We start from the raw sequence: 568847 nt of genomic DNA, 5'->3' as shown, positions 1-568847 counted from the left end.
TCGAAAGAAACCATCAACAAAGTGAAAAGAAAGCCCGCAGAAGGGGAGAAAACATTTGCAAAAATATTTCTGGTAAGGGATTTATATCCAAAAGGTGTAAAGAAGTCTTATAACTCAACAATAAAAGACAAGTAAACCAATTTTTAAAAGGGCAGAGGATTTGAATAGACATTTCTATAAAGAAGGTATACAGGGCTTCCCTGGTGGCGCAGTGGTTGAGAGTCCGCCTGCCAATGCAGGGCACACGAGTTCGTGCCCCGGTCCGGGAAGATCCCACATGCTGCGGAGCGGCTGGGCCCGTGAGCCATGGCTGCTGAGCCTGCGCGTCCGGAGCCTGTGCTCCACAACGGATGAGGCCACAACAGTGAGAGGCCCGCGTACCGCAAAAAAAAAAAAAGAAGGTATACAAATGGCAATAAGCACAGGAAAGGATGTTCAACATCATGAGGGAAATGCAAACCAAACCCTCAGTGAGATGTCACTTCACATGTGCTAGGATGGCTAGAATAAAAAGGACAGACAATAACAAGTGTTGCTGAGGACATGGAGAAATTGGAACCCCCATACCTTGCTGGTGGGATTGTAAAACACATCGCAGCCACTTTGAAAAACAGTTTGGTAGCTTTTCAAAGTGCTAAACATAGAGTTACCATGTGACCCAGCAATTCGATTCCTAGATATATACCCAAGAGAATTGGAAACAAATGTAAGTTGGGAGGGTAATAACTGGAAATGATAAAGTAAAACAACTGTAAATTTTTTTTTTCTGGAAAGAAGGCAAAACTCCAAATTAATAGTAGTCTTGATAAATCAAGTAGTGTTGTAATTTCAAGATTAATTACTAAAAGAATATGAAACAAAGGTACAGCTTCCAAACTAATAGAGGAAAAATACTGGAATAATAGAGTATAATAATATATAATAATATAAGTTTAATAAATTTTATTATTTATATTTATAATTGACATACTTTTATTATTAACTCATTATTAATAGTATATTGTTTAATTTGATATTAATCTAGTATAAATAAAATTATATAATAACAAAGAAACACAAAACCTGACCAAATACTGAGCCATAAATTTCAGAGTATTTAATTCTTACAGAATATATTCTACGACCATGATGCAATTAAGATAGAAATAAATAATAGAAAACTAGAAATTTCCCTATTTTGGAAATTAAGAAATATATTTCTAAATAATTAGTAGAGGCTAAATCACAAAGTAACTGGAAGCTATTGTAAACTGAATAATCATAAACTGAAGGATTCAGCTAAAGCTATAGTTAGAGCTTGGCCATTCCCGGCTCATCAATGTCGCCCCACCTTGCTTTCCGGGGCCACGTAGGGGACCGGCACTGACAGCCGGTCTTGAAAGCTGGGTCTGGACTGGAGCGAGGTTACAGTCTCCGGAGACAGCCGAAAAAGAACGTGGAGACACGGCCTTGCTTCGAGTAGAGGAAGCTGGGGAAAAAGGAGATCGGAAGTGTTCTCGGAGACCGAGATTTTTCACGGATGTTGCGAGAGGAATTGAACCACTCAGCAGCGCAGTGTCCATTTCCTCGCAGTCGCGCCGATGCCGCACGTTTTCACATTTACGGGTTTTTATCTTATTATTATGGTAGAGGGGACAATGATCGTCCCTCGTGGCCGTAGCTTGCGGTTGAATGGGCTCTGTGTGGACCTAAGCATTTACTTATGTCCTCTGGCAGCACGTGGAATTCCCTTTACATGCTGGGCCCCGCGGGGCCTCTGTAAACACCATCCCAGAATGCAGATTATTTTCTGTGAATGGCAGCAAAACGCTCGAACTCAAGACCTTCAGATTATGAGACTGACGCGCTTCCCACTGCACCAAGAAGGCAAATATAGAAAAAGTCTTCCTTATCAATAAAGGGAAAGTGCCTGCAGCCCATTCCTCTGGCCAAGCCGCCTCCCAAGTGTCAGCGTCTCCCGGCAGAAATCCGGCAGGTCCCCGGACACGTGGGGAAGGAGGATCGCTCTTCGGCGAGAGGCGCCGTCTTGCGGTGGGAGGGTGGACCGCGCCTGCCGGGAGCGCAGCGGGTCCCGGGGAGGACGTGGGCTCGTGCAGCAGCTCGTTCCGGGGGACGGGATTGGGAAGGGGCGCGGCCGGTGGGGTTCTGCTGGGTGAACAGGAGGAGGCGGGGCAGAACACGCTAGGGCCAGGCGAGGGCGCAGGCGCCGAGGGAACCCGGAAGGCACGCGCCTGGCTTCGGCGCGAGGCCGGGCAGCGGGGACGCGAAGCGCACGGAGGAGGCGGCGCGAGCGGCTGTCTGAGCCGAGGGCGTCCGCCCAGACGGCCACCGTCGCTTGAGCGCGCGGTGCGTGAGCTCAGACTCGTATTGCTGACAAACGGCGGGTGGACGAAGGCTGGAGGGGGCGACAGCGGCTGCAGGTGGGCATCGAGGGTGCCCCTGAATGGTGGGAAGGGCCCTGGGGCGCGGGCAGGTGGGGAGAGGAGGAGGAGAGAGGAGAGAGGGGCGCAGAGCAGTTGGGGGCGTGAACTTGCCAGGCCCTGGTCCGGGATTGGGCGTAGAGGTGAGGTAGGAGAAGGGAGAGAAGATTCCAGAAGACTCTTGAATGTGAATTCCGTTGGAAAACGGAGGGAGAAACTATGGTTGTCTTGGATTTGCTATCTTAGTCGTTTATTCAACCTTGTGGTTCTGTTTGTTTCCTTATTACATATAGGGCCTCGCATTTTGAAGGGCAGAGGAGTAGCAGCAAGGTTTTAGATCTTTTCATAAGAATGCAGGGTGGATGGATGAATGGATGAATGGACAGATGAGCAGAACATATAACTATCTCTAAGAAAGCATTCCTTCCTTACTTCTTCAGGGGAATTTCTGTTGCTGATTCCCGGAAGGGATGACTACAAACGAATCAGTACCCGCTCCCATGTGTCCAACGATTATTATGGGGTAGGATTACTACCTTGGACTGGGCAGCTTATTCTTTTTGTGGAATTCTTGTGGAAGTCTTGTTTCCACCGGGGAAACAATGTATTTTCATATCTGGTGGGTCTAGCCCCTTTTCCCCACTTGCCCCTTTCAGGGGTTTGGTGCTCAGTTGGACACAGGTTTCAGGTCATCTCTTGGACAGCTGTTCACACTGATTCCCCCTTCCTGTTCTGATTTCCTAGGGCACTTAGTGATAGTATTGCATCCTGTGGTCAGTTGTTCCCTGTATGTCAGTTCTGTCTCCTCTCTTGACTCAGTGCTCTGTGACTCACAGGCAGGATCTGAGCCACCCCTGGAAACACCATTTTCAGAAGCATGCTCGGGGAGGTTCTGGACCCCACCCCCAAGCCACTCTCTGCTGACACCTCCTGCCTAGACTCAGTGCTGGAGGGGGCTTGTGCAGTGAGCAAAGAGCACTGCACGGGGTCAGGGCTTGGCATCTCTTCTCTCTCAGCCACTACCCAGCCTTGACCTTGTGGCTTCCCCTCCCGGTCATCCTGGGGTGGTACAAATTCTGCCCTGAGAACTGGAGGAAGAAACTGGCTGCAGGGCAGACAGCTCCCCCAAAGGGACAGGTTCTCAGGGGCTGTGAGAGCTGTGTCGCCAGAGCTCCCTCCTACCACCCCTGCCACCTTGAGAAGCTGCAGAGCAAAGGACACGGTTTGTTCCAGGAATCTCTGTAAACACACTTTTCAAGGTGTCCCAGTCTTGAGTGGCTCCTCAGTGCCTTTGGGGAAATATTCGGCCGATAAGGCTACCCCTTAGCCTCTCAGCCGGATGAGTCAGGCCATGCGCTGACCTGCAGACCCACCCAGGGCCTTCCTGCCTCCCAGCCTCTGCTGCTGCCTTCCTGCCACCTACCCATGCCTCCTAATCCGATGTCAGTCACCCCCAAAGTCCCTCTGGCCTGGGCTCCCCTTGCACAGCTGCCCAGAACTAGCAGAGAATGTTTCCCTCTCCATCACTTCCTTGCACTTCTACTCTTCCCCTGAGATGATTTCTTTTTCTTTGGGGCAGAGGTTGGTTTGGAATTTTCTGGATCCTCTGCAGCAGGTACACAAGAACTAGTTTTAGCTTATTGATTGATTACCATAGAGATTTCTCTGTAGACAGGCCTACAAAGGACCAGAAGATCTGAGGGTTCAGGCTTGGGATTGAGTGACTGCAGGAGATGTGATCAAGGCCAGGTAGGGGAGGACCTGTGGAAGAGGCAGGTGCAGCAGGGGAGGGCGCTTTGTAAGGAGTCGGACATTGGTGGCTGGGCAGTGAGGGGCTGAGGGGAAGGGCAGGCACCAGGGAACATGCGGCGAGGCCCTGGCCCTGTTTTCCCTCTTTCCCCGGGAATTTTGTACCATCATCTTCAGTCCTGAAATCCTTTCCTCTTCACACTTAACTCAGATGTGATGCCCATGAGTCCCACCCTCCATTCTTTAGTTGGCTTCTGGTCCTCCCCTGCCTCCCCGTCCCATTCCAGCTCTCTGCTCACCACAGATTGTGTCTGAGACACACAACACATCATAAGCTCCATGTGGATAGGCAGGGTCACCTTCTCAGACTCTGTCCCCACGCACCCATCCCAGCGCCTCATACATGAAAAGCCATCTCTATCCGGGTGTTTCTTGAGCCAGTGATTTCAAGGATGCAGTGAGAGGAAAAACTGCTTTGTGTATGCTAGACCCCTGATATGACTTCATCAACAGAGTCCTGGGGGGTTCTGCAGAGGGACACTAATAAAGAAGGAGAAACCCTCAGGGAGGTACAGGGTCAGGAAATCCATCATGCAGAGTGAAGCTGCCCAGGGTCTCAGGATAGGGATGCCTGCAGTTTTCCAGTATTTCCTCCAGGGGGCAGCGTTGCCTTGCCTCTAAACTCCTGAATGCCTTGCAGGTGGTTGCAAAGACTCCTGCTTAGAGGACCTGGACTCTGTTCTCAGCTTTGACACTGACTGGCTGTGATCTTGAGAAAGTCTCTTCCTTTTCTGGGTTTGTTTCTCCTTTATGAAACGACAGGGTCAATCCCTTCCTGCCCATTCTAGGATCCAGCATCACGTAACTTCACCCTGGGCTATGGCCATGCAGCGTAGAGAGTGGGACTTAGTGCTGCGCTTTCTACCTCTCATAATGTCATTAGAATCCAAGGTCTTGGAAATAAGGATGCATGGCTGCTGGAGTGACATGCCTCTGTTCACCCCAGGTCTGCCTTGATTTGTTGTCTTAACCTCTCTGTTCCCATAAAATGGTGATCATACCTGAATTTACCTCACTGGGCTGCTGGAAGATTGAAGGGAGATACCATTCTAGGGTTTGCAGAATACACCTAGCTTGGGAAGGCAGCTGTGGTGACAGGTACTCCTCACTGATGGTTTGACCACTCAGCTGGAGGACTCCCCTGGTCTTGCTGAGCCTTCCCTATTCACCGCCTGGTGTGGCGGGTTCAGCTCTTCGCAAGGACCCTGTTAGGGTGTAGGAGCACCCCTGGGGCTGCCAGATCCCTGTCCTCTCTGTTGTATTCCCCCGGTTCCCAAACCCGGCTGCGCATTGGAATAACTGAGAGACTCTTGCTAATCATCCATAGAAAAGGATTTATTTATAGTGTGAAGTTTATCACACTTAGAAATTAAGTTCACTCATACTTACAGAGGTGGTAGGAGTTAAACTAAGAAGGTGATTCTGTAAATGATTCTATAGGTGGAAACAGTTTAGGCAGTGGTCTTTATAATGGTCAAACAGTTTTTTTAAACTCCAAGCCTCAGATTATTGTCTGCATATACCCCTTGGGCAAAAGGAAGTTCGTACTTGGGGGGAGCACAGATTGTATCTTCTCTAAGTAGGTCTAAGTGGAACCATAGGTGGAAGGGTGGCGCAGAAGGTCCTCCTAGATAAGATAGCGGTCTTCCCTAAGACAGTGGTCTTCCCGGTGCGGCGGGCATCTTCGTCTCCATGTGATCATGGAAATCGTGGAAATGACAGGTGACCTGTGACATCGAGCTCTCTAGAAGAGAAGGGTTTCTTGCATCTGTTGGTGGGGCCCCGATGAACCAGCCAGGAGGCAGGCACTGCACTGGAGGGCTCAGGTGACCCCTGGGAATGGTTGTCAGGGCTTCCATTACGGGCCGGGCTCCCAGAAAAGGAAGAGTCTTAAGGCCCCATAGGTTGGCTTATTATTGGTACTGGGAGCAAGATTTCACCTGTTTTTGGTGGCTGGGCCAGAGGAACTCTGGTAGTTGAGAGTGTCTTCCAGGAAGTTTCTGGTGGACTGCTTACTTCTTGGAGCTATTTTGTGGGGCACAGTTTGTTGATATTAAAGTTCATATGGAAAATAAACCTGCTAGAATATCCAGGGAAACATTGAAACAAAAGAGCAGGGCAGGGGCTGGAGGTGGTAGGTAGCTACCAGACATTAAAACAAACTGTAAAAGCATCTGTAATTAGGACAGAGTGGCCTTGGCACATGAATAGACAGACCAATGGAACAGAACAGAACATGCAGAAATAGACCTAAGTACAAATGGAAATTTAGTATATGACAAAGATGGGATCTCCAATCTCAGAGGCAGTGATAGACTTTTTTTTTTTTTTTTTTTTTGCGGTACGCGGGTCTCTTGCTCTTGTGGCCTCTCCCATTGTGGAGCACAGGCTCCAGACGCGCAGGCTCAGCGGCCATGGCTCACAGGCCCAGCCACTCCGCAGCATGTGGGATCCTCCCCGAACCGGGGCATGAACCCATGTTCCCCTGCATCAGCAGGCGGACTCTCAACCACTGCGCCACCAGGGAAGCCCTAGACTTTTAAATAAATGGTGCTGGGACAACTGAGTAGTCTTTTCAAAAAAGATAAAAATGAATTCACAGCTCACACCATATAGAAGAATAAACTCAAATGGATCATGAATTTAAATGTAAAAAAATGAAACCATGGAAGTACTAGTGGAAAGAAAAAAGCGTTCCTGTTTTTATTTATTTTTAATGTATTTATTTATTTATTTTTGGCTGCTTTGGGTCTTTGTTGCTGTGCGCGGGCTTTCTCTAGTTGGGGCAAGCGGGCTTCTCATTGCGCTGGCTTCTCGTGTTGCCGAGCACGGGCTCTAGGCATGTGGGCTTCAGTAGTTGTGGCACGCAGGCTCAGTAGTTGTGGCTCATGGGCTTAGTTGCTCCGCGGCATGTGGGATCTTCCTGGGCCAGGGATCGAACCCACATCCCCTGCATTGGCAGGCAGATTCTTAACCACTGCACCACCAGGAAAGCCCAATTTCTTGGTTTTGATCATTGCATGACAGTTACCTGAGGGTTAATGTTTGGGGAAGCTGGGTAAAGGGTATTATGGGAACTTTGTTATTTTCAAACTGTTTTGTAATTCTGAAAATTACTTTAAAAGGAAAAGTTAAAAGTTAAAAACAAATAAATAAAAGTGGAAGCCCTCAGGCCTTCCTTCAGAGATTCTGATTCAGTAAATTTTAGAAATGGTCTTGAGGATTGTACTTTTCACAAACTTCTTAGGTATTTCCAGTATTCAAGTGTAAATTCTCCCGGATCAGGTGACCATTAACATCTTCGTTCATTAGCTCAAGAAGTAGTTGAATGAATAGTCAACAGACATCAGTGGGTGAAAACAGAATAAATGAATGAATCAATAAAAATAGGGCAGGTGTGCATGGCAAGGGGCAGAGTGATATGGGCTGTGGGAGTGGGCAGTTTTTTTTGGTTTTTTTTTTGCGGCACGCGGGCCTCTCACTGCTGTGGCCCCTGCCGCCGCGGAGCACAGGCTCCGGACGTGCAGGCCCGGTGGCCATGGCTCACGGGCTCAGCAGCTCCGAGGCATGTGGGATCTTCCTGGACCGGGGCACAAATCCGTGTTCCCTGCATCGGCAGGCGGACTCCCAACCACTGCGCCACCAGGGAAGCCCAAGTGGGCAGTTTTATAAGTTTCTGTGTTGGGAATACATACAACTTCCATGCTGTTAATTAAAAAAAAAAAAAAAAAAATGCTCCCTCTGAATCAGACTTTCTGCTTTAACTAAATCCCCAAATTCTTTTACTCAAAATATGTTTATTAGTGGTTTTGTGTGCTAATTTTTGTGAATGGTGTCATGGGGACAAAAAATAAAAAGACACAGCTCCTGCCCCCAGGGAGTTTATGGTTCATTGCGTTAAGGTATACACTGGGAACTAACTCTAATAGGGGCCAGGGTGTGGTCAAGACTCAAGGGGGCTTGGATTTGGCCTGAGCTGGCAGGAGGGCGGGGAGCAGTTGGTCTGTTGGGAAGTGGGGGAAGGGAACAACCTAAGAGGCAGTTGGGAGGCGGTTCTGAGCAGAGAGGATGTTGGGGGAATGAGGAAGCTGCTGGAGAGGGATGGTCCAGGGCCAAGTTTCAGGTCTTAAAGGACCAGATGCAGGATACAGTGCTGTGAGCCGAAATAGGAGAGCTAGGAGGGGACGCTGGTTGGAGGGATAGGTAAGTCCTGTATTGATTGTGCTTGGCTCTGCGAGAGGCACCTGAGGACAGATTCCTGCTCTCCGGGACCCCACACTGGGGATGGAGACCAGCGTGGCCACCCTTCTGGATAGAATGAACTTAGGGGGTACAAGGCATGAGCTAACAGGCTCAGGCTAGAGGGAGGGGCTGGGAACTTGGGGTGGGTTAGGTTTCAGAGGAAGACGGACATCCATGTGGATCTATATCCCACTGGCCTTTGGAAATATGGGTCTGTTGATCAAAGGAGAAGACCAAGGCCGAAGACAAAAAGTTGAGATTGGTCCCTACAACTGTCAGAGGAGGAATTGTGGAGGGAGAATGTGTAGCTTGAGGGTCATGGAGGAGCCATGGAGAGTCCTGGGCCATCTCACTTGGAGGCCATATGAAAGCGTGGTTAGGAGAGGGGTGCTTGACATGGTAACCCAATTCAAACCCTTCTTGTGTGCATGTAAAACTCTGTCCTTGAGCTTTCTCATCTTTAAATCAGGGAATGAATAGAACCGATCTCAAAGCATTATTGTAGGATGTAATGGGCTTGTGCTTTTATATGGGTACGGTACTCAACAGATGCTACCATTAATTACGGAAGGAGAAGAGATTGAAGGAGCAACTCAAAGGGATACCAAGGTGGTGCTAACTTTCTGAGGCCTTGGGAAGAGCAGGGGTTAAGAAGTGGAAAGTGTAAGGTCGGATCTTAACAAACGGCACCGCGAAACGGAGGAAAGCTTCAAGTGAGCTTTATTAGGGAGCGCTCCCGGCCGAGGTTCACTGGTCCGAGAGAAAGGGGCCAGAGAAGTCACTTGCCCCCGGGCGAGGGTTGGGCAAGATTTTATAGGGGAAGAAGGGAAAGGGGTGTGGTGAATCTGGGAGGGCGCAGGGTATTCCTTATTTGGTGGTCTTTTCGGGTATCCTGGGGGACCGTTAGTCCCGCCCCTCGAAAGGCAGGAAGGCTGGGCTGGGTTCAAAGTCCCCAGGTCAGTTCCTGGAACTGGGTGGTCCGGAATGTCTCCAGGGCAGTTACTGGAACTGGGTGGTCGGGAGAATTTCGGTCTGATGCAACCTGTGAATCTGATTTTGTTCCCCTGCCTCGGGCCAGTTGGCCTTACAGAAGGGAGTCCTCGTGTTATGGAGCAGCAGGTAGATGCCAGCTATGGAAAGTGCCTTATCACAGATAATTCGTACTAACTTAAGAGGGAGTTTCTGTTATCATCCTGACTCTGTGGTGGAACAAGCCCAAGGTCACAAGAGCATGACTTAAATTTCCTGTTCTGATCTAGACCTTGAGTCTTAAATGGCCCTTGGGTTGAAGGCTGGCCTCCCATGCGTATGGTCAGCTGGAGGAGACCTGCCAAGGCCAAGGCTCTACCAAATGCTGGTGACCTTGAGATGAACGAGCCTCTAGCCGTACCCTCAGTGAGCTCCCAGGATGAGGGTTCCTGTAGCCCCTTCCTCCACTGTACCATGTCCGATAAACCCCAGAAGGCCTGTCCAAGGACCAGACTCCACCCTGGCTTCAATGCCTTCTATGGCTCACTGTGGCCTCCAGCCCAGGAACTGAATCAGCTCTACCCCGCAGTCCTCTGTCTGCTTTCAGGGCCTTGTCTGTGTTCTGAGCCACTCCCCCAACCCAGCTTTGTTTCTCACTGCTGCCCAATCCTTACCTGGTGCCCTGGTCACACTGATCCCCTTCCTGCCTTATTAATACCCTTCATTCATCTTGGTCTTTTGGCCTGAAAGGCTGCCTCTGCCTCCACCGGCCACTGAAATCTCACCCACCCCCTCTCACAAGTCCAGCCTGCAGGAAACCTTCCCTGGCCACACATCCGTCCACACTGATCTTCTTCCCTTCTCTTTCTTCCTAGATTTAGAGATGGTCCCACAGCGTGACTCAAGGTGAGAGGTTATGCTTGGCTGATATCGTGTGTGTGTTTTGAGTTACATATGAGGATGGAAGCGCCTCGAGCTGGGATGGTAACTTAGCCATCTCTGGGATGCCCACAGTCCGCATGCTGAGAGCTATGGGGAAGTTCCAAAACCTCACCAAACTCGCGCCACTGTTTATGGCCATTTGGTGCCCAGGCCCAGCTCTGGGTGCTGTGGGAGAAAGAGTACTGGACCAGGAGTCAGGGTTTTGAGGTCTGTGCCATCCCACCCAACGCATCGCCAATGTCTGAGCAGATGGACTCTTCCGTCTGGCTTCAACCTCTACATCTGTAAACCAGGTTTGGTGTAGGACTAGGATCTCCCCAAGGGCCCTTCTGGTTACTAAGACCAGCATTCCTCAAATCTTAATACGCAAACAAATCCCCTGGAGATCTGGTTGAAATGCAGATTCTGATTCAATAGGTTTGGGGTGGGTCCTGAGATTTTTGCATTTCTAACAAGCTCCCAGGTGATGTTGATGCTGGTAGTCTGTGAACCATGCTTTGAGTTACAGTGGTCTATCTAGCCCCGTGGTTCTCACCCTGGCTGAAATGTAGAATGGTCTCAGAGGTTGCTGCTTCTCCTCGGCTATACTTTCCCTGTTAAACAAAATTAAAGTTCTTGTGGGGAGACCAAAAAGTGTGATGCTGGCTTGCACCCCGGGCCAGTTAAATCAGAATTTCTGGGGGTGGGAACCTGGCGTCAGTGTTGGTTAAATCTCCCCAGGTGAATCTGATTTGCAGCCAAGGTTAGGAACGGCTGCTCTACCTCCTGGGCAGAGAATTTAACAAGTTAGCTGTTTTCAGGTAAAGCTTTGGTCTTCTGCTGCCCCCTGGTGGCAGCACAGATTTCTAGCTCAAGATGATTTCTTCCAAAGGAGACAGGAGTATCAGGATAATGCTGCTGTCCAGGGTGAATGGGTTTCCCTGCACCTTCAGGACCCACTCTGCCATGAGCGAGGGTGTATAACCGCCATAATGGCCTGCAGAGAATGTGCAGAGAAACTTCTCTCGGCACGACACCTTTGCCCCTTTTCTCCTTTCCTGGGATGAATCCTCTTTCTTAGAGACAAAGGATGGTTTCAACTTTGCTGAATCCCCTGCATAAGAAATACTTCCCACGTATTGAATTCTCAAGTGTCCAGATTGTGGATAGGCTTGTGCAGGATTCAGGAAACCAAGTGCTCCTTGGCAGGGTCAAAGTGTGAGGGCTGGGAGAGTCACAGGAATCCATTCAGACACGGACCTTGTCAGAGAGGGGAGCTGCAGCCAGGAAAGGTGGGTGGCTTCTCTAGCTGGACAGCCACTGTGACCCATGGTGAATTAGGAGGGGAGGGAGGAATAGGAAGCAGCTGGGACAAGGGACAAGTGAGGAAGGGTATTGGCTGTGTATGTTCCATCCCCCACAAATGCCTTCCCCTCTCTCCATATCTGTCTTCCTGTGTTTCCTCCTCAAAGCTCAGCTCAAACACCTTGTCTGCCTTTAGAGCCCCTCCGATCCATTTCCCTGGTACTTTATCCTCCTTTCTACTCCCCCAGCCCACTGCACTCCATCAAATCTTTGTCTCACTATGTTTCCTTGGTTGTCTGCCTCACTCAAGAAATTCCATGGTGGGTGGAAGAGTGTCTTGTCATTTCCATCCCCAAAGTACTGGACCCAGTGGCTGGCCCGCATAAAGCCATCAATAGATGATGCTGGGTGGACACATTCAGGGCAGCAGTCAGAGAGACAAAGGGTCTTGTACACGGTGGACATGATTTTCTTATCGACTGGGATCTTGAGGGTTCCCCCAGGGGTGATGCAGAGCAAAAGGAAAATCTCCCCAGGAGGGGTTTGCTCTGAACCCAGCCCTCAGCTTTCCTGGGTGGGCACCACAAGAAATCTGACAGGTAGACCTAAGGTTTGGGTTACTTAGCAGTTAGCCACAGGGGGCGCTGTGGCTTCACCTAGATTCCTAGCTCTGGTGCCCTAGGCCTCTCCCTCTTGACCAGAATTGCTGACCCCAGTGGCAGGATGCCCACAAGCGGACTGCAGCAGCTCAGAGCCTCCCGGCATGGCTGTCTGCAGCTGGCTGGCTCCTCTCCAGACCGAGTGCAGTGGGGAAGGAGGAGTCCCGTCCACATAGCCTGCTCTGTGTGGGATGAGGAGGAAGAAGGTTCTGATGATGTCACCAGCTCAGGAATGCACTCTGGCCCAGGCCAAGAGCGCAGGTCTAGTCCCTACCTCACCGCTGACTTTGTGATCTTGACACATTCACTTCCCCTCTCTGGGCCTGTTTCTCCTCCATCAGATGGCAGGGTTCATCCCTTCCAGCCTAGGATGGAAAAAGCCACCCTTGCCCAGCTACAGGGATCTGACATCCAGTCAGGAAAAGGTGCTGGGACTGTTTTAGAACGAGCCTAAATAGGGTCCAGACGTGGGCAATATGCTACCTTTTCTGTAAGTTGTCAGAACCCACCGGGCAGGTATGACATGTTGATTTCTGGCTACACTAGTGTCCCATACCAGTAAGAAATATCCAGAGAAGGGATGCTCTGGTTATATAGTGCTTGTCCCAGAGGGGGAGTGGGTGACTGAAAGGAATAGCTGGGTAGTGGTCGGTGGGGGAGCTTAGCTTTAGAGTAATGTTTACTCATTTAAAAAACTGGTCTGGTGCTCATACGGCAAAGGGGTAACATCTGTAGAATCTGGTTGGCTGTTGTTTTCTGAAACAAAAATTTTAGATTTGAGTATGTGTATTTGCAAAGTAGAAGAAAAAAATGTGCCTCGGAATATAGTTTGCCTGAATGCTGTCTCTTCATTGTCACAGGCCTCTGGATGCAAAGGTGCCCTGCTGGGTGGTTTTCAACAGGAACCTGTGGATCAGACTAAAGTGTGACCACCAGGAAATGAAGACACGGGACGAGCCCTGGGGCATGAATGTCCAAGTCCGGCATCAGTCTCAGCCAGAGGAGGAGAGTGAGGTTGGTCCCTGCAGGACCGCTGGCCCGCCTCGTCCACAAGCAGCCTCTTGCTGTGAAACAAAAGCAGAGACAGACTGAGGGAACCGAGGAGCGGTTCAATGGAGGAAAAAATAAGGAAACCTCAGGGACTCGTCATTGCTCCTTGATTTCTAGGTATTGGCTGGCTGCTGGAGGGGCACAGAGAGGCTCCTGGCGGATGCTGTGAGCGGGCAAGTTTGGGGGACCCTAAATGCACAGGTGATGGGCCTTGGAAGTGACTTGCTCCATGAACCAGTAGCTCCTACAGGTGCTGCTGGCCACGTTCGCACGTGAGCGTGGTTGCGCAGGAACGGGAGCTGGCCCGCCATACTGGCATCTGCGAGAACCCGCGCGGCGCGAGAGGCGGGGCAGGGTCCTCTCTGCGCAGCCGCGGCGGCCCGTGGGAGGAGCTGCCCCTGCCCCACGCTACGTGTACGCTTCACGGCCCAGGCCCTGCCTCTGACCCCGAGAGCTGCCCTCCCTGGTGAGGGCCGTGACAGAGGGCCGGCCCGGCGCCTCGGATGCCTTCACCTCCCAGCCAGGGAAGGGCAGCGGCTGCGGAGGAGGTGCGAGCCGGATGGAAGCAGGGCTGGGATCGGAACGCCCCCCTCCCCCGTCGGCTGGGACCCCACCGCGCAGTTCCACGGTGGCCTCGGAACCCGGAGGGCCCGGGCCTGCGGCTCTGCCACTCAAGGGCTGTTTCACCTTGGAAAAGTTACCTAAACCTCGTTGTGTACCCCAGTCTCCTCCTCTGTCGCTTGGTGATCCTGAGTCCCGACCCGACTGGATGGCTGTGAAGTTTAAATGAGGTAATAAGTGCTGAAGGTTCTTTTGAGCGGGGTTTCTTTTACTTAGAAGGATTTTTAAAAATTTGGAAGACTCTCTAAAAAGAGTACTTGAACTCAGCATCCCTGGGTGCCTGGCATTGCGGGGCGGGGTGTGGGGGAGAGTTCATGAGTGGGCATCAGGCATCGCTGGCACCCTTCCACCGCCCCTTCAAGGCTGCGAACCTTTGTGTCTGTGTGTATAAACCCCGCCCCCGCCACCAGGGACAGGGCCTACTGAGTGAGGTGCTCAGAGGGACTCAAGAGAGCGGATGCCTAGGGGGGTTCGCGTGACTTTAGGACTGGCACTTCTCAGCCTCAGCAGTACTGACACCTGGGGCTGGATCGTTCTTTGTCATGGTTGGGGTGGGGGGTGCTGCCCTGTGCATCGTAGGATGATTAGCAGCGTCCCCAGCCCTCGCCATGAGATGCCAGGAGCATCCCTTCCGATTTGTGACAATCAAAAACGTTTCCAGACATTGCCAGATGTCCTCGGGGAGGGGAGTTGGGGACAAAACCGTCTCTGGTTGAGAACTACTGCTTTGCGGCGGTCCCTGTGGGGTGAGCCCTCAGAAAGCGGCTGTTAGGTGCTGTGTTGAGTTTAGCGAGATTACTTTTCGGAACCCCGGTGGTCTCTGCCTACTTCTGTGCCCCACCTGGAGGTTCCCACGAAGCCCCGGCAAGACGTTTTTTCAAAGTTGACGGACACAGACTTTTCAAACCCCGGCCCTTTCAGATATGAATTACTGGTTCCTAAAGCTGGTTGGGCAGCTGGATCGGCTGGAACTCGGTTTTTATTGTGTTTCTTTTCACTCAAACCCAAAGATTTTTTTTTTTTTTTGCGGTACGCGGGCCTCTCACTGTTGTGGCCTCTCCCATTGCGTAGCACAGGCTCCGGACGCGCAGGCTCAGCGGCCATGGCTCACGGGCCCAGCCACTCCGCGGCATGTGGGGTCTTCCCGGACCGGGGCACGAACCCGTGTCCCCTGCATTGGCAGGCGGACTCTCAACCACTGCGCCACCAGGGAAGCCCCAAACCCAAAGATTTTTAGAGCATTACACGCAGTGCTGTAAGTCACTCAGCCCTTTACTGTTAATTGACACCTGAGCTGCTATTAAAATTAAACAGTTATGTGGCGAACAAGGTCTTGAGGTAATCTTCTTGTGTGGTGAATACGTTTTTGTTTTTTAAATCACAAACTTCAGCAGTGGTAGTTGCTCATTCAGGGGGGAGACCAGAGAAGGGTTTTAAGGAGAAGGCCCAGCAGGGAACGGATGTGGCAGAAGAATTGGAAGCATTTGAGGTCCCCACTGTTTAGGAGGTGGTGTACAAGCACTGCACTTGCTGTGCCCTCAGACCAGGGCATCCTGGAGGCAATGAGGGTTTGGGGTCTTTTTTTTTTTTTTTTTTTAAATGATGACTCATCCTCCATAGCCGAATCAGGCTCGCCTCTCCTTTCCCTGCTTAACTCCTGGTATACCTGCTCTGACAGCTCCCCAGGAATCCCAAACGACTCGAGGATGTGTTGCTGCTCAGGAGTGAGGAATGTTCCTCCAGACTTTGGAAGCTTTTCCTCTGAATGCTCATGTGGCCTGCTTCGGGCAGTCATTCAGTTGTGGGTCTACCAGCCAGAGATTCCCTCATTGTTGGGACTGTGATGCCCGGTACCAGGCAGCAGAAGCAAGCTTTGGAAATGCTGTGGGTGCAACAAGGAGCACCTCTGGGTGAGGGAACTGAGTGCTGGCTTTTGCCTTGAGTCGCCCCTGCGCTCTGTGGGATTTGGGGATCTTGGCAAAGACCCCAGGCGTCAGCATCAGCGTGAAGTTGGGCTGTGGGAGGTACGTGTCTGTAGCGTTGAGTGTGGCCATTTGAGTCCCCGTTCCCATTTTGTGGACCTGGACGGTCATCTGCCCAGCTGGCCCTGTGAGCTCGGTGATGAAGATTCCATCTAGTGCCTTGTGACACCACGGCTTTGCCACGATACATGTAATGTACGCAGAGGCATCTGGAGTTGGTAAGGTGTGTGCACCCTGGCAACGTTGCTGGCTGCTTTAAAGCATGGCGGTGGTTCTCTGCAGCGCGAATGTGGCCGTTATCAGGGGAGTCTCTAAACGGTGCCGCTAGGATGTTGAGGGCTGCGTGATATAGACCAAGTCGATGTTGCAGGTCATCATCAATGTGTGGGTTCAGAGATTCTGGTTTTCCATGTAAGTGTGGTAGCCATGGAGCTGGGGCTGTCAGGCTTGCAGTTAATTGCAAATAGCACCTCTTCAAGCTGGTCACACTGCACCAAGGATTGTGGTATGAATTGTCATAAGAGTGTGGAAGCCTCTCATTTGCTATTAGACAGCAGAGCCGATGCTGGAGTATGTCCAGTCTCCACAGGTGGGGCCACAGTCTTCGAATTCTCACTGGGAAGAGCCAGGGAGGATTGCTGAGGAAGATGATGATTGAGTTGGCCCTGGCTTGGCTGTGTTTGTGGGAATCAAGTTGGTTCTCCTTTGATGCTGTGACACAGTGGCTCTTCTCCACGTATTTGCAGAAGTGAAAGGTTTCAGCAAAGCACAGATATGTGGTCAGGAGAGACCTCAGAGGAGCCCAGGACAAGGTGTAGGGGCTTCCTCTGCAGGCCCGGACCCAAGTCCAGGCTGAACTCCTCCAGTGAGGGATGAGGAGGGGCTTGTAGGCTGACTCATTGTTGGTGGTGGGAAGAGGCAGTTTAGCCAGTGGCCTTCACAGTGGTCAGACGGTTGTTTAAAACGCAAACCTCAGATTGTTCTTACTGGGCAGGCGGGGGAGGGGAGCACAGTTTGTATTTTCTCAGTAGGTCTAAGGCGAACCATAGGTGGAAGGATGCAGGGGGCACAGGAGGTCTTCCCGGGGGGCGGGCATCTTTGTCTCTGTGATCATGGAGATTGTGGAAATGACACGTGGCCTGTGACATCCATCTCTCTAGAAGAGAAGGGTTTCTCGCATCTGTTGGTGGGACTCCACTGAACCAGCCAGGAGGCAGGCACCGCACTGGAGGGCTCAGGTGACCCCTGGGAATGGTTGTCAGGGCTTCCGGTCTGGGCCGGGCTCCTTCAGCAGGAAGAGAAAGGCCCCACAGGTTGGCCTATTATTGATACTGGGAGCAAGACTTCGCCTGTTTTGGTGGCTGGGCCAGAGGAACTCTCTGGTCGTTGAGGGCATCTTCCAGGAAGTTTCTGGTGGACGGCTTACTTCTTGGAGCTGTTTCAAGAGACAGGGCTTGTTGAAGAGTCTCTCTGTTTCTTGGAGTGCTTGTCCTAAAACGTGTCTCAAGTTGGCAATTCCCACCTTCTCTGTGGCAAGAGCTCTTTTAACATCCTGTTCCCAGAACACGAGTTTGTGGCTTTCCTGTTTAAGAAGGCAGTTGTACATTTTAGAGGACCTTTTCTTGTTTTTCTAATTTTTTCTCCAGGTCTTGGATTTTCTGCTTTTTCCTTTTCACTTCCTCAAGCCGCTTCTGCTGTTTCTCCACTCTGATTGGCTGTCTGTGCACCAGCACAGACTCGTGGCTGACGGCCTTCATTAAGGCCTGCGTGGTTTTGCCTTCATTTTCCAGGGGAGCATTGGCCAGATGCAGGGAACACTTGCCCCCTTCACTGTTCCCCTTCCTCTTCCAACACTTGCCTGCTGGACACATATCTCGTCTGGGATTGGAAGGCTGCATCTTTTTCAAACCATTCCCTTTCTTCCCGATTTGCTTGTGTTGTAGAGCCATGACTTGCTGCCGGTGGCCTTCTGAAGGCCCATGTGATGCTCCTCTTGCTTTTTCGGCAGAGCGTGGGCTGCGCACCTTCCTTGTCTCTCTGCTGTGGCGCAGCGATGCCTCCTCTCTCCATCTGGATGGGCAGGAGGCTGCCTCTTCCAAACCCTTGTGGGCAGTATTTTGTCTTGGGATCGTATTTGTCACGATGGGACTCATCAGACTTCGGATTTTCTCATCCTGGGATTCAACTACCTTCTGACTTGGGGTGCATTGGATGCTGGGGTGGGGGAACAGGGCAGGGGGTGGGTTGTGAGCCATGGGAAATGGCACCAGGAAGTTGGGGTTTTTACCCGCCAACTGCAGTCTCTCAGTTGAGGGATGCTCTGCAGGTGGTAACTCTCCGGGTCTTGTGGCCTCCCTGCCTTTTTGGGTCCATTTCTTTTCCCCTGTATACTTCTGCCTGGGGCTCTTCAGCTCCTCGCCAGTTAATCCGGCTGTGGTTTCAGCTGCTTAGTCTTTGATGCGATAACCTACTTCAGAGGAGTGCCTCCTGACTCCAGTGATTCTCATGAAACCAGAGGCCAAGAAAGGGGAGTCCTGAGCAGCAGCCGTCTTCCTTCAGGACTTAGAAAGGCCACCTTTGGGGTGAGATGAGCCATCCTCCTCTAGGCTGCGGCTCTGGGGACCGCTGGAGCCCCTTCAGTGTCATCTCTCTGTTTGCTGACATGTCCCTGGGGGACGTGCTGCCCTGTCCATACCTGCCCCAAAGCCGGGGCCTGCTATGCAGGCTTTTGTGATTCAGAGCGTAGTTTTGTGGTCACAGAGGACTCTTCACAGCTTCACTTTGGTTTATTAAAATTAACATTCAGGATCCTTGCTTTTCGTTAACCGTTGAGCTCCATTTGCAATTTCTGCTCTAACAAGTGTTAGTGATCCCTTTTACGGGGAGTTGATGAGATTCTGGGCCCCGTTGGGGGCCGTTAGCGATGAGAGCCCATCCCCTGCTCATGACAAGCTGATGGGTCACAGACTGGGCTGCGCAGGTGGGCCTCTGTCTTGTTCTGCCCCAGGCTGGTGGTCGATGAGCTCGTTTATGTCTCCGTGTCCCGGGGGCAGGGGCTGGCTTTTGGAGTGTGCAACCTGAGCGGCCACACGGGACCCCACGCTTGGTGTGATGCTCTGCTGTCGTTGCCTTGAAATTCTTCATACTTTTTTGAAGAAGGAGGCCCCGCATTTTCTTTTTAGCACTGAGCCCTACAGATCATTTACCTGGTTGGTCCTGAAGAGGGGCAGTTACAGACCACAGCGCGTCCCTGGAATATTACTGAGGGCAGTGAGGGAAGAAGAGGGGACAGGTCACTGGAGAAAGAGTTGTGCAGAGAGCCTGGGACTGCGGAGAGAGAGTGGAGGGTGGGCACAGAGGGACAGGGAGAGGGGCCGCCTTAAAATCAACGGGATGAATAGGATGAGAGGTTAGGCATTTTGTATGGGACTCAAAAAGGCAAGAACACCCCTGTGATTATTTGTCTGCTGGAAGTGTTGGCCATCCCCTCGACCGGGAGCCTTATCCGGGCAGGTCTGTTGTGGTTCTTCATTATATAAACCCCAGCGTGCGTGTAGCTCATAGCCTGTGGTTAATGCTCCAAACAGTAGTCATCAAACAATGACAAACTTCGTAACCAAGCTGAATGACAGTGAAATCTGTTTCTTTGACAAGCAGCCAGGTCCCCGTTGTCGGCCAGGGCACTGGTTAAGCGGAAACCAGCAGGTCCTCCGGCGTTGATCACTGCTATTTCCATGGTTGGTTTGATGTGATGGAGCACATGCCCTTTGGGACATATCCATGGGATGTGAGCTGGTGGCACTGACCCCATGGATCGCTCTGCACCTTTTGAAGAAGTTTCCTCTCTCAGCTTCTGGCCCTCCAGTCTGGATTCTGTGTGTCTCTCCTGGGTTCCTTTTTCCTCTGCCACCCCTCACCGCAGGCACTGTGGCGCTCCAACTCGTGCACCTTTTAAAAACATCCACTTAACAGGATGACAGACAGCGTGGTTGGTCCCTCCAGCCACTTTTGTCACTTCCTGCCTATTTCCGTGTTAGGTACAGGCTTCCCACCCGGCCAGCACTCCCACCCTTATCCCTGCAACTGAACAACCCCTTTGGTCCATGTAGGTGGTCTGTACATGATAAATATGCTTGCATTGCCTCTCTGGTATCTACCCAGTCCTACCTGCCTTCCCTCCCCTGGGGGCTCCTCCCTCCAAGGCCAGCTCTCCCTTGCTCCTCTCCATGTGTGGATGTGCTGGAGAAAATCCTCCAGGATGAGGCCCCTCCGGGAAGATGACGATGCTAGGAGCCAGGACAGGGTCTCTGTGTGGTGTCAGCTGTGTCCTGGGCAGCTGCAGCTTCCTGTGGGAGGGGACATGGGAGCCTCTGGGGCCTAGGGTGAATTTCAGCGCCCTTCTCGGTTTGTGGCAGTTTATTGTCTGTGCAAGGCCCCTGCCTTGTTTCAGGCCCTCTGAATGAGGTTTCCCACTCCCATGCCTCCCTCTCCCACCGTAGGCCACCCTTCTGGAACACTCAGTGGATGTGTTTTGGTTGTCTTAATGCTCTAACAGAGCATCGATGCTGTCTTGTAAGTACTTTTAATTCGCATAGGTGGTATTGTTACGCCATTTCTTAATCTGTTTCCTTTCGCACTCAACACTGTTTTTGGATGTGGTTTTCCCCTCTACATTCTTAAAACTCATTTGAGATTACCCAGAGAGCTTTTGTTTATGTGGGTTAAAACTCTCAATACTACTTACTGCATTTGAAATCAGAATGGAGACATTAAAAAAATTACTTATTTATTGAGTCATTTGAAAATAGCAATGATGAACACATTGTATGTTAACATAAATAACATTTTATCATTATTATGAAAATAGTTTTGACCCCGCAGACTCTCTGTCCTACAGTAAAGTATCAGTCTGTTCCAGAAAGTGAAAGGGCACCGTGAAGGACAAGGTCTGGAAAGTGAAAGTGAATTTCATTTGTATTACTTTATAATACCTTTGTCTGAAAAGAAAGGGTGAAATATATTCTGTTTTAGCAAAGTTCGCTCAGGTTGGGTGGGCTTGCCTCCTTGGTTCACTGATTAATACCATTGCCTACAATACAGAAGGTTATTCTCGATAGCAGAGATTCTGTATCCCACCAGAAAACTTTTTGGTGCTTTACTTTGAATTCGCTGTGTCCTAGAATAGACCATTTTACACCACAAAAAATAGAAACTCCTCACTTACGAACAAGCTATGTGTATAATTCTGTTTATTTTACTTAATTTTTTCACAATCAATGCCTGCATAGGCATTTTAAAAGAAAGTTAAGGTATTATTCACCTTTGTAGAGAGTATAGGTCAGTGGGTTTTAGTATGTCATTAGGTTGTGCGACCGTCACCACTATCACCACTATCTAATTCTGCCTAATTCCAGAACATTTTCTTTTTTTTTTTTTAAAGACTTTTTTCGATGTGGACCATTTTTTAAAAAGTCTTTATAGGGCTTCCCTGGTGGTGCAGTGGTTGAGAGTCCGCCCGTCGATTCAGGGGACAAGGGTTCGTGCCCCGGTCCGGGAAGATCCCACATGCTGTGGAGCGGCTGGGCCCGTGACCCATGGCTGCTGAGCCTGCACGTCCGGAGCCTGTGCTCCGCAATGGGAGAGGCCACAACAGTGAGAGGCCCGCGTACCGCAAAAAAAAAAAAAAGTCTTTATAGAATTTGTTACAATATTGCTCCTGTTTTGTTTTGGTTTTTTGGCCACGAGGCATGTGCGATCTTAGCTCCCTGACCAGGGATCCAACCTGCACCCCCTGCACTGGAAGGCGAAGTCTTAACCACTGGACCTCCAGGGAAGTCCCTCCAGAACATTTTCAGAATGCAACCCCGTCCGCATTAGCAGTCACTCCTCAATACCGCACCCCGCCACCCCAGCCCCCGAACCACTGCCCCAGCCCCTGACAACCATTAGTCTACTTTTGGTCTCAATGGATTTGTCTGTTCTGGACATTTCATGTGAATAGAATTGCACAGTATGGGGCCTTTTTTGTGTAACTTCTTAGTATGATGTTTTTGGGTTCATCCGTGTTGTAGCATGTATCAGTACTTCGCTCCGTTTTATGAGTGGTTAATATTCCAGTGTATGGATGCACCACATTTTATTTATCCATTCATCAGTTGATGGGCATTTGGTTTGTTTCCACTTTTTGGCTATTATGAACAATGCTGCTGTGAACATTTGTGTGCAAATTTTTATGTGGATGTATGCCTTCAATACTCTTGGGTCTGTTTACTTTTATTTTATTTATTTATTTATTTTTTTTTGCGGTACGCGGGCCTCTCACTGCTGTGGCCTCTCCCGCTGTGGAGCACAGGCTCCGGACGCGCAGCCTCAGCGGCCATGGCTCACGGGCCCAGCAGCTCTGCGGCATGTGGGATCCTCCCAGACCGGGGCACGAACCCGTGTCCCCTGCATCAGCAGGCAGACTCTCAACCACTGCGCCACCAGGGAAGCCCGGGTCTGTTTACTTTTAAATGTTGTTAATTAAGTGGGTAACCAAGGATTAAATTCTCAGGCACCCATGATCATATATTAATCAAGTGTCTATATCCCTTCTGGTAACTCTTTAGATTCTCCCTTTTCAAATAATTTAATAAATATAGAAAAAAAGAGAAAACTTTCAAGATATCTTTTACACCTACTATGTTCTTTGAGATTTCTCAGAGGAGCCCTGGAAAATCACAAAGATTTGTTTTTGCATCTTATCAAAAGAGAGTGCCAGAAAGAATTAGGTTTGTTTGATGTGTTACTCTTACAAGATTTGCACAAGAAGACTTGTCAGATCAGAGAACGTTTTTGGCCTTCCTGAGGTTATGCTTATACAGATGAAATGTTAATGTAAGTAGTTTAGAAATCGTGTGGTTTATGGAAGCTCCTCGTGATTTGTCAGGGCCTCACTGCCCATATATTTTTACCCTCGGGAAAGCCTCACCTAAAGTCTCATGGAATCATTCCGTACGATAGCCTGAGAGAGAAGTTTACTCTCCTCCATTTTGATCTTATTGGTTAGAGTAATCAATTAACCACAGCCATGAAGTCTGTGTCATCTTAGAGATGTTTTCGTTTAGTCTGGTGTGTGCCTGAAGGCTCTGCTCTAAGCTGCAGGGTGCGGCGTGTGTCATCAATTTAAAAGGACAGTCTTAGAGCCTTGTGATAAAGACTGTACCAGGTGCTTCAAACCGTTCATACTTTATATAAAGAAAAGACTCTTGGGTGCAGGCTTCTGAGCTGACGTCAGTTAAGCAGCTCTCAGACTATAAACGTGGATCGAGTCAGGATTTCCAGGACTCTTTTTGGTCCAGAAGCAGATGGCTTCATGAAAGCAGACTGCTAATCCAAGATCCAGTGGAACAAGAATGAATTACAGAGCACTGCATGGAGGGATGTGGGAATTTCATTGTGGTTATTTTTTAAAACTGTCGGTAATGTTGTTTTAACACTCAGCTTACTGGCTCTATAAGGAAGCCTTTTTTCTTGTTCAGCTCCCTGTCATCCGCAACAATTTAGTAGATTCTGCTTTTGTAAGCGGGGGTAAGACATTTAAAAATGATACTCAGTCTACACTGGTGTGCAGTGGGATCTCACAGTGGCATTTCCCTAATGGCTGATGATGTCAGTTGTCTTCGATGTGTTTGTTTGCCATTTATAAACGCTATTCAGTGAGATGTCAGGGGGTAAGATTTTGAAGGAGGCTTGCACACCGTTCGCTCCAAGCTTCCCATTCTACAGATGGGGAACTTGAGACCAACAAAGGGGCTGTCTGGCCAAGTTCTCCCGGTTGACTATGATCTCTGAGTGGAAACAAAGGACAGGCGTAAGGAGGACCGAGCACCCTGATCCAGGCTTCTGGGTGGTTTCTAGGACCCCCCTCGTGGGCCCGGTGTGTGAGGTCAGCTCCTGGGCCCTGGCAGACAGAACTGTCCCTTGGGGTGTCTGCCAAGTTTGGAGGACTCCCATCCCCGAAGGAGGATGCGGTGCACCAGGTGGGCGCCTGGTGGGCGACTTCCCAAATTTGGAACCAGCTGGGTCCCCGTGAGTCCTGGGGCAGCCACAGAACACACAGCAGAAAACGGAGGAAGCCTCCTGCGCTACGGCCACAACAGACATCATCCCCACGGCTGCCAGTTAGCGAGACCCCGTGCCGGGCACCGTGCGAAGCGTGTGTGTGACTAGCATCCGCTGGCTCCTCACAGAAACACTCGCAGGAAGATATATTCTTACCCATATTTCATAATGTGACAGGAACACAAATACCGAGTAGGTGGGCCTCTGTTTTATGTTTTGTTTTGTATTCACTTCCTGTTGGCTGCTGTAGCCACTTACCACAAACTTGGTGGCTTAAAACGACACAAATTTATTACCTTACAGCTCTGGAGGTCAGAAGTCCAAAATGGGTTAAAATTGAGGTGTCGGCAGGCCTGCGGGGCTTCTGCAGGCTCTAAGGGAGAATGTTTTCCCGCCTTTCCTAGTTTCTAAACGCTTCCCGCTTACTGCATCCTTCTGACTCTGGGTTCTGCCTGCCTCTTTCACATCCAAGGACCTTTGTGATTACTCTGGGCCCACCTGGCTAATCTGAGATAGTCTCCCTGAAGTCAGCTGACTAGCAACCTTAATTCCTTCTACAGTCCCAATTCCCCTTCGCCATGGAAAATAACGTATTCGCTACATCCGAGGATTTAGGGCTCAGACATCTTTGGGGCCACTATTCTGGGGAGCTGAGGGGTGCCAGGTGAGGAGGAGGCTGGAAGGAATGGTGCCCCCAGGTGTGTGGGTTGGGCAGGTGTGGGCAGGACAGTAGAGTGTGAGCACCGCCCTGGAGGACCTACCTTCTAGCTGGGGGAGCATCTGAACACACGTCAGGGCACGTCGTCATGTGCTATGGGGAAAAACATTCCTGGTGGGGAGGGGTTATGGGGCATCGGGTGGGGGGTGAGTGGGTTGCAGTTTAATCAGGGTGGGCCTCACTGAGGAGGTGACGGTTGAGCCAGGACCAGAAGGAGAAGAAAGGAGTTGCAAAGCAGCCTGGGAAAAGAGAGTGATGTCCAGCCTTGCACAAGCTGGTCCTGTCTGGTCCTTGAGCTTTACCCTCTGAGCTTCCCCCCTCTGAGCTTCAGCTCTCAAGAGACTTGCAGTCCCCCCAGTTGAGCATGGCTTCCTCTGGCTCTGGTGCCACTGTGGACGCTGACGTTTTAACTGCCAGGCATTCTCACCAAGGAATTCACCCCCACCCCCAATCTAGGGACCTCTTGCTGTGCTTTCTTCTGACCTACCACTTACCGTGCGGACTTGCTAGTTTCCTCGTCTCTCAGGCCCAGGAGCCTTTAAGCTCTCGGCAGCCAGGGACTCTCCTCTTCACTGCTGTGTCCCCAGCACCTAGCGTCTGTCTGTCTCATGGATGTTTGTTGAAGGTCCACAATGTGAATGTGCAGTCTGGTTTCCGTTGGTGTCCCGACAGACACCAAATGCCAGGCAGCGTGTCCCAGATCCCAGTTACCCCCCGACCCATCCCCAAACCTGCTCCTCTCCTGTCTCGGTTAATGGCACCCACCACGCACCCAGTGGCTCCAGCTAGCAGCCTCGGAGTCATTTCTTGACTCCTGTTTTTCTCGCGTGTCACGTATCTAGTCCTTAGCAAGCCCTTTTGATTCAATCCTAGAAACAGGTCCAGAATCTGCTATTGCTGTCACCTCCCCCACTTCCTTGGCCCAAGTCATCAGCGTTTCTCAGTGGCCCTGGTGCGTCAGCCTCCTAACTGGCGCCTCTGCTTTCTCCCTTGCCTCCTATAGTTTAGTGTTGACACAGGAGCCAGAGTGACCTTGAAAATAAATCATGTCACTTCTCTGATGATCTCCCCCCTCAGTGGCTTCCTTTGACACAGTAAGATCCGAAGTCCTTTTTGTTGTGGCCTCCACCTGGCCTCACCTGTTTCCCCAGCCCCATCAACTGTTCACCCCCTTCCCTCATTCTGCCCAGCCCCAGTGACCACATTTCTGAGCATGCCCGGAACTCTCCCACCTCAGGGCCTTTGCACTGGCTGTTTCCTCCATCTGGACTCCCTTCCCCAAGATGGCAGCAAGGTCCACTCCCTCACCTCATTCACATCTCTTCTTGAATTTCACCTATTCAGAGAACCTAAAATAGTGCCTCCCTCCCCTCTTCCTATCTCTTTCCCTTGTTGAACTTCAGAGCACGTATCACAACTTTATGAACATTTTAATCTATGTATTGTCTTTTTCACCTTAGAGTATAAGCTCCATGAAGGTACTCAACAAATACTTATTATTGAACGAAGGTGCCCATGGGAGTGGCACCCAAACTGGGAAGCCAGGGAGGGATTCCCAGAGGAAGGGGCAGTCCCTTTGTTGCTGCTGCCAAAGGGGGCGTGTGGGCCACACGTTCAGGGGTGCACCAGATACACAAAAGGGAGGCTCCTTGTGGGATCATGTGTTCCCCGAGGGTCAGGGCCATGCCCTCTCAGTGCCACCGAGCCTATCCGCTATGTCTTTGTCTTCCTTCCGTCTCCCCATGCAACCTGTGGTAGAAAGTAGTTGTCAGGAAAATTACATTATTGACAGTTTGCTTGGGGAAAGAACTGCAGTGGTCCAAACCATTTTGGGTTCTTCCCAGTGACCTGGCACCTTGTGGATTTGACCAGCCTGCTCTCTCGGCCCTGAGATGCAACTAATTCCAGCTAATCGAGTTAGTTGTATGACACTGCTCTCTTCCTTGGGACTTACTAACTGGACTTGGTGTTCCTGGGCATTTTCCTTTTTCTTCATAGCCTGTTTCTGCTGGTCTTTGTGTTAGAAGGTGAGGCTGTTGATAGAGTTGCCTGGAGAAACTCAAGACAAGAGAAAGGTGCTGGACCTCACAGGGGTGGGGCCGTTCCTGGGGTGGTCCTGGGAGGCTAGGGTAGAAGACAGGTGTCCCCCTCCAAAATACAGAGTTAGATGGGTTTGTGCCTGGCTTTCGGTAATCTTTCCAAAGGGAATTTTGTGAATGGAGAATGTACTCGGGAGACAGTTGCCTTTAAGTTTGAAATCTCTGCGTCTGCATGGGACTGCTCTATTTTGGACTTTGGTCTCAGGTCCCAAGGCTCTATGTGGAATGGGAAATTCCACTCAAGGGCATGGAGCTGGGCTAGGATCTTCCGCTGAAGGGTTGTGTTTAGAGCTCACCAGCTCCTAACGCACCTGTGAGTCAGGCAGCAACAAAGTCTGGTGTCCACAAGAGAGAAAGAAGAGGGTGAAATGAATCCCAGATGCCACCCCACGCTCCCTGTCACCCCAGCCCCTGTTCCCCTGGCGTGGGCTCCTAACACAGGAGAGAGTCAGCACAGCCCTGAGGACGGCACGGCACTGTGATGGCCTTAGCATCACCCTCCCCTCTCCCTTTGTCTCAATAGACGGATACCTGCATTCACAATGAACTAAACGGGCTTCTGAAAGACCAGGTGTCCCTGACGGCATGAGTTTCCCCTTCTGCTGAATAGAGATCGTGCCTGGGAGAAAGGGCTCCCAGGCCCTTTCCCTTTCCAGCAAATCTGGGTCCCGGAGTTGCAACCAGGTAGAAAAGGACCCACCTCTGCCCCTGCATGGATCCCAGGCTGTGGCAACCGCTCCACCCCATCTTGCCTCGGGGGCTTTGAGGGGAAGCCCAGGCAGAGCAGTGTGTGTCGGGAGGGCAGGTGTGAAGCTATAGACTGGGCTACAGCGCCTCATCCTGGGAGATGCTGGCCGAGGACACCTAGGGATGATAGGGTGGGGGGCTGCGCTTAGTGGACAGGAGATCCCCTGGTAGGATACATAGGGGTGGCAGGGAAGTCGGTATTAGGCAGTGCAACAGGGCCTCGTGGGAGCTGGTGGCTGGTTCCCCTTCCCCTCACTCCGTTTCTGTCTCTTTCTCTCTCTCTCAGTCTCTGTCCTTCCTCCCTTCCTTCTTTCCTGTGTTTTTCTCTGCATCTTCTCTCCACTACTCTCTGACTCTCCCGGGCTCTTGGTTCCTACTCTTCTCAGTATCACTTCGGGCTTGGTTTTGGATTGCTGTCGTGCCACCTCTCGCCCCCAAAGCTGTATCACCACCCAGCTTCAATGCCACACATTCTGCCTGACAGCCCTGGCTCTCAACCTCAGATTCCAGGAGACTCTAGGGGCCCCGCCTGGACCAGATGTCCACTCTCGGCCCCGTCAGCTGTGGGCAGGCAGACAGAGGTCAGGTGGCTCTCCGGCTGCAGCATCCAGGGGGTGAACAGGACAGGCTCTCTCAGAAAGGGGCGTGGCTGGGAAAGAAAGGAGGCGTAGATTCGACCCACAGGGCTCTATTGCTCCAGGTGAGTTCCTGGTTATTGAATGGACACTTCCAAAGTGACTTAACGTCTTTGAGCTTTAGTTTCTTCATCTGAAAATCGTATCCATCGCAAGGATTGTTGCGACGTTAAATGAGGTAATGTCAAAACAGTCAGTATCTGATAGCATTAAAAAAAAATCAGGTATCTCTCTGTTCTAGGATCCCAAAGAGTTCTGTGCACCCAAAGGCCATGCTGGCCCTATACCAAAGGGCATCTGATATGTGGCTGTGGGGCAAATTGCATTTCGAGGGGGAGAAGTTAAGTTCGTGGTGCCTGGAACTCCTGGGTGGAGGTCCCCCCTGCTGGGTGGAGATCACCTCGTCCCACGGTTGCCACAGGCCATTGGTAGCCCTACTGTAAAGAATGTGGATCCAGGGAATTCCCTGGCGGTCCAGTGGTTAGAACTCCGAGCTTCCACTGCAGGGGGCTCGGGTTCAATCCCCAGTCAAGGAACTAAGGTCCTGCGAGCCGTGCGGTGCGGCCAATTAAAAAAAAAAATGTGGATCCAATCCTCGGGATTCATACCCTGGCTTTGCGCCGCCAACTGGCCCTAAGACATGGGGCTCGTTACTTGACCTCTTTAATCTTGAGTTTCCTCATCTGTACGCTGGAGACAATCACAGCACCCCTCTCAAGGGACTAAGAGAGATACGGCAGGCAAACTGTTTTGCATAATACCTGGCATTTAGTAAACTTTCAATGAACTGATAACTGCTGTTATGATTTCAGAAACGTGGAAACAAACATGGAGCAGAGAAGTGACAGGCTGATGGAGAGAAGGCAGTGAGTGGCAAGGGAAAGTACAGCGTCCCGGGGTCCCACACCCTTGCTTCTAGCGGTTATGCCCCAGTTGGGTGGTCCCCTCACTCTCCCCACTCACTCGAGGACAGGCTCTCTCTTTGTCAGGGACTAGCGGCAGAGAGAAAGTTGACCACTCAGCCAGAACTGGGAGAGCTTCCACAGGAGAACATTTCCTTTTTATTGTCTGTAAACTCTTCTTTGGTAAACAAGAAACCCAAAGGGAAAGGGAGCACGCTGAGTCAAGGACAGGGCCGGTGCCCGCCACGAACAAGGAGCTCTGAGAAGACAGCTACACCACTAGCGAGGCGGGGCATGGAACCCGGGGGTTCGGGGTGGCTGGTGGCATGGGGGAGAGGCAGAGGGGAGGGTGCACTCTGTTGGACATAGAAGCCTAAATCATACAGCGAATGAGCTCATGCATCACAGCGAAGAGAAGGAGGGACTCCCCACCTGTGCCCCCGCCCACCTTCTGTGCGGTTGGTGCCCCTCTGCATGCAGAGCGCTGTGACTGGTCATCCAGGGTTGGGTTGGAGGGGGCCCCAGGGGGCCCGTCAGCAGCCCCTTCTCCGTCTCTTCTTTCCTGCTCTGCAGGCTGGGGTGTGTGCAGATGGCAGGGGCAGTGGGAGGGATGCTCAGGATCTCCGGGTCTGGGTGGAAGTGGCAGGGCAGCAGGGGCAGGTTTGAGGGGAGGTGGAGAAGCAGCCCCCATCCCCCCTTTTACATGGGTGGCTCACTGCAGAGGACAATCTCCAGGTCCTTGCGGTAGAGCCTCCCCGCCTCGGCCAAGGACATGACGCTCTTTTTGTAGCTGGTGAGCTGTTGGATGTTCATTTCCTAGGAGACAGAGAGGGAGAGGGTAAGAGGCTCAGCGGACGGCCCCACCTACACGGCCCAGCTGTTCATTCAGCCAGACCCTTTCCCTTATCCCATCTCAGTGCAAGTAGCTTAGAGGCACACAAAGCATGGGCCTTGGGAGTCAGAAAGCCCTGGATGAAAAACACTCTCCCTTTCACTTAGTGGCTGCATTGCTTTGGGGAAAGTATTCAACCTTTGCTAAGTCTCAGCTGCCTCATCTGTAAAATGGGTACAGTAACGAGCCTGCCTCATTGAGGTGTTATGATGATTCCGTGAGGAAATGAATGTAAACAATACTTAGCACAGTACCTGACACACAGCGTGCTCTCCAAACAGTAGCTGTGGTGACAGTCATTATCTGTGCACAGCTTCTCTAAATTCCTCTACCTCAGTGAGCCTCCCTTTACTCGAGCTGCTGGGTCCCTGCAGGTGAGGAGGAGAATGCCAGGGGCGCTCCCCAGTTTCGTCTTCAGGCCCCTTGGATCATGCTTCCCTAAAAGCCTCACCCAGCGAAACAAGGGATTCTAACTCCTTTCTCCTCCAGCGGCAAGCCTACCAGCCTACAGCTTGTTCACTGGCTCCTTGTGGCCTTGAGGGGCACTAAGACAGGTGACCCACAGACACATGCCCAGAGTCTCATACAAAATGGAGACCAACATGTACAGAACACCAACAGCCCACATGCCTTGTGTTGCCTTGGATGGAAATAGCCGAAAGTTCTGAAATAGAGCAAAGTCATCATCAACGTTGGAAACTCACTAAACAACCGTCTTTTTCTTTCCCTCCTCCTTCCTCTTCCTCCTCCTTTTGTATGGAACACGTCGGCAGATCTTTTTTTTTTTTTTTTTTTAAATAGTTCCCCTTCCAGGCTGATGGGTCATTATCTCCATTCAGCTAATGAGAAAAGTGAGGTGTAAAGACTAAGGTATTGGCTAAAGGATGGGACCAACTCTCCAGCCATAAGGAGTCTTGGTCCCCTGAGTAATTCTTCACGTGGCTCACCTGCCCTCAGTGCTCCAAGGTCAGTCTTTTATTGCATCGTTTGGTGACATCCCCTCACGTTACTGATTCCTGGGTTTGTGCCACCACCCAGCCCCAAGGCACTTTGCAGGCATCTCTAGCTTTGAGGGGCATCTTCACTAAAGTTGTGAAGTTCCTGGAAAAAATGTCACCTAGTCCATAACACCAGGGTGTGCCTGAGCGACCTACCACTCAATTAGGAGCTAAGGAAGTGACCCCATATATCAAGCCTGAGCTTGACAAAACCCTCCAGTTCAGTGCGGCATCAAGAGTTTTAGCAGAATGGACAGAGGGGGCTGCTTATTTTCTGTGTCTAGAAGTATTGCTTGAAGCTGAGGATGGCTTTAGCAAGTTGCAACTGTCTTAGGACTGCTAGGAAATGTCGAAGTTTGAGCCCATCAGCCTGTCCCTCAGGAGACTCAAACGTAAATCTGCTCAGAAACCGAATCACCGTCCGTGAAGGCACCATCAAAATGGCATACGCAGACTTCCCTGGTGGCGCAGTGGTAAAGAATCCACCTGCCAATGCAGGGGACACGGGTTTGAGCCCTGGTCTGGGAAGATCCCACATGCCACGGAGCAACGAAGCCCGTGCGCCACAACTACTGAGCCTGAGCTCTAGAGCCTGCGAGCCACAACTACTGAGCCCGCGTGCCACAACTACTGAAGCCTGCGCGCCTAGATCCTGTGCTCTGCAACAAGAGAAGCCATCGCAATGAGAAGCCTGCACGCGGCAATGAAGAGTAGCCCCCGCTCGCCGCAACTAGAGAAAGCCTGCATGCAGCAACGAAGACCCAACACAGCCAAAAATAAATAAATAAAAAATAAATTTATTAAAAAAAAAAGGCATATGCATCTGCCATGTGGGCTCACCTAAAAATGGCCATTCCCCTCCCATCTCAGGCGCTGTTATTTACAAGCAGGCAGCTCTCTCTACTGATTCATTCACTCAATCCCCATGTGCTAAATCTGGAGCTTAGTACAGGTGGAAGGCTCCCGGGTAAACAATTTTATTAATATCCTTGTTCTCTAATCTTCAGCGTTGTTTCCTAGCCCCAACCCCTGACTCTTTTTTGTTTCCACATCTCTGAGTCAAGCTGTGTAGCCATATGAGTTGTCTTTTGTGGTAATCAAGAAAGAGCCTAGTTAGGTGATGACCAGGAAATTCGGGTCTCTCCCAAGATTTAATGCCTGCCTTCAAGGCCCATCAGCCTCAGGCATAAAGCAGGGTGATATGGAGAATAATCATGCCTCATTAATACAATTACAGTTAAAGATATTTTCCATTACGATGTGCAACATTCCTTGGACACATAAGGATGCACAAATAATTTTCTCCTAGAGTTTGGTGCCAGGAAAACGTCTGCTGAGTTCAAACACTTGGTGAGTACTTCCTTTCTTCCTAGGAAGTATTTGCTTATAATTTGTTTTCTGCCTCTTTCAAAAAGCAATTGTAGGTAGTGTAAAGCAAAAAAATAAATTTAGGGTGAAAGAAATGAAGGATGATATTCAGGATAAAGAAGTCGGAAGGCAGTTGGAAAGGGAGACAGATAGACTCAGAGGCTGTGATGAATTTTTTGCCCTGAAATTGAGCATTATATTTAGCTCTAGCCGGACCGCCCAGGCAGTTAGACGACGCAAGGAATTATAGAGCGTTCCTCATCTAATTAAAGAAAGCAGCAAAACCATTTTCTCAGAGAAAGACATTTTGCAGGAGGTGGAGGAAAATGCCGCCAAGACTCATCTCCCGGTTCCTGTAAAAAAGTCTTTTTTGTTGGCCATGTGGCTGACACTTCCAAGAACTGGGCCACATCAAAACTGCCATGGCCTCATAGCTGCGTTATTTCCATCAGCCAGCAGGCAGAAGAAACCCAAGTGTCTGCCTGTGAATGGACAGATAAAATGTGGGATAGACACACCACGGAATGTTACTGAGCCTTAAAAAGGAAGGAATTTCCGACATGTGCTACACCATGGATGAACCTTGAAGACGGTTACGCTGAGTGAAATGAGCCAGACACAGAAAGATAAATACTGTATGATCTCACTTATATGAAGTATCTAGAGCAGTGAGATGCACAGAGAAAGTAGAATGATGAGTGCCAGTGGCCGGGGGCAGGCAGCAATGGCTGCAGAGTTTCAGTCTGGAAAGATGAAAAAGAGTGCTGGATGGTGGTGACAGTTGCACAACATCGTGAATGTAGTTAATGCCACTGAACTGTTCTTAAAAATGGTTAAGATGGCAAACTTTTTTATGTGTACTAAAAAAAAAAAATCAGTCAATTCAACCAGAAGAAAACCAAACCAAAAAACTGCCGTTGCCTTGTTAGGCGGTGATCAGAGAGGAGCAAAACGCACTCCTCGGCCTTCCTTCCCACCCCCATCCCGCCTCCAGGACAGCACCCCACCTCCGGGCTCAGCCACTCACCTTCTTGTTTTTCTCATACAAATCCTTCAGGAGGGCGTCCAGCTCATTCTCATCAATGTAGCCACTTCCATCCTGGCGGGGAGCAGAGGGTCAGCACAGAGCCTCAGAACTCAGGCCCCATGACCCCCGACCACAGTCTAGCTTTGCTAACGGTCTTTACTCTGAGCAAAAGAGGTGCCCAAATAACGTGTCACTTCTGACTTTACCAGTCACTGCAGGAAAGGGAGGGTCCGGGGAAAACTGTTGGTAACCTTCCCTTCTGGTGTTTTTCATTTGCACTGAAATTGTAAGTGAGGTTCAAGAAGCATTTTGCTAACTCCCTGGGTGTCGAATCCCACAACAAGATGTCAGGATGAACACAGGCTATTTAAAGTTTACCCCCAAGGAAAACCATTGGAGTCACCTACACAGGGGCAGCTAAGGGAGGGGCGACATTGGTACGGAGGGCCTCTCACTCCCCACTTCCTAGGAAGACAGCAAGATTATGACCTGGCACCAGGGGAGCAGTACTGAGCACCTCCTCTCTTTGGGTACCAACAATGTAATCACACCCTAGTTCCAGGCATAACCCTCTTCCATGAGCTATTCTCTCCTATACTTTTAAGGAACCAAAACCTTGGGTCCCACAGGCCACACACTGAAGGACATTTATCTTCTCACACAGCGGAAGATGCTGCAGGGAATCCAAAGGGACAGGAAGAAACTGCATGGCTCAGATTGTCCGACAGCTCGTTTACGCCTAAGGACCAAGGCGAGCCATTCTGGTGGGGTGGGGGGGAGGGGGGGCTGGAACGGGCCTCCTGCTTTTCCATCCACACCGTCCTCTGTCTTACCTTGTCGTAAAATGTGAAGATTGCGTTGAACTCCTCCGAGGTCAGCTTCATGCCCTGGAAGGCCCAAGGTATTAAAGACAGAAGCCAAAGCCCTGCAGAGAGTGAGTGTGTGTGTGTGTGTGTGTGTGTGTGTATGCGCGCGCACGCGCGTGTGCTGAGGAGGGGTGAGCTCGGGTGAGGGGAAGTGGGGAGGAATTGAAGAAAAGCATGTGTGTGTGTGTGTGTGCGTGCACGTGTGCTGAGGAAGGGTGAGCTCAGGGGTGAGGGGAAGGGAGGAGGAATTGAAGAAAAGCAAAGAGGCTATTTTACCTGAAATTTAAGCAGGAAGTTTTCCTGTACAGGCAAGAGTCTGGAAAGAGAATGTTAGAGCAGCGATTAGGAGACAGAGCAGAAGCAAGAACAACTCGGACCTGGGGGGAGGGGATGCAGAAGGAGCATCTGTAGTTATGGAAACGATCTCTGAGCACTTAATAATCAGGTGTCAGTGGAAAGTTCTAAAAAGAGGGAGACGGAACGTTGAGGTGATGATGATCATGATTTGACCTAACTTTGATTTGTGCTTCAGGACACCTGACCTGTCACCTTCCCCACTGATTGATCTTGGCGATAGGGATGGTAGCACAGGGATGATCTGCAGGGATCTTGTGAAAAGTGATGCTGGGGTGAGTGAGGGCAGGCACTTACCGGGACATCTCCGAGAGGCCCAGTTTGCCGTCCCCGTTCAAGTCAAACATCCGTAGCTGTTGGGGACAGAAAGTGGTGCCTGGGTTATTTGCTTTGACTTTCTCTCATGTCGGACCTTGGCCTGCCATCCCCTGTACTGGAGAGGAAGGAGGATGGGGGAGTATGCGCATGCGTCCTCTGAGGTCACCTGGTGGCAGGGACCAGCATGGGCTGAATCGGTCACTGGGGAGACAGCAGGGACTTGGTCATGGCTCCCCTCCCCCTTTCTCAGGGACAGGGCCGCAGAAGACAGCAGACCAGCACCGAAGGCCCACCCTCTCCAAGTTTATCCTCTCCTGGAGCTGTGGAGGCTGTCATGGAAACAGATGCTCCCGTCTTACACTGTCCCAGGAGCATCTGGCTGAGCGGGGACCTCAAGAGAGAGGGTGCAGGGCCCGTGAACTAGCATCCCTCTTGCTGGCTGCCACTGGGAGTCACCTCTCCTGGACCTGAAGAATCAGCCAACTAGCGACCCCACAAACCCCGAATCCCACCGATTTGGGGCCCGTGTCCTGCACCCCTGGGGAGGAGGGATACTTCCAGCCACTCACTATGGTTTGGGTGTACTCTTGGAGCTTAGGTTCATCATATGGTCGGTTCGCCTTCTTCAGCAGGTCAGACAGGAATCCCTGGAATACCAAAGTCCTCTTCAGAGCTCCCAGTTCAGGCTGTCTGTCCCTGACTCACCTGCTCCTTCAGATGGTCACTCAACACTGTTTTCCGGGGCACATCATTTGCGTAGCTTGCAGCCCTCACAATTCCCTCACCCCTTAATGCTTGTGGAGTAACCCTGAAGGGGGAGGGAGCTGCTGGATGCAACCTCACCCCATAGGCCAGGCAGTAGAAACTGGCTCTGGCTCCTCAGAGAGCCCAGGACACATGCTAAGCAGTGCCTGGGACTCCTTGGGTCCAGAGGAGTTTAGGGGTAGACGTGCAAGCGAGGAGGCCAGACTGCTGGAATGCCTGTCCTGGGCACTGACGTGCAGAGGAATGTGAACTGGTTGAACTCCTACAGCTCTGTGTTGCTGATTTCACATGGCTGAACATGTCTAACCATTCAGAGCCGGGCCTGAGTATCCTGAAGCCGACCACACACCTACATTCCTCACCCACCCTCTCCTCCCTCCCCAGGTTCCTTAAACCCACCACCACTTTGGTCTCAGGCCCATTCTCTGTGCCCTCCATGCCCTCTCCAAGGCTCATCTTACCTTGAGTTCGTTGGCTTCGATGTAGCCGCTTCTGTCTGTGTCATACTTCCGCCAAGCCTGCAATGAGAATGTCAACCTATTCACAAAGATTTATCCACACCTATAAGCTTCCCTCCATCTTCCTTTAACGGGCCAGGCCGGGTCTTGATATTCAAGAATATTACAATGAGATGGGGACATGGAGATGGTCTAGACCAGTCCCTTCCATGTCGCAGTTGAAGAGATAAGGGAAGGTGTCTTGGCCAAGGTCACAGAGAAGAAAACAACCCTGCTGGGACAAGGTCTCCTTACTGTAACTGGCTTCAGGGTCATCTTGTAACCAGGGTTATGGTTTTCTAAGGTGTTAACCAGGCAGATTTTTACCAGGGCCAGCACTATGATCTGTTGGATCCCATTTTTGCTGTGGGTATATTGGGTGTCCTTTTACTGTTCTGGAAGCTTCTCATTCTCCGCGTGGGAGTTGGGAGCAAGGGTAGGAACCCTCTGGAAGGGGCAGAAGCAGGCTTTGGTTACTCCTCATTGTACTGCGTCCTCAACCCCTCCACCACGATGCATGTGGCTGCCACGTCTGAAGGTGGAACAGAATTGGTAGTGGAATCAGTTTGTTTAGACTATCCCAAGGCCACTCCCCCATCTTTCTGATAAAAAACATCGCCCCATTTTTTTTTAGGAAACCACCCCTCTCTCATGCTCAGTCCACATGGTTCCGGAGGGGCTGATCCATCTCCAGAGGGAGGCATGTGATCTAGGCCTAGACAATCGGTCCATCACTGGATCTTGCTCCATACTGGTTCTGGGCTCTGATCTGAGTCCCAGTTATTCAGTACATGCACTGGGTCCCTGTGAGGGACCAGAGAACTGCCTGCTGACCACAGCATCTGGGGGATCAAAGAGAAGCAGAGCTTCAGCAGGTGATATGGGTCTGACCACCTCCTTCCTCTCTGTTCTGGCCATCTGAGCAGGAGCAGACATCACACAGGAGAAACAAGGAAAAACAGTTGGAATGGTTTAAAAATGTCCACCAATTCTTCACCTCCCTAGTTTCCCTCTCCTTGAATGTGGACTGAACTTAGTGACTGACTTCTAATGAATAGAACACGGCAGATATGGCAGTGTGTGGCTTCCAAGCCTAGGTCATAAAGACATTGAGGCTTCCTTCTTGTTCTGCCTCTTTGATCACTCACTCTGGAGGAAGCCAGGTGCCACGTCGTAAGGACACTCAAGCAGCCCTATAGAAAGGCTCGTGTAGTGAGAAACTGAGGCCCCTTGCCAACAGCCACGTGAGTGCACCACCTTGGAAGTGCATCTTCCAGCTCCAGTCAAGCCTTCAGATGACTGCAGCCCAGCTGACATCTTGACTCTGAACCAGAGCCACTTGGCTGAGCTGTTACCAAATTTCCAACCACAGAAACTGAGAGATAATAAATGTTCGTTGCCTTAGGCTGGTAAATTTTGGGGGGTAATTTGTCACACAGCGATAGTTAACTAATAACAATGGTCCTGAAAAAATCTGGTCCTGAATGCAGCTGTCCTGAAACCCCAGTGTTTAACCCAGTCTATCTTGTGGGGAGGCGGGAATACCATGGTGGGGAATGAGAGTGGGTGTATCTGTGACAAACGGCCCAGAGAACCCTGTTTCCCTAATCCTTGGTCTATTTTGCTGCCTGATCACAGTTCTTAGATTTTCTTCCAAGTTTTCTTCCCTTGATTTTTAATTCCTTCTCCCTCAGCTCCAAACAGCACAGCTAGACACCAGCAACTCTTGATTTTCTGAAAGTCAGCAGGCGCTAATTCTTTTCCCAAATTTGATCTCCTGTCTCCTCAACTTCTCCACATCATGTCCCCCACTTTAAAAGAAGTTTTTATTGTGGTTGATTTACAATGTTGTGTTAGTTTCTGGTGTACAGCAAAGTGATTCAGAAATATATATATATATATACACACACACACACACACGCGTGCGCATATATATATATTGTTTCCATTATGGTTTATCACAGGATATTGAATATAGTTCCCTGTGCTATACAGCAGGACCTTGTTGTTTATCCATTCTATATATAATAGTTTGCATCTGCTAGTCCCAAACTTCCAATCCATCCTTCCCCCACCTCACCTCCCCCTTGGCAGCCACAAGTCTGTTCCCTGTATCTGTCAATCCATTTCTATTTCGTAGATAAGTTCATTTGTGTCATATTTTAGATTCCACATATCAGTGATATCATATGGTATTTGTCTTTCTCTTTCTGACTTAGTATGATAATCTCTAGCTCCATCCATGTAGCTGCAAATGGCATTATTTCATTCCTCCTTTATGGCCGAGTAATATTTCATTATATATATGTACCACACATTCGTCTGTTGATGGCATGTCCCCCTTTTATTGTGAGGAGTGTGAGAATGTATAGATATTTTAGGATCTTTCTTCCATACCAGCAAACTAGGCTGTGTAATTCTCATGGTATAGTAGTGGCTCAAAAAATTTGATCCTGATTTTTTAAAAAGTTATGAGATATGAGCAAGTCCCGATAAAAAGGTAGATTTATTCTACGTACAACTTGGGTAAATGATTTTTGATTAGGGGAGAGTTCTTTCTTTGGGGAAAGAAAATGCCCGGCTCCATCAACATATCCCTTCCCATGCTCTGAAAGCCCGCCCTCGAGTAAGCACAAAGAAATATGTGCAGATTTTCAAATATGACGTCACCAACCACCTGCATGCCTTTAGTGTATGGGAATTTAGTTCATCTAGGTTGAGTCTTGACTGGGAGAAAAAGGCAGACACCCCCTAAATCGCCTCAGGGGAGGATAACCTGAAGGGACCCCAGTCCTCCCAGAAAGCAAAGCAGCCAGCTGCTTTCGGAGTGAGATCATCCTAGCAGTTCTGACCTCCCTCCCTCCCTCTCTCCCTCCCTCCCTGGATCCACCCCCAGCTCCATGCTCTCACGCTGGACTTCTCTTTCCATCCCATACTTTGTGCTCAGCCATCACAAAGTATGGTCATGATTCTCTTCCCATTCAAGGAAAAGAGTTCAAGAAACCTGGGCTTTGTGAAATCTCGAAGAAATCCTGAGGTGTCACTTACGTTAGAAATTAAAATGTTGGGATGAGCAGTGGGATGGAAGCACCTGGCAGCACAAACCTTTCAGGGCTACAGAGGGGCCATTTCATGTTTCCAGCTGATAATGATGGAATGAATGGACAACCCCAGGAGGGGATGGTCCTGTAGGATGATGGGGTCCCAGGAAACCTGTGGGATGGGGGTGGCGTTGGCTCAGTAGTTATGCTGGGGCTTAAAGGATAAAGGCAGGTAAAATATGGAACCATGTCAACTACACAGAGAGAAACCACTGATGATTTAGAGAGAGAGGGTTTCCTTCCCCTCCTCTTTAAGCATCTCTGCCCCCTGCAAGCTGTCATCCCCATTCTCCTGATCATAGGTGGAAGGGAGGCCAATCTCTGGCCGCCTCCCTATCAGGAAAGGAGTAATCAAGTATAAACGCTCCCTTTTCTACAGACAGAAAAACAGACACTCACGAAAGCAGCACCCTGACAAGTTCTATGTATAGGCGGACTTTTCCTCCTAGACAGGCAAGGGGGGAACTAAGAACAGAATCCAGCCTGTCAATGACCAGCTTATGGAATTTTGCCATCGTGAAAAAACTGGAGAAAATCCTTTAAAGCACAATAAAATTAAATCCATATCTGATGCTTAGGCAAGCTACCACTTCAAAAAATGAGTCTTCTGCCCTAAGAATCCATTATTTCTAACTGACTTTCTATCTATATGGGGAACTCACTGCCATGTGTGTTTCTGGACTAGCTCTCCAGTCATGTTTCAGCAGTGAATCAGGGACAGGGGATTACCGGTGGCTAGAAGTGGATTTAACATGACAAATGGCGACTGGAGTTGTGTTGAAGGCTAGTCATTATTTATCACAGCAGGCACTGTGTGTGCGTGTGTGTGTGGGTGGTATGGGTTGAATTTCACCTTGAGGGACACGTACATTGAATGGCTAGGGTGCAGAGCCCCAGAAAAATAGCAAAAATAACTGGTAGTTCGCCGGACATCAGGATTAGTAATACATTTGGTTAAACCGCATGGAATTTCCAATTTTTGTAAATAAAGAATGGTTAAATATGAGCAATTTCACATGGTTCAATCTGTCAATTGCATATTACTCAAAAGACACTTGAGTTTGGATGTCCTATTTCCCATGAGGATCTCAAAGAATTGCTACTGCAAAGATGGCAACATCTATTTTAAAGATGGACAGTGAAGCCCCAGACCACAGTCAAACACCAAACCTGGAAGATACTGGAAACTGGAATTCTCACTGGGCTTTTCCAGTTTTAGAATGGTACCTAAATCCATCCTTCTCAAGAATGCTCCTTGGAACTCTGAATTCCAGGAACACTAATGCTATTGAGTGAGAAGGAACTATGAAAGATTCTGGAGGCAAACCAAGTGAAACAGGTCTCTTTACTGCAGGATTTCTCAGAGCTTGTAATATGCAAATATCTATGGCAAATACCCAAATGGGAAGTGGTGTGTACACATTATTTTCCAAAGGTACTTTACCCAAGCTTACCTCTCACCTTATTCCCCACACTTTAACGTGCACACACGTCACCTGGGGATCTTGCTAAAATGTAGATTCTGATTCAGTGGGTCAGGGACTCTGCATTTCTTTTTTTTTTTTTTTTGCGGTACGCGGGCCTCTCACTGTTGTGGCCTCTCCCATTGCGGAGCACAGGCTCCGGACGCGCAGGCTCAGCGGCCATGGCTCACGGGCCTAGCCGCTCTGCGGCATGTGGGATCTTCCCGGACTGGGACACGAACCGGTGTCCCCTGCCTCGGCAGGCGGACTCTCAACCACTGCACCATCAGCGAAGCCCGGGACTCTGTGTTTCTAACAAGCACCCAGGTGGTGGCGACATTGATGCTCCTGGTCCATGGACCACATTTTGAGTAGTTGAGCTACTCAAAAGGGGTTTAGTGTCTTCCAGGGACCATTCCCAGGCATTGGGTGGGCCTGGCTCTGAACACGAGAGAAAGGCAGGCCCCGATGTACAAAAGAGAAGGCAGCGCCTTGGTCTCACCTCCATAAACTCGGTGCTGGAGCCCACATGCTGCCTGAAGCACAGAAGGAAGTTCTCCTCGGTCGGCAAGATCTGCGCCAGCTGTGGGGATCAGAGAGCAACAGTAGCATTACGGAGAGCCCTGCCAGGAAGCAAACAGACTTTCATGCAGGAAGGATGGAAACCAGCCAGTGGCAAGGCAGCATGGGAGTCACATTTTGCTCCATTTTGCTTCCTTTCTTGAGAACAGGGGCTGACAGCCCTTCAAAGGGGAAGAAGGGTGTTCTGAGAAGCGCTTCTGGGTCACCCCCAAACCTTCAGGTATGAGCAGCTGGAGGGACAGAAAGTGGTGCCACTTTAAAACGCGAGTATCCAGACTCAATACTTACTAGATGGTTCCACATATATAATTCTAGAAAATGCAAACTAATCTGAGTGCAGGAGGGCCTGACCAGACAGAGGAACATTTTGGGGGTGATGGAGATGCCGTATTTTGATTGTGGTGGTGACTACATGGCTGTATATAACTGTCTAAACTCATGGAATTTTACACTTCAAATCAGTACTGCTTGTTATATGTAAATTATACCACAACAAATCCGATTTTTAAAAAACTGCAAGTACTCTTGTGCCGCAAACACTGTTGGCTGCCCCTCTCCCCCCCTCAATGGCCTTCCCCTCTTCTCTGCTCCCAGCATGCTTGAGTCACAGGCAAATCCTAATTAGTCTCAGCTAGATGTGATAATCCCATTTCCCTGGCCAGTGATTGGCTTATGGCTAGACATGTGACCTACTCCTGGCCAATGAAATGTGAGGGGCGGTCTACTGCGGGTACCCCTGGGAAAGGTTTCCTTATTCTTATCAGGGACCAAATGAGATGGACCCCTTCTGCATCTGGATGTGATGCCTGGAACTGCTCTAGCCAGCTTGCTACCAGCCTGAGGATGAAGCTGTTTTAGGGGTGGAGAACAGAACCAAGAGAACTGCCGAGAAGCAGGGCTGGAGACCTTGTCTTCTTCACCAGGAGTCCTTCTCATGGCCTTTCTCATTAGGAGCCTCTCATAGTTTAAGCTAAGAGTCAGTATATTATGGCCCATGAGCCAAATCTGGCTCAATGCCTGTTTCTGTAAATAAACTTGTATTGGAACATGGCAGGGCCCTTTCATTTACATAGTGTTTGTGGTTGTTCTGTGCCACAGGGCAGAGTTGTTGAAGGCAGGGTTTACAGCTTGCAAACCCTAAAACACTGACCATAGTCTGGAACTTTACAGAAAAAGTCTGCCAACCCCTGGTTTAAGCCCATTTGAGTCAGGATGTTCTGAGGCCTGCAGTTTAGGCATCTATAGGGATGGTCTTGGTGCTTTTCACAGATCACCGTTAACTGGGCTGGTAGCCCATCCCTCAGCTGCTGTGAAGGATGACCGCTAGTGGCTCATTGCTGCCCCCTGCAGGAGAACTGCCCTCCACCAATCTGCCCCAGCCATCCTCCCCTCTGACCCCCATCCTGGAGGGGGCAGCTTGCATCCAACGCCTGATTGACATAGGGGTGCAAAGGGCCATCCTACCCCTTGCTTCAAGGTGGGGCCAACCCCGTGGCGCAATCCACACTCCAGAGCCCCCCATGAGATCAGGCCAAGATGAGGCTCCAGCTGAGACCATGCGCTTGCTTAGCTTCTTGCTCTGCCCTTTCCTGTTGCTCTCTCCTCCCTTCTCTTGAAATCCTACCCACGAATCTCTGTCTCAGTCTCTCCTTCCAGGGCCCTGACCTAAGGCACCATGGCAACCAGTTCCCCCCGGGAGGAGTTCTGCCCTCCTTTATGTGCTGCTGTCATCATTCTGGACCACTTGACCATGGGTTGCAGACAGATTTCCAGAGGTGTCTGGTTAGGCCTGCACACACAGGCACATGTAGATGTGTCTGTATAAGTGTATGTGTGTATATATAAATTGTTAAACAAGGAGGCCATTAGACTGAGGTAGCGTTAATGCCTTAGTAGCCTACGTTAGCAAACCAAAGTCTAAACACACAGCCAGAGCAGCCAACTAGGCTTTCCTGAAGGATGCGGCCAAACAATTTCCTTGCTTTGTAACTGGCTCTTCCATATACACGTCTTTCCCATAGCTCCCATTGGTAGAGTGTTCCTAACTATTTTAGGTTCGGCGCTGGCCCGTTTGAATTGATTTTTGCTCCAATAAGCTCTTAAAATTTTTAACATGCCTCAGTTTATCTTTTAACAATATGTATATATCTATGCACATCAATACACACGTATGAATGTGTGTGTGTGTATATATTAATATATATAAATTATACATGCTACATATATAAATTATACACACACACACACACACACACACACACACACACACCCCTTTGGATGCCTTTAGGTGGGGCATGAACTCTCCCGTTCTGCAAACTTCACCCTCTCTTCTGTCTTAAACTGAGCTCATCACACATTTATAGTACCCGTTGGACCCTGAGAGCATTAAAAGTCTTCATCCCTGTCTTAGGCCAATGTGTGTTGCTTCCTCGTTCCTTGTGAGTCAAAGGAAAAGCTCCATCTGTTCTCTTTCATCAGCCTAAGTGCTGGGAGGGGTGGTGGGGCTTCAAGACCACCACCTCACTTGGATCCCTAGAAGGACTCCTGTGCGAGGGAGAGGCACAGGCAACCGACGGCCCTTCCCGTGTAGCTCTTAGCAGGATACTAGGACTCACCTCTGCCATCTCGATTTTCCCATCTGCGTTCTTGTCATACTTCTGCATGAATTCCTTCATCTTCTCCCCAAGGTTGTCACTCTTCGACATCTGCAGAAAGACAAAGGGCGCCGATTTTGCTGCTGGGTCCCCTGCGAACCGTGGATCTCTCACCCTCTTGGTGCAGCAATGGTGGGGAATCATTCTGCACCCCAAATATGCAGGCATGGAACCAGGTTGAACCAATGCTCTGAGTAATCAGGGCCGCCCCCTTTCCCTTTTTAGGGTTCCTCCAAATCTAAGTGTTCTCTCTCTTTTTAAAAATATATTATTTATTTATTAATGTCTGCGTTGGGTCTTCGTTGCTGTGTGCGAGCCCTCTCCAGTTGCAGCGAGCGGGGGGCCGCTCTTTGCCACGGTGCATGGGCCTCCCATTGCAGTGGCCTCTCCTGCTGTGGAGCACAGGCCCCAGGAGCACGGGCTTCAGTAGTTGTGGCACGTGGGCTCAGTAGTTGTGGCTTGCGGGCTCTAGAGCGCAGGCTCAGTACCTGTGGCGCACGGGCTTAGTTGCTCCACAGCACGTGGGATCCTCCTGGACCAGGGCTCAGACCCATGTCTCCTGCATTGGCAGGCGACTCTTAACCACTGCGCCACCAGGGAAGCCCTAAGTGTTCTCTTCTTTGAGGCTCAATCACATTATTTTCAAAGGGAAACAGAACATATGGATGTGCTCTGTGCCACATAAGTAAACATGCCCGTCTGCCTTTGAGATGGATTAAACCATAAGTCTACCAGAAGGGTGAGGACTTATTTGCATCACTCAGATGTGAGAACTCAGGCCCCAACATTTCATTGAGGCAGCTTCTAATAAGCCCAACCTATTGCAGGGGCCCCCAATAAGTTCTAGACATTCCACCAGAGCAAAGGTGATCGCTCATTTTCTTCTTTAAAGACTAACTGGAAATTCTACAGTGCTTTTCACTCTGATTTTAGGCTAGGAAGAATGTGACCAGAAAGTCTGTATAGTTGAGGGGTCATTTAAATAGTCCACTAGATGAATGTGACTACTAAAAAGGCAAAGAGCTTCAAAAGTTCTATTGCACCATCACAGCCTAAGTTAAGTCTAAGGTCCTCTTGAAGTTCTCAGAGCTTCTCTTCGCTTGGGGTGCTGCTTGTTAAGTGTTTGCATTCGTGAGCTCTTCTTTATCCCTAATCAGTGATGAATCATCTTGGCATCTGAAGCCTCTTCGCTTCTCCAATGGCTTTCTGCTGGGTTGTGTATTTCCTAGGATTGGGCCAAGGAAAATTCTACCAATTCTTAGAGTCTTTTGTTTTTTACCTTTTGGACTGGTCTCAATTTGCCCATATGTATTTTTTTTATCAATATTTATTGCGTTACATCTACAAATGTGCCTGGAATGAGCCTAGGCCCTTATCAGAAATGTGGCCATCCTGTTTGCTTTCCACAACAGTCCCCATGATGTTAGTAGCCTGTCCATTTTACACGCAAACGGAGGCTGAGATGACGTGACTTCTCCTGAGGTCACCAGCTAGTATCGTCAGAATTTGAACTCATGACTCTTGTTTCCAAGGCCAATGTTTTTTCTACCACAGAACAGCTGCTCTGAGATCCAGTCCGGGGTGATGTTAGTTGAGAATGTTGTTGACAGACTTGAAAATCACCCCTGATGCCATCTGAGGAAGGGAATGACTAAGAGAAGGATTTCAGGTTTGAAGCACTTTGTAAAAGCACATTCCTCCATCTACCCCACGATCCCAGAACCAGTTGTGAAGCCTGTGTTTTCTGTGATCCGGGCTTCATTATCCTAGTAATGAGGGGTGACGGGGGACTGTTGATAAACAAACCCATGAATCACCTCCATCACTTAAGCCCATCGCCTGGACATCTTCCTCACCAGGGCGCGCTGACAAGCTCTGAATCAGGTGTTCACCAGTGGATTTGTGACTCATCTCCCAAAGCGCTCCATGAAGACTTGCTAATAAGCAGTGGATTGGCCAACGGACACGCAGCAGGGGAGAGTAGAGAGACCACCCCCCCCCCCCCCACGACCAAAGGACCCGCAGGAGCTGGCGGGGACGGAGTTGGTCTGACTCCATATATTCGAGAACCAGACGTGGGAATCACAACAGACTAGCTCCAATCACCTTACCTTTTCAATATTTCAGACGGTCCCCCAAAAGGCTTTAGTGAAGTCAGTCATGCCAGGTTGGCACGTGGGGAAACAATGTGCCTGCCGTTAAGGGCATGGGACATGATTTGCAGTCACTTCAGGCCATGAAGGGCAGTCTGACACCTACACCCATGAGCCAGTCCGATCTGGCTCAGATGCTGGTTTGGAGCAATCCTCCACTTTCCTCTAGGTCCTTGCCGAGGTTCCAACCTTGGCTGGTCTGGAACAGTGGTTCTCTAGTGGGGACGATTCTGCATCCCTTGCAGGGGACACTTAGCAATGTCCAGAGACATTTTTGATTGTCACAATTTGGAGGGGTGCTACTAGCATCTCATGGGTAGAGGCCAGGGACGCTGCTAATCATCGTACAATGCCAGGGACAGCCCCCCATGACAAAGAGTCGCTACCCCAAATGTCATTAGTGCCGAGGCTGAGAAACTCCAGTCTTGAACAAAGGCACTTGAAAGCCCCTAGGCCTCCAATCCTGAGTCATGACCCCTCTGAGCATATTAGGTAGGCTATGGACTCTTCCCTAGGAAAAAATACTTCTTACACACACAGACGCAGACACAAACGTTTGCAGTTTTGGGCAGTTTATCAACCCCCGGTACCCATGAACACCCCTCAATCCCAGACACCCAGAGATAGTGAGGTAAGGTACTCTTTTAAGGGAGTATTTCAATTTTTAAAATCCTTCCAGATAAAAGAAAAACTCTAAGGGTCAAAACCAGAGATGTCAGGCTGCTGATGGAATGTATGACCTAGGACAGACAATGCTCAAAGCCATGGTCAGGATGACAGAAAATTCCAAACAATGGGAGAGGGGTCTGGGCTTACCATGCCAGAGCCTTTTCTTGCCTTCTCCAGTTCTTGGAAAAAGTTTTCTAGCTCTTTACCTTCAATATACCCATTTCCTGCAAAGATAGCAAAGAAAAAAAGCAATGAACCTCAGAGTTAAGTAGTAAAACTTATGGTGGATGGGTGGGGTGGGGAAATGGGGGGCTTCATTGAGAACTTGTTCTCCTCAGTGGTCAAGCAGGTGTCTGGGCCAGCCCTGGACTGTTAGGGATGTGGGTCCTGCCCTCTGGCCATTTGCAACCATAGAGATCCAAGATTAATAACGGTGTTGCCTTTGTGATATACATTCAGTAGTCAGAGACTGGGAGGGACCAGCGTGTGGGCCATGCTGGCAGAGGGAGCTGGGAGCTGTCTGTCCATAGTCAGCTGGGCAGGCAGCAGGAGCTGCAGATCTGACAGGGGACAACAGGTCATCAGCCTCGAGATTTGTCAGCAGGTGGCAAGCCCTGGTCAGTAGGGCGAATGAGGTCAGAGGCAGAACTTGGGTCTTTGGGGTAGGAGGGTGTACTGAGTTGAAGAGTGTCCCCCAGGGACTTCCCTTGTGGTCCAGCAGTTCGGACTCCATACTTCCACTGCAGGGGACACGGGTTCAATCACTGGTTGGGGAACCAAGATCCCGCGAGCCGCTCAGTGCAGCCAAAAATAAATAAATAAATAAAGTAGACTTTCTAATAAAAAAAAAAAGAGTGTCCCCCCAGAATCCATGTCCACCCGGAACTCAGGATGTGACCTTATTTGGAAATAGGGTCTTTGCATATGTAATTAGTTAAGATGAGGTCATACTAGATTAGGGTGGGCCCTAAATCCAATGACTGGTGTCCTTATAAGAAGGCCAAGTGGAGACACAAAGGCACACCGGGAAGAAGGCCACATGAAGACAGGGGCAGAGATTGGAGTGATGCATCTCCAAGCTAAGGAGCTCTGTGAATTGCTCGCAACTACCAGAGGCCAGGAGAGGGACATGGAACACATTACCCCTCAGAACCTGGAACCAACCCTGCCAACACCTGGATTTTGGACTCTAGCCTCCAGAACTGTGAGAGATCAATTGCTTTTGTTTTAAGCCACCCAGTTTGTCGTACTTTGTCACGGCAGCTCCAGGAAACTAATGCATAAGGGAAGAGTGGCAAGAGAAAAGCAGGGATGGGGGCACCTGAGAGGTGGTCACAGGGATCAGGCATATGGGAGGCAACCTACTCCACAGTAATGAAGAGAGGGGGCGCTGAGGTCTGTGGAGGTAGATTCAGATCCTGGTTCTGCTGTACTTATGAGCTGTATGGCTTTGGGAAAGATATTTAACCCATGTCATCTGCAAAATGGGTAATTAAATGGGATTTTTGCATGTAAAGTCCATTACGGGTGCAGTGTAAATGTTACTATTGTTTGAGTTCAATTACCAGAACTTGTATAAAAAACGGGAATGAATTTGGGTGAAAAGTGCTGTTATCGGGACCGGGTCCCAAGGTCAAGGCCTGACTTGCAAGATCACGTACGTAGTAAGAAGTCCTTTAGGTTCTTCACCACTGAACCCAAAAGACCTAGAGACCAGGGCGAGCTGAGTCCATGGTCAAGCTCCCTGGTCTGTCTGTGACCGGGAGGAATCATTTGTGGGTGGGAAATCACAGGTCTAAGGCAGTGCTCCCCAGACTGCTGTGAATGGGAATCTCCTAGAATCTTAAAAAAAAATATGGATGTCTGGCTCCCATCCCCAGACATTCTGATGTAATTGGTTTGGGGTATGAACTAAGCATCGTGATTTTTAAAAAAGCTCCCCAGGTAATTTCCATGTATATAGCAAGGTTTGGAAACCACTGACCAAAAGTCAAGTTCCAAATCTGATCTAAAGCAGTGAGCAAGGTTCCCACAGAGACTTGAACAGGAAAGGGAGATGGTAGCTTGCTTCAGGGGCAAATGGAGTTACAAACTAAAAAAAGAGAATAAAAATAAGTATTTAGCCTGGCCTTGGTGGGGGCTTTGGGAGGCTGGAGGGCGATGTGGGAGTCGGGGTGTGTGTTCTTCCTAGCCTCCCCCACTAGTGTCCCCTGAGAATTTAGATTTGGAATGAGTAATCCTAGTGGCGCCCTCTAGTGGAGAAGGTGCCACAATACATAGTGTATGGAGGAATCATGTGAGATAAATTAAGGGTTTTTTTTTTTGGTTTTTTTTTTTGCGGTACGCGGGTCTCTCACTGTTGTGGCCGGCCTCTCCCGTTGCGGAGCACAGGCTCCAGACGCGCAGGCTCAGCGGCCATGGCTCACGGGCCTAGCCGCTCCGCGGTATGTGGGATCTTCCTGGACCGGGGCACGAACCCGCATCCCCTGCATCGGCAGGCGGACCCCCAACCACTGCGCCACCAGGGAAGCCCCTAAATTAAGTATCTTTATCTGCAGGGAAAAGATATGATTGTAATTGCACGCCGGGGGTGGGCATGGTGGGGAGAGATGAGACTTGAGTTCCCTTTTTTCCCCTAGGCTAGAGTGGTCATCTTTCTTCTAGGATGTTCTGAAAGCTTCTTGGGAGAGCTGGACAGCTGCAGCAGGGGGAGTGAGGAGGGAGGAAGGGCTTTCTAGACAAAAAGGCAGTGGTCCAGTTGACAGTGCCACTGAGTTGGAGGAACGAATACTCTTTCTCTCGCTGGTCGCTCCCTGCCGTGATCTGTCTATTCTTCCATTTCTCAGGCAGGAAGCTGAGCTCAGCTCTGGGTCCAGGAGCAGGGGCTGGGGTTGGAGGGGCCGGGGGGCGGGGGCAGGGGTGGAGCTCACATTGTGAGCATGCGCTGGGGTTCGAAGTACCAGAGGCCTCAGAGCTGGGCCCGGGCCAGGGCTGGGTGGACACCTGAGTCAGTGAGTATGAGTCTGTTTCGTGAGTGTATTAGGAGGTGGCTGAAGTATCTATGAGGGCTGCTTGGACAGGGTGGGCAGGGAAGGCCTCGCTGAGAAGCCCCAGCTACTAGCAAAGGCAGGGAGTGGGGCCCAGTGCCCCTGTGGAAAGAAACCCCTCTTGCCATGCTGGGAATTACAGTACCACCTCGCTCTGTGCAAAGGGACAGAAATGTTGTTCAATTCCACAAGCCTTTATTTATTTATTTATTTATTTCTGTACGTGGGCCTCTCACTGTTGTGGCCTCTCCCATCGCGGAGTACAGGCTCCGGACGCGCAGGCTCAGCGGCCATGGCTCACGGGCCCAGCCGCTCCGCGGCATGTGGGATCTTCCCGGACCGGGGCACGAACCTGTGTCCCCTGCATCGGCAGGCGGACTCTCAACCACTGCGCCACCAGGAAGCCCGTCTTTATTTTTTTGAACTGAACAACAGTTCAACGTTGTGGGAACTATAGCCAAGTTTAGATATGGGCCTGTTCCCCAAGAGCATTTAATGGTCTACGGGGGTGAGGCAGCCAGACAAGAATAGCAGGAATCTACCAGTTGAAGGGAGAGGGTGAGCAGAGATTAGATAGGCAGGCAGGGGCTGCAGGGCCCAGATGGGGCATCCTCCAGCACTGGGGGAAAAGGTCTTCGCTACTTTGGCTTCCCTCAGAGCAACTCCCTAACCATCACGCGGGAGGCACCTATTATAGGAGGTGGGAGTAGAGGACAGGTTGGCCTACCTCCTTGCAGGGAGGACTTCAGCACTGGGCAAGTGGTTTGCTTTTTCTATGACCGTATATAGGGGGGTGGGGTGACTGGCCACCACGCAAATCTCATGTGGATGGGCATGGATAAGGATGTGGTTACCATAGCAACCATCATTCCTAACTTCCCCATATCAAACTGCAATCTGTGAATATTAGGGAGGGGGATGGGAGGAGCCGGGGACCCTGCATCCGTCCTTATTCTGGGCTTGCTACCATTCTTCACCACCATGGTGCCTCAGTTTCCCCAAATTTTGAAGTGAGACAACACTTCTTTACAATTAATCTGACCACAGACACTTGGAAAACTTTGACCAAAGAATGCCCTGCCTCACAGTGGAAAGGGCCTTGTTTCTCACTGAGATTTGTGCATACAGATTTTCTGAGAGTTGAACAGGTAAGAGGAGCCCGATTAAGGGTCGTAAGTCTACCACCAGCTCTGTGACTGTCCATGCAATGTCGAGCAAGTCAATCTCTCTAAACCTCAGTTTCTTGATCTCTAAAATGGGTATAACTATGCTTTTTTTTTTTTTTTTTTTTTTTTTTTTTTTTTTACTTTATAGAACCATTGTGACAGCCATACAAGATAAGGCTGTGAAAGCATTCTGGAAAATGTAAACTCTCACATAAATGGAAAGCATCATTTTTATACTCTGTGCTCTTAAGGTCTTCCGAACCAATCCGTGGCTGTAAACCCTTCAGCCCAAAGAGTGCCATCATGACTGCAGCCTCAGAGTCCTGATTCTCAGCCCAGGCTATGTATTAGAATCACCTGGGAAGCTTTTCAAAGTGTACCACTGCCTGGGCCTTACCCCCAGAGCTCCTGATTTAATTGATGGGGTGAGGGTGTCTCGTGGGCATGCTTTCAAAGCTCGTCAGATGATTCTGATGTGCAGTCAAGATTAAGGACTGCTTCAGTGCGACCTGTCTCAAATTTTAAGGTATGCAAGAATTACCTGGGGAGTGTATTAAAATGGAGATTTTAATTTGATGGGTCTGGAGTATGAGGGCTTGTCATTCAAAGTGTGGTCTGTGGAACGGGAACTTTGGAATTACCTGGGAGCTTGTTAGGCAGAATCCCAGGCCCCACCCCAGACCTGCTGACTAGAATCTGCATTTTAACAACATAGGAGCATGAACATCTCAAAGCAGAACCACTGCTTTTGAACGTGAGCATCTTCTCCCTAGAGAGACAGCGCCTTTGGCTTCACATTCAAGGTTGAGGTGGGGGGTTGGTGTGAAGCCCGAGATGGTAGACAGGAGGGGCCTAGACCAGCACTATTCAAAGAGTGGTTGCGGCCTGACGGTGTCAGTATCACCTGGGAGCTTGTTATAGATGCAAATTCTCGGACCAACCCCAGCCCAACTGAATCAGAATTGTTAGGAGTGAGGCCCAGAAATCCGCGCTTGAACCAGTCTCCCGCGCGCTCTCAAGTTCGAGAAGCACGGCCCTAGGGCGTGGTGCTCACCAATCTGTATTATTCTGTGTTGCGGAGTTTAAGGAAATCAAGGAGGGGAGTTATGCAGTTCTAGACTCCTCGTTACCTGCACAAGAAAGGATTCATGAAGCCAGACCTCCTGGCTGTCTGTCCGGAGTTCAAATTTATGGAAGGGCAAATAGCCCTCTACCCTCCAGCCTGAGTTCCTCTGGGACAAACGCCACCCTTTGCGGCAAGAAATTGACCTCCTCAGGCTCTGCTCCAATATAAATATTACTTTGCACGGTGCTCACCATTTACAAAGAGCTCTCCCCTCCCTGCCCCAGCTGGTCTTCAGGACACTACCAGGTAAACAGACGGGTGTTATCGACCTCGTGTTCCAGAGGAGTTTGAGAGGAAAGAAATTGAACCACAGCTAACAGCCTGTTTTCCTTCTGTTCACCCCAGGGACGATCTCTGTCCATATCTTTATCTTGTTTTGATTTCTCTCTTTGTCAGAGAGAGAGAGACACACACACACACACACACACACACACACGTCTCCCAGAGGCTCCTGGGGGGGGGGGAACCCAGTGCAAACAGCTACTGGATGAATGTTTAGACACTTGACTTTTAATCTGTGTTTCTGGGCAGAGCTGCTTCTGGAACAGAGGCTCTGGAGCTGGGCTGGGTCCCCTGCACCTGTGGACATCTGGCAGCCTAATGCTGGGCCAGTTCCTGGTGCGGAGGAGGCCAGAAGGATGGGGCAGATTGGGCTAGAGAGGAGGTGAGGCAGCCGAGAGCCAGAGAGGAGGGGGAGAGGGCCAGAGCCAGAGGCTCCAGCTGGGACCCGCGGGGCAAAGGCGGGATCTGATGCAGTCCTCCAGGACAGCCGCCAGGTCCAGAGCCGGAGAGGCGCAGTTCTTGAAGTGTCTCACGCCTGCTCTGTTAATTCTGGCTCCCTGGGTATCGGGAGGGATTTCCCTGAGGGGTCTCCTTAGCCCCGGAAACCTCCCCCAGGGGCTCAGGTGGTGAAACTACTGAAGTCAAAGGGGAATAAACAAGGAGCGAGGGCAGGGACGCGGGATTGCTGGTGGCCGCCCACGCGAGGCGAGGCGAGGCTGAAGTGTCCTGTTTGTGAAAACGCCCCCGCAGCTGCCTCCCTGGGGAGCCCCAGCTCTCAGACACAGCTGCGTCCCCCATCGGCTGGCTGGGCCACGGGGCATGAGGGCCTCACAGAGGATGTTCGCAGCTGGCATGCCGCGGACATCCACACCAAAGGGCACTGTTGGCAAAACAGGTGGGGAATTTGGGGGTGAAAGTGGAGGTGGGATGGGGTACTTATTCCTAGGGCTTACCCCAGGTGGGGCAGGAGGCTGCTCCCAGAGAACCCCAAATCCTGACATCAGGCCTAAATGGGACACACGGACCCCACAGAGAAATGCCGACAGGGTTAAAAGAAAGCTGCCCTCAGACAACTTTGGCTCCCTCCCAGCACCAGACCCCTTTGCCTTTAATGCTCCAAGAAGCAATCATTTTTATAAATCCTGTAATTATCTTATGAACAGCACAGCTGTATTGCATAGTAACAGCCATAGGATTTGTGTAAATGCTTAATATATACCGGATATTCTCTAACCCTTTTGAGGCAGGTCTTTTATTATTATTAATTTTTATTGTTGTGTTAGTTTCTGCTGTGCAGCAAAGTGAATCAGTTATATGTATACATATATCCGCTCTCTTTTAGATTTCCTTCCCATTTAGGTCACCACAGAGCATTGCGTAGAGTTCCCTGTGCTATACAGTAGGTTCTCATTAGTTATCTATTTTATACATAGAGGTCTTCTCTTCAGTATTCCAGAAGACTTCGTCATTTAGAATTCCAGGGCAAGGTGCCCAGGCCTCTCTCCACCTGCGAGAGGCGCTGTTGTTCAGCTTTCTTCTGTTTCCCCTCCCAGGGACACAAGCTCCTCAGTGCCTGAGAACCTGCCTGAGCACTCTCTGTCTGGCCAGTGTCCCCCATGGGGGATGGGTTTGGAGGGTGCTTCCGTTACTACTACTGGGTGTAGGAGGAGAGAGGAGGGAAGACTGCACAGGGCCTTCCTCAGTTCTTGGTGGTCCTTCCTGTCATTCATTTTCAAAGTCCTCAGGGCCACACCCATATGGAACAAGGGTCAGTCCCTGTGCAAGGCTTTGAGAGCCTCCTGCATCACTAGGGCCATCTGGAGGCAGACAAAGGCCTAGAACACTCTGGGCAGATTCCCACACCTGGAGATATATATGCATTTCTTTTGGGGGGAGGGGGGGTGCCCATAAAATTATTTTCTTCTTGAATATTTATTGTTTTGCTGATTACACAAGAAACACATGCTCTTGTAAAACACTACAGAAATTTACTTATAAAGTTAAAGAAAATACCTTTCAATTTTACGTCATCTACTCTGTAGAGGACCACTGTTATTATTGTCTTTCAGATATTTTCCAGCATACTTGTTTCATTAATAGTAAAAATGGGCTCATACTGTAATAGTGTCCTGCCATAATTAAAAAAAATCTCCGTAATACATCTTGGACACTTTTCCATGTCAGTACAAAAGCCCCATCTCAATCCCATTGGTTGCATAATATTCCGCTGTAGAGATTAGCAGGATTTATTTTTCTGTTCCCTAGGGAAGCACATTCTTAAAATTTCAGTATCCCAAAGAACTTGACACTAGGCCCCCTTGTTCACATAACTTTATGTACATGTACAAGTATATCCATGTAGGTTGATTCTTGGAGTGAGTGGGATTCCCTGCGTTGTCCTGTGAATGTCTGCTGGCCTCTGGGAGAGGAAATATCCCTACACTTGCAGTTGCTCCCAAAGGGTAGCAAAGGCCAAGGGCAGAACTTGGCTCCCCACGGACCTCGTACTGATCGTCAGCAGAATAGGAGCCTGGTGGCCGTGTGGTCAGAACCACAAAGAGAGGCCAGCGTGAGCTCTGAGCTGGGCATCCCTCTGAAGCCTGGATCTTGCAGAGTGAGAACGTTTCTGACCAAGAAGTGACCAGGAAACAACAGAACGGGGGACTCAGTCATGTAGGGCATGTAAGGGTCACTCAGAGCATGGGGATGTTATGTGGAAGAGCTCCAGCCCCAACCTGGCTCATAGGGTGCACTCGGCTGCCGTCTTCCCTTCCTCTGCTTTTGAGAGATGACACCTGAACGCTTCCAAGGGCATGACCTTGGCTGACCACTGAGGAGGAGTGGGGGGGGCTAGGAGAGGATTCCTGGGTCCCCCTACCCTCTCACTTTGCTGTGTGATCTTGTGAAAAGAACGTTGCCTCTTTGAGTCCCAGTTTCCCCCTCTTCAGACACCTGCTCCTTCATTAGAAATGGGCTGAGTTAGGAGGGTCAGATTCCCTGCGTCATCCCCACTGTCCTCGGAATCCAGCTTCTCTGCGGACTCCTAGTCTCTGTTTACTGGAGTCCAGGTGGGGTGGGTCAGTGCTCCCCCTGCTTGGTGGCTGGGACTAACTGGGCTCCAGAGAGCTCACCCCAGGGACCTGGTGAGCCGCGGAGAGTCCTCCCAGAGCTCTTTAACTCTGTGAGCGGCAGGGGGACACTTAGAGTCGGGGGAAAACCCCCAAGATAAAAACAGAAGCCAGAGTTAGTAAGAGGAGGCCCAGCCAGGGCAGGGAGCGCCTTGGGGGGGAGGGAGAAGCTCCCTGGCAGCCATGGGAGTTCGGAAGGGGACAGGTACGGAAGGTCCAGAGCAAGTGACCCACAGCTTAATTCTGGGTCCTTTAGTCGAATTTCAGTTTGGCTCTAGCCTCATTTTCCTAAATCGCCTTCTGCGCCATCTCTGGTATTCTGATCCTTTTTGCTTTCCTTCTCTGTTAGGTCCATGGTCCCTCCTTGGGACTTCCCTGAAGTGGTGACCAGAGAGGGCGATGGGATGCCGAGGGGGACAAGGAGCCAAGAAGCAGTCTAGCTCCCCTTTCACATGGTACCAGAGGTACGATGGTTCTGGGGGTCTTTAAAGACTCTTTGGCTTCATGCTAGCTTAGCTATGCTCCAGCCATAGGACCCCTTTCTAGTATTAAAGGGACTGCCCATCACCTCCGAGGCTGGATCAGGAGGGAAAGTAGGTGTCCAGAAACCAGAGTTGGGGAATTAAGCGCTGGCCAGGAACCAGTGCCGCCATCACCTCGCTACATGACCTCAGAGAAGTCACACTTTGTGTCTGTTCCCTCACCTGCACAAGGAGAATCATGGTCTGCCCACAGCCTCACTGTGCAGGACTCAAGGTGCGACTGTGTTTTGAAAAGTACAAAGTCTCAGAAAAATGTGAGGATTTGCATGGTTATCAAGAGCGCTCGTGGTTGACCCCGTGAGAACTGGGGGAGAACAGAACTGTGGAGTCCTCTGTTTATAGCTGACTCATCTGGCAGGAGGCCTGTGGTATAACCTTGGCCGCTTGATAACTTTCCTTGAATCATGCAAGTCTCTGGTGCAGATAAACTGGCAGGAGAAGCCTTAGGGAGTGCGCGTGTCACCCAGAATACAGAGAGGCTGCAATCTTTTTATAGCCCTTTCCCCCAAGGGAGTTTTATGGTACCAGCCAGGGATTGGAAACACAACCCCTCCTTAGCCCCATTTTACAGATTTAACAATCTACCCACCTCCTTTAGTAATTCATAGGCAGATCACCATCCTAATCCAGGTGTCACATGCCCAGTCCTCTGCACCCCCAGATTCTCAGTTTGCTCCAAGGGAACAAAACTTCATTGGTTATCATACCCATTAACCCCTGCCTCTGCACAGCACTCTGGGCCGAGGGCCTCTGTTTAGTCACCTTTGTGCCCGCCCTGCCGAGGTGAGGAAGGGAAGGGAGAAGCATGGAGGGAGCCTCCACCTGCTCCTCCCTCTGGTTCCCATGCCCCTCGCTCTCAATCCTAGGATGAACACCCTGGGCCACCACCCTTCCAGTGGTCTGAGATGCCAGAACGTTTCGGATGCCCACCCCGGCCAGGACCTCAGAAGGAAATCAGATCACTTAATTTTTTGGAGTGGTGGAGAAAAATTTGTCTCTAGTGATATCAGAAGCCTCTAAAATGAGGTGGGGGGGGGCTCCCTTTATGCCCGAGTCAGGCCATCATAGACCCTTGTAATACCAGTCCTTAGAGCCAACTTCCAAAGGTTGTTCAGTCCAGCCCTCGATTTTTGGGTGAGTAAATGTCAAGACCACACAGAGCAGAGGGTGGGTCACTGAGGCATTTAAGATTGTGCCTCCCCCGACCCAGGGAAGGAAGGAGTCACCCAAAGCACCCAGGATTATCACCATGAGGGAACATGTCAGGCTGGCACCCCAAGCTTGCCTCCCACCACACCCTGTGAGTGGGACCTGAATGCCCGTGAGGGATGGAACGTGGGCAGAGGAAGCCTAGGGGATGCTCACTGCCTGGATGCCCTCTCCACTCCTGCTCCCACCGGACAGGCTGGGGAGGCCAAGAGTGTCCCTTCAGGACCCCCCAGTTTGCCCCAGTCCCCAGGACCCCACGGGGCTAACCTGGTATTCAACAAAAGGGGAACTTGAGGGAAAAAATGAGTGGTGTCTGAGACCTGTGGCTGCCGCAGCTGAAGGCAGGATGTTACCTTGAAGAGAAAGGCGGGGAAGATAAGACGGCAGGGGGAGTCACGGGGAGCCTTGCCAGCCCAGGCCTCCCCTCTGGGAAAGCCCCAACTTGCCCAGAATGAGGCTGCAAAAGCCGGTGGGCTCTGTCGTCTCTGTCAGGGAAGAAAACTTACGGGCGGTTGTCACCAGGGCACCCAGGTGTCTCCCAAACTCGAGACCCCTACCTCAGCAGGCTCTGCACCCAAAACACCCACTGGGGCAACCTTACCCCTGCCCGCAACTTCCTTGCCCTCTTTTCTCCACCGCAGGTCCCCTGGGGGCGAGCGGGCACACAAGTTGGGAGCTTTACTTACCGTCTGCGTCAAAGTGCTTCCAGATCTCCAGGAACTGGGACGCCGTCAGCTCCGCCAGGTGCAGGTAAGGGGGTTGCTGCTGCTGCGGCCCAGCCATGGCGAGCCGCTCGGAGACCTCAGGCAGCACTGCGCTCTCCCTGCGCGCCGGCTCCTCTACCGCACTCGGCCAGGTCTCGCGCGCCACGCTGCCTTTATATACAATCCGGAGGCTGCGCCCGCGCCCCGCTGCCAGCAGGAGGCGCGCGCGCTCAGAGAATCGGCTTGGGTCTCAGCGGGGCGGCGGCCGACCCGGGGCTCCGCAGGGGTTCGCAGGGTGGGGACGCCCGTCTGTGCTGAGACCACTCCTCGCCTGGCCAGGGAAACAGAGGCTCTCGGGTGCAAAGGGGAGAGAGGCTGCCCTTGCCTTCCTTCTCCCTCTCTCTGATCATCTTGAGTGCAGCCACCACGTATCATCACTAGCAGCAGCAATAATACTAACAGTAGTAACAGCAACACCGGCAGTAGTAATAATAATAAAAGTTTGACAAGTCTATAGCACCTGGACTTCGGAGTTCTCTAGGACTTTCTCATGCCTCCTCTCGTCTGACCCTTTCACAGCAGGAAGACCAGGGACCACTTTTCCGATGAGGGGACTTGAGACTTCAAAGGACCAAATGACTTGCCCAGCCCGGCTCTGTTTCCTCCCTCTCACAGCTCCTTAATGGGGCCCAGTCTTGTGGAGAGGCCCAGGGTTCTCTAGACTTTACTGGGGGTGGCTGGAATCAGCGACCCCCAGGAAGGATCCAGATGGGAGGGAGTGGAGGAGGGGCTTCCACTGATTGCCCTTGCCTGGGTACCTCCCTCCACCCTCTGGTGCCTGCCGCACCCTGGACAGGCTCTGGGGGCTTTCAGACAGAACTATATCCTCCTCTATCAGGTCTTAGCCACGCCCACCCATGGACATTGTGGGAGTTTGCTTAGGCTGGTGGGCAGAGAAGGTCTCACGGCTGACCTAGGAATATTCTGTGCTGGTCTCAGAAAAGACAGAAGCAGCTGCTGAGGGTACAACCCGAGAATATAGACAGGACTCCCCAGCTGGGGGCTAGGCTCCCTCCCCATTCTCCCTGGGGGCCTGAGCCTGGGGGCCTGTCCTGGCCTTGTGGACCATTACCCCCAGAGTGGCAGCTTTGTCCCCACTTTCTCCCCTCTCCTGCTGAGTGACTGAGAAATGAATTGATGCTCATTAGCATGTGCTAATGAGTGTTAGCTGAACTGCCTTCCAAAAGGAGTGCAAAGGCAAGGAGGTGAGAATGAAAAGGAGGTCACCAGGGGAGAGAGGAAAACCAGGAGACAGAGGGGGTAGGTTGTTCCTTAGGGGGAGGGACGAGCCCACAGTGAGCCCAAAAGAGGCAATACAGAGTGAAGGTTCCAAAACCACTTGCTTTTTTTCTGCCCAGAGCAAAAGTGTTTAGAGTTCCTTGCAGGAACGGACTAGGAGAGAGGAGGTGTCAGGGTCATTAAGAAGCTAGCTTTCCAGGCCTGTATGCATCCCCCTCCCCCATGCTGCTGGTGAAGGGTCCAAGGGCTGAGGAATTCACCAAAACCGCTGGGTCTAGGGAGGCAGGATTGCTCAGTGGTTAAGAGCAGGCACTCTAGAATCAGGCTGCTTGGATTTGAATCCCAGAGTAAGCTGTGTGACCTTGGGCAAATTACATAACCTATCTGTGCTTCAATTGTTCTCTTCTACAAAATGCGAATGTGGGTATTTACCTCTTAGTATTGTTCCGAGGATTAAATGAGCTCATGCTCCGGCTGCCCTTTGTGGAGAAAGAGCAGCGGTGGTTGGCGGTTGGCGGTTGGCCGTTGAAGGTTGGCGTGGCAAGAAATTCCTTGGCCAGCATCCCTCCCCTGAGGTAACTAATAGTTTCTAGAGGGGCTAACCCTAGAGTGAGGCCAAGGGGAAAGGCTAAACACAAGCTCTTAACCAGTGTGCTGCCAGCCCCTCAGGGGCCAGGCTCAGCCCCTTCCAGCTCTGACACTGTCATCTGGGCTCTTCTGGCTCACTTCCTGCGCCCTCCCCTGGCCCAGATCTGGGGTGAGGGATCTCATCTCTGGCTCTCTAAAGACCCAAACCAGTACCCCCCTTGCTGCTTTGGTTTTCCTGGCGAGGAAGAGAGAGTGGAGCTCATGCTTCCTACTTTCCCGAGCTGCTGAGATGGGGGAAGATGTTGGCTTGACTAGGAGAGGTCCTGAGTAGGACAGCAGGGTGACCACAGTGGTCTCCAAAGCCTGCATTGGGATAGCCCTGCATCGTTCATTTTAGATGCATGCTTGGAGTCTCTTTGTGGGAGGCGCATCCCTGACTCCCAGATACAGGCCCAGGGAGGGCTGCAGAGCCCAAGCACATCCCTTTGTTCCCAGGCTGAGTCCTGCAGAAGCAGCCATGTTTAGGATTACCAGCCCCTGCTGTGCGGTTGGAGAGATGCAGGTACAAAACCTACTTTGAGACCTTGGCCAAGCTATTTAACCTCTTTGAACCTTAGTAAAAATACAGGTAATAGGGCTTCCCTGGTGGCGCAGTGGTTGAGAGTCCGCCTGCCGATGCAGGGGACACGGGTTCGTGCCCCGGTCCAGGAGGATCCCTCGTGCCACGGAGCGGCTGGGCCGGTGAGCCATGGCCGCTGAGCCTGTGCGTCCGGAGCCTGTGCTCCGCAACGGGAGAGGCCACAACAGTGAGAGGCCCGCGCACCACACACGCACACACACAAATACAGGTAATAATAATACTGGTGGCACAAAGTCAGTGTAAGGCAACCCAAAATAATGTAGTCGAGGAGTTAGTTAGCAAGAATCCTGGCAGCTGTAAGTGCTTAATTAAAAGGTGGATATTGTTATTAATATAGAATGTTAGGAATCTTCTTGTTGTTCTGAAAGAGTAGCACAAAAGGGGCTTAGTACCCCACTTGTTAAACTTCTCCCCAGGAGCCGGGTACCTCCTGTCTGCTGGGCTGCCCTGTAGCTCCAGTCAAGGCCATGGGCTATGAAAGGAGAAGCTGCATGGGGGAAAGGAAGGAGCCTTAGTCTTTGGGGAGTGCAGCGTGTGGGGCTCCTCTGAAGCTACACTTTGCTGGGGAGACTCCAGAAGACCTCGCCAGGTCTTGTGGGGTGCCTGCTGTTAGAGGACACTGGCAGGCCCGCCTGCTCCCGGAGCAGAATTCTGGAGTCTGGGCCCCTTGTGAAGACAGAACTGGTGCTTGTGTCTGACTTAGAGCTGTCTGAAGACCCAGGCTGTCCTGTCCTGGGCCTAGAAGGAAGGTGGGGGCGATGGCACCCCGTTCCTGTTCTCTGCAGCCCTTCCTTGGAGGTTGCTGTGGCTTCTGGGAAGGTGCACAGAGTTGAAAGGAGGAGCAAAAGCTAGATACTGCTGGTCGATCCTTGGTGTTGAAGGAGGCCGGGGTAGACCTGAAAATGGCTCCAAGAAAGCCTTCACTCTACCGTGCAAGGTGCCCTCGAACTCCCCAGAGACCAGCTGCAGTTCCCGCACCCCGAGGTGACCAGATGGGTGGGAAGATCTCCTCCCTGCCCCGGCCCCTGCCCACCGAGGGAGGAGATGTCTCAGAGCCAGCCCCCTGCTCGTCTCCACGCTCAGTCCCCAGCCAAGACTCCAGGCTGCAGCGGGGGGAGGAGGAGAGCTTTGAATAGCAGAAGAAACTGGAGTTGTCAGCTGGCCCTGACCAAGTTTAAATACCCGAATGTGAGAAGAAAAACATGGATGCAGACGTCGCTCAGGGATGGGAAAGAGTTTCAGAGATCTGAGGTTCTGCTACTCCTCCAGGATCTCCCCACATGTTTATAACGATGACAACGATGATAATGACCGCAAGGATACCTTTAGTTGACTTTAAAAAGAGGGCTTTTACTGTGTCTTGCTTGGCGAGGTCCTCACAGCTAGCCTATCAGTGCGAGAGTTGGGCCTGTTTTGAAGATAAGGAAACCAAAGCTCGGAGAGATGAACACCCAAGACCTGGCAGGGGTGGGAGATAGGGAACATTTTGGCTCCTCTGGTCTATGGAGTCCTTGTGGACCAGGTGCTAAGGCCCTGGACAATATGTACAAAGTTCTTCCCATGTCCTGACCACTGGAACTGCAGGGAACCTCCTGGTGGCAAGGGATGACACCACGTCTGCTGTTTCTGAGATGCCTAGGAGTTCGGCTGATGGCTGCTTCCTCCTTCTCCAGAAGGGGCAGACTGGGTGCCATCCTTCCTTTCGCACCTCCAGGCCACCAGCTGCATCATGAGGGCTGCAGTCCAGTACCAAGCATTGGCAAGAAGACTTGCCCTCGGCCTCAGACCCCAGACTTGCTCCCCCCAAGAAGGGAGGAAAGCCTGCTGACTGTCAGGTGGTGAGATGGAGAACAGATGACAACTTGTTAGCCAGTATCCACTGTGTTGAGGTAATTGGCAGAGCTGCTCAGAGCACCTGGTGTTATTTTGGAGAGCATCAAAGAAAAAATCAGAAACCCTGCTTGGTTCCTCCCTCTGCCTGGAAATATTTCTTTCAGATGTTGCCTCTTTGGTCTTTTTTTTTTAATATATATAAATTTATTTATGTATTTATTTATTTTGGCTGTGTTGGGTCTTCGTTTCTGTGCGAGGGCTTTCTCTAGTTGCAGCGAGCGGGGGCCACTCTTCATCGCGGGGTGCGGGCCTCTCACTCTCGCGGCCTCCCCTGTTGCGGAGCACAGGCTCCAGACACGCAGGCTCAGTAGTTGTGGCTCACGGGCCTAGCCACTCCGCGGCATATGGGATCTTACCAGACCAGGGCTCGAACTCACGTCCCCTGCATTGGCAGGCAGATTCTTAACCACTGCGCCATCAGGGAAGCCCCTGCCTCTTTGGTTTTTAAAATGGTTAGGCCTGGCTACTGGGGTGCCGGAGAGCTGGCCTTGCTTCCCAGAAAGAAGGATGAAAAGGATGCAGGAGCCCAACAGTTTCCATGGAAACGAATCAGGTGGAGGGAGAATAGAGTCCAGAGGAACCCAGAGGTGGGAGCAGGACTATTGAATAAACTCAGTCTGAAGCCTGAGAATCTGTGGACAAAATACTCCTCTCTGAGCAAAGGATTTGGGTCACCAGGATAGCAGTAGGAGATGGAATGACAGTAACTGGGGGCTGTTGAGTGACATCCTCCCCTAATAGGCAGGGACACAGAAGAGGCTGAGAGCTCAGGCTTCAGGATCCCACAGGCCCCTTTTGGCTCTTGGTTTTGCTGCTAATCAGCAGTTCTGCCGTGTGATGGCTGTGTGACCCTTGGCAAGGCTTCCAACCTCTCTGAGCTTTCCTTTCCTCGTTGGTAAGATCTAGTAACTTCCTCATATGACCTTTGTGAGCATTAAGACTTGGAAAGCATGTAAAGAGTGATGTAGGGCCTGGAACATATGAAGCACTCAAATGTTGTTATTATAGGTGAGGAAACTGAAGGCAGATGCTAAGGGGTCTCATTGAGTCAGTGCAGCCCACCCCCCGGCCAAAGTGCGGTCAAGGATAGGAAGTAAGAGATCGCATTCCAGAATGGGAAGGAGCTGCTGGAAGGGATGCCCTCTCTACGGCAAACAGACTGGTATGCAGCTGTGAGGTCTGGAATTGCTGCAGCCACCTTGACACCATGAGGGAGAGTCTAGAGTGGCCCAAGATGGAGAAGGGCACGGAGTGGAGACTGAGGATGCAGTCCAATCACAAAAGGCAAGACAGAGAGACTGCAAGAAATTGGGTCACGTGTAACATCATTTGAGCTGCTGGATCAAGCTGAGTCTGAAGTACCTTGGACTTTTCAGTTACATGAGTTGATATATAACCATTGGTGTTTAAGCCCATTTATATTAGATTTTCTTTCATTTGTAACCAAAAAGTCCAAACTAATAATCCAAGAAGAGGACAGTTGTTCTCGTGAGACCTGGACTTGGGAAACCTTCAGGGACCAAGGCTCCTCTCTTTCCTTTTTTCTTAGGGCAGCAGGCCACTCCTCAGATTCTGTCTCCATCTGCACAGTTTGTCCAGTTTCTTCTCTCCCACAGCACCTGTCCTCACGACTTTGCCTTTCCTTGCCTGTCATAGCCACCTCGCCTTGACTTGTCCCAAGAGTCCCAGCTTCCATTTCCCCTCTGTTTGTTTCCCTTTCCCAAATCCCAAGAGAAGGATCTGATCGGTCTAGTTCATCTCTTTGTGTCAGGCTATTCAAGTCATAAGTTGCTGCCCAGCTGTGGATGGCACCCACCCCTTGATCCCATCAGCTGTGGATCCAGTCAGAAGGGGGTGAGGGGAGTGGAGGGGGGGGCGCAGTGCAGAGAAGCGGCTGTTTCCCTTAGAGGGAGTTGTGGGCACAGTGGCATTAATGAACACCTCTAGTCTTGGGTGCTCAACATGGAAAACTCAAATAGGCGGTGGGACATGTAAACCTGGGTAAAAAAGCACTCTGACCAGTGAGTCCAAATGTAAAGGAACAGGGGGAGGGGGTGTTACCTAGAACAGGGGTTGGCAAACTTGCTTTTTGGAAAGGGCCGTGTAGTAAATTTTTTTAGCTTTTCGGGCCAGAGTGTCAGTCTCAGCTACGCAACTCTGCCATTGTAGCACAAAAGCAGCCAAGGACAATATGTAAAAAAACATGGCTCTGTTTCAATAAAACTTTATTTACAAAAACATGCACTGGGCCAGATTTGGCCTGGGACATAGTTTGCTGATTCCTGGTCAAGTAGAGTGAATTTTTAGTCTCTCTCTAACCTCTTAAAGCCTCCGTTTCTTCTCCTATGAAACAGGAACACTAATAGAACCTACGCAGAAGAACTGTAATGATTCAGTAAAATGATGCATGTAAATTACTCTGCACAGTGTCTGGCACGGAGTAGATAGATATTGACTGCTTTTATTCTTTTTATCACTGGGTTGGATCTCAGAATAACTAGATTCTAGGTCCACCAGAATTTATGAATCTACAAGAGTCTCTTCATCTTCTCTGAGCTGAGCTGGGAGCTGATACTTCCTCTCTCCAGAAGGTTAGAGAAGATCACTAAAGGACCGGGGTGAAGGAGGTCCAGTAAGATAAGGCTCAGGCAAGGCCGGCAGAGGGAAATATCACTGCAAACCAATCCAAACCTGCAGGGCCTCTGTGTGAGGCTGGCTTGGCCTCTGCTTGGGGCCTGGCAGGGAGCCCTGGGCTCGATTTGCAAACAAACCTGCTCCATTTCCTGCCAGAATGGGACTTCCTGGTGGCTGAGAATTCGGATCCTTTCACCAAGGATAGGTAAAGTGTCCCTAGAGGAGCAGTGTCCCACTTCCAGGATTTTCCAGGATGTACCAGGGATGTTGGAGTGAGGTGTTCAAAGGTCAGGGTTGCATTCCATTCATTCATAAGCTCGTTTAAAACTGAATTATTCATGCCCTCAAAAAAATATTTAATAACCATCGGCTTTGTGCCAGGCACTGTAGTAGACCTCAGGGAGTCACTGGTTAGAAAAACAGAACTAGTCCCTCCCCTCAGGAGTTTAAAGTCGAGTGGGGAGACAGATATTGATCAAACCACATAATGGAACATAGAAGGGCAAACAGTTTTTAACAAGAGTGCCGTAAATATCTAGTGTTTAAGGGAGGTCATTCTGAGGGGGAATTAACCGGGAGAAGGGAGGAGGGGAGCATTCCTGGGATTTGAACCCCGTGCTCCGTGGTGGAGGAACTGTAAGAAGACTAGTGGGATTGGAGCATAGGGCGGGAGGGGTGTGTGGTGGGATGGTGACCCTGGAGAGGTAGGCGTTGGCCAGGGTCCATCTCCAGGGGTGGTGGCCACCTTCCTTCCGTCAAGGGCAATCCCTGGAGAAGGGTGCAGGTGTGACAGGTAGCAGCCAACACCTGCAGCAGCTGTGAGGTGGGAGCCCTGGTTAGGAAAGGGGATGGAGTGGGGCCCCAGGAGCAGCTGCTGTGCCCCAGACGGGACAGGTGCATCGCAGCAGTGCAGCCAGCAAGAGAACAGGCCAGCCACTCTGGAGCAGCGGCCAGCAGGGAGGACCCAGTGTTCCTCCAAGTGACCTCCATCCCCCCACCATTAGTTATCCCGTTATCACTGCCCTCCCTCACGCTCAGACACCATGCTGGAGAAGGAGGTGAGGAGAGGATGGAAAAGACTGAACATTTCTCCAAAGGAAACCAGATTCTTCAAGAGTGCCCTTCTGAGCAAAACAGCATAGTGGTACCATAAATTGGCAATTTTTTTTTAAAGTCTTTATTGAATTTGGTACCATATTGCTTCTGTTTTTGTTTCGGTTTTTTGGCCACGAGGCATGTAGGATTTTAGCTCCCCGAGCAGGGATCGAACCCACACCCCCTGCATTGGAAGGCGAAGTCCTAACCACTGGCCCGCCAGGGAAGTCCCATAAATAGGCAATTTTCAAGTGTGTTCCCCCATTCCCACCCCACTACTGCCTGGCCGGGTGGAGGCATTTGAGGAAGACAGGCCCAAGAAACTGTATCTTCGTTGTGCATCTCTCTGAGTGACTTGTGACCCCACCATGCTCAGTTCTTCTCTGTCGCCCCCACTAGAATGGAGGTAGGGACCTTGTCTATTTTGTTCATCACTTTTTCCTGGCTCTCAGCACAGTTTGTGGCCCATATGTGCCCAATGAATAATTGCTAAGTGAATGAATGAATGAATAAAGGGCAGCAGAGAGGAAGAGGATGTTTCTACTTAGAGAATTACGACCCTCTGAAAGCTCTAGAAATGAGCCCTTGCATGGACCTCGCCAGCTCAACTCCTGGCAGTCAAGTGCGAGGCAACGGGCCCCCAGGGTCACCCTCGGGAGGGCAGCTGCTTGCCCTGCTGGCGGCTGAAGCACCGTCTGGCGAGGAGGAGCTGCCTGGCTCTCATCCTCTCCCTCATTCATTAATTCCCAGGCCTGGCTCATAGCTGCTTCCCTGCCCTGCTTTCCCCATCACGTCAGTGGGGATCCCCTCACAGGCAGAACACAGGATGGGGCTGGGCAGTGGTGGGCAGGGAGCAGGCCCAGGCCGGAAGGAGCCACACTGGGGCGCTTCCTGGAACCTTCAGCTCTGGCTGTGATTGCTGGTGGTCTGATACAGAAGCCAGAAGCCCGGGCCAAGCCCAGCCCAGCCAGTGCTGGAGGGTGACAAAGGAGGAGGTCCAAAAGCAAGAGAGGAACAGGGGGAGAAAGGGGAGGGGAAGGAAGGGAATGTGGTTTTCCAGGAGTCACAGAGACAGATAGTGAGGTCTGCGCCTACAGGGTCACCTGCCCATAGTAGATGCCAATTGCGCCCTGCTGAGGACCCTTCAAATGATGGTACTGTGCCCACCAGCTGCTGTGAGGGTTGACTGCTAGGGCTCAAAGCTGTACCATTCTCTGGAGAATTGCCACCTTGCCCAGAGATGCTCCCCTACCCCACCGTGGGACAGCCCATGGCCAATGACTGACAGATACAGCATATCTCAGCCTGGTTCCTTGCCTCAGGGCGAGAGGACCCTGTGTCCCATTCATGCTCCAGAGCTCTCCAGAGATCAGGCTGAGGCCAGACTCCAGCTGAACCTGTACCTTCTCAGGGTTCCTCCCAGGTGCCCTCACCTCAGTAATTCACCTGTGCAGAATCCCTGTCGTGGGCTCTGCTTTTAGATCAGACCTAAGACACGCTCTCAGGCTGAGGTTCCTCTCTCGCCGCTTGTTGGAAAGCCCCACTCTCAGTCTAGGACTCTGGCTTCTGACACTGTCTAGAAATGTTGTGTTTTCACAAGAGGGCAGGATATTTCCAGCGTGTCAGTGGTTCTAACAAAGGGTTCTAGCACTGCCATTTATTAGCTACGTGAACTTGGACCAAGACGTTAACTTCTCAGGGGTTCTATTTCTACATCTGAGGAATTGGGATACCGTGTTGGAGTGTGGCTGTGAGGTAGAGAGGGCTGGGGGAGCCGGTGACAGAGAACCTGGCTTTAGAGTCAGATAGATCCGACCGGCTGTGTGTCTTGGGTGTGTTGTTAACCCCTCTCGACTCAGTTTTCTCATCCATAAGATGAAAATAACGCTGGTACTGAAGCCGTGGGTTCCCGAGAGCCCCAAGTGCATGCAAAGCACCTACAACAGGGCCTGGCTCATTCTGGGAACATTAGCCACAGAAGGTTCACATGGCACCTGCACAGGCCGACTACCCAGTACGAAGTGAGTGTTGTTTTATTAGTGGGGATGGTTCGCCTAAAGTCAGATGTCACAATAATGATAATAATAATAATAAATACCTTTGTAATTTGGGAGAGGTGCCTAAAGAGTGGCCCAGAAGTGTGACGGATGGACCCCTCGGGGCCTGATACATCCCATGTGGGCTGGGGAGGGGTAGTCAGATGCGAGCCACCCTCAGGCAGCTGGCGTGAGCCCGAGGCCACTGCTCCGCAGCAGCTTGCCGGTGGCTAGCCTGCATGCCAGCCCATTTGTCACCCTGTCTCCTCCACATTTGAAAGCAGATCCTCAGGGATCGTGGACAGAGCACACAGAACAAGGAGCCACTTTTTTCTCTTGAGGGCTGGAGAGGCGAGCAGCAAAGAATGACCAAGGGCTTGTCCTTGAGGAGAGGACGGTTTCACAAGATGGGAGAGGTGCAAATTCTGTCTCATGAAGGACGGGGAGCTGCGAGCTGCGGATCTCAGGCAAAATCCAGCCACCTCCTATGTTTGCATGGTCTGCAAACTAAGAATGGGTTTTACATTGTAAGTGGTTGGGAAAAGATTAGAAGAAGAATATTCTATGAAAATGATAAATTTCAGTGTCCGTAAGTAAGGTTTTAGTGGGACACAGCCACACCTATTCATTTACTTGGTGTCTACGGCTGCCCTCGTGCTACGACGGCAGAGTCCAGGGATTGCAACAGAGACTTATGGCCAGAAAAGCCAAAAATGTTTACTGTCTGACCCTTTTCAGAAAAAGTTGGCTGACTTCTGACTCAGAGCATCAGGCTGACCAAGACTGGGTAGAAGGAACGTTGCTTCTCCCCGCTTACATTTGCTTTTCCTCCACAGTGCCATCTCTTTTTAATAACCCTCCCCTTCAGATGCTTGGTACTTTCTTAACACCTGGCTAAGGCAGAGGGAAGAATCTGATTAATAAATTCACCCTAAGGTGTTGGTGACTTAATGTCTTGTGCCCTCCTTCTCCCAGGAGATTGAACTGAAGGAATAAGTCTTTGAGTGGTGGAATTTTAGGAACTGTGGATTGTGTGTGTGTGTGTGTGTGTGTGTGTGTGTGAGAGAGAGAGAGAGAGAGAGAGAGAGAGAGAGAGAGAGAGAGAGAGAGAGAGAGACATAAAGAGAGAAAAATGTTTAATCACAAAGGAAGCTGTAGAGCCCTGGCCCTAAAGATATAATAGATCAGTAGCTTCCTTGGGAAGGACTCACCTGGGAATGAGCAGTGTGAGTCCCCCTTAGTGGCCCCCGGAGCTTCCGAGGGCGGGTTAGAGAAGGTGTGATGCTTCCTGATGTGAACTCTCAGCCTGGATGGTACAAGGCTTCTCTGATGACCAGATAGTGCTGGGAGGACATGGAGTATGTGAACAAGTCAGGACAATGGGGGCACCCCCCCCAGGTGCTGCCCAGGAGGTCAAGCCCCCATGGCGTGGCCAGGGGACAGGTGACAGCTGGCTTTGTGCCTGTGTTGGCCTTGACACTTGCTCTGCGGGTTCTGGTGCTCTGGGTACCAGCTGCTTGCCTTTATGCAGAAGCATACCTTTGTCCTCCTCTTCTCTCTGCTGCCTGGATCTGAAGGTCAGTCGCAGCCGGAGGGCAGGGAGAGTGCAGCTTGGCCCCCGCTGCTCAGCCGTCCCCCAGACTGCAGACTCAGCCATCCTGACTTCAGGCTCTAAGTGGCTGGAGAGCTACAATGGGTTTCATCCAGCCTGCCGCCTCTGGTTTCTCCAGGCTGCCCTCTCTACCAGAACCAGGGAGAGCTTTCTGAAATGCCTGCTGGTACGGGCTGAACTGTGTCTCCCCCATCCCCACCCTGTCCCCCATTTATATGTTGAAGTCCTAACCTCAGTACCTCAGACTGTGACTGTATTTGGGAATAGGACCTTTAAAGAGGTAATTAAGTTAAAATGAGGTCCTTAGCGTGAGCTCTAATCCAATCTGACTGGTGTCTTTCTAAGAAGAGACACCAGAAAGACACACACACACACACACACACACACACACACACACACACACACACACACACGCACGCACACACACACACACACACATGCGCACACACACACACCAGGGGTGCTCAGAGGAAAGACCGCGTGAGGACATAGCAAGAGGGCAGCCACCTACGAGTCACGGAGAGGTCAGAATGAAACCAAGCCTGCCAACACCTGGATCTTGGACTTCTGGCTTCCAGAACTATGAGAAAATAAATTTCTCTTGTGTAAGCCATGCAGTCTGTGATGTTTTGTTATGGCAGCCCCAGAAAACTAACCCTCCAGCCGAACCACAGAACTCCCGATTTGGAATGGACTCTCCAGCATCCAGGATCTGCTTCCTGCGTGGCCTCCATGCCCCCAGTCTCATCTCCCACCGCCCCCCACGCAGCCTTCATCCACCCCACCAAACTCCTTGCAGTTGCCAGAGTGTGTGTTGTTCCCCGGGGCCAAGCCCTTGCATATGTTGTGTTCTGTGTCGGAAAGGTCACTCCCCCACCTGGCAACTGCTATCTCTCCTTCAAGACTCCTTCCCAGCGTCACCTCCTCCGCCCTCCCTGATAGGAGCACTAAGTAGGGCTCTGGTGGAAGTTACGTGCTAGATTCCCCATGAGCAGTCACGTTGATCCTAGGCTTGTTTTATTTATCTCTGCGGCCCCAGAATTCAGCACAAGAACAGACCCAGGATACAGTAACACCTCTTCCTCTGTGGTGGGTGATGGGCTGAGCATCCCACACGGATTACCTCCTTTAACTCTCAGCTGTGACGTGGGCATCACGTACTTCCCACCTCCTATCACTGCGGCGAGGAGGCAATGTTATAATGTACCCAAAGTGCTTGACACAGTGCCCTGTGCCTCGGATAGCTTCTGTGGGCTTTGCTTCTAGTTCCTCACACCTGTTCTCTTCCTCAGGGACTGCCTGAACCACTTCACCTGCAAGGGAACTGCTCGTGCGGGGTCAAGTCAGGCTGAGGCTTTAATAATTTTATTTATTTATTTAAAAATATTTATTTATTTATTTATTTATTTTGGCTGCGTCGGGTCTTAGTTGCGGCATGCGGGATCTTCTTTGCGGCATGCAGGGTCTTTCGTTGCAGTGCGCAGGCTTCTCTCTAGTTGTGGCGTGTGGGTTTTCTCTCTCTAGTTGTGGCGGGGGCTCCAGAGCACGTGAGCTCTGTAGTTGGTGGCACGCGGGCTTTCTCCTTGAGGTGCGCGAGTTCAGTAGTTGCGGCACGTGGGCTTAGTTGCCCCGAGGCATGTGGGATCTTAGTTCCCTGACCAGGGATTGAACCTTCACCCCCTGCATTGGAAGGCAGATTCTTTACCGCTGGACCACCAGGGAAGTCCACAGGCTGAGGCTTTACCTGACGTCATGCCCTGGCTTGGCCTCCTCCCTTTCCCCATCCTGCTGCCTTCACCCCCTTACTGGTTCCTCCTGACAGCCTTTCCTTGATAAATCACTGCCCCTAAATCCTTGTTCCACTTCTGGGAGACTCTAACCTAAGCTGGGGTCGGCAATAACAGGGCCAGATAATAAATATTTAATACATATTTTAGACTCTGTGGGCCTTATAGTCTGTCATAGCCACTCACCTCTGCCATCCTAGTTCGACAGCACCCATAGGCATTCTGTGAATGATGTGCCTGGCTGTGTTCCAATAAAACTTTATTTAAAGAAGCAGGAGGTGGGCTGTATTTAGCCTGGGGGCCATAGTTTTCTGGCTTTAGACTAAAGACAACAGCCCTGGACGCTTGGTGCTCTGTCACATCCTCAGTTTTATAAACAAAGAACCTGAGGTACAGAGAGGTTGAGTAGCCCGCCCAAGGTAACATGCTGGTGAGTGGCAGGGCCGCAGCCTGGCTCTGAAGCCTCTGTGCTGAACTGTTCGCGGAAGCCAGGGCCTAATAAACGAATGGCTCCAGGTGTCTTGCAGGGTGAACGCAAACACAGTGCAGGTGAGAAAGTTCTGGTTGGCTCAACTCCTCTCCATCTCCAGAAAGAAGAGCAGCAAACGAATCCCTGGGGTGGGGCTGGGGTGAGGCATCTCCTCTACAGTTCTGGGTGATTACTACTAAATCATTAATAGGTTCATTTGCCTTCCTAAAGCACTGGGTGGACTGAGAAGGACTCCTGGAATCCTTTGTGAAACTATGCGGTGGAATGATTTTAAAAATAGCACCAGATTTTTTGACAAGTGAAGTGTTAATTACCCTGCCGCTCCGGCACCCTGGCCGCGTGCTGCCGCCGCTGTCCGCCCTCGGGCTTGGAGCCCTCCCCCAGCTTTGGATCCTGAAGGCTTCGTTGAGGAGTGAGGTGAGGCTGTCAGTACGCCCCCGAATTTTCCAGCTCAGGCCAGGGAGCTGCTTCACGATGAGGGTCTCTAACCCGAACGTGATTCTGATGGGGACCTGGCGGATCCTTGCTTTCTGCACACCTCAGGGAGTGGGGTGGGGGGTAGAGGAGCCCAGGTTGGTGCCACCCCGTGGCCGCCAACCCAGGAAGCTTTCTGGCCAGCTTTCTGTGTGTTTGTGTACGTGTAAACTTTTTCTGAGCAAAAATAATTTATATTCATTGTAGTGAATGCTGCTGAACAAAAAGAAAAACCACCCACAATCCTACCCCCTGGGTTAGCGATTTATCAACATTTTGATTTAATTCCTTCCAGCCTTTTGCCTATGCGTATATTCACACATTTATTTGCTACAAAAATGGGATCCTACTGTGCATATGACTTCATTTCAATGACATAGTTTGACCATCTTTCCGTGTCATTGCATAATCTTCCACGTCTTTTAAAATGGCAATGCATGAGACACTCTTTACATGCATGTGTCGTAACTTCTTTATTCACCAATTCCTTCTTATTAGGGAAAAGGTATTGTTTCCAGTTATTTTGCCATTATAAAAAAGTAGCTGAATCTTTGTTCAAGTCCTTGATGATCCCCTACAATTTTAGGCATGGAATCGCTGGGGCTTTGGGTAACTTAGACGGGTTGGAGTCTTATTGATCTGTTCTAGTTACCTACAGCTTCTTGACAAGATATTCTAAGGGAGCAATTAAGGGCCCATGTTCTAAAGATTGGGCGGCTGGGTTTGCTTCCCAGCTCTGTCTAGAAAACGTTTGAGACCCTGTGCATATTTCTTACCCTCAGTTTATTTGTCTGTAATGTTGGAACAACAAGAGTGCTTGACTTTTTCATGTTACAGTGATAATAACAATCTGATTCTCTTCCATTGATCTGGCCTGGTCCCCTCCTGCTCCCCCAGCCTCACTGATGGAATGTGTCAGTGACATGTCCACTACAGGACCTTTGCACTTGTTATTCCCTCAGTGTGATGATACGTTATTCCTCCTGATTTCCATATGATTTACTTCCTCAGTTCCCTCAGGTCTTGGTTCTGATGGTCAGGCCCCTTTCTGACCATCCCCTGTCTGTCACTCTCTGTCACTTTACTGGGTTTTATTTTTCTTAGACCACTGTGTCTTCCTGACGTAAGACATGTCTATTTGCTTTTGTTTCTCTTCCAGCCCCACCCCATCCTGAGAATATAAGTTCCTGGAGAGTTTATTTTGTTCATGACCATGTCCCCAGTATCTGAATGATATTGTCTGTTGCATAGAAGGAACACAAACATTATTTTTGCAATGAATGAATTTTGCATTTGAAGTACTGAGTACAGTGCCAACCCCAAGTTGATGTGCAATAAACTGTTATTCATCTCCTAGAAGAGCTGGATGGAATGACAGAGAAGTTGAAAAGGGGTGTTCCAGGGGGTCTGAGCAGTGGTGATGCTCTGGGGAACAGCAGTGCTTGATGGAACAGGAGTTGGGGCTGGCTGGGCTCATGGGCATCGGGAAGGTGTGGCCACAGTTCCCCCATCTGTCCTCTTTCAGCACCCTTCACCTCAGGGGCACTGCCCCTCCTTCCCCAGACGCAGAGCCACTTCTCAACTAATCTCTTCCTGTGCTGTTTAATTTTTTTTTTTAAATTTTATTGGGGTATAGTTAATTTGCAATCTTGTGTTAGTTTCAGGTGTACAGATTTTCTACATCTGTAACTCTATTTCTGTTTTGTAGATAAGTTCATCTGTAGGCTTTTTTTAGATTCCACATATAAGTGATGTCATACGATACTTGTCTTTCTCTGTCTGACTTACTTCACTCAGTATGACAATCTCTAAAAAAGAACAAAATAATGCCATTTGCAGCAACATGGATGGACCTGTGCTGTTTGATTTTAAAGGGGAGTTGGGCAGCTGGAAGCCCATGGAAAACCAAGGCACATTCCCTTTCTTGCCCTTGCTTTCTTCTTGAGCTGCATTTCTCCTCTCTTTCAGCCTCATTCTCCACGCTGCAGCTGCATTGAACTGCTTGCTGCACCCTGAATGCTCTCTCCTATCTCTGGACTTTTGCATATGCTGTTCTCTCTGCCTGGAGCACCTTTCCTTCCTTCTATCCATTTGCTCACCCCATCCTAGCTAACTCTTGCTCAGCCTTCAAGACTCAGCTTAGGTTTTGCCTGGCAAGTACCCACTACCCCCTCCCCAGTCTGCTGCCTCCCCACCCCCATGCTTCTGTTCTCATCATTTTTCTCACGCTGCGTTGTAATTCTCTGTTTTCTTGTTGGCCTCACCGACTACACTGCCTGGGTGAACACAGGGACTCTGCAATGCTCACCATTTATCCTCAGTGCCTTGCCTGACACAGAGAAGGTGTTCAGCACTGTTGAATGAATGGATTAATGATGAAATGGGCACCACTAAGTGTCAGCCGGGGCATCTCTTGGGCGGGGTGCAGCTCACAGTCACGTGGGCAATTTGTGCCAGGCCTGGAGTCTCAGGTTCTGTCTCCCAGGCTCTTACTGAACCTGGATTTGAATCTGTTTGCCTGATGGGCAGCAAAGCCAATCTACTGACACCAGGTTGTGGTGAAGGAAAGTACAGCGTTTATTGCAGGGTACTAAGCTAGGAGAACAAGCAGCTAGTCCTCAAAAGACCTGACCTCCCCAATGGCTTTCAGGGAAGGGTTTTTAAAAGCAACATTAGGGGTGTGGGTTGCAGGGTGCCTGATCAGCTCGTGGATGTTCCTCTGATTGCTTGGTGGTGAGGTAACAGGGTGATATTTCAGAAGTCAACATCATCAACCTTCTGGTCCCAACTGGTCTGGGGTCTATGTGCTTGTGGTCAGCAGTTTTCATTTGGTGGGAGTCTGGTTTCTGTAAAAACAGCTTAGGAATGTGCATCAGACATTGTTATCTATGTTCTTCAGGGAGGAACTAAAGGTCCTGTGACTCTGCTGTATGGCTGATCTATTGTTTAAATTACTACCAGTTTCCTGGCCCAACAGCTATTCTTGTAACAACATGTTCACATTTTCCTAATCATTAATTCTTTTTTTTTTAGTAAATTTATTTATTTTTATCTTTGGCTGCGTTGGGTCTTTGTTACTGCACACAGGCTTTCTCTAGTTGCGCTGAGCGGGGGCTACTCTTCGTTATGGTGCACGGGCTTCTCATAGCAGTGGCTTCTCTTGTTGCGGAGCACGGGCTCTAGGCACATGGGCTTCAGTAGTTGTGGCACGTGGGCTCAGTAGTTGTGGCTCGTGGGCTCTAGAGTGCAGGCTTAGTAGTTGTGGTGCACGGGCTTAGTTGCTCTGCAGCATGTGGGATCCTCCCAGACCAGGGCTCGAACCCGTGTCTCCTGCATTGGCAGGCGGATTCTTAACCACTGTGCCACCAGGGAAGCCCCTAATCATTAATTCTTGAGCCAGGCTTTTGAGATTCAGGGGAAGCCTGAAGCCTTTTACTTCAAGAGACGGAAGACATGGGGGGCTTGTATACCAGAGAGGGTCTGGAAGGGTCCTGCTCGGTTTCAAGTCCAGTACTTCCATGGTTTCTGGATAAAGCATCCTATGTGTCTGGGGGGGGTGACGTTCTCTGCTTGGTGTGCCAGCCCTGTCAGATTCAAATGCTTTAGCCAGTTTCTATAAATGTGAACATTTCAATTGGGCAGCAGCTGCCATGGTAACAGGCTGAATCTTAGAACTTGGGGACTAGGAACAGACCAGAGATCAGACAAATTTTAAGGAGCTCCTTTTGAATTGTGCTAGTGTTTGGAAACTCACCAGTGAGAACTGACTGTCCAAGTGCCCCATTATGCCAGGACTCTGTGCTTCCCTCTCTATGGGAAGGGATCTTTAAGGACTTTCACTGATTGTATTTGTGGCGTCTTCATCTTATCCTCTTGGAGCCCAGGTTGTTTGGGGCTCAGATGCAGCAGGCTGAGATTTTCCTTGGTACACCGAGGTGATAAGACTGGGGAAAGGATTTGGTCAAGCAGGGGGATGAAGGTTCACAGACACCTTTAATATTCTGTTCCAGTCTAACTTCCAAGTAACAATCCAGCCTCATGGGTACCTCCTTCTTCTGGAGCTTTCTTAAGTGGCAGGGCAGTATTTCTGAAACATTAACTAATGTTATTTCCCCATGGCATTTTTTTTTCCTCCCCATTCAGACTGTACGACTGTGTGGTCAATATTTTGTAACCCATACAGCTGTGGATATGCATACAGCTGTTCAGGTTGTGCACTGCATAAGTTCCATGGTGCTCCCTGAACTGTGCAGTGTGATGGCCCTGAAAAGGGATTTAACAACAAAAGAAAATGGACCTGCCTCAGGTATTTTTGCATTCAAAAGCCTTGGCCTTAGGGGAACAAAATGAACTCCAAGTTCCGATAAAAGGATGAGAGAATGTTGGATAACTAACAACAAGGATTCTTCACCCTCAGTCTAAAGAAAGATTCCTTGGGCTGTCAGAGGAAGAAGAGACAAGTGCATAGAAGTTAGTGGCTCACTGGGAAGAGGACCCTGCACTCTGCTCTCTGGGCCAAGTCCTGGTTAGGGCAGGAGGGTGTGGCAAGAACCTCTAGTCAGTTTGCAGAATCAAAAATCTCAGCGATGTGTGTCCCATTTCCCTGTGGAGCTCCAGAAAAGAAAGGGCTGCATGGTAATTCTAGGCAGACAGGACTTCCAAATGTGAGGGGCAGTGGGATGACTTTGGTGCTGTGGGCGTAGCATCCGAGCTGGCCAAGGAATTGTTGAAACTGACTGATCCTGGGGTCAGGTGAGTTTTCTGGGCCGTCTTCTGTGTGGACCGTTGATGAAGGTGGATGGGGTGATGGCTGAATCCGAGGAGGCCTGAGTGGACGGGGGACAGCCAGAATCGGACCTTCCTCCACCCCCAGCCCTAGACACTCCTGGGAACATAGACGCAAGTATGTGGGGAAGTGGAGCTGGGATCCTCAGTTTGGCCACGATTTGGTATTCTCTGGTGGGGTGAGAGATCAAAGTAGAGGTTAAGTTACATTAAAGAAAAACAAGGTGATGTTCTTGCAGTCAGGCCTGATCTGGGATACAAGATCTATTCCTGCCACAAGAAATTGCTTCCAGATTTATAAAAATAAAGCCTGATTGGCTATCACTGGCTTATATTGGTGTTATCCACCAGGGCTGCCTCTTAGAAAAACTTAGGGAGCTTGTAAAAACACATGTGTGCTTTTAGGCTTAGAGAAGCAGACTATCTCAGATGGGTCTGGTTTGTATATTCCGTTGGCTAGATTAGTGCCTAAAAAGTAGCCAGTGAGAATCTTTCTTTGCTGAATTTGCTGTGTGCTTTTGGGAAAATTTCTTATTCTTTTTCCTGTTTCGTTATTTATAAAAGTGAGTCTGTCTTCTTGGGAGTGACTCTGAACACTCAGAAATCCTCAGACGAAAGATCTTAAAAGAAACATACAGCCATGCTGTTCATTAAAAAAGCATTCCGTGGGCTCCCCTGGTGGCGCAGTGGTTGAGAGTCCGCCTGCCGATGCAGGGGACACCGGTTCGTGCCCTGGTCCGGGAAGATCCCACATGCCGCAGAGCGGCTGGGCCCGTGAGCCATGGCCGCTGAGCCTGCGCGTCAGGAGCCTGTGCTCCGCAACGGGAGAGGCCACAGCGGTGAGAGGCCCGCGTACCGCAAAAAAAAAAAAAAAAAAGCATTCCATGATTACTGTTTAAAAAGGAGTCTTTGGCACTTAGAAATTCATTCTTTAATATTAACGGATGAAGTAATAAAATCATGATGATAGTAATAAACTAGTTACCTATGGGGGAGAAGGAATAGGTTGGGGGGAGAGGGTCCAAAGCTGGACTTTTCAGAATGTACCTTTTCTGTAGATTTGACTTTGAAACAGTGTACGTATTTTACATGATTACCAAACAAAATGAACTGAGAAAAAGGAAAAAAGCCCCAAAGTTACTGAAAGATGAAAATAACAATCCCTGAACACTGAACAAAACATGAAACGTTGGAACCTGATTGTATACCAAGTTGGAGGAGCACAAAGAGAAATTATTTCATAGGACTTTTAAAACACAGTATTTAAGTGTACATACCTAGTAGAACATATCCTAAGGACAAAATAACTAAAAAATAGATCTTAAACTTTTTTCAGTAAAAAAATCATTAGAAATAATATTAGTATGATTATTCAAAACTATTTCTCTCTCTCTCTCTCTCTCCCTCTCTCCCTGTCTCCCTCTCTCCCTCCCTCCCTCCCTCTCTCTCCCTCTCTCTCTCTATCACACACACACACACACACACACACACACACAGAGTAAAATAAATAAGTAATGATGTTATTAGAAACCAAGATTTTCAGCATGAAAGAAAAGATGCAAATATAAATTTAAGACTTCAAAAAAAATTCTGTAATTTAAAATTTGATTCAGAAATAGTTTAGATTTATGATATATTTTCCCTTTTAAAATACACATACACAAAATACACTGTTTGCATTTCCTACATCTGTAAGCCCCCAAAACCTAGAACAGTGACCAGTTCCATAGCAATGAGAAGCTCGGGACTCAGTTTATGGTCTCCGAATACCATTCAACACTGGAAGGGGGACATTTCAACCAAATGCAGCATGTGGAACTTTAGATCCTAATTTGAGCAGAACAACTGTAAAGAAACTTTTCTGAAATGATTGGAAAATTTGAAGACCAGTTTGATATTTGATGAAATTAAGTAATTATGGTATTTGTGTTTTGGCTATGCTTTTAAAAAGAGACCTTATCATTTAAAGGTATTCATGAATGACAGCTCTTGGATTTGCTTCAAAATAATCCAGTAGGAGTGGGGGAAAAATAGGGAGAGGTGTAGAAGAAAAAAGATTGGACATGTGTTCATCATTGATTACATGGGGGTTCATTGTATCAATACTATTCTCTGTACTTTTGCATATGTTTGAAATTTTCCATGAAAAGTTGCTTTAAATGGAAAGGAAAGAAGGAGTAGGAGAAGAAAGAGGAGGGGATTCCATCTCCCAAATCAAAGGAATCTTAGGTTATCCCCAAAGAGAGAAGTCCAGGCGCCTCCACACATGCAGCACAAGCCCTTCCCTCTGTCCCAGAAGTCACAGTGCCTGCCGGGCAGAAGGACACATGACTGGTGACCTAGGCAGTGATTCAGAAATCATGGCAGTGAGTTGGATAATCCATTTAGAGCGGCTGGCTGAGCTGGCCTGGTGGAAGGGCAGCTGCGAGCACAAGCAGAGAGACTGAGGAATGGGACCAGCTATGGGCCTGATCCCTCTTTTCTCTGGCCATGGCTTTTAAAGGGAACAAATCCTATTTTTTAAGGCAATATAATCCTACTTAGAAGGTGTCACTGGGAAGGGAGCAACTGAATCTGGCTCTGGAGGCACTTGTGTGATTCCAGCTTTAAAATATTTTGTAATGCAAATGTTTTTTTTCTTCAGATTATAAAAACAACATATTCTTAATAATGTATGTTATTAAATGACATATTATGAAAAAACATAATGTTTTGTGAAAGGAGCCAGATACAACAGAATACAGAAGAAATTATTCTATATAAAATTCAAAAAGAGTAAAACTATGTCGTTTAGAGATACATGATTAAGTGATGATTTTGAGGAAGAACAAGGGCGTCAACAACAAGATGGTGAGAACGGTTATCTTTAGTGAGGTGGGATGGGGCTATGGTCAGAAAGGACACGGTGGGGCTCCTGAGGTACAGATACGGGGAGTGGTTATATGGGTGTTTATTCTACAAAAGCTGCAAATTTGTCTTTCTAGATGTGTAATATTTCACAATATAAATATAAAAACAATATACTTTGCCAGTAGAAAACTAGGAAAATAGGGAAAAGTACAAAATAGAAAAAGGCCACCTATGATCACTCCATATGACAGTAACCACAGTTGACATTTTGGTGTGAATCATTTTGGAAGGAGTTGAGCTTGGTGGTGAAGAAGTAGAATTTGGAGTTAAACAGATGCAGCAGTGTTCAGATCTTGGCCTTGGCAAGTATTAAAGGTGAGAACTTGGGCAAGTGAGTAAAGTTCTCATCAGCAAAGGGGGGATAATAATAATAATAATAATAATAATAATAATACCTCTCTTGGCGAGTTGTCATGAGGATCAAATTAAATAATGCATGAAGAATACCCAGAATGCAATAAATGTTCAATATGTTAGCTATTTTTAGCTCATTCCAATCTTTTAAGAACTTAGGTATATATGTATTACATATAACCTGTGTATTACATGCATATATGTAGAATAAATATTTTTATGAAATTATGATTGCACTCTTAACAATTCTGACTTGAGACAATTTTTTAAAAAGTAGTGATCTCTCACTGAACTTCTCAGAGGGACAGTTCTATACGATAAAGCCTGAATTATCTGGTATAACTTCCAAAGCTGTCTGTAACCCATGCTACCCCATCATTCTCCAAAGATTATCTGCCTGTACATTTGCTTACCACATTCCCACCAGACAAGGTGCCCCTTCTCCTTTTTTGCTCGTTGAAATTCTACTCATTCTTTGGGACCTAGCCTAACTGCTTGCCCCTACCCAATTGGGGCAGGAGAGAGCAGTCCTCTCCCTGAGGATTTCCTGGGTGATGGAAGCCTCAGTGGAGAAGCCCCCATTTCCTCCTAGCTCCAAGGCACAGGTGGAACCTTAGTCAATAGCTTACCAATACGGGTGATGAACAGGTCCCAAACTTGTTTCCTGCTGATTTGAAAACCATTGGAAATGAGTCTCGGGTCAGGGCTCAAGGTGGGGATAACCTACCCAGATGCTAGGCCCTTGAGCAGAATTTTAAACAATTCAAGGTAGTATGACACCTTCCCATCATCTAAAAGCTGGACAAAATTGCAGATTAAAGCATACAAGGGCTCATTCTCTCATGTAGAAAAAGTCCAGCGGTTGTGGTCTGGGCCTGTTAATGAAGGCTTTGCCACCTCCCAGCGCATGGCCATCCTAAGTCACTTCATGCACCATAGCCATTAGCTATCCATGCCAACCTGTAGGGCCAGGTCACAGAGGGAAAAAAAGTGGGGTGGTGGGAACGCCTTCCTTCAAAAGGAGTCTTTCCAAAAGTCCCATACAACATTTCCATTTCCATCTCATGGGCCAGAACTTAGTCACCTGGCTCTATGTAGATCCCAGGGAGTCTGGGAAATATTGCTGCCCCAATACAACTGGCGTCCTTTTATAAAGGAGGAAGGTGAGGAGGTTGTTGGGATAAGCATCAAGCAGCCCCTGCCTCAGCTGGAAGGCGCTGCCAACAGCAGTGTTACCTGCATGGCTACCTATACCTGCTCTTACCTGTAACAGGAGCTGGCATAGAACAGGCCCTTCTGGGGGTGTCATTGGGGTGAGGTGGGAGCATCAATGTCACCTAGAGATCATCCTGGAGTCCTGAAAAGTCACTTGTCCTGCACTGCAGTGGTTTCCTCTGGTCTTGCATGTCTTCTTGCTCTGGAGTGCCCTGCCTTGGACCCCTTCTTGAAGGAGATCTTCCCCTCCCAAGTCCCCAACTCCAAAATGTGATTCCCAATAATTGCTCTGTACTTTTTAAAGTGCTTTTACACTCATGGTTCTGTTTTATTCTTACCAAAGCCCGGTTTCAGGGTAGCATCACAGGTAGTGTTTGTGGATTTTGCGATACGCTGTGGAAAGGCTGAGCGCTTTTAAGGCCTCATCTCACTTCATTCTCATAGTGACCTAGGAGGCCCCAACTACCGGAAGCCCATTTTTCACATGCAGAAATGGAGGCTCAGAGAGGTGAGCTCACTTGCCTGAGGTCACAAAGGACATAGTTGGGATTTGAACCCAATTCTGATTGATTTTGAAACCCCTGCTCCATCAGGCTAACGTGGCTCTTCTTCCCCTTTGGGAAAAAGAGACCCTGAGAGAGTTAAAATGACTTGGAAAAGGTTGTAAAACAAGTGGGTGGTAACGCTGTCAGGACCCAGGCTCCCAACACTTGCTACTGAGCTGCGTGGCCTCATGGCCCAGGACCTCAGAGTACCACCCCGGGCACGCTGACTGATGTGGCCCAGATTATCCTCAGATCCCTGCCCCATCCATGCCATTCTAACCTAGAGGCATCCAGGCTAATCAAGGCCAAAGGAGGACTGCTGAGGTTCTGGGAGAGGCTGCAGACTTAGCAGGAGGGAGTGAGAAGCATCTTTTGATTTGTGAGCTAAACCCCTTTGATCTGAAAATCAATAGGAATAAATTGGTTAGAGCCACAGAAGGCTTTTCCTGCCATGCCCTGCATACAGTAGCTCTTGAACTTGCTGCTGTCCTCCAGCATTGTGACTCCAGGACAGCCCTTGCAGTGGCCCCCAAGGAAAAGCAGGCAGCAGATGGAGTTATCATTCTGCCAGCACCAAACAGGCACAACCCATGGTGTGACTGCAATATCTCTTGCCCACTGTTTGGCAGGGGCAGCTGTCCCAGAGTCTTAGCTGTAGGACGAAGGCCTGGATTTAAGAGATCTTTATAGAAAATGCCAACTGGACCGTAGCAAAGCTTCCTGGAGACCCCACAGGGAGCACCACGGGGCTATTTCAAGACTCCCCAGCCTCGTTCAAGGACTGAGCCCTATGACCAGCTAGGCATTTGGGATGCATGGGCTGCTGGGCTGAAATGCAGCCCTGGAGCTTATCTGTCCTGTCCATCACTCAGAAGCTTTCACTGGCCACCTGATCTGTTTCCGGAGCACCCCGGATCAGCAGACCCAAAGCTGGAAAGGAATGCTACAGTCATCTTGTCCACTCCTGGATCTCCATGGCAAAGCAGACCTACCGGGAATAGTTTCCAGTTATAAATAATTTGGCAGCGTATCCTAGGCACTCAATGAATAAAAACGGCATGAATGAGTACATGAACAATACGGTAACAAATGACCCAAGCCAGAGAGTTCTGCAGGAAACTCCGAGGACTCACATTCAATCATCTGCTGTACTGGAGTCGAGACAAGTGTGAGCTTAAGAAACCAGCACCTGGGTGTTCCCAGCATTCTCCTCACTGAGCACGGACCTGTTACTTGATCCCTTGTCCCGTCACAGGCAGATTTCCTAGACTCTGGTGGCTATAGCATGGTGATTGAGACCGTGAGTTTCAGCATCCAGCACATCTGGGTTCAAATCCAGCCTCTGTCACTTGTTAGCTGTGTGACCTCAGGACAGTCACTTCATCTTTTTGAGACTCAGTTTGCTCATCAGCAGAATGGAGCAACAGTTGTACCTAACTCTTGGATTTATAGGATTGCCTGAGACAATGCATGTGAAGGGTGCCTGGCACCTAGTAATAAGAGGGTCAATAAATAGTAATGGTTACTGTGACATCACCACCACAGTAAGTCTCTGGGTCACTCACTCCTGCCCACCTTCACCCCTAATCCAACCAGGTTCTCAGTGTAGACCTATGCTCTCCTGTTTTTCCAAAGCCAGATTTTTTCTAGTGGAACTTCACTAAGAAAAGAAGGGTTGATGAACCCTTCTAATGACCAAAAATAAAAAATTAAGCAAATAAGTGTTTGCCTACCATAAACTCATTTGACTGGCTTAGCTTACCTGATATACCACTCTAGTAGGCTTCTCTTTCATCATATTTGTCTGAGTATCCTTAATAATAATTTATTATTCATGGTTGATGATTTATTTACTGTATGCTACTATCATCCTGGCTTGGGGGATGCAGTGCTGGGTTAGTCAGACAATAAACAAACAATTAAATATTTGAAACATGAGATGGTTTTCAGTGCCCTACAGCCAAAGACCACCAGAGGTACAACTGTAGTTGAGCAAGGTTGGCTTTTTTGGCCCTTGGCAATGAGGGAGAATGTGTACTGGAGGACCATGGGGCTTCTCAGTAAGATGTTATAAAGGACTAATTATAGGATTTGGGGTTGTGTTGGGTGATTTGGGGGAGAGTTCAAGGAAGTGGAGCTTTGTTCCAGACTGAATGCGATAAGGAAGTAGGGATAATTCTGCAAGTGGTATCTGTATTAGTTTCCTACTGCTGTTGTCACAAATCACCATAAACCTAGTGACACAACAAATACTCATTATATTAGGAGGTCAGAAGTCCACAATCAGTCTCACTGGGTTAAAAGTCAAGGCATCTGCAGGGGTTGTTCCTTCTGGAGGCTCCAAGGGAGAATCTGTCTTCTTGCCTTTCCCAACTTCTAGAGGCCACCTGCATTCCCTGGCTTGTGGCCCCTTCCTCCATTTTCAAAGTCTGCAGCATGGTGTCATCACATCTCCTCCACTGACTCTAACCCTACTCCCTCCCTCTTATAAGGACCACTGAAATTATATTGGGCGCACCTAAATAATTCATGATAACCTCCCCAGCTGAAAATCTTCCACTTAATCACATCTGCAGATTCCCTTTTGCCATATGAGGTGACATTTTCACAAGTTCTTGGGATTAGGATATGGACGACTTGGGTGGGACGTATTATTCAGTCTACCCCAGTATCTTAATAATTCTCATCCAGGAGTCAAGAGGAATGGAGCAAAGCCAGAGCTGTAGTTGGTAAAGTAGCAGCAACCACTCAGTGTTAGCCAGAATATGGGGATGGTTGGGCTTTTTTGTGTTTTGGACCATGTTCATATTTTTGTCTGTGTTTAAACATGATTAGGGAGTGGGCTTGTTTTTTTCTTGACCCATTACTGACACAGAGTGGCCTTGTCTGGTGGTGTTTTTCTGTGAAACTCCTTATGGTCAGCAAGAGAATACCATGGCCCGGCTTATGGTGCCAGGTAAATTCTTGGCTGTTAGGGATGCTTTTCTCTTCCTCCCGGTGATGAATTCTATGAAGAAAAGTAAGTCAGTTTGAGGAAGATAAGGCATAGTGGTTGGGTGTGCTTTTATCTTACAGGCCTCTTCAGGGAAGGCCTCACTGATGAATTTGACGTTTGAGCAAAAACTCGAAGGATACAGAGGTGGAGGCTGTGTGGCCAGAGTGAAGTGCATTCCAGGCAGATGGATTATCGAGTGAAAAGGCTCTGAGATAGGGGCGTGTTTTGATGTTGGGTATGGCATGGGAAAAAGGGAATGGGCTCAACGATGGCTCTAAAAGTTGTAGCCCGGGGACCTCTCTGGTGGTGCAGTGGTTAAGTATCTGCCTGCCAACGCAGGGGACACCGGTTCGAGCTCTGGTCTGGGAAGATCCCACATGTTGCGCAGCAACTAAGCCCATGCACCACAACTACTGAGCCTGTGCTCTAGAGCCTGCGAGCCACAACTATTGAAGCCTGTGCACCTAGAGCCCGTGTTCCACAACAAGAGAAGCCACTGCAATGAGAAGCCTGCGCACCACAACGAAGAGTAGCCCCTGTGCACCGCAACAAAGAGTAGCCCCTGCTCGCTGCAACTAGAGAAAGACTGCGCGCAGCAACGAAGACGCAACGCAACCAAAAGTAAATAAATAAATAAATATTTAAAAAAACAAAAGTTTTGGCCTGAGCAACTGGAAAAATGGAGTTTCCATTTATTGAGATGAGAAACACTGAATTTTATTATGACAGGAATTTAATTTTTAATAAACGTTTAATGTTAGAATAGTTTTCGATACATAGAAAAATTATAAAGGTAACAGAGAGTTTCCATATACCTCACACCCAGTTTCCCCTATTCTTAACGTATATTGGTATACATTTGTCACAATTAATGAACCAATATTGATACATTATTGTTGACAAAAGTCCATCTATTATTCAGATTTCTTTGGTTTTTACCTAATGTCCTTTTTCTGTTCTGGGGTCCCATCCAGGATATCATACTACATTAACCATAATGTGTCCTTAGGCTTCTCTTGGCTGTGACAGTTTTTCAGCATTTCCTTGTTTTCTTTTTTGAAATTTTTTTATGAACTTGTAAGTTTTGAGGAGTTCTGGTGAAGGATTTTGTAGAATATCCCTCAATTAGGATTTGTGTGATTTTTTTTTTTCCCCTCATAATTAGGGCTGTGGTTTTTTTGGAGGAAGACCTCAGAAATAAAGTGCTCCAGAAATCTCTTGCATTCTTATATACTAATCATGAAAAATCTGAAAGGGAAATTAAGGAAACACTCCCATTTACCACTGCAACAAAAAGAATAAAATACCTAGGAATAAACCTACCTAAGGAGACAAAAGACCTGTATACAGAAAACTGTAAGACACTGATGAAAGAAATTAAAGACGATACAAACAGATGGAGAGATATACCATGTTCTTGGATTGGAAGAATCAACATTGTGAAAATGATGATACTACCCAAAGCAATCTACAGATTCAATGCAATTCCTATCAAACTACCAATGGCATGTTTCACAGAACTAGAACAAAATTTTCACAATTTGTATGGAAACACAAAAGACCCGGAATAGCCAAAGCAATCTTCAGAAAGAAAAACAGAGCTGGAGGAATCAGGTTCTCTGACTTCAGACTATACTACAAAGCTACAGTAATCAAGACAGTATGGTACTGGCACAAAAACAGAAAGATAGATCAATGGAACAGGATAGAAAGCCCAGAGATAAACCCATGTGCATATGGTCACCTAATATATGACAAAGGAGGCAAGAATATACAATGGAGAAAAGACAGCCTCTTCAATAAGTGGTGCTGGGAAAACTGGACAGCTACATGTAAAAGAATGAAGTTAGAACACTCCCTAACACCATACACAAAAATAAACTCAAAATGGATTAAAGACCTAAATGTAAGGCCAGACACTATAAAGCTCCATGACATACATCACAGCAAGATTCTTTTTGACCCACCTCCTAGAGAAATGGAAATAAAAACAAAAATAAACAAATGGGACCTAATGAAACTTAAAAGCTTTTGCATAGCAAAGGAAACCATAAACAAAATGAAAAGACAACCCTCAGAATGGGAGAAAATATTTGCAAACGAAGCAACTGACAAAGGATTAATCTCAAAAATATACAAGCAGCTCATGCAGCTCAATATCAGAAAAAAAAAACCCAATCAAAAAATGGGCAGAAGACCTAAATAGACATTTCTCCAAAGAAGAAATACAGATTGTCAACAAACACATGAAAGGATGCTCAACATCACTAATCATCAGAGAAATGCAAATCAAAACTACAATGAGGTATCACCTCACACTGGTCAGAATGGCCATCATCAAAAAATCTAGAAACAATAAATGCTGGACAGGGTGTGGAGAAAAGGGAACCCTCTTGCACTGTTGGTGGGAATGTAAATTGATACAGACACTATGGAGAACAGTATGGAGGTTCCTCAAAAAACTAAAAATAGAACTACCATACGACCCAGCAATCCCACTACTGGGCATATACCCTGAGAAAACCATAATTCAAAAAGAGTCATGTACCACAATGTTTATTGCAGCTCTATTTACAATAGCCAGGACATGGAAGCAACCTAAGTGTCCATCGACAGATGAATGAATAAAGAAGATGTGGCACATATATACAATAGAATATTACTCAGCCATAAAAAGAAACGAAATTGAGTTATTTGTAGTGAGGTGGATGGACTTAGAGACTGTCATACAGAGTGAAGTAAGTCAGAAATAGAAAAACAAATACCGTTTGCTAACATATATGGAATGTAAAAAAAACACAAATGTTCAGAAGAACGTAGGTGCAGGACAGGAGTAAAGACGCAGACATAGAGAATGGACTTGAGGACATGGGGAAGGGGAAGTGTAAGCTGGGACGAAGTGAGAGAGTGGCATGGACATATCCACACTACCAAATGTAAAATAGATAGTGGGAAGCAGCCACATAGCACAGGGAGATCAGCTTGGTGCTTTGTGTCCACGTAGAGGGGTGGGATAGGGAGGGTGGGAGGGAGATGCAAGAGGGAGGAGATACGGGGATATATGTATAACTGATTCACTTTGTTATAAAGCAGAAACTAACACACCATTGTAAAGCAATTATACTCCAATAAAAATGTTTAAAAAAAGTACTCTTCTCATCATATTACATCAAGAGTACATTCTGTCAACAAGACTTATCATGTTGATGTTCAGCTTGCTAATCTGGATAAGATAGTGTTTTCCAGGCTTCTCTACTCTAAAGTCGCTCTTTTACCCCCTTTCCAGGCTGTACTCTCTGAAAGGAAGTCATTCTGCACAGTCTAAACTTAAGAAATGCTATGCTCCACCTCCTTGAGGGCAGAGTATCTTCATAAATTATTTGAAATTCTTCTGCATTTAGCTAGTCTCCTTCATTTACTTACTTATTTACTTATTCATTCAGTCATGTATATTAGTATGCACCCATGGACTTCTACTTTATACTTTGAGTTGTAATCTAGTACTATTTTATTTTGTGGCTGAAGTTGTTTCAGCTTTGACCGTTGAGAGCTCTTTCATTTGGCTCCTATGTCTTTTTGACATATCCCCATCACAATTATTTTTTTTTCCTTTGAGCATTTTCTTACCTTATCCTTTTTTTTTAAAAAAAATAGCTATTACTGTATGTTTTATGCTTATGGGAATAATCCAGTGAAAAGAAAAAACCGATGATTCAGTAGCAAGTGAGGACCAATACCTACAATGTTTATTGAGACTTTACTCTTTGCTAACTGCTAACTGCTTTGCATGTACCATCTTCTCGGTTACTCACAAACCCCTACAAGGTAAACATGATCCCCATTTAAAATATTAGAAAACTGAGGGCCAGAGAAATCAAGCAACTTAGCCAAGGTCAAACAGCTAGTGAGTGGCGGATCCAAGATTCAAACCCAGGTTCTTTTGATACCAAAGTCCATGTTCTTAGCCAATATACTCTTTTTTAAATCTTTGGGAAATTCCCTCTTCTCTTTCCTTCATTTGCTTCTTTCCTCTTCAGGAGGAAGAGTTTTTAGAACAATGGATATGGTGTGAGCTGATAACCCTTCCTGTGGTTGGGCTGCGGAGCCACCATACTTTTCCTGAGCCACATAAACAAGGCAATGGTTTCTGATGACTTTGAGGTGCTTAATATGTTCCTCTGTTCCAATGAGGGGCCCAAGATCTTTCCTTCTTTCCTTCCTTCCTGCCTTCCATCCATCCATCCCAGAAACATACAGAGTACCTGATATATGTTAGATGCTAGGGATACAATAGAAAATGGACACAGTGAATGCCTGCCCTCATGAAACTTAGTCGCCTTCCTGAGCACCTTTGGACAGAGGAGGCCAATTTTATGGCGAAAAGTGACAGTGACCTTTCACTGTCCTCTGGTCTCAGGCAGGTAATATAAGGAAGGCAGAGGGGTTGGGTGTAGCACAAAAGGGATAAGCAGGGACTCTGGTTAACTGGAAAGTACATGGCCCACCTAAAGGGGACAGCCGCTCCTGAATTCCACCTGAATGGGGTCCCAAGGCCCAGTGTTGTCAGATATTTGTATTTTGTCAAAAGAAGGTGAAATTAACATTTTAATGTGAGAACTCCCAATTTAAAGATTTAGGGAATTCATTCTAATAAATCCTCCCCTGCCTGTCCTCCCTCTTTGTGCCCCCAACATTCCCCCCACCCCCATCTATGGGTCTGATCCAGTTTATGCGCTGTTGGTTTGCAATTTTTGCTTTATAGCAACCCTGTGGATTACCTAGAATGACAGTGCCCGTTTAAGAGATACTATTTCATCCTTGCTACTCTTTGATCTTTTTAAAAATTCAAATTGGGACTTTAGCCCTGTAACTATCACTGCTTAAGAATAATTTCTCTGAAATATGCCTTCTGTCTAGTGAAATTACTGAAGCGTACCTAGAGAATGCAGGCATGAATATGCGTTTAGCTATGTGGGTGTTACTTTAATTTTTAAAGCTACCTCGTTTAAGAAAAAAGTCAGAATGAAGTGTATTATAGGAAGCCTCTTTGGGCTTTTGGAGCCCACTTTGATAGGAATAGTAAGAGCAGAGGGACAGGACAACACAACTCAGAAACTTAGAACTGGGGCACAGCCAGTCTTTCATGTCTAGGTCACTGAATTGAATCCAGCCAAAGGCAAACTGTCTAAAACATGTAAACATCAAGAGCTGCTCGGTGGACTGTGTGTGAAGGACTTGGGATTTCGATTTGCTGTCATATTTAGATTTTCTGTACCACTTTGTGGCTGAGCTGAGGTGCCGCCGCCCTTCATACCAAATACGTAAATGCTACCAGCATTATCATACCCTATTTAGTGGCTGTAGACACCAAAGTGGAGAGAGGATGGGCTGCTATGTTTAGAGAGACCAAGAAGAAGCCAAGATTCAAGTCTTGATCTTGAATTTAGGTTCTTTGCTCACCATGTGTAATACAGTATTTCCTAAACGTCATGTGCTCTTACGTTGCCATAATGATTCTTACCACAGCTTTGTACCACCTGCGCTCTTATCTACACAATTTAAAAAAATTGATCCAGGGACTTCCCTGGTGGAGTAGTGGTTAAGGCGCTGCACTCCCCATGCAGGGGGCCCGGGTTTGATCCCTGGTCAGGGAACTAAGATCCCACATGCATGCTGCAACTAAGAGTTTACATACCACAACTAAGGAGCCCACCTGCTGCAACTAAGGTCTGGTGCAACTACATAAATAAATATTAAAAAAATTCTGACCCATATTTTTGCTTAAATAATTTCTTTCATAAGGAAAATGTATCTCACTACCATTATTATTTGCCATAAATAGAAGGTAACAATACGGTATGATAAATTACATAAGCATTACAGTTTTGTAAATGTTTGTCCATGTATTAATTACACTTATTTTGCATGCCATTAGTGGAATGCATTAGGTTTAAACCCTGAGGAAAGAAGAGTATGCCTAGCTCTGCGTTATATGTAGGCCGTAGGTCAGGTTCACCATTCTCCTGTATCTTTTTCTAGGAAGCTGTTAGTTCATTCATTCATTCATTGACCTGCCAGTCATTAGATTCCCTACTCTGAACCAGGCAGACGTTCCCAACCCTGTGATCCCTCTTAAGTGAGATTTTTCCTTGGGTCATGAATGCTGGGTTGTTTTGCCCTGATTTTTGTCATGCTTCTTTGGCTGCAAACTGGGCCCATCTTCAGCTCTTTTACTGAGTAACTTGTGAGAAGAGATATTTGGCAAGATGTTTTCCAGGAAACTTTTCTGTGGTCTCAGGCCAAGACAAACTCCCCAGTGTCTCTCCTGGGTTGTTCTTACCCAGATTGGTATTCTAAAGCAGATGCCTCTGTAGAGGGCTCTGCAGTTCATGAGCGCCCCTACTGGTGAACCAACTTTTGGGTAGCACTCTTCAACTTATCAGCCTTGCGGGGGGAAAAAAGAATTTGCCTGGTTATTTAGCATCAGGTAGATCAAACCCCAGATGTCTGACTGATGTTTTGACTCAGGGTTTTTGATACTTGGAGTGCTAACTTAAGTTCCCCAGAGATGTGGCTTGCTGGACCATTGGAGCTGCTTTATTCATTGTGGCTAGACCAGGAGAAATGGCATTTGTGACTTCAACCAAAGGGAGACACCGATAGTCAAGCTAGAAATACTTTGAGAATGGATTTTTCTAAAGAAAAGTGGATCAGTGGTTTTCTAACTTTTGACTTATATGTGTGTATATATATAAATCTCAGTACACACACACACGAGTTCATGAAATAGTACTTACTCTGTGCAAAAACACTGTGCATTTTTATTCCATTCTTTTACTTAAAAAATGCTGGTCACAGCCCTCTAGTATTGATTTTGCTATATCCACAGTTTTAAAAACACCAGTATAGCTGGCCAAGTTCAAAGCCAGCACCTTCTGCCCTATTTGCTGTTGGCAGACCTGTCCACAGTACTGATTTCTGCCCACTATATAGATTTGGTATGTGAAAAAAGGCATCCTAAAACCTCTTGAGCTAGCCACCAGAAGATGCACTTTTATGCTCAGTTTCTCCTCTTTCTGACCCTGAAAAATATTCTCTTGACTATACAGCTGAATGTATCAATGTGGAAATCTGTGCATCGAAAACAGCCCTTGTTAGCTGTCAGCCACTGTTCAGAGCACTTTGCATGTATTATCTCCCTTAATCCTCGTAATAACGCTGTGTGCAAGAGGTTGACACCATTCTTATCTCCATTTAAAGATAAATAAGTGAATTCCCAAGGAGATTTCATAAATTGCTCAAGGTTACACAGTTACGAGGGGGTGGAGTGGAGATTTAAATCCAGACCTTTCTGACTTCAAAGATTTTTAATAAAATGTTCTCCTTAAGATGTGTAAGTATGGGAGTTGAATAATTTAGTTCAGTTCTGCTGTGTAGTATTTACTTTTTCGCAGAAGGTTCAAATAACAGTACTTAGCCCAGTGCCCAGATCTGTGGCAGATTGTCACAGTGCACAGCTGCACGTGATGCTCAGTGCGTGACTGGCCAACAGCGAGGACTAAGCCTTGCTGATGGCCAAGAGCACATCCCTCTGAACCTAAAACACCCTGCCATCTGGAGAAATGCTTCTCTTACGTTTTGAGGGATTGCTAAACACAGCAGGCTCTCCTGCAGCAAAACATACCTTCCACATGCCTATATGTTGGCTTAGAGAAAATGCAGCCAAAGAGAACACAGTCAACTCAAGAGAGTAGGAAGAGAGCACACATGTTCAAAGAGCACCTCTATTTGCAATTGAGGTAAATACACTCTGTAGCTCAAACCAGAGAGTTCAATATAGCTACGTAAATGGCCGGTATAATACCGGTGCAAGCTTCCCCAAGGTCACCTGGGCATTGCAATATTTTACAGTCCAGACATCTGACATGAACCAGATGGCTCCCTTCTTTTTTCTTAATAACATGTTTACTTCTTCTCATCCTCTGTCTGACATTTATGGAGTACCTGGTCAGATGAGCAAAGAAGAATAAGGCAAGGCTCATCTGCTCTTGAAGCTGATGCAATCTCCTCCCCTCCAGAACTGCCTATTAACGGGGCTTTGTGCATTGCCTGAGACCTCACCTGTCTCTTTCTATTTTCTGTTTCTGCAGACTCCTCCCTACTTTCCCCAGAGATGATCGCAAATTAATGTGTGCAGGGAGACAAGCACATGAGGACATCAGGATGTTAAGGAAGTGGGTTTTCCCTGTGTTGAAATGATAGGCTCGGCCCCCTGTGGTTCCTCAACTCCCAAACAAACATGCTGATTAGATCCGCATAAACAAGCAAAGTCTCAAAAGAGAGTGGTTTCAAAGAGGTTAAATGTAGAAAGCTGTTCAGAACTCTATTTACATTGCCGGTTAATATTTCTTACCCTTTGTTCTTCATCTGTAAGTATTGTTCTGTTCTCAGCCTGCATTCTCTTACCTACTATACAGGATTCCTGAGAATGTTTTGCCATCATCTTTATCAGAGTTGACAGGTGGCACTTACATAGTTTTGGTGGTTGATCAATGGATACTTTATAAGAACAGGTACTGGTATCTCTTTTGATCTCCCTTTGACTGCACATGGCAGGTGCTGAATACATGTTTGTTGAACTGATTAATTTAAAAATTGATCTGGAGGACTTGCCTGGTGGCGCAGTGGTTAAGAATCTGCCTGCCAGTGCAGGGGGACACGGGTTCAAGCCCTGGTCCAGGAAGATCCCACATGACGCGGAGCAACTAAGCCTATGCACCACAACTACTGAAGCCCACGTGCCTAGAGCCCACGCTCTGCAACAAGAGAAGCCACCGCAATGAGAAGCCCACACACCGCAAGGAAGAGTAGCCCCCCCTCCTCGCAACTAGAGAAAGCCTGCGCGTGGCAATGAAGACCCAGCGCAGCCAAAAATAAATTAATAAATTAAAATAAATAAAATAAATTTGATCTAGTTAAGTATCACCATGGTACTTTTAGTGCCAAGATGTTGGATACAGCCCAGGTCCCTCTGTAAAGGGTTTTCATTGTTCATGGATGGTGTAAAATGGAACATTCTCGAAAGAAAATACTCATAAAATGAGAACTCTGAGAGTCAACAAACGTCTCTGGATTAGAGGCAAAGGTCCTATCAGCCAGTGTCAACCACCATCTTTTCTGATAGTGCCCTTTTGCTTGTCCTAGGTTGTGATTACAGGAATACAGAAGAGATAATAAAGCTAAACCTAAGAGAAGGTTGTGAAATATTACAGTGAGAGAAGTTTTGGGGACATTTGGACAAAATGTGACTGAGTTATATGGAAGATGATTAAAACCTTGTTCCCATCATTGGGCAAACATCAATTATCAGTAACATCTCCTAGAATTGCACAATCCAGACAGATCACTCTCTATTCCCTATGCTTGGCTTAGGGCCCCCAAATGTTCCAAGGTTCTTCAAATTTTAGAGCTAGAAAGAAATTTCATTACCACTGAACCCAAGGGATCTTGTTTCATAAATGGGTCTTGGGCTAATTGAATTCCTTCATTTGTTCATTAATTCAATCTCTATGTCTTAAAGATCTACTAGATGCCAGGCACTGAGCTTCTGTTACTACAGGGCCTCATTAGTAAAAAAAAAACAGAAAAAGTTCTAACTACCTTCTTTGCTCTTCGGTGGTTTACATTCTGATGGAGTGACACAGAGCGAAAACCAGTCAAATAAATAAATATGTAAGATAGTTTCAGATGGTGGTGAATACTGGGAAGAAGATAAAACAAGCTAATGAGACAGTGACTGGGAAAGGGGTTGGCCATGGGAATAAGGGAACATGCCTCTAGAATGGATTTTTGAATTGGGATCTGAGTTGACAAGGAGTCAGCCTTGCAAAGGTCAAAGTGAAGAATTTTCTGGCTGCTACTCTGGCAAATACCACAAGGGAATAAGTTGTTATATGCAAGAACAGAAGGAAGGCCAGTGTGACTGGATCGCAGTGAGGGAAGGGGTGGCACTGCAGTGGTCATATCATGCATGATTTTGCAAGTCACGGCAAGTGTTTTGGATGTCGTTCTTTGTGCACTGTGAAACCACTCGGAAGTGTTAAGCAGGGAAGCAAAGTGATTTGATATTATTTTGAAAGGGCTACTCAAGCCATCTAAGAAAAATAGGCTATTGGAGGTGGCAACAGAGAAGCATGGAGTAGAGGGAAGAGGCTTCTGCTTTGATCCAAATGAGTGATAACTCCTCAATCATAGAGTGTGTTAATGGTAGAGCCGGGGGTAAAAAAAATTAGGCTTCTTCTAACAGTAAATGGATTCGGTACAGTAGAAAAAATGTAAAAATGAAAGAATGATTATCATTTGTTAAGTACTTAGTGTTGCCAGGCTCTGTGCAATGTGCTTTATACGTATCATTTTATTTAATAGTTGTCATAATATGTAAGGTAGATTCTATTCTTCTTTCTGTTTTACAGATGAGGAAACTGAAGCTTCAAGAATTTAAGTATACTGTCCAAGTTCACACAGATGGCCAGTGACAGAAAGGCAGAATGGGGATTGAAATGCAAACTAAGTCCCAGAGCCCATAAGCCACAAAGATCAGTCTCATTACTTGTAGTGAGGGGCAGTGTATTCTAATGGTTAAGCTTGTGGGGGTTGGAATCAGAAAGCCTTCATTCAAATCCCAGCTCCCTTGCTTACTAACTAACTCTGTGACCTTGGGCAAGTCCCTTCATTTTTTAATAACATGGTTGAATTTTTTGCTGTATTGCATCCCTCTCCACTCCCCCCCACCCCACCTGCCATTTCTCCACGGTGATTAGCAGTAAAACGCTGGAAAGAAATAATGACCCTTGGGCTTTGTCTTTGCAGAGAACAGAGAAGCTGGGAAGACTGGGTCCCATGTTACAACCAACTTAGAGAGTGGATGGTACCAATGCCTGAGGCAAAGGAACAAATGCCGATTCTCTGGATCCCTGGGGGAAAAGGAGAAGGGAGGGGGGAGATTCTGAAGTAGGCCTAATAAGCAGCCTTGAGGCTGAGTAGGCAGAAAGTCCTCATAGGTTCCTTGGTACATGTGTGGTCTGGTGGTCTCTGAAACCCAAGTTCATTGTTTTCACTGGCTGTTCAGTGTTTATGCTCTTACACATGATGGTCAGCAGGGGGCAGAGTAGCCAATGTATTACTTGTGAGTAAGGGGTTGTCTGCTTTTCACATAAGGGTCTGGGTAAGAGTTTCTGTAGCCTAAAACTGAGCCTATGTGGGCAGGTTCTGGGTAGAGGAGTCCACCTTTTCTCTTCTCCTAGATCCTGTTCTACCCTCTTTCCTCTTGTCTCCTGTTCTATTCTGCTTCCTCCCCTCCTTTGCTCTGCGTCACACCCCCAGACCTTTTATCTTCGTAAAGCACACTCACACTCATTGCCTCCTTGGGTCCTCCTAAATATTCTGTGAGAGAGACAGGGTCAGGTTAAATATTTATCATTTGCAGATGAAGAAACAAAGGCCTTCCGAAGTGCCTGGTCCCTAGCCCCTGTTCATTCCTCCAGTGTACTTATAGGACATGAAATCCAATAGCTGAGACTGATCTTGTTTGCCGTTCTAAAGAAGGCTATTATGCCACCAGGCACCACACACACTTAGGAATTAGAGCAAAAGCTCCCAGAGCAGTAAACCGAGAAGGAGCTTTTTCAGAGTTGTGAGCTCTCAGGTCCTATCAATTTCATAGGACCCTCCACTGAAAGGGTGAAAAATCAAAACCCTTGAATACACATTTGGGACCAGGTAGGTACAGATCAATCTTTATGCTTTTTTTAAAAAAATAAATTTATTTATTTTTATCTGTGGCTGCATTGGGTCTTCGTTGCTGCGCGCAGGCTTTCTCTAGTTGCGGAGATTGGGGGCTATTCTTTGTTGCGGTGCACGGGCTTCTCATTGCAGTGGCTTCTCTTGTTGCGGAGCATGGGCTCTAGGCACGCGGGCTTCAGTAGTTGTGGCACACGGATTTAGTAGTTGTGGCTCGTGGGCTCTAGAGTGCAGGCTTAATTGTTGTGATGCACAGGCATGTGGGATCTTCCAGGACCAGGGCTCCAACCTGTGTCCTCTGCATTGGCAGGCGGATTCTTAACCACTGCGCCACCAGGGAAGCCCTTTATGCTTTTCAAGAAAAGAAGCTACCAGAGCCTCTGGCTCAGGGCCCAGTTGGTTGGAGAGCCAGCCAAGCTAAGGCTATGTCCTTTGTGCGGAAGTGTCAGATTGCGAGCAAGTTTCTTCATTTCTTTAAGCCTCGATTTCCTTTCATATGAGGGCAATTGTGATAGAGAAGTTGTGAGAGTCCACACATACCCTGCATTCAACCAGTATTGTTACTGGTGTCAAAAGAGGCGTTTGACTGTTTCCACAGCTATTCATTGTGGAAGATTGATTGCATCAATGGCCCCAGTTAGTGACTCCCTGTATCCATACCCTTTGCAGTGAGAATTTCTAGTCCCTGCCCACTCTGACTCCAGGCTCGCCTTATGTCTTGCTTTGGGCCATAGCATGTGGCATCTTTCAGTTTCAAGCCAGAGCCTCCAGGTGCCTTGCACTCTTCTGCAATCTCTTGCTTGCTTTTGAAACCCTGCCACTGTCGTATGAAAAAGCCTGGACTAGCCTGCTGGAGGGTTAGGACCACGTGGAGCACAGGCCAGTTGTCCCAGACGAGGCCATCAGGACCAGGCCATCAGTAACCTACAGACCCCAGTGGTGTGAGAGCCCAATTACGGTCAGCAGGACTGCCTACATGACCCACAGCTGACCTCAGTTACGTAAGTCTAGCAGAGACCAGAAGAACTGCTTAGCTGACCCATACAGATTCGAGCAATCACAAGTACTTGCTGTTTCACGTTGCTTAGTTTTGGGGAGAGTTTACTCTGCAGCAGTAGCTAACTGATACGGTACTTAAAGTTTTACGTAGGCCAGTTGAAGGAGCGGGGTGATGCTGGGTGAGACTATTTGGAAGGTTACTAACTATATTACTAAATGCTTAAGGCAACTTGATATTTTTAGAGTCTCAAGTTTAGGGATCAAAGACAGTGGTTCAGAGTAAACACTGGAATAAAACAGACCTGGTTCCAAATCCCTGCTCTCCCAGTTACTAAACGTGCACCTTTGGTTAAATTTCTGAACCTTTTGATGACTCAATTTCTTCTTCCGTAAAATGGAGATAATAATAGTTATTGGGAGGGTTGCTGTGAGGCTCCAGTGAGCAGATGCATGCCTAGGGTTTAGTGTGGTGCCTGGCACACAGTGCTCAGAAAATACCATGCACTCTTCCTGATGATGATGAACCTCCAAAGGACATCTCCACATAGAAACATGTGGTTGCTGCACGTCCAATTGGTAATGTAGGACGGGATTTTGCAATTAATGCATCTAAAGCTCTGATAAAAAAATGACAATTACATATATATATATTTTTCCCTCCTTCCTTTAATTATAAAAGTAACATATACCTTAAGAAAAATCTCTTCTAGGGAAAAATTCCTGATTCAAGGAAAATTTGTATTGTGAGTTATGACTTATAATTATGAATATTGATCTCCACTTCAGTGCATCGAAGTATATACCTTACTTTTTTAAAGAAGGAAACATGCACACCACACTCAGTTGTGAGACAGGGGCATAAATCTGTCTTTGTTGCAAATTGTAACAATTTACCCCATATTTCATTGGACAAGGAAGCAGAGCAATCATCCACAATATCTAACGTAGGAAAATAAATCCTCTGACTGTATAGCTCTCACGCAGAGGTTTAACTCAACAGGATATCTCAAAAGGAAATCAGATTTTGGTTTAATGTGCAGGGCAAAACTTCCTTCAGTGATCAATTCCTTACCAGCTTTCAGATGGCACTCATTGATGTTTATTCCTAATGGAGAAAGAAAATTGTGGGGAGACAAGGAGTCAGGGTGGAAATTCTTCCGAGTCTAGAGAGGAATGCTGTGTTTACTCCTTGTTCCTGAGCAGAATCAGGCTGGGTGAGCATTCACTGGTTTTGCTGACTCTCAGTTGATTTAATTTAAAAAATAGTCGTAAGAAACCTAATCCTTTCCCTAAACAGCACCTCTTGGCCTCTTTCATTTTGTCTTGTCTTCATCATGTCTTTGGAGTACCTGATGTTACCTACATACCTGTGAATACCCACAACTCTCTGTGCATACAGTCTAGGGGTTCCCAGTCCCTGGAGTGTATCAAGGAGCTCCATGTTCCTGTTTTAGACGGAGTGGCAAGTTCCCCAAATCCCACAACCCACTAGTGGATCTAGCCCCTTCTCACGCAGATCAGATGGAAGCTTTCCATCCCTGTATAGGCCACTTGTGTGTGTTGCTGCAGGGATCACAGTGAACCGCACTTGACATTATCACAAAAACTCATCTGTGCGTTGTCTGAAAGCGATACTGACTCCCCAGTGGGCTACAGAGGAAAGCTGTGATCGCACTACAGTTTGTGTGATCTGCTGCGTGGTCCTGCTCTGGTGATCCTGAGGTTCTTAGGTCACACTTTCCTGCAGCCTCTCAGAGGGCAGCAGTGTGGTCGAGGTGGGAAAGAGGTGAGCTTTGGTGGGGCGGGGGGTGGGGGCAAGAGCTGATGAGCACCCAGAGTCCAGCAGTGGGCTGCACTCGGTGTTTATGGTGAGTTCCCTCCGGATTGGTTGGCATTTGCGCCTTATCGGTGGTTAAGTATTATGACTATCACCCCTGGTTACACGTGACAGAAACCTAAACTTCTTATTGTACCTCTCAAAGCCAGGGGAGGAAGCATTATCTATCTGTCTGTCTCTCTCTGTCTTCCTCCCCTCCCCCGCCGCCCCCCTCATACATGGCGCTCTCTGCTTATTTTGGAGCACAGCCGAAGATGGCTGCTCATAGCTCCTGTTAATTTCAGTCCATTTCAAGCCTCTCCTAGAAACCAACCAGGGTCTCTGGATTGTAATTCTGAATTCCCGTGGGGGGAAGTATCTAACTGGCCAGGTTTGGGTCAGGTGTGGAGCTCTGGACTGTGGCTAGGGGGTCACAGTCACATTATACAATCATACCATTTAGCCTGCCCCTGTGAGTGATGGGAGAGGGGCAGTTACTGGAGAAGGACACGGTGACAGGCAGCTTCTGAAATGGCTCTCAAGGATCACTACTTCCTGGCGTCCACAGGAATTATCCTCTGTGTAACCCCCTCCCCTTAAGTGTGAGCTGGATCTAGCGACTCTTGCTTCTAATGAACAGACTGTGGCAAAATTAGGTTACAAAAGACTGGGACTTCCATCTCGCTCAGACTCTTTCTCTCTGGTTCTTGTTTATTTGCTCTGATACAGCAAGCTGCCACGTTGTGCCCTATGGAGAGGTCCATGGGGCAAGGAACTCGGGGTGGCATCTGGCCAAGGGCCAGCAAGGAGCTAAATCCTGCCAGCAAGCATGGGCGTGAGCTTGGAAGCAGATCCTTTCCTACTCGAGCCTTGAGATACTGCAGTCCCAGCTGATACCTTGATTATAGGCTTGGGAGGGACCCAGAGCCAGAGGTACCCAGCTGTGCTCCGATTCCCTACCCGCAAAACCCATAAGATAACAGATGTTGTTTTAAGCCACTAAGTTTTCCTCCACCATTCCGGAAGTTCCACCCCTAAGCTAGTAAATTTTGGGCTGGTTTGTTACGCAGCAATAGATAACTAGGCAGGCACGCGGTGATTGAAGAGGCTCTGAGGTCAGATGACCTGTGTCTTGTCCTAACTTCACCAGGTGCTAGCTGTGTGGTTTTGTTCAAGCTCTTGAACCTGTTCAAGTCACATTCTCTTCTGTAAAATAGAGATAATAGTAATAATCTGGTTGTTGCGAGGACTAAATGAGTAACCCAGTGCCAGCATTAAGTTTAACTATATTAATATTCATTCGTGCATTGACTAATATTAGCAATATCAATAAAGTGTAGCTACTGTTACTAAGCTTTCACAGCTCTGCTAACTCTATACTCTTGGGTTATTGTTGCTTCAGTTTCTTCAAAGAAGTGGAGAACTCTATGCCCTTTACAGGGATGATACAGAGAGGAACAAAAAACATCCAAAAATCTCTTTAAAGCAAATGGCTATTTAACTGCTAAATATGGAGGGCTGTTTTCATTTTACTCTTTTTGGTTTTATAGTAAAGAAAAATTTCATATCGTGGAGAAGTCAAATAACAGAATTTGTGCTCTCCGATTCAAAATATCAAAAAATATTTGAGTTGATAGAATTTGTTTTTGCAGCTTCCTTCCCACAAAGGCATCCAACAGCCTTCTGCAGCCAATTATTTTGTGCTTTGAAATGCCAGGGCACTATGCAGGTGGCCATCCATCACCGAGACAGAGCCTAAGATGAAGAGCAGGGTGATGATCATTGGCACTTAAAAGGTTTCTGCCTTCTGAGGCCAAAGCCCATTGTGTCAGAGTTTTCTTGGGATGTGCTCACTAATTCGAAGCTCCAATGCTCAGTTACCATGTTTTCATTGCTCCTTGGGGATGCTGGTTTTCTGCCATTGGCAGCTGTGGACCTTGGGTGATGATGGGAGATGTCAGATTTGCAGATCTCCCACCCATCTCACCTCCGTCTTTTCCCCCACTCCATCCCAAGACCACTGCCCAAGCCCGGATTTCCCACCCGTCTCCTTCTGTCACGCTGTGTCTTTATTACAGTGCCTGGGGCTCAGCCCGCCTGCTCTCATCTCCACTCCTTCACACTGCTGGGCCGCTTCCTTCCTGAGCCTGGTTGCTGAGTGGGGAGCAGCCTCCTGGTTCTCCCACTTGTTCTGTTCTAAAGTCAAGTACAATAGAAGCCCTTTCTGTGTTAAGGGTGACACTACTCCTTGCTGAGAAAACACAGGGCAGCAGAAAGAGTAAATGAGGGTTGTGGTAGCTAGATATCCTTCGAAAAAAAAATACCAGGCTCCCTGAGAAGAGCCTGCCGCTGCCACCAGGCTGGGGTCTGTGTAAGTTCACCACATTTCATCTCCTCCCCCACCCAACCCTGTCCCTAAGGATGGTAGAGTGAAATGGCCAGTCTCCAAACAATTAAAAAAAACCACTTTTTTGCTTCCAGAATCACTGTCCCCATCACTCAGTGAAATAAGCCAGTTAAAAATAATTGCCAGCAACAACCAAACAAGGAAAAGACCTTGTCCTCATGCTATAGACTGAAGAGCGCCCGACAAAGAAGAGCAGATTCTGGTGTGACTTACATCCCCCTCTCCCCTTTCCAGAGAGTGACACAAAGAAAGGAAGGAAGGTGCAAAACCTTGAGAATTCCCACCAACGCCCCTCATTTGAATAGAAGCTGACAAAATTGGGAGTAGGGAACTTAGAGAAAAGGCAAGGAAATCTCTTCCAAGGGTAGAGGTTTCCACCTATGATCTCAGGTTTTCCTGAGCCAGGAAAAGTCCCCAGGTGTTATCATCTGCCAGGATTCCATGATGAGTCAGGGAACTGAGATGAAGCCCGGGAACACCCGCTCCTCCCCCCACCCCCATGGAAAGGGGGTACCCCAGCCTGGACGTTGACAAAATCTTAGAAGAGAAGGTAAGCCCAGACCTATACCAAAGGCTGCAGGAAGTTTGCCAAGCTCGTTCCCAAGTTCCTGCCCTCAGGCTATAGGAAAGTGGACAGAATACAGTTCCCTGGCCTCAGAATGTAGCTGGAAGGGGGGAAAAAAGGTCCTAGATAAGGTTAAGAAGTTGTCATCCTCTTTCTACAAAGCAGAATGAAGAACTGGGTAGCGCTGTACATTTGAAGCATGAGCAACATGAAGCAACATGGTAACTAAGGAAGCATTCTGCAGGTGAGTGAAATGAAAGGAAGAGTTACTTGAGGACACAGGGAGGGGGAAGGGTAAACTGGGACGAAGTGAGAGAGTAACATTGACATATATATACTACCAAATGTAAAATAGATAGCTAGTGGGAAGCAGCTGCATAGCACAGGGAGATCAGCTCTCTGCTTTGTGACCACCTAGAGTGGTGGGATAGGGAGGGTGGGAGGGAGTCACAAGAGGGAGGGGATATGGGGATATACGTATGAATATAGCTGATTCACTTTGTTATACAGCAGAAACTAACACAACGTTGTAAAGAAATTATACTCCAATAAAGATGTTAAAAAAAAAAGTTAAATGAGCACAGCAGGCGTAAAATAGATGCCAAAAAAAAAAAACAAGGAAGCTAAAGTTCCCTGCAATTGCTTTGAGCTACAGAGGAAATTAACATGAATTCAATAAGAAAAGAGTTTGAAAAAAAAAAAAAAACCCACCTACTTCAGTGATGAAATTCAACAAATCACAAGATGAATGGAGAGGTCAGGAAAGAAGAACTAATGCAACACTCATTACCAGGTGATCATGGAACAAATTCTACAAACTTATGAGGGAAAGAAAGTCTAAATATCCTTTGAGAATAAAGGAGACATTTTTAAGCTTACTCAAACTTTGTACCTAGGAGCCCTCTTGAAAAAAAATTCTTGAAACCATGGTAAAAAGACACAAATGGAGAAAGCATTGTGAAAGGAAATGAGTTAACTTGTATATGATGAGACCAAGGTTTGGGCCTGTACAGCTGGGAGAGTGAGTTCCCATCTATTGACATGTGGAAGGCTGTGGGCAGTAGAGGTGTTTGGGACTGGAATTGGATCTCGGTTTGATCAGAGATGCCTAGGATGCATTTAAGTGGAGAAGTTGAGCAGGCAGTTGTATATAAGAGAATAGAGGTTGGAAGAGAGGTCTGGATTGAAGATATATATATATATATCTAGGAATCATAGATCTAGAGATGACATTTATGGCTTGAGATTGGATAAGATCTCTCAGGGGATTAGTGTAGAGAAGAGGGCCAAGAAATGAGCCTTTGTTAACCCCAATGTTAAGTGTCAGGGAGAAAGGAGAAATGAGCAAAGAAGACTGAGAAGGAAAGTCAGTGAGGAAGGAGGTAAACCAGAAGAAGGTGGTGTCTGAAAAGCCAAGTGAAGGATGGATATTAAGGAAAAGTAGGTGACTAACTGTGTCAAATGCTGCTGAGAGATCAAAGTAAGATGAGACTTGAAAATTGTCCACTGCCTTTAGCAATGCAGGAGTCATGAGTGATCTTGACAAGAGCTGTTTCAATGGCGTTGTATAGTAGTAAGCTAGATTGAAGAGTTTAAGAGAATTTTCAAGAAACGCTGTTGCATATGGGTTGAAGAAAAGGGGAGGTAGCTGGCTGGGATGGTGGGGTCAAGACAATGCTTTGTAAAGATGGGACTGGATGTGGTGAATAAAGGAGAAGAGGGATAATTTCTAATTCTGTTAGGCAGTTGGCCAGCTGGCTGTAGCCTCAGCAGTGAGCTCTGGGTTGAACAAGTAACGTTGAGAATCATCAAGTTATTTAAGGATTGCCTGGAAATTTGACGAGACATCCTAGGGAAGCATGTAGACTGAGGAGGGTAGAATAGAAGGCCTAGTGGAGAACTCTGAGGACACCAACATTTAATGCATAGACAGCGGTACTGGAGCCTACAGAGAAGCTTAAGGAAGAATGAGCATAGGAGGAAAACCAGGAGGTTGTTGTCAAAGTCACAGAAAGAGAATGTTTGAAGAAGGAAAACCACAGTGTTGAATAGTGTCAGGAGTTCAGTAAAGATAAGGGCAAAGAATTCCAGGTTGGATGTAACAACAAACAAGGTTATTTCAGGTCTTCAAGGAGAGAGTTTCAGGGATATGAGAGAGGAGAAACGTTTTTCATGAGTTGAAGAATTCCTGGGAGATGATGAAGTGAAAACCATGATCACACAGCTCTTTCAAGAAATTTGGCCATGAAGGAAGTAGGGGAGAGATAGGACAACGATTGGAGCAAGTCACGAGTTTGAGAGACTTATTTTCAAGATGGTAGAGACACGCATATGTAAATGTTGATGGAACCAGGAGAGAGGCTCCTCTGTGCCTTTGGGATGAAGTTCAGAGAGAGAGACCGAGAGATACAGGAGAGAGAAATGATTGATGGAATCACATTCCCTGAGAAGGTGGAAAGACCCGGGACACAGAGGAGAGAAGGAGGGATTAGTCTTAGACACCTATTGCATTATGGCAGGAAGAATAGAGAGTGCAGGGGGGAAGGGAGGGAAGAAGGGATAGTTAGGCAGTTTGGGATTGACATGTACACACTGCTATATTTAAAATGGATAACCAAAAAGGACCTACTGTATAGCACAGGGAACTCTGCTCAATATTATATAACAACCTAAATGGGAAAAGAATTTAAAAAAGAAATAAAATGTTAAAAGAAAGAATAGAGAGAGGGGCTTCCCTGGTGGCGCAGTGATTGAGAATCCGCCTGCCAATGCAGGGGACACGGGTTCGAGCCCTGGTCCGGGAAGATCCCACATGCCGCGGAGCAACTAAGCCCGTGTGCCACAACTACCGCCCCTGCGCTCTAGAGCCTGTGAGCCACAACTACTGAGCCCACGTGCCACAACTACTGAAGCCCGCATGCCCTAGAGCCTGTGGTCCGCAACAAGAGAAGCCACCACAATAAGCCTGCACACCGCAACAAAGAGTAGCGCCCATTCGCCACTAATAGAGAAAGCCTGCACGCAGCAACGAAGACCTAATGCAGCCAAAAATAAATAATAAATTTTTAAAAAAAAGGAGTAGAGAGTGGGTACAGATAAGTTTGGGATGAGTGGCAGAATTCTGAAGGAGTTCTCTTCTGATGGTTTCTATTTCCTTAGTGAAGGAGATGAGGTCATCTCCTGACAGTGAATGAGAGGACGATAGGGTAGGAAATATGAGAAGAGTGGGAGAAGTTTGAGGTAGTCTCTGGAAGAGAAAAAGACTAGTCATTTGGAAACACAGAAAGGGAGTTGGGGGAATAGAAAGGAGTTATTCGTTCCACTTTCTTCTTTGTCCACTGCACCCAAGAAATGGACCTCTTTTCATTTCGAAATGTTAAGGGGATTCAAAAATGAGTGATCATGGATTAAGTGCTCCAACCAAAAAACACAGACTGGCTGAATGGATACAAAAACAAAACAAGTGGGGCTTCCCTGGTGGCGCAGTGGTTGAGAGTCCGCCTGCTGATGCAGGGGACGCGGGTTCGTGCCCCGGTCCGGGAAGATCCCACATGCCGCGGAGCGGGTGGGCCCGTGAGCCATGGCCGCTGAGCCTGCGCGTCCGGAGCCTGTGCTCCACAACAGGAGAGGCCGCAACAGTGAGAGGCCCGGTACCGAAAAACAAACAAACAAACAAAACCCAAAACAAGTGATCAAGGAGGATGTGGATCAGTTGGGCTTGGATTCCTCTAGGTCTCTTGAGAGCCATTGTCAACAAGGTCCTCTCCTCCCTTCTGATCCCAGCTTTGCGGCCAGTTTTCTCATAAGCCTTCCTCAACTCCTTGGTTTGGAGGTATGAAGGGATTGTCGACCTAACTCCAACAGGGACTATGGATACACTGGAATCAGGATTCTGGGATTTGGGTTGAGGCAGAGAGGATGTTCAGTGAAGGAACCAGAGACATAGGAGTGTCTATTTTACCATCTTCTACAGCAAGGTCCCCAAGCTATGGCCTATGGGCCAAATCTGGCCTACTGCCTGCTTTTGTAACAAAATTGTATTTCAATACAGCCATGTCTATGTTTGCTTTCCAGCTACAACATCAGAGTTAAATGGTTGTGACAGTGGCCTTATGGCCCACAAAGCTGAAAATATTTACTATCTGGCTTTTTTACAGAAAATGTTTGTCAACCTCTGTTCTAGAGGAAAGATGGGGATGTTTTGGAGGAGGGAAAACCTTGAGAAAACCCCAACTTCTGAGTCTGTTTCCTTTTCTGCGAAATAAGGACACCATTCATTAAATCATTCTTTCATTTAACAAACATTTATTGATTGCTCACTGTGTGCCAGAAGCTGGGAGTGCAGAGATCAATAAGACCCAGGCTTGTTCTTTCAAAGCCCAACAGCAGAGATAGATGGGTAAACAAATAGTTGGAATACTGAGAGATAAATGCTCTGTGCATGCCATGGGGATGAAAGCGGGGCGCGGGTGTCTCACCTGGCCCAGATGGATCTGGGAAGGCTTCACAGGTAAACAGAAGAGGAGGAGCTCATCAGCATGTAGGGCTGCTGTGGATGAAGATGAAATCAGCCAGGGACTGTTGCAGGCTGAGTGAAGATCAAGGGGAATGAGGGAGGGGAAATTCTTGGAAGCACCAAGATAGAAGGGGTAGGTGAAGGTAGATGGAGAAAAAACAGAGAGGGAGAAGGAGAATCAGGAAAGTGTCAGGAGTATCAGTGGGACACACAGGGCCCCATTCTACCACTCTGCCCTTGACATACCTCCCTAGCTGATCGTTGCCTGTCCAGTGGAGCCCAGATATTGTTTCATAATTGGCTCAACACAGCACTCTAGGCAGCCACCATCAATCAGGGTTTGCCCCTGTGATGAAACCCGTTGGTGATCTTAAGGTATACACACTCTTAAGGTATATACAATCTTAAGGTGTACACAACCAATCTGTTAATTACAAAGCACCCGCAAATTGTAATGTGGTCTTACTATCAACGGTTAATTAAATAAAATGAAAGAAAAACTCAATAATATGGTAGTATGTGTAATTCAAACGAGATATCAGAATTTGAAATCTCTTTTGGTAACATAAACATGACACAAAACATAACCTATTTTTAATAGATTCATTATACTCTTTTCAAATTGATTCTGAGAAGCAGACTCATTCCTGAAAATCATTCATACGTGTGATTTAGCTGAACAACTCGATTTCTACAGTGTGTGGGAGTTTGAATGGATTTAACAATGAGGCAGATTGTCCTCTTTTTTATGTTTAAAATTTTTAGGGAATATTTCAGACATTCAAAGAAGTAATGAGAATAATATAACACCCATGTATCTACTACCTAGATTTTTAAAGTGCTAATATTTTGCCACTGCTTCAGTGCTTAATAAAAAGAATAAAAACATTACAGATACAGTCGAGGTCCCTTTTGTGCTTCTTTCCCATCCCTCCTGTCTTCCCAGAGCTTAGCACTCTCTGGAAGTTATAGTGTGCATCTTCCTCATCTGTGTTTTTATATTTTTACTATGTTTGTATCAGTAAACATTAAACAGAATTGTTACGTGTGTTTTCAAACATTACACCAATGGTAAAGCAATGTAAAACTGCTGCCACTTGCCTTTATCATTCTACACTGTTTTTGAGATGCAGCCATGTTGATTCGTGTGCTCATTCATTTTACAGCTGGCCCTCTTTCTGTTCTTTAAAACCTGCCGAAATTGTTGAAGAGAGAAAGCAGATACATCTGGCAGCTTCTCAGTGACAGATGTGAAATAATTTGGTCTCAATTGTCTTCTCAGTTTTCCCTTTCTCTTCCTTAGTCTCCCTCCCTCTTTTCCTCTCCTGCTCTATTAAGGATTTTGAATAAAAAAAGAAACAGCAAAAGAAGGAACACTCTGCAAGGAGGGCCTGAATTTAGCACCCTATCTTCCAGAAAAGAATAGACATTTTTCAGGAGCAGGTAACATTTGTCAGATATGGGCTAAGTGCAAAAACCCTGTACTAAGCACTTTACATTTATTTGTTAATCCTCAGTGAGACCCTTGGAGATTTTTCTTGCCCGAGGTCACAGAGCTCTAGATGAAGATTTTAATCTAGGCACTCAGATGCTAGAGCTGATATGCTTAACCGTTCAAAAAGAGAAGCCGTATTGAGCCCAAGGAGGGACAGCGTTAGGTGAGCTGTTAACAGAAAGAATCCCCAGGGCTAGTGCTTTTAACAACTTTTGGTATGGATTTCACTTCTGAATGAAGTATCATAATGGATGTTAATAATAAATAATAACAAAGTACTTAAAAATTCACAGGGTTGAGTGTTACCTCAGTTCAGTTTTCTCACTTGAACTTCAGCCACCCATTGATTTCAAACTCCCTCCAGGATATTTCTGCTTGGCTATTCCTCTACCATCCCTAACTCTCTAAGAACCAAACTTAGTTATTTCTTTTCTTCTTGACCATGTTCTATTGCTGCAGATTCTGGCACCTCAGTCTGGCTTCAATGGTCCTCTATACTCTGGTTCTTCACTACCTGCTGTGTACTGAATTGTGTCCTCACAAAATTCATATGTTGAAGCCCTCCCCCTCAATGTGATGGTATTTGGAGATGGGGGCCTTTGGGAGGTAATTAGGTTTAGATGAGTTCATGAGAGGGGGGGTCCCCATGATGGGATTAGTGCCCTTATAAGAAAAGACCAGAGAGCTTGCTCACTCTCTCTCTGCCTTGTGAGGACACAGTGAGAAGGCAGCCTTCTGCAAGCCAGGAAGAGAGCCCTCACCAGGAACCATATCTGCTCACACCTTGATCTTAGACTTCCCAGCCTCCAGTACTGTGAGAAACAAATTTCCATTGGTTAAGATTCCCAGTCAATGGTATTTTGTTTTAGCAGCCTGAACTAAGATACCACCTATATAGCGTTTTAATCTTATTAACTTTCCGTCCCTTTTCTGCAATTATCCTTCCTCTTCCCTGTTTTTTCACTTATGTTATTTTCCCTCTCCCCAAATAATAACAGCCTTTTAAGGGAAAAATTAAAGTCTCTTTCCCCTATCTTTTCATTACTAGTTCCCGCTTTCTTTAGACTTCTACAACACTTAACCTGTACTGTACGATACAGTACTTAGTTGTATAATGTTATTTATTTTTTAACATCGTGTCTGCAATGAATTGCTTAATGCTTCAAGGGTGGGCCGTGTCTTGTATTCTATTCCACATGTCAGTGTTTCCCAACTAATTTTTTTTTTAACCTCCTGAGACCATCTCACGGTAATATACATCCTCTCTTAAACCCTTACATTTAAAAAAAGTCATTTTGGTCATTTCTACAAAAATAAAATAAAGAATTAATTTTAAGTAAAAACATATTTTAGGTCAGCATATTATCAATGACTGTATTATAAATCTTGTTTTAAAGTTCATTTAAATATAATCTTGAATGCTATTCATAACATATAAAAACACATTTTGACTTTTCTTCCTTTAGTAAGTGACTCACTCTGTTAACATTAAATTAACTATATGAGAAAAAAACATAAATTGTTAAAAAATAAATTTTATGGAAGACATTTCATATTGAGTTTTAGTCCTGGATATTTTAAAATGCAGAATGAAGTTTAGCTATGTTTACAGCACCAAAGATAGACAGAAACTGCTTTAATGATCAGATATTTAAAATTCTTGCATTTATGCTTAAAAATTAGTTGATTTGCTTTAATAATTTTTGTTTAGTTTCCAAACAGTAAGAAAAAAAAATAGACTATAGGCTGCTGTTTTCAAGCACTTTTCCTCAAATACCACCATGTACAAGTTCTAACCAATGGCTGAATAGACAAATTGGTTATAATTTTTACTATATTTTCTCTTTCTAACATTGTATTTTGACAGTTTAAGGTGCTGCATGAGAATTTTGATCAGAATACAATTTAAAGATCTAGTGGAAGATTGTCATGAGGGAAATTGGAAGACTTATTATCAGGTTTATAACCTTTATTGACTTCTGAAATTTCAGTGTCAATGTTCCCTTAGTTTGCTGCCTTTGAACAAGTCCATTCCATGTGGAAGGAAGAGAGGAAGCAGAACACTATGTGACAAAGAATAGGAACAGTTTAATATTGTGTAATGGTCAAAACCAAGCCTGAATGCTGTTCACTAAGTCAGGTAAGTGGGTCAAATGACTGAGCCATAAAGACATTCACCTGGTCTTCACCAGATCGAAGCTGTTCACCTAAAGCTCACTTAGAGGCTCTCTTTACTGCATTAATGGGAAGTACTAGATACTCATTGTATGTATTTATTTGTTTTTTAGTGGAAAGAGATGACATTTTTTGCCTTTCATGCTGTGAATCTCTGTTTATTTCCCCCAATATTTTATTATGAAAAGTTTCAAAAGAGAAAAGCTGAAAGAATTACATAGTGAACAGCCGCGTGTCCACCACCTAGATTCTACAGTCGTGAACATTTTGCTATACTCACTTTATCATCGATCCGTCCTTTTCTCCATCCATCAACCCATCTTACGTGTAGCGCATTTCAAAGTAAGGGGCAGATGTAGTATACTTCTCCCCTAAACATTTCAGCATGCAAATGGTTAACCTAGAGCTCAGTATTTATTTGTGGCTCTTTTTTTTTTAAAGCAGAATTTATATTTAGTGAAATGCTAATCTGAATCGTACCATTTGATGAGTTTTGACAGATACATATACCTCTTAACCTAAATCCCCTATCAAGATATAGAACATTTCCATCACCCCAGAAAACTCCCTCTGGGGTTTTGGAACCACGATTTGTACATTGTCACCTCATAGAATCTGAGGATGTAATTAGAGACTCAGCAAGTTGATTGGTGATAAATGATCACAGAAGCAGTTTAGTTTTTGTTTGCTTTGACAGAATTATAATCAGAGTAGAGGCCAGGGAGCCAGTTGTTTCAATTCTTGGATGCTACTTATGTTGTAGTCATGCCAGTTGAATATAAGGAACGCTCAGGAACTGGAAAGAATAACTAATTGTAGCTAGCTTCCACTCAGGTACTGTGTATGATCATCAAAATATATTTTAAAAAGTTGAAACTAAATGCATTCACATAACTGCATTTTAACACAAATTTGCAAATACATTAGTGCAAGGCCTGGTTATTTTCTTTGAACTTTGCAAAGGTTTAAATACTAATTTCATTCATTCATTATATTTCATCTTTTCTAAAAACTTTGCGACAATCTACCTTCCTGCTTTTAGGACAAAATGAATAAAACTCATCTTTTTTTTAAAAAAAATAAATTACTGGCCTACTATAAGCATTTCTGGCCATGAATGTGGACTATAAAGTTGTTTTTAAATTACTGGAGGCAATTTCTAGGAATTCTCTGTAGAACAGATTGGCCTTGAAGTCAGGCAGACCTAGGTCCGAACCTTGACTCCACTACTGACTGACTGCATGACGTTCAGCAAATTGCTTAATCACTTTGGTCCTTGATTTCCCTGTTCATAAAATGGGGACAGGTGCTTCCTTGGTGGCGCAGTGTTTCGGGGTCTGCCTGCCGATGCAGGGGGTGCAGGTTCGTGCCCTGGTCTGGGAGGATCCCGCGTGCCGCGGAGCTACTGGGCCCGTGGGCCGTGGCCTCTGGGCCTATGCGTCCGGAGCCTGTGCTCCGCGGTGGGAGGGGCCACGACGGTGAGAGGCCCGCGTACCGCAAAAAAAAAAAAAAAAAAAAAAAATGGGGACAATACATATATTGACCAAATAAAGCTGTTGAGACGAGGAAATGAAAAACGGCAGTTTTCAGTGCTTAGCACATATTATGTACTCAAAAAATGTTAATGTTGTGATTATTTTAGTAAAGACAGGCTCACTATAAGCTTTGTTATTTGGAATATTCCTGATTATATTTATAAACTTTGGGGAACATAGTGATTGTGTTTAAACGATTACATATCCTTTATCTAGTCTTTGGTCCCATGAAAGAACAATATCCACAGCTTTTAGTTTTTAATTACTATTTATTAAGAATCAGATGTAAAAAGCAACCATTTCCCACCAATAGCTAAAATAATAACGATTCACAACACCAAAATTTGGTGAGGATGTGAAGCAACCAGAATGCTCACATACTGTGGGTAGAGATGTAAAATGGTGCGAGCACTTGAGAAAACTGTTTGGGGGTTGCTTGGAGAGTTCCACGTACATCTCCCTTGGTGATTCTCAAAATGACAATAATGCTAAGGTTGAGAAACCCTGATCTACTTCATTACACAGCCATATGACGGCTAGGTATTTACCCAAGAGTAAAGAAAACATATGCTCACCAAAATGTCTTGTACTGGAATGCTTACAGCAGGTTTATTCCTAATAGCCGCAAGCTGGAAACAGAACTCAGATGTCCATCAGTAGGAGAATAGATAATTAAACTGTGGTCTATCCATATAATGGCATACTACTTATCAATAAAAAGGAACAAACTACAGATACGGAAGACAACATGGATGAATATTGTCAGGGTTCAGAACACACTACCACCAAATATGGTGTCTTGGCATACTGAATATTTTAAGCTAAAGGAATTTAAGAAATGGTAGGTGCAGGAAAGACTCTCTGACCTTGCTCTGAAGCAGGTCATAAGAACCTTGTGTGAGAGATGCCCTCCCTGTGCCTGGAGGAAAGAAACATCCTTATCTCCAAAGATGGGAGGACTCCAACAGGAATTTAAATGAACGTACCTTGCTAAATTTCCCCCAGTTTGCCCCTCTTAGCTCATACTCATTTGTCACATTTTCCCATGACTTTCCACTTCTCATCAAACCTATGTAAAAACACTCAGGTCCTAGTATAAAAACCTAGTATAGGACTTCCCTGGTTGTGCAGTGGTTAAGAATCTGCTTGCCAAGGCAGGGGACATGGGTTTGAGCCCTGGTCCGGGAAGATCCCACATGCCATGGAGCAACAAAGCCCGTGTGTGACAACTACTGAGCCTGTACTCTATAGAGCCCACGAGGCACAACTACTGAGCCTGCATGCCACAACTACTGAAGCCTGTACGCCTAGAGCCCGTGCTCTGCAACAAGAGAAGCCACTGCAATGAGAAGCCTGTGCACCGCAACGGAGAGTAGCCGCCGCTCACCGCAACTAGAGAAAGCCCAAGCACAGCAACGAAGACCCAATGCAGCCAAAATAAAAAAAAATAAAAAAAAAAATCCTAGTGTAAAAACAGTTTCTTCAGATCTTCATTTCCTTGTGAAGGCTTCCATGTCACAAAAAGCATTAATAAATTTATATGCCTTTCTTTCGTCAAGTATATCTTTTGTTACAGAGCCCCAGCCAAGAACCTAGAAGGGTAGAAGAAGATTCTTTTTCTCCCCTACAATATAAAAAAAAATTACAGTGAATGGAAAGGGACTGGAAACTAAAAATTATAAACTGTAATGATAGAATTTATATGACATTCTAGAACAGACAAAACGAAACTATAGTGTTAGAAAGCAGATTAATGGTTGCTTCTTGGGAGTGGGAGATTGGGATGGGGCTCGAGGGAAATTTCTGTAATATTTAATAGGCCTTTGGCAAAAATGGTTGAGTAGTACACTTAAGATCTGAACATTTGACTGTATATATTATACCTCGAAAAAATTGAAAAAGGCAAACAACCCGTGAGTTTGGAAGATCTTGGAAGATCTTTTTCTTACAAACAGCTTTCCATTGGTCACCCCTCAAACTCTCCAACAATTATATTTTCAGTGTTTCATTTTAGCTAGTAGATGTGTAATTGTATTTCATTTTGGGTTTTGTTTACATTTGCCCCAAAACATGAGGTCAAGCATCTTTCATATGTTTATTGGCCTTTTGGATACCATCTTTTTGAAGTTTTTTTCTGGTCTTTGCCCATTTTTCCACTGGGACATCTTTTCTCACTTATTTGTAGGAGTTACATACTCTGGATACAAGTCCTTTGTCACATATTCGTATGGTAAATATCTTCTCTCACTCTATAGGTTGCCTCTTCACTCTCAGTGCTGTCTTATGATGAATAAACATTCTTAATTTTTTTTTTCTTTTGCGGTGCGCGGGCCTCTCACTGTTGCGGCCTCTCCCGTTGCGGAGCACAGGCTCCGGACGCGCAGGCTCAGCGGCCATGGCTCACGGGCCCAGCCGCTCCGCGGCACAAGGGATCCTCCCGGACCGGGGCACGAACCCGTGTGTCCCCTATCGGCAGGCGGACTCTCAATCACTGCGCCACCAGGGAAGCCCAACATTATTAATTTTAATGTAGTTCAATTTATATATATTTTTTCTTTATGATTAGTGCTTTTTCCATCCTGTTATAAACTTTTTGCCTATTTAAAGGTTACGAAGATGTCCTCTTATATTTTCTGCTAAAAGAGTTATTGTTTGATCCTTAAAATGTAGATTGGCAATCCAAATGAAATCTATTTTTATTATGTGAGGTAAGAGTCCAAATAAAGTTTTTTCCATATAGATATCCAAATGTCCTAGCACCATTTTTTTGAAAAGACTTTCTTCTCCACTGATGCATGTCCTGGAAGACTTGTAAAAAATGTATATATATATATATATACACACACACACACATATATACATCGACATATATATACACATACATATATGTGTGTATATATACATATATATGTGTGTATATATATATTACATAAATGGATCAAACTCTACACACAGTTCTATATTCTATTTTCACACAATACTGTTGGCATATATGGCCTATTAATGGCTGCATAGTATTTCATTATATGGATGTACCATAAAGAATTTAATTTCCTTATAGCAGACATTTAGAGTAACCAGGTGTTGTTATTGATGTAATTAAGGTGCTGTAATAAACATTTTGTCCAAAGTGAGTGCCAGTTCTTTGTTTTCTAAAGATAAATTGCTGGGAGTGGGAATAGCTGGGCTAAGGTGCAAGGCCATTTTGTAAGGTAGTACCAATTTTCACTCTTCCTCACAGTATGTAAACCTGTTTCTCCACATTCTCACCAAAAGTAGCTATTATCGATCTTTTAAAATCTTTGCTAAGTTGAGTGAAAAGAAAACATTTCTAATTATTTTTTAAAAAGTTAAACAGCTTTGTACTATATCCTTATTGGCTATATTACTGTTTTTGGATGGCCTGTTCAAATCTCCCATTTTTCTTCTGAGGTTATCTTTTCTTATTGGTTTATAAATATATGTGTTATGATAACAGAGTGTTATTTCGTAGTTTCCCTAGCTTGGTTTTTCTCATGTTCTTTTGAGCACCAGTTTGAAGTCAAGCAGTACTAGGAGTTCAATTCTACCCAACGGCAAAAGAAAACCTCTGCCCAGGGCCCAGGTGGGCGAGGCCAGCGTGTCCCGGACAGATTGGCCCCGCCCCATCCCACGCATCCACTCTCGAGGGGGCAGGGCCAAAGGACGCTCCCTCTGTGCGCGCAGTTGCCATAGCAGCCTTGGGGCGGGAGGCTGGAGTTTCCCAGCTTCTGCAACTGAGGAGAAACGAAACCTAGAGAGCCGAGGTCTCGGCGCTGCGAGAGTCGCTGGCGTGCGTAACGTTGACGTGTGACGCCAGCCGGGCCTTGAGGCGCATGCGCGAGCGTGTGTCAGAGTTCTCGGGCCGTCGTCTGCCGACTTTCGGCGGCGGCGCAGCCTGGAGGAGTGCTTCTGCTCCGTGTGTCCTGCAGCACTAGAGTAAGGAGGGCAGGTCCCTGCCTCCTTCCCGGCCTCCCGGCGCGCCACCTCCCTTCACTGTGTCGGGGACACAGAAGGCCTGAAGGAGCGACGCTCCCGGAAATCATCCCCACGAGCGGAAGTGGAGAATGCCCTCCTCGAGTGAGGAGAGGGAGTGAAGCGCAGCCTCTGTAGAGTCTGGGGGCTGAGGTGGGCGTGAGCGAAGGTAATCCAGGCCCTGGTTCCGAGCCCGGGTCCTCCTTCGACTTTCCAGTGGGTTAGGCAGGGGCTGGAACTGAAGTTCCTCCGGGTCAGGGACCGGGCCTTTCGAATGGAGCTTGGGACTCACTTCCACCAGAGGAAACTAGGTCTTGGGTGCTCCTCGCCCAAAGTAAAGCTCTGGATACACACTAGGCATTATTTTCACCGTTGCTAGGAGGAGGAGGAGTTGGCGGAAACACTTCCAAAACTCTTTCGTTTAAGTGTTGGTTGGAGGAGTAACAATTGTATATGAGATATTGCGGGTTTTGTGTTAGGCCGGCGAATTTTGCGGGTATTCTCTTCGTGGCTTTGAGCAGGGGGTCTACATGACTCCCTACTCGACTCTGCAAAACAAGAATGGTAATACCCTCGTAGCAGAATTACAGTGCCACAAAGCTCTTTGGAGTGCTTAATGAGAGGGACAGAGGAACACATACTGGAAACTTTTACCTTATATCCTGTAAACCACAAGCATTTTTGTTGTTAAGCATTGCGGTGCTAGAGTGACGTTGAAGTGCATTGTTAAGACATTCAGAACCTAGTCGGAGGAGTGCCTTTTGTGCTAATCTGATATCCCTTCAATTATTCGATAAATACTTATTGAGTGCTTACTGTGTACTGAGTGCTTACTGTTCTAACTTCTTGGAATGATAAGTGAGTAAAGAAAACAAAGATCCCTGCCATGTGGAGCTTAGGTTGTAGTTTTGGGAAGACAGTTAACAGTAAACATAAATAAGTAAATTATGTGTTAGAAGGAAAAGAGTGCCATGGAAAAAGGAAAAAAAAATACAGCAAGGTTCTTACCTTTACTTTACCATTGGTAATGCAAGATGCAATTTTAAATTAGGATGTCAGGGTAAGCTTCACAGAGGAAGTGACACTTGAGTAAATTCTTGAAGGAGGTAGGGGAAGTAACTATGCAGATATCTGAGGGAAGAGCATTCCAGGCGGAGGGACTAACTCGTGCATAGACAGACTTTCCCCTTGCAGTGTGTCTGAGGTCTTACCTGAACAGCAAGAGAGCCTGTGTGGCTGGAACACAATTAGTAAGAGGGGTAGTATTAGAAAATGAGGTTAGAGATGGAGTGGGGGTGGAGGACAGACATCTTCAAGGGCCTTGTAAGTTACTGTGAAGACTTTGGCCCTTACTTTGAGATGGGGAGCCACTGCAGCCCAGTTTTGAGCAGAGCAGGGATACAATCTAATTTAGGTCTTACAAAGTTACTGTGGTGGGTATGTTTCAGAATAGAATGTAAGAGGCAAGGGTAGAAGCAAAGAGACCAGTGAGAAGGCTATGGGAGTAATCCAGGAGAGAGTTGACAGTGTCTACAATCAGGAGGCTGATAGCTGGAGGTGGGTGAGAAGCAGTTGGATTCTGGGAATTTGATAGTAGGAAACAATGTTTGGATAATTTGTGGATTATTGACCTGAACATTATTCAATATAATATACAATTTATATATAAATATATAATTTTGGTCTGTGTTCCACAGGTATAGTTGGGAAGAACAATGGAGTGTTTGAATCACTTTAGTTGTTTTCCTGTGAGAATAATTACCTATTAGCTTAAGTAAGATTTCAGAGCTTACCTACAACCATTAATTAATATGTGAAGTTCATGACTAAAATCAGACTTTTTCCAAAATAGAATATAGTTGAAATCTAAAAGTTGTAGTTTCCAGTTAGCAAAGTGTGAATTAGGACAGAATAACTTGTTGTAGTAAACTCTTATTTACTTTTATTTAGGATTTTAGTGAATGCGTTCTTTTTGCCATCTTTCAGAAGTTTGTCTAATATAGCTTCTAACAGTTAAAAAAAATCTAAGGTAAGAAAAATATATTAATGGGTAACTGTGATTATCCGCAATTTTTGTGCAATGTGTAAATATATGGTGGCAAACAGAAATGGCTAAGAAGATACTTGTTACTTTAAGAAGTTTACAAGCTAGTAGAGTAGACAGACTTATAAATAATTTTTTTAACATCTTTATTGGGGTATAATTGCTTTACAATGGTGTGTTAGTTTCTGCTGTACTTATAAATAATTTAAATAAAATGTAGGGCTTCCCTGGTGGCGCAGTGGTTGGGAGTCTGCCTGCCGATGCAGGGGACACGGGTTTGGGCCCCGGTCCGGGGAGATCCCACGTGCCGTGGAGCGGCTGGGCCCGTGAGCCATGGCCGTTGGGCCTGCGCGTCCGGAGCCTGTGCTCTGCAACAGGAGAGGCAACAGTGAGAGGCCCACGTACAGCTTAAAAAAAAAAAAAAAAAAAAAGTAGAAGGATGAAAAAGAGTGTTAAGAGAAGAGTACAAATGCTAATAGAATAGTCTTCTGGCTGTTATTTTGTTTATTGTATTGCCCGCTCACCTTTATCTCCCATTTTAATCTTCAGGCTGGTGTAGAATGTATTGAACATGCTAAGTAAATGCAGTAGTCATGAACTGAAGCACCTATTGATTAACATTGTGCCAGCAAGTACCGTGTAATACTCATTGCTGTATCTGCTGGAATTTAGAACTTTTCCAACACTATGCCATTAAGCTTTGCTTCTTTCTCTTGTACCCCATCCCCTTCCATTGGACAGATGTTTTTGGTTTCTTAGGCAGTGTTAGAACACAGAATGTAGGGTTACTATTTGTAATTTGTATATTCGTTAAGGATATTTCTTCAGTTTAAAATTATTCTATCAAAGTGTATTAAGTTTTTGTGCAAAAAATTAATATTTTATAATACAAGCATGGAGCTGTCTGACCAGCCATATAAAGCAGGAATCTAGTTTAGAGACATGCCAGGGTGAACTATAGGTCAGTTTCAACATTGATCAGGAGGCTAACCTGTCAGGTACACCACAGTTGACAAGCAATATGGTGATGAGTGTTTGCTGGTAGCCTGCAAAGGCGATTTGGTACCACCAAAGTGTGTGATTTAGCAAGAGAGTGAGATCTGGACAGAGGATATATTTGGCAATCTTTGTAGGTGAGTAAGTGGGTGGTGTCAGAGAGGTCTGGTAACAGGACCAGTGCTGGGTTCAGGTGCGGGAACCTCTCCTGGAAGGAAGTGAGATTTGGAGGGAGCTAAAAAAAGCTAAAAGTCACTTGTTAGAGTTTGATCAAAGGTCACGTTCAGGGATGAATCTTAGTCTAAGTAAGTGTTTGGGGCCCTGTGGGCAGTGTCTCAGTGATGGGTAGAGGAGAACTTTGGAGAGGAGCTCGGTGCGTTACTTTGGTAATAAGAGCTGCCAGTCACTGATGAATATTTTTTGGTATATGCTTTTTATATGCTAGCATGTTTTATCCTCATCTAAAAAAATGATACCTCAATTTTTTAAATAAGAAACTGAGATGTAGAGTTATTTGCCCACAGCCTCTTACTAAGCTGTAAATGGCAGTGCTGGGATTTGAGCCCAGGTCTATCGGATAGCAAAGCCTTTATTCTTCATTCCAGATTGCCTCATCATGTAATGAACTGTGCTGACATTAGTCTTCCCATTTTTTGTGGGTTGTCATGATTGTGATCCAGTTTGCTGTGGATGAGTTTTCACTCACTAATAAATTTGATTCATTTAATTGTGTGTTTTCTTTTTCTAGATTTTAATTTAATTTGAAAATGAGTAAGTGCAGAAAGCTACCACTGGGTTCAAGTCCTGAGACATTCAGCCCAGATGTTCTTGCTGATATTTTTGAACTCTTTGCCAAGAACTTTTCTTATGGCAAGCCACTTAACGATGAGTGGCAGTTACCAGATTCCAGTGAGATTTTCACCTGTGACCACACGGAATTCAATGTGTTTCTTGATTTGAAGAGCTCCCTAAATGAAGTGAAAAACCTACTGAGTGATAAGAAATTGGATGAGTGGCATGAGCACACGGCTTTCACTAATAAAGCTGGGAAAATAATTTCTCATGTGAGAAAATCTGTGAACGCTGAACTTTGTACTCAAGCATGGTGTAAGTTTCATGAAATTTTGTGTAGCTTTCCACTTATTCCACAGGAAGCTTTTCAGAAGGGAAAACTGAATTCTCTACACCTTTGTGAAGCTCCTGGAGCTTTTATAGCTAGTCTCAATCACTACTTAAAATCCCATCGATTCCCCTGTGATTGGAGTTGGGTGGCTAATACTTTGAATCCATACCATGAAGCAAATGACAATCTTATGATGATTATGGATGACCGACTTATTGCAAATACCTTACGTTGCTGGTACTTTGGTCCAGATAACACCGGCGATATCATGACCTTGAAATATCTGACTGGACTTCAGAATTTCATAAGCAGCATGGATACCATTCACTTGATCACTGCAGATGGAAGTTTTGATTGCCAAGGAAACCCAGGTGAACAAGAAGCTTTAGTCTCTTCTTTGCATTACTGTGAAGCTGTCACTGCTCTGATGACTCTTGGAAGTGGTGGCTCTTTTGTTCTGAAGATGTTTACTTTGTTTGAACATTGTTCCATAAACCTGATGTACCTGCTAAACTGTTCTTTTGACAAAGTCCATGTTTTCAAACCTGCTACCAGCAAGGCAGGAAACTCAGAAGTCTATGTGGTATGTCTCTACTATAAGGGAAGAGAGGCAATCTATCCTCTTTTATCTAAGATGGTGCTGAATTTTGGGCCTGAAATGACCAGGAAAGCTCTCTTTCCCCATCACATGATTCCCGAATCTTTTCTTAAAAGACATGAAGAATGTTGTGTGTTCTTTCATAAATACCAGCTAGAGACTATTTCCGAGAACATTCGTCTGTTTGAGTGCATGGGAGAAGGGGAAAAAGCAAAGCTGAATAGTTTAAGGGACTATGCTGTTCAGTATTTCATGCAAAAGTTTCAATTGAAGCCTCTTTCCAGAAATAATTGGCTAGTGAAAAAATCTAATATTGGTTGTAGTACAAATACAAAATGGTTTGGGCAGAGGAACAGATATTTTAAAACCTACAATGAAAGGAAAATGCTGGAAACCCTTTCATGGAAAGATAAGGTGGCCAAAGGGTACTTTGATAGTTGGGCTGAAGAACATGCTGCATATCATCCTGGGCAAAGTGCTCTTTTAGAAGGGACAGCTTCCAATCTTGAGTGTCACTTATGGCAGATTTTACAGGGAAAGAAACTGCCAAGGGTAAACTGTTCTCCTTTCTGTGATGGTGAAATTTTAAAGGCTCTTAATGAAGCAATTGAAAAGTCATTGGGAGGAGCCTTGAATTTGGATTCCAAGTTTAGGCCAAAACAGCGGTATTGTTGTTCTTGTCACATTTTTTCTGAAGAATTGGTATTTTCTGAGGTGTTTGGCCTTACAAAATGCCTTCAGGATGAGCAGGATGTAGAACCCAGCAACCAAGTAAAGTGCCTGCTTGTGGGTTTTCCAGCTCTCCAACATGTCAAAATACATATACCATTGGAAGTTCAGCTCTTGGAATCAGCTGAACTCATGACTTTTAGCTGTTCATTGCTTCATGATGGAGACCCAGCTTACCAGCAGTTATTTTTGGACTGCCTTCTACATTCATTGCAGCAGCTTCATACAGGAGATATTATGATTTTGCCTGTACTTTCTTGTTTTACAAGATTTATGGCTGGTTTGATCTTTGTACTCCACAGCTGTTTTAGATTCATCACGTTTTCTTGTCCCACCTCTTCCGAGCCCCTGAAGACTTGTGCAGTTCTGCTTTGTGTTGGTTATCAAGACCTTCCAAACCCAGTTTTCCAGTATCTGCAGAATGTGAATGAATTGTTGAGCGCTTTGGTTAACTCTGATGCACCCCAGCAGGTTTTACAGTTTGTGCCAATGGAGGTGCTCCTTAAGGGCACACTACTTGATTTTTTGTGGGATTTGAATGCTACCATTGCTAAAAGGCATTTGCATTTGATTATTCAAGGAGAGAGAGAAGAAATCATCAGCAGCCTTCAGTTATGAAGTTGAACTTGTCCTTTCTGAGATTTAACTTCATGGCATCTTTCAGTTTCCACTGGTATTGCATCCCTTTGTATTGATTTAAAACCTTTTATTTTGAGGAAAGGACAACTTTTGCATCATTTAAAGTTTCATTTTTTCTGGAAAGCCATCAGCTAGTTCTGACCTCTAGGGTATATACACTCACAGACATAGAGTTTTCTATGTGGTAGAACATATGCAGTGATGATATTCAACCTCAAACATGAGAAGTGTATATGAGCTTGGGGTGGACACACCCATGCTTGCATATGCAGTTTATGCAGTTGGTCTTATTTATCTGCTTAAGATTTGCACCTGTGTGCCTTCATTCAGATTAGATTTTTTTTCCAACTAATTTTCTTCCAGTGGCTAATACTGTTACTGAATTGATAGAGGTCTTTGATGAAAGGAGGTGAGCCACTACTCAGCAACAGTAATTTCCTTTAATACTGACCATGTCAGTTATGGATATGTGGAATTCATCATGCCAGACATCTTGATACATGCCATTCATTGCCTTTAGGCCATCGATCCAGTTTACTTCTGTGGTTTAAATGAAGCTACTGTGCTGTTTTATAAATATTTTACTTAACCACAACCATCCAACTAGAAAGGATATCAAGACAGCTTCGAACCAAAGATCATGTTTAAAAAAATGAAAAATTATTGTGTCTAAAACACTCCTATATGAGTAAAAAGTTTCACTTAGCAATGGTATGTAATTTTTAACTTCTGGGAAATAATCTGTGAACAGAAAGATTTTTTTAAATTGCAAAGTAATGTTTATGGTCTCATAATGTGGACATGTGAATGTGATGAATGTAGTGAGTACTGAAGAGAAATTTTAACACTTTCAGAATGATGGTATAACATTAAAATTTTTTTAATTTTCATTAATTCTTTTTTCAGTATGAAAGTAGCACTTTACCAGAAGATTAACCATGAGATCGTTACTTTATCAATTACGTTTGATTTCTTTTGAATTATATGTATTTGTCAGTATAAATGGGCTATTCTGGCCAACTGAATTAAGCAGATCTTTGTTACTTTGAAATTCTGCACAGTGAAGAATATGTGTATTGTCACGTGCATTTTAGACATTTTTGTTAGTTATATGAAAAGTAAACATATTCTTTGATGTATTTGGTTGACAAATATTAACCTGAATTTTTTCATGTTCTTTGCTATTTTGAGTTCCATTATAGATTTATGAATAAAGTCATTAGCAGAGAGATTTTGTGTTCAGTTTTTTAAAGAGAATCATGGGGAAGTTAAAAATATAACTTGGAAACACATTTTTTTTAAAGGAAGGTTTGAATGGGAGTTAATGTTCCTTCATTTCCTCTGATTTGTATTCATTAAAATTTAGTCCTTAATATTTAGTCCTTAATATTTATGGAAGCTCTGCTTCAGGAAAGAAATTGAATACTTAAGGGAGGGAGGAAGAGGGTAGATGTACTTCTTGTCAGGGAGGGTGTGGAGTACTAGAGGTAGATTTCTGAAAGAAATGTGATTTTCTTCTTGTGACTTTATGGAAGCTTTTATAGTTGTATAATGGTAGAAGTCTGATAGAAAAATTGGTTACCAAGAGAGAATCAAAAACCACTCTGGGGAAACCATTTTGCGCTTAAATAGTCTTTATGCCTTGGTTGATTTGGTCCAGTACAATGACTCAGTTTGTTTTTACTTGTTTTAACTATTTGATTAGAATGAAGTTGAAAGCGTAGGTCCAGGTTCTGGTACTAACACTTTCTTTTAAGCCCCTCAAATAAGTATTGAATGCTTAGTTGTTTTTAACATTAACCTGTGTTGGAATATGTAACATACCTGGTGTATGTTATAGTGTATTTTGGTTTTTAATCCAGTGTTTGGGATCAGTTGCTGTTCATCTGGTTTATTGGATTCAAATTTGCTCTAGAGGTGAGATACAACTGGAGTAAAGTTCATATTGAACCGGATGTAGCTGACGGGTACCAATGATTTATAAGAATTTCTCTTTAAGAAAAAGGGAAGGAAAAATGCTGTCTGAAAAATGAATAAAAAAATAGAGGAGGACCATAAGATGAGAGATGATTTGTATAGTTTATCAAGTTAGTTACTGTTCTTAAAAAAATTCTTTTTAGTAGATTTTGAGATTTTGAACTTAATTGTGATGCTGTTTATTTATTTATTTATTTATGGCTGCGTTGGGTCTTCGTTCCTTCATGCGGGCTTTCTCTAGTTGTGGCGGCGGGAGGGGGGGGAGCTACTCTTTGTTGCGTTGTGCGGGCTTCTCATTGCGGTGGCTTCTCTTGTTGCGGAGCACAGGCTCTAGGTGCGTGGGCTTCAGTAGTTATGGCATGCAGGCTCAGTAGTTGAGGCTCACGGGCTCTAGAGCGCCAGCTCAGAAGTTGTGGCATGCGGCCTTGGTTGCTCCGCATGTGTGATCTTCCCGGACCAGGGATCAAACCCATGTCCCCTGCATTGGCAGGCGGATTCTTAACCACTGCACCACCGGGGAAGTCCCAATTGTGATGCTTTATGAAAGGAATTTTTAACAGCCAGAAAATTTAAACATCACAAATGTGTTTCCTAACAAACTTAGAGAAAGAGGTCTTACACATTTACTTTCTTCAATATTGATTTTTGTTCTCCCTAAGAGAAAAGTCAGTTTTGTATTTTAGTGAGGGCTTTTATATATTATCCTAATGTCACATAAATATTTAAATGTGTTAAAAGTATCTTTTCTGAATAAATTTAAAATCCAAATTTGTGGACTTTCTCTATCTTTAATTATTTTGTTTAAAAAGATTTGCATTAAAAATTTTTTTCTACTCCAAAAATCTTGGAGTGTAATGAAAGAAGCAAGATATTAGGATAGTTGGAAAAAGCATGTTTATTATGCTTTTGTTATTTTACTTATCTTTGATGAGAATACTGGGTCTTTTAAATATTTAAACCTTATCTTTTATTTCCAGATGAGATCATTAATTGAATAGTTTTAATGTTAGTTACGGTACTGTTATATGTGGTATGGGTATATGAAATCAGTTAATACCTCACATTTTTAGAAATGAAAATATTGATTATAAACCCAATCAAAATCTTATTTTCCATGTTTAAATATTTAATACTTTTCATTGATTTTTTTAAAAAGGGCAACATATTTCGTTTAGTGTATTTTTGCTTTTGAAGGTGAAAGTACGAAAAAGGAGATTTTTAGTTTTGTTTCAGTTTTTAAAATTGTCTCAAGCAGTAAATGATTATTACTTTTTATAAAACCAGTACCTCCTTACAAAGATTTTAACCAAAGCATGAGAGGTTTTCTGTTAATTTTTATGTTCTAAAAAAATAAAAACATTTACTAATTATACTGGTACAATTACGTCTTAAATTTCCTTTGTAATCTGTTTAATACAATTTGAACAATACTTAGACTTAATATAGATATTATCCTTTATTAAAATGATGAAAAATTATTATACTTAGATGGTACAGATAGCCAAGGCCTGGCTGAAAATTTGTTTACAACATAGTTACTATTGAAAAGAGAGACTCAATTATTTGATAATAGGCCTCCCCACCTTTTTTTTTTTTTTTTAAGTTAGATTAAAACTTATTTCTGGATGATCTTAGTAGAACTAACTATAAAACAAAAATCCCAATATTTCCTAATAAATTTCTATTTGGATGGTAAATGTTTTTCCGGTTGGCCTAATGGCCAAGTAGCAAAAAACTAAAAACTTGATGCTACATATAGTCACTTATAATATGTTGGTATGTTTTAGGGCATGTAATTAAAACAATAATCCTCAATAAATTTGTAATAAGTTATTTTTTATTTTGTGCTTCCAATCAGTGCATTCTTTAGTTTATGTAAAATAGTTTATATAAAATTTTTGAATAAGAAGGGATTCCCCTGCCCTCCCCCCCATTCTGTTATTTGTTTTTTCTTAGTTTTGGTCAATACAGAAAATGAAGGTAATTTATCTTTGGATAAGTACAAGTTTATACTGGAATGTTTTGGGAAGAGGTGAAGCTGCTTTATAGCCACAGATATGGAAGATGCCAACTGTTCTTTACTAGTGAAAATATTTAGAAATTATCTGTCACTGAGCATAGGTTTGCATTTAATTTCACTCAATTGAAAATTTTATTTAAAAGTGTAATCTGCTTATGTTCATATATAGGTTGCGTACTCATTTACAAATTGTACCCATAATAGTGTTTTTCTAATTTACTCAAGATCTTGACCGTTGTGTTTTTACAGAGTGTCTTAATAGATTAACTAGGTGTAATCATTCTATGTTCATTTATACCAAGTGCAGGAGCATCAGTTTAGCCTGTTACCAGGGATTTAATAATATTTAATATTGCAGCCACATTGTTGATTTGTGGCTTAAATTTGTTATGATATAGTTAAGGAACACATTTGTAGAGATTGTTCTTTTTCTCTATGTACACTATGCTAAAAAGATACTTTTATTTTGAAAAGTTTACATATCTTTGTGGATAAACCTATTTTGTTTACATGTATATCTACATCTTTTTTCTCTTTAAGGGTTTAGGATTTAAGATTGTGTGCATCAACACCAAATTAATTTACTGGGCAAGACAGATGGGCTTTTACTGTCTAGACTTTTGGGAGTTCTATTCTGTTTCCAGTGAACTCCAGGACTGAAAATTTAGTTTTTATACTAGACTAGCTGAGAAAATTCAAAACAAGCACAGATATCCTAATGAATTTCTTTTTTTTTTGTTGTTAGAGTAAACATCATTCCTGCAACTATCCTGTAACTCAAGTAATGTTAATCTCGTCCTGTTTTTATTTCACTTACTGCTTGGGTCATTCAATTTGAAAATTTTTGATTGATTTTTCTGCTCTCTGGAACATTTTATTTGCAGTATTATATATATATATATATATTTTATTGAGGTATAGTTGATGCACAATATTATATAAGTTTCAGGTGTACAACATAGTTGAGAATTTTTAAAGATTATATTCCATTTGAACATTACTTACATTGTTCTTTCTTTTTTTCCCCCATTCTCTCTTTTTCTTGCCAGAATTATAAACTCAAGGGCAAGGCACTATGACATATACTTATTTTGTATCTAATATTGTCAATATAGGTGTTTATAGAATACTATTTGATTTTGTGTTTTTATTATAGAAAACTTTCAAACATATACAACATTAAAATTAGATAACAGCCCCCCATACCCTCACCCAGTTACCATAACTATCCACATTTTTCTGAACTAATTTTATCCTCCACTTTTTTTTTGGAGTATTTTGAAGCAAATTCATGAAATATCTCTAACAGATCACACCTAACAAAATATCATCCAATACTTAGTCTGTGTTTAATTTTTCCAGATTGTCTCAAAAATGGCTTTTTACAGTTGACTCAAATAAGGATCCAAATAAGGCTCACACATTGCATTTACTTAATATGTCTCCAAAGTCTCTCCATCTATTGAGTCCCTCTCCCAACATTTTCTTTAACATGCTAATTTAACTGTCCTGTAGTTTTCCACATTCTGTGTTTGGCTGATTATTTTATCTTTTAACTTGTATATATGCCACACATTGTCTATAAAATGGTAGTTAGATCTAGAGAATTGATTGCTTTTGGCAAGGATACTTCATAAGTGGTGTTGTGTACTTCCTTTTCTATCATGCCACAAAGCACAAAATGGCTGGTTGCCCCCTCTCAGTGACATTAGGGTTAGTCAGAGATTCAGATATCAATTTTATTTTTACACTACTAAGTTTTCTATCAACCTTTCACTTAATAGCATTGGCTTCTATTGAGTATTGATTTTTAGCTCTATTAGGGGTTGCAAATTAGTGGTTTTCTGACTACATTTCTTCTGTACTAATTGGACTTTATAATATGTTCTTGAGGTCATCAACTATTTCTTCCTGAAGCAGTTTGTTCAGAAAAAGCTGGAGAAATGCTTAATTTTTAAAAAATTAATTTTTTTATTGAGGTATAGTTGATTTGCAATATTGTATTAGTTTCAGGTATACAACATAGTGATTCAAAATTTTTATAGTTTATACTCCATTTATAGTTATTATAAAATATTGGCTATATTCCCTGTGCTGTACAGTATATCCTTGTAGCTTATTTATTTTATACATAGTAGTCTGTATCTCTTAATCCCCTACCCCTATTTCCCCCTCCCCTCTTTCCTTTCCCCACTGGTAACCACTAGTTTGTTCTCTATATCTGTCACTCAGTTTCTTTTTTATTATATTCACTAGTTTAATTTTAGAGTCCACATATAAATGATAACATTCGGTATTTGTCTTTCTCTGCCTGACTTATTTCACTAAGCATAATATTCTCTAGGTTCATCCATGTTGCTGCAAATGGCAAAATTTCAATCTTTTTTATGGCCGAGTAGTATTCCATTGTATATGTATACCACATCTTCTTTACCCACTCATATTGATGGGCACTTAGGTTGCTTCCATATTCTTGGCTATTGTAAATAATGCTGCTGTGGACTTTGGGGTGCATGCATATTTTTAAATTAGTGTTTTTGTTTTCTTTAGATAAATACCTAGGAGTGGAATTGATGGATCACATGATAGTTCTATATTTAGTTTTTGAGAACCCTCCATACTGTTTTTCATAGTGGCTACACCAATTTACATTCCCACCAACAACGTACAATGGTTCCCTTTTCTCCACGTCCTTGCCAACATTTGTTACATGTGGTTGTTTTGATGATAGCCATTCTGACAGATGTGAGGTACCTGAGATCTCGTTGTGGTTTTGATTTGCGTTTCTCTGATGATTAGCCATGTTGGGCATCTTTCCATGTGCCTGTTGGCCATCTGTGTGTCTTTGGAAAAATGCCTGTTCAGATCTTCTGCCCATTTTAAAATTAGGTTGGTTGGGTTTTTTTTGGTATCGAGTTACATATTTCAGATATTAATCCCTTATTGGTCATATCATTTGCAAATACCTTCTCCCATTCAGTAGGTTGTTTTTTATTTTGTTGATGGTTTCCTTTGCTGTGTAAAAGCTTTTAAGTTTAATTAGGTCCCATTTGTTTGCTTCTGTTTCCTTTGCAGTAGGAGACAGATCAAAAAATATATATTGCTACAGTTTATATCAAAGAGTGTTCTGCCTATATTTTCTTATAGGAGTTTTATGGTTTCTGGTCTTATAAATGCTTAATTTTAAAAAACACTTTATCAGTTTTCAGATAAGTAAGTTGGTGTCTTAGCAACCTCCAGGGGTGACAAAATTTTTTTTTGCAGTTGTTTTTTTAAACTATCTCTAGGACCTCATGGGTGGTTATATATTTGATGTGTTTTTTTTTTTTTTTTTTTTTTTTTTTTTTGCGGTATGCGGGTCTCTCACTGTTGTGGCCCCTCCCGTTGCGGAGCACAGGCTCTGGGCGCGCAGGCTCAGTGGCCATGGCTCACGGGCCCAGCTGCTCCGCGGCATGTGGGATCCTCCCGGACCGGGGCACGAACCCGTGTCTCCTGCATTGGCAGGCGGACTCTCAACCACTGCGCCACCAGGGAAGCCCTATTTGATGTATCTTAATCAATTACAATTATTGTTCTCACTTGATGCTTGAATTATCCTATTTGACATGGGTGTGTGGGAGAGAGACTCCTTCAAGTTGATACTATGTCATTTTTTACATAATTCAAACAGTCTTTGATACTTTCTGGCACAGCATGTGCCAGTTTCATCTTTTATATTTTCTGCCTAGACCTGATGTCATCCTGACCTTAGTGGGAATGTCTGCAGTGCTGTGGTTCTCAAGATTTTTGGTGTCAAGACCCCTTTATGCTCTTAGAAATTATTGAGGAATCCAAAGAACTTTAGTTTATGGGAGTTTATCTGTTGATATTTTCCATATCAGAAATTAAAACTGAGAAAAATTTTGTTTGTTAATTCAAAAATAATGATAAAACCATTATATGTCAATATAAATATTTTTATGAAAAATAACTTTAAAAACAAAATTTAGTGAGAAGCATGGCATTGTTTACATTTTTGCAAATCTTTTTTTTTGTCTTTATAATAGAAGATGGCTAGAATCTCATATCTGTTCTTACGTTCAGTCTGTTGTGACACAGTTTTGATTGAAGTACTTAAAATCTGGCCTCACATGACTATGTGATTGAGAAATGGAGGAGTATTTAACAACCTCTTTATGTAATTATGGATATTCTTTGATGCTACTCTAGAATGTGACAGGTAATAGTTTCTTAAAAGTTGGTTGCAATGAAGAATCTTAAACTATATTAATAACATTTTATACTCTGTTACACTAACATCCACTGGTCTGTCTTGCACTTTGAGAGGGTCACTTACCCACATGTGGTTTTGTAACACCATGAATTTGTCATTTGGAAAATATCAGTTCATTGAATTTTGTACATCTTGCAAATGTTGACACATTTGATTATATGGTATCAAAAATAAATCACATTTTTAAACATCCCCACTAATCTCATCAGAGAAATCTAAGTACTGAGAAGCTGTCACGCTCACAGTGGTGGACAAAATTTTTCTAAAATTCTGATTTTCACTTGAGTGCTTGAATTTTATCATGGCAGCAAATATTGTCAGTTGTTTTCCTTGAAGTGACAGCTCACTTTATCAATTTTTGAGAAAATATCTGTCAAAAATTCTCAAGTCTGAATAACTATAGTTTGTCTGCTGGTTGTTCTTTAAAATGAAAATGGTGTTCCATGAAAAATGCACCATTTCGGTTTACAACTCAGTCCACAAATGCTTCCTGGAGACAGCCATCCTACTTGGATATGCAGCAGAAGTGCTTCATGTGTAGTTCCCATTTCTTCACCTAGAATATTAAAGACATACTCAAGGATTGAGACAATAAAATTCCTCGTGTTTACTTCATCAAAGATATTCATAGGTAAAAATGGCTTCCCCTCCCGCCACTATGATATGTGTGATGAAGAATGACTACTAGTATAGTTTGTTGCCACTACCATGATTTGTGCTAAGACACCAGCAATTTTGCCCACTGCTTTTGCATAACATTCACTAGTAACATAGTGAAAAGGGGAAATAATGTCTTGGTTGGGTCCACATACCACACTTTGAGAACTGGGGCTCTGGTGTTTCCCCATTATATCAGCTGCTGAGTTTTTAAAAGTTTATTTCATTATTTTTATTTATATTAATGAGGTGTTCCTATTTTTGAGGCTTTTAAAAACATAAATGAGTGTTCAATTTTCCATTTTTTTAAATCTGTGAAGATAAGCATATTTTTCTCTTTAGCTCTATTAATATGATTAGTTGTATTAGTGGATTTCCCAATATTGAACTCCTCTTAACATTTCTGAAATAAGCACTGCTTGATCTTGATGGATTATTGGATTCTGTTTGCTAATAGTAGTTACAATATTTGCATTAATATTTATAAGTGAAATTGGTCTGTAGTTTTATTGAGCAGTATTTATCTGGTTTTGGAATCAATTTTATATTTGCTTTATAAAAATAATTTGGATGTTTTCTTTTTTTCCCCTGTGCACTGAAGGAGTGTAAATCGCATTTGCATCATCTGATCTTTAAGCTTTGGTAGACTGCTTTGTGAAACAAGCTGAGCCTGGTGTATTTTTGGCAGGGGAACTCATTTATGATTTCCTTTATTTCTTTTTACAAAATTCATTTGTTTAGAGCTTTTGTTTCTATTCGTGTCAGTTTTAGTATATTTACTTAGAGTGTTACTTACTTCATCTAAATTTTATTAAAATTTTTTTTTCCATAAAATTGTACAGGGTAGTCTCATGATTTAAAAAAATTTCCTGTTTTGAGTTAGTTTCTTTTGTGTGTTTGTACTTTCTTTTCAAAATCAGGTTAACTATTTCTATTTTGTTGATTAATTTTCAAAGAACCAGCTTTTTTGGTTTACTTTTTGTTTTTTCTGTTTCTAACTCATCAATTTCTGCTTTATTTTTTAAAATTGGCATATAACATTGTATTAGTTTCAGGTGTACAACATAATGGTTCAGTATATGTATATATTGCAAAATGATCACCACAATAAGACTGGTTAACATTCATCAACATACATAAGTTACAAATTTTCTATTTCTTACGATGAGAACTTTGAAGATCTACTCTCCTAGCAACTTTCAAGTATACAGTAGAGTATTTTTAACTACAGACAGTTGACTCTTGACCAACAGGGGTTTGAACTGTGCAGGTTCACTTACATGTGGATTTCTTTCACTAAATGTGTATTATATACATACACTATACTGTCCGTAGTTGGTTGAATCCATGGATGTGGAAGTGTGTATAAGGAAGGCTGAATATAAAGTTATACTTGAATATTTGACTGCATCGAGCATTGGTGCCCCTAATCCCTGACTTGTTCAAGGGTCAACTGTATATGTATTAACCTCCACCTCTGCCAACCACCAACCTATTCTCTGTATCCATGATCTCACTTTTTAAATTTTAATTTTTTATATTCTACATGTAAGTAAGATCATACGGTATCTGTCTTTCTCTGTCTGACTTATTTCAATTAGCACAATGCTCTCAAGGTCCATCCATGTTGTCACAAATGGTAGGATTTCCTTCCTTTTTTATGGGTGAATAATATCGCATAATGCATACTGCATTTTCTTTTTTCTTTTTTTTTAAATTGAAATATATTTCATGTATAATATGTTAGTTTCAGTTGTATTACGTAATGACTTTACATTTGCATACACTATGAAATGATCACCACAATAAGTCTAGTCTTGTAACTGTCCATATGCAAAGTTATCACAATATTATTGACCATATTCCTTATGCTGTATATTACATCCTTATGACTTATTTATTATATAACTGGAGGTTTATACTTTTTTTGTTTTTTTGCGGTATGTGGGCCTCTCATTGCTGTGGCCTCTCCCGTCGCGGAGCACAGGCTTCAGACGCACAGGCTCAGTGGCCATGGCTCACGGGCCCAGCCGCTCCGCGGCACGTAGGATCCTCCTGGACCAGGGCACGAACCCGCGTCCCCTGCATTGGCAGGCAGACTCCCAATCACTGCGCCACCAGGGAAGCCCGAGGTTTATACTTTTTAATCCCCTATACCTATTTCACCCTCACTTCTATTTCTGGCAGCCACCTGTTTGTTCTCTTTATCTATGAGTCTGTTTTCATTTTGTTTTGTTTGTTTTGTTATTTTAGATTCCACATAGAACTGAGATCATGAGGTATTTGTTTTTCTCTGACTTACTTACTTTACTTAGCTTATTTAATACCCTCTAGATCCATCCGTGTTGTCTCAAATGGCAAGGTTTTTTTTATGGCTTAGTAATATTCCATTGTATATATATACCACATATTCTTTATCCATTCATCTGTTGATGTACACTTAGCTTGCTTCCATATCTTGGCTATTCTAAATAATGCTGCAATGAACACTGGAGTGAATACATATATCTTTTTGAAATAGTGTTTCTGTTTTCTTTGGGTATATACCCTGAAGGGAAATTGCTGGATCATATGGCAGTTCTATTTTTAATTTTTTGAGGAAACTCCGTAGTGTTTTCCATAGTGGCTGCACCAATTTACAATCTCACCAACAGTGCACAAGGATTCCCTTATCTCCACATCCTTTCCAACACTTGTTTTTTGTTGTCCTTTTGATAACAGCCATTCTGATAGGTGGGAGGTGATCTCTCCCTGTGGTTTTGTGATCATCTATTGAGATGATCATAAGATTTTTTATCCATTTTGTGAGTGTGGTGTATCACATTGATTGATTTGCAGATGTTGATTTGCAGGGATCTTTGCATCCCTGGAATAAATCCTACTTGATCATGGTGTATGATCACTTTTAATGTATTACTGAATTTGGTTTATTGAGGTTTTTGCATCTATGATTATCAGGGATATTGGCCTATAATTTTCTTTTCTTGTGGCATCCTTGTCTGGTTTGGTATCAGGGTAATGTTGGCCTCATAAAATGAGTTTGGAAGTGTTTCTATTCTATTTTTTTGGAAGAGTTTGAGGACTGGTATTATTTCTTCTTTAAGTGTTTGGTAAAAATCACTAGTGAAGCCGTTTGCTCCTGGACTTTTGTTTATTAGAATGTTTTTGATTACTCATTCAATCTCCTCACTAGTAATCTGTCTGTTCAGATTTTCTATTTTTGTGATTCAGTCTTGGTAGTGTTTTTAGGAATTTACCTATTTTTTCTACATTGTTTAATTTGTTGGTGTACAATTGTTTATAGTAGTCTCTTATAATCCTTTGTATTTCTGTGATATCAGTTATAACGTCTCCTCTTTTATTTCTGATTTTATTTATTTGAGTCCTCTCTTTTTTTATCTTGATGAGTCTAGCTAAAGGTTTATCAATTTTATCTTTTCAAAAACCAGCTCTTGATTTCATTAATCTTTTCTATTGTGTTTTTAGTCTCTATTTCATTTATTTACACTCTGATCTTTGTTATTCCCTTCCTTCTACTAACTTTGGGCTTCATTTCTTCCTCTTTTTCTAGATGCTTGAGGTATAAAGTTAGATTATTTATTTGAGATTTTCTTATTTCTTGAGGTAGGCATTTATTACTATGAACTTCCCTCTTAGAACTGCTTTTGTGGCATCCCATGTTTTTGTATGTTGCATTTCCATTTTTATTTGCCTTAAGGTATATTTTGATTCCTCGTTTAATTTCTTTTTTAACTCACTGGTTGTTCAGTAGCATGTTGTTTAATCTCTCCATATTTGTGAATTTTCTAGTTTTCTTCTTATAATTGATTTCTAGTTGCATACCATTGTGGTTGGAGAAGTTGCTTGATATGATTTCTGTCTTCTTAAATTTATTAATACTTGTTTTGTGGCTAACATATAATCTATCCTGGAGAATGTTCCATGTGCACTCGAGAAGAATGTGTATTCTGTTGTTTTTGCATGGAATGTTCAGATACATTTGATAAGTCCTTCCAGTATAACGTGTTATTAAAGGTCAGTGTTTCCTTTTGATTTTCTGTCTGAATGATCTATCCATTAATGAAAACGGAGTATTAGAGTCCCCTATTATTCTTGTATTGCTATCTATTTCTCCCTTTATGTTTGTTAATATTTGCTTTATATATTTAGGTGCTCTTTTGTTGAGTGTGTAAATATCTCTCATTCTTTTCTGAGGGACAGCTTAGTCTGGTAAAGTTTTCTTGGTTGGCAGGTTTTTGTTTTTTTTTTCTTTTGGAAGTTTGAATATATAATCACATCACATTCTCTCTTGGACTGCAAGGTTTCTGCTGAGATATTCAGTGATAGTCTTGTGGGAGTTCTCTTGTAAGTGCCAAGCTTCCTTCTCTTGCTACTTACAAGATTTGCTCTTTTTTTATTTTTATTTTTTGCAGTTTTGTTATAATGTGTTTTGGAGAAGATCTCTTTGGGTTGAATTTGTTTGGGGACCTCTGAGCTTCATGATCTTGATGTCTAAATCTCTCCCCAGATATGGGAAATTTTTATTCATTATTTCTTTAAATAAGCTTTTTGCCCCTATCTCCCTCTCTTTTCAATCTGGGACTTCCATAATGCATAGATAATGATGATGATGGTGATTTTGGTGCCCTTAAGTCCCTTAGGGTTTCTTCATTCCCTTTCATTATTTTTTCTTTCTACCCTTCTGACTGGATCGTTTAAAATAATCTGTCTTCAAGCTCACTGATTATTTTTTTCTTCCACTTGATCGAGTCTGCTGTTGAAGCTCTTTATTGAATTCTTCAGTGCAGTTGTTGAATTCTTCACCTCTAAAGTTTCTGTTTGGTTTTTATTTATATTTTCTGTCTCTGTGTTGAAATTCTCATCTTGCTCTTATATTATTTTCCCAATTTCATTAAGATGTGTATCCATAGTCTCTTGTAGCAGTCTGACCATCTTTAGAACAATTATTTTGAATTCTTTTTTGGGTAATCTGTGGATCTCTATTTCTTTGGGGTCAATTACTGGAAGTTTACTGTGTTTCTTTGGTGGTGTCATGTTTCCCTGATTCTCCATAATCCCTGTAGCCTTGTGTATGCATTTGCACATTTGAAGGATCAGTCACCTCTTCCAAACTTTATGGACTGACTTTGGTAAGGAAAGACCTTCACCTTTGGATGGTGGCATGCTGGAGCATTTTGTCATTCTAAGTCTCGTGGTGTGGGGCACCAAGTGTGAGGGTGTGTTGTGGTTCTGGGTCCAGGAGTACATGGTGTCTTGTTAGCTCAGGCGGCTGGGTTCCACGACATTGTCAATTGCATGATCCTTGGAAAGAGCTGCAGGGGTCTACAGTGGCTGCAAGGGCTCCTGGTCCTCAGTGGTGCCTCTAGGTCTAGTGGCTAGGGACCAGGGCATGTGGTAGTGGTGGTTGGAGTCAGGGTATACACATACTTGGTTGTGGGGGCAGCTGCAGGTGCCTGCATGGTGGCAGGGGCTGGCTGCAGACACCTGTGCAGTGGCAAAGGCCAGAGCCAGCAGCAGGGGCCAGGACCAACTGCTGTGGCTGCACGAACAGCTGTGGAGACCCTGGCTGTTGGTATGTACTCGTTTGACTAAAGGGGCAAGCCTTAGGTGAGTGCAAGGCAGTGGAGGCTAGTGATAGGAGCTGGGGCAGGCAGCTTGCAGGCACACACTTGCAGGGGCTTGCGTCAGGCCCATGTAGCAGTACAGGCCAGTGACAGGAATCAGGGCCATCTCTGGGTCCACAAGCTGCTGAGGGGGCCTTGGCTGTCTCTGTGTACTCTTGTGGCTGCAGTAACTGGCCATGGGTGCATGCACAGCAATGGGTGCGTGCACAGCAATGGGGATCAGTTTTGGGGACCTAGGCTGCAGAGACTTACTGGTAGCCAGTGTGGATCCTGGGCTTTGGTGGGGAGGGACTTGTGCAGATGGTGTCTTTGAACATGAAAATCTGTGAGGTGAAAATCTCAGCAGCAAAATCTTCAGGGGCCTGCAGTGAGTGTGCTTACTGTTGGTTTCCTCAGCAGCAAAAGCTGTTAGGGTCCTCTGCGAGCAGTCTGCTGGGATCTGCAATGAGATCTTCAGTGATAAAAGCTGGAGAGGCGGTCTACGAGTGTCCGCAAGGGCCATTGTGGTCCTCAGCAGTGAAGACTTCTGTGGTCCTCTGCAGAGCCGGCTACTGGGAACCACATTTGTTCATGCTTCAAGACTGATACTGGTAGCTCCTGCCCTTCTCTGTTCCTAGCCATCTCTAGGTATCTCAGCCTTGCTGGTCTCTGGGCAGGGTGAAAGTGAATTGGGTTCTTTGTGCAGTGCTCTGAAAGGCTGGGGAAGCTGGTTGCTCACCCCACTTTCCTTTCACTGACAAGGGAAACTTCAGGCTGAGGAGTTTCCTCTTAGCACTGAGCAGTGCCAGCCTGGGGGGTGGGATGATACAGACAAAATGAAACTATTCTTCCTACCCTTTTTTTGTGGTTATTTTCAGTTTTTTGTCTCCATTGTGTTGCTGAAGCTTCTTAAGTGGACTCCTGAGCTCTCCCAGAGCTAATTTCATTCATGGATAGGTGTCTAATTGTTATTCATTGTGTGTGTGTGTGGGTCTCCTACTCCACCATCTTGATGATGTCACCCTTGTCCAGTCCTTTAAAAATGTCACACTGTTGTCTTTTAGGTGCATGGTTTCTAACAAGATGGCTGTTATAATTGTTACATTATTTCTCTTTAGTAATGTGTCTTTTTTTCCCCTTTGCCTTCAAGATTTTCTCTTTGTTCTGTGTTTTCAGAGGTTGAATTTGATATGTCTCCATCTTGCTTGGGTATTTTTCTTGGTTGGTGGTTTAGATCTGTGGTTTGATATATGCCATTAATTTTGGAAATTCTTAGCCATTATCCCTTCAACTATTTATTTTATCACAGTCTCTTTTTTTTCTTCTGGAATTCTAATTGAACATCTATTAGATCATTTGTTGTTGTCTTACAGTTCCTGGATGCTATATTCTGTTTTTATTTTTAAATATGTTTTTCCTTGTTCAGTTTGTATGTTTAGCAAGTTCACTGATTCTTCCCTTAGCTTTGTTAAGTCTACTAATGAGCTTCTCAATAACAGTCTTGATCTCTATTACTGTGTTTTTTTTTTCTTCTAGCCTCTCTTTTTTTTTCTTACAGTTTCTCTCTCTCTGCTGAAATTCCTCATTTGACAATGAGTGTTGTCTAATTTTTCCACTGGAGCCTTTGACATATTTTTCATAGTTATTTTAAATTCCCTGTCTGATAGCACCAATTTCTGTGTCATGTATGAGTCTGGTTCTGTTGATTGTTTTGTCTCTTGGCATTGTGGGTTCTTTCTCTTGCTTTTTTTGCACACCACATTACTGGTAATTTTTTTTTTTTAATAGGGGAGATAGAGAAGAAGGATCTGGGCAGGGCTCCATGCCTTTCCTGCAGCAGCTGCTCTTCCACTCCCCTAAGCCTGTATCATGAGGAGTGCTTTCTCAGGACTCTTGCCATCATTTTTTGTGAGTATCCATTGGAGTCTGCAGAGAGGCCGGTGAGTGGTGTGAAGTCCCCTTTATCTGCAGCCTTTAGAGCTCCATACTCTGTCACCAGCCTTCGCCAATTTCTTAACAATTCTAGGTGAATTCTTCTTACCAGTGTTCAAGTGCCCCAAGTAAACAAGTGCTTGCATTTCATGTCTCCCTGTAGGCATTTGTCTCTCATATTTGGGGCTAGTTGGCATTTCTTCAACTTCAGCTCTGTGATGGATCCAGGAAAAGTCATTAACTAACTAGTTCAACTTTTTTTTTCTATTATAAGGTCTTTTCCAGCTCTCAATAGCCAAGCAGAAACCCAAAACCCAAAACCCAAAACCCGATCCTTCTTTTTACCCCCTAATATCTCTACTGGTAGGATGACTCTTTGTCCTGATTTACACCAGTCTAATTATTAATAGCATCCCCCTTACATTCAAGAGTTTCTTCATTTGGAAGATAAATTGTATGATCAGCCTGTCCTTGAAAATATTACATAATGAGGTTTCACTAGGAACATATGTTAAGTTTGGATGGATTTATTTTGGATAAAAATCAAATATTGAAGGTCATTTTGGTAATATTCAAAAGGACATGAGGAGAAAAGGTGTAAATGAAAGACATCAACCAAATCCAATGTGTAGACTTTGTTTGGATCCTGTTTCAATCCAAAACAATTTTTTTTCAACAATCAGAGTCATTTGAACATGGGCTTAGGTATGAGAAGATATTAAAAAATTATTGTTATTTGGTTAAGTATTACAATGATATTATAGTTATGGTTTTTAAAAATCTTATTTGTTATAGATACATTCTGATGTATTTGGAAGTGAAATGGTATGATAGTGGGAATTTATTTTAAAATGCTCAAAAACAAAAATAAAGGTGAAGGGTGAGAAATGTGATAGATAAAAACGAGAATGACGAAATATTGATAATTACTGAAGCTAGGTGATAGGTAATTATTTTATTATCTCATCTTTATTGTATTTTTTGTCAGTTTCCATAATAAAAACTTTTAAAAAGAGAGATAAGAATATAATCAGGAATCTATTTCTTTAAAAAAAAAAGGCAATTATCGTAAAATTTAAAGTGGTAAAGGTGAACTTTTCTTGTGGCAGATCAGAGGTCAGGCAGCCCTGCCTAAAATTTCATTTGAAAACTTCCTGTGCTTCAGTGATTATTTAGCAAACCAGATAATCTGTGATATGACAGGTACAGGGCGAAGAAAAAGAAGTGAAATGCCACGGTTTCAATGTAGTTCAGTCCTGCAGACCCACACTGGACCAGGAGGAGGGAATGAACCTTGCAGATGTCTTATTAATCCTGGTTCAATTCAGTGTCTATTTCGTGCAACCTTACCTTAAGGATACGCTCTGCTATTCTTCCCTTTATCCAGGTTCTCACTGTGCCTCCATTCTCTCCTGTTTTCATAATTTGGAGAGACAAATGCCTTGGGAAGTGGGTAGCAAGGTTATAAACTCTGAGGGACCAAGGACTGTTCACTGTTTTGAACAGTGAATGGTATACCTAGTACCATTACTGGCACATGAAAGACATTAAATAAATATTGGATGAAGAAATGAATGAATAAATTCACATTTGCTGCTTGCCACATGGAAGGGACCTACTAAATATTGTATTTGTTCAATTGACTTGTGAGTGACAGAACTGAAAAGAGAATTTTAGAGTTTTATGTGCATTTAGTGCTGGACCTCTTCAAGTGTTCGAAAGATGTCCAGATGAACAGAATTAGCCAGCGTGATGTCTGTGAATAGGCAGGGGAAATCAAATGAAGTGCAGCTTCATTGAAAATAAAAAGAACATTATGCAGTTGCACATAGGCCACCTTTCTTTCAAATGTATTTATGGGAATGATTAGGAGAGGACAGTGATTCTCTCCTCCCCTCTAAAAGTCCTTAGCTATAGTTCTGCCAAGAAATCAGGAGATTGTAATATCCTGTCCACAAAAAGTTGGTATGACAGGTACCCTTAAATAAACAGGTGTGATTAATCATGGTGCTGTTTGTTTTGATGAGCATGCAAGAGTGACAAGTTAATAATGAATCTCCAGCATACAGGGGAGGTGGCTATAAGGAGATGCTGTGGTTTAATTTACATCTTTGGAAGGCACTGAAGATCTAATAATCTCCCTGTCTCATCTATCAAACTAATACCCCTGATGTAGAAAAGCAAAACATTTTTAATTATTAATCTGAGAAGTAATAAAATCTTGTCTCAGATCACAAATAAATTGAGTTTCTGATGGTCTTAATGGACCCCTAGTATGTGTGATTTATTCAGATTCCAAAGCCACTGAGGACCCCTGGGAACCTTGGCTGCAAAACCGTGCAAGCTGGGAACACCATGGGAATTGCCAATCCAATCAGAAGGTCTAGACCGAGGGCAGTGACTGATTTTACCTTAGATCTACCCAATAATTTATTTCACTTTCTATGTCGACTACAAATAGATTATGGAATACAAGTGTGTGTGAATTTGAGATTCAGTTCTAAACAATTGCTTTTAGTTTTTGCTTTGGCTTAGTTCTGCTTATGTTAATACTTGTTCTTAAAAGATCAAAAGCTGTTTTGAAGTTTTTACTAAGTGTAGGATTTTAACCTGGCTCGAGAAACTGGGATACAGAAAGGGGAAAAAATCCTTCATGGCACGATGAGCCACTTGTGAAATCTAAACTGTGTTCAGTCTTCCAGCTCTTTGTTTCTTAAGGAGCTAAGCTATGGGGTGTATTGAATTTATTAATTTGAAAAACTGTCTCCTTATTGATACTAATAGAGAAGATATCATCTTCCTTGTTTAAAGAATGGACCATAATGGTCTCAGAGAAAGAGGAAGGTAGAATTATATGCATTTGCTGTATGTACAAGTGTATTCATTGCTCTAATTTGCTATGAAATAATTTTTATAATGAAATTAGATTATAAAGTATGATTTCTGTTCGTCTTTTTACTAATGCTGCTTATAATTTCAACTGAATCATTGCGATGTTTAATGTACTGTTATAGGAAGTAGAACATAAAAATATCCAATTCCCCTCATCCTTCTACCTTCCTTCAGCCCTGTGGCTCACAGCTGTAAATTAAGGTTGCATTTTGTCATGTCTTCCAAGGGCACACTGACTGGCATAGAATGAGATTCACGCTTCAACTAGCTTATCCATTTGACTTAGCAATTAGGAAAACACATAATATCACCCCAGATATACTTTGGCTGCTTCTGCCTGCCTCTCTTTGAGGAAGGCTATATTCTCCTGGTCAGGAGTTCAGGTTGGGCCAGGTGGGAGAAGCCTTAGAGGAAAATCTCTTCCTCCTTCGTATTTGCCTAGCAAACATCCATTGACTCCCTTAGGTCATGGGGATGTAAGGACAAACAAAGACAGAGGCAAAGAGCACTGTATCAGTTGCCTACTGCTACTGTAACAGATTACCACAAACTTAGTGACTTAAACCACACAAATTTATTATCTTCCTGCTCTGAAGGTCAGAAATCTAAAATCAAGGTATTGGCAGGTCTGTGTCCTTCTGGAGGCTCTAGGGGGAAGTCTGTTTCCTTGCCTTTTCCAGCTTCTAGAGGCTGCCTGCATTCCTTGGTTCATGGCTCCTACCTCAAATCACTTCAACTCCTGCTTCTGCTGTCGCATCTCCTACTATTCAACATATCTCCTGCTCCCTCTTATAAGGATTCTTGTGATAACATTGAGCCCAGGATAGTCCAGCATAATCTCCTCACCTTAAAACCCTTAATTTAATCACATCTGAAAAGTAGTATTTTCCATATAACGGGTTCCAGGAATTAGGATGTGAACGTCTTTGGAGGCAGCATTATTCAGCAAGAATTTGGCATTGGACAGCTCTGCTACTCTCTGACTTAGTTTGACTATGAAGTAAGTTTCTTCACCTCTCTGAATCTCAAGCTTCTTCTCTGAGAAATGGAGTAAGTAATACCCATCTTATAGGCTTGTGTGAAATCAAATGCCTGAAAATAACTAGCATTGTGTCTGACACATATTACTAGTTCAACGAATGGAAAGTTAATGGATTATTGTTTTTACTATTCAGTGATGAAAGAGCACAGTCTCACCTCTTTGAGGACTTGTAAGTCTAGTGGAGAAGATAAACACGTAAGCAAATCATTACAAGTCAGTGTGAGGCAGTGTTACATGGGCTATATTTGTCTCAGGCTACAAGGTCCTCCATGCATGATTTCAGTCGTTCGTTTGTAGATGATTACCTAACATGAGTTTTGAGGTGAAGAAAGGCAAAACATAAAAGGTCGTCTGAAGCTATGACTGATGTGGAATGTCAGGTCTTGGAAGGTTGTGTATTTTTATTTTGATGATCTCATGTTTTTTCCTAAGAAAAAACTATTTCCTGCTCTTGAGATATTATGTTAACTTTCTTGGACTTAGGTATATGCTGTTTAACAAGTTAGGGCCTTGGACGGCTCAAACTACATCATATGGTAAAAGGAGAGACCGTAGTGTAGGTCTGTAAAGGAAAGTTGAAAGTCTTCTTGCTCCTTTCTCCTCCTCTTGCTACTGACTTTCACACCTACTCTCCCCCATGGGGAAAGAGTGATGATCTGTTTGGAAATGTCCCATGATTGTAGCTGGGCCATGTTTGCTGGTGACTAGAGTCCCTGTATATGAAAACGTCTGCATTCTGAGTGGGTACCATTGTTGTGTCTCTCCCATCGTTGTGGCTTGAGTGCTGAGGACCAGGGTTCACTCTTTTCCTTCTGTGTATCAACTGGCCTGAGCACGTGTGCTCTCCCTATTCTGTCTGTTTTGTTTGCTAATTCTGCCCTCATTTTACCTCACCCTTCAGCTTCAGATGATGCAGACTCTTCATTTGGCTTCTAGAATACCACTTTCTTGTTCTACCTCATGTCCACTCCTTTTCTGTCATCCCGGTTGGGTCTTTCTCATTTCCCTGACTTAATATTCAAATTTACCAAAGCTCAGTCCCAAGATCTCTTATCTTTTCTGTCTCTATTTATCCCATTTGTATGGATTTAAATACCATCTATATATTTATGGTGCTGGCATTAGTTTTCCCTTGCTGCTGTAACAAATTACCACAAACTTAGTGGCTTAAAACAACACTAATTTATTATTTTATAGCTTTTTAGGTTAGAAGTTTGACTCAGTCTCACTGGGCTACAATAGCCTGTCAGCAGGGCTGTATTCCCTTCTGGAATCTCTAGGGAGAATTTGTTTCTTCATCCTTTCCAGCTTCTAGAGGCCTCCTACGTTCCTTAGCTTGTCTTATTCCTTAGCAACGTCATATCTCCCTGAACTTTCTTCCTTCATCGTCTCTCTCTCTCACCACAGCTGAGAAGAATTCTCTGATTTTAAGGTCCCATCTGATAAGATTGGGCTCACTCATATAATCCAGGATAATCTCCCGACCTCAAGGGCCATACCCTTAATCACATCTGCAAAGTTTTTTGCCATGTAAGGTAATATATTCACAGATTCTGAAGACAAGGTCATGGACATCCTTGGGAGGACATTGTTCTGCCTTCCACAATGCCCAAACATATGTCTCCAGCCTAGACCATTCTCCTTAACTCTAGGACCATATACTCAATCACCTACTTGACATCTCTGTTTGGATGTTTAATAGACATCTCAAACCTAATTTGTCCAAAACTGAGCCCCTGGGCAACATACATAGGCATATACTGTATGTACATACATACATACATATACACACATATATGTATATATATAATTTGAGGTTAAACTTGAGCTTGGTATGGAATCTCAGCCCTCGACATCCAATGTCTAGAGTTCATGCAATCCAAAAGCTCCCTGCTAGAGTGAACTTGTATTCCAAGCCCCATTTTATAAGACCCAGAAAGGTTTTGACCATGTCTGGAGGAAAAGACTCATCTCTTGACCTTCAGTTTGATGCATGGAATACATCTTATCCCAAAGGTAGAACTGATAATTTGAGACGTCATAATGTATTCTTGTCTGTGGCTCAGCTTTTTGTGACATTAAAAGATTGTTTAGGACCAAGTGCAAAACCTATCCTTTGTAATCCTGTCTGTGAACCGTCACTGGTATGACAGGAGGGGTCAATACAGACATAAGGACTTCCTTCCCTCACTGATAGGGGAGCTGGCCTCTGGCCCCCACAGCTGTTCCCTGCTGGAACGGTCATAGTTCCTAGGTGCTCTTTGACATTCTGAGCAGCTGCAATAGCAAGCAATTTAGTGCAAAATAATTCATCAATTAATCTCTTTGTTATTGGACATTTCAGATGCTTGTGCCTTAGTTCATACCATAAATGAGGTGGGATGTGGCATGACTCTTGATTGTCACAAATCTCCCATCGTATGGTTGTCCTGCCTGTCCCACCAGTGACCCGTGGGGACTTCCAGAGCCCAGAGAAGAATAGGGACAGTGTTAGGAGATGGTGAGACAGGTAGCCTGTGGGTTATACACAACTCCCTCAACATTAGCAGTGACTCCACCCTTTGTCTCCCACCCCAGGAAGCATATTAGGATGCCACTGAGTGAGAGGGCTAACTTTGGGGCCTCTTTAACTTTGACTAAAAGTACGTTATTTGAAAATTTTAATACTTGAAACATTGGTGACAAACTAGTTTCAGGATATCATGATTCAGAGCTACTGCTCTCTTGGAATACTTTTAATAAATAAAAGAAATGTAAAGCAATGTCTACACACTTCAGCAGAATTGTCCAGAGGCCTGACTTTTGCCAAAGCTGAAAAATCCCTTGGAAATCTTCAGGTTCACACTTAATTACCACCTCCTTTGGCTGTTTCTCTTTTACTGCTTTTCTCTCCTCCCCCTGTGATTTTCCCTTCTTGTTGCCAAACACATGTTCTCTTCCAGACACCATCTGTTTTCAGAATATATTTGTATTTTCTTTTTTCTTCCCAAAGTAGCCCTACTTTGGGGCCTATGTTTTCCCCTCAATGGACTGCTTCCACTATGTTACCCCATGCCTTGGTGGGAAGGAAAGCTGTGGCTTGCCGAATTGAAATATAACCAGGAACCCAACAGAGACATTCTTCTGGACTTGGAAATATGCACCCACCCTCTTAAGGACCTCAGGGTACAGGGATTGGTTTGTGGTATGTCTTTAAGATAGCTTTCCTTTGTTATAAAACTTCAAAGAATTCCAAAGTATCAAAAGGAGAAAGTGAAAGTAATTCTTTCCAGTGTCTGCCATTCACATTCCTCAGAGGGCCATGAACTCCTCAGCCACACTCAGTGACCCTGTGACTGCTCTCAACAGTGCGGCCCATGTCCTTCTAGTCTCTTTTGCTATGTGTGTATCAAAATGTGTAATATGAATACATACACATGTAAAACAAGTTGGATTATGCTGTACATATTGTCTGCAACTCGCTTGCTGTTATTTTACATAAATAGCATGGGCATCTTCTCATGTCAGTACACATACATTTTCTCATTACATTTAACAACTAGTATTCCACTGTATGAATGTACCATGATTTATTTACCCAACCCATTACTGATGTAATTTCTAATATCTTATTATTATTACTAGTGCCTAACACATTTATCTTTACGCTTGTGCAGCTATATTCTCTAGGATAGTTGGAATTGCTGCATCAAAGGGTATGTGCATTTTGAATGTTGATAAGGATAAAAGATATCTTTAAAAGGGTTATGTGGGGCTTCCCTGGTGGCGCAGTGGTTGAGAGTCCGCCTGCCGATCGATGCAGGGGACACAGGTTCGTGCCCCGGTCCGGGAAGATCCCACATGCTGCGGAGCGGCTGGGCCTGTGAGCCGTGGCCGCTGAGCCTGTGCGTCCTGAGCCTGTGCTCCGCAGCAGGAGAGGCCACAACAGTGAGAGGCCCGCGTACCAAAACAAAAGCAAAAACAAAAACAAAAGGGTTATGCATTTTAAACATGGGTAGATACCATCCTAAACTTTATATGTAATCACTAACAGAAGCACAGCATTTTCTTCCTTCAGTTATCAGAGGTTATGAGATAAATGATACTAATTTGTAGCGTGTAAAGCATCTTACGAAGTATTTTTATTCAACTTATTTAACACTCACAGATATTCTATAAGGAGATAATGTTATCTCCAATTTACAGGTGAAGAAACAGAGGCTCATCAAAATTAAGTGATTTGCCTAAGACAGTACACTTGGGTGGCAGATCCGAGCCCGAGTCCATCTTTTACCTCCAAGCCTGAAATTCTTTGTCCTACAGCACTGCTGGCTTCTCATGGAGGAGCACCAAACCTTCTGCTGTGGTGGATTGACTGAGCATAGGTGCAGGGGAGAGGGAGCATGGAGGGAATATTGGTCAGCTAACCCCTGAGGCGTACCCGTGGACATACAGACTTTTCTCTCTCTGCTATCACTTCCTTGGTGATGTTATTTGGTCACAGCTTTTAAATACCTCACTGTATGTCAGCGAGTCCTAAACTTATATTTCCAATCTAGAACTCTCTCCTTAACATATCCTATATGGAACTCTTGATCTTTCCTCCTAAAGTTGCTCTACCTATAGCCATCTCAATTGGCTACTACCTCATCCTTTTAGTTCTTCAGGCCCAAATTCTTTTTTTTTTTAATTGAAGTATAGTTAATTTACAATGTTGTGTTAGTTTCTGGTGCACAGGAAAGTGATTCAATTATGTATATTCTATTTCATATTCTTTTCCATTATAGTTTATTACAAGATACTGAATATAGTTCCCTGTGCTATACAGTAGGACCTTGTTACTTATCTGTTTAATATATAGTAGTTTGTATCCTTTAATCCTAAACTCCTAATTTATCTCTCCCCCTGCTTTCCCCTTTGGCAACCATAAATTTGTTTTTTATGTCTGTGAGTTTGTTTCTGTTTTGTAAATAAGTTCATTTATATCATATTTTAGATCCCACATATAAGTGATACCATATGATATTTGTCTTTCTCTGTCTGACCTAACTTCATTTAATATGATAACCTCTGGGTTCATCCAGTTTGCTACAAATGTTCAGGCCCAAATTCTTGATTCCTTTCATTCTCTCATACCGCTCATTCTCAGAGAATAGAACCAAGGCCAGACTGCCAGTTCCTACCAGGTTTGTAATTAAAATCCAGGCATGCCTTGCTTTAAAACACACCTAGATTATACTGCTTTATTCTAATCCCATTAGCCTGAAGTGTAGTTCTGATTTGACTCTTGGGATTTGTACTCTAATTTAGGAGTCCATGGACTGAGTGAATGTTTAGACATGAGATCATGTTCTTAATAAATTATTTCTCCTGGTTTCTAAGACTAAAAAAATTGAAAATCTGCGTTAAACTTATTGAAAACATAATTAATCTTAGCTCAGGAGATCACTGGGCCCAGATTTTTAAAAACAAACAAGTCCTTCCTAGGTTAGTTCTTCCACATTTCATGCATACATGTTGGGGGAAGAAAAATGGGGATGAGAGGAGTCCCAGAAAGGAACCTCTTGCTCTGCTGCTTATTCTCTCCCTCGCAAAAGTACAGGATCAGAATGAAGGTCTTCCAGTGGAAAGGCAGCTGATTTGGGGGGTTTAAGCAGGAGCTGAGGCAAAGCTGTGGATCTTTCTCCATGCACAAAGGAATGCAAACTCTTAAGTAAACCATGGTGAAAAACTTAAATTACTGATCAGAAGGGGGATTTAGCTTGTCAGGAGATTTGATTTTAATTTTAGTGTACACTTTCGGTATTTGTGTTTCTGTGTATACGTTTTTGTATAAGAAGAAGTCATACTTAGAAAACAAAAGCTGAACAGTATATGTGCTATTTTAGTTATAATTTAGTTGTCAACTGGGACCTCCCTGGCCTTAGGAAATTTTGGTAAACTTAATTCAAATCCTCAATTTTCCAGCCTGATTAGAGTTTGTTTGGGACAGAGGGGGTTCCTGGAATGCGAGCTTTCCAATGCTAACATTGGAAAAATCCTACACAAATCACAACAAGTTGGTTACTCTGAGCTTGACTGAGTCCAGAGCCCTTGCTTAATTTTTTCTGCCTCCTTGTTGTGACTCTATTCAGACTTTCTCAATTCTACCCCAGGAGGACCTGCATCCAAATCTCAGTTCCTTCATGGATTTCCACAAAAGATTCACTTGGCACTATGCATTTAAAGAAGTAAGCACCTTTCCTGAAGACTTAAAGGGTCAAATATTACACGGAGTGGTCTTTAACCATGTCTTTGGCATTTTAGCATCCGTCTCTTTCTTTCTGTTGCCTTCAACAAAGCAGCAAATTTGTTCTCTTGTCTTATCCAGAGTATTTCTGCCTCTCAAGGTCCTTGGTGGCAGGGGTCCCACATTTTATTCCATAGGGTACATCAAGAAATTTTTTCAAGAAATGTGGGTCTCATCTAAGAGGAAGTCTTTACCCAACTACTTAGAGAATAAAATCGTGTCCATTACATTACATAATGAAGAATATTTTATACAAACATGGGCAAAAAGTTTTGACCTGATTTGGAATTATAAAGCTGCCTTCCTTTTTCCCTCTTTGCTAAGATCTTGTAAGATGCAACTCTACCCGCAATTATACAATGCCATTTTTTTTCTTCTCTCCTGGAGCTTACCAGTAAGGACTAAACTGAGGATAGAGCTTAACTGTCTTCTTGTTTTAGGGACATCATGGAATTTTCCTCAGAGGTATGTGGCTTTATGCATTAACAAATGCGTAAAGGATACTGGCTATGCGAGGGGGAATTGAGTGTGCATCTTAAAAATCAAGTGATGCATCTTTCCTAATGGAAGGCATTAAAGATTCAATTCTGTTCTCCATAGTGGCTGTACCAATTCACATTCCCACCAGCAGTGCAAGAGTGTTCCCTTTTCTCCACACCGGAAGCAGCCGCATAGCACAGGGAGATCAGCTCAGTGCTTTGTGACCGCCTGGAGGGGTGGGATAGGGAGGGTGGGAGGGAGGGAGACGCAAGAGGGAAGAGATATGGGAACATATGTATATGTATAACTGATTCACTTTGTTATAAAGCAGAAACTAACACCCCAACGTAAAGCAATTATACTTCAATAAAGATGTAAAAAAAAAAAAAAGATTCAATTCTGGCTTGGACCAGAGGCAGTAATAATGAGGAAGTTGTCAAAACCATTCATCAGGAAGGGTCTAGAGGGAAGTGAGGTCAGATGGATGAGATTCTGGGTGGTCTAGAGCCTCTGAGTGAGGACTGTTTTGCTCTTCTTGGAAATGACACACCTGAGCAGGGATGGGAACCTGTTTGGGGTGGAGGTCAGAAGTCTCGCCTGGTTTCTAGTTCCTCTTATTCATTATGTCTGGACTGTGGGAAAGTCACGGAGTGTTATTAATAGGGAAATTAACCAAGAGAAGTGGGAGACATGGGGAAGGGCACACATGGGAGATATAAAAGGTGGGTCAAGAGAGTATAAAATGTCTAGAAGTCTCTGTCCAGGTCCCTATTTGAAAAGTTGTGCTTTGGTGACCAGAGAATAATAATAATAATAATAATAATAATAATAATAATAATAATAATAATAATAGTAGTAGTAGTAGTAGTTGCATACTTACTATATGCTAGACATGGTGTTTAATGCACACACAGAAAGGTGTTCAACCAGGGAAATGCAAATTGACACTGCAGTGTGATAGTGCTACAAATCCACTAGAATATGTAAAATGAAAATGTCAGAAAATACCAAATGTTGAGGATGTGGAGCGACTGAACTCTCATACACTGCTAGCAGGGATTTAAATTGGAACAACCACTTTGGAAAACTGATTGGCACATCTGCTAAAACTGATACCCTCTGACCCAGAAATTCCACTTGACCCAGAATTGTGTACATAGTTGCACCAAAAGACATGTACAAGAATTTTCATAGCGACACTACTTACAATAGCCCCCAAATGGAAACAACTGAAATCTCCATCAAGAGTAGAATGGATAAATGAATCAGAATATTTGCAAATGGGCTAGTATACAGCAGTGGGAATGAATGAACTCTAACTGTGTGTAGCACTATGTATGAATCTCATTTGCGCCTCACAGTAACTCTGTGAGGTCGTCATTATTATTACTTCCATTTTACAGGTAAGAAAACTGAAGCACAGGGAGGGTAAGTTATTGCCTAAGACCACACAACTAGGAAGAGGAGTAGCTGGGATTCAAACCCTGGCAGTTGAATTCCAACCCTTAACCACATGTACCACTACCCCTAACCTCTAGCTGTACAAGCGGCAGGTACTTTGTATGTGTGCTGCTTTAGTGTAACACACCCAGAGGCACAGGGTGGAGCTGGTACAGGTGGGCCCTGCAAAAGGCATCTACCAGCTAACTTTAATTACCATGTGCCAGGCCGTGTACAAGTGCTTCACCTAGAGTATAATGTTTAATCCTCACAGCAGCCTTCATAGTGGGTACTCTTATTGTGCCCATTTTTACAAATGGGGAAACAGATATGGAGAGGTAAACCAGTTGACTAAGGTCATATCACTGGTATGTGATGGAGCCAGGATCCCAAGCCAAGTCTGTGTGCTACAGAGTCTGTGCCCTTCACTATCCCACCACGTGCCTCTCTTCAGCAACAACCAGGAAAGCAAAGCTGCAGGGCCTACATCCTAACAGGAACCGCTGCTCCTGGTTACAGAGCTTGAGTTCTTTGAGCTATATCAACTGGCAACAATGAGAATTTGAGACCAAACCCTGAGGTTTCATGAGGCCATTTGACTTTGTTAAGCAAAGTATCTGCCATAGGTTATTTTCACCCACCTTCAAGGGAAAAAGAAGCCTGCATTTCCATGGCTTTGACCATCTTCCTGGAAACAAAAAAGATAGATAGAAATCTCTGCAGCTTTTGAAGTTATGCCAAAGTGCTCCCAGGCAGGCACTGAGCATGCCCCCTTTTAACATCCAGAGCTGAGAGGACTTGTACTGGGGAGAAAGGAAGGGTTACTTAGCAGATGGGTGCGTGTGGAATTCCTTGGTGAATTCTGAAACAGGCATGGGCCTGCACCCCAGGGTTCTCTAACGAGAGGAGGCCTGAACATTGGCAACCTCTAGCCAAGAAACAGATGCCAGGCCTTCCTGCATTGCCAAGAGCAGAAGACATCGGGGACTCAGGTTCTTTTGCTTGAATGTGTTGATGGAAGAGTGAGAGGGTAGGAGACTTGGGGCATTTTTTATATTTCTTCCTGAGTGTAGAGCTTCATCATCACCAGCTGGAATCATTACAGTAGCTTCTTACCTGGTCTCCCTAACTCTAGCCTTTCTCCTCCCTGATTGACCTTTCTCACAGCCCACAGGTAGTAAGTCCATACCTGAAACTCTGGCTGCCACTTCCCCAAGTACACCATGCAGTTGAATGTTGCCATGTCTTTGCAAATGCTGAATCCTCCCACTTAACATGGCATGAGCCTACTTAACTTTTTTTTTTTTTTTGGCCGTGCTGCGCGCCATGTGGGATCTTAGTTCTCCAGCCAGGGATCAAACCCACATCCCCTGCATGGGAAGTGCTGCGTCTTAACCACTGGACCACCAGGGAAGTCCGAGCCTACTTATCTCTGAAGCACCAGTTCAAAGCTCAGTCTTTGATGTGGCCCTCCCTGACCACCTTCCTAGATAAAAGGAAGTCACTGTTAACTCCTTAGCCACTCCCAAAATGATTTTTTTTTTGCATTTTAATACATAACATCCCTGCTCTAACCATGTACTGTAATCATTTGCCATCCTGTCTCTAGTGTAGACTGTGGGTGTCTTATGGGCAGGAGCTGTGGTGTATTCCTCCCCGTATCCCTAGCACCTCACAGTACACAGCTTGTCTAAGTGCTGAGTAAACGTTTGTTGGATGAAATCCGAAAGCACAGAGCTTTGAGGTATATGATCATAGTGTTTACAGCCCTGACACAGTCACTGGAAAAAAAAAATGCTCTTCTCAGGTCAGCTTTCCCCTCTGCTGTCACATTGCTATCTCGCCCATATGTGCCCCTTCTTAATTTCAACATTAGTGCCAGAAACTCTAGCTTTTAAGGGTAGGCAATGAGTTGCTTTCCTCCATGTCAATTTTCTCATTCAGGTGGATGGTGGGGAGGTGACAGAGTTAGCAGGGATGAGGTCTAATGTAATGGAGTATTTGTGGGTGGGGAACAAGAAGTTAGTTCCCTGTGCCCCCAGCTCCCATGATGGGTTAGCATATATCAAAAGCTTTAATAAGGGACTTTCCTGGTGGTGCAGTGGTTGGGAGTCTGCCTGCCAATACAGGGGACACGGGTTCGAGCCCTGGGCCGGGAGGATCCCACATGCCGTGTTGCAGCTAAGCCCGTGAGCCACAACTACCGAGCCTGCGCTCTAGAGCCCATGAGCCACAACTACTGAGCCCATGTGCCACAACTACTGAGCCCTGTGCACTTAGAGCCCCTGCTCCACAAGAGAAGCCACTGCGATGAGAAGCCCGCACAACACAAAGAAGAGTAGCCCCTGCTCGCCACAACTAGAGAAAGCCTGTGTGCAGCAAGGAAGACCCAATGCAGCCATAAATAAATAAATTAATTAATTTGAAAAGAAAAGCTTTAATAAGTAAACTTTTAAAAAAAACAGATTGTATTTTTTAGAACAGTTAACTAAAGCGTATCACTTACTCAGATTTTCTTAGTTTTTATGTAATGTCACTTTCTGTTCCAGCATGCTACCCAGGATAGCACATTACTTTTAGTAATCCTGTTTATGTGGGCTTCTCTCTGTTGTGACAGTTTCTCAGACTTTGTTTTGGATGACCTTGACAATTTTGAGAAGCACTGGTCATGTGTATCGTAGTGTGTCCCTCTATTGGAATTTGATGTTTTTTCTCATGTTAGACTGGGGTTATGGGTTTTGGGGAGGAAGATCACAGAGGTAAAGTGTCATTTTCATCATGTCATATCAATAGTATAAGCAAACTTTAAAAAATGTGAGCATATAATTACCCTCCCTGTCCCCAAACTTGTATTCCCTTCTGTATTTCCTATCTCAATTAATGGCATCATCACACACACAGTCATGAAGACTAGAAACTGCATCTACTCTTTCTTCTCCATCCTCCATCCGACTAGCCATCAGTTACTAAGGTGCTTCTGCCCCAGTAGCTCTGTGCTTTCCCCCTTCTCTCATTCACACTGTCTCTGGTTTATTCTGCGCTGTTTTTTCCACAAACTATAACCGTTGTTCTCTAACTAGTCTCCTTGATTCCATTTCCTTTCCTCTCCACTTCATTATTCCTATTACTGTCAGTTAACTGTTGGTTTACGTCAGCTCCATCTTCAGAAATCTCAGAATGGTTCCTCACACACAGTAATGTTTAAATTTCTAGATGTGGAACTCAAGGCTCTTCTGGTGCTAGCACCAAATGACCTTGTTTCCATAGTAAATATTAGTTCCCTTACTCTATATTTATTGGTTTAGGGGAATTAATTTATCTCAAAAATAAATGGGTGTTTTCTTAAAGTAATTTTTCTCCCAGAAGAGTAAATGAAATGATGTGTGCATGTGTGTGGGTGTGTATGTGTGCTCACGTGCACATGAGTGATGTGTACACCTCACTGGGGATGTGTACCTCTCCTGGTCATGGCTTTATCTGGGAAAAAGAGCTACCCATGCCTTAAAGTCTGGTATGAATAGGACCAGTCCACTTGCTGCATAGTTTCTATCAAGTTAGAAAAGATGAGAGGGGAAAAGAAGGTGAGGAGAAAATAAAATACACTTTCCCAGAAGTGTGTGTAGGTGTTTAACAAAGCATCCACTCATTTTCCTTTTTTTAGTGGCTTAAAACAGCAGCATCTCTTCCCTCACAGTTTCTGTGGGGCAGGAATCCCAGCTCCCCTGGCTCAGGGTTTCTCACAGGCTGCAGTCAAGGTATTAGCTTCTTCACTCATGTTTTTGCACTTCAATCACAAACACTTTCTAAAATGCACTGGCTAAAACCTCAAGTACTTCAAACTTTAATGCAGAGAGTTTTGTCATACTCCGGGAATAGCATTTAAATGTAAATTAAATTCCTTCTTGCCTAGGAGAGCCAGTTGTCCATGTCACAAGATGTGAAATGAGTCTATTGTGCTTGATTGTATAATATGGCTGTCCTAAATTTTAATGAGCAAAAGAAATGGGCTTTCAAATTCCATCTGCGTATTATTCATATAAGTCCACAGTCTTCATTATTAAAGTTTAAAGTGCACGAGCAATTTGTGAAAAGTCTCTTGGGCAGCCTGGTGAGGAATGCATAAGGCGTTCTAGACCAGGGATCATTTTCGTGCCCAACACTAGACAAAGAGAAGGGCTAACAGAGGTGCGGAAACAAGAGTGGGGAGAGCAGGAACCACGGGTCCGAGAGTGCTCACAAGCAAGACTTTGGATAAGTCATTGGCTTAATAAATCAGGAAGACCATTGCTCTCTTTGCATAGTTATGCATATTGAACTGTTAACAGCTCATTGAAGCTGTGTTATGGGGAAAAGGCAGAGACTGTGCAGATATCGTCACCACTGATTTGGAAATTTTTTATTTCCTGAGCTCCTAAATAATGAAATTGTTTTACTGAGAGTGGAACAAGAACTGTTATTTTGGGATGGGAAACATCCGCAGCTCATCTGATAAGAGCCGCAACTGGTGTTTTTGCACTCTTTGGGAATCCCATTTATCCACGGTATAGAGTGCTTCAATCTCACGTTACTTTGATAACTCTGTTGCCAGCTGCAGAGGTAAAGCCTGTTTATTAAGGGTTTAGGTGGTAACGTGCAGACACTGGCAGACCAAGACAGTTGGTGAGGAACAGGAAGAACACATGGACAGAACACATCATATAATTCCACTCTATCCATGTGGACTTCGACTTTATGTCCTCATCTTCATTTTGGCTCTCAAGAAATACACACACACACACACACACACACACACACACACACACACACACAGCACTATTCACCCATGTATATATCAGCCATGTTCCTCTGCTAGGTTCCCAATTTTGCCCTCATTAGTAGAATAGCTAAGAATATTTTGAAGTATTCCTTTTTGGTGTATTATCCATGCCACGACTACCTTTATTAGTGCAAGTGGGCAATATTTGATTGTATAAATAGCCATGTTGCTACTACTCTATTTTAATTTTTATTTCTCCTTTTTTTTTTCTGTTTCTGTCAGGAGGATTATTTTCTTAAATTCTAGCATAATTTTAGATTGTACCTTGTTGTTCATTCCCCACCAAAAGTTGTTGCCCTCAGTTTTCAAAGTCATAACCATCTCTAGAGGGTCAGAAGCTAGGACCAAATCATATTGGGGTCATCCTTGGCTGCCATTAACCCCTCTGATATGTCCATCTGCTTTTCTAATGAGGCCTGGGGCTGAGGACTCTCTGAAGCCTCAGAGTTGGTCTAATGAGATGACAAGGACAATGGGGTACTTTCAAATTGGACTTGCTTGTTTCCTCCTAACATTCAGGCTGGACAGCTAATGAAAGACCCCTGGCTCAGTGTCTGCTTCCTACTGGCCCCCTTCCCATGTCATTATCATGGAGGTTGTACCCTTTTATGTTTAGTCTAGCTGGAAAACGAACAACTGAGAATTTTCCTCTCTTATCCCTAGTATCTGACACAGTTGATACAGTCTTGAATATATAGGTGTTTGAGAAATTTGTGCTTAAAATGAATGAATGGATGAGTTCTTATATATTCCTCTCCATTTCTGTAACAGGATATAATTATCAGAGCAAAATTATTATATGGACTCAAATCAGACCTTTCTTTCTTCTCTTCTAGGTCATCTGGGCATTTTGCAGAACCTTCCTCATTTTGCCAGAAAGAGAGTATGAGATTTGTTGCAACCCTTTCCCTCTAAAATCAAAGTTATAGCCCATCTCCATTTTCTCCTCTATGTAGTTCTGGCTCTGTTGCTTTCAGTTCTTTTGTTCCAAGTATCTAAGACTAAGTTTTATCTCAGAATTTGTCATCTTCACTGTGGTGAAGCCCTGATGAGCTGTTTATGGGGATGTTGTGGCCCCCATGTGGAAGCCTCACCCCTCCTTTTCCTCTGCTCTCTAGGGCTCTTGCTCGTTCACAGCAGCATCACCAGTGCCTGGCATGGAGTACATACTCATGAATAGCTGTGAATATGTTAAATGAATAGATGATGGGGTTGTGAGCTTTCAGTGGCCCCCCAGTGACTGGCATGATCTGTTCTAGAGTGAAGATTCGATACAATATTTGATGAATCCATCAGAGGCATATTAGTAAGTGAATCAGAATTTTACTGGTCCTTCAATGGCCACTTTAAGTTCAACCTCTCCTGAAGCTTTCCTCACAACTGCAGCCAACGACGGTCTTGCCCTTCTTAACCACCCTTGTATTTGTTGAATGTAATAATGTAGGTTATTACAGTGCTATTTTGTGATGTCTTACACATTAATATTTGCATGTCTATGTGCCTTCTCTCCCAGTGCTTTTATAGTATCATTTTCTAGAGAGAATAGATAGTTCAGGATTTTTTTGCTCTAGCATGGTTGATGTAAATTGGTATATTTATTATTGATAGTTGCATATATATCTTTGTCTGCTACCTCACAAACAGACATATTCACTCTTTGTGGTACTGCTACACCTTTGGGCCCTACAAACACAGGGATTCTATTTTGTGAGATTTTCATCAATAAAAGGAGAACAAACATAGTGCCTCTATAATTGTATAACTGCATTATCAAGTATTTTCCTAATAGGAGATGATTTTTACTTTGCCGGGATGTTGACAAGAACCGAATCCTCTGCCGACAATTAATTGTGCAGGCCTGATGACTGGAAGAATTTTTCACACACTAGCTCTGGCTCCACCTCTTTTAAACTGTAGGTCTTCTCTACCACATACTTTCGGTTCCAGAGCCGCATGACACTTTTGTATCATGAATCAATCCCAGATCCTGGGTGTTCACATCTACTATTCTTTAAATTGTGTCTCAAGGCCAACAGACACAGCAAGTGTCTGGTGTCACCTCTTGACAAGTGTTTCTCTCTGGGGCTCCTCTTGACTGTGAATCACTGGCAGTATATTCCCATTGGCCGTTCTTGGATTTGCATTTTTAGGAAGTCCAAGACAGAACAAAATCTGATTTTAAACTCTCTTCCAACCCAGACATTGACTCTATTGACTAAGGACATGAGGTCATCCTTAGGGCCTGAGATAAGATATATTTTCCCCCTACAAGCAAAACAGTGGGTAATTAAACATGGTGTGGACAGTTTTTGTTCCTAGGCCCTGTAATAGCATTGTAATTAGTCTTTAATTGTTGAGCTGAGTTTGGTGTCCTAGCAGGAGAAGTTCAGTTCTACAAATTGAATAAATATAAATCACTGATATCAGAGGGGCAGGCATGGAAGATGGAGTGCCACAAAGAACCAGGTGGGGAAACTGGGAGTTGTGTCATCTTGGTTAAGACCTTAGACTCAAGTCAGACAGACCTAAGTCCTGCCACTTACTGCCTGTGTGATTTGGGGCAAGTCACTTATGCTTTGTGAGCTTCTGTTCCTCACTTGTGAAACGAAGAGAATAACCCCATGGAGTCGTGAGGATTCATGTGTAAAGCACTCTGCACAGAAGCACACAGTAAGCACTTCAGAAATGTTGGGTACCATTTATTTACTTCTAATGTTTCTCTCTCTTCTAGTTCTATCTATCTAGATAGATAGATATCTCATATATTTGGTTGTTTAAACCTTTTCCCAGAATCCAGCTTCTTTAGCCATTTTTCAGAAACAACTCTTTTGACAGCAGGGGCCAGGGCTTAGTCATTTTCTGCCCATCGTGCCTAAAAGTGCTGTATCACTCAGTCTTGAAAACCATGCTCCGATGGCTGTGGCGGTGTCAGCTGAGCTCACCGTGCTCAGCCCTTCTGCTGCCTCTCATCCAGCTGGTGCCCAGCAGAGGGCCACCACACTAGAGGCTCCTCCTTTGAAGATGCCTGGCTGCCCTTGTTGTCATTCAGATCTTACCACGGAGGTCACCTCTTCAGAGAGGCCTCTGGCTCATCACCTCAGTCATTCTCCATCAGCACATCCTATTTTACTATTTCAAGCACTTTTCCCATCTGATACTTGTTTGTTTATTTTTAATCCAACTTCTCATGCTAGAATATAGGTTTTGTGAGAGCAGAAATATCCTCTCTCTCCTTACAGTGTGCATTTTCAACAGGGGCGATAATATCCCTAGGGGGCAAAAAGTAGTTCTTGAGGGGGCAAAAAATCTCACTCTTTTTATACAGATTTATATACGATACACCAACAGATATACAGTATATACATGGTATTAAAATTTGGGAGGCAGAATTAGGACCAAAAATGTCTAAGAAGTCTCCTTAGAGGAGCAATACTGAAATAAAAGGTTGAGAACGTTGCTTCACAGTATAGAACAATGCTGAGCACAGAGTAGGCTCATAAATAACATTTTTTTGAGTGACTGCATTACACCCTTAAATAGCTGCAGAAACAGGTTCAGAGAGGTGAAGTAGCTAGCCTCAGGACATGAAGGTGATAGATGGTAGAATTGAGTCTCCAACCTAGGTTTCCTGGGTCTCGTGCTTTTTATTCTAAATGCTCAATATATGCTTTTTTGAGTTAACTTGAACATACTAGACATTCCCACAAGAGGAAGCAAAGCAAACATATTTCCTAAGTGACCCAACAGGTGATCTCAGAAAGTCATTCTGTGCAGAAAGGTCCCAATAACCTTCTTCTCTGGGGGCATTAATGATGCTTGGCTCATCTTTGAAGTGGGAGTTGGTTCCATCTCCGACTCTTGGTAAAATAAGAATGCAAAGGTGAGCAATATTTTTAGTGTCTTAGTAATTGTTTCAGTGCATCCCTGGGCAGAAAGAAATAACAAACAACTCCGTTTACTAAGTAAGCAGGTCCAAATACCTTAATAAGCACTTCTGTTCTAACAATTTAGTGCCTGTTGAACAGTGCACACCTTTTCAAGCCTTGGAATCTTATCAGATACCATGAGTCTCATTTCCTGTTCCACACTGACTTTCACGTGGTGCTTGCTTTCATCACAGCAATTACTAAAACCCCAACTCTGAAAAGATTTGGTCATTGGAAGCAGTATAATAATCTAATATTAAAACTGAACCACCTCAAGCTAGTAGTTTCTGACAGACATTGCTGTGATTCCCATGACGATATAAAATAACCTGAGACGCCCCTCTGAGTTCACTGTGGCACCCTGAAGTGCCTCAGCATATAGTTTGGGAACTGTGGCAGTAGACCAAGGCAAGATATGATGCTGGCTTGAGATGGAGTGGTGGCAGGGCAGTTGGGAAGAAGTGGGAAGATTTGCAGAGATGAAGAAGTGAAAAATTAGAGGCAAAGAGAGCTGATCCAAAAATGGTAAACGAACAGGATGTGGAGGAAAGGTCTGAAAAATGAAGTCTGGCGCCTGGATACTTGAAGAACTCCCATGTAGTAGATGGCTTCTGGGGACTCTGCCCAGCCCACCTTCACTTTCTTGAGAACTGACAACCACCCTCCATACCGGAGTGGCCCTAGCAGCCATGTTCATCCACTGTGACTCATCTCTCTGGCAGAAGTGAATGGGCGCAGGGGATATGTTTTTGTCCATGAGTCAGCCTAAACCAATCAGATTTTCTCTCCCAAGAATTTGAAATGAAAACCTAGTGTTCTTGTTTCTTATGGCTGCTGCAACAAATCACCACCAACTGTGTGGCTTCCAATGATAGAAATTTATTCTGTCACAGTCTGGAGGCCAGACGTCTGAAATCAAGGCATAGGCAGGGCCGCACTTGCTTTGGAGGCTCTGGGGGAGAATCCTTCCTTGCCTCTTCCAGTTTCTGGTGGTTGTTGGCAGTCCTTGGCTTCCTTGGCCATATCTCTTCAAGCATTGCCTTTGTGGTCTCATTGCTGTTTGCCCTTTATGTGTCTGTGTCTTCTCCTGTTCTGTCTCTTACAAGGTCAGTGGATTTAGGGTCCACCTGGGTAATTCATGATATCTTAAGACTCTTAATTACAGCTGCAAACACCCTTTTTCTAAATAAGGTAATATGTACAGGATCTGGGTTTTGGGATACAGACACATCGTTTTTGGAGCCACCATTTAACCCACCACACTTAGAGACTTAGAGATGCATGTGAACTGAGAGGATGGATACGTGGGGCACTGGGATGACTATTTTGTAAGATTTTGGTGGAAAAGTAGAGAAAGATAGGTCTACGGTAAAGGAGAAAAATGACATAGATGTAGAGAGAGAAGCAGAAACAAAGGGATGTTTGGGCCCAGAGAGAGATATGTAGACAGAGGAACCAGCCCTGCTTTGGCTTAACTTTCCACTCCTTGGTTCCTGTTGCCCAGGAAGTCCAGCCGCCCTCAGGTTCTATGACTTAGTTGAATTCTTCAACAGATTCTCCTATTTGCTTACGCTAGTCCGAGTAGATTTCTCTAATTTGCAGCCAGGAGCCTTGACAAAGGCCAAACAGCAGAAGGGAGGGGAAGTGAGTCTCAATTTTGGCAGACCTTCAGTCTTCTTAAGGCAGTGATTTATGCCACCCCACCCAACGTCAACAGGAAATTCTGATGGTGGCTACTCACAAAATGAGGCTGATTAGATTTTTTTTTTAATGTAAATCAGGAGAAGGTTTATTTACCTCTCTGTCTCAGAGTGTGAAGAAGTAAAATTTTTTCTTAACAATAATTCCACTCTACACACTACTCACAGCACTTGAAAGAACCGTGTGTTCCATTTTGAGCAATGATGAAGGAGGGCACTGGCCCAATGGCATTTGTCCTATGAAGCATGACTAGGATGTGAAGGGACTAGAAATCATACCACATGAGAAACTGCTTATGGGACTTAGGCAGGTTAGTCTGAAAAATGGAGAATTTAGAAGGCCATGGTGGGTGGTTTTTAAACTGGAAGGATTGTCATGTAAAAGAGAAACTATTATTGGGAGTCACATTCTGGGTTAATTCAGGAAGAGATTTCCAAAAAATTTTAGCTCTTCAAAAATGGATTGGCATGATGCTTGATCTTAGGTTTGAGAAGGTGTGAGAAGTAAGCATCCTAAAAAAGACTCTGAGCCCCTTGAGAGTAGGGACTGCATTTTATTTTCTGGGTGTACTCAGTACCTAACATAATGTTTAGTGCTTAGTGAGTTCTCAGTCAAAGCTTGATAAATGGGAGAATGAAGAGCAGGAGTTTCAACAGAGACTGAGTGTCTTAGTTCATTTGAGCTGCTATAACAAAAACACCAGAGACTGGTGGCTTAAACAACAGACATTCATTTTTCACAGTTCTGGAGGCTGGGAAGTCCAAGATCAAGGTGCTGGCAGGTTCAGTGTCTGGTGAGAGCCCACTTCCTTTTTCATAAGGAAAGACACTTCACTGTGTGAAGACACTGTGTGAGGACACTTCACTGTGTCCTCACAGTGAGTAGATGGCGTTTCTTCTCACTTCCTCCTCACATGGAGGAAGGGGTGAGGGAACTTGCTGAGGTCTCTTTTTACAAAGGCGTTAATCCCATTCATGAAGGCTTCACCTTCATGACCTAATCACCTCTCAAAGGCCCACCTCCTAAAACCATCACACTGGGGATTCGTGTATTTTGAATTTTGAGTAATGACACAAACATTCTGTCTCTAGCACTGGATGACTATTGAGAGGTGATGTCAAAAAGAAGACAGACTGAAGGATGGTGACAATATTAGCAAGAATGATAGCTTTCATTTGTTAGGCCCTTGGTTTATGTTATTATCTTATTTAATCTTCAGCAATTCTGTGGGGTGGTTGCCCCTATTTTATAGATGTGGGAGCTGCATGAAACACAGAGTTGTTAAGTAGCAATCTCCACACAAGGAATAAGTTCAGAACTGGAGTCATCTCATACTAGTAAGAAAAATTACTGCTCATGTATTGAGCAACTACTATGTTCTAAGAGTTTTATACACATTGAGCTCTAAGGCTTTTTACAATGGTGAGTCGATGATTTCTGGGTATCTGCCTCTCAGCTTCTTGCCCAGGGCCCTCCTCTGCATGGGTGCCATGGACCAGGATTGCTGAGGTGGGCTTGGTGTCTTGGGGCCTTCAGGGTTACTGGCATACTTCATTCTGAAGTCTGAAGAAGTCTCTGTCTTCACAGTCTTATCTGCTCATTGACCCAATTATCTGCTCACACCTTGGAAAGGACAAGGCCCTGGCCTCACCTCTCACACCTGATCCAAATGTGAGTTTCCTTGGGGGTCAGGTAGCTTAGGAATGGAGAAGTCTTCATACTTCCTGTTAGCCTTTTTGGTTGAAGGGACATGTAAGTTAACAAAAATGATTCCTAAATTTGATCTACTTTTTAATATTATAATTACCGTTTAGTTGGATATCCATTTCTGGATAGTTTTTGTTTGTTTGTTTTTCCCTGTGTTTGCCTGCATGCCCGTCTCCCTGGCACTGAGAACAAAGTAGGCTTCCATCATTGTGCACCAGCTGCAAATGGGCCCTGAGGGAGTAGCGGCCATGGTCACTGGCTTCTGGTCTCAGCAGCCCTGGCAAGGCCTCTGGGGACGGGGGCTTAGATGCTAGTCTTAGGTCGGAGGCTGAGGTGCTGTGTGACTAGATAATCTGTTTTCCTATGATAGTGTGCACTTTAATCCTTAACTTTATACATCTTCTGCTGTTCTGTACTCTTCAAGTGTAACACATGTCGCTGCCTATATTTATAGCCTGTCTCATATTTGTATGTAACTGTGGGCCGCAGTCATAAAGCAGCTTAATTTGTTTCTTCTAGTCTCTCTTTAAAATGTCTCTGTGGGGCAAATTGCTTTCCAGCCTCTGGGTTAACTCAGTCAGGTGCCAAGACTTTTGTGGACCCTCTTGGGTGTCAAAACACAGTCTCAATATGTTCTGTCCAAGGTGATAATCAAAACTTTTAACTTATAATTATGGCTCCCTCCTTTTTTAGTTTGGGCCCTGCTGCAAGCAGGAAACCTGCAGTTGGGGAATGAAAGCATCATCGCTTTCTGCTTTCTTTCCTATTGTCTGCTAATTGGGTTTATTGCCAGCTGCTATACCTGTGCCCCCAGTTGGGTAACTAACTGTTTTCTGGCTCCTCTGGGATTAGATTAGGAGGAGGGAAGAGAGGAAAAGGCATTAAGGAAGTTGTTACTTGTCTGATACTGCTGTGATTAGAATACTTCCTCTTGTGGGGCACTTTCAAGAGTCAGAAAACTTACCCTCATCACTGGGCATCTGTACCCTGCAGTTCTCTTAGTGGGGGTCAAATGCATCTCTGTTTTAGCTGGATCTTTGCTTTTCCTTGGCCCCTAGGAACCTGACAGTACCATTAGCTTCCCTGCGCTGAGGTGTCTTTGTCTCTCTTAGAAAGGATGCAGAATAACCCTACACATTTCTCAAGAGAGATCTGCAGCACCATAGAAAGCACTCATGCATTTTTTTACCCTTGATAAACCCTGAGGTAAGGTGATGGGTTGTTCCCAACCAAGCAATTCTTCCTTTGCTCTGCTGTCTGCCTGCTAGTCCGCTCATGTCTTGCTCTTTAGAACAATTAGGTGGGATTCAGACACAAGCCCACTGTGCGCCCTAGTATCTTAAACTTACTGAGTGGTGCCCTCAAACTCCTATTTTTTTGGACTAGAGTTTAGGAAGTGGGGCTCACAGCTCAGGTCTCTTTGAAGAAATCCTCCTTAATCACCTACTCTTGCCTCTTTTATACACTCCATGTGTGAAAGGCTTAAGAGTTGTCTATCCTGTTTTCTTTGTAAGTTCTTGTTCTAGTTCCTCTATTTGAAATTTGCTACCTACCGTGCCTCCACCGAAAAGTCTATTTTAACATCTGTAATAAGATAGCACTTGTTTAGTCAACTAGCATTAAGCTCTCACTAGACCAGTGCTGTCCAATAGAAAAATAATGCAAGCCACATATGTAATTTATGTTTTAGAAAACATATGTTTTCTAGCAGATTAAAAAAAGGAACAGTGAGATTAATTTTAATAATAATCTTATTTAATCCAATATATCCAAAAATGTCATTTCAACATGAAATCAGTGTTGAAAATTATTGAGATATTTTACATTCTCATTTTGCACAGTCTTTGAAATCCAGAGTTTATGCTTGCCCCACATTCCGATTCAGGCCAACCACATATCAAGTGGTCAGTGGTCACAGGTGTCTAGTGGCTACTGTAATAGACAGCATGGCAGTAGACTGTAAGCTCCACAGGCAAGACTGGTGTTGTCCTTGCCTTGTCATTGCTACTGTATACACCTACTACATACACCACAGTGCTTGGTATATAGTAGGTGTTCAAATTTGTGAAATTGAACTAAAATATATTAAATGAAGAAATTGTCAAGGAAATTGTTCAGCAGCTTCCCACAGCACTTAAAGTCTAAATCATTCAAGTCTGCACACATTTAGTTTGCCCACGTAGTTTGTAAGTCATTTATCCCGCAAGCATTTAAGCTCTATGAAGGCAGAGGTGTCTTTGTCTTGTCTTCACCATCTATCCCAGTTCCTAGTATTGTAAAATGAAGATTCATGTAGTCAACAGATACTTATTTAGTGTCCATGCTGGGCTAGTTATTTTAGGTGCTGGGATACCTTCTTGAACAATGTAGACACAGTCTTTGCCTTCATGGAGCTCACAGACAATAAAATGTAACAAGGACTGAGAAGGAAATAACTCGGGTTATGTGATAGGGTGTAACTAAGGGGCAGAAGAGCAAGGGAGTAGGGAGAAGTAGCCAGTCCTTCAAAGAGCTAGGGGAAGGGCCATCTGACTGTGTCTTACCACAGTCCTACAGGCTCTCTCCTTTTCAGCCATACTGGCCGTTCATTTTCTCTAACACCCCATATTCATTTATTTTAACTTTCTGTTTCCTTTGCCTGTGTTGCTGTCTTCCTTGCTCTTGTATAGATGTTGTCTTCTCATGTCTCAGCTCAAATACCATCTCCTCAGTGTGAACTTCCCTGACCATCCTTTCTAAAGGGCTCATCACCTTAGACACTCTCCATGTCCCAAATTTTGTTTATTGCCATATTCTGAAATGATCTTGTCTGTTCATCTGCTGTCTCCCACGCCATAGGAGAGCTCTAAGAAATTAGCGACTCTGTCTTGACAATTTCTATCTTCCAGTGGCTAGAAAAGTGTCTCTATGGTAAATGTACGACCCATAATTAGTGATCAATAGATAATTTATTGAATGAATGAATAAAGGTCAAGAGTTAAAGTCTTTGGGAGCTGTCTCAAGGCATTTGAATGAGGCCACAGTCTCAATGGAATCTGGGAAGAACGGCACTATTTTTTATCTTAAGTCTCTGAGAAGGAAGATGGGGGTAAATGCATACAGCAGTTATTCTTTTGGACTTTCTTGGGCATCCGGTAACCTGGTTTCTGGTTCTGGCTCCTTTAAGACTCTACAGTTATGGAGCATCCTGGGTAAATGGACATAAATTTTTGCGTGTAACTTAATGGTTCACAGACCTCCTGAAGAGGTAAAAGGACCCTTAAGTTAAGAATTCCTGTAGAAACGAGGACCCTCACAGCAACACCGGCAGAAAAATGTTAAATAAGATAATGCATGATGTATTTAAAGAACTAGGACAGGTGCCTGGTGAAGGGTGCCTTTGGGGAGAGAGGGTGTCCGAAGAATTTCTAGAAACCAAATGCTTTACAAGTATCGCTGCCTGGCGGTTGCTATGGACGCTTGCCTTCTCCAATCATCGAGCGGCTTGCTAAGCTGTGCGGCGCTCCGTGGTTGCTGTGGCAACGGATGGCAACAGCTGTGCGACCAGGCTGCACCCGAGGAGAGCCCGCTGGTTGGAGCCGGGTGGGGAAGCCCTTGCTGCTGCGTCTGTGAGTTGGACGCGGGGTCTTGGTGGGGAACGGGGCGCGGAATGGACAGGGGCTGGTGGTTGAACGGGGTCGGGGGGTCCTCGCAGTGATTGTGGGGTCACAATATGAGGGGTCTGGGGCCTGGCTGGGGCGTCCCCTCGTGTCCCAGCCGTTTGTCCCAGGGGTTCACCAAGTTTTCCAGATCCCATCCCTCCCCAGCCTCCTCTGGCCCTTTCTCCTCACCCCCATTAAAATAGCGGAACCACAAATTTCTGTTCTTGGGATTCCCCAGCCAGACTACCTGTTTGGGTAGGGGCAGGCATCACCCTGGACAGAGACTTAGGAGTTCACCTTCCTTCTAACTTCTAATTAGCCGTGAGGCCTTGGGCAAGTCATTTTCTGTATTTCCTTACCAGAAAAATGGGGTGCCATGCTCCCCTCCTCTGCCTCCTCCCCTTTTCTCAGGATGACTGAGGATCAAATGCATGGCTAGTATACCCTCAGATGTGCTTTACCTGTGTGGTCTTGTTTCATAGCCACACCTGTGAAGTGACTGTGATGATTAACTGCCCTTTAGAGTTCAGCAGTCTAGGTTCAGAAAGTGTTCCATGATCAGGGCTGTTGGTATGACTCTTAACCACCACCTGTGCTGACCACCTGGTGTCCTGTCCTCTACGTGTGCTCACCTGTTTAGCTTAGGTTTCTTGCTCCCTGGCTGTATTGGGTCTTGGCCTTTTCACTTCAGAATACTTCAACCAGTATGTATTTTATCAAGATGATTCTTTCCCCCTCTCCTTTTCTTTACTCCTTAAAGTAATTGAGATCCTACTTCATGTTTAGTAGTAACCTAGGTGTTTACAGGAAGAAAATGTTAAGACAGGATCTGTGCCCTTGATGAACTTATATAGTGGAGTCATGTTTTACTGTATTAGGTTTGGAGTCAGTCCTAACGTCAAAGTTGAATGCAGTCAAAAATATCCCTGGAAAATTCTTTAAATCACCTCTGAGCAACCTAATCCAGAAATTGAATCATTGAAAAGCTTTAATTCTGGGAACATTTAAACACATTTCACACACTTCTGATTTATAGACCTTTCCTTTTTGTCACCATAAATTAGTGGAAGGATAAATTAATCTCTTCCATTATGTCATTGTCATCTAAATTTTGCTGTGGCCCTCATTTCATTCTTGAGTTTCTTCCTTGAGAATGTTGATGAGGCTATCACCATTTACGTGGCTACCTGGACATCACTCTTTGCTTGGGGGGCTGTTAAAGCCTTGGAATTACTCATGCATCCTTCTCAGTCTCCCCAGTCTGCACTGGACTGACTTTTAAGCATTCTTGAGATTGACACACTAGCATTATCAGGACTACCATCTCACCTCATTCTACAGCCCACTGACTGGAACAGCAAAGACAATCACCCAACTATTTTAAAGGTTATATTTTTGTTTTTTGATTTAGCTAAATATGAATAAACTGAAGTTCCATCATCCACATTGATGTAACTCTCTTGAGGTCTTATTGTAGAGATTGTACTTGCCCTGCATAGGCATCAACACTTGATATTATCAGCCTTTTAAAACTTTGTCTTTCTTACGGGAAAATAATGTTTACCACTTTGTTGTAATTTACATTTGCCAGCTTAGTAGTGAGATCAAGCAATTTATGATTATTGACTGTTGATAATTGATCTTCTGTGGGTTGCCTCTCTTTGCCCAGTTTAAATTTGACTGTCCTTTTTATATTGATTTGTAGGGGTATCGTACATACTGTGGGTATTGATACTTTGAGATACTGATAATATATTGAGGTATAATTTAAATTAATATTTTCTCCCAGTATGTTCTTAGCTATTTTTAAAAAGTCAGGTTTATGATGTGTAACTTACATACTGTAAAATTCACCTCTTTTATTTTTTTCTTCCAGTTTTATTGAGAGATAATTGACATACAGCACTGTATAAGTTTAAGGTGTACAGCATAATGATTTGACTTATATACATAATTAAATGATTATCACAGTAAGTTTAGTCATCATCCATCATCTCATGTAGATACAAAATTGAAGAAATATAAAAATTTGTTTTACTTGTGATGAGAACTCAGGGTTTATTTTCTTAACAACTTTTTTTTATTAGTTATCTATTTTATACATAGTAGTGTATATATGTCAATCCCAATCTCCCAATTCAACCGCTCCACCCCAGCTTTCCCCCCTTGGTGTCCATATGTTTGAACAACTTTCATATATAACATACAGCAGTGTTAATTATATTTGTCATGTTGTACATTACATCCCTGGAACTTACTTATCTTACAACTGGAAGTTTGTACCTTTTGACTACCTTCATCCAGTTCCCCTTCCCCCCACTCCTCATCTCTGGTAACCACAAATCTGATCTCTATTTCTGTGAGTTTGTTTGTTTGTTTGTTTTTGAAGTATAATTGACCTACAAACTAAACAAAGCTAGTTTAAACTAAAAAGCTTTCGCACAGTGAAGGAAACTATCAACAAAACAAAAAGGCCGCCTACAGAATGGGAGAAGATATTTGCAAATGATATGTCTGATATGGAATTAATATCAAAATATACAAAGAACTCATACAACTCAACATCAAACAAACAACCCAATTAAAAATGGGCAGAGGACCTTTTTTTTTAAATTTTTATTAGGTATAGTTGATTTACAGTGTTGTGCTAGCTTCAGGTGTACAGCAAAATGTATCTGCCATATATATACATATATCCACTCTTTTCTAGACTCTCCTCCCATATAGGCCACCACAGAGCACTGAGTAGAGTTCCATGTACTACACAGCAGGTCCCCATTAGCCATCTCTTTTATATATTGTAGTATGTACATGTCAGTCCCAATCTTTCAGTTTATCCCTTACCGCCCAGTAACCATAAGTTTATTTTCTACATCTGTAACTCTATTTCTGTTTTGTAGATACATTCCTTTGTAGCCTTTTTTTAGATTCCACATATAAATGATACCAAAAAATGGGCAGAGGATCTGAATAGATACTTTTCCAAAATTCATCCCTTTTAGATGTACAGTTCCATGAGTTTTGAAAAATATATAGTCATGTATCCATATAAATGTATGGAATGATTCCATTAGCTGAAAAAGTTTTCTTGTTGCTGGTTGTAGTCAATCAATCCCTTTCCCCACCTCCAGCCCCTGGCAACCAATGATCTAACTCGTTTTGTGTGTTTTCCAGAATATCATATACATGGAATCATAAAATACACAGCACTTTTGTCTGGCTTGTTTTATTTAACATATTGCTTTTGAGATTTATCCATGTTGTTATATGTAACAATAGTTCATTCCTTATTATTGCTGAGTACTCTTCAACTGAATGGATGTACCACCAGTTGATGGGCATTTGGATTGCTTCCAGTACTTGGTGATTATAAATAAATAAAGCTTCAATAAACATCCACAGACAGGTCTTTGTATCAACATATGTTATTATAATTTTTGGATAAATACCTGGGAGTGGGATTGCTAGGTTCTATGGTATGTTTACTTTTATAAGAAACTGCCACACTGTTTTCTACAGTAACTGTAGCCTTTTGCATTTCCACCAGCCTAGTATGAGAGTTTAATCTGCTCCACATCCTTGCCAGCAGGTGAGAGTTTTGTTAATTTTAGTTATTTTTGTAGATGTGTAATGGTTTCTCATTCTGTTTCAAATTTGCATTTCCCTGATGACTAATGATGTTGAACAACATGAGCTTATGGATTATTCTATCTCTTTGGTGGTGAAGTTTCTGTTCATATCTTTTGCCCATGTCTTATTCAGTTGTCTTCTTATTGAGTTGCCTTTTGGAGTCAAAAGTTTTAAATTTTGATGAAGTCCAGTTTATTATTTTTTTCTCTTATGGATTATGCTATCTAGAATTCTTTGCCTAACCCAAGGTAAAGAATTTACCGCAGATTTTCTTCTATGTTTTCTTCTTGGAATTTTATAGATTTAGTTTTACATTTTATTTCACATTTTGTGTATGAGCAAACTTAGAATTATTCGGGGGAAGGCATATCAATACCTCTGGCTTGTGTGTCAGAATGATTCATGTAATCACAAAGTAGAGGGGAAGTTATTATTTCTTATTAATTAGTGGTATAGTTTCACAAGCTTCAAAATAGCTTTGAGAATGTTTTTCCACGTTAACATCAAAAATATTTAGAAGATGGAAAACTCATCAGAAGCCCACATAGCCTGTGAGTATTGAAACCATGTTTTAACTGGTACACTTAGGGATCCGTGTAGAGTAGAGATGCTTGACCCTGGGTTTATATTTATGTTTAGATTTTAGATTTTATGCTTATGTTCATCTTTTGAGGGACAGTGTTCATAGCTTTTAACTGATTCCCAATGGGACTTGGACCTCAAAGGTTAAAGATCACTGGTTTAGGACAGCACATTTCAGAATGCAGGGCACTGTGATACGCTCCATCACAGTTGCTGTTGTTAAAAGTGAAGAAACAGCCGTTTCCTGAGGGCAGTTTCTTTCTCTCACATAATTTCTCACAAGATCTATTTCCTCATTAACACTGCAGAGGCACTTAGCATTTGGCTGTTCTTCATATAAAACACCTTGCAAGGGGGAACTAGGCTTGCAATAAGGCAAAAATCATGGATTTGTGTTGGGCAGAGCGTAAGTGAGGAATTGGCATATCACAAAATGCCTCTACTGCAATTTAATTTTAAAAGCTGTGCAGTCAGGCTTTTTACATCTTTGAGGATTTAAATTGCTTTAGTAACATTATGATCTCACTGCATCTGTCTTGTTTTATTTCTTTAAACTACTATTGTAAGTCCAAGTTAAAAAACTTTGCCTAATTCTGTGTTCTGTACTATGTTGTTGATGCTTGTTTTTATTTTAAACAATCCACCCATGTTTGCGGCAATGGCTTTGAAAAATCCTTAATTAGAATAAATTTCAAGGTTAAGCTATTTTTATTCATGCCTCAGAACAATTACCAATACTTGTGGCTTTTAAAATAATAACAGTGTGGTAAGCATATTTCAAAATCAAGAAGGCAGAAATTTGTGTTTATGAAAGCCAAAAAATTAGTCTTGCAATACTTTGGAATGTCCCTGGTAATTAATTATAGGTGATGTCTATTATATGAAACCTCAGAGATTTTAGCAGGAGGTAGAAAACAGGAGCCTTAGGTATTTCATTTCTGATATACCCTGTCACTCTCAGAGGGAATTAAAGTTTAATAAAAAAGGAATAACAGAGAAATGTAATCTAAGAATGCTAATTAATAACTTTAGCTCCACCAGAATGAGATTCTGTAATAAATGGTAGGCTGTCAGTTGCTAAATCATGAAATATTGCAGACAGGAAAAAGGCGACATACCCTTTCACAACATGGCTTGTTATGTTAAAACTGTTAGTGGTAGGGAAGTTTTGTACTTGTTAATCTTTTTTTTTTTGCATCGCTGTTTGTAATTACAATTACACAGATGGTTCCTAAAAAGATAGTGTGTTCTTAGCAATTAAAATCATGGCAAGCAGCTTTTCCTCTTCCCCAACATACAATTAAACTGAATAGAATCACACACTCTGTGGGTTCCTCAGAGAAAAGGTTCTGTGCAGATTCAAGTAGATTAGCATTCTCTTCCCCAGCCCTGACAGCTTGACCCCTGCAAACTGAGAACATTAAAGCTGGCAGAGAACTTCCAAACTTGGGTTTTAGGAAGTAGTTACCCCTCTCTGCCTTCTTCCCAAGTCCTATTCTTGCCATATGGGGATTAATAGAACACGTTTTTAAATGGGATCTTTGGAACAACCTCTAACAACCATTGGATGTGTTGTTTCCAATATGGTTTTCTAAATTCTGGGAGCTCAGCTAGCCCATGAAATTCCTCAAGGGCACAGGATAATTTGTCCTTTTTTTCTTTGCCAGACAACTAATGTTGACGTTTGCTTGTGGAAAAAAAAATTCTCTCATTTCAGAGTTTTTAATCTAAAGAATGTAGAATTTACTTTGGGTTCTAGGGAAACCAAATTCTACCTTATTTAAGATCCCTTTTACAACAAATTAACTTGAGAAGATTTTTCAGCAAGGAGTCAGCACCCCATGATATATTTCACTAGTTGATATATGGCTTTGTGGCCAGTGTCCCTTCCTTGACCCAGACCTCAGCAGTGTTAATGGGTCTCCTCTAGAGCAGTGGGGTTGGAGCCCGTGGTGGTCTGCTCACAGATGAAACCTTGGAAATACGTGTTTTGTTTGCAAGAGCATAAATACACCCAAGTATACTTTGAATGATTTTTAGGTACAGGCTTTTGTGCCCACAAGTAAGCAGTTATTTGCTGGTATAATTAACCATCTGCACCTTATTATGAGGGTGCAGCTGGCTAATTATGCCCAGCGCCTGTAGGGCAGGTTAAACTTCTCATCTGCATAAGAAGTGGATTTGCAGTAAAGGACACTGACCTTTATAAATGAGTCCCTAAATTTAACCAGTTCAGTTTGAGGTCACCACTCATGGATTTTTGTTTTGTTTTGTTTCGCTTAGAAGAGAAACTTATGTATGGGTAATGATGTTTCTATTTGTAAAGTAATGAATACAGAGCCATAGGACAGACATATTATTATGAGTCAGGGACAAATGATATCCCTGCTGAGTTCAAATTATTTTGGTTTCTCATTTTGGAAAAGTCGTACATCAGTGTGGATTTAGTATTCATGAACTTGTATGAATGACAACTTGGACCATCATTGAGACTTCAAATGGGGTAATTTGTGTATGAACCATTTCAAAATCATTTTCAGCAATAGTTCATTATTCTTGTGACTTATTGGATGGATTGTTTGAGACAATAGCAGAATACTGGAGAGCACAATCTAACATATCAGTGTTGGTTAAATTCACAGTCAATGCCAATTAACTATGTGTGAAGTAGGTCTGCTCTGGTGAATCTTCCCACATGTGTTTGTACCAAATTGTCTTTAATCTACTCTTACTCTTGAAAGTTACTTTTGCTGGTTATAGAATTAAAAGATGGCGTTTTTTTCTTTCAGAATTAATAGATGGCAGTTTTTTCTTCCAACACATTTGAATGCATCATTCTACCATTTTCTGTCTTCCATTATATTGAGAAATTAGCTCTCAATCGAACCATGGCTCCTTTGAAGATAATGTCTTTTTTATTGGCCTTTTTAATGATTTATCTGTTTATTTTTGGTTTTCTTTACCATCTCTAAGATGAGTCTAGGTATGGATTTTTCCCCCATCTGTCAAGCTTGGGATTTGTTGGACTTCTTGAATCTATATATTGTTCTTTTTCAACATTTCAGTAAAATTCTCAGCTGTCGTTTTTTAGATATTGCCTCTGGCTCACCTCTTTTCTGTCAGGGCTCCAGTGACATCAGATCTCTCTCCTCTCTCTCTTAAGTCACTTGTATACCCAAGAAATTTCTAAATTTTGTTACTGTATCTTTCATTGCTAGATGTTCTATTTGGATCTTTCGAAATCTTCTATACAACTTCCCCCTTACAACATTCTGTTCTTAAAAATTTCCGGGGGAGGAGCTTCAAGATGGTGGAAGAGTAAGACGTGTAGGTCACCTTCCTCCCCACAAATACATCAGAAATACATCTACATGTGGAACAACTCCTACAGAACACCTACTGAACGCTGGCAGAAGACCTCAGACCTCCCTAAAGGCAAGAAACTCCCCCACGTACCTGGGTAGGGCAAAAGAAAAAAGAAAAATCAGAGACAAAAGAATAGGGACGGGACCTGCACCAGTGGGAGGGAGCTGTGAAGGAGGAAAGGTTTCCACACACTAGGAAGCCCCTACGTGGGCGGAGACTGCCGGTGGCGGAGGGGGGAAGCTTCGGAGCCACGGAGGAGAGCGCATCCATAGGGGTGCGGAATGCAAATCGGAGAGATTCCTGCACAGAGGATCCGTGCCAACCAGCACTTACCAGTCCAAGAGGCTTGTCTGCTCACCCGCCGGGGCAGGTGGGGGCTGGGAGCTGAGGCTCCGGCTTCTTCACAGGTCAGACCCCAGGGAGAGGACTGGGGTTGGCTGCGTGAACACAGCCTGAAGGGGACCAGTGTGCCACAGCTAGCGGGGAGGGAGTCCGGGAAAAGGTCTGGAACTGCCGAAGAGGCAAGAGACCTTTTCTTCCCTCTTTGTTTCCTGGTACGCAAGGAGAGGGGATTAAGAGCGCCACTTAAAGGAGCTCCAGAGATGGGCGCGAGCCGCGGCTATCAGCGCGGACCCCAGAGACGGGCATGAGACGCTACGGCTGCTGCTGCAACCACCAAGAAGCCTGTGTGCAAGCACACATCACTGTCCACACCTCCCCTCCCGGGAGCCTGGGCAGCCCGCCACTGCCAGGGTCCTGTGATCCAGGGACAACTTCCCCAGCAGAACGCACGGCGCGCCTCAGGCTGGTGCAATGTCATTCTGGGCTCTGCTGCCGCAGGCTCGCCCCACACTCCGTACCCCTCCCTCCCCCCAGCCTGAGTGAGCCAGAGCCCCCGAATCAGCAGCTTCTTTAACCCTGTCCTGTCTGAGCGAAAAACAGACGCCCTCCAGCGACCTACACGCAGAGGCGGGGCCAAATCCAAAGCTGAGCCCCTGGGAGCTGTGAGAACAAAGAAGAGAAAGAGAAATCTCTCCCAGCAGCCTCAGAAGCAGCAGATTAAAGCTACACAATCAACTTGATGTACCCTGCATCTGTGGAATACATGAATACACAAAGAATCATCCCAAATTGAGGAGGTGGACTTTGAGAGCAAGATTTATGATTTTTTTCCCCTTTTTCTCTTTTTGTGAGCGTGTATGCGTATGCTTCTGGGTGTGATTTTGTCTGTATAGGTTTGCTTTTACCATTTGTCCTAGGGTTCTGTCCGTTTTTTTTTGTTTTGTTTTTCTTTTTTAGTATAGTTTTCAGTGCTTGTTATCATTGGTGAATTTGTTTTTTGGTTTGGTTGTTCTTTCTTTTTTTTAATTACTTAAAAAATTTTTAATAATTATTTTTTATTTTAATAACTTTTTATTTTATTTTATCTTTTTCTTTCTTTCTTTCTTTACTCCCTTTTATTTTGAGCTGTGTGGATGACAGGCTCTTGGTGCTCCAGCCAGGCGTCAGGGCTGTGCCTCTGAGATAGGAGAGCCAAGTTCAGGACATTGGTCCACCAGAGACCTCCCAGCTCCACGTAATATCAAATGGCAAAAATCTCCCAGAGATCTCCATCTCAAAGCCAAGACCCAGCTCCACTCAACGACTAGCAAGCTACAGTGCTGGACACCCTATGCCAAACAACTGGCAAGACAGGAACACAGCCCCATCCATTAGCAGAGAGGCTGCCTAAAATCATAATAAGGCCACAGACACCCCAAAACACACCACCAGACGCCGTCCTGCCCACCAGAAAGACAAGATCCAGCCTTATCGACCAGAACACAGGCACTAGTTCCCTCCACCAGGAAGCCTACACAACCCATTGAACTAACCTTAGCCACTGGGGGCAGAAACCAAAAACAACGGGAACCACACACCTGCAGCCTGCAAAAAGGAGACCCCAAACACAGTAAGTTAAGCAAAATGAGAAGACAGAGAAACACACTGCAGATGAAGGAGCAAGGTAAAAACCCACCAGACCAAACAAATGAAGAGGAAATAGGCAGTCTACCTGAAAAAGAATTCAGAGTAATGATAGTAAAGATGATCCAAAATCTTGGAAATAGAATGGAGAAAATACAAGGAACGTTTAAAAAGGACCTAGAAGAACTAAAGAGCAAACAAACAATGACGAACAACACAATAAATGAAATTAAAAATTCTCTAGAAGGAATCAATAGCAGAATAACTGAGACAGAAGAACGGATAAGTGACCTGGAAGATAAAATAGTGGAAATAACTACCACAGAGAAGAATAAAGAACAAAGAATGAAAAGACTTGAGGACAGTCTCACAGACCTCTGGGACGATATTAAATGCACCAACATTCGAATTATAGGGGTCCCAGAAGAAGAAGAGAAAAAGAAAGGGACTGAGAAAATATTTGTAGAGATTATAGTTGAAAGCTTCCCTAATATGGGAAAGGAAATAGTTAATCAGGTCCAGGAAGCACAGAGAGTCCCATACAGGATAAATCCAAGGAGAAACACACCGAGACACATGTTAATCAAACTATCAAAAATTAAATACAATGAAAAATATTAAAAGCAGCAAGGGAAAAACAACAAATAACATACAAGGAATCCCCATGAAGTTAACAGCTGATCTTTCAGCAGAAACTCTGCAAGCCAGAAGGGAGTGGCAGGATATATTTAAAGTGATGAAAGGGAAAAACCTACAACCAAGATAACTATCCAGCAAGGATCTCATTCAAATTTGATGGAGAAATTAAAAGCTTTACAGGCAAGCAAAAGCTAAGAGAATTCACAACCGAACCAGCTTTACAACAAATGCTAAAGAACTTCTCTAGGCATGCAACACAAGAGAAGGAAAAGACCTACAGTGACAAACTCAAAACAATTAAGAAAATGGTATTAGGAACATACATATCGATAATTACCTTAAATGTAAATGGATTAAATGCTCCAACCAAAAGACATAGACTTGCTTGAATGGATACATAAACAAGAGCCGTATATATGCTGCCTACAAAACACCAACTTCAGACCTAGGGACACATACAGACTGAAAGTGAGGGTATGGGAAAAGATATTCCATGCAAATGGAAATCAAAAGAAAGCTGGAGTAGCAATTCTCCTATCAGACAAAATAGACTTTAAAACAAAGACTATTACAAGAGACGAAGACACTACATAATGATCAACGGATCAATCCAAGAAGAAGATATAACAATTGTACATATTTATGCACCCAACATAGGAGCACCTCAATACATAAGGCAAATACTAACAGCCATAAAACGGGAAATCGACAGTAACACAATCATAGTAGGGGACTTTAACACCCCACTTTCACCAATGGACAGATCATCCAAAATGAAAATAAATAAGGAAACACAAGCTTTAAATGATACATTAAACAAGATGGGCTTAATTGATGTTTATAGGACATTCCATCCCAAAACAACAGAATACACTTTCTTCTCAAGTGCTCATGGAACATTCTCCAGGATAGATCATATCTTGGGTCACAAATCAAGCCTTGGTAAATTTAAGAAAATTAAAATCATATCAAATATCTTTTCTGACCACAACACCATGAGACTAGATATCAATTACAGGAGAAAATCTGTAGAAAATACAAACACATGGGGGCTAAACAATACACTACTTAATAACCAAGAGATCACTGAAGAACTCAAAGAGGAAATCAAAAAATACCTGGAAGGAAATAACAGTGAAAACATGACAACCCAAAACTTATGGGCTGCAGCAAAAGCTGTTCTAAGAGAGCAGTTTATAGCAATACAATCGTACCTTAAGAAACAAGAAACATCTCAAATAAACAACCTAACCTTATACCTAAAGCAATTAGAGAGAGAAGAAAAAAATAACCCCAAAGTTAGAAGAAGGAAAGAAATCATAAAAATCAGATCAGAAATAACTGAAAAAGAAACGAAGGAAACAATAGCAAAATTCAATAAAACTAAAAGCTGGTTCTTTGAGAAGATAAGCAAAATTAATAAACCATTAGCTGGACTCATCAGGAAAAAAAGGGAGAATACTCAAATCAATAGAATTAGAAACGAAAAAGGGGAGGTAGCAACTGACACTGCAGAAATTCAAAGGATCATGAGAGATTACTACAAGCAGCTCTATGCCAATAAAATGGACAACATGGAAGAAATGGACAAATTCTTAGAAATACAGAGACTTCCAAGACCGAACCAGGAAGAAACAGACAATATGAACAGACCAATCAGAAGCACTGAAATTGACACTGTGATTAAAAATCTTCCAGCAAACAAAAGCCCAGGACCAGATGGCTTCACAGGCGAATTCTATTAGACATTTAGAGAAGAGCTAACACCTATCCTTCTAAAACTCTTCCAAAATATAGCAGAGTGAGGAACACTCCCAAACTCATTGTACGAGGCCACCATCACCCTGATACCAAAACCAGACAAGGATGTCACAAAAAAAGAAAACTACAGGCCAATATCACTGATGAACATAGATGCAAAAATCCTCAACAGAATATTAGCAAACAGAATCCAACAGCACATGAAAAGGATCATACACCATGATCAAGGGGGGTTTATCTCAGGAATGCAAGGATTCTTCAGTATACGCAAATCAATCAATGTGACACACCCTATCAACAAGTTGAAGTAGAAAAACCATATGATCATCTCAATAGATGCAGAGAAAGCTTTTGACAAAATTCAACACCCATTTATGATAAAAACCCTGCAAAAAGTAGGCATAGAGGGAACTATCCTCAACCTAATAAAGACCATATATGACAAACCCACAGCCAACATCGTCTTCAATGGTGAAAAACTGAAACCATTTCCACTAAGATCAGGAACAAGACAAGGTTGCCCACTCTCACCACTATTATTCAACATAGTTTTGGAAGTTTTAGCCACAGCAATCAGAGAAGAACAAGAAATAAAAGGAATCCAAATCAGAAAAGAAGAAGTAAAGCTGTCACTGTTTGCAGATGACATGATACTATACATAGAGAATCCTAAAGATGCTACCAGAAAACTACTAGAGCTAATCAATGAATTTGGTAAAGAAGCAGGGTACAAAATTAATGCACAGAAATGTCTTGCATTCCTATACAGTAATGATGAAAAATCTGAAAGTGAAATTAAGAAAACACTCCCATTTACCATTACAACAAAAAGAATAAAATATCTAGGAATAAACCTACCTAAGGAGACAAAAGACCTGTATGCAGAAAACTATAAGACACTGATGAAAGAAAGATGATACAAATAGATGGAGAGATATACCATGTTCTTGGATTGGAAGAATCAACATTGTGAAAATGACTCTACTACCCAAAGCAATCTACAGATTCAGTGCAATCCCTATCAAACTACCACTGGCATTTTTCACAGAACTACAACAAAAAGTTTCACAATTTGTATGGAAACACAAAAGACCCCAAATAGCCAAAGCAATCTTGAGAAAGAAAAATGGAGCTGGGGGATTCAGGCTTCTGGACTTCAGACTATACTACAATGCTACAGTAATCAAGACAGTATGGTACTGGCACAAAAACAGAAATATAGATCAATGGAACAGGATAGAGAGCCCAGAGATAAACCCACTCACATATGGTCACCTTATCTTTGATAAAGGAGACAAGAATATACAATGGAGAAAAGACAGTCTCTTCAATAAGTGGTGCTGGGAAAACTGGACAGCTATATGTAAAGGAATGAAATTAGAACACTCCCTAAAACCATACACAAAAATAAATGCAAAATGGATTAAAGACCTAAATGTAAGGCCAGACACTATAAAACTCTTAGAGGAAAACATAGGAAGAACACTCTATGATATAAATCACAGCAAGATCCTTTTTGACCCACCTCCTAGAGAAATGGAAATAAAAACAAAAATAAACAAATGGGACCTAATGAAACTTAAAAGCTTTTGCACAGCAAAGGAAACCATAAACAAAATGAAAAGACAACCCTCAGAATGGGAGAAAGTATTTGCAAATGAAGCAACTGACAAAGGATTAATCTCCAGAATTTACAAGCAGCTCATGCAGCTCAATATGAAAAAAACAACCCAATCCAAAAATGGGCAGAAGACCTAAATAGACATTTCTCCAAAGAAGATATACAGATTGCCAACAAACACGTGAAAGGATGCGCAACATCATTAATCATTAGAGAAATGCAAATCAAAACTACAATGTGATATCATCTCACACCGGTCAGAATGGCCATCATCAGAAAATCTACAAACAATAAATTCTGGAGAGGGTGTGGAGAAAAGGAAACCCTCATACACTGTTGGTGGAAATGTAAATTGATACAGCCTCTATGGAGAACAGTACGGAGGCTCCTTGAAAAGCTAAAAACAGAACTACCATACGACCCAGCAATCCCACTACTGAGCATATACCCTGAGAAAACCATAATTCAAAAAGAGTCATGTACCACAATATTCATTGCAGCTCTGTTTACAATAGCCAGGAGTTGGAAGCAACCAATGTGTCCATTGACAGATGAATAGATAAAGAAGATGTGGCACATATATAGAATGGAATATTACTCAGCCATAAAAAGAAACGAAATTGAGTTATTTGTAGTGAGGTGGATGGACCTAGAGTCTGTCATACAGAGTGAAGTTGGATCTAGAGTCTGTTATACAGAGTGAAGTAAGTCAGAAAGAGAAAAACAAATGCCATATGCTAGCACATGTATATGGAATCTAAAAGAAAAAAAAATGGTTATGAAGAACCTAGGGGCAAGACAGGAATAAAGACGCAGACCTCCTAGAGAATGTACTTGAGGATACGGGGAGAGGGAAGGGTAAGCTGGGACAAAGTGAGAGAGTGGCACAGACATATATACACTACCAAATGTAAAATAGCTAGCTAGTGGGAAGCAGTCGCATAGCACAGGGAGATCAGCTCGGTGCTTTGTGACCAGCTAGAAGGATGGGATAGGGAGGATGGGAGGGAGGGAGACACAAGAGGGAAGATATATGGGGATATATGTATATGTATAACTGATTCACTTTGTTATAAAGCAGAAACTAACACACCATTCTAAAGCAGTTATACTCCAATAAAAATGTAAAAAAAATATTTCCGAATCCAAAGAAAACTCGAAATAATAGTACCTAAATATCCTTTACTTAGAGTCATCAGTTGTTAACATTCTGCCACATTTGCTTTTGATTCATTTTTTTTCTCCTCTGTCTCTTTTTTTAAAACTACTTGGGAGCAAGTTTATAACTTCCGGAAGAGAGAGATCATGACACTGCTCCTTTAAATACATTAGCAGGTATTTCCTAAGAAGAAGAACATTCTTTCACATAATCACAGTATTGTTTTCACAGTCCATAAACATAAAATTGTTACAGTATTATCTAATATATTCCATATTCGTATTTCCCCCAGTTTTCAATAATGCACCTTGTTGTTTGTTTTTTTTTTAAGTTAAATTCAGGATCCAGTCAAGGATCATATGCTTCATTGAATTTTTAAGCTTTGTAGTCTCCTTTAGTGTAGAACACTTCCCTTGACATTTTGCGGGGGTTTTGTTGATTTTTGCTTTTCAGGACATTAACATTTTTGAAGTGTCTGTTTTTACAGAATTGCTGTATCATTTTTTTAAAATTTATTTTTATTTATTTATTTTTGGCTGTGTTGGGCCTTTGTTGCTGCGTGCGAGCTTTTCTCTAGTTGTGGCGGGCGGGGGCTGCTCTTCGTTGTGGTGCGCGGACGTCTCATTGCAGTGGCTTCTCTTGTTGCAGAGCATGGGCTCTAGGCATGCGGGCTTCAATAGTTGTGGCACATGGGCTCAGTAGTTGTGGCTCGCAGGCTCTAGAGCGCAGGCTCAGTAGTTGTGGCGCACGGGCTTAGTTGCTTCGCAGCATGTGGGATCTTCCTGGACCAGAGCTTGAACCCGTGTCCCCTGCATTGGCAGGCAGATTCTTAACCACTGCACCACCTGGGAAAGCCGCTGTATCATTTTTCGTTATAGATTCCTGTGTCCTGGAGAGATCTTCAAGCTTATCTGTTAGTACTTCAAACCCAGTAAGCATAGTTGTTTTATAGTCTGTATCCATTAAGTCCCCTCTATGAAATCTTTGATGATCTTTCTCCTGTCTGTAGTTTCTGTTAATTTTGCTCATGGTGTCTTGTTTTCTTGTGTGTTTGCTTGTTTTTGTTCCTCATTATCTTTGAAATATTATTTGTAGGGATTTTTATTTTTTGAGATCTGGTGGGGTGGTGCCTTACTCCATAGTAGATTTATATTTGCTTCTGCCAGACACCTCAGGATTTGTTAGTCTGGGACTAAAGTAAACGTAGCTCATGGCTTGAAGTTCTGTAGATGGTTTAAGCGGTAGGGAACTGGGCTGCAAATCTGAGTCAGAAGTGACCCCACCTTTTGGGGTATTTTTTCCCCCTTCTTTTTCTTTTTATTCTCTTTCTCTGATTAGCACCATGACAAATTTTACTTTGGCTTTCTGGGGATGGTGATGGGGTGGCCAGTTTTAACTGTGGGCCCCAGCCTAAAGTGAAAAAGATCTCTCATTATACTTCCCATCTTGAGTGGACTCTAATCATTAACTTCTCTCTCTCTTTGCCCAGCAAGGCCAGCTAAACCAAAGCCCAGATTTTTCGGTACTAGCAAATGCTGTAGGGCAAAAGTGGCTATGGGTTCTAATGCTTTGCTGACTTCTCTGGTGTTCGATTTCCTTTAGATTTTGGTCTGGTAATTCTGACTATCTTGAAAGCTCTTTAATACTTTTAAGGAGATAAAAAAATTTTTTTTTTCACCTGGAATTTTTAGTTGTATTCACATGACTTGTTGGTTAATGTAACTGTTACCTGCTGTTAGTGGAAATGGAGGTCCTCTTTAATTTTAGGAGAAAAGTTTTTGTTGTCCTTATTAGAGATATGGGCTGGATACAGATGTTTTTCATACTTTTAATGGGAATTGATCTGGCCAAGCCCTGTGAAAGCACCACAGTCAGAATTTCCTAGTCAACCTTTAGCAGTGTGATAACTGAAAGAAGAAAAATGGCCCTGTTACATGCTAGACAGCTCAAGTACAGTGTTTTAGTTTGTAATCAATCTCTGTCGTTGGTTTTTCGTTACTGAATTCTGTTATGACAGCCATCCAGTATGAATTAAAAGAATTCCATTTGACATTTGACATTTTAATAAAAGGTAGACATGCAGCATTTAACAAAAGCTGCCAGTGAGGGTGTATGAGACAGTGATCAGTGTTGAAAGCACTCACTTGAGCAGGGTCAGGCAGGGTTGGTGTTCACTTTCTTCTGGGGTTTGCCACATGCCTAATGGCTGGTGGAGATTGATGAAAGCAGGTCCCTTTCTTCACTCATGTCAGTTGGAACTATGCAAGGGTCACTGCGTGAATCCAGATTTGATCTTATGTGAATGGCTGACTTTATTAAAGAGATTCTGTGAAAGGAACTCTGATTCCCAGTCATTATTTTTGTCAGAAGGATTTGGTTAACAAATAAGATCACTTTTAAATAATGTTTGCTAATAACTCTAAGTTGGTAGTACTTGGAAAAAAATGATGCAAAATGTGTCAGTTTTCTGTAAAGGATTTTCTCTGTAACCCTCTATAGACTTTCATCTTTAAAGTCTGAAAATGAAGTATTTTCAGTCTTCTCTTCTGAACTCATACTTTCTGGATGACCGGAATATTTGTATCCATGTGAGCTTCTGCAGAGACCTTGCTATGTGCTGATCATATTCAAATGTGGGCTTGGTAAGAGCAGAATAATTTGTATATAGAATTACCTGTCCTGGGTTACCTAATCCAAACATGCAGTGATTTTTCATGATTTCCAGGTTTGTGGTACATCTGATGGTGCAAATGAATTAGCCTTTACATTATATGTAAATACAAAATGTATAAACTTATTCTCTCCTAATAGAAATGAGGCATTTTTAACTTGCTTTGGAAATAATAACTTATGCCTTTGCATAGTAGTTGTTTGCAAATCTTCCTCCTAAACGCTAGGAATAATTTTCAGGTAAATGTATGGTTCCTAAAAATATAGCAGTTATCATTAGAGAGTGTTAGATTTCAAGTGACAGAATCTTACTTCCAACTTCAGTACTGCTTAAACAAAATAAGAAATTTATTAGATCATGTAGTTGGGACACTAAGACACTAGGATGGCTCATAGGGTCAAAAGATGAGCTGCAGATACCAGGGCCTCAAGGTTTAGAACTGCTGTCAGTATGATTATGATTCACTTATATTTATCTTTCTTGCCTCCTGTCATCCATCCATCCTGCTCACATTTCTGCTTTTACCTCCATGGCTTTGTTCTTCAGAAAGCCTTCTCCATGTGGTGGGAAAGATGCCTGCTAATATCTTTAAATTCATTTTCAACCTAGAAGGTCCAAAGAAAGAACTTCTCTTTCCCAGTGTTCAGCTATCATTCAAGGGAAGAATTCCAATTGGCATTATCAGGGTCACATGTTCATACCCAAGAACAGTCAGAGTATAGGAGAACAGGATACTATGATTGGCCAGTTCTGCTTACCCCTTCTGGGCAGGACAGTGGGTTCTTATAGGAAGACAGAGAATGGGAGGGGGGAATTATACTGGAGATCCCAAAGAAATCCTTTACAAAAATAGATTGTTAGAAAGCATTAAATACTGTTAAAGAGTATTCCTTTAAGTATTCCTTGAATACAAGCAAGATAAACAGATTTGAGAAAATAATCCACTATAAGGGGATCCACAAACCCTTTATACTCATATGAGAAGATATTTTCTCATGTTAGAAAATTCCATAGAAATGTTGACTATTATGTGAACTATATTTGGCCAGTGGAAATGAAAATTGAAAAAGACTGTAAATAGTTAAATCCAAATAATTCCTCTGTATAAATGAATTATATAATTTAAAAAAAAGTCACACACACACGCACACAAAAGGAAAATTCCATAGATTAGAGGAACTGATACAGCACACTAGAGGAGAGGACAATTGAATTAGGGATTGTTGTGTTAGAAAAGAAATTAATACACCCAAGATGTTCCTTTGCTTACATTTCTTCCACAAAGAAGTCACTAAGAAATGATAGACTGTAGCTTTTTTAAAAATTATTTTTTATTTTTGCTAAGCCAGCAAGAGTGAGCCATTTCATCTGTTGTTATTAAAATAAGCCCTCATTGATTTAATGGTTAGATCCAAAATAAGGGATTTTAGTTATCAATAAGTGGTAATTTCAGTATCAGTTCTTCATTGCAGCAAATTCATAAATATGCATTTGTTTATGAATATTTTGCAATGAAAATAATATGAATTGACTAGCATTAATACGGATATAAAAATAGATTACCTTGAGTGATGTACGTGCATGTGAATTGAAGCAAATTCTCCAAATGAACATTCATCATGTGTAATATCTGTAGAAACCAAAAACATTCTCACTGTGCTTTTGCAAGCCTACTGGTTTTTAGACTCTGGTGGTAACAGAATCAATGGCATATAAATTAGAAGTTATTATATTTTAGTAAGGCAAACATGGATTTAAAATAGCTCGTCTGCTATATTTAAATTAGCATATCTGACAAAATGAACAAAACAAAACTGCTTTTACAAGTTATGGTCTGGAAACGTAACTCTCAAGTTGTTTATGCTATAGTAATACATTACAAATAATAGGTGGACTGCAGTTATTTATAAGGAATTCACTTTGTCAGGAGACTGTGGCCACAGCATACAGCTCAGATGACACTTGTGTCAAAGAACATTAATTGGCTCAGATAACTCAAAAGTTCCTGGCTGGATCTGAGGATTCAAGTGATGTCATCAGAACTCAGTCTCTCGGCACTGCTTTTATTTGTGTGGCTTCGTTCTCAGCTTCCCCCCTCATTGGGTGCTAGAGGGCTGCCAGCAGGATTAAGCTCATATCTCACTTCTCAGCAACCTCAGTGGAAAGAAAGCATGCCTCTTTTTCAGCAGTTGCAGTAAAGTCAGAATTAAGCCTCATTGACTGATTGGTTTGACTGGGGTCATTTGCCCTGTCCTGAACCAGTCACTACGGCCAGGGAGGTATGATATTGGGGTAGGCCACTCCCGGATTGGAGTAAGGAGTGGGGTGTTTTCGTAAGCAAAAATGATATTGATCCCAGAAGAAGGGTGAATGGATGCAGGGTATTAAAAATCAATAAATATTTGCCAAATGATTCTTTTTTAAAATGAAGATATCCTTGAGAAAGAAAACAGAATAAATGATTCAGTGATTCAGATGCCCATTAATCATTCAACAAGTATTTATTGTCTCCATGCCTGTCACTATATTAGGCATATATGCTAGTGGTGAGCACAATGGTCGAGGTCTCAGAACTCATGGAAGTTGCTCTCTGGTGGAGAAGGCAGACGTAAAAATCTAATTACACAAACAATTTACTTATTATGTGAAAAGTGCAATTGCTATGGGAACATATAACAAGGAGCCTTCAGGGAGGTCAGGAAAGGCTTTCTAGAGGCAGTGTTGTTTCAACTGAGACCTGTAGGATGAGTCTAAGCAAGGGAAAGGGGGTGGGATGGAAGGAGAGAGTTTCAGAGATTTTTACCTCTAAGTAACCCTGTAGTTTGATCAGAGGAACTGGGGAAGCCTGAGAACCTAGACAAAATGGGGACAGAGTGTACCAGTAGGGCTAACGGACTTGGAAGGAGAGGCTGAGTGTTCCAGAGACAAGAGCTATGCATTTCACTATGTCATCTGCGGGTGCCTGTGATAAGTGAGTCTCATAATCCAGATCCATACATGGGTCAAGACTTTCTGAAAGAAGATCTGGCTAAAGCTCAGAGAGTCTCAATTTTAATATACCTTTTCAAAAAGGTTTGCTTTTCTGGGTTCTTCAAGTGAGAAGAGGCTGGAAAATATGCCCTTGGCTGCTTGACAGACAAAAATGTTTACTTTTGGCCATTAAAGTTCTGCAAGTAGCTATTCAGTGTTAACACACTAAGTGTCCATCTAAGCTAACAGTGATTATATCTCAACCTTTTACCTGAAATGAAATGATATTGAGACATCAGCTCTGTATATCTTAGATTAGTGGCATGAATGGGTTATCCAGGTAATTACAGACATCTGAGCATCTAAGTAGACTTCTACCAGTCCTGGACACTCTTTGTATTTTGCTTAATTTTTGCATTTTATCTTCAAAGTTTCAGAAAAGTTGGACTTTTGGAAAATTCTTTCAGCCTGGGTTAGGATTTCTCCCCTTATACCGTCTACACTCAGTAAATGAGGATATCTGCTCCTAAGAATCGGTCTACCCTCCTGCTGAGGGCAACTAGAAAAACTGGACAGATAATAAACAAAGGCCTGCTTCAAGGCACTAGAAGGCTAACAAATAGTGAAGAGGTATCATCCAATAAAGATGTTAAAAAAAAAAAAAAGCTATCAGACCAGGTCCTGGGGGAATAGCAACCCAGGGAAGTGAGCCCCAAACTTGGCGCCCCTGAGAGCACATGCAAATTCCAAGGAAGAAGCTGAGAGACTAAGAGGCTGGGCAGTCTTTGTGGGCTAATGCAATGAGGATTGGTGCCCAGGGTCTGCAAGGATACAGGGAGCCTGGTGAATCCTTTCCCTTTGGGTTTGGACCTTAAAGGGCTGCCTCAAAGGAGTAGGGATGAAGTAGAAGTCAGCCCATGAAGCCAGATGAAATGAAAAAATAAGCCTGGGCCAAGACATTTGTAAAAACCTGTAACTGAACAAACGGCTTGCATCCAGAAGGACTTTCATCAATCAATAAGAAAAAGACCACCCAATAGAAAAAAGTCAAGAGAACTGAACAGTTCACAAGTATGAACTGTTACAAAAGGGACATCCAAATGGCCAGTAAACATGTGAAAAGGTACTTAATCTCATTAGTAATCAAGGAAATGCAAATTAATACCACAGTGAGCTATCATGACACACCCACCAGATAGCTGAAATTTAGGTTGCCAATAGCAAGTGGTAGCAAGGTCAGGGGGCACCCAGATCTCTCATACACTGCTGGTGGGAGTATAAATAGGCACAACAACTTTGGAAAACTGTTTAGCATTATCTACCATAGTTTAAGATATGCATACCCTATGATCCAGCAATTCCAATCCTAGATATATATGCTGCTGGTCCTTGTGCACAGACGTATACAAGGGTGTTCATAGCTGCATTATTCATGATAGCCTTGTGGACCCATTATTTATTTGGGCTGGGAACAACCCAAATGTTAACCAGTAGTAGAATGGATTAATAAATAATAGCATATTCAAACAGTGAACTATTATACTTAAATGAAAATGAACAGACTATAGCTAAATGCAACAAAACAGATACATAAATAGAGCGAAAGAATCCAGACACAAAAATATTACATGCTGCGTGATTCCATTGTTCTAAATGTTAAAAGCCAGGCAAAACTATAGTGTTTAGGGGTACATGCTTAGGTTATAAATGAAAATCAAGGGAGTGATTTCTACAAAAGTGAGGACAGTGCTTACCTTTAGTGGGGAGGGAGGGCTTAGTGATTAAGAGGGGGTTTGAGGGGGTGCTGGCAGTGTTCTGTTTCTTTAGTTGGGTGATCATTACACAGATGTTCACTTTGTAATAATTAATTCAGCTGTACATTTTGGAGACATTTTACTACATGCATATAATATTTCACAATAAAATCTTTTAAAAGACCATATCACTTTATCTTTTATCCACCTCAGTGAAACTAAAAGCAGAATTTATGACATACTCAATCAAATTGCAGCAGTGCTTTTCACTTAGAGATGTGACAAAGCCTGAATGTGGGCAGACAGGCAAAGTCAAAGTCAAAATCGAGTTTGATTTCTGGGTGTTTATTACTAACTTTCATTTTCTTTCCTTATGATTTTACTTATAATTAACTAATAATACAGTGGCTTAGCGTATAGTAGACACTCTATTATTTAAGTATTTTTAAAATTTTATTTTTGGCTGCATTGGGTCTTTGTTGCTGCACACAGGCTTTCTCTAGTTACAGCGAGTGGGTGCTACTCTTTGTTGCAGTGCGCGGGCTTCTCATTGCGGTGGCTTCTCGTTGCGGAGCAGGGGCTGTAGGTGTGAGGGCTTCAGTAGTTGCAGCACACAGTCTCAGTAGTTGCGGTGCATGGGCTCAGTAGTTGTGGTGCGTGGGCTCAGTAGTTGTGACGCGTGGGCTCTAGAGATTTGGGGAGAGTGTTGCCTTTGGAGAGGGCACGGAAGCTCTGTTCCCCTTCCCCATACCTTACCCTGTGCATCTCTTCCATTTGGTTGTTGCTGAGTTATATTCTTTTATAGTAAACTGGTGACCTAGTGAGTAAAATGTTTCTCTGAGTTCTGGGAGCCGCTGTAGCAAATTAATTGAAACTGAGGCCGGGGTCTTGGGATACTCTGATTTATAGCCAGTGGGTCAGAGCACAGGTAACAAGCTGGGCTTGTGACTGGTGTTTGAAGTTTGGGGGCAGTCTTAACCAGTGGAACACTTAGCCTGTGGAATTTGATGCCATCTCCGTGTAGATAAATTACTTGCTGTTTTGGGGAACACCCCTCCTGCCCCTGCCACAAACATGCACACACAAACACGCATGCATGTTGGAATTGGTGACCAGAACAAAATACAAAATACATCTTTATTTTTCTTTTCTTCAACCTGGGTCAAATAAGAGGATTCTTTCTGAAATTTGTCTCTCTTTTATCTACCTCAGATATATGTCACACATTCTGCAGACAGATGTTTTCAGGAAGTATTTCAGGGAGAAAAGAGCAGAGGCCAATGTGAAACCTATGAAATCTGAAGTCATCCAATTTAAAAGAGATCAAACAAATAGAAAACCAAGGAGCATAACAGCTTTAGAAACAGTAGAAAACCAGAAGAAGCGCAAGATTAAAATATGAAAATTAATCCTTTTACTCCAAGTGCCTAGAGAACCTGTCACTGACAACAAAAGTCATGTTGCATTTACTTGAGCATTTTCTGTAATTTTTTTTCTTTGATATTTTTCTGCTAAAATGGTTCTTTGGGATAAAGAAATATTTATCAACATCCCAGAGTATAATTGCCCTTGCCCTCACTTTAGCAGTAGCAGAACTTGAAGACATGTGAACAGTTTCATATGCTCTTATTTATTTCCAGCAAGCAAGATTTAATTGAATGGAATTTCCATCTTTTCAGTTTTTTTAAACCAAACTTTTTGCTAATAACACTAAGAACAATTATATGCCAGGTACTGTGCAAAGTGAAGTACTTTACAAATATTATCTCATTTAATCCTCATAATAAACATATGAGGTGGATGTGATAGATGGCTTCCAATGATCCTCACTTCCTGGTATTTACGTCCCTGTGTGGCCTCTCCCACATTGAATAGGGCTGATCTGTGTGACTAATAGATCTTGCATAAATGATGGTGTGTGACTTCTGGGGCACAAACTACATTGCAGCTTCTCCCATGGTCTCTCAGACTGCTTGCTCTGAAAGTAGCCAGTCATCACGCCATGAGGACACTCAAGCATCCCTGTTGAGAGGCCCATGAGGGGAGGAACTGAAACCTCCCACCAACAACCAGGAACAGCTTGCTAGCTGTGTGAGTGAGCTATCTTGGAAGTGGATTTTCTAGCCCTAGTCAAGCCTTCAGATGACTGTAGCCTTTGCTACCATCTCTGACTGCAACCTCATCAGAGACCCCAAGCAAGGTTCTCTTTCCTGAGTTATGTGGGAATACATTTTCCTCTGAAAGAAGGTACTCTGTCATACATACTGAACACTTATTTAACTAGATTCTTAGGTAGAAACACTAGAAGGAGCTGGAGGTTGACATTTAAATGAAGGAAAAAGAGGAAAATAGTTCTTCTGTGAAATGTTTTAGCCTAGTGAAAATTCTCTTTTATTGAGTGCAATTTAATATTAAATTCAATTCAACGAATGTTAACTGAGCCCCTTCTATGCCAATCACGCATGGTCTGTACAGCAAAGAAGCTTACATTCTGGAGGTAGATGCAGGCTGGTAAGCAAATAATTACTGTACAGTGTATTGCATTCAATAATAGAGGCATGTGCAAAGGACAAAGTGATTGTCACTCTTTGAATGCATTAGGGAAAGCCTTACTTCTGGGGACCCTTGAGATGAGTTTTGTAGGATGAATAGAAGTTTGCAAGGCAGACAAGGATAGGGATGTGAGAAGAAAGTATGAGTCTATAAAGGTATAGAGGTGTGAAATAGCCTGGCACATTTGGGGATTGTGAAAGTCATTTAATTAATTACAAACATTTATTAAATATGCATATGTATGAGGCCCTGTGCCGGATATGGGAAATACAGTGATAAGAAACACAAAATTCCTGTGCTCAAGGAACTTACAGTCTCAAGGCAGAAGGAGATGAATAAATAACCATGATGGGGTGAGCATGAGGACCTGTGAGTTCATAAAGAAGGGGCAGCCTTGGGTAGTCAGGGAAGCCTTTCTGAAAGAGGTCACATCTGAGTCTGGAAAGACAAATGGGAGTTAGTTGGGGAGAGAAGGGGAGGAGGGGAGAAGAAAGGCATTCCAGGTGTTATGTACAAGTCTGGAGGTGTGTGAGCCCCTGAGACTTTGTGAATTGCGAGTTGAGCATAAAGTGCAAGAAGGGCAGGTTCTTGGGATGGATGTCGTGCTGAGAAGCTTACAGAGTATTCTGGACTAAAGGATTTTAGGTAGGGAAATGGCATGACCAGATTTTCCCTTTAGAATAGTCACTGTGGCTGCAGGGTAGAGAATGGCCAGGCTATGGGGGTGGGGTGGGAGTGGGGACACAATTCTGGAGTCAGGGAGGTCAGTTAAGAAACTGTTCCAGGGCTTCCCTGGTGGTGCAGTGGTTGAGAGTCCGCCTGCCGATGCAGGGGACACGGGTTCGTGCCCCGGTCCGGGAAGATCCCACATGCCGCCGAGCGGCTGGGCCCGTGAGCCTTGGCCGCTGAGCCTGCGCGTCCGGACCCTGTGCCCCGCAACGGAAGAGGCCACAACAGTGAGAGGCCCGCGTACCAAAAAAAAAAAAAAAAAAAGCTGTTGCAGTCACCCAGGCAAGACATGAGAGTGACATTAACAAAGGAAGGCAGCAGGGATGAAAAGGAGTAGATGCATTTGTGAGATGTCAGGAGGTAGATCCTCAAGGTGGAGGCAGAATAATGTCACCATCAAGAGTGTGGACTCTGGAACCAGAGTGACTGGTTCTCCTCCCACTTCTACCCTTTACTAGTGTGGGAACTGGAGCAGGTTACTTACCCTCTCTGTGCCTCTGTTTCCTTATCCGTGACATGGGGAGAATAATACTACCCACATCTAGGGTTGTTGTGGCGACTAAATGAATACTTACAATGTATAAGTACGGCACATAGTAAGTGTTCCATAAACATTTAGTTATCATATGATTGATAGGAGGAGAGAGAAGTCATAGGTGACTCTGGGCATGGGCAATTGTGTGAATCATGATTCCATTCACAGAGGGATACAGCAGAGAGCAGGCCTGGGGGGCATGCTGGGCTTGAGGTGCTTGTGGACACCCAAATGGAGACATCTTGTAGGCGTTGGAGTCTATGGAGTGGAGCTCAGAAGGGATGTGGGTGGGATAAATCCTCTAGAACTGCAGGGAGGGCATGAGCAGGGGCGTGAGAAATAGAGAGAAGGACTGAAATAGTTGTTCAGATGACAGCTGACAAGGGAAAGAGATCGGGAGGTAGAGGCCCCAGTGGAGGCTGGAGACCCCGAATTTGCAGTCACATGATCTGGACCATTGTGTGGTTTTCTCCAGCAATCCTAACAGCCTGTTAGTATGAGAGAAGAGTTGAACTGCTAGACTGACCCAGTGTTGAGTTTTTACTGGCTGTGATGGCAAGACTTGGAATCAGGACATTGACGATATTACTAAGAAACTGGAGGACAGGATCAACTGTGAGGTCTAGGCTGGAGGGGGAAGAGTGAAGATGACATGAGAGGGTAGAGAGAGCCATAGAGAGGGTAGGAGATGAAAGAGCATAGGATGCTGGAACCAGGTATATTGGGAGTATCAGAATGAGAGAGAGTGATCCTATGGAGAGAGGGTGCCCTCTCCACCCCCCACCATCGTGTTTGTTATTATTTTTAGATTTAAAAAGTAGTACATGCTTTTTGTAAAAAGTTCGAACACTTTAGACAAATCCATTTAGGAAGTGGAAGTCCCTTATTCTAATAGTTTCTTATAATTTTTAGTGTTCATTATTTTAAATGTATTGTTAACAGTTTAGTATATACTCTTCCGTATTTTTCTGTGCATTATTTCTTCGTATTGTTTCAGAAATGGAATCATATTATACGTATTGTTCTGAAACTTGCTTTTCTTCTAATATACCTTGGCTATAATAATTTCTTGTACATTTAATCTTTGAGAATGGGTTATTTATTTATTCATTGTCCACAGTGATTTTAATTACTGTTCAAAAATTTTCCCTGTTATGACTTTTGGGTAGGTTGAGAGGCTTTTCTTTCTTCTTTTTTCCTAAGAATTTTTTTTTAACATACAGAAATCTGTACATAATTAGTGTATACTTGATACATATGTAGATAAGTATACACCCATGAAACCATTACCACAATCTATGCCATAGACCTATCCATCACCTCCAAAAGTTTCCTCTGGCCCTCTTGTTCTTTATTATTATTAGTGTGTGTGTGTGTGTGTGTGTGTGTGTGTGTGTGTGTGTGTGTGTGTGTGTGAGAGAGAGAGAGAGAGAGAGAGAGAGAGATAGAGAGAGAGAGACAAGAACACTTAACTCTTGCCCTCTTAGTACTTGAAACTTTGTACCCATTGACTAATATTTCCCCCTAGCCCCTGACAACCATCATTCCAGAGAGTGGGATATTTAAACTCAAGATTTTATTCGGATGTAGAGCAGTATCTGGTGATGATAAGGTCTGGAAGGGCATTCATGGAAATGCAGATTGAAGTATAATGGAGGTGAGTGTTTTGAATGGGTTTCCGGCTCTGTGGATGTTGCAGTCATCCAGAATGATGGCAGGAGTTGGGAAGAAAGGGAGGACAGTGACCCGGTTGGCAGAATCCTCAGTGTGTGAGTATGAGAATGTGAGTAGACAGAAGAGATGAAGGCAGGGAAGTGAGTATAGAGGGGCATGGTTTGAGCCACAGTGGAGCAGCATGGGTCAGTCTGCAAAGCAGATGGGAGCCAGGCAGGGAAAGTGTGAACTTACAAGGAGTGGGGATCAGGGAGAATAAAAGATGCAATTTATATATTTTAAAGATTTTATTTGGTAAGCATTGAAAGACTGAAGGCAGGCAGCCCTGCTGGGAGACTATTGTGGTCCTGGAAAAAATAGCAGAGCTTGGGGATGTGGATAAGAGAGATGTTTGCAGGGCCGACAGGACCTAGTGACTGATAGCACTGGCGTGAGGGGGCAGGAGAGTTGAGGGTGATTCTCCAACTACTGGTTTGAGAAAATGACAGTGAAAACTAAGATGATAAGAAACAGAGGATGAGGAAAAACAAGGAGTTATGTGTACGTGTATGTGTGCAGGCTGTGTAGGGGAACAGAGGGTGGAAAGAAATATAATGACTATTTAATTAAAACATAATTCCATGAGTTTGTGAAGTTAATTTTAAAAAATAAAAATTTATTCTAGATTGAAACTGAAGATTTGGAGATATGCCTAGATGAGATAGTAAATGCCCTAGTAAAAGTATTGTTGTCCAGACCTTTTTAGTTAAAAAGTTCTTTGGTTCATGGGTTCTTTTACCATACTTTGACTGGAGGGAGGTCATGAATTACATGACTCAAGGCATTCCAGGGACATTAATGCATGGATTTAGTCCTGTGTTAGATATTGGAGCAGTGGGCTAGGTGATTATCATTTTTCATGACACTCCTGAATATTGACTCTGTCTAATTTACTAGACAATGGTTCATTAGAAATTCACAAGCATCCATTATACACAAGGCACTATACATTACAGCCTCTACCTCAAGGAGCTTGTATTAATATTGGAATAAGCACGTACATAATCGCAAAGTAGAATGTTTTAGATGTTACAAGAGAGGGAAAAAGCAAGGTACTGGAAGGTCAAAGAGGCTGAACAATCACTACTGCTGGTAGGATTAGAAATTGCTTCGATAAGGAAATGACATTTGAATCAGGAAGTAATCTGTGCAGAGGTAAAGAGAGGACATTGCAGACAGAAGGTGCAGTGTGAACAGAGTTTTAGGGAAACATACCTTAACCATTGTAGATACAGAGCTGTAAAAGCATGATCCAAGTATACTATAGGCTGGAGTTGTAATATAGTGCTATTTATCAGGAACAAAAAAGGAAAGTGGTCAAGATTTTTAAAGTAATTAAATCAGTTACAGAAATAAATGAGTTTTAATAAAAAATACCTGGGTAATCAGATTTTAATGCAATAACTACTCTGTATTCTGGTATGATAAAAGGACATGCTATTTCTATTTTGTTGAGATAGAGTGGCCAATTTAAGTTACAGCATAGCTTATGAATACATCTTTTCATACTTGGGGTAAATTCTCCAGCATCAAAGGATATGTACAGTTTAAAAAAATTGCCTCATGAAGTTACTGATTTACATTCTACCTGTAGTGTATGAGAGTGCCCATCTTCACAACATCTTCATAAATAATGAGGTTTTTTTTAACATCTTTATTGGAGTATAATTACATTACAACATTGTTGTGTTAGTTTCTGCCGTATAACGAAGTGAATCTGCTATATGTATACATATATCCCCATATCCCCTCCCTCTTGCGCCTCCCTCCCACCCTCCCTATTCCCCACCTCTGGGTGGTCACAAAGCACCGAGCTGATCTCCCTGTGCTATGCAGCTGCTTCCCACTAGCTATCTATTTTACATTTGGTAGTGTATATATGTCAGTGCTACTCTCTTACTTCGTCCCAGCTTACCCTTCCCCCTCCCCGGGTCCTCAATCCATTCTCTATGTCTGCGTCTTTATTCTTGTCCTGCCCCTAGGTTCATCAGGACCATTTTTTTTTTTTTTTAGATTCCATATATATGTGTTAGCATATGGTATTTGTTTTTCTCTTTCTGACTTACTTCACTCTGTATAACAGACTCTAGGTCCAACTTCACTCTGTATAACAGACTCTAGGTCCATCCACCTCACTACAAATAACTCAATTTCATTTCTTTTTATGGCTAATATTCCATTGTGTATATGTGCCACATCTTCTTTATTCATTCATCTGTCGATGGACACTTAGGTTGCTTCCATGTCCTGGCTATTGTAAATAGTGCTGCAGTGAACATTGTGGTACATGTCTCTTTTTGAATTATGGTTTTCTCAGGGTACATGCCCAGTAGTGGGATAGCTGGATCATATGCTAGTTCTATTTTTAGTTTTTTAAGGAACCTCCATACTGTTCTCCATAGTTGCTGTATCAGTTTACATACCCACCAACAGTGCTGGAGGGTTCCCTTTTCTCCACACCCTCTCCAGCATTTATTGTTTGTAGATTTTCTGATGATGGCCATTCTGACTGGTGTGAGGTGATACCTCGTTGTGGTTTTGATTTGAGTTTCTCTAATGATTAGTGATGTTGAGCATCCTTTCATTTGTTTGTTGGCAATCTGTATATCTTCTTTGGAGAAATGTCTGTTTAGGTCTTCTGCCCATTTTTGTATTGGATTATTTGTTTTTTTGATATTGAGCTGCATGAGCATAAATAATGAGTTTTGTCAGTCTTTTTCTTGCAAAACTAAACAAAATATAATTATAATTATACATTCACAGGAAGTTGCAAAGAAAGACAGAGAGGTTTCATATACCTTTGACCTCCTGTTTCCCTCAGTGGTTACACCTTATATAACCATAGTATAATATCAAAACCAGAAAATCATCATTGGTACAATGTATGTGTATAGTTATATGTCAACCTATTGCATATGTAAATTTGTGTAACTTCCACCACGATCAAGATACAGAAAATTCATTTATTAGCTTCAGTGATAGCACTAGAAATTGAACTCATAGCTTATAAGAAGTGAAAAACTTGCTGTTAGCAGGTTACCTCTTATTTATCCCAACTTTGTAAACCTCAAGATTTTACCCATTTTATTTCTTCTTTATGTGTATTCTATCACCTCAAACATCTCCTTTATAGTCATTTTTCCCCACCCCCTGCCAACCACTGGCAACCCCTGATTCGTTCTTTATCTCTGTAATTTTGCCATTTGAGGATATTATATAAATGGAATCACACAGTATGTGAGCTGTTAAGAATGTCTTTTATCACTTCTTTTTTTCCCTGAGATCCGTACAATTTGTTGTATATATTGATGGTTTGCTTCTTTTTATTGCTGGTAATATTCCATGGTATGGATGTACCACAGTTAGTTTCACCATTCACCTACCGAGGGACACTTTGGTTTTTTAAGTTGCTAAGAATAATCATGCACAGGTTTTTGTGTGGCCATACGTATTCTCTGGGATAAGTGCCCCAGAATATGATTGTTGGGTTTACTCATAGGTTTACTTTTCCAAGAAACTGTCAAACTATTTTCCTATCAGCAATAAGAGAACCAGTTTCTCTGCATCCTTACCAGCATTTGATATTTTCACTATTTTTAAAAAAATTCCTGGAACATTATATTATATATCCATATAATGCCCATTAAAAATATCTCAATGTAAACCTTATCTTTAAATAAACAGCAAAGTTTTACAAAATTATTATAACAACTCATTATCATTAGTTTCAAGAACTGCTTGCTGGACTTTTTTGTTAAGTTAGAGGTCTGATTATACTACCAGAAAAATTTGAAGTTACTAATACTATTTTGATCCATATGCTTAAGAGAATAGGAATTCTATCATTCTATGATGAACCTTTTGTAGCTTTACTAAGGTATAATTGGTAAAAAAAAAAAAAAAAAAAAAAAAAAACACCAAAAAAACCCCTGCACGTATTTTATGTATGTAATTTGATGAGTTTGGATATATGCATAGACCTGTGATACCATAACAGTCAAGGCAATAAGCATATCCAACACTTCCAAAAGTTTCCTTGTGTCCCACACTTAACATGAGATCTACCCTCTTAACACATTTTTAAGGGCACAATATCATATTGTTACCTATAGGTTGTTACCTATAGGCACTATGTTGTACAGCAGATCACTAGAATTTATTCATCTTACATAACTGTTTACTTTAGCTGTTTTGATAAGTAAGTGGTATTATTTAATCATGGTATTAATTTGCAGTCCCCTGGTGGCTAGAGATGTTGAACATCTTTTCATATGCTTTTTTTTTTTTTTTTTTTTTTTTTTGCGGTACGCTGGCCTCTCACTGCTGTGGCCGCTCTCGCTGCGGAGCACAGGCTCCGGATGCGCAGGCTCAGCGGCCATGGCTCACGGGCCCAGCCGCTCCGTGGCATGCGGGATCCTCCCGGACCGGGGCACAAACCCGCGTCCCCTGCATTGGCAGGCGGACTCCTAACCACTGCACCACCAGGGAAGCCCTCATATGCTTTTTAAAAAAAATTTATTTTATTTATTTATTTTTGGCTGCGTTGGGTCTTTGTTGCTGCGTGTGGGCTTTCTCTAGCTGCGGCAAGTGGGGGCTATTCTTTGTTGTGGTGTGCGAGACTCTCCCTGCGGTGGCTTCTCTTGTTGCGGAGCATGGGCTCTAGGCGTGTGGGCTTCAGTAATTGTGGTGCTTGGGTTCAGCAGTTGTGGCTCGCGGGCTTAGTTGCTCCACGGCAAGTGGGGTCTTCCTGGACCGGAGCTCAAACCTGTGTCCCCTGCATTGTCAGGTGGATTCCCAACCACTGGGCCACCAGGGAAGCCCCTCATATGCTTTTTGCTATTGATATATCTTTAGTGAAATGTCTCCATGTCCTTTACCCATTTTCTAATTGGATTGTGTGTTAGGCAGAATAATGTCACTTTTCTGCCAAATATGTCCATGTCCCAATCCCCCAACCCTGTGAATATGTTAATTACATGGGAGAGGAGAGTTAAGGTTGCAGATGGAATTAACATTGCTAGGCAGGTGACTTTGAGAAAGGGAGATTATCCTGGATTATCCGGCTGGCTCTAATGTAATAACAAGTTTCCTTAAAAGTGTAAGTGGGAGGCAGAAGAGGAGGTCAGAGTGATGTTGTGTGAGAAAGACTCAACCTGCCATAATTGGCTTTGAAGATGGAGGAAGGAGCCCATACGGCAAGGAAATGGATTCTCCTAGAGCTTCAGAAAGGAACACGGCCCCGCAGAACCTTGATTTTAGGCCAATGAGACCTCTGTTACACTTCTAACTTTCAGAATTTTAAGATAATAAATTTGTGTTGTTTCAAGCCACAAATTTGTGGTAATTTGTTGTAGCAGCAAGAAGAAACTAATACAGGTTTGTTTGTTTGTTTTTTCACTGTTTGGCTTTTAGCGGTTTTTTAAAAAAAAATGTACTCTAGATATGAGTCCTTTGTCAGACATGAAGTTTACAAATATTTTCTTCCTGTTGGTTTCTTTCATCCACTTAGAAGATTCTTTCCAAGTACAAAAGTTTTTTTATTTTGATGAAGTCCTCTTTATTGACTTTTTCTTTTCTGCATTGTGATTTTGGTGTCATGTCTAAGAACCCTTCACCGAACCCTAGTCTAGAAAATTTTCTTCCTTTTTTTTCCTAAAAACTTTGTAGTTTTATATTTTACATTTAAATATATGCCGCACTTTGAATTAACTTTTGTGTAAGATGTGAGATTTGGATTGAGGCTTACTTTTTGCCTATAGAGCTCCAATGGCCCCAGCACCATTTGTTTAAAGGCTCTTTCTCTTACGTTGAATTGCTTTTGCACCTTTGTCAAAAATCAATTTGGAATATTTGTGTAGGTCTATTTCTGAGTTCTCTGTTCTCTTCTATTGATCTATATCTATCCCTCTGCCAATACAACATAGTCTTGATTACTATAGCTTATGTAATTAGCCTTGAAATCAGTTAGAATAATTCTTCTCATTTTCTTCTTCTTTGTAAGTTTGTTTTAGTTATTCTAGGGCCTGTACCCTTCCATATAAATTTTTAAATAAATTTATCTTTGTTTAAATAAAAACTTTGCTGGTATTTGATAGGAATTAGTTTAAACTTGTGTATTAATTTGAGGAGAGTTGACATCTTTGCTATGTTGAGTCTTCCAATCCGTGAACATAGATCTCCTTTTAATTAGATATTCTTTGATTTTTTTAATCAGTACTTTGTCATTTTTAGCATATAAGTCCTGTATATGTTTTGATCAATTTACACCTACTTCTTTTTTGAAGGAGTGGCAGTTATAAATGGTATCGTATCTTAAATTTTGGTTTCCACATCTTCATTGTTAGTATATAGAAATATGAATGATATTTGTATGTTTATCTTATATCCTGTGACCTTGCTGTACTCACTTGTTAGTTCTAGGAGGTTTGTTGTAGATTCTTAGGGAATATCTGTGTAGACACTTATCCCATCTGCGTATAAGGACAATTTTATTTCTTGTTTTCTGCTCTGTATGCTTTTTCTTTCTTTTTTTCTTCTTATAACACTGACTAGAACTTCCAGTACTGTGTCTGATAGCCATGTTGAGAATGGACCTTCTTGCCTTGTTCCCAGTCTTTAGGGGGAAAGCATTCAGTCTTTTACCATTTAGTATGATGTCACCTGTAAGTTTTTGGTATACTTTCTTTATTATGTTCCTCTATATTCCTTAGTTTTCTGGGAATTTTTATCATGAATGATATTGAATTTTGTCAGATGCTTTTTCTGCATAAATTGACATGATCATATGATGTTTCTTCTTTAGCCTGCTAATATTATGGATTACATTGATTGATATTTGAGTATTGAACTTGCCTTACATTCCTGGACTTAACCTATTTGGTCATGGTATATAATTTTTTTTACATATTGCTAAATAACTTGTTAAGATTCTGATAAATTTTCGTTAAAATTTTTAAATTTATATTCATGAAGGATATTGGTTTTTAGGGTTTTGGGGTTTTTTTTGTACTTTCTTCATCTGGTTTTGTCTTAGGCTTCATAAAACGAATTGTCAAGTGTTCCCCTCTTTTCCATTTTCTGGAAAAGATTGGTAGTATTGGTGTTAATTCTTCTTTCCATGTTTGCTGTCATTCTCCAGTGAAACCATCTAGACCTAGGTATTTCTTTTTTGTGTGTGTGGTATGCGGGCCTCTCACTGCTGTGGCCTCTCCCGTTGCAGAGCACAGACTCTGGACGCGCATGCTCAGCGGCCATGGCTCATGGGCCCAGCCGCTCCGCGGCATATGGGATCTTCCCAGACCGGGGCACGAACCCGTGTCACCTGCATCGACAGGCAGACTCTCAACTACTGCGCCACCAGGGAAGCCCGATATTTCTTTTTTTGAGTTATAAAATTATGAATTCAATTTCTTTAATAGTTAGAGTTATTCAAATTATCTATTCATATTAAATTGTTGTAGTATGTGTTCTTTGAGGAATTGAAGCAGTACATCTAAGTTGTCAAATTTATGAATGTGGAGTTGTTTATAGTGTTCCCTTACTATCCTTTTGATATCTGTATGGTTTGTCCTCTCCTGTTAAATTCCTAGTATTGGTGATTTGTGTCTTCTTTCTTTGCTAGAGGTTTGTCAATATTATTGATTTCTCCAGAGAATCAGATCTTTGTTGAATTAATTTTCTCTATTGCTTTTCTGTTTTTAATTTTATTGATTTCTGCTCCTATCTTTATTATTTCTTTCTGTCTGTTTGCTTTCATTTTATTTGGTGTTCTTTTTTCTGAACTTAGGAGCTTAGATGACACATTTGACTTTTACTGCTTTCTAATCTAAATATTTAGTGTTATAAATTTCAACACTTTTTTAGCTACCTTTTCAATATTTTGAAATGCTGTGTTTTCATTTTCATTCAATTCAGTGTGCTTGTGGATTTCCCTCTTTGACTTATGTATTTATTTACAAGTGTGTTGTTTAGTTTCCAAGTGTTTGGAGAATTTTGTGTTATCTTTCTGTTGTGTGTTTCTGATTTCACAGTGGTCAACCAGCGCCCTCTGTATGATTCCAATTCTTTTAACTTTGTTGAATTTTATTTCTTGGCCTAGGAAATGGTCTATCTTAGTATATGTTCCTTGGACACATGAAAAGCGCATGCATTCTGCTGTTGGGTGGACTGTTCCATAAATATTGATTAAATCATGTTGGTTGTGTTAAGTTCGTCTATATCTTGTTAATTTTCTGTTTAGTGCTTATATCAATTGTTGAGAAAGAGATGTTGAAGTCTCCAGCTACAGTTGTGGATTTGTATAGTTCTTTTCATTTTTTGCATTATATAGTTTGAAGCTTGGTTCAAGTCACATATTTTAAAAGTTGTTTGGTGCACTTATAATTATGATTGCTGTGTCCTTTTGGTAGATTCAGCCTTTTACATTATATAGTGTCCCTCTCTGTTCCTGATCTTTTTTTTTTTTTTTTTTTTGAAGTCAACTTTATCTAATATTACTGTAGCCCTTCTGGCTTTCTTTTGACCAACTTTTGCATGGTATACCTCTTCCATCCTTTTGCTTATAATCTACCTATATCATTATCATTGAAGTGATTCTCTTAATTCATAACTATCCTTCCTCTCTCTCTCTCTCGCTTGTGTGTTCATGTTTGCACACACACGCTCTTTATTACTTGAGTGAAGTAGGTCATTTTCCTATAACATTTTCCACATTCTAGATTTGGCTTAATTTTATTCTTACAGAATACACATGTTCCTGCATTTCTTGATCTCCTGCAACCTAGCTGGTAGGTCTAGAGACTTAATTAGATTTAGGTTTAGATTGTTGTTCATAGTTCTGCACAGGTGGTGCTGTGTACTGCGTCATGTCAGGAGGCTCATAATATGTCTGGTTTTCACTCTTCTAGTGTTAAGACTGATTTAGAGGGCTCTGGTGTTGTTAGCCTGATTGAGCCATTATAAAGTTCTTCAGCAACATCCTTTCTAATGGTTTTAACATTGATGAACCTTCGTTTCATTAGGGGCTGCAAATGGTGATTATTTTTCAGTCATTTCTTCTGCATTTATTAGCTGGAGTTCTTCTATGAAGAATAATTTTCCATCATCAACTATTTGGTTAACTTGCAATGCAATTTGTACAAAAATGGTACAGAATAAATGGTTGATTCTTCCCAGTTATTATTTCCAAAATAATTAGTCTGGTGCCTTAGCAACTTCCAAAGGTGACCAACGATTTTTTTTTTTTTAGTATCTTTTGAACTCCGAGTTTTAAAGACTAATCCATTGCAGACTTTTGTTTTGTTTTTGTTTTCCCCAAATTGTCCTGTCTTTGGTGAATGGAAGCTCCTTCAAGTGGCTCTGGGCTCCTTAGATACAACCCTAGTAGCCTTTGATAATGTACTTATTTTACAGTATAATAGAATGTTCCAAGTTCATCTTATACATTTCATGCCCCAGACCTTGAATTACCCATTTCTCTAAGGAGTTATGGTTTCTTTTAGTGGGAAATGGTGTTTAAAGACCACATTATGTCCCTGCACTGTCATTGCTTACTTAGCTTTCTTTGCTTCTGGGGTCTTTCAGTAGGGAGGTTATTTAAAAGGAGAGAATAATCAAGAGCTAAAACTCAGATTTTCCATTTAAATTTAAGATTATAGGGTTTCTTAATATAAGAACTTTTTTTGTTTTATATTTTTAAAATGCTGAAATGCTTGGTTCCTAGCAATATTGATGTAGCTACTTGTTTTTAAAATATTATTATTGATATTATGACCAACAATAAGACTACTATACAATGAAGATATATAGTCAAAAACCATGTTTTAAAGTTGGTTGGAATAATTGTTTGGTGTTACAACACCAATTTGATATACAACAAGGTTTATTTGTTTCACTTTTCAACTTTTAATAATTGATTTTTCAAAATGTTTTAAAATATATATTTTAACAACTTTATTGAGATATAATTCACATTCAGTTCAGAATACAATTCACCCATTTAAAGTGTACATACAACCCACAGTTTTTAGTATATTCACGAACACGTGCAATCATCACCACAGGCAACTTTAAACATTTTCATCATCTCAGAAAGCAATCCCATACCTTTTAGTTAACACCCTTCTATTCCTTCATTTCTCCCAGCCCTTTGCAGCGACTAATCTATTACTTTCTCTCTAGAGATTTTCCTGTTCTGGTCACTTCATGTGAACAGACTCATACAATATGTAGTTTTTTGTGACTGGCTTATGTTACTTAACAAAATGTTTTTGAGGTTTTTCCCTGTTTCTGTGATCCAAGGGGATGCTTCAGTCTCATCCTGGGTTCTGGGATTTTCACAAAGGTGTCTTGTCTATGGAGGATTGCTAGCTGGTCTTTTTGTGAGGGGGATTGAAGTTGGCAACCACCTATTCCATGATGGTGACATCACACTGCCTATATTATTTTACACTGTAATAATTATGTGTATTGAATATTGTATACTGTGATTGTATATGATTTATTGTTTTTATTTAGTATGTCTTCTTTGCTTTTTCTAAAATTACTTTTAGTATTTAGGAAGATTTATCTTTATATTCAGTAGTTTCTTTGTATATAAACCGTTTATAGTGGCCTGTATTGTTATCTATTACTGTATAACAAATTACCCCCAGATTAATAGCGTAAAACACTGAATATTTGTTTTCTCAGTTTCTGTAGGTCAGGCTTAGCTGGGTGCTTCCTACTCAGGGTCTCTCATGCATCTCCTGTCAAGCTGTTGTCCAGACTGCAGTCATCTTAAGGCTCAACTGGGTCTGGCAACTCTGCTTTCATTCACATGGTTGTTGGCAGGCTTCAGAAGATCCACTGCCAAGCTCACTCATGTCATTGCTGTCAAGGCTTGGTTCCTCACCACATGGGCCTCTCTATAGGTTTCCTGAGTGTCCTTACAATGTGGTAACTGGTGATTCGAGAGAGCCAGGCAGTGCCCAAGATGGAACTAATTTTCTTTATAACTGATCTCAGATGTGACATCCATCACTTGTGCTGTATTATATTTGTTAGAATACCTAAGCACAGCCCACACTCAAGGGGAGAGGATCATATAAATATATGAATGCTTGGAAACAGGTATCATTGACTGCCATCATAGGGGCTTTCTACCATAATTCCCTTAATTCTCCTTTATTCTATCTCGTTAAATGGTTTGATTCCTACCTAGTACTTACACAGTTGTTAATCTTTTCTACTTTTCGGCTGTCTTTCTTTTTTCTTTTCATTTAAAATTGCATCCTTTCTACTTTGTCAGAAAATATAACGTTTAAATTCTATTCTTCTCCTTATGTCTTCAACATTATTTTAATACCTGTACAACTAAATATATGAAATGCTCATCATCAGTCCTTTTGCTGAAATTCCCCAGTCAGCTTTTGGTTGGATGAAGCCCATCCTCTAGTATATTCTTCAGGAAGGGAACATGTTTATAATATTCCCTGGGCTTTTGCATGTTTAGAACTCCTTTTCTGTAGCCTCAGTGACTGAAGGAGAGCTTGGTTCCTTGTAAAATCCTTGGCTCCTGCTTTGTAAAGTCTTTGAAAAATGCTGCTCCTCTGTTTTCCCACTGCATGGCTTGCTTTTACAAAGTCCAATGACATCTAATTCTCTTGCCCTTGTACGTTATTTTGACTTTTTGCCTGGATGCTAATTTTTAAAATTCTTTGAAGCCTAGTAGTTCTTCTAAGATATGACTCATAGTTGATCATTTTGGGTCAGTTTTCCTGGGTACCTACTAGTCCCTTTTCATTGTTTTTTTTTCTGGAATTTTTCTTGGATTATGGCTTTAAATATTAATTTCCCTCCAGTACTTTTTCTTCTTCATGGGCTCCAATTATAGCATGTTAGAACTTCTTTCACTGTCTTCTATTTCAATCATTTCTTTTTCTGATCTTTTCTCTTATTTTAAAATTTCATATTCATTTCTTTGGGTGTTTTACTGCTTTATTTCAGTGTACCTTATTACATATTTATCGTATCTATTTTCCTTTATGCACTGCTTTCCCCTCCATTTTGGTCTGGTAGTGCCTTATTGTCTTTTGAGCTTTTAACAATTTTAAGGTTTTTTATTTGACATTGAATCAAGCTTTTTTTTTTTTTTTTTTTTCCCTGCACAGGGTAGAACAACCTAGCCTGCTATTATTAAAAGTAGAAATCCCTACTTAGTCATAAATGGACTTCCAAAGTTGCAAGTGTCCTGCTAGAAGTATAAGGAAATATATGCAAAGGGGAGATGTCCTATTTCTTTGCTTTGGAGGTATTGGGTGGCTGTTGAATGCCTTGTTTATTACTATAAACTTCAAAAAAATTTTCACAAACTTCTTTTTCCACGTATCATCTCATACTGCCTTTTTCAATTCTCTGCCTAGGTGTGAAGGTTTTTGAAGCCTTATATTTATTGTGTTTGAAGGGTACCATGAGAGAGAATTGTCAAATAAGCAGATAAAGTAGCAAACTATGAAGTATAGTTATTGAGCAGTTTTTGTTTATTTATCTGGAGAAGATAAAAGTACCAAAATATAGTAACTGCTTATGTTTTCATGTCTTCCCTGAGCTTAGTCCAGAATCACTTGCTTTTTCTAAAAGTGATCCTAGACTTCGGGATAAGGCTAAATCTAGACAGATTCATGGAATAGACTCCTACAGTTAAGGCATTTGTTCCAAGCATTGGATGTATTTTTGAAAATCAGTATTTTCTAAACCTTCGTATATTGGAAAAAGCTTCAAAAAATGTGACCTGTATTCAGGAGTTAACTGTATTTGTTCTAAAACTATTTCTTTTTCACTCTTAGGTATACAAAGGAAATAACTAAAAATGACAAGTAGAAGTCTTGAGGAGTCCATGGGGGCTGTTCATATGGGGTTAGTCAGAACGCTTAAAGGATTCCAAAGCAAGATTTTGCCACCCCTGAGTTCGAAGGTGGTTACAGAAGAAGAAGTAAATCGAATGGTAATGTATAAGAGAATTTCAGAGTAAAATACTTAATGCAGTCTTTCTCCTCAGGAGAATGACAGTTGCTACTTGACATTCTCAGAATATCAAACAGAATTACTGGCTGATAATATCAGTTTAGTTAACATGGGTAGATTGCTGCAGAGCATAGTTACCTTTTAAAGCTTGGGAAATTTTTGAAATTATATACATCAAAGTAGAGGCTTAAATTAAATTGCTTAAGTTAATCAGTTGAACTAAGACTATGCAAGCAAATTATTAAGATTTTCTAAATATTAGCTAGAACCTTAAGAAACTGTCATTTATGTAGTTCAAAAACAGTCAAATATCAGAATTTCATAGGTTTAACATATATAATCAATTACCTGTTGATTGGCAAGAGTTATTTTTGTTTGTGTGTTTGTAGAACATAATGCATTAAAATGATGACTGTATAATATCTAGGAAAAATGCATAACTTTTTCTGTCCTTTATGATAGAAAACAATTACATTTTTAATGAATTATAATGATTTGGTGAGAATTGAATTATAAACTACATGCTATGGAAATATCAATAACAATTTAAAGTGTTAAACATTGTGTTCACTGCATTTTAAAAACTAGTCTCAGGTTATGTTCCAATTAGAAAAATAAAATCTATCATCATTTTCTTTTGTGATTGTTCTTGTTTCAGCTTTAAAGTAACTCCTTACTTTTTGCTTGTAAGAGTTTATTTTTATTTAAATCACAACACAGCTGATACCTCATAACATTTTAACATTCTAATCTGTGTTCCAATCAAAAGGAATCTTAAAAGCTATATTAGAAATATGCCTTCATTTAAATGGATTCAATCACAAAAATTAAATGTGTAGGGAATTTGAAGAGCATTGATTTTAACCCAAGGCGAAATGAATCAGCTAAATTATATGCCCCTGAATGTTTTAAGAAGTCTTGGCACATACTTAAGCATTATGTTGCTGCCAGTGATCATAATCTCTTTGCATATAAAGTAGCCCTAGAACAAAGTGAACATTCCAGAACAACGATTAATAGTGATTGGTCTTGGGTAAGCCCTTGCTGGTTTATTTAAATGATTTTATTTAAATGATAGGTTACATTTTTTTCTCAAAACAGTAGAAAGTGTTAAAGAATTTTGTGTTCTTGTTTGGGTATGTGGATGTGACTGGCTGCTGGATCTGATGATTGACTTAGAGCTCTTTTGAAACAAGGTCTAAATGTGCTCTTACGATTTCTAAAAAGTTCAAACTCGTTCCTAAGCAGCACAGTCATACTTCCCAGATCCTTTACGTTATAAGATTTCTCTTTAACCTGATATAACATGATAAACGCCCAAAAGCTTTACTTGCATGTTGTAACTTCATTTGAGAAATAGAAATATTTCAAGGAGGATTAGCCTCCTTAGCTCTGAAGCCCTTAAGTGATTTTAGAAACCTAGAGTTTTATGCTCTTCTGAGCATATATAAGCTCTTTGGTCATGTTCCCGTGCAATTTCTTGACCTTCCTCTCCCCTACCCCAGGTTCTTTTGTGTGATTCCTTCAAAATCATAAGGAAACAGCAACCACATATCCTTTCAAATTATTGTGCAAAGAGCTCAGAAGTGCACGGGTACTTCGCTTGTATTATTCAGTTATTTTAAACGTTTTATAGGGGAACTTAGTGGCATTCCAGAATTATTCTGAAAGCTGCAAACACAAATTATTCATTACTGGCACTTATGAAAGCACTTTTTCAGTATTACCATTTATGAATCTTTGGCTCCTGTTGCTTTAAATTCTAGCTGACTCCCTCAGAGTTCCTGAAGGAAATGTCCCTCACCACAGAGCAGAGACTTGCCAATACACGTGTGACGTGCCGACCACAGATCACTGAACTTTTAGATATGAGGGAAACAACATATCAAAAGGTAGCTGCTTTCTGTCATACTTGCATATAAAGTAGGTCCTGGAATAATGTGAATATTCTAGAACAATAAGAACTAAGCAGTACTTATTGTTCCTGGGCTAACTAATCCCTTATTAGATTTGTTTTATGTGTTCTTTTTCTACCTCTGTTGATCTTGATATCTATAATTTGATACAAAAAGAATTACACAATACAATAACTTAAAAAATATTTATTTATTATTTTTATTTATTTATTTTTGGCTGTGCTGGGTCTTAGTTGTGGCATGCGGACTCTTAGTTGTGGCATGCATGTGGGATCTAGTTCCCCAACCAGGGATCGAACCTGGGCCCCCTGCATTGGGAGCATGGAGTCTTACCCACTGGACCACCAGGGAAGTCCTCAACTAACTTTTGACTAGTCACATTTCTTCCTTAGCTACTTCTGGACAACATTGTTTACAGATTAGGAGTAATCCCAAGAATTATATTAACCAAGCCCAATTAGGTTATCCTCCTAGTGTAAGAAATCCCTCCTTACCTGAGCTGTCATAACTAGAAAGGAAGAAGGAGGAACTGTTTATTAAAATAGGCATTTTTGTCTATTCTGGCTGATTTCCAATAACAAATGTATCCTTTTAGTCTCTAAAGAATAGCTATTTTAACATGTTTCTGTATTCTCATGTAAACCATACATTCCAGGCTTTAGGAGTATATGCTTATAAAGTAGTTCTTATTTCCTACATTTTAATTAATTTCTTGAATTATATGCTTGACTTTTTGCACAAATTATGGTATGAGCCTCCATCAGTTAAACTGCTGGAGATTAGCCTCCTCTCAAAGGGTTCCCAGCTATTCCTGAGGGGTTTTCAGAGTGATTTCCCACAAGACAAGTGAGTCCCTCAGGCTTTTTTGCTCTCCTTGGCATGCCATTGCCATCCCATAAAATTTGCTCTTCTTCTGAGCACTTCTAGCTTTAGCTATTCATTGTTTCCTCTCTTTCCCATAACACCCTCTAACTTTGAGAGCAGGGAACACAGCTTTCTCCAAAGCTAATTCATCCTAATTAAGGGCTAAATGCTCCTTTCCCAGAGCATAACTAAGACCAGACTATGTGTATTGTTCTGTGTGTACTGCTTGTGTGTGTGTTTTAATGTATTTTGATTCCTGCTATGAAGGATGAAGAAATTAGTGTACCACATCTCATCTTCTTGCCTCTGTCCTCTGTCAACTCAGTCGGTTATTTTTTCCTTCGTTTTCCGGAGTTTCATTTGTTTTTTGGTAGATAGTCGTACTCTTCTCATTTCCTCAAGAAGAGATTATGGAAACTATATTTCCTTGATTTTATAAATTTGATAATATTTGCCTATTGCCTTTATAGGTGAACTGCAGATTTGTTAGATGTAAAATTCTTGGGTCACACATTTTCCCCATAAGAGATTTGCAGGCATTTTCTTCACTACCTTCTGGCTTTAAATGACGATATGCGGAAGTATGCAGCCTAATATTTTAGCTTGTTTGCCCAAAGATTGTTTATTCTTATTTGATGTCCAGTGATTTTATTAGGATGTGACTAAATTTTTCCTAAGACACTACATACCATTATTTTATTTTTAGAAAGTTTTTCTTGAATTATCAAGTATTTGTCCAGGCCATTTTTGTTTTTATGTTTTTTAGAAATATCAATTGTGAACATGCTGGATCTTCTTTGTCTGCCCTTCTACACCTTGCATTTCCTCCCTAATCCATCTTAAACTTTCTGTTCATTCCCATTTCATTGTAATTACATTCATCAACTTAACCTCTGTATCCCTTACTTTGAGTTGTGTGTGTGTGTGTTTCTCTAAAAATTCATTCTTAAGCTTGACCAGTTCAACACACCTGGGTTGTCTCACAGCATTTTACAGTTAGTTTCTTTTTTTGTACTTTTTAATTCACTTGTGTCTCAGATATCACTCTTCTTTGGCTTTCTTCCTACTTCACTGGTTGCTTTTTTCTTATTTGTTGGATCTTTCTCCTCTTCCTGTTGGCTAAATATTGGAGTTCCCCAGTACTTGGTCCTTAAACTTCTTTCTCTTCTGAACTCATTCCTTAGGTGACTCCTTCCAAGAACAAGGCTTTAAATTTCACCTTTTAAGTGATAGCTTTCATAATTATATCTCCTGCTATGGCCTAGCCCCTGAACTCTGGATCATATATTCAGCTCAATGTGCGATTGGCAGCTCAAACTTAAAATCCTTAAGAGCTAATTTTTGCATTACATTCTTTCCCTAAAGGCATGATCTTTCCTCTTTTGTCTTTCCTCCCTCCACCGTGTAATACCCCCATTTATCTATTTTCTCAGGCCAAAAACCTTGGTGTTATCTCTGATGCCTCTGTTTTTCTCACGTCTTATATGAAATCCAAAACAAGGGCTAATAATCACAAATATGTCTTTAATCCAACCACTTCTCACCACCTCCACCACTGCCATCCCAGTTCAACCCACCATCATCTAGACTCCTGAAATAGCCTCCCTGTTTCCAACTCATCGCCCCGTTATCAATTCTCCACAAAGACGTAAGAGTGATTTTTATTTTATTATTTATTTATTTATTTAAAATATTTATTTATTTATTTATGGCTGTGTTGAGTCTCTGTTGCACGTGGGCTTTCTCTAGTTGCAGTGAGCGGGGGCTACTCTTCATTGTGTTGCACAGGCTCCTCACTGTGGTGGCTTCTCTTGTTGCAGAGCATGGGCTCTAGGTGCGTGGGCTTCAGTAGTTGTGGCTCGCGGGGTCAGTAGTTGTGGCACACGGGCTTAGTTGCTCCGTGGCATGTAGGATCTTCCCGGACCAGGGCTTGAACCCATGTCCCCTGCATTGGCAGGCAGATTCTTAACCACTGCGCCACCAGGGAAGTCCCAAGAGTGGTTTTTAAAAATGTGAATCAGAACATGTTACTTCCGTGTTGAAAACCACCTAGTAGCTTCCTGTTACCCTCATAGTTATAAGGTCCTGCATTATCTGATCCTGAGCCCTTCATAGTCTTTTCCTTCCTCTCTCCCCCAGCTCATTCTCCTCTAGCTGCTCTCCCCTCTTGCTGCTCTCCAAACACTCAAGGATAATTCTCACCCTAGGGCCTTTGCATTTGTTATTCCTTCTAACTGGAATGCTGTTCTCTCAGATCTTTGCGTGACTTGCTTCAGATCATTGCCTCAGAGAGGCCATCCCCCATTCACTCTGTCTCCTTGTCCTACTTTGGTTTTCTTCATAGCCTTATCACTGCCTGACCTCATATTATGTATTTCTTTTTTTAAAAAAATATTTATTTATTTATGTGGCTGTGCTGAGTCTTAGTTGAGGCCCGTGGGATTTTCGTTGCCGTGTGTGGGATCTTTAGTTACGGCATACGGGATCTAGTTCCCTGACTAGCGATTGAACCTGGGCCTCCTGCATTGGGATTGTGGAGTCTTAGCCCCTGGACCACCAGGGAAGTCCCTATTTCTTTATTTTTTATCCATTTCCTTAAGCATTTCAACTTCATGAGGCAGGGGCTTTATTGGCTTTGTTCACTACTCTATGCTCAACATATGGAAAATATTAGAAACTCAATTAGCATTTATTGAATGAACACATGAATTTTTCATCTCTTTGTCATTGTGATTATTATTATCACTCATCTTTGAAATAAAGAAGGGAATTCTTCCTGGACTTGCTGTTTGCAGGTAGTTAATGTTGAGGCAGAGCTCGGTAGGGTCACAGACCAGCAGGAATTCTCCATGATTCTAAGGGCAGCTCTTTATGAAAGCAGATCATATGTATGTGTTTATTTGGAAGGGAAATGAGAGGAAGGGAGGAGGAGTAACTGAGTTGTGTTAGCCTTTTCTTCTCCCCAGAGTTCTAACTTAGGGATTCTTATGATTCTTTTACCCTGTCTAAATGATGAACTCTTCCTATAAATATGCATTTTGTGTATTTTCCACGCAATTGTCAGTAGTTCAGTGTAGATCTTCTTTAATTTCTGTCGATAATGGTTTGTAGTTTTTCCAGGTAAAGTTCTTGCACATCTTTCATTGGATTTATTCCTATGTATTTTATGTTTTAGGATGTGATTTTAAATGATATTGTTTATAAATTTCATTTCCTAAATGTTCATTGCTAGTACAAAGAAATATAATTGATTTTTTATGTTGACCTTGTACTCAGTGACCTTGATAAATCACTTGTTAATTCTAATTTATCTATAGGTTATTTTGAATTTTCTAAATAAACAAGTTTTTGTTCTGGGGAAAATGTCAGTTTTGTTTCTTCTTGATCAAAACTTCTAGTGTTAAAATAGCCTTGTATTTCTGAGATAGACTCAACTTGGTCATGTATTATCTTTTTTATATATTGTAGGTTTCAGTTTGCTAATGATTTGCTTTTTTTGTTTTGATCTATGGTTCATGACCTATAATTTTCCTGTCTCCTGCTGTCTTTCTGAAATATATGAAAGTTATGCTAACAACATCATCATTAAATGGAAGACATTTAATTTTTTGTTTTTCTTTTTCGTTGTAGTTTACTATAGGACATTATAGTTCCCTGTGCTATACAGTAGGACCTTGTTGTTTATCTATTTCATATATAGTAGTTTGTATCTGCTAATCCCAAACTCCTAATTTCTCCCTTTCCCACCCTCTTTCCCCTTTGGTAACCATAAGTTTGTTTTCTATGTCTGTGAGTCTGTTTCTGTTTCATAAATAAGTTCATTTCTGTCATATTTTAGATTCCACATGTAAGTGATATCATATGGTATTTGTCCTTCTCACTTACTTTACTTAGTATGATAACCTTTAGGTCCATTCATGTTGCTACAAATGGCATTATTTCATTCTTTTTTATGGCTGAGTAGTATTACATTGTGTATATATACCATGTCTCCTTTAGCCATTCATCTGTCAATGGACATTTAGGTTGTTTCCATGTCTTGGCTATTGTAAATAGAGCTGCTATGAATATTGGGTTGCATGTATCTTTTTGAATTAAAGTTTTATCCAGATATATGCCTAGGAGTGGGATTGCAGGATCATATGGTAACTCTGTTTTTAGTTTTTTTTAAAGAACCTCCATACTGTTCTCCACAGTGGCTGCACCAATTTACATTCCCACCAACAGTGTAGAAGATTCCTTTTTCTCCACACCGTCTCCACCATTTGTTATTTATAGACTTTTAATGATGGCCATTCTGACCACTGTGAGGTGGTAACTCATTGTGGTTTTGGTTTGCATAATTAGTGGTGTTGAGCACTTTTTCATGTGCCTATTGGTTATCTGTATTTCTTCTTTGGAGAAATGTCTATTTAGATCTTCTGCCCATTCTTTGATTGTTTCTTTTCTTGTTATTGAGTTGTATGAGCTATTTGTATATTTTGGAAATTAAGCCCTTGTCTGTTGCATCATTTGCAGATAATTTCTCCCAGTCTGTAGGTCGTCCTTTCATTTTGTTTATTGTTTCCTTTACTGTGCAAAAGCTTATAAGTTTGATTAGCTCCTATTTGTTTATTTTTGCTTTTATTTCTGTTGCCTTGGGAGACTGACCTATGAAAATATTGGTACAATTTATGTCAGAGAATGTTTTTCCTATGGTCTCTTCTAGGAGTTTTATGGTGTCATATCTTATGCTTAGGTCTTTAAACCATTTTGAGTTTATTTTTGTGTATGGTGTAAGGGTGTGTTCTAATTTCATTGATTTACATGTGGCTGTCCAGCTTTCCCAGCACTGCTTGCTGAAGAGACTGTCTTTTCTCCATTGTGTATTCTTACCTCCTTTGTCAAAGATGAATTGACCATAAGTGTGTGGGTTTATTTCTGAGCTCTGTTCTGTTCCATTGATCCATATGTCTGTCTTTGTACCAAAACCTTGCTGTTTTGATTACTGTAGCTTTGTAGTATTGTCTGAAGTCTGGTAGGGTTATGCCTCTAGCTTTGTTCTTTTTCCTCAGGATTGCTTTGGCAATTCTGAGTCTTTTATGGTTCCATATAAATTTTAGGATTAATTGATCTAGTTCTGTGAAAAATGTCATAGGTAATTTGATAGGGATCACATTAAATCTGTAGATTGCTTTGGGTAGTATGGGCATTTTAACAGTTTAATTCTTCCAATCCAAGAGCATGAGCTATCTTTCCATTTCTTTGAATTATCTTCAGTTTCTTTTATAAATGTTTTATAGTTCTCAGCATATGCCTTTCATCTGCTTCATCAGGTTTATTTGTATTTTGTATGTGATTTAAAAAACATTATTTATTTATTTATTTTTGGCTGCATTGAGTCTTCATTGCTGCATGTGGGCTTTCTCTAGTTGCGGCGAGCGGGGGCTACTCTTCATTGTGGTGCACTGGCTTTTCATTGTGGTGGCTTCTCTTGTTATGGAGCATGGGCTCTAGGCACGTGGGCTTCAGTAGTTGTGGCTCGTGGGCTCTAGAGCGCAGGCTCAGTAGTTGTGGCGCACAGGCTTAGTTGCTCCGCGGCATGTGGGATCTTCCTGGACCAGGGCTCGAACCCGTGTCCTCTGCACTGGCAGGTGGATTCTTAACCACTGTGCCACCAGGGAAGCCCCAAGTTGTATTTTCTTTAAATGTTTGCCAGAATTTGCTTGTAGAGCTATTTGGGCCAGAGTTTTATCCATGAAAAGTTTTTACTTTACAGATTCAATTTCTCTAATAGTTAGGGAACACTTCATATTTTCGATTTCTTTTTGTGCTAGTTTTTACAAATTGTATCTTTTAGGAATTTATAATTTTAATCTAAATTTTCGCATTTGTTATCGTTTTACTTAGTTTGGGTTCTGTAGTAATGTTCCTATTTTTTATAATTGGCTCTTTTATAATTGGCCGTGTCTTCTTTTCTTGATCAGACTCAGGTATTTTATTATTTTTATTAGTCTTTAAAGACTCAACTTTTGGCTTTGTTGATTCTGTGGGACAGTTACTTTGTATTTCATTAATTTCTGCTGTTTTTGTTGTGTCGTTTTTTGTTTTTTGTTTGGGTTTTAATGTGTTTTTTATGTTTGCTATTGTTGTTCTAAATTATTGAGGTGGATACTTACATCTTCAATTTCCAAACTCTCTGCTGGGGTGCTCCCAGGATACAACCGTGAACTCAACACAGCATCGTGGGGTATTCTGAATTTTTAAGGGAAACGTGGCAGTACTCAAAACCTGTTGGATGCTACATAAGCTATTAGCTTGAGATAATTCAGTTTTAACATTAGATAATACTGTTTTTTTAATCCCTCAGTGCCTCCAAACAGGTTTTTGTTGTTACAGCTTTTCTTCTTATTCTCATAGGGGAGTTGGTTCAAATTACCTTATTCACCATTACTGGAAATGGAAGTTTTGAGTTGTTGTTCTAACTAGCCTATTTTTTAAATTGAGGACCAAAACCTACTTTCTTTTGTATTAAAGAAGTTGATGACAATAACCTTACTGATTATAATAGTGTTTATAGTACTTTCCCCTCTTTGAATGTTTCCTTTGTTCTTGGTGTTAATATTCATAGGTATATGTAGTAATTTCTTATCTTCCCCAGTTGTTTCTGCCATTGTGTGACTATATGATTTTATTCTTTCAACTGCAGTTTCCAGGAATTGACCTGGATCAGGCCTTATTCCAGCCCTTTCCATCAGAAATTGTATTTCAGAACTACACTCCCTGTGAAGTCTATGAAGTTCCACTGGTTTTGAGGAACAATGACATAGTGAGTATGTTTGCTGGGATGACTGTACCTTTCATGGATCTATAAGAAGGGATTAGATAAAATGGGATCCTGTAGGGTCTTAGATAAGCTCTTGAACTTGATAGGCCTAGGAAGGCAGATAAAAACATGCCCTTTGACTATAAGCTTAATGAAGACAAGACTGTGTCGGTTGGTTTGTTGCTAAATGCTCAGTCCCAGGGCAGTACCCAACAACTGGTAAACTCCCAGTGTGTGCACTGACATTTTGTTGAATAAGAGATTGGCTAGATCAGTGTCATGAAGTTCTCATGAGTGACCATTTGGGCTAGGTTTTCATTTAGTACAAGATGATTACTGTTCATGTTTACATACTCCACGTTAGAGCCACTATTTCCCCAATTGAAGGTATCAACTCTACTCATGAATTGCGGTTGTTGAGCCAATGCATTTAGATTCTGCAAATTGTATTAAAAAAAACAAAACAAAAAAGAAGATCCCCTTTTCTCTTTTCCATCTCCTCCCTTCTACCTCAGATAGCCTTCAGATTTTGTTTACAGATAGTTTTGGATGGCTTCTCCCACTGTCTGTACCTTGTTTCTTTGTGCTTGCAACTGAGGATTTCTTCTCCATCCTTATGCCTTTTCTTTCAGAGATATATTAGGGTATATTTCAAGAAAGAGTATTAAATGACTGAAGAGTTCCTTGACACGTAACAATAATGAAAGGAAGAATAATGCAGAAGGTCAGCATGAAGCACAGTTAAGTGTGAAAAGTAATCAGGTAGGAAGGAAGGCATTAGAGAGATGCTAAGCATCAGGTGTTAAGGACAAGTAGAAGTACTAATGGGAGTCTTAGAATGTTGAGACAAAAATTCTAGCTATAATAAAGTAGGGAAAATAAGTGAAGACTATGCAAGAATTCAAGGCAAATGGGAAGACTTGCAGTTATATTCAGTACAGTAGCTCATTAAAGGAATCAGTGATGCCTTTCAGAGATCAATGGGGTGATTTAGTGACAGCAAAGTCAGACTTTGGAGAAAATGGAACATTTAGTTCTTCGCTGAAGGCGTGTTAGCAAGAGAAGCTCATGGGTTGGAAGCTAAAAGGTAGGCAGAGAGAAGAAAAACACCCCGAGGTGTTCAGGGTTATGTTCCTAGACCTCAGGAAGAGGTGAGTTACATAGACATTAGAACTCTCTCTTTTCATGCAGGGCTGCCAACCAATTTAGTTTCTCACTTCGAGTTCTTGTTTTCCCTTTCTCCATTACTTTTTGACTCTTGTTCAGGTTTTTTTAGGCTATTAAAGGCAGAGAGGAGCTAGTCCAAAGGGTACTTTGGGTACTCCTCCCCAGCCATAAGCAAGAAATGCTTGTCACTGAGTGTATATGTGCACGTCAAGGATAAGAGGCATGTGTGAGTCTTGTCTGCCAAAGGGCATTCAGTTCTCATGTATAAAACCCACACTTCTTGGTAAGATGCTGCTAGAGTATTGGATCCCATGAAAGGACGGTCCTCATCTAAGGAAAGTTCAGCTATCAGCAAGCACACAGATTCTGTAGGCTAGGCGGGCTTGTTCTTGGTGAGTTACTCCCAGGACCTTCATACGAGGTGGCTGATGTAAGCCTGCTTCTCTACTTCTTGGTTCATGGATATGCAAGGAACCACTGAGATACATTTGGGGCACTGAGAAATGCTTTCTGTGTCATTTACCTTTTATTTGCTTCCTGACTGCCATGGAGTGCAAAAGACAGAGCCTGTTTGGTCTTTGTTTCTCTACCTCTCTCAAACACACAAGTTGAAAGTAAGCCATGAACACTCGACAAGCCACAACACAATTCACTTGGGGTATAATTATAAACACCCAGACTCCAGAGTCAGACTAATCTGGGTTCAGATTCTAGGTGAACTATCTCCCAGCTGTAGACTTTGGGCAAGTCACTTCACTTCTCCAAGCTATGGGGATAAGAATAGCACCCATTTCAATAGGTTGTTTGGAATATTAAATGAGATAATGGATGTAAAGTACTCAGCTCAGTGTCTGTCCTATAATAAGCACTAAAGCAATGTTACTATTCTTCTTCTTATTAGTGTTGCTGTTGTTTTCCTTTCTAGTTTTTAATCCACAGTTAGGCTCTTACTAAAGTATTCCCAGCAAGCTTATATGGCATCATTCATGAACACCACTGCACATTTCTCTTACCAGCAAAGCCAATTCTATTCCTACCAGATTTGTACACATCTCTTTCTTACCTCCCCACTCTCTAGTCTTGAGATCTGTCTGAATTCTCTCTGCATTTCTTCTTCCCTTCTGCATCTGGGTTTCAGCTTTGAGAGGTTGTGGGAGTTCCTGTTTCCTCATATTTCACCTGAGACTCCTAGGACATACTTAACTATAGTTAACTTTCTTCTGCCCCCTTTGAGTTTTTAAAAAAACAGTCCTCTCCCATTCCTGTGTCTCTAGAACCTCCACTCCTGACCAACCCCCTTCTCACATTTACATTTCTTTTACTGCTTGGGGCTATCTGAGATAGAAATATGTACTCTGGATGAGGCAAGCAGAGCAGAGGAATAAGACTGTAAAAGGATGGGACTGTTTGAAGCTGCTCTGAGACTGGCCTTGGGGATTGTACTGCCCTCTGTGTTCTTACTTCACAGTGGTGTTTAGGTAGGACAGTCCTATAGGGAGGGAAGGTGGAGTTAGGCCGGGACTTGATCCGGAACACCATTGCTTGGTAAAGCTGTAGCACTTATGGCAAGTGTCTGTTTCCTCATCTGTAGAATGAATTGTAATGAAGCTCAAAGGTTATTGTGAGGATCAAGTGGCATCTCGTGTACAGTGGATGATCCATAGCGGGAGTGCAGTAAGTGTGATTTCTTCTCCCAGAGCAGTTCTCAAATGTTGGGAAGTCCAGTGCAGCTCCACCGTGTGGGTGGGGTTTTAGATGATTAAGCAGTTAGTCTTCGAAAATAGTCACATTTAAATAATAAAATAAAGATTTGCAATAACAAATTGAGTAATAATAATAATGTTAATAAAAATTAAAGCTAAAGTACATTGAGTGCTTACTTTGTGTGAGGTCCTGGGGTAAAGGTAAGTACTGTCATCTCCTTTTACACTCGAGGAAACGGAAGTTCAGACCTAACCAAAGTCACATGGCTAGTAAGTAGCAGATGGAGATTTCACATTTAACTGCAAGGCCTGTCCTTTTTCTTCTGCTTTCACATGTACAGTGCCCATTATTGTGTTTTTCTTGCAGGTTCCAAGGATGGTGAAAGTTGTTGAGGAAAGTTCACCTTACTTTAAAGTAATCAGCCCCAAAGATATTGGCCACAAAGTAGCACCAGGAGTGCCGTCCGTTTTCCGAATCCTCTTTAGTCCAGAGGAGAACAAGGTAACAGCAGCGCTGGCAACAAACTGGTTGAATGCGCGTCACTAGCAGTTTGCAATTCTGAGCATTCGAGGAGGTGGTGGTGGTGGTGGTATTGTTGGTGGTGGTTTTAGTGGTGTTGGCTGTGGTGGTGGTGTGGTGGTGGTGGTAGCTGTGTCGTCGACAGTGTTGTTGGTGTCGTTGATGGTATCGGTGGTGGTGGTGTTGATGGTGGTATTGCTGGTGGTGGTGGTGAGGAGAGGAATGGTGAGGGTGGATGAGAGGAGGGGATGGTGCACCACTGGGAATACGGAGAGAATTGTCAAACAGTGATGAGGGCTTATATGAGCTGCAAGTAGCCAGAGAGTAAAGAAGGGTAATCCTGGATGCTCCCATGGAACCTACTTCAGCATATTTATGTTGGATTGTACAGCTATTTATGTTGGACTGTACACCAAAAAGGAAAAGATGTGGCCCGGGTGCAATGAGCTGAGACAAAGGGTAGAGATTATGCCTTCTTGGAAGTTTGGGATTCTTGTTAGTTGCATCCCTCCTCCCCACACTCTAACTAGTTTAGGAAAGAGTCCTAAGATCCAATATTGATCACAGTATCAGCCTCATTAATGGCAAAGAATATGGCCAGGACCTGAGGCCATATTCTGCTCCTCAATGACCGGTAGATAACCAGTCCTCCGTGAAGGGGTGACCTCACCAGTAGCTCTTCCTGAGCACGAGTGGAGAGGCTAGAGCCAAAAGCAGAGACCTGCCCTGTCTGTTTATCCTTGTCTGCACACAGACCGGCTAGAAAGAGCCTGAGTTCAAAAAGAGGCCGTTTCCCTCCAGCATCACCACAGCTGTCAGGAATCTAGCCTATTCTCAGGCTCTCCTCAGTTGTATAAATTCCAGTTACTTCTGGAAGGAAAATCTAGCTTGGGCGACTGAGGGAGGAGGCTTCTCCCCAGCCCTTCTCCAAGACTGCAGAATTGTGGGTTGAGTTTTCCTCTGTAAGGGCCAAAGTGGGGACTTGTGTGGAGAAGGAAAGGGCTTTTACCAGCATGACTGAAAGAGCGAGGACAAAAAACAAGGCTAAAATAGGCATAACAAAATGTCAGGTTATATATAATGTTAAATAGTGAGTTTGCTTATCTGTATTGTGCCGTTATGGTTGGAATCAAAAGAGCATAATGGAGACACAGAGAACTAGCTTTGAATCCCTGCTTCTCCATCACTAATACTTATTAGCTGTTGTAAATGTCATTACCAGTATTCCTGGTGCTGGTGCTACTGTTTCTGCTTTTCTGGAGAGCAGGGATAGAGAATTTAATGTGGTCTGCCAAGCATACATCACTGGAGCAAGTGGTTAGAAATTTCATTACTATTATACTGCTGTTATTTTTCCACTCTGTAGTATTACTGTTTGTTTCTTGGGCTGTGTTTATGAACTTATCATTTTGTTCGGGGTATTATTGAAATAAACAGAAAGATAAATAGTTCCAGAAGTAGTGCTTTTTGTTATACGTTATTGAAGTCCTTATTTTTTTCTCCAGGCTCTATATCTGAATGCTCTCTGTGAAGAGAACAGTACTTGGATTTAGTTTGGGTGTCAAATTTTCCTACACTGTCAATTAATTATAAAAGCTGAATATAATAAGCTTTTGTGCAGCCTGAAATACTAAGCTTGCTGGATTTGAGGAGTTGGCTTTCCTTAATTTTTTTCTGTGCTGGAGAAAAAAATGTCTTCTGTTGAATAAGTATTATTCTACCTGTAGGTAGTCTGGCTGAGAAAGGGATACACAGAAGTTTCTGAAGAGGTGGAATGTTCTATGTCATGATAGATGTGTGGGTTACATGGATGAATTCATTCATCAAAATTGTATATTTAATATTTGTGCACTCCAAAATATCTAAACTTTACCTTAAAAACTTTTAAAGTATAAAAGCAATAGAAAGGTGAATGGATGGAGGTACAGATGAAACCAGAATGACAGAATGTTAGTAACTGTTGAATCTGGGTGATGGATACATGGAATTTGTTATACTATTCTGTTTTATTTGTGTATATTTAAAATTTTACCTCATCAAATGTTAAAAGCAAAGGGGGAGAGATTTTATTACTGCTTATCTATACAGCAAATAAATAACTGAAATATATTTTAGGTGAGTTTGTATTTACTTTAAGTATGAAATGCCAGCATTCCCATTGAGGCTTATTACTTGGCTATATTTCGTGGAAGCTTATCTTACTCCTAGTTTTTTTTTTTTTAATAAATTCATTTTATGAATTTGTTTTTGGCTGTGTTGGGTCTTCGGCTTTCTCTAGTTGCGGTGAGCGGGGGCTACTCTTCGTTGCTTATCATTGCGGTAGCTTCTCGTTGCAGAGCACGGGTTCTAGGCACACGGGCTTCAGTAGCTGTGGCACGCGGACTCAGTAGTTGTGGCTTGCGGGCTCTAGAGCGCAGGCTCAGTAGTTGTGGCGCACGGGCTTAGTTGCTCCGCGGCATGTGGGATCTTCCTGGACCAGGGCTCGAACCTGTGTCCCCTGCACTGGCAGGCAGATTCTTAACCACTGCGCCACCAGGAAAGCCCACTCCTAGTTTTTTTATTCCCTCTTAGCATTCCATTTCACGAACATTGCCTATGCCCTATGGGGAAAGCCTTAATTAAAAAAAATAAGTTAAATGTTGTTTTACTGTTTCTTCTTCTAAGTATTTGAAAGTTATCAATGGTTACATGCATGTATGAGGAGAGAGAGAGTGAGTATAATGGCTACCTATGAGAAACTTATCTAATTTTGGACACATTAGGATTTTATGTTGGATTGGGCTCTAAGCTATGAAATAATTGACATAATACGTTTTTCTAAGGACGTAGTGATTTCTCCTTCTGCTGACTGTCTAAGACTGATGGTGGGTTTTTGGGGAAGCTCCTGCTGCTAGTTTTGGTTCCCTTTATCTGCAAAGATCCTGCCACCCTTGCACCATCAGCAGGGCTCCATTCCAGTAGTTTTTCCAGTCGTCTGGGCATCTACATTCACTCTTACTGTTGGAAAACCAACAGGGCCATGCACAGAATGACCAGCTAGGGTTAGTTGTGCTGTTGTGCTGTTAGTTGTGCTGCTCCAGAATGTAGCAGAGGAGTACTAGAGCCAGATTTATTTCAGGAAGAATAAAAGTCAGTCTTTTCACTGTGTCACTTTTTCTCCAGTTGGCCAAATTGATAGCCAATGTGCATATGTATTTTTCCTCCTTATCCCCTGCTGATCTGAACACACTCCATTCTCATTTACCCTCCTCACACCTGGAGGGTGAGATATGTAAATTGCAGCATGCCACAGTTTAATAAGCCAGTCCCCTTTCAATTGGATTTTCAGCACCCATGTATATTAGCATGTCGAAGATGATAATGCAATTTATATTTTTTCCTGTCATCTATTAATCTAGCTTCCTGGAGATTTAACTTGTTTAGAATGCCAACTACCCAGATAACAGGTGCAGGAAATTCACTTTGGCTTTCCTTATCTCTTCTTTTCACATGGACTTGAAAAAAAAAAAAAGATTGGATATGTTATTTATCTAATAATCCTAGTGTACATGTCATGGATGGTAGAAATATAGTAATCAATGTTATCATAACACTATAAAATTCTGGAGACAGGCATTTTTCTTGACCTCTTAAATCTGTATCTTTACTATTAAAAGGAGTATAAAAATATTAGGCTTATGTAGGAAAGCAAAACTGGGTACTTTCTTGGACTTAAGAAAGCATCTCTTTGTAATAGTGTTGGCATATGGAAATGGCAGCAGTGGTCTGAAGAAAATATGAAGTGATGTAATCTTATTGCTCAGTTATGTGTTGAGAAAATATCTAGTTTGTTGTCAAAATAGTTTTCTTGATTTGTTACTATGAAATTTAAAGAACATGGCCCAAGAAAAGTAGAAAAACGTTGACATAATTTGTTACCCAGGTGTGTAACATTAATGAACTATAGTGCCAGCACTTTGAATTAAAGTATAGATGTCATAAGATTTTCTACAATCAGTGATTCTTGTTGACAGAAATAATGATAGGGATTTAGTTTTCTTCCTGCCTAGCATTCACCCTCCCTGGTTCTGTCTGGGTTTCCCTTGTAATCCAGGTGCCTAGTACGGGGCCTAACATATAGGAAGTGTGCAATAAATATTTGCCAAGTAAGATAAGGAAGTTAATCTCAAGAAAATATAAGGTAGTTTCTTCAACTTGAGGATGGCCTGAAGATGATAAAAGCAAAGGCATATAAAAAGGGGGCTCAAATATCTTTTTGTGCCATGAATGTATTAGATGTTAACTTTTTTTCCCGTCATTTCAACCAGGAGAAAGATATCTAAGAAGGCTTATTTAAAGGTGTTTCTTCCCATTTTGTTTCATATCTTCAGTGAGCCACATCACTACTTTCTAGCTTTCTGGATTTGACAAATATCATTTTATAATACGGCTAATGAGGATCTCAGGCATTCTCTTTATGAAGAACTCTTGATAATGTAGTATCCAAATAAAGATATTAAGATGAATATTATTTCACTCGCTCTGCACCAGGCCCAGTTCTGTCAGCCAGGATCCAGTGGAGAATAGAAGAAGCTTGGCCTTCATGGAGCTTATGTTCCACAATGAATAAGCAAACAGGTCATTTAATGTCAGATATTGACATGGTAGAGAACAGAGAGTGATAGAGAATGGGGACTGTTTCCTTTCAGTAGGAAGATCAGGGGAGACTTCTCTGATGAGGTAGCATTTGGGCAGAGAGCTAAACGGGGAGGATATTTGTGTGGGAGCAGGAACAGCACTTACAAAGGCCCTGTGACAGAAATATGTCTGGCAACAGGTCAGGGAAGTGCAAGGCCAGTGTGGCTGGAGCAGAGGAAGCTGCTGGGAAAATGGTAGGAGACAAGGTTTGTAGAGGGTAAGACCATGAAGCGTCTTAGAAATCATGCAAAGTAGAATAGGAAGCCACCATAAGTTATTTAAAATATTTCTATTATGGAAGCTTTCACTCATATGTAAAAATATAGAGAATGATACAGTGAACTGTCATCCCCCAGATTTTCAAGCTATCAGTGCATGACCAATCTTGCTTCATCATCCTGTCGCCTGCCTCAGAGGATTTTGCAGCAAGTCCCATACATCATTTCATTGTAAATACTTCATTGTTTGTCTCTAAATGATAAGGTCCTTTCTAAAAGTTAACGTAACCACAGTACCATTATCACACCTAAAAAATGACAGGAACTCCTTAATATCATCAGATATCTGTCAGTACTCACATCTCCCCAGTTGAGTAATATGAAAACATATATGTATATGTAGAGGTGTGTGTATATATGTATATAAATATCACATAAATCAATGATATATGTGCATTTTAAGTTGCTTAAATCAATCATATGTATATGTGTAAGTTGGTTTGCTTAAATTGGGATCCATACAAGGTACTGAGTGCAACTCCACCAGATTCCATAGAATGATCCTCCATCCCCTCTGTTTCCTATAGACTGGTAATTAGGTCTAGAGCCTTGTTTAGATTCATGTTTGATTTGGAGGGGCCAGATTCTTAGGTAACATGGTATTTCCTATTACATCACATCGAGAGGCACAAAATGTGTGTTGTTACACTTTATTTTTGTAATGAGTTAATAAGAATCCTGAGGTACAGTTCATACAGGAAAGATAGGATAAATGCTTGTTTCTTTCCCTTTATCTGCCCTGGTGAGTTTTCATTAGGAATGACGTATCTGGCTTACATTTTTAAGATCACTCTGGTTGCTGTGTGGAGAATAGACTGAAGGGTGTGAGGCATAATGGCTAGTTGTCTACTCTTAACATCCATTTTCTCTTTCCTCATTGGTAAGAGAATCACATGTTTTGATTGGATTCGTTGCTGCCAGAAACAAAATGTTGCATTTCCCCAGCCTCCTTTGCAGCTGCATGTTGTCTAAATGTTGGCCTGTGAGATGTGAGCAGGACTTCCAAACGCATGTACTTGACGGAAGCTGACACAGTGGAAAGTGCTCTATTCTGCCTTCTCCTGCCTGCAGCTTGGCTGTGAGAATAGCTGGCATCCCAGGAATCACTCTGCCCCATCCGGCGACATTGAGGATGGACCCTGTGCTAGACTGGTAGAGCAGGAATTTAGGAATTTGTGTCTCTCATGACACTGTGGAGTCACCATACCAACCTGGCCCAACTACCTCTGGACTTTCTAGGAGAGAAATAAACTTCTAGCTGCCTAGTTTAAGTTGCTCTTATTTTCTTCTGTTCCCTGTTATATGTAGCAGAACTGAACCCTGATGAATATAGAGACAAGAGCCTATTGTAATAGTTTGCGAGAAAAAGATGAGGATGATTTGGATGAGGGTGGTAACAGTGAGGTGATGAGAAGTAGGTGGACAAAGGATATATATTTTTATGGTAGAGCTGTCAGGGTTTGCTGATGAATTAGATAAAGGGTGTGAAGAAACAGGAGTCTAGTTTCTCATAGTATTTTGGCCAGCAGCTGACCGAATGGTGCCACCATTTGCTGAGATATGGAAAGTGGAAGAAAAACAGGTTAACGAGGCTGGGTAGGAGTGAGGTAGGGACTCAGGAGCTCTGTTTTTTTATATGTTAAGTTTGAACTTCCCTTTAGACATCCAAGTGGAAATATCAAGGAAGCAGTTGGACACAATTGTCTGCAATAAAGGGGAAATGTTGGGTCTACAGACAAATATTTAAAAGTCATAGTGTAATGATGCTACTTACCACCAAGGGTGGAGGAGATGATGCTGGGAGTGAGTGGAGATAAAGAAGAGGGTGGAAAGAGGAGGAGATGCCAACAGAGGATGACACTAAGAAGGGGTAGTCGTGAAGTAGGAGGAAGGCCGGGAGACTGCAGTGCTCTGGAGTCCAGGTGGATAAAGTATTTTTAAAAAAGAAGGAGAGATCAACTGTGTCCAAAGCTATAGGATAAAACAAGGATGTGGACTTAGCCATTAGATTTGGCAAAGTCGTTAGTGACCTTGGTGAGAACAGTTTCTGTGGAATGTTGGGTAGAGAAGTCTGATGGGGTGGGTAGAAGAGAAAAGAGAAAGTGAGGAGGTGGTAATATTGAGTATAAATAACACCTTTGAGGAGTTTTGCTGTAAAGGGTAATTGGAAAAATGGGGCAGTAGCTGGAGGTGGATGTTGAGATTGAGGGTAGTTTATTTAATATTTAAGTTGAGGCTATTAAGCATTGTTGTAAGCTGATGTTTAAGTTATTTAAGCATTGTTATAAGCTGTGAATGTTCAGTAAAGAGGGAAATTGATGCTTCAGGAAAATCCTAAGGTAAGTGAGAAGGATTGAAATCTAGTACGCAAGGAAAGGGTTTGGTCTTAGATAAGAACAGGAATGAAGGCAGAGTATATGGGTATAGATACAGGTAGATTGGTAGATTTAAGGTAACTTAGAAAGCAAAAAAGCTAAACAGGAAATTAATTACCTTAAGTGGATGATTTGTACATGAATCATGAAGTAACCACATTATCGTTGTATACTAATGATAAAAATGCTCAAAGTAAATTTGGAAGTCCTCGGGTCACTTTACAAGCCAAAGATCAGAGGTCATTCCTTTTTAATAGGTGGAGAAGTATAGATGCCCCTAGGAAGCTGAGACCCCAGGTAAATCATATGAAGAGTCAGAGTGGTAGAGGATAAGGCCCGAGAGACCTGATCAGTCTTGTTTTTAAACTGATGAGGACTTGAGAACTAATTCTTCCCTTTAGAGAGGTGAATTTCAGATTGAGTACTTTTAACTGGTTAGGGAATTTATAACGTTTTTCAGGGACAGTGAGTATTAAATGTGCTGAGTCCTAATCAAATCTGGTTTTACTCTGTGTTAGCCATTCCACCATCAAGTTTAGGAGTGGAGAAAAGGGAGAAAGAGGATTGTGACGGCTTAACCGCACTGGCTGTGCTTGCACTTGAATGCCTGGGGAGTCGTTTGCTGCAGTAGAAGACATCATTTTCCTTTGCCTGAGTTGTTAAAGGACAGAATTATTGCCACGTTTGCTTTCTATCGTGGAGCTAATATAAAATCAAAATTCATTCTTTTCACTTCTCAGAGTCAAATCTGCCACTTGCATATTCCACTGCCTTTTTTTTTTTTTTTTTTTTAAAGTTTGGAGGATAGGCAGGTTGGAAGGAAGGCTAATGGACAGAAAAAAAAATGGATAGGCAATTTCATCTGGAGGCCATTGTTATATAGAATAACATTTTGGGATATGAAGTAATTCATTGCTAAGTCTCATAGTAGACGGGAGAGAGTTTGGAATAAATATTTTGGCTCTGAATGGTGACCTGATTGCTCTGAATTTAAGTACAGAGGAAGGAAGTACATCAACTGAAGTAATTGCTTAGCTTGCAGACTGACAAAGCCCCCCAAGTCATAACATCTGAATTAATTTTAAGCCAGTAGAGCAATATATAATTGTATATTATATAGTCTAATATAGTCATATTAAATACAGAGCTTAAGACATTGGAATACATTTTTAAGGAGTTTAAAGAATTTCTTCGTATTCTTTTATATGACTTGATTATGAAAAAATATATAATTCTGATCAAACTTCAAATCTTCCTCATTTGGAAATTTGAATATTTCAGTTAGCCTCCTAAAGTATTTTCAGCTGTCTTCAATTCCTTATAGAACAAGGCAGAGAATATGTAAACATAGAATAGATTACTTGGAGATCCCCTCTCATCGTGGATTCAGCAGCATCTTTTGTTCTTTCTCTCAAAGCCTCAGTTAATATTAAGTTTCCACATGTGCCAGCAGCTTTCCAGTTTCTAATTCCCAACAAAACCTTTGCTTGCTGGGTTTGATCTCCTAAGAAAAAATGAAAACAGTACTTATCTCTTTAGGATTCTGATGTAATCAGACTAGACTGTTTTGTTGTTGAATGCTGTGGAGTTTTCTAGGATCAAGTATGCTTCGTGTAATTTGTACTTTCTTATACCTGAATGGCATAATTTTTGAGCCTGGCATTACCATGCAGAAACCAGAATCACTTCAAGAGCTAAGAGTCCAACAACTCAATTTAAATAAATTTCATGAATACTGTCCATTAATTGTTATTACTTGCTCCTACCTTAGGACTTTCATGTTTGCACCTCTCCTTGCCAGGAACGCTCCATTCCTATATCTTGCCTGACTGGATGCTTTGGCTATTCAGGTCTCTATTCGAAGGCCACCTCCTCAGGGAGGCCTCCTTGGTTGTTCTAACCTAAAGCAGCCGCTTCCCATATTATCACTTTACCATGTTTTATTTTCTTCAAAGTCCTTGTTGTTTTTTGAAATTATCTTGTTCCATTATTATCATCATTACCAGGATTATCATTATTATCCTAACAACAAGTACACAAATTGAGTTTTCCTACGTGCCTTACACAAAACATTGTATTTTATGCAACACTTTAGTAATGACAGCTAACATTTATTGAGTACTTAACTACTCGCCAAGCTCTAGGCTAAGCATTTATTGCACTAGGCCAGGTCAGTTTCATCTCTTGCCTGGACTACTGCAGTGGCTGCCTAACTGGCCACCCTTTTTTCATCTTAGCCTCCTTACAGTTCGTTGCCTACATAGCAGCTAGTAATTCTTCTAAAACATAAATCAGGTACATCATGATCCGCTTTCAGCATCTTTAATGTTTTTGGCCATCCTCAGGTCCTAACAATGGCTTACAAGCTCCTGTGTGATCTGGCTTCCCACAACCTCTTTGCTGCATCTCTAACCTCTCCTTACCTTATTCCCCTATGGCCACAGTCTCTGAATCATGCTTCGCCCAGATTACCACCCACCCCCATGACGTCATTTCTCCTTTCACTTAGATTTCTGCTGGAATGTCACCTCCTCATAGAGGCCTTTTCCCACTCACTCTTTTTTTTTTTTTCTTTGCGGTACGCGGGCCTCTCACTGCTGTGGCCTCTCCCGTTGCGGAGCACAGGCTCCGGACGCGCAGGCTCAGCGGCCATGGCTCACGGGCCCAGCCGCTCCGCGGCACGCGGGATCCTCCCGGAACAGGGCACGAACCCACGTCCCCTGCATCGGCAGGCGGACTCTCAACCACTGCACCACCAGGGAAGCCCCCCCACTCACTCTTTATTCCCTTATGCTTTATTTCTCTTCACTCAGCATTATAGTACTCATTTGCCTGTCTTTAGCAAATATTTGTTGAATGTTTACTAAGTACCACGCCCTGTTCTAGGAGCTGGATATGTGAAGTCAATACGATGGGCAGAATCCCTGTTGACATGGAGATATGGGGGGAGGCATACAATAGACTCAATAAATAGGTAACATATATAATATATTAGATGGCTTTGGGAAAACTAAAGCAAACGAAAGGCTAGGGAGTGATGGGACAGGAGAGGGAGAGTTAAGTTTACAATAGGGCAATCAGGGGAGGCCTCAGGGAGAAAATGGACATTGTGCAAAGTCCTGAAGGAAGTGAGGGAGCAAGCAATGTGAATAATTACAGGAAAGCATGTTCTGGATGGAACGAACATCGAGTTTGCAGGCTCTGAAGGGAGAGCATCTCTAGAATACTCAAGAGACAGCAAGGAAACCTGTAGCTGGAGCACAGACGCAAGTGGGGGAGGGGGGAGGTGTGGCCAGAGAAATGACAGGGGTGCCAGACCCTAGCACTCAGAGCCCCCCAGCTCTCTGCTTGGGAGATTCTGAATGGAGGAGCCTCCTGAGCTGACTTATATTTTAACTGGATCCCTCTGGCCCTTGTGTGGAAAATAGACTTTAGGGAGCAAGGGTTGAAATAGAGTCCAGTTAGCCCAGGAAAGATTGGAGTGGCTAGGGTCAGGGTGGCAGGGTGGAAGTAGTGAGACGTGTTTGTGGTCTGGATATATTTTGGAGGTCAGTCCTACGAGATTTACTAAGAAATTGAGAAACAGAGTGATCAAGGATGCCTCATGCCAGGATATTAAATCCAGGCCAGTGGAAGGATGGAGATTCATGTACCAAGATGGAGAGGCAGTGAGGGGACAGATTTAGGGTGGAAGGAAGGTCATGAGCAGGACCTCAGTTGGCATTGTGGAGCTTTTGTGGGCATGAGAAAAAGGCTGCCCCTCTAGGCCGATTCAGTTGGAGCCAGCAGAGTGGACTGGATTTCAGGCCCCGTTCCTTCCCTGGGTAGGGTATCTTTATGCACAGTTGCAGGCAGTGGCGTTAGTCAGCAGCTTCGCTTTGGGCCATGGTAAGTTTGTATCCAGTGAGATGTTGATCTGGCTGCTGGGTATGAGTTTGGAGTTCAGGGAGGCAGAGAGACTGCAGGTGTAAAGCTCTGTCGTGGGAACATTCCTGGCTATTTTCTCTTTATATTTATTTAATATATTTGTGTATGTATTGCATTGTACATTAGATATGCTTTATTTACCTGCTCACTGTCTCTTCCGTCACTATGTAAGCTCGAAGTGATCCACGTCTGCCTTTACTACTCAGTTGCATACCCAGACCCAGCTCGGTGCCTGGCACCTGGACACTTAATAAACATGGTTGTATGCATAAACGAATTGGGGATACCACTGCTTTCTACTTGTCCTGTGGGTTTCGTGAAATTGAGTGCATGGCCAGGTCTAAATGTCAGTCAGTATGTCAGACATTCCCATTCCTGCTCTGTGCCTAAAGTCCAAAGAGAGGTTTTAAACCTCCACCACTGAAAACCATTTACTGCATGATTACCAAAAGGAAACTTAAGTTCCAAGAGGCCTTTATACTTATAAAGATTGCCTTGCAGCCAAAACACACACTAAAATGATGGGGAAACTTCAAATGAAGGAAAATGAACCTGGTTTAGATAGCAAATTCCTTTCACAGTGACTTCTGAGCCTATTCTTTTTTATTTTATTTATTTATTTTTGGCTGCATTGGGTCTTTGTTGCTGCATGCAGGCTTTCCCTACTTGTGGGGAGCGGGGGCTACTCTTTGTGGTGGTGCGCGGGCTTCTCATTGTGGTGGCTTCTCTTGTTGCGGAGCATGGGCTTTAGACGCGTGGGCTTCAGTAGTTGTGGCATGTGGGCTCAGTAGTTGTGGCTCACGGGCTCAGTAGTTGTGGCGCACGGGCTTAGTTGCTCCGTGGCATGTGGGATCTTCCTGGGCCAGGGCTTGAACCTGTGTCCCCTGCATTGGCAGGCGGATTCTTAACCACTGGGCCACCGGGGAAGCCCCCTGAGCCTATTCTTGAGGAGACTGTTAATGCTTTCCTTTCACATTTAGGTTTGCTTGTTGGTGATGGTTTACTTTTAACTTTTTCTTTGTTGCATTGAGGATGAGATTTCCATTTTCCTATCTTATGAGAGGAGATAAAGGGTGACTCAATTCAGCATTTCTGTTGCATTTAGACTCAAGATTGGGGACGATGGGTGCCTAGGGCCTCAGCATTTTTATTTGGAATGGTCAGTAATGGCTTTGCACGAGAAGTGAGGTTTACAAAGGGCTTTGAATAGGTTAGCGATTGTTGTATAATGACAGACCACTCCCAAATTCAGTTATGGATATTATGGCTCACCAGACTGTGGTTTAGCTAATCTTGACTGGGCCCACCCATGAGTTGGGTAGGCAACTCTGCTTAACTTGGCTGGGCTCTCTCACATATCTGGGGCAGTAGGCTGGTCTAGCATGGGACGTCTGGGCTCCCATCCTGCCGTAGGCTAGACCAGGCTTGTTTACATGGCAGAGTTTCAAGAGCAAGAATGGAAATGCCCAAAGCTTCTTGAGGCCTTAGCTTGGAACTGGCATAGCATAATGTCTGCCACATTCCAGTGGTCAAAGCACAGGGTAAAGAAATAGACTCCACTCATGATGGAGAAGCTGCACAGTCATATTTCAAAGAGTGTGGTCATAGAGAGACCATTATTCGGAGCTATCAGTCTAACACATGGCATGAAGGATAAGTAGGTAGGGTTTAGCAGGAGGACGTGAAGTTACTGGTGTGAACCTCCTCTGATCTAAAGAAGAATGAGCCTCAACTGTCCCGCATCCCACCTCCCTAATATCCAGGAAACACAAGAAGCATAAGCTTCTCTATTGGCTTGTAGGTTTTAATACTTGAACTGTTCTCTTTTTCTTAGAAAAGAGTATCTCATTGAAGGTACATCCATAATTGTCTTGAGAAGGTTTCATAGAATATATATATATATTAAGTTGTTTTGCAAGATGCTTGGCATACAGCCATATTTCTTGCAGTTATCTTGGTCATGTTGGTGTTTCCACAAGTAATGATTATACCCTTCTCTTGTAGGACTATGCCCATATGTTGACCTGTGTCACTGAAAGAGAAAAGTTTATTGTGCCCATCAAAGCTAGAGGTGCACGAGCCATCCTAGATTTTCCTGACAAGCTGAATTTTTCTGCTTGCCCTGTTAAATACAGCACTCAGAAGATTCTGCTGGTGCGAAACATTGGCAACAAAGATGCTGTGTTTCACCTCAAAACTCATAGGTACGCATTCCTTCAGCTTTTGTTTTTGATTGATTATAACTAAATCTAGTCAGCACATGTAGTCTCCTAGAATAGCAGTCAAGATGCAACTGCTTATTACAGTCTTCACTTGCAAGGATGGGAGACCTCAATGATGTGGGGCAGACTACTTCTTCATCCCACGAGGAACCCAAAATTCAAGGTTACCTGTTTGGGTACGGGTGGTTTTCTGAAATGCTGGATAAGAGACTTTCTATTTAGCATAGCGAATGGCTCATGGGAATATATTAATAAACATATTTGTTGTGACTGAGACTTTTATAACTGGCTGTATTAGTTTTCTACTCCTATTGTAATAAATTACCACAAACTTCATGGCTTGAAACAACACAAATCTATTATCTGACCCTTCAGTAGATCAGAATCCTCACTGGGCTAAACTCCCAGTGTGGGCAGGGCTGTGTTCTTTTCTGGAGGCTTGATGGGAGGATCCATTTCTTTGCCTTGTCCAGCTCTAGAGGCCACCCACAATTTTCTTATCTGAAAAACGGGGGAAAGTAGCCACCTTATGGGGTTGTTGTGAGGAATAGATGAATTAATAAACATAAACTGCTGGTATATAGCAGGTACTGTATAGTGAGTGTTTCTTCTTTTATTGTTTCTTTAAATGACCTACTGCCAGTGTGGTGGGCAGAATAATGGCTCCTCAAATATGTGCATGTCCTAATCCCCAGAACCTGGAAATGTGTAGTGTTACATGACAGAGGGGACTAGGGCTGTAGATGTCATTAAGGTTGCTAATCAGCTGACCTTAAAATGGGCAGATTATCCTGGATTATCTGGGTGGGCCAAGTGTAATCACAAACATCTTTAAAAGTAGAAGGAGGCAGAAGAAGAGTTTGAAGTGATGAGATATGAGAAGAACTCAACCTGCTTTGAAGATGAGAAAGCTGAGCAATAGAGAGGTTGTATAACTTGCTCAAGAGCACATAGCTAGTAAGTGAAGCTGTTTGATTTTAATCTGATAATTTATGGTGTAGCTATAGTGTAGTAGACATTATGGGACAATATAAATATTATGGGACAATCCTTGCCCTCAATGATCTCTCTTATAAGATGGGGAAGAATGGTTGTTATGGTTGTTACGTGAAGATGCTGGCTGATTAGCAGGGCCATAACAAGAATGGCCAGCTTGGGAACACGGGAGACAGAAGGTCAAGTTCTTTTTCTATGACTTTTTAAAAATAAGGCAGGTATTGAGCTGGGTCATTTTCATAAGGGCTTTATCTGTGGAATCCTTCGCTAGTTTAGGGACAATCTCTAGTTTAAGGACACATCTCTCCAGTAAGGATTAGCATTTACTTCTGCCTGGTTCCCAAAGATTAGACTACATGGACTGCCTCTCTGGTAATTTCTCGGCTTACGGGTTCCTGGACTGATCATGCATATCTAAACCCTAAACTGGTAGAATACACATGTCCAAAGTATGCATTCCCTAGAGAATCCTTGTTTCCCTCATTCAAAACCACGATAGACATCTTTCCTTGTGCTAATGGGAGAATGTTTTGGTAACCCTTGAAGTTTCCCAGGTTTATATGGGGATTTTGTTACCATTCCCCTGACTTAACCATCCCAAGACCTTGTATCCTGCTGCTATTAGCAGGGCTGTTAAAACCCAGGCTTCAAGGGCTCAGTGGCTTACTGCTCTGCTTCTTATTTCCTCTTGTTTTTGAATCCTGTGGATTTGCCTCTTTTTTTTTGCATGCTCAGCTACACATTTATGTCAGTTGTATTTTATCCAGACTTTCTAGGTATTTTCTGGTGGAAGAGTTTTCGGGTTACTTGGTCTGCCATATTGTAGGTAGCAGGGATGCCATAATGTGGGTTGAGGCACATCCCTCAGGAGGGAAAATGTGTTTATTCTTACATGTGTCCCAGGAGCATCACTAGCTCTAAACCATTTCATGTAGATTCAAGTTTCTGTTTGGTATCATTTTTTCCTGGCTGAAAAACTACTTTAATATTTCCTGTAGCACAGATCTAGTGGATATTATCTCAGTTTTTGTCTACTTGAAAAAAAGTATTTTGCCTTCATTTTTTGAAAGATTTTTTCTCTACAGTATAGAATTGTGAAATGGCGGTTATATATACATTTTTTTTAGTACTTTAAAGATGTCACTTCATTGTCTTTTGGCTTACATTTTTCTAATGAGAATTCTGCTGTAATTCCTAGCTTTGTTCTTCTGTAGGTAATTATGTCTTTTTCTTGGGCTGCCTCAAGATTTTGTCTTTATATTTGGTTTTTAGCAGTTTGAATGTGATGTGTCTAGATGTGGATTTTGTTTTTGGTTGTTTTTTGGTTTAAGGATCTTATTTTGCTTTTATTTGGTTTTCGTTTCAATTCTGCATGAAGTTCTCTGAGCTTCTTGGATCTGTCATTATTTTTGGAAAACATCAGCCATTATCTCTTCAAATATTTCTTTTCTCCATCCTCTCTCACCATTTCTTCTGCTTGTAGGAATGTTCTATCTGCCACAGGTGAAATACTCTGCACATGTCTTGTCTTCTTTAGGGGCAGGGGTTTGTCCATTTTTGTTTGCCCTGCAATCTCAGCTCTCTAATGGGTTTGAGAAAAATTGTGATTTTGTTGTTTATCTGGTTTTTTGTTGTTGTTGTTGTTGTTAGGGTAAAAGAAACACTCTTTTCAGCTCTCTACATCCTGGGTGGAAGCAAGACTCTGACCCACTTTAGGTAAATCAACCGTCAGAGGCAAAGGAAAAATTCTTTTGAAAGTCAATGTCTCCTGACATTGTCAAAGTGCTTATAAAGGCTTCTTTTGTCATTTCGTGGTGAGACTCATATTTTGATTGAAGGGAAGAGAGCAAGTTGTTCAACTGGCTCACAATGACTTAGAAAGAACCAATCTCTTTTGGTTAAAAAAAAAAAAAAAAGAACTTTCATAACCACCATCCACAATACACATTAAAAACTTCCTGTGACATTGGTATTGTTCCAATGAAAAAGAGAGTCCACCTAAGGTGGAAAAACAAGCACAGGCAGCACATCTTCCTGAACTGTTTGGCTGAATCTTAAAAACTACACATAATTGGCAATACATTCATGTAAAGTGAAACAAAATCACAGATTTAATAGTGTGAAGTTGCGGGAAAAGATCTAAAACTTTTATATCCATGTAACTGTGAAAGTGAATCATCTTTTCCTAATGTAGAAACACTTCTAAGGTAAAATGGTGAGCTAACTCAAGGACTAGCCAGCAATCGTAATGACATTAGAAACTCTAGTCCAACATTCCCATTTTACAGATGAAAGAAGTAAGGTCTGAGAAGGTAAATGACTTAGCCAAGTTCCCCCAGTAAGTTAATAGCAAAACTTGGATTAAAACAAACATGGGCCAGTTCTGGCCTTGTTTACCTCAAGATCCATTCCTTGCCCTTCCCAGGCTTTGCTCAGTATCTATGTTGGGCTGTGTTAGCCCCTCTAGCCTCCACGACCTGCTGGATTCCACCTGGGTTTGACCAGTGGGGGGCACTAGAAGGAGGTTGGAGAGTAGGAAGAAGTCAGAGTATTTCTCTTCCTCCCTGTCTAACTTCAGTAGAGTCCCCAGCAAGCAGCTGTATCTCCTCTGTGGTTCTAGCTCCTGTCAGACAGACCTGCTATGGTTCCAACTTCTGCCAGGTCCCCAGGATCTGCTAATACTTCCTCCTCTCCTTTGGTTTCCAGCCCAGTGGTGGAAATGGCTTACTGCTATTACCAATCCCTGAGCTATCTCACCATCTTAAGTTGGGCTTTTCATAGCTTTCATCTTCTGTGTAACCAAGTCTTTCAATTAAATTTCCTGTTTATTTTTGTTTTCCTGTTTAGACTCTGCACAAAATGGTACTTTTATGCACAAAATGGTTCTTTCTACAAAATGCATGTATTCCAACCATGATGTCAGTTCTGTGAGCTACCTCAAATCCTTCCAGTAAATCCCTTTTCTGTCTAAGTTAGCCAGAATTGGTTTCTATTGTTTGCAACTGAAAACCCTAACGACTACAATGCGAAAGAATGCAGTTGAATTTGTGGTCACATTTTATTGAATCAGAATGTCTGGGGGGATTCCCTGATGACTATCCATTCTGAAAAGTGCACAGGTGATTGTGTTGCCCAGACAGGGCTGAGGACCACTCTTTCATTGACAAGATGATTGTCAATAGACATAGTGGAGCAGTATATGTAGTTTGAGAATTTGGAGTCAAAAACATAGGGTCTATACTCTTGGTCTTGCTGCTTTTATAGGCATTATACAGTTAGAAATAATATCTCACAGGAAATTGTTTAAAAAACAAATCATATTCTTTTCATTGAAATAATGATTTAATTAATGGTGAAGTTTATAAGTGGTCAGGTTCATATAAATTATAAAAAATAAAACTTTATGTGTCTGTTGCTCCCATTAGAATATGATCTCAAATGCAAGGATTGTATCTCTTCTCATTTGTATGTCCCCAGCATCTAGCAAAGTGTCTAGAATAAATAAGTGCTTAATAAATGTTTATAGGATGCCTAACCAACAATATATCACAACAGCAGAGCTACAACTATAAACCTCTACAATAATTTAAAATAAAAAATCATGCTCCAAGTACTATAAAAGAGGCATAGTGTTTTTTTACACTAATAAAAGGAGCCTCAATGTGCTATAAAGTATACAGAGAACATAAACAATTACTCTTCACCTTTATTACAGATTTGACCTAAAACTCGAGTAGGTACCAGAATAACTTTGACTATTAAAGTAGGATTAATTTTGGAAGGTGAAATAGAAAGAATTAAGGAGCACTTTCAAAATCTAAAATCTCAATTTAGGAATCAGTTAATAAGACAGATTATCTGAAGGAAAAATACTAATTTTATATTCAATGTTTAATATAATAGAACCAGTATTTAGTCTTCTGCTAAAATATTGAATCATTTGAATGGAATAGTTTTAGTTCTTAAGAGCAGTTCATAGTGGATTGAACAAAAACTCAAAATCTTTTTTGTGGCTCATGATTTTACACAAACCCGAGTTCCCTCCCTAATCAAGTATTCGGTATTAATGAGGATGTGATATCGAAACCAGACATTCTGGTAGACAGAGGCAGCTTTATACCCTGGAGGAACAGCACCTTTTACCTCTCTGTAAGATCATTTTCTGGTACTTGGTATTCTCTAGCCTTTTCAGCCTGTCTGCCTCTAGTAAAATGAATACAAAATCAAATTATAGACAATGTTTAAGCACCAGAACTTAACACACTCTATCCAATTAATGTCTGACTTATAGAGAAAGCTTAGGCGGCTCTAAGTAGCATATGGCTATCCCAGGTGATTTTCTAACCACTGAAGAAGTTTAGTGTAATATAAACCCAACAATTAGCACAAAAGGGAAGAATCTGTTACCACTGTATGGAATTAGGATTTCTGGAGGTCCTAAGAAGAGTCCCTTTGTCCATAGAAAATCAGCTTACGTTCTGTAATGTAATACTATCCAATTCATTTCAAAACTGTTATTTTGCTACTAAGAAATGTTTGGGGAAAAAAATGAAAGCACAGTGTAGGGAGAAAAATATTAGAAACTGGGGAAGCGGAGGTAGAAGAGAATGTTACAATGTTGTTCCCAAAGCCAGGAAACTGGGGCCAGTTCTCAATTCTTCAGATTCTTCCTGAGGCCATAAGGAAGGAAAGAACTTTAAAGACGCTGAGACTCACCTTCATCTCCCATCAAGCAGAGATTCTTGTGATACCAAAAGTCTGCTCCTTTTCTGTTCCGCCACGTTGTTATAAAGATTAAATAAAGATTAGAGATATTTTTAATTTCCCTTTAAAAGTTGATTATAATTCAATTTAACAACCTCTTTTGAGAGGCTCCTATGAGTAAAGAGCTATGCATGGGGTAGTGAGAGACACAAAGATGAATCTAACCAGGTGGCTTCCACATTTAGGGATGGTTTGGGGAGAGAGAAAAAAACTTGAAGGCAGGCTTCCATCCCTGCTCTACCACTACCTAGTTGGGTAGCTTTGGGCCAGTTGCCTGCCCTTTTAGAGCATCTGCTTTCTCGTATCTAAAATGCAAATAACAAGACCTACTTTCTCAAGATTTTGTGAGGATTAAAAGAATTGACATATGTAAAATGCCTACTGTAGTACCCAGCATAGAGTATGTGCTAATGAAATTTTGTTTGCTTTCTCTTTCCTTTCATCTCAAGAGTCTCTAGCTATTGGGAGAGACAGGCATGAAAACTTATTATTGTACAAGGTGAGCTAATGTAAGAAGTAAAAATAAAGTTATGGCCTCTGAGAGGAAGGAGACATTATCAATAAGAGAGAGAATCAGGAAAGATTCTATTTAAAAGGTAACTTTAAGTCTAGGCTATGATGGGTGACTTTGGAAGGAGTATGACATGGAAACGGTGAATGTTCCTATCTGACCCAAGCAGTTCTGGAACTATGTAGGGGACACTGTCTGGTTGGAAGGAAGAGTAGGTGCAGTGCTGGGGAAGGTTATGGGTGTAGAGACTAAAGCCCTCCCATTCCGTCCCACCCCAGTCTGACATAGAATGTGACAGGTGTATAATGTATTTGGACAGATGTATCTGTTTAATGAGAAGGCCAAAACTAGTTGGGAGTAGATTGTGTGGGACCTCAAATGTCGAGGACTTTGAACTTTATTACATAAGTTATGGGGGCCACTGAAGGTGTTTGAACAAGAGATTGATGTGTTATATCCTGTGTGTGATTTTTTACAATGTCTCTAGAGCAGTGTGAAGGATTGAGAGGAGGATGATAAAAACCTGAATACCCAAGATCATCCTCCGGCTGCCAACGAGGGAGATAACAACAGCAATAACAAAAATAATAATAAACATTTGTTTAGCATTTCCTACATGCCAGACATTATTCTACGCTTTTACCTGTATCAACTCCTTTAATTCTCAGTACAACCCTGTGAAATGGGTGCTGTCTTTATCCTCATTTTACAGTTGAGGAAACTGAATGTTCAGTGACTTACCCAAGCTCATGGCTGATCTGGGTTTTGAACTTATTCAGTTGGCTCCAGGCTAGTAACTACTACCTCTTGGTGCCCCTACAACAGTGCCTGGAGTTCATTGGAGGTTCGGTGCTGAAGGTATGGGAAAAGGACAGACAAAGGAATGGGAAAGTAGTGAAAGGAGAGGGCAATCCAAATAGAGGGCACCAGAGAAAATAAACAAGTGCCCGTGGTAGGAAGCACTCGAGGTCCTGCAGTGATAATCTCAGGTACCACCAAGTGCTACCCATGCTGTAAGCTCCGTACCCTCATAGAAGAAAGGTTAGGTTTTCTGAAATTAAGTTCATTATCTAAGGGAAGGTTTAAGGACTGAAGACTAAAAACAGTTGCGATAGAAGTAAATAATCAGAAACAGTTTAGCCTGCCAGATACATTGTCCAACACATTACTTTGAAAAACTGGCAATTTAAAGAAATGAAATGGACCATGAAAATAATTAAAAGGGCTGGGTTTCCTGCTTAGAAGGAAGAGCTCTGTAAGTTATTTAAGGTACTTCATGATCAGATCCAGCTTCTCTCTTACTCTTCCTTTCCAGGACAATTAAAGTCAACTGTTTCCTGTTCCCAGATCCACCCTACCTCCCCATAAGGTCTGCATGCCCAAATTCTATTTTCAAGACACAGATGTCCCCAGTTTGCCTTTCCAAATGCTCTCCACCCTTCTCCAGCTTACTCTCACCCAGGAGGCTAACCTATATGGCAGAGGTCGTTAGGCTCCCCATGCCTTTGGCTTCTGGTTGGGTTCAGCCAGTGGGAGTCCCAGCAGGCAATCAGGCAAAGGATGTGAGGTCAAGGCACTTTTCCCCCTAGTGTCCTATGTGTGAGGTCTCCTGGGCTGACTGTCTCTCTTAACTAAAGCCCTTTGAGCCTCATAAGGCAGCCTTCTCTTAGGACTCTGGTGGGTTTCAAAACCACTCCTTCTCCTTGGCTCTTTGGGCCTAGAGGTGGTAACAGTTCTACTGTTAACAACCCTGGGCAATTGCATCATCTCTTGTAGTTTCCCTACACCCCTTCCCCCCTTTTAAAAAGACCCCTTGTTAGACTGCCCTCACCTTATCCTTGTGTGATTGTGTGATCACTTTACTTTTGAGACTCTGGTATGTTTTTCCGTCATAAAACCCTCTCTTCGCTGAACTCTCGCAAAACTTGATTTTTATCCCTTTGAAGGTACTGTTCTTTTGCAAATTACAGTATTTGCATACATGTTATAAGTCTGTCCTTTACCGGAATCACTCAGTGAATGTTAAAAGAAAGGCTAAATGGCAAGGATACAAACAAGAATATTATGCATCATTTAAGTTTTTCTTACATTTGTTGTTCTATTACTGTTATTTTAACATTAATACTAAAGTTCTTTCACATTAACGGGAAGGTATACTTATGAATCACTGAATTGTGGTGTCGGGTCTGTGTTGTCTGCAGAACTGGAACTCATGTCTCCTCTCCCCTTTCCCCTCACACTAGTCGGGAATGTGTTCTTTTTTTTTTTTTTATTGGAGTATAATTGCTTTACAGTGTTGCATTAGTTTCTGCTGTACAAGGAAGTGAATCAGCTATATGTGTACATATAGGAATGTGTTCTGATTATGTGTCTCCACGTGTGTTGCAGGCCCTTCTCTGTAGAGCCATCTATTGGAACCCTTAATGTAGGAGAGTCCATGCAACTGGAAGTGGATTTTGAGCCACAAACCGTGGGCAATCACAGCGAAAAACTTATTGTGTGTTACGACACAGGTATGTGTTATTCTTTGTTAAAAGTTCTACATTTTAAGAAAGGTCAGATGGAAAACATGATGAGGCAAAACAGGATATGGTTATTTTGGCTGCGTTAGAGTAAGCTAAGACCCACAAGGTAAAGAACTAAAGACTGAACGCCTCCAGCAGAAATGATGCTGAGCCACGTATAAATCCCACCTACCAGTTTCTCCTGTGCTTGAAAGCCTGAGAAGTATAGGGCTCAGAAGGAACGGAAGAAACCCATACCCAGAAGTTACACTGGTAGGTTGAGGTTACTTATGTGTAAATGGAAACTTGAAGGTAACGTAATAACACATGGGTTTTCCAGTTACTGCTGCATTAGTCTAACATTTAAAAAATACAGACCCGAGTTCAGAATGTTCTCGTGTGTGTCCTCTAACTGGATGTAAGATCCGGTTACTTTAATCCTTAGAATATACAAATGTCTTACTTAAATCTAGGACTTTGTCTATTGCTGCTAGCTTTTTCTTGAAGGCCCCACCCAGGATAGTAATGAAAATTCACTTATTGTTTTTGCAAATATTTAATCTATGGTCATGTAGACTGCATGTACATTACGCGAGTCTCTGAAGTTGGTTTTCAAATTAATATTTATTACTACTATTTATTATTTCATGATTTTTCTCATTTCCTTCTCACTTCTTTTTTACCCATTTGTGTTGATTGATCCAGATTGTCTGCATCAGAAGGTCACTGTAGGGAGAAAACAGAAGTGCACAGTCAGGGAAAAAGCAACAAATGATACCTAGGTCATAGTTCAGAGTTGCTGACTTTGTGGATGCTTATCTGAGCAGGATCAATCAAGCCCTTGAATAAGGACGTGTGGTTAAGTGGTCCTGGCTCCACACTGCCCAGCATAACAACAATTCATAATCAGTGGCACAATCTATATTTATCCTTTAGTGTTGTCCACAATTCACTGGCTGCTAGTAAGAAAAACCTAACCTGGACTAGCTTAAGCAAAAGGGGGAAGTTTTGGCCCATGTAACCCAACAGTGGAAGATTAAAAGCACAGTACATAACCCACCAGGGATGTCAGTTTTTCAAAGTAGTGCCATTTTACACTCCCACCAGCCAAGCTTGGGAGTTCCAGTTGCTTCACACCCTCGCCTACCCATAGTGTTGTATTGTTCATTTTAGGTATACTGGATGTATAAAGTGATGTCTTCTGGTGGTTTTAATTTTTATTTCTCTAATGATTAATGATGTTCAACACCTTTTCATGTGCTTGCTGGCTTTTCATGTATCTTTTAAATTTAAGTGTTGAAGTCTTTTGCTCATTTTTGAGTTGTTTTTCCTTTTATCATTAATTTGTAAGAGTACTTTACAACTTGTTATTCTGAATACTAGTCATTTGTCAAGTATATGTGTTGTTAATTTTCTCTACCAGTCTGTAGATTGCCTTTTCATTTCCTTAATGGTATTTCTTGATGAGCTGACATTTTAAATTTTTATGAAATCTGTATTATCATTTTTTTAAATGTAATAACTTTTTAAAATTTATTTATTTTTGGCTGTGTTGGGTCTTTGTTGCTGCATGTGGGCTTTCTCTAGTTGCGGCGAGCGGGGGCGGGCTTCTCATTGCAGTGGCTTCTCTTGTTGCGGAGCACGGGCTCTAGGCACGTGAACTTCAGTAGTTGTGGCGTGCGGGCTCAGTAGTTGTGGCGCACAGGCTTAGTTGCCCCACGGCACGTGGGATCTTCCCGGACCAGGGCTCAAACCCGTGTCCACTGCATTGGCAGGTGGATTCTTAACCACTGCGTCACCAGGGAAGCCCTTTTTTCTTTCAAGATTAATGCTTTTGCCTTCTTGCTAAGAAATCTTTGCCTTTTCCAAGATCATGAATATGTTCTCCTGTGTTTACTTTTAGAAGGGCAGTAGTTTTAGCTGCTAGTTTAAGTTAATGATTTGTCTTTGATTTCAGTTTTGCATATGTGTCAGGTGCGGACCATGTTTCTTTTTTTTTCTCCATGTGGGTTATTGGCTCATCTCCATTCTATTATCTTATTCTGGTATTCCAACTACTTTATTATTCTATTACTTACTCTACTATTAGTCTGTTATTTATTACTTTTAACCTCTATTTTATGTTTTCCATTTTTTTGTAGACTTCTCTGGATACTGTCTTCCTATCTATTGTCCCATTCAATAATTCCCTCTTCAGCGAAGACTCACCTGCTGAGTTTTAATTTTTCAATTATTATAATTATTTTAATTTCTGAAAGTTTTATTTGGTTCTTGTCAAATCTGATTGCTGTCTACTCTTTTATTTTTCATGTTTCCCTTTTATTTCTTAAATATATTAAACATATTTATATTGTGTATGTGGTAATTCAAACATATTAAGTCTGCTCATCTATTTATTTATTTTGCTGTTTGTTGTTTCTTATGGTTTTTCAATCATGGTATCTGCAGAGGAGGAAAAATGTCTTTTTCCTCTACCCATTTAGGTTTTTAAATGGGGCCCCTGTAACAAAAGACAGATTAACAAGAGAAGAACATAAAAATTTATTTAATGTAAGTTTTACATGATATGGGAGGCTTCATAAGGAAATGAAGATCTGAAGAAGTAGTAAAATCTGAATTCCTTTATGCTGGTTCGATGAAGGATGGAGAGTTGTGGGAAAACATGACAGGACAATAAAATGACATGAGCTAAGAGTAGCAAACTGGGGGAAACAGTAAGGCCTGTTTATTCAGGCTCCTCTTGATGTCCCTCTATATTTGAAGATACGCATGCTTCTTTCTACCTGGTCTTGGAGGGCACCTCTCACATGGGGGATCTGTGGCCTGCTTCAGGAGAAGTTAAGAAAATCCCTCTTGCACCTGCCATTTCTTATGTTCCTTCAGCTTGAAATATTTAATATGCCAAGGTGCCATATTTTGTGGTAGTGTGTTCTGAACCCCATCATTATCTTATGCCTCTTTGTGTTTCTGGATTTAGCATCATTACTTTGGGCAGGCCCTGGACTTTATGTCCTGTCCTAGGCACCCAATGCAATAGTTAAAACAGAAGTTCAAGGGTTAACAAAGTCCACTAGGGCAAAAGACAACCTTGGCACTAGATTATTTCCTGATATTCTTCACTTTGCTTTAATGTCCTTATTTTCCTATCAGGTTAGTGATCAGTTTTAAAGTAGTTTGAAAAATGTTTTATTGAGTATTTTAGTTATTTCAATCTCCAGTTTAATGTGCTACTTAAAACTGCTTTTAATGTATGTCTTTTTTCACATTATTCAGCAATACTTATGCAGTAGTTCATCCTTTCCCACTAGTTTTCAATCCTTTGTGTATATCATAAACACAGTTTATCCCTGCATGTAGTTAGGTTTTATTTAATTTCTCTCAGCAGCAGTTTTCTGGGTATAAGTCTTGAACATTTTGATTAGATTTATTCCTATATATTCATTCATGTTTGAGGATCCTGTAAGTGATTCTTCTATTACTTTTTAAATTGAGGTATGATTTAGATATAAGATGCACGGATCTTAAATGTACAGTTTGATTCATTTTGACAAATGTAAATGCCTGTGTAACACATTCAAGATATAAAACATCTATCACCTCACAAAGTTCCCTCATGCCCCTTTCCAGTCAATCCCTCCATCTGCCATCCCAGAGATTCTGATTCCTATCATCTTATATTAGTTTTGCTTGTTCTTGGACTTCAGATAAATGTACTCATACAGTATATACGCTTTTGAGTCTGGTTTCTTTCATTCAACATAATGTTTTTGAAATTTATTCATATTGTTGTGTGTATTGGCAATTCCCTTTTTACTCCTGAGCAGTATTCCACTGTTTGGTTATACATAGTTTATCCATTCTTCTGTTAATGTAACTGAATTGTTTGAAGTTTGGGGCTATTATGAATAAAGCTTTAGTAACCATTATTGTACAAGTCGTGTGTGTGTGTGTACATATGCGTTTATTTCTCTTGGGTAAATATTTGGGAGTAGAATTGCGGGATCATAGAGTAGTTATATGCTTAACTTTATAAGAAACTTCCAAAAAGTTTTCTAAAGTGGTTGAAGCATTTTACATTCCCGCCAGCAATGTTTAAGGGTTCCATTTACTCCACATCCTCACCAGCTCTTGGTCATGTGTTTTTTTAAAAATTGAATTGACTTACAATATTAATATTAGTTTCGGGTGTACAACATAGTGATTTGATATTTTTATGTATTGCAAAATGATCACCACGGTAAGTCAGGTGACCATCTGTCACCATACAAAGTTATTACAATATTATTGACTATATTCACTATGTTGTACATTAATCCCTGTGACATTGGCTTTTTTATTTTTATTTTTTAAAATAATTTTTATTGGAATATAGTTGTTTTACAATGTTGTGTTAGTTCCTGATATGTATAGTGAATCAGCTATACGTATACATATGGTATATGTATACATATGCTCTATGTATACATATATCCCCTCTTTTTTGGATTTCCTTCCCATTTAGGTCACCACAGAGCACTGAGTAGAGTTCCCTGTGCTATACAGTAGGTTCTCATTAGTCATCTATTTTATACATAGTAGTGTGTATATGTCAATCCCATTCTCCCAATTCATCCCCCCCCACATATCCATACGTCCGTTCTCACGTCTGTGTCTCTATTTCTGTTTTGCAAATAAGTTCATCCGTATCGTTTTTCTGGATTCCATATATAAGCGATATTATACGATATTTGTTTTTCTCTTTCTGACTTACTTCACTCTGTATGACAGACTTTAAGTCCATCCATATCTCTACAAATGACCCAGTTTCGTTCCTTTTTATGGCTGAGTAATAGTCCATTGTATATATATACCACATCTTTATCCATTCATCTGTCGATGGACATTTAGTTTGCTTCCATGTCCTGGCTATTATAAATAGTGCCGCAATGAACATAGAGTGCATGTGTCTTTTTGAATTACGTTTTTTTCGGGGTATACGCCCAGTAGTGGGCTTGCTGGGTCATATGGTAGTTTTATTTTTAGTTTTTTAAGGAACCTCCATACTGTTCTCCATAGTGGCTGTATCAATTTGCATTCCCACCAGCTGTGCAGGAGGGTTCCCTTTTCTCCACACCCTCTCCAGCATTTATTGTTTGTAGATATTTTGCTGATGGCCATTCTGACCAGTGTGAGGTGATACCTTATTGTAGTTTTGATTTGCATTTCTCTAATAATTAGTGATGTCGAGCATCTTTTCATGTGTTTGTTGGCCATCTGTATATCTTCTTTGGAGAAATGTCTAGTTCTTCCACCCATTTTTTGATTGGGTTGTTTGTTTTTTTGATACTGAGCTGCATGAGCTGTGACATTGACTTTATAGCTGGAGGTTTGTACCTTTTAATCCTCTGTCCCTATTTTGCCCATCTGTCCCCTCCCCTCTGGCAACCACCAGTTTGTTCTCTGTATCTTTGAGTCTATTTCTGTTTTGTTGTGTTTGTTCATTTGTTTTGTTTTAATTTGAGTCATTCTAGTGGAAGTGAAGTGGTATCTCTTCTGGTTTAAATTTGCATTTCCCTAATGACTTGTAATGTTGAGTAACTTTTCATGTGCTTCTATTTTTATCTTCTACTCTCAGGTGTGTATTCAAGGTTTTTGCCCAATCTTTATTGGGTTATTTATCATTTTGTTATTGGCCTGTAGTTTTTGTATATTCTCCATACAAGTCTTTCAGAAATTATTATTGTTAATATTTTCTCACAATCAGTGAATTATCTTTCTAATTTCTTAACAGGGTCTTTTCATTAGCAAAGTAATTTAATTTTGATGAAATACAGTTTATCATTTTTTTCTTTTATAACTAGTGTGTTTTTTTCTAATTTCATTTTTTAAGTTTTTGTGAATGTATCAAAATATTGAATTTTGTATGTTGATCATTTATCTACAGAGCTTGATAAATTTACTTATTAGCTCATGATTTATCTGTAGATGATATTAGATTTTGTTTATATACAATCAGTCATCTGCAAATAATCATAGTTTTCTTCTTTTTAAATTTTTAGCCTTTTGTTTCCTATTATTTCTTGCATAGGCTAGGCCTTCAGTACAGTGATCAATGGAAATGATGATAGTGAATGAACATCCTTTTCTTTTTTCTTTTTTTTTTTTTTTGCGGTACGCCGGCCTCTCACCGCTGCGGCCTCTCCCGCCGCGGAGCACAGGCCCCGGACACGCAGGCCCAGCGGGCACGGCCCACGGGCCCAGCCGCTCCGCAGCACGCGGGATCCCCCCCAGACCGGGGCATGAACCTGTGTCCCCCACATCGGCAGGCGGACCCTCAACCACTGCACCACCAGGGGAGCCCCAAACATCCTTTTCTTGTTCTCAGTCTCAGAGGGGAAGTGCTCAGTGTTTCATGAATTAGTATGATGACTTTAGTGGATACTCTTTATCAGATTAAATGAATTCCCTTCTATCTCTAGGTTTCTAAGACTTTCAATCTTGAATGTGTTTTGAATTTTATCAATTACTTCTGCTTTTGTTGAGATGATTATGTATTATTTCACTTTTATTCTTCTAATGCACAGATTGAATTTCAAATACTAAATCCCTGCTATATTCTGGGGTAAATGTAAGTTTTAACCATTATCATTTAAATAAATCCCTGGATTAGATTTGCTAATATTTTCTTTGAAAGTTTGGCATCCAAATTCATGAGAAAGATTGGCCTGCCTGTAATTTTGTTTTCATGAAATGCCTTTGTCTTTGGTCTGAAAAAACAAATTGGTCTCATAAAACAAGTTGAGAATTATTCTCTTTTAAAACTCTCTCTGGAAAAATTTTTTTAAGATTCATGTTATTTCTTCCTTAAATGATTGAAAAATTCATTGTTCAAGCCATTCGGGTCTAGAGCCTTTTAAAAATGGATTCAGTTTCTTTAGTAGATATAGATCTACTGAGATGTTTCTATTTTTTCTTATGTAATTTTTGGTAAACTTTTTCAAAGAATTTTCCCATTTAATCTAAAATTTTAAATTTGCTGGCATAAAATTGTTCATAATAACTATAATCTGTATAATGTCTTTAGGACCTATAGTGATATCTCCTCTTTCATTATTGATATTGGTAATTTGTATCTTTTTATTTCTTGATCTGTATTGTTAGGGCTTTATTCAGAGAACCAACTTTTGATGATTTTCTCTATTGTTCATTTCTTTTCAATATCATTGATTTCTACTCTTTATTATTTCATTCCTTCTACTTTCTGTAGGTTTAATTTGTTGTACTTTTTCTAAACCTTAGGAGAGATGCTTAGAGCACTGATTTTTAACCTTTCATCTTATCTAATATATGCATTTAAGTCAATAAATTTTCCTCCAAACCTGACTATATCTTCAGCCCATATGTTTTTATATGTTTCATTTACATTAACACATAATTGACAGTATTTTAGAATTTCCATTTTTACTTCTTCTTTGATCCATGGGCTACTTAGCAGTGTGTTGCTTAGTATTTAAACATTTGGGAATTTTTCTAGTTTTCTTTTTGTTATTGATTTCCAGCTGAGTTCCACTAGTGACAGAAAACAAATTCTGTATGATTTCTATCTTTGAAAATAGTTGAGACTTAACATTATAGCCCAGAATGTGTTCCATTTTGGTAAATGAGCCCTGTGTACTTGAAAAGAGTACAAGTTCCTCAGATATCAATTAGGTCAAGTTTGTTAATAATCATATTGTTCAGTCTGTATCTCTACTAATGTTTTTCTTCTTATTTTATTAGTTATTGGAAGATGTCATTAAAATCCACAACTATGATTGTGAATTTTCTATTTCTCTTTTTTTGGTGATATCAGTTTTCATTTTGTATGTTTTGAGGCTATGATGCTTGGTGTATATACATTTAGGTTTGTTATAACTTACTGTTGAATTAACTATTTTATCATTATGAAATGTTTCTCAATCGTTTATAAGATTTCTGACATCAAAGACTGCTTGATCTGATATTTGTTTAGTACAGCAGCTTTCTTTTGATTAGTGTGTACGTAGTATATTCTATTCATCCTCTTTATTTCAACTTTTCGGTGTCCTCATATTTAAAGTGTGACACTTGGGAGTATCACCAGGTTGTTTTTTAATCCAGTCTGAGAATCTTTGTCTTTTAATAGTACTCTTCAGTCCTTTTATGTTGAATGCAATTTCTGATATATTTGAGTTTGAATCTTCTGGTTGACTGTGAAGTAACTGTTACCTTTATGGAAAAATTATTAGCTGAATTTCAACAAAGACCTTTGTGTTATTAGTGTTACTAGTGGATGAAAGTGAAAAAAATATGACTGTTAATAAACTCAGTCAGTGATATATTTCTTCCATCTGGATCTCCATGTCTTTGTGAGGTATCATTTTTTGTTTATGTCAGCCCCTAAAATGAAGTATTGGAAAAATTTGTGGCCTTAGAATTACCTTTTTCAGATGACTGTATCACAACATTTTAAACCGGGAGTTTAAAAAAGTTTTTAAACTTTTTTAAAAAGTTTAAAAAAGTTAGTCAATGTTTTAGCTCTCACTAAAATAATTAATTGTTGGTAAATTGGTAAATATATCAAATAAATTATCTTTAAAATATTATCATCATCCTTTTTTAATATTTTTGGTTGTATTTTTAATACAATTGACATGTGACTATTCTAGTATATGGGTATAATTTATAAACAAACAAGTTTATATATGTTGGGGGTATAATGTCAAAATATTTTACTTGGTTGAGTTTTGAGACCAACAGGCTTAGATTGCCCATGGATCAATAGAATCAAAACTTGAAAGGAGACTTCAATGATAATCTAGTCCTTAGATTTGTTTGCATGTGTAAAACTGAAGCCCTAAGAAATTAAGTGGTTTGCCCATGACTCATATAACTAGTCAGAAGCACAGTTAGAATACACGCTCAGGGACTTCCCTGGTGGCGCAGTGGTTAAGAATCCGCCTGCCAATGCAGGGGATACGGGTTTGATCCCTGGTCCTGGAAGATCCCACATGCCGTGGAGCAGCTAAGCCCATGCGCCACAACTACTGAGCCTGCGCACCTAGAGCCCGTGCTGTGCAACAAGAGAAGCCACTGCAATGAGAAGCCCCCACACCACAACGAAGAGTAGCCCCTGCTTGCCACAACTAGAGAAAGCCCATGTACAGCAACAAAGACCCAACGTAGCCAAAAAAGTAAATTAAAAGAAAAAAAAAAAGAACCCACACTCAGACTCTCAACTCACGTGTAGTGCTTTTTCCTCTATAGTGGATCATCTCCCTAATCTCTTGTATTACTACATGTGCATTTTTACTCCCTTAATCTGTTGACTTTGAAATGCAGCCACGTTCTCCCAGTGGCCCTCAATCTGGATTTTACTTTTATGGAAATATTTGGATTGACATCCATACTTACATTTATAGTCCTGTGCTAAAGGAAATGAGTATTTGTGTATTAAAATTTAATCATGCATGGAAAAGTTGATTTCCATACCCTGAGGTGCTGGTGTCAAATTTGATTTATGAATAAAGTCATTTTCTAAAGATTGCAGATAGAGGGAAACTGTCTTGTAGCATTTTTCCTTACATGAAATAAACTACTGATAAGGATATGCTTTCATCTTTATTGTGCCTTATCAATGACCAGGACCTATAACCTTTTATTAGTGAAAAACATTAATGACTACCTAAACCCAGTTAATCACAGAGCTTTTCCAAGCAGCCTTGACCATTGGCTTCTCATTTCACTAAATAAGCATCTTACTGAAATTTCTGCAGCTGTTTGAAGTATGAATTGATTTGAGGAGGGAAATTTAGCATCGGTTTTTCTTCATACTTCTTCAATGTTCCAGAAGGAGGAACATTGATACTCCTCAACAGGAAGTACTAAATCACATTTCTAACAATTGTGTTTATGCCCTTCCATTGCTGGTCCTCCACTGGATATATTCTTGATTAAATGCAGCTGGGAGATTTTGCTTTCTTGACAACCAGAGTTTGAACCAGTGCTCTAGTAATTAAGGAGGTCAAGTGTAAATTTCACCAATATCTAATACTTTACTCATTAGCATTTTCCTAAACCAGAACTCTCCCCTCCTTTCCTCCTGTGTATGCCCTTCTGTAGTAAAATCAAGCTTATTCAAGCAATCGATTTTACCCCAGGAATGATTTAGTTACCTTTTTATTATAGTCTAAAACTTCCAGAGAAAAAGCTGAAGTAACTTGGTACCTTTTACAAACTAATCTGTCCAGAAGAGATTAAGGATACAATTTCTCAAGGCTACGTTGATTAACAGTGAAACAAAACAAAAACCAAACTAAAACAAAATCAGAACGAGTAAATTAGTTCTATCATTTCATTAAAACTGAGAGGTGAAAATATTGACTATTAGGAGATAAATAAATGGTTAGTTGCTTAAGTTTTACACTTTTCAGCCGGGTATTGAGAAACTTTATATAATCTAAGAATTCAAGCAAATATTAATATTTAGAATAGGCTTTAAAAAAAGACAGTCTTACTGAAATTTCGGTTACTTGAATAAGCACTAGAAGTAGGAGCATAGCAGTGTTTTTTCTTTAATACCAGGTGAAGTTGCTGTCACTTAGAAGTGACATTAGCTACTGGTATAATTAGGAAATAGAGCTAATGTACTTATTCAGTATTTTTTTTAAAGTATTAGGTCTCTTACTGAAGGGGAGATATTTCAATTCATGGATCAGAAGTTGGCAAATAGGCTCTTTTCCCCAAAGGTGTGATGATGTATTGTTATTAAATATACAAGCAATCATAATATTAGTACTTCACAGAGCAGCTTTATGGTCAATTATATATTTTACTCTAATAAACCGCGAAGAAATTCTTTTTTTCCTCCTAAAGGCTAATAAACAAGTACCAAAATATAATATAGTAATTGAGCATGATATGATATCTTGCAGTTGAAACTGTTAAATAATATGTATCTGAATATACCCGTGCAAACTTACCTGTATGAGCTTTGTGTCAATTGTGCGATTATTATAATGAATTACAAAGATGTGCCATTATAATTACAAAATCTAGCAAAACACAGTTGTCGTAAAAGACCCAAATGTTTTTAAAATGGCTTTAGAGCCAATGCAAATATTCCTTGACCTAGTTTTCTTTTCTTTGTCTCTTATTCAACAGTTTAGGTTAGGGAATGGCAGAAGATATACTGATGGTCAGAGATTGTTTAGGGAAGTGGAATGTTTTCGAAAATTACGTAACAAGGGAAGACTCTCAAGTTATTAGGTGTTAGTACTTAAAGGGACATTAGAGTCCATCTCTGTAACTCCCTTCATTTTAGAGGTGAGTAAACTGAGGCCCAGAGGCTTAAATGACTATACACCGAAGTACAGGTCTTTGGCCCCCTCTGAGGCCAGCATGCTTTCTATAATCCTAAACTGCTTTCTGTGCAGATTAAGAATACCGATTTTGGCATTGCCACTGGTGTGCTGGCTAAGCCCAGTCAAGTTACTTAATTTGTTTCCTGAACCCTTTAGAGAAGGAGCACTTCCAAAGAAGTTTGATTCAGCAATTCACTTGAGTGGTGAATTTGACCCTGCTGTGACCAGGAGAGGAGAAACACTCTTTCCATCAACTTGCCAGTTCCCTAGAGAATCTATGGCTCTACTCATATATTTTATTTACTGTGTCCTCCGTTGTCTGAAAATAACTGAAACCACAGTATGAAATGTATTGTGTATATAGCTAGCTTCACATTTTCTGGGTAAAATTAGTTTTGTTCATATTGGTTTTTGCTTGACTGATAGTAGCAAAACTTGCAAGAAGTAATGAGACCTTCCACAAAATGTGTCTTTATTAAAACATAATAAATGACTGTGGCTAACCTCATCTACAGGGACTGCAGAATTCAACCTCAGAAACTGAAAAGAAACTATAGTGGTAACTGGCACTTCAAGGGCACAGAAAATACTAATGATGAGGCACAGCAAATTCATCCATTGTCGCAGGCATAATACCCTTTCCATCCTATCAGTCTTCTAAGTAGCGGCGGAGAGGGACCCTATTTAAGATTGTCTTCATGAAAGTGGGTGAGAAAAGCAAGTTCTTCAACAGCTATGGGGGAAGACAAGAGTTATTGCTTCCTTCACTTTGTGACCTGATGACTTTTGGAAGATAGTAGTGAAAAAATCAATATTAAATGGTTCTTGAAAAGAAGACAGTGGCTCTTGTTATATTTCTGGGAAGGAACGTTTTGCAGTGTGCAACTCAAATTGATGACATTAGTCTCTCTGACCCCTAGATTTTTATGAAATAAGTTAAGCCCTTGAATCCTTTTCCTTGATTAGTTTTTTTTTTTTTTTTTTTTTGCGGTATGCGGGCCTCTCGCTGTCGCGGCCTCTCCCGCTGCGGAGCACAAGCTCCGGATATGCAGGCTCAGCGGCCATGGCTCACGGGCCCAGCTGCTCCGCGGCTCGTGGGATCCTCCCGGAACGGGGCACGAACCCACGTCCCCTGCATCGGCAGGCGGACTCTCAACCACTGCGCCACCAGGGAAGCCCCTTGATTAGTTTTTTAAACAATGAAATATTTCAAATATATGCAAAAGCACAGAAATAAGGTAATCAACAACCATTGTATTTTAACACATCTCAACATTTTGCTATATATGTTTCTTTCAGATGTTTTATTTTATGGATAACTAAATTGATTATAGATTTGGAGTAGCTTTGTTATTCTTTCCTGATTTAACTCCCATGTATTAATCCTCAGGCGAGCTGTATTGGGTGCATTTTAATGCCATTCCTACATATTTACTTATCCATAAACAATATATACCATTGTCTTGAATAGTTTTAAACTTCACATAAATGGTATTATACTGTATATACCATTTCCCATCTTGACTTTTTCATTCAACATTATGTTTTAAGGATTTTAACACGTGGATATATAGCTGTGATTCATTTTAACTAATGCGACACGCTCCAGCATGTGAAAATACTGTAATTTATCTATTCTCCTATTAAATATTAGGATGTTCCTAGTTTTTTGCAATTACACACCATGCTGCAGTGAGTGTCTTTGTGTATGTCCTGTGTAGCTGTGTGAGATTGTTCTTAGGGATAAATAGCTAGAAGTGGAATTGCTGAGTTATAAGGCAAATGTATCTTGAGCTTTACTGGATACTAAATTGATTGGTCAAGTGGTTGTACCAATCTGTATTTCCATCAGTAGTATATGAAAATTCTTGTTTTTCTATGTGCTTGCCAATATACTGCCAAAACAGCATTGTCAAATGCTTTGATATTGGTTAATCTGATGGTTATGAAATGGTATTTTATTCTATTTTTATTGATTTCATTTCTCTCATTACTAGTGCTGTCTAGCACCTTTACATGTTTTCTGGATGCCCTATAGTCCTTTTAACATTAAAGTTTTGGATGAGTAATGTAATCATATGGTCAAAAATTAAAGCAGTATTTTAAAGGTATATATTGAAAGGTGCTATTTCCATCCTACCTCATTCACCTGACCCTTCTTTCATTTTACTGCTTTCTTGTATACTTTTCCAGTGCTTTTATACAAATAGATGCAAACGTGTATGTGTATTCTTACTTTCCCACCTTACACAAAAATAAAATACTATGTAAATTGTTCTAAACCTTGCTTTTTACACTTAATCATATATATTGGGGATCTTTCCATATTACTGGGTACTTTTTTATACCTGCACAGTATTCTGCTTCTAGGTGTAGCACAGATTATGTAACCAGCCTTCTCTTGATGAGTGCTCTGGCCTTCTCCACTCTCTTGTTATTAAGAACAATGCTGTAATGAGTACCCTTCATCTTGTTCTGACTTATCTATAGGATAAATTCCTAGAAGTGGGCCATAGGATAGTTTTATAATTTTGATAGATATTTTGGTCCGTGCCACCAAATTCACTCCATGGACTGGGGAAGAATAATACCATTTTGCATTCCCACAGGGTGTATAAGAATGCCTTCTCCCCACAGTCTTGACTATAAATTATGATCTAAAACTTTTGTTTTACAGTCTGATGGGGAGAAATGGTATGTAAATACATCTTTAGTTGTATTTCTTTTATTATGAGTTGATGCTCAAATTGAGCATCTTTTAGTACATATAGGGGGCCTTTATGTTTCTTTTTTTGCAACTCTATCCCATTCTTCTATTGGATTGTCTTACTGATTTCTAAGAGCTATTTATGTAATGGGTGATTTAATCTCCATGTCTAAGATATGAATTAAGTATTTTACCTAGTTTTCTTTTGTTTTTGCTTATGACTTTTTGTGCCATGCAGAATTTCTGTTTTCATTTTTATGTAATCAAATTTCTTAATTTTTTTAGGAGGGATCTGGATTTTGAGCCACAGTTAGAAAACTTTCCCCCTGAAAGCAATGAAGAAGTTTTTCTGTGTACTCTTCTACTTTTGCAGTTTCATATTGAACATTTAAATATTTTATTCACTTGGCTTTATCTGATGTTAAATGTGAGGTATGTTTTTCCGTATGGTTACCAAGTTGTTCCAATAGCACTTTTTTAAAAAACAAAGTTTGCCAATACACCAGTGATTCAAGATGCTGCCTTTATAATATAATGAATTCCAATGTGTATTTGGGTCCTTTTTGACTTTTTATTCTATTCCATTGATCTGTCTCTTTATGCTGTCTTAATTACTTATACTATGTTTTAATTCTATCAGTTCCTATTTTATTGAGTTTTTAAATAAAAAAATATATTTTGAATTTTGTCAAATTCCTTTTCAGCATCAATGCAGAAGATCATATATTTTTTCTTCTTAGATATATTCTATATCAGTAGGGTTTCTAATAGTGAGCCATCTTCACATTCCTGAAATAATGTCCACTTGATTGTGAAGTCTCATTCTTTTAATGTGCTCATGAATTATGATTGCTAATTTTTTATTTAGGATTTTACATTAATATCTGTAAGTGTAATCGGCCTATATCTTGGCCTATTTATTTTATCTTTGTCAGGTTTTGATAACAATGTTATACTGAAAATACAATATTGGAAATTAAAAAATAATCATATTAGTTTACCAGTAGAGTAGACAGAGCAGAAGACAGGATTAGTGAACCTGAAGACAGGTCAACAGGAAATACCCAAACTGAAGCACAGAGAAAAACAAAGAAGAATGGGGATGAGATGCGGTAGGGAGAAACAAAACAGAAAAAGCCATGTGGGACACAGTCAAAAGGTCAGCATACATGTAATTCGAGTCCTAGAAATAGGGTAAAGAATGGGGTACAAAGATATTTAAGAGATAATGGCTGAGAATTTTCCAAAAATGATGAATGACATTAATCCATGGTTTAATGGATTAACAAATCCATTAATTAACAAATCCATTTAATTAAACAAAGCTCAGCAAACCCTTAGTGATACAAATACTGCTGAAAACCAAAGCAAAGGGAATATCATAAAAGTAGCTAGAGAAAGAAAAACACATTACCTTAAAAGGAACACTAATAATACTGATGGCAAACTTTTCAGCTGAAATTATGGAAGCCAGATTATAGTAAAATGGCATTATGCAAGTGCTGAAAAGAAAAAAAGCTAATTAAGAATCCTTTACCCCGTTGAAAATATCCTTTAAAAGTGAAGACAAAACAAAGACATTTGTAGACCAAAAAATGCGGAAGAACTATAGAATTCTTGGTTGGCATTGATTTCCCCTTCATCATTTTGAAGAAGCCATCCTATTGTTTTTTTAGTTTCCATTATTTCAGTTGAAAAATTGGCTGTAATCCTAACCATGGGTCCTCTGAGATAATCTTTTTCCCTCTCGCTGCTTTTAGTATTTTCTCTTTGTCTTTGATTTTCTTTAGTTTCATTGCAATATGTTTATGTATGAATTTCTTTTCATTTATCCCAGTTGATGTTCATTGCACTTTTTGAATTGTAAACTGATGTCATTAATCAATCCTAGAAAACTCTTAACCATCATCTCTTGAAATATTGTCTTTGCTTCATTATCTCTTTCCTTTTCTTCTGAGCTTTCAGTTAAACACTTCTACACCTTCTCACTTAATCTGCCTCATCTTTTACCCATTCATTTTGCATTTCCATTTATTTTTAATTCTTCATATTGACTTTTGTATTTTCTGAACCATTTCACTATTTTTTCAGAAAATTGATAACATTATCTTATTGAGTATATTCTTAGAGTTTTTAAAAATTTAAGTTGTTTTATTTCTATTAGAGCCTAGAGTGTAGCTCTTTTTCAGATTTTCTAGATCTTTTTAAAATTTGCTATTCCTTGGATAGAGCTTCAAGTGCATCCTTTGTTTCTTTCAACTACTAAGCATAGTTGGTTCTAGTATCTGATTCTTTGTGGGTCTGCTTCTATTTTTCTTGTATATGCAGGTTCTAGCATATGGAGTTTTGTTTCTTTGCATGCCTGGTTATGTTTGGCTTTTTTAAAAAAATGTTGAACAATTTGAAACTTTGGATGGAGGTACCTTACTCCAAAGAGAAGTGGGTTCCTTCTTCCAGGTTTCTGAAGGCAAAACTAGTCCATGACCACCAAATTCAAGGCGCAAAGTTCTCTGAAAGACTTAGGTAATGCCAGCATAATATTTAACTCTGAACTAGGGCTAGTCTACTTCCCATTTACCCTCATTTTGAGGGCACAGTCCTTTGAGGATCAGCTTGTTGTGGGGACATCCCTTTTTTTGCCTTAACCTCCCCCTTTGGTTGGTAGGCTTAGGGCTTTGATTTCTATCTCTCTTGACCCCACACGAATGATAGCTTCTTTGATGAATGATCAAAGAACGATATAACACACACACGTGTGTGTGTGTATAAAATCAATTAATACATGAAAAAATGTTTAACATCATCTATAATTAAGAGTATGCAAATTAAAGCAGCAAGTTTTCACTCATCAGACTGTTAAATTTAACTCATCAGAAAGCTTAAAAGTTGACAAGAGTGCATACCTTTATTTGGGAAGGAAGTACATGAAAATATTAACAATTCTTAACTCTAAAAAGCAGGCCTGGGATTGAGTGAAGGAGAGGAAGATGTTTTCTTTTCATGGTATATGCTCTTATAGTACTTAAAGTTTTTACTTCATGTACATATTTTTTAATAAAAATTTAAAATGCCTAGATACTTACTTTTTAAAAATATATATTTATTTATTTATTGGCTGCATTGGGTTTTCATTGCTGGGCACGGGCTTTCTCTAGTTGCGGAAAGCGGGGCCTATTCTTCATTGCTGCGCGCAGGCTTCTCATTGCGGTGGCTTCTCTTGTTGCGGAGCACAGGCTCTAGGCATGCGGGCTTCAGTAGTTGTGGCACGTGGGCTCAGTAGTTGTGGCTCACAGGCTCTAGAGCTCAGGCTCAGTAGTTGTGGTGCACGGGCTTAGTTGCTCCGTGGCATGAGGGATCTTCCCAGACCAGGGCTTGAACCCGTGTCCTCTGCATTGGCAGGTGGATTCTTAACTACTGCACCACCAGGAAGTCCCCTAGATACTTACTTTTTATTTAAACTTTGGGGAAGATGTTGCTGTGTTCAAAGTGATTGGGCCTAGAAAACATTTGTACTGTATAAAGGGTTATCAATTTACTAAGTGGTGCTCAGTTCATATAGTCATGAATATAGCAGAAATATTTGCTGAAAAATAAAGTCCAAGTGATTAGGCTTTCTGGTTCTGATTAAAATGGTAACAGCACAGATCAACAGAACATTGATGATATTTAAGTATTTCCTTTTTCTACTTTGACGTCAGACTGAGGCACCTGCTGTGACATTGCAGAGATCAGATAGAATATAGTTTGTAGCTTTGTGTCTTCTTGGAAGTCCCAGGGGCCTCATTTATATACCTAGAATCAAGGCAATTGGTGCATCCTGAATGAAGTCAAGGCCTTAAATTACTACGCTGAACAAAGGTGTTCTTAACATTTAAAAATTTAAACATAACTTTTGTCTTTCTGTGTTTTTCTTTCTTTGTAACCACTATCCAGAGATAGTGTTGTTTTGTTTTAATTGCTGTTGTTTAGGAATGTGGTTCCCTTTTTTTTTCCTTTGAGTTTAAACTGTCATTTATTATTATTATTTTTAACATCTTTTTTGGAGTATAATTGCTTTACAATGTTGTGTTAGTTTCTGCTGTATAACAAAGTGAATCAGCTATATCTATGCATATATCCCTATATCCCCTCCCTTTAGCATCTCCCATCTGCCCTCCCTAGGGATGTGGTTCATTTTAAATATTTGGTTTTCTATTAATGAAGTTATTAATGCTTCCTTCCTGATCCCCTTTGTTTGGACTTAGATCCTCTCATGCTGAGCAGCTCTTCCCAGATGTACTGGGTGCAGTTAATTTAAGAAATCCAGCTCACGCTTGCAATAAAGATGAGGCTAATGGTTATAATTCTACAACTCAGGTGCCCCCATGGTCAGGTTGTCGGATTTTAAACTACTACAAAGAAGAAAAAGACTGGTAGCACTCACCACAACAATTCATATTTTATGTATTTTTTACAATAACCAAGCAAGATAGTTTTTCTCTATAACTGTACCAAACATAACATTTCAGGTTTCTGATCATGTCTGATCTCTGACTGATGTTGGGGGGGGTGGGGGTAGTATGAAATGTCTAATGCTTGTGCTATATTCCCTAATGTCACCTTGGGGGAAAAATAGCCTAGTAGCGTAGTTCTAGAATAAATCTCAAAGTGTATTTATACTTTGTTAATTTCTAGGTGAAAAAGTGTTTATATCTCTGTATGGAGCTGCTATAGACATGAACATAAGGCTGGACAAGAATTCCTTGATCCTTGAGAAAACTTACCTATCTCTGGCCAATCAACGAACTCTAACTATTCACAACCGCAGTAACATCATTGCCCATTTCCAGTGGAAGATATTTGCTACACAGGAAGAGGAAGACCGAGAAAAGTATAGGTTTGTAAGAAAAATCACTATCTATACGCTATCTATATAATTTGGGGGAACATGAAACTTAGTTATGAAAATTCTGTGACTTTTGTGGTTTCTAACTCACTCAGTGTCAAATTTATTATAACTTGGGTCCAGTGTACAATGCTCCCTTTTTCATTTAAAGAACTGGAGCTGAGCTATGTGGAACACAACATTGTCCATCCTCAGTTAATCTTATCCCAGTTTTAATTTATCAGTAGCTAAACTCCTGGATTTTAAAGACCAAATACATCATTCTTCACTATCCTCTCAAAACTAATCTATATGTCTTTATTTCTTTTCATAACCCTAACTAGATCGATCAGTTTTCATAGGGATTCTAAAAATAATCTCTTTTGGATTGGGATCAATGTGGCCTTTTTATTTTTTTTCTTCAGTGAAAAGGTACTTTCAGAAAATATGAAGAATGGGGAAAAAGAGGGCTTAGATATAATGGCTTTTATATTTTCAGTTTTAGTAGCATTCTCAATCCCTGCTAACCATATAATTTAATAGTGATTTCTTGTTGCTATCTTTAATCTACTGCTTTTTCAAATGATACTTCAGGCAGTGGAGAAAATTAATAAAATGGAAAACCAAACTGTTTTAATTAATCTCATCACTGTTAAATTTTGAATATTTCTTTTTACTGAATCTGTCCTTGATTACTGTAATTCCATTTGCAATTTTATCTTCTTCCATCCTCCCTGAATTAGCTCTTTTGCTGCTTTCATTGGAATTTATTTCAGCCTTTTTAATTTGCCTCTCCATTTTCATTAAAGATTAGCCCTGGGAAGCTTCAAAGCTTTGTTTAAAACGAAGTTAGTATGTGATAAAAATAAAAGTCTTAGGTCTAGGGAAACCAGGCAGAAATCCCCCAGTGTGCTGTCCGTAATTGAATCAGAAGGAGCTGTGACAGTGATAGGACACAGTGGACCAGAAGCTTTATCATTCAGACAATGAGTTTTAATCACCAGATTGCCCCTGTGCCATCTTTAAAAAGTGAGAAAAGAAAAGCCTTTCCTGCCTAAAAACTTCATTTTGCCTCATGGTATAGATACCAGTAGTTTAAAAAGGCAAGAGGAGACTACTCATCCACGGTTTCATCTGTCCTGATTCTTCAGCTGACACGTATGTACCAACAATCAGAATGGTCCAGGCGTGTTTAAAGATAAGATAGGAGAGCAGGTACAAATAAAGAAACAGCAATAAAAGTAGTGTTTCAATATCCTACTTGGGCATAATCTTTTGGGGAGAATGAGTGCTGTGGGCATAATCTTTTGGGGAGAATGAGTATATACTATCAGAGGGAAAGCCAGCTTTAATTTCAAGTATGTCTTTGTGTTTGACCAAATGTATAGCACGTGATTGATGCCATGCCTATGTCCAAAAAATATTTACAGAAGTTAATTTCAACAGTGAAACTCAGGAAAAATTCAAACCAGTTGCTATCAGAAATGCTTAAGGTATAGAGAATATAATTTCAAACACACGTGGATGGACTTTCGCCGCCCCCCCCCCCCACTTCACCTCCTCCAACACTCATGGCTCTATCTCTAATATTATCCTTGAGTCTTATTCTTCCTTTTCTCTTGCATTGTCTTTCTTTCACTGTCTCTTTTTCTCTTTCTATTAGTTCCCCTAGCAGTTTTTTTGTAGCAAGGGAACAATATTTGAAGAGCACTTTCATAACCATAATTGGAAGCCCAATTTTATCATCTTGAATCATGCCCCTCCCTTAAACAATGAAGTTGAAGAGTGACTTCAGATGGCTAAATAAGAATACCTTGCTGTGTGTGGGTGACACACGGCGACATAACTCATGTTCCTGCAAACTGGATTGGTTGATCTAAGTGAAGAGTCTATTGAATATTCTGTTCCATGCCCTCTCCCTACCCCTCTCTTAGGGCCAGATGCCTAATCTCTTATTTGACCAGGTGTGTCTTCTCTCCCATGCCTCTCTTGTTTCTTGATACATTCCCAAGCATGCCACAAGTTTCATATTATTAGCCATGGATTCTTGTCCTGGATGCAACTAGCCATGAAACGCCCGTCCTCTCAGAAAGCAAAGCAAAGAAAGAGGTTTGCTCTTTACTGAACATTTGGTTCCTGTCTTTGGATAGCTGCCCCTTTGGTGGGTGGCTGTGCTCTTGCTGTGGGTGTAGGCCCTCTCCTCCTCCCTCTCACAAACCCTTAGGTTGTCTCTTAGGCTCACATCAGTGGCAGATAAAGCAGAATGTTCTTGGATAGCTTTCTTGTGGGCAGAGGTTTGCTCATCCCTGGGAAGCAGCAGTGAGCTCTTCAGCTAATGGTATAAACTCTCTCTTGAGCTCCCCAGCAAGGCCACTGCAGGAATCCCTGGAATAATCTTTTTAATGTTTGACTCTCCTGCTCCTAATGGTGAGCAACCTCTTCCTTTTCTCCTTTTCCCTCAGCAGCCTCTGTAGTTAATGTGCAGAGCGAAAGGTCCACATTTGTCCTGAACTTGGAATAGAGATGATCTAAATGGGCTCATGTATACTTTGAGAGATTAAAGTTTCCCTTTGCAGCACCCAAATGACCTAAGATTTTAAAACGTCAGTGTATATTTTTAAGTGAGACTCAAGAGCCTGCCCACTGCTTTCCAGTTATAACATGGCTTAAAACTCGTCCCAAGGCATTCAGCTACAGGGGCTGAAAGTTGCTCCATGGTGGTTTCAAGAATTCTAATTGCTTTAGTATTATGGATGTCCTCAAGACCCTATTCCAGCCATCATGGTTTCTTTTTTTTTTTTCCTTTTCTTTTATTTTTATTTTTTTCCCTTCACTTTTTTTTAACATCTTTATTGGAGTATAATTGCTTTACAATGGTATGTTAGTTTCAGCTTCACAACAAAATGAATCAGTTATATATATACATATATTCCCATATCTCTTCCCGCTTGCGTCTCCCTCCCTCCCATCCTCCCTATCCCACCCCTCCAGGCGGTCACAAAGCACCGAGCTGATCTCCCTGTGCTATGCGGCTGCTTCCCACTAGCTATCTACCTTACGTTTGGTAGTGTATATATGTCCATGCCTCTTCATGGTTTCTTGTTCTCCAGCATCTTGATGATGTTCCTGAGCAAAGACTTGGACGTCTCTTCTCCCAGTGGGGGAATTCAGCCCTACTGAGTCCTATTCCTTTCTGGCAGTTTATACTTTCCATTCTAGGAAGGATGACTTCCTCTCTGCCTACCAAAACACGTTGGTACAAACTTTAGGGCACATGTCCAGATTTGGGGGCCTCGGGCTAATCTCAGGCTCCAGACTCTGACAATGAAGATGTTATTTCCCCTAGGAAGAAGTTCTGGGCTTAAAATTTTTTTCCATTTTTTTTAAACCTTAGGAATCAGATATAAGAACCTTTAAAAATCATCTTTTAGGTCTCTCCTGATACTTTTCTGAGAGTTGCAGAAATTAATCTCTTCAAAAACTGGTGCTGAATTCTTTCCTCCTTACTTCTTCTGTCTTGGCCTGAGGGATTATAAAACATCCTACAAGATTCTTTCATCCTCATTTTCATCACAGTTTATTATATTCAGAGACTTGGCATGGGCGTTTGAGGATTTCTGCTCCCTATTTCTCCATCAAGGTTATGACCATTGTCTCAATAGCAACTGCTCTAATTCTAGATCTGCTCTGTGGAAGAACTGTAGAATCCTCAGTGGAGCCCCCCCACAAAGTGATCAGCATAGATGTGTTCCAAAACATTCCAGTGTTGGAAATGACATGTTTCTCTAAATAAATCAGTTTTATTTGAGCTTTGAGCCTGCCACCCAGGCTCCAACTTAATCTCAGTTGTGGCTGGGGAGCCCTTCCCTTTCCTAATCATAAAAGAATCTGAAGACTTGAGTGGTACCTGATAAACAGGAAGAGGACCTCTAGTCCTCATTTTATAACAGGCATCAGAGTTGTGTGTCCAGGGTCACACAGTCCATCTGAAGGTGGATGGCTCCATCCTTTCCTTGCCAGGTGTGGACATGGGAGTATTTCTGCCAACCATGATGGCCAAGGTTCTTAGTTTTTAATCTCCTCAGCATCCAGTTACCACCTCTTAGGGGTGTTGTAAAGGAGCAGGGTGCAGGTCTCTAGGAACTCAAGATAAGGGGCAATACTAGTTCAATGCTACTGTACTTGAGACACAAGGGTTCCCCATTGAGTATAGTCCATTAGCTGGAATGTAGCTGCTGCCTGAAGGTGATGGGTATTCGGGCTAGCAGACAATTTGCAAAATGGGTTAAATCCATGGTTTTACTGAAAGAGAAGGTTGTGTGATATTACACTCTCTGATGAGAGGTCTCTTCGTCTGTAAAACAGAACCACCTCTGAATTCAAGAGACCATGAGTATCAGCACAACAAGATGGCAAAACAATAGACTGAGGTATATAGAAGTCCTTGTTGGAGTCAGCCCAGCTTAAGGTGGTATTGCACGTTCCCTTCTTAGACTCTCAGCCTTGGCTCTAATTCTGCATAGAGGGCAAAGAGGATGACATCTGGTGTCCACCCCCCATGCATTATACAGCTGTCACTGATACAGGAGTCCCAACAGCGTGGGAGAAGAGCATCATTTGGGAATTTTTGTTTTGTCCTCTTTTGTTTTCTGGTGTAAGGGCTGAGTTAATCATACTCCTCAATTCATAGAGCATTATCATCCTTGGTCCACATAAAGCATTTTATCCCCACACCCCATTTCCATTAACCCCCCTAAGTAAATGTAATGTATATGACTCCCATTATTTATTTAACCAATACTTCAATCCGTTACATCGAATTTACCCACTTTTTTTAGTATTATTGCTAGAACTTTGATGAACCTCTTTGTTGCTCTTTATTTACATCCATGATTGTTTTTTTTGAGAACTTATTCCTAAGGAATAGATATCAATAAATTCCACTTGCAGGAATACATGGTTTCCTTTCTTTCTGTGGACTGAGCTGTCTTTAATTTGCCCTGCCCTGCCCAGCAATATAAAAGGACAGCTGCTCTGGCTACCTTGTACACTGCTTCCCATCTAGCAATAAAAAGGGAGCACAGAATGCTTTCTTCCTTGGGACCAGAACATACTGAACCTATTTCTTTGACTTCTTTATGCTATGTGACCAAAGGATCCTGAACACAAAAGTTATTTAAAAAAGAGTTATTTGACATTGCTGAGCATGTGGTTTGTGTGAAGTCATTTAGAAAATAGGGCTGGGACTGGAATTCAGTGACCCTAGCCTCTCAGTCAGTACTCACATTACTAAATAATTTATCTCTCACCACTGGTAATACCAGTAAAATGCTGGGAAAATAGTCATGTGTCCTGGGAGGAGATGAAATTCAGTCTTCAAAGTTCAGGTGAAGTAACAGACACCAGGAGTAAAGTGAGCATAGCCTGAGTAACGAGTAGAATGTCGGGAAGGCTGCTTTTCTGACTTATCACAAGGGATATGAAGATCTAGAAAGAGAGAGAAAAAAAGGACGTGTCTCCAGGTGTAGTCTGAGCATTTTATAAGCTTGACAGCTTGGTAATTGCCTGCGGTTGATACAAGGAGAAAACTGGCATTTATTGAGCAACTGTTTTGTCCCAGGAACTATACCAGGTCCTTGATCACATTTAATTCTCAACATATCTTTATGATGGAGGAGCTCCTGTTCTTTCCATTTTATTGATGAAGGCATTGAGGCTTAGAGGATTTAAGTAACTCCTGAAGTCACAGAGTGAGTAAATAGATAGTAGAATCAGTAACAAAACCTAGGCGTTGGGACTTCCCTGGTGGCGCAGTGGTTGAGAATCCACCTGCCAATGCAGCCCTGGTCCAGGAAGATCCCACATGCCGCGGAGCAGCTAAGCCCGTGTGCCACAACTACTGAGCCTGCGCTCTAGAGCCCACGAGCCACAACTCCTGAGCCCGCATGCCACAACTACTGAAGCCCGTGCGCCTAGAACCCGTGCTCCAGAACAAGAGATGCCACCACAATGAGAAACCCATGCACTGCTACGAAGAGTAGCCCCCACTCGCTGCAACTAGAGAAAGCCTGTGCCCAGCAACGAAGACCCAATACAGCCAAAAATTAATTAATTAATTAAAAAAACAAAAACAAAAAAAGCTCTAGGCCTTGCTGGCTCCAGCTTCTGTTCTCTAGGTAATAACAGCTAGGAAGGAATTCAAGCTAAGCAAGTGTAGAAGAAATGAAATTGCACTTAAAGTGTGAGAGGCAGGGTATATGTTAAATATTGAAAAAGCAGCCTGGAAAACACAATTACCTAAAAGAAAATATTTGTCCAAATATACTAAGGGCTCAGGAGTAAGCAAATGGGCATTGAGTAGGACAGGAAGCCTGGGAGCACTTCTTGAAGGAAGCAAGCTGAGGTTCTTGAGAGGTTAAAATACAAGGTCACTCAGCTGGTATATTATAGATTCAGGGCAAGGAAGGACCACCCCAAGGTCATGGGTGAGACTATTCCCAAGAGGATGGGCTGGTGGGGAGCCCTTTACAATGTTCTTCATGGGAGTATCAAAATGAATCTCACGTTTCTTGCTTTTTTTTAGGGTCTGTGATGATCTTACCAAAGAGGAAAAGAATGAGATCGACGGGTTTCTTGAGGAGTGCATTACTGATCCTTCACTACAACAGTGTCTTTCCTTTCTGTCCCACACCTTTGAGAATCAGAGAAAGCTGGTTCAGGCAGATAGCATGCTCTTCTCGAATAACATTTTCAGTGTTGAGCCTCTGGTAAGCACATAAATACAGTCTGACCTTACAGTAAATGTAGTGGGGATGCAGGGCTTAATTTGATGGGATTACTCTCTCTGAGATTGATAGGGTGAGTTCCAAGAGCATAAAGAGTCCATCTGAGGAGCCTCATTGTCGTTATGAGACAGTGAATGAAGATTAATAGTAAGAACACTCAGAGGTTACATTTATAGGTCACACTTTATATGTACCAGTCACTGTTAAACACTTCATATATATTACATACTTTATCTTGTTTGTATATATATTATCAGTTTTAATCAGTCCCCCATTCTACAGATGAGGAAATTAAGACTTAGAGAAATTTGATAACTTACTCGAGCCCAAACGATTGGTGTCAGTAGTTAGAATTTTATCCCTGATTAGCCTCACTGTAGAGCAGGGTTTCTCAACCTCTGCGCTATTGACATTTGGGGCTGGATAATTCTTTGTCCTGTACATTGTAGCATATTTAATAGCAGCCCTGACTTTTACCCATCGGATGCTAGTTGTGACAACCCAAACTCTGTCCAGATGTCAGATGTCCTCTGGTGGGCAAAATCACTCGGGTTGAAAACTGCTTTGTCCTTAATTCGCTCAATAAATAGTTATTGAGTGCATGTTCTGTACCAGGCACTGCGTATGTACCAGGCATCAATGAGCAAAACAGACATAGTCCTTGACCTCAATGTCTATCTAGTGAGACCTGAGCCAGAGTTAGAACAGGATCTGTCTGATTCCACAGATGAAACTTTTTTTTTTAGGTGTACAACATAGTGATTTGATATTTTTATAGATTATACTCCATTTAAAGTTATTACAAAATAATGACTATTATCCCCTGTGCTATACAATATATCCTTGTTGCTTATCTTTTTTATACATAGTAGTTTGTATCTCTTAATTTCATAACCCTATCTTGCCCCTCCCCCTTCTCTCTTCCCATTGGTATACACTAGTTTGTTTTCTATATCTATGGGTCTGTTTCTGTTTTGCTGTATACATTTGTTTGTTTTGTCTTTTAGATAATAACATATAGTATTTGTCTTTCTCCATCTGACCTATTTCACTAAGCGTAATGCTCTCTAGGTCCATACACTTGTTGCACATGGCAGAATTTCATTCTTTTTTATGGCAAAGTAATATTTCATTGTGTGTGTGTGTGTGTGTGTGTGTGTGTATCACATCTTCTTTATCTGTTCATCTATTCATGGACATTTGGGTTGCTTCCATATCTTGGCTATTGTAAATAATGCTGCTATGAACATTGAGGTGCAAGTATCTTTTCGAATTAGTGTTTTCCTTTTTTTCGGATTATGTACCCAGGAGTGGAATTGCTGGATCATACAGTAGTTCTATTTTTAGGGTTCTGAGGAACCTCCATACTGTTTTCCATAGTGGCAGCTTCAATTTATATTTCCACCAACAATGTACAAGGGTTTCCTTTTCTCCACATCCTCTCTAACATTTGTAATATGTAGCCTTTGTGATGATAGCCATTCTGACAGGTGTGAGGTGATATCTCATTGTTTTTTTATTTTTTGCTTTGCATTTCTCTAATAATTAGTGATGATGAGCATCTTTTCATGTGCCTGTTAGCCATCTGTATGTGTTCTTTGGAAAAATGTCTGTTCAGATCTTCTGCCCATTTTTTTTTTTTTGCAATACGCGGGCCTCTCACTGTTGTGGCCTCTTCCATTGCAGAGCACAGTCTCCGGGCACGTAGGCCCAGCCGCCACGGCTCACGGGCCTAGCCACTCCACGGCATGTGGGATCTTCCCAGACCGGGGCACAAACCTGTGTCCGCTGCCTCAGCAGGCGGACTCTCAACCACTGCACCACCAGGGAAGCCCCTTCTGCCCATTTTTAATCAGATTGTTTTTTTTGATATTGAGTTCTATGAGTTGTTTTTGTATTTTGGATATTAACTCCTTATCTGTCATGCCATTTGCAAATGTTTTCTTCATTCAGTAGGTTGTCTTTTCATTTTGTTAATGGTTTCCTTTGCTATGCAAAAGCTTTTAAGTTTCATTAGGTCCCATTTGTTTATTTTTTGCTTTTATTTCTTTTGCCTTAGGAGACAGATTAAAAAAAATATTGCTATGATTTATGTCAAAGAGTGTTCTCCCTATGTTCTCTTCTAGGAGTTTTATGGTTTCTGGTCTTACCTTTAGGTCTCTAATTCATTTTGAGTTTACATGGTGTAAGGAAGTCTTTTAGTTTCACTCTTTTACGTGTAGCTGTCCAGTTTTCCCAGCACCACTTATTGAAGAGACTGTCTTTCCCCCATTGTATATTTTTGCCTCCTTTGTCATAGATTAATTGACCGTATGTGTGTGGTTTTATTTCTGGGCTGTGTATTCTGTTCAATTGATCTATGTGTCTGCTTTTGTACCAGTACCACACTCTTTTGATTACTGTAGCTTTGTAGTATAGTCTGAGGTCAGGGAGCCTGATACCTCCAGCTTTGTTCTTTTTTCTCAAGATTGCTTTGGCTTTTAGGGGGTCTTTTGTGGTCTCATACAAATTTTAGGTTTACTCGTTCTAGTTCTTTGAAAAATGTCATGGGTATTTCGATAGGGATTATATTAAATCTGTAGATTGTTTTGGGTAGTATGGACATTTTAACAGTATTAATTCTTCCAATCCATGAATGCGGGATATCTTTCCAGTTATTTGTTTCATCTTCTATTTCATTCATCAGTGTCTTATAGTTTTCAGAGCACAGGTCTTTCAACTCATTGGTTAAGTTTTCCTAGGTATTTTATTCTTTTTAATGCAATTGTCAATGGGATTGTTTTCTTGCTTTCTCTTTCTAATAGTTCATTATTAGTGTATAGAAAATCTACAGGTTTCTGCATATTAGTCTTATATTCTGCAACATTACTGAGTTCATTTATTAGCTCTAGTAGTTTTTTGTTGGAGACTTTATGGTTCTCTCTATATAGTATCATGTCATCTGCAAATACTGACAGTTTCAATTTTCCCTTCCAATTTAGATGCTTTTGTTTCCTCTTCTTGTATGATTGCTGTGGCTAGGACTTCCAATAGTATGTTAAATAGAATTGTCAAGAGTCTTGTCTTGTTCCTGATTTTAGAGAAATAGCTTTTAGCTTTTCACCACTGAGTATTATATTAGCTGTATATTTATTGTAAATGGCCTTTATTATGTTGGCGTATGTTCCCTTTATACCAACTTGGTTGAGAGTTTTATCATGAATGGGTATTGAATTTTGTTGAATGCTTTTTCTGCATCTATTGAGAGATGATCATATGATTTTTACCATTTGTTTTGTTAATGTGGCATATCACAGCAATTGATTTGTGTATATTGAACCATCCCTGCATCCCTGGAATAAATCCCACTTGATCATTATGTATGATCCTTTTTATATATTGTTGAATTTGGCTTGCTAATATTTTGTTGAGGATTTTTGCATCTGTATCCATCAGAGATACTGGCCTGTAATCTTCTCTTTTTTTGGTAGTACCTTTGTTTGGTTTTGGTATCAGGGAAATGGACTCATAGAATGAGTTTGAGAGTGTTCCCTCCTGTTCAATTTTTTGCAATAGTTTGAGAAGGATAAGTATTAACTCTTCTTTATATGTTTGGTAGAATTCCCCTGTGAAGCTGGGCAGTCCGGGACTTTTTTCTCTTAGACGTTTTTTGATTACTGATTCAATTTCAATACTAGTAATTGGTACATTCAGATTATCTATTTTTTCCTGATTCAGTCTTGGAAGATTGTGTGTTTCTGGGAATTTATCCATTTCTTCTAGGTTGTCCAATTTGTTGGCATATGACCATTCATAATATTCTCTTATGATTGTTTGTATTTCTGCGATATCAGTTGTAATTTCTCCTCTTTCATTTCTTATTTTGTTTATTTGGGTTCTGTCTCTTTTTCTCTTAGTGAGCCTGGCTAAAGGCTTATCAGTTTTATTTATCTTGGTTTCACTGATCTTTTCTATTGGGTTTTTTTCTTTTTTTGGTCTCTATTTTATTTACTTCCTCTCTTATATTTATTATTTCCTTCCTTCTGCTGATTTTGGGCTTCGTTGTTTTTCTAATTCCTTTAGATAGCAGGTTATGTTGTTTACTTGAAATTTTTCTTGTTTCTTGAGGTAGGACTGTATCGCTGTAAATGTCCCTTTTAGAACTGCTTTTGCTGTGTCCCATAGATTTTGGAAAGTTGTGCTTTTATTGTCATTCATTTTGGTGTATTTTTGCTTTCCTTTTTGATTTCTTCTTTGATCCATTGATTTTTAATAGCATTTTGTTTAGTCTCCATGTGTTTGTGTTTTACCCGTTTTTCTTCCTGTGATTGATTTCTAATTTCATACTGTTGCAGTTGGACAGGATGCTTGATATAATTTCTATCTCTTAAATTTGTTGAGACTTGTTTTGTGGCCTAGCATGTGATTTATTCTGGACAATGTTCCATGTGCACTTGAAAAGAATGTGTATTCTGCTGTTTTTGAGTGGAATGTCCTGTAGGTATCTATTAAGTCCAGCTGGTCTGATGTGTCAGTTAAGGTCACAGTTTCTTTATTGATTTTCTGTCTGGATGATTTGTTCATTGATATAAGTGAGGTGTTAAAGTCCCCTACTATTATCATATTATTGTAAATTCTTCCCTTTATGTCTGTTAATATTTGCTTTATATATTTATGTGCTTCTTTCACAGACCAAACTCCTGACCCCTCTGCCCCACTGCCTCAAAATGAAAGAAACCAGCATCTTCTGTGTTTACTATCTGCTAGGCACTGTACATTACCTTAAACTTAGCAAGCATAGAGTGCTGTGAGGGTAAAGACAGCAATAGGAGTTGAGAAAACCCACAGCTAGTTAGAGCTGCCATTCAAACCTGTTGGAGAGAAGACATGGGCAGAAGGACACATTAGAATAAAAAGTCACTTGTGAGACGTGCCATTGACCTGTACATACCAGTTTTCCTTATGTCTGTACTTCCAAATTATTACAGTATATAACATAGAAAAGGGAGTCCATGGCTAAATAAGTTTGAGAAACACTGGGTTCAATATTGCTTGACAGGTTTATTTGCTGTTAGACTTATAAAAGTCTTTCATATGATAATGAGCATTATAAATCTCTTAAGAGGGAGCCTTCCCCTTGGAGATATCCTTTGGAACTAATATTTAGTGGGACTTGCTGTGTGAATCACAGGTAAAGACAGACAATCAGGACACTAGTTCAGAGGCTGAGGTGATTATCATAGGCTAAGAAGTTAGAGTAGGCTTTTTGAGAGCAGAGCCTTGAACTGGGTCTTGCAGGATGGAACTTTTGGCAAACAAAATTGGGGGTGTGCATGGCGTGGTTCATTCAAGGTTCCATTAGTGGATCAGTTTGCTTGAAGTAAAGGGTTCATGTAGGGAAACAAGGTTGGAGATGTGGGTTGAGGCTGAATCTTCTCTCCTGTCAGAAGACTATCCAGGGCTCAATTGATCAAAGGGATCTTCATATATAATGAGTTAGCCCAGAAAGAGGTTAAATCAAGGTGAGCATATAGTCTTGGAAGGACAGGACATGCACCGATAAAAGTAGGTCATGCCCAAAGATGCTGAAAAGATCAGGAAGGCATGACAAGTCCAAGCAAGTAAGTTGCTGAGTGAGGCAGAGGCAGGGAGGAGCAGTCAGTCATGGCAATCTTAGACATGGCTGGTAAGGTCCAGAGTGTAGGCAGTCCAAGATTCTTCCTAGCTGGTACGGAGAATCCAGACTGATGACTGCTGTCCTTTTCTCATAGCCTTCTGGGAGTGGGTGACTCTGGGATGGCAAACATTGGTGGTGAGAAGGAGGTGGGAGGCCTGCAGGTAAGGCTTGTATATTTCAAATTCAGAAGTAGGAAGACTGGGCTTACCTCAGATTTTCTTCTCCTCATGCACGAAACCCAGAGCTTCTTGCTGCAGATATATGTGTTAAAATGTGGCACTTAATATGATTCCTTTTGAATTCTAGATAGGAACTGAATTGGGCATTCTTATCACAAGGCATTTTTTCACTATTAGGAAGAAAAACATTCTGTAGAATAATGATACACAGAAATGATACCTTTTTAAATAAATGAGACTAATTTCATTTATATTATGTGAAAAAAATACCCAGGAAGGGGATAATATTTGCTTAGTACCTAAGTGATGTTTATGGCATCTGTAATAATTTTGTCTTTTCTGTACAGTATTCAGGTTTTCTTCTCATGATAGTATTCATTAGCTGATTCTTGATCATTTTTGCAAAATGAAAAATGAAGGCATGAATTTTTCCTAGTGTTATCCGTAGTGTTTTTCTGGTCAGAATAACAGAACTCAGTGTCAGTTATACTGATATATTTATTGATCTTTAATTTCCTTTTTTCCTACTTAAAGATCCTGATAGTTTTATAGAAATACAGTTCTTGTGAGTGTAACATAATCTTACCTTGTAAATTAGTTTTGAAGGTATTTGATGGGAAAATTCTGTAATTTCATTAGCTTCTTGACTCTAATGTGAACTATGGGTATTTTCCACTATTGAGATTTTGGTTTTATGATACAGGTAAATAAATTCTGTAGTATTTTTGGATGATAGAGTTGGGAAAGGGTTTATAGAAGAGATGAGATCTGAACTGAATGTTGGAGGAAGGGTAAGACTTAATTAAATAGAAAAGAAGAAGAAGCATGTTTCCAATTGGAGAAATTTTGAAAACAAAGAAAAGGGAAACTTTTAATAATAGGTTCATAGCATATTAAACAACAATGAAATGATGGATTTTTCTGGAGCAGGTGGTCATGGAGAATATAAGAAATGAGATTGAGAAGGATTGTTGGCATATCTGGGCTGCCCTGGCAACCCGTTACACTATAGCCGACTGTCTCCCACATTATGTTTTCTGTAAATACTGGATCTGAGGGGTGGTAATGTGTGTTCCTTGCCAAGCGGAATTTTGTGCTCAAATAAGTTTGGGAAATACTGGTTCAAGAGAAGGTGACTCTCAAAGGGAAAAGTGCAAACAGTATTTCCCCAGGACGAGAGACCCCTTTTCCCACACAGTATCCACCGGAGTCAGTGTTGTGTGGATCCTAGTTTGGTCACTGGTGCTGAGGGTATCTGAGACTCACTGTAAGGTTTGGATCAGGAACAGGATGTGTTCGGGGTGTTTTAGAAAGATTATCATAGCATCAGCTTGTGGATCAAATTGGAAGAGGATGGTTAGAGGGTGGGATGGGTAGTGCAGGTCAGGCAGGGGAAATTCACTAGTGCAGGGAGGGTCAGGGAAACTGAACATCTCTGCAGGCAAGTGGAGGGTAACGTGTGAGGGTGACACTGACCTGGAACAGTCTGGTGATGGTCGGAAAGCAAAGGAAATGGCAGATATGAGAGATGCTCAAAGGAAAGACACTAGAGTGCTTTTTGACTGACTGGCCGTTGATGGTGAGACATGGTGAGGAATCATATGTCTTCTCAGATCTGAACTAGCGTGACTGGGAGAATTATGATGTCTTTGATAGGAACTAGCAAGTCAGGAGTCCTGGGTTTAACTCCTAGCTTTGCCAATGGCGAGTGTGACCTTAAACAAGCAGTTTGGTCTCCTTTGGCATCAGTTGCCTTTTACACAAAATAAGGATATTCGGGCATGTTGATCCTTTTTAGCTAGTAGGTTATGATTCTTCAGTTTGAGAACAGACTTCGAGATTGTCAACATCAAGGAGTGCCTTATCTTTATCTGTATCCCAGGCCTAGCACAGTACCAATTAATGGGTGGCTGAAGGAAGGAAGGAAGGAAGGAACAAATGGAAATCAATCAATGATGATGATTTTGTTTCTGAACATGTTGAATTTGAGATGACACTAGATGTGCAAATAATTTTGGGATTGCAGTACTTGTGGGATGGGAATCAGGACTAGAGGTGAGTATCCTTTAGAGGTCTTCATGGAAGGCGTGAAAAGTGGATGGAAATTTTAAGAGCAGAGCAAAGAAGGAAACTTGCAGTGGGCCCAGGACAGCCCCCAGGTGCTCATTTTTAGAGGCCCTGCAAAGAGAGGAGAGGCTGTGAATTCACAGAGAAGGATGGCCAAGAGGAGAACCAGACAGCTGAGAACTCGCCAGCCTATCCTACATGTCTTTCTACCCTATTATACCTTGTTCATCACCATTTTCTACTGAAGGATCCTCTGAATCTTGCTCACATAGAAGATCAGTTACACCAAATAGCCACTATTTAATTTCTGACAGTTGAGCTATGCATCATCGATTAGTTTTTTTATTAGGATGTGATTCCTTTTGATTAGCTTCTTGATATGAGCTGAGTTCATAGTAGAAGCAGAGATGATTAAAACCAAGCAGTGCCACCTACCGATCTAACAGTCAATCTCTAATTGACGTCCTGTTCAAAAAATAAAAATAAAATTGAAGGTTGATGCAGGGGTTTAGAGACTACCTTGCTTTCTGATGGGCCCTTCAGCCTCTGTGTCCACCAGGAAGGGTATTGTCTTCAACTGAGGTAAACTTAAAAAGTAAACAAAAACAAAAAAAACCCATGTTACCTTAGGGTCTGAAAGGAAGTAAGACATGATATGCTTATGTTCTCAGACCTATGTCTATATATCTGGTTCTTTAAATGCGTCAGCCAAAACAAAGTTTAGTTTAGCCCTTATTGTGTTCTCTGTGTATTGAGTGTTTTATGGGAACACTTCCTATTTTAGAGGCTCTTTCAATTTAAAGCAAGTAGATTCAAGATTAAGAGATCACTGTCCTTAAATTGTCAAAAAGTGGTGATGGGTTTGAATTTAAATCACATTTTATTTATGTGATCATGTGAGAAGTAGTTTGACTCAATGCTGTAAGAATGTCTGATCCAAAACTCTAGAACTTCAAGTTCTTACTCTGTTCTACCACCACTTGGCCACTGGTTAATTCCACTGTCTTCTCATCATGCTCATTGCCTACCATTGCCATGGGGTCTGTTGGAAGAACCTTGAGGAGTTATGCTGGGGCATCTTTGGTACTGATGTGGTCACAGAGTGCAGAAGGGGGAGTTTGTCTTTTGAGAGACCCCAGACATGTTCATTGAAGATGAAGTGGGTGGGCAAAGACCCAGGGAGAAGGCATTCCTGGGCAGATACAAGAAAATGGGCTGGAAGGAATTTTTTTTACTTGGTAGTTTATTGATATTTTAATAGTAACCATAATTGTTGTTCTAGTCATTAAAGCATGTGCTGTATTACTACCATTTTTATCAAGTTCCTCATGTCCATTCTTTTGATAATGTCCTGAAATATTAATGTAATTAACCTAAAATTTCCCATTTATTCCTGACCTAGGGAAGGTAGTACGTTCTACAGAATACTGATCATTTCTCAAGCCACTTGCATCCATATAGTTTTCTTCCCCCTTTGGAAAAGAATTGTGAAATTTCGTCTATTAGGCATGTTTTGTGCCTTCCAGAAAAACAAGTGGAATTGACTACCTTCAGAAATACAATATTCTATTTTACTAGATGGACTTTGGCTGTACAGAATTTTGACAGTCTTATTCTGTTATTTCCTCTGCTTAGGTCTCTTGGGTACCCTGAGTGAGAGAGAGTCAGAGATAAAAAACACAATCGTGAGAATTGAGAGGCAGAAGAATATTACAGGGCAAAAAGAGAGAATTAAGCTTTCGGTTTCCATGGGCATCTAGGAGTCCTCTGAGAAATCACAGCACAGTTGTGCTAGCCTTGTTTCTGAACTCTGGTACTGCTGGCTCAGGTCACACTTTTAAGATGCAGCAATTTTCTGAATGTTGAACACTTGATATTTTCTCAGAAATAAGGGTCTGAGAATTTAAAGATCTTTGGCCAAACTGGCCCTAAATGATTGGCTGACTGACATCAGTGAGCAGGGAAGACATTTCTGCTCCTTTATCCAGAATCCCTAGGGAAGCTTCAGCTTAATGTAACTAAGGCTTAAAAAGGGAGAGAAACTTGATAATTTCTTTATTACCATGTAAGTAACAGTAAACTATGCTTTGTCATCACCTAAGCCTGCGGAAAACATGTGGTTCAGCAATTCAGACTTTGAAAGCACAGCTCAAATTAATTTATTTTTCCCAAATCGGCATAGCATGTGAGCTCAGCAGAACCAGGTTGGGTGGGAGCCCAGATGGCTACCAAAGAGGAAAGATCTAGCTTTTTACTGCAACCCCCTTCCACTTCTTGTACCATTAGTCGTGAGTCACATTGCAAACGTGTGGGCGCTGACTCCTTGGAAAAGGACACTGGAAAGGAGAAAGGAGGACAGGGATCTGCTGAGAGCAAACTGTCCTTGACAAGTCACGGCTCTTCTGTCGGTGTGGTTTTCCCATTCTTCACCCTCCCTTTATTATTGTTTGTCCTCTCAGATCTTTGTGCTCAGATTAGAGAACCATTGGAGGTGGAGGGAGGCCTAGGGAAGTCTTAGAAACAGCAAGGTTCCTTATGGCTTATTAAATAAATTAAGACCCTTCGTTGTTGGAAGAAACGCATGTCTGCTGTCTCCAGAGAAAGGCATGAGCATCATGCACAACTACCTCAGCTCTGCAAAACTCCACTGGAATTTTCACCATACATGGGTTGGAGTATCTCACCCAAGATAGAACACACCTTTTGTGAAACTTTCTCTGACAGATGGCCAAATCTGAAACCCCTCTCTTAGAAACTTTTCTGGTCATTATGTTAAGAATCAAAACTTTACTAAATTCACAGTTTCTAGTCCTAGGAGATATACTGGACGAGAAAAATCTCCTTGCATGTCATGTGCCAATTCAATCTTTTCTCTCCATGATAATTAGGATAGTTTACCTTCAGTTTTTTAGCTTCTGTTTTTTCCCTGTATCTCTTTGAGACACTTCTCTTTGCCCCAAGTGACAATAGAGAGCCTCCCATTGATCTGAAAGGTGCTACAAGAGAATTGTGGGTAGCGACACAGATTATAGCTTCTAATCAGTGCTTTTATTTTTTTCTCTTATTGATTGATAGAAACTTGACTTTAAGAGGATGTTTTTATTTCCCAAGAGAAATTCTTTAAATTTTTCTTAAATATGATAAGATAGCTGAAGATATTTGATTATATAGTCAAGAATATTTCCATTTTGGTAGAACATGATGGAACTCATTACACATTATAGCTGCTCTTGAAGTCATTATTCACTGAGCTTGTTCTGAGCTGGCTGTACCCTACTCCACCAGGATAGCTTGATAAAGATCCTCCGGTGTTGACTGTATCATCCACAAGAACTTCCTGTGAGTCACCTTCCAAGTTACCTGAATGTTTGAGTATGAAGAGTGTCCTACTATGTTCACTAGACAGGAACACCAGGTCATGCTGGCTTCAATGAAGCCTGATTGTTGGTTATAGTGTTTTTAAATTTCTCCTGGCATTTTTTAAAAACAATATGAGAAAGGTGAGACCTGACATTTTGTTATAATTGCAGTAGGGTTCAGGAAGTTAAAGAAAAAAGTATTATAGAATCCCAGCTCTGCCACTTACTATTGATGTGGCCTTGGGTGAGATACGTAACTTCCTCTTGCCTTGGTTTTCTCATCTTTAAAATGGGGATAGTACTACTTCACAAGGTTATAAAGATTGGACTAGATAATGTATATCAGCATTTTAACACAGTGCTGGGAACATGAGCTCTCAGTTAATGGCTGAAAATATTATAGTTTGGAGTTATATACAGTTCAGTCTTGTATTGTGTCTAATCTCTTGTCAGATTAGAAAGTATGATCAGAAAGTATAACATTTGAGTGGGCAAACGTTTAGATTACTCTTCTAAGTGTAAGTTGGGAATTAAAATGCAGCTATTTTATATGATAAATTTAGGCCTTGAGTCATGTTGTAAACTACTTTCCAGATAAACCAAGTAAATTAAATGTGTACATAACCCTCTGTTCTTGCACTTTGGGTTTTGATTTTGCAAAATTTTCAGAAATAATTCTTCATTGGAAGGAAGGAAGGAGATGGGTAATAGGTGGGGGGGGGGGAAGAAAGGTGATTTTTAAAATATTTTATTTTTATTTAAAGATTTTCAATAGAGAATTTTTAAAGAGCCTCTTTAATCATTGCCCATATAATTTTAAAGGAGATCATTTTAATAGACACCTTTCTCATGATCGTATTAATGACCTGTCATGAACCAGTGGTGACATGTTCATAGGCAGCTTTCAGAAAGTCTCAGAACTGTCCCTGTCGAGTCACTTGGTTATTCGTGTTCCAGAAATTCCATTTCCAGAAATATTTAATATTGGGGCAAAAACTGCAAACATGGGAATTAACTTTAGACCTGAAAATTCAAAGTTGATTCCTTCTAGCAGGTCACTTGATTAATAAGTGAAAGGCAGTCATGGGTCTGAGGGAAAAACGAAACATTAAGACCAAGAAGGAAGGTAATTACAGTAAAAGTGAAGGCCATTTGGACAATTATTTTCAACAAACAAGATAATGGTCATTTACAGATTATATTCTCCAGACTCATCTCTCATTTGGAGCAGGAAAATGGACAGCGATGGGAAAGGAGTCATATATGGAAGGAAAGCAGAACAGCAGGGGGTTCTGTACGATGAGGCTGGTTTCACAGGACTGGGAGGAAAGGATATTGATGTCAGAGCCAGTAGGGAACATTCTGAATGTTTTGGCTTTCAGAAAGAAACTTTAGAACTGAGCAATAAAGAAAGAAAAATTATTTTCAGAGACATAGGTGACATGGAAGTTAACTTCAGAAGTGTGGGAAAAGTAATATGAAATGTATCAAAGATATATAAGTAGCAGTGGGGTCATGTTAGGCTGGTTGCCTGTTACTGGAGTTTGCTCTCTCTGATTTGGTAGCAAATGCTATAGTGAGTTTTTGCTGTAAAGAAATTGAAGTTCTTTAACTTTTATTTTAATCCCAACTGAAAAATAAAAGTGTCCTTCTGCATGTTCCTAGCTCACTTCAAATGACCTAATATTGAAAACATCCCTCTGTGGGAGGAAACTGAATGACCACACTTCTGTTTTTGTAGATACACTCAGCCCTCTTAATGCACATTACCTGATACAAGCCCAGGAGAGGTTTTAGCATAGGATTTGTCCTTGAATTGTCTCCGGGGGCTCAGTAAAAGCCCTAAATTACTACGTCCTAAGCACAACAAAACAGCTGCAGCCCAGGATAAGAAAGCACGGCACCCACAGTCCCATTCTCCCAGTCTGAAGAACCCCGTGGAGGAAGGGCTTCTCAGCTTCCAGGGGGCTCCGTATCAGACAGTCCGCTCCTGGATCCACTGCTCCCTCCTCTTGGAGGTTCTGGTTGCTTCTCTGTAGCATGTCTGTCCCACCGTTTTCCAACCCACCAGTCTGATAATCAGACTTCTTTGATGATGGGATGTGCAAGAGTGCTTCTGGGATAGAACTTAAGTTTGTTGCCTTCTTGTATGCACATGGACCCTGAATTTTCTTGTGTTTGAAAGTGGTCTGGCCCAGCTCAAACCGTAAGGCCCTTGAATTTTCACACATGTACCGAGCTTATCTGATTCCCAGCATATCCTTTTTGGGGCATTTCTTACCACTCTGGTGAGACTTTTCTAGCAGAGGATTTGTAGGGATCCAAGATGGCCCCAGTGGTCAGTTTGGATAGGAACAGGTTAGCTGTGTCCATTCTACACTTCTAAACAAAGCAGAGCCTAAACCCAGCAGGGGAATACATTTGTCTCATGGGTTAGGAGTAAGGCCAGGTCTTTAGACATTCTGAGATGGACTACCCACTGATACACCAGTGAATGGATGAGCCACTTTTTCTGCCTGGCCTCTCTGCTCATTCTGGCCACGAGTGTTCATAGCACTCCATATCACTAAAAACCCCCACAAATCAAAATGGGCCAGGTAGTCGCTGTTTATCAGAATAAAACAGATACCCATTTCAAGGTTTGGAAAAGCGCCACGGTGAAATGCGCAGATAAGCAAAAGTGCTTAGGACTTCCCTATGCCCTGAATGATCTCAAAAGTCCATGTCAGCTCTAAAATTGTATGACTTCTGTGGTTCCAGTTGAGGAGAAAATGGCAGAAGTAGACTGCAAAGATGAATAGGCATTTACCAATAACTGCACAGTGTGCAAACTGAGTGATATGAATGATTCAATAAATACGTTGAACACTTACTATGAGCCACTTCTGGTTTAGGTGCTGGAGATAGAGCAGCACCCACCCTCATGGAGCCTTCATGCTAGTGGGCTGATGTGGAAGTGAGAGCTCCTGGGACCCACATGACACCCACAGCCCTCACTGCTACTTCTTTTTTTTTTTTTTTAATATTTATTTATTTATTTGGCCGTGCCAGGTCTTAGCTGCGGCACACAGGATCTTTGTTGCCACGTGCGGGATCTTCATTGCAGCATGTGGTATCTAGTGTCCTGACCAGGGATCGAACCCAGGCCCCCTGCATTGGGAGTGCAGAGTCTTAACCACTGGGCCACCAGGGAAGTCCCCCTCACTGCTGCTTCTTGGAGACTCTGTGCCCTTCATGCTTCTGAAGCAGGGCGACGTTGCCTGAGAAGCACACTCACCAGGCTGTTACCTTCGTAAGCAAACCCAAATTGGCTCTAGTTTTCTGTTTTCCCCATCTTGTTTGACGTCTGCATTTTAAACCACTTTGCTCTCTGCTTGATTCTTTACTCCAGCACTATGTTCATTTCCAGCCAAACTGGAAATAGAACATGCATGTGGGACTGTCTGAAACTGGATCCTAATTATTTATCAAGTTGCCTTTCCTTAGTTTTCTATTCAGTTGGTAGGACCATTTATACATTTTTAGATGTGCTTATCACTGATGTTCTTGGCCTTATTTACAGAAACCATAGGAAAAAACCACATTTTCCCCCTAATTTTTCTGATACTTTCATCTTAGTCTTTCCAAGTGGCATAAGAATGACATCAGTCATAGCAAACAGTTATTTGCTGAGCTCTTACTGTGTACTGAATGTGGGTCAGAAAGCATTTGACCTGCATGATCCCTCGTCAGACCGTAGGAAACTCTTTGGGGCAGGTGCTATAGCATCTCCTTTTACAGCCCTGAAAAGTTACATGGTTAGTACAAAAATATTTTTCAAAAGATACCTCAAGGGGATTCTGATATGTTGCATTACAATTTCAAAACTTGGTTTTCTTATTGTGACTTTTGAGTAGTTTGAGTTAAAACGAGAAATAATATCACACTGGATCAGAACCAGAGTTTGATTTGGCCGTTGTTCTGCCTCGGGCCATTGCTGTTTTCACAGAATAAGAGTATTTCCTTATGCTGTCACTCAAAAGTTAGGAATGGTTTTTCCATCAGGTGAGTTAGATACTTCTTTCCCTGTGGCCTTTCTGGACCTTATATAGATAAGGCGCAGCACTTATCACGTATATTTCAAGATATTTGTGTACATTTTTATCATCTCTCTGAAGTGTGAGCTCCATGCAATCTTAGACCATACCTTTCTTCTTCTCTGAAGCCCAATGCTGGACACACAGTGGCATAAAATGAATGTTAATTAAATCCACAAATTTTAAAAATGCCCTAAACACCCTAGTTTCCTTTAGTAACTAATTATATATTCATAAACTCACTGAAATGATCTTTGAAGCTTGTTTCCAGCTTGTACCACCTTTTAACAAATAGTAGAAATTTCCTATCTGTTGGGTAAAATTGTGCTTTCTTTTATTTGTTGTCAAAATATTTCCTTCAAATTTCCTGGAGTTACAACAACAGCATTTAAAAGCAGTGCCTTCCCTCCATCATATTGTTTTTTAATGATTCTTTCATGTTTTTAGGAAGGTGATGTCTGGCCCAATTCATCAGCTGAAATCACTGTGTACTTTAACCCTCGGGAAGCCAAACTCTACCAGCAGACTGTTTACTGTGACATTTCAGGTAAAGACTTCTTCCGTGTGGTAAACTCAGGTTACCAAGTACCTAGAGCATGAAGTGATAAAGTGTGTGTGTGTGTGTGTGAGAGAGAGAGAGAGAGAGAGAGAGAGAGAGAGAGAGAGAATGTTCGGGCCATGTGCAGTGTATGATATCAATAGGGGAATGATGGAGTCAAGCTAGGCATGTCACACTTCTTTCTAGTACAGATCAAACTTTGAAGTACATTACAATTGTGGTGTGGTGGGTGGGGATGGGAAACCATGGGTCTGGGTTACCCTTTGATTTTTAGAGCAGTAAGAATATTACTTGACACCAATTCTCACAGTGTTATATCACAATGTTATATTTTGTTCTTTTTATAGTATTTGGCTACTTAATATTTTCCTTTTTAAGTTTTTATCATAATAATGCATGCCAAGTGAGATGGGAAGGCAGCCTGGCAGTGGCCAGAGCCACAAGGAGGGTGTACTAGTAGGGTGACAACCTGATGGCTTCAGGAGGTTGGATACATATAGAGGAGTTAAGCAAAAAAGTAAATATATTGAGGATAACAAGAGCCCGTATTTTTCACTCTCGAAGGGAGGAGATACAAATATGGGAAGGAGGAAGCCTAAGATGAGCCCTTTGGTATTGGAATGGAATTGGAGTTATCACTGTGAACTCAGGGTTGCTGATATGCATGGATATAGAAATAAATATAAATATATGTATATGTGTATGTACATACATATGCTTAATTCCTAGCTATGTTCATTGAGATGTCATGGAAGCTTTGAGACCCTAATAGCAATGAGCACAGCTAGCACCCGAAGGCTGGTTTCTAAATCCCACCCTCCACTCAGAAGGAACCTTGAAGAATTGATTGATTCTAGAACTGAGGCAGAGAAAGAGCAAGATGAGCCTGGAACATCCTTTTGTGCTGGAAAATAAGGAAATGTGTAAAGAAAGACAGATATGTCAAAATGACACAGAAGCCGGCAAAGAGACTCTCCCTGACCAAATTTGGAACAAGTCGAGAATCAAAATAAATAATGACACTAATAGATTATAATCAATTGAATAAACAGGAATCTATGAATCTACTCAATAAAATTTGCCATTTGGCAATCATAGTAATAACCAATTCTGGTGAAAATCACCAATGGCTTAAAAACTAATAGGTGAAAGGGAGGTGTGGAACAGGCTTTAACATAGTCTCAAAATATTCTCCCTCAAAATACTTACTAATCATAAAGAGGAGAAAATTAACTTTACACTAAACAAACCTGGTAGATGTCATTTTAGTTACTACCAGCAAATAGAGCAAATCAATATTGTGTATCACCCGCTGGAATGCAAAGAAAACACAGCATGTCTTCAATGATATTAGGACCAAAATACCTAACTTGAGTCTAATAACAAGGAAGCATCAGACTAACCCAAATTGAAGGACAAAACGAGATGACCGGCTTGTATTCTTCAAAAAATATCAAAAAATTTAAGAAGAAAAGACTCAACAACTGCTCCAGATTGAAGGAGACCTGGGAGACATGATATCTGGATGCAACATGTGAGCATGGATTGGATCCTTTGCTACAAAGGGGATTATTGGGCAAAGGATGTATAGAAGTTCTTTGCACTACTCTGGAGGCTTTTCTGTATTTTAAAAATGTTTCAGAATTTTTAGAAAAGCTGATGCCAGTAAATAAGTAAAACATGCATATAGTAATATGAAGCTAAATAACAGTCTGTTTCTCCAGTACTGCTTCCAAGAAGTGCCTTTACGTGTTTCTTGTGGTGGTAATGTCCCTTGCTGATTCTATGCTTGTATGGCTATTTGTTGATTTATCCATTTTATATACTACTTGTGAGTCCTCATTATGAAAGATGAAGATTTAGTTCACCTCTGTCTCCTCTACCGCTTCCTGGGCTTATTGGTTTATAATTTACATGCAATGAAATTCACCCTTTTTTGGTGTACAGTTCTGTGAACTTTGGCAAACCTAAACAGGGATGTAACCACCACCAAAAGCAAGTGTAGAATATCTCCATCACCCCATAACATTTCCTCATGCTCCTTTACAGGCAATTCTATCCCCCACCTTAGCCCCTGGCAACCCAATTATTTTTATTATATTTATTTTATTTTATGAGTTTTATTTATAGCCTTAAATAACTTTTATTTATATACTTAAAACTATATTTTTGGATCCATCAGCTCTACAGTATCTCTGGATGTATAAAGATATTGGAACCCCTAACCTGCCCACTGCAGTTAACCCTATTTCTCCCTCTTCTGTGAGTTACTCTGCTTTGTGTTGTCATGGTTGATAACCACATTCAAGTCTTCTATTTTGTCTACATAAATTTTATACACTGAAGGGTCAAATTGTATTCTGAGATTACATTTTATATTCTGTTGGTTGACTGTTCTGACCCTTAGACACTCAAAGAATGTCCTTAAGGTCTGTATCTTGTAGATTCTCTTTCTTTACTGTCCACCACTTAACTATACCTTGTTTTAGCTTACTTCATAATTGACTTGACTCTTTTGTACAGCTTTTGGTATTTTTCCCCCCTGTGGTTTCTAATTCCTCATTTCTTTATTCCTATCTAATTTCAGAATTCATGTCCTTCTTCTCCTTGAAGACATTTCCTCAGAGCCCACCAGCTTTTTATTCTAATTTAGATCAGTTACCTCCTGCACAGTTTTTATCCAGGAATTTTTCTTTAATTTCCATGTGTGTTCCATTATATCTTTTGACTCTCACTTTGCTCAAGTAACTTCCTCAGAAAAAGTGTATCTAGGTGGGAAACTTTGACCCTTGCCTGCAGGAAAATGTCTTATTCTGCCTCCATACCAACTTGAGAGTTTAGCTGACTGTAGAATTCTAGGTTCAAAATAATTTCTCCTCAGAACTTCGAAGCCATAGTGCCAACTTTATTGTAAAAATCCAGAAGTTTGAAGGCCACCCAATTCTCCTTCCTTTATAGGTGGCCTTGTATTTCTCTCTCATCTTTTCTAGGGTTTTTGTTTTCGTTTTTTTCCTTTTTTTGTACTTGGGGTCTGAAATGTCATGAAGCTGTGTCCAAGAGTGAGTTTTCCTAGTTCGTTTTCTTCAGCTTCCTATGGGCCATTTGAGTCTGGTTACTCATGTGTCCCTTCCAGCTCTGGGAAATTTTTTTTTTACATACTTCCCTCCTTTTTCTTTCTTTTTTTTTTCTTTTCATTTTATTCTTCCGGAAATCTTAACATTCCAAAGTTAGACCTACAGGATTGATTGTCTGTTGTCAAACAACAAGATTTTAATCCTCAAACATGAATAATAAATAATATTAAATGCCATTTAAAGTAATTAAATAAGGATGCCCAGAGAATTACTGACATTTATTAGTCAGAAAAATCCAGGGTAGCAGGTATGCATCCATAGGTTTACTTCCAATGTCTTCTGGTCTGTGGTTATCTGTTTGTATATAAGAATAAGAAAATGAGTTTAATTTTCAGGGTAGCTAGTGCTACTTACTTCTGCTGTTTAATGTGTAGGTCTCCCAGGAATATAACCGTGGTGATTTTAAACTTGGGGGGAGAGTAATAAGAGTACACAATCATTAGTATCCCCAAGTGCAAAAATTCCACTATTCTGCAATATCTTGTTTTCAGTCCATATCTATGGACTGTTTTCAGTCCATATCTGTGCAGTTACTTTTCTCTTTGTGTAAAGGAGTCAGGCAGTCTACAGGGGGCTGCTTAACCCAAGACTCTGCCACCCTCCACCCACCCCAGGTATGTATCCCTTCCTGATGATATTTCCTGCACCTTCCCTGGATGTAACCATCACCTTGACTTTTATGATAGTCATTTTCTTGTTTTCATATATAATTTTACCACCTATGTATTCATCCCTAAGCAAAATAGTGTAGTTTTACCTGTTTTAAAAATTTATATGTTGAAATCATACTCTATGTCTTAAGCTGTTAGCACTAGGAAGATAAAGCCATTCAATAAATACTCATTAAATGAATGAGCAAATAAATGAAAAAAATTAAGGAATGAGTGAATGAATCCTAGTTTGATCTGCTCTCTCCCTTGCCCATGGATGCTAGATTCTCAAGATGGCCCTAGAATGAATGAAGAATGGACTAGGAGTTTCTGGATTGACAGGTCTGTTTTCACACTTCAGACCAGCATCATCTAGCCCGGACTTCTTTTTTTTTTTTTTTTTAAATAAATTTATTTATTTTATTTATATTTATTTTTGGCTATGTTGGGTCTTCGTTGCTGTGTGTGGGCTTTCTGTAGTTGAGGTGAGCGGGGGCTACTCTTCGTTGCTGTGCGCAGGCTTCTCATTGCGGTGGCTTCTCTTGTTGCAGAGCACGGGCTCTAGGTGCACGGGCTTCAGTAGTTGTGGTACATGGGCTCAGTAGTTGTGGCTCGCAGGCTCTAGAGCGCAGGCTCAGTAGTTGTGGTGCATGGGCTTAGTTGCTCCATGGCATGTGGGATTTTCCTGGACCAGGGCTCAAACCTGTGTCCCCTGCACTGGCAGGCAGATTCTTAACCACTGCGCCACCAGGGAAGCCCCTTCCCTGGACTTCTTAATGGATCTGGAGGAAATGTTGGTATATCAGTGTTCAGACATAGGCTGGAAATGGTCCAGTGGCCCCCACATCACAGGTGCTGGGACCTCCCTCCCAACAATGGCTTCCCTGGGATGTTGTGCTTGGCCATATTCCAGGGGGCTGGCTGCTCTCCAGGAGGTTCCCAAACATTACATAACTAATTGCATTTATCTATTGTTTCCTTTGCAATTCTGAATTCTGCCACAGAATTCACATCCTGGGTAAACTGAACGGTGTAATTTTCCATCTCCATGACATTCTTCTTTATTTTGTTAGTGGTTTATTAAAAGATAGGATTGCCAGGGAAGGGTTTTGTTTACATAGTAATTCCATATTGTCTTCCCTGTAAATTCTGTGCAATTCTGTGTCTTTTCAAGGGCTGGTGCTGATTCCTTACTATTATCTTCAAAGGTTGGTAAAACCTCCTGGTTTTAGGCCACTAAGAAATACTTCGTAGGCAAATAGAAAAGCTCCTTCCCTCGTTTTGTTTTGCTTTGCTTTTGTTTTCCTATATGCTTTGAGCATATAAAAGCAAATACATATAGATATGCTTTTCCTCATACCATTTTACATAAATGACAGCATACTTTACACAGTAGTTCTAACACTGCTTTTTAAATATTTCTTAGAGATTATTCCGTAACGTAAATAAAAAGGGGCCATTCTTTTTCATGGTTGTATAGGAATTCTTTGTATTTACATACCACAGTTTGACTTCTCACCTTTTGTCACTGAGAAATAGAACACAGATTCAGAAATGTACATAACGTGTGCTGTGGTAGGCAGAGTAATGGCCTCCCCAAGATGTCCATGTCCCCAGCATCTGTGGATATGTTACTGTGTATATGTTACCTTGCATGGCAAAGGGGAATTAGGGCAGAAAATGGAATTTAGGTTACTAATGAGCTTACCTTAAGATAAGGACAATGTCCTGGGTGCCTCAATAATAATCACAAGGGTCCTTAAATGTTCAAGAGGGAGGCAGAAGGATCAGTCTCAGTGTCGGAATGATGCCTTATGAGAAAGACTCTACCAGCCATTTCTGGCTTTGAAGCTAGAGGACCAAAGAATTCAAGCAGCCTCTAGGAAAGGAAAAGGCAAGAAAATGGATTTTCTCCTAGACCATCCAGAAAGGAACGCAGCCCTGCCAACACCTTGATTTTAGCCCAGTGAGACCCATTTTGGATTTGGACCTCTAGAACTTTTAAGATAGTAAGTTTGTATGTTAAGCCACTACGTTTGTGGTAATTTGTTCTAGCAGCAATGGGGAACTAATACACACACATGTACAGTATAACAAATAATTATAGGCAGACATTATGTAATTGCCACCAAGATCAATAATAGAATAATTCCAGCCTCAATAAGCCCCCCTGTGTATTCTTTCCCGATCACACTCCCTTCACCCCAACCTCTCCCTGAGATAATCACCATTCTATCCTTCATGATCATTATTTCCTTGCTTTCATTTATAGCTTATACTCCCATGTGTGTATAACTAAACATTACAATTTAGTACTGCCTGCCTTTGGAATGTACATAATTGGAATCAATCTGCATGTCTCATCCACGTTGTTGCTCGTAGCTCTAGTTGCATTTCATTTTCATTGTTGTATAGTGTTCCATTGTGTGAATGTATGTTCAGAGACAGGAAGTAGCAGGGAAGGCCAGTGTCATTGGTTTTGGGGAGGCCGCTCGGGATGCATGAAATTTAACCCACATCTCCAACTACAACCTTTTCTTCTTTTGAAAGCTTTTATATCAAGGCACCATGAGTACAGAGATGCACAGAAAGGCATAGAATTGCCCTCAGAAAGGCATAGAATTGAGTGGGGGGAAACTGACACATAAATCAACAGTTACGTAATGCCATACAGTGAATGAATGATAATAGTTGAAAAGAATACAGGACACACAGCTTAGTCTTGAAATATATGTTAGTCAAGTGAAAAAAAGGAGGGGCTGGGCACAAGAAGCAGGGAAACACTTGTGAAAACACATAGAGAAACACTATGTAAAAATATACCATGAGCATGAAATGACAAATAACTGCAAGTTCCTGGGGTGTGAAACAGAGAGAGACAGAGAAACTTGGGAGGGGACAGGCGGGGGCAGGAAATGAAGCTGGAGGCTGGTGTAGTAGGTGGGAACCAGTTCTTGGAGGGCTGCCCTTGTCTGCCCTCACCCAGAGTGAGTAAGGAATCACTGAAGGGCTCTAAGCAGGGGAGTGATCTGCTCAGACATGAATATGGCAAATACAACATCATTAAAATCTTTTCAGTTAATCTGAAACTGAATTTTTTTCTTCATTTAAAATTTTCATATTTCCTTAGAAGTAGTTAAACCTGTATGTTAGATATTTATAAAGACTTGCTGATAGTTTGATCTAGGTCTCAAAACTGATCTTTCATGTATCTTGACTTAACAATGGAACGTGTAAATACCTGATTTAATCATGAAGATTGCCTTTTAAAAAAAATGAAACTCAAAGGGAAACTACACATATTTGGTTTGGATCACCATATGGGAACTTCAAAGGAAGTAACACTTTCTGATTTCAATTGTGAAATATATTGCTAGATAACCTCGTTAATGGGTGCTTCAGAGTCAAATGCAGAAAAGCAGCATGTTGGAAATGACTCCAGACATACCCGCTTCCTTTAAAGACCCAATTAATATGAACCTTATTGTCCATTTTCATTCTGTGCATCATAAGAGAAACATCTGAGTTTTTAGCACAATTTGAGGCTTTTGAGTTTAATCCTAATTAAACTAAAGAATGGAGATTTAGGAAAGGAAAAGCTAAATCACCCCAATCATTAAAAACATTTTTGGATTTTCAGAGTAATAAGCGAGTAATACTCTACATATTTATAAGCTGTCTTTCTCAAAACTCATCAGATTGCAACCTGATAATGATATAAAGTATCTTAGTCCTATGAATGAGAAATTATTTTCTGGATCAACTACTTTAGATTATATTTATTTTAAATTGCATTTTCAGTTATCAAATATTTCAAACATAAAGAAAAATACAGGGAATAATATACCAATGTCTTTTATACATACCCAAATTTAGGAAAACTTGAACAAATAGAAACGCCCATGTTTTTGGTCAGGAAAATCAACATTATAAATAGGTCAATTCGCCCTGTAAATGCAACATGATCCCAATGGTAATATCAGTAAGGTTGTTTTGTTTAATTGGGTGGATTCTAAAATTCTTATGGAAGAAATAAATGTAAGTAGGGTTGCCTAGAAAATTCAACAAGAATACTGTGGGAGGACTAGCTCCACCATATATTAAAACATTAAAACCTATAGTAAATACAGTTGTATGTATGGTTTATGAACATGAAGAGAAAGTAGCCATCAAATCAATATTTATTTTTCTTTTCAACCATCATCAGCAGCAGCAGCAGCAGCAGCATGTCCTAATCCCCTAAATCCTACCCTCCCCCAAATCCTTATTTCCCATAATATATATTATTTCCCATTTCCTATAATATAATATAAATTTTGATCCCATACCTATACATGGGACTTGGATTTCTCATAGGGGCCTTTTCCCCCTATTCAGATTGCAAGGTAGAGGACAAGCTTCATCACTGCTCCCTTAGACCAATAGGTAGAATTTTTCTAGTTTCCTTTTTAGAAAGAGGCATCCTTTCCAAGGTCCTAATGTGTCCTATGTGAGCAAAATAAAAACCCTAATTTGCTTAAGTCACTTTGTTCTGTTTATCTTTTGATGCATAACAAACCATCCTAAATTTAGTGGCTTCAAACAACGAGCAATCACTTATTTTGCACAGATCTGTGATTCAGGATTCAGCAAGGACAGCTCTCTTTGCTCCACATGAAGACAGCTGGACACGCTTGAAGGTAGAAGCTGATTTCATTTTTTAGCTCATCCATCTATATATCTGGCATTTGATCCTGGCTGTTGGCAGGGACCTCAGCAGGTTCTGTTTGCTGGAACCTATCAGTGGCCTCTCCATGTGGCTGCTTGCTTCCTCATAGCGTGAACAATGGACTGAATTGTTGAGATGAGAAATGTACTGCAGTCTAATTTTAATTTCTTTAGGTTATCTGTCTTTCTGTCAGATTGATATTAAGAATTACTTTATGCTTTGATGTTCTACAGTTTCACTGAGATGGATTTGCCTTTATCCTACTTGATATGCTTCTTTAATTTAAGAACCTTTAATCAATTCTGGAAAATTCTCAGCAATTATCTCTTCAGTGTTATTTTCATCTTATTATCTCAATTTTTTCCTTCTGTAAATTCTTTTAGATATATGTCTTTCCCATGGAATTGCAGAGTCTTTTAACTTCTCCTAATATATTTTTGATTTCTTCATCTCTGTATGATACATTCTGGGGTTTTTTCCCAAGATCTTTCTTCTAGTTGACTAATTCTTCAGCTATTTCTACTCTGGTATATTTATCTATTCAGTTTTTATTTCATCAACTTGATTTTTCAGTTTTAGAAATTCTGTTTGGTTTTAATACTTTCATTTTTGTCTCCTTCAAATGGTTTCTCTTTCTTCATTTACCTCTTTAAAGATTTTGAGAATGCTATGTTAGAGTTTATTTAAGACTATTCTATTATCTCAAGCTCTTGGGATACTAATTTTCATGTTTTCAGTAACCACTGATTTTCCTCATGTTGATTCTTCACATGGCTTGAAATGTTTGTGTTGTTAGCTCATCTTTAGCATGTGCTATGGAATGAACGTTTGTGGCCCTGCCCCCTTGCCCCAAAATTCATATTTTGAAACATAATACTCAATGTGATGGTATTTGGAGGTGGGAACTTTGGAGGTGATTAGGTAGAGGGCAGAGCCTTCATGAATGTGGTTAGTGCCCTTTATAAAAGAGACCCCAGAAAGCTCCATTGCCCATTCTTCCATGTGAGTGAGACGACAGCATCTGTGAAGCAGGAAGAGGGCTCTCACCAGACATTGGATCTGCCAGCACCTTGATCTTGGACTTCCCGGGCTCCAGAACTGTGAGAAATAAATGTTTGTTGTTTAAGTCACCCAGTCTGTGGTATTTTATTACAGCAACCCAAACAGACTAAGACAGTATGGGTACTGGATCATGGAGGTGTTCCTTCAGAACAATTTTTTATTTCTTCAAGACTTTACAGCTTTTATTTTCACAGCTTCTGATTCTTTCACTATAATATAATATAAATTTGGATACCATACCTATACATGGGACTTGGATTTCTCATAGGGGCCTTTTCCCCCTATTCAGATTGCAAGGTAGGGGACAAGCTTCATCACTGCTCCCTTAGACCAATAGGTAGAATTTTTCTAGTTTCCTTTTTAGAAAGAGGCATCCTTTCCAAGGTCCTAAATTTATGCAGGGATCGAAGTTCAGTTCCTCATTCCCAGATAGGAACAAAGCCATATGCCCTATTTCTATGAGGGTGTTTAAACTGAAGCCATTAGACCATAAGGCTGTATGTACTTTAAAAATCTCTGAGCTCCCTTTTTATTTCTAGCACCTGGTGTTTTCCTTTCTTTCTTTTGGGCTTGGATAAGTATTAAAACTATATGTTTGTCATACTTTTAATAATTTTTTTTGTATTTGAAGTGGAAGGATGTGCTGAGTCAGCTTACCCTGCCCTGTTGTCAGAAGTTAATATAGTTAACAATGTTCATATCTTTCTTGAGGTAATATCCTTAGAGAATCTGCATAGAGTCACTCTGGCTGCTCATTAAAAATGTAGGTTCTTGGGTTTCACCTATGTTTTTTGAATTAAAATCTGTGGAGATAGTGCTAAAGAATATTTTGACAAGGACTGAAAATTAAGTGTGTAACAAGGTTGCAGGATACAAGATTTATATAGAGAGAAATCAATTATGTTTCTAGACAATGAACAATGGAAATTGAATTTTTAAAAAGCAATATTACTTATAATACAATAGCATTAAGAAATATGAACTACTTAAAGATAAATTTGACAAAAGTTGTGGAAGACCTGTACACTGAAAACTATAAAACATTGCTGAGAGGGCTTCCCTGGTGACACAGTGGTTGAGAGTCTGCCTGCCGATGCAGGGGACACGGGTTCGTGCCCCAGTCCGGGAAGATCCCACATGCCGCGGAGCGGCTGGGCCCGTGAGCCATGGCCGCTGAGCCTGCGCGTCCGGAGCCTGTGCTCCGCAACGGGAGAGGCCACAACAGTGAGAGGCCCGTGTACTGAAAAAAAAAAAGAAAAAAAAAAAACACATTGCTGAGAGAAATTAAAAACCTAAATAAATGGAGAACTGTACCTTGTTAATAGGTGGGTAAATTAAATATTAAGATGTCATTTCCCCCCAAAATTCATCTTTAGATTCAATGCAATTCCAATAAAAATCCAAACAGCTTTTTCTTGGTAGAAATTGACAAGCTCATTCTAAAATTCATATGGAAATGCAAAGAATTTAGAATAATCCAAACAACTTTGGAATAGAAGAACAAAATTGGAAGACTACTATGACCTGATTTCAAGACAACTTCTAAGCTATGGTAGTCAAGATAATCCAGCATAATATCCCCAACTAAAAATTCTTAACTTAATCACATCTTTTGTCATATAATAGTCACCTTTTTTGCCATATGAAATAATACTTATAGGTTACAGGAATTAGGACGTGGATATCTTTGGGGGCCATTATTCAGCCTACCACAGATCCTATGTGGGTGCCCAGTTGTTTTAGCTCTTTATACTGTGTGGTCCACCTTTCTGTACTGATTTTCAACACCTGCTCTGTCATAAGTCAAATCTGCATATGTGTGCATTTATTCTGAGTTCTGTATTCTGTTTCCTTAGTCATTTTGCACTTTCTGCCCCAAGACCACACTATCATAATTACAATAGATTTACAACAGACTTTAATATATGAAAGGGCAAGTCCTCTCAATTTATTTTTCTTTAGTAATGTCTTGGTTGTTACTGGCCCTTTGATTTTACACTTAAATTTTATAATGAACCATCAGATTCCTCCAAATTTTACCTGCTGGCATTTTGTTTAGTAGAGCATTAAAATTATATAGATCAGTTTGAGGAAAATTGACAATTTTATAATATTGAGTCTCCCATTTCAAGAACATAACCTAGTTCTCCATTTATTTAGATCTTTCCTAATATCTTTCAGTAAAGTTTTACAGTTTGTTCCTTGAAAGTCTTAAGTATATTTTGTTAGATTTATTTCTAGGTACTTTATATTTTTGTTGCTATTGTAAAATTAATATCTTGAAAATTAATTTTTTGACTCTTGCTGTATATAGAAATGCAGTTGACTTTTGTATTTGATTTGGTAACCATCATTCTTTATCTTATTAATTTTAAAAAGTATTTATAGGTTCTTTAGGATTTTTCAGGTAGGTAGTCATAAAATCTGTGAATTATGACCATTTGTTCTTCCTATTTATACATCTCCCCCCCTTTTTCTTGTCTTACTGCACAGGAATGGAGCTCAAGTATCATATTGAACATCTAATATATATATCTTAGATGGCAAGTTTTTGAAAGCCCATGGTTACATTTTCTGGTATTTAATGCAATATGATCTATTGCATTCACAGATTTTAGGGCTGTGAAAGGGGTTCTATAGTACATCTCCCTGCTTCTCGTGTGTGAAACCAGGACACTGTAATCATAGATGAGAAGCTTCCCTATTTTAAAAACATTTTAATATTTTGCTCTTCTAATAAGGAATCTGACCTTAGAGCTTACTAGTTCTTTCAAGCTTGTCCATCTTGCTGCCTTTTGCCAAAATCCCTGCTTCAAAAATCTTGTGGAAACATAGCATTTGTAATGTAACACTAAAATTTAGACTAACTCTTACAAACACAAGCCTGGGTATTACTTTACTCCTATTCTGTCCTGGGTTAGGGAAATGGCTAGCTACAAATAAGAAAGTCTCCTTTGAAGTAATTAATAATTCCCAAAGAAACATTGGCTCACTGCTTTTGTACAACACATCTCCTTTTCTCTCTTTTTTTTTTTTTTTTTTATTAAGGAAGGCAGTCAAGATAACAGATTGGGAAAGCTTTAAGCCTGACAGTTATAAATAGTCTTGCAGTTTATTCCACAATGTATTTGCAGTTCTCTTCCTTTGCCGTTCTGAAAGTTGGATCTCTGTCAGAATACTTTTCTCTTGACCAAGGAGTACAAATCATTGCCTTCAAAACAGGTTTGAAGATTAAAACTCTAAAATAATGGAGTAGGGTGATAAGGTTTGGGCTCTCTGAGAATTTTACTGATGCTCTAGAGTGTTGGCAAACCAACACTGATCTTTAGAGGAACTTCTTTCCCAGGGATCACATGGATTGGGAGAACCCTTTGAATAAATGAGCTGTTTCCAGATATTGCTAAGATTGCTCTTGTTTCTTGTAATCAAAGCAATACTTGCCTAATGACCACTGTGTTGCCAAGCACTAGAGGGGACCCAGAGACAAGTATTCTTGTCTTTAAAAGGACAGTCATGGAGAGGAAGCATTAAAGATACAGACGCTGAATAGCAATAGAAGACAGTGGAACATAAAATGTCACAAGGCATTATTATGATAATAAATTAATATTATTAATAACAACCAATAATATCACTTGGTTGTTCAAAGTGTATTTGCTCTAATACTGAAAATTACATCTAACAGAGCATCAAAATAATTTTGAATGTTCAAAATGTTACACACAGAGCAAATACATAATTTTTCCCTAAATAACTTGAAATTTTAGTGGTGCAAATTTAAGGAAAACCTATTAAATTATCAAATATTTTTGAGTATTGATTTTTGAGGGAGAACATGGAAAGACAGACACCATTAAAACTGTTGATGTTTTTGTGTAAATTAGTACAACCATTCTAGAAGGCAATATGGCCATAGCTGTCAAACTGTCAAATGTGTATCCTTTTGTTCTGGCATTCTACTTCCTATAGTGGTGGTATAGTGGTGGGCTGGGTAATTTAACTCCCTTTCTCTCTCTGTCTCTCTCTCTCTCTCTCTGTCTCTCTCTCTCTCTCTGTCTCTCTCTCTCTCTCACACACACACACACACACACACACACAGAGCAACTAAAAGAATAAAAGAATGAGACAAAATATATTTTTTAAACTTGTTAGAAAGCAAAAGAGAGCTTCCAGGACAGTGAAGGATTTGGGGGCCAAGATCCAGGAGAAGAAAGAAACCAAAACAATCAGATTTGGGGGGCTTCTTTATCCTTAGTGACACTGACTTTTTGGGAGATACTGCAGAGACTGAAAAATTAAGCAGAGTTAAGGAAGAAAACATAGAAGTTCATGGGATGCCCAAGGAGAAAGGGCCCTAGAAATCCCCCATGCTTGAGGGTGGGACCCAGTAAAGTGGGGACTAGAAATAAGACTAGAAGTAAGTCCTTATAAGAACTAGAGCTCAGCTTTGGATCATTTTTCAAGCATAGATTTGATGAAGACTGTTCTCCACTGGGGTTCCAAGAGTATTTAATCCCTAATGTTCTAAGGTATCTCTTATATATGAGGAATTAACTTCTCTTCTATATGTAGGATAGTACTAGCTACACACCCTTCTTGGGAGAATTGAGAAAATAGTCACTCCAGTGATTTGCTGCAGGGCTTAATTCCGTCACAGAATCTTCAATGGTTAGATTAGGTTATCTGGGATCACTAATATCCCCTAGTCACCAGGCAGAACCTGGAAGAAGATAACATCTTAGTGTTTCAAATTAAATCTACAGTTTTTTATATACACTGATCAGCACTCAATCAGAAATAACCAAGTATATGAGGAGGTAGCACAGTCTGATAGAACACCAAGATAAACAATAGGAGCAAACCCATAGACAGCCAGGTGATAGAATTTCCAGACACAGATTTTTTAAAATGTTCTTACTAAAGATAATATTGAGCAGAGACCTGGAAACTACAAAAAAATCCAATAGGAAGTCTAGCATGGAAAAGTTATGATGACAAATTAAGAACTCAGTAGATGAATTTAATAGCCTGTTAGGTATGCCTAGAGGTAGAACTTGTAAACTGGAAATAAGATAAATCAAAGAAAATAGCCACACTAAAGCATATAGGGACAAAATGCAGGAAAGAACATAAGAGCTGAGTGGAATGTGGTAAAAAGCTCATATATGTGTGTGTGTGTGTATATATATATACACTATATATATATATATATATATATATATATATATATATAAAGAAATGGGAAAATTGAGCATAAGCAATATTTGAAGAGATAATGAGTAAAAAAATGTCCAAATTTGATGAAATACATTCATCCACAGATTCAAAAAGTTCAATAAACCCTAAGAAGGATAAATGCAAACCACACTTGGGAACATTATAGTAAAACTGCTGAAAAACAGAGACAAAAGGAAAATCTTAATGCAGTCAGAGGAAAAGACATATTATCTCAAATGAGCAATAAGACTATAAACTAAGCTCTCAACAGAAATGGTGGAAGACAAGAAACAATAGAATGGTATCTTCAAAGTGCTTAAAGAAAACATAGGAAAATTGATCATAAATGTACTAAAGGATATTAATTACATTGTAATTTGTTGTTATGAAAATTTGGAAGCCATTTAAATATCCAATAAGAAGGACTGGTTAAAAATATTTACTACATCTTTAGGTGATGATACGTAAAGATGTTCCAGATGTATTGTTAAGTGAAAAAAAGCAGGCTAAATATAATTTATAGCAGATGCTCTCATTCACATTAACAATTCTTAAATATGATTAAATGTGGAAGGATTGGCACCAAAATGCTAACAGTAGTTATCTTTGGGTGGTGGAATTATGATAAAATTTCTACTTTCCTTTTAATATTTTTATAATGATCACATATTATCAGATGCAGATACATACCCCATTTTAAAAGGGAGACAAAGGCAGTCAGTACTTTAAAGGCTTGTGCTCTGTATTGACCCTGGGTGCGTTGTGGCTGTGTAGTAAAGGATACTGTTTAGTGGATTCCATTTCCTCTGTATGAAAGAAGCTGCAAAGTGAGGGTCAGGTAAGACTCCTAGACTCAGATCCCTTAATGCCCTGGCCTTTCCTAAATCTAGGGAAGATCAGTGTGAACAAGGTCTCTTGGAGCCCCATGGCAGTGCTCATCTTATGTCATTCTTCTCTGATTTAGAGAAATTATTTTCCTTTATAAAAAACTTAAGGATACAGTTAAGATTGGGTTAAATTTTTTGAATTGTTTTTTTCTGCTAAAATGTCAGCCTAGATTGCAATATAAGCTTTTCCCTAAAGTTAAGAAACTAACCAGTATTCTTGTTTCTTAAAGATAAGTTAAGTCTTCAGCATTGGTTAAATTACACTCCCTCAGTCCATTGTAGGGAGTTGTTGCAATAATCTTGACTGCTTACATTAATAAGAGGTTGTGGGTAATCTGGGGTAATAAAGCATCACTGAGGGTAATAAAGTCTGAATTGTTTTTACAGGCCGAGAGATCCGTCTGCCCCTGCGAATCAAAGGGGAAGGAATGGGACCAAAGATCCACTTCAACTTTGAGTTGCTGGATATTGGAAAAGTTTTTGTTGGATCTGTACATTGTTATGAGGTAAGCACTAGAATTGTGCATTGAGACTCAAAAGTACTTGGCTTTTTTTGTTTTATGTGTGTGTTTTTATTGATAGAAAATTTGTGACATCACGTTTTTTCCATTACTCATACCTATTCAGACCCCAAACAATCGAACTCCTCCTCCTCCCTCCCAGCCTTGTTGAGGGAAGCAACTTTTTCCATCCTTTTCAGCCTCTCTAGCTTTATAAAAAGCATCAAAGTCATAAGTTAATTGGTTTTATCATCATCATTTTGTAAATTGCAAAGGGGGACACTATAAATACGTCTCCCCATCTATTTAATGCTTGATCTCTGACAACATAGATCCTACAGATCAGAGGATAGAGAACCTTTTACATTTTCCAGAATGTCCTAATGAGGGTAGCTGTTTTCACACTTCAGAAGTTTCTCTAATTTAAAATTTTAATTAATTTCTCTGATTTAAAAACCAATCGTCCTGGGCTTCCCTGGTGGCGCAGTGGTTGAGAGTCCGCCTGCCGATGCAGGGCACACGGGTTCGTGCCCCGGTCCGGGAGGATCCCACGTGCCGCGGAGCGGCTGGGCCCGTGAGCCATGGCCGCTGAGCCTGCGCGTCCGGAGCCTGTGCTCCGCAACGGGAGAGGCCACAACAGTGGCCCGCACCGCAAAAAAAAATAAAATAAAATATGGCATTGTTTCTCATCATCAAAAAAAAAATTTAAAAAAAAAAATAAATAAATAAAAAAAAACCAATCGTCCTGATTTCCGGAAGAGATCTCCCTGCTTTGTCTTTCCAGTTAAATAGAAAATGATTTTTTACATGATGTACCCATGGGTTCGTGAGGATCAAAGTTACTTCAGTGTCACTTCATCACTAAATTCATATCCAGGACACTTGTTTACACTATATCAAACTATAACCATTGAAAGTTTATTGTAGAAAGATTCCTAAATTGTAAGTGTTTATATTTCTATAGAGGTAACAATAAAAGCATTTATTTAATGAGTGACAAATAGGTGTCAAGTTCCATGCCTTATTATGTGTGCATGCCTACGTATGTGTGTGTGATTTCTAACTCTTACAGAACTATGAGTGGTGGGTTTTACTGTACCTGTTTTTACACATGAGAAATATGAGGCACATAGTGGTTAATTCAGTCAACATCCTCACCCTTCATGTATGTTGAGCACATATGCATTAGTTCACTTGGTCCTCACAAAAACCCTATGAAGAAGGCACAACGACTATCCCCATTTTATAGCTGAGGAAGCTGGGGCTTAGAGGAGTTTTACTAGTTAAGGTAACCCTACATACTGTAACAAATAAATACAATAGTATATCTATTTTGTTCCTAACATAAAGTCTCAGACAAGCTTGGTCATCAGCAGATGGCTCTCCTACCGCAGAGGATCAAGAACTCAGCCTCATTCTATCTCATGGCGCTCCAACCCCTAACATCTGAGTTGCAAGATTGTAGTCTCACATGTATCACACTGGCAGTAGGAGAAAGGCATGGAGGGATGCACATGAGAGGTTTTGTTTTGTTTTTTTTTGCAGTACACAGGCCTCTCACTGCTGCGGCCTCTCCCGCTGTGGAGCACAGGCTCCGGACGCGCAGGCTCAGCGGCCATAGCCCACAGGCCCAGCCGCCCCGCGGCATGCGGGATCCCCCCAGACTGGGGCAGGAACCTGCATCCCCCGCATTGGCAGGTGGACTCCCAACCACTGCGCCACCAGGGAAGCCCCACATGAGAGGTTTTTATAGGAGGTAGTAATGGAGGTGGCATGTATCACTTTTGTTCATATCCTGTTAGGGTCTGTAACTGCAAGGCTGGCTGGGAAATGTAGTCTAGCTATAGGCACAGGAAGAAGAGGATATGGGTTCAGTGAATGGCCAACTTGACTCTGCCACATTTGTTAAGTAACTTGGCAAGGTCACACAGCCTGTAAATGTTAGTGAGCCCCAGGGTACTAGGGCCCTACATTGTGTGGGAAGAGAAAGCCCTTTGCTGGCTTTTCAATCCCTTGGGCTCTCATTATGGGCAAATCTGGTCTACAACCAATTCAGCTCAGCCTAAGCATGGGAGGTAAGTGCCCAATTGATGTTGAGAGCTTCCTGCAGTGTCATTTGTCCTCACATTCATTAGACCTAATGATGGGCCAAATGGGTTGATTTGAAAGGTAAATAGAGATGTTAATGTCATGGAATATACATAAGATGAGATGGAATATATGGAAGAGCATAACTTAAATGAAGTAATCACTCACATGACTAACATAAAGTGAAAAGTGGCACAGCTACTATGTTGCATTGTCATGTATTGCATTCTGAAAAAAATGGTCACTTAGGGAGGGAAAAAAAGGTATAAGAGTTCTTATTAAATTAAATTGTTCTTATTAAATTGATACTCTGCCTGTACTTTATCCAGTGCAAATTTCCCCCACACCTTACAGACTGTGTCTTATGGATGCCACATTGGAAAAGAACCTTTAGTTCTGATGCAGAATTGTTATCGAGTCCAAGCTCGCTCTGCTGGCTACACAACAAGGCAATAAATTGGGAGACAAGGTGTTGAGGCAAGGAATAGTGACTTTATTCAGAAAGCCGATAGACCGAGAAGATGGCAGACTAGTGTCTGCAAAAAACATCTTATTGGGGTCTGGATGCCAGTTTCTTTTATAGGGCAGAAAAGGGGAGGAGGTGAGGAAGTAAAGTAAAAAGGCCATTAGTTTTGCAAAATATCTCTGGTTGGGCTTGGCCAGCATCAGGGACAGGATGTGTTAATTTCCTCTTTTCTGCAGCCATTCACAGGTGGGAAGGGTCAGATTGTCTCCCTGTGAGCTGAACAAAGGCACTTTAGTTTAACATTCAGACAGAGGGGCAGGGTACCCTGAGGCAAGCCATTATGTATGATTATAATACCAAAAGCAATGAAAAGCAAAGGTTAAATAAAAGAAACAGATCCAACATGGAGTCAGATTTTGCTCTTCCCTGTTACAAAATGGATAGGGTTTCTCTGAATGTAAAAATAATTTCTTACAAATTTTAACAGAAGTGTCCTTGAGACCATCACTTCCCACCCTCCCATAATTGAACAGTAAAGCAAACCACAGCCAGCTAAGTAAGTGTTAAATGAGGTGCTGCATCAGACTGGACAGTTTTGAGAGCTGTGCAGTGGCAGAGAAGGACATGGTAAGGTGCTTCTTAGGGGAATATTTTGCCCTCTCTGTGTATTTAATGCTGATGCCTCATTGCATCTCTCTTTCAATTTATTACATTACCTACTTGAAACAAATTTGAGTAACTAACTATTGCTGTTAGTCATTGCTGAGCTTAGCAGATACATGAAGACTAACCCCCAAGAGTATGCTATTCCCCAGTGTAATTTGAAGGAAAACAAATGAGAGGTGAAGTTCTACTGTAAATTTTCCCCACTCCAAGGAGTTGAACTGCAAGGGTAAGGGCATTACTAGTAATCACAAGGTGTCAGAACTGTATTGTCAAACAATTTGCTGGATTCCGTATACATAAGTAGTTGATGGTTTGTCAGGGGGAGAAGAATGAAATGCATATTCTCGAAAATAGAGGAACTGGCAACTTATAGAAGATCTGGGTAAAACAAGAAAAAAGGCAATCCGTGCACCAGCTCAGGGAGAAGAACATGTGTCCTTCGAGTTACCATTAACACCTTTGAGTTGCCTTCAAGTTATCACTAGTGCATATCAGTTGCTTCTTAAGCACAGGTAAATCTTAAACCCATTCTGCTTAGCACTGGGGACATAAATAGCAATCACTGTCTTTTATGAGCACTCTTTGTCATGCACCATTCTAAAAGTTATGCAATTTAATAAATGTCATTTTCACAGCAATCTGAGAAGTTAGTAATACTTAAATTTTTTTAAACATCTTTATTGCAGTATAATTGCTTTACAATGGTGTGTTAGTTTCTGCTTCATAACAAAGTGAATCAGCTGTACATATATCCCCATATCTCCTCCCTCTTGCGTCTCCCTCCCACTCTCCCTATCCCACCCCTCTAGACGGTCACAAAGCACTGAGCTGATCTCCTTGTGCTATGCGGCTGTTCCCACTAGCTATCTGTTTTACATTTGGTAGTGTATATATGTCCATGCCACTCTCTCACTTCGTCCCAGCTTACGCTTCCCCCCCCATGTCCTCAAGTCCATTCTCTACATCTGTGTCTTTATTCCTGTCCTGCCCCTAGGTTCTTCAGAACATTTTTTTTTGATTCCATATATATGTGTTAGCATACAGTATTTGTTTTTCTCTTTCTGTCTTACTTCTGAACATTCTATTTTTAGTTTTTTAAGGAACCTCCATACTGTTCTCCGTAGTGGCCGTATCAATCTACATTCCCACCAACAGTGCAAGAGGGTTCCCTTACTCCACACCCTCTCCAGCCTTTATTGTTTGTAGGTTTTTTGATGATGGCCTTTCTGACTGGTGTGAGGTGATACCTTATTGTAGTTTTGATTTGCATTTCTCTGATGATTAGTGACGTTGAGCGTCCTTTCATGTGTTTGTTGACAATCTGTATATCTTCTTTGGAGAAATGTCTGTTTAGGTCTTCTGCCCATCTTTGGATTGGGTTTTTTGTTTTTTTGATATTGAGCTTCATGAGCTGCTTGTAAATTTTGGAGATTAATACTTTGTCAGTTGCAAATATTATCTCCCATTCTGAGGGTTGTCTTTTCGTCTTGTTTATGGTTTCATTTGCTGTGCAAAAGCTTTGAAGTTTCATTAGGTCCCATTTGTTTATTTTTATTTTTATTTCCATTTCTCTAAAAGGTGGGTCAAAAAGGATCTTCCTGTGATTTATGTCATAGAGTGTTCTGCTGATGTTTTCCTCTAAGAGTTTTATAGTGTCTCACCTTACATTTAGGTCTTTCATCCATTTTGAGCTTATTTTTGTGTATGGTGTTAGGGAGTGTTCTAATTTCATTCTTTTACATGTAGCTGTCCGGTTTTCCCAGCACCACTTATTGAAGAGGCTGTCTTTTCTCCATCGTATATTCTTGCCTCCTTTATCAAAGATAAGGTGACCATATGTGTGTGGGTTTATCTCTGGGCTATATATCCTGTTCCATTGATCTATATTTCTGTTTTTGTGCCTGTACCATACTGTCTTGATTACTGTAGCTTTGTAGTATAGTCTGAAGCCAGGGAACCTGATTCCTCCAGCTGCATTTTTCTTTCTAAAGATTGCTTTGGCTATTCGGGGTCTTTTGTGTTTCCATACAAATTGTGAAATTTTTTGTTCTAGTTCTGTGAAAAATGCCAGTGGTAGTTTGATAGAGATTGCACTGAATCTGTAGATGGCTTTGGGTAGTAGAGTCATTTTAACAATGTTGATTCTTCCAATCCAAGAACATGGTGTATCTCTCCATCTGTTTGTATCATCTTTAATTTCTTTCATCAGTGTCTTATAGTTTTCTGCATACAGGTCTTTTGTCTCCTTAGGTAGGTTTATTCCTAGGTATTTTATTCTTTTTGTTGCAGTGGTAAATGGGAGTGTTTCCATAGTTTCTCTTTCAGATTTTTCATCATTGGTGTATAGGAATGCAAGAGATGTCTGTGCATCAGTTTTGTATCCTGCTACTTTACCAGATTCATTGATTAGCTCTAGTAGTTTTCTAGTAGTGTCTTTAGGAATCTCTATGTATAGTATCATGTCATCTGCAAACAGTAACAGCTTTACTTCTTCTTTTCTGATTTGGATTGCTTTTATTTCTTTTTCTTCCATGATTGCTGTGGCTAAAACTTCCAAAACTATGTTGAATAATAGTGGTGAGAGTGGGCAACCTTGTCTTATTCCTGATCTTAGTGGAAATGGTTTCAGTTTTTCACCATTGAGAACAGTGTTGCCTGTGGGTTTGTCATATATGGCCTTTATTATGTTGAGGTAAGTTCCCTCTATGCCTACTTTGTGGAGGGTTTTTATCATAAATCGGTGTTGAATTTTGTCAAAACCTTTCTCAGCATCTATTAAGATGATCGATCATACGGTTTTTATCCTTCAGTTTGTTAATATGGTGTATCACATTGATTGATTTGCGTATACTGAAGAATCCTTGCATGCTGGGATAAACCCCAGTTGATCATGGTGTATGATCCTTTTAATATGCTGCTTGATTCCGTTTGCTAGTATTTTGTTGAGGATTCCTGCATCTGTGTTCATCAGTGATATTGGCCTGTAGTTTTCTTTCTTTGTGACATCTTTATCTGGTTTTGTTATCAGGGTGATGGTGGCCTCGTAGAAGGAGTTTGGGGTGTTCTTCCCCCTGCTGTATTTTGGAAGAAGTTGAGATGGATAGGTGTTAACTCTTCTATAAATGTTTGCTAGAATTCGCCTGTGAAGCCATCTGGTCCTGGGCTTTTGTTTGTTGGAAGATTTTTAATCACAGTCTCAATTTCAGTGCTTGTGATTGGTCTGTTCATATTTTCTATATCTTCCTGGTTCCGTCTCAGAAGTTTGTGCTTATCTAAGAATTTGTCCATTTCTTCCAGGTGGTCCATTTTATTGGCATATAGTTGCTTGTAGTAATCTCTCATGATCCTTTGTATTTATGCAGTGTCAGTTGTTGCTTCTCCTTTTTCATTTCTAATTCTGATGATTTGAGTCTTCTCCCTTTTTTTCTTGATGAGTCTGGCTAATGGTTTATCAATTTTGTTTATCTTCTCAAAGAACCAGCTTTTTGTTTTATTGATCTTAGCTATTGTTTCCTTCATTTCTTTTTCATTTATTTCTGATCTGATCTTTATGATTTCTTTCCTTCTGCTAACTTTGGAGTTTTTTGTTCTTCTTTCTCTAATTGCTTTAGGTGTAAGGTTAGGTTGTTTATTTGAGATGTTGCTTGTTTCTTGAGGTAGGATTGTAATGCTATAAACTTCCCTCTTAGAACTCCTTTTGCTGCATCCCATAGGTCTTGGGTCATCGTGTTTTCATGGTCATTTCTTCCTAGGTATTTTTTGATTTCCTCTTTGATTTCTTCAGTGATCTCTTGGTTATTTAGTAGTGTATTTTTTAGCCTCCATGTGTTTGTATTTTTTTACAGATTTTTTCCTATAATTGGTATCTAGTCTCATAGCATTGTGGTCGGAAATAATACTTGATATGATTTCAATTTTCTTAGATTTACCAAGGCTTGATTTGTGACCCAAGATATGATCTATCCTGGAGAATGTTTCATGAGCATTTGAGAAGAAAGTGTATTCTGTTGTTTTGGGATGGAATGTCCTATAAATATCAATTAAGTCCATCTTGTTTAATGTATCATTTAAAGCTTGTGTTTCCTTATTTATTTTCAATTTGGATGATCTGTCCATTGGTGAAAGTGGGGTATTAAAGTCCCCTACTATGATTGTGTTACTGTTGATTTCCCCTTTTATGGTTGTTAGCATTTGCCTTATGTATTGAGGTGCTCCTATGTTGGGTGCATAAATATTTACAATTGTTATATCTTCTTGGATTGATCCCTTGAACATTCTGTAGTGTCCTTCTTTGTCTCTTGCAATAGCCTTTATTTTAAAGTCTATTTTGTCTGATATGAGAATTGCTACTCCAGCTTTCTTTTGATTTCCATTTGCATGGAATATCTTTTTCCATCCCCTCACTTTCAGTCTGTATGTGTCCCTAGATCTGAAGTGGGTCTCTTGTAGACAGCATATATATGGGTCTTGTTTTTGTATCCATTCAGCCAGTCTGTGTCTTTTGGTTGGAGCATTTAATCCTTTTACATTTAAGGTAGTTATCAATATGTATGTTCCTAATACCATTTTCTTAATTGTTTTGGGTTTGTTATTGTAGGTGTTTTCCTTCTCTTGTGTTTCCTGCCTAGAGAAGTTCCTTTAGCATTTGTTGTAAACCTGGTTTGGTGGTGCTGAATTCTCTTAGCTTTTGCTTGTCTGTAAAGGTTTTAATTTCTCCGTCAAATCTGCATGAGATCCTTGCTGGGTAGAGTAATCTTGGTTGTAGGTTTTTCCCTTTCATCACTTTAAATATGTCCTGCCACTCCCTTCTGGCTTGCAGAGTTTCTGCTGACAAATCACCTGTTAACCTTATGGGGATTCCCTTCTGTGTTATTTGTTGTTTTTCCCTTGCTGCTTTTAATATTTTTTCTTTGTATTTAATTTTTGATAGTTCGATTAATATGTGTTTTGGTGTGTGTCTCCTTGGATTTATCCTGTATGGGACTCTCTGTGCTTCCTGGTCTTGATTGACTAGTTCCTTTCCCATATTAAGGAGGTTTTTAATTATAATCTCTTCAAATGTTTTCTCAGTCCCTTTCTTTTTCTCTTCTTCTTCTGGAACCCCTATAATTCGAATGTTGGTGCATTTAATATCGTCCCAGAGGTCTCTGAGACTGTCCTCAAGTCTTTTCATTCTTTGTTCTTTATTCTGCTCTGTGGTAGTTATTTCAACTATTTTATCTTCCAGGTCACTTATCCGTTCTTCTGCCTCAGTTATTCTGCTATTGATTCCTTCTAGAGAATTTTTAATTTCATTTATTGTGTAGTTCATCATTGTTTGTTTGCTCTTTATTTCTTCTAAGTCCTTATTAAACGTTTCTTGTATTTTCTACATTCTATTTCCAAGATTTTGGATCATCTTTACTAACATTACTCTGAATTCTTTTTCAGGTAGACTGCCTATTTCCTCTTCATTTGTTTGGTCTGGTGGGTTTTTACCTTGCTCCTTCATCTGCAGTGTGTTTCTCTGTCTTCTCATTTTGCTTAACTTACTGCGTTTGGGGTGTCCTTTTTGAGGCTGCAGGTTTGTAGTTCCCATTGTTTTTGGTGTCTACCCCTAGTGGCTAAGGTTGGTTCAGTGGGTTGTGTAGGCTTCTTGGTGCAGGGGACTGGTGCCTGCATTCTGGTGGATGAGGCTGGATCTTGTCTTTCTGGTGGGCAGGACGGCGTCTGGTGGTGTGTTTTTGGGTGTCTGTGACCTTATTATGATTTTAGGCAGCCTCTCTGCTAATGGGTGGGGTTGTGTTCCTGCCTTGCTAGTTGTTTGACATAGGTTGTCGAGCACTGTAGGCTTGCTGGTCGTTGAGTGGAGCTGGGTCTTAGCATTGAGATGGAGATCTCTGTAAAAGCTTTTGCTGTTTGATATTATGTGGAGCCAGGAGGTCTCTGGTGGACCAGTGTCCTGAACTCGGCTCTCTCATCTTAGAGGCACAGGCCTGACACCCAGCCAGAGCACCAAGACCCTGTCAGCTACACGGCGAACAAGATGCACTGTGGTGCTTGGCCCCAGGCGGCAACTACGACTGCTGCCCGGGTTCCCTGGTTTCTCAGTAGTACTTACATTTTACAGATGGGAAAATGGGCACAGAGAAGCCAAGCAGGTTCTGCAAGGTCACACAGCTAGTCAAGTCAGTGGAATAGCTGGGACTTGAACCCAGGCATTTGGCTTCTGAGACCCTGGTCATAATCACTTTTCTACGTGGTCTTTTTAAGAGGAATAAAGGATGAAGCATAACTCCTATGACCAGGGAACATAGGATAGGGAGATGGGAAATAAATGTAAAAAGATGAACAACATATCAAGTAACACTTAGTTATGTACCTCTTTTGGTACATCATCCATCTTCTCTTGGCAGGAGTGGTTGTCTTCCTTTGCAAGAGCCCCTGACTGTATCCTACTTATGCTCTTGATTCCTTCTTCTCTGCTCCTGAGGAGGCACCCTGATCTAGTGGACCCCCTACATCCACCCAGACCCTATTACCTTGGTTACCCAGTCCTCTTTTCTTATTACAAAAACAAACATGTAGGCTGGGCCTTAAGTGTGCATTATCTCATTTAATAGTATAAATAGACTAGGTCTCACCTACCATACCTTCCTGCAGCTTTGCCACCCTCATTTTCTCTTTTTTACCACTAATCTTCTCAAAACAGGAATCTAGAATAGTCAGCCACTATTTCCTCTGCACCTACTCACTCCCTAAACATTTGTACTCCGGATTCTACAGTCACACTCTATTGAAATTACTTTCTTCTTCAAGGGCAGGGATGGCCTCTAATTAAAAATTAAAAATCTATAGAATTTTCTCAAAGCTTATTCTCCTTAACCTCTATCCCCATTCAACCCCTTTTGAAAGTTCTCTCTTGGATTTCTCGGTTCCTGCCATGCCCCCCATACTTTTCTGAATCTTTCTTCATCATCTCCTCTTTTTTTCCTCCAGTGCCTTGATGTAGGTTGAAGGTACTTTCTAAGTAGAGAGAATGACTGTTCACCCATTCAGGTATAAGCATTGGCAAGGAATAGAGATTGTATTTTAGAAGCCGAGGAATAGGACTGTGTGGCTATAGTACAAGTTAATGGACAGACTTGTGGAAAGTGACAGTGGGAGTGGTAGACGGAGCCAGCTGTGGAGGCCTCTGAATGCCAGGCATGAGCTTTGTACACACACCTCGTGTGCAATCAAATATGGGCAATGACTTGGTTCCAGAACATTAGTATATAGGAATAAAACTTTTCTGTATGGGACTTCCCTGGCAGTCCAGTGGTTAAGACTCCATGCTTCCACTGTTGGGGGGACACGGGTTCCATCCCTGGTCGGGGAATTAAGATGCCTCACACAGCACTGCGCAGCCAAAAAATAAAAACAAAACCCGAAACCAGACAAATGAACAAAAAACTTTTCTGTAGTAAATCAGTGGCTTACATAAGCATCCCAAAACAGTTATCCATCCATTACAGTTTGAGATGAAAATATCACAATAGGATGAAATCTAATGGTACAACAAAGAGAATCCTTGCAATCTGGAATCCACAATAATAGCTTGTTCTACATTCTTCAAGCTACGTTATAAACATAGGCTTAGATATTTCTTGATCCTCTATTGTAGCTTGCTTTTTATTTTTCAGCATGTCACTTAATCCCAGCCTTCTCATGTGTATAAGAGAAAGACCTACCTTCCCTTGGTTACTTCAGAGATAGAATCAAAAAAAAAGGTCTTTTAAGGGTCTTCTTCAATAGATGTGATTATGATCAATCTTTATAGCATGAATATAATGCATATGACTAACTCTATTTTAAAGAGGAGATTAAAAAACACAAAATTACTTTCTGGCTTGGGATTCCTGTCTTCAAACATTCAAGACAGAAGACTGATTATTTTTCCCCTGGAGTTTTTCTGTGGTTCTACTTCCTGCAGCTGTTTCTGTGTTGGTGCTTATATGAAAATAAATCAGAGGCCCGTTGCCTACCTTTTCATTCTTGTCTTTTTGATATAGGCAGTACTTTCCAACAAAGGCAGCATTGATGCCCTCTTCAACATGATCCCTCCAACTTCGGCTGTGGGGACCTGCTTTGTCTTCAGTCCCAAGGAAGGCATCATCGAACCAAGTGGAGTCCAGGCTGTCCAGATATCCTTCAGTTCTCCCATCCTGGGACACTTTGAAGAAGAGTTCCTGGTCAATGTCAATGGATCACCAGAGCCTGTGAAATTGACCATTATGTAAGTTACTTCTACAGGTAATGTGGAAACTGAAGTTTTTACCTAATGCTTTCTTAAACTTCAAAACTAGAGCACTTTACACATTAATGGAGAATTACTAGGTTGCCAAAATATTTATTCTTTTGTTAACAATATTGATACCTGCCTGAAAGTAGCAACAATTTGATTCCCTACTGTTTACTTTTTAAAATCTAGGCACAGAAGTAAAATGTAAAAATAAAATCCTTTCATAAACTTACTTTAAAAAACCAAAACTAGATCATGTCTTAAATGTCCATAACTGTCTTTGTTGATATGACCACATCAACATACTGGGGTGTTTTAAATTTCCACCAGTGTTTCTCTAGTGAACATGTTTAACTTATTACTGTAGTATGGATGCAGATGGTATTTTGGAATCTAGTTTTTCTGTAAGCTCTAACCTTATAAAATAAGAACTTAAACACTATATTAGTTTCTGCTTACTCTCTGTTTTAGTATGTTTAGGGAAAGTAGGTTGTTAACACCTGGATAAAATTGAAAAGTTTTTTCAACCGATGTTGCTGGAACAACTGGATATCCACATGCAAAAGGATAAAGTTGGACCCCCCCAAACCTCAGACCATATACAAAATTAACATAATATGGGCCAAAGACCCAAATATAACAACTAAAACTGTACAACTGTTTAAATAAAACATAAGTGCAAATATGCATGACCTTGGATTAGGCAAAGGTTTTTTTAAAGATGACACCTAAGTATAAGCAATCAAAGAAAAAATAAATAAATTAGACTTCATCAAAATTTTTAAATTTTGTGCCTTCAAAAACAGAAAGATAGATCAATGGAACAGGATAGAAAGCCCAGAGATAAACCCATCCACATATGGACACCTTATCTTTGATAAAGGTGGCAGTAATGTACAGTGGAGAAAGGACAGCCTCTTCAATAAGTGGTGCTGGGAAAACTGGACAGGTACATGTAAAAGTATGAGATTAGATCACTCCCTAACACCATACACAAAAATAAGCTCAAAATGGATTAAAGACCTAAATGTAAGGCCAGAAACTATCAAACTCTTAGAGGAAAACATAGGCAGAACACTCTATGACATAAATCACAGCAAGATCCTTTCTGACCCACCTCCTAGAGTAATGGAAATAAAAACAAAAATAAACAAATGGGACCTAATGAAACTTCAAAGCTTTTGCACAGCAAAGGAAACCATAAACAAGACCAAAAGACAACCCTCAGAATGGGAGAAAATATTTGCAAATGAAGCAACCGACAAAGGATTAATCTCCAAAATTTACAAGCAGCTCATGCAGCTCAATAACAAGAAAACAAACAACCTAATCCAAAAATGGGCAGAAGACCTAAATAGACATTTCTCCAAAGAAGATATACAGACTGCCAACAAACACATGAAAAAATGCTCAACATCATTAATCATTAGAGAAATGCAAATCAAAACTACAATGAGATATCATCTCACACCAGTCAGAATGGCCGTCATCAAAAAATCTAGAAACAATAAATGCTGGAGAGGGTGTGGAGAAAAGGGAACACTCTTGCACTGCTGGTGGGAATGTGAATTGGTTCAGCCACTATGGAGAACAGTATGGAGGTTCCTTAAAAAACTACAAATAGAACTACCATATGACCCAGCAATCCCACTACTGGGCATATACCCTGAGAAAACCAAAATTCAAAAAGAGTCATGTACCAAAATGTTCATTGCAGCTCTATTTACAATAGCCCGGAGATGGAAACAACCTAAGTGCCCATCATCGGATGAATGGATAAAGAAGATGTGGCACATATATACAATGGAATATTACTCAGCCATAAAAAGAAACGAAATTGAGCTATTTGTAATGAGGTGGATAGACCTAGAGTCTGTCATACAGAGTGAAGTAAGTCAGAAAGAGAAAGACAAATACCGTATGCTAACACATATATATGGAATTTAAGAAAAAAAAAATGTCATGAAGAACCAGGGGTAAGGCAGGAATAAAGACGCAGACCTCCTAGAGAACGGACTTGAGGTTATGGGGAGGGGGAAGGGTGAGCTGTGACAGGGCGAGAGAGAGTCATGGACATATACACACTAACAAACGTAGTAAGGTAGATAGCTAGTGGGAAGCAGCCGCACGGCACAGGGATATTGGCTCGGTGCTTTGTGACAGCCTGGAGGGGTGGGATAGGGAGGGTGGGAGGGAGGGAGACGCAAGAGGGAAGACATATGGGAACATATGTTTATGTATGACTGATTCGCTTTGTTATGGGGCAGAAACTAACACACCATTGTAAAGCAATTATACCCCAATAAAGATGTTAAAAAAAAAATTTTGTGCCTTAAGGGATACTATTAAGAAAGTGAAAAAACAAACCACAATATGGGAGAAAGTATTTGTAAATCATATATCTGAAAAGGGACTTATATCTAAGATATATAGAGAACATTTACACTCAGTAATAAAAAGGCAACCAATCAAAAATTGAACAAACCATCTGAGCAGACATTTCTCTAAAGAAGATATACAAATGATTAATAACATGAAAAGACTCTCAACATCATTAATCATCAGGGAGGTGCAAATCAAAACCATAATGAGATACAACTTCCACTTCACACCCACGTGGGTGGCTATAATTTAAAAAATGGAAAATAAGTGATGGAGAGAACGTAGAGAAATCAGAACCTTCATACACTGATGATGGGAATGTAAAATGTACAGCCACTTTGGAAAACAGTCTGACAGGTTTTCTCAAGTAAACGTTGAGTTACCATATGACCCGGCAATTCCACTCCCAGATACATACCCAAGAAAAATGAAAATATAAATCCATACAAAAACTTGTACACGAATGTTTATTACAGCATTATTCATAGTAGCCAAAAAATCCAAGTGTCTACCAACTGATGAATGGATAAACAAAATGTGGTCTTTCCACACAATGGAATGTTATTAAGACCATAAAAAGGAATGAAAAAAGAAAGAAAGGATGTACATGCTACAACATGGTACAATGAATGAACCTTGAAAATGCAATGACAAGTGAAAGAAGCCAGTCACAAAAGACCATATATTGTATGATTCCATTTATGTGAAATGTCCAGAGAGAGTAAATCTGTATATGGATAGGAAGTAGATTAGTGGTTGCTTAGGGCCAGGGGTGGAGGTGGGAGATAGAGAGTGATAGTTAAAGGGTATGGGGTTTCTTTTTGAGGTGACGGGAATGTTCTAAGGTTAACCCAGGTGGTGGTTGCACATATATGTGAATACTATACAAAAACCATTGACTTATACACTTTAAATGGGTGAATTGTATAGCATGTGAATTATATTTCAATGAGGCTGTTATTTTTTTTAATTTCCAGGAGCCTATAATTCATTCATTTCATGGGTGAATTTTTTAAACCTCTGATCTCTTCTCCTGAAGATCCCAAACTAGTAATGCATGTCACTAGCAATGTCTGAATAGGTTAGGGTCTACTTGGTTTTTCCACTGTGAATAATAGGGATTAGGAATCTCCTAGGAACTTACAAGTAAACTTGGACGAGTTAATACTCCAGGTGCTCTGTGGAGGTTAAGTCTCTTGTTTTATCCTCTGCACCTTACCATTCACACCACTCCCATGCCACTTTCTTATTTTGGATGTTCATTCCTTGTTTCTTTCAAAGGAAAGGAAAGTCTGACTGGAGAGAATGCTTATGTTCATCCTAAAACTAATCACAAATTGCTAAGAGAAATATTCTTGTCTAAATTGCATTTGTCCAAAGTGTTCTAGCGCTTCAAACCACAAACAGTAATTTTGAAAACTTGGCAAATATCTAGTGTCACAAATAAATGTCTAATGATAAAGGGTGAAATACATGTATAATTTATTATTTATTTCCAGCTCCACACAGTAATACTGATTTTACTTACGACTTTGCCAGGAACTCTTTCTTGAGCCTTATGGTCCAAGAAGTCTCTATAAAGTTAATATTGTGGATTCTGTAATTTTGTTTCTTATTCTTTTATTGTTGGGTAATCTTCTTTCCTTGGTACCACATAATTTTGGCTAGTATGCCTTGAAAGATCAGAACAGTTGCTGTTTCTATTGATTTCTCCAGCTGCATGACACTGTATTTTAAGTGGTTGGATAAACAGCACTGTAAAGTTAATGTGATTTTTAAAATTACCCATGAACAGTTTTGTTCCCTCCTATTTTTACATATGTGACTTTATACAGTTTAACTGTAGTATATTTCGCATTCAACCCGTTTCACATAACATCATAATTCAGTCACTCTCTTAGTCTTTAAAATTCTAATTTTAACAGACCATTGCTTTGATGGAGGGCACCCACCGTCTTGGCAGAGACTATCCTAATGTTCAGGATCCCTGTTTGAATGAATGTGACAGTGTCTAAGCCCGGTTGGTATTCAGCTGCAGTTCCCCTAGTTACATGTGCCTTTGAACAAATGTGATTTAACTCTAGTTTTTTTTCTACTTCTACACTGATTAAATGACTGCTTTGTGCAGTGTTGTGATCTTTCTTATTTCTGTAGGCTTTTGTGCATATCAGACACTTTTGATCTATTTGTTACTTTGGCCCGGCCAAAACTTCTTTTACAAGCCAAGTATCTAATCTGTAGGCTCCTTTGACTTATCTCAGCTGGATCCTAATTCCTTGCTAGGTACCAGCTGCTCCTTTTGAAACCACTTTGGATCATTAGCATGAAATAGAATAGATGGTCCTGGGAAAGGCTTTTAGAATTGAAACTTGCTGCATTGATTCTTTGTTGTCATCTCTCCTCCCAGGCTTTCAACAGCCTCTCACCACATTATCATCAGATCTCTAGCAGCCCGAAGTATCACTAGGGCACCAAGTGCGTTCAGTATGGTGTGACACACCTACATCACCAACATCAGGGTCTGGGTGAATTAGGAGACTCATGCTTAGTGAGGTTTCTGGTATTTGTGTGTCTATAACTTTTAAAAGCTTGGCACATAGATGGGGAATTATTTCAGTTCTTACCTTTGGTCTAGAGATTTTAGGGACATGGACCACGGAGAAAGACAAGAATAAACTAATATCTGATATATTGGTTTTCTATTGCTGCTTAATAAATTACCACAAACATAGTAGCTTAAAACAATACAGATTTATTATTTTACAGTTCTATAGATCTAAAGTCCAACACAGGTCTTACTGCGCTAAAATCAAGGTGTTGGCCAGGGCTGTCTTTCTTTCTGGAAGCTCTAGGGGAGAATTCATCTCCTAACCTTGTTCAGCTTCTTGAAGCTGCCCACGGTCTTTGGCTCATGGTCTGCCTCCTCTATGTTCAAAGCCAGCAAAGGCTGGTTGAGTCCTTCTCACATTGCCTCACTCCTACCTCCTCTTCTGTCCCTGTGTTCTAATTTTAAAGACCTTTGTGATTACCTTGAGCCCACCTGGATAATTCAGGCTAATCCCCTTATCTTAAGATCAGTTAATTAGCAAACTTAATTCCTTCTGCCACCTTAATTACCCTTTGCCATGTAACCTAATATATTCACAGATTGCGGGGATTAGCACATAGACATCTTTGGGGACCATTATGCTATCTACCACAACTGAAGTCAGTTAGAAGCTGTAGAATCTCCCCATTGTTTATTTTAAGCTAGAGTGTCACTCCAAGATCATGAGCCTTGTATGAGAGGGAAACAAAACAACAACAGTTAAAGAGTCTTTAAAGGCCACCTGTTCCAGTCTTCTCTTTTGTACGTTAGGAAAAGAAACTGAGGCCTACAGAGGTAAAGTGATTGGCCAAGATCACAGCTAGTTGGTGGTAGGAACTGGATTAAAACAGTTTTATAAAAGTGTGGGCCAAGGAATACTGGTATCATTGATAGTCTTTGATGTCTATCATATGATTAGACCTATAATTTTTTCTTGCCTGAGTTAATAAATTTTCATGATATGTGTCTCAACCACATTAACATTTTGTGCCATTAGTTCAGTGATGTGTCTGCTCTGCCTCATCATTGATAGCAGTATGGTGGTAAGTTAACCGTAGCGTCGTTTGCTAAAACCCAAAGGTTTGAGAGTGGAAAAGGAATTTTCAGAACCATTGGGATAGACCATTATCTCACAGTTTCCTTAAGTCCTAGATGATGCTGTAATTGAGTTAATGCTAAATTATGGTTTTCAGTACTTACCTCTACCCACTTCTTGATTGTTATCTTGAATTCACTGGCTTCTCTTTCCACTCCCTTAACTTGTATTCCTACTTTCAGAGGCTGTGTCATTGGACCTACCTTCCATTTTAATGTTCCTGCTCTGCATTTTGGTGATGTTTCCTTTGGTGAGTACTTTTCCATTTTAAATTAGAAATTGAGAAGAATTACTTTTCCCTCCACATGGAAGGAGGAAAGTTTACAAAGAACGTCTCTTACCATTTTGTGTGGGTAATAGCTAAGAGGGTCTAGAATTGTTCTTCCTCTGCAGAATTTTGGTGCTGTTTCCTAGTTTATAGGTGAATATTATAGCCGTGTCTCCTGGATACTAGTAGTTGTCAGGCCATGGCTGTCCCCCCTCTTCCTGCAGTGGAACAACAGAAAGCTTTATGCTTTATTCCACTGTCTTAACATTCTGAACATTCTATTTATATGCAGATTCTGGTTTGCCACTTTGGCTACACAGCAACCTTTCCACAGAGATGCTCTCAGTATACCTGTGAGCTCGGTGGTGGTTTAATTCAGGTGTTTTATCACTGCAAATTGATGACTCTTCTATATGTTTGTATAGTCTTTTTACTCAGTTGCTTCCCTGAGTCATTTTCTCCCATCTAAACTTCCCCAATAATAAAAATGATAATAACAACAGTGGCAGCAAAATTACCCATTAAATGATTCTTTCTTGTAGTCCAATTACTGCTAAGTAATTACATGCGGTACTACATTTAAACATTTTAGCAATCCTAGGAGAAGGCACTCTTTAAGGTCCCCATTTTAGAGCTGGACGAACTGAGCATTGGAACAGTTAAATAACTCCCAAAGGTCACACAGCAGTGGCAGAATTAGTATTTCAATTGAGATCTGTCTAAATCATATACTGGCAACTTGGGTGTTGAGAGTTGCCCCCAGAGAGGCAAAAATTGGCTCTTGGGTGTTGAAAAAACTTAGATATAACAATGGTTTGTGTTCCTTCAAAGTTCCACCCTGCCCAACAGAATCTTATTCCTCAGTATTTAATTTCTCTTGTTAGGTAGAAATTGTCTAATTTAAATCATATTTAATTAACTGATTTGACTTGATATAAAATTCATTTATCACAGCGGTTCTTTTTAGGAGGTGATGACTTTAAAAAATTGAGAAACCCTAGTCTAAATCTTTATTCCATAATTCTTTCCATTTTGCTCTATTGTTTCCCATTTTAACTTTCAGTTCTCTTGCTTCATTTCAAGTAGGCCTGTCTAACTTGGGGAAAAATAGTTCTTTAGAAAAAGCTGATTCATAATGCCTTTATCAGTTGCTTTAACATTTGGGTGTTATGAAAGCTTCTAAAACTCAGAATATATTTACTTATACAATGCTCCCACCCTGATCTACATTATATTGGGTAAGGCACATACCATAGGAAAATCTATATAAATGAAGTTGAATGTCTGTTCATATAGAATGTGAAAATGGCTGGAGAGATGTTACAGATTTGTAGGGCATATTTGAATGATAGACTCTTTTGAAGGAAAATGAAAGTGACCTACAACTTAAGGGTAACTGTGACTGATGCACAATAAGAGGGGAGTTTGTGTACCCAAAGACCTATGCAGTGTACTCCAAACACTTCAAACTGAGTCCATGGAGAGCTCTGAGCAACTGGTGCCCACAGCAGCATACCCTTCCACAGGCATTTAAACACAAAGTCCAGTCCAAGTACATTTGGAAGATGTGCCCTATGTCGTATGCCCTGGAGGGAAAAAACAAGTCAAAGTAAGCACCTCAAATCAGTTACTCCAAGAAATCTCAACTGACTTATTGTCTAGAATGTGCCCTATTGCTGAGCTCTGACATGTTAATGTAAATACTGTGCCAATGATAAGCCAATTATCGAACCCCGTGAATATCTGAAATGCTTTTATCTAAAATCCAAACATTTTAAAACATCAAAGCCCCTAATAGTACATTTCCATGGAATATGGCAAATGTATATCCCCAAGATGCCACTGATTTACTCAAAATGCTGTGTTTGATATTGGCAAGCTCTTGGTCACACAATGGGTAAAACCATGTATGCATGCTCCAAGGCTAGTTAGGTTTTTCCAGTAACAGTCTTCCATTTGGTCCTCTCTTATCCCTAAGGATACAGGAAGGGCCATCACTGGGTAATTTATTCATAGTTTTCTTTCGCTATAGAGATAATAATCAACAGCTGTTCCTCATAGTTGGTAAACCTAGAAGTTTTGGTAACTAGCTTAGGTGAAAATTAGAAATAGTTTATTTTCCTTTTGTATAATATCTTACTGAACTATTTGATGATACAGCAGCTAGACTCTTATGACATAAGAGGCTAGAAGACACTACAGAGCCATGACCCAAGATTTCCCAAGTCTGAGATATGAGAACTTACCCTCCTGAGTCCACCTTCAAAACCCAAGTTGCCTTTTCTTTTAGTTTGGATGTGGATTCCTTAATCTTCTCTGCATTATGACAGGAAATGTTAATAAAAACATACCCTTTTTCTTGCCAATAGGAAATCTAAGGTTTTCAAAACACCTCGTTCAGTAAATTCAAGCTACTTTGCTGCGCTTCTGGATTCTTCACTATAATGGCCAAAGTTAGGGGCAGTTTTGTAATAATCTTTCAAAATTGTCTTATGGTATATTTTCAAATTCCAGAGTTGGAACTAAAGTCCTCATGACTCCAACACAAAGTATCACTTATTTCTCCAGGTAGATTGGCCTCCTATCACAAAGAAACATGGTTCTTAGGAGAGTTATTTATTTGAAACTATACTCTAAGAAGTGTATATAGTTAGTTCCAGATTCAAAAGAGAAATCAACTGTTACAGGAGTCAGCCAGAAACTGGAGGACTTTTTTAGTTATTTCAGGATGATAGATATATTGTGTGGAGTTAAACGAGGTCTTCAGAGACTGTTGTAGAGCTGGGGAGTAGGTTAAACTAACTAAAGTTGGTAGTATTGTCCCCATATTGGCAAGAAGGCCCATTCCTTAAGAGGCATCTGTTACAGGCTAGTGTTGGAGACATGGCATTTACTTGCTTAGAGATGAAGATCTAGATCTGGCATCAGGGTCTGTGGGGATCAATGATGTTAGGATATTATAAATACCATAAAGTAGGTGAGAGGTAATAGTACTGTTGGTTGGCATCTAAAATATTTAAAGTATGGCTGTGAATGGCTGTTGGATGACCTGTCTAATAATTAATTAGTTTGACTGAAGCTACAGTATCACGAGAGAGTTAAATTACAGAATTTGGGTGGTGATTGTCCCTGAAGGAACACTGAGGCTTTGATAACTCCTCAGATTGGTCAAAGAATAAAACGGACCAAGTCATAACTGGTATTATGCCAGGTGATAGACCAAAATGGGCCGGATAAGTATCTGCAAAGTCACTATTTTTCAGGAGGCACAAGAATTTGCTGAATGAGAATAAGGAATTTGGAAGGCTCCAGGCTTTCAGTGAACTTGACCATTGGATAATTTGGACAGAGAAGTTAGAGTTTGAGGTTAGAGTTGTTGGGATAAATAAATATAAGCATCAAAAAATATACATGATAGTTGTCTCTTCCATGGCCAGGTATGAACTAGCAGTATTTTACTCAAGGGGAAGTATTTAAATTGACTTTAGGAGAGTGTAAAGTGGAGAGTCAGGGCCAAAGCTTAATTGTCATGATCATAGAAAGTTCATAGAAGGGTTGGCAGAAGATATTATAGTAGGCATGGGCAAAGCCTAGACCCGAATAAGTTATCATTAACAGTAAGGGAGACACAATAGGGGACATCAGAGTTGTTATGACTTTATGAAAGTAAATAGAGAATAATATGGCAGAATGATAAACAAGGAAAGTATACAAGGAAAAGTATGAGAATCAGTAATGCCCGGTATGTAGCAAAATCTTGTTCCATCACACTTGAGCAGAGTCTTTCTATTTCATGTAGAGTCTGCTTGTTCTGAGGAGCTTGGAATAGCAATCTGTTGCTGAAGGTCATCAATTTCTGGCAGTTTTTTTTTTTTTTAGCAAACTTCCATTTAAGATCTCCAGTAAGAGTCATTTTCTATGTCTTCAGCAAGTAATTCAGTTTCTTTGGGTGTCTTTTTACCCAAAGGCTCACCTCTTTTTTTTTTTTTTTTTGCCATATGTGGGCCTCTTACTGTTGTGGCCTCTCCCGTTGCGGAGCACAGGCTCCGGACGCGCAGGCTTAGCGGCTGTGGCTCACGGGCCCAGCCGCTCCGCGGCATGTGGGATCCTCCCAGACCGGGGCACGAACCCGTGTCCCCTGCATCGGCAGGCGGACTCTCAACCACTGTGCCACCAGGGAAGCCCAGGCTCACCTCTTAATTAACTGCAGGGTCAGTTGTTAGAAGGCTCTAAAGAAGACTATTGATATATATTTTTTGATTTTTGAGGTTGAAAGAGGGAGAGTTTCTGAGGGTGAGTTTTTGGGGAAGATTTCTTGAACTTATAGATGAGCTGGTTCTTGACAATGTTTAGTTATGTCTGTATTAAGCAAGCTTGATTCAGATTGATAAAAGACTGTAATCCCTAATTATTATTTCCTAGGGTGAATAGTCTGAGTTGTAGAGGGAGCTAACCTGGTCTGATAAGACATTAGAACCAAAGGTAAAACTCTTCACCAAAGAACTCCAAGAGCCTCAGAGAACTTGGCCAGTTTAAGATCAAAAATACTATTTTTGTGTTCTACATTTCCCAAGGATTGTAATTGTGAATTTTTTTATCACATGGTTAACGCACTGTAAGATTCTTTATAACTCTTCTATGTAAGGCTGGTATTCCCTAGGTGGGAAAGTTATAGAGTACAATGTCTTAGTCACATTTATGGCAGTGGCCTTTCTGTATAGGAAGGCTCAAATCCGTATCAAGAATTTACAATTACAACAACATATTTTAACTGTATAATTTCGGCACAGCCCATCTGTATTTGAAAGGTTCTTTGGAGTATGATTTAGACCCACCACTCACTGCACAGTTTTCCTGGAATATGATAGCAGAATGTAAGGCGGAAGCCAGCCACATCCCCAGTTACAGAGGAGAAATTTTGCTATCAACTCTTATTCAGAAATTATCTCATCTCTTTTATGATGGGACCTGTGGTATAAGATTTTTGTCAAAGACCAGCTCATTCTTTGGGGCACGTCATAGTTGGTGTGCCAGAGACCATTGACACGAACAGAGGATCCCAATTTTAGGTAATGTTTGTTTTCTAAGTCTGAATTTTTTATGTTCAGAATAGATTGTGAAAATTGTGCTTATTGATCTCCCATATTGTGAATTATTTCTGTAGACAGCTACAAAAGTACCATCTGTTTTGCACAATGCTCTGCTAACACATTTCCCTTTGCTTTGTGGAGATTTTTATTTTACTAGAAAAATTAGGAATCCATTGTCTAAAAGAGCCTGTGAATCCCCAAAAGTCTTATCAATTGTAATTTAATTTTTGGTCTTGAGTATTGCTGAATCAGTTTAATTGTAATTTAATTTTTGGTCTTGAGTGTTGCTGTATCAGTTTAACACTCATCTTAGCTGGGGTCCATTCTTCGTAGAGAGATAATGTTCCAAATAACGTACCACCTTTTGTCAGAAATGGAATTTTTCCTTTGCAGCCTTGTGATCTTTTGCCCCTAGTTTCCTTAAGTTTACTTTCTTTTTAGGGGCTTTCCAGGTCAGGTGACAGTACACATATTGAATAAGAATCAATGAGACTATCATCTTTTAAATCATTATTTAAGTACCAGGAGAGGTAGGAAGGCGTCTCTTTGTATCTTTGAGGCATTCTGGCCAAGCATGTTGTTAATTATTCCAAGAAAAGGCACATACGTGTTTTTTGTTTTTTTTTTTTTTTTATGTACTAGGTGCTAAAGAAGGGAGTATAGAGGTCTACGCTGTAAATTACTTGCATTCAGTTGGACTACAGATAGGGTAGTAATTCAGATTTGGTGCAACCAGAAACCTAGGAATAACATTTGTGTTAATGAGCCTTCAGGCTTTAATAAAATAATATCCCTTTTCTTCAGGCTCCTGGATAAGCAATATGGGATATTACAAGTAGTTGTACAAGGAACTGTTCTAGTTAGGAGGTTGTAGTTGGCTTTATTCTCAGAAAAACTTCTAGCTTCAGGGAAGTAGTCTGGGCAATGGTTTGGAAAGACCTGTCTGAATCTTTATAGGATCGACTTCCATAATACACTCTATGTTTGAACAATATTTATCCCATAAATGGTCAGGTAAAACAAGAGTCATTGTTGGGAAAGTTCAGAAAAGTCAAATGTAGCGATCACGTGATTGTGAAACTGACTTTCTAGAAATACCTCTGGAATTTCCAAGAATAATCTTTCAAGTGCCCTTAATCAGACAGTTCTTTTTCCATAAAAGATCTCTTCCAAGTAGATTGGCAGGTGCAGAATCACAAAGGAGACATGAATGTGTTTCTTCCAACAGTCCTAATGTGTAGACAAAAGCTCAGACATGGGGTGAAGTAGATCAGTTCAAAATATCCCCAGCAGTACTGCAATAATTACTCCAGGAGACCAATTGTGTTTTATCACAGTAGTGTTCAACATAGAAAGAGAAGTGTTTACATCCAGTAGAAATACGCATATTTATTCTCTTATGGGTGTAGATCATTCTTGTTCTGAAAATGGTAGCAGATACATTGGCCACCTAGGGAATCCAAAATCAGAGTTCAGTTTATTGTTTACCAGGCAAGTAGGATCCACATCTCTAGGAAAGGAACATGAGTCTCCCTGAACTGAATGTAGGAGGGCTAGAAATAACATTAAAAAGCAGCTTTGTCTAAGGGAGGCAAAAGCCGATGTATTAGTCTCTGGCTGGCTCAAAAGTAGATCGTAAAGTCTCTCTCAGGAGAGGCTATTATTCTATTTTGTGTCATCGACTCTGAGAACATGAGCCTCAGACAAGTCTAGGATGAATTATATAATGTCTTGGCAGGCTCTGGGTCACACGCGGGCAAAACTACAGAGGCTTCTCCTTTCACACACTGGCAAATAAAAAGAGCAAATATAACTCTGTTCTTTGGGAAAAAATCTGTATTTCTATATGAACATTAATTGTACAATGTGCTTCTAGAATATTACTTAGCAAACTGATTATAGAGACTGCCTCTAGAGAGGGGTCTGGATGTTGATGGAGGGGTTTGTTTCATGTCTATTGTTGTTACATAGTAAATGCATAGTAAGTATTCACTGAGTGAATGAATGAGTGAAATACATTTATTGATTGTGCAACTGAAAACAATACTGGGGAGAGTTGGAATTAAGCAAGTAGTGTTGAAGTGCATAGACAATTCATTTAAGAGGTTTGGCAGTGCAAGGGGAGGTTGAAGTTAAAGGGAAGGTCTTGTGGGGCTTTTATTTCTCACCTTACATTTTGTTTTCCAGGGTTTCCTCATACCTTGATATGTTCCCTCAATAATACCTCCTTGGTCCCCATGACCTTCAAACTGCGTGTGCCTGGGGATGGTGTTGGCCATAAAAGCATTTCAATTTGTGAGCAGTATTCAGACAACAAAAAATCATGTTGGAACAAGGATGAAATACCTGTAATGAGACCAAAGGAATTCACTGTCACCCCCAACTGTGGCACCATTCGCTCCCAAGGATTTGCTGCTATCAGGGTAAAGTGCACAGCCTTCCAGCACATGTGGCCAAGCAGCTGAACTGTCAAATAGTTATTGGGACCACATCTAGAGTTTGCTTTATATGCCCGGTGTCAATGGGAGGGAGTGCCTCTAATTCACATAGAAAAGTGAGTCTATTTCTATAAGGAAATAAAACTACTGTAGCAAAAGAAACCAGACCAAATATATTGGGCAAAAGCGCTGACACTGCTCCAGTGGGTTTCCATCGATCTAAATGCATTGCCTTTACCATAACAGTGGATTCTAGCAATTTCTGCTGAAACCACTGCTCTAAACAGATAGTATGCCTATCAGTACTAACATAAAAATATTTAATAACTCGTTGATAATTAGGTCCTGCGTTAGACTCACATCATTTATACCACTAAGTATCCAGATTGATGCCGCAGATGATATCCAGTTTATTCATATTTTTAATCTGAATCTGAGCTTCGTGGCGAATGTGGATGTGATATTCCTAACAGTGCTTTATATTAAGGTCCACAGTGTGATGCTTTGCTTATGGCCTCACGGTGCCACCAGCAGAATTATTTCACAGCTAACTGAGAAAGATTTTAGCTGTCTTCCCTCACTTACTTTTGCTTCTCCAAACAGTTAGGTCTAGCAATACTGAAGGCTGCTAAATTTAAATGATTTGATCTTTTCTGGAAAAGGAAAAAAATAAGACTTCATAGCTAAGGTTATAGTTTTCTCTTTAGTCATTACCTTTGAATATTTAATTCAGCTATGGTTTTATCCCCCAGATTTGCTTTTAATGCTTCATAATATCTCACCATGAATCTACTCATCCTAAATCTATTCTGGGAGTTTTCAGCTCTTCTAAGGGCTTCTCCACGGATCCAGTGAGGTTTGATCTCACACATCGTTGTAATTTCCCAGTGTTGCTCTCTCAGTCTGTTTGGGCTGCTACTACAAAATACCAGAGACTGGGTAGCTTGTAAACATCAGAAATTTATTCTTTACAATCTGGAAGCTGGAAGTCCAAGGTTAGGGTGCCAGCATGGTAGGGTTCTGGTGAAGGCCCTTTTTCAGGTGGCAGACTGCCGACATCTCCTTGTATCCTCACATGATGAAGGGACAAGGGAGCTCTCCGGGGCCTATTTTATAAAGGCGCTCATCCTGCTCACGAGGGCCCCACCCTCATGACCTCATCACCTCCCAAGGGCCTCACCTCCTAATACCATCACATTGTGAGTTAAGATTTCAGCATGTGAATTTGGGGCCAGAGGTGGGGACGCAATCATTCAGATCAGAGCAGTTGCTAACTGTGACTTGCCCAGGAAGAAGTGCAGCTGCAATGAGTTAATTTATTTTTTACTTAGTAATGCTTAGCTTACATATTACCTACCATTACCCCCCTTTTTGGGGGCTTCTCCCAGATTAGTACAGGAAGATTTTAGAAGACAGAGCATCTATCTAGGAGCCTTCTGCCAGAACCACTTGTTCTAACCATAGCTCAGAGACATAAACAAGGGTTAGAGTCACTCCAGGAATCTGTGCACTGGGGCAGCTGCTTGTCTCCAAATCTGACAAGTTTTCCTTCCAAATCAATGACCCCCCTCTTTGCTTTATTTTTCCTTTGTATTTTGAAAAGCTTTCTCCAAGCCTCAGTTTTCCCTCCTGATCTGCACTTTAACCACGTCTGTGTGGACTTAAAAATTTGCATCCAACAATTCCCTTTCCAACCAAAACAATTTTAATTAGTACCTGATGCATAATTTATAGATAGAAAAGCTGTAACCTACGCCAGAAGCTGTTTTCTACACTTACAAGTATCTCTTCCAGTACAAATCATTTTAAGACAATTAAAAATGGCAACAATGCTTCAAAAGCCTAAATGTCAAGTTTCACAACAGTAAATAAAAACATAGGGTAAAATATACTGGCCAGATACTGTCCTTGGATTAACCTTTCTTTGGAGCTTCTTATTTTCTTCTCTAATAATGAATATGGGAGGTGGGGAGGAACAACAAGATTTTGGTTAAAAAAAAAAAAAAGGCTATCTAGTTGATTTCTTATGCCATTTCTATAACTGACATTTATTTTGCCATAAGAGAAATCTAGCTGTAGTGTTTTATTGGTGTGTTGAATTTTCATAATTTATATAGCCCAGAGTTGTAGAGATCAATTTAAATTGCAGTAATTAAAGTTTGTTTGATGTTGCATATCCTTCAGGGCCCTGTTTCCCCTCGTGCAGGTGTACGACTCCTTTGATACAACCCCCTTGGAAATCAGCAAACCTATTGTACCAAAAGCCATTCGGTGGTTTCTAACCTGGCCTTTGAAAAAAACTCAGCATGCAGTAACCCCAAAACATAGCTTGTTTAACTAAAAATGTAAAATGCCACACATCCCCTAATAAAGTAGTTAGAAACTACATTCATCAATGTGATCCTCCCTTGGCCCCTTTCTCCACTGTGCGGAGGGAGAGCTGGCCTTTGAGAAGAGCAGTTTTTCACCTTGTTCTTTCCAGGTGACCTTATGCTCCAACACTCTGCAGAAATATGAGCTGGCCCTGGTGGTGGACGTGGAGGGCATCGGGGAAGAAGTGCTGGCGCTCTTAATTACAGCGAGGTATTGCACTCACCTGCTTTCTCTTCCCCAGTCTTCCCTGAGCCGCCAGTAATGGGCTCTTTCTCTAGAAGGCAGCACGCCTACAAGCAGTTCACACTGCGTTTGTTCTGCTTTCCTGGGAGAGGAAGCTAAATCTGATATTTGAGTGACAAAGCTTTAGAACAGCAAATGCACCTTTGGTGGAAATAAGAGGAGGGATGCGTGTGTTTTGCAGTGTTAAGAATAATAGTGCTCTTTAATGGGTCTGACTTGCTGTGTGTATAACTGACAAGGTTTTAGCAGGAAGAGGTGAACAGTTGCTGTTTCTTATTGTTATCTTTAAAGATAGTACCCCAGAGTTCTGCAGCTGAAAGGGTGAGGCTCGCAGCCCTGCAGTGGAAGATCCTGCTCCTGGACTCTGTCATTATGACTTTAAGGGAGGCTGCAGGCGGCCCCCAAAATGAGGCCCCCGCTAACATCATAAACTCCTCAGAACCATCACCAACTTGTCTCTCCGTTTTAGTAGAGGCAGCAGTGGGCTCTGGAGTCAGGTTAAGATCCTGGCTCTGCCATTTGTGGACTGGGTCTCCTCAACTAAGTTACAGCCTTTCCGAGGGTGGTATGTCACTTACTGATGATGACAGTGATCCTAAATAAAATCATTGGCCACACTCTTGCCAAAGCAAACAAATACCCAGATCTGGAACTTGAGAATGTGTATGAAAATACCATCTGAAGGAAATAGAGAAAGGTACTTACTAAAACTCTGACAGTATTCCAATCCCTAGAATTTAGCACTTCCATGAATCTTAGGAAGATGCGCCTTAAAGAGTGTGCAGCCGAGCTGGTTGGTGGGGCCATCATAACTGGCACCATTTCCTGTGTCTTGGGTTTGAGTGAAGTCACAGGGCAGCCCTAAAATAAGGTCAAATTCTTCTTAGTATTCCCTCCAGAGACCTAATTGTTTGTTTGAAAACAGTGAAAACTCTTTCATCTGGTCCTCTCTATCCCGAAGTTTTACTTTTTGTCTAGTCTTGTGTGTATTTTCTATGTGGGTTTATTCTGATACTTTCCAGCCCCTCTTCCCTGCAGCTCTCAGTAGAAAATCCTGAATTTTTAAGAAAAAGGGGAGGGGTGGTTCTAGGAGGCTACGGGTTTCCTACCATGTATTCTCTGTGACCCAGTCAAATACTATCAGTCCTCTCAGCCACAGTGTTTCAAGTAGTAAAGGATAAGCTTTACCAAAATCATTGGGTCAACTGACAACTTCCACTCTAGCTAAAAATGAACACTCATCTTGTGCTAAACCCAAACTTTGAGGTCAACAAGACTCTCTTTCATGTCACTGCTTTTGGTGCAGTCTGTAAGAACTGCTCAGAGACTCTCAACAGAAGAGCTGCTTTTAGAATGTGCTCCCTAAGGTAATTCTCCCAGAGAGCCAGCAGTATGGCTGGCGACACCCACTACCACAGGCTCATCATCTCTTCCCGAGCCATCATGCGGCTCCGTGCCATACCCTTCATTCACACCGTCTTCTGTGTTTCCCTAAGAAGAGTTAATGATGCTAACATCAATCTCTAAAATTACCTTCATTTTACCTATGAGCAGAATAGGACTCTGGGAGGGAGAGCAGCTTGCTCAAGGCTGTACTTGGTAAGGTCAGTACTTGAACCTGGCTCTGACAGATTCAAACGCTAGCACCCCTCAGCATGGCACTATATTGTGATAGTGCAGTAGGGCAGGGCAGACTTCAAGACTTAACAGACACAACATAAAACCCAAGTCACCTAGTAATAGGCGAGCTGCACACACAGGCCTTCCACTCCTCCCTCCCTCTCCCCCATCACACCCCCTCCACACTGAGCACCACTGTCACAGTGCCAGTTTTGGGTCCAGCAGCTGCCTGAGCCTACTGATCCAAGGCAGCTGTTCTGCATAGGAATTAGAATTATTACCATTAGTTAGATGGTGTGAGCTGTTGCTAGTCTTAAGGGGACTCTGACTGGTCCAAAGTGTCACAGCTAGTCAGGACCTCATGCTGGTGGCATTGGCCCTGTTTGTCATGGAAACAGATCCACAACCCTAAGGAATTTGCGCTGTGGGGTCTCTTTGCCAAAGGAAGGCCAAATATGAAAAACAATGGAAACGTTAGTCATTACCCACAGAAGACAGTGTTTAAGGAGTCCTCCTTCTAGCCCTTTTTTGATTAAAAAGTGGTGATTGGGGGCTTAGGGAGAGGGATGACAGGAGAGAAGATTTGAAAATGATTAATATAGTTATTAGAGGAAAACTACTGTGTGACAGTGACAAATGTGTTTAACTTGGGACTCTGTGTCCTCCATATGTAAACAAGCTCTCCCTCCATCCTTTTGAATTCTTTAATGGACTCCTTCCTTCGAGCAGGTGTATTGTACCTCCTCTCCACGTGGTTAATACGGAGGTGAACTTTGGGCACTGCTTCCTGAAGTATCCATATGAGAAAACGATCCAGCTTGTCAATCATAACGACCTCCCAGCGTGCTATCAGGTCCTGCCTCAGGTGAGTTACTCTACCCTTTTTTTTTTTTTTTTTTTTTTTGGGCCGTACGCGGGCCTCTCACTGTTGGTGGCCTCTCCCTTTGCGGAGCCCAGGCTCAGCGGCCATGGCTCACGGGCCCAGCCGCTCCGCGGCATGTGGGATCTTCCCGGACCGGGGCACGAACCCGTGTCCCCTGTATCGGTAGGCGGACTCTCAACCACTGCGCCACCAGGGAAGCCCCTCTATCCTTTTTCAGTGTTGATTTTTCTTCAGTTGGATTCCTTCAGTGAGAAAGAGAAGACCTTTGAAAGAGCCATATTCCTGAGCACATGACTGTGTGTAATTCTAATTTTTAACTGTGGGATAACCTGGAGATGGGGTTATAAAGCTATAGCTGGATTGCCACCTGTATGAGTGAGCAGCTGCAGGTGGAAACAGTTGTTAATTTCCCAGGGAAATTGCCTTCTATAAAGAGGAGAAAGGGTCAATTAGGGCAACATGCAGAAGTTGCACCTGCAAATTATTGCCTGTGCATTAACCATGCATGGGAAATGAGGCAGAGCTAGAAGTTTTCATTTATGTCTATGGCTGTGACTTGAACAGAATCACTAAGATATGGTAATGCAATATTTATAAATGAACTTGTTTGACTGGAAGGCTAGAGATAATATAGGAAGGAGAAAGGAGGAACTGTTTCTTAATGTTTTATGAAATGGATCTGCCCACGTGCCATTACACCTAGCTAGGTGGGAGACTAAGCCATTAAACACAGATGGAAAAAAGATTCAAAAAGATCTGTATAGACTAGCGTAATGAAAGGTGACTAATGAGGGGCACTTTACCAAGGATGAATTTGGGTTTAAAATTCATTTCTGTAAGTAGTACTCTAATAAAAATACATGCAAAAAATCAAATGGGGGTTTCATTTGGCTGTAAGTTCAAAATAAGTTAAAAGACCAGTGAGGTGACTCCGCGGAGCAATGGATAGTGCCATTGGCCTTCCAAAAGACCGGTGTTGAGGCCACAGAACCAAGGCAGGTTTGGGCTGCATCGGAGAAACACAGTGTTCCACAGCTAAAGGAAGGAGAGAGCCACACATCAAAGCAGGGCTGGAATGTTGTCTTCAGATCTTGACAGGGTATTTTTTAATGGCAACTTAAAAAAAAAAAAAGAATTCTGTTTGGAGTAACGAGAATGTCAGTCTCTGTCATCTGGAAATCCAAGTCATATGAGGAGCAAGCACGAAGTCTAATCTGGAACAGAGAAGTAGCTGGGATGAAATAGTTCCCACTAGTCAAAGGTCTAAGTCAAAGGTCTACTGTGTAAAAAAGGGAATTCGAGTCATTCTGTGGGTGTCTCTCAGACAAAACCAGAAGCCAAGAATGGGGGTGACAGGAGACAACTTTTCTAACTTTCAAGTGTTCAACAGCCGAACAGGCTCGCCCTGCAGAATGCACGGTCACCTCAAGAGCTCAGAGCAGAGCCTGAGTCACCCAGGGTGATAGGGAAGCTGTTTGTGCACAGCTGGGCTGGGAAAAGGGTGAGGCACTTGCCTCAAGCACAAAATTTAGGGGAGAGCCAAAACACTCAGTAATCAAGATAATCTATGAAAATGTTTTCATGCTACACTTGAAGAAATCAAAACTAATACAAAAAATCCATGATAAGTAAGATATCAAAATATTAGATAAAGGTGGAATCAGTATTACTGATTTTCCTTTGGCCTCGGGGTCCAGGAAGGCCGGGCGGAGCACTGCTGCTGAGGGAGGCTGAGTTAGATTAGGCGAAGCTGGACCAGACCAGGTGCGGAAAGACCATGGGGTGTCCCGGACTAGTGAAACCGGCACGCTCTGTCCTTCCCTCCAGGAGCCGACGCTCTGAGAAGTGTTTCCCAGTTACTCTAACTTATTTGACCGTGGGAGTTTTAAAGTTTTATTTGTTGTTGTTGTTGCATAAATGCTTAGTAATATGCTGCAGAACAGAGTTCTTAGGAACGTATGTTCATAAACAGTGGACGACATTCCTTCATTCATTCACCTAACTGTTTCCCCATTTAAAAAACATGTACTGGGGCTTCCCTGGTGGTCCAGTGGTTAAGACTCTGTGCTCCCAATGCAGGGGGCCTGGGTTAGATCCCTGGTCAGGAACTAGATCCTGCATGCCACAACTAAAAAGATCCTGCATGCCACAACTAAGACCCGGCACAGCCAAATAAATAAATATTAAAAAACAAACCAAAAACAAACAAACGTGTATTGAGCATGTATTTTGGGCCAGAAAGTGGGCACATAATGAGGAGAGACCCAGGTCGTGCCCTAAGAAGTTTACAGTCCTTGGAGAAGATGGACGCGTTGATAGTGCGTGGTGAGGGAAGGGACTGCAGGATGCTCCCTGAGGACAGAGCAAGTGCCCAGACTCTGGGGCACTGGGCATCCCTGGGGGTATAAGGATGAGTGTGCAGGCAGGTCAGAGGGTGTGGGCACTCCAGGAAGAGCAACCACAAGTGCAAAGGGTTGGAGGTGGAAACAGTGTCATGTGTTCAGGAAATGCCAGTGGCCTCTACCAATGAAGCGCAAAGGGGTGAAGTGGATGGGGAATAAAGCATGAAGGTGCGGAAGGCCAGTTTAAGAAATTTGGCCATGGGAAGCTGTTGCCCTGAACTAACTCACATTGTGGATGATTTCTGCACTTTGCTGGGTTGCACACTTTGCATTTGGGGCCTTATGCACACCTCACTTAGCCAAAGTTCCTTCTGGCTGAATTGGGGTGCTCATCTCCATTCACCTGCTTTAATGATGATTCAATTCTAAAAGCCCTCCACAGACTCAGGACAACGCTTGTTTGAAAATGATCTAACATGCTGTTGATTTCATACTGAGCCTGGGGCTTGCTTTTCCTTCTGGCTTCTCTGTCCCACCAGGTATATCAGGATGCACCAGCTGTGTTGCTGTCTAGTCCCACCCCTTGCGGGATCATCTCCCCCAACAGCACCGTTCACATACCTCTGGCCCTGGAGACCCAAGTCCTTGGGGAGTACAGGTCCACAGTGTACATCTCGACCGTCGGGAGCCAGGACCCCCCTCTGGTGAGAGCCAATTTTCAGAATTGTAGTTATAATTGCCATACTTCTTGCCGGACATTCCAGCCTTCGTATGTAAGGCACTCAACATATTTGCATATCCTCTAGTTGTTGGTAGTTCTAGAGTTTTTCATTTTCACTCTGCAGTGGTAAAATACCAGGGCTGTTACTTCGGGAATCTGTTTGTGGTTACATCTAAAAGTGGTGCTTTATAGCAATTGATTTTTCTCACACACAGAGACACACTTGACCCCTCTCCAGACCTATTAAATCAGAATCTCTGAGGGAAGAGGACAAGCACATCTGTATGTTTAACACGCTCCTGAGTTGTTCCTAGTACAAAGCTGGGTATCCCTAGCTTGCTACATGTGGACTCTGAGATTGGTTTTACTCACTGCTCACCAGATCTTTTCCTGTAGGTTATTGGATATATATACAACTATATGCTATAACGTATTCTATAATTGGACTTATATCCCAAATTAGCCTACTGAAAGTCTTAGTCTTTCTCCAAGCCTGGGAAGAGAGAGACATGGAAATCTCTCTGCTGCTTGAGCTGAATCGATGGATGAATCTTGAATCTTGAAGGAAGTTGCCCAACAGACTGTGAATTCCTAGACATCGGGTTTACTTGGAAGCTGGGTGATGTCAACATACATTTGTTTGAAGTGATTCTGATTGCTCAGAGAGTATAATAAACCCAGATTTTGCTTTTATGTCTTCCATATAAGATGCCATAGGTAAGCCACCTGACTTATAAAGCAACATCACTAAGGCAGGCCAACTGAAATGTGCCACCTTCCAGGTACCCTTCTAGCCTACAGTGTCCCTGCATTGCACAGATGCAGCACATGAGACGGTAGCTTGCTGAGCAGGAAGCACTTTATGAAAGAGAAAGACCCCCTTCCTTGGGCAGACACAGTGCCTGGCCAAGGGCACAGGGCAAGGGGAGGAGAGCAAGGTGGGTTTCAGTCCCCAGCCTGCACAACTTTGCTCAGTGGATGGCCCTATTGTGTTGCTAATACAACAGCAGAACTGAGACTCAGTCCAGCCACATCCAACTCTGAAGTGCTGGTCCTTAACCTCTAAGTGTTCTTGAGGCTGTAGTGCTGGGTGGCATATCAAGGACCATTATTCTGGTTTCCCCTCGGGTGCACGGCTCTGGACTGACCCAAGGAAGTGGATCATTCTTTTAAGGGAGGAATTCCAGGTCTGATCAGCATGGCCATCCCTGTGACCTTTGACTGCAGAGTACCAGGGAGAAGGGATGTCAGTTCTAATAAGCACCCTTTTATGTCCCTGCTTTTTATAAAGGGATGCTTAAAAGCTTCTGTTTTAATTTGATTTTAAAGGCCAGCCATTTTCAGCCATTCCTGTGTTCTTTCTCTTACATGGAACGCAGGTATGTCACTTAAGGAGCATTGGAGAAGGCCCAGTTATCTACGTACATCCCACTCAGGTTGATTTTGGCAATATCTACGTCCTGAAGGACTCCCTCAGGATTCTCAACCTGTCTAACCAGTCCTTAATCCCCGCATTATTCAAGGCATGCATGGTGAGTAGATTGTGGAACTGTCACTGAAAACACAGCTCTGCCTATATGTTAATAGGCAGTGGCCTTATTTTGGCAACATGCCTTTGAAAATGATCACCAGAAGCAGAGATTTAAATGGTTCAACTGCATTAAACTATGTTATTCTCATCCCCACTTCCTCTTTATTATAATCTTTTTGTTGATTTAGAAACACAATATACATGTAGTTTGGTAAACAAGCCAATGTATTGACTATAATCCCAGTTCAGGGAGATGCTTCAGAGACCTCCTTACTGAACTGTTCCTGAGCTCAGCCCCGCACTTCCAGAAAACGCTTTTTAAATGTCTCTATAACTGGAAATGCTTCCTTGTATTTAATTTGAAGCCATTTGGCTACAGACTTGTTAGTATGCTTATTCTATTTTTATTCTCTCTTCCTTCTGGCAATATTTTAATGTAGTTTTTAAGGATGTAGGAAATACAACAAGATGGTAGTTTCCAAAAGTAGAAATTAAAGAACACAGCAAAACAAAGATAGATAGAAAAATAGATATAAATTGGTTCTAGAAATGAGTCTATCTTATTTCTGTGTATTTTATAATGACATTTAGATCCACTAGTCTTCTATAAGCTAATTTTTTAAACAGAGATACCAATTTTTTACAGAATTTAGGAATTTCTAATTCAGTAATTGAAACTATTCTTGATTTTAAAAGAAGTTTTCTAAATTTAAATATAAAATTTAAAATAGTTTAGCCTTTCTCCTATTTCCAAATTAATTGACATTTGAATGAGTGCTGACATTTGGTTTCAGCATTTGTCAGATATTTCTTTTTTTAAATTTTATTTATTTATTTATTCGTTTGTTTTTGGCTGTGTTGGGTCTTCGTTTCTGTGCGAGGGCTTTCTCTAGTTGTGGCGAGCGGGGACCACTCTTCATCATGGTGCGCGGGCCTCTCACTGTCACGGCCTCTCTTGTTGCGGAGCACAAGTTCCAGACACGCAGGCTCAGTAGTTGTGGCTCACGGGCGTAGTTGCTCCGCGGCACGTGGGATCCTCCCAGACCAGGGCTCGAACCCGTGTCCCCTGCATTGGCAGGCAGATTCTCAACCACTGTGCCACTGTGTCAGATATTTCGGAAAAATCAATTATTGTTAATTTTATAAAATATCAGAGGGAATAGGATCATAGTTTTCTATCGACTTGTAATGGCTCCTCAGAGTCATTGGTCCCAACTAGGAGCCATTTATCATTATCATTATTATTATATTATCATTTGTCATTACTCCTTGTAAAGATAGTGATTTCCGGTACAGTCACTGCTCTTTTGAACATGTGATTCAGACACAAGCCCACTGTTGATCTAGTGCCTTGTTGATCTTGTATAATGAATAATGTTGAAAGAAAAATCCTACAGAAAAGGACACCTTCTCTAGTCTTTATCCAGTGAGTCGCCGTTGGTGTGTTTGGTGGAAGCATGGGGTATTGCCTAGGAAATGTGCCTTCCGGTCCAGTTTTGTATGTGCAGAGTTCACAGTGGGTAGGAGGAGTCATCCAACCTGTCTGAGATGATGAGAGGGGGAATGAGAGGGTCCCAGTGGATTACAGAGGAAGGAGATGGGCAGAAACCACAAGAATGCTTACATACAAATACAGCAAGGATTCCCTTCCTCACTGCCTCCCCTTTCATTTTCAGATATCTCCAGATTTCACAATTTGTGGTAACTTTTGGTACATTTTAAGAAACAAAAGCACATCAAGGATCTGTTGTGTTTTACTAATATAGTATATATGTTGAATGACCCATATGGTTGTTAAAATGGGACTTTTTCTTTTCCATAAAGGTTTTCATGATTCCATCTTTTGATTGTTTAGTATCATCTTAAAACAGCAAGCTCCAGTTCCAAGGCGACAAAAGTGTGATGTTCTTCCCTCAGGCTCCTCGTGGAAAACTGGCGTTTATTGAGTTGATTACCTTTATAGCATAAAAGTAGTTTCAACTGTATTTCTCATAGGTGAAAATTAAACTCCTTTCATATTTCGGCTGGGATTTTTGATGGATTTCCTAGTAAATACTATGTGTGTTAATATAGAAATTGAATTACACTAACTTAGAAATTAACTACAGTGGAGAAAGAAATTGAAATACCGTTTATTAAATTTCAACTTGATATACCATACTGAATCTACAAATTCATCCTTACAGGAATCACTAAACATTAGGAGAGTTTCAGTTAATAGTTGTTTGTTCCCTAACCCCAGCGCTCAGTGCCCCCGTAAGTCGTGGTCAGATAATTATTGCATTTAATTTCTTGCTCACTCAGAAATAAGTAGGGCCAAGGGCACAGTCTTCATTTCTTATGTTATCACTACAAATCCATGTCTGGAAGTTCTTCTCTTTTCTGCTGGGTGCCCTAAAAGGAGGGGTCATTCTCTCCCCTCTTTTGACTGCCAGTCAAAAAGTCCACCCTCCCCAGATGCGGCACCCACTGCCAGCTGTCTGTCATGCTTTGCTTTGGAGTGTTTGAAATATCAGCCTCCCCTTGAGATTTTGAATGGGCCAACTTACTTGGATTAAGGTGAAGGACTCCAAACAATAGAGTAAGTCACCTCTGGTTTGCGTGGGGTAAAAAATATCAGAATGTGAGAGCAGACCATAGAAAGACCCTTTTGGCAAGAGTGTGTGGGCTCTGCTTGTGCACACGGCGCTCCTGTCGGGATGACAGCAGAAATGAGGGCGAGGATGTGGTCCCTGGCCACTGGGACCTCAGCCCTGGGCTGGAAGATAGATGCCTTCTTTGCATGGGTGCCCCTTGCTAGGTGGAGCAAGTGCATTGCTCAGCACTTGTTTGGAAGCATTTGGAATTCTTTTTCATTTACTCTTGGCTCTAATTCAACCTCAGGTGTACCGTTAACTCGAGAACTTGTGTACAGGTGTCAGTGACACCTTGGGACTCGGCTGGCACTAAAACATTTTCACAGCGTCCTTTGCCTCTGTGATCTGCAAGAGAGCCCCTTGCAGTTAGGTCTTTATAGAGTTTCCAGGATCCAGGAAGCAGTAATTCTGATGTCTCATTCAAGCAGTTCTTTTTAAACATTTTTTTGGTCATTTGCCATAGAAATACACAGTGATGTGGCATCAAGGGAACCATCAGGCTTTCACATCTCCTTCTGATCCTAAGCCATCGGGTTATTTTCTTGTGTAAGTAGGGATCCCCCTTTTTATATTTACTTATTTATATGCCTGTCTCCTTCAAGTGACAAGGGTCTCTGCTTTGAATTTCTGGCACATGTTTGTGTTAAATCAAGCTTATGTACTGTATTGTTCAAATATTTTACTGCCTTAATTATTTGTATGATATAATAGTTTCTGATATAATTTTATCAAAATCTCCCACTTTTCCATTTCTCCTTGTAATTATGTCAACTTTCACTCCATATATTTAAAAGCTATGTTGGTAGGTGCATATAAATTCATGACTTATGTATCACAATATATTATTCCTTTTTTCATAGTAAGTTGTCCATTTTAGCCCCTATTTATGCTTTTTGACTTAAGTTCTATTTTGCCTGATAGAGATAATGCTACATCAGCTTTCTTTTAGCTAGCATTTGCATGATATATCTTTTTCATTCCCTAATTTTCAGGATTTTTTGGTATGCATTGGTTTGTTTTGTGTGCTGATTTGTTTAGACTCTCTTAAAACACCACATGACTGAATTTTTTAAACGCTAATGATAGACTCTGTCTTTTAATTGGTGAGTACATTAGTTTTCTATTGCTGCTGTAACAAATTTGTTATCTTACAGTTCTGAAGGTAGTCTAAAATGTGTCTATAAGGCTGTGTGCCTTTTTGAGACTCTGGAGGAGAAACTACTTCCTTGCCTTTGCCATCTTTGGAGGCCACCTGCATACCTTGGCTCATGGCTCCTTCCTGCACCTTCAAAGCCAGCAGCAGCATAACATCTTTGCTCTCTGACCTCTGTTTGCATTCTTACTTCTTCTCTGACTGTGACCCTCTTGCCTCCTTCTTATAAGGAACTTTGTGGTTACATTGGGACCACACCAATAATCCAAGATGATCCCTTCATCTCAAGATCCTCAATCATATCTGAAAGTCCCTTTTGACATGTAAAACAACATATTCACAGATATCAGGGATTAGGATATGGACATCTTTGGAGGGCTATTATTCAATCAACCATACCAAGACTAACCTTTTAAAATTTATTGTGATTATTGAAATATATGGACTTACTTCTACCATGTCTTTCCTATATACTATAACTGTTTCCTACTTTAGTTTTCTCCTTTTCTGCTTTGTACTGGATTGATAAATTTTCTCCAAACCCCCCTCCAACCACTGCTATCTTACGTACATTTTTCCCATACTCGTTTGGAGGCTATAGATTTTATTTATTTATTTTATTTGTTATTAACCCTAACAAATAAATGTTACCTTTTTCTAACAATAATGAAAGAAATCAGTATCTTGGTCCTCCTCAAGAATAAGACAAGGACCCTATCACACATTTATTATCTCTTAACCTTTCTTCACACCTGTCATTTGTAATTATTGTGTAGAATTTTGGATCTTCTCTTCTTTCCACAAAGTTGCTGAATTTTGTCATTCAGTAACTACTCACTAGTTATCAAAATATTTCGTGAATTTCTCTTTATTCTTCTTTTATTTCTTGTATCTCTCTGCTTCCTTCTTGGTTTGTATTTCTTCTTGGTGAATTATATCCCTTTAAGTTCTATGCTAGAGGTTTCATAGTTTATGTATATTTGACTATATCTTGATTTCACCTTCAGTCTTGCATGCTAGTTTAGCTGAGTATAAGAATCTATTTGACAAGGTTTTTTTTCCTTTGTACATTGATCTCTGGCATCAATTGTTGCTGATAAAATTTTGCTGTTAGCCTGATTATTATTCCTTTATTGGTAATTTGTCTTTCTCACTAGTTGCTTTTAAGACTGTGTTTTCATTTTTTATTTTCTTAAATTTCTCTTTACTGTATCTGAAGATTTGACCCTTAAACACTGGAAAGTTTTTTGCCATCATCTCTTCAAATGTTTCTTCTCTACCGGTCCTTCTATTTTCTACTCTGAGGAAAACAATACACATATATGCACATGCACACACACACACACACACACACACACACACACACACACGCAAATGTTTCTGTGCAATTCTACAAGCTTAATTTTATTTCCATCCATATCTTTCATCTCTTCATCCATCTCTTCATCTCTCTGTGGTGCCTCCTCAGTGGTATGTTCCAGTTTCCAAATTCTCTTTTTGCTTTTGGCAAATCAAATTTATCTTATCTACTTACTTTTTAAAATACATTTATTTATTTATTTATTTATTTATGCTGCGTTGAGTCTTCGTTGCTGCATGCGGGCTTTCTCTAGTTGTGGCAAGCGGGGGCTACTCTTCATTGCGGTGTGCGGGCTTCTCATTGTGGTGGCTTCTCTTGTTGCAGAGCACGGACTCTAGGATGTGCGGGCTTCAGTAGCTGCAGCACGTGGGCTCAGTAGTTGTGGTTCGCGGGCTCTAGAGCGCAGTCTCAGTAGTTGTGGTGCATGGACTTAGTTGCGCCGCGGCATGTGGGATCTTCCCAGACCAGGTCTTGAACCCATGTCCCCTGCATTGGCAGCTGGATTCTTAACCACTGCACCACCTGGGAATCCTTACTTTTTAAATTTAATTTCGGTGACTGTACTTTTCAATTCCAAGATTTATAATTGGTTATTCATATCTACAATTCTCGATTCATATCTTCATGTTTTTGTTTCATAATCCTTGTTTTATGTATATTATCGTATCCTGAACCTCTACAAGGATCTCGGCACATTTTCTAATCAATTTCATTTAGCTCTATTGATGCTCAAGAATGAATTCATTAACCTGTTGTTTGAGGTTGCATTTGGAATTTTAAATGATAAATTAATCAGGTGTGGGGTATTTTTTCTCTCATTCTCAGTGCTCTTATCTCCCTGTCTAGCATTTTTTCCATTTGTCTTCACCCAGAGCAAATCACTAGTCCAGAATCAAGTGTTGAGCCTTTTTTCCATGGGGATGTAGATTCAGTCATCACACTGGGCAGTGGCTTGGCCTGGAGCCTATCTACGTGACAGTCTCTATTTCACCACCATAATGTCTACCACCACTGGCACAAGCCTGTGTGTAGACTGTAGCCTCAGGAACATCACAGCTTTGTTTAGCCTTCTTTCAAATACAAGGAATCTCTCTTAGCTTGGGACCTTGACCCTTATCCTTTACTTCCTAGAAGCTCTTTTTGGTTTCCGTTTTTCTCCCTTGAGCTTCCTTTACTAGAAGGTTATTGTTTCTCTTCCACTTCTGGCCCATATGATGTTTACCTTGTTTTTGAGTACAACTATGCCTGGAAACCAGCATCAAATCAAAAAGACAACCTACTGAATGGGAGAAAATATTTGCAAATGGTAGGATTGATAAGAGATTAATATCCAACATATATAAACAGCTCATACAACTCAACATCAAAAAAAAAGCACAATTAAAAAATGGGCAGAAGAACTGAATAGACGTTTTTCCAAAGAGGAAATGCAGATGGCCAACAGGCACATGAAAAGATGCTCAACATCGCTAATCATCAGGAAAATGCAAATCAAAACCACAATGAGTTACCACCTCACACCTGTCAGAATTGCTATCATCAAAAAGTCCCAAATAACAAATGCTGGCAAGGATGTGGAGAAAAGGGAACCCTTGTACACTGTTGGTGAGACTGTAAACTGGTGCAGCCACTGTGGAAAACAATATGGAAGTTTTTTTTAAAAACTAAAAATAGAACTACCATGTGACCCAGCAGTTCCACTCCTGGGTATATCTCTGAAAAAAACATAAACACTAATTCAAAAAAATACACACACCCTGGTGTTCACAGCAGCATTATTTCCAGTTGCCAAGATATGGAAACAACTATGCCTGGCTTTTCATTTTTCAAAACATTATCTCTTTTTTCTGTGTGTTAGAGTAAAAGACATGTTTTAAAGCTTAAACTCATTGATCTATTGTCAGTCCTCTTAACTGCTTTTTATAGTGCTTTATATATTATCGGTGAGCACTGACAAAAGGATGATGAAATGTATCTTCATCTGGCATGAGAGAGCAGAGTTCTTATGTCTTAGCCTTAATTGTGAAAAATCTATAAAATAAATTCACAGTAATAAGGAGATAAGAAGAGAATAACATTCTAGTTTATCATGGTGGGCATCTTTTCTTTCACCACATAAAAGTCATAGCCATTCCAGAATGGACTGTGCTTTTCCTAAGCCATACCAAGTGACTCATCCAGTGACAAGAGGATACCAGTGGCAGTGATATCAAGAGACTTCCAGAAGCAAAGGTTTGTACTTGACAGAGAGCTGTAAGCCTCTCACCCCCACCCTCACTTGAGACCTCTTTTACTTTGGCGTAGCTAAATGTGAAACTCAAAAGACAGATTCCAATAGGTCATATTGATTATAAACCACCCTGAGAGAAGGAAAGCTACTGATTGAATGTTAGGTAACATGATGGGTCAGCACCTTCCCTGAATTTAGAGCAACAGCTCTACTGATTGAATATGATTAGTTCCAGTATAAGCTAGAGCCAAAATGAAAGGAGATTTGATTTCCTTGTCACTAAAGAGCTAGCCAGAAAATAAAAGAAAAATGTCTTGGTTTCCTGCATGCTTTGTAAACCTTTCCATCTTCATTCTGCCTATTCCAGCTCTTACTTAGCTTTAGCAAATTGTTTATGTTAATTAATTATTATTCAGGCATACAGTTAATACTTGTCACCACAGAGGGAGATTAAGGCAAAACTTCCTTCATATGGATCAAATGTGCTTTTTTTTTCAAGTTCTAATTTCCCTCCTCCATAAAAATCTATAACTTCTTCCCTATTACCATCATCATCATCAACCCAACTGCAATGGGCTAAATGTTTGTGCCCTGCCCTCCAAATTCATATATTGAAATCCTAACCCCCCAAGTGATGGTATTAGGAGATGAGACCTTTGGGAGGTAATTAAGTCATGAAGGTAGAGTCCTCATGAATGAGATTAGTGCCCTCATAAAAGAGACCCCAGAGAGCTTTCTCACCCTCTCCATCACGTGAGGATACAATGAGAAAAATGGTTGTCTGCAACCCAGAAGCGAGCTCGCTCATGCCAGAACCTGATCATGTTGGCACTCTGATCTCAGACTGCCATCCACCAGAACTGCGAGAAATGAATTTCTGTTGTTAATAAACCACCCAGTATAGTATTCTGTTATAGCAACCCACATTGACTAAGACACCAACTCATGTCACTTCTAGGGGATGCCTATTATTGTCATTATCAACTAAAGAATTTATTCTGCCTGTTTGTGCACTGACAGTAGACAGTCATCTTCAATAATAAGCTAGTACAAAATGAAATAAACACTTTTATATAATGAGAAAAGACAAGAAGAGATGCATGGTGTAAAAGTTTATTAATGGTATGAAATCCCCAACACACATACGTCAATATTATATGATGTTGATCAGGGAGCAGATCATATTCTTCCGTAGTCACATTTCATCTTCCCTGTCTCAAGTAAAAGGAAAGAGACTGGAGAGGCATATATAACATAGTAGAGCTCTCCATAGGGTGACACTTGGGGTATTTTTTTAAATGTCAGTTGCGATGAAGTTGTATGCAGCATTGTTTCATGCTTTGGAAGAAAAAAAATCCTCCTCTGAGATGTTAGGACATTAAACTGGGGTGTGTCTGGGAGGGGAGGACAACATTATCTGAGGGTGGGCATGGTCATGTGTCATGCACAGTTATCTTACATATGGTAGTCACTCAACAAAGAGTGGTTAAGTGTGTCAGTGCTGAAGTAGTATTCTGTACTATCGGCAGTGTAGGTACTGTATTCAAACAGATCCGGAATCAAGCCTTAACTGTGCGTGCACTAATTCTGGGCACGTTATTTAATCTTTCAGAGCCTTTGGTTCCTTCTCTTTAAATGGAACTAGTAATGGCATCTAGAAGATTAAACATGATAATCTATGTAGAAAGTGCCTGGTAAAAAATTAGCACTCAGCATTCAATAGATGGTAGCTTTGATTATTAGTGTTGACAGACAAGAAGATCTAGGTGAAATGGCTTATGGAAAGACTTAAATTTTTATGACACTGTATCTTAAGATCTTTTATATTTTTCTTAGGTAAGAAAGAAAAAGAAATAAGGCACACTCAGAGAGGCCCCAAGGTTTCAAATTTAACTGATCCACGTAGTACAGTGCTCTGTCAAATGGGAACTCTAATGCTGCCTTTTTCCTTACTCTTCACTTGTTTCTATAATTTTTGACAGTGAAGCCATCTTATAAAATATAAAACATTTTTATTGATGAATCCATATGTGTTCTTCCACATCAAAGAAAAAAAGGTTTATTAGCAAATAACTTACTTTAGAAATTTCAGGTTCATTAGCTTTCTAATTCTTTAGCTCCTTGGGGCTTATTTATTCATGTATTTGTACAGATGCTTCCTGGCACTGTGAAAATCATGCCTATGTGCTCAGAGCAGTCCTATTTCCTTTTATTTAACTATCATCATGACTTGTGTTTGATATGACACTTTTCACTGTCTCTTTAAAAATTTTTTTATCTTAAAAATTTTTTTTAATTTTGTAAATTTTTTAATTAAAAAATTTTAATCTGTCTTGAGAAGGCAGTGACTTTCAGAAAGAACATTATTGTCCTTGTTCAAAGATACCTCCTTGTAGCCTTAAAAGATTGTTGAAAAAGAATAGATACATGTATGTGTATAACTGAATCACTTTGCTGTACACCTGAAACTAACCCAACATTGTTAATCAACTATGCTCCAATATAAAATAAAAATTAAAAAAAAATTGTTGGTACATATTACTTAAGAGCTGTGTAAATTACAGATACCTGCCTCCCTCATACAATCAAAGTCTGCTGGCCTTAAAATTCTCAGACTTAATGGGGAAATTAAGAGGTAGGGCAATTGCTTGACCAACCGGAACTCTCAGCATACCAAGCTCAGACCAAGCCCTTTCAATTCAATATATCATTCTGAACTACTTCCCTCTAAGAACAGAGAGAAAAGCTGGGCAAGATATGAAAAATCATGAGTTTCAGGGAATGATGGAGCAAACAAAGCCAATGACAACCCAAAAGAAAAAGGAAATTGAGAAATATATGTCCAGCGTTTGTGACTGCTTTTCCCATATAGTACCAGAAGAGGCTGAAAAACTGAAAGGAGCTTTCAGAAAACTCACTGGTCTAAGAAGGTAAACATTGGAATCAGGACAGGCTAGAGAGAGAAAAATTGGAGAAGAATGGACTTGGTAAGACTCCCAAACTTTTGGTTAGTACTAGGAAAAGCTACATTCTGGGAACAAAAGTAAGCTAGTACGGACCATCATTTTAATCTCTGCCTATATAAAGGAGTTCCAGGATTGCTAGTTTTCTCCAACATCTTTCCTAGAAGCAAATATATAGTCTCACCAGAGGAAGACAACATTGTTCTAAGCCTCAAAGTATCTCTACAGTTTTCATACACAACGTCAAACAGTTAATTTAAAAATTACCAGGCATACGGGAGACAAATTAATATAAAACTACAATATGCTTAATATACTGAAGGAAATAAAAGACAAGATTTAAAATTTTGGTAGAGATCTAGAAAGTATAAAAGAGAAAAAATGGGAATTGAAGACCTAAAAAATACAATTGAAATTAGGAACTCAATAGATGGGTTTAACTGCGTATTACATACAGATGAAAACTGTGGAAGTGAACCGTCAGATGAAACTACCCAAAATGAAAATGTAGAAGAGTTGGTAAAACAAATGCACAGAGAGAGGGAGAGGAAAAAAGCTTCCATTATCTTCCATAGAAGCAAATGGATAAGGCTCAAACTGAAAAATTAAGAAGTAGCAGTAGATTACTTACAGATGTGAAGGTAAACACCAAAAGAAAATGCTAAAAATTAAAGGGGTTGCCCTCATTAATGTGCAACAATGAGAATGAGAATGAGAAGGGTGGGAGAGTGGGTTCAAGAGACAAGTGTTTTTCACACTATACCTTCTTAAAAATATTTTTAAATTAATTTTTATTGGAGCATAGTTGCTTTATGATGTTGTGTTAGTTTCTGCTGTACAGCAAAGTGAATCAGTTATACATATGCATATATCCACTCTTTTTGAGATTCCCTTCCCGTTTAGGTCACCACAGATCATGGAGTAGAGTTCCCTGTGCTACACAGTAGGTTCTCATTAGTTATCTGTTTTTAACGTGGTAGTGTATATATGTCAATCCCAATCTCCCAATTCATCCCACCCCCTCTTACTCCCCTTGGTAACCATAAGTTTATTCTCTACATCTGTGACTCTATTTCTGTTTTGCCAATAAGTTCCTCTGTATCATTTTTCTAGATTCCACATATAAGCAATACTATATGATATTTGTTTTTCTCTCTCTGACTTACTTCACTGTGTATGACAATCTCTAGGTCCATCCATGTCTCTGCAAATGGCACTATTTTGTTCCTTTTTATGGCTGAGTAATATTCCATTGTATATATGTATCACATCTTCTTTATCCATTCCTCTGTTGATGGACATTTATGTTGCTTCCATATCCTGGCTATTGTAAAGAGTGCTGCATTGAACATCAGGGTGTATGCATCCTTTCGAATTATGGTTTCCTCTGGATATATGCCTAAGAGTGGGATTGTTGGGTCATATGGTAGCTCTGTGTTAGTTTTTAAAAGAACCTCCATACCGTTCTGCATAGTGGCTGTACCAATTTACATTCCCATCAACAGTGTAGGAGGGTTCCCTTTTCTCCACACCCTCTCCAGCATTTACTGTTTGTAGATTTTTTGATGATGGCCATTCTGACCAGTGTGAGGTGATACCTCATTGTAGTTTTGATTTGCATTTCTCTAACGATTAGTGATGTTGAGCATTCTTTCATGTGTTTGTTGGCAACCAGTATATCTTCTTTGGAGAAATGTCTTTTTTTTGTTTTGTTTTGTTTTGTTTATGGCTTCCTTTGCTGCACAAAACTTTGAAGTTTCATAAGATCCCATTTGTTTATTTTTGTTTTTATTTTCATTACTCTAGGAGGTGAGTCAAAAAAGATCTTGCTGTGATTTATGTCAAAGGGTGTTCTGCCTATGTTCTCCTCTAATGGTTTTATAGTGTCTGGCCTTACATTTAGGTCTTTGATCTGTTTTGAGTTTATTTTTGTGTATGGTGTTAGGGAGTGTTCTAATTTCATTCTTTTACATGTAGCTGTCCAGTTTTCCCAGCACCACTTATAGAAGAGGCTGTCTTTTCTCCATTGTATATTCTTGCCTCCTTTGTCATAGATTAGGTAACCATAGCTGTGTGGGTTTATCTCTGGGCTTTCTATCCTTTTCCATTGATCTATATTTCTGTTTTTGTGCCAGTACCATACTGTCTTGATTACTGTAGCTTTGTAGTATAGTCTGAAGTCTGGTAGCCTGATTCCTCCAGCTCAGTTTTTCTTTCTCAAGATTGCTTTGGCTATTCAGGGTCTTTTGTGTTTCCATACAAATTGTAAAATTTTTTGTTCTAATTCTGTGGAAAATGCCATTGCATTGAGTCTGTAGATTGCTTTCGGTAGTATAGTCATTTTCACAATATTAATTCTTCTGATCCAAGAACATGGTATATCTCTCCATCTGTTTGTGTTGTCTTTGATTTCTTTCATCAGTATCTTATAGTTTTCTGAGTACAGGTCTTTTCCCTCCTTAGGTAGATTTATTCCTAGGTGTTTTATTCTTTTTGTTGCAATGGTAAATGGGATGGTTTCCTTAATTTCTCTTTCTGATCTTTCGTTGTTAGTGTATAGGAATGCAAGAGATTTCTGTGTATTAATTTTGTATCCTGCAACTTTACCAAATTCTCACAATATAACTTTTCTAGAACCATTTAACTTTGGAAATTGTGTATGTGTATACATTTAATACAAATAAAATTTAAAAATTTACGTCATGCTTCAGGACAGAGTGTATAAGTATGCTACCATTTATGCAAGAAAAGTATATATGTAATAATACAAATACATATATGTCTAATTTTACTTATAAAGTTTCTCTGAAAAGCCAGGCAGAAAACAGCAAACAGTGGCTGCCTCTGGGGATGGTAACTAGTGATCACGCACAGGCATGAGAGAGAGAGAGAGAGACTCATTATCCTTGAATCCATTTGAATTTAACACTGTGACGTGTATTATTTATTTTTAAAGAAAAAGCTTCTAAGAAAGAAAGAAACTGGGAATGAATCTGAAGCAAGAGAGCAGAGTTAAAATTAAATGCTCTCTAAAGAGAAGAGTGATCGTATCCTTTTAGAATGAGTTATTTATTCAAGAAATATACGTGTGTCTTCTTGTTACACAAATAACATTTCCTTAACTTCTGTTTATTCTATAAGGATAGAGAAAAAAATCACTGTATGCCACCCTGAAGGTAACCACTATAAAATCTTTGGTGCGCATCTTCCAAAACTTTACTGTGTTTGTGTGTCTGACTGTGTATTCCTACCCCCCACCGTCAAATAATGCTATTTCATTACCAGCTATTTTCATTCAGCAATGTAGTATAGTCAGTTTTGATATGAATTATTAAGGAGTATTCCTGTTCAGATCATTTTCAGTGACTGACTTTATTGCATCATTTGGCTCCACGACTGTTGTTTAACTAACTAATCCCTGACTGATAGGTGGTTTCCAGTTTTTCACCACTGTAAACAATGCTCACATCTTAATTGCTGCTCCCATCTTTAACTGCTTCCTTAGACTAAATACCTAGAAATGCAATTGCTGGGTCAAATGGCATGAACATAACTAAGAGTATTGGTACATCTTTTGATATTATGTCTCAGAGAGTTTGTACCAGTTTGTATCCTACTCACCCTACCCCCATCAGTGTTAAAGAATGTCACCCTCTCCGAGACCCTTGCTAACATTTTGTTTGTTTTACTGAACTGGCAGATGAAAAAAAGTGTTGTATCATTAGTTAAGTCTGTGTTTCTTTGGCTTACTGGTGATGCTGAACATTTTTCATATATTTATTGACCAATAAATAAGTATTTTTAAGCATCTTCCTCATGCCTGGGATGAACTCTGCTAGCTGAAGGGAGAGACATAAAAATGATCTTTCTTCATAAAATCATGAGAATGATCTCTTTCTTCAAAGAGTTTACAGTTTCAAAAAAAAGAAATGGATACAAAAATAACACAGTATTACAGTGTGCTGCTATGTTATATATAAGCACAGAGGAGGAAGTGGCTAATTCTTCCATAAAATTAAAAATGTTCAGAGGTAGGCACATTTGAGTGGAGACTTGAGGCATAAGGAGGAGAAGGACAGGGAAATGGGGTGTACATTTCCAGAGAACAGCATAGTCAGATGCAGTGATGATGTACAGCACACTCGGGAAGATCTGGTGTGGCTGAAACCGAGGGTGTGTGTTGGAAATTGACAGTGCCTGGGAAGTAAGCCTGGAAAAGTGCATTGGGGCTAACAAAGGATTTGGAACAAATCCTCCAGGCCATAGGTTCTTATCTGGTGCACCAGTCTTGATTGCAGGCTGCCTCTGTTTCAAACAGAAAAGATGAGAAACACCCACCATGTTTGGGGGTCCATGAACCCTGGAAATTATATGTAAAGTTTGGGTTATGTGTGTGTGGGGTGTGTGTGTGTGTGTGTGTGTGTGTGTGTGTGTGTACTTTTTCTATGGAGGGGTTCCATAGCTTTCTCAAAGGGGAAAAAAATTCAGCACCACTGGTCCAGACACTGGAGAGCCATCCAGAATTTCCAGCAAGAGAGGCATAGGATCAGGCCTGTGAAAGAGATTCCTGTCAACTAGATTGGGGAGGGTGCAAGCAGGAAGGAGAACTGGACGTGAGGTTTTGAATGATAACGTTAATAATAACCACCAATTATTGAGTATTTACTTTGTGGTAGACAAAGTACTAGGTGCTTGGCACCCATTTTATTTCCTCTTCAAGTAATACATTTAACAGATGAGAAAACTGAAACCTAGATTTTAAAAATTAATACAGAGCCACCTGGCTACAAATGGGCAGAGTCCACAGTTGACCGACAGGTCTCCATGTGACTTTAAAGCCCCCTCTTTTAATGATGACCCTCTCTGCTTCTCTTATAAAGCTCCGGCATCATTTCTTTTGTACTTCATCTCCTAACGTTCAGTTAATTATTTTAAGCAGCAAAGTGACTCACTTCAGGGCAGAGAACCATATGACTACAGATATCATTTAGAGGACAAAAAAGAGAAAGGCCTCAGTGACTGTTCATTGTTCTTGTTCCACAAAGAATTGGTCATCTGCTGAGATAATAGTATAAATCCAGAGAAATCCCTGACTCTGCACCTTGGTTCCTGTTGTCATTTGTGTCCTCTCATTCCATGGAAGGAAATTCCTGCAGATTTCAACTGGCAAGCGAGTCATTTTAGAGAAAAGGGCACAGTGCTGTTTTCTTCAAGCTTCATAGTCATTAGCACTGCAGGATAGGAGGTCTGCCTGAGTGTATTTGCTCTCATTTACTGTTGAAACGACATGTGCAAACACTTTTGTCTTTTATGGCAAATATTAAGTACATGATAGGGTAATTTATAAAAGCTCTGACTGTTTTACCTTGACTGTTTTACCTTGGGACCTGATCACTGCCTAGGTGTGCTAATGCTCTATTGTCAAATAAAAAGCAAATGTTAGCCTTAGATATGTGTACCCTCATATCTAAGGAGGAGGGTTTAACACTTATCACCAGTGGGCATGGAATTCTGAATTGCAAAAGATCACAATTTTTCCATCCTTTGCACAGTCATATGCACATACACAAACCAACCTCCTGTATGTGTTGTTCATGGGCTACTGGAATGACTCAGGCATTCTAGCCCCAATTCATAGAAAAAACAGAGGCAGCTGTTGCTGAAATTTTGGTAGAAGGCTTAGGAAAGCTAATTTTTTTCATCTTTGGAACGCTGTATTAGTTTTCTATTGCTACATAAACAATTACTCCAAACTTAGTGGCTTAATACAATACAAATGTATTACCTCAGTTTCCATGGGTCAGAAGTCCAGACATGACTTGGCTGGATCCTGCCTTTAGGATCTCAGAAGGCTGAGATCGAGATGCTGACTGAGCTGCATTCCCTTCTGGAGGCTTGACTAGGGAAAGATCCACTTCTAGGCCCCCTCAGGTTTGGCAAAGTTTGTTTTCTCTCAGTTGAATAACTGAGGCCCCATTTTCTTGCTAGCTGTCAGCCAGGGACTGCTGTCAGCCATCAAGCCCCCCACAGTTCCCCACCATGTACCCCTTCCATAGACCCTCACATGCTTGGAATCTCCTCATTAGGAAGAGCCCGATCCCTTCTAAGGGCTCTGTGTTCCGGCGTAAGTCAGGAACACTGGGGTAATCTCTCCGTCTGCAAAATCCCCTCACAGCAGTGCCTAGACTAGCGTTTGATTTAATAACTAGGAGAAGATAATCGGACACCAGGAGATGGAGTAGGAGTAGCCATCTTATACTTCTGCGTACTGTAAACCCTTATGAGATGCTTCTCTTCTGGCAAGAGTATTGTATGTTAATGCTTTCTTAGCATCCATCCTTACTGTCTCAGTTTTGTAATATATTTCAGGGACAAATACTATTGAGCCCATAATTGTGTCATGTGGGACATTTCAGCTCTTGGTAAAATGATGACAATAGCTGTCATTTATGGAGACTTACTGTGTGCCAGACACTATTCTGAGTTTTATATGCATCACCTCATTTAACCATCAACTCTATGCAGAAGGTGCAATCAGTCTCATGAGCTGCAGGTGGGAGAGCTGAGGCTGGACACGGTTAAGTGACATGCCCAATGTCCAACAGCTGCAATGTGGCAGATCTGGGACTCAAACCACAATGTCTCTTTTCCTTTAGAGCCTTCCTTCCTAACCTATCAGTCGTTGTCTTGCTGTATTGTTATTTTGAAAGGGTTACCAAATGTTCTCCATAGCTATGATTATCATTCATCCATCCCTCCTTTAGTCAAATTTGCCATCTAATAACATAAAATGTCACATAGGCCAAGTCCTCCCTAAAAACAAAGGATACCCCTAAAAGCCAAATACCAAAGAGACATAAGGTGAGAGTGGTTTAGAGCCTGACTTTTGGTAAGGATAGTCCAGTACCTTAGCAGCTGGCATTTTATTTTTTTTTATTATTATTTTTTAATATATATATTTATTTGGCTTCACCGGGTCTTAGTTGCAGCACATGGGATCCTCGTTGCCACGTGCGGGATCTTTCGAGATCTTTAGTTGCCGCATGTGGGATCTTGTAGTTGTGGCATGTGGGATCTTTAGTTGCGGCATATGAACTCTTAGTTGCGGCATGTGGGATCTAGTTCCATGACCAGGGATCGAACCCAGGCCCCCTGCATTGGGGGTGCGGAGTCTTAGCCACTGGACCACCAGGGAAGTCCCAGCAGCTGGCATTTTAATGTGCCTTGTTCTTGGATTCTAGGATGTACTTTGCTGCCTGGTTTTATGCCAAACATTGATTAATAAGCTTCATCAAAAAGAAAACTGACCACTTCAGCCCTGGAGAGCAACTTCAGGTCTTCTTTCCGGAACAGCCAACCCATGTCAGCAGGAATCAGAATAGAAATGGTACCCATCCGTTGAAAACTAATGTCCCCAGACTTGAAATAGCACTTAGGCTGGTGACACCCTCTCTTTATTGTAGACAGAGGGTTGACCTGTGCTACTGGCTAGACGAGGAAAATAAATGGTTAGAACAGGAAAGCTGACGTTGCCAATACCTCTTTTGAAAGGCATTTGTTTTTTTGATAAAAGAAGGACAAAAATGGCATTGACTTATGTTTTGATTGTAAGCTGAGCCTCATAAATGAGTAAAACTGTGTAGAGTGTTCAAAGGCCATATATTTGGGAAGAAGGGCCAACAGAATGAGATGATCCTGCCTAGAATGTTTTTATTATATCTTCTAGCTGCCCCTCCATTTGTCCTAACAGCAGATAGATATGAACTCCAGGCCTGCAATTCCCATAGAAGTTGAAATACCAAATTATACTCCTACTTCTGTGTTCTGATAGAGTGAACTCTTCACCTTCCAAAAGCTGAGTTGGGGGAAGACTTAAGGACGTGACAGTATACGGAACCAACAAGGTAGCTAGAGCAGAGAGTAGCTAGCAGTTCACCACGCCTGTCCTCCTTTACTCTTGGGCCAGAGCAGATGACATTTCCCAGCCTCCTTTGGAGTTAGGTGTGGCTGCGTGACTGAGCTCTGGCCAGTGGAAGTGAGCGGAAGTGATGTGTGCCACTTCCAGGCTTGTGCATAAAACCTTGGCATATGACCCTCCATTCTCTTATTGGCCAGGCAGATGTCAGTGTCCACACTGGCTTAGAAGCCATGAATTAATAAACATGTCAGTATCTGTTTAGCTGGGGCCCTTGAATGCCTGAATGGAACAGAAGCCCGTCCTCACTCCTGCCACCAACTGGAATGCATGTGAGCCAGAAATAAGCTTCTGTATTATTAAGCCATTGAGTATCAGGAATCTTTCCATTATAGCAGCTGGCATTACTTTATCTAAAATAATAGCCTAAAATGATTACTGTATGTCTTTCAAAGTCAATCAGGACATTAAAATTTAAATTCTAAAAGCCGTCTAGAAATGCAAAAGATTACATCAAATGTTGTGATTTTATTGTTCTATAGGAAATTAAACAAATATCTAACTTAGCAATTATATTTCAGCATTTTTTTTTTCTTTCACTGGCTATATAAACCAGTCTCTGTATTCTCCTTGGAACCAGCTTTATTATCTACTGATTTTTTTCATTAAAGAGAGAAATCTTTGACAAAATAAAATAAAAGCCTAGAATAAAAACAACTGAAAGTAAGACAGATAGTTCTAAGTAAAGAGAAGGGCTAGTTACTCAAGCATGGGAAATCTATTTCCATGTATTACTTTGATTATGTAGGTCAGACTGAAAATGATACGTCAGAGATTCCTATTTACTGTAATAAAAACTCCAATGAAATGATGCTATAATGACTCACTTAAAAATATCTATAGGAAGTTGCATTTGCATTTATAGCTCTTTAGAACTCACTTTTGTGTTATTTTCTGTGGTTAATATGTTAAAGGATATTAGTATTTTCACTTTGGGACTGTGTCTTAGTTCAGGCTGCTATAACAAAGTACCACTAGGCTGGATCAGACTGAAGACTGATAACTTCTCACTGTATCCTCACATGACAGAGAGCAGAGCAGAGGAAGTGAGTCTTTCATGACTCTTGACAAGGATACTAATCCGGGTCATGAGGGCTCCACCTCACGACCTCATCTAACTCTCATTACCTCCCAAAGGCCTCACCTCCTGGTACCATCACATTGAGGATAGGGTTTCAACATTAATTCGGGAGGAACACAAACATTCAGTTCATAACATTCCATCCTGGCCCCTCCAAATTGATGTCCTTCTCACATGCAAAATACATGCATTCCATCCCAACAGTACCAGCAGTCTTAACTTATTCCAGTATCAACTCTAGAGTCTCATCTAAATATCAATTAAATCAGGTATGAGTGAGACTCAAGGTACGTTCATCCTGAGGTAAAATTCCTCTCTAGCTGTGAACCTGTGAAACCAAACAAGTTATGTGCTTTGGGAGCTGTTTAGGTGAAATGGATATATTTTACATATGCGAAGGGCATGAATTTGGGGGGCCTGGGGCAGAATGTCAGGAACTGAATGTTTGTCTTCCTCCAAAATTCATATGCTGAAACCCTACCCTCCAATGTGATGGTGTTAGGAGGTGGGGCCTTTGGGAGGTAATTAGGATTAGATGAGGTCACAAGGGTAGAGTCCTCATGATGGGGTTAGTGCCCTACTAAGGGTCAGAAGATAGCTTGCTTCCTCTGCTCTGCTCTCTTCCATGTGAGGATACAAGGAAAAGGCAACAGTCTTCAGTCTGAAAGAGGGCTCTCAGCAGAATTCAACCATGCTGGCACTCTGATCTCAGACTTAGAGCCTCTGGAATTGTGAGAAACAAATTTCTGTAGTTTATAAGCCACCCAGTCAGTCTACGGTACTTTTTTATAGCAGTCCCAGCTCACTAAGACAGATATTGGTGCTGAGAGTGGGTACTGCTGTAACAGATGCCTACAAATGTGACAGTGGCTTTGGAACTGGGAAATGGGTCGAGGCTATGAGTTTTGTTTTTTGTTTCTAATTTTTTTTATTAAAGTATAGTTGATTTACAGTGTCATGTAAGTTTCAGGTATACAGCACAGCGATTCAGTTATATATATATATATATATATATATATATATAAAAATATTTATTCTTTGTCAGGTTCTTTTCCCTTGTACGTTATTACATAATGTTGAGTATAGTTCCCTGTGCTATACAGTAGGTCCTTGTTAGTTATTTTTAAAAAATTTTTATTGGAATATGGTTGATTTACAATGTTGTGTTAGTTTCTGCTGTACAGCAAAGTGAATCAGTTACATATATAAGAGTTTTGAAGTGCATGCCAGAGAACCTTACATTGCTGTGACTGGGCTATCACAGACTGTTTTTGAAAAGTGGATAAATTAAGATGCAAAGAAGTTATTTCTTTGACCCTCAACATGAGCAAAATACAGTGACATTCAATCTTGTAGTTTCTCTTGCCAGTAATAATTGATCTATAGTCCCCAAAATTGAATTTATGAGGATTATTATCTTTCTGTTACTAATATTTTAAGATAAAACTACATACAAATACAGGTTAATGTTCTGGAAAGACAGACTTTGCTTACTGTCTTCTTAATATTTTAGTACTCCACTAGGGCTAATTTACTGTGAGTAGAAAAGTTAGAGAGAAATTTTGGAAAAACAATTTGAGTCATACAAGCATCAACATTTCTTTTGGCAAGTGTCCTCTGAATAGAGAAAATTCTCATACAAATATCTTATCTCAGCCCTAGTTTAACTAGTGTGGTATTTAATGTTTGTTTTCTTTTATATCTGTGTCTCTAGAGATGGCCCATATTAAAAGGTTATGAATAATAACAGGCATCTGGACTTAGAGTTAAACCTATAATTTCCATTAATACCAAAATTAAAATAAAATTTCCACATCATCATTCATCTACATCCTCTTTATAAACAACTTATAATCTTGAGAACTGTTCTTCTGTGCTTTGTTTAATTTATTTGAATTTTAAAATGCAATGTATTTATTCGTTCCCATTCAGACTTTCAAACCAGGAGGAAATATAATTAGCACTGTGGTCTGTGGAATAGAATTTTCCTCAGTTGTTAATTGGGAAATTGGCATTTGAGTTTAAATCTTAGATTCTCCTTATTTAAGTGCCTGTGAGCCTGTCCCCAAGAGAGTGACCATGCAGGGCCCACTGAACAAATCCAGTCTCTGAATCTGCTTTGGGGCCAGACCTGGATTTTGGTGACATTCCAAAGCACTGCCATCCTGTGAGATTCTGCCTGGCTGAAATTTCTAACTCTTGCCTGCAAATTGCAACATACATTTCTTATTTTCTTATTCAAATTGTAACAACATCTTCTTATTTACAACCATCATCAAGCAGAGCAGCTCTATTCCAAACCCAATCTGTGCTTGTCAGGAAGTTTCTGATCCGCAGCTTTACATTGTACCTGAGCCCTCATAGAGCTACATGTGTTTGTACATTTGCTAGGAGAAATACACCATAGGAACTAAATAGAGGCCGGATAATTCTGGACTGGAGTGCCCTCTCAAATCCAGCCCATAGAGTATATTTTACATCTGTTTTTAAGTTGTTGTTTTCTTCTATGTGCTTTTCTTCAGAGGACTTATTCTGAGCTTCCCTACTCAGAAGAGTACGGGGAGCCAAGAAAGATTCACAAGGGAGTGACGAGACTCCTCCTCAGTGAAGTGGAGAGTTTGGCTTTGCCTCTCCATTATTATCCTGGAAGTTTCAAAATGATCTGTATACCAGTTCTTTTTTCAGCCTTTTCCCAGTGCATTGTTAGTCATCACTAAATATTTTCTATGAATATTTATCCATATAAATATTTCTGAGTAATTTCTTCCTCAAAACAGGACTGTTAGAAATGATTTAAATGATACAGCAATCAAAATAGGGATATGGTGCTTTGTGTTCATTTTGAGATAATTGTTTATATATAAAATTAGAGTAGAATAAATTTGAATTTTATCAAGCAATAGTATAATACAGTTAGGGGGACTTCCCTGGTGGCGCAGTGGTTAAGAATCCGTCTGCCAGTGCAGGGGACACGGGTTCAAGCCCTGGTCCGGGAAGATCCCACATGCTGTGGAGCGACTAAGCCCGTGCGCCACAGCTACTGAGCCTGTGCTCTGGAGCCTGTGAGCCACAACTAGTGAGCCCACATGCTGCAACTACTGAAGCCTGGGCTCCTACAGCCCACGCTCTGCAACAAGAGAAGCCACTGCAATGAGAAGCCCGCATACCGCAACAAAGAGTAGCCCCCGCTCACCGCAACTAGAGAAAGCCCGCACGCTGCAACGAAGACCCAATGCAGCCAATTAATTAACTAACTAATATATATATATATATATATATATATATATATATATATATATAGTTAGGGATCACACTACCTGAAAATTGTGCTCAATTTCACATTTAGACAGAAAAGAAAATGTGTCTGGAAATTTGTTGTACAGTCAAAGAATTTCAATATCTTCTGCTCTGGAAATGCACCTTGTTCTTTAGATTTCCCTGAGGCACTTTCACCCCAACCTCCTTCTGACTTGCATTTTTGTTGTTTACACGGTGGTCCCTATGAATGTCATTACTATCAGCTTCTTGGGGGCAGGAATGGTGCTTTGGATATTTTTGTGTCTCCCACAACACCTGGACCTTAGAACCACTGAATGTGTATTTGCTATATGTATTGAAAAATCCTAAGAACAATTTGCTTATAAAATTTACAGTTGACTAGGAAGGATAGGAAAAGTAGCTAATAAGTCGAATGTCATAATCAGAATTTTTAAAAATCTCAAAAGGCTGAAAAATGTATAAAAAGAGAAGTAAATAATAAAACCTGAATTCAAAAACACACGAAAAACGCTGAAATTAATAACATAGTAAATGTGTTTAACAGTGAATTACACACAGCTGAAGAAAGAATAATGAACTGGAAGATAGCTCAGAGGAAGTCATCCAAAATGAAGCACAGGCAGAGAAAGAATGGAAAATGCAGATGAAGGCTGAGACAGAGAGGACACACTAGGAAAGTCATACCCATGTGTAATGGAGTAATACAAGGAAAGGAGAAGGAATGAGGCAGAAACAATATCTAAAAACATAATGGCTGAGAATTTTTCAGAAATAAACATATCAAACCACAGATTCTGGAAGTGTAGCAAATTCCAAGCAGGATATACAAATAAACCCATAACTAGAGACATTGTAGTGAACCTGAACTATAATCAATCAAATACAAGGATAAAAATCTTAGAAGCAGCCTGGGAAAATAGATTACCACCAAAGAAACAGAATTATATTTTTAAATTAAATAAGATGCTTATAGCATGAGTCATTTTTTATTATTTGACACTTTAACCAAATTTTCAACTTACTTTGGAGCCATGTGAGGTTTTCTTCTAAAGCTGGATGTAGAATTTGGAGGGCTGTTGAACAAAAGAGGGAGATTTGATTTATTCTATTTAGCTCCAAGGGAGTGGACCAAATACCAGTGTTTGGAAGGTCAAAAACAAACAAACGTATCTCTAATATAAGGAAGACATATCAAATAGTTTGAGTTATTAAAACCAGGGATAAGTTACCTTAGATGATAAATAAGATCTCTAACATCAAAGGATTTGATTAAAAGGCAGATATATGAATTCATTTAACAAATATTTATTAAGCATCTCCTATATACCAGGCATAGTTATAGATCCTAGGGATGTATCAGTGAACAACAATAACAAAAAAGACAAAAATCCCTTCTTTGGAGAGCTTATATGGTAGTGCAAAGAGACAGAAGCATGATAAATCAATCATGCACAATGTTAGAAGATGGTGAATGCTCAGGGGAAAACATAGAGCAGGGTAAAGGGGATCAGGAATACTGGGGGGAAGGCTTGCAACTTAAAATGTGGTGGTCAGAGTAGGCTTCATTGAGAGGTATTGTTTGGTCAAAGACCTTAGGCAGGAAAGAGAGTGAGCTATGAGGATCTAAGCAGTTAAAGGGAACAGGTTGGTGGGAGTCACTTCCAACTCTATAATTTAGTCCTATCACACATTTCAAAATAAGTTTGGAATTTTAGCAAATGAAATTCTATTGATTATGATGAAATAATAGGAACGAAGATGACTTCCTATATTGTGTTTATTAATGAAAGCTGTTCATCCCTACTATAACATCATGGAAACTCTGCATTTGAAAAACATTTCTTTTAAAACTTCCAAATTCCAGGAAGGATGTTGTACCTTCTGTTGGTATCTCAGAATTTGGAGATTAGAGCAGATAATTAGTATAAACTTGTTAGAGAACTGGGCTGTCGTCTTAAGAAAGAGATGTAAAGAATCTTCACAGCGCATTCAAAAGTAGAATTGTAGGTTTGCTCTTCAGAATCATATTGCTTTTTGAAGAAAAAAAAAGAAAAGCCAACAAACACCCAGCTGCTTTGATTCAAAAAAATAATGTTTGTCTCTGATGTTGAGTTCTGCAGTGCCAGGCATTTGAAATACAGAGGGCTTTGACATGTGCAGAATGAAAAGCCAAGAATATCTTCACTGTTAACTTGCAGTCTTGTGTTACAGGCACACAAAAAGTCCCTCTGGACGGTTGAACCCAAGGAAGGCACAGTTCCCCCAGAAAGTGATGTTGAACTGACACTGACTGCCAACCTGAACGACATACTGACATTCAAAGACACAGTCATTTTGGACTTTGAAAATAGCAACACATACCGGATACCTGTCCAGGCTTCAGGAATTGGCTCCACCATTGTTTCAGATAAGCCCTTTGCACCAGAACTCAATTTGGGAGCACATTTTAGGTAAGGAAATATCATGGACCAAGTTTTATGCATATCACTTATATTCTATAAGCTGAGCATCACTCCTACTTTGGAAAATTATTTTTAAGTAAACAGAGCTAGCCTCGTCAGCCCCCTCCCTTCCCTATCTTCACTTTTCCCCCTCCAGATGGGTTCATCAGCCACAAGAAGACATTTCCTAGTCATAGTTTGGTTACATTCTCCAAGCTGTGTCCCTCTACACTAGAGAAGAGATGGTTCACAGGAAGTATATTCTTCTCTGAAACTTACAGTGGCTTCTCTGTGACAAATTCAGAATCTTGAACATGATTTCTCTTCTTTGATTCCAATATATTGTTAATTCCTCTCCATGAATGTAGAAAATACAAATGGACCTTAGTGATAACCTAAGTAGAGTATAACTAGGAAGGTAAAAATATATTGCAGGGACTTCCCTGCTGGTTCAGCGGTTAAGATTCCGTGCTCCCAATGCAGGGGGCCGCGGTTCGATCCCTGGTCAGGAAACTAGATCCCGCATGCATGCCGCAACTAAGAGCCCATGTGCCACAACTAAAGATCCCATATGTGGCAATGAAGATCCCACGTGCTGCAACTAAAGACCCGGCGCAGCCAAATAAATAAATATTTTTAGAAAATTTTATATTTATATTTATATATATATATATATATATCTCAAATGTATCTTACCAGGTATTGCAAAGCCAGTAATTTTTTTTTTTTCGTATATGTTCTCTGCTTGCCTCCCCACCGTAGCACCAGCAACTGAGGTGGTTGTAGTTGGCTCCACCTGATCACTCAGGAAAAGCTAGAGAGTCTAAATATTTAAATAATAGGTGGTACAGTGTAGACATCTCTGAGCAGAACGATCTAAATGTGACTCTAAAAATGTATGGGGTTAGAATACTAACCATGGAGGACATGTGTGTGGGTTTGTTTATGGTTCCTCAGAAGAGTCATGCATTGTCACTAGTTGACGCTCAGGAGCTAGCTGAATTGGTGCCTGTTTGTTTCAGTGCTGTGAACAGATCTCAAGGGGATGCTCCTGCCTTTTGGCCTAAGGCCCTGAAACCAAGATGGACACAGTGTGTTTAGAGATGTACCTGACAAAATACTGTTAGGAACCCTCCCCCCAAACCCATCCATACCTCCTTTCCTCTGCTTCATCTACAAAATATGGCACTTAATTGAAAATACCATAAACCAATAGGAGTTAAGTAATAGGCAAGTGAGATCGTTAATTGCATATGTTTTCAGAGAGGCATCCAATTACAGTTTTTGTGTCAACTAGATACGAAAAATGCTCCCCTCCTCCTATCCATTGACCATATGATAGGGCATTTTGTCATTGCATACTATTCCTGTTTCCAAATTTATTTGTTAAGTGCATTCAAATATAATTATAAAAAACAATATACTGCAAACCAGACTTAATTACATGTTCTCCTTAATCTACAAATAGTGTCAAATGGCCCCAAAGGATATTCTGACACTTGCCTAGAATTGGAGGGATAGCTGATAGTTTTCAACAAATATAGAAGAAACCTGTATCTTTTAGCTGCCAATTTCTGCTCTGCCTAAACGCTGTTGTTCTTCTTTTTGACATAAAATCTTGATGCCAGCAATCTCCAGAAGAATCATCAAAAGCAGGGGTGGGAAAACTGCAGCCCATTGCCTGTTTCTATAAACAAACTGTTATTGGAAGACAGCCACGCCCATTCATGTACATATATTGTCTACAGCTTCTTTCACACTACAGTGGAGAGTTGAGTAGTTGTGATGGACCACGTGTCCCAAAAGGTCTAAAATATTTATTATTCAGTCCTTTACAGGAAAAGTTTGCCAATTTTGGGGGCAGAGGGATCTAAAGAAATACCCGTATGCCACCTCTTCTGATGGCATATTTTTGGACAACTCCTTTAAATTTTCAGAGCTTCTGTTTCTTCATCAATAAAATTAATCAATATGCTTAGTATTACTGGGGTGCTATGATGACTGAAGGATACACTGTGAATAAGTGACAGAGACCCTGCCTAGTTTATAAAATAGTATATGTTATTTATTATTTTCCCCAAAACCTACATTTAGCCCTGAAGTCAAACTACAAAGTGAAGACTCCAATGAGCATGCCCCATTGGACATATATTTAGCTAATAATGGTTATACCTGACAACTGGCAAACACTCCTTATTATTTAGCAAGCTTCAACTTGCTTATTAGACATGGTGTCTTTCCAAAGGAGGGACAGATGGGATGAAAACTCAAAGCCCCCAAAAATAAAAAATAAATCTTAAAAGTCCTGAGATGAGTTTTTTCCCTGAAGAGAATATTTTAAAGTAAGCTTATAAATCAGTTTAAAAAAAAAAAAAACTCAAACAAAAACACATTTGAACCACCTCCAAGATCTTAGAAATTTCAGTGTCTAGCAAAGAGACAGACAATAAAGAGGTCTTTAGTAAATATTTGCAGAATAGATGAATGAATGCATGCATGCATGCATGCGTGGTAGCATCTTTAAAGCACATTAGTCTGAGATAAATGACCAATCCAGGTGGTGTTCTGATGCATTATAGTCCCCTTGACCTTTGGTAAGGTTTAGAGGATATGTGTTGTTTCTCTTTAAAGTTCCCTTCAAATGGAGTCCATCACAAGACATTTAACTAGTTACTAGAAATTTACTCAACACAATTTGAAATATACTTCTCCTTCAGTAGCTGTTTTGCTTTCACTTCTCAGTACCATTTCTCGTAAATTGAAGTGATTTTCACATGAACTGTATCTGTGTGTTATGTGGCAGCTTAACCTGCTGAGAAAGACTGGGGATGGGTGGGCCACTTCCCCACGGCCCCTTTCCTGGTGATGACAACTCAGGGACCAAACTCAAGTCACTGACTCAAGTCTAATGACCCAACGAATAGATGTTACCTTGTCCTAGTAGTTCCTAGCAGTATCACCATTTAGCCTTCCTACATTAAAAAAAAATGTCTATTTTTTTTTATCTATTTTGTTGCTCACTTTTTAAATACTTCCGGAGGAGTAAATCCCAAGGCTGTGGAGCTGAACGGAACAACTCAAAGCTGAATCCTCTCAATCCTTGCCTCCTCTTTTCCAGCCTGGACACCTGTTATTACCGCTTCAAGTTGACCAACAAGGGACGTCGGGTCCAACAGTTGTTCTGGATGAATGAAGATTTCTGTCCCCAAGAAAAGCTGGGTAAGAAGAGACTGGCTAAGAAGAGGAGTGCTAAGAGCCACTGCCAATCCCAGTGCTCCCGGGCACCCAGGGATCCTCAAAGCCCCGTGTTTCAACTCCACCCCATCAGGATGGAGCTGTACCCAGGCCAGACGATTGACGTGTTACTTGAAGGCTATTCTGCCACTCCCAGGGTAAGAGGACACACATTTAGAAGCTATTATTCTCCTAAATAAATCTTTGCTCTATTTCTTAGGAGAGTCCCTCGACATTTATCTGAAGAAAGGCTGTGGTTTCTCAAGGATTGCATACAGCACTGAGTTACCATGGCAGCACCCATTGCATTCAAGGTTCAGCTCTGCTGAGTTTTCTGTTTCTACAGCTACCATGAACCCAGTCTTAAAATACTGTTTAAAGCAGGTTCTCATCCCCAGAGTCAACAGAGCCAGCAAGTCTCTGGTAGAGGGACATCCACTGTCCGGCCAAAGCTAAGCCTCTGATTAATACTTAGCAGTATTCACTTAATATTTATTTTTAAGAAAATGTTTTCCTTAAAATTTCTCGGCTGCCTCTCCTATCCAGGTATTGGGATATCCTTAGTTCCTTCCCTCTCAGCTTGACTCAACAGCATCACATTTATAATCATCATCTTTTTATGTATCAATGAAAGAGCTGCATTTATCTTCAGCAACTCTGATGTTCTGCTCTTATTCACATTATCACCATTCTGCTTAAGACATTTAGGCAGATCCAACCATGTGTCTGTTTATTCCTATTCCCTCATGGAGGCTGGAAACCGTTAACAACCTAAAAGAAAGACTTCTGAAATCACTTACAAGCCTCTTCACAAAGGCAGACTTTGTGAATGAGAAATGATGGTTACCTGAGCTCCTGCTGGTGTCACCAAATTAGGATGTGATGCTGAACTTTATCCTCATGAAAATAGGAAACAGTAAGAAATTGCCTCCCAGCAGACGAGACAGGAAAGCTGGTTCCCTGCTTAGTTCCTCGAGGGTCATGGATGGCACTTTGCTTCACTTACGTTGTTTCTTCACAGAACATTTTCAGGAAAAACACATCCTTAGTTTAAAAAAGAAGGTTATTTCCCATTATGGAGTGTATAATATGTTTTTTCTCTCTGTTACTGAGGGGTTTAGCCAACTTTCACTGAGTATGTACCACATGACACACACCATGCTAGGCACCAAGGATGCAAAGATGAATAGAATGCAGACCCTCATCTCAAGACACTGACAGTCTGTTGCAGGCATGTTTACAGTGTTGTTCTCAACAGTTGACTGTATTTTAAAGGCATTAAATCTGAGCTGCTGGAGTTCTAAATTCAGTTGCAGCTTTACTAAAATCTCCCCTGTATTCCAAGTTCTGCTACATAATTGAGAAGACTTGAATTCATTAACATCTGACACCTGAGCAATCTTCAATAAAGGCTATTCATGTTATAAATTCACTTTGAGTCCTTTCTACTCTATAAAAATCTAAGGCTCTTAGGTCCAAAGAAGTGTTAATTACCGTACACGATTTTTAAATATTCAAATGTGAAAGGCGAAATTTTTCCAGCCAGCTTCCAACTACCTTGATAAGAAATTGTGTGTAACTACCATTGAATATTTTTGTTCAACTGTAGTTGAGTTACAATGTCGTGTTAGTTTCAGGTGTACAGCACAGTGATAGCCCATGAAGGATTTTTATCTGCATCTTCCATCACTGTCTTGTGTATCCAGTCCCTAACAGCCCTGATAAATCTTCCATAAGTACACTGGATGAGCTGAATGTAAATTGATTGTGTCCTCAGGGACAGTCAGCAGTAGACACAGGACCCATCCTGGACACATCTAACCAATCAGACTTTGTGTGACAGAGACCCATCCCTGACATGCACTGCTCAGAAAAATGTGTTCCTCCCTGGTGTCCCCAGGCAGATAGTTGAGAATCATTTTGCTGATTGTTGAGAATTAGGTCTTCCAAGCTATAGAGGTTCCACAAACGCTGGTATATCTTGTCTGCAGATAGTCAAAGAAAAGCTGGTGTGCCACACCATCATCGGGACACAAAAGGGGAAGAGCCTGGTGATGACGGTGAACATCATCTGTGAGTTCGTGGCACCGTTCATCCAGCTCTCCACCAAGCAACTCGTATACCGACTGGAGAAGGTCAGTGGGGCTGTGTTGGGGAGGGCCGGGTGCTCCAGCTAGGGGTGCGCATGTTCACGCTTTCATTTTGGAAGCTAAATTAATGGGAATCCTGTTACACCCACACCCAGCCAATGTTTTTTAAGCTTCAGAGGCCAATACACATTCAACTAAAAATTCTGAATCTAAACCTACATTCTTTTGAAAAGTGAATTGCCATAGAAATTCTACTTCCATCATCCCTGATGTATAAGACCAAAGTGAAGGGGTATTCCAGTGCACTGAAAATGCATTTCAGCCCATCATTTTACTCTAGCTAGGTAAAATAAACATCACAGTATAGAAATGGTTGGAGAAGAATTATTGATAATTACAGTAACCAGTAAGAATAGCTGCCACTATTGATTGGTACGTGCTGGGCATTGAGCCATGTTCATTACATACATTTTCCCATTTGTCCCTCACAGCAATCTCTGCAGGAGCTTCTCTTTCCCATGATACACAGGAGGAAACTGAGACACAAGTTAAGCTATTTTGTAGATCACCTAACACTGCTTGGGAATAAACAACTTAAACTATTTGATTCAGATTCTTTGATGTATATGCCCATAACTGTCTATAACTTTATGTGCCGTTAAGGGTGAGTGGTAAGTGGGGGAGGCCCAGAACAGGGGAGAGATGGGGATGACTGCTGCTCAGGGCAGTGGGCTGGGTGGTGAAGAGGAGGGGAAATATCACAGCAGGACTTGACCTACTCCTAGGCAGGTTTCTAGCAGAGAATTATTTACTGTTCAGGACAGGTATGTGTGGAACATTTCCTCTAGGTCAAGGGCTGTGTGGGTGCTAAAAATCTGACATAGTCACAACTAAGAGACTGGTTGAGATTACAAACTGTCAACAAACTATTAAAATTTAATTGTTTAAATTATAATTCTAAACAGCGCTATGAAGAAGAGGTATAAGTTGCAGTGAGAGTATGTATCAGGAGACGTGACCTTATTTGTACATGAGGTCATAGATGGCTTCCTTGAGCAAATGCCTCAAGTTGGGACTGGGAGGACAAATAGAAGTCGATCTGGTGACAAGTGGGGGAGAGAGAGGTAGGGAACAGCATATGCCAAGGGCCTGAGTCACGAGAGAGCTTGGTCAGCATAAAACCTGAAGGGCCACCTCAGACAGAGATTATGCCAAGAATGACAATGAAGTCCATCTAGAGAAGTGGGCAGGGGCCAGGTGTGTGTGGCATGACTGGGACACATGTTGTGAACTTCGGGTTTTGTTTTGGGTGACCATTGGAGGGCTTCAGGGAAGGGAGTGACATGGTCAGATGTATTCATTGAAACAGTCACGCTGGCTACGGAGTGGAGTATTTATCAACACCTACCATGTGCCAGGCACTGTGTCGGGTCGTAGAGATACAACAGTGAGAATATTCCCTCCGTGATGAACTTCACAACCAACTGGGAAGACCAAGCATTAAGGAAGATCCCGTGGTGTGATCTGTGCTGTCACACGAAAGGACTGGGTGTGGCAGTGCCTAACCGGTCATGGGAGAACAAACCAGGGTTCCTTCTGTTAACGGAGGCTAGCAAGAGAATGTTCAAGACCATTTGTTCTGGTGCATTCTATATATATTGTTCATATTAAATAAATATCTGTCGAACACCCACCATGGATAAGGTGCTCTGCCAGAAGATGAATAAGGGAACTTATAGGCTAGTACAGGAGGTGAGATGTACAAGTTCAATTCAAATCAACAAATAATTTTTGAGCACCTGCAGTGTATTAGGCAGTAAAGACACAGCAAAAACCCTAACCTAACAAACTGGTGGGGAATGTAGACACTGAAGAAGTAGGATAAAGGTTTCAGTTACAGGATGCTAAACTAACTGTGACAATCTCCATGAGACATATAAAAAGAAAATACTACCAGAATTCCTTCTACAGTTGTTAAGCTTTCATTGCTGTTTTAAATTCTTCCTTTTTCAAGTAATCAGGAAAGATATTTACTGGCAACAGCTGTGCCAAAGTTGGTTGCATCATATTCTCTCTAAATGTAGCCATTCAGAGAACATTCAGTGAAGATTTATTGAATAGCTATTCTGTGCAAGACATTACAGTATATGATAAATATGCAGCTTAGTTTCCTATTAGATTTTTTTTCCAAAGTACATAAACACTCATAAAAATATGTGGGTAGTGTTCCTTTTCCTCTGTTTATATGCTTTTTTTTTTTAAAAAAAAAAAGCATATTCTTGTTTAAATGTATACTGTTTGAATTTATCACTAGAATAAAATAGCAAATATTTTGAATATGACAGTGACTTGTTGAATTTAAAGAATGAATTCAGTCATTACGCCCTATTTGTTTTTGTCCTTCTCTCCTTCCTCCCAAATATCGCAAGTTTGAAATCTGTCCTACTACTGTATTCTTCATTGTTCATTTACTGCTCACATTTCACTCCATATCAGGGACAATGAAGAAATGCGACTTCATTACCCAGGGTGTGCAGGAGACCTGTCTTGGTACACCCAATTATCCATTCTGTCTCCTTGTTTTTGGCTCAGGGCAGTGTATCTGATTTAGTACCTTAGACTTTAATGATACCAAGCCTGCCTATGGGAAGAATTTTTCTATAACCGTTTCCTCAGATTTGATCTGCTCTATAACTATTGTACCGTTCAGAAGCCATGGTACTATTGTACCGTTCAGAAGAGATAAAACCACATCTCTGTGGAATTGAAAAGGTCAATTGAAACTAGCAGTCAGTTTGCTTCATGAAGTCCAGAAGCAAATCCTGTCTTCTGATATTTGGCGAGACAAGCCAGAGAGAAAGGGTCATTTTAAAATAGAACGGGTTCTCTGTCCCTCGGCTCTTTCTCATCACTAACCTCTAAATGGTCTCTTGCCAAAACCAACCGAGTGTGGCTTCTTCACTTCAAAGCTACCTGCAGTGACACAGCAGCCTGGGGGGAAGGTCGAAAGTGCTGCTTCATCCCTCTCCAAACGGTAGTATGAAATCTGCAAGTGCAAGGTGAACCCAGTACCTATATTACCATGTTAGAGGGAAGGGAACAGTGGCAGCTTCTCGTCGTAAGTGCCAGACCGAACCTCCGAAAAAACTTTGGGAGTGCCCAAGGGGCTAATGAGGTACAACCGAGGCAGGTGGCTCAAGCCAACTTTATGGACTGAATGTCTGTGTCCCCCAAAAATTCATACACCAAAGCCCTAATTCCGTATATGATCATGTTGTAAGTGGGGGCTTTGGGAAGGGATAGGGTCGTGGAGGTGGAGCCCTCATGAATGGGATTAGTGCCCTTATAAGAAAAGACAAGAGAGGTGATCTTTCTCTCAGGCATGTGAGGACACAGTGAGAAGACAGCTATCTACAAACCAAGAAGTGGGCTCTCACCAGACACTGGATGTGCTGGCACCTTGATCTTGGACTCCCCAGCCTCCAGAACTATGAGCCGTCAATGGCTGTTGTTTAAACCACTCAGTCTGTGATATTTGTTATAGCAGCCTGAACTGACTAAGACACCATGGACACTGGTCACCCAAGCTCGCTCAGAGCCAGTGGCTCCAGGAACCACAGTGGAAGAAAGACTATGCTGGACAAAGAAGCAGAGGCAGAGCAAAGCATGGAATCAGGAGGACTTAACTGAAATTGGAACAGGGAGAAAAGCAAATCAAAACAAATAGGTCTGGGAAAAATAGGCTAGAGTTGTTGGAAGAGCCAGGGAATGGGAGGGAGATTCTTTTTGGAGGCCAGAGACTGAGGTTTCCGGTCACTTCCTAGTGATATTAAAGGACCCCCTTTCCAAGGCACACAATGAACAATGTGGATCCCAATGTCAGAGTGAGAAAAATCCAGTCTGACCGGAAACTTCCAGCTTAAGATCCATTTATGATGTTTTCTACTGCTGAAAAATGAAATTTGATCTAACAGAGTGAACCATGCTTCTAAATCAACTCTCCCAGTGTTATCAAGAAAATTTTCAGGAAATAGTTATGAGCGTTTGTCAATATAGCAAGATAAATATATTTGCAAATTGGGTATTTTAAGCATGAAAAGAATATTGTGTAAGGAAAAAATGTTTTATTCACTGTAATGATACATGGGTTCTTCCATAACATATCATTCATTTATTAAACTTTGTTTTATGATGCTGTGGAAACTTCTGTAGTAACAGTTCTACCCAGAGGCATGGCTTATATAGGTTTTTTTAAACCAGGCAACAAGAAAGTAAGAAAATCTAATCTGTTTTCTGGCTTAAGTAGGATCTCTTCTAGTGAAATGGATACATAGATACATAGAAAATATCTATACATATATCTACATCTATATTAATCCCTCGTAGAGATTTAGATAAATCATTTGGAATGTATGGTGGACTACTGAGAAGTGAACCTATATAATATATAGATATAAATTATCTATATCTTGATAGATAGATGACAGATATAATATAAATCCATACATCTATAGATATAAATAGAGAGAATGCTAATTCTGCTGTTAACAATGAATATCAGACATTTGTTGCTAAAGGCTTACTGTGTTTACCATAAGCTGGTTTGTTTCCTCTTTTCTCTTTTTTGCAGAAACCTAACACTATCCTGGAACCTGATTACCAGCCCTTGGTCATGAAGAACATTTCCAACCTGCCTGTGAACGTGTTGCTCTCAACAAGTGGACCCTTCTTTATCTGCAAGGCTGATAAATCCCCACTGCCCTCAATTCCTGAGGTAACTGGACAGAGGGTGTCCTAACTCCTAGGGGGATGCTGCGTGTGTGATAAAAGAAGAGAATAGTACTGGTACACTGCCTAATTTCAGTCGAGAAAAATATAAAGAATCCAGGAAACAGAGAGGAAAAATCTAAAATGAGTCATAATATCAATAAATTCTGATATCAATTGGTAGGAAAACCATTATTTACAATGTGAGAGCTTCTTGCTCATTATTATGACCCTTTCCTTCCTGCCCATTATAACGAAGCTCAACTTTAGAAAACAGTGACTTCCCACTAATGAGAGGAAAGATCTTTTAATCCCCCTCAAGTCTGACTAAAACTCAAATTTGACCAAAACTCAAAGCCCCAACCCTAAACCAGCCAGCCCATCTCCAGATAGTGAGAAATGTGAACCAGGCTGAAGCAGGAGGCTGTGAGCTCCCCTGGCCACCAGTCTGGGGCAGGATGCAGTGTTCTCTGAACATTCCCACAAGATCATCCCCGTGATCCTTGGCTGGGCATGAGCACACCAGTGGGAATGGCTGGGCCCTGGGGCAGGTGGCACTGCAGAGCGGCAGGGAAGGAGGATTGAAGGAGAGACCAGCCCCACACCCCATGGTGTTCGGCCTCCCAGTCCAGGGAGATAGCTAATGGAGAAGTGATATAGAGGAGGAAGTGAGGGCAGGCAGCAATCACAGGATCTCAGAAGAGGGAGCCTGGGACTTAAGGACATCTGCTATGAGCCACACTTGGGGAGACGGATCTTTGTGGAAGATGGGGGATAGAGCCACTGGGTGAGAGCGTGTTGCAGACAGTACTGCACTGCCACCCTCCCCTGCCCTTCCTTCCTCACTGATTCTTTAGTGGGTCTCATTCAAACATGATTTGGGGGAAAAAATAGCTAAGATCTTTGAACAGAGAAATAAAAGGAGGAGATGATCATAAGCAAGAGGCAGTTGAAAACCTCCTGCAAGGGAACCTATGCCAGGAAGGAAACCCACAGTACAAACAGGGAGTTCTCTACAGTCTCACAGAAATTACAGGTGATATGACCTGTCTTTAAAAAGAGCTCAGGGACAAGATAAAAGTGTTCAAAGAGGAGATGAAGAGTGAACTCAAGAGCAGAGGAAAACAAATGGATGAGAAAATGAAAATTCAGGTATGAGCAGCTTTCTCTGTCTGGGTGGGAGGTTAGACCCACTCTTGTCCCTCCTGAAATGTTAATAAAAGTAGAAATGTTCAACAGGAAAGACACCCAGAGCAATAAAATAAAAGGGGAAGAGGAGGGTATAACCAAATAATGAGAGATTTAAACAAATTCTAGAAGATAGAATGAGGAAGGGAGTGGGTGGACAAAAAGGCATAAAGACCTGAAGCATGGAAAATTCACCAGTGAGGCTGCAAAGAAGTGGGAGTCATTCAGCCCAAGTAGCCTGGGCTTAGAGGCAACGAGTGGAGCAGAAGGCTGAAAACAGAGGGATTCTGTCTGTGCACCAGCCTGCTGTCCCTGCTGACCCCACTCAAAAGACATGGGCAGCTGACTCTTATCCCAAGACATAAAGATAAATGCTCTTCCCCAGAGAAACTCATCAAAACGTTCGGGGAAATTGAATGTTTCCTGTGTCAGTGTCGATACCCCAGAATAATCCCTGGTGTCTGAGTTGTGTGCATCACCTGATTTTCCCCTCTCTGCCCAAAAAAACTGTTCCATAGTGTGCTACAGGAATTGAGAAACTGTGGCCTCGGGATTGTCGGGATGCCACGGTGGGTCAGGAACTGCTGTTTCTTGTAATAACTCTTGCAGTACATTTTGACCTTTTATATTACTTGCACATATAACTTTAATGAAAAGCATACATATAATTTTAAAAATAAAGAACTTCTACAAATCAACAGGAAAAATACCAACAACCCAATAGAAAAATAGGCAAAGGAAATGAACAGAGAGTTCACAAAAAGAAAAAGAAAATAGCTTTTAAATATATGAGAATATGCCCAACTTTACTCATGTTGGAAGAAATGCAAATTAAAATTGCTATGAAACACATTATTTTTCCTATAAGATTGGCAAAGAGCAAAAATTGGATAATGCTTTGTGTTAGGGAGGGCATGTGGAAACAGGCATCCCCTAAGGTATTGAGGAAGTGTACATTGGAAGATAGTATGGCAGTAGCCGTCAACATTTTTTTTTTTTTAGTCATCAGTTTTATACACATCAGTGTATACATGTCAATCCCAATCGCCTAGTTCATCATACCACCAACCCCAGCCCCCCACAGCTTTCCCCCCTTGGTGTCTATACGTTTGTTCTCTACATCTTTGTCTCAACTTCTGCCCTGCAAACTGGATCATCTGTACCATTTTTCTAGGTTCCACATATGTGTTAATATACGATATTTGTTCTTCTCTCTCTGACTTACTTCACTCTGTATGACAGTCTCTAGATCCATCCACATCTCAACAAATGACCCAATTTCATTCCTTTTTATGGCTGAGTAATATTCCATTGTATATATGTACCACATCTTCTTTATCCATTCATCTGTCAATAGACATTTAGGTTGCTTCCATGACCTGGCTCTTGTAAATACTGCTGCAATGAACATTGGGGTGCATGTGTCTTTTTGAATTATGGTTTTCTCTGGGTATATGCCTAGTAATGGGATTGCTAGATCATATGGTAATTCTATTTTTAGTTTTTGAAGGAACCTCCATACTGTTCTCCATAGTGGCTGTATCAATTTACATTCCCACCAACAGTGCAGGAGGGTTCCCTTTTCTCCATACCCTCTCCAGCATTTGTTGTTTGTAGATTTTCTGATCATGCCCATTCTAACTGGTGTGAGGTGACATTGTAGTTTTGATTTGCGTTTCTCTAATAATTAGTGATGCTGAGCAGCTTTTCATGTGCCTCTTGACCATCTGTATGTCTTCTTTGGAGAAATGTCTATTTAGGTCTTCAGCCCATTTTGGATTGGGTTGTTTGTTTTTTTAATATTGAGCTGCATAAACTGTTTATATATTATGGAGATTAATCCTTTGTCCGTTGATTCATTTCCAAATATTTTCTCCCATCCTGAGGGTTGTCTTTTCGTCTTGTTTATGGTTTCCTTTGCTGTGCAAAAGCACTTAAGTTTCATGAGGTCCCATTTTTTTATTTTTGTTTTTATTTCCATTACTCTAGGAGGTGGATCAAAGAAGATCTTGCTGTGATTAATGTCAAAGAGTGTTCTTCCTGTGTTTTTCTCTAAGAGTTTGATAGTGTCCGATCTTACATTTAGGGCTCTAACCCATTTTGAGTTTATTTTTGTGTATGGTGTTAGGGAGTGTTCTAATTTCAGTCTTTTACATGTAGCTGTCCAGTTTTCCCAGCACCACTTACTGAAGAGACTGTCTTTTCTCCATTGTATATCCTTGCCTCCTTTGTCATAGATTAGTTAACCATAGGTTCATGGGTTTATCTCTGGGCTTTCTATCTTGTTCCATTGATCTATATTCCTGTTTTTGTGCCAGTACCATATTGTCTTGATTACTGTAGCTTTGTAGTATAGTCTGAAGTCAGGGAGTCTGATTCCTCTTGAGTTTTTATCCCTCAAGACCGCTTTGGCTATTCGGGGTCTTTTGTGTCTCCATACAAATTTTAAGATTTTTTGTTCTAGTTCTGTAAAAAATGCCATTTTTAATTTCATAGGGATTGCATTGAATCTGTAGATTGCTTTGGGTAATAGAGTCATTTTCACAATATTGATTCTTCCAATCCAAGAACATAGTATATCTCTCCATCTGTTGGTATCATCTTTAATTTCTTTCATCAGTGTCTTATAGTTTTCTGCATACAGGTCTTTTCCCTCCTTAGGTAGATTTATTCCTAGGTATTTTACTCTTTTTGTTGCAGTGGTAAATGGGAGTGTTTCCTTAATTGCTCTTTCAGATTTTTCATCATTAGTGTATAGGAATGCAAGAGATTTCTGTGCTTTAATTTTGTATCCTGCAACTTTACCAAATTCATTGATTGCTCTGGTGGTTTTCTGGTGGCATCTTTAGGATTCTCTATGTATAGTATCATGTCATCTGCAGACAGTGACAGTTTTACTTCTTCTTTTACAATTTGTATTCCTTTTATTTCTTTTTCTCCTCTGATTGCCGTGGCTAGGACTTCCAAAACTATGTTGAATAATAGTGGCGAGAGTGGACAACCTTGTCTTCTTCCTCATCTTAGAGGAAATGCTCTCAGTTTTTCACGTTTGAGGATGATGTATGCTGTGGGTTGCTCGGATTTGGCCTTTATTATGTTGAGGTAGTTTCCCTCTATGCCCACTTTCTGGAGAGTTTTTATCATAAATGGGGGTTGAATTTTGTCAAAAGCTTTTTCTGCATCTATTGAGATGATCATATGGTTTTTATTCTTCAATTTGTTAATATGGTGTATCACGTTGATTGATTTGCGTATATTGAAGAATCCTCGCATCCCTGGGATAAATCCCACTTGATCATGGTGTATGATCCTTTTAATGTGTTGTTGGATTCTGTTTGCTAGTATTTTGTTGAGGATTTTTACATCTATATTCATCAGCGATATTGGTCTGTAATTTTCTTTTTTTGTAGTATCTTTGTGTGGTTTTGGTATCAGGGTGATGGTGGCCTCATAGAATGAGTTTGGGAGTGTTCCTTCCTCTGCAATTTTTGGAAGAGTTTGAGAAGGATGGGTGTTAGCTCTTCTGTAAATGTTTGATAGAATTCACCTGTGAAGCCGTCTGGTCCTGGACTTTTGTTTGTTGGAAGATTTTAAATCGCAGTTTCAATTTCATTTCTTGTGATTGGTCTGTTCATATTTTCTATTTCTTCCTGGTTCAGTCTTGGAAGATTATACCTTTCTAAGAATTTGTCCATTTCTTCCAGGTTGTCCATTTTATTGGTGTAGAGTTGTTTGTAGTAGTCTCCGAGGATGCTTTGTATTTCTGCAATGTGTGTTGTAACTTCTTTTTCATTTCTAATTTTATTGATTTGAGTCCTCTCCCTCTTTTTCTTGATGAGTCTGGCTAATGGTTTATCAATTTTGTTTATCTTCTCAAAGAACCAGCTTTTAGTTTTATTGATCTTTGCTATTGTTTTCTTCATTTCTATTTCATTTATTTCTGCTCTGATTTTTATGATTTCTTTCCTTCTGCTAACTTTGGGTTTTGTTTCTTCTTCTTGCTCTAGTTCCTTTAGGTGTAAGGTTAGATTGTTTATTTGAGATTTTTCTTGTTTCTTGAGGTAAGCTTGGATAGATATAAACTTCCCTCTTAGAACTGCTTTTGCTGCATCCCATAGGTTTTGGATTGTCGTGTTTTCATTGTCATTTGTCTCTCTATATTTTTTAATTTCCTCTTTGATTTCTTCAGGGATCTCTTGGTTATTTAGTAGCGTATTGTTTAGCTTCCATGTGTTTGTGTTTTTTATGGTTTTTTTCCCTGTAATTGATTTCTAATCTCATACCATTGTTGTCAGAAAAGATGCTTGATATGATTTCAATTTTCCTAAATTTACTGAGGCTTGATTTGTGACCCAAGATGTGATCTATCCTGGAGAATGTTCCATGCACACTTGAGAAGAAAGTGTAATCTGCTGTTTTTGGATTGAATGTCCTATAAATATCAATTAAATCTATCTGGTCTATTATGTCATTTAAAGCTTCTGTTTCCTTATTTATTTTCATATTGGGTGATCTGTCCATTGGTGTAAGTGAGGTGTTAAAGTCCCCCACTATTATTGTGTTACCGTCGATTTCCTCTTTTATAGCTGTTAGCAGTTGCCTTATGTATTGAGGTGCTCCTATGTTGAGTGCATATATATTTATAATTGTTATATCTTCTTCTTGGATTGATCCCTTGATCATTATGTACTGTCCTTCCTTGTAACATTCTTTATTTTAAAGTCTATTTTATCTGATATGAGTATTGCTACTCCAGGTTTCTTTTGATTTCCATTTGCATGCAATATCCTTTTCCATCGCCTCACTTTCAGTCTGTATGTGTCCCTAGGTCTGAAGTTGGTCTCTTGTAGACAGCACATATATGGGTCTTGTTTTTGTATCCATTCAGGGAGCCTATGTCTTTTTGTTGGAGCATTTAATCCATTCACGTTTAAGGTAATTATCGATATGTATGTTCCTGTGACCATTTTCTCAATTGTTTCGGGTTTGTTTTTGTAGGTCTTTTTTTCTCTTGTGTTTCCCACTTAGAAAAGTTCCTTTAGCATTTGTTGTAGAGCTGTTTTGGTGGTGCTGAATTCTCTTAACTTTTGCTTGTCTGTAAAGCTTTTCATTTCTCCATTGATTCTGAATGAGATCCTTACCAGGAAGAGTAATCTTGGTTGTAGGTTCTTCCCTTTCATCACTTTAAGGATATCATGCCACTCTCTTCTGGTTTGTAGAGTTTCTGCTGAGAAATCAGCTGTTAACCTTACGGGAGTTCCCTTGTATGTTATTTGTTATTTTCCCTTGCTGCTTTCAATAATTTTTCTGTCTTTAATTTTTGCCAGTTTGATTACTATGTGTCTCAGCGTGTTTCTCCTTGGGTTTATCCTGTATGGGACTCGCTGCGATTCCTGGACTTAGGTGGCTATTTCCTTTCCCATGTTAGGGAAGTTTTCGACTATAATCTCTTCACATATTTTCTCTGGTCCTTTCTCTCTCTCTTGTCCTTCTGGGACCCCTATAATGCGAATGTTGTTGCGTTTAATGTTGTCCCAGAGGTCTCTTAGGCTGTCTTCATTTCTTTTCATTCTTTTTTCTTTATTCTGTTCTGCAGCAGTGAATTCCACCATTGTGTCTTCCAGGTCACTTATCCGTTCTTCTGCCTCAGTTATTCTGCTATTGATTCCTTCTAGTGTATTTTTCATTTCAGTTATTGTATTGTTCATCTCTTTTTTTTCTTTAATTCTTCTAGGTCTTTGTTAAACATTTCTTTCATCTTCTCGATCTTTGCCTCCATTTTCTTTCCGAGGTCCTGAATCATCTTCCCTATCGTTATTCTGAATTCTTTTTCTGGAAGGTTAACCATCTCCACTTCATTTAGTTGTTTTTCTGGGGTTTTATCTTGTTCCTTCATCTGGTACATAGCCCTCTGCCTTTTCATCTTGTTTGTCTTTTTGTGAATGTGGTTTTCCTTCCACAGGCTGCAGGATTGTAGTTCTTCTTGCTTCTGCTGTCTGCCCTCTGGTGGATGAGGGTATCTAAGAGGCTTTTGCAAGTTTCCTGATGCCATCAACATTTTAAATGCCCCTACCCTTTGACCTAGTCACTCGACTCCTAGGAATTTATCCTATAGACATAGACACAATATACAAGGATATTCATTGCAACATTGATTATAAGAACAAAAGACTGGGAGCTAATATCTATCAATAGGAGATTGGTTAAATAAACGATGGCAGAATTCAATGATGGAGTAAAATGCAGTTGTTAAAAAGAGTGAGGCAACTCCATATGCACTGATTAATTATCCTCCAGTGGAAAAAGTACAGAACAGGAGTGCCTGTGTGTAAACAGTAACACATATATGAACGTGGGTTTATAGTCACGCATTATCTTTATATTCATACAAGGACAGGTAAGATACTTGTGTAGCCTTGGTTACCTCAGGGGAGGGGAACAGTTGGCTTGAGGGGAGGGGAGATGGGCACAAGGGTAACATGCTTTTCATTGTCCTATCCATTCAAAAATAAAAATGAAATATTTTTAAAAAAAATAAGGCCACACCTTGTCCTGGGACAAAATGATATAGAATATTCAACAGGGAGACATACCTTAGTGAAGTTACCAGCCTTATTGATGTCCAAAGAATTCTATGCCTTCTAAGCAGTAAAGAAGAGACCCACCAAGGGAGGATTTTAGACTAACCTTGGACTTCTCCACACTTTTTGATCAATTCTCTTGATCATAAAGGGATTGTAGTAATAATTGGCATTTATATACCATACACTATATGCTAGGCACTGCTCTGAACGCATCACAAATATATTAACTCATTTCATCCTCTTAAAAAAAGTTAGGTACTATTATTGCCCCTGTTTTACAGATGGAGAAACTGGGGGCTAGGAAGGCCAAGCAAGTTTGCCCAAGTTCACAGAGCTAGTAACTGGCAGAGGGAGGATTTGAACCCCAGCAGTCTGGCTTCAGAGTCCACGATCTTACAATTAATATCTCTTGTATAAGAAATTTTCTTCAGTTTTTTTTTTATTTCAAACATGATTTTTTAAAATAAATTAGTCTAATTCCATTTTTGTAAAATTTTATTTATCTATCTGTCATGCTTGGACTAATGTTTTACCAAATGTGAACTCTGAGAAATAATATCTTGTGAAGTTTTGAATGAATTTCTAACTTCTTCTTTGTGCTTTTGTATATAATATAAAATGTTGTGGACATGTATCATTTCCACAAAACAACAAAGTCATTCCTCTGGGGGAAGAAGTGTTTAAGTCAATCTCCAAGATATTTAAACACCAAGCATTGCGATGCCTAGTGCTGCAGATACCATGGTCTACAAGAATGACTTCTAAATTGTGGCAAGCTACCTGGGCCAAGTGGCCAGCGAGCCTTTCAGAGGGGATTAGCCAACTGAGGAGTCATTACCCTCTGCCTCTTGAATCCGGTGATTCGCTTTATCAGCTGGAACCATCTGATCGTGTCACTGAAGTGCACAGTTAAATACCTGAACCTTCAAACTCAGTGGAGAGGAAAGTGCTCTGTAAACAGATTTGTTACTGTGCGCATTCTTCCTTACTGCCTCAGGGCACTTTCTGCAAAACCAGGAGGTGGCTTTCATGCCGATTAAATGTGGGAATTAAGCAATTCCTAAAAAAGCCAACTCAGAGCCAGGCTTTCTATGGGAAGGCCACTTTCTGTGGCCTTGGCATCAAGGAACACATGGGGATTTGAATCAAAGAGAGAAAAGAACAAACACAATCTACCGAACAAACTCTGTACGGCTCTGGAGTGTCATTTTAAGTTGAATAGAAAGCAGTGGAAAGTGGATACCACTATGCTGAAGAGTTAGAATTGGAGACGTTAGAAAAGAAATTAAATTACCTAATCCATCCCTTTCTGGGTCACCCTCTACAGAGCCCCTCCACCATGGGGTCCTTTAGAAAGCCTTTTTAAAATTTTCTTAAGCAAAGAACTTTTCCCACTTATCTAGGAAGAACGTTTTACAATCTAATTTATTTTCAGTTAAGAATATTTCATAATAATTATTCATTGCAGATTTTCCTTTTACAACTCCTCAATCCTTACAACCTCACAACGCTTATCAACATCTCTTTTTTCAAATCATTTTTCTTCAAATTTTTCTTGCTTTCATTTTCAACTAAAAAATATATATGTGTGTAAGTGCATAGAGATAGATAGATATGGGTAGATATAGATATCGATAGCGATACACTAGCTGTTTAACTATGTAAAGTGTGGTTACATAGTTATGGATAAAGTGTATATATACGTATTTCCTACTAATCTGTGTGTCTGTATGTATATGTGTGTGCATATATATATATATATGTATATAACTTTGGTTGTCCTATTTCATGTATCAGGTTGGAAATGCACAGTATGGAGGTTGGTAATTCCCCATTATCTTGTTTGTAGCCTATTAAACTGGAGATGGGTGAAGAAAAAGACCTGCTAGTCAAATTCAACCCTTTCTATAAAAACGATTTGAATACCTGGGTGGCAGAAGAAGTTCTAGAAATCAAGTATGTGGAGCATCCCCAAGTGGACAGCCTGCACCTGCGTGGAGAAGTGAATTACCCCAACCTCACCTTTGAGACCATGGAGCTGGATTTTGGCTGTATCCTGAACGATACTGAGGTGATCCGCTACATCACAGTCACCAACTGCAGCCCTCTGGTTGTGAAGTTTCGCTGGTTCTTCCTGGTGGATGATGAGGAAAATCAGATAAGGTACCAACTTGCGTGGCAATCCTGCCGAGCTCTCCCCTGCTCTTCATTTTTTTCTCCTTCGGGCTTTGCACTTTGTTTCCTGTATTCTGAGTACTGGTCTTTCATGAATACTTTCACTTCCAACAACTAATCATTGACAGAAGGAACAAAGAGCCATGGTCCATCCTAGGTTTCCAAACAGGAAAAGCAGATAAAACATCTTTGAAAGCCCCAATTGCCACCAAATTAACAAAGTGATATCCCTAAGCCTGCTCTAATTTTGAATCTAGTGGTTGGATCATTAGAAATTCATCACTAAAAATAGTCTTCATAGAGTTTCCTTAATAAGCATTTGAAACCCAAAGTACGAATTGAGCAGGGTGATACATGAGATGTGTGCTGCCCTGAGCTCTACCTTCTGCATATTTCAGTGGGTTCCATTATGGCCCATATATGTACGTATGTATATAGATATATACTTATGTACAAAATAGTGGGAGGTGGTGAGCGCCGGAAGGGAAAAGCTGTCTTTACAATATTTGGGTTTAGAAGAGTCTTTCCTGTTCAATTAGAAGCTAAAGCCAACTTAATTTGGAAAACACTCCCTTAAAGAACTAGGAACAGCCTATTTCAGTCAAGCCTCAATAAGTTTCATGTGGGTCAAAAGCCATGTTGTTGGCCAGGATGGATGGGCTTGTGCATATTTCCTTATTGGATGTTTGGACAGCTCGGTTTTCAACACCTGAATTTTGAATGGCCATTCTTAACTAGGAAAGTCTCATGTTATTTCTAGGCTGGTCGATGCTTCCTGTACACTATCCTCATCTTGTGTATGATAGCCATCCTTTCTTTCCTGTGCCTGTTTCCATGGTAACTATGGCTTGCTCTGGATGTCTTCCATAAACATCTGATGATGACCCGGTGTAGCACCGAAGCCAGTTCTGGGCCTGAGTGATGGAGCCTGCTCATTAGGTGCCAATGACTGTTGAGGTGTGGGATGAAATTCTGTAGATGGTGAACATTTAAAATAATTATGGAAAAATCAGCCAACCTGACCTAATGAGTTTCGAACACCAGATTGTGTGAAGTTATTCTGATGGAACACAGCTAAATGAGATTTTTCTATCTGGGAGCAAGGGACATGCTTTATTTTTTTTTTTATTTTCGAGAGGCCATTTCCATAATTAAAATGATGACATTTTGAAAATGTTCTTGGCCAGTACTGGAGATGATACACTTAATTTTTCATTGGCTTAAGCACTCATTTAACCATATTTTTCCTTTCTTCTTTATCTTCTAATATCTTGATACTCAGCCTCTGCTTATATTTCATTTGTTCATTCATTCATTCATTCATTCAGAGAGTCACTCAGAAACCATTTGATAAGTGGCTCTTATGCACCAGATAATGGGTGAGGTATCAGGGATACAGAAGTGAGTAAGACATGATCACTGGACTGAGGCTATTGGGGAAACGGATGTGTAAACCATGACACATGATAGTGCCAGCCTCTGAGGGATGCCGGGGGAATGAATGCTTGCAGGAGTCAGAGAAGGCTGCACTGAGAGGCACGGTTAAATGCTCCAGATGGAGAAGCAGGGAAACATTCTCAGTAACAGGAATAGCATGTATATAAGTTCGGATTCATGGATTCTGTTGCAAGTGACAAGAAACCTGACCCTAAGTAAAAATGAAAAGCAGGGACTTCCCTGGTGGTGCAGTGGTTAAGAATCTGCCTGCCAATGCAGGGGACACAGGTTTGAGCCCTGGTCCGGGAAGATCCCACATGCCGCAGAGCAACTAAGACCGTGAGCCACAACTACTGAGCCTGCACTCTAGGGCCCACGACCAACAACTACTGAGCCCGCGTGCCTAGAGCCCGTGCTCCACAACAAGAGAAGCCACCGCAATGAGAAGCCCACACACCGTAACGAAGAGTAGCCCCCGCTCACCACAACTAGAGAAAGCCTGCACACAGCAATGACGACCCAATGCAGCCAAAAAACAAATAAATAAAATTTTTTAAAAATTTTTTTCTAAAAAAAAAAAATGAAAAGCAAAGTTCATTCACTGGTTCCCACAACTCAAAAGTTCAAGTTCATTCTGGCTTCTGGCCTGGCTTAAAGCAAGGACTCAAACAGTGTTGCTGGAGCCAGGGTCCCTGTCTCAGCTCTGCTCTCCGTCATGAGTTAGCCGCGTTCTCAGATCAGCTTTTCTCCCATGGTCACCAAGTGCTGCCAGCACTCCTGGGGCCATGTCTGTGCAGATTCTGAGCCACTGAAAAGGAACATGAGCCTTGGTCCCAGAACTTCCAGGAGATGCACTCTGATGGGACCATCTTAATCACCTTTCCTGTCCCCTCCCCTCACCGGTCACCATTAGGGGAGGGCGAAGCTCTTGATTAGCATTGGCCTGGCCGTGTGCCCCACGCCAAGCGCTGCAGTGATGACCTCAGAACCACATGGACTGAAGGGGTGGGAGTGGGGCAGATCTCCAGGCAAAAAACTGCAATATAGGAGAAGGAATGCGGGAGAGGCAGGTGGCACGCCCCTATCAGCGTCCACAGGGGACCCGTCAGTGCAGCCACAGTGCAGACTTCATCAATGGGGGGCAGTCTGGGGAGGCGAGTCTGGGCAGGTAGGTTGGCAGCAGTGTGTGAGAGGCCTGGTATTCCATGATAAGGTACTTAGACTCTTTCTTGGAGGCAGTGGTGAGAGTTGTAATCAGGAGAGTGACAGAGTCAGGTTTTTTCAGAAAGATAACCCTTAGCAGCATTCAGCACAGTTGTCCAACCCCTCCTTCCTGAAACACATTCCTTCCATGGCTTGAATAGCACCATACTCTCCTGCTTTTCCTCTTGTCCCCTTGACTGACTACTTCTCAGCGCTCGGCCAGCAGCAACTCTGCTGCAGTTGTAGGACGCAGGGCTCCCTCCTAGGCCGTCTGCTCTTCCTGGAGTTGCATTTACCGACAGCTTCACTTAGCCCCGGTTGCAGAGGCTTCTGAATGCGTTTCTCCACCGAGACCCCTCGGAGTTCCAAGTGCATCACCCTCTTGACGTCTCCTCCTGGATGTCTCGCAGGTGGCTCGTGTCCAGCGTACCCCACTCCAGTCTCAGGCTCTCCCCTGCCGCCTCCCTGCCTCTCCTACAGGGCCCTTGTCCCAGTAAATGACATCACTGTCCTGGGAGGCATCCAGATTCCCTCCTCTCCCTTACCCCATGCATCAAATCCATCACCAAGTTCTACCTATTACACCTAAAAACCTTTCATTCCCATCTCCACGGTGGTTACCCTAGTTGAAGCCCCGATTGCTCCTGCCTGGACAGTTGTGACAGCCCCTGACTGGGCTCTCTGCCTCCACTCCTGTACCACAGTCCATCACCCCCTCAGCAGACAAGCGATGAGCATGTCACTGCCCTGCTTTTCAGCTTTGAAGGACGCCCATGCTTCTTGGGATAAACTACAAAATATTCACTGTGTTCTTCAAGGCTCAGCTGCCCCTATGCTGCCCCTGAATTCCTCTCCAACTTCTTCTCACTTTGCTCTCCCCTTACCACACTGACTTCTTTCTGTTTACCCACCATGCCGGCCTCTTTCCCTGCCCAGTGGTGGTTTGCTGTCTAACTGCCCTCTCTCTACTGGACGCTCTCGCCTCTCCTCACCTAGTTAGCCCTGCTGCCTCACTAAGTCTTCAGCTTAAACCTCCTTCCCCAGGAAGCCTTCTCCGAGACCCTGCCCTACCCAAGGTCCCCTGTTACAGGCACCAGTAGCCTATCTCCTTGGTGACTCATCACATTTGCAGCTATGGCTAATGGTCAACTTCCTAGCTGGTGCTTAATCCCCATGAGACTAGGGAGCACATCTGTTCTGTTGCCTCTGGATCCCAGAGCCCAGCACAGTCCATAGCACAGTCCTCAAAAGGTATTTTCTAGTTAATCAACTGCTCTCCCTGCCCCTGGTGTTTGTAGTGAGAGGAGAGTCATTTCATAACTGGTTTAACATTCTTTTCTGTTGGCTTCCTGGCACCTGCCAAATGGAAAGGTTCAAGGCATAAATATCACCTTGAAGAGAAAAAACAATGCCACTTGCTGTCTAGACATGCTCTGTCTGTGCAGCCCGTCAGAAAAACATGAACCACTCATTGGCTAAAGGTCACTTTTATCAGATATACCAACACAAACCTTTCTTTTCCAATCAGAATTCTTCTAAGCCTCACAACCAGTAAAAGAAACAAAAGCATAAAAGAAGTTTTCTTCTTCTTTTATTAGGCAGGATATGAGGAGGCCTAGACTCTCAACATTCCTGCCTGTCACAACACGTATACATCACACGTGTGTGTGTGCGTGCACATGTGGGAGCGTGTGTGTGCACGTACATGTGTACATGCATGTCTGTGCATTTGGGAATGAGTGTGCGTGTTTGTGTGTGTGTGTGTGTGATTTTGTAGGGAATTCTGACTCAGACATTCAAAGCATCTCTCTTGTTTGAGCATATTTCTGGTTCCAAGTTGGCCCTCATGTCACACATAAGAACAAAGAGAGAAGTAAAGTGGGCAAGGGTGTTAGGTAAGCACTCCCTAAGCCAGTCATTGCCTTAGAAACCCACTCATCCATGCGAGTCCACGTGCATGACAGAGTTCTAGACTGAGTTTGATAGATAACAGTCCACGCGCTCACAGTACGCAAGTAATGAGGAAGCTGGGAGGACATATCAGGCCTGGGCATGGCTGCCGGCACAACAGCACTGCAGAAACATGCCCTTTCTTCGGCCTAACTGCTTAGCCGGATAAGAGCACGATGCTTTGTGGCATCTCTGTGAAAGGGGAGCACAGGGAAGCCGACACTGAAACCAGGCTTTGCTTTTAAGAGACCAGAGAGAGAACCAAGCAGATGCTGGCTCAGCTGGCGTCTATGCCCAGACTCAGAGCTGCAAGCTGAGGCAGTGTTAGAACTTGGAGCATGTGGGCCGCATGATCCCCAAGGACAGCTTTGCCTTTTTGCTTCCGAATCAGATTATAAATAAACCAAATTCAAGAGCCTAAGGGAGCCCAGCCTGACAGCAAAGGAACGTGTGTTGTTCTCACACTGATTTTTTTGTGATGAGCATCAGTTGTCTAATATTGTGATTGGAAGAGGAGGGTGGAAGGGCTGGAAGTGGGGTGGAGGGTCCTTATCGCCTGGATGCTTCTGTCTGTCTCTTCATCACCCCTCAACTTCTCTTGCTTTGAAAGTGGAACTTCTTAAAGACATGGTATCAGTGGTAGTTGAGGTCCTGGGCTGTGGAATCAGACATGGCTGGTTAGAATCCCAGCTCTGTCCTAAACACATGACCCCGTGCCCTGGCTTACTTACCTGTAAAATGGGGATAATGCAGAAACCGAAAAGACTTGCTGTGAGCACTAAATATTTATAAAGTGCATGTGTCTTTGAGATAACACATGAAAGAAAAATCTGAACTTGGTGGCTGTTTTCAGGTCTCAAAGGGTCCCTTCTTCTCCATTCCTTCCCACCAAGTGCTGCTAAGTGAAGCACTCCCCAGGATCCTAAAATGTTGGAACCATAGGGTCCTTAGACACCAACATGATGGACTCAGCCCCTTTTCCTTCTGAAGGTTAGAAAATTCCTTTCCTGTACCAGGCCACATTCATCAAGGCTGAAGCCAGGCCCTCAAAGGCCACACTCCATGTGTGGTCAGGAGGGCCAGGCCCAGAGTGCCCTCTGCCTTCCCCACCACTCCTCCCTGCAGCCAGGTAAGCCCAGACCCATGATCAAGGACCTGCCCCTGCTTTGCCCAAGGGCCCAATCAAGGAAACAAAAATGTTTAGGGGGAAAATAAAACATGGTTCTTTATTTTTCTTTCAAAAAAAATAATAATTTTATCAAATCCCATGGGTCAGGCACTGGGCATCCTTGCACCCCAGCCTTCCAGGGCTGCTCAGTGTGCTAAGAGCCTGGCCTCTAAGGCAGCCTTCTACTCAGCCACCTGCCCCATGTGACCTTGATGGATGCCTGAGGGTCCCTGAGCCTCGGCTTCCTTGTCTGAAATGAGGGTGATTATAACAGCATCTCCCACATAATGGTTGTGGTGAGGATTGTCTCAGCCCCTACTGCAGAGCTCTTGGATCTGTGTGTCACATAATAAGTGCTCAGTAAGTGTCAGGTGTTACGGCCATTCCTTTATTGAGGAAATTGAGTGGATTGGCACCCCTGTAATGCTAATACAGGACCTATTTGAGAAGCAGAATCCTGGAGGTGGCTTGGAAACATCTCCTGGAATCAGTCAGAAGCCATTTCAGGACACAGAGAGGCCTCACGGGGTCTGAGGGCCGCAGGTGTCTCTTGCTAGCTTGAGCTTCTGTCCCTTCAATAAATATCCCTCTGTCTTCCCCACAGGCCCTGCACCTCTCAGAATCCTTCAAGCTTCTGCAGTTGTATTTTTTTTTTCCACCTCCCAGAGAAGTTTGGATAAGAGACAAAAGTGAGCGTGGAGCCTGGGGTCTAGAGGGAAAGCAGTTCTGATGAGGGAGCAAAAAGGGTCAAAAGAGGGAACAGAAGTGGCCACAGCTGTCCTCAGGCAAAGTGCCAAGTCAAGTTCTTATGCCCCTCCCATCCCCTTTCTTCCCTAACTCTCCCCCTGCTTGTACTTGAGCCAGAATGACAGTTTAACAGCCCAAAGAATGAACCCAGTGCAAACAGGAGCTAGCCCCCTCGCCTGTATTAGTTTCCTATTGCTGCTGTAACAAATCACCATAAGCTGATGCTGGCAGGAAGTAGACAGCACGCCTAAAGGATTAGTCTAGATGAGATGAAGAAAGGTAGCAGAGGCCTGAAGGGACAAGGGATGAGAGTCTTAACCAGAACCTCTGTGGCCTCCCTTACCAACTCAAGGTGTTATGTGACCTGCTTTTCTGAGTCATGTATGGCTGAGGGTTGAGGGGAAGTAGACCTTAAGAATATTCACTGAGCAGTAGTGCAGAAGTACTGGGGGTTAGAACTTCAACATAGTATTTCAAAGGGGACCGATTCAGTGCATAACAGTCTTTAATTTAAAAAAATTAAATCAGTAAATACGTGAATAAACATTTTAAGAGTAAAAAGGTCATGGTATCAGAAGCCCATGAGTCAGGGAAATGGTAGCAATATGACTGGAAAATTCTGCAGGGCCAGGTCAGGTCCAGTGCTGTAGGCCATGCTGAGGAGTTTGATTTTTTTCAAAATGTAGTGAAAAGCCATGGAAGGGTTTAAAGTAAGTGATTAAGAGAGAGTGACATGGGCTACCATGGACCAGAGTCAACAGAAACGGTAGTCCTTAGACTAACAGAACTGCGAGAGGTCATTATCAACAGAAGAGCAGGTCATTATCAAAGGGGGAGCAGGCTCATTAAAGGCACTTCTACTGGGTATACTTAAGGAAGAAGGAAAATTATCTCAGACATATATCTGAGATGCAAGAAGGATTTCTGAACTAAGAAAATGGTATTATTATGGGTAAAATTAAAATACCATTAACTACATAAAATAATAATGTAAAATATTAATATAGGACTGAAATACTATATAGTATGGAAGGGGAGAAATGAAAGATTTTAGGTCTTTGAGTTGTTCCAGAAGAGGGAAAAGGTAAGCTTTAAACATAAATTTAAGTAAAGAAAAGAAGTAAAAGTACTTTATTACTAGAAGAAGAAAAAAAGTGAAAGGGAAAAATATAGTCAATCCAAAATAAATAAAAAATTAGGGGAAGGAGTGACATGGAAAATAAACACAAAAATAAATAAAAAAAAATTACAAAATAAGATGATAAAATAAATCCAAATGTATCGGTAATTGAAATCACTATAAATAAAACTAAGAAAATGATTGTGCTTCTGGATTTTACTCACAATTATTTTAAAAAGAGATACCTGAAAAATAAGGATACAGTAATATAAAAGGATGGGGAAAGATAGAACAGGCATATAATGGAGGAAGTTCTGAGGAAACTATGAAACATCAGTTAAAATAGACTTCATTTTTAAAAATTTTTTATCGGAGTATAGTTGATTTACAATGTTGTGTTATTTTCTGCTGTACAGCAAAGTGAATCAGTTATACTTATACATACATATATATATATATTTATTTATACACTTTTTTTAGATTCTTTTCCCATATAGGTTATTACAGAGTACTGAGTAGAGATCCCTGTGCTATACAGTAGGTCCTTATTAGTTATCTGTTTTCTATATAGTAGTGCGTGTATGTCAATCCCGGTCTCCCAGCTTATCCCTCTCCCACCTTTCCCCCCCCAGTAATCAAAAATGGACTTTAAAACAAAAAAGCATTACCAGAGGTCAAGAAGGTTACTAGGTCAGTTCACCAGAAAGATACAATAATCCTAAACTTCATACATCTCAAAACATAACTTCAAAATACATAAAGCAAATCAAATCCCCTATCTTTAATAACACTCTCTCGAGCAGACAGAAAATCAGCAAGACTATATAGCTTACATTGCCGCATGTAGTAGCCACCAAACCTCATGTAGCTATTTAATTTTTTTTTAACTTTTTAAATTAAAAATGTAGCTCCTTAGTCACACTAGCCATATTTTAAGTGCCCAGTAACCACGTGTGGTTTGTGGCTGTTGTGTTGAACAGCACAGATATAGGCCATGTCAGTCACTGTAGAAAGTTCTGTTGGACAGCTCTCCTACAGACAATTCGAACACAATTAACAGGCTCCATATAATATATGTAGAACACCCCGTTAAGAAAATACTCTTCCAGCCCTATGGAACACTTATGAAAAATTACCATATACTAGGGCTTAAAGCAAATCTGTTATGTTAGAAATCAATAACAAATATATATTTAAAAACAAACAAGAAGAACATAGACATTTTAAAATACACTTCTGAATAACCTATGGGTGAAAAAAATCACAATGAAAATTAGGAAATACTTAAGATTGAATGATGATGAAAAAAATCAGTGGTAGTGAAGCTGAAGTGGACTTCTAAAAATTTTTATTGGATTAGAGTTGATTTACAATGTTGTGTTAATTTCAGGTATACAGCAAAGTGATTCCGTTATACATATACATATTTTCATTCTTTTTCAGATTCTTTTCTCATATAGGCTATCACAAAATATTGAGTAGAGTTTCCTGTGCTATACAGCAGGTCCTCGTTGGTTATCTATCTTATGTATACTAGTTTGTGTATGTTAATCCCAAGCTCCTGGTTTATCCCTCCCCCCCACCACCCCATGCTTCCCCTTTGGTAGCCGTAAGTTTGGTTTCAATATCTGTAAGTCTATTTCTGTTTTGTAAATGAGTTCATTTGTATCATTTTTTAAAATTAAATTCCACATATGAGTGATATCATATGATATGTCTTTCTCTGTCTGACTTCACTTAGTATGATAATCTCTGGGTCCATCCATGTTGTTGCAAATGGCATTATTTTGTTCTTTTTTATGGCTGAGTAGTATTCCATTGTATATATGTACCACATCTTCTTTATCCATTCCTCTGTTGATGGATATTTAGGTTGCTTCCATGTCTTGGCTGTTGTAAGTAGTGCTGCAATGAACATTGGGGTGCATGTATCTTTTCGAAATATGGTTTTCTCCAGATATATGCCTAGGAGTGGGACTGCTGTATCATATAGTAGTTCTATTTTTATTTATTTATTTTTAGTTATGAATTTATTTGGTAATTTTATAATCGTCTATTGGCATATACTTTTTTTTAAAATAAATTTATTTATTTTTGGCTGTGCTGGGTCTTCGTTGCTACACACAGGCTTTCTCTAGTTGCGGCGAGCGTCGGCTACTCTTTGTTGCGGTGTGCGGGCTTCTCATTGCGGTGGCTTCTCTTGTTGTGGAGCGCAGGCTTTAGGTGTGCAGGCTTCAGTAGTTGTGGCATGTGGGCTCAGCATTTGTGGCTCACGGGCTCTAGAGCACAGGCTCAGTAGTTGTGGTGCACGGGGCTTAGTTGCTCCGTGGCATGTGGAATCTTCCTGGACCAGGGGTTGAACCTGTGCCCCCTGCATTGGCAGGCGGATTCTTAACCACTGTACACCAGGGAAGTTCAGTAGTTCTATTTTTAGTTTTTTAAGAACCTCCATACTGTTCTCCATAGTGGTTGTACCAATTTACATTCCCACCAACAGTGTAGGAGGGTTCCCTTTCCTCCACACCGTCTCCAGCATTTATTGTTTGTAGACTTTTTGATAATGACCATTGTGACTGGTGTGAGATGATACCTCACTGTAGTTTTGATTTGCATTTCTCTACTAGTTAGTGATGTTGAGCACCTTTTCATGTGCTTTTTTTGGCCATCTGTATGTCTTCTTTGGAGAAATGTCTATTTAGATCTCCTGCCCATGTTTTGGTTGGATTGTTTGTTTTTTTGACATACAAACAGCATGAGCTGTTTGTATATTTTGGAGATTAATCCCTTGTTGGTCACTTTGTTGTCAAATATTTTCTCCCATTCTGTGGGTTGTCTTTTCGTTTTGTTTATGGTTTCCTTTGTTGTGCAGAAGCTTTTAAGTTTAACAAGCTCCCATTTGTTTACTTTTGTTTTTATTTTCATTACTCTAGGAGGTGTGTGCAAAAAGATATTGCTGTGATTTATGTCAGAGAGTGTGTCCTGCCTATGTTTTCTTCTAAGAGTTTTATAGTGTCTGGCCTTACATTTAGGTCTTTGATCCATTTTGAGTTTATTTTTGAGTATGGTGTTAGAGAATGTTCTAATTTCAGTCTTTTACATGTAGCTGTCCAGTTTTCTCAGCAGAAGCTAAAGTGGACTTAAATGAAAATCTGTAGTCTTAAGTCAGTGGTTCCCAACTGAAGGCAATTTTGCCCCCCAGGGGACATTTGGCAATGTCTGGAGACATTATTATTATTATTATTATTATCAGCATCAGCATCATCATAACCAGGGGGAGCTACTGGCTTCTAGTGGGTAGAGGCCAGGGATGCTACTAAGTATTTTTCAATACACAGGACAGCCCCCAACAACAAAGAGTTATCCATTCGAAATATTGATAGCGCTACCATTGACAAGCCCTGCTTTAGATGCTTATGTTACAGAAGAAAGGAGGCTGAAAATTGAGTTGAACCTTCACAGCTATAAAAGTTGGGTAAGTAAATAAACAAATATAGCCAAAGAAAATAGACAGAAGGAAATATTGAATGTATGACCAGAAATTAGTGAAAGAGAAAATTAAATAAAATACAAAGAATCAACAAAGCCAGGAGTTGACTATTTGAAGAGACTATTAATAAAATCAACAAATTCAGGCAGGACTGATAAAGAAAAAAAAAAAAGACACAACCATTACTAGGAATACAGTTATATAACTACAGTTGCAGCAGATATTAAAAAGATGAAATTTTCATGAGTAACTTTATGGCAAAAATTTGAAAAATTGGATAAAACGAATAAAATCTTAGAAAAATACAACTTACCAAAACTAACTTAAAAAAAAAAAAGAAATCCCAGCTTACCCTTCCCCCTCCCCGTGTCCTCAAGTCCATTCTCTAGTAGGTCTGCATCTTTATCCCAAGTGGCATGGACATATATACACTACCAAATGTAAAACCGATAGCTAGTGGGAAGCGACTGCATAGCACAGGGAGATCAGCTTGGTGCTTTGTGACCACCTAGAGGGGTGGGATAGGGAGGGTGGGAGGGAGGGAGATGTAAGAGGGAAGAGATATGGGGATATATGTATATGTATAGCTGATTCACTTTGTTATAAAGCAGAAAGTAACACACCATTGTAAAGCAATTATACTCCAATAAAGATGTTTAAAAAAAATCCAAATGGTCTTTTAATCACTGAAGAAATTGAATAAATAGCTTCAAGTCCTTCTATAATAAAACACTAGTTCTGATAGACAAAGGCAAGTTTTTCCAAGTATTCAAGGAACAAATAATTATTCCAAACTTACACAAATTCTTTTTTTTATATTACTTATTTTTTATTGGAGTATAGTTGATGTACATTATTGTGTAAGTTACAGGTGTATAATATAGTGATTCACAATTTTAAAGGTTATACTCCATTTATAGTTATTATAAAATATTAGCTATATTTTCCATGTTGTACAATATATCCTTTTAGCTTATTTTGTAACAGTTTCTTATTTTTGTTATTTTTTATTCTTATTTTATAGCATAATAGTTTCTACCTCTTAATCCCCTACCCCAATATTGCCCCTCCCCTCTCCCCTCTCCTCACTGGTAACCACTAATTTGTTCTGTACATCTGTGAGTCTGTTTCTTTTTTGTTATATTCACTAGTTTGTTGTATTCTTTACATTCCACATATGTGATGTCATACAGCATTTGTCTTTCTCTGTGTGACTTATTTCATGTAGCATAATGTTCTCCAAGTCCATCCATGTTGTTGAAAATAGCAAAATTTCCTTCTTTTTCTATTGCTGAGTAATATTCCATTGTACACATATACCACATCTTCTTTATCCAATAATCTGTTGATGGATACTTAGGTTGCTTCCATATCTTGGCAGTTATAAATAATGCTGCTATGAACATTGGGCTGCATGTATCTTTTCAAGTTAATGGGGTTTTTTTCTATATATACCCAAGAATGGAATTGCTGGGTCATATGATAGTTCTATTTTTAATTTCTTGAGAAACCTCCATACTGTTTTTTGCAGTGGCTGCACCAATTTATGTTCCCACCAACAGTATTTGAAGGTTCCCTTTTCTTCACATCCTTTGCAACATTTGTTATTTGTGTTCTTTTTTAATGATAACCATTCTGACAGGTGTGAGGTGATATCTCATTGTGGTTTTGATTTGAATTTCCCTAATGATTAGTGATGTTGAGCATCTTCTCATCTGCCTGTTGGCCATCTGCATGTCTTCGTTGGAAAAACGTCTATTCAGGTATTCTGCCCATTTCTTTTTTAATAGCTTTATTGGAGTATAATTGCTTTACAATGGTCTGTTAGTTTCTGCTTTATAACAAAGTGAATCAATTATACATATACATATATCCCCATATCTCCTCGCTCCTGCCTCTCGCTCCCACCCTCCCTATCCCACCCTTTTAGGTGCTCACAAAGCATTGAGCTGATATCCCTGTGCTATGTGGCTGCTTCCCACTAGCTATCTGTTTTACATTTGGTAGTGTATATATGTCCATGCCACTCTCTCACTTTTTCCCAGCTCACCCTTCCCCCTCCTTGTGTCCTCAAGTGCATTCTCTACGTCTGCATCTTTATTCCTGTCTTACCCCTAGGTTCTTCAGAACCTTTTTTTTTTTTGATTCCATATGTATGTTTTAGCATACAGTATTTGTTTCTCTCTTTCTGACTTACTTCACTCTGTATGACAGACTCTAAGTCCGTCCACCTCACTAGAAATAACTCAATTTCGTTTCTTTTTATGGCTGAATAATATTCCACTGTATATATGTGCTACATCTTCTTTATCCATTCATCTGTCGATGGACACTTAGGTTGCTTCCATGTCCTGGCTATTGTAAATAGAGCTACAATGAACATTGTGGTACATGACTCTTTTTGAATTATGATTTTCTCAGGGTATATGCCCAGTAGGGCGATTGCTGGATCGTATGGTAGTTCTATTTTTAGTTTTTTTAAGGAACCTCCATACTGTTCTCCATAGTGGCTGTATCAATTTACATTCCCACCAGCAGTGCAAGAGGGTTCCCTTTTCTCCACACCCACTCCAGGATTTATTGTTTGTAGATTTTTTGATGATGGCCATTCTGACTGGTGGGAGATGATACCTCATTGTAGTTTTGCTTTGCATTTCTCTGATGATTAGTGATGTTGAGCATCCTTTCGTGTGTTTGTTGGCAATCTATATATCTTCTCTGGAGAAATGTCTATTTAGGTCTTCTGCCCATTTTTGGATTGGGTTGTTTATTTGTTTGATATTGAGCTTCATGAGCTGCTTGTAAATTTTGGAGATTAATCCTTTGCCAGTTGCTTCATTTGCAAATATTTTCTCCCATTCTGAGGCTTATCTTTTCATCTTGTTTATGTTTTCCTTTGCTGTGCAAAAGCTTTGAAGTTTCATTAGATCCCATTTGTTTATGTTTGTTTTTATTTCCATCTCTCTAGGAGGTGGGTCCAAAAGGATCATGCTGTGATTTATGTCATGGAATGTTCTGCCTATGTTTTCCTCTAAGAGTTTGATAGTGTCTGGCCTTACATTTAGGTCTTTGATCCATTTTGAGTTTATTTTTGTGTATGGTTTTAGGGAGTGTTCTAATTTCATTCTTTCACATGTAACTGTCCAGTTTTCCCAGCACCACTTATTGAAGAGGCTGTCTTCTCCATTGCATATTCTTGCCTCCTTTATCAAAAATAACGTGACTGGGGCTTCCCTGGTGGCGCAGTGGTTGGGAGTCCGCCTGCCGATGCAGGGGACATGGGTTTGTGCCCTGGTCTGGGAAGATCCCACATGCCGCGGAGCGGCTGGGCCCGTGAGCCATGGTCGCTGGGCCTGCGCGTCCGGAGCCTGTGCTGCACAACAGGAGAGGCCACAACAGTGAGAGGCCCACGTACCGCAGAAAAAAATTTTTTTTAATTAAAAAAATAAGGTGACTGTATGTGCATGCGTTTGTCTTTGGGCTTTCTATCCTGTTCCATTGATCTATATTCCTGTTTTTGTGCCGGTACCATACTGTCTTGATTACTATAGCTTTGTAGTATAGTCTGAAGTCTGGGAGCCTGAATCCTCCAGCTCCGTTTTTCTTTCTCAAGATTGCTTTGGCTATTCGGGGTCATTTGTGTTTCCATACAAATTGTGAAATTTTTTGTTCTAGTTCTGTGAAAAATGCCATTGGTAGTTTGATAGGAATTGCTCTGAATCTGTACATTGCTTTGGGTAATATAGTCATTTTCAGAATGTTGATTTTTCCAATCCAAGAACATGGTATATCTCTCCATCTGTTTGTATAATCTTTAATTTCTTTCATCAGTATCTTATAGTTTTCTGAGTACAGGTCTTTACCCTCCTTAGGTAGGTTTATTCCTAGCTTTTTTATTCTTTTTGTTGCAGTGGTAAATGGGAGTGTTTCCTTAATTTCTCTTTCAGATTTTTCATCATTAGTGTATAGGAATGCAAGAGATTTCTGTGCATTCATTTTGTATCCTGCTACTTTACCAGATTCATTGATTAGCTCTAGTAGTTTTCTGGTAGCATCTTTAGGATTCTCTATGTATAGTATCATGTCATCTGCAAATAGTGACAGCTTTACTTCTTCTTTTCCGATTTGGATTCCTTTTATTTCTTTTTCTTCTCTGATTGCTGTGGCTAAAACTTCCAAAACTATGTTGAATAATAGTGGTGAGAGTGGGTAACCTTGTCTTGTTCCTGATCTTAGTGGAAATGCTCTCAGTTTTTCACCATTGAGAATGATGTTGGCTGTGGGTTTGTCATGTATGGCCTTTATTATGTTGAGGTAAGTTCCCTCTTTGCCCACTTTCTGGAGGGTTTTCTTCATAAATGGGTGTTGAATTTTGTCGAAAGCTTTCTCTGCATCTGTTGAGATGATCATGTGGTTTTTATTCCTCAATTTGTTAATATGGTGTATCACATTGATCGATTTGCATATATTGAAGAATCCTTGCATTCCTGGAATAAACCCCACTTGATCATGGTGTATGATCCTTTTCATGTGTTGTTGGATTCTGTTTGCTAGTATTTTGTTGAGGATTTTTGCATCTTTATTCATCAGTGTTACTGGCCTGTAGTTTTCTTTTTATGTGACGTCTTTGTCTGGTTTGGTATCAGGGTGATGGTGGCCTCATAGAATGAGTTTGGGAGTGTTCCTCCCTCTGCTATATTTTGGAAGCGTTTGAGAAGGATAGATGTTAGCTCTTCTCTGAATGTTTTCATGTTTAGAATTCTCCTGTGAAGCCATGTGGTCCTGGGTTTTTGTTTGGTGGAAGATTTTTAATCGCAGTTTCAATTTCAGTGCTTGTGATTGGTCTGCTTATATTTTCTATTTCTTCCTGGTTCAGTCTCGGAAGGTTGTGCTTTTCTAAGAATTTGTCCATTTCTTCCAGGTTGTCCATTTTATTGGCATAGAGTTGCTTGTAGTAGTCTCTCATGATCCTTTGTATTTCCGCAGTGTCAGTTATTACTTCTCCTTTTTCATTTCTAATTCTGTTGATTTGAGTCTTCTCCCTTTTTTTCTTGATGAGTCCGGTAATGGTTTATCAATTTTGTTTATCTTCTCAAAAAACCAGCTTTTTGTTTTATTGATCTTAGCTATTGTTTCCTTCATTTCTTTTTCATTTATTTCTGATCTGATCTTTATGATTTCTTTCCTTCTGCTAACTTTGGGTTTTTCTTTCTCTAATTGCTTTAGGTGTAAGGTTAGGTTGTTTATTTAAGATGTTTCTTGTTTCTTCAGGTAGGATTGTATTGCTATAAACTTCCCTCTTAGAACTGCTTTTGCTGCATCCCATAGGTTTTGGGTTGTCGTGTTTTCATTGTCATTTGTTTCTAGGTATTTTTTTATTTCATCTTTGATTTCTTCAGTGATCTCTTGGTTATTTTAGTAGTGTATTGTTTAGCCTGCATGTGTTTGTATTTTTCACAGATTATTTCCTGTAATTGATATCTAGTCTCATAGTGTTGTGGTTGGAAAAGATACTTGATACAATTTCAATTTTCTTAAATTTACGGAGGCATGATATGTGACCCAAGATGTGATCTATCCTGGAGAATGGTCCATAAGCACTTGACAAGAAAGTGTACACTGTTGTTCTTGGATGGAATGTCCTATAAATATCAGTTAAGTCCATCTTGTTTAATGTATCATTTAAAGCTTTATTTTCCTTATTTATTTTCACTTTGGGTGATCTGTCCATTGGTGAAAGTGGGGTGTTAAAGTCCCCTACTATTACTGTATTACTGTCGATTTCCCCTTTTATGGCTGTTAGCATTTGCCTTATGTATTGAGGTGCTCCTATGTTGGGTGGTGCATAAATGTTTACAATTGTTATATCTTCTTCTTGGATTGATCCCTTGATCATTTTGTAGTGTCCTTCTTTGTCTCTTGTAATAGTCTTTATTTTAAAGTCTATTTTGTTTGATATGAGAATTTCTGCTCCAGCTTTCTTTTGATTTCCATTTGCATGGAATATCTCTTTCCATCCCCTCACTTTCAGTCTGTATGTGTCCCTAGGTCTGATGTGGGTCTCTTGTAGACAGCATATATATGGGTCTTGTTTTTGTATCCGTTCAGCCAGTCTATGTCTTTAGGTTGGAGCACTTAATCCATTTACATTTACAGTAGTTATCAATATGTGTGTTCCTATTACCATTTTCTTAATTGTTTTGGGTTTGTTGTTGTAGGTGTTTTCCTTCTCTTGTGTTTCCTGCCTAGAGAAGTTTCTTCAGCATTTATTGTAAAGCTGGTTTGGTGGTGCTGAATTCTCTTAGCTTTTGCTTATCTGTAAAGGTTTTAAGTTCTCCGTTGAATCTGAATGAGATCCTTGCTGGGTAGAGTGATCTTGGTTGTAGGTTTTTCCCTTTCATCACTTTAAATATGTCCTGCCACTCCCTTCTGGCGCACAGAGTTTCTGCTGAAAGATCAGCCATTAACCTTATGGGGATTCCCTTGTATGTTATTTGTTGCTTTTCCCTTGCTGCTTTTAACATTTTTTCTTTGTATTTAATTTTTGGTAGTTTGATTAACATGTGTCTTGGTGTGTTCCTCCTTGGATTTATCCTGTATGGGACTCTCTGTGCTTCTAGGACTTGATTGACTAGTTACTTTCCCATATTAGGGAAGTTTTCAACTCTAATCTCTTCAAGTATTTTCTCACTCCCTTGCTTTTTCTCTTCTTCTTCTGCGACCCCTATAATTCGAATGTTGCTGCATTTAATGTTGTCCCAGAGGTCTCTGAGACTGTCCTCAATTCTTTTCATTCTTTTTTCTCTTTTCTGATCTGTGGTAGTTATTTCCACTATTTTATCTTCCAGGTCCTTATCTGTTCTTCTGCCTCAGTTATTCTGCTATTGATTCCTTCTAGGGAATTTTTAGTTTCATTTATTGTATTGTTCATCATTGTTTGTTTGCTCTTTAATTCTTCTAGGTCCTTGTTAAACATTTCTTGTATTTTCTCCATTCTATTTCCAAGATTTTGGATCATCTTTACTATCATTACTCTGTAATGATATCATTACTCTATCATTAGATATCATTACTCTATCATTACTATCATTACAAAATTCTTTTTCAGGTAGACTGGCTATTTCCTCTTCATTTGTTTGGTCTGGTGGGTTTTTACCTTGCTCCTTCACCTGCTGTGTGTTTCTCTGTCTTCTCATTTTGCTTAACTTACTGTGTTTGGGGTCTTCTTTTCATAGGCTGCAGGTTCATAGTTCTCATTGTTTTAGGTGTCTGCCACCAGTGGGTAAGGGTGGTTCAGTGGGTTTTGTAGGCTTCCTGGTGGAAGGGACTGGTCCCTGTGTTCTGGTGGGTGAGGATGGATCTTGTCTTTCTGGGGGGAGGACCACATCCAGTGGTTTGTTTTTGATGTCTGTGCCCTTATTATGATTTTAGGCAGCCTCTCTGCTAATGGGTGGTCTTGTGTTCCTGTCCTTCTAGTTGTTTGGCATAGGGTGTCCGGCACTGTAGCTTGCTGGTCATTCAGTGGAGCTGGGTCTTAGCATTGAGATGGAGATCTCTAGGCGAGCTTTTGTCATTTGATATTACGTGGAGCCAGGAGGTCTCTTGTGGACCAATATCCTGAACTCAGCTCTCCCACCTCAGAGGCACAGGCCAGACACCAGCCAGAGCACCAAGACCCTGTCAGACACATGGCTCAGAAGAAAAGGGAGAAAGAAAGAGAGAGCGGGGGTGGGGAGAGAGAGACTGAGAGAGAGGGGGAGAGGAAGGGAGGGAGGGAAGGAGGGAGGGAGGGATGGAGGAAGGAAGGAGGAAGGGTATAAAGTTATTAAAATTAAAAATTGTTAAAAATTTAAAAGTAATTAAAAAAAGAAAGAAAAGAGCAACCAAACCAAAAAACAAATCCACCAATGATAACAAGTGCTAAGAACTATACTTAAAAAAAAAAAAAGAAAAAAGAAAAAAAGGACAGACAGAACCCTAGAACGAATGGTAACCCTAGAACAAATGGTAACCCTAGAACAAATGGTAAAAGCAAAGGTATAGAGACAAAATCACACACAGAAGCATACACATACACACTCACAAAGAGAGAAAAAGGAAAAAATATATATATATCTTTTGGGATATAAGCTCTCTAGACCTTTGCCCTCGGTACAAGTGCTCCACATCTTTGATAGCCCTCCTCTTAATCCTCTTGCATCATCACCATCTCTGTACAAGGAAACAGAAGAAAACAATACACTAGTCACCCCTCTCACTCCCTAATTTGACTTAAGCTGGCTTTTGGCCCCTCACTTAGCTGAAACTGCCTCTCTGGAAGTTCAGTGATGATTTCATTACCGAATTGAGGCCCTTTCTCACTCCACAGTGTTCCTTGACATCCACTCTTGTTTTGTTGTGAAATTACATCATGCAGGCAAAAGTGTGTATAACACATGTGCATAGCTTAAGAATAATAATGAATTGAACATCCACGTCTTATCACCCCCATTATAAATGTAACATTATGGTAAATTTGAAGCCCCTTATGAAAGAGAACAGTGTGAAGTTGACCCCCAGCAGACCTGCTTATCCTCCATGCTGATGCCCCTGGAAGCCCCCCAGGCCCTCCATCACCCAGGCCTCCCATAGCCCATCCATCTAGAATCTCCTCTCCTGCTGTGATAGGCCAGCTAATTTATCTGACCAGGGGATCAGATTAGCCTCTGGGACTAATGGGAGGGCTGCACACCATGTCTCAAGTCTGAGCTTCCAGAAACAAGTTCCTGTCTTTGTAGTGAGCCTTCAAGTGACTTAAATCCAAGAAGAGGGAGACCTTTCACTCTCTTCATATTTAACTTAAAAGTGATCACCATGGGCTTCCCTGGTGGCGCAGTGGTTGAGAGTCCGCCTGCCGATGCAGGGGACACGGGTTCGTGCCCCGGTCCGGGAAGATCCCATATGCCGCTGAGCGGCTGGGCCCGTGAGCCATGGCCGCTGAGCCTGCGCGTCCGGAGCCTGTGCTCTGCAACAGGAGAGGCCACAACAGTGAGAGGCCCACGTACCACAAAAAAAAAAAGTGATCACCATGTTAGGGATCACGTAGTCTGCTTCTATTTGCAGTTCAGTTTAGTTCAATTTCCTGAGTTATTTGTTACCCCCTAGAGAAATGAATTGGGCTGTTTTTCATTTCAATTTTGAGTGTTATAAAACTTCTTATACAGCTTTTATGTTATTATAGAACTCTAGTTACCTTATTATAAGATTCATTCTTTTTACGGCATCTTCCCAATGTCTCAAAATTCAGTGGAGGGCGTCAGGCTTTTAGATATTCACTGTGAACTAAGCTGGCTTCTAAGGAAATCAGTGGAAAGTTATCAGTGCATATCTGAACCTGAGTTAGGATGATGTCTGCTTGCTTTGTATAGTGATCTGATTTATCCACATGTTTGTATTAATTAACCCCCCCCCCCAAAGCTAGCTCTGTCTACTGAAGGCCAGACATTGAAAGAAATTGACTTTAAAAACTGTCCTGTGTTGAAAATATTTCTGAAGAGCTTTGAAGCTGATTAGAAGGGAGATTTCACAGCCCACCTGTTCGGCAGCCTTTCTAAGAGCATGTAGCAGTGGAGACACCTTCTGGATCTTTTATAGAAGTGGTCGTTTCTCACAGAAATCCCTCTGGAGAGCTTCGAGGTAAATTCTGGGCACATCCCTCTACTACTCACATTGCAGCAAAACTCTCTGTAGGAAGTCACTTGAGGGACAAGGTCAACTATGTCTTGCTTTTCCTTATCTAGATACAATCAGGATGGGTCCCTTTTCTAACAAAGAAAGCTTCTAGACAATACATTGTATGTTCCTTATGTTGAGGCTTCCAGTTACTTTTAGGATGAAAAAAAACTACTTTTTGAGTCACTGCCTTTGGCATGGCATGGCATGAAGTAACCAAGGAGAAGGCTTCTCTTGTTGACCAGGTAGACTGTCCAGTAAAGCTGTTAAGAGCATGAGATTTGGAGCCAGGCTAACTTAGCTCAGCCACTTACTTGCTTTCTGAGTTTTGTCATCTGAAGACTGAGACCATCATAGGACCTACCTCATCAAGCTGTGGTGAAGATTTAACTAGGCAGTCCTTAGTAAGTGCTTAATATAATACCTGGTAGAGAGTAAGTGATGAATAATTGTGGGCTGCAGTTACTTTATTGGGGCCTGTCTTAGTCTGTTCGGACGGCTATAACAAATACCAGAGACCGGGTGGCTTAAAACAGTAAACATTTATTTCTTACAGTTTTGGACGTTGGGAAGTGGTTCTTAAAGTTGCACAGGTGGTTCCAATGGACAGCTGCAGTGAGAACCATTGTTCTAAAAGCTCCAACTGCATCTCCTTTTGAGAACCTTCAAAAATACGGTTTTCACCCCCCTACAGTCTGAGTAACTTGAGTCTCAGCTGCTCAGTTATGTCCCACCAACTTGCAGTACGGGTGGCCAGTTGGAAGCATTCTGGGATATAATAAAGAGCTAAGGCAGGCTGCTTTCCATGTGAGGAAGCGTGTGCGTGCCAAACGGAAGCAGATGATGGTGTTGACAGTGATGTTGACAGTGATGAGGGAGAGGAGGAGGATGGAGAAGAAGACGACTAGAGAAGCGGTGGGTGGCAGTCAGGGCTATCCAGCGGTGGAGGCAGGCGTGGCAGGACAGGGGCCTAGCAGCCACGGGGACAGGAGAGGCGCCCATCCTCCTCCTGCCACTTTATTTTTACTGTTTTCCCACACCTCTTCCTGCTGGCATTGGGCACGGGAGGTTGACAGGCACAAACAGCAAATGTAGGGGGAGCATAGGTGCCCGAGTGACTGTGGTGACCCCTACTCTCTGCTCCACTGTTCTCTTATTTCCATCCCTTCTGGCTAGCCAGCCACCCAACCTTGCTCATGGACAGGCTGGGGAGGTGGCAGTAGGTGGGGATAGACCTCGGGCTGTGGTCTCTCAGGATGGGCTCCTCACCCCAGGGCCATGGTCCTGCCATTCCACCTGCTAATATGCACTGGAACTTCCCACTCCATCTCCATCACCCCTTCGACCTCCTTGACCAAGGCTGCCATTATCTTTTTTCTGGATTTCTAACACTGTTTTCTATGTTTCCTGATTTTTATTTTTTAAAAAAATCATAAAAAAACAGAACATCCCATTAGGTTATGCTTTCCATCGCTGTTTACAGCATGGTTCAGAGTTTTGGTCATTCTAGGGTTGTCCCCTTCTAATCCATGCTCCCTTCTGCAGCCCAAGTGAACTTTTCAGATCATTTCCCTTCCCCATTTAAAACCTCTGGGAAGACTCTCCATTTTCCTGAGGATAAAGCCAACTCCTTAGTGAGGCTTACAAGGCCCTTCAAGGTCAAGCCTCCTGCTCCCCAGCCTCCGCCTATTTGGATATCAAAATGAGAAAATGACCCACAGCAGCCGCTGGTCTCCTGTCAGTGGTCTTAGCGTGGTTCAGAGGTCCAGTGTGAGTTTCAGCAATTCAAGGTTACGAATGTGTGCTATTCAGTATGACCGATTTCATTGTCGAGATATTTTCTCCTACAGTTACACCTCCTACTTCCATTGCTTTTAATGTTTAATCTGTGTGCCACGTTCAGCAAACCACACGTCTTTACCTGTTAGACCTTATCAGGTGGTTTTTCACATTGCCATTCTTCCTCTCAGCTGTCTAACCTCTGCTTCTCTAATTTTCTCAAACCCCTCTCTCTCTACCTCTTTCCCTCCCTCCCTTCCTCTGACTCTACACATCATAAGCCTCCTCCAGATTAGATAGGCCCCCCAGTTCCCGCTTGTAAAGGGGGCAGATTATAATCATCACTTTAAATCATGTTCAAAGTAGGCAAATGCTTGAGCCTCTCTGAGCACAAACACAAAGTTCCAGCCACTTTTCCATATTTGTGGTCTTACACTTGCTGATCTTCCCACTTCGGGAAGCAAATGACAGATGAAACAGATGGGACTGGCTCAGCGCCTTCCCCATCAGCACGTTCCAGCTCTGCCACATGAACAGGAGGAGCGAACTGCAGACATACACACATGGAAGACAGCCTGCCTTAGCCCTTTATTATGTCCCAGAATGCTTCCAACTGGCCACCCGTGCTGAGGTGGAAGTTGGTGGGACACACGGAGTAGCTGAGACTCAAGTTACTCAGACTGTAGGGGGGCGAAAAACAGCTCCCAGGCAGCTCAGGGTGGGTGAGGCAGCTCCTGCTGAGCCAGGGCAGTGCTCCAGAGAAAGGTGCAGCCAACACCCACAGCACCTAGGGGATGGGTGCGTCGTCTTAGTGAAGGGGACCTAGTCTGTGCACCAACAGCATCTGCTGCTGTCAGTAATTTCAAAAAAATATTAAACAACATATGAGCCAAACAAAACACACCTGAAGGACCTTTTTATCCAGCCAGTGGCCATTTGCACCCTCTGTATGGATGGTCCCAGAATCCAGGTGCAATGAATCAACGAATTACAAGTGTTTACTACAAGGCTGCCCCCACCTTTTTTTGAGACCTTGGCTGCACTGCGGAGAATTCAGCAGATGTGCGACATACACCATTCCATCTCCAAGTGTGGTCTGAAACGCAACACACGACATTAACTGAAACACAAGCCTGTTCTTTGGGGTTTTATTTTGATGCAACACTGCTTCCAGTGAAGGGAGACCCGGAAACAAGAGTGGTGGACTTCTTTTAATTTTTAACACAAAAGATTGTACTGATCCTTACCCAAGAATTGAAAATAAACTATGGGGAGGGAGACTGCTGAGCCCAAACCAGTGTGGCTGATGGGCAGTGTGTCTGACATTCACGCAGTTCTGTCACAGCTTAAGGGAGGGTTTCTTTGCTGGTTCCTCCTGTGATTCTGATATGGGCAGCTCTGGAACTGGAGCAGTATTGATTTTCCTTGTTTGCTATGCATTCTTTTAAAAATAACCGAATCTAATCCCGTTTGGGTTAGCATAACAGGAAAGTAATCATCTGTTCCTGAGAGTAAAATAAAATCTGATCCAAAAAACTCTACCAACATTCTATTTCAATTCTTTGGAGCAGGTTTTCCATTTTACTGATAAGTTAAAGCCTTCATTATGGTGAAGGTTTCTCTGTCTGCTGTCTATTAGCAGCTGGGCTGCTTTACTGGTCTCCTTTGTTTCCAAAAGACCTCTCGCTTCCCCATTGTCCAGGTGTCATTGTCAGCTGAGGTGTTGTTTTTCCTCAGGTCTGAAGACACTCTACAGCTTCATATTTTTCCTTTTTCAGATATTCCCCATTTGCTTTTTTTTTTTTCATTCAGCACAACATCCCAGGGGGGTGCAAGTGTTGGATGAGAGTGCTGTTATGTGGGGCAGTGATCTGGCAGAGTCTCCCCAGGTGTCTCTGCTGCCCTGGGGTGATTTAATAAGTGCTCCGAATCATCCTCTGCTGATCTTCTCGGTCCCTAGCTGGTAAGGCTGAGTGAATGCCCCAGATTAATTACCAGCTTCAGCCCTTAGCCGTCCTCTGGCCCTTCCTACCCATGGCGGGTCCTAAATTTGGCTGTACAGTATAATTACCTGGGAAGACTGTTAGAAACCTAACTCCTGGGCCCTACTTGAGACCTGCCAAATCAGAATTTACCCAAGGATGAGGTTCAGGAATCTTTAATGAGCTTCCCAGCACCCAGCCCCTGTGTCCTCTGCCCAGAATGGTGTGATTTCAGCCTAAGATAATGTGAACTAGAGGCACCTGACCTGGAAGAAGACAAATGGAAGTTTGTGCAAGAAGATGAAAAGAGCTTTTCTACTCTTCTCTGAGGCCATCCCAGGTGGGGATGGGGTGGAGGTGGAGGTGCAGAATAGCCAAATTACCCTGCATGCTGCTTACCTGTTCTCATTCAACCATCCATCCATCCATTCAATCAGATGCTCAGATATTGAGCTCATGCCCTATGTATAAGACCCTGGCCTATGTGAGCTGTAAAGAGGGAATACCTTGGACCCTGCCCTCCAAGACCTCACAGTTCTTAGATGGTGCTAGCCCAGTGATTCCCCAAGGGGAATCTGAACTGATCTCACTTCTTAAAAAGAGCAAGCGGGAGTCAGCGCAGAGTCTTCACCAGGCAAGAAAATAGTAACATTAATTTTTCCCATCATACTGATTTTCCTAAATATGGTAGATAAAATTGGTTTTTAACTTATAGTAATGATATAAAATTTTCCTTTAAAATAAGCCTACTGATTAACACCACAATGTGCTATCACTACATAATCATTTGAATAGTTATAATTTAAAAGACTGAATACCAAGTGTGGGTGAGGATGTGGACCAGCCGGAGCTCTCATCACTGTGGGTGGTAGTGTAAATTGGTGTAAAGCCACTTTGGAAAACTGGCAGTTTCCTATAATGTTGTACAAATACTATACAATCCAGCATTTCCCTTCCTCAGAATTTACCTAAGAGGAATGAGAACATATGTCCACACAAACTTCTACACAATTGTTCTTAGCAACTTTATTCATGTTATTAAAAGCTGGAAAAAGCCAAGGTGTCCATCAACAAGAATATGGTTAAACACGCTAGTCATCATCCATACTCTGGAATACTGCTCAGTGTTAAAAAAAAAAAAAAGAGAAGAGGCTACTGCTCCTTGCTACAATATAGATGATTCTCAAAAATGCTGAGCAAAAGAAGTCAGACACAAAAGAGTACATATTTAGGATTCCACTTATATGAAACTGTAGGCATAGCTTAATCTATAGTGATAGAAAGCAGATGAGTGTTTGTCTGGAGCCAGGGGAGGGGGAGGGGGAGGAGTTGACTGGTAGGGGCACAAGGGAACTTGTGTGTGTGTGTGTGCATTTATTTTATTTTTTTAATTTAATTTAATTTATTTTTTATACAGCAGGTTCTTATTAGTCATCAGTTTTATACACATCAGTGTATACATGTCAATCCCAATAGTCCAATTCATCACACCACCATGCCCACCCCCCACTGCTTTCCCCCCTTGGTGTCCATACGTTTGTTCTCTACATCTGTGTCTCTATTTCTGCCCTGCACACCAGTTCATCTGTACCATTTTTCTAGATTCCACATATATGCATTAATATACAATATTTGTTTTTCTCTTTCTGACTTACTTCACTCTGTATGACAGACTCTAGATGCATCCGCGTCTCTACAAATGACCCAGTTTTGTTCCTTTTTATGGCTGAGTAATATTCCATTGTATCTATGTACCACATCTTCTTTATCCATTCGTCTGTCGATGGGCATTCAGGTTGCTTCCATGACCTGGCTATTGTAAATAGTGCTGCAATGAACATTGGGGTGCATGTGTCTTTTTGAATTATAGTTTTCTCTGGGTATATGCCCAGTAGTGGGATTGCTGGATCATACGGTAATTCTATTTTTAGTTTTTGAAGGAACCTCCATACTGTTCTCCATAGTGGCTGTATCAATTTACATTCCCACCAACAGTGCAAGAGGGTTCCCTTTTCTCCACACCTTCTCCAGCAATTGTTGTTTGTAGATTTTCTGATGATGCCCATTCTAACTGATGTGAGGTGATACCTCATTGTAGTTTTGATTTGCATTTCTCTAACAATTAGTGATGTTGAGCAGCTTTTCATGTGCCTCTTGGCCATCTGTATGCCTTCTTTGGAGAAATGTCTATTTAGGTCTTCTGCCCATTTTTGGATTGGGTTGTTTGTTTTTTTAATATTGAGCTGCATGAGCTGTTTATATATTTTGGAGATTAATCCTTTGTCCGTTGATCCATTTCCAAATATTTTCTCCCATTCTGAGGGCTGTCTTTTCGTCTTGTTTATGGTTTCCTTTGCTGTGCAAAAAGCTTTGAAGTTTCATTAGGTCCTATTTGTTAATTTTTGGTTTTATTTCCATTACTCTAGGAGGTGGATCAAAAAAGATTTTGCTGTGATTTATGTCAAAGAGTGTTCTTCCTATGTTTTCCTCTAAGAGTTTTATAGTGCCCAGTCTAACATTTAGGTCTCTAATCCATTTTGAGTTTATTTTTGTGTATGGTGTTAGGGAGTGTTCTAATTTCATTCTTATACATGTAGTTGTCCAGTTTTCCCAGCACCACTTATTGAAGAGACTGTCTTTTCTCCATTGTATATCCTTGCCTCCTTTGTCATAGATTAGGTGACCATAGGTGCATGGGTTTCTCTCTGGGCTCTCTATCCTGTTCCATTGATCTTTGTTTCTGTTTTTGTGCCAGTACCATATTGTCTTGATTACTGTAGCTTTGTAGTATAGTCTGAAGTCAGGGAGTCTGATTCCTCCAGCTACAAGGGAACTTTTTAAGATGATAAACTTTTTTTTTCAAATACATTTCTCTTTGTTTTTAATGTTTTTTATTTATTTATTTTTGGCTGCGTTAGGTCTTTGTTGCTGCATGCGGACTTTCTCTAGTTGTGGCGAGTGGGGGCTACTCTTCGTTGCAGTGCGCAGGCTTCTCATCATGGTGGCTTCTCTTGTTGCGGAGCACGGGCTCCAGGAACCCAGGCTTCAGTAGTTGTGGCACGTGGGCTCAGTAGTTTTGGCTCGCAAGCTCTAGAGCGCAGGCTCAGTAGTTGTCATGCTCAGGTTTAGTTGCTCCATGGCATGTGGGATCTTCCTGGACAAGGGCTCGAACCCATGTCCCCTGCATTGTCAGATAGACTCTTAACCACTGTGCCATCAGGGAAGCCTGATGATAAACTTTTTAAGTGTTCTGTATATTAATATGGTAGTGGTTACACTGGTATATATGTATTTGCAAAAATTCATCAAACTGTATGCTTAAAATGAGTGTATGTTAATTATACCTCAATAAAATAGATTTATTAAATGATACTCAACAGGGCAGAAATCATGAAGCTGGTAGTCGAATGCCTGGTAGTGGTACTCAGGTACGTGGTAGACAGTGGACAGTATCCTAAAAGATGTGCACATGAAATGCTGTGAAACTTCAGAGGGAGGAAAAAGTTCTTCAAATGGGAAGATGGGAGAGTGGTGGGACCTTCATATAATAGGTAACATTTCTGCTGAGCCTCTGAGAAAAAGTAGAGAGCATCTGGGGCAAGAATGTATCAAAGTGAAATTGGGTTGAAATTAATATAAGGGGGCCTAAGATGGGGGAGGGGAGGAGTCCCTAAAAAAGCCACATGCACCCTGGGGAAACGGGAAGAATGGGGGCGACCCCACCACTTTGGCCTTTATGACGTCAATTCAGTGAAACCTGGACATAAGGGCTTCAGCACCAGCTGGTGCAGTCACCAATTTCCCCCTCGGCCCTCTGCTCTGAGAATTGGAGTGGCAGCAAAGCAAACGCAGGGCCAGGACCAGGGTGGAGCAGTCCAGGCACCCAGAGCAAGCATGATGGGAGGCAGGGTCCCACAAAGGCTGAGCCCTCACTAACAGGCGCCGAGAGTGAGTGCCTCGCATCCTCATCCTGCTTTCTGGTTATCTGGGAGCAGGAGCCCTGGTGACTCATTTTTCCTAGCCATGCTGAGTGCCCCCTGCAGGCCAGGCACTGTGTTAGATAGCGTATTAGATACAAGTCCTCAGGGGGCTCGCAGTCTAGCAGGAAGGGGAAAAACAAGTGTGAGAGGAGAAACCCGGTGGCCGTGGGTTCTCAGAGGAAAGACACTGGACCCAGACTGGGAGGGGGTGGTCAGCAAACTTTTGGAAAAACTGAAACCTCAGTTATGATTTGAAGAAGGTAAATCCAAGAGAGGGTGTAGGGCAGTCCCTTCTCAACCGGCCTCGTCTAGGATTTGGAGTTTGGCCTTAGAAACCAAGAGCCTACCCTGGCACTGACTTGCAACAGCTGATGTGACTCTTTCCCTCCATCCCCATGCCTCTGTAGGTTTGTGATGTGGCCAAGGAAGCCCTACAGTGCCCCCCTGTCCCAGGTGGAATCCATCCCAGTAACCTCGGCATCTGTCAGCTTGGCAGCAGTCCCAGCAATAGAGTCCCCTGAGATGGATCTGAGTGATTTTGTTAAGTAAGTGCAAAGGCAAAGCCAGAATGGATTTCTTTAAATAGCATTCTTTTCTCTACACTGACTTACATTCTCAAACTCGTCTTTCATGTATTCTTCCAGCAGTTTAATGAGTGCCTTCTCTGTGTTAGGCCCTGGAGGGGGCATCTGGGATACAGAGTTGAAAGTCATCTCTGCTCTCAGGGAATCATAGCCTCCTGAGTCCTGAGGGACTGAGCCCTTCTGATCATGTTGCCCTCTCCATCTGCCAAGCCAGGGTCAGGTCAAGGGTAGAAAGCAGAAAAGGATATGACAATTGGCCATGTGTTATATGCTCACAATAAAATGTTCTGGCCTTGGGGACACACCCAAGTTGTCTGAAGAACTGCCAGAGCTTCTGAGAACTTTCTGTAAGTCAGACAAGGGCTTGATAGCCCAGGAAAAGAAGGGTTGGGGCCTATGGAAAATGGACGAGTTTGATGCCCTAGACTGCATGTTTGGGGGCAGGTAGTAACAGAGCACTGACCAGCTGACCCTTGAGAAACGTGTCCCTTGAATGAGAACCCCACTTATTCTTTGGGGTGCCGTAGAAGGGAGAGGAAGACAGGGCCATCATGCAGCTGAAAACTGTGTTGTGATGCTTGCCAAATGAGTGATTCTCCACATTTCATTAAACTCCCCAGGACTATCCTTGTGGATGAAGAAGTTGGATCTGAAGAAAGAGAGACCAAAGAAGCACAGGTGTCCATCATGGCGGTCTCAGATGTATGGTTTCCTTTCCCTGGGGTGGGTGGGCTGCACATCTTTATCCGGGTTCCTTCCCAACCAAACACCGACAGAACCAACACCTCAGTGAGAACCCAGACACCTCAGCAAATAGATTTTCTCTGTAATGGAAAAGCCATTTACCTCTAACCTTGGTGATCTTGTGCTCTTCCCAGCCCCTAGATAGAGGCTACAAAAGGAGAACTGTCTTCCACAGTAAAAACAAAGAGTAGATTGAGAGAGTTTACAAATTCATACTCTTAAATTCTCCTTCTAGAATGCTGACCTAAGGAAATCATCAGAAATACAAAGATGTATGTACAAAGGTGTGTGTTAAAACAGTTTAGAAATAGCAAAAAATTAGGAAAATTACTGTATGTCCATGATAATATGCAATCTTTTAAATAAGGTTTGTCTCAATATTGGCAGAGTCGGGGAAAGCAAGCATTTTCACACTTCGTAGGTAGGAGCATGAATTGGTGTAGCTTCTCTGACATGCAATCTGGCAGGTGTATCAAAATTTAAAATGCACAATTCCTCTGCTAAAATATTATTCTCCAGATGCACCTTTACGTTTACATAAAGACGTGTAACTATCCTTGTACACTGCAGCTTTGTTGGTAAAAGCAAGAAAAATTAGAAACGACTTAATTCCCCCAGTAGGAGATTGGTCAGATAAACTAAATTGCATCTGCACAAGGCAGTACTATGAAATCCATTTTAGAAAATGAAAAAGTTCTCTCTTTACTGATTTGGAGCAATCTCTGATATATTAAGTAAAAAATACTACATGTTCTGTTTTTTAAAGTATTTTAAATGATGCTTGTAAAGAATATTTAGTCATATGGGAAGGTATCATTCATGCTATAATGTTAACTGAAAAAATCAGAATACAAATATATATACATATATACTCACACACAGTTATATCTGCAGAATAATCTGATGATGGATTTGTATTTCTTCCTTTGAAGCTTTCTGTATTTTCCACATTTTTTAAAATAAGTATGTGTGTGCATATAAAACACTTGTCTTTTAAATGTTAATTCTTTTCTTTTGTATATATTTTGAAAGATGTCATAGAAAATTCAAGAATACAGAAACATGAAAGCAAAAATTCTCAAAATCCCACCATTCATAGAAAAATTTCAGCAAATAACCTCCTAGATATCTCTATTTGCATATGCAGATCTCTGAGTGAATTTATGCACACTCACACTTGCAGGTGTGGTACATAGGCCTGTGTAATATTCCATAAATGGAACTGCCTTTTTACTCAGTAATATGTTGTGCACATCATCCCTGGTTTATAAATATACACTGCATCCTCCTCCATGGATAGCAGTACCACACACACTTCATGTAAAGTGATCCCCTAGTGATAGGTATTTAGTTTACTTCCAAAGTTTTGCTATTACAGAAAACACTGAAGTAAACATCCTTGTACATACATCTTGGACACCTCCCCAGTTATCTCCGTAGGAAAAAAAAAGTGCTATTTAAAAAATATATACAACATACTTCATTTTTCTATCAGCTAGGAGGAGGAGCACGTTGATGACAAATTATGAATGTTTGCAAGTTTTTCCTCACACTTCTAATTCCCAGGGATTAAAAATGAACTCTGCTGAAACAGAAAGAATAGACACAAACCAGAGTCAGGCGGAGTTTCAGGAATCGCCGTGGATCTTTAAACGGGATGAAATGTTTTCCATTGGGATAGAAGAAGTAAGTAACACCTCATGGGCCCTAGAGTCATCTGATACAATTCTTCTTACTGAACCCCTGCCCCAAGTTAGAAATTTAAATTTGCCCGAGCACTGTTACTGCCTTATCATCATGTATTTTCAGGGTGCTAGGCTAGTCACCTTTCATGGAGTCAAACAAGGTAAAGTCAGGAGTCAATCTGTAAATTGGCTGAACTTTAGCTTGCCCTTTGCAGACTCTCATATGGAATGACTTTCTCTGCAGGTGTTTGATATTTTGCCTCTCTATGGAGTGCTGCGGCCACACAGTAGCCACCAGATATCATTCACCTTCTATGGACACTGTGACATCATTGCACAGGCTAAAGCTCTGTGTGAAGTGGATGGAGGGCCCACCTATGAGATAATACTAAGGGGAGAGGCCTCCCTGGTCCACTATTCCTTTGACACCAAGGACATTAACTGTGGATTACAGGTATTGCCAGCCATCGGGAGGAGATTTTCTGGGTTTGCCTTAAACGTCGGTCATAGTCTTTGTGCCCTCATCTCTCCTGGAACCCCAGTCAGCATAGTCTCACCATCACCCCTATCCTTGACCCCTAAGCTGCTTCCTAAGCCTGATCATCCCCCCACTGCCAACCATTTGCCAGACATTTTCACTTGCTTTTCTCATTGTCTCCTCAAATTCTGCATGTTAGACACTAAAATTTGCATCTTTATTCTCAGTCCAAAAGCCCATTCCACCCTCTTTGTTTCTTTCAATAGGACTACTCCCTTCTCAGTCCCTTGAGTTTACGAACTCCAAGGAATTTTCCACTGCATTCTGTCCTCCAGCTCCCCACATCCTTACAGGCCCGGGGTTTGCTAATTCATCAAGCATAATTCCTCTGAGTTGGTTTTCCCTTCCCATCACCAGTGCGATTATCACACTGCAGGATCTCAAGCCATGCCTAAATTATTACAGCAGTTCTTCTCAAGCTGTGATGTGCATACGAATCACCTGGGAATCTTGTTCAAGTGCAGATTCTGATTCAGTAGGTCCAGGGTGGAGCCTGAGAGTCTGCATTTCTGACAAGTTTCCAGGTGATGTTGATGCTGCTGGTCCACGGACCCATGGAAGCAAGGGATTACAGTGCATTTCTGGCTTCTATCAAAAACTGATCTAAATATCATTGCCAGGTAGATTTTCCCAAAATTACCTTGGGAAAAGAGCAAAAATGATTGCATAGAGAAAAGAGTATTGTTTTGTAGTCAGAAGAACTGGGATGTTATCCTACTTTTACTCCCTACTGACTATGACCTTGGGCACATAACCTAACCTCTCCAAGTCTCAGTATCCCTCATCTCTAAAACGGGATTGGGGTAGCAATTCCTATTTCACCAGGTGGTTATGGTTACCTAAGTAAAGTGTCTGGTCAGTACTGTGCCTGAGTCAGAGAAGGCCTTCAATCATGAGTCACTGTGGATCAGAGCCAGGTTCCTCCACCTGAGTAAGGGTATCCTAAGCCCCTCTATTAACTGATGCTCCTTACATATTAAACTTTGTTTCTCATAGTTTCCCATTATAAACTGCTCATTCATTTATGGCCAAGCTGGTTTACCCACTGGCCCTAATGCAGCCCAGCCCTTTCTGCTTCCATTTTTCCTATTATATTATCTATCTCATCCTCCGCTCTGCCAACTCCAAAGTCACACATACTGTAAGACCCAGCTCAACTCCATCCCTCAGTTATCTTCCTCTTACCCTATATTCTCTTGGCACTTAGAGTCTTTGCCATAATATAATGTACTTTCTAAATCTTGCTTTGGAATAATTGTCAGTTAATTCCATGTCTGTACAACTTCTCTCCCCAGTTAGAATTTGTGTTATGTACTCAGATACCATATCTCCTACCAAATATGAATGGGAATAAGACCCCCCATTATATAGCCACTGCATTAATTTTTTATTATTATTCAGTATTATTACTGAATTGTGTGTGTACATATATGTTTACAGGTTAAAGATTGTGCCTAAAATCAAATGCACCTAACACCTATTGACACCTTGTGCATTACTTTGACCAAATAGATTTTTCTTTCACTCCTTATCTCCAGGGTCTTCTGGGCAATTGGTTTTGGCTCAGCTCAGAGTGCTTCCTTTGTAGCAACTAGTTCTTCCCCTAGTTTGTCCTAAGAGCCCCCGAAGTGGCTTCAGTTTGTGGTTATTGGACCCTCTGAATTATGTTAGCAAAATCTCAGGAAAAAGAATATGGCTGGCCTATTACTCCCCTGTCTCTCCATAAAAATAGAAAAATTCATTCTAGAAAATTCTGAACTCAAATCTTACCTAAAAAAGCAAATCTGCGTAATATAAAAAAGCTTACTTTAAGATCCTCTAATATGAGTTCTTTGTGGGGAAGAAATCAGAGGTTCAGGAAGGTGAAATGCTCACCCCACAGCCGTACTAAACTAAATTAGTTGTTAGAAGACCTAAGACAGGGCCAGTCTCCAGGGTCTAGTGCTCCTCCCGCCCAGTAGGCACCTGGTTGTGATACTGAAATGTGGATTGGCCAGCATCTACCTCATGGAAGACGAAATCCGTGTCTGTGAGGCATGCTTGTCTCCCTGCCTTTGTCAGGATGACAGCAGCATCCCAGAGGGTGGGTGACAGAGGAGTCACTCTTCTCCTTCTTCTCCTCTCAAGCTGTTCGACCATGTCACAGAGAGTGAAATCACACTCAAGAACACTGGGAAAGTTGGCTTTGAGTTCAGCGTTCTGACTGACCCCCAGTCTCCGCCAGACAACCTTCTGCCTGGAGTGCCACTCATCCAGCCTCTCTCAGTAAGTAGTCCATCCCCCCCCCCAACCCATGACGGCCACCTGATGATGGTAGGAGGGGCCCAAACCCAAACCTGCAAGCCACACCCCAGGAGCTGAGATTGTGCTAAACATTCACTGCCAGGATTATGGGTGTGATTTTTTTTTTTTTAATTAAAACTAACAAGCTCTCAGAGACAAGAAAAATAAATATATCCAAGCCCTTCCTTCATTCATTAAACAACTATTTATTGTGTCCTCCATTAGCCAGGCACTGTTCAGGCACCAGGGGTTAAACAATGAACAAGATATACAATCCCATGGATTTTTTTTTCATGATTATAAGAATAGTTTATTTCCATTTATGTCCTCACACTTCCCTTGTAATTCCTTGAAGCCGAGGGCCTGCTCTACTCTGACTACAACAAATAAAAGCAGCTTTTTGTTGGCAGTAGTGAAAACACCAGTAGACTGCAGTGAGCCGTATTGGTTTTAGAAGCAAATGGAAGAGATGGTTCCTTGTACATATTATGTTAATCTAACAGTTTTAAGGAATTTTTGTCGAGTTCATCTCATCATGAAAATAATACATAATTGTTATAGAAAAATTGAAAGATATGAAAAAGGATAAAGAATGAAATTATAATTGTTCATCATCTTACAATCCAAAGATAAAAGTGCTGTCATCTTGGATGATAGAGTCTATTCCTCCCCTAAATTATCACATATATTTGGGTCTATTGCTAGTTTCTCTGTTCTTTATTGATCTGTTTGCCAGTACCTACATCCATAATATACTATTTTAAGTGTTATAGCTTTAAAATACATCTTAATGTCTATTAAGTCAACTCCCTTTTAATTCTTCTTTTTCCAATTTGTCTTAGATATTCTTTTGAATTTTACTTTTATGTTCTTCCTAAGTTGAATGCCTACTTTTCTTTCTTTCTTAATTAATAATGGAAAAATGTGAGTACACATTTGCCTCAGTACACCTTTAGCTCCATCTCATAATTTTAAAGAAAATTATAGATTGAAAAAAGGAAGTTAACTTTGCATATTTCATACATTTTAATATCAACCATTATAATTTTAATTATTTTCTAAGTTGTCTAGAATTGTAGTTTTATCTACAAGTGTAATTTTAAAGTATATTTTTCTCTTTTTCAAATTTCCAAATGACTCAGCTTTTTCTTTTTGTTATTGAAACTCTTGTTAATGTGAAGTTAATACTGAGTTTTTCATATCATGGCCAGGTAATATGACCTTCTGAATTCCTACTTTTATTAGTTTGCTAATATATTTTAGTGGTCTAAAATGATTTTTTAATACCAGTGAATGTTTGGAAACAATGTTGTCTGGACTGTAGAATGCAGATTATGATGAATCTTTATTAAATTAACCTCTATTAAATTATATTATCCAAATCTTGTATCCCTTTTTCTGTTTAATTATTCTAAGACTAAGAATGGTATATAAAAAGTTTTCTAAGACTAAGAATGGTTTATAAAGGGTTTTGGTATATAAAAGACTAAAAATGGTATATAAAAAATATATAAATTTTTGTTTTATCCATTTTCATTTCTGTCTTATTTGACACACAAGATTTAATGACTCTTAAGTGTTCATCCTGCACTGTATATTTTATCTATTTTAAATTGCCACTTTCTTCCCTTTTAATGCTTTTTACTTTGAATTCTTCTTTGGTATTAATATTGTATCTTTCGAAGTACCATATTAGCTATCTTTCACAAGGTTTGGTATATTGTGTTTTTCTTGTGGTTCAGTTCTATACATTTCATAGTAATCACAAGTATATCTTTTTCTTTGGCTGTGGGTTCACTCCTTCACTCTGAGGATATGTCTTTCATTTATTATATCTTCAAGTATTGCTTCTCCCCTATTTTCTCCAGTCCTTTCTGCTAAAGCAACTTTTAGACATATGTTGGACCTTCTCATTCTGTCCATGTTTCTAAACCTATATGTCACATGTGTATCTCTTTACTCTTTATCTCTCTAAACTGCATTCAAGATAATTACCTCAGCTCTTTCAGTTAACTAATTTTCTTTTCAGCTGAGTATGATCTACTGTTTATACTCTGCATTCCTAACCCTACTCTGCGTTCCTAACCGTATTCTGCATTCCTAATTTCAGTGATCATATTTTTCATTTCAAAAATTCCACCTGTTATTCACCTCTTTCACTGGGATTTTAATTTCTTCGTTTATCACTAATCATTTTGTAGATTCTTTTAAGTTATTCTAATTGAGTTATTAGGGATGCCATTATTCCTATTTGTGTGACTGTTAACTCTCTTTCATTATCAATGCTTTCCCTATATGATATGTAATTTTTGACTTGGGATCATCTTCCACTGACACCGTTTTCTCTGTGACAGCCTCATTCACCCTGGATTGCAGGGTGGTGCTACAGTAGTGTTGCAGTTGTTTTTGCCAGGTACCCCAAGGGGTCAGATTTTGAGTTAATGTTTTGTTTGTTTGTTTGTTTTCTTTCTTATTGGAGTATAGTTGCTTTACTTGAGTTAATGTTTTGACCTGGATTAACCACAGTGATCTGTCAGTGTATGTGAAGACTCCATGCACATGCATGATACAGGCTTGCGCATTCTGTATCCCATGGGATACATATTTTCCCCACCTAGGATCCCAGAGAGATACAAGCTTCCTTGATTCTTCCCTGAAGTGCAGAGAAATAACAGGAGTGGCCGCCCTTCATGGCTCCAGCCTCGTGCAGGGATTTGCCCTGTGTGCCCACCTCACATGGGTCCAGGCTGCATCTCTCTATTTCAGTCCTTGGGTGGTAGGGACTGTAGTTGGGTCTGATGTCACCCGTGGTCACCAAGTAAAGGCTCTGAACTTAACCACACTGGCTAGGTTCCATCTGTTTCTTTTTCACATCAGAGGATCTATTTTCTTTCAAGCTCACTATATATTGAAAGAGAGTTTTGTTGTTGCCTTTGTTGTTGTTGGGCATTATACAGAATATCCTTACACTTGTAGCATGAGAGGGAGCTATAACAGTGCAGTCACCAGCATTTTCAGAACCAGAAGTAGGAGCATTTTTCATCCCCATATACTTTTTCCTGGTTTGGGGTTACTCCCTGTCCCTGACTCTCTGCTCCTGCTGTTTACACACGGTGGCTTCTTGAATCTCATTGATACAATGGATTAGATATTATCTTATTTTTTCTTCTTTCTTATAGGAACTCATAGAATATATTTGCTCTTATTCCTCAGAATCATCACTGTGTCATGGGTCCCCAGGATCATCCCCCAGGTTTAACGATTCTCTAGGGTGACTCACCAATAAGTTGTACTGGTGACTATGATTTATTCCAGCCAAAGAATACAAGTAAAATCAGCAAAGGGAGGAAGCACATGGAGCAAAGTTCAGAAGAAACCCGGCGCAGGCATCCAAGAATTCTCTCCCAGTGGAGTCACGCAAGATGCTCCTAATCCCCCAGCAATGAGCTGTGACTACACAATATAAGAGCTACCACAGAAGCCCACTGGAGACTCAGTGCCAGTGGGGCCCAGTCACACAGACACCCTCTGCCTGGCGCATACCAAAATTCCAGTCTCCCAGAAAGAAAACAGGTGTTCAGCATAAACCATAGTTGTTTGCACGAAAAAGTTGAGGCACAGTGAGCCATTCTTAACCAATTTTGCAAGCAGGCCTTTCTAAGAGTAGCAGTTTTAGGACTGCTATGTTAACTCTTTTTTGTACTTCCCCCTTCTTTTGAACTGGACGTTGTTTTTATGGTTCCGAATGGGATTTTTTTCTCTGTATGTTTTTTCTTTTCTATATTTACCAGATTTCCTGCTATAAGGCCAGATTCTTAGAATGAAAACAAATGTTTACAGAGTCCTGCAGTGTACATAAATGCTTGAACATATAACTAGATAGAGAAAAATTTTCCACCAGAATAACATGAGAGAACTATTGGTTATTGGAAATATACATTGTTACTGCTCAAGATAAAAGCTGAGACCCACCCCACTACCCTCCAGGGCACTGAGTGCAGGAAGAAAGAGAATTTTGTAGGAAACAAGAGAATTTTGTGGATTGCTCAAGAGAGGGGTGAGGAGAAGAGAGAATGAGCGTGGGAAGGTGAATCCTGGGAAACACTGCACACTGCAATTTGACTCCACCTTATAACACTCCCCACATACACACTCACACTCACACATTCCATAAAATGTGCAAAATTTCATAAAATGCTTCATGTGAGTGAGTGCATTGTGAAATTTGGTGACAAGGCTCAGTTCTGTTCAGTGAAGCAGATAGCATGTAAGGAAGTGAGAGAGTGGAGGCCAAGGGAAGCAAGAGAATGAGGCAATGGCTTCTCATAGAAATGATGGCAATGATTTTTAACTGTCACAGGCACTTTGAGGGTTGGAGATAAGTTTATTAACACTAGTGGGCTCATGGACCCCCATGGTGTGTGTGGGTGTGTATTTAAATAAAATACGGATTGATATCCACCAATCAGTGTTAATCATTATTTATGTGTCAGTAGTAAGCACTAGTGATCTTCATTAAATTTTTTCTTGTCTTCATGCTCTAATTTTTCTTCAAAGAATATATATTACTTGTAACATCAAAAAACAATAAAATATGTTCAAAATTATGAGGTCCCTTCAAAAATGACTTTTAAAGCACTTCTAAATAGCTTGAACCTATACTAGCATTTTTCCCTAGTTTTTTTTTTTCAATGTTGGCTCCTTTTTGGAATTTAAAAAAAAATTTTATTGGGGTGTAGTTGATTTACAATTTTGTGTTAGTTTCAGGTGTACAGCAAAGTGATTCTGTTATACATATACATATATCCACTCTTTTTTAGATTCTTTTCCCATATAGGCCATTACAGAGTACTGAGTAGAGTTCCCTGTGCTATACAATAGGTCTGTATTAGTTATCTGTTTTATGTATAGTAGTATGTATATGTCAATCCCAGTCTCCCAATTCATCCCTATAAATATCAGTTAAGTCCATCTTGTTTAATGTATCATTTAAAACTTGTGTTTCCTTATTTGTTTTCAATTTGGATGATCTGTCCATTGTTGAAAGGGGTGTTAAAGTCCCCTACTATGATTGTGTTACTGTCAATTTCCCCTTTTATGGTTGTTAGCATTTGCCTTATGTATTGAGGTGCTCCTATGTTGGGTGCATAAATATTTACAACTGTTATATCTTCTTGGATTGATCCCTTGATCATTCTGTAGTGTCCTTCTTTGTCTCTTGTAATAGCATTTATTTTAAAGTCTATTTTGTCTGATATGAGAATTGCTACTCCAGTTTTCTTTTGATTTCCATTTGCATAGAATATCTTTTTCCATCCCCTCACTTTCAGTCTGTATGTGTCCTTAGGTCTGAAGTGGGTCTCTTCTAGACAGCATATGTACGGGTCTTGTTTTTGTATCCATTCAACCAGTCTGTGTCTTTTGGTTGGAGCATTTAATCCATTTACATTTAAGGTAGTTATCGATATGTATGTTCCTATTACCATTTTCTTAATTGTTTTGAGTTTGTTATTGTAGGTCTTTTCCTTCTCTTGTGTTTCCTGCCTAGAGAAAGTCCTTTAGCATTTGTTGTAAACCTGGTTTGGTGGTGCTGAATTCTCTTAGCTTTTGCTTGTCTGTAAAGGTTTTAATTTCTCCATCAAATCTGCATGAGATCCTTGCTGGGTAGAGTGATCTTGGTTGTAGGTTTTTCCCTTCCATCACTTTAAATATGTCCTGCCACTCCCTTCTGGCTTGCAGAGTTTCTGCTGAAAGATCAGCTGTTAACCTTATGGGGATTCCCTTGTATGTTATTTGCTGTTTTTCCCTTGCTGCTTTTAATATTTTTTCTTTGTATTTAATTTTTGATAGTTTGATTAATATGTGTCTTGGCGTGTTTCTCCTTGGATTTATCCTGTATGGGACTCTCTGTGCTTCCCGGACTTGACTGACTAGTTCCTTTCCCATATTAGGGAAGTTTTCAACTCTAATCTCTTCAGATATTTTCTCAGTCCCTTTCTTTTTTCTCTTCTTCTTCTGGGACCCCTGTAATTCGAATGTTGGTGCATTTAATGTTGTCCCAGAGGTCTCTGAGACTGTCCTCAATTCTTTTCATTCTTTTTTCTTTATTCTGCTCTGTGGTAGTTATTTCCACTATTTTATCTTCCAGGTCACTTATCTGTTCTTTGCCTCAGTTATTCTGTTATTGATTCCTTCTAGAGAATTTTTAATTTCATTTATTGTGTTGTTCATCATTGTTTGTTTGCTCTTTAGTTCTTCTGGGTCCTTGTTAAACGTTTCTTGCATTTTGTCTATTCTGTTTCCAAGATTTTGGGTCATCTTTACTATCATTACTCTGAATTCTTTTTCAGGTAGACTGCCTATTTCCTCTTCATTTGTTTGGTCTGGTGAGTTTTTACCTTGCTCCTTCATCTGCTGTGTTTCTCTGTCTTCTCATTTTGCCTAACTTACTATGTTTGGAGGTCTCCTTTTCACAGCCTGCAGGTTCGTAGTTCCTGTTGTTTTTGGTGTCTACCCCCAGTGGCTAAGGTTGGTTCAGTGGGTCATGTAGGCTTCCTGGTGGAGGGGACTGGTGCCTGTGTTCTGGTGGATGAGGCTGGATCTTGTCTTTCTGGTGGGTAGGACTGCCTCCGGTGGTATGTTTTGGGGTGTCTGTGCCCTTATTATGATTTTAGGCAGCCTCTCTGCTAATGGGTGGGGTTGTGTTCTTGTGTTGCTAGTTGTTTGGCATAGAGTGTCCAGCACTGTAGCTTGCTGGTCATTGAGTGGAGCTGGGTCTTAGCATTGAGATGGAGATCTCTGAGAGAGCTTTTGCCGTTTGATATTATTTGGGGCCAGGAGGTCTCTGGTGGACCAGTGTCCTGAACTCGGCTCTCCTACCTCAGAGGCTCAGGCCTGGCACCCGGGCAGAGCACCAAGACCCTGTCAGCCACACGGCTCAGAAGAAAAGGGAGGAAAAGAAAGAAAGAAAGAGAGAGGGAGGGAGGGAGGGAGGCAGGGAGGGAGGGAGGGAAATAAAATAAAATAAAGTTATTAAAATAAAAAATATATTATTTTTTAAAAAGTAACAAAAAAAAGAAAGAAAGAAAGAAAGAAGAGAGCAACCAAACCAAAAAACAAATCCACCAATGATAACAAGTGCTAAAAACTATACTAAAAAACAACAACAACAACAAAAAAACGGGCAGACAGAACCCTAGGACAAATGATGAAAGCAAAGCTATACAGACAAAATCACACAAAGAAGCATACACATACACACTCACAAAAGGAGAAAAAGGAAAAATATATATATTAAAAAAAATAAAGGAAGAGAGCAACCAAATCAATAAACAAATCTACCAATGATAATAAGCTCTAAATAATAAACTAAGATAAACATAAAACCGAAAACTACTTAGATGCAGGAAGCAAACCCCAAGTCTACAGTTGCTCCCAAAGTCCACTGCCTCAATTTTGGGATGATTCATTGTCTACTCAGGTATTCCACAAATGCAGGGTACATCAAGTTGATTGTGGAGATTTAATCCTCTGCTTCTGAGGGTGCTGGGAGAGTTTCCCCTTTCTCTTCTTTGTTCACACAGCTCCTGGAGTTCAGCTTTGGATTCGGCCCCGCCTCTGCATGTAGGTTGCCGGAGGGCGTCTGTTCTTCACCCAGACAGGAGGGGGTTAAAGGAGCAGCGGATTAGGGAGCTTTGGCTCACTCAGACCAGGGGAGGGAGGGGTACAGAATGAGGGGTGAGCCTGCAGCGGCAGAGGCCGGCGTGATGTTGCACCAGCCTGAGGCACGATGTGTGTTCTCCCGGTCAAGTTGTTCCTGGATCACGGGACCCTGGCAGTGGCGGGCTGCACAGGCTCCCGGGAGGGTATGTGCGTATAGTGACCTGTGATTGCACACAGGCTTCTTGGTGGCGGCAGCAGCAGCCTTAGCATCTCATGCCCGTCTCTGGGGTCTGTGCTGATAGCCGCAGCTCACGCCCATCTCTGGAGCTCATTTAGGCGGTGTTCTGAATCCCCTCTCCTCGCGCACCCCAAAACAATGGTCTCTTGCCTCTTAGGCAGCTCCAGACTTTTTCCCAGACTCCCTCCCGGCTAGCTGTGGCGCACTAGCCCCCTTCAGGCTGTGTTCAGGCAGCCAAGCCCAGTCCTCTCCCTGGGGTCTGAACTCCAAAGCCCGAGCCTCAGCTCCCAGCCCCTGCCTGCCCTGGCGGGTGAGCAGACAAGCCTCTCAGGCTGGTGAGTGCTGGTCAGCAGCGATCCTCTGTGCAGGAATTTCTCTGCTTTGCCCTCTGCACCTGCGCTCTCCTCCGTGGCTCCAAAGCTTCCCCCTGCCCACCCACCATCTCCACCAGTGAAGGGGCTTCCTAGTGTGTGGAAACTTCTTCTCCTTCACAGCTCCCTCCCAGAGGTGCAGGTCCCATCCCTATTCTTTTGTCTCTGTTTTTCTTTTTTCTTTTGCCCTACCCAGGTACGTGGGGAGTTTTTTGCCTTTGGGAAGTCTGAGGTCTTCTGCCAGCGTTCAGTAGGTGTTCTGTAGGAGCTGGTCCTCACGTAGATGTATTTTTAATGTATTTTTGGGGAGGAAGGTGATCTCCACGTCTTGTTCCTCCACCATTTTGAAGCTATCTCCACTAAAGCAGTTTTCACAGTGATTTTTCCCATTGACATTCCCACCAGATGTGTTGAAATGTGGGTTTCTTTTGGTGCATAGTCTTACCAAATTTGGCAAACTTTACCAATCTTATGGTTTAAAATTTTTTTCATTATGATCTTAATTTGCATTTCCCTGGTTACTTATAAGGATAAGCAGCTTTACTGTTTGTTTGCCATTCTGTTTCCTCTTTTATGAAATGCGTGCCCACATATGCTGCCTATTTTTCTATTGTTTGTCATTTTCTCGTACCTTCATAGGAATGAATCTTGGAGGAGGAATGTGAGTGGACAATTTAGCACACTAGGCCCTTGGGATTATCTAGTCCATCAAACTGCCAGAAGCAAGAGTCCATTGTAAATTTTACATAAATTTTATGTAAATTTTACGTAAGTCTTAAAATCCTCTCCCATCTTTCTGCTGTATAGGGTTTTATCGGTTCCCATAAAGAGCAGGTGTTGAAGGTTTACTACTTGCCTGGAGTACCTGAGATCTTTCAAAGGAGCTTCCAGATACAGATTGCCCACTTGGACCCAGAAAATATTACTCTGAGTGGAGAGGGAATCTTTCCCCGAATCTGCGTCGATCTCCCCAGGAACCTCAAAGGTACTTCTGCCCTCTATAGTATTTCCCCACTGGATGACAAGATGTGTTTTAGCTGCTTATTATAAGGTTGATGGCAACTCGCGTTATTTGTTTGGCAGTCCTCACAAGTTCCCTTTTGTGTTATTCCTGAATTGCAAAAAACGTCAAGAGTTGAAATTGACTTGGTGACCTGAGATGAGTAAGACGAGATAGGGTCCATGGTAGTTCCAAATTAAGACCCCTGGCCAATTTTGCCATCATTAAATTACTTAAAGAGGGATCAGGACATTGTACTTCCAAAAGCCTTTTCCTCCATCACATGTTCCTTCCAGCTGCACTCTCTCACTGAGTTGTCACTCACAGATGGCCGTTGAGAAGGCAAAGGCTGATTGTACTGCAAGGAATACAGTTCTCAGAATATCAATATAAACTGTACAGAAAGGCAGCTAAGGTTCCAACCCCTTATGCTGGCAGTACAGTTTGGAGGCTAATTTAGACTTATCAGTTGTCTGCCCACATCCTTAGCCAAGGCTTTTCTGGGTAACATCTGGCACCCAGAGCCATCCCTCTGTATCAGAATATTTCTGTCTTGGCAGATCCTGAAGCTCACCCCAGCAGCTCTTTTAGCCACAAAGACTGACTCTGGCTCTTTCTTCCTGACATGGACTACAGGATGAAGAGTCAAGAGAAACTTCTCACTCTTCTTCATGAACCCTCTTCAAGCTCTTTGAAATCTACATTCCCTAAGCAGCTTCAGACTAAGCCCTCCCACCTCAGCCTTTCCTCCTACCCCACTCCCCAAAGTCACTAACTCACCTGTTGATGGTCATGCATTAAATCCTAATTGTCCGCTCCCTGATAATATGAAGACAAATATTAATAAATCTAAGACCATGTTACACTCTAGTATCTAGAGTTCCAGCCAGCCGGAGGTTAGTCCAACTCTATGTATAATTGTCAAGAAGAAAAGCCTTTGCCACACGGTTGAAAACTGGGTGCCCAGCTGGCCTCATGATGGCAGTAGACATGTTTGCCCAATACAGGGCTTTAAAATAATTTAAATCTGAATACTAGTTGGGTCTTCTGTACTCCAGTTCACCACAGTCCCAGCACTTCCTATGGTTTCATAGAAGGCACTTTAATTACTTTGCTTACCTTGCCCCTCAAGCATTTGAATTTGTGCTGGCTTACTGGTGAACTGGTGAAATCTCTCTCCCCATTGCCCAGCCTGCCTGATTCAGGGGACTGTAGCTTATTTAGTCGTAGTTAAAGCAACTTGAACCAAATATATTCTTTTTGTTAACAGAGAATTAATAAACATGAAGACCAACCTAAAGGGTGACCATCCACCTGGGTTTGTCCAGCATGGAGGGGTTTCCCAAGTGGTGCAGCCATCAGTGCTAGAACTGGGAAAGTACCAAGTAGGCTGGGATCCAGTTGGTCACCCTATGAGTGGCTCAGGATGTTACTGTCATTAAGTTCTTGAGAAACAGTTGGTAGCCCACTAAAGCATAATCTCATAAAACTCAGTGAGTTCTCTTTTACAAATTCTACTCATTCACAAATTATCCTCTGAAGCAGAGAAAACATGGCAGGCTAAGTTTCACAAAGTTCACTTCCCTTCTCACTTTATTTTACCCTGAGCTTAGAGTCTGTGTTTTAGGCATAGTTCATATATTTCTAGCCATTCAGATTTCCTTCTCCTTCCAACCCCCACAGGATGTGAGAAGTATGAAATCTTCTTAAATCAGGCCAGAAAAAACCTAGAAGAAACCAAAAATGAAATGTTTGACCACTTAGAGAGACCTGAGGAAGTGCCTGAGGATGAATCTTCTGAGGTAAGATTGGCTTCGCTCTGCACAGGAAGTAGATTCACAGGAAGCTGCAAAAAAATGTTTTTCCCAGTGGTAACATCTTGCATAACTATAGAACAGTATCAAAACCAGGAAATTGACATTGGTACAAGCCATAGAGCTTATTCAGATTTCATCAGTGTTATATGTACTCGTGGGTCTGTCTCTGCATGTCTGCATGTCTCTGTATGTATGCATATCTGCGTCTGTGTGTGGTTCTAATCCAATTTTTTCACGTGTAGTTTTGTGTATCCACCACCACAGTTAAGATACAGAAGTGTTCCATCTCCGTAAGTATCCCTTGTGCTCACTGGGGAAATAGAATTATAAGCAAAAATCTCTTTCCAACCCACAAAATCTCTCCACAAAGGTGGAAGAGAAAGAATCCAACTTCATTATTGATAAGCATTAAAGCAGAAAGTGTTCCGTGTCTCTGTCAGTCTGCTAGGAGATTGCAAAGACAGAAAGAAATCTCAGTCTTTCGTAAAGCCAAGCAGATACAACCTATTATATACATGTTCTCAAGGTAAACAGTAACTAGTCCTTAAGTAAAAACTATAACTAGTCCTCAAGTAAGAGGACTTGACAGCACCATTTGTCACACTTAGTTCATGCTAAAATCACATGGTAGTTGGGGTGACCATCTGTGTTAGCTAATTGGCTTTACCCAAAGGGAAAACAAACCTTTTGTGTTTTTATGACAGGGTCCTCTGAAGTTGAGCTCCTATTCTCCCACAGAAATGGCAGGATAGGAGATGGGGCTCTATCTTCCTTGACGATGACATGTCAAAGAGATGGTTCCCAGGTCCTTAAGGAAGATGTTCCTGGGTTGTGAAGCTGATAAAAAGTCTTAGCCTATGAAAAGATTTATATATATTTCCAAGAGACAGAGAAAGATCTTACAAGTTTTCTTGAAAATGAAGCTGGAAGAAGTCTCTACCCTTATTTTCAACAGGGAGAATTGAGCCTCTTTTTTTTTGCCACACCTCATGGCTTACAGGATCTCAGTTCCTGACCAGGGATTGAACCGGGGCCGCAGCAGTGAAAGCCCGGAATCCTAACCACTAGGTCACCAGGGAACTCCCTTGAGTCTCTTATTTTTAATTTGTTTTTTTTTTTTTTTTTTTTTTTGCATTTGGAACATTTATTTCAGGAAATACATTTTGTTTTTGCCTTTACATGCTTCTCGCTTATAGCCATCCCCAATCTCCCCACCCCTTTCCCCTGGCAGCCACTATAGTTCTCCATCTCTATAATCTTGTTATGAGTATAGAAGAGTTATGTAAATGGAATCATACAGTATGTAACCTTTTGAGATTATTTTTTTTTCATTCAGCATAATGCCCTTGAGATCCATCAACATAAATAGTTCATTCCTTACTCCATTGCTCAGTAATACTCCATGGCACAGATGTACAGTTTGTTTAACCACCTTGAACCCCAACAAAAATTTTAACACCACAGATATACTGTATATCTATTTATTTACTGTGGCCCTTTGGAGGGCCACAAGCCATTGTAATATCTAAGATTTTCTCACTCTCTCCTCCATGAAGCAACTTTCGCCCCCTTAGGGGTGGTTTTGCCCCCATTGAGAATGCATGTTCTCAAAGAATTTGCTTACTTGCTCTTCTCTCTTGCTCCAGTTAAATGCTCAACTCCAGATGGAAGTAGAGCGGCTTATAGTCCACAACTATGCCACAGAACATCAGAAATCAATTGTCCTTGGTTCCGTGGACAACTTCTGCCATCAGAGTCACCGCAAACCGATCAAGTGAGCGCCCTTCCATGTCGTGTTTGTTTCAGAGTGTGGCAGAGCCAGCGGTGCCCTCCACCAGAGTGCTCCATGAATTAATGATTGACTATGTACGGATGAAATCCACTTGCCTTACATGTCTGCCGTTCTCTAGCAGCCAGCCAACCAGGCAGGTCTCTGCCTCTTAGTCAGAAACCTCCCACTTTGTCTAATAGATGGGCCGGTTTCAGGTCCTTAAGGACCACCACTGAAGGTGTTTAGAGATGATGGCTAAAGCAGCAATGTGGTCTTCTGGGGGAAGTGTCTTGTTCCTAGTCTCCATTCTGGAGAGTGGTGGTTCTCTACTCCAGAGAATAGAATTGTGCAGAGGAGATGGAAGAAAGCCTCACACTCTTGCACATTTGGAAATGTGAGTGGTAAGAAGACCTTGTTAACTGTTTCAGAGTCCAGCTGCCAGAATATATCCTAGACTTTGGCTACATCACCCTTGGTGACGTCCGAACCCACATCATCAAGATCACCAACACCGGTCACTTCCCAGTGTCCTTCCATGCAGAAAAGCATGTCCTTCACGACACAGGTAACCAGGATGGAGACCCTTCCTATTGCACTCTGTCATTTCTAACACGATGCCCATCTGTACTGTCCTGGAGTGCTTCTTCTGGGATCAGCTGAAAGAATTGTTGGGCCATTAATTGATACTTTGAGTGGTCATCCTGCCTCCGATGGGCTGTATCTAGAGCAGCTCTTGATTGCTACTTTTCTTTTCCTCAAAGAAATTTTGTTTGTCTTGGTCCAGGCTTCAGTATTGAGCTAGATCGTGTGAAGAATCTGCCTTACTGTGAAACGGAAACATTTGAAGTGAGATTTGATGCACAAGGGGCCAGCCTTTCTGTTGGAAACAAAAATGTCATTCTGCCCATCAAGGTAAGATGCATCACGAGGCCCAGCTGATCCTCCCCAGCTTCCATCTCTGCTTGCTGATCACCCCTGTGATGATCCAGTTACTATTTCAGAGCCGTGATTCTTTCTCCTATCCCATGCGACATGGTAACAACAATTTTATGCCCACTCTAGGTGGTTGGAGGGCCAGCAGTTCACATCTGTCTCCAAGCCAAGGTGACCATCCCCAGTATGACACTGTCTTGTGGAAAAGTGGAGTTTGCCACAATTCAGTGTGGACAGTGCCTCGTGGAAACTATTCAGCTTTCCAATCACCTCCAAGTCCCTTGTGAATGGTTTATCCACACCCCTAAGCAAGTTAGCAAGGTAAATGAATTGTGGCCCATTGTCCCCTTTTTTCCATCTCCATTTAAGTCAGATTTATAATTCTAATCCGTCACTCTCTTCATTTCACCCTTCTGCTCAAAGACTTTCAGCGACAACCATTGCCCCCTGAATAAAATGTAGGCCCTCAGCCCAGCACTCAAGGACTATCAGGCCATGCTATCTCGCGAATGTCATGTCGTATTTATCTTTGTGCCCTGACACCTGGGAAGTAATCAGTAAACATAGATTGAGTGGGTGGACGGTGGAGGCATTTTCCAAAGAAAATGGTCTAATTGTCTACTATTTATTTGCCAGCTGGAGAAACACATGCCAAAGTACTTAAGACGGAAACTATGTGCTGAATTCAAGCCAAAGACACGGATCTTTGAGATTCAGCCCACTTCTGGGGTCTTGGATCCTGGTGAGAAGTCCAACATGCAAGTGAAATTCATGCCCAAAGAAGAGGTAAGCTTTAAAGAAATGCAGTCTCATTCAGACTCTCTGGATCTCTTTGAGCTGTACTCGAAGTCCATGCTTGATTGGGTCTCCAGGGAAACTTTGAGTGACCTGTCCCTCACTATTCTGATTATGACATTCAGTGCTCTGGTTCATGCAGGAGCTGTGTCCTGGTGGTTAGGAGCACCGGCTCTGGAATCGGCCGATCTATCTAACACTTTGACTTTTACCAACAGACCTGGCTTAGTGGCCTTCTGCCTCTGACTAAGAGGCTGCATGGCTTTGGGCAAATTATTCAGCCTCGCTAAACCTCAGTTTGCTCATAGATAAAATGAAAAATAATAATATCACATGTCCAAAATCCCTTATTGCAATTCCAAAATCCAATAAGTTCTAAAAACTGGGGGAAAAATTTTTTTAAGTTTCGGACCCAAACTCATTTGGCAGAAAAACCTATCTGAACTGACATGAGACTACTTAACCTTTATTTATCCCCCTTGGTTTGCAGACTCAAACACTGCAACTGCAGAAATATTAATGTGTTTGATTACAGGGGATGCTGCTAAGGATACTATGTAACATAGGGTATATGCTCTGTGTTTACCTTTTTAAAACTCTGAATTTGAAAGCATCTGGCCCCTAGGGTTTCAGGTAAGAAATTATCAACCTGCAGTAGCTACCTCCTAAGGGTCATTTTGAAGATTAAATGAATTAATGTGAATAAAATGCATAGCATACTGCTCTGTATGTAGTATCTCAATATCTATTTACTATTATCATCAGTAGTTGTGATAATAATAAGTACTTTCTGGTAGACATACTCCCTGGGCCTCACAAGTGTTTCTTTTGCAAACACCATGAGCACAAAGCTACTCCTGACAAAGAATACAGTAAAAAAATAATAAAAATCCTAGAACCAGAGAGGATCTCAAGAGGTTACACTGTAAAGACTTTTGCTGAAAGCCTAAGGCATTTGGGAGATGTTTTTCTTTATTCTTTTAAAAGAAGAAATCGATGTGAGTTTTATAAAATACCCATGGTTAACTCCCGTTTTCCTGGTAACAGCTTTGAGGAAGTGCTTCAGAATCTACAATGAGAAGAAAGAAAAGAGAATGACTTCATATCTGATTCTAAAATAGAGTCCCTGTTTCTGTCATTATCAAAATCTCCCCAACCCTTTTAAAAGAAAAGAAAACTAATGTGTTTGTCATTCTTAGAGAGTCTTAAGACTGCCAGCAGGTTTACTCAAGATTTTGGATGTTTTACTGAAAAAAATACCAGTAAATATAGTAAAAAAAAAAAAAAAAGATTTGTTTGGGCAGTTCCATAAGTGTTGAGTTAGCATTGGTCAAAATTAATAAAATGTTTCCACCAAATGGGATAGGAATTTTTTTAAGTATCATTTTTTACTGAAGTATAGTTAATTTACAATGAATACATATATTTTTTTCAGACTCTTTTCCATTGTAGGCTATTATAAGATATTGAGTATAGTTCCCTATGCTATACAGTAGGTCCTTATTGTTTACCTATTTTATATATAGTAGTGTGTATATATTAATCCCAAACTCCTCATTTATCTCTCCCCCCCACCCCACTATCCCCTTTGGTAACCATAAGTTTGTTTTCTATGTCTGAGTTTATTTCTGTTTTGTAAATAAGTTCACTTGTATCACTTTTTTAGATTCCACATATAAGCGATATCATATGATATTTGTCTTTCTCTATCTGGCTTACTTCACTTAGTATGATAATCTCTAGGTCCATCCATGTTGCTGCAAATGGTATTATTCCATTCTTTTTTACTCCATTGTACATATATACCACATCTTCTTTGTTCATTCTTCTGTTGATGGACATTTAGGTTGCTTCCATGTCTTGGCTGTTGTAAACGGTACTTCTATGCACATTGAGGTGCATGTATCTTTTCAAATTAGAGTTTGGGAGAGGAATTTATTGGCCGTATACAAGGAACTGGTTAGCCTTGCAACCCATACAGTCCACACCTATATCTTCACCAGCATCAGCAGCACAGAGAAACACTGATGTCCACATTAACAACTCCTAGACATTATAACATGCGTTCAGAATACTTTGTGTTAGAAAACAAGATGAATGAAATGTTTTAGAAATATTTCCCTGGGACTTCCCTGGTGGTGTAGTGGTTAAGAATCCACCTGCCAGTGCAGGGAACATGGGTTCAATCCCTGGTCTGGGAAGATCCCACATGCCATGGAGCAACTAAGCCCATGCACCACAACTACTGAGCCTGTGCTCTAGAGCCCGTGAGCCACAACTACTGAGCCCACGCACCTAGAGCCAGTGCTCCGCAGCAAGAGAAGCCACCGCAATGAGAAGCCCATGCACTACAACGAAGAGTAGACCCTGCTCATTGCTACTAGAGAAAGCCCACGTTCACCAACAAAGACCCGATGCAGCCAAAAAAAAAAAAAAAAAAGTAAGAAATATTTCCCTAAAAAGCAGTTAAAATATAGAAGTTTGGATCACATAAGGTGCTAAACCCATAACTATATAGAAAACCTTCTTAGCCAATAATTTGTTCTCTTACTATCTCCAACAACAGGTATTTTTCTGAACTTGTATCTATGTCCTTACACATTCTTTCCATCTGATTTTCCTTCCCTCTGAGCTAAGGTAGTTAAGAGCTCTCCAAATCGCTCAGCCAATCATGCTTTCCAAACCCAAGCCATGAGCCCAACAGTTTCAGAACAACCTGGGCATCTGGTTAAAACTACAGAATCCCCAGCCTTATCCTGCCCCTACCAAGTCAGGATCTCTAGGAATGGGCCTGTGAATATGCATTTTAATAGGTTCCTAAGTGAAACCAGATTAGAATAATTCGTATCATTATCAACTGGTATTTGGATTGTAATTGTATCAGACGAACTGATTGTGCTAGCTGATCATCTCTGACTAGCTGCTTAACTGTATCTTTAAATAATGGAAATATGATCATTCAAATTCTCCAAGAAACAGACCTGGAGTCAAGAATTTGAGTGCAAGCAGATTATTTAGGAAGTGTAGGGAATACTAAAAGAGAAGTAGAAGGTGATAAGGAAAAGGAAGGCAGCTAATAGGGTGTGCGAGTGAGCCAGCTACCTTGGACACTGGAATGATTTATTGATTTATTTATTTTTGGCTGCCTTGGGTCTTTGTTGCTGCATGCGGACTTTCTCTAGTTGTGGCTAGCGGGGGCTACTCTTCGTTGCGGCGCACAGGCTTCTCGTTGTGGTGGCTTCTCTTGTTGCGGAGTACAGGCTCTAGTTGCACGGGCTTCAGTAGTTGTGGCATGTGGGCTCAATAGTTATGGCTCGCGGGCTCTAGAGCGCAGGCTAGGTAGTTGTGGCACATGGGCTTAGTTGCTCCACGGCATGTGGGATCTTCCCAGACCAGGGCTCAAACCTGTGTCCCCTGCATTGGCAGGCAGATTCTTAACCACTGCGCCACCAGGGAAGTCCTGGACACTGGATCTTAATCCCACTGGAAACTCGGAGAAAATATACAAAATGCACATTTCAGAATTATCCCTCTCAGGAGTCTTTATACAGTAACTCCTGAGAGTCGTTGGTTAAGGATTGTCCCCAGAAGGTGTTACTTCTCTGACACTTCTGCCTTGCCCTGCCCTACCCATGGGCAGCAGGGCCCATGAAATGAGAGCCCAGAGGTACAGACCCAGAGGTGCAGATAGTGGCAGTGGGACATCTGAGTACATTGGAGGATCTGAGGGTTATGAGAACAGCATTCACAGGACTGTGATGAAGCACTTGGTACAGTGCCTGGCATGCTAGATACCCAGTATTAACACTCTAATATAAGTTGCTCTCATGCAATTTTATAAGAAAACTTTTCTCTCTTAATCTAAACAGGATCAATTTTGTCCCCCAGTGGCTATCCGTTTTACATGTCACATAACAGAAAAAAATATAGTTGCTTGTTTTGTTTTTATATTTTCCAGAAATTCTACAGCCAAACCTTGGTGTTCCAGATTGCCCAGAGTGATCAAAAGCTTACTCTACTGGCACAGGGGCAAGGTCTAGAGCCGTGCTTGGAATTTAGTCCCTCAGTTCTGGAGCTGGGGCCACTGCTGCCTTATGCACCTGGAGATGAGGCCGAGGTGGTGGTGAAGAATCCCTGCAACTTTCCCATTGAGTTTTACTCCTTAGAATTTGACCAGCAATATCTTGTAGAAGAGAAGGTGAGCAGAGACCAAAACCAAACTCCATTTTCCTACACATGCTGGGCCTTGCCAGGTACTCTTCTCTCTGCCTGGACAACTTCCTCCTCACCTTTGCTCCTTCTTCCTGTGAACCCTTCCCTGTCAATTTAAAGATCACTTTGCAGGCTTTCCTGACCTACTTCCCTTGCCCTAAGCAGAATTCATTCTTCTTTGTGATCTCATTATACATTTGAAACAACTAATTTAAAAACTAATACATGCTCATGTTAAAATTCAAACAGTAAAGAATGTATGCCATAGTCATTATATTTGAAATGAGTTTCTTGTAGACGGCATATATTTGGGTCATCTTTTTAATATACTCTGGCAGTCTTTGTTTTTAATTGGTGTATTTAGACCATTTACATTTAATGTAATCACGTTAGGGCTTAAATCTGCCTTTTTTTTTTTTTCCTATTTGCTCTGGCTTGTATATTTTACAATTGCTCCTCCTTGTCCATTTTTTTTTAAACTTTATTCTTTAGAGCAGTTTTAGATTCACAGCAAAATTGAGGGGAAGATGCAGAGATTTTTCATATAACCCCTGCCCCCACACATGCACAGCCTCCCCCATTATCAACATCCCTCACTAGAATGGTATATTTTTTACAATTGATAAACCTATGTGACATCATAATCACCCAAAGTCCATAGTTTACATTACAGTTCACTCTTGGTGCATTCTATGGGTTTAGACAAATGTGTAACAACATGTAGCAATCATTATAGTGTCAAAGTATTTTCATTGCCCTAAATATCCTCTGTGCTCCACATATTCATCCCTCCCTCCTCCCAACCCCTGGCAACCATTAATCTTTTTTACTGTCTCTGTAGTTTTGCCTTTTCCAGAATGCCATATAGTTGGAATCATAGAGTATGTAGATGTTCAAATTGGCTTCTTTCACTTAGTAATATGCATTTAAGGTTCCTCCATGTCTTTTCATGGCTTGATAGCTCATTTCTTTTTAGTGCTGAATGATATTCCGTTGTCTGGAAATACCACAGTTTATTTATCCATTCACCTACTGAAAGACATCTTGGTTGTTTCCAAGTTTTGGCAATTATGAATAAAGCTGCTATAAACATCTGTGTGCAGGTTTTTGTGTGAACATAAGTTTTCAACTCTTTAGGTAAATGCCAAGGAGTATGATTGCTGGATTCTATGGTAAGTGTATGTTTAGTTTTGTAAGAAACTGTCAAACTGTCTTCCAAAATGGTTGTAACATTTTGCATTCCTACTAGCAGTAAATGAGAGTTCCTGTTGCTCCTTATCCTCACTAGCTTTTGATATTGTCAGGGTTTTGGATTTTGGCTGTTCTAATAGGTGTGTAGTGGTATCTCATTGTTGTTTTAATTTGCATTTCCCTGAAGGCATATATAATGTGGAATATCCATTCATACGCCTATTTGCCATCTGTATATTTTCTTTGGTGAGGTATCTGTTAAGGTCTTTGGCCCAATTTTTAATCAAGTTATCTGTTTCCTTATTGTTGAGCTTTAAGAGTTCTTTACATATTTTGAATAATAGTCCTTTATCAGATGTGTCTTTTTCAAATATTTTCTCCCAGTCTGTGGCTTGTCTTTTCATTCTCTTGACATTATCTTTTGCAGAGCAGAAGTTTTTCATTTTAATGAAGTCCAGCTTATCAATTACTTTTTTCATAGACTGTGCCTTTGGAGTTGTGTCTAAAAAGTCATCACCATACTCTAGGTCATCTAAATTTTCTGTTATGCTATCTTCTAGAAATTTTATAGTTTTATGTTTTTTATTTAGGTCTACAATTCATTTGAGTTAATTTTTATGAAGTTAAGATCCACTCAGATTTATTTTTTTGCCAGTGGATGTCCAATTCCAGCATCATTTGTTGAAAAAAACTCTTTGCTCCATTGTATTGCATTTGCTCCTTTAGGAAAGATCAGTTGACTATGTTTATTTGGGTCTATTTCTGGAATCTCTGTTCTTTTCCATTGATCTATTCAGGTCCATTTTTACTGTCTCTACCCTGCTGTCCTACCTTGAGGCTGATCTGTATAAACTATGCCTTTATCTAATACCCTTAGTACCCTACTTTTTAGAAACTGCCTCTTAGTTCCCTACTATGAGCAATAATGAAATTAGCTAAAAATCTCTTTTTACCTCTCCTCACCACCCTCTAATTTAAAATGATATTTCTTTACTTCCAGTTAATGCCTACTGGGTAATCATCTAATTTCCATCATTTAGTCTTAGTTCTACACTTGAACATATTTAATGCTAATTAAGTAATTTTAATTTCCATTATTTAGTCTTAGTTCTGCTAATTTCCATCATTTAGTCTTAGTTCTACACTTGAACATATTTAATGCTCAACACCAGTCCTTGTGATGAGGCTTCTCCATTCGCTACTGGGTTGTCAGAAGATCATTCTCTAGTGGATTCCTCAGGAAGGGACCGTGGGAACAATATTTCCTGAGTATTCCTGTGTTCGTAACTGTTTTCCCTTGGCTTTTGTGCTTGAAGATCAGTTTGATTGGATACAGTATCCTTGGCTCACATTTTCTGCACTCGTATATCTTACATACATTGCTCCATTGTTTTCTCATAAGGTCTTGCTGTTCATGAAGTGTGATGTTATATTAGCTATCTATTGCTGCAAAATAACTTACTCCCAAGCTTAGTCACATAAAACAATAAACATTTGTCATCTCATGTTTGCTCTGGGTCAGGAATTTAGGAATGGCTTAGATAAGATGGTCTGCTTCCTCTGGACTCTCCATCAACTTGGCCTTTGAATCTTCTATCTTCTTTACATCCAGTGTTTGTGCTCTGCCCGGTTTGGATTCTGTCCCTCTGGATTCGAGTCTTTTCATTAGGTATTTATTAGATGTTCAATGGCTTGTGTTGCCACAGCATCCTCTGCTGTGGGTCAGGGTCAGTGGAAAGCAGAATCCAAGACTCTGAGATTTGCATACAGAAGGTTTATCAGAGAGTACTCTCAGGGACGACACCTGTAAAGGATAAGGAACATTAGACCTAGGCAGACAGAGAAGGTAAGCTGTGATGACATTGCACAGAGACTTCAGCTGATCCCACAGGACACTCTGCAGCTGGGTTGGCTGTTTACAGTCACCTCAGATGAAGCAAGTTGGCCAGGCCTTTGTGTCTCTACATCAGCCAGCCTTTGGAATAGGCCTTCCTTTCCCCACTGATCTGCCATGCCACCTCTGTCCTGTGTCAAAGCTCCATATACACGTGGGTCTATTCTATGCTCTCACCTCCATTTCATTGGTCAGTTTCTCTATTCAGCATCAATACCACCCTGTCTATTGCTCCAACTTCATAATTCCTGATATCTGGTAGGACAGTCCTCTCTATTTTTCTTCATTAGCGTTTCAACTATTCTTAGCCCTTTGTTCTTCCATATAAATTTTAGAGTAAGCTCATTAATATTGGTTTTCAAACAACTAAAATTGGTGATCTTGGAGAAGGGTTACCTAACTGATTTTTCACACCAGTAAATTAGGTTGCATAGAAAGTAATTGCTTTCTAGGAGTTGATTTTACTGTCTTTTATAAATATACATACACACTAGTGTTGCTGGATTTAGCAGAAAGAAAAACAGGTTGCCGCAATTAAATTTGAATTCCAGATAAACAATATGGGACACATTTATACTTTAAAAATTATTCATTTTTTTATCTGAAATTTAAATTTAACTAGGCATCTTGTACTTCATCTGACAAGCCTAATATACATCCCTCTCTGTCTGTCTCTCTCTCAAATATACACACACACCCATACACATACCTAAACAGCCATTTTGCCTACTTTTCTCTGGATCCTCTATATATGAGACAGCCACCTTACCAAGACAACATTGCTATCCACAATATTTTTCAATAACATGTCACTCAAAGTGGATAATTGAGTTCTGTACTTTTGTCAATGGAAAACAACAACAACAAAAACAGTATATGTTATTTATAAAACAAGGGGAAAATTTTTTTCCACACGGGAAATGCCCAGGCACAAATGGGGCAAAATAAAAATTTGATATCCCCACAGATCCAGGGCTCAGCCTTACACTTTAGACCTCTGCAAAGGACCCTACCCTTTGAGATCCAGAAAGTATTTGTATACACCCCAGCCTTGGTCAGGGGCAGGGTTTTTATGAGATGGATGGCAGACCCACCTGGGACTGTGGGGAGGAAACTTCCAGTGGGACCAACAGCAGTTCCCATTCTCCTTGAGCAGATCTTGCGAACGCTGAAGGGCTATGATTCCTACAACTCCCTGCTGCTGCCTCCCCGCCTTCCGGGGGAAAACCTGCCCCCAGAGGTGTATGAATACTTTAAGGAGATGAAGAGGTCAAAAGAGGAGCAGATGAAGGTGAAATATCTGCAGAGTCTGGCACAGGAGAACGGTGAGAACTCAACAGTTCTGGAGCCCGTGGCTCCAGCCACTCCCCTGGCTTCTTTGAATTATCTCTGCTGGGAGACAAACCAGTTACGGAGCACCTTATGGATTTCATTTCTAACCCTTGCAAAATGGTCCTGTTGTCCCCATTGTAGGGATGCAGAGATGGGGACACATTCTGCTCTCACTAGAGTCTGGTGGGGAGTTAAGACTTAAAAACAGCTAATTCAGATATAGAAGGACACTTGCTAGATACCAAGCCCTGTGCTGAGGGCTTCACACGTACAGATGAGAGAGGAAGCACTGAGAAGCCAGGTCCACAGATTTAAGTGGCAGAATCAGGACTCAAGCCCAGGTCTCTCTGACTCTGGAGTCCACGACAATAACCACTCCACAGCCTCCACATCTGTGCCTAGGTGATGCAAGGTAATCCATCATGCATGGTAGATATTGGTGCCCTACGAGAGGTAGGGGTGGGAGTTCACATGAGGAAAGACCCTCGATGGTCCTCAAGGCCAAAACTCAATCACAAAGCTGGACTGTGCTCTTACGATCTTGCCCTTTCTTGCCCAGCACCCCAGAGTTATCCATCATCCACCCAGGATCCCCCCTTGTGTGCACTTGAGCATCAAGGTTCCAGGGAGACCTATGGGATCGTGTAGCTTGTTGGGGTGCTCACTTCTCTGCTTCCCTGTGCCCTCACCCTGGAAATTTGCCCTCCGTTCTTACTTGCCCTCTTCTTCTGCATAATAGTCATCACATGTATTTTCTTCACACTTGTCTCCCCTCTAGACAAGCCCCCATAAAGGCAGTGATCATGTATTCTGCAATGTACACCCAGTGCATGGACCAGCACCTGATACATCATAGTGCCTGATAAATGTTTCTGTAAGAGTTAATGAATGAATGAATGAAGTCCATTTCTCCTGCCCTTGGACCTGTCTTGATGTCTCTCAAGACAGAAGGTAGTCGGAGAACACTAATCTGCCCTAAAAGGAGAAGATGAGAGAAGAAGGCTGCCTGTCCACCCAGTCTCCTGGTTGTATTTATTGAGCATATTAGTTCACTAGAACTGCCACTGCAAATACCACAGACTGGGGGGCTTAACCAAGCAAAACTTATTTTCTCATAATTCTGGAGGCTAGAAATCCAAGATCAAGGTGTTGGTGGAATTGTTTTCTACTGAACCTCCCTCCGTGGCTTGTAGATGCCTGTCTTCCCCCTGTGTGTTCACAAGGACTTCCCTCTGTGTGTCTGTGTCCTAATCTCTTCCTATAAGAACACCAGTGATATTGGACTGTGGATGGCTTAGGACACTCATTTTAACTTAACTACCTCTTGAAAGGCCTTAACTTCAAATAGTCACATTCTGGGATACTGGGGCAGGGAGTGGAGTGTGGCACGGGGGTGGTGCTTAGGACTTCAGCAAATGAACTTTATGGGAACCAGTTCAGCCCATAACAAGCACCCAGTATGTTCCAAGCACTGAGCTGAAGCGCTAGAAGAAAGATCAATGAAATCAGCCCCTACCTTTGAGAGCTCAAAGTCAGGGAGGGGTGGGGGGATAGACATTTAAACTCAGGACTGCCTAGTGGCCTGAGGCAGAGAGTCATGAGGGTCTGCAATGTAAAGAGGACTTAGTGAGAGCTGAGAAGGGCCCATCGCTCTCATCCCTGTCCTACACGCCTTGGTTGTGGGTTCATTTTTCCATTTGGCCCATGGAAAGGTGATCTAGAGCCAGGACCTGAGGGTCAGTAGAAGTCCAGGGAGGCGCTCCCTCTGCTTCTCACCAGCACCTCTCTGAGCATCTGCTTACTTTGCTGTCACAGAGTACACGTCCTTCTCTGCTTCCAAACCACATCCAGGGAAGGCCAGCAGCTACAAGTCGTGTTGTTGCCATTCCCAGGAGAGCTACAACCTCTCTGACTCAAATTCAAAATTAAACAAAGAAGGTGTCTTGGCTCCAGGGTAGAGCTGGGTCACCTTGTACAATGACATCCCAATGCACCCACTGAAACTCTGTGGAATAGGGGCATTGACGATGGTGCGGGGCAGATAAAGTAGTAGATGTGCTCAACAATGACATGGAGAAATGTTCATGATAAAGGGGGAATGCAGGCTACAAATTGGTATGTGTATAGTATGATCCCAACTTCAGTTTTGAAAAATTTTTGAAAAGTTTTGAAAAATTAAAAATTAAAAATCTGAGAGGGGGCTTCCCTGGTGGCGCAGTGGTTGAGAGTCCACCTGCCGATGCAGGGGACACGAGTTTGTGCCCCAGTCCGGGAAGATCCCACATGCCGCGGAGCGGCTGGGCCCATGAGCCATGGCCGCTGAGTCTGCACGTCCGGAGCCTGTGCTCCACAACGGGAGAGGCCGCAACAGTGAGAGGCCTGCGTACCAAAAAAAAAAAAAAAAAAAAAAAAAATCTGAGAGGTTGCCACTCTCCTATACTGGTATCATAAAATGAAGCTGCTGTTCCTCTATCACCATTTCTTTGTCTATCTATATTTATTTCTGTAGCTAAATTTTATCATTTTTGCTCTTTTGAATTTCCCAAATTTTCTAAACCAAATGTATAATTTTGGTGTGTATTTTTTAATGTTAAAATGTAGAAAACACTCTGGGCAGAGAAATTTAACAGCAGACTGACTGCAGTTCTTGTTTATTGGGGTCAGATAGTCCAGGGTGATGGTAACCAGTTCAGTGATTCTCCTCTTTGTCTCTCTTCCCTCTTCTGCCCTATCTCCCTTGTCCTCCTCCCAACTCTTCCTGTGTGTTTCCATCCTTTGCTCCCTGGCAGAAGAGGACGATAGTCCCTTGTCAGAACAGGAAACCTCTGACAGCACGAAGAGGACCTCGCTTAGCCGAGGGATCTCTGTCACATCCTACCTGGAAGAGCAGCATATCCCAATGGTCAAGTCCGAGACCTACCCAGATGAAGAGGAGGATGAAGAAAGCCTGGAAAAAATCATGATTCAAAGTAACCAAGCATTTTAATGTTGGGGTACCTGTTCTCTCTAAGCAAAAGTGGGAAGGCTGTTCAGTGCCTTTCACCTTTCTCCATAAAATGCATCTTTCTAGCACTATTATATATTAATTCTACAATATGAATATGCCATCATTTATTTAGTCATTTCCCTTACTGTTGCATATTCAGCTAGTTTCCAATATTATTTTTCAGGAGAAGAGATTCCCCAAAGTGGGATTAAGAGTCAAAGAGTATCTGTATTTTCAATTGTAGTAGCTATGGACAGATTATTAGCCAAAACGGGCACTTTCGTGCACTACAGGGGGAGTGAGGCAACCTCTGCAGCAGATTACGTTTGTTATTTTAAAATAGGATGTTTACTAAGAAAAAGTCGTCCCCACTTCCTTCAGAACCCAGGTGAGTTCTGGGTGTGTCCGCATGTATGTGCATGCACACACACACCCATGCATATTTAATTTGCAGCTGACAAGCTTCACAACGTTGACAGCCACTCTTCAGAGGAGGTTGGGGAAGTAGAGAACAACCCAGTGAGCAAGGCCATTGCTCGCCACCTGGGCATTGACATTTCTGCAGAAGGCCGCATGGCCAAGAACCGGAAAGGCATCGCTATCGTCATCCATGGGACGCCCTTGTCAGGTATGCACAGCCCTGAGGGGTTTATGGTGAAGTTTGCACATGTAATTTTTTTTTTTTAACCTCTGGGTGATGCCTTTTCTTTAATTTATTTATTTTATTTATTTATTTATTTATTTTTGGCTGCGTTGGGTCTTCGTTGCTGCATGCGGGCTATCTCTAGTTGCGGCGAGTGGGGGCTGCTCTCTGTTGTGGTGCACGGGCTTCTCATTGCGGTGGCTTCTCTTGTTGCAGAGCGCAGGCTCTAGGTGCATGGGCTTCAGTAATTGTGACATGTGGGCTCAGTAGTTGTGGCTTGCATGCTCTAGAGCGCAGGCTCAGTAGTTGTGGCGCGTGGGCTTAGTTGCTCTGCGGCATGTGGGATCTTCCCGGACCAGGGCTTGAACCCATGTCCCCTGCGGTGGTGGGCGTATTCTTAAGCACTGCGCCACCAGGGAAGTCCTGCATGTGTAATTTTTGAGGCAGTAAAAGACCCTTCTGTTTGAAATTTATATACCAAAGGATTATCCCCAAATTGTTAAATTGCCAACTTCAGAGATATGGAGTTAGAGAAAGAGCAGGGACACCTCATTCTTAATTAATGCATCTCTGAATTGTTGGAGCTTGCATTCTTTCAATAATTTAATAACATTAAAATATTAAAGAAAAATCCAAGACATTAAGTTATTTAAAAAGAGAAGGGGGGGCTTCCCTGGTGGCACAGTGGTTGAGAATCTGCCTGCCAATGCAGGGGACATGGGTTCGAGCCCTGGTCTGGGAAGATCCCACATGCCGTGGAGCAACTGGGCCCGTGAGCCACAATTACTGAGCCTGCGCATACAGTTACTGAGCTTGCGCGTCTGGAGCCTGTGCTCCGCAACAAGAGAGGCCGCGATAGTGAGAGGCCTGCACACCGCGATGAAGAGTGGCCCCCGCTTGCCACAACTAGAGAAAGCCCTGGCACAGAAATGAAGACCCAACACAGCCATAAATAAAGAAATTTAAAAATTCATGACATATGTCAATATTTTTAAAAAAGAGAGAGAGAGGGGAAGAATATGTGCAAACTCTTTGGCTTGGCAGTATTACTTCTAAAAATTTATCTTAGGAAAATAATCACGTCGACAAAGATTAACTGCATGAGTGTTCACTGCAGCATTGGTGACCATACTAAGAATCTGGGAGCACTTGAAGCATTCAATATGCGGGACTAGTTAATTAAGCCATAGTATATTCACGCAGTGAATTATATCGCCATTATAAACAGTGTCTTGTACACCCATTTTCATAGCAGCATTATTCACAATAACGAAAAGGTAGAAACAGCCCAAGTATCCATTGATGGATGAGTGGATAAACTAAATGTGGTATAATGGGATATTTTTCACCTACAAAAGGAAGGAAATCCTCACACATGCTACAACATAGATGAACCTTGAAGACATTATGCTAAGTGAAAGAAGCTAGACATAAAAGAACAACTACTATATGATTCCATTTACGTAAGGTACCTACAGTAGTCATATTCATAGAGACATGAAGTAGAATGGTGGTTTCCAGGGGCTGAGAAAAGGGAGGAATGAGAGGTTATTGTTTACTGGGCAAAGAGTTTCCACTTGGGAAGATGAAAACGTGCTGGAGATGGATGGTGGTGATGGTTGCACAACAATGTGAATATCCTTAGCAGCTGAGCTGTACACTTAAAAACAGTTAAAATGGTAAATTTTGCATGTATACTATCACAATAAAAAAAGTACCATAGAAGTGTATTGAATGAATAGAAAAATGCTCATGATATATATCATTTTAAGTGAGAAAAAAAATGCCATGCTTACAATTTGTTATCTGTATTAATATCCTATTGCTACTGTAACAAATAACTACAAATTTAGTGACTTAAAAAAATGCAAGTTTACTTTCTTAGAATTCTGGAGGTCAGAAGTCTAAAATGGGTCAACAGGGCTTCATCCTTTCTCAAGGCTATAGCGAAGAATCCATTTCCTTGCCTTTTCTTGCTTCTAGAAACATTATCTGCATTCCCTGGGTCATGGCCCCTTCCTCCATCTTCAGAACCAGCATCATAACATCTTGTAGTCTGTCTGTCTATCTGTCTCGTCTCTCTCTCTCTCACTCTCTGTCTCTCTCTTTGCTTTCATCATCGCATCACCTGTTCTTACTCTGAGCATCCTGCTTCTCTTATAAGGACCCTTGTTATTACATTGGGCCCACCCAGATACTCCAGGGCAATCTCCAACATCAAGATTCTTAATCATACCTGCGAAGTCCCTTTAACATATAAGGTAACATATTCACAGGTTCCAGGGATTAGAATGTGGACATCTGAGTGGGGGAGGCATTATTCAACCTACCACATAACCCATTCTTTTTTAATAAGAAATACGAATAAAATAGTTACATATGCATACTGGGCAGCCATATGCTAACTGTAGTCTCTCTGGAAGATCAAATTTCTTTTATCCCTGCTGTTATTTCTGAATTTTCTGCTTTCTTTTTAATAAGCAGGTATTTTGAATGAGAAAAAAAATCAACACAAGTTATTCTTTAAACCAAAAAAGTCTCTTCCCATTAGAATCAGAGACAGTAAGAGCTACAAAATTTTTAAAGCTCATCTGATAGAATCACTTTTTAAGCCGAGGAGAAAATCCAGAGGGGACGTGGGTTGCCATAGCACAGAGCTCATCAGGGGTAGAATTAGGACCAGAATCCACGGTCCTAACTCCTGGCTCAGGTCTTGCCTCTCTTTTCTGCTGCCACCTCTGGCCACACGAGAGACTTAGAAGCAGAGACCTTGGAGAGATGACTTTCCAGTAGCTTCTGTTATAGAAGCTTCTTCTGTCTAGGACACTGAGGAAATGAGAGCTGTGAAATTCAACCTCCTGACCTTTTTTAATAGGAAAGTCAGCCACTGCAGTCAGCATGGCCAGGTACTACAGTGCAGCCTGCCTGAACTTCGACTCCATTGTGCTGCAAGCCATCTCCGATGGCAGCAACGTCGCAGGGATCCGGGCCCGTGAGCTCTGCATCAGGGCCGCCCTAGAGCAGTCCATGAAGGAAGAGGAGTATGGTGAGAGCCATTTCCCCTGACTCTTTGTGGCCAAGTGGCCCTTACCCCACTGGTAATGCACCTTCTCAGTTTCCCCCACCGAGCTTTTCTCCACAGCCCCATTGAAGGCTGACTTATAACATGCTGCCAGTTAGCATCCCAGAGAATTCTGTCCACCAGACACCTGTGGCTCTCCTGACTGCCCAATGCACTTGGCACTGCAGGGAGCAGGGCGATGGAAGAGATGTGGCCCACACCTTTGGAAGTGACCCCTGGAGGGGAGCAGACATGTGCTCATTCAGGGCAGAGGAAAATAATGTAACAGAACTACCAGCTTCTGTGAAAGACCAACTTTGGGATAGTTGGGTTCCAACAAGCATGATTTGGGGAAGTTTTCATGGAAGTGGGCTTTGAAGGAGGAGGAGAATGTTGACAGGCAAAGATGAAGATAAGGATATTCCAGGCCAAGAAAGCAGGGAAGCTGACAGTAAATTAAAGGTGGGAAGGCAGGTTAAGGCCAATCATAGTTGAATTTAATGCCAAGATTAGGAATTTCAATTTTATTTTGAAGGAAAAGAGGAGTTGGGCAGTTTTCACCCTATGGGAGAAATGGTCCGAAAGTTGCAGTAGGAAAGGAGCTCTAGTGATGTCTTGTAATGGAAGAGAGGTGAAGCTGAATATGAGTGGGGCTGGGCTGGCTGACCTGATAGCCGCATGCATGGCAGGGAATTGAAGGAGGGGGAGGCATTCAAGATGATGTTCACACCAAGATTTCTGGTCACAGAAACCAGGAAGAGAGCAATGTCATTTACCAAGACAGGGAACATGGGAGGAGGAGAAAGTTTACTGGAAAGGAAAATTAATTGAGTTTTTAAACCCCATAGTAGTGAGGCCTTACCTACCAGAGGTTAAGAATCCTGGCTCTCCCGGATTCTCTAAAGACATACAGGGCAGGAGGGTGGCTGCTCAGTGGGAAAATCTATCAAATATAATGAGAATACCTGCTCAGAGTAGAATCTTTTTTATATAAATACTTAGAACAGCATGCCGTCATTCCTGATAGTGTCCCATGCCTGCTAGATGATAAAACTGGCTGGGGCTTTCAGGGGTGTCCCCTCCCCTTGATACCTCTGCATGGGATGCTTAGAGAAATGGAAGATTCTTTGCTGGGAAGATAAGAGAAACAGCTCTTTAGTGGTCTAGGGGAGAAAGAATAATTTTCTCTCTACTCTTCTGAGTTCTTGACTGAGCCCCCCTGCAATAAAAGACAGATTAACAAGAGAAAAACAAACAAGTTTATTAACATGTATACTTCATGTACCGTGGGAGATACTGAGGGGAAAATGGATGGCTTTAGAATTCAGAAGTAGATGCCACCTTAATAGGGAAAGGGAAGGGGGATGTAGTCCTCTTAGGGGAGGGAAGATGGTTTTTAGGAAAGATGAGGGACCCTTACAAGAATGGATGGGAGGTGTGGCTGTTTGTGATAAAGTCTTTCTGGGTGTGGTATGGACTTGAGTCTCCTCTCCTGTGATAAGAGTCCATCTCCCTAGTTGGTGAAACTCTCTGGAAGGGGACTTGTGACACTGGAGCTTCTTTTGGAGGTTCTGTCTTTGAGCAAATAAGGGGAGGTCAAGGAAAGCCACTCCCTGCATTTACTGTGTTTCAGGTGCCTACAGCTCAAAATAACCAATATGCCAACGCAGCATATTTTAAGGTGGCATATCCTGAACTCCTGTAGTCATATTTTGGGGTGGCATATTCTGATACCACTTAGTGGGAACCCCAGGCTGCATCACAATTCCAGTTCTCTTAGATTTTTTGTTTCCTTTTCTGTCAAATAAACTGCATTTCACAGAAGTCTTTGGAGCTGTGTTGACATCTCGTGACAAATCATGAATTTGAGCTCCCTGAGAAAGTAATGTCAAGCTAAAGGCTTAATAACTGGGGGAGACTTCCTCAACAAGGTGAGGGGTGCAGCCGCTGGAGTAGAGGAAATCAGCCCAGAAAGTTCCAGAAAGAGAGGAGAGGGATGGATAGGGCAGGATGGGAGCTTGGGGAACACTTCACATTTTAGGAGGAGGTGGGGGCAGGGGGAGAAGCCAGGGGAGGCGGAGAAGGCAGAGTGAGGGTCAGAAGGGTGGGCAGTCAGGAGAGCTACAGGCGGGACAGGGCCAGAAGGACTTTCGCATCTCTGCGGAGCCCTGGTTGGAGTCTGGGAGACCCTTCCCGCTTTATTTTCCTCATAGCCCTTACCCTTAGTTAACAGACTATTTATTTTATTTACTTATTTTATTGTCTGCCTGCTCCACGCCACCCCCGCCCCGGCCACAAATGTGAGCTTCAGAGGGCAGAGATTTGTGTTAGTTTTCATCACTAATGTATTCCCGGCCTCTAGACTAGTGCTTGGCACATAGTAGACACAGAGTAAAGATTTGTAAAAATGTGTGAAATCAGTAAGTGAATATAATCAGAGGTGGCTGAAGGTTCAGATAGAATGAGCCCTGAGGAGAGGGCCGCTGTAGTTCACAGTTCGGAGGTCACTGGTGACTTTGGAGAAAACCCTCTCAGTGATGGGGTTAAAGCCAGACCTGCATTTGCTGTTTGCTGTGGAGTCAGCAGGCTGTACTGAAGTGGAAGTGACCAGTCTAAACCTGTCTGTCCCACACAGGACCCACCGGCCCCTTGAAATGTGCCTAGTCCAAACTGAGATGTGCTCTCAGTATACAATGCATGCTGGGTTTTGAAGATGTAGTAAGAAAAAAGACTGTAAAACAACACAGTAATCATTGTGGTAGGTTTCCAGGGCAGTCAGGACTGTAGTGTACCAGCAGTTTCAGAGATGATTACCCTCTGGGTTGGAAGAGAAAGTGGGGGAGAGTATCGTGGGATCCCCTGGGAAGATGAGCAGTGAAGAGCCCGGGGCACCAGGCCAGGCTCTGCACACAACCGTCATCATCATCTGTCCTCAGTGGGTGGAGCCTCTTCTCTCAGCCCTGCTAAGCCAGCTGCAGGTGGAGATGGCTTTGTAGTCTTCAAAAGAATCACACTACGTTTCAACTTGCCATCCTTGCTATTATTTCCTTATTATCCTAAGGTGACTTTTTTTTTTTAATTTATTTATTTATTTTTGCTGTGTTGGGTCTTTGTTTCTGTGTTAGGGCTTTCTCTAGTTGCGGCAAGCGGGGGCCACTCTTCATCGCAGTGTGCAGGCCTCTCACTATCGCGGCCTCTCTTGTTGCGGAGCACAGGCTCCAGATGTGCAGGCTCAGTAGTTGTGGCTCACGGGCCTAGTTGCTCCGTGGCATGTGGGATCCTCCCAGACCAGGGCTCGAACCCGTGTCCCCTGCATTAGCAGGCAGACTCTCAACCACTGCGCCACCAGGGACGTCCCCTAAGGTGACTTTTAATATAAACTCTCTCTCTCTGTGTAGCCCAGGAGGCTGCTGCTTTGAGCCAAAATGCCGTGGGACAGATGCGACTGAGCAGTGAGACCCTGGGGAAGTTAACTTCAGAATCCACTCTGGTAACTCCCGAAATTAAACCTGCCAAGCCTGTGCGTGGGAGTGTGCTCCTCAACAAAGGCAAAGCAGACAGCCACAGCTCTGTGTCTCAGAAGCAGCATCACCAGCCCTCGTCCGAAACACCACAGGTACAAATCAGGGCTCCCGGGAGGAAGGTTGGGATTTTTCCTTCCCTCTCCCCCTCTTCTCTTTTTTCTCCTCTTCCTCGGCATCTTGCATCCAGGTTAGCACAACTTCATTCCTACAGGTGCCCTTGCCAGGAAGGCCTAAGTACTGTCCCTGTACCACTCCTGAACGGAGTGTTCATCTAGCAGGTGTGAACCAAGTACCTTTAACGTTATAGGCATTGGGTTGGGTGCTGGCAAAGTGAAGATAAATAAAGCAAAATTCTTTCACTCAAGCTGAACTAAGAGTCTGATAAGGGTGATAACCACACATTCAAATATATGCAATAAAAAGAGATTGGTGACAAAAGAGGTGTGTAAAAAGAATTAGGTTGAACCATATGAAACTGCCAGTATTCAACCACTCGGGAACTCTATTGCAGCAATTTCATATGGCTCAAACTACTACTAAAGGCATGTGAAGGATGGAACCATGAATATAAGTTGTGGGAGAGCAGCAGGGGAGTCTTGGAAAGTCATAAAGAAGCCAGAGAGTTTGAGTCACATGCCGAGGGACTTCAAAAACAATCTCAGCAGGTGAGATGAATAGCAGGTGCTGAAGTCAGAGACAGTGGGTGGCACAGTGAGAGACAGGTGGGTAATGAGTTGTGAGTGGGAAAGCCGAGTCAAATGAGTATAGGCTTCTAAGATATTTGAAGAAAAGGGAAAAAAGATCAAGTAGTCATTAGAGGAGCAAACCCAGAGTCAGTGAGTTCTTTCTCTGAAAGGAGGTGGAGGCACAACGAGGTCTATTAAGATAGCTCCTGGAGAAGTATAAGGTGATGATCTACCCAAGAGGGAATGAGATTCCAGGAAGAAACAGGGAGGGCAGGATTAAGCATAGTTGAGGAAGTTGGGAGCCATCTTCCTCTAGAGTCAATAAAGGTGAAAGTAGATATAGCTACTTGTAGGGGTACCAAAATGGAGGTTGGAGAAGGTCTTGCTGAATGGCCCTAAGATGTGTGCAGGATGCATGGTCTTTGTGGGCAGTGTTGAGGAAGTTGGGTTGCATAGCCTGCTTGAGAAGAATGATAAAGAAAGCACTGATGTGTCCACTGTAAAAACAGAACCAGAAATTGGTGGTGGACAAAAGAAAAGATAGTTGAGAGTGCTGATGGCCCAGGCAAGATGTGAAGCCATAACTTCACGCTTGTAAGATTTCCCTAAGCAGCCCCTGGCAGCCCTTATTCAGAGGCAGAGAGAGAAGATGTCATCATTGCAGGTGTGGGGGTGTGCTCGGAACAAGCGTCAAGGGAGTTGAGAGTCGCATCAGTATAGGAAATCTGGCCTAGGTAGAGAAGGAATTAAAAGAAGGACAATAGAATGGGAGAAATAGGAAGAGTAAAAGGGTCTGTGGGTCTTGCTTCAGTCTGAGAGTGCTGTATAGGGGGAATGGGAGAGGTAGACATTTCAGAGAAGGTTGCTGAGGTGAATGGAGCAGAGAAGAGGAGAATCACACGTGTTGGTGGGGCAGGTCAATGGCGGGTTGGTGGGGCAAGTAGAGCACTGGATGGGGCATGTGGACAGAGTGGAGGTGAAGGTCTTCATGTAAGAGGAGGTATGCTGGTTGGATGGGGCATCCATGGGGTGGGATTTATGCCAGATGATGTCACATGATCTTCACTTCAGTTGCATGTTCTTCTAGCACCTTGAAAACTGAAACCGTTGACTCAGTTTCTTTTGGAGCATCATCCTTTTAATCCTCTTCTCCAAGATCTAATAGAATATTCTTTACTTAGATGTTTATGGATGAACTGAACCCATATATTTCTATTAAATACGGTATCATGGGAAATGATTTTCTTTGGTTTGTTTCTGCCAATCTGGATAGTAAAGTGAAGCTTTTTAGAACATATCAAAGGCAGCAGAAAATCCCAATTCTGACTCCTATCTAAATAGCAACTTAAAACCTGTTCAATATCACAGTAGAAATCAGAGTTCAAAGACCTTCCCCCACCCGCACTGCACATGTGTCTGCCAGCATTGCTCCAGTGTTACAGGATCAAGTGGTTTGGACAGCTGTTGCCTTGTCAGAGTGCTTTTCCTAGAGATGGCTGTTTGGTTTTCTTGAAGCTCTCCTAAAGCATGAACTCTTCAATGATGGAAATTTTAGTCATGGTGCAAATGGGAAGAAATGTGTACTATGTCACATGATGAAGAAATGACCTGTAATATAAGGTCATTCACCAGTTTGAAATCCTAATCTTTTGAATATTTAATCCAACACCCTGACTCTTCAATTCCACGGCCTCCTCATCTACTCACTACCGTGGTCATATTCTAGACCTTATTCACTGTGGCCTGTAGACTTGTGATCTCTACATCACACATCCTACTTTTTGACAACCATCTTCTAACTTTCCAGATGACCTATTCTGGTAAATAATGGGTCCCAATGAAACCTCCAGTTCACATCTTCACTGCCTACCGACCCCTTCATTTCCTTTCTTACTCAGTTTGGATTCACGGTCCATCACTATAGGTGCTCCCTTTCCCCTTCCCCTTCATCGTACTCTCAATTCTCCACCTCCTCCATGTAGGGCAGTTGAACGTAGCTAGAAAAAACTGTCATCTTTCCTGAATGGTCTTAATTTAAATTTAAGACCACAGGGATTGGAACCAAGATGGTGGAGTAGAAGGACATGCTCTCACTCCCTCTTGCGAGAACATCAGAATCACAACTAGCTGCTGGACAGTCATCGACAGGAGGACACTGGAACTCACCAAAATGATACCCCACATCCAAAGACAAAGAAGCCACAATGAGACAGTAGGAGGGGCACAATCACAGTAAAATCAAATCACATAACTGCTGGGTGGGTGACTCACAGATTGGAGAACACTTATACCACAGAAGTCCACACACTGGAGTGAAGGTTCTGAGCCCCACATCAGGCTTCCCAACCTGGGGGTCTGGCAACGGGAGGAAGAATTCCTAGAGAATCAGAATTTGAAGGCCACTGGGATTTGATTGCAGGACTTCGACAGAACTGGGGGAAACAGAGACTCCACTCTTGGTGGGCACCCACAAAGTAGTGTGCGCATCAGGACCCAGGGGAAGGAGCAGTGACCCCAGGGGAGACTGAACCAGACCTACCTGCTGGTGTTGGAGGGTCTCCTGCAGAGGCAGGGGCTAGATGTGGTTCACAATGAGGACAAGGACACTGGCAGCAGAAGTTCTGGGAAGTACTGCTTGGCGCGAGCCCTCCCAGAGTCCGCCATTAGCCCCACCAAAGAGCCTGGGTAGGCTCCAGTGTTGGCTCGCTTCAGGCCAAACAACCAACAGGGAGGGAACCCAGCCCCACCCATCAGTAGACAAGTGGATTAAAGTTTTACTGAGCTCCGCCCACCAGAGCAACAGTCAGCTCTACCCACCGCCAGTCCCTCCCATCAGGAAACGTGCATAAGCCTCTTCGATAGCCTCATCCACCAGAGGGCAGACAGCAGAAGCAAGAAAAACTACAATCCTGTAGCCCATGGAACAAAAACCACATTCACAGAATGATAGACAAGGTGAAAAGGCAGAGGGCTATGTACCAGATGAAGGAACAAGATAAAACGCCAGAAAAACAACTAAATGAAGTGGAGATAGGCAATCTTCCAGAAAAAGAATTCAGAATAATGATAGTGAAGATGATCCAGGACCTCGGAAAAAGAATGGAGGCAAAGATCGAGAAGATGTAAGAAATGTTTAACAAAGACCTAGAAGAATTAAAGAACAAACAAAAAGAGATGAACAATACAATAACTGAAATGAAAAATACACTAGAAGGAATCAATAGCAGAATAACTGAGGCGGAAGAACGGATAAGTGACCTGGAAGACACAATGGTGGAATTCACTGCTGCAGAACAGAATAAAGAAAAAAGAATGAAAAGAAGTGAAGACAGCCTAAGAGACCTCTGGGACAACATTAAGTGCAACAACATTCGCATTATAGGGGTCCCAGAAGGACAAGAGAGAGAGAAATGACCAGAGAAAATATGTGAAGAGATTATAGTCGAAAACTTCCCTAACATGGTAAAGGAAATAGCCACCAAGTCCAGGAAGCACAGAGTCCCACACAGGATAAACCCAAGGAGAAACACGCTGAGACACATAGTAATCAAACTGGCAAAAATTAAAGACAAAGAAAAATTATTGAAAGCAGCAAGGGAAAAATGAAAAAGTAACATACAAGGAAACTCCTGTAAGGTTAACAGCTGATTTCTCAGCAGAAACTCTATAAACCAGAAAGGAGGGCATGATATACTTAAAGTGATGAAAGGGAAGAACCTACGACCAAGATTCCTCTACCTGGCAAGGATCTCATTCAGAATCGATGGAGAAATGAAAAGCTTTACAGACAAGCAAAAGCTAAGAGAATTCAGCACCACCAAACCAGCTCTACAACAAATGCTAAAGGAACTTCTCTAAGTGGGAAACACAAGAGAAGAAAAGGACCTACAAAAACAAACCCAAAACAATTAAGAAAATGGTAATAGGAGCATACATATTGATAATCACCTTAAACATGAATGGATTAAATGCTCCAACCAAAAGACATGGGCTTGCTGAATGGATACAAAAACAAGACCCATATATATATGCTGTCTACAAGAGACCCACTTGAGACCTAGAGACACATACAGACTGAAAGTGAGGGGGTGGAAAAAGATATTCCATGCAAATGGAAATCAAAAGAAAGCTGGAGTAGCAATACTCATATCAGACAAAATAGACTTTAAAATAAAGAATGTTACAAGAGACAAGGAAGGACACTACATAATGATCAAGGGATCGATCCAAGAAGAAGATATAACAATTATAAATATATATGCACCCAACATAGGAGCATCTCAATACATAAGGCAACTGCTAACAGCTATAAAAGAGGAAATCGACAGTAACACAATAATAATGGGGGACTTTAACACCTCACTTACACTAATGGACAGATCATCCAAAATGAAAATAAATAAGGAAACAGAAGCTTTAAATGACACAATAGACCAGATAGATTTAATTGATATTTATAGGACATTCAATCCAAAAACAGCAGATTACACTTTCTTCTCAAGTGTGCATGGAACATTCTCCAAGATAGATCACATCTTGGGTCACAAATCAAGCCTCAGTAAATTTAAGAAAATTGAAATCATATCAAGCATCTTTTCTGACCACAGCGCTATGAGATTAGAAATGAATTACAAGGAAAAAAACGTAAAAAAAACAAACACATGGAAGCTAAACAATACACTACTAAATAACCAAGAGACCACTGAAGAAATCAAAGAGGAAATCAAAAAATACCTAGAGACAAGTGACAATGAAAACATGATGACCCAAAAGCTATTGGATGCAGCAAAAGCAGTTCTAAGAAGGAAGTTTATGGCTATACAAGCCTACGTCAAGAAACAAGAAAAATCTCAAACAATCTAACCTTACACCTAAAGGAACTAGAGAAAGAAGAACAAACAAAACCCAAAGTAAGGAGAAGGAAAGAAATCATAAAGATCAGATCAGAAGTAAATGAAATAGAGACAAAGAAAACAATAACAAAGATCAATAAAACTAAAAGCTGGTTCTTTGAGAAGATAAACAAAATTGATAAACCATTATCCAGACTCATCAAGAAAAAGAGGGAGAGGACTCAAATCAATAAAATTAGAAATGAAAAAGGAGAAGTTACAACACACTGCAGAAATACAAAGCATCCTAAGAGACTACTACAGGCAACTCTATGCCAATAAAATGGACAACCTGGAAGAAATGGACAAATTCTTAGAAAGGTATAACCTTCCAAGACTGAACCGTGAAGAAAAAGAAAATATGAACAGACCAATCACAAGTCATGAAATTGAAACTGGATTAAAAATCTTCCAACAAACAAAAGTCCAGGACCAGATGGCTTCACAGGTGAATTCTATCAAACATTTACAGAAGAGCTAACACCCATCCTTCTCAAACTCTTCCCAAAAATTGGAGAGGAAGGAACACTCCCAAACTCATTCTATGAGGCCACCATCACCCTGATACCAAAACCACACAAAGATACTACAAAAAAAGAAAATTACAGACCAATATCACTGATGAATATAGATGCAAAAATCCTCAGCAAAATACTAGCAAACAGAATTCAACAACACATTAAAAGGATCATACACCACGATCAAGTGGGATTTATCCCAGGGATGCAAGGATTCTTCAATATACGCAAATCAATCAACGTGATACACCATATTAACAAATTGAAGAATAAAAACCATATGATCATCTCAATAGATGCAGAAAAAGCTTTTGACAAAATTCAACCCCCATTTATGATAAAAACTCTCCAGAAAGTGGGCATAGAGGGAACCTACTTCAACATAATAAAGGCCAAATCCGAGCAACCCACAGCAAACATCATTCTCAAACGTGAAAAACTGAGAGCATTTCCTCTAAGATGAGGAAAAAGACAAGGTTGTCCACTCTCGCCACTATTATTCAACCTAGTTTTGGAAGTCCTAGCCACGGCAATCAGAAGAGAAAAAGAAATAAAAGGAATACAAATTGTAAAAGAAGAAGTAAAACTGTCACTGTCTGCAGATGACATGATACTATACATAGAGAATCCTAAAGATGCCACCAGAAAACTACTAGCGCTAATCAATGAATTTGGTAAAGTTGCAGGATACAAAATTAATGCAGAGAAATCTCTTGCATTCCTATACACTAATGATGAAAAGTCTGAAAGAGAAATTAAGGAAACACTCCCATTTACCATTGCAACAAAAAGAATAAAATACCTAGGAATAAATCTACCTAGGGAGACAAAAGACCTGTATGCAGAAAACTATACGACACTGATGAGAGAAATTAAAGATGATACCAACAGATGGAGAGATATACCATGTTCTTGGATTGGAAGAATCAATATTGTGAAAATGACTCTATTACCCAAAGCAATCTACAGATTCAATGCAATCCCTATGAAATTACCAATGACATTTTTTTGCGGAACTAGAACAAAAAATCTTAAAATTTGTATGGAGACACAAAAGACCCCGAATAGCCAAAGCAGTCTTGAGGGAAAAAAACGGAGCTGGAGGAATCAGACTCCCTGACTTCAGACTATACTATAAAGCTACAGTAATCAAGACAATATGGTACTGGCACAAAAACAGAGACATAGATCAATGGAACAGCATAGAAAGCCCAGAGATAGACCCACGCAGCTATGGTCAACTAACCTATGACAAAGGAAGCAAGGATATACAATGTAGAAAAGACAGTCTCTTCCATAAGTGGTGCTGGGAAAACTGGACAGCTACATGTAAAAGAATGAAATTAGAACACTCCCTAACACCATACACAAAAATAAACTCAAAATGGATTAGAGACCTAAGTGTAAGACTGGACACTATAAAACTCTTAGAGGAAAACATAGGAAGAACACTCTTTGACATAAATCACAGCAATATCTTTTTTGACCCACCTTCTAGAGTAATGGAAATAAAAACAAAAATAAACAAATGAGACCTAATGAAACTTCAAAGCTTTTGCACAGCAAAGGAAGCCATAAACAATACGAAAAGACAGCCCTCAGAATGGGAGAAAATATTTGGAAACGAATCAACGGACAAAGGATTAATCTCCAAAATATATAAACAGCTCATGCAGCTCAATATTAATAAAACAAACAACCCAATCCAAAAATGGGCAGAAGACCTAAATAGAGATTTCTCCAAAGAAGACATACAGATGGCCAAGAAGCACATGAAAAGCTGCTCAACATCACTAATTGTTAGAGAAATGCAAATCAAAACTACAATGAGGTATCACCTCACACCAGTTAGAATGGGCATCATCAGGAAATCTACAAACAACAAATGCTGGAGAGGGTGTGGAGAAAAGGGAACCCTCTTGCCCTGTTGGTTGAAATGTCAATTGATTCTGCCACTATGGAGAACAGCATGGAGGTTCCTTAAAAAAAATAGAGCTACCATATGATCCAGCAATCCCACTACTGGGCATATATACCCAGAGAAAACCATAATTCAAAAAGACACATGCACCCCAGTGTTCACTGCAGCACTATTTACAGTAGCCAGGTCATGGAAGCAACCTGAATGCCCATCGACAGAGGAATGGATAAAGAAGATGTGGTACATATATACAGTGGAATATTACTCAGCCATAAAAAGGAACGAAATTAGGTCATTTGTTGAGACGTGGATGGATCTAGAGACTGTCATACAGAGTGATGTAAGTCAGAAAGAGAAAAAAAAATATCGTATATTAACGCATATATGTGGAACCTAGAAAATGGTACAGATGAACCGGTTTGCAGGGCAGAAATAGAGACACAGATGTAGAGAACAAACGTATGGACATCCAGGGTGGAAAGCGGCAGGGGGGTTGGTGGTGGTGGTGTGATGAACTGGGCGATTGGGATTGACATGTATACACTGATGTGTGTAAAATTGGTGACTAATAAGAACCTGCTGTATAAAAAAATAAATTAAATTAAATTAAAAATTAAATAAATAAATTTAAGACCACAAATCTCAAGTGGACTCTCAGATCTGCCCTAGTATATTTGCCCTCCATCTCTTCAAGATAGCTGTTTTATTGCCATTACCCCTCTCCAAACCTCTGAGACACTTTCCTCTTTCTCATTCTCAGCTACTGATCTCTCTTCTGGCTTCATGGAGGGCACAGCAACAACCAGAAGACAACCACCTTATCCTCCAACCACCAAACCTACCAGCCAACCTTCATTCTCACCTGGTGCTATGCCTTCCCTGCCCCAGAGTAACTGCCCCTGCTCTCATCCAAAGCCTGCCCCTGCTCTCATCCAAATCCTACCCCTACACATGAGCACTGGACTCCACCCCTTCTCTCTCATTCAAGGGCTCAATCCCTGCAGTTGTGTCCTCTCTCTCATTTGTTTATCTCCCCTGTCTGTTGAATCCTTCCTGTCATCATCTATGCATGCTGCATTACCTCCCAACTTTAAAATACTTTCCCACAGCCCCAGATCCCCCTACAGGTATTACCTCATCTCTCAGCTCCTCTCCATAGCTATTGCTCCAAAGGGTTGCTGGATGATTGCGTCCTTGTCCTCACCACCATTGTCTCTTCCACCTATTCCAGTGAGCCTTTGTCCTCACCACGGCACTGGCTACTCTTCTCAAGGTCATTGACCTTCATCTTGTCCAATCCAGTGGCCAGTTTTCTGTCCTCACCTCACGTGACCTCTTTGGCAGCTGATAACCCCCTCCTCCGGGAAACGCTTTCTTTACTTGGATTTCAGAACACCATGCGCTTCTACTTTCCCATCTGCCTCATTAATGACTCTCTCCACTCCCCCAGTTTCTCCATCTCCTCCAGATTCCTAGGTTTTCAGAGTAGGCTAGGACTAAGTTATCTACTCTTTTCTTTATAGATGATCTCATCCACTTCATTTCTTAAAGATATTTTCAGTATCCTTATGACTCTTAAATTTCTATCTCCAGCTCTAATTTCTCCCCACGCTCAGGTTCATATATCCAAACTCACATTAAATATCTCTACTGAATGGCTTCAAGATGTCTCAAAATTTATATGTCCAAAAATTGACACTTATTTACCCCCAAAAAAACAAAACACTTATTTACCCCCAAAAAAACAAAACAAGAGAAGGCAAATGTTCTTCCTTCAGTCTTTCCTGTCTTAATAAATAACTTCACCACTTTCCAACTTGCTCAGGTCAAAACTCAAGGAGTCATGCTTGATGCCTCTCTTTCTTTCATATCCCTTGCCAAATCCTATTGGCTCTACTTCCAGAATATACCCTGTATCAGCCACTTCCATCATGACTGTCCTTGTCCCTGCCGCCATCATCTGCTGCCTTGACCACAGAGATATCTAACTAACTAATCTTCCTGCTTCACTCTTGTTATCCTGTGCAGGTAGAGTGGTCTTTTAAAAAGCAAAACAGGATCATTTATCTGCCTCAAACTTGCCAACAACTTCCCATAATACTTGGAATAAAATCCAAATTCCTTACCGTCCTGCAAGCCCTGCATGTTCTGGCCTGACTGTATCTTCGACTTTAAGCCTGACCATCTTCCCCACTGCTCACTCAGCTGCAGTCGCCCTGGGCTCCTGTGTGCTTCCCACACACCCACAGCACACTCATGATGAGGGACCTTGCTGTTCCCTTTCACAAAGACCCATCTCTCAGGATCTGGTCTCTAAATAGCCGTTGTTAAACCCTGTCATGGTTCTTTATTCCCTTAACTGATTGTTTTCTTCCTTGCACTCATCACTATCTGATATTATATCAGTGATCTGTATATTCATGTGCTCCTTTTCTGTCTCTCGCCCCCCATTTGAACACAAGGACCACGTGGGCAGCAACACTGCCAGCCTCGTTTGTGGTTGTATCCCTGGTACTAGAGGGGTCCCTGGTGCATCAAAAGTGTTCAATGAATATTTGTTGAATGCACGAACAAATGTTTGCTGTTCGGTACACGTATAAAGCACCTTCCACAGTGTTCCTGCTTGAAGGTTACAGCAGTTCTTTTAAGTGAGATAGGAATCTTCCATTTTACAGTGCAATCCCCATTTTACAGATGAGGAAATGAGACCCAGAGAGATGAGATGATTTTCCCGAGGTAACATGGCTCGTAAGTGTACGAGTTGTTGGAACACCAAGCTGGGTTCTAACTCTTGATCCTTCTTTCTCTGAACAGATTTCCTCCAGCCCTCTCCCCTCAGGACCCGCACAGCGCCGGCTCAGCCTCAGCACCAGTATTGGAGGTGATACCGGGCTTGTGAGCTGCGTGCTCCCTGAGGAGCTCTTCACTCAGATCCTGGCCGAGCGTATTCAGGTACGTCCACACCCACCTGCACAGAGATGCAGGGCTCACACATCGTCCCCATGCTGTGAGCTGAGATTCTGAGCCATCACCCACCCACAGCAGCTCAGAACCCAGGGGTCTTGGAGAGGAAAGATGGGTTTCTTCACCCTCTTTTGTCCTTTTGACACAGCCCTTGTCAGTCTCTGACCCTGGCTCAGTCTGCTGCCTGAAGCCACTCACCTTAAAGGACCAGTGGGCAGAAGGTAGCGCCTTCAAAACATACACACACAAAGACAGACTCATGGTACAGCCCTACAGTGGTATGTTAAAAATTATAACGTGGAGCCATGAAAAGTTAGAATTTGGAGCTATGTTAATTGTGGTAAAGGTAAGTTTTCAATATGTTGTTAACTGAAAAAAGCAGATTATGAAGTAGTATGTAAAGCACAATTATATTTCTCTAAAAATATTTACAAATGTATATCATACACATAGTAAAAACACTTAAAGTACATGTTAACTGTGGTTATCTTTGAATAGCAAGATTATAGGTTTATAACCTTCATACCTTTCTGAATTATTTTATAATGATATATTGCTGTTAAAATCAGAAGCACAATAACTGTTTCTTTTTGCTTTGATTTTTCATAAGTGGTGTACAGTTAAAAGAAAACTAGATCCGCAGGATTTGGGAGTGTTTGCTGCTTACGGCTTACAGAGAACTAAATTGTTCACCGTGTCCTAGAGTTCTGTGTTTGCTTTGGTTTTCGAAAATGGGCCACACTATTAATTGCGCATTTAAATATAACAAAATTAGACTTGAGTTTCCCGGAAGAGGAGGAATGTCATCACCAGAAGTGATTCGTGTTAAGGTTTGAACTCACTACTGCATTAAAGGTACTGTTGCTCTCAGGTGATTTGAGCTAAGCGGTCTAGTAAGTGTGCAGGTGTTTCCTGCACCCAGATAAAGGCTGAGAATCATTGGTAAAGCCCACAGTAAGCCAGGAGAGCCGTGCTACTCAAAGTACTGGCCTCTGATGAGATGCGGAGCTGGCCCTGCTTCCTTTATTGACAAAGCCTTCCTACAAGGCAAAGAAAACCAGCAGCTAAACTAAATAGTGTATTTACTGATTGTCGTAGTTGATTTTCTGACACAAGATTCTTGTCTCGTCAAAAACTGGTAGTATTCAGTTCCTAGCCAATGGTGGCTAGTCTGTGCACTACACTTTAAGTAACACTGCTGCACAGCCAAGGCTGTTCTACAATAGCTAATGTTATCAAAACCATTACACTCCAAGGCAGGAATACCACTAAGGAAGATACAAATGGCCCATCTGCTACAGCTGCCCTTGCTGCATGGGGACACCTTTCCTTTGCATCTTCCTTCCCTGTACTTCATGGATCTTCCCAGACCCTCGCTTTAACATTTAGTTTGTCTTCTTTATCTCTATAGAGACAGAATAAATCCTTTACTCTACAAATATGTATGGTAAAGATCTTTCATGACTGCTAAAATGTTTTTATTTTTCTCTCTTATTTAATTACAGCCCCTGGAATCTAGCAGGTGGAAGGGCAGTTGAATGGGATTTTCATCCAGACCCAGTAGGTCTGCAGAACCAATTGCAGCACCAGTAAAAGCACCAACAAAAGAACAAGCAACTTTTCTCCTTAGAGAACAGATGATCTTGTGGCCAAAGTAACTGTCTCTGCTCTCTGGTTTCAGCTGAGTGACTGCTACCGAGGAGTGGTGTTTGACAGCCTGGAGACGCTCTTTGCTCAGAATGCGGCTTCGGCTCTCCTCTGCCTGCTGAAGGCCATTGGCACCCGGGAGCATATCTATGTCATCAACGTGGCCCAAGATTATGCAGCCATGAAGGCAGAGGAGAAGGCCAAAAAGGAGCAAGAAGGCAAGCCCATACCCTCCTAGGCTGTCCGTCCCAAGCCCTACAGGTCTTTCCTTTAAACAGAGCTCTAGGCTTTTTACAGTCCTTCCATGCCATGGTTTACATGAAACTATTACATTTGCCATCTCATTGGCACCCCGCCTCTGCCCTGGAAGGTGGCTGGGAGTTCTTATTTCTACTTTTCATGTGAACGAACTGAGACACAAGTGACCTTTTGAGAGATTATAGAAGGAAGGATGAACCCAGATCTTCTGACTGCAGGCACCTTCCTCTTTCCCCCATCACACTGCATCCCTTCATCTTCTCTGTAATTACAGCCTAGCTGAGGGGACCCGATCACAGGTCCCATCCTGACTCAGTTGACGCATTAGCTTGTCGGTTTTAAGTCAACTGTGCATTTCCTGTAAGACCAGAGGTGCTGATCACTTTATGAAACAATTTCTACATCTTAGCCTACTGTGTACCAGGCACTGCAGCAGACATGGTGTACACTGTAAATGTCTTTAAATGACACTTTGGGTCATTTAATCCTCACAACAACCCTATGAAGATTGCTGCCCCAATTCTACAGATGAGGAAAATGAGGCTCAGAGGTATCCAAAGTCTTGTGTAAGGTCACATCGCAAATCAGTAAGATCTGTGTAACTCTGAACCCTTTTCTTTTTTGTCATTACATCAGTGGCCTGGAAAAAATTTTCAACGATTGAAAAATACATACACACACACAAAGAAAGTAATGTTAGCTTAAGTTCCTGGTTGAGTCAGAAGCAGACCCAGCTGGCCGCATCACTGCCCTTCCTAACTCAGCCTTACTTCTCTCTTCTAGAACAATCTACACCAATCATAATGCTTTTCCATTTAAGGAGACATTTGCAAACACTGAGCTCTCTTAGTTCTTAAACAGAACTCAAAGATTGCTTCCTTTTATTCTCATGCAGAGAAAAATTAGAAAGAACGACCAGGCATCTCTCGGCAGTATTTCAACATCTAGATTCCTAGTTTTCCAGAAAGCTCATTTCCCCTCAGTGATCAACTTTTAGAAAAAAGTATCTCTTTTCATTTTCTCAATCATCTGTAGATTGAGGTTTTAGTTTTTCACAGTTTCCATATGGGCTCCTAGTCCCTGAATCATTTTTAAAAATCCAGAGGGAGCGTACAGTAGCAATATTATTATATTAAAATCTAATTTTTATTGAACATTTATGAATGTGCCAGGCGCTGGGCTAGGTACCTTACACGATTGCTTATTTGATCTCCACAACAGCCCTATGAAGGAGGAATTATCATTCTGACTTGTTACTATCCCTCGGTAAGTGTCAGAGAAAGAACTCAGGATGTAGATCTCCGAGGCCAAAGCTCAACCTTACAGAAATGTCAGGTGAGAATGTGGTGCTGGTGAAGGTGCAGAAGAAGCTGAGTGCCTTCGTGCCGAGGGTGAGCCACACCTCAGGACCTGTAGGGTGTGGAAGGCGGTTCCCCTTGGTCTGCAAGTGGTTGTTTCGCCCTGAGCACTTTGGGGGCATATGTTAATAATAGGTAAAGTCAGTGCGTGGTATGTTACTTTGCTCCTATAACAAATTACTTCAAACTTGGTGACTTAACACAGATTTATTATCTTACAGTCCTGGAGGTCAGAAGTCCTAAAATTGAGGTGTCAGTAGAGCCACGTTCCTGTGGAGGCTCTAGGGGAGACTCCTTTCCCTTGCCTTTTCCAGCTTCTAGAGGCTGCCTGTATTTCTTGGCTCGTGGTCCCTGCCTCGCAGCTCTCTGACCCCTGCCTCCATCGTCACATCTGCTTCTCTCCCTCTGCTTCTTCGTCACATCTTCTTGGGCCTGACCCTCCTGCCTCCCTCTAGTGGGCCTCTTTGATTGTATTGGGCCCACTCAGATAATCCAGGATAATCTCCCCAACTCAAGGTCCTTAATATAATCACATCTGCAGAGTCCTTTCTGCCATGTAAGCTAGCATATTCACAGGTTCTGGGTATTAGGACGGGGACCTCTCTGGGGCCTCTATTCAGCCTGCCACAGATGGAAACCAATTTGGGAACTGTGTGAATGCAGGAAACCCCACCAGCGATTAGGAATGCCGCCTGTGGCACCAGCCACCTCTCACTGTCACACACCCTCCGCAGCCTGTTTAGGCTGAGAGCTAAACCACAGGGGACCCCTGCAGCCAAAGCTGCTGAGTGAGTTTTCCCCACCTTCCTGTTTGTTCCCCCGACAGAACACAAACGCAGGGAAGCGCTTCAGAGAGAGAAGGAGCGTCTGCAAAACATGGATGAGGAAGAATATGATGCCTTGACGGAGGAGGAGAAAATAGTGTTCAATCGAGAGGTTCAGCAGGCCCTCCGGGAGAGGAAGAGAAGGTCAGTGTCAGGGGCTTGTCAGAACGGAAGCGCAGCCCCGGGGAGCAACTTCTGTCAGGCACACGGCCCATCCCAGAGACCGTGGTCATCCGGGGTGGAGGAGCGGGGGAGCAGTGGCCACAGGAGACCCAGGAGGATGAATTGCTGAGAGCAGAGACACATATCTTACACATCCAGGGTGCTGGTTGCTGCAGCCTTGCCAGGTCTCCATTCTCCTCTCCTTCCTTCTTTCTTGGGGACAGCTGGGACTCAGGGAAAGGTTATGTAATTTGATGAGGGGAGGGGCTTCTGGCCCCTGTGCTGTCCTGGGGCTCCTGCTGGCTCCCCGTGACAATTGTGGCTCATCAACTTCTGTGCTCAGGTATCCACAGCTGGTGACCCAGGGGACATTCTTGTGACATGGGCATGGTGGTTGCCCCTGCATAACTCAGCCATTTCTCCTCCTTCCCTGGCTACCATCTTGGCCTTTGGTGGTGCTGTCCATTCCCTGAGGTCTGACCGCCTCTCTCACTTGATCCTCAGCCTGGGCAGTTCATCAGAGACCCTGGGCAGGCTCCCAAGCCAGTCCTCTCAGCCACCTTCTGTGCCTATCCCTGGGGACCACACAGGAACGACTGGATCCCCTCCACACCACCCAAGACACTTAGGCCACTATCTCGGGCCATCTCAGATACAGGTGGACAGCGAGAAATACGTCCTTTCTGCCCTCAGGTCTTCAAACATGCCAAGGGAGGGGGTCCTATTTCCTATCCCTCCTTAGGATTCCAAACATTGGAGGGGGAAGGCCAAGATGCCTGCCTACAATTTAACCCCCTTCTGTCCTCTCCCTCCACCTCCAGACTCCTCCCACTGGCCCCAAAAGAGCTTTCATGTCCTCTGCAGTATGCAGTACATACACCCTCATCTCTTCTCCTGCATGGTCTACTGTAAATATGCCCAGTCCTCCAGACGTATGCAAATCCCAGCTTTGGGATTTCAAAGGAGTCGCTTTTCTTTCTCATCCAGTTCATTACTTTCAGGCGTTCATCTCACAGTGGACTTAGGAAATGCAAATCTGATCCTCCAAGGTCAGCAGTGACTTGTTTGTATCACTCACACACACACACACACACACACACACACACACACACACACACACACACACACACAGGAAGTAATGAAGTCATGATGAGTCAACTTCAGTGGACAGAGAGCCACAGCAGCTGGGGGCAACTAGGGATTCCCAGAGATGAAAATAGATGGATTTCATATCTTCAGAAATGCTATCCCCTCCACTCTTGTTTGTACTTGGTGCCCAGGCTTGCTGCCCTCTCTGCCATTAGCAGCAGGGCAAACACGTTTGAATCCGTAGCTGGAAAGGAAAGAAAGAGAAGGAAAGAGAGGAATGTGGCCTTCAGCTCCAGCACCATGGCTCCGAGCTAGCCAGGGTGGGGACTGCTCTTAAAAACACCATTTCTTCTTATCTAAACCTACGACGTGAGTGTAGGAAGGAAGCTGGGCCTCATCTGTACCGATATCAGAACGATCTTTGAAAGTTGCTTTTTAAAAGTGCTAACATCAAGCTTATTTCCAGCCCTTGCCTCACTCTCCTGTGAAAGGAGTTTGGAATAGAAATACAGATTAGTTGAGAATTCCACTTAGTTGAGCTTCAATTATCAGTTTTGCTGAATGACCATTCAAAGATAGACGTGAGCCGTCCTCTCCTCCTTTCTTTCCTTCTTTCCTTCTCTTCCCTCCCTTCCTTCTTCCTTCCTTCCTGTATACCCAGCTTTCTTTGTTCCTTCTTTTTATGCCCGAGAAAGCTCTGCCCCATGTCCTCCCACCACGTGATCCCAGGCAGGGGAGGGGCTTGGGCAGGAGGGCCTCTGGACTCTGTTTTCTCTGCCTGGCTTGATGAAGGGAGCTGGAGAGACTGTCAAAGGAGATGCTGGAAAAGAAGCTACAGCAGGAGCTTGAGCGGCAGAAGGAAGAAGATGAGCTAAAACGGAGGAACAAAAAGCCAAAGCAGGGACCCGTGAAGGAGGAGCAGCCCGTGAAGAAATCTCAGACACCAAGTCGGCAGGTAGCAGCCCTCACTCGTCCCTTAGCAAAGGGCAGGCACAGAGGGGTCCACCACTGCACCCGGCCAGTCAGCCCAGCACACTTCCCCTCCAAAGAACTGACCCGAGACTGTGTAGATGTTGTGGTGGTGCAGAAGGTAGGAGGAAAGGGACCAACATTTGTTGATCACTGACTCTGCCTCCAGGGCTGTCTTATGCTTCGCCTAATCCTGCCCTTTTGCGTCCTGCTGTCCCTCGGAGCTTCATAGACATGAACCCCATCTGAGGTTGAACAGGATAAAGCCATACCGGTTGTGTGTGAGCACAGACCTGGCTCTTTCCACTGTCCCCTGCAGTCCCCTGGATGGTGCTAAATAGGCTAGTAGGAAAGAGTTGCCTCCAGTGAGCCACCAAGTCAGTGTGTTCAACCAAGGGCTGATCCTTGCCAACAGTCAAGGGAGATGCTCCAGCATAAGCTGTCCTTGCGTTTATCAGCCTGCCAAGCTCAGCTGTCACGTCTCTGCCCTCCGTGATACGGGAAGGGCAGAACGGCCAGAGCTGTGCCCAGGATGGCGCTGGTGGCCAAGGGGTGTGGCTAGCTGGTGTGCACAGCGGCCATTCCAGCATCGGGAGTTCTGAGGGTGAAACTAAAGCCAGACTCCCAGACGAGGTGCAGACCGATCCCAGGAGGTAGACATAAGGGCAAAGGACTCCGTGTCCAGGGATCCCCATCAGGTAGAGCTCAGGAAGGAGCAGGGTCTGAGTGCACAGAACTTCGGCACCAAAACAGGCACAAGAAACAGCAGACCTGGAGTTCAGACTCCCGCAACCTTCCAGGTACAAGTCCTCCCCTCGGCAGGCCTATTCGTCCATGCAAAATCCACTTCTGCTTAGAACAGGGTGTCCAAACAGAACTCTCAGTGTCTTGGCAGTGACCTACAGATGGGGAATAATACAGTAGGCGCCAAGCCCCTCCCCTCCCTACACAACTACGGTGAGACACCCCCGCCCCGCCGGCAGACAGCCTTGCCAGCGGTTCTCTCAAGGCTGTAGAGAGGGCCAGGTGGAGGAGGAGCTGATGCAGTGCGGTGAGGTGAGTAGCCAACCTGGGCCGCTGCCTCCAAGCCTGAACTTAGGCAGGAACAGAGCTGTCACTGGGCTGTACTGCAGACAGTGATCATTAGACTGAACTGGACTTTATGTCATCAAAGAATGACCCAAAAGCCTTTGAAGCCTCCCAGAGGAGTTCATTGGAGAAGAGAAAATCAGAGCCCACAAAGCAGGTTTAAAAGGGCAGTAAGAAAGAGAATAAGGTTGGCTTCTCTATGCCAGCTTCATTATATAAATGCAGGTTTGTTTAAAAGGCTGGAGTGCAGCCAGATTCTAAACCCTCATCTGTTCCCAACAATACTGATTATATACATAACCTGTATAATTTTAATAACTTGACATTAAGAGACCCTTTACTCTGCGGCAGACACTATTATAAGCTTTTTTAAAATTATTTTTACTGGAGTATAGTTGCTTTACAACGTTGTGTTAGCTTCTACTGCACAGCAAAACGAATCAGCCATACCTATACATATATCCCTTCCCTTTGGGATTTCCATCCCATTTAGGACACCACAGTGCATAAGCAGAGTTCCCAGTGCTGTACCGTATGTTCCCATCAGTTGTCTATTTTATACATAGTATCAACAGCGTATATGTGTCAATTAGAGAGAGTCATACAGAGTGAAGTAAGTCAAAAAGAGAAAAACAGATATCATATATTAACATATATATGTGAATTTAGAAAAATGGTACAGATGACCTTATTTACCAAGTGGAAATAGAGACACTGGCGTAGAGAACAAATGTATGGATACCAAGGGGGAGAGGGGTGGGGTGGGAGGAATTGGGATTGACGCTATTATAAGCTTTTTACATGTATTCACACATTTAATCTTCAGTAGTCCTCTGAGGTACTTATTAATATTACTATCAACATTATACAGATAGGACAGAGATGTGAATTGCTCACCCAAGATCACACAGCTAGCAGGCCGTGCGACCAGGATTGGACCTCTACACTCTGGCCTCTCCCGAAGAGAGGATCATTTTGGGGATCCTTTCCCGCTGATCCTTCAAAACAGCAGCTCTCAACCACAAGTGCACATCACAGTTGCTGTGCACCTTTTACCAAGTGCATAATGCCAGGCCCCAGCCAGCTGTATGACAAGGAAGGACCACAGAACGGCTATTTTGAGAAAGGCCCCCAGGCGATTCTTAGGCACAGCCCTAGTGTGAATACGAGGTGCCTGGAATTGTATGAGGCCTTCTTACAAAACTAAACACCCTCTTGCTCTTCTTTATGTGATTTGCTCTCCCTTAAAGAACTCTTTTAAGAATAATTTATGTGTTTTGCCTCCTAGATTCTTACTTTTTCCAAACTAGAGCTGAAGAATGACGCAATAGAAAGAAAAGTCTCTGTTAGGGAGCAGGTGGCTGCGGAGAAGGAAGAATTGAGCAAGAAGAAGAAGAACCAGCTGTCAGATATCAGCATGCTTGGGTTTCCTCTTGCACAGGAACAAGAGGACAGCGAAGGGGACTTCTGGAAGGACACTGACAAGAACATGGCCCAGAAGTTTAAGACCTATGAGTTGTCTCTGAAGGATATCCAGAACATCCTCACGTACTGGGACCGGAAGGAAGGAGTTCTGCTGCATCATACCGCGGCCGAGGATGCGAGCCATGAGTCCGGAACCGACCAGCGCCAGGTTCCGCCGTCGTCGTCGGGTGGTCGCCGAGGCCGCAAGGACCGGGAGAGGGAGCGCGCGGAGAGGGAGCGCCTGGAGCGGGCGAGGGCCGAGAGGGAGCGGCTAGAGAAGCTCCGCACGCAGGAGGAGCGCAGCGAGGGGGGCGAGAGCAAGGAGGAGGACCACGAAGGGAAGAAGGATCTTGGTGTGCCCTTCATAAACATCCAGATGCCCGACTCCAAAGGCTCGAGCTGGAAGCAGGCCCTGGAGAATGACAGGCTTCCCAAAGCGGAGCAGGTACAGGCTCTCCTCCAGGATGGGAGCCAGGGAGCTGTGCGGTGCTCATCCTCGTAAAAGTGTTGCTTTCAACACAAAATCCATATCCCCTTTATTCCATTAATCTCTGACGCCCCTTTGGATATAAGACAATAATGCCTAAAAGGACCTTTTTCTATGTGGTGAAACATCCACAGAGGGTTCCACAGATCTCAGCTATTCCATCTAGCCTCGTAAAAAGCCACCTGTAAAGTTGATTTTTAACATTGACAGTCTTATGTTGGGGGTTGGCAAGGCAGGTATACTTTGGGGTGACGCAAGTGGCTCAACTATTCTAAAATTTCTTTCCCACAGGCTTCCTCCAGTGACAGAAATTATACTACCAGACAGCTTTTTGTTGCTAGAAACAAAACCATTGCATATCTAGAAGCCCCTTTGGCAGTGGTTTGGAGGGGATGATTACGATAGCCTTTTGTCCAGGGACAGACTTTCTCTGTGAAATGCCAGAAAGCAAATATTTGAGGCTGCAAGTCATACAGTCTCTGTCTTGATCCCCAACAATATGTAAATGAATGGGCGTGACTCTGTTCCAATACAACTTGATTTACAAAAGCAGGTAGCAAGTGAGATTTCACCAGAGGGCCACAGTTTGCCCACCTCTAGTTTAGTTTTTTTGTTTTTGTTTTTAATAAATTTTTTTTGGCTGTGTTGGGTCTTCGTTGTGGTGCACGGGCCTCTCATTGCGGTGGCTTCTCTTATTGCGGAGTACGGGCTCTAGGCACGTGGGCTTTGGTAGCTGTGGCACACAGGCTCAGTAGTTGTGGCTTATGGGAGCTAGAGTGCAGGCTCTGTAGTTGCGGCACACGGGCTTCGTTGCTCCGCAGCATGTGAGATCTTCCCAGACCAGGGCTCGAACCCGTGTCCCCTGCATTGGCAGGTGGATTCTTAACCACAGCGCCACCAGGGAAGTCCCTCTGGTTTAGTTTTTATCAGAAACTAGATGCAACCTTAAAAGGTAGGGAGTGGAGCCAGAGAGGAGTCCTAGGTCAGACTGTAGCTTAAAGAACTCCCTGCCTCTGTTAATTTAATAAGTGGTACAAATTATTCATCCCTTTCCTCACAGACGTTCTAAATCCTGGGAGTTAACTCTAGCTACATGTTAGTCAGGAAGTGTCTTCTGCTGTCTGACCCAGAGAATTAGAAACACAAGATTACATGAAGGTAGTTACTTGCTAGGCCTAACAGCCCATATAGTCCATAGAATGGGCACTCAGATGGCCTAATTGTTGTGATGACAACAATTAATCAGGGGATAGCATCCTTATTCGCAGGGTTTTACAAGCTGAGAAGGAAGTTACTACTAGATTTTCAAGCCATCTGCTCTGGAGAATGCTCTCATTTATCATATATCAGAGTAGAATAGGAAAATGCTATAGGGATAAGTTGTCTCTCTCTCAAGTCTCTTTTTTTACTTTTCTCTTCATTCCCATCTTTTAACCCATTCCCAGAACCTTTGGTGGGTCTTTTTTTTTTCTTCTTCTTTTCTGTATATGACCTGCTCCAGCCCTAACTCTCTTTCACCTTTGGAAAGAAAGAACACTTAAAGGTAAAAGAAAAATTAACAGGGGATCTGAAAATAAATGAAACAACTCTATGCTATAGACATCAGAACCTGAGGAGCTGGTCTCTTTAAACGGAGATTGTTTTTGAGTGCCTACTGTGTGCTAGGCCATGTGCTATATCGCCCTGGTTCCGGTCCTAATGGGTTTTACAGTCCAGTTGCAAAGACAGACAGTTATAATAAAATGACAAGCGTTATGATAAGAGAGGGAGCCCGCAGCCCACGGCAAGAGCCCCAGCCGGGTCTGGGGGCGTGGGGATCTGGAAGGACCTGCAGAGCTGTGTCAGAGACCCTTTACATGCTGTCCCTGACCCAAGCCCATCTCAGGGCATTAGAAAGTTGACAGAAAGGAGGGAGAGTCTGAGCGTCCTGTGCTCACTCAGGGAGGCAGTTAGGGGTAGCCCACCCTCTGCACAGGAAATTAATCTTGGGCTTTTCCTTTAGATCCTAGACCTCTTGGGCCTGGGGTCCTCTGGACCACCCATCCCGCCGCCTACCTTATTCTCACTCATCTCCTACCCTGTGAAGCGGCTGCCTTTGGCCATGACAGAAATCCTGGAGCATTTCATGTTTGTAACTCTACCGTCCAAAGAGCTCTCCCTGATGGAGGAGAAAAGAGAAGTGGAAGCAGAAGCAGAGCTTTCAGCCACCCCAGCCTCCTCAAAGGTAAAGGGAGCAGCTTGTCCTCCTGACCTTGGCGGGAGTTCAGTCGGGCCCTCCACGTGGCCAGAAAAAGCAGTGTTGGGTGTCGTGCTCACTGGGGTGTTTCCCTCTACTCTCTGGGGATTCTGCCTGAGCCTCCCTAAGCTGCACCTTCCCCAGGTCTGACTCTTCCTACTCCCCTAAGAAGAGACTGAAAATGACCGATTCTTACCTTCCAACCTTTGCAATTCCTGTGGATGGTTTAGGGAACTTGACGAATCACTCTGCAGCTCATCTGCAAGAAAAAGTAAGCAGCAAAACTATCTCTTTTAAAGAGATATCAGAATGTATTGTGAATCCAAGGTAATTTACACAGTGCATAAGAATACAAGCATCAACAGATACAAGTTAAGGCAACACGCACCATTAGAGAAAGGACAGATTATTAAAGAAATTATATGGGGAAGATTGGATATTTTGGATAAAGTTGCTTTTTAATCTCCTTGCCTGACACAATACAGTAAGATTAATTCCACCTGGATTAAAAATATAAGCAATCAAAATGAAATCATGTAAAAGTAGAAAATATATATTACATATACAATTAGTGGAATAAATCACAAAGCGAAAATAGATTTGACCGATCATATGCAGAATGCATGGATATTAAAAATTAGGGAGGGGCTTTTTATTCCCAGAGGAGCATGGGGGCCCAAAATTTGAATCTCCCCACACAGCCTCCTTCGTATAAACCATGCATGTCAGCAAAAAACAAATAAAATCAGCAGCAAATAAAGTCACCTCTAGCCCCTGCCTACAGCTCAGTTAGGTAACAGAGAGCCCCAAACTTCAGTTTAATAAGTAAGTCGGAAATCAACATCTGAGGTCCCAGCATTGGTGGGCAGGCCTTACTTGAGCAGAGTCCAATAAAAAAGATAAAGAAGAAAATATTGCCACCATCAGAGGTGACTATTACACCAACCTCTTTTCTGAAAACTGACCACTAAGAGGCAAGAGTTTAGCATTCTTTAACTTACGGTTTTAGGAGAAACTCTAGTTCATCTCCAACGGATGAAGGAAAGCGCTTCTTTCTAGAAGAATGGCAGCTAAAATTATAGGAGGCATGGTAGAATTTAAAAAGTACTGGTGTACCCAAGGACATAATTGATTAAGGAGCGCCAGTGGATACCCACAGTGCTGGTTTGTCAGGGAACAAGACTCTCACTCTGAGCCAGAGCATCACCCCACAGGTGACCGACTGGTTACAAAGGGGAAGGTCCACTTTGCCATGGCCACGATCTGGCGGGCACCGCTGCAGCCACACAGACACACTTTGCGTCTATAATCAGGGGTCAGCCTGACATTTTGTCTCCCATCATGATGGAGTGCGGTGTACACAGCATCATCTCTGAATCTAATCAAGCTTTTAAATCTAATTTTCAGTTTACATGAAATGCGGCAAATAAAGGAATAAGTTAAATGACACTCTGAGAATAGTTAGGAAATTTGCAGGCTATGGAGTATTCTGTAAGAATACAGATCTGGTCTCTGCCAAAAGTCAGTGTGATTGGGAGGGAGGGAGGGGTCTAGATTAAAAGATATTAAGGAAACGCAACAACAAAATGCAATATAGGAACATACTCCCTGCCAGCTTCAAGCGTTCTCTGGAGTTTTGGCCTCCTCCTCAGGGAATGAGGTGCCAAGGAGAGCACTAGACTCTCTCCACTCTACCTCTTCCCTTGTACCCTAGTGTCATAGGCTGGGCCCTGCTGCTCTAGGCAGCCTCCAGCCTCCTGAACCTGCAGCGCAGTCACCGCAGACTGTAGGCACATGGCATGGGCGTCTCTGTCTCCTGCTCCTGTGTTCATAAGATGAATGTTTAAGACCCGGTGCTCATTTTTAATTAAGACCCAGGAGGAGCAGACCACCTCATCTAAGGGGAGCAGACAGAAAACTAAAGAAAAAACAGATCAGACCCGCGAGACTCAGAAGGAGAAACGTCGCACGGCCTCCGACAGGAAGGGCCTTTCTGGGGGAACCTCTGGAACCACTGCTCCCCTGTCAGACATAGAGGAGAACAACCTCTCTGAGCAGCATTCACAGGAGAAATTCCCCAGGTGCGCCTCGGAGCAGCCCAGGGAGGGGAAGGCTGAAGCCCCAGATGGAGGGTGTGGCTGTCACAGCACCAGATGGGAACAGGGCGGTCATGCCTATAACCCCAGCAGGACCAGACTCCTCCCAGGCACCAATCCTGTCTTCTCTTGGCCCGAAGGAAGCGTTCTCACTTTAAAAGCCTGTGTTCATTTTCAGGCTGAACCATTTCCGGTGGATCGTACCAGCCAACGGTGAGGTGACATTGCAAGTGCACTTCTCTTCCAATGATCTTGGGATCTTTGACCAAACGTTTAACTTTGAGATCCTTGGAACTCACCGCCAATACCAGCTTTATTGCCGAGGTGTCTGCACTTACCCATACATTTGCCAAGACCCAAAGTAAGTGTACTTTGTTTTGAAAAGAAAAGGTTGACAGATACATTTTCATTTTCCCCCATGGTGCCCTGAACCAGATGCCTCTTAATACAAATGTGGAACTGGGACAGCATCTCAGGCCCTCTTGTACTGGGCTCCAAAGTCAAAGTCCTGTGACATTGACTAAGTCACAGGAATGATATGGTACCATGAGACTGAAATAAAGAGAAAGTTAATAGGAGTGAAGAGGGGGGAAAAGTCTTCCTGTGACAAGTTAGTTTGCTTATTTAACTATATAGCAAATGTAAACAGATTTTGTGTTTACTGTAGGACTTTTTATCCTGTAATATCCATATATATGTGAATCTCCACAGGCAGGAGATTTTTCCCTGAGCTACCAAACACTGAGTCCCTTATGCACCACATAAAGGCACCTGACTGAGCAAGCTAGTGGGGCCTTTTATAGCTTGTCCACCGAGAGGAGCTTTTTTGCAGTTCTCGCCAAGGGACCACGTTGGACAGCGAATTCAGAAGCTGGTTAAGATCCACCAGAACTAGTTTTCCATAGGGTTTCTCAGGACTTTTTCTAGCTGGGCACACTAGAACAGGAAATCCAGCTCCGCTCCATCATCAGCCCCATCAGCTGATAAAGGATCCAGCTCACCCATCATCAGCGGTGAAAGACACCGCTGGGAATCTTTTTTCTCAAGTTCAAACTGTACTATCTTCACTCGGGGTTGGGGATGGGAGGGTACAGGAATAAAGGCTCAATAAATGTCCTCAAATTAAGAGTCGTTCTGTCTCCAGACACCTGGACCCTTTGCTGAACAAAGAGTGTTGGGTTCATGTGTACCTCGTGTGGAGGCAATTCAGACAACTCTCCTCTCCTCTTCCTCCCCTGTGTTCAGAGTGGTCTTCCCTCAGCACAAGAGGGACATGAAGGCGAATGAGGTCATCTTTAAGAAGTATATTGTGAGCCTGGAGAGGTTTTACTTCGGGCCACTGCTTTGTGGAAAACCAAGAGATAAGTAAGTGTTCCATTATTTCAAAGCAGATTTCAGACCCCTGGGTTGGACTCATGAATAGGACAAGCAGGGTTCCTATGGAGACGTAGCTTTTACTAACATTGCCTCAGTTAGCCCAGAACCACAAATCAGGAGAACTGGGTTCTTGTGCCCCAAGTTTCTGCTAAGGTCCCAAATGAATGGGGGTGCCATTTTCCCAGATGGGGAAGCTGGAAGAAGACCAGGTTTTGGTAGGGGAAGGTAGGGTCCAGTGTGCACTTTGGGATATGTTAAGTTTGAGATGCTTGGGAGATACAGCCAGTAGCCACGTAAAGCAGGGCATAGTCTATACGGTTTTGGTTCTCAGAGGAGAGCCTATCTTCAAGACAACAAAAGCCACAGGTGTGGATGAGACCACCTAAGATGAGAGGACACAGTAAGGAGAGAAGGACCATGGTTGGAGCCTCAAAGGACTCCACCGCTCACAAGAGGAGAGGCCAGCAAAGAAGATAAGAAAGAGGGCCAGAGCTATGGGTGGAAACCAAGAAAGGGTGGTGTCATGGAGCCATGAGAAGAGGGTGTGGTCAGCTATGTTGATTGCGGCAGAGAGGGCGGAAAGATGAGAACATCAGCGTCCACAGGGTCTAACAACATGGAAGCCATAGGAGGCTCAGCAAGAGCCCTTTGTGGGGGATTTCTGAGGATGAAGCCCAGGTAACGTGAGTTGAGGAGTCAGTGGGAAGTGAGAGAATGGAGACAGAGTGTGGAGACAGCTCTTTGGGAAAGCCTGGCTGTGAAGGGAGATGGAGGGAGTTGAGGACGGGAGGGAGACGTGGAGTGCAGGGAAGGCTGTTCGTTCGCTCTTGTTCTTACGATGTTTGGATGTCAAGGGGAAGTAGCAAGGAAGCGGCTAGAGTTTCCAGAGCACGTAAGGGCCAACAGTGGTGCAGCTCCCTGAAACAACACAACGAGATGTGGAGATGATGGCCTTTGCCAGGAAGAGGGACCATCATCTCATGCTAGGTTGGAGGGAGGTGAGACGGCTTCAGGTGCAGGTAGGTTTACAGATTTGGCTGGCATGGTGAGGAGGTTCCCATGGAACTGTTTTCTCCATGATGAATGATGTGAGGTCATCCCTAACAGTGAGGCAAGTGGAAGGAAGTTTAAAATGTTGAGAAAATGGAGAAGGTATGAAACAGGTTTTGTGCAAAGTGGGAGAGGGACAATATTAGAGAAATAGATTAAGATTATCAGGTAGAACCAGGGGCCCAGGTAAGGTCAGTGACCAGAAATATTTAGTAATACTAGTTTTTTCAGTTATATATAAGTTTTTTAGTGTATAGGCAGGGAGGTAAGACTAAAAATAGAACCAGGGTCTCAGCCTAGCATTTATTGTGATAAGTAGAGAATGATTATTTCTATGCCTACTTGGTGAAACTAATGAGCCAACTTAGTTCTCCGTTCCCTTCATAACCACCAGTTTATTTCCTAAGGTGCTGAACTAGTAAATGAAGGTGAAGGGTGTTGACTGTTGATGGAGAGGATCTTCAAAGCCCAGTAGAAGGACTTAGGCGAGAGAAGGAGTGGGAGTCAGGTTGATGGACATGATGTACAGAGCAGCCTGGAGGTCGGATTCAGGGAAATGATGGCCATTCAGAGAGGCATGTATTCAGAGCTGCACTGGAATTAACCAGGATATGGGGCCAGACAGCGGGGATCCAGGAGGGCAATTACAGTGGTCCAGAAACAAGTATTATTCATCTATTCTTTTTTCTTTTCTTTTTCTTTTTTTGGCTGCGTTGAGTCTTCGTTTCTGCGTGTGGGCTTGCTCTAGTTGCAGCGAGCAGGGGCTACTTTTCATTGCAGTGCGCGGGCTTCTCATTGTGGTGACTTCTCTTGTTGCGGAGCACAGGCTCTAGGCACGTGGGCTTCAGTAGTTGCGGCACGCAGGCTCAGTAGTTGTGGCTCGCGGGCTCTAGAGCGCAGGCTCAGTAGTTGGGGCGCACGGGCTTAGTTGCTCCATGGCATGTGGGATTTTCCCGGACCAGGGTTCCAGCCCGTGTCCCCTGCATTGGCAAGCGGATTCTCAACCACTATGCCACCAGGGAAGCCCTCTTCATCTATTCTTTTAAGTCTTACTGAGCCTCAATGTCCTCATCTGCAAAGTGGGAAAATAATAGCACCTACTGCACAGTTTGGGGAAGACTGAACTGGTTAGTACATATGGAACTTGTAGCAGAGTGTTCAGTCGTGGTGATTACCAGCGAGGTGTGGAGGCCACCACCACTCTGGCAGTTACACAGACAGTGCTCTGTCTCTTGGACTTTGATTTAGTCTCTGCAATGCCCTCTCCTTCCTTCCTCCATCTTAGTCTGTCCAGAGAGCTTTTCAGACTGTTTCTGGGCACCAGTGGGTACTATGGTGCCCTGCTTTCCTGTGCTATGACCTCCTACGATGTGTGTGTTCATTAATCTTCCTTGTGCCTTCTGTGGCTCCTTTCCTGTTTGGTTCCATTAACTGGGCAGCTTCCAATGCTTAAAGTGCTCCACTCCATGGATCTCTCCCTAAGGCACTAAGGGAACAGAAACAACCTTGTAACAGTGAACAGTTACAATCCGTGTCGGAACAGTAGCATCCCGCACAGGTGTAGAAGAAGGTGGTAAATGAGGTCATCTCTAAGACAGATACGAAATAACACGTTGCTCAGATTATCATCTCTCCTGGAAGTATAAGCTCTGGGAAGGAGAGAGCTACAGATTTTTCAGTCAGAAATCTTTGCAATAGTAATAACAACCATTTATTGGGTATTTGATATCTGCAGCTGTCCTCAGAGCGTTAGGTGCACTATTTCATTTAATAGTCATGGAAATCCTAAGGGATATTATCATCCCATCTTAGAGATGAGGATACCAAGGCTTGGGATGGGAGCGGGGGCTGGTCACATCACAGCTCTAAGTCTTCACAACTACAAAGCTTGTGTTCCTAGCCTCCATGACACTGCCTCTGTGTAGCCACATCATCCTTTGAAATTGCCTTACGCCTCACAGTCTCCTTTTCCACCTGAATTCTCAGCCAGTCCTCACATCCACATCCCTAATTTTTGTTTGTTTCCAGGTACAAGTCATCCTTGTTCCCAGAAAACATGGAGACACTGACAATCCTCAACAGTTCCCCAATGGTCGTGGAGGTGTCCTTCTGTTTTCAGAACGATGTCAAAGCAAACACCTACTTCCTGGAGCCTGTCAACATGATTCTGGAACCCAGTGAGAAGCAGGTACAGTCACATGGATACAAGTCTACCAGGGCAAGGCTTTCTTGGGAAATTTGAGGCCTTGGTATCCTCGGTATAAACGTACTTTGTTTGGACTCTCCCATTAGCAGCTGAACGTTTGGGCCTACCCTACTGCAGTTGGTGTCTTTGAAGACAGCATTGTCTGCTGCATCAAGGAGAACCCCAAGCCAGCCGTCTTCAAATTAAGCTGCCAGGGGGTCCGCCCAGAACTGGAGCTGGACCCCAGACAATTGCATTTTGACCGGCTCTTGCTGCACAGGTCAGAGTTCTGGGTGATACCAGGACCGGAATGACGTTTAAAGAACTTTTAGTTCTAAGGTGACCAGCTCATCCTGATTTGCTCGGGACTTGCCTGATTTTAGTATTTGAAGTCCTGCATCCTGGGAGACTTCTGGTCCTGTGCAAATCAGAATAGTTAGTAACCCTCTGAGTTCACAGGTTGTCACCTTGGGTTCAGTGAATGGACTTCAGAATGGTTAAGGACTCCCCTAAGATCCAAGTGTGTGCATATGTGAATTTTTCTCAGAAGAAGGACTACCTTTTTCCAGATTTTCAGTCCATTACCCTAAAAGGTTAAGAATCTTGGTTCTAGAAATTAGAGGACAAACACAGAACACTAGACCAAACCTAGAACTTACATATTCATTCACTGGAATTGTATTACTCTAAATAGAGAATGTTTATTTCTGAGGAAGCTGGGAGAGAATGTTGATAATGTATCCTGCATTCCTTGATCATCACAGGTAGGCCCCATTCCCTGATAAATACTTATTAGTGAACTAGCAGTAATAGAATAACCAGACGTGCTTTTTCTGACCTGCCATAATAAATCAAAATCATTTGAAACTGGCAAAATTTCTCTTGGTCTCTGCAGGAAAGACTTCAAGGTAGTTCTTCTCCGCAACATCACACTACTTCCCCTGACCTGGAGGATCACCAGCCTGGAGCACCTGGGTGAAGACGTCACCGTGTCCGCGATGCAGGGGACCATAGCCCCCAAGGCTGAGGAGAGCCTACAAGTGCGCTTCCAACCCTCCAAACCCATCAACATCAAGAAGGCGATTCGGTTGGAGGTAAGGCTTCATACGTCTTCAGACTTGGTCACCAAAGTATGTACACACTGGGTTCCCTGACACACACACACCGACACACACATACCCACCAAGCCAGGTCTCCGTGTTACACGGTCCCATCTGATCCCCGTTTGACGCCCCCCAACCCACAATATCCTGCTCTGCTCACAACTGTAAGCTCCATAAAGGCAGTCTTGTTCATGGCTGATTTCCCAGTGGCAAGAACGGAGCACTCAATCAGTGCAGAGTGGATGAATGAGTAAATGAATGAATGAACGGTGTTACTATTCCTCGAGAAGCATTCGATTTCTGATTTAAGACCCCCAAACCCAGTCACCCCTCAGAGTCCTAACTCAGTAAACATCAGCCTCCACCCAGTTGCTCCCAGCAGACACCCAGGAGTCATCCTTGATTCCTCCGTTTTCCTGTTGGCCTCCCCCTCCATCCCAGTCCTCCAACAAGTCTTGTCAGTTCTGTCTCCCAGTGTATCTCCTGGCCATGCCCTTCCCTGTCTGCACTGCCACCACCACCCTCATGCAGGCCACTTGCTGTGTCACTCACCTGGACTTCCACAGAGGCTTCCTAGCCGGCTTGCCTCTTCCCACTCCCCGCAGGTGTCCAGAGGGATCTTTACAATGTCCGTCAAACCAGGTCACTCCTTCCTAAAGCACTAGGCTGTCTTCCCATTGTACTAAGAATAAAGCCCAGGGTCCTCACCTACTTCTGAGTACCTGCCTGCCTCTGTATCCACATCAGGTTTTTCCTGCCTCAGCGCCCTGGCATTGCAGCACCCCTGCCAGGAATGTTGTCCCTATTCTCTGTGGGGGTTGGCTTCTGCCTTAGGGTCTGCTCAACAGCACTGCCTCAGCTGGCTTTTCCTAATCATCCCACTGAGGAAATCTCATTATGTGCAATCGCTCACCCTGTCTTCTGTCCTTCAGAGCACCCACCCCATTCGGACATTATCCTGTTTCTTTCTTTACTTCCTTACGTGAACTCCACTGGAGCAAGATCTTGCCTGAATTGCTCATCATCTGTATTAGTTTCCTAGGGCTGCTGTAACAAATGACCACAAACGAGTGGCTTGAAACAACAGGCATTTATTCTCTCACAGTTCTGGAGGCCAGAAATTCAAAGTCAAGGTATCTGCAAGGCCATGCTCCCTCTAAAGGCTCCAGAGAATAACCCTTCCTTGCCTCTTCCAGCTTCTGGTGGCTCCAGATGTTCCTTGGCTTGTGGCTGCATCACTGCAATCTCTGCCTCAGTCTTTGCATGGCCTTTCCCTCCGTCTGTGTCTTCTCCTCTTCTGTCTCTTATAAGGACACTGTCATTGAATTTAGGGCCCACCTGGATAATCCAAGATGGTCTCGTCTAGAGATCTTTAACTTAATCACATCTGCAAAGACTCTTTTTCCAAATGAAGTCACATTCACAGGTTCCAGGGGTTAAGACATGGACATACCTTTTGGAGGCCATCATTCAACTCACTACTCTATCATAGCCCCAGTGTCTAGCACAGGCCTGGATGTAAAAGGCACTCCGTAAAATCTGTTGAATGAATGAACGAATGAATGAATGAATGTCACTGACTTTTGATGGCTGAGCTGATAATGGAACAAGCAAGAAGTCGCCCAAGCTTCTCTTTGAATACCCCCAGGGATAGAAGACTTACCAGGTATCTCCAAGTAGCCTGATCTTCCTTTGAACATGTCTGACTGTTAATGCCTTGTTCGGTTGCACTCAGATTTCTCCCTGTAATTTACACACATTAATCCTGTTTCTACTTTTTGGGGCCAGTCAATGGATCGCATTAATCTGTCTTATCACCTACCCCTGACAGCCCTTCCTATAGCTGAAAACAGATATTGATAGATTCGTTCAATCCGCAAATGTATATGAATCCCAGAGATGACAGTCAGCATTTTTTTTTTTTTTTTTTGCGGTACGCGGGCCTCTCACTGTTGTGGCCTCTCCCGTCGCGGAGCACAGGCTCCGGACGCGCAGGCTCAGCGCCCATGGCTCACGGGCCCAGCCGCTCTGCGGCACGCGGGATCTTCCCGGACCGGGGCACGAACCCGCGTCCTCTGCATCGGCAGGCGGACTCTCAACCACTGCGCCACCAGGGAAGCCCGACAGTCAGCATTTTTAACACGTCTCTACACAGACGGGGGTCTCTGCACAATGAATCCAGGCCACACAGCAGGTGTAGGGTCCCAGCTGTGCCACCTTCATCCTTTAGTTAATGGATCATGGGGATCCCAGGGCTTCCCATGGTGAAGTGTGAGAGTGCAGGAGGCAAGCGTCAAGGGGACACTTGGAGAAGTCCTCATGACAGCTATTTATCAACTGGTATGGAAACATCTGTGTAATTTAACAACTGACGTCACATTCCCGTATGTTCCAACCAAAGCAGCCATAGTGGATCTCCCCTCAGGCCCCCAAAGTGGTCTAAGGCTTCCCTTCCCCAGGTTACATTCCTTCAACATCTACACGAGGAAATGCCTTGCTTTCTGGTCCCTTTGAAAAGCGCTCTGGTGAACTCTAATTGATTTTTGCGCCTCTTAAATTTTCCTTCTTATTTTCCTCAGTTACAAAATTTAATTGCCCCCCACTCCCAAGCAGGGAAGCAAAGGAAATAGAATGCTCTGGGTACTTGGTAACTATCAGTAGAAAAGAACTATATAAATTCTGGATCTGATAAACCAAGTTCTTTGTCTTATTTTTCCCTCCTGCTGCCAGCCCTTCTTGTCATCTCTGTCAGAGTTTGAGCATCAAAAGAAGGAAGGTGAACTTAAGCAGTCAGATTTGCTCTGTGAAGCACTGGCAAAATGCTTGATGGAAGATAAGATGGAAACTCTACATTAAAACGTTTTTGGTGACAGCTACAGATTTCCCCGTTGGCACCTAAAACACAAGCAATGGGGAGCTGGTGACTTAGTTGCTTAGTTTTTCAAATTGAGGCTTCAGCAGAGAGGCAGGTGGTGTCCAGGCGGATGCAGGAGGGCCACACCCACTGCCCAGTGGCTCTTCCCCTTGACACACAGACCCTTTATTGCCCATCATTAGTCTCAAAAGTCAACAGTTGGATCCAGCTGAGAGCTGATACCAGTTCAGACGTTCTTCAGGACAGTGAGGGAGGTGCTACCACCAGGGGTGACAGCAGAAGGGACAGGGAGGCGATGGAGGCTAGGAGTCTTGCTTTTTTTTCACATTTCCAATAGTAATGATGTTCGTTTTTTTAAAATCTGAAATTTCCAAAAGAGAAACATTAAACGCTTATTTTGTATGAAAAATCTAGCACTTATTTTATATGAAAAATCTGACTCACAGGTTGAATCAGAGACAGAACAGAACGGTTCAGATTTATAAAATTAGTAAAGCAAGGATAATTTAGAATATAAGTGTTTTTCATTTCAACTGTCAGAAAAATGCTCTTCAGGTTTATTTGACTTGAAAGTTCAAAGAACACTTTCCTGCAATGTACACTCACAACCCAAACTTCAGTAAGGTCGTGACAATCATGCAAATAATTGAAACCCAGTAAGTGGACAGGTTGGAAAATGCAGTCCCATTTCCCCATCCTTGTATTGATTGTCTACACCAGCCTTCCCCAAAGGGTGTTACGAAGAACACTCATCCTACCAAATGCTCAGTGAAAACAAAAGCTGAATACATTTCAAAAATGTTCCTTACCATAGCCCCTTCTTCATGATTCCTCCTGCATGTTCCATAGTTCAGGCTCCAAGCACCTTGTGGGTCTTGCTTTTACAAAAGAATTTCTCTTACCCCGACAGGTTTTAGATCCAGACAACCTCATTGGTGTCGTTCAGATTGAAAACATCCTGATCTTTGCAGAGTCCTACGACGTTGCCTTGGACATCAGCTTCCCCAAAGGTCTGTTGACCCCTTCAAGGAAAGGGTGTTTAGAGGTCACATCTTTTAGGCAGTATGTTTCTTGTGTAGAGAAAGATCAGTGGTTGTTGGGGAGAGAGGTGGAATTTAGGTAAATAGTAATCACGCAAGTTCAAGTGATGTTAGCAATGTTACTATGAATCTTAATTTCTCCAACTGGAGACAACAAGGCTTGGTCAAAATATAAAATTTGCAGAGCTCTCTTCTGAACAGTCATCTGAGAGTGAGCTCTTATCTGCCTGCCTGTGTTGTTTTTCTATCACTGCCCTAACAAATTACCACAAACTTTATGGCTTAAAACAATACATATTTATTATCTTACAGTTCTTTAGGTCAGCAGTCCGAAATGGATCTCACTGGGCTAAAAAGCAAAGTGTTGGCAGGGCTGCGTCCCCTTCTGGAGTCTCTGGGGGCGAACCCGTTTCCTTGCCTTCTCCACCTTCTGGAAGCCACACACGTCCCTCAGCTCATGGTCCCCTTCCTCCATCTTCAAAGCCAGCAATGTTGGGTCAGGTCCTTCTCACGCTGCCATCTCTCTGGTTCGCCCACTTCTGTCTCCCTCTTCTACTTTTAAGGACCTTTGTGATTACTTGGAGCCCACCCAGAGAATCGAGTATAATCTCCATTATTTTAGTCAGATGATTAGCAATCTTAATTCCATCTAATACCGTAATTCCCCTTTGCCATGTAGGCTAGCATATTTACAGGTTCCAGGGACTAGGACGTGGACATCTTGCAGGGGAGGGAGTGGGGGTGGTGCAGGGCATTATCCTGCCTACCACACTGCGCCAACACCCAGGTTAGGGCCCTCCTTCCTCCGATAGGTCTCCTACTCAGCAAGACTCGTAGAATGTTAAAGCTACATATTTGCCTGGATGTCATTAGTCTTATGTACAACAACACTTACTGCAGAATTATTTATAATAATGGAAGATTAGGAATACCCTAAATGTCTATCTATAATGAAATATTATTCTTGTAGGAATAATATTGTAAATTATGAAACAGCCATATTATACAGCCATTAAAATCACACTTATGGGGCTTCCCTGGTGGCGCAGTGGTTGAGAATCCACCTGCCGAGGCAGGGGACGTGGGTTCGTGCCCCGGTCCAGGAAGATCCCACATGCCGTGGAGCGGCTGGGCCCGTGAGCCGTGGCCGCTGGGCCTGCGCATCCGGAGCCTGTGCTCCTCAACGGGAGAGGCCACAGCAGTGAGAGGCCCGCGTACCGCAAAAAAAAAAAAAAAAAAAAAAAAAAGAATCACACTTATTGGGAGTTTTTCATTGTTTGGGGAAATGTTTATGACATAATGCAAAGTATAACAATACAGATGTATACGTTATATCCCAATTCTGAATATTATACACACGATTCAAAAATCTTTTTCAACACTGGGAGTTTTAGCTAATGAGAGACGTGAAAGGAAGCACAGTAGTCCTAGGATAGAAGCCAGAGGGAGCCACCCCACTGAACCGGGCGCAAGCGCAGTGCCTGTTGTTTGTTTACTAAGGCTCAGCCACAAGAGGCTTTTCTAGGCACAGTGTTTTCAGAAAACAGATTCTCTGAAATTGTCGCCGTGGATTTTCCGTGTGAACTTCAACTGGAAGCTCCCCTGCTTCTCACTGCCATGCCCACTCATCCCACCCTTCCCCACCCCGGCCCCTGGCTTCTGCAGGAACTGAAGGAGGCCTCGATTTTGGGATTGTGAGGGTCATGGAGGAGGTGAAACAGCCCCTGCAACTGAAGAACCGTGGGAAACACGAGGTCATGTTCAGGTAACCTAAAAATCAGACAGCATGTGGTCATCCACATCCACTCATGGCAAGAAGTGTGTTGCCTGAGAGATATTTTTAAAAAGTCGATCAGGGAAATCATAAGGACCATCTCTGCTGTTAGCTCCTCTTGGCTTCAGGTGAATAGAATCCCAACTGCTCTATAGCCTGGAGCCACAGGGGTCTGGGGGTCGGGGGAGAGCCTCAGGGGGAGGTTGGGAGGAGGAGATACTGGGGTGAGGTATGGTCTTAGGGGTGGAGTGAGAGACCGGAGATGGCGGCCCTGGCCTTAAGCCATCCTGCCCTCCTTTCAGCTCCTCTCTGTTTCATCAGTTGGCAGTCTACATAGGATTTCATGTAAAGACCGAGGGATTTTCCAGTTTTCTTTTTTAATTTTAAGAACTACTGTATTATAGACTCCAAGTGGTGGCCTGGTGGAATAGAGCTCCAGCTTGTGCTCATCCTTGAGATTAAAAATGAAACACTAAATAAGGGAGATTCCTCAGAGAGGAAAGCGTGACGCTGGGTGCAGGGGGGGAGGAGGTCCCTCAGGCAGTGCCAGCACCTATGGCCAGTCGATTTTATGGAAGGTCATCCCTCCCCCAGAAGAATTCAGAGTTGATAAAGGAACTTCCCCCGGCAGACCTGGAGGCATTCAGCGTATTCATGATAATTTCGCTTTAGTTCAAATATTGCCGAAATTAGAGCAGTCCCACCTCAATACTACCGTTCCTTAGAACCCTAAATTGAAATAAATAAATATAAATAAAAGCTAAACTGGAATCCTGCCCGTCGTGAGTTTTGTTTTAGATTATGACAGGGCGTTAGCTCTGCTCTTTTAGGCTTCATGGAACAGAGGCACCCTTGGGTTGGAGTAAGTGATCAGGGTTCACTGAAGGGATGTGCAGGGGAGTGAGGAAGCACAGGCACCATGCACATAGCAACGAAGGGCCAGGTCTCCTGGACCCTACTGGGGATAACGTGTGGGTCCCCACGGCAACTGCAGGTGTCTCGCCTCAGCTTCAGTTTCTTGCTCCAGCTCCAGTCCCCCTGGCATCTCGTGAGTCAGCTTTTCTCTGTGACCCTTCACCTCACCTGCATTGGGCCGTGGCCTCACTTCTGAACACCTCTGTTGCATGACTTCTGCCCCTGCCCTTTCTCTCCTCCCTTAGATCCTCTGGCTTCTGCATCACTGTTGCCTCTGTGTGTGCTGCATTCAGTCTCAGAGCAGGGAGGGAGGAAGGAAGGGGGACAAAGAGAGAGAGGGAGACAGGGAGGGAGAGAAATGAATTGATTTAGTTGGTCCTTATCCAGCATCACGTGTTCCTATTAGACACAGCTCTCCTGCAAGGACCCCTCTTAACCGCAGGCCAGAGATGACTGTCTTTGCCTCAAGCACCAATGCTTGGCCTGGTCAATCCTGGCTAAGGAGGGGTGGTCACAGAGTACAAAGCACAGTGAACACTGCTACGCATAGTGGTTAAACAGGGCTGGGGACATGGCAGGCACTTAACCGTCTAGAGTCTCATCTCTAGTGTCTTGGGTTCCCTAGATAATGACTAAAACTGACTTTTTATTCTTGCCTCTCAGCTTTTCTGTGGACTCCTTAGGGATTTCAGCAACCAATATAAGTTCCATGATCTCAGTCCAACCCAAGAAGGGCTCACTGACCGCAGTGGAAAAACCCACAAATGTCCAGGTGCTCTTCCGTGCAAAAAAGGAAGTGAAGATGGAGCACCAGCCAGTTCTGCGCTGTCAGGTAAGCGAGCTCAAAGGGAGGACTCACACGGTGGCAGGCTCGTGGGACTCACGCCTAAAGGAAGCGTACGCAGTCTAACCCATGCTCCGGGGGGGAAAGGGAGTGCTGGCCTGGTGGCAACCAGAGAGGATACACCAGGGCTTAGGGAACTATAGGCACGTGTAGGTCGGGTGGGAGGTATGCAGAGTCATCAGAAATTGACAACCCCAGAGCAGAAATGTGACCCCTGGTCTTCGGAAGAGACAAGACCAGAGATAGGGAAACTGAGTTTCAAGTCAAAGTGAAGAGAAGGGAAGTGAAAATGGGAGGCACACGTGGTGCATTTTGACCCACGGCTGGTATACGTTAAGTTTTATGTTAGCATTTACTCGTATTGATGATGCAATAACATGAAGAGAATGATACAGAGAACTTGGCTTCATGTCAATGAAGAAAATACGGAATGAAGTGGACAGTCATGGAAATTCTGGAGTTATGCTGGTGGCTGACATCTTCCCAATCCTTTTTCCCTTTCTAGATTATTGAGCCCAGTATCTCAGAAGGAGGTAAAGTCATTTCCAGCATCCCAATTAAGATCTCTGTGAATGCCGTGTTCTCCAGATACAGCATCATCCCCTCCTCCATCATCAACTTCGGGGCTTTGATCTGTGGCACGCGCAAAAGCTCCTCCTTCACCATAGAAAATCGAGGTGTGATCGATTTCAAATACACCCTCTATAGGCTGACAGGGGAGAGCGCCCTCCATCAGAAGAAAATGTAAGACAAGTAGTTTCTTAACTCACACCGTTCCCTGATTAATCAGTACTTCATATTTTACAATGAGCTTTCATATAGTTAATCTAAATTCACCCCCAATCCCCTTTTGTGGGTAAGGTTACTAAGGTTTAGAAGTGACTCCTCCAAGATTATGGAAGAAATCATCAGTGGATCTCAGTTCTGAACCCACATGTCTGACTCCAAACTTCACATGCTTTCCAACTGCTGTCCAATATATGATACATTTTAATTGAACAAATGTAAAATCTTCTGCATGGGATTGTGTCTGTTGTCCTGGTGCTCCTAGTGTGCTGCATTACTTACCAGTAAGTCATTGTCCTATCTGTCATTCTGTAGGATTTATAACAGCAAGCTAAATCAAAAGGAATCATAGCTGTGCTTCATCATGGGGGATGGCAAAGGGTACCCTGGAAATTTGGACTAGAGAAAGCCTGGTGAGGGCCTTCTTTCCCGGGACTGTTTTTACCTTCTCCCCATGAAGACACTTTATCACAACAGCTAACTTAGTAATTGTTCCAACAGCAAAACTCTGTATTCTTCAAAAGGTGGCTGTCAATCAATTAATCAAAACCATTTACCTTTCTGAGTGCTTTTGGCTTTTATTTGTCATATTCCTTTTTGACAAATTAGGGATTGTTTTTACCAGTTCCCAGGTACTTTGTCTTGACTTTCAAATGAATTGACTTTCTAAATAATTAGTAATTTAAGATTGACTTCCTAATTAATTGTTTTAAATCAGACATACAGTTTTACATTGTTTGTAATTGTTTTATATTTTTGTCGCTCTCCTCTTCCATTTTGGCAAAGTTTGAACATATTAAGACATTTTTAATTAAACTGTCTAAAGTCTCTTTCTTCCAAATCTAATTTCAACCTAATTTTTTATTACTTATTTTATAATTTAATAATGTTTATTTATAGGTATTATAATTTTGTTTTGCTTTAAATTGGTTTTAATTTTAATTTATTTTTCATCTTAGCATACACAAATTCATGCAAAGCACTCAAACTCCAGTTGTTCTGGTCATTAAGCAAGTGAATTCTCAAATATATAAAACTCTCAAAAGTTTAAAATTGTACCTCAAATACATTTGAATATTTTAGGTGAACTGGCCTCTAAAAAACCAATTATTGGGTAAACTAGTTTCGAGTGAAGTGAACACCTACCAAAACCTGTGTTTGTGCTATTGTTTACACTAAGTCTTAAAAACACCGTGACTCTAAATGTGAAGAAGAGGGACAGAATTTAATCTATTTGCCATTGCACTTTTTAAGTGATAAAAGATTTGAGGTCTACAAATAATTTCCACACACAACTTTCCAGTGAACTCAAGTAAACGTTTAAAATTATTATTTACTTGCAGTAAACTTCAATGTCCTTATGAATCATAGTTAATAAGTATAATTTCTGCCTACTTCTTTCACAACTGTTCAATGAGTTTGGCTGATGATGAATAAGCCGGCTATGCTCCCCGATGCCCTCTTGGGCAAGGAAAGGCCCTTTCCTCCATTCCAAGAAGGGACCTTGCAAGCAGACAGGCAGGTGGTATTTAATGACCACCCCAACCTGAGGGTATGCTCTTGCTTCTTTAAGCAGCGTCAGCCGTGTTAGACATGCAAGATCCCGGGAAAGAGAGAGCCTCTACAGGACTGGACCTTCTAAGGCAACCAAGTTCTCTGACTCTGTTCCGAAAGACGTAAACGCCACAAACCAGGTGAGCACCCTTTTCCTTTTTCCCAGAAACCCCTGTGTTCTAGCAACAGAAACCTGCCAACTAGTTCTAGCAACAAATACCTCCCTAGGATAGTGGGATTTGAATTTTGAATATTCCTACTATGGCAGGAATATTAAATAGTTATAATGAAATATCATTTTCCTCTTGAAATAAGGAGTTATGGCTTTTAATTTGGATATCCTCTTTTGCTTTAAAACCTTCACTGGCTCCTCATTGCTTTAAAATTAGTTTCTACCCTTCATAAGTATTTCAATCAAGAATCATTTGTTGATATGAAATAGAAGCCCATTCAGATTGGCTTAAATAAAAGGAGATTGCAGCCAGTTAAGCCGACTGTGCTCTTTTCCCCATGGGGGCCCTGTGCGCAATGGCTGCAAACAGCAGCCTCCTCGGTAGTGTATGCGGCCTGTTGCCTGTACGGGTTGCCCTAAGGGACCTTGGAGACAGCCCTTTCCAGTGGACATTAATGACTGGCATGCTGTCCCCAATCTAGGCTCCAGACAGGTATGCGTGGTGCCTCTGGAAAGCCCCAGGGCACAGTGACCAGGGTCCACATTGGCAAGGTCATAATGTCCATCCGCACCAAGCTGCAGAACAAGGAGCATGTGATTGAGGCCCTCCGCAGGGCCACGTTCAAGTTCCCTGGCCGCCAGAAGATCCACATCTCCAAGAAGTGGGGATTTACTAAGTTTAATGCAGATGAATTTGAAAACATGGTGGCAGAAAAGTGGCTCATTCCAGTTGGCTGTGGGGTCAAGTACATCCCTAATCGTGGCCCCCTGGACAAATGGCAGGCCCTGCACTCATAAGAGCCTTGGAGCCGCCCCCTCCCTACCCATGCCCACCAATAAACTCTACTTTCTTTTCCCTGTCAAAAAAATAAAATAAAAGGAAATTTGAAGACTTTTACATCTGGTAAGATGAAGTAGACATCTTTTCCCCTAGTCTTCCAACTAAGTACAACTAAAAACCATGGACATTATGTATAAAACAAACACAGAAGACTGAAAAATGGAGAGAAAAAATCACACCAGCTAGGGTCCTTGGGACCCAATAGACATCACAGTGATGAGTTCCCTGATTTCTTTTTGCTTCGTATACCCTAGATCGGGTGCTGAGGGAGCCAGCAATCCAGAAACATCAACAAGCACGGACCAAAAAAGGCCCCAACAAAAGCCTTCTCCCACTAGCCAAAGGACCAGGAAAAGGTAGCCTAGCAAGACAGAAAACTTTCAGATAAGAACTGTAATATTACAGTCAAACATGACAGAGAAATCTGTGGTCCTACCCCACATATTTCAAGCACAGGCCAGTGGGGAGCCGAGACTTCTCACTCAATCCAGGCTATAATGAGGTGCCCTGACCCCCTGCCAAAGTGATGTCCAAGAACACTCAGTAGGGAGCCAGACATTCATTACCCACCATCACCTCCACCATTGTCAATGGCAACACCACATGGGGAGCCTTGACTTCCACTCCAACCCAGTGGTAATGAGACATCCTTCTCATCCCCCCCAGGGGACCTCCTAACCCATGGAATCAGCAGAACAGTAATGAGACACTCTTACCCCTCCCCACAAGGGAAATATTAGTCAAAGACTAGGGGGAACTGGAACTCCCACCCTAAGAAGTCCGAGTGGAGGATCTGGACTACTATCCCCACCTGGCAGTAACAAGGCAGTGTTACCCCCCTCCCCTGCCAGAGTGGTGTCAGAGAAAGCCAGCTCAAACAGAAGTTAAATAAGATCCAGAGTCTCATGATATAATACCGAAAATATCCAGGTTTCAACTGAAAATCACTCAGCATACCAAGAACCTGGAAGATCTCAAACTAAGTGAAAATAGATAAGCAATAGATGCTGACACCGAGATGCCCAGGATGTTAGAATTATCTGACAAAGATGTTAAAGCAACCAGCATAATGTTTCAAAAAGCCATTACAAATATGCTTGGAAGAAATAAAAATATACTAAGTCTCAGCAAAGAAAGAGAAAATATAAAGAAGAACCAAATGGAAATTTTGGAATTGAAAAAAATGAATCACCAAAATTTAAAACTCAGTGGATAGGGCTTCCCTGGTGGCGCAGTGGTTAAGAGTCCACCTGCCGATGCAGGGGACATGAGTTCGTGCCCCGGTCCGGGAAGATCCCACATGCCTCGGAGCGGCTGGGCCCGTGAGCCATGGCCGCTGAGCCTGCGCGTCCGGAGCCTGTGCTCCGCAACGGGAGAGGCCACAAGAGTGAGAGGCCCGCGTACCACAAAAAAAAAAAAAAAAAAAAAACTCAGTGGATGGATTCAACAACAGAATGGAGGAAACAAAAGAAAGACTCAGTGAACTTGAAACCAGAAAAATAGAAGTTCCTGTGTCTGTTTTCTATTGCTCCCATAACACATCACCTGAAACTTAGTGGCTGAAAGCAATACAAATTGTTTCCCTTGTTTAAATTGTTCTGTAGGTCAGAAGTCTGATACAGGTCTCACTAGGTTAAAGTCAAGGTATTGGCAAGATACCTGCATTCTTTTCTAGAGACTTTAGGAGAGAATCCACTTTCTTCCCTTTTCCATGTTCTAGAGGATACCTGCATTCCTTGGTTCATGATTCCCTTCCTCCATCTTCAAAACCAACAATGGTGGATCGGGTCCTTCTCATATCACATTACTCCAGCCTCTTCCATAGTCACATCTCCCTTTAACTCTCTTATGTCTGCTTCTTCCATTTCTAAGGACTCTTGTGATTACATTGGGCCGAGGATAGTACAGGATACTATCCCCATCTCAAGGTTCTTAATTCAATCATATCAACAAAGTCCCTTTGCCATGTAAGGTAATATATTCACAGGTTCCAGGGATTAGGATGTTGACATCTTTACAAGAGATGTCCAATCTTAGGTGTCTTAGGATGCCCAATATAAAGAAAAAGAGAAAATAGACTGTTTTGAGTCTACTGAAAGTCTGTTTAGTCTAATGGGAAAAGAGTGAACAGACCCTCAGGGACCTGTGGAACTATAACAAAAAATCTAACAACCCTGTCATCAGAGTTCCAGAAAGAGGTAGGAAATAGGTAGGGCTGCGGAGCAAGCCAGCGTTTGCTATTAACTTAAACCGGCATTAGTATCAGTCAGGGTCTGCTATTCTCATGGTAACAGGCAACCCTAAAAGTTATCAATAGCTTTAAACAACAAAATTCTATTCAGTATTTCTCACTAATGTCTATGGGGGAGGAAGGAGGACACTGCGCTGGGTTGCCCTTACACTCAGACCCAGGCTTTTGGGTTGCCATGGCAGACAGAAGGGGACAGTGTGATAAATTACACATTGTCTCTTAAAATTACCTCTTGAAAGTGACGCCCTTTACTTCTGCTCACAATTCATTGACTAAAGAAGTCACATGGTTTAATGTAATAACCATGTGTTCAAAAAGCTAAAAATATATGATGAACAGCACTAATTAAAATTGATCAGAAGGTGTAGCAATACTCTTTCTTATTTTGCTTCAAGCAGGGGTTCCTACCCTGCAGTTCAGGGCCTCCCAGGACTACTGGGTGATGAGTGACACAAAGAGAATAGAAGCATTCTATTTTTTATGTCACTTTGGAGAGGCTTTATTTTATGCTACTTTCCCAAATTAGTTACAACTTTGGGACGCTCTCCATGGTTCCTCTTTCTTCTTTTCTTCCTTCCTTCCTCTCTGCTCTACTTCTCCACTCTTACCTTCTCCACTCTTACCTTCTCCACTCTTACGCTACTTAAGTTGCTTAATAGTTCAAGAAATAACCTTTATTGGGTTACAGTGTTTGTAGAGCTATAATAATGTAAAAATTTGTATGCTATGTTATTAGAAATATACTACATTAGTGCATTTGAGAGAATAAGGTCAGAAAGTCCCTGTATAGACACAGGTAGGGTAAGGAGGAGGTGCTCGTGGATGGCTGTTTACATTCCAGCTACTACTTCACCAGTAAAGTAAGGAAAGAACACAGTTGGCATTCAAGCAAATGGAGCAGAGGATTCAGCCCAAACTCTGTTACAGAGTCTCCACTTAGTTTAAGGATATTATAATGTCCTTATAGGATATATGTATGTATAATACGGAGGATGTATAATACGCTATTTTAAAAGCATATGCAAATGAAGAAAAATGATAACTGGTCATCGAGCAATGGTGGACTAGCTCATTCTACCCTGGAGAAAAGTCTGATGGAATTTGTGGTGGGGGGGGGGGGTCAGGGTAGGGGATATTGAAAGGAGAGAAAGAAGGAGTGAGATTTTTTGGAGAAGGGTTAGGAGCCAAACTAGGAAGGCATATGTGGGGAGAGTTGAGCATGCTGCCTCTCTTCCCTTTGGTGGGACTGATCAGCCTGAATAAACCTGGTACGTTGCCTTCTCCATCTCATCTCTTTGGATAAATGGAAAGCAACCATAGATGGAGGCTTTTCCTTGTGAGTCTCTCATTTAGTGTTTCGTTTTGTTTTGTTTAATATTGGAGTATGGTTGATTTGCAGTGTTGTGTTGGTTTCGGTGTGCGGCAAGGTGATTTGGTTGTACCTACATGTGTGTCTTTTTCGGATTCTTTTCCCATGTAGGTTATTGGAGAGTATTAAGTGGAGTTCCCTGTGCTATGTAGTGTGTCCTTGTTGATTATCTATTTCATTCATTGAGTGTTTTTTTAGTGTTGTTATAAAAGGAAAATAGTCTTTTCTTACTCTAGTTGAAAAGTAAAATATTGATAGAAAGAAGCATAAACAATGCCTAATCCCATCACCCTGAGTTAGTTACTGATAATATTTGGCATATGTGCACAATTGAGGTAATATATTAATAACTTTATACTATTTTTTCACCTACCTTTCTCATAAGCATTTTCCTAAGTCATTAAAACCTTTCATAAATATAATTTTGATTCCTATGAAATGTCCTATCATGTGAACGTACAAAAATATTTCCTTATTTTTATTTTGTGTAAAATAATTCAGAATAAACCTCTACAAAACTGTTTTGTTTTCAAAGAATGGAAATTCATGTTTGTCCTAAAACATAACTAATAACATAAATCCACAAATAAATAAAGATCATGACACCAAAAAAACAAATAAATAAATAAAAAGGAGAGAAAAGAAAAGAAAAAGAAGTAGGCAGGGCTGAAAAGGTACTCAAGGAAAAAAATGGCTAAAAGCTTCCCACATTTGGCAAATATTTAAACCTACAAATACAAGAATCTGGGAAAATCTCTAACAGGACAAACCCAAAGAAATCCACACCAACACACATCATAGTCAAATTTCTAAAAAGTAAAGACAAAAAATCTTGAAAGCAATGAGGGAGGACTGACTCCTTACATACTTACATATGGGGGGAAACTATTTAAATGACAGCAGGTTTCTTACCAAACACCAGAGGAGCCAAAAGGAAATGGCACAACATTTTGCAAGTGTGGAAAGCAAATCACTGTGAACCCGGAATCTTATATCCAGCAAAGATATCCCTCAGAAATGAATGGAAAATCAAAATCTTCTCAGATGAAGGAAAACTAAATTTGTCACCAGCAGATCTCTCCTAAAAGAATGGCTAAAGGAAGTTCTCTAAACAAAAAGTAAACAATAAAAGAAGGAATCATGGAGCATCAAGAAGGAAGAAAAAACATGGCAAGCAATTATGTGGGTAAATCCAATAGACTTTCCTTCTCCTCTTGAATTTTCTAAATTACGTCTATCAAAGAAAAAGTTATAACATTGTCTGATGTGGTTCTAAAAGGATGTAGAGGAAATATTTTAAACACTTATAAAAAGCAGAGGGTAAATAAGCAATTGACAAGCAACATGCTGAACACTACAATTAAGGTGTGTATGGAGGGAGGGGCTCCAGAAAGATGGAGGAATGAAATCCTGCTGTTCCTGGTAGCTGTTAAAAGTCATTGACGTAATCATTTTGTAATATATACAGGTATCAAATCATCATGTCATACACCTTAAACTTATACAATGTTATATGTCAATTACATCTCGATAAGCCTGAGGGCAAAAAAATAAGAAAGGAAGGAAGCTCCTAAGAACCAGAGAAGTATATGATAACACCCCATGTTTTGAGCACAGATGCTTTGCTAATTGCTTCATACACATTCTTTTATTGAAGCCTCCGGTGCTCTCAGGGTAAAGTGTTTAGCTTCATTTTACTGATAAACTAAGACTCAGAGAAGTCACTTGTCCAAGGTCAAACAGTTAATACGCAGCAGGGCTGCGATTCAAACCCAGGAGCATCTGACTCAAAAGTCCATAATCCTAACCCCTGTTTCCCATCTGGGTAAGTGTTGTACTATGTAGAATGTGTCTGTTCCCTTAGACCCCCACTTAACCATGACTGTTCAGAAGGAATGTGCATAGAAAGAAGTGCCGAGAAAGCCTGTCCCTGGAGCCCCCCCAGACTCTCCCTGCCTCCAGGAGAAGAGCTGGGCCCAGAGAGAGCCTGTGGCGAGAGCCCCCCAACCCCCCCCCCCCCACATCCAGTCCCTCTTGACACCATCTCATGACTCTGGTGGAAGGGCTCAGACTCTGCCACCCACTCTGCCTCTGCCCCTCCTGCCCCTCCCACCCTTCCTGCAGGCTCGCTGCACCCTCGGCATGTTCACCGTGTACCCTGGGTTTGGCTCCATCTCTTCCGGAGGAATGCAGGTCGTGACCGTTGACTGTGTGGCTGACCCTGTGGGAAGATGTGAGGAATCTCTAGCGATTGATATCTCTGACCGAGACCCAAGAGACCAGCCCACTGGCATTCCTTACAGCCTGTTGGCCGAAGCCTGTCAGCCAGGTACTGGGCACTCAGATGGGACAGCACCCCTTAAAAGACCTTCCTTCCTCTGTAAGAACCCCCTCCCTTGCAGATGCCTAATAGACGTGGCTGGGCTTCTTCCTTTGGGACCTTAGATCTTCCTGTGGTGTCTTCAGCCATATTTTTCCTTATAGACTTACAGGGCATGCACACCTAGAAGGGGATGTGCAGCTTTAAACTCCTGGTCTTCCTGAGTTTGGTCTGGGATTCTCAGATGGATATTGTTACCTGGGAATGATGGTACAATGGGATATGGCACAGAACCCAGAAACACTGAATCCTGCTCATGGCCAGGCCACTCCCTGTAACATATGCACAGAGAACAGTGGTCAATGACTGAGTGTATTACAACTTTAACCCAGAAAGAGCTCAGATGAAGCACGGAGACAGCTCCTTTTGCTCTGGCTGTAGGTCCCCTGCAGCCTCTCACCAAAGTGGGCCAAATGCCTCCTCCCTTCCTCAGCTCACCCCGGATCTTATCCTCCTTACCATTGGGAAGAAAAGGTGGTTGAGACCAGCAAAAGCAGTCCAAAAGAGGAAGAGAAGACAGAATTTGTCCCATCCCTCACACCTTCTTGTGTGAATTCCCCTCTGTGATTGTCCTTTGCTGGAGTCTAAACCTCCAAATTAGGAATTGCAGAGAGCAGGAATCGAGCTCTCAGCCTTCATCTCACAGCCTTCCCTCCACTCCCCAGCTTTCGTGACCGACAACACCACCTTGATATTTGAGGAGCACCGAATCTGTAGCAGCGCCAACCTGTACAGCATCCTGCAGACCATAGAGAGCGGGGGACTGTTTGTGGAGGACGAGAACAAGTTCATCTTCTGCAATGTCCTGGTGGACCATCAGGCCAAGGCTCGGTTCAAGATCTGCAACATGGGAAAGATCGCCTGTGACGTGAACATTGTGCTTAAGCCCGTCTCCAACAAGGTGAGTAGCCCCAGTGGCCCCGGCCCACCATGGTTGGCATAAAGCCAGGGCAAGAGCTCTTGGAAACCCCTGCTCTGGAGCCTGTATTGTGAATGGGGATTATCTGGCTCTCAGGCCCCCTGGAATTTATATGAGGGGGCATATGTTTATCCCAGTGGGCGTCTCCTCTGGGTACCTCTCTGATAAACTGGTTCACGCGACGGAGCAGTGCACTCCTCCATCAGACACTCACGTGTCTACGGGACAAAGCACTGTGGGGAGAGCCAAAGATCGGGTCATGAAGCCTGCTCAGGTGGCATGTTGGTGGCGAGGGAGATTTGGGGGGTGTCAGACTAGAAGTGTAAGGTGAAATGGTGAGCATTTATTGACCTCCTGCTGTATGTCGAGCACTGTGCTAAGTGATTTTCATTTATTATCTCATTTCATCCTCAGAAGTTTGTAGTATCAGATTTTGTATTATTATCCCCATTTTATAGTTGGGGAAATTGAGGCTCAGAAATGCTGAATTCTTCCCCTAGGTCCCAGAGCCTAGGGATATAAGGCTTGGTTTAAAGCCAAGCTTCATCTACATGCAAGGTAAATAATAAGTGTCCATCTCAGGGTCTTCCAGACCAAAACTGCCTTCCCTATCTAAGTCAGACCATACTGAGACCCTTTTCCCTCGCAGTGGAACAGAAAATTCAGGGTACCAAAAGAGAGGGCTAAGTCAGTGGGTTTCACTCACCCGTAATTTCCAGTCGATGTACTGCAAACACTGCCTAGTGTCAGCTCAGCCACATCAGTTCTCTGCCCGAAGGTAGAATCTCGGCCCAGGTGGCCCTTGTGCCCCAGAGTTGGTCTTGTTCTCATGGCTGATGGCGGTAGGGAGATGGCCGAGAGGGCTGGTCTAGTCTAGAGCCAAAAGTAGTGTGCATTTCTGGGAGACTGTCACCGCAGACAGTTGAGAGACGGCTTGAGAGACTGTTATCACTTTCTGACCTTTTGGGGACAGGAAAGGGCAGCTTTCTCCCTATTCTGTTCTAAAAACATAAAAAGTGAGCAAGCCTGATTTCTAAACAAAGGTCGGTTTTTAACAGGGATTTGCAGGCATCATGTTGTCATCTTCCTCCTTAATTTGCAGATTATTCCTTGGAAAGAGGAAAGAAACCTTATGCTCTCAGCTTAAGCACAAGAAGGAATAGTCAGTCTTGAATCCCACCTGCCTCCCGTGAGAATAAAAAATCCTTTTGAGGCCGTTCCAGGGGTCCCTACAGTCCCTACAGTCTTCCCCAAACACTGGCCTAAGACAGGAGCAGAGAAAGTGCTGCAGAAGCCAAAGCTCTTGGAGTTAGAAGGAGCAGAGACCCACTCAAGATGGCCCCAGCATAGCAAGGTTTGCTTCAGTGAATCCAAGACCTCACACGCAGGGCAGAACACAGCGTGTAGCCAGAGGTCTGTGGGACTGGAACTGTCACCCGAAATCCAGCTTTCAGAAGACCAGCCGTGGCTCCCCATCTGCCAGGAGCCACGTGTCTCTCACACATGGCGTCTCCATTGCTCCTTTCTCTAGTCTGGCTTCCAGCTCAGCCCCACGTCAGCAACCACCAGGGGTCTCTGGCATCTTAATTTATTTGTGTGTGGGGAGTGGTGGAGTGGCCAGGGGATCTGACTATCTGAGATATGGTTTAGTTCATCTGTTTGAGTCCAAGATCACAGGTCTGGCCGATTATTGCTCAGGGGCGGGTCCCTGAGCACCCAGGCTGCTCCTTCCAGAATCATGACTGTGCAAGCAGTGGGACATGCCTACTGCAGAGCTTAGAGGAGGGAGATGTCACAGCAGGGCTTGTAGAGGCGAGCAGCAAGCCTTGTGCAAATGCAAAGTGGCACACACCCCGATCCCTGCTTCCTCCCCGCCCCCATCCAGATCTTTGCCCGCATCACTGACATCTTTGAAGTGGAACCCAACAAGATGTGTGTTGCCAGCCGCTCACATGCCTTTGCCACGGTGTTCTTCACCCCACAGACCATGCAGACCTACCAGTGTATCTTTGAGGCCACCTTGGACGGCTTGCCCAGGTACCAGCTCCCCAGCTCCCCCTCCTCCAGCAGGGCAGCAGGCCACACTCTCTGTGCAATGTCATTCCTGCCGTGCTAGGCTGACAGGCCTTGATCTTTCTGTTCCCTGCAGCAACCTGGCCAAGAATCAAAGCCTCACGTTTGATATTGTTGGAGAGGGGAACCTCCCTCGAGTGACCGTTGTGCGGCCGATTCTCTACAACCAGTATGGAAACCCCTTGCTCCTCTTTAAGAGGCTTCTGCTTGGTCATTCAGAGACGCTGCCTCTTGTCCTCAAGAACAGTGGCACCATCCCTGCCAAGGTACTGCTGGAGGGCGAAGCATGGGGTGAAAAGGGAGAATCATTTAGAAGCAAGACTTCTGACATTGGGGTTTCTGCCATCCCTCACTCGTGAGGGCTTCTTTGATGTTCCTCGTACGTTAACCTGGGTAAAACATGGGACATTCAGAGGGGAATTAGGCGTGGTCTGATTACATAGTACACTGATACATGGTACACTGATAATTACTGTGCAAGGCAGTGAGCAATGATGATACACCAAGCTGAGTGGGTAGGATTATGGGTGTTCTGAGTGTCTTCCTTATTTTTTCACTTTTTTTCTGTAATGAACATTGCATTTGTACTAAGGAAAAAAGAAAGGAACTCCATCAGGGGTGAGAGATATAACATCAGAAGGGACTTTTGGTTCAGCAATTATGTTTTTATTTTACAAAAAAAAAAAAAAGAGTGATAAATTGTGTAAGTGTTATACAAAGAACTGTAGGACTTTTGAAAATAATCTACTCCCATCTAGGGGAATCCAGGAAAATTTCACTATAAAATGACATTTGAGCTGGGCGTCGAAGGGTATAGCTGGGCTTCGTAAGTGGGCACTGCGGTGAGTGACGCCTAGGCAGAGAAAGAAAACTGCAAAGACAAAGGCACAGAAGCAAAAAAAAAAAAAAAAATTATAAGGTACAAATAGGAACTAGTAAGCACCAGCTTTGTGAGAGCATAGGGTATAGGTTGAAGAACAGTGAGAGATAAAAATAGAAGGGTAGCGTGAGGAGACAGTTTGTGGAGGGCTTTGGATTCTACCAGACATTATTACTGTCGTTGTTGATGTGGTTAGGACCCATTTAGCTTCACCCAGAAGTTACCATTTTTATTGCTCTCCATTCCTGCATCTCCAACCTACCATCTGAGATCCTTTTTCTACCTACTGAAGAATACTCTTCAATATTTCCTTAATGCGAGTCTGCTAGTGGTGAATTCTCTCAGTTTTTATTTGAAAATCTCAATGTATCCTTTATTTTTAACGTAAATTTTGCTGGCTGTAGAACTCTGGGTTGGCAGTTGTTTTCTTTCAGCAAATGGGAGATATTATTCCAGTGTATTCTGGTTTCCATTGTTATGGCTGAGGTGTCAGCTTATAAGTCAAAAATGTTCCTCTAAGGCAGTCTTTTTCCCCTGGCTTTGTACCTTTGTATTTGTTTTCTGCAGTTTTACTATGATGTGTCTAGGTATGGATTTCTTTTAATTGATTTTTCTTGGAATTCACCAGGCTTCTGGACTCTGCAGTTGATGTTCTGAGTCAATTTTGGAAAATTCCTATATGTATTTTCAAATATTGTTTCTATTCCATTCTGTTCCGTCTCTCCTTGTGGGAAGCCACGGCAATGTATGGAAGGTCTTCTCATTATATCCTCTGTGTCTCACAACCTCACTATATTTTCCATCCATTTTTCTCTGGGCTTCATTTTGCATGATTTCTTTTGTTCTGCCTTCAGGTCATTAACTCTCCCTTTGGCTATATCTAGTTTTCTATTAAACTTTCCATTCAGTTCTTAAGTTATTATATTTTTCAGTTCTAGAATTTTTATTAGATTGTTTTTCAAGTCTGTATAACCAGTTTCTATGATTTCTAGTTTCATGCCAAAATTGTCACTTTTATTTCTTGAACACAGTAGTCACAGCCATTTTGCAGTCTATAATTCCAAAATCTGATAATTCCAAAATCTGAAGGCCCAGTGGGTCTAATTCTGATATCTGCTGCTTCTGTTCATTTTTGCCCATGTTGTCTTGTCTCCTCATGTGCCTGGTTATTTTTGATCATGTGTTGTATTATATTTGAAAAGTTAATCTAGAAATAATTAGGCTAAGGATGTATTTTTATTCAGAGGCAATTTGCATTTGCTTCTGCCTAGCACTTGGGGGCACTAGAAATACAGGATCACCTTAAACTGGTTTTAGAGCTTGAGATTTTCTGTGTTAGACAGACAACTCTGAGCAGGATTGCTGTCCTTGCGAGAGCTGCTTTATATCCAGCCTAACTTTTGTCTTACTGTGCAGACCTTTGGGGTCCTAGTCTAGAGCAAAGAAAACACTCCCACCCCTCACAGGACTTTTGCCCTCTGAACACCAAGAGACCGTCAGAAAAGCACAGTTCAGCCTCCCATCTGCCTCTTCCCGACTGGCAAATGACCCAGGTCAAAAACAGCCCAGAGGGCTTCCCTGGTGGCGCAGTGGTTGAGAGTCCGCCTGCCGATGCAGGCGACACGGGTTCGTGCCCCGGTCCGGGAAGATCCCACATGCCGTGGAGCGGCTGGGCCCGTGAGCCATGGCCGCTGAGCCTGCGTGTCCGGAGCCTGTGCTCCGCAACGAGAGAGGCCACAGCAGTGAGAGGCCTGCGTACCGCAAAAAAAAAAAAAAAAAAAAAAAAAAAAACAGCCCAGAAAGTTAGGCTGGCCTCTCTAGACATTCCAGATCTTGGTCTGGTTACTCTTCATTATCTTCTTAGCTCTGTGATGCTTCTGAAATCGGGGGGGTGGGGGGGGATGGGGGGGGCTGTTTGTTTGGTTTTTGGTTTGCATTTCTTTATTGTCTTGAGTCAATATTTCCTAGTTTACCATTACCCTGCATGGTTTCCATTATTGTAGCTTTATAAAAGGTATTAGCACCCATTCCCTGTTTTTCTAATCTTAGCGATTTTTTAACAGTCTCTCAGATGAACGTCAGACATCATTTTATAATGTTCCTCACAAAATCCTGTTGGGATTCCTATGCATTATTTAGGAGGGAATTGCTACTTTTAGAGTATTTAGGCTCTCCACCAGGAACAACATGTAGGATTCCAGCCCATTTATTTACATCTTCTTTTATGTCAATATTTTTTCATATGATTCCTCTGTATAGTTTCTTATTAAGTTTATTTCTAAATATATATATTTTTATCTCAGAAGCTTCCTGTGTGATGTCACTATTTCTTCCTTCTTCGTGCCTCATTTTTTATATTGTTCAATCTTATTCATGACGGTGCCAGCATTACTATCTTCTAAAAATGTCTGCTGGTTCCTCATACATAAAATATGATATATGGCTTTAGGTTTTTTTAATCAGCTACATGGCTTCCAGTGGGCTATAAAGCATCCCTTTTCTACAGGTACGTCAGACGTCCACCTTGGTTTTCTTCTTATCTTGGTAGGACACTCAGCAGGACACTCTCAGGCAACTAATGTGTTAGTACCTAGTAGATACTGGTTTTTAGGAACTCACATTATTCAGGCCCTCACAGAATGACGAATATTCATTTCCATTTTACTAGTCTAGTGTATATTTCACAACTGCCTCTTTCAATAACAGAGGCCTTGGCAACCCCATTTTGACTGGGTAATCCCAAAGTCACCTATACTCTCTGGACCTCTGGTTCCTTATTTGAATAGCAAGGGCTGAGCTAAATTTTTGTTTGTCCTCTCCAGGTATAATATTTATTATATCTCTCTTAGTAAGAAACTCAAAAAAGTGGGCACTAGGCTCAATGATTTTTTTGGGTACTCCCCCAACAGCACAGTGTCTCACTGCAGTTCAGAACTCATGAGCAGCCTGTAAGCTTAACACTCAATCTTATTTCCCTTATGCCAGTTGCATGTTGACCTGCAGGACCAACTAGGAGTCTTCTCCCTGAAGGGGAAGCCGTCCACCTCCTACATCTACATCATAGAGGAAAACAAACCACAGGCAAAAGGTAAGTAGGGCAAGTATATCTGCTGGAGAGCAATGGGTCCCAGTAGCTCTTTTGTTAGAGGACTAACGTATACCCAGCCAGAGTCAGATGCCCAGTCTCGTCACCAATGCCTCTCTAGGCGAGGCTCATTCCCACATGAGGGCTGCTATCCCTTGAGTCCAGGTCTTTATGGATACATCTTCCTTTAATCTGGTTCTAGATCATGTCTCTCTCTTCTCGTTGCAGCAAAGAAGGCTCACACAGCCTCCCTGGTTGTTCCTCCTGGAGACACAGCTGAATTTGATGTTGTTTTCCACTCCCAGAAGGTTGGGAGAATGGCCGGCAACATCCACTTGTCAGTGATCAACAACCGGTACGAGGAGACAGTCATCCACATGGTGGGAGAGGGGTACGAGGATGACATCACCTTGGACAACATCCACGGGCTGGTGGCTTCCTCCAGCCAGGAGGCCTCAGATATCTCTGAGATCATCGAGGAAAACAGGATGGAAGACTTCGTGGCAGGTGAGAGAAGCAGCAGTGAGGTGTTGACACCTGTTGGCTTGTGGTTCATTTTAAATAAGAATGAAATTTAAATAACAGGTTGGCTAGCTTCCTGGGAATTTAGGACTGAATCTCCTCTTTGTTACCGTATGCTCCCGCATGCCTGACTCAGTCACTGCATTCATCCACGTGTTCCCTCAAAGAACAGTTGTGGAGCATCAGTGTGCATGTGTCTGGAGTTCCAAAGAGTAATTAATGAGAGAGTCTGTCCCTTAGGGAACTTATTCTTTGAGCTCAAACTCCCATTTAGCTAATAAGAGAAATTCAAGTTCCAGATTAGCTGAAAAGTGAATACATGTCTCTCTGTAGTTTTCCCTGTCTGTATCTTTTAGCTGGCTTGCATTGGCATCCTCTGTTTCATCCGTATCATGTACCCTAGACATTCTAAGAGAAATGGCGGGCTGGTTTAATTAGAGAAGGTGTAGGTTTGTGCCACCTCTAGAAGACCGTTCTCCGCAGCCTCACTACTCAATGCGCTGAGAACCTACAGCATCAGCATCACCTGGGAGTTGCTAGAAATGCGAATTTCACACGCCTCCCCAGCACCTCAGACCTACTGAATCAGAATTTGCGTTTAACAAGATCCCCAGGTGACCTGTGTGGACATTAGAGCTTAAGACATGCTGCTCTGCGGTTTATCAAGCACTGCGGCTTCATTTGGTTGATGATATTCTTTGGGTAGGAGAATATTTACCTCTTCATTATTATCAAAATGCATTTGCTAAACACCCTAATTGTGTGGCTGACTGCTATGAAGTGAGTTATAAACACAGTCTCACAGTTTCTCTCGGAGCTTAATTATAGTCCTGGAGTGTAGCCCTAGGCAGTTCGTACAACATGGGTTAAAATCAGTGCTCCTCATGTATCTGGTGTTTCACCTCTGTTTGTAGCTACAGGGTGGCATCTTTGTTATCAGGGGTCAAGCAGGAGCCAGCAGTGAACCCGAGTTCAGACATCAGATTTCATACTTACAATAGGGTTACCAGATTTAGAAAGTCAGAACACAGCAGTCCCCATTTTTTTAGTGTATTTGTGTCCCAAAATTTTGCATGGGACATACTTATACTAAAAATTACTCATCATTTACTTGTAATTCAAATTTAATGGGGGCTTGTGTATTCTGTGTGGCAATTCCAGCCCTTAATAGTACTGTTTCACCAAACAAATGGAGTTGGCGGGCGGGCAGTGGGGAGCTATGTTTTCCTTTGTACAAATGGAGGTGAGGGCCAGAGTGGGTGGGTGGGTGGGTGGGTGGATGGATGGGTGGATAAGTAGACTATAGGAGAGAAAGCTTGCTGGCGAAGGACTCCAGGCGTTTCCAGTGTAACCATCCAAGGAAGGTGGGGTTGCATGAGGGTGAGGCACAATGTCTTTTAGGACCTGCCTCCGTGGGGAAGTGAGCCTGCAGAGGAGGCAAGAGGGGACTCACTGCCCCCTGCTTCTGTCCCTTAGCTGCTCTGGTGAACCACATCCAGTTTGGGGACTGCCACATTGGAAACAGCTATAACGTGAGCTTCACAATCACTAATCACAGCCAAGTGAATGTGATACGGTTCGAATGGCCCCTTTTAGCCACAGTTTCTTTCTCCCCACAGGTAAGTGAAAACCAGTCCTTGTTTTCTGCACTCCCTTAGGCCTGAGCCAACCCCAGTTTGATTGTCGGCCCATTCCCACAGATACATAGGATGGGATGGATGCATCCCTCACTCCGACCTGGTACCAGAAATGTCCCCTCTGGCCTAAGAGCAGAGAATGAGGTCACCAAGACTGATGTTGAGGAATTCCATGGAGACCTCCATGGATGAAGACAGGTCCCAGTCTTCCCATCCCCACGTGTAGACCTGTGTCCCCCATGGTGTGTGTTCTTTGGAGCATTTTTCCTGCAAAAGTGGTTCATCAAAAGCTAAAACGGGGGTGGTGGGTTTTGTGGACAACAGAGATTTAGAAAATGTTACATCTTTCTCCTACAGATTCTAGATGCCCTTCAGCATATTAAAACCTAGTCAACTTTGTTTTACCTGGAATTTTCTAACCCCTTCTTTGAGTGTCTCACAGCACACATTTTATGATTTGCTAACCAAAGCTCGACCTCGAACAAGGCCTAGGACCACGTGGCAGCAGAGCCTCACCTCTGGCCAGCACTTGTTTTTCATAGACAGCTCACTTCTGAGTTCCCTGGACACCGGATGTATCCATGGCCTCTTGCTCTGTTTCAGCCACTGAGTTTGTTCAAGCACAGAACTCTAGGGGGTTGGAGCGAGGAGGGTTGGGGACCCTACTTTGTCACCTGTAAATTAGGGTGCTCTCAGGAAGAAGTGTTTTGCTTCCTGGAGAGATATGAAGTGATAGTCAAAGAAGGTAGAGATAAGCTTCTTATGGTCCATTTACACACCCACGGGCACACACTCGGGTATACACCCATGTGTGTACACACACACACACACACACACACACATAGTTGTAGCCTTGGGAAGTATTAAACTTTCTTCTCCCTTCACTTCCCAGAGGAGGAGGGGTTTCTTATCTATTAGAAACATGAAAGGACTCTATATATAGGACTATATATAGTATGTATTTGGTATGTGTATGTGCATTTATGCATGTTCAATCACAAATGATTTTATTCTACAAACCAAATTGGATTTCCCATATATCTGGAACACTTCAGCAAATCTCAGCCTTTTTGGTCTCAGGACTCCTTAATACTCTTAAACATTACTGAGGACCCTCAAAGAGCTTTTGTTTATGTGGGTTATGTCTATCAATATTTACATTAGAAGTTAAAACTGAGAATCTTTAAAAACATGTATTTGTTCATTTAAAATATAATAACAAACCCATTACATGTTAATATAAATACCATATTTTTATGAAAACGGCTTTATTTTCCAAAACAAAATTGTACGAGAAGAGTAGCAATGTTCTACATTTTTACAAGTCCCTTTAATATCTGGCCTAGTAGAAGAGAGCTGGATTCTCATATTTGCTTCTGCATTCAATCTGATGCAATATCATATGTCATGTAACCTCTAGGAAGCTCCATTATATACTCACGAGAAAATGAGAATGAAAAAGTCAAATGTCATCTTAGTATTATGATGAAAATAGTTTTGACCTTGTGAACTCCTGAAAAGACCTCGGGGCCCCCAAGGGTCACTAGATCACACTCTGAGAACTGCTAAGGTACTGTGTACATCGGTCCATAATTTGTATAGGTCATATGATTGAGAAGTACAGGTGGTTAAGAGTGTGGTACCTGGAGCCATACTGCCTGGGTCTGAATCCAGATCTTCTAACATTAATGGTATGACCTTGAGCAAGTTACAAGTTTCCTTGTCTATCAAATAGGGGTGGTAGCTGTACATCCCATAGGGCTGTCGTGGGGGTTAGTAGAATTTTGTGAAGGTTTAGTATAGTGCCTGAAGCATGTAACAGTTTGGTAAATATTAGCTGCTCTTTTTTTTTTTTTTGCGGTACGCGGGCCTCTCACTGTTGTGGCCTCTCCCGTTGCGGAGCACAGGCTCCGGCCACACAGACTCAGCGGCCATGGCTCACGGGCCCAGCCGCTCCGCGGCACGTGGGATCTTCCCGGACCGGGGCACGAACCCACGTCCCCTGCATCGGCAGGCGGACTCTCAACCACTGCGCCACCAGGGAAGCCCAGCTGCTCTTGTTCTTATGATTAAATTTCTATCTAAGAACGTCTTGTACCTATTTAAGATGGTCTACGTATACGGGCTTGAATGATGCATTATTTTTTGCCAAGACTTTTGACCCTGCCCCTAGAGTGGGACCATGAGGCATCAAGAGTCCTCAGGATTGAACTCCCCAAAATACTAACGCAAGGCTCTTCCCCAGCTGGGCCACCTCCACCCTGGCTGTGCCAAGGACATAGCGGTGACCATGAAGTCAGACGTGCCCATCAACCTGAAGAAGATGGGGATCGAGTGCAAGCTCTCCAAGATCATGTTTCAGCTCCCTGCAGACCAGGTCCCCGACTGGGACGACCGCATGCGCACGGTCAAGTGGGTGGATGTGCTCAGAAACACGCCCGGGACTTTCACTACAAAACAAAAAGTGAGTAGGGACACCAAGCCCCAGTCTGGCCAGGCCTGCCATGCTTGGATGCCTTCTGCCCTCAAGCTCAGTGTCTCATCATTTCCTTCTTTCATGGGTAAAGGAAATGGTCCCTGTTCCACCTGACCTGGGTTTCCAAAGCGGTGAACTGAACTTCCAAGCAAGCCACCTGCCATCCACACTACATGGACCACACAAACAACACACCTTAATTGGTAGAGCTTTCATTGAAGGATTTTTTTTTAAATTAATTAATTATTTATTTATTTGGCTGCACCGGGTCTTAGTTGCATCATGCAAGATCTTCGTTGCCGCATGCAGGATCTTTGCTGTGGCTTGTGGGATCTTCATTTGTGGTGTGCAGGATCTAGTTTCCTGAACAGGGATTGAACCCAGGCGCCCTGCATTGGGAGCTCAGAGTCTTAGTCACTGGACCACCAGGGAAGTCCCTCTCATTTAAGTCTTGATATCTAGTTTCTAGTTGAGCAAATTCCTCCCACCTCTTTCTTCTTCAGAAACCTCATGGCTATTCTTTTAGCTACTTCCTTTTTCCCCTCAGTGTCCAGAATTAAGTTAATTATAATCTATTTCTTGTGTCAGAATCCCATCTTTGGTCCATGCGTGCCCCTCCTTTAATTATCCCTTCGTTGGTTTCTTTTTAATAATATAATAAACAGGGACGAACCCACACCCAACACAGGAAGTATAACCAGGATTACCTGGGTGGTTCTCAGCCATCCCACCCCTGCCTGTCTCTAAGACGTGGTCGCTACCCTGGGATCTCATTCCCTTGATTTTTGTTTTTATTTCTTTTTAAAATTAACCTATGCATTCTAAAAAGCATATTGTTTAGGTGTAGTTTTTAACTTTATTTTTTTTAAAGGTCACTGCGTGTGGTCATCTGTATCGTGGCCGGCGGCTGTAGCACCCCCGTGTCCCTGCTATATAGAAGTGCATTCTTGTTTACCCATTCTTCTTTTGAAAATTAGTTGGGGTTTGCTACTGTGGACAGTGTTTCTGTGAGCATTATAGTTCATGCCACACGGTGTTCATTTGCAGGAGTTTATATTCCTAAACTGCGTCACAGGAAGTGGAATTGCTGAGTCACAGGATGTGTGAATGCTCAGCCTCCCAAGAAAATGCCCAAGCATTTCCAAAGTGGTTCTTTGCTAGTAGGAGTATAAATTGGTACAGCCCACTTTGGAAAGCACTTGGGTATTATCTTAGAAAAATAAGAGTATTAGTCATTTTATTTTTGATACACTCTTTTATTCCTGTCTTTGTCTGCAAACGTGCTTGCCATATTTATCACTCATATTTTGACTTTCATGAATCTTTTCATGATTATCTCCATATTGTTTTATTCTGAAGTATTTTGCTTATTCTTGGCCCTTTACTTTTCTAAATAATTTTTTAATCCATTTAAACAAGTACTGTGAAAACCCTGATGGACACTTGATTGGAATTGGATTGTATCTATATATCAGTTTAGGAAGGATTGATAATTTTATAACATAATTCATCCTTTCCACTAGCAAGGTATATCTCTCTATTTAGGTCTTCTTAAAGATTTTTTTTTTTTACTACCATTCATTTTCTTTAATAGAAATAAGACTCTTTAGGTTTTTTAAATTTGTTTTTGAGTCCATTTTATTAAATTATTCTTCTAGGAATTTTCCCTTCAACTAAGTTTTCATATGCATCTTCATAAAATTATTCACAGTATTTTCTTATCGTCTGTTTAAATGTCTGTAGGATGGATGGTGATATCTCCCTTTTCATTTATGATATTGATGTGTATTTTCTCTTTTTTTCTTCTTGATCATTCTCACCACAGGTTTTCTAAATCTTTTCAAATAAACAGCTTTTAGTTTCATTGGTCCTCTCTGTTTTAGATTTATTTTCTGTTTCATTAATATCTATTCCTACCTTTATGATTTCCTTTATTCTACCTTCTTGGAGCGTATCTGACCCCAAAACTCATGCCTGTGCAGTCGTGATGCTCTCAGTAATTTCTTGTTCAATTTCTTCCTTTCCTATTTCTGAGTCATTTTAGGTTTGGCCTCATCATTTCTTCTGGAACTTGAATCTGTGAGTTGGTTCTCATTTGCCTGGGTAGGAAGCACTGTTTTATCTCCCCATTATTCCTGTGAGGCAGGTGTCTCTGCATCACTGAGGACACGGCTGCCTTTGTTACAGGTGATAGAGACGGATCCTGAGCCTGCTTACTCAGTACTAGAAGAAAACTACCAAGAACTGCAGCTGCAGATCAGTGCCCACGTGAATTTCGCTTCATACAAGTGCCAGACGAGCGATGTACACTTTAAGGAGACACTGGTTCACCAGACCCGAGTGTTTGAGTGAGTCATCAAAAGCCTCCTGACACTCTCAGAGAAGTTCTTTAACTCCATCATTCACTGGCTCCTTCATCAAACATTTATTCAGTGTCCACAACAGCGTAGACCAGACATCACATCTGCGCACCAGAAGGTCTTTGTAGGTCCAATGAAACATTCAGACCCACAAAACTATGGAAGTTCACACTTGAAATCAAGGTGTAGACCTGGAAACACAGTCTTACCGGGAAGGTGGCATCAGGCAGTGGGCTTCGGTGGGAAGAGTCCTTGCAACAGCCCGTATCACCACCCAGGAACTATTCCTGTTGCCCCTGCCCCAGGTGACAGCTCGGACAATACCTACGCTAGCGGGCATGGGGTCCATCTTAGCTTAGAAGGCTGTGACCAACAGAAGCCAACATTTCTCGTAACCACTCCATGGCTATAGCTTCCAGGATCCCTGCAAGGGACGTGCCCAGTTACAAGAGTCACTACACTCAGAGAACCCCAGTGCTATGGCCTCCCTCCAGGGAATCACGATTCTTCCCAGTCCAGCCCAAAGCAAGTTACCAATCAGGCGTCATTTTTACTATAAACAAAGTTGTCTAATAATATGGCTGACATTTCTCTCTTACCAGGCTTCCATGGAAGCAGAACTAGAAAATTAATTCAAAGTTGAAATTGTCCTTAGAAGGAGAAAGGGTTATGTTAACCCTTTATCCACACTCAGGTGATACAAGGATGCTGTGGGTCCTGCTCTCAAAGAGCTCGTAGTGGGTGTTGGGGGAATGGGTGAAAATAGTTCAACTGATGGTTGCAGTACAGTGCTCTGGGTTTGCAGGAAGCATACCTAAAGCAGACCAAGATATAGGGAGAGACAAGTGTGGACAGAGTGGTGGCCCAGCTGAACTTTGGAGGAGAAATAGGAGGTGGCCAGGTGAGGAAGTGAGAAAAAGGGCCTTCAGGCAGAGAGAGCAACATAGACAGAGAGAAAGCCTGTGACTGTTCTTTGAGAATTACAAACACAAAAGCGTAAGCCACTGACATTTCTGCATTGTAAAAATTAGTAATTAACTTGTTCAACTCATTCTGCATGTGTGGCACTTAAGGCGTCCTCTCAAATTAGTATAGAACCAAAAGGTAGGAAGCAGGAAGTGGTATCTTCTGCTGACGGCCATTTCACCTGCAGCAGGGGTCAGCAAACTCTGGCCCGTGGACCAAACCCAGCCAGCTGCTTATTTTTATAGATACAGTTATGTGGACACACAGCTGTGCCCGTCTGTTTATTATCGTCCACGGCTGCTTCTGCACTTCCACAGCAGAGGGAGCAGTTGCTGCAGAAATCTCTGGCATGCAAAGCCAAAAACCTTACTATCTGGCCCTTTACAGAGCATTTGTTCACTCCTGGACCTAAACCAAGAATGCGTTTTTACTAAAAGTATTCTGTTCCACTGAGATTTCTCCTCTTTATAAAAATTTGCTTTAGGATAAAGACCAGTGCTCATAAATTCACACAATCCATAAATTCACACAAGCCCCTGAGGCCAAAGCACCTTGACTTCAGGCACAGCTACATGGTCTACCTGGACCGGATAATGGGAATCTAACCCCTAAACCCCACCTTTAGACCTACTGCCCCACCGCAACTCTCAGCTCCTACTTCTCCCCTAAAACTGGGAAGAGCGTGTGTGTTTCTTTCTCTTGCACAACCATTTTCTTACATCAGGGCCTCATTCTCTTGCTGTGACTGTGATCAAGTTTAATCGTGATTCCAGAAAAAGCTTCTATCTCCCAGTTCTTGTCTTAGAGCAGGGAAACTTGAGACAAGAAAAGTCTCCACTAATTGAGAATTTGAGACAAGTATGTGTCTCAGCCAGTGAAGACATCTGAGGCAGGGGTCAAATGGTTTCTGACCACAAGGACATTGTTTCTGGTGGAAAGTGATTCAGGAAAGGAGAGGCTTTGGAATTTGCACCCGAGGAAGGTGCTGTCTTGTGAAATAGAGTTTGTTTCCTCTCTCATGGGAATTTTTCAGGATTACCATGATGCAGGCTGAGAGCTCACTGCACAGGCTGCCAGTAGTATGCAAGATGATTTAAGTGCTAAACATCTGCATACTTTTACTTTTAATAGCTATATATATATTTTGTGTGTGTGTTTTAGAAGGAAATATAACAAGTATATCGCATGCATGACTTCAGATAAAATTGCTTAAAACTTGTCTTTGAAGAAATATTTAAGAAACGAAGTGACTTAAAAAAGTTAACGGTACAGATGATGTGCAGACAGGACAAAAATCTGAAGCACGTTTCTCAATTCCATTCCCTGATCTGTTTGCAGGTTTGAACTGATTAATTCAGGAAATGTGCAGCTGGAATTCAGCTGGATCTCAGAAGAGACGGCAAAGGCTGTCAGCTTTGCAATGCCAGACAACCAAGGTAAGTGCGGTGACGGGTAAAACCCAGGGCTTGAACTGGGTCCCCAGTTATTACAAGAGGCTTGTTCATGGAGAAGCAAGCACTGCTCCAACGGCCCCCTAAGAAGCAAAGGAGAAGCAGAGCAGAGGCCTCCTGGCATCTGCAGAGCCAAAAGGGCCTGAGAAACTCAAGAGCTGAGATCTGCCTTCCTGGGGCCCACACAGATCCCTAGGAATCTTTTCTTTTAGATCTTAACCTTCTGGAAGATTACAGACTCTTGGAGAAACTGATGAAAGCTATGAACTGTCTCCCCAGGAAAATACACACCCATGCCCAATTTGCACTTTAAAAAGAGCCCAACACTTAGTGGGCAATTATCCATTAATTCTCTTTCAACTTGGAGTTTCCCAGACCTTCCTAATGAGCCCTTTTCCATGGGCCCCCAGATTATGAACCCCTACTTTAAAGCAATGATTCTCCAAAGATTATGTTCACAGCCCATTATTCTTGAGGCACGTGACCCACAGACATCTACTTGACCCACCCCCTTGAGCCAAAAGAAAACAAACATGAAAACTTGATGTAATTAATGGAAGTGTTTTTCATGAGTCTCATGTGAGAGGTGGGAGCCCATTCTTTGGGCCCTGGGGCCCAAAGTATACCTGCTAGCAGAGGTGAGCCCACAGAGGGTGCCTAGGGCCTGTGAGTGGGCTGCCCTACACCTGCCCTCCCACGGCAGGTGCAGAATATCACTGGCGCTCTATCTGCCCCCAGGTTTCTCCCAAAATGACCAGCTTAGCCAGGGCACACTGCACACGGGCAGCACCCTGGACAGTGCCATGGACCACTGGAACGAAGCTTCCCTGCCACCCTTCTCTGTGGAGCCCGTCTCAGGCATGGTGCCCGTGGGGAAGACCCAGAAGCTCAAAGTGAAATTCTCCCCAATGGAGGTTGGAGACTTCGAGAGCAATCTTCTCTGCCAGTAAGGAGATGATCTCCCAGCACAAAGCGCTGCAGCTCCTAGCCCCTCCTCTGTCCCACCACTCCCACCATTCTTTCCAGCCCCAGACCCCTCCTCAGCCCCACATTGCCACATTTCCCTTTGGAGGACAAGGAGAATCCATTCTTTTGTATAGCTCATCAACCCTCTGTAGACCCTGCCTCCCGCCCACCTCCCCTTCCCGGCCACGTACAGGATTCCACTGGGCAACAGGATGGTGGGCAGCCAGCTGGGTTCCAGTCCTGGGGCAAGCATGAACTTGGGAAAGCTTTCTTGTACCTTTTCTGAGACTCAGTTTCCTCCTATGTAAAATGCAAATGACAATACCCACCTTGTGGAGTTGTGAAGACTAAATGAGCTAATTCAAGTGAAGAGCTTTGAACAGTGCCTGGCACGCAATAAGTACAATAAACATTAGGTGGTGGTGGCGATGGAGGAGGTGGACCTGGTACATAGTAAGCGAGGGACAGATGGGACCCAGGTCCAGTTAGAGGAGAGTCAATCCAGTAACATCTGGCATTGAAAGTCCCTGATGTGGTACCCACTCCCCGGCCAGCTCCATGGAGAACACCTACCTTAGAGGAAGTCTGTGATCCATGGCATAGGATGGCAGAGACCTATGTGAACAATAAGACCTATAGAAACCCTGCAATCACACTGCAGGGACCTTTCCCACACCTGGGCCACCTAAGCTTGGTGCTGGGGCTCGAGGTCTGCTCACATCTAGTGTGCTTTCTCCAAGGAGCTCAGGGTAGTTTTGTAAGGATGTCTGAGTCCTTTTTTGTATCCCACTAGATGCCTATGAAAGAGCCCAGAGGGAAAGACTCTGCTGACCTTACAGCAGGGAGGTTTTCTCACCATTGGCAAAGGAAGTAACTTGAGGCCATAGTAAGGTACACAGAAGGAACCAGAATTCAGGCCTCTCATACTCAGCCCATTCATGCATCCATCCACTCCACAATTAATTAGTGACCACCTACTATGTACCATGTACTGTTCAAGGCACTGAGGTTATATTGCTGACCGAGAGAGACCCAGCCTCTGCTCTCATGGAGTTCACATTCTGATGGGTGTCATATTCATTTACAACCACGAAAGCAAAAATCGATTAAAAAGTTAAAAATAGATCAAAATAACCTTATCCCCTCAGGATTCCTAACCTGCCACCTGGAGAGCAAGGCCCAGTCCTGTCAGCAAAAGGGCGGAGCTCCCTGCCCTTCTGCCATTTTGACCTGAAAGACTCAGACTACATCAGCGGTCATCGGCGCAACCCAGATCTCCCAGGGCCTCGTGGTGGGGCTCCGGATCCAAACACCCGGGTGATTGAGTTCACCAGCGTGGGCATAGGAGAGAAGTATCTCCGGTGAGTCATTTAGGTTTGCACTAGTTGAGTTCATATCCGTCAGTCCTTCTAAAAACTCAGAGTAGCAAGCTACACTGACACGTAGAAGCACGCTTGCTGTCCTGGGGTCTGACTTCAGAGAACTGCCTCCGTGAGGAAGCTGTCTTCTGTCTCCCTGGTTTTGACACTCTGGAAAACTTGGAAGACATAAAAATAGGATCCCTGACCACTGCCTTGACCACAGAGGATCACTGGAACAGAAGAGCCCTTGGTGTCATTATTATTCCAAAGTCCAGAACTCTAGCCACACTTGGGATCCCCAAGTGAGATGCAGTTTTTGTTTCTGCAGCAACGAAGTGCTCAGAACAGTTCTGATTCCCACATAAAGGAAGTGTGCTAGGGAACAGTCTAGAAAAGTTTCTCTTAATCCTCAAGCCCCTCTCTCACTCTCTGCTATCGATTCTTCCCCCCTCGGCCAGGACTTTTACAATACTGAACCCGACCAATAGCACCTACTCCTTCTGCTGGGTCTCTGAAGAAACTGAAAGTCTCCAGAACCCTCCAGCCTTCACATGCCTTACAGAAAAGGGCCTCATCCTCCCTGAAAAGAAAGCTGAGGTGTGTATGAATGGGGACCGCTTGACCCAGGACTTTATTAATTCTATGCCCCTCTGCATAGCAGGTCTGCGGTAGAGCATGGGTAGAGTTAGGGAGAACAGCCTAAGGGTGTGTCCATCAACAAGTGTTTCTTGAGTGGCTACTCTATGTGTTAGGCAGTCCTCATGGACAAGACAAACCCGAGCTCTCTTGATTGGCCATGGAGAAACAGAAGTTTTAAAAATTGAGATTATTAAAGCAAGGAAAGGAGAGTTGGACACCAATGCCTGGAGACTCTACTAGGACTCATACAAGAATAAGAAGTAAAGAGTTATTTTTGTCCGAGGGACTGACAGCAATGAAAGGACACAGATGTATTTTTACTTGGTCAGGCCAAAGGGCAAAACAGAAAAGTGGAGTCATGTTCCATGGTTTAGTCCTAATGTCCACACAGTGATTTAGAGCAGAGGGACAGACTTAAAGAAATACGAACTTGCTGGCCAAAACAGATCTGTGGACTCTATGTCCTGTAAATTCCACAGAGAATCTTGGAGGCAGAAATAAATCCATGAAACGGAAATTCCGAATTCAGTTGCCTTCAGGAAGACCATACAAATGAATGACGCAGACCAAGGGGACAGTGATAGGGAATGATGGGCACCAGGGCTGGCTGGCCACAGTGCTTCTCTGGAAGGTCACCATACAGAGCAGTGGGCTCAGCATTGCTGGTTCTCCCAGACTTTTCAGGAAAAGCCCAAATTACAAGCTTCCACCTTGAATCTTTCCATTTTTACATGCCATCCAGAGACATGGCATGAAATATGGTAGCCTAGCCAGCAGAGCCTGTGAGTGGGGTAGACCCCCTGAGAAATACTTGGTGGGCTGGGCAAACAGAGATTGATGTTGCTGTTACAGCTAAACTTACGTGCCCTTACAAAGAGGGTAGAAAGGAAGTGATGACCTGGTAGTGTCCACCCGCATAACCCCAGGGCTGGCAAGCCTCTAAGGGCACATGGAGTAAACACACAGAAGTGCCTCTAACTGCTCTGCTCCAACCTGTCTTCTCAGATTATCTTCCAGTTCACACCTTTCCATCTGGACATCTCGGAAGCATTCTGGACTTTCTTAATCCCCGAACACAACATCACAGTCCCTTTCCTGCTGGTAGGCAAAGCCACTGACCCTCTCATCAATCTGGACAAGTCACATCTCAACTTCAGTTGTCTCCTCATTGGTAAGGCTGCCCTGTTGGTTTATACTTAGAATTGGCATGACCTGTGGGGAAGGGGCGTGGGACCAACCCAGCAATGCGCTGCAGGAGCAGACATGGGCAGGGAGCTCTTCCTGGTGCCTTCCAGAAGCATGTCAGAGGGCCTCTATCACTATTCACAAGGCCACAAAATATTCAACCTCTCAATCTAATTTCCATCAAGTGTCTTCTAAACCCACACACCAATAACCTAAGGAAATTTAGGAGGCTTGCTACAGAGCCTACTTGGAAGATTCCTTTGGGGCCTGGACTGACTATGTTTATTTCCAGATCCCCACATCAGCCCCATCCTGCTTGCATGTGCCCCCAGGTTATGGCTGTATCTGTTTGCTTCTTGTTCTGTGCCAAAGTGATCACATTTCTCTGCCACCCTTTCACACTTTTATCCAGCTCAACAAATATTACCGAGCCCCTTGTGTGAGCCAGGCACTCTTCTGTGAGCTGGGAATGCGATGGACAAAGCCCAAGTCCCGACCGTCATGATGGTTACATTCTAGTAGCAGGAAGCAGACTACCAAAACATGACAAAGCAAAATGTATAGCATGTCAGATGTTGATAAGTGTTCCAGAGAAGAATAAAGCAGGGTAGGGGAATAAGGAATGCTAGTGGGCAGTGGGAAGGTGACATTTGAGGTGAGACTTGAAGGACATAAAGGAAGTGATTGGCAAGTCCCTTATAACACTGTGAATCTATCACATGGATGTGATGTTTTGTGTGTGTGTGTGTGTGTGTGTGTGTGTGTGTGTAAAATACAACTAAAGTCAGAGGATTTTTTAGTAATTCATTAGATTTTATTATTTATAAAAGTAATATTCTTTATACATCAATCAATATGGTGTTGTATAAGGAAAAATGTAATAATCATTCCCCCCCATTCTATCTCATCCTTTCCTTTCTGTCAAAGGAAACCAGTGTTAACAATGTGATGTGTATTACTTCCATACATTTCTTATACTGATACATATAAACAGATAGGAGGAGATTGTGGCATTTAGTAAGGTTTTGAACAAATAAATGAGCAATGTAGCATAAGAATAATAAGACAAACAGGGTTTAATCTAGGAATGCAATGATGGTGCATTTCAATATAATTGTTACATCAACAGATAAAAGAAGAACCAGGTGATCATACTGATATATACTGAAAAGTCATTTCTAAAATTCAGCAGACATTCTCAACAAAAACTCTAATAGTAAAATAGGAATAGAGGGAAAAACGTGAATAAAGAAGATTAACCAAAATCAAGGGGCAGATATTATCTGGTAATAAACTACTAAAGTCACTTCAATTAAAGTCAGGAATTAGGCAAGGATGTTCATTATCACCGTCATTATTGAACACTTTCTTAGTGATTTTAGCAAATACAATAGAACCAGAAAATTAAATAATTGACAAACATTGGGGAAAAAAGAGGCAAAATTATCTCATTATGCTGTTGCTGATGACTTCATACATAGATAACCTCAAGAGACTCTAGAGAAAAGCAAAACAAACTACTAGAATCAACAAGATAATGTAGGAATGACTGGATGCAAGACGTGTGCAAAAATCAATGGTTTCTCTTTCTTTTAGCAGTAAGCACCTAGAAACAAACAAAAAATTCCATTCATAAGACCTATATGATAGCTAAGGATAAATGTAACGAGAAAAGCACAGGACCTATGTGAATAAAACTATAAAATCTTATTAAAATACCCCCAAACAAGATCTGAACATTTGTCAATTCTCCCAAAATTAAATGCAAATTTAACCGAGTTTCAATTAAAATCCCAACTAGGGTTGTCAGATAAAATACAAGATGCACAGTTAAATCTGAATTTCAGATAACAATGAATAGTAGTTCAGAATGCCAAGCAATATGCAATATTTGGGACATACTTATACTAAAAAATTATTTGCTAAATCTGGCAACCTTAGTTCCAAAATGATTGGGGTGAGGGGGGAGTTGGAAAAAATGATTCTGAAGTTCATGTGGAAAAATAAATGCTCTACAATAGTCAAGGAAAGTAAGAAAAAGCAAAACAGTGATAGGAGATGTATTAGTCAGGGCCCTGTCAGCACGCTGGTGACATACCCAAAGCCTAATTCGAAAGAGTCCGATGCAGGGGTTGTTTACAGAGATATGGGCAGGGCTGAGGGGCCTACCAGCCCCCATTAACAAAAGCAGGAAGGCATCGGGTCTGAAGGAACAAGGAGGATCCCAGGAGAGCTGTGACCCAGGCAGAGCAGCCACCTAAGAGGAACAGGCAGTTGATGGGGTAAAGTTCTAGAAGGAAGAGGTAGAGTCCCTTTGGGAGGAAGGATCCTTGTAGAGCAAAAAGAAGGAAGAGAGGAGGCCAAAGGCCAAGGAGCTGGGAAGAGGAAGGGAAAGAAGCTGCGGAGCCTCTTCTACGAAGGCTTCCTCGTGCCTCCTGAGGTGGGCCAGGAGCAGGCACGAGGCCTCCCTGAGGGCAGTGTTTCCCCCTCCAGGCAGAGAGGCCAGGGAGACCGTGAAGATCATCAACAAGGAGGAGCAGAGGTTCCATTTTGCCTTCCAGGACACCTCCCGATATTCTGAAGGTTTCAGCAGCAGCCTGGTCGTGTGTCCCATGGAAGGCTGGGTCCCACCGCTGTCCAGGTAAACAGAAAGGAAGGCCCCCAGGACTGCACTCGCCCAACATGGCAGGGTCCCAGGCCCACCAGCCAGGAGAATCGGTTTCCCTTCGAGTGCCCCGTCCCTGAAGTCTCTCCCCACTCTAAAATTTAGATATTACAATTCCATCTCTGTCCTACTTATTCCCTGTTGTCAATTTTCCTAGTGAATTGTAGAGCATTGAGAACTTTAAGCTCTTGTTCTCAGTATTTTCTTATGTTTATATTCTTTTCCTTGCTATCCACTGTGTTTGCAAATCCATAAAGCAGTGGCCTGCCGTGCCTGGCAAATCTTCAAAATTCATCGTGATTTGGAGTTAGGATGCCTTTTCCTCCTAGTGTATAATAGTTTAGTATTCAGCCTTCTTTAACAGGTTGGTCTAGTCATCTAATCTGCTGTCTTCGTCCCCAACCAGGTTCCCAATTGATATTTTCTTCACACCGAAGCAGGAAGGAGAAGTGAACTTCAATTTGATCTGCAATGTGGAAAAGAAAGCCCACCCTCTGACCTTAAATGTCAAGGCTCAGGGCTACTCTATGAATGTAGAGGTCAAGTGCAAGGACAAGACTGGCACCGTCACTCTCTTGACTCCCAACCAGACCACGACTCTCAACTTCTATGAGGTAAAGATGAGAGAGGGCCTCGCTCTCTCTGTTTCCACACTGGCTGGGAAAAGCAGTACAAGTGAATAGTCGCTGAATCTCTGTTTCAAATGCCGGGGAGACCAGGAGAACAGAAACAGGCCAGGAGCAGCTCCACCCCCAGAATGTGTATGGTTCTGATGTGAAAGCTTATTTTACTTTCCAGAGGGTGGAGAGATGGGAGAGAAGGGGGAAATGCTTGTCTTAAACCTACAGAAGGATGTTTTGCTACCAAATGAGATATAGGAATTAAATTGTCATCTCACTCTTCTCACCTAGTAGCTCTTGCTGGGCTCTCTGACTACTCTCTGAGCTAATGAAACTCAACTCACGAAAATCATCTGCCTTCACTATTTCCCACAGGGTGTTTTCCCCCAACGTGTTGCGTATCCTGACCCCACAGAAGGGAACCATGGTTTGCATTCACTCAACATTCAACTCTGTTCTCTCTCAGGTGGCGTTGAATGAATGTGTCCAGTGTGAATTCAGCTTCATCAACACCGGCAAGTTCAACTTCAGCTTCCAGGCAGAGCTATCCGGCCCCAAGTCCCTGCTGCAGTACTTGGAATTTTCACCCATGGATGGCAGTGTGGATGTGGGGCAGAGTGCACAGGCCTCCCTGTCTTTCCAGCCATTTAAGAAATGTGTCTTGAAGGGCCTGGAACTCAAAATCAAGGTGAGACCATTTAACATTGTCCAACACTGAACGCATTCACAGCATTCTGTCTTGAGAACTATGTCTGATGGCCACCCTTAGCTGCAAGGAAGGATGGGAAGTCAAGCATGTTTCCCAGGCACATTGGCAGCCAGAGTCCTGCTAATGAGGAGGCCCTGGGAGGCAGCTGTTGGGTAAGGACTGGCAGTCTCTGCACACCCCTCCGCCTTCAGGCTGAATCATCGCTGCAGGAGCAAAGCAAGAGCCAATGTCAGGCCCAGGTGCAGAGTAGTCCACCTTGCTTTCCTTAAATAAACATGTAAACTGTTCATCAGAATCTCTGCAGATGGTGCCCTGAGACCTGAATTTTTTTTAAGCACTCGACTGTTCCCCTCCTTCACCTGAGGGCGTAAGGGCCCTCTCCTCTCACTTCTAATCACACTCCACCTGCCGTTCCCTTCCCACAGATCAGCCACGGTCCAACATTTTTGTGTAGCATCTCGGGCTGTGCCGTGAGCCCAGCCGTCCATTTCTCCTTCACCAGCTACAACTTTGGGACCTGCTTCATCTACCAAGCTGGGATGCCCCCATACAAACAAATCCTAGTTGTCTCCAGCAAGGAAGAGACGTCTATGAGGTAAGCAGACTTCCCAGAGCTTCCAGATGATTCTGCCACTCCTGTGGGTCCTACAGCCTCCACACAGGTGGGGTCCTGCCAGGACAGAAAAGGAAAGATTCTGGGAAAGCCTCAGACACAGGTGGGCGTGAATCCTGAGTCTCCTTTCCCCGCCGCTAACACTCATACTTGGATAGCCATGAGCTACTCTGCTAAAAAAAAAATCCTCTTCTGGAAACGAGGAGGGCAATGCCGAGTGACCTGACAAGAGGTTCGATGGCTTCCATTTATTTTCCGCATGTAGTATATGTGGGAACTGAGGTTTGGAGGGTTAAAAAGTTAATTTCTTAGGCGAGTGACCTTGCAGTAAATGGCAGATCTAAACTGAGATCTAAACTGATTCAAATCCAGCCTCTCTGTGCCATCCCTGTGTAGAATGTTCCAGTCCAGGTTTCTGGGCCCTATTCCAGACCTAAGAAGACAAAACTGGCCCAGAGACCTATGTTTATTCAAAGTTCTCCAGGTTAGTACTCTGCAAGTGAACTTTCTTCAGTGTCAGAAATGTTGTATGTCTGCAATGTCCAGTGCGGTAGCCTACAGCTGCACGTGACTGTGGGGCACTTGAAATGTGGCTAGTGCCACTGCAGAACAGAACTTCATTTTATTTTATTTTAATTAATTTTAACTTTAAGAGCCACGTGTGTCTAGTGGCTACCATATCACATAGCACAGGTCTAGGTTCAAATCCCAGCACTTCCCTAGCTATGTGACCTTGGGCAAAATTTTTAAACTCTCTGTGCCTCTGTCTCCTTGCCTGAAGTGGGGGATAGTCGTACCTCCCCACAGGGCTATTAGAAGGATTAAATTAGTTCCTTTAGAGAGAGTACTTAGAACAGTGCCCGGAACATAGGAAATGCTCAGTTTTTTTTATCTGCTGCTACTGTTGTGGTGGTGATGGTGGTGATGGTGCTGGTGACGATGATGATGATTCTCCTGAACGTTAAATTACAAGAGTGTCATGTACTTTTAAATACTAATTTAAAATCTTATCCACCTACACTCCTCCTTGCCTGATTTAATCTGAGTCTTGCTTTGCTTAAGGCGTGGCGCTCTATTTTATTGCCTCAGCCAGAGTCCTTCTCTAAATACCCGGAAGGCAGATGAGGAGGGGCTGTAATGGAGGTCTACGTGCTTCCTGCCCACACGTGAAGGGGGGTGGACATGATCTTTGAAGATCCCTTCCAGTTGAGCAATTAGCAATAATAATAATAGCTCACCTTTCTGGAATGTTTCCTCTGTACCCTGTCTAGTGACTGATTTAGTCACTTTATCTCATTTAATCCTCACAACAATTTTATGAGGTAGCCATCACTACCCGCATTTTACAGAGGAGGAAACAGAGACCCAGATGGGCTGAGTAAACGGTTCTCAGGTCACATGGCTAGTTAGGGATAGAACCCGGATCCACACTCCTGTCTGTCTGACTCTGGACACATACTCCTCCCCACTGTGCTTTACCACCCAGTTACTTCAGGAAGCCCCCTCTTCTTATGAAAGGGTACAAAACCATGAGCTGCATTATCAAGGAAGAGAGGATAAAGAAAGTGAAAAGAGCACTGGGCAAAAGGTCATGAGACTTTGCATTTAAGGCCCGGCTCTGCCAGGATCTCTGGATGTGATGTGGGGGAAGTAACTCGACAGTGCCCGGGAGACCACGGGCTGGATCACTGCTGAAGTCCCTTCCAGCCCTTACATTTGGACTCCAGGAAAACTGGGCAGGACATCAAGCAGTGGATCCAGCTCAGAGAAACAAGGGACAAAATCTCCGCCACTGGGTCAGGCATCCGAGAGTTTACACACCTTCCTCGTGATCTTCTCCAGCTTAGAGTGTTTGTACACCAACACCAGCCACCTCGAGGTGAACTTCCGAGTTGATGTGGTGAAGCCAGGAAAGACACTGGAGATTCCCATCATCTTTTATCCTCGAGAAAGTATCAATTATCGAGAACTCATCCCCTTTGAAATCAATGGGCTCTCACAACAAGTAGTTGAAATCAAAGGGAAAGGCACTGAAATGAAGGTAAGAGCCAGTTGGGGAGATCCTCGGGCTGGGCGCCCCTCCTTCTTGCCCTTCTTTGCCCACCTGAGCCCACCTTCCACCCCCTCCAAGTCTCCTGCCCCCAAGCTGCTCTGTCAGGGGGTCAACCAGTCCCACCCAGGGGTGAATCGTCAGATCAGACCCAAGTGAATCACATAGATCTCGTTCAATACCAAACTTTACTGTATCAAAGGATACAAGTAATCACAGGAGGTCACTGGAGAAACACTCTTTTTCTTGGAGAAGTTTGAGACTATCAGATGCGGCATCCCAAGCATGTCCTCTTCGTCCCACATTAGGGCGTGTAGTGTTTTCAGGTTACGAGGTAAGACTTGTTTTAAGCTCTGTATGCAGACAAACCTTTCAGTCATGGGACATTTTTCCTTAACACCACACAGACTGACATTCTCCAGCCAGCCACAGCTCCCAGGATCCTATTTGACTGAGGGCCTTCCTTCTAACCAGGTGCTCCTACTAGGAAGGGACTGGTCCTGTCCTGCTGCTAATCCCTTTCTTCCCAGTGTCTGGTTAACATTTAAAGTGTCTGTCTGGTAGGAGTATTTGCGTTTCATAGGGAGTTTTGGAAAACTGAAGACCTTCCAAGATCCTTGGCAATGCATGGGACATTTCAGCAGCCAAGAGAAAACGGGAGGGGTGTATTCCGGCAGCCTTCCCATCAAGCCGGAGAGCAACAGGACCAGGCCACCTGGTGTGTCTGCACCCGCGCCAGTGATGGGGTCCCTTCTGATGTCATTGATTCATTCGAGTGTTCATTCTTTCATCCCTCATTCAGCACCCATTGTGTCAGGTGCTTTGCAGAAATCCTGCAGAGGAGGCTTAAGCACGTTCTCTCACCTCCAGGAGTTCACAGGGTGGGGCTGGAGACCCTTGCCTTGGTACACAAAATGGAAACATATGGGCAGGATAGAAAGAGCGTATAGGGGAGGGGTGTAGTTTAGTGACTGGTCAAATGACAGCGACCAGTGGGTGCTATTCGTGTGGGCCACGTCATCCTGGAGGACAAGGCCCAGCCTGACCTTGGCCTGATCCGGGTCAGCATTTTGATCAGTACTTCAGATGAGGACTTCGAAATGTACGTGCTTCTCCCACCTCCGCTGCCGCCATCACCTCTCACTCCTAAAGGCTCTCTCTCCTGCCCTCTTCCAGTCCATCTCCACAGAGGAGTGAGCCAGGGCACCCTCCCAAGACACACACTTGATGGGGCTGCTCCAGGCTGCACTGGCTTCCCACTTCTCCCAGAAGAAAGCCTGACCCCTCTCCGAACTGTCTTCCCGTGTCTCCCTCTCGCTCCCAGCCACGGGCTGGGAGTCCAGTCCACTCCCTCCAGCTCAGGGCCTCGCCACAGCTTGTCTCCTCCCTCGGGATCCAGCCCCACACCCCCCTGACACAAACCCACAGGATCTCACCCTTCCTTTAGCTCTCAGTAGGGACATGCCTTCCTCAGGGAAGCCTCCCTCACCCCCAGGCTGGCTCAGCCCCTTGTACCCTGAGCTTTTCCTTCCTAACATCTCTGAACCCAGCCGTAATTATGTGATTGTGCAACAAGTTGTTTAGTGGGCATTTTAAGCACATGAATGTTTGTTGAGTGGGCGAATGCCCATCCAATGTGAAGAATGAGGGACACAGAAAGAGAAGGAAGCAGCCTTGCCTCACCAGGGTACCCATATCGTATTTCTTTTTCTCATTAACTGATGAACCCTCCTTCCCTGCTCTCTTTCTTGTCCCACAGATTTTAGTCCTCAATCCAGCCAATAAGACTGTGAAGTTAGGAGCTGTCCTGCCTGGACAGGTGGCGAAGAAAACGATTTCCATCATGAACGACAGCCAAGCCCAGCTCACATTTGACCTGTCAGCCCTGTTCTCGATTCCAGAACTCCAGGACCCCAAGGTTGGTGCTCGGGCCCCTAGTGGCATCTTCATGCCCCATCCCTCCCCCCACCCCCCGCCCCGATGACAGGGATGGCCGCGGTTCTCGTGCACCTTCAGTGTGCCGGGCAGTTCTGAGAGCTCTCCCTGTGCTGCCTCTGGTCACCTTCACAGAAACAGTGTAGGGTGGTGCTTCTATGATTCTCATTTTACATGTAAGGAAACCAAGGCTTGGAGAGGCTGCATGCCTCTAGAGGGCAACAGTGATGTAGAAAGAGAAGTGCCCTTGCTGGATTCAGAAGATCTGGGCTCTAATGAATATACATATATCATCACAGCAGAAAATTTGAAAAATACGGAAAATCACAAAGCAGAACATTTCGCCTATAATCTCATACCCAGAAATAATCACTTAACATTTTGGTACCTATCTTTCCCCTGTTTTTCCTACACATTTTTAAAATAAAATATTAACATTCAGATTGTTTTGAAACCTGCTTTTCCCAGATTGAAATAGCTCCTAAACATTCAATGTCATTTGTGCCTCTATACCTCCGTTGTGCAGATGGACCAATCCTCTGTTTCTGCTCATCTCAGGTGTTCCTGATTTTTTATTTTTATAAGCAGCTTTGTAATATCCATGTAAACAAAACTTTGTGTGAATCCATGACCCTCTGCTTAATACATACTCCTAGGAGTGGGCTTCTTGGACCAAAAGGAAGAGTATGTTTCGATATACGTCACTCATCTGCCCCCGAAAGCTTGTCCCTCCTTCCACTCCAATCCGCTGTGTGAAAGAAGCATGCTTGTTGCCAAATCCATGTCCTCGAGCTCCCTAAACAGAGCAGCTACAGTCCTGGCTGCCGTCTACCCATCTCACAGTGTTTGGGTGGCCCTTTGAAGATGGACCAGGTGTATTTCATTTTGAGGATGGACTATATCCATCCCTTCATTCAATTCATTCTTACATTTACTCAGTAAGTCAGTGCTACGTGCTGGAAATATAAAAGTGTGGCTTAGTCAGCTTGGGCTGCCATAACAGAACACCACAGACTGGGTGGCTTAAACAACAGACATTTATTTTCTTACAGTTCTGGAGGCTGGAAGTCTGACATCAGGGTGCCAACATAGTTTCTGGTGAGGACGCTCCTCCTGGCTTGCAGACGACCACCTTCTTGCTGTGTCCCCACATGTCAGAGAGACGGCAAGCTCCAGCTCTCCGGTGTCCCTTTTTATAAGGGCGCTAATCTCATCATTAGGGTCCCACTCTCTTGACCTCATTCTAAACCTAATTACCTCCCAAAGGCCCCATCTCCAAACACTACTCACATATGGACTTGGGAGGACACAATTCAGTCCATAGTAAGGTGAATATGACATAGACTTTGGTCTGGTGGAGTTCACAGTCTTTTGGGGTCACAGACACATGAACAGTCCCAGGAAAGCCTAGAAGCTGCAGAAGCAGGGTGTGATTCAGGACCAGGGCTGCTCAGAGGAGGGCCTCACAGTGGAGAGAGGTCTGAACTGCGTCTTACAGGATGAAGAGGTATCTCCCAGGCAGACAGGTTGAGGAAGAGTGTTTCTGGCAGGCAAGATTATATAGGCTCAAAGGGGTTGATGCTTTTGGAATCCTAGGTGTGATTCAATGTGGTAGGAGTGTTGTGGACCATCTGAGGATTGCAGGATACAGGAACACTGGCTGTGAGAGGCCAACCAAAGCAGGAGACCCAGTGGGCATCTCGTCCTTGGACCCCGCATCACCCACTTTGCCATCCAGAGAAAGAGGGAAAACCTGCTGCTTCCCTTTCCTCATTAATCCAAAGTAAAGTCCTCATTCCAGTGGGTCAGGGCCCCTCACGGTTCGGCTGCACCAGTTCTGCCTCTTGAAGTGGTGAGACGAAAGCTGCCAGAATGACCTGGACCGCAGTGTCACCCCGGGGGGTCACTTCCATCATTGTGTTTTGAGAAATCTCTAAGGTCGCTTTCCTACTGTGATTCTCAGCCGTTATCTCACTCCCCCCGCCCCCCTCCCTGCCCGCCACAGTCCACTTCCGGTGGTACGGAAGGGAGCTCAAGGATGAAAAGGGCTTGACTTCCTTCAAGCTGATTTTGATTTGATTTTTACCAGGACCAAGGGGAGAGAGCAGCCCCTTATAATCAAGTTCCAACAGCGGTTCTCAAACTTCAGAACACATGAGTCCTCAAATGCAGATTCCAAGCTCTCCCAAGGAGACTGGTTCTCTTGAGCTGGGGCAGGACCCAAGAGTCTGCCTTTTAACCAGCACACTGGGAAATGTGATGCAGGGAGCCCAGGGAGCGCGCCTTGAAAACCACCGGCGCACTGAGTCTTTTCTACTTGCTCTTACTGTTTCCTCCACCAGAGAACGGGGTTATTTGCAAGGGGTTGGAAAGAGAATTAACACTGATTGAATGCCTGTTACGTGCCACACGTTTTGTACGGGTGGTCTGGGTCTTCACCGTAGAGTAAATCACAGAAAGTTTCAGTAACTCACCACAGGTGACACAGCTGGTGAGAGGGCAGAATGATATTACACCTGGCCTGATACGGTCCCAGCAGCAGGACCCCCCGAAACGGAGCCTCAGGAGCACCCCACCCTCAGCTGCTGAGGCTCGTTGTCATTTTATCCAGGTCATCACCTTGACACCATCCCGCAACATCACCCTGAAGCCCAAAGAGGTCCGGAAGCTGGAAGTCAACTTCGCCCCGAAGAAGCGTGTCCCTCCCTTCTCCGAAGAGGTGTTCATGGAGTGCATGGGGCTCCTGCGGCCCCTCTTCCTCCTCAGCGGCTGCTGCCAGGCCCTGGAGATCTCCCTGGACCAGAAACATCTTCCCTTCGGAACAGTCGTGTGTCAGACACAAGCCACGCGTCGCGTCCTCATGTTGAACACAGGCGACATGGGTGCGAGGTAGGAGAGCCCTCTGGGCCTGGATTCCCATTTAACTATCCCAGGACCCTCTAAAGTGGTTAAGATATTGTCCCCATTTCACAGAGGAAGTTGAGGCTCAAAGTGGTTATATGACTTGCCAGCAGGGACCCACCCAGGCACTACTTGGGGAATGCTGCCATCGCCGTGCCCGCTGCGCACCACACACCTGCAGGGGGCACCCTTCACACCGACCTCAGTTGAACAGTGCCCTGAGGCTGTGGTATGGCAGCCTTGGCACTGGAAGCACTGGTCTGCACCATCCACCCTCTGTGTCCTACCTGGACCAAGTGCCAGACCACAGAGGGGGTGACCACACAGGGCCATCGGATCCCAGTGCCACCAAGAATAGGGACAACTGTCATGTGAAGGGATCATCTCCACCCCCCTGGTCAGACCTGAGAGGCAGTGCAGGGAGCAGCTATGGCCACAGTCTCAGGAGGGTTCCAGTCCTGGCCCGACCACATCCTAGCTGTGTGACCTCGGGTACACGTGTAAGCGTGTTCACGCACATGCCCCTCAGTGTGCCACTTCCCACCCTGCTCAGCCCCAAGAGAGAGCCTGGAGATCCCACCCAGGAATGACCTGGCCTTTGTCCCACTGCCTCTGCTTTGCCCAGTAGTCTGAACCTCCCAGCTAAAAGCACAGGCAAAATCTCTTTTCTCAGCAGGATTGAGGACACCCCAAGGATATTAGTAAACCACTTTGTCTCCTTTTGTCTTGGAAAAGGTTTAAATGGGATGCCAGAAAATTTGAGCCTCATTTCTCCATCAGCCCGGAAGAGGGCTATATCACCGCAGGCATGGAGGTTTCTTTCGAAGTGACTTACCATCCTACTGAGGTGGGCAAGGAGACCCTCCATAAAAACTTGCTCTGCTTCATCCAGGGTGGCAGTCCTCTGAGCCTAACCCTGTCTGGAGTCTGCGTGGGACCACCTTCGGTAAAAGAGGTCAGTAGGTGCTGCCCACAGATGGGCCAGTGGCCAGAGTGGACCCAGCAAGCCCCACAGGAGAACTCAGTCAGGCCTTCTAGAAACAAGTGGCTCTGTTCAAACAGTCCTTGGTGCCCACATCAAACATGTAGACCTGCTCCCTCCTACCACAGGGCCTTCGCACATGCTGTTCCCACCGCTGATATATTCATTTCCCCCTCTTCATCTAGTTAATTCCTATTTATTCTTCAGCTCTCAACTCAAGCATCTCATTCTCAGGGAAGGTTGTATTGACATCTTGGGCTAGATCAAATTCTGTGATAAGCTCTTTAAGTAAGGGGTGAACACCTTTCGCTTTCTCTATGGTTAAAAAGTGGGCTTGGGGGGCTTCCCTGGTGGCGCAGTGGTTGAGAGTCCGCCTGCCGATGCAGGGGACATGGGTTCATGCCCCAGTCCGGGAGGATCCCACATGCCGCGGAGCAGCTGGGCCCGTGAGCCATGGCCGCTGAGCCTGTGTACCCGGAGCCTGTGCTCCGCAACGGGAGAGGCCACAACAGTAAGAGGCCCGCGTACAGAAAGAAAGAACGAAAGAAGGAAGGGAGGAAGGGAGGAAGGGAGGAAGGGAGGAAGGAAGAAAAAAATGGGCTTGGGTTAATCCTCTGCTAGCCCTGTTCCTGGAAACCTAACAGTGGAAACCTGATAGTTCCTGGCAACACTGCTTATGGTCATAGACACCTGATCTCCATCTCCTGTTGTTTCAACAATGTTATATAAATGGAATCATGCAGTATGCTATAAATGTGTGTGTACAAGTCTTGGCAAGAATATATGCTTTCATTTCCTTGGGTAAGTATGTAATAGTGGAATGGCTGGGTCATAGGGTAGGTATATGTTTACCTTTTTAAGAACCTACCAAATTGTTTTCCGAAGTGGTTGTGTCATTTTACATTCCCATCAGCCACGTCTGACATTTCCACTTGTGCCGCATCCCTGCCAATACTTGATATGGTCAGTTTTTTTTAATTTTAGTCATTCTAACAGGTACGTGGTGATATCTCATTGTGGTTTTTAATTTGCATTTTCCTAACGACTAATGATGTTAAGCATCTTTTCAGGTACTTATTTGCCATCCATATATCTTCTTTGTTGAAGTGTCTGTTCAGATCTCCTATTTTTATTTGGGTTGTTTGTTTTCTTACTATTGAGTTTTGAGAGCTCTCTGTATATTCAGGACACAAGTTTTAAATTTAGATCCTCAGTCTGTTTAGAGTTCATTTTCATATGTAGTGTAAGACAGGAATCAAAATTCATTTTTTTTTGTACATGGATATCCAGTTCCAGCAGCATTTATTTAATCGATTATCCTTTCTCCACCGAACTGCCTTTGTACTTTGGTCAGAAACCAATTGATAATATATGTGTGGGTCTCTTGCTAAACTCTGTTCTCGTCCCACTGGTGATCTCTTTAACTCTCTTCACACCACTGCGACATTGTCCACGTTGCTAAGCTCAATGGCTAGTTCTCATGGCTCATCTTACTTGACCTGTCGATAGCATTTGACACCTTGAACAAGCCCCTCCTCTTTCACGCACTTCCTTCATTACATGGCCTCCAGGGTACCACCCTCTCCTGGCTTTCCACCCACCTTATTAGCTGCTGCTTCTTGTCTCCTCTTCTGATTTTTCTTAACATTGGAACACGCCAGTCAGGAATTAGTCCTGAAATTCCTTCTTTTTTCCTAAATACACTTACTTCTTGATAATTTCATCCAGTTTCTTGGCCTGAAAAAAACATTGCTATACTGACAACACCCAAATATATATAGAGAGAGGTAAATATAGATAGATAGATAGATAGATAGATATAGATAGATATCTATATATCTATAGATATAGATATAGATATCTAGATATCTATATATATATATGGCCTGAACCTTTCCTTGAACTCCAGATTTGTAAATTCCACTGCCTGCTTAAGGTGCCTGTTTTCTTCCAGGTGGTGAATTTCACCTGCCAGGTACGCTCCAAGCACACACAGACCATCATGCTTTCAAACCACACCAACCAAACCTGGAATCTGCACCCCATCTTTGAAGGCGAGCACTGGGAGGGGCCCGATTTCATCACCCTGGAGCCCCATCAGCAAAGCAAGCCCTATGAGATTACCTACCGGCCCCGCACCTTGAATGTGGAGAACCGCAAGCATCAGGTAGGTTGAGCCCCACCTCCCCCACTGTTTTCCTGGCATGGTTGGAGGGAGGAGTTGTGTGAGAGAGAATGTTAAAACAAGAGGGGACCCCACAAATGATATTGTATCCACGGGGAATCATGTCCAAAGCTTATCAAGTCCACAGCTTCCCTTTTCGTCCATGTATTTTCATGTTTAGGGGATTCTCTTGGAACCAGGGGCTCAGTTCTAAAATGGAGTCCTCAACTAAGCATCAAGCAATTGATACTTAGTTTAAGTGCACAAATAGCATCATAGTGACTGTAATAAAAATGAAAAAAAAAAAGAAGCCACAGTCTTCCACCTCCCCTCCCCAAAAAGAGCTGTTTTCTTCCGTCTTCACTACCAGTCCTTATTCAAATACAGCCATAGCTACCATCACAGCATCCTCAGTTTTGCATCCTGTTTACTTTTACTTTACATTATATCATGAGCATTTTTCTATTTAACTATGTAATCTTTGTGATAATCATTTTTAACGACTGACTAATATTTCATTGAATGACAGTTCCATAATTTATTTAACATCCCCCAGTTGTTGGATGTTTAAGTTATCTCTAAATTTTCATCAATATAAGTAGTTCTAATACACACATGTATGTATACATGTAACTTTTTCTGCTGTAGGGGTTTTTCTTCAGTAAGTTCCTTGGGATGGGATCCCTGGTTCAAATACACATGAACATTTTTATGACTCTTGGGAACATATTCCCAAGCTGCTTTCCAAAAGTGTTATGCTTATTTGCAGAGCCTCCACTAATCCTGTCCTACTGCCATGCCTGAGAGGTAGCTAATAAAGGACCCTCTGTGTCACTCTGACCACATTTCTGCTTCTCTTAGGGCACCCTCTTCTTCCCCCTCCCAGATGGGACCGGCTGGCTGTATGTACTGCATGGCACTCCCGAGCTCCCCAAAGCCGTGGCCAATATCTACCGTGAAGTGCCATGTAAGACGCCCTACACTGAGCTCCTGCCAATAACCAACTGGCTGAACAAGCCCCAGAGGTGAGGAAGTGGGGGAGACGGGGGGGAGGACTCGCACCGTCGAGCCTAGCCCCTCCCCTGGTCAGGGCCCCTAGAGGACAGTGGGGGCTAAAGAGTCAAAGTTCTGTGCTGTGGCCAGGCATTGCTCAACTGAGCCCCAGAGAGAGTCTCCTGTTCAGCGCTCTCTGTGACCAGCTGATAACTTGAAAATCTCCTAGAACAGAGCCTGGCACAAAATAAGTGCTCAGTAAATGTTAGCTGTCATTATTATTATCAAAACGATAATTGTGGTTGTTATTATTGAAAGCCCTGTCTTATCACCTAAGCCACTGGCCAGAGGAGGACGTCCCTTGGGTCTTGTACTTGCAGTACAAGATCCAGAGAGTGGAGGAGAACAGAAGACCTAGAGGAGCTTGAGGCCAACCAGCCTGGTCCCCTTCTTTTATGGAAAAGAAGCCAAAGGCTGGGAGAAGAGAACTGCCTGCTCAGCATAGTGGATAAAGGCCCAGACCCAAGCTGAAATGCTAGTTCTGCCAATAACTAGGCCTTGTTAACTGAGCTGTCATCTTCCTTCTCTCAGCCTCAATTTCTTCCCTAGTAAGATGGAGAGGATAACGAGAGGTACCTCCGACAGGCACTGTGAGGACTAAAAGCCTGTAATGTAACGTGCGTGGTGCACCGACTCAGTTCTGGCACAAAATAGGCGGTTAGTAAATGGTAGTTACTGTTATTGTTTGTGACAAAGTGAAGATTAGAACCCTGGACCCGTGTGCTTTCCATGAAATCAAGAGTGGAGATGGCACCTTGCCTTCTTTCCTTTGGGCAAACTGTCTCATTTTGTCTGTCCTCTCTTCTTGCACCCCTGTGCTCCCCCAGATTCCAGGTCATTGTGGAAATGTTGAAACCGGAGAAGCCCGACCTAGGTGTCACCTTAAAGGGCCTTGATTATATTGATGTGCTGTCTGCCTCCAAGAAAGACTACAAGCTGAACTTCTTTTCCCACAAGGAGGGACTGTACACAGCAAAGGTATCCACATGTTAAGGGCACTGCCCTGGGACCCCGGAGGTTTGACCCTGAGGCTGATGATCCCCGTGTTGGGAGTGAAGATGCCCTCTCACAGCCAGCCTAGCGTTATCCTGTTAGGCTGACCATTTAGAGGGACCAGGCAAAGGCATTCAGGATTCCCAGACTCTTCAAGATGAGACCAGATTGCAGGGCTAGCCAGCCAACGTGTAGGTCCATTCCAAGCCTTCAAGGTGGCAGAATCATGAAAATCTTTAAGCAGTAGGTAACAGTGGACCAGCAAACACCAGACCACAAAAATAATAACAAAAGATCCCTGTTCTGAGGGCTTATAGAGTGTCCAGCATCATGCTGAGCCCTTGACACAGCTAGTAACATCAGAGCCAGGATTCAGCTTAGAGCCATCGACTCTAAGACTCCTCAGGGTCTTTCACACATGAGCGGTTTGTCCTAATTCATTCGTCAATTGAACAAGCATCTCTTGAGCACATGTGCCATATGCTATACACTATTTGCTGGTAATGCAGCAATGATCAAAAGTAGGCACAGTCTCTGTTCTCCTGGAACACACAGTCCAGTGGAGGGAGATGGACATTCATCAAATAATTGCACTATGAATGCATACTTATAAAATGGCCTAAGTGCTGTAAAGAAAAAGAGCATATGGATCAGTGGCTCACTGAGAGGTCAGGGCTGAAGAGAATTATAGAGGAATTACCCGCTTACAGGTGGTACTTGAAGCCAAGATGGAGGATGGAACCACCTAGGGAAAGTGAAAAAGTAGCACGTGAGCACAAAGAAACGGCAAGAATAAAAGGCAATAATAACAAGTACTGGCAAGGGTGTGCAGAACATGAATCCTTCACGCAGTGCTGGTGGGAGTGTAAATAGTGCAGCTGCTTTAGAAGACAGGCAGTTCCTCAAATGGATAAACGTAGAGTCACCATAGAATTCAGCAATTTATACCCAAAATAGGTGAAAACATACGTCCACACAAAAACCTGTACATAAATGTTCATAGCATCATTATTCATAAAAGCCAAAAAATGGAAACAACCTAAATTTCCATCAATTTAGTGAATAGATAAATACAATGGAATATTATTTGGCAATAAAAAGTAATGGGAACAAAGTACTGATTCATGCTAACACTGAAATGAACGCTGAAAACGTTATGCTAAGTGAACAAAGTCAGTCACAAATGGCCACATATTATATGATTTTGTTTAAATGAAATGTCCAGAATAGGCAAATCTATAGGAACAGAAAGTAGACTAGTGGTGCGTAGGACTATAAGGGATGGATTGGGGGAAGTGGGAATGATTGTTACTGGGGACAGGGCTTCTTTTGGGGGTGGCGAAAATGTTCTAAAATTGAGTGTGGGGATGGTTGGATCACTTTGTGAATGTATTAAAAAAGCACTAAACTGTACACTTTAAATGGGTGAATTGTATAGCATGTGAATTGTACCTCAATAAAGCTGAAAGGAAATATGAGACATAAAATATATATCAAGAGGTTCTAATACCCATCTAATAGGAGGAGCTCCCGAAACAGAAAAACAAGATAATAAAAGGAAGAAAATACTCTATGAAATAATTGGAGAAAAAAATGTCCAGAGCTATTTGACAAAGTCTGAGTCTTTAACTGAAGGAACCCACCAAGTTGCCAACCAAGGAAAAACAGACTCACATCTAAGTACATGAGAACAAAATTTCAGAAAACTGGGATAAAAGAGAAAGTCCTAAATAATTCTAGAGAAAATAGATGGAAGTAATATTCACAATAACATCAGATTTCTCATGGAAACACTGAATACCAAAAGCAATAGGGTAATCTATTCAAACTGTTTAGAATGACTTTCAATTTCGAATGCTTTTTCCAGACAAGACTATCATGAGAGCAAAATAAAGACACTTTTAAACATGCAAAGACTCGAAGTAACCAACCCATATACACAATCCCTATCTGAAAGAAGTGCTACAAAATTTAAAAATTTTCTTTTTCTCTTTTTATAATTTGTACACAATTTATGTTTACGTTAACAGATACAGTGGAAAATATGAAACATTAATTCTAATTAGCAAAATGATTCCTCTTGTAAATGAATCCAAGAGGAAAGTACAGGATACAATGAACAAAGAATCAAAATTAAGTTGATAGGTAATTTCAAATAATTGTTGAAAAGAAATCTGAAATTAATATTTCATGTGACCTCAATATAGGAAATAGCAAGGGGAGGGAAAAAATAAGGCAATGAAAAAAATTTTCTTTCGTTTGGAAGCAAATGGGGAGGTAAGAGATTTTCTCATTCATAGAGAAGGGTAGGAAGAGAATTAGAGCTATTTGTAAACTGTAGGTATGAACAGAAAAATACCAGTAAATATATTTATTAAAATACAAGTGAAGGGACTTCCCTGGTGGTGCAGTGGTTAAGAATCCGCCTGCCACATGCCACGGAGCAACTAAGCCCGTGAGCCACAACTACTGAGCCTGCGCTCTAGAGTCTGTGCGCCTAGAGCCCGTGCTCTGCAACAAAAGAAGCCACTGCAATAAGAAGCTTGTGCACCACAACGAAAAGTAGCCCTGGCTCGCCGCAACTAGAGAAAGCCCATGCACAGCAATGAAGACCCAACGCAGCCAAAAATATAAAGAAAGAAAGAAATTTATTTTTTAAAAAATAAATAAAATACAAGTAAAATTTTAGGTAAAAATAACAACAAACCCAGATCACAGGATCTCTTTACAGTAACATATATACTGAAATGAACAATAACAACCTAAAAGTGTTTTAAAAGTCAAAAATACTTTTGCTTCCAGTTACGTTGGAGTAACTAGACCCTCACTATAAACAACCATAAAACTGGACAAAATATCTGAGGTAACTCTTCTTAGGCCTCGGACAACAGTCAGCACAACATTGCAGTCCATCAGAGAGAAGAGAAACCTATGCAGTGAGTCCTGTGATTGTCCTCTCTGGCTTGGGACAATTTCCTGACTGCTGTGTTGTCAGCTCTAGAGCAACTACTAAAAATCTATTATTTAAAAATATAGGTAAGAAGCCAGTAGAGGAAATAAAATATATTACAAAATATTACACATTGATCCAAAAGAAGGCAGGAAAGTAGCAAGCAAGGAATGAAAAAATAAGAGACAAATGGAAAAGAAATAGCAAAAGGGCTGGCTTCAACCCAAACACATAAATGATTGCTTTAAATGTAAAAGACTAAACACTCCAATTAAAATACAGAGGGTATCAGAGCACTCTCAATTTAAAGACAGGAAGAGATTGAAAGTAAAAAGGCAGGTATGTAAAGAACTATTACCACCTACTGTAATAAGATAAACAGCTCAAGGCATTAAAAAAAGCAAAAAACTGGAGTAGACTCTAGGTCACAGAAGTAAATATGTGAATGACCAAGAAGCGCATGAGAAAATGCTCAACATCATTAGTCATCCAGGGAAAGAACTGAAAAAGGGGAGCAGCTTATCAACAGGTCAGACACAGGGGTGAGGGGACAACGCACTGCAGTTACAAGTGTGAGCTCTGGAGTCAGGCCAGCCTGGGTTCTAATCCTGGTTCTGATACCACTCTGCAGGTGACAAGATAATAACTTGCTAAGCCCGTTTGCTCATGTTTAGAAAAACCAGTGAGGGGAATAGTCATGTTGCCTACAAGCTGTATGAATTAAATAAGTACTTCCAGTGCCTAGTACACAGTAATCAAGTGTTAGATGCTATCATTATCATTATTGTTATTATTAACTATTCCAGCAGCAGCAGGAATTGGAGTGAAGCCCACCACAACATGAACCTCTTGAGGTCTTGCTTGTTCTCCAGGGCCACTCAGCTGTCCCCACTGGGGACACCATCTTCAGCACTAGACAGTGCTGCACTAGCCTCTCCTAAAGCAACCCAGGCTCCTTCATGCTCTCTCACCTGGGAGAAGCCAGAGCGGAATACCTGAAGAGAAGGGCTGGCTGGCAGGGTTCACAGGGGCTGGGAGGGCCTGTGTCAGCCTGGTCCCTGTGCTTCACGCACTGCGAACAGGGAGAAGGATCGTGTAGACGGCGGAGGACCCTGGGCTAACCCCTCTGCTCTGCCCCACTTCCTCCCACTCTCTCTGTGAACCCAGGTGATCTTCCGAAACGAGGTGACCAACGAGTTCCTATACTACGTGGTGAGTTTCAAGGTCATCCCTTCAGGCATCATCAAAACCATCGAGATGGTGAGCCCTGTCCGGCAAAGCACGTCGGCCTCCATCAAGGTGGAGAACCCCCTGCCCTACTCGGTGACCTTCTCCACGGAATGCAGGGTGCCCGACATCAGCCTGCCCTCCCAGTTTGTGGTGCCGGCCAACTCTGAGGTATGGCCCTGCCTGCCAGGGGCTCCCCGCCCCCATATCCGTGCTGGAGGCTCCGCCCAGGGGGCCTCTGGATCCACGTTCTGCATCCCTTAGTTGGGCCAGCCTTGGCGGTGGTCGGGAGGGCAGGGGATGATCGACTGGTCGACAGCGCTCCTGTTCTCTCCTTTCCTCTGCTGCCCAAGTCCTCACATAAACCAGGGCCACATAGAGCTTCGGTTCAGGCATGTAAAAGGGACTTGTCTCTATTATGTGTTTGTTTGCCCTGCTCAAATTTAAAATATTCTTCTTGGTTTTCCTAATTACAAAAGTCACATAGAATATATGTGGTGAAAAGGACAGCAAGGGACACATAATAGTGTATCAAGTGTACAACACACACATTTGTCTATGTGCTTGTTTATGTGCAGACCACTTCAGGGAGGTGGCCCAAGAAGACTTTGACAGTGGTTGGGCAGACATGGCCCGGAGTTATGAACTGGTGGGAAGATAAATGCTCTTTTCATCAGTTTGTCACTCCAAACTCTCACTGTCCGGATTCCATCAAAATCTCTTCTGTTTCCCCAACTTCAGCCCACCAGGCCTGTTCCCTGCACTCCCACTCTGTCTCTTCCTTCACTTTCAGAATCTAGTTATCTGTTTTGTTCTTCAGAGAGAGTCTCCATGCCCTTTATTTTATTGTATTTTTATATTTTTCACTGTGAACGATACAGAAAAGTATATAAAACATACATATACATATATGTATGTGTACATATAAACATGTATTTGCATGCAAACATGTTTGTTTAAACAAAAAATTATGAAATAAATATCAGTTAAACCAATACCCAGGCCAAGAAATTAAAACCTGCCACCTCCCCAGACACCCCTCTCTCCCTGACTCCTAAAAGTTGCCACTATCCTTATTTTGTAATGATCGTGTCTTGCTTTTAAGCAATATAGTTTAGTTTTGCCTGTTTTTGAACTTTATGCAAAAGAAATCATACTATATACATTCTGTAATGTTTTATTTCTTTCGCTCAGCGTTGTGAACTGTGACGGTCCTCCATGCCGTTGCCCACAGCTGAGGTTCATTCATCCTCACCGCTGTAGGCTACCCTAAATGACTAGACCACAATTTAGATATCCATCCTGCTATGGCCAGACATTTGTGTTGGTTTCAGCATTTGGCTATCGTGGAAAATGCTGCTATGGTTCTTTTTGCACAAGCGCCCTCTTGATGCACACGCGCCTGTACCTCTCCACAGTGTACACCCGGGAGTGGAATCCCTGGGTCATAGGATGCGCCTGCCTCTAACTGCCAATCAGCAATGCGAGTTCACCAACCCTTGGTATTGTCAGAATTTTTTAAAGTTTACCAATCTGATAGACTCCTCATAAACTGATCACTCCCTTTTTACATACAGATTGATTTTAGTTGGGTAACAGTCTGTGTAGGAGATTTGCCTCTGTGCTCATGAATGAGAATGGACCACTGTTTTCCTTCCTCATACTCTTTTGTTCAGTTTGGGTGTCACTTTTGCTAATTTTCTCACTTTCTCAATTCTGTGAAAGAGTTTATAAAAGATTGAAATTATGTCTTCTTTGAACTCACTGGTGAAGCCACTGAGAACTGGTGTTTTCTTTGTGGGAAGATCGTCTACTACTGATTTAATTCTTTCAGTGGGTTATTGGACTATTTAGATGTTCTGTTTCTTCTTCAGTCAGTAATAAGAACACTTCCATTTCATCGATATACTGAAAATATTGGTATAACATTGTTACTATCCTCTTATTACCTTTTTTTTGTTTTTTGATTTTTTTTTTGGTACTCAAAAAACTCTCATTTTTTAAAATTAATTTTTATTGGAGTATAGTTGCTTTACAATGTTGTGTTAGTTTCTGCTGTACAGTAAAGTGAATTAGCTATACATATACGTATATCCCCTCTTTTTTGGATTTCCTTCCCATTTAGGTCACCACAGAGCATCAAGCAGAGTTCCCTGTGCTATACAGTAGGTTCTCATTAATTATCTGTCGTATACATAGTAGTGTATATATGTCAATCCCAGTCTCCCAATTCATCCCACCCCCGCTATCCATACATCCATTCTCTACATCTGTGTCTCTATTTCTGCTTTGCAAATAAGTTCATCTGTATCATTTTTCCAGATTCCACAAATAAGTGATATTATATGATATTTGTTTTCCTCTTTCTGACTTACTTCACTCATTCTCTAGGTCCATCCATTTCTCTGCAAGTTGCACAATTCCGTTCCTTTTTATGGCTGAGTAATATTCAATTGTATATATGTACCACATCTTCTTTATCCATTCTTCTGTTGATGAACATTTAGGTTGCTTCCATGTCCTGGCTATTATTAATAGAGCTGCAATGCACATTGGGGTGCATGTGTCTTTTTGAATGGTTTTCTCAAGGTATATGCCCAGTAGTGGGATTGCTGGATCATATGGTAGCTCTATTTTTAGTTTTTTAAGGAACCTCCATACTGTTCTCCATAGTGGCTGTATCAATTTACATCCCCACCAACAGAGCAAGAGGGTTCCCTTTTCTCCACACCCTCTCCAGCATTTATTGTTTGTAGAGTGTTTGATAATGGCCATTCTGACTGGTGTGAGGTCATACCTCATTGTAGTTGTGATTTGGAGTTCTCTAATAATTAGTGATGCTGAGCATCTTTTTGTGTGTTTGTTGGCCATCTGTATGTCTTCTTTGGAGAAATGTCTATTTAGGTCTTCCACCCATTCTTCGATTGAGTTGTTTGTTTTTCTTGATATTGAGCTGCATGAGCTGTTGGTATATTTTGGAGATTGATCCCTTGTCATTTGCTTTGCTTGCAAATATTTTCTCCCATTCTAAGGGTTGTCTTCTCGTTTTATGGTTTCCTTTGCTGTGCAAAAGCTTTTAAGTTTAATTAGGTCCCATTTGTTTATTTTTGTTTTTATTTTCACTACTCTAGGAGGTGGGTCAGAAAAGATCTTACTGTGATTTATGTCAAAGAGTGTTCTGCCTATGTTTTCCTCTAAGACGTTTTATAGTGTCCAGCCTTACTTTTAGGTCTTTAATCTATTTTGAGTTTATTTTTGTGTATGGTGCTAGGAGGTGTTCTGATTTCATTCTTTTACATGTAGCTGTCCAGTTTTCCCAGCACCACTTATTGAAGAGAGTGTCAAAAAAAGCTTCATTTTTAATTTAGCTTTCTGACTCTGTGCTTTTGCCTTCAATACTTGCTCAACGATTTTCTTCTCCTCAATAAGGAGAGCATGTTTGATCCTGTCACTGACACATTTAGCACACAGGGAGCTACCAGAGGCCCGGCTGACGTGTTTTTTCATTTTAGACAACCTCATAAGAACTTTAGGTCTCACAGCACGAATCTTACTACCTTTTTTATGTGACGTCCCCTTTTCATTTCTAATATTGGTTATTGTGCCTTCTCTCTTTGTTTCTTGATCAACCTTGCTAGAGGTTTCTCAACTGTTTTTTTTTTTTTTTTTCCAAAAAAGCATCTTTGGGCTTTGTTGTTATGCTCTATTGTATGGTTGCTTTCTAGTTGATTGATTTCCACTCTTATCTTTGTTATTCCCTTCCTTCTGCTTCCTTTGGGTTAGTGTTGCTTTAACTAATTTCAAAGATAAACACTTAGGGAATTAACTTGTAGTCTTCTTTATTTTCTAATATACACACTTAAGATTATAAATCTCCCACTAAGTACTGCTTTAGCTGCAGCATACAAGTTTTTATATTTATATGTAGTATTTTTTATCATTAAGTTCAAAAGTGTTCTAATTTTCACTATTATTAATACTTCTTTTTTGACTCCTGGTTTATTAGAAGTTTCTTAATTTTCAAAGATGTGGATTTTTCTAGTTACCACTTTTTAAAATTATTTTGTGGTCAGAGAATATATTCAATATTATTTCAGTACTCTAGAATTATTTTAGACATGCTCTATGGCCCAATATAGTCTTTTTTAAAAATCCTCCATCTCTTTTTGAAAAGAATGTATTTGCTGTTTTGTTGTTCAGTTTTCTTTACCCTTACTGATAGTTTTGTCTGCTTGTTTAATCAGTTTTAGGAGAGTATATTAACATATACTACTATGATTGTGTATCTGTCTATCTTTGTAGTTCTGTCATGTTTTGCCTTATGTATATACTTTGAAGCTATATTACTAGTTAAATAAAAATTATAATATCTTTCTGGTGACTTGAAACTCTTTTCATTATAAAGTGATCTTCCTTGTCTGTAGTAACACTTTTTGCCTTAAAATCTATTTTGTCTAATATTAATATAGGTTTCTTTTGGTTAGCATTTGCATGGTGTGGGGTTTTTTTAATCATCATACTTTCAATCTTTCTCTATCCGTATAATCTAAACATGTCTCTTATAAACGGTGTACAGATGAGATGGATTTGGTTTTTTAACCCAGTCTAGCAAGGCTTCCTTTTCACTTGAGCATTCACATCATTTATATTGAGTGTAAATAGTGACGTATTCAGGTGTACATGCAAATCTGTACTTTCTGTTTATCTTATCTGTTCTATGTTTTCTTTTTCTCTTTGTTTTGTAGTGATCTCTTCCTGGCATGTCTTCATTGTCTATAGCAATATTATTCTGCTCATCATTCACCTTTTTTATTCCTTTTCTGTTGTTCATTCTAACTTTTTCCATGCTTTTAGAAGGAAAAGGTGGCCCTGGATACCTTTTGTAGCTTCACGTAACTAAGATTCTCTCTTCTGTTGTTACCACAAATATTTTTTAAAATACAGCTTTGTACTTTTTAGGGTTTTTTTTTCTTTTTTCTCCCCACCTTTATCTGAGCTTTATCTTTCCTTTGCCCTAAGTGTCTCAGTCACAGTCAAATAGATTCTACTCTCAGAGGTTTCTCTCAGCACAAGGTTTTGTCTTAGAAGGTAGTTAAAGTAACTTGGTTTTAAGCTGCCCCACGTCACCCAATCTTATTGTGACATGTTTGCAGTTAGCGATAAACTAGAGCCTGAGATCATCCTTCCAGCTTAGGCTGCTGTTGTCAGTTGTCCCGTCGAGTTTCCCAGGTTGAGCGGGACCCTCCATCTAGGGTGATTCTCTGGCTCTCAGACTGATGTTCCTTTGCTCTCTCTCCCACTCCTCCCAGACAGTGGCTTACTCACACCAGTCTCATGGCTGTGAGTAATCAGCCCTACTCACCCATCTTTTGGAGTTGGTAGCTTATCTTTTCACTTAGTTATGTTATAGATGTTGTCGTTAAGCTGGTTGGTCTGAGTGTTTTGTGGGGGTTTGGGAAGACTGTGCAGCGGCTGCTGCTATCATCTTGCTCAAAACCTGACTGGTTTTAATGTATGACGTGAGGCAAGAGTCAAGTTTCCTTTTTCTCCAAGTTAATATAAATCATCTCAGACTGTGTTACTACAAAGACCGTCTTTTCCGCACTGATTTACACGGCCATTTGTGAAATAAATCAAGTGTCCATATATGCATGGATCTGTTCTAGGTTTCCTATAATATAATAATGACTCAATTTCTGAACTTGTACCAATACCACGGCATCCTAATTATTACAGTTTTATAGTATAGTTTGATATATGGCCGAGCAAGCAATCACTCTAGCTTTATATTAAGACTTAATAATCTCTTATATTCTTTTTTTTCAAGAGTACCTTGGCAAGCATAGCATTGCATTTTTGGCCCTTTGCATTTCCATATATATATTTAAATTAGCTTGTCAAGTTCCTTTAAAAAAAAAAACTCTGTTGGGATTTTGATTGGGATTAAATTAAGTCTATAGATTATTTTAAGAATGTATACGTTTTCTGGGGTATTCCCTGGTGGTCCAGTGGTTAAAACTCCACACTTTCACTGTCAAGGGCCTGGGTTCAATCCCTGGTCGGGGAATTAAGATCCCACAAGCTGCGTGGTGCAGAAGGAAAAAAAAAAGAATGTATAAGTTTTCTGTTGATCCACAACAAATTATTCCAAAACTCAGCAACTTAAAACAACAGACATTTATTACCTCCACAGTTTCTGAGGATCAGGAATCGAAGAGCAGCCGCCTAACCGGGTGGTTTTGGCTCGGGGGCTTTCATGAGGATGTCAGTTGTCAGCCAGGACTCTAGGCATCCCTAGGCTTGACTGGGGCTGGATAATCTGCTTCCAAACTCACTCATGTGGTTGGTTGTTGGAAAGGTCCTAGTTCCTTGCTGGCTGTTAGCTGGAGGCTTCAGTTCCTCACCATGTGGCCTCTCCCGCGAGCTGCTTTCAACGAGGCAGCTCACGTACCTTAGAGTGAACGATCTAAAAGAAAGCGAGGGGACTTCCCTGGTGGCGCAGTGGTTAAGAATCCGCCTGCCAATGCAGGGGACCCAGGTTTGATCCTGGGCCGGGAAGATCCCACATGCCACGGAGCAACTAGGCCCGTGCACCACAACTACTGAGCCCGCACGCCACAACTGCTGAGCCCGCGTACCACAACTACTGAAGCCTGCATGCCTAGAGCCCGTGCTCTGCAGCAAGAGAAGCCACCGTGATAAGAAGCCCGCACACCGCAACGAAGAGTAGCCCCCGCTCACCGCAACCAGAGAAAGCCCGCGCGCAGCAACGAAGACCCAACGCAGCCAAAAATATTAAAAATTAAAAAAATAAAAGAAAGTGAGGCAGCAAAGAAGAAAGAGCATGCACAAGACAGAAACCACAGTCTTTTCCTCTTAATCTCAAAAGTGACACGCCATCTCTTCTGCCACATACTTGTGGTCACATAGACCAACCTGGTTCAGTGTGGGAGAGGACTATACAAGGGTGTGAATACCAGGAAGTAGGGGTTACTGGGGGCCATCTTGGAGCCTGTCTGTCATAGGGGAGAATTTGAATCTTTATAGTATTGAGATTTCCAATCCATGAGCAAATCTCCATTAAGTCTTCTTTAATTTCTCTCAATAATGTTTTTTGTTTTCTACGTAGAGGCTTTACTCATCTTTTGTTAGATTTATTTCTAGGTTTTGTATATTTTGATGCTATTATAAATAGCATCTTTTTAAATTTTCATATTCTAAATATTTGTTGCAATCATTTAGAAATGTAACTGATTTTTGTATATTACCTTTTACCCAAACAGCTTATAAATAAAATTCACTTAATAATAATTTAAATTGTAGATTCTTGTATTTTGTACATGTACAACCATATCATCTGTAAGTAATTACAATTTTGTTTCTTCCGTTCTAAACCTTTTCCTTTAAGTACTTTTTCATGCCTTATAGGGCTATCTAGGACCTCCAGAACAATGTTGACCAGAAAGGCAACAGAAGGCATTGTCTTGTTCCTGATCGTGAAGGGAAAGCTTTCAAAGTTTCACCATTTATTATGATGTTTGTTTTGGGTTTCTTATAGGTACCCTTTATCAGATTAAGGGTATCTCCTTCTATTCCTAGTTTGCTAAGAGCTTTTTTAAAAACACTATGAATGGATGTTGAGTTTTATCAAATACTTTTACTGCATCTATTGAGATGCTCATTTGATTGTTTTCCTTTTAATTTGTCAATGTGGCAACTGATTGGTTTTTCCAGTGTTAAACCAACTTTTCATTCATGGAATAAGCCCAACTTAGTCATGTAGTATTCTCTTTTTTATATGTTGCTGGATCAGTTGGATAACATTTTTATTAGACATTTTGTATATATGTTCAGTAGGGAAACTAGCATCCAATTTTCCTTTCTCCTTGTTGGATTCTGATGTCAAGTTGAGGTAGGTTTCCTCTTTTTCTTTTCTCTGGAAGAACTTGTGGAATATTAGATTGGTAGAACTTAAAAGTAAAGCTTTGTGATCTGGAATTTTGTTAAGGGAAATTTTTTGTTTTATTATTGATTAAATATCTTTCATGGTTATAGGACTATATGGGTTTTCTTTATCTTTTTGAGTCTGTTTCTGTAATTTATATTTGTTTATACATTTGTCCATTTTCATCCAAATTTTTTTAATTGTGGTAAGATCATGTAAATTTTTGTACTGTATTCTCTGTTAAACATCTACAGTAATTTTAGTGATATCCTCTTTATTTTATTGTTCAGGAAGAAGTAGTTTTCTTTTGTTTTTTTTTTATAAATTTAATTTATTTTATTTTTGGCTGTACTGGGTCTTCGTTGCTGCATGCGGACTTTCTCTAGTTGTGGCGAGCAGGGGCTACACTTCGTTGCAGTGCACGGGCTCCTCATTGCAGTGGCTTCTCTTGTTGCGGAACACGGGCTCTAGGTACACGGGCTTCAGTAGTTGTGGCTCACGGGCTTAGCTGCTCCGTGGCGTATGGGATCTTCCCAGACCAGGGCTCAAACCATGTCCCCTGCATTGGCAGGTAGATTCTTAACCACTGCACCACCAGGGAAGCCCAGAAGTAGTTTTTTTAAAAAAAACAAAAACAACAATACCTACTCATGATAAAAACAAAATTTTAACCCTACAAAAGTACATGAAATAGAAAGTAAAAGTCCCCACAGTCCCATTTCCCCCATCCTAAGATAACTACTGGTAACAATTCGACATACCCTTGTCTCTTTTCTGTACATACATAGACATAATCTTCTTTACAAAAATAAGCTCATATACATTTCTAGAGCTTTATATACATTTCTAGAACCTTCTTTCTTCCACTTAAAATATTACCAGCACCTTTTATTTCAACGCTTAGAGCTTTGCCTCTTCCTTTGTAATGGCTGCGTAATATTCCACTGACGTGAATAAAGAGTACTTTATTTACCCAGTCTCTTACTGCTAATGCATTTGAATTGTTTCCATTGTTTTGCTATTATAAGCAGTACTCCTACTCCTTGGTTCTTGTTTTGTTTTGCTTTGGATGATAATAGAGGAAGGAGAAGGCCTCCCCCAAATGATGATAGGACCCAGGAAACTGTTCAGAGATGGGCTACGAGCAAAGAAAGAACTGCCTGACCTTCAGCCCTCCTGCCCCTCCAGCCCACCCACCCCCATCTCCATAATTATGCTTCTCAAGAGAGGATCCAGTACCTTTTTTTAGATTCAAAGAGATTCCAGATATAGAAATACCCAGACTAGGGAAAGGTAGAAGGGGTCCAGAGGAGGAAAAGTGGGCTGGTTTGGACAGAGGTCCCCCAGGCTCAAGGTCAGTATGAGCATCTGCTACCAACCTGCTGTGAGGTCACCGGGGGGCAGAGGATGGGTCAGACGTTCAGTGTCACCCGAGCCTTCATCTTCTATTGCAGGGCACATTCTCATTTGAATTCCAGCCCTTGAAAGCTGGAGAAACCTCCGGGAAACTAACACTGCACAACAGTGATTTGGGTTACTACTCATATGAGCTCAATTTGAAGACCACGCCAGCACTGCCTGAAAAGCCTGTCCACTTCCAGGCTGTTCTCGGCAGTGGCCAGAGCATCTTTGCCAAGTTCACCAATTACGCCCGGCAGAAGACAGAATACTACTGCAGGGTGAGCAGCCCCTGCCTCACCCTCTGCCCTATGCGTTCCAGAAGTCTGGGCTCCAAAATAATGGGAGGGGGACACGGCGGGTGCAGAAATGTGAAACTCAGACTCAAGTGCTTTATCTAGTTGGAAACTCCCAGCTAGAAACAAAGAGTACCAAGCCTGGGTTCTTCCTCACAGACTTTCTAGCGTAACAAGCTGGGGTTGGGGTAGGGGGAGTTTTGCTTCCCACAACATACTCAGTGGTCAGTACACTGAGACAATAGAGCTTAGTGGTCATGAGTATCAGCTGTGGAATCCAGCAGACCTGGATTTGAATCCTGGCTTCACCGTTTACTCTTTGTATGAATAGTTCACTAACACTCTCACAGGATAGCTGTCAGGATTTTTAAATAGGTATATAAAACCAATCCTCGCCCATAGTAAGTGTTCCATATGTGTTAGCTATTAAATCAGTGTGAATATAGGATTAGCTACTGAAACAGAAAGCCCCGCAAACCAACGAAATAGTAGTTTATTCCTCTCTCAGATAGCAGTGTGGGCATAAGCAGTTTGGGCTGGAATGGCAGCTCCGTGACATCAGGCACCCAGACCCTTCTTTCCTGATGCTCTTCCCTCTATAGGGAGTTGCTGCGGTGCACACAGACCAAGATGGTTTATTGTGACATCCACATTGCAGCCAGCTACCTGGGGAAAACGGGGAAGCTGCATACATCACTGCCACTCACATTCCACTGAAGAAAACTTCATGTGACCACACCCAGCAACAAGGGGAGCTAGGAGTGTAGCCTTACACTGGGTGGCCGTGTGCCCAGTTATCATCAGAGTCCCATGGCCATGGTCACAAGGCATAGGCTCTATTTTTAACTGAGGTATAGTTGATGTACAGGATTTTATAAGTTTCAGGTGTACAACGTAGTGATTCATGATTTTTAAAGAGGCATAGGCTCTTGATCATCCCCATCCGTCAGGAGAAGCCTGGTTATTCTGTGGTAACAAACAGCCCCAACATCTCAGTAGCTTAAAACAACAAAGGTTTGCCTCCCATTCGTGCTTCTCTATCCAGGGAAGGTCAGCAGGGGACTCTGCTCATCACAGCCACCCGGGGATCCAGGCTGAGGGGCAACCACTATCTCAGATGTTTCCAGTCATAGCAGCAGAGGGGTGAAAAGACCCCAGAGGGACTTGCTCTGGCAAATAAATGCTCTAGTGTGGAAGGGACACCTTGCACTTCTCCTCTCAACTTATTGTCCAGAACTAGTCCCACCCGTCCACGAGGAGCCAGAGTCTCCGGTCCTCCAGGGGCAGTGGAAGGAAAGAAGCACGGGATACGGGGGGGCAGCACCCAGGACTGCCGCCCATATCATCCCGCTGTGTGTCTGTTTAACATCTCTTGGCCTTGGTTTCTCTGTAGTAAAACGGGGATAAACTAGTAACACCTACTCTTCAAGGGAGTTTTAAGGGCACAGCTTTTGTGTAACCTGCCTGTCCTCACGCAAGCGTACGTTGCTCATGGCGGAGGGTGGAAGGCTCGGGACGGACATGAACTGCTGGTTTGCTCTTCAGAGTCCTGGGTGAGCTGAGCGCGTTTGTTCTCCTTTCAGACCGACTGTCCAGACTTCCACACGGAAAAGTTCATCTCCGCGGCCCCCGGGGTGCAGGGCGGCACCGAGGCGAGTGTGGAGGTGTACTTCGAGCCCAGCCGCCTGGGCGAGAGCAAGGGCATCCTGAGCCTGTCATCGCTCGTGGGTGGCGAGTACATCATCCCCCTCTTCGGAGTGGCTCTGCCGCCCAAGCCGCAAGGCCCCTTCCTGATCCGAGCCGGGTGCAACATAGTCATCTCCTTCAAGAACGTCTTCTACCACCCGGTCACCTTCTCCTTCACGGTGGAGAACCCGGCCTTCTCTGTCCGCGCCATAGACTCCGTGAAGCCCAAGAAGATCAACAACATCACGGTCTACTTTGGAGGAAACCCATCAGGCAGCAAAACACCCATCACCAGCAAGCTGATTGTAGCCAGCCCTCCCGGCGAAGGCAGCGACACTGGAATTAAATGGGTTTATTACCTGAAGGGGATCACCCCTTAGTGGGACCCAGGGCCCGCGGCATCATGGAAAAGCCGTCTCCTCAGCCTTAATACCTATGTGTGGTTCTAGCCCTGCGAAGAATAGAGAAAATAATCAGAATTCTAAAGGTACTGTTTTATCCTCCAGTTCACTTACAGGGGCACTTATTTCCGCATTATATGAATTCCAGATATCTGTATGAAATATAGATATTCCATATTAAACATGGTAACTACACGAAACAGCTATATTTTACTTGACAAGGGCAAGTCTCTTCATTTAGTCTCTTAATATATCTCCAAAGCCCAAGCACTATGTAATAATGCTCATGTTTAATAAGATGACACAGGTCTTACACTCATGACCTTCCATCATACAGCACTTAGCAGTGTATGACTCTGGGGCCCCTTTTTTTTTTGCGGTACGCGGGCCTCTCACTGCTGTGGCCTCTCCCGTTGTGGAGCACAGGCTCTGGACACGCAGGCTCAGCGGCCATGGCTCACGGGCCCAGCCGCTCCGTGGCATGTGGGATCTTCCCAGACCGGGGCACGAACCCGCGTCCCCTGCATCGGCAGGAGGACTCTCAACCACTGCGCCAACAGGGAAGCCCCAGAATCTGCATTTTAATGACATCTCCAGGGAGTTTGTGTGCACCCTGCAGTGCAGAGCACTGCTTTAAAGGCACCAGCAGAACTTGAGACTTTGCTGAATCCACAGCCCTAACACTCTTCGTTAGAGCCCTGGAGAGGATCTCACCAACTCTGCTTTCAGACGAAGTGAATGAAATGGTTGCCCGCCCCGCAAAGTCCCTCCTCCCACCCACTCCCCAGAGGCAGAGCTGGGGGGAGGGGAGCAGTTGGCCCACCACCACCTTCTTCTAAACGGGTGCCTTTTCAACACTTCTAAACCTAGTATGATAAGCAATCGTTAAGACTGCAGGAAAGACGGAGGAAGCCGTGTAGAAGTTGGCTAAAGCACCCACGGTCACAGTCGGAGCGTGATGAGACTCAAGATTCCTCTAACTGGGACTTCCCTGGTGGTGCAGTGGTTAGGAATCCGCCTGCCAGTGCAGGGGACACGGGTTCGAGCCCTGGTCCGGGAAGATCCCACGTGCCACGGAGCAACTAAGCCTGTGCACCACAACTACTGAGCCTGCGCTCTAGAGCCCTCAGGCCGCAACTGCTGAGCCCGCGAGCCACAACTACTGAGCCCACTCACCTAGAAGTCTGTGCTCCACAACAAGAGAAGCCACTGCAATGAGAAGCCCACACACCGCAACGAAGAGTAGCCCCCACTCACCGCAACTAAAGAAAGCCCACGCGCAGCAACGAAGACCCCACGCAGCCAAAAATTAATTAATTTAAAAAAAAAGATCCCTCTAACTGTGAAGGTCAGGACTCAGATATGTTCCCTTGGGGCTGCAGGGCTCCAGCCACCACCCCAGACACTGGCTGCTACAGAAACTGGCCACTTCCCAGTGTCACCACCTGCAAAATGGTGCCTTTAGGTGGCCAGGGGCAGCTCCCTTCCTTCAGCCCCGCTCCAGCTCCCCCCAGGCCACTGAGTCTAGAGCCCAAGCCTCAGTCAGGCCTGGAGTGAGGAGGCAGACCGGCCTCCCTGGGACCAAGCAACCAGCTCAGACCCTGCCCCAGCATGAACCCCCTTCCCGGATGACTTGAGATGGGGTACATCGCTTTCCTATAGGTGGTTCTTATGTTTTCTTGGCCTCAAAAAAGGCAATGACAAAATCGTTTCATATTGGCAAGTTTGGAATGTCGCTCAGCAGAGAACTGAAGGGGAGGCTTAGTGAAAACAAGCATTCTGACGAAAGGTAATGGAAGTTACATTTGAAAGGACGCATTCTCAGCAAAGGAAACCAGGAGACATCTCACTGGGGGGTGTTCAGAAAATATCAGGGCCCAGGTGGCACAATCCCAGAGACCATTGTGCACGGAAAACAACGTGAATGAGGCCCCCTGACACTGTTCGACACAGAGGCCCTGGTGAGTGTGGCATCCTAAGTCTAACCACTTCTTTGGGCGAGTCCTGCCTCAGGTCAGAGGTGATTATACTGTGACGTCACGAGGGCCTGCTGGATCTGAAGAAATCCCAAGTTTGGGATCTCCCAAACCTCTCATACTGGGCCTCAACATGTTGCCCTGACACTCCAGCAAAACCACACTGCTGTTGGAGAAACTGCTTTGTGCAATTCAAGATTCGGGTTCAGTTTCTTACAGTGTCACCAGCACCCTCTTGCAACAATGCCCATAAGTTATGTAACACCAACCAGGCCTCATCACACATATGTGCAGATGAGTTATAACTGTGACATGATGGCCACTGTGCAACCAGACATACTAATTATCCACTAGTCTGGAAGAGTCTGAGCACGGCAGGCCTGGCCACCAGGGACAGAGGAGAAGTGAGCACATAGAGAAGGCAATGGTGGCCCTTGGGCTTTATTCTCAGTACCAACGCCAGTCCAATTATGCATAAATAACCTTAACTAGCTGACATTTTCCAAAAATAACCGTTATTTTCAGGAAATTCTGAACTAAAGGTAGGACAAAGCATTGGTTTCAGCCTTGAATGAAAAACTGGTTTCTTAGCAACCTAGGCCAGAATGTGATTACAGAAGAAAAGAGTTGCTTCTAGTAAAAAAACATTTCCTTACTGTTTCAATTGTTAAAAAATTGTATCACATTATGACCCATGGGAAATTCACTTCACCTTTAAGAAAAAGCCAAACCAAACAGCAAAAGGAACAGATGAAATATTATGTTAGATATGGATCTAGTGGAAATGAATACACACTAAAGAAATAGATCCAAATCATTCCCATTGATTTTTTTTTTGCATTGTTTTACCTCAACCATCATCAAAATTCTAAAGACAAAAACTTCGCAAGACATTTAGAAATGTCCTTATCAGTGCTACTTGGTATCAAGGTAAGGGGAGGAACCTATTAAGCAATACATTTTCTTCTGGAGATGAATCTGTATTGGGGGCAGTTTTCAGGTTGTTGGTGCACCCACCTTCATTTGTCAGATTGTGTTGGCAAGGGTTTTAAAAGCTGTGAAAACCCCACCAGTAAAGGAAAGCACATTTTTCACAGATTTTTCTAGACACAATTACCCCATGACTTGCTGAGTTGGGGGATAGCTCCTGTATTTGTTTTCTATGGCTGCATAACAGATTATCACAAATCTAGCAGCTTAAAACAACACAAATGTCTTATCTCAGTTGCCATGGGTTAGGAGTCCAAAAGGTACTAAATTGGGTTCTCGGTTCAGGCTCCCACGGGCTGAAATCAACATGCCAGCCAGCTGCATCCTCATCTGGAGGCTGAACTGGGGAAAGATTATCTTCCAAACTCCCTCTGTGTTGACAATATTGATTCCCTGGCAGCCATTTCACTGAGGTATCATTTTCTTGGCAACTGACAACAGGGGACCAATTTTAGCAACGAAAGACCACTCTCAGGTCCTTACCAAGTGATCCATCATAGACAGTTCACTGTTGTTATTATCGACTCCTCAGGGCCAGCAGAACAATATCTCTCCCATTTAAAATCTCTTCTAACTTCTTTTAAGGCCTCTGCTGATTAGGTCAGGCCCACCCAGGATAATCTCCCTTTTTAGTAACTCAAAGTCAACTGATTAGGGACATTAATTAGCTCTGCAAAATATCTTCTGCTATATAACATGACAATTGTTAGAATGACAGTCCATCATATTTACAAGACTTAATCACAGTTGAAGGGAGGGGATTGCCCAGGGTGTATAGCAAAAAGGGTGGGACTCTTAGGGACCATCTTCGAATTCTATGTACCATAGCCCCTCACTTGTGTCCCATAGATTCTGATCTGTTGATTGAGGATAACACTCCATTTTCAAGACTGTTATACGCTTTACAGGACTGCTTTTCACGCATTAGAAAAAAGTACGACCAGTGTTATTTCATATTGTTAAAAAAAAGAAACAGGCCCCAAATTGATTCACTTGTGCTAAACTCATGTCAGCAAACCAAGACTTAACATCTAACCTACTTGTAGTTTCAGCTTCTCCCAGCAATATGAACTTTAACTAGTTAATCTGGAATTACCTGATCAGCTCTGGTGAAGTAATCTGCATGATAAACACCCCCCTTCCCCAAAGGAAGGTGACATGCCTGAAACAATCCACTTCATTCCTAGCTGCCACCCCCTTCTGCCTATAAAAGCCTTCCATTTTGTTGAGCTCCTTGAAGCTCCTGTCTGCTAGATGGGATGCTGCCAGAGTCATGAATTGTTGAATAAAGCCAATTAGATCCTCAAATTTACTCAGCTGAATTTTGTTTTTTAACAGTATTAATCCTCATTGGGTTCCACTGTGGTATTATAGCTTTGCCCTAAGTCCCTGTCACTATGGAAGCTTATGATAAGGAACTCTGATGCATCTCCCTGTTACTGTATCTTTAGCCACACTGCATCCATAAAGTGGTTTTTATCACACAGCTTCAGCTTCTGTTCCACCATTTAGTGTGAAACTTCAAAGCACTTGGAGGGGCCGCTTTATAGTGGCTGCACCTGGAGGCCTGCAATCAACACATTTGGGGCTTCTGCTGTCTGTAACCCAGCCCTGCAAGGTATCAGAGCATGATAAACACATCCTGAGTCCCAAATGGTGAGGTGACAGCCACTGCTGGTACCTGAGATTTTAGATGGTAGGCAGATAGTTCTGTTTTTAATTGCAATTTATATGTTTTAGAAAAATATGTCACTACTCAAACCCATGATTTTAAGGCATAAGCAAGGCTAAAGAATGAATTTAAGATTTTTTTAAAGTGAGTTGATTAGAAAGTACTTTTAAAATAACAGTACAAGTGGCTAGGACATAGCGAAAATCAAGATGGTGTTACTCCAATGCGGGAAACTTTGGCATATGAGATATTGACTGGTGACTAAGTAGTGAATGAACTAGCAGATTCAGTAAGTATAGAATAAATTATCCTAAGCGAGTCAGGCTCCAGGAGCCCCTTCGTTCTCACGAACATCTACAGAAGCCCACCAAGTGCCAAGCCTACCACGTGCGGGCAGTTGCCTGCATGTAATACAGGCCCAATTAAGCAGGTCTCAAACCAGACTCAGGCTGTTGGGGTCGAAAGCTGGAGTGTAAGGGTAGAAGGTGAAGCCGTGTGGGGCGTGGCCAAACACCCTGCTGGTGCGTGCGGAAGCGTGGCTGGAGAGGGGCGGGTCCTAGCGCCGGAAGGCGGAAGGCGCTGCAGACTCACCTGATTCAAGTAAGATGGCTGTTACCCTTTAAGAGCTGCGGTGCGGGTTCCAAGTGGGACTCCTGACCGGTTGGGCGGTCGAGGGCAGGTGTGCGGAGACGGGGACCTGGCCCCGGTTCCGAGGCGGCGCGCGGCGGCGGCGGCGGCGGCGGCGGCGGAGCGAGTCAGGCGGCCCGGGGCGGCGTGGTCCGTGAGCCGGCGCCGGAGGCAGCGCGGAGCCGCAGACTCCCCTAGCCCCGGCGCGGCCCGGGCTGCCGCGGGCTGAGGAGTCGCGGGGCTCCGGGGAACGCCCCGAGCTGCCACCATGAACCCCGAGAAGGATTTCGCGCTGCTCACGCCCAACACCATGCGCGCCTTCAGTGACAAGCTCTACGAAAGCTGAAGGTGCTGGCAGCGCTGGAGATAGACAGGTAAGAGCCGCGGGCACCCGGGATAGGCGTGGAGAGCGGAGCCGGGACTCCGTCCTGGTTCTGCAGGGGTCCCGCTCCTCCGGGCAGCTCCTCACGCCTATGCAGCCAGTGTTGGTACTCCAGGTTTCAGGCCCTTAGGGCCGTGCTTAAGAGCAGGAGATTGGCAGTCCCAGCTTTGCTTCTGACTGTGTGACGTGGGCCAAATTATTTAACCTCCTGGTACCCCGAAGGGGCTGCCGTGAGAATGAAGCGACGTAATGTATGTGTGCTGCTTAGGGCTGCGGTGAGAATGTAGCGCCGTAACGTATATCTGGTGCTTAACACAGATGCGTCCTCAGTGTGGTCTCCATCAAAACGAGCAAATCAGAGACTGGCCTCTGATGCGAGGGAGATGGGAAGCGTGAGAATTTGCTAAGGATGTTGACCCGCCTCATTTCTTACCCAGCTTCTGAGAAGTGAAGGGGATAGTTAGTTGACCAAGTGGAGAAATAAGCCAAAACCTTAAGGCTCAGAGGGCTGTTTGTTTTACCTCTGTCTTATCACGCTTCCGTGCAAGCGGAAGTAGGAATAATTTGACCTTTCTTGTTTCTGCAGTCTTATTACGTGTTCAGTAGGACCCTCTTATCTGTGGGAGATACGTCCCCAGACACCCAGTGGATGCCTGAAACCTTGCATGGTAGCAAACTCTATATATACTGTTTTTTCCTATACATACATATGTATGATAAAGTTTAATTTATAAATTAGGCACAGTAAGAGAATATCCCAATGGCCAGCATCACTAGTCTTGCACTTTAGGGCCATTATTAAGTAAAATAAGGGCTATTTGAACATAAGCACTGCGATACCGACAGTCGATCTGATAACCCTACTAGATGGGTAGATATCATATACAGCATAGATGTGCTGGAGAAACGGATGATTCATGTTCTGGTGGGACAGCAGGAGATTTCACCTCACCACTCAGAACAGCATATAGTTTAAAACTTAGAAATTGTTTATTTCTGGAATTCTCCATTTAATATTTTGGACCTGCGGTTGACCACTGGTAACTGAAACCTCGGATGACGGGGGACCACTGTATGTGTAACCATGATCTGACGTTTTGCTTTTTTTGCAATCCACAAAACAAGATGTTTGTGAACATTTTAAGATTTGTCTGCTGTTATCTTACTTTTGTATTTTTTCCAGCCAGATCGTTGTGATAAAGTCTGGTGGGTGGGTCACTTCAGAAGAGTGGAAAAGAGCAGGCTGTGAAACTGAAAGAATGCCAGTCTGGGCGTCAGGAAATACGGACTGTAGTCCTGCCCTGTCCAATAGGGTAGCCACTGGCCATGCTTGGCTGTTTACATTTAAATTATTAAAGACAAAATAAAAAATTTAAATCGAGTTCTTCAGTCACACTACCCATATCTGACATGTTCAGTAGCCACATGTGGCTGTCAGAGACCATAATGGACAGTGTAGAGTTTGGAACACTTCCGGCTCTACCGAATGCTCTCTTGGACCCCTCTAATCTAGTCTGTGGTGTGACGTTCTTTGACCTCCAGCAAGTTCCTTAACTCAGGGTTTCTTAATCTCAGCAATGTTGACATTTTGGGACAGATAATTCTTGGTTGTGGTGGGCTGTCCTGTGCACTAGAGGATTTTTAGCAGCATCCCAGGTCTCTGTCCACTAGACACCAGTAGCTTTCCATCAGTTGTACAACCAAAAATCTCTCCAGAAACACTGCCTAATGTCCCGTGGGGATGGACAGTCACCCCGGTTGAGAACCACTGCTTTAACTGCTTTGGGTTTTAGTTTCCTCCTCGGCTAAAGGGTTTGGATTTTGCTAAGAGGACCCTCACATTCAGCTCTAACATCCAGTATGTCCAGAACCACCTAGCTGCTTCTCTCATCAAGCACCACTTTCTTGAATGCTCTCTTTTCCCACCACTAGTGGTGGTTACCCTGACTCTCGCCAGTGCCAGCAAGTCGTAATGATATGTATTGCTATAATGAGTAGGAGACCCAGAGCTGATGTATAGACTTGGCTCCATAGCCGTGGTTTTATCAGCTGACGCGACAGTGACACGTGTTTTGTCCATCACCCACTCTGTTTCTCAGGAATGTTCAGTTTTATCATAGCTTGAGTCGTCGGTTGAGTCCTTGAATAGAGGTGTTCATCTCAGCATTATCGTTGCCTCCAACACATCTTGTGTAAGTGCTCTCACTCTGCAGGCTGTTCTGGAAGGGCTTTGTCTTTAATGGGGTTCATTTTGTGTTTGACATTGCCCTTGGCTTATGGAATCAGGGAAACCCCTTAGGGCCTTCACTGGACTCTAAACTCCTTAAGAGCAGAGACCCTGTTTTATTTATCCTCAGCATTTAGCACAGTGCCTGGCAGCATTTGACGGTTGGCATCTAAATGAATGAATGTTCATACATTTTTGGTGGGGAAATAACATTGCAGTCTAAGGACCTTGCTACTCAAAAGTGTAGCCCGCAGACCAGCAGCATCAGGATCCCCTGGGGAGTTGTTAGGAACAGATTCTCCAGCCTCATCCCAAACCTGTGGATCAGAATCTGCATATTTAACATGATCCCTGGTGCACATTAGAGTTGGAGGAGCACTGGCCTAGAAGACTCTACACTCAGTTTGGAGCCTTCTTCATACATGTTTGGGATGAGGAGTATCCTGTTTGATACCAGGGATAGAGGGACTTGTGCGGCTGCTTCCCACTAGCTATCTACCTTACTACGTTTGTTAGTGTGTATATGTCCATGACTCTCTCTCGCCCTGTCACAGCTCACCCTTCCCCCTCCCCATAACCTCAAGTCCGTTCTCTAGGAGGTCTGCATCTTTATTCCTGCCTTACCCCTAGGTTCTTCATGACATTTTTTTTTCTTAAATTCCATATATATGTGTTAGCATACGGCATTTGTCTTTTTCTTTCTGACTTACTTCACTCTGTATGACAGACTGTAGGTCTATCCACCTCATTACAAATAGCTCAATTTCATTTCTTTTTATGGCTGAGTAATATTCCATTGTATATATGTGCCACATCTTCTTTATCCATTCATCCGATGATGGGCACTTAGGTTGTTTCCATCTCCGGGCTATTGTAAATAGAGCTGCAATGAACATTTTGGTACATGACTCTTTTTGAATTTTGGTTTTCTCAGGGTATATGCCCAGTAGTGGGATTGCTGGGTCATATGGTAGTTCTATTTGTAGTTTTTTAAGGAACCTCCATACTGTTCTCCATAGTGGCTGAACCAATTCACATTCCCACCAGCAGTGCAAGAGTGTTCCCTTTTCTCCACACCCTCTCCAGCATTTATTGTTTCTAGATTTTTTGATGATGGCCATTCTGACTGGTGTGAGATGATATCTCATTGTAGTTTTGATTTGCATTTCTCTAATGATTAATGACGTTGAGCATTCTTTCATGTGTTTGTTGGCAGTCTGTATATCTTCTTTGGAGAAATGTCTATTTAGGTCTTCTGCGCATTTTTGGATTGGGTTGTTTGTTTTTTTGTTATTGAGCTGCATGAGCTGCTTGTAAATTTTGGAGATTAATCCTTTGTCGGTTCCTTCATTTGCAAATATTTTCTCCCATTCTGAGGGTTGTCTTTTGGTCTTGTTTATGGTTTCCTTTGCTGTGCAAAAGCTTTGAAGTTTCATTAGGTCCCATTTGTTTATTTTTGTGTTTATTTCCATTACTCTAGGAGGTGGGTCAAAAAGGACCTTGCTGTGATTTATGTCATAGAGTGTTCTGCCTATGTTTTCCTCTAAGAGTTTGATAGTTTCTGGCCTTACATTTAGGTCTTTAATCCATTTTGAGCTTATTTTTGTGTATGGTGTTAGGGAGTGATCTAATCTCATACTTTTACATGTACCTGTCCAGTTTTCCCAGCACCACTTATTGAAGAGGCTGTCCTTTCTCCACTGTACATTCCTGCCACCTTTATCAAAGATAAGGTGTCCATATGTGCATGGGTTTATCTCTGGGCTTTCTATCCTGTTCCATTGATCTATCTTTCTGTTTTTGTGCCAGTACCATACTGTCTTGATTACTGTAGCTTTGTAGTATAGTCTGAAGTCAGGGAGCCTGATTCCTCCAGCTCCGATTTTCGTTCTCAAGATTGCTTTGGCTATTCGGGGTCTTTTGTGTTTCCATACAAATTGTGAAATTTTTTGTTCTAGTTCTGTGAAAAATGCCGGTGGTAGTTTGATAGGGATTGCACTGAATCTGTAGATTGCTTTGGGTAGTAGAGTCATTTTCACAATGTTGATTCTTCCAATCCAAGAACATGGTATATCTCTCCATCTATTTGTATCATTTTTAATTTCTTTCATCAGTGTCTTATAATTTTCTGCATACAGGTCTTTTGTCTCCTTAGGTAGGTTTATTCCTAGATATATTATTCTTTTTGTTGCAATGGTAAATGGGAGTGTTTTCTTGATTTCACTTTCAGATTTTTCATCATTAGTATATAGGAATGCCAGAGATTTCTGTGCATTAATTTTGTATCCTGCCACTTTACCAAATTCATTGATTAGCTCTAGTAGTTTTCTGGTAGCATCTTTAGGATTCTCTATGTATAGGATCATGTCATCTGCAAACAGTGACAGCTTTACTTCTTCTTTTCCGATTTGGATTCCTTTTATTTCCTTTTCTTCTCTGATTCCTGTGGCTAAAACTTCCAAAACTATGTTGAACAAGAGTGGTGAGAGTGGGCAACCTTGTCTTGTTCCTGATCTTAGTGGAAATGCTTTCAGTTTTTCACCATTGAGGATGATGTTTGCTGTGGGCTTGTCATATATGGCCTTTATTATGTTGAGGAAAGTTCCCTCTATGCCTACTTTCTGCAGGGTTTTTATCATAAATGGGTGTTGAATTTTGTCAAAAGATTTCTCTGCATCTATTGAGATGATCATATGGTTTTTCTCCTTCAATTTGTTAATATGGTTTATCACATTGATAGATTTGCATATATTGAAGAATCCTTGCATTCCTGGAATAAACCCCACTTGATCATGGTGTATGATCCTTTTAATGTGCTGTTGGATTCTGTTTGCTAGTATTTTGTTGAGGATTTTTGCATCTCTGTTCATCAGTGATATTGGCCTGTAGTTTTCTTTCTTTGTGACATCCTTGTCTGGTTTTGGTATCAAGGTGATGGTGGCCTCGTAGAAGGAGTTTGGGAGTGTTCCTCGCTCTGCTATATTTTGGAAGAGTTTGAGAAGGATAGGTGTTAGCTCTTCTCTAAATGTTTGATAGAATTCGCCTGTGAAGCCATCTGGTCCTGGGCTTTTCTTTGTTGGAAGATTTTTAATCATAGTTTCAATTTCAGTGCTTGTGATTGGTCTGTTCATATTTTCTATTTCTTCCTGATTCAGTCTTGGCAGGTTGTGCCTTTCTAAGAATTTGTCCATTTCTTCCAGATTGTCCATTTTATTGGCATAGAGTTGCTTGTAGTAATCTCTCATGATCTCTTTTATTTCTGCAGTGTCAGTTGTTACCTCTCCTTTTTCATTTCTAATTCTATTGATTTGAGTCTTCTCCCTTTTTTTCTTGATGAGTCTGGCTAGTGGCTTATCTATTTTGTTTATCTTCTCAAAGAACCAGCTTTTAGTTTTATTGATCTTTGCTATTGTTTCCTTCATTTCTTTTTCATTTATTTCTGATCTGATTTTTATGATTTCTTTCCTTCTGCTAACTTTGGGGTTTTTTTGTTCTTCTTTCTCTAATTGCTTGAGGTGCAAGGTTAGGTTGTTTATTCGAGATGTTTCCTGCTTCTTAAGGTGGGCTTGTATTGCTATAAACTTCCCCCTTAGAACTGCTTTTGCCGCATCCCACAAGCTTTGCGTCATTGTGTCTCCATTGTCATTTGTTTCTAGGTATTTTTTGATTTCCTCTTTGATTTCTTCAATGATCACTTCATTATTAAGTAGTGTATTGTTTAGCCTCCATGTGTTTGTATTTTTTACAGATCTTTTCCTGTAATTGATATCTAGTCTCATGGCGTTGTGGTCAGAAAAGATACTTGATACAATTTCAATTTTCTTAAATTTACCAAGGCTTGATTTGTGACCCAAGATATGATCTATCCTGGAGAATGTTCCATGAGCACTTGAGAAAAATGTGTATTCTGTTGTTTTTGGATGGAGTGTCCTATAAATATCAATTAAGTCCATCTTGTTTAATGTATCATTTAAAGCTTGTGTTTCCTTATTGATTTTCATTTTGGATGATCTGTCCATGGGTGAAAGTGGGGTGTTTAAGTCGCCTACTATGAATGTGTTACTGTCAATTTCCCCTTTTATGGCTGTTAGTATTTGCCTTATGTATTGAGGTGCTCCTATGTTGGGTGCATAAATATTTACAATTGTTATATCTTCTTCTTGGATCGATCCCTTGATCATTATGTACTGGCCTTCTTTGTCTCTTCTAATAGTCTTTATTTTAAAGTCTATTTTGTCTGATATGAGAATTGCTACTCCAGCTTTCTTTTGGTTTCCATTTGCATGGAATATCTTTTTCCATCCCCTTACTTTCAGTCTGTATGTGTCTCTAGGTCTGAAGTGGGTCTCTTGTAGACAGCATATATAAGGGTCTTGTTTTTGTATCCATTCAGCTAATCTGTGTCTTTAGTGGGAGCATTTAGTCCATTTACATTTAAGGTAATTATCGATATGTATGTTCCTATTCCCATTTTCTAAATTGTCTTGGGTTCGTTATTATAGGTCTTTTCCTTCTCTTGTGTTTCTTGCCTAGAGAAGATCCTTTAGCATTTGTTGTAAAGCTGGTTTGGTGGTGCTGAACTCTCTCAGCTTTTGCTTGTCTGTAAAGGTTTTAATTTCTCCATCAAATCTGAATGAGATCCTTGCTGGGTAGAGTAGTCTTGGCTGCAGGTTTTTCTTCTTCATCACTTTCAGTATGTCCTGCCACTCCCTTCTGGCTTGTAGGGTTTCTGCTGAGAGATCAGCTGTTAACCTTATGGGGATTCCTTTGTGTGTTATTTGTTGTTTTTCCCTTGCTGCTTTTAATATGCCTTCTTTGTATTTAATTTTTCACAGTTTGATTAATATGTGTCTTGGCGTATTTCTCCTTATATTTACCCTGTATGGACTCTCTGTGCTTCCTGGACTTGATTAACTATTTCCTTTCCCATATTAGGGAAGTTTTCAACTATAATCTCTTCAAATATTTTCTCAGTCCCTTTCTTTTTCTCTTCTTCTTCTGGAACCCCTATAATTCGAATGTTGGTGTGTTTAATGTTGTCCCAGAGGTCTCTGAGACTGTCCTCAAGTCTTTTCATTCTTTTTTCTTTATTCTGCTCTGCAGTCGTTATTTCCACTATTTTATCTTCCAGGTCACTTATCCGTTCTTCTGCCTCAGTTATTCTGCTATTGATCCCATCTAGAGTACTTTTAATTTCATTTATTGTGTTGTTCATCGTTGCTTGTTTCATCTTTAGTTCTTCTAGGTCCTTGTTAACTGATTCTTGCTTTTTGTCCATTCTATTTCCAAGATTTCGGATCATCCTTACTATCATTAGTCTGAATTCTTTTTCAGGTAGACTGCCTATTTCCTCTTCATTTGTTAGGTCTGGTGCATTTTTATCTTGCTCCTTTATCTGCTGTGTGTTTTTCTGTCTTCTCATTTTGCTTATCTTACTGTGTTTGGGGTCTCCTTTTTGCAGGCTGCAGGTTCGTAGTTCCTGCTGTTTTTGATGTCTGTCTCCAGTGGCTAAGGTTGGTTCAGTGGGTTGTGTAGGCTTCCTGGTGGAGGGGACTAGTGCCTGTGTTGTGGTGGATGAGGCTGGATCTTGTCTCTCTAGTGGGCAGGTTCACGTCTGGTGGTGTGTTTTGGGGTGTCTGTGGCCTTATTATGATTTTAGGCAGCCTCTCTGCTAATGGGTGGGGTTGTGTTCCTGTTTCGCTAGTTGTTTGGCATAGGTTTTCCAGCACTGTGGCTTGCTGGTCGTTGAGTGAAGCTGGGTGCTGGTGTTAAGATGGAGGTCTCTGGGAGAATTTCGCCGTTTGATATTATGTGGAGCTGGGAGGGCTCTTGTTGACCAGTGTCCTGAATTTGGCTCTCCTACCTCAGAGGCAGAGCCCTGACTCCTGGCTGGAGCACCAAGAGCCTTTCATCCACACTGCTCAGAATAAAAGGGAGAAAAAGTAGAGGGAATTAGTAGAAGTATGAGGAAAGAAAGAAGGAAAGGAAGGAAGGAAGGAAGAAAGAAAGAAAGAAGCAAAGAAGGAAAGAAGGCATGAAGGAAAGAAAGGAGGGAGGGAGGAAGGAAGGAAGGAGGGAAAGAAGGAATAAAGACAGAAAGAAAGAAGATACAGTAAAAATAAAGTATAATAAAGTTATTGAATTAAAAAATTCTTATTTAGAAAAAAAAAAGGGACGGATAGAACCTTAGGACAAATGTTGGAAGCAAAGCTATACAGACAAAATCTTACACAGAAGCATACACATACACCCTCTTTAAAAGAGGTAAAAGGGGAAAAATCTTGCTGTCAGAGACCACCTCCTCAATTTGGGATGATTCGTTGTCTAAAGGAGGGAAGGAAGGAAGGAAAGAAAGAAAGAAAGAAAGAAAGACAGAAAGAAAGAAAGAAAGAAAGAAAGAAAAGTATAATAACGTTATTAAAATTAAAATTATTAAGAAAAAAATTTTAAAAAAAAACCATGGACGGATAGAATCCTAGGACAAATGGTGGAAGCAAGACTATACAGACAAGATCTCACACAGAAGCATACACATACACATTCACAAAAAGAGGAAAGGGAAAAAAATCATAGATCTTGCTCCTAAAGTCCACTTCCTTAATTTGGGATGATTGGCTGTCTATTCAGGTATTCCACAGATGCAGGGTATATCAAGTTGATTGTGGAGCTTTAATCCGCTGCTTCTGAGGCTGCTGGGAGAGATTTCCCTTTCTCTTCTTTGTTCTCACAGCTCCCAGGGGCTCAGCTTTGGATTTGGCCCTGCCTCCGCGTGTAGGTCGCTGGAGGGCGTCTGTTTTTTGCTCAGACAGGACGGGGTTAAAAGAGCCGCTGATTCGGGGGCTCTGGCGCACTCAGGCCGGCCGGGAGGGAGGGGCACGGAGTGCGGGGTGGGCCTGCGGCGGCAAAGGCCGGCATGACTTTGCACCAGCCTGAGGCACGCTGTGCGTTCTTCCGGGGAAGTTGTCCCTGGATCCCGGGACCCTGGCAGTGGCGGGCTGCACAGGCTCCGCGGAAGAGGGGTGTGGAGAGTGACCTGTGCTCGCACACAGGCCGCTCGGTGGCGGCAGCAACAGCCTTAGCGTCTCCCGCCCGTCTCTGGGGTCCGCCCTTTTAGCCGCGGCTCGCGCCCGTCTCTGGGGTTCGCGCTTTTAGCCGCGGCTCGCGCCCGTCTCCGGAGTTCCCTCAAGCAGCGTTCTTAAACCCCTCTCCTCACGCCCCAGGAAACAAAGAGGGAAGAAAAAGTCTCTTGCCTCTTCGGCAGGTGCAGGCTTTTCCCCGGACTCCCTCCCGGCTAGCCGTGGTGCACCAACCTCTTCAGGCTATGTTCAAGCCGCCAACCCCAGTCCTCTCCCTGTGCTCCGTCGGAAACCAAAACCGAAACCCGAGCCTCAGAGCCTCAGCTCGCAGCCCCGCCCGCCACGGCGGGTGAGCAGACAAGCCTCTCGGGCTGGTGAGTGCCGGTCGGCACCGATCCTCTGTGCGGGAATCTCCCCGCTTTGCCCTCTGCACCCGTTGCTGTGCACTCCTCCGCGGCTTCGAAGCTCCCCCCTCCGCCTCCCGCAGTCTCCGCCCGCGAAGGGGCTTCCTAGTGTGTGGAAACTTTTCCTCCTTCACAGCTCCCTCCCACTGGTGCAGGTGCCGTCCCTATTCTTTTGTCTCTGTTTTTTCTTTTTTTCTTTTGCCCTACCCAGGTACGTGGGGAGTTTCTTGCCTTTTGGGAGGTCTGAGGTCTTCTGCCAGCGTTCAGTAGGTGTTCTGTAGGAGTTGTTCCACGGATAGATGTATTTCTGGTGTATCTGTGGGGAGGAAGGTGATCTCCGCGTCTTACTCTTCCGCCATCTTCCTTGTTGACCCAATAGTTCATTTTTGTAGCCACTGAAGACCCTGCTGATAGGAATCAAGACAAAAGAACAAGACTACAGATACGCCCAGTGATTAAATGAGCACACAACGCACTAAGCAGCAAACTGAGAAGGCACAGAGCCCAACGAGCTAGTCTTCTAACTGGCAAATACACGGAGTCTGAAGAAACCGCTGGTTCTCAAATTTAGTATCTATCAGAATCGCCCCAAGGACTTGCTAAACCACAGACTGCTGGGCCACCCTCAGAGAGCCTTATTTAGTAGGTTTGGGCGGGCCCGAGAATTCGCATTTCTGCCAAGTCCTGGGCGATGTTTGCTGCTGATCTGAAGCCACTGCCTCCTCACATCAGCATCACATGGGAACTTGCTAGGAATTCAGGCTCTCAGGCCCGGCCCCAGACCTACTGAGTCAGAATCTGCATTTTTTGTTGTTGTTTGTTTGGTTTTGGGGTTTTTTTTTTTTGCGGTACGCGGGCCTCTCACTGTTGTGGCCTCTCCCGCTGCGGAGCACAGGCTCCGGACGCTGAGGCTCAGCGGCCATGGCTCACGGGCCCAGCCGCTCCGTGACATGTGGGATCTTCCCAGACCGGGGCACGAACCCGTGTCCCCTGCATCGGCAGGAGGACTCTCAACCACTGCGCCAACAGGGAAGCCCCAGAATCTGCATTTTAATGACATCTCCAGGGGGGTTGTGTGCACACTGCAGTGCAGAGCACTGCTTTAAAGGCACCAGCAGAACTTGAGACTTTGCTGAATCCACAGCCCTAACGCTCTTCATTAGAGCCCTGGAGAGGATCTCACCAACTCTGCTTTCAGACGAAGTGAATGAAATGGTTGCCTGCCCCGCAAAGTCCCTCCTCCCACCCACTCCCCAGAGGCAGAGCTGGGGGGAGGGGAGCAGTTGGCCCACCACCACCTTCTTCTAAACGGGTGCCTTTTCAACACTTCTAAACCTAGTATGATAAACAATCGTTAAGACTGCAGGAAAGACGGAGGAAGCCGTGTAGAAGTTGGCTAAAGCACCCACGGTCACAGTCGGAGCGTGATGAGACTCAAGATTCCTCTAACTGGGACTTCCCTGGTGGCGCAGTGGTTAGGAATCCGCCTGCCAATGCAGAGGACACAGGTTCGAGCCCTGGTCCGGGAAGATCCCATGTGCCACGGAGCAACTAAGCCTGTGCACCACAACTACTGAGCCTGCGCTCTAGAGCCCTCAGGCCGCAACTGCTGAGCCTGCGAGCCACAACTACTGAAGCCCGCTCACCTAGAAGTCTGTGCTCCACAACAAGAGAAGCCACCGCAATGAGAAGCCCACACACCGCAACGAAGAGTAGCCCCCACTCGCCACAACTAAAGAAAGCCCACGCGCAGCAACGAAGACCCCACGCAGCCAAAAATTAATTAATTAATTAAAAAAAAAAGATTCCTCTAACTGTGAAGGTCAGGACTCAGATATGTTCCCTTGGGGCTGCAGGGCTCCAGCCACCACCCCAGACACTGGCTGCTACAGAAACTGGCCACTTCCCAGTGTCACCACCTGCAAAATGGTGCCTTTAGGTGGCCAGGGGCAGCTCCCCTCCTTCAGCCCCGCTCCAGCTCCCCCCAGGCCACTGAGTCTAGAGCCCAAGCCTCAGTCAGGCCTGGAGTGAGGAGGCAGACCGGCCTCCCTGGGACCAAGCAACCAGCTCAGACCCTGCCCCAGCATGAACCCCCTTCCCGGATGACTTGAGATGGGGTACATCGCTTTCCTATAGGTGGTTCTTATGTTTTCTTGGCCTCAAAAAAGGCAATGACAAAATCGTTTCATATTGGCAAGTTTGGAATGTCGCTCAGCAGAGAACTGAAGGGGAGGCTTAGTGAAAACAAGCATTCTGACGAAAGGTAATGGAAGTTACATTTGAAAGGACGCATTCTCAGCAAAGGAAACCAGGAGACATCTCACTGGGGGGTGTTCAGAAAATATCAGGGCCCAGGTGGCACAATCCCAGAGACCATTGTGCACGGAAAACAACGTGAATGAGGCCCCCTGACACTGTTCGACACAGAGGCCCTGGTGAGTGTGGCATCCTAAGTCTAACCACTTCTTTGGGCGAGTCCTGCCTCAGGTCAGAGGTGATTATACTGTGACATCATGAGGGCCTGCTGGATCTGAAGAAATCCCAAGTTTGGGATCTCCCAAACCTCTCATACTGGGCCTCAACATGTTGCCCTGACACTCCAGCAAAACCACACTGCTGTTGGAGAAACTGCTTTGTGCAATTCAAGATTCGGGTTCAGTTTCTTACAGTGTCACCAGCACCCTCTTGCAACAATGCCCATAAGTTATGTAACACCAACCAGGCCTCATCACACGTATGTGCAGATGAGTTATAACTGTGACATGATGGCCACTGTGCAACCAGACATACTAATTATCCACTAGTCTGGAAGAGTCTGAGCACGGCAGGCCTGGCCACCAGGGACAGAGGAGAAGTGAGCACATAGAGAAGGCAATGGTGGCCCTTGGGCTTTATTCTCAGTACCAACGCCAGTCCAATTATGCATAAATAACCTTAACTAGCTGACATTTTCCAAGATGTCAGGAAAAAAAAGTAACCGTTATTTTCAGGAACTTCTGAACTAAAGGTAGGACAAAGCATTGGTTTCAGCCTTGAATGAAAAACTGGTTTCTTAGCAACCTAGGCCAGAATGTGATTACAGAAGAAAAGAGTTGCTTCTAGTAAAAAAACATTTCCTTACTGTTTCAATTGTTAAAAAATTGTATCACATTATGACCCATGGGAAATTCACTTCACCTTTAAGAAAAAGCCAAACCAAACAGGAAAAGAAACAGATGAAATATTATGTTAGATATGGATCTAGTGGAAATGAATACACACTAAAGAAATAGATCCAAATCATTCCCATTGATTTTTTTTTGCATTGTTTTACCTCAACCATCATCAAAATTCTAAAGACAAAAACTTCGCAAGACATTTAGAAATGTCCTTATCAGTGCTACTTGGTATCAAGGTAAGGGGAGGAACCTATTAAGCAATACATTTTCTTCTGGAGATGAATCTGTATTGGGGGCAGTTTTCAGGTTGTTGGTGCACCCACCTTCATTTGTCAGATTGTGTTGGCAAGGGTTTTAAAAGCTGTGAAAACCCCACCAGTAAAGGAAAGCACATTTTTCACAGATTTTTCTAGACACAATTACCCCATGACTTGCTGAGTTGGGGGATAGCTCCTGTATTTGTTTTCTATGGCTGCATAACAGATTATCACAAATCTAGCAGCTTAAAACAACACAAATGTCTTATCTCAGTTGCCATGGGTTAGGAGTCTAAAAGGTACTAAATTGGGTTCTTGGTTCAGGCTCCCACGGGCTGAAATCAACATGCCAGCCAGCTGCATCCTCATCTGGAGGCTGAACTGGGGAAAGATTATCTTCCAAACTCCCTCTGTGTTGACAATATTCATTCCCTGGCAGCCATTTCACTGACGTATCATTTTCTTGGCAACTGACAACAGGGGACCAATTTTAGCAACGAAAGACCACTCTCAGGTCCTTACCAAGTGATCCATCATAGACAGTTCACTGTTGTTATTATCGACTCCTCAGGGCCAGCAGAACAATATCTCTCCCATTTAAAATCTCTCCTAACTTCTTTTAAGGCCTCTGCTGATTAGGTCAGGCCCACCCAGGATAATCTCCCTTTTTAGTAACTCAAAGTCAACTGATTAGGGACATTAATTAGCTCTGCAAAATATCTTCTGCTATATAACATGACAATTGTTAGAATGACAGTCCATCATATTTACAAGACTTAATCACAGTTGAAGGGAGGGGATTGCCCAGGGTGTATAGCAAAAAGGGTGGGACTC

At 42.3% G+C, this 568847-nt stretch overlaps 3 protein-coding genes and 1 long non-coding RNA gene across 11 annotated transcripts; 3 read left to right on the top strand and 1 right to left on the bottom strand.

Annotated features, from left to right (window-relative positions):
- The first annotated feature begins 10313 nt into the window (after window positions 1-10313).
- Window positions 10314-107300, top strand: LOC307178823. Of its 2 annotated transcripts, XR_013825284.1 has the most exons (5): window positions 10314-10346; window positions 13186-14166; window positions 58031-58139; window positions 103197-103275; window positions 107189-107300. It is a non-coding gene; the product is annotated as an uncharacterized lncRNA (long non-coding RNA). The 2 variants fall into 2 exon arrangements; XR_013825285.1 differs by lacking the exons at window positions 10314-10346; window positions 13186-14166 and adding an exon at window positions 54481-56102.
- On the bottom strand, window positions 29104-58471 carry CALB2 (calbindin 2). The gene is made up of 11 exons (XM_079907368.1): window positions 58076-58471; window positions 47037-47113; window positions 44029-44118; window positions 41334-41414; window positions 36232-36288; window positions 35575-35652; window positions 34985-35040; window positions 34610-34649; window positions 34301-34354; window positions 33468-33539; window positions 29104-29998 (listed from the first exon to the last, which is right to left on the bottom strand). The coding sequence occupies exons 1-11, from the start codon at window positions 58170-58172 to the stop codon at window positions 29882-29884; spliced, it is 819 nt and encodes a 272-aa protein (XP_079763494.1). The 5' UTR covers window positions 58173-58471; the 3' UTR covers window positions 29104-29881.
- A 9480-nt stretch (window positions 107301-116780) lies between the features above and the next one.
- CMTR2 (cap methyltransferase 2) lies at window positions 116781-124626 on the top strand. Its single transcript, XM_079907198.1, has 2 exons — window positions 116781-116914; window positions 120534-124626. Exon 2 carries the CDS (start codon window positions 120553-120555, stop codon window positions 122851-122853), a length of 2301 nt encoding a protein of 766 aa, XP_079763324.1. The 5' UTR covers window positions 116781-116914; window positions 120534-120552; the 3' UTR covers window positions 122854-124626.
- On the top strand, window positions 116825-549357 carry HYDIN (HYDIN axonemal central pair apparatus protein). 7 transcript variants are annotated; one of them, XM_079907197.1, is made up of 87 exons: window positions 116825-116914; window positions 139214-139369; window positions 207743-207900; window positions 209687-209812; window positions 217389-217508; window positions 220743-220877; window positions 234157-234356; window positions 243034-243158; window positions 261891-262092; window positions 268664-268847; window positions 284650-284749; window positions 300807-300925; window positions 312173-312396; window positions 318650-318717; window positions 326013-326248; window positions 328746-328846; window positions 331229-331364; window positions 334264-334428; window positions 335825-335977; window positions 360865-361103; window positions 364213-364486; window positions 366320-366463; window positions 371049-371192; window positions 380807-381120; window positions 410104-410241; window positions 410901-410958; window positions 412591-412710; window positions 412954-413163; window positions 415375-415512; window positions 424609-424786; window positions 426485-426603; window positions 428265-428392; window positions 428818-428954; window positions 429174-429301; window positions 429452-429643; window positions 429959-430108; window positions 434076-434315; window positions 438571-438739; window positions 441536-441715; window positions 442187-442360; window positions 445251-445421; window positions 448835-449052; window positions 459792-459929; window positions 461623-461806; window positions 464031-464172; window positions 466072-466234; window positions 468626-469246; window positions 471291-471512; window positions 473397-473605; window positions 473799-473981; window positions 474866-474985; window positions 478076-478235; window positions 478340-478512; window positions 479128-479326; window positions 483121-483220; window positions 484916-485015; window positions 486603-486771; window positions 487289-487527; window positions 489143-489263; window positions 495881-496085; window positions 496802-497037; window positions 498941-499092; window positions 499205-499394; window positions 502994-503096; window positions 503322-503600; window positions 505092-505234; window positions 507498-507716; window positions 509916-510076; window positions 512393-512490; window positions 513244-513451; window positions 514620-514832; window positions 515291-515429; window positions 516477-516642; window positions 519150-519297; window positions 519728-519935; window positions 520408-520629; window positions 521076-521245; window positions 523106-523304; window positions 525073-525231; window positions 527860-528137; window positions 528885-529104; window positions 531086-531298; window positions 532157-532320; window positions 533176-533326; window positions 537459-537689; window positions 546918-547142; window positions 548741-549357. In XM_079907197.1, the coding sequence occupies exons 3-87, from the start codon at window positions 207766-207768 to the stop codon at window positions 549221-549223; spliced, it is 15318 nt and encodes a 5105-aa protein (XP_079763323.1). In that variant the 5' UTR covers window positions 116825-116914; window positions 139214-139369; window positions 207743-207765; the 3' UTR covers window positions 549224-549357. The 7 variants fall into 7 exon arrangements, with proteins under 7 accessions (XP_079763323.1, XP_079763317.1, XP_079763318.1 ...); XM_079907191.1 differs by lacking the exons at window positions 438571-438739; window positions 445251-445421; window positions 448835-449052; ... (43 more) ...; window positions 546918-547142; window positions 548741-549357 and having other exon boundaries at window positions 442187-442321; XM_079907193.1 differs by lacking the exons at window positions 116825-116914; window positions 139214-139369; window positions 438571-438739; ... (45 more) ...; window positions 546918-547142; window positions 548741-549357 and adding exons at window positions 167216-167237; window positions 170818-170859 and having other exon boundaries at window positions 442187-442321.
- Window positions 549358-568847: the final 19490 nt, after the last annotated feature.

This window comes from Stenella coeruleoalba (genome assembly GCF_951394435.1).
Source record: "Stenella coeruleoalba genome assembly, chromosome: 20".
NCBI lineage: Eukaryota > Metazoa > Chordata > Mammalia > Artiodactyla > Delphinidae > Stenella > Stenella coeruleoalba.
The sequence above is the reverse complement of the archived record's forward strand: the minus strand, read 5'-3'. Positions and strand labels throughout refer to the sequence as shown.

What these genes read in the sequence shown, in the direction of transcription:
- CMTR2 (XM_079907198.1), top strand. Translation starts at nt 120,553, where the DNA reads ATGAGTAAGTGCAGAAAGCTACCACTGGGTTCAAGTCCTGAGACATTC.
- HYDIN (XM_079907197.1), top strand. Translation starts at nt 207,766, where the DNA reads ATGACAAGTAGAAGTCTTGAGGAGTCCATGGGGGCTGTTCATATGGGG. An exon ending in AGTCACCGCAAACCGATCAA is followed by an intron (nt 428,393 to 428,817) that starts GTGAGCGCCCTT and finishes TAACTGTTTCAG; the next exon opens with AGTCCAGCTGCCAGAATATA. An exon ending in TGCAATGCCAGACAACCAAG is followed by an intron (nt 512,491 to 513,243) that starts GTAAGTGCGGTG and finishes ATCTGCCCCCAG; the next exon opens with GTTTCTCCCAAAATGACCAG.
- CALB2 (XM_079907368.1), bottom strand. Translation starts at nt 58,172, where the DNA reads ATGGCTGGGCCGCAGCAGCAGCAACCCCCTTACCTGCACCTGGCGGAG. An exon ending in GGAAAATCGAGATGGCAGAG is followed by an intron (nt 41,415 to 44,028) that starts GTGAGTCCTAGT and finishes TGATCCCCACAG; the next exon opens with CTGGCGCAGATCTTGCCGAC. An exon ending in TGTATGAGAAAAACAAGAAG is followed by an intron (nt 29,999 to 33,467) that starts GTGAGTGGCTGA and finishes TCTGTCTCCTAG; the next exon opens with GAAATGAACATCCAACAGCT.